Source organism: Grus americana, chromosome 3 (genome assembly GCF_028858705.1).
Source record: "Grus americana isolate bGruAme1 chromosome 3, bGruAme1.mat, whole genome shotgun sequence".
Classification (NCBI taxonomy): Eukaryota; Metazoa; Chordata; class Aves; order Gruiformes; family Gruidae; genus Grus; species Grus americana.
The window spans coordinates 81,696,516-82,273,231 of NC_072854.1; the positions used below are offsets into that span (position 1 = coordinate 81,696,516).

The window sequence follows — 576,716 nt, forward strand, 5'->3', positions numbered from 1 at the left end:
TTTTCCCCACCATGTGTCCCTGCCACCTGTGTGAGTGTGTTTCTACAAGCCCATCATCCTTTCCAGGCTTCAGGGCTTCCCTTCTCCCCGCAGGCAGGGTGCCCTCCTGCCCACTCCTGCCGAGCGCCAGCAAGTGCTCCCCCAGCCTGCCTCTTGCCAGAGCTCTTCTGGGAGAGCTGCAGGTGGCACAAGGATTAGCTCGCTTTGCTGAAAAAGACGCCATGTAGCAGAGTCATCCCGTGACACATGATCCCCAGGATGCTCGCTCGGGCAGTGTGGGATGTCACGCTCTGTTTGCTTTGCACTGAACAGTGTATGGGAGGGAGAGCCATGTCTTCCCCTGCTCACACGCCCAGCACGGGGCAGCACATTCAGAATAAGCCTCTCCGCTCTCGAGTAGCTCACAGGGAAACGTTGCCTTTCCTTAGCAAGAAGAGCAGGATACGTCTTGCAGAGGCTTTGCACTTCAGACCAGAGGAAAGCCCATGGCTGAGGGATGTCAGAGGCAACTCATCCCTTTGCAGAAAGCGGTTGGAGACCTGCTGGCCTGGAGGTGCTCTCAGAGGCCCAGGCTTGGATAACAGTGCTCTGATCTGAATCAGTGCTTCCCCTTCCAGGATGTAAAAATCTTGCTGGCAGTGCTTAAATATGGTGCCTGTTTTTTTCTCCCTTGTCCTGACACTGACCTAATGGTGGTGAAGCAATTTCTCTTCCACTCAGTAGCAAGACTTCTTCCCCTCAGTGCACAACTTGGCAGCTGCTCACCGGGGCTGAGTCCAGGATTTTGGCCTTTGGGAATGAAAATAATTTTCCAAATTATTTTCCATTTTGCAGAGTGCATCCTGAGCACGCAGCCCGGCTCAGGGCTCCTCACATAACACCTGGGGCCATTATTTCCTCCCATGCTCCCTGACATCCCAAGAGCCCCCTCCAAACAAAACGCCAGACAAACAGCCGGGGAGGCTTTTCAAGAGCTTGTGCGTGCTCTGAAGTGGAAACTACATTTAGTTTGCAGTTCCCAGGGCGGCGGGGCGTGAGAGTTTTTGCACTAAAGAGGAGAACACACAAGGGACTGTTGGCCCTTCCCAAAAAAGAAAGGAAGGGAAGACATCACCAGGAGCTGCGCCTCAGCGGGAGAGAGCAGGTGGGATTGGATTTGGAAATATTGCAGTATGGGCACAGGTACTAAGCAGGGGAGAGAGACTGCCAAGTGTTACAGCTTTGGTAGCAGTGCATGGATCCAGCAACCAGAGACGATCCCATATTTTTTCAGTGGTGTACAGCAACCATGCTGTAGATTTGGGAGGGGTGAGACTGCCAGGCAGAGAGACCTGCCTTCCCTCCATAGTGAGACCAAGAAAACAACAGCAGGAGTAAAGGCCCGCCCTCCCCTTGCAGGGATCTGAATGCTTCTCTCAGGCAACCACCTACAGACGGCTGTGCTTGTGCTGCTGGGGCACCAGCTTAACTGGTGAACTGGTTGTTTATCTTTCAAAATACACAGTTGCCCTTCCCATCCAGCCTTATGTCAAGGAATGCAACAGCTCTGATCTGACCCAAAACACTTTTCCCCTTCCAGAACATCAACAAAAATCCTCCCCTTGCAGCTCCTCACTCTCTGCCTGCCTTGGTGTGGTGTGCTTCGTCCTGGCAAGCCACCGCAAAGTCAGCTGTGCTACTCCACAGGGAAACAATTTTGCTGGCGTGCCTCATGGTGCTACACCCGGGCATCACCGAGAGCTCTGCCGATGCCTGTCATGATGTCTCTGCTTTCATTCAGCCCATGACTTATGGTCAGATTTTCAGAAATACTTAAAGGTTGCAATTTACAGATAAGAAGTGCAAGTTTTCTTGAAAAATTCCCTAGGCACCTGCTCTAAACCCTTCGGTTTCTAAATGCATTTGAAAATCTTGGCCCAGAGATGTTTAAACAACAGCAGCAAACCCCCCTCCCCTAACTAGCTTCCAGGCGTTTCTCAAAGTGACCCTTGGCAGCTCCCAAATGGACTGAAATGCATCGCCCGGGCTCAGATTTTTTAAGGAAACAAAACAGCAGCTGAGAACATCAGTCACACCAAAGACTGTTTTGGCAACATGGGCGGGGGGGGGGGTTAGGTCATGTGCAAATGGCACATGTGCAATTACTTCTTTAGTTACAGGCTGAAATTCGTGTATCTCAGGCAAAAAAACTTTTTCCCCCCCCAAGTATTTTAAGAGCTTTCCAGTTGAAACAGAAGGGGAGCTGATGTGAAGGGGTTATCATCATGTAACGAAGCGGCAGTCCTGTCACGTGTCACACATCTCATGAGAGAGGGTGGGGAGGAGAAGACGAGCACGGCAAAAAAGTTCTCAAACAGGAGGCCACATCCCCAAACTCAACCAAACGCGTGTGTGCACATGTATATATATGCTCGTGCCTAAAACACTGGCAGGATCCAGCTGTGCTGACCATTCCTCCCAGAGGTACTATTACAGCAGCACTTCTAACCAGGAAAGCCCTGTGGCTTTAAGCCAATGGAGAGACAGGCGGTAGTGGAAGTCAGGCGGTGGGATCCCTTAACACCAGAGCGAAGGGATAAAAGGGACTCTTGCTTTCCTCTGTCTTTGCAGAAAAGTTGGCCTTGCACAATGCAACACAATGAGGTTTTGCACCTCTTTTCTTTTTCTTTTCCTTTTCAGTTTTGCTAGGGCAATGGCAGGATCCAGACCACACCATGTTTACGGGAACATCCATTACAGAGCCCCTCGTGCAACCAGGGTGTCAGTGAAAATGCTGATCCATCACTTCCGTGTGAGGCTGATGCCGATGCGCTGCCACCAAGACTTTCACAGACGGCCAGGCCACTGCAAGGACCCAGACTATGCTGGGAGTTCACGGTATCACCACATCTTTGCTTCTTGGACAGAGCTATGGGCTCAGCACATTGTGGGACTGCTGATAAAGACGCAGGTTTGGCTGGGAAAAATATCCAGGCCACAGTGTCCTTGAGAGTCCTGCTGCAGCCCCTCATCCCCAGGTCCCACCATCGCCCTAGGTGATGGGCTCAACAGTGCTGCATTGCCTGGCTTTTGCCTCACTCGCAGCTTGACAGTGGCACATAGGGGTGGGCAGGCTCGTCCCCCGCACCTCCCTCAAGATGCTCGTTTCTGGGAGGCTGCAGCTGTAGTCGGCTTCATGAGCCGGCCCCTGGCCAAGACCACGGCCTCAGTGAGATCACTGCCTCAGCAGGATCAAAATAAAGAGCGTGGCAGAGAAGCGTAGAAAACTGTAAGATTTGCTTCCAAGAATAATCTCCTTTTATCCCATTTTTTCCCCCTTTTAACACAAGTATATTAATGGCAAATATCCATTAAACTATTGTAGCAGATATGAGCCAAATATACACCAGAAATCTGCGTCACAAGACTATTCCTAGCAAATGCTACTTCTGTCTCACTGTTCATTAAAGGTACACATCAATGTTCCTGGATTGTCTTGCTGCTCCTCAGGTGGGGACCCTGGCTTTCACCCTCAGAGCACCCAGATGCACAGCATGGCACAGGATCAGGCCCATGGGAAGTGCTGAGGGGCAGCGAGGGAACAGGTGAACAGGGTATGTTTCCAAACCCCACAGGAGCTGTTGCAGGGAAAATGCATTTATTCCAGTCCTGGCAGGATAAGGACAAAAGAACTGAATTATTAGAAGAGTGTAAAAGAAAAAAGTCTGCATGAAATCAGTGCTGTGTCATGGCACCTCCTTAGGATGAGCTTTCTGTTTCACTTTTTACTTACTTATTTTTCACTATTCAGGTTTCATTTATGTTTTACACCCACTGTATGTCCCCAGCAGTGCCACTGCCCTTCCTGCTGCAGGGATCTGGCTTCCAGCACTTGCCCACTCTGGGAGCCACCCATCTCTGTGGCCCCACACATGCGCAGGGCTCCTGGGAAGCACCCCTAGCCACTGGGCACCCCATGGGGCCACCAAGATCCCCACCGGGGGTGTGGGAACTGAGTCAAATAGGGACCCGGGACAAGCCCAGGGCCAAGTGTCTAACAGGCAGAATAGTGGCTCAGCAATTGTCTGGTGTGCATAACCCAATAAACGGGAGGTAAATCTGCTGTTTAGATAATGATGACTCCTCCTTATGGTCTCAGACAAAACACCACTGAAACCTCACAGAATCAAATTACTGTCTAGTTTTTTTCTAGTGCCTAGCTACAAAAAGATCTGAGATTGCTGAAGGCTGGAAGGACATGATACTGCAGCCCTTAATTCCTTAAACTAGGAGTTGTAAGTGTTTAGCAAGGATTTCAGCCATGTGACTCCTGCCAGGAAAACAGGCTGAAAGGTTTCCAAGCATCGGGCTTCTAGGCTGCAGCTCCCCAGAGGCTACATATTCAGTAATACAGTAAAGGGAGGATGTAGCAGAGTCAGCTCTCCCAGGGCCAGGCGTAACACTCACGTTTGAGCGCTCAAGGCTCTCTCCTTTTAGGGGTTTAAGGTTTAGTCTTAGCTAGTCTGCATGGGCACACTTAACAGTCATGGGAGAATGATAGACGTTGACTTCTAGAAGTCAATATATGCCACCCATTTTGATAACCTGTTTTATGAAGATGACGCTGGGTGGGCTGGTGAGAGGACAAGTTTCAGAAAATAAGTTCAAGGAGCTAAGAGAGCCTCTGTAGGTAAAGGAAGATCAAACATGGGCTGTGGGAAAGTCAGTATATAGTGAAAAAATGAGCTCTATATATTGGACTCTCTTCTTCACCTCCTTTAAAATAAGGAAGAGCAATTAAATGACTGCAAAATCAAATAAATAGCAAGGAAAAGAGAAGAGGTTTCCATTTGGTCTGCTTGCTAAAAACCTTCAGGACACCTGCTGGGTTAGTGACAGACCAAAATGCTGTTTGCCTTGGGAAAATGGCATCACACAGCAGAAAAACTTGAGAGCAACATTTGTGGGCTTAGCATTGCCTTTGCAGTCACACTGACATGCACAGGAGAAGAAAGGCACCAATAAGTCTACTTAAGGGAAGAAAGGCAAAAATCCAGGCTAATTAGCTTCTGAGGTAGCTCAGAAAACATGGCAGCTGCACAAGGAAAGTCAAGAAATCAAGAGAAACACCAGACTGAGGGATCAGCTGTGAGAAACACAAGCCAGTATGAAAATCTTCTCAATCCTTCTCTAAATAAGACCTTGGGAACAGAGTTCATCTGTATAATATTGTCCTAATGTAATAATATTGCTGCTCCTGAGTCTGTAGCAAGAGACGACTGGCTGTGCATGGGACCGGAGAAGAGCTGCCCTGAGTCCATGGCTGTCACAATGCAGAGTGTGGATCACCTCCTGGTCTGCACACCACTGAGGTGCTCCTGGGAAGACCTGGCTCAGGAACTGGAGATGAGAAAAGTAAGGCTTTGAGTACACAGATGGAATAATTTCTTGTCACCTGGAAGGTGGCAAGGCAGCGAAAGCTGCTCCTTAATGTTCCTCCCTGACTTTGAACTCCTAATACTCACTTTATAGCACAGTTTGGCTACATAAGTTTTGTTCTCACTGGACTGCTGTTGAGTGTAGACATCTAAGCAGAAGAGGCCGCCTGCTTTTCTTGATGGTGACATGATCTTCTCTCCTCTTCGCTGTACTTTCACTGGGAGCTTCTCTGTTCTGCACCCTCCCAAGGGTCGGTGGTGCAGGATACTTGGGTTTTGACTCCAACAGGAGGAGCAGTAGGTGCTGGGTCTCACCAACCTCCATGGAGCTGCACTCAGAGCATGTCTTGTGTACTGTACACTTGTCCTTTAGACCCCTCCATGAGAGGCCCAAGTGCAACACAGTTATAGAGTGACTTTGTCGGGAACAAATAAGCTTTTGACTAAAAAAGTCAAGTTGAAACAAGGGAAACCAAGGAAGGAAGAGCTGATGGGTGGACAAAATCAGTGAAATAGAGAAGAACAGGAAAAGTTCATGCTGCAGTCAGAGGCCACCTGACTTGTGCACCCTTGATCCCATGCTGCTCAGACAAAGGCCATGCCCTGGCATAAGTCACAGCTACCTGAAGGCTGCTATAATTTATTGTGGACTGCCACTAGTCCCATTAAACAGCTACAGCAGCTAATGCTGCAAAAGAAAAGGAAACTCTGTGAGTGATGTCCGCAGTGTCAGGCAGGAAGAGCAGGGTGGGAGAGCAGTGCCTTATGGAAACCAGTGTAGCATTTCACTGCAACTGCAATGCTAATGATGAACTGTTGTCTGCATCTCAGTCTTAAAAATACTGGGTAGCTTCCGCTCCTGGGCTGTTATATCACTTTGAAGGCTCTCACGCTCACGGGATGCCGGGCTGCAGCATCTAGCCAGAGACTGGTACTTCACACCACTTACCCCAGCATGTCAGCACAAGTGGCGTAAGGAGATATGACTCAGACTGAAATTGAGGTGTTTACCTTAGGGGAAACTGCAAGGAAAAAAAAAAAACCAACCAGATTTAGAAAGCTTTTAACACCATAAATGAAAGGTGAGCTCACCACAACAGAGCTCAGGGTAAGTGCTGGCTGTGGGAATGTCCCCTGAGGGGGGGACGGCGGGGCAAAGGCAGCATTTGGAAGGACGGGTGGAATGTTTCCCACTAACCCCGCAGCAGGCAGACGCTGGCAGGCTGCAGCTGTGAGCAGGCAGCTTCTGACTCCCCGCAGCCTCCCCCATCCTGGGGACGAGCGGGGCAAATGGCACGAACAGCTTCTTGGGTGGAGTCGTCAGTTGCTGATGATTTCAGAGAAAGTAACTGGAGAAAGCTTTACCTTTTTCCTGCTGTATCCAGGATATCAAGGATTGCAGAACTGGAACCTTACTTGCTGTGATGGTGTTAACTCTGCCTCAGGAGCTGGCCTGTACCTCCAGCTCCAGGTAATGGCAGCTCTTTCAAATGACAAGGGGATCCTCTGCAGAACCCCCACCGATGCTCACCTGCTCCTCACCGCTGCTGCGGAGGTTAAATGCAGAGAGCCTGCCCACGTCGCTGAACTCTGCTGAATTAGTGCTTTTCCTGAAGACTTTCTTTGCTGCCATTAGAAGTGCTGTTTCCTTATGAGCACGAAGGACTACTGTGCTTTCTGGGGGAGAGCGACAAGCCATGCCTGGCAGCTCTCAGGGGACAAAAGTCTTGTTTCACAGGGAGAGGCAGACAAGAAAGCGAAGGTAAGAGTGACAGCCCAGCCATCAGGCCCGAGGAGGAGAGGTCCCTCTGGGCCTTGCTTCAAAGAAATAGCTCAGAAAACTACAGAGAGCAGGGACAGTGATCTCGAAGGTGCCCGGCACCTCTGCGGAGGCAATGTCGGTAGGAAGGAGACGGGAGGATGGCTTGGGAAGAGCAGAATGTTTTTCACACTGTGTTGCACACATGTACTTGGTGCCTCTGTAGCACCGAATTTGAAATGTTCAGGTTTCTGCAAGCTGTTAATGAGCTTCACACCATTCATTATTGCAGCCTTCATCTACAGCTGAACAAACACCGTTGGGAATTGGCAGCTCCTGAGGAACATGGTGAGCAGAGCCATGTTGGCTTCCTGGGGTGGGTTGAGCCTGAGGAGATGGCAGGGCCTGTGTGGTAACCCGTGACGGAGCAGAGGAGTGGCAGATTTCAGGCCTGGCATCCCCGACCCTCCGACATTAGTACCTCTCCTTTTTTTGGGAGAGACTCGAGGCTCGCTCAGGGGAGGCCTGGGATGAACTTAACGCTGCTCTAAGTGCCACCACTTTCTTCCCCACAGCCCAGCGGTTTTGTGACTCTGCTGAGGCTCAAAGCTCCCCAGCAGCTGGGATAGTCAGCTATGGAGGGCTGGCTGATGATATTCCCCTGTCTGTGCATGCTCTTACGTCTACATTTATGTGCATCTTCATCCCATAGTGGGTAACATTGAGGTGCCTTTGGCAACCAAGAGAGGGTGAGGGTTCATACAAATGCTGAGAGAGAAGGAAGCACAATTAGACTGAAGAAGGACAGGCAATAGCAATTTTGAAGAAAAACAATAACAATTTTAACAGTAGCTGACATCCTGTTTGGAGAGACAGCAGGAACATTTGTTATCTTTTCTGCCAGAATGGCCAGATCCTAGTTTATTGATGTTATCTTGAAGATGACAGAAGAGCATATTAATCTACCTGAAATGAGAATCTGGGCTTTGAGAACAGCAGTTGACGCCTTCTGAGGGACAGTGTGATTGAAATCAATCACATTTTATAACTCACAGCAGTTTCTGTAAGCAGCTCGAAGATCCAGCTACCCCATGACTAACAGTTTTTCCTCAATGGCTGCAATCCTACTGTCAGAAGCAGCTCCTCAGCTTGAGTTATCTTTGCAGTAATGGTGGCAAATGAACAAACCCATATGACCCCTCCACACAAATGTCTGACCAGATGTACAGCAGTGTGAAGAGGCAGAGCTGACTAAAGACTAAGCTGAGTTTTTTTCATCCCAAGGCCAAAGCATACAAGCCAAGGTACTCCTGACATATGAAAGGTGAGCTAGAGGAAGAAGACTGAGCTATGCAGCCTGCAAGTGGAATGGGAAGTGGCAGTCCAAATTACACAGCCATGGAGTAATTTTGCGTGGAAAGAGCCTCTGGAGTTCACCTAGTCCAACCCACCTCGCAAAGCAGGCCCAACTTCAAAGTGAGAACTGGTTGCTTAGGGCCTTGACAAGTCGACCTCTGAACATCTCCTCCAGAGACGGAGGTCCAGCCACCTCCAGGGGCAACATGTCCCAGTGATGAACCATTCTCACTGCAATTTTTTTTTCCTGATACCTAACCCAAATGTCCCCTGTTGCATCTTGTGATGGTTAAATCTTGTCCTTTCTGTACCTTGGAGAAGAGCCTGCCTCTCCCTTCTCTATAACCCCCCATTGACTAGTGGGATCCTGCAATTATTTCCCCCTCTTAACCTGCTCTTCTCCAGGCTGCACAAGCCCATCTCCTTCAGCCTCTCCTCATCTGTTCTATCCTCCAGCCCCCCAGCTGTCTTGGTAGTTGTCTGCTGGCCTTGCCCCAGACAGTGTCCAAAACGGGAGGCTACTCCTTATGTGGCTTCACAAGTGCCAAACAGAGAGGCATAATGTCTTCTCCTGACCTGCTGGTATGCTCTTGCTAGTGCAGCCCAAAGTGTGGTTAGCCTTCATCTCTGCAGGGGGTTCTGCTGGCTGCTGTGCAGCCTGTTGCTCACCAGAGTCCTCAGTGCTTTTCCTCAGAGCTGCTCCTGAGGCAGTTGGTCCCCAGCCTGTGCTTGTTGTATGAGCTTTTTCTGCCCTAGATACAGGTCTGTGTTGGTCTCTGTAACGTTTTTGTCAGTCCATTTTCTCATATTGTTGAAGTCAATCTGAATGGCAGCCCTTACGTTCAATATGGTGACTGCTCCCCACCACCACAATTTGGTGTCATCCACAGATTTGTTGAGGGTGCACTCTAACCCATCATCCTGGCTGTGGATGATGATGCCCAGTATCAGCCCTTGAAGATGACCGCTCATAATAAGTTGCCAGTTAGACTTTCAACTGTTGAGCACTACCCTTTCACCCTGATGGTCCAACCAGAAGCTGTCTTGATGCCCTCCTCTCCTTTCTTTCAGTTTCTATTTTCCTCCATGTGTAGTCTTTTACCTGGTTAGTATTGCATGTGAAGGTGGGGAAAATGACTGGCAGAATGTGCAAATGTATCCCAACATCACACGTTTTTCCTTTAAAGTAACATCTCCATTTGTATGTTTGGCAGCACTGCCTGTGCAATTCCCTTCTGGTTTATTAACACCATCAGCAGGAGACATCAAAAATCCCTAAGAAATACAAAAAACATGACAGTTGTCTCAGCAGGTACCAGCCTCACATGCAATGCACATACTCTTCTCTGTTGCTAAAGCCAAAAAGGGGCTGATTATTAGTTCTTACCAACTTATTTGCATAAATACACACAGAGATCCCACTCAAGAGACTCAAAGAACAACATTGTTACTTATTAATGGTCCAAGGGCAGCAGAAAACCCCCTACAACATGCCTCAGCTCTGACACCCAGGGGCTAAAGTATTCACCTCCATGCCACACAAGGTCCTGCACTTCCACTGTGGTCATTAATTCGTACTTCTCTATCATGGTGATGTGGGGCAGAGCCGAGGAGACAGAGAGTGCGAGAGCAAAGGTGCCAGTTAGTGCTAGGTGGGATACGAGGTCCTGCCCACCGTGACAGGGACTGGGGCTTCATTCCTGCTTGTCTATTTAAAATGTTGGCTTGTGCTACCTGATCATAGAACACCTGTCTTGCTGGGCGCACCGATGGAGCTGATGGCAATCCGAGCTGCCTACTGTCAGATGTATAGCTGCAGCCTGAGCTGATGGCTATCATGCTGTACTTCTGATTCCTTCTGCCAGCAAAAAGTGACAAGGACAGCATCATGGTAAATCCAGAGGGTTAACAGAGAGAAAACACGCCACTGTGGTCTGATATATTTGTGTATGACAGCTCTTTACCATACACAGTTACCGTGCCTGTGCTTATGAAGTGCAAAGCATACAGGTATTAAGCACAAGCATTTTGTTATTTCCACAGTCATCTCAGCAGAGATACACCTGTTTTATACCAGGCTGAAATCAGAGACTTGGAGGAACTAATTTTCAGTCCACACTGTGCTCTGAATCAGTTTTGAATGAGCAAAGGCTTCTTATCCCAGGCCCTCACCCTGGGTGTACAAGGAGGAATGCAGGAGCACAGGGATGAAAGCCTCCCTACACCTGCGCTGGTGCACACTCTGCAGCCATTGGGGTCAAACACAACCATCTCCTCAGCTGTGTCAGCTTTGGTTGGCTTTGAGGCAGCACATGGAATGTCAAAGTACTTGGATCAAGGAGAAGATATGTGTGGGGATGTGAGGAAAGTAATGCAGGCATCAGCACGCTGCTGCAGCTGCCGCAGTTCAAACCTCAGCCGGCTCAAATGCACATGCCAGCCTGCTCACATACTCATCCTGAGAGCTCCTCTGAGAGAAAGGCTTGCAATTAATTAATTAGTCAATAAAAATATACACTTGGCTATTGTTTCTTGGTCACCAGTCATCATACAGAGCTATATTTACCCAACACCACTAGAAAGACACCACCAGAAAGACCTGACCCCACCCTGTTGGCTGCCAACCTCAGCAGAGATGGCATCAGATTTAAGAACTGCTGTATATAAAGCATGGCCACCTGCTTTGCCTTTTGGGAATGGTTCAACCAATCCAAACCTTTGGTTTGGGGAGACACTTCATTGCTTTGGGGAGATACTTCATTTAGCCATAGACCTGTTTTTCTCGGGGAGGCTGGATGCCTTGAAAAGCTCCTGGAAAAGTAGTGCCCAGCCCTTTCTTTCTCTTGCTGTATTGGCAACGGGATGCCAGATCTCCATTTCTTTCCACCAGCAGGAGTTTAGCAAAGTCAAGCCTACCAGTCCTCTGTCCAGCTCCCCCTTTCCCACCTGCACAGGAGGATTAGCTCTGCAACTGATGACCCTGGGAGCTTCTTAGAGGATAGAAAAAAAATTTGTTACTTCTGTGTTCTGATGCCTCACAACTGTGGCTGCTGTAACTAAACATTTTAATCCTTCCCATTATCTTTACCTTGAAGAATATTGTAATATTCCTTAATAAGTTTTAATTTAGATAGGAACAACATGCTCCTGGATGCAATTCTTCTCATTCTGTAATGCACTCACTCAACTGTAATATTCAGGGACCTGAGTAATATCAGCAATGTATACCCCTAATTCAAACTATTTAGTGGAAAGGGGATCTAAAATGAGTTTCTGAACCTGTTCTTCATTAAATGCAGGTAGGACCAAAAAGGAGTTATTGACTGGCTGCAAAATAGCCAGCCCAGAACTTGGCCTTATGAGTTTTGAGTTCCCTTTATCAAACCCCTGAGTGCACAGGAATTTGTTGGCTCTTTCCAAAGCAGCAAGGGTTGTCATCTGCACTCAGTGTTTTCTGATGAGCTTATTATGCCCATGGTAGCATTTTTAATATATGACTTGATTTTTTTCATTACTTTGTTTCTGCCTCATCAAATGGAGTTGATTATATTATTTATAGTTCAAATCCAGCCAGAGTTTTCAGTGTGTATTACATGGACTTGGTACACACGATTTCACCAGTAATTAAGTAATTGCTGTGGATGCGGCATGCATTCAAGCATAATGCTTGGTGTACCTCTGCCCTCTTTGCAAGCATCATCATACATAAACATGTCTTGTCATACCACACATCAGAAATTGAAGATGCCTGTACAAACTTGGAAAAGAGATGGCAAGCTGCCATATCATCTCAGGATGGAAGCACAGCAGAAGTTTAAACCAACCACAAGTCGTCAGACCTGAGGCAAGAGAAACTCTTTGGCCCTGTTTGTCACCAGAGGTCAAATGTGGCAGCTGCTGTGCTTCACTGGAGCCTGATCACTTATGAGTCAGCTATCTTACCCTAAGGAGAGCCAGACCTGGTCAGTCTGCAGAGGGAGAGCCTTTATAGAGCACCACGAGTGACTCATGGGAGATGACGCTCTCCCGCTGAGAACGCAAACATCCTGATGGAGATGTCCTGATGGAGTTGTGGGCAGCACTGTACTGAGGAAAGCCCTGAGTTCACCAGAGGTTGTTGTCTGGCAGCTCTTAAGGAGAAATGCCAGACCTTACAGAGTATTTATAGCGACAATGTCTTCTGCCTCTGTAATCTAGGGTAGGACTGAATCAGAGCCCAAGTCTAGCACAGCTGTTCTTGGTACATGTTTGTGTTGGGATCACCACTTCCATTCTGAAAATCAAACAAGGGTCCTTTAGCCAGGCATACTTTTTCCCACATGCCCATTTTTGTGTTTCCATTACACCAGGTGGCAAAGGAGCATGGCCAGCAGTGACCTGCAAACAGTCTCTTGCTTTTTATTTTGGGGTGTTTCAGGTTCTAAGCTGGTGTTTTTAAGTTCTCTAAATCTGTATATCTTCTAACCCCACTCTGACCCCTTTCAAATATCACCTCAAATCCTACTCTCTACCCTTCCCTCTTTTACAAAGAGACTATTTAGAAGATCCTGTACAAGCTAAAACAGATGGAGCTTCCTGGGAGAGTTTTCCTGGCACAGCGAGAGACCTAGTCCCTGGGACCTGGCCAGCCTGAGAAGCAGCACAGTGTACAAGGGTGAATAACTCCTCATAGATGAAGAAAATAATGTTCTGCATCAGTGAAAGAACAAAAAGAAGGCCTTTAAATTTATTAAGGTGCATGATAAATTGTACCTGTAAGGGATTCACAGTAATTATAGCTATTATCTCACTGGTATCTCCTCAGGTATTGCGTAGGAAGCTACTTGATTGGGAAGAGACATGATTATTTTTTGAGGTTATTCTGTTTCATTCACTTTACAATACTGCCTGCTGTTAAGCCATGTTGAAGGCAATATTTAGTGTTGTACCACAAAATCATTAGAAGTTAAAACAAAATGTGGAGCCTGTCCTTAGCTATGTTATTTCTGTAACAGCCTGGCCAGCCACTGCACTGTGGGAGGTAAAGGTCCTGGGACAAAGCCATGTGCGACCAGACCACAACGCACCCACATCTCCAACAGGGCAGAAGCAACCAAAACTGTCCAGCCCTTTCTTCTGGGAACCCTACTAGCTTAAACGTGCAGTTTTCTACATTTTTAAGCAGAAGAGGGTTCAATTTACTCCATTAGACAGCAGTGAGCCTCCCTTCCCACACCCCCCATCTGCCTCTGTGGGGTTGGGCTCCCATATTGGGAGGCAGAGTGGTGTTTTCTGGACCAGCACACCGACAGCAATGCCCCACCGCAGCAAAGGTTGCTACCTCTGAAAAGCAACCCAGATGCTTACACCACAACCCAGCTGCCTGCAAGGTTTGAGAGGTGCAGGCAGGCTTAGCTCTCTCTCCATCCTTCACCACCCCTTGTACCTGCAGGTGCTGAAACCTGCACCTCGCAATGGCCTCATTCGCTTATTATTTTGGGATGCTGCCAAGTTTGCAGAAGGTTAATGAAGGAAAATAACATCCGTAGCAGTTTATAAGTGAGTTAATTCTAAAACAGATTTTTGTGGGTGAAGACAAGGTATATCTGTAGATCAACATCTCTCCAGATGCCAAATTCTAACCATCTGCTATAGGCAATGACAGAAAAAAATCCTTAAAAAAAATACCTCTTGTACAGGAAAGCATGCAGCAGCTCAACTATATGGGTAGAAATCAGCAACCCCCAGGCTGTACTATTTAAAACAAAACATAGGAAACTGAAGGGTAAAGCACCTCACAAAGCTCTTGCTTTATTTGAGTTTCTGTGTTTCCAGTACCAGGCAGAAGAATGATATGAAAACCTGTCAGTGAAAAGTTACTTGGATATTTATTTTTAAAGAAATACAAGTCAAGGTAGTGAATGTGTTGTCTTTACTGGAATACAGGCATTATTCCAGGGCATTGTCATGTACATTTGAATCTTTTTATTGCGGCCCACTGGCTCTTTTCAATAGCCTTCTTTTGAGTTACCTCCATAGCTATGCACTGTCAGGCAGCTATGTCATGCAAACCACGAATAGGCAGTATTCCCATGCGAGTGGTGGCAAACCCCTCACGTGGTCTACAGGGCTTTCGCCGTTGCAGAGACGTCTGAGGACAGAGTCTGCAGTGCTGAACTAGAAAGCTGGAAAGGAGCTCTTCAGACTGGCAGTGAAGAAGACCAAAAAAAAAAGAAAAAAGAAGAAAAAGAAGACATAAATATTCCCGTGAACTGTATGTCACTAAGGACCTAACAGTATTTTACGATGTTTGTGGCAGATACACCTTTCTGCATACCCCTCCCAACACATACATACACACGCTTTAAGATACTCAGCAGCATGCTGTATTCTTCTGTAGTTGTCAGATCGCATTGAAGATTACAACAAGCAACTTTACTAATGTATTATTACTGCCATTATTCAGGCAATTCCTTCTTTAGAAGTTATGAAATATGGATCATGAATAGAATCTGAATAAGCACATATTTTCTTTGTTATGTTAATGGCCTGGCTGAAGTCCACCAAAACAGGTTTGTGTATACAGCTGATTGTTTTGTTACAAACCTCTGGACACTTTATACATACAGGCTAGAAAGACGGCGCTCAGCACAGATTTGTTCCTTTCATGCTACCTCAGCCAGGACAAGAGCCCCATTGGAAAACTGCTTTTTAATCAAGACATTCTTACATTAATGAAAATAATTTCATAATTGGCACTTGGAGAAAAAATTTCCTAGCAATAGGCAATGTGAGAGGTGTCTTTGGGCTCCTCCTGTAAAACAGCATTTTCTGGCATTTATCAAAGCCTAATCCACTGACAAGAGCTGATTCAGTAAAAATACAGGATCACATGGATGAGCCAGTTACTCTAGTAAGTTCTAGTTTCTGTGATGTGAAAACTTGACCAGGCAGTGAAAACACAGTTAAAGCACAAGCTAAAGAGATGAGTGAAATTTCTAAAGTTTGGCACTAAATCCTTTCAAGGTATGCCCACCACCTTGGTCTAGGAAAACTGCTGTAAACGTAATTTCCTCCAAGATTCACAGCATTTTTGGCCTCATTTGAATAACACAGCAGTGAGAATATTCTCATTTTTTCTGCCTCCCATTTTGGTGTCCTGATGTTTTAGCCCCTCACCTGATCAGCATCCAGGACTGTAATTGTGTTTTCTCAGACCCCAAGCTCGTAGGAATCTGGCAAAAGACCATCGTGAATAATTTTTTTCCCAACAGGGAGCTGAGCAGACTGTGCAGCTGAGTCTCATGAGATGCTCAAACACCTGGAAATGGAGGACACATAAGGTGGCCAAAATAATATAACTGTCCTTCAGTCTTTGAAAATTTCCAGGAGAAAGTGAGATAGTTTCCTGAAGTGTTCAAACGGCAAGGCCTTTTCATCCACAAAGTAGTCCCGCGAACCCCAGGCATCTGCCATAGCCCTGGCAATTTGGTTTGGAAGAAATTCTCATAGGCTGATTGCATCCAGCTGGATTAGTAAGAGAAGCTACCCCAGATAATCTCTCCTGACACATGTGATGTTCACTTCTTTACACGCACTTACAATGAGCCATCATAAACATCTGATCAGAGCCTCCAGTTCCCAGTGCTATGGGAATTTAGGCTGGTAAACACACCAGCAGCCTTCGCTTCTGTTTTGTTTTACTGACATTTGGGGCTTGTGAGAGCATCCCCACCGCCAGCCCTGACACAGCAGCACCATGCACAGTCACACGGGACATGTGGAGCTTGTGCAGCCAGAGTACGAGTTCCCTCACTCCGTGCAATGATCACATTTCGTGTCTGAACTGGACAAAGCACATTCGGGTTGAGTCTCCGGTCTGTAATTCAACCTTTTGCCTTTCTTTCAAGACTGACAACAAAAGTGCCCGCTAGCATCAGTTGTGATATTAATACCTTTTAGAGACATTTCTAAGTATCTAATTTGGAGTATGACAACATACTGCCTCACCACATCTAGGCTACCAAAAAACCTGCTGCTTTCTTCACTCCCTGCAGCTCAGGGAGGAGTGCAGGGAGTGGGGCAGGCAGGAGGAGGGAGGACTGCTGCTCTAAGCATGTAAGGTACAACCAAACCCCTGAATCCTCCTCTTTCCCTGTCCTTTACTTTATTCTTAAGCCAGAAGTAGTTACTGTCTTTCTGAGCACAATGTTAAGTCATCAAAGGTGTTGTGCCTGCCAAATTGCTCACTGAAGATGGAGTTCCTTTGAGCCGTGCTCCTCTGGAGCTCCTCAAAGCACAATGCTGACACCACACCAGGTAACCAAACAGGAGAACTAGTTCCCAAGGATTTGCAGGCCTGGGATCTGGCATCTGACTGTGCTTTTATACCCCTGCGTAAATCAATGGTAATGCCTGACTGTGAGTGAGTGACCTTACATCTGGGCTGCCGAAGGGAGACATTCCACCTTGGCTCCTAAGAGGAGCAGGCGCAAGCCCTTGAGCTATAAAAGTACAAACCATTTGATGAAATCTCCCATACAAAAGTTTCAGAAGACATAAATACAGACCTGCGATTTCACTTTGGGGCTGGCCAGAACCCATGCATTCAAGGGAGGCACCTGGAAGTCAGTAACAAGAGAGAGGAGGAGTGAACCCATGTTAGACCTTTCACCCAAAGCAAATGCTGTCTGCTGTGCCAAGACTGCTGCTTCACCTGCCACATCCTGCCTGCACTTTTCTTCTTGCAAGATCCCGGGCTGGAGCTGGCAGAGGCAAGTGAAACTCTGTCTGAGCCATCCTCTGGGTGAGAAGCTTTCTTCAAGGGAGTTATCCTACTCACGGAATCTGGCAGTCCGTAAATCACAAGACTAATGTTCATTGTAAATTAAGGCAGAATCAGCCAGGCAGAAAACTCCAATGGCTGAACATTTCACGCATTATAAATACGAGTAGTTGCCTTGTACAACATGAAATAACCAAGAAACAACAGGACATCCCTTACATTGCGGCTACGGAGACTCCCTCCATGCACCTGGAGGAAGCATGCACTGTAATAGTAGCATATATTTTATGATCAATGCTTCGGCTTCAAAGACAAATTCAACTCCTTTTTCTTGGCTGCTCTCGGGTGAAATTGAGTTTGTTGTTCACTTCCTGCACTAGAGAAGGAACAAAGCTTTATGCATTGTTCATCTTTTATCAGTGTAGAAGAGAAATAAACAGATTTCAATTTAACATTTCCCTGGCTCCAATTCATATCAAAGCGCCATTGGACCTGCTAAAAGATTGAGACTTAATGACATACTTGGACCAATGGAACCACCCAAATCTGACTCAAGGTTTCTCCAGGGTCAAGAGAGAGCCCTAAGGACCGGGCTTGCAGCAGGCTGTCAGCAGAACGTATGGTAGGGATGGCAGTGACTCAGGCTTCCAGAACGGTCTCCCCATCTTCTGCTCAATTTAACCCAATTCCCTCTCCCAGTCTGGCTGACCAGGGCTCTGGCACAAGCAGAGGTAACACTGATTTTAACACCATCGCTACTCCAGCTGTATGCAGCTTGAAGCAGCAGCAATCAGCTGCTGCAGAAAGTAAACCTCCAGAAACAAGTCAGATATCTGACATTAATGAGTTGTTTCACTGTTTTTTCATTCTTTAAACAAAAATTGGTATGCCTTCATGCACAGTGGTGGTGCTTGAGTCACATCTGGCCATGACGATCTGCACATTGGGCACTCCTGGGAGGTCTAACAGCCTGCTCCACCTGGCAGGGGAAGCCACATGGGACCACCAGCAGGTGTAAACCAGACCAGCCCAGAGTTCCAGGAGGAATAACTGAACAGAGCCTGTCACTCCCATGTTCTTCATCACCTCCCTGTTGCTGTATCTGCACTCACGTCCCCCAACCCCCCACCTATTTTTTAAAAGCTCTAGATATTCATAGCCAACTGCCTTTGAAGCTCCCCTGACCTTCCCATGCATGCACAACTCTTGCTGGTGTCTGAAACGATGAAGTCAGCGATCTGCAGCGTGAGCAGCCAGCTCAGGAGTCTTCACTACAACAGTTCTACTTAAGTGGTAGGAAAATGCCATTCCTGCCAGGAAGTATCATTCCTCCTCATTCTCCATGGGGAGATCACAGTCTCACCTCTTTTCTAGGGATTCTTCATATTTTTTCCTCACTTCTCTTTATGTCCCAGATATACAAACTTTGCTCATCCAGGAACAACACTGAGCGAAATCACGGTCAAGGTAATGAATATCATGCTTTGCTCTCCTTATTTGTTTCAGTCTGTAACTTTCTAATTTCCCCTGGATAACGGCAACATCAGAGAGTCTCACATTGTTCGCAGCCATGGGTGGGGTAACCCACATTCCCTGCCAGTCACTGGGGTCTTCACAAAATACCCTTTAGTGTCTTCAATCCCTAACCTAAGAACAGAGTTCATCCAAGTCATTAGCAAGCACAACATCAGCTCAGCAAAAAAAAAAAAAAAAAAAACCAACAGATGAGCACCCTACAGCCAGGCAAAAAGGAGGCAGAGTGTTTGCACTGCAGAACAGCCAAAGGACATGTAACCATGACTCTGTGCTGGGAAATCTGCTATCATCGCCCATCAGTGGCTCTACGGGTTTACATCAGTTGCCAGCTTGACCCCGTGTCTCAAGAAGTGATCTGGCAGCTGACGTGGTGAAGTTACTCGCCTGGGGCTGCTCAGGCTGTGTGGCTGCAATTGCAGCATGGGAAGTGCATGGGACCCTGCACCCTCCCCCAAGATATTAATGGGAGAGGTGGAGATTGCACCTCAGTAAATCTGTCTGATCATTTACAGATTCACAGAGCGAGGTTTTTTTTTAATTTGCACTCTCCTTTATCTTCGAGTGTCCCTTTTCCCTCGGCAGTGGTGCCACTTACTCCGAGACTATCAATGAGCATTTTTTAAGGCCTCAGGAGATGAAGTCTCTCTATGAAATCCTGCACTCTTTAAATCTAAAAGGACATTTGATATATGCTTAGGGATTATAATAAAACATACATATCTAGTCCCAAACTTAGTCTTGGAAAACTCTTGTATTCCTTCCCTAAAGGATCAGAACCAGATGTGGACTGGAAGTTGGGGACAGCATGGTTTCCCATTCTGAAAAAAGGTCTCCTCTGCCATGAGGAGACTACCAGTGTGTATTTGTACTTAACAACAGAATCTGGGGTATTTTCTGTGTTGGGAACCCCAGATATAGCATTCACACTTCAGCTGGTTTGGCTTTCTTCTGCAGCAGTACCTGAAACAGCCTTCCAAAAAAGGGAAATGGACATTTTCTCAGTGATAATCAAAGAAACTCATGATTTCACAGAGACACTGTGACTTTGACTGTCATTTGTGTATAATGATACAAGCAATAGAAACAGCATGTCTTCTGCTACATACACTTTCGGTGTGTCAACATATTCACCTATATATATATATACACACACACCATACATCATCCTGTGTATATTGGGTCAAACACAATTATTTAGAAAATCTGTGGTAAAAGTGTGTGACTGAAAAACTGAAACATGGTATAATCCTAATAACGCCTCGCTAACCTTACATAGTTCTTATCACAATCTCTCTGCTCATTTGATTTTGCTACTAAATCCCTCATGCCTTCTCAGGCTACTTATCCTTGCAGGCTGGAGGTCAGGTTGCACCCAGAATGGCAGATTCTTCTCTGATAGCGTGTCCAATATGAGGGAGATTCCCTGCCTTCAGCAAGTTTTTTAAATGAGATTATTGATTTCACTTTGCAAGCGAATCAAAGTAGATCACCTGACCGAGAGCGCTGGGATTTCATTTGAGAGGTAAGGACAAAAGGTGAAGGTTTTTCTGCGGAGTGACGAGCTAAACAAGCAAAGAAAGAATCCTCTTGTTTTGAAACTCCCAACTCTGCCTTGGACATTATCAGAGAAAACTGACAGAAACCCCAGTTCTTATGGAAGCTTGTTGAGTTGTGGTTGCTTAAAATGATGTAAGATTTTCCCTAAGACATTCGCCTAATACCAGATTACCTTCTCTGGTTACCAGATCTAGGCACTGAAACCTTTAAGTGCAAAAGGGCCTTCATCTCTGAGTCTGTGGAGCACATGGCAGGAAGGCCAAATGATCTGCAATACAGGATAGCCCCAAGAGGAGATTCCCCTGTGACGTTTGACGTCCAAACTGTTGCACTATCTCATAACATCACTGTTCCTAAACCCTGCTCTGAGTAAGCTACTGGAGAAATACATGTAAAAGAAGGAATACTTACAAGCTAGTCTTGCAAAAAGCAACTCAATTTGGAGAAACAAATATGGTCCCTTCACAGGGGCTATCACACACACTGTTCCCAAAATCACTGCTGGGTTATGGGTCGTTTGTACCCCTGAGGCCAGTGCCTGGCACCAGTACATTCACCCCTGGGATGAGGGGCTCTGGCAGCAAAACCAAAGTGCTTTGCCCTCTGGTTTCAGGAGGGACTGACAGAACTCCAGGCCCCACAGAGCTGGGCTAGCTTTCCTGCTATGACATCAAAGGCATGATGATCTCTCCTGCCAGTTGGAAGGCAGTGCCTTTCGACGTCTGTTTAGGGAATAGAGGCACGTAGTTTTCTCCAGGCTCTGAAGAAAGGAGACTGAACTTGGCCAGTGCAGCAGCGTGGCCTGCCCCAAGCGAAGCCCCACATTAGTGAGTCAAAATAGCGACATTCCCAGCCAAACTCTTCCACCGGAATAAACGGGAGCGGGGAGGAGCCTTCAACCTCTCTACAGGTCGGTGTCTAAGGCGCTGCAGCCTCCTGGGATTCACATCTATGGCACATTTCCCAGGCTGCAGCAAAAGAGGGAGAGGCAAACAGAGCTATTGCTCTTTCAGCTACTCTGGCTCGTGAGATCCTGGCTCTGTTCCCCTGCGTAATTTCCATTACCTTGAAGAATGATCCAAACAACTCCAGTAGCACGATCAAAAGAGTATGAAAAAGATCCAGAGGTGATTCAGTATGTTGGTGCCAGAGAGGCATGAATGTACTGACGCATGTCAGTCATCCCCGTTCTCCCCTGCCTCCCACGCAGCCGGCGGTGCCGCTGGAGGGGCTCTGAGCACCGGCTCCCCTTGCAGTAACAGAGAAAGCACAACTCCCCTTGACTCCCCAAACTGCTATATTTGGCCACCGATGGCCCCCTTTGGAGAGGGCAAACACAGAAACATGTCACTGTTTCGCATTGCTGTGCATTAGAAATAACATCCTCTGGAACCGCAGGAGTTAATTTACACACACAGTTATTGGGGTTTGTATATTTTTGCTCTTTAGAAACTTTCATCTGTGGAGTGTAAGACAAAGGCACAGGAAAAAAATCCCTGTTATTGTCTACTTTTTTGTTTGATGATGCTTCTGCTTTGCTGCTAATGTCATTTACAAACTGATCATGATAATGAATTCATTTATTGGTTACTTGAATCATGTAGCATATTGAGTTTCATTACAAGTATCCAGCAAACATTTCTGTTCAGATAATCCCTTATGGCCTTAGTGTTCAAGGATCAATTTGTCTCACCAGATGAAACAGAGGTCAGTAATTCAATGCAATGTGACAACACTCAGTTATTCCACTTATTATTATAGCAACATGCACTGGTACCACAAGTGTTAAGACTTGCATAAACATTCCGATTTTAAATCTTATTTTTAGAGATCTGCAGCTCAGTCATAGAGATTTGCTGTAGGCAGAACTTGTCATACAAATATTCAGCCTAGAACTAATTTTCTTTAACATGTTTTAACATCTTCCAAAAAAACAAACAAAGACTTCAGCACTTTTAAAAACACAGTTCTCTGTATCTTGATCAAAACACACGACTTGATTCAACAATGAGCAGCTCTAGGTTGAAGCTAATATAAAGTATAATAACATTAAGTGAATTGAGTTACTCTAGAATTAGAGTAACTAGAACAACACACTGGTAGGTCAGGCTCAAAGTCTCTTTGTTTATTAGGTACTCTGTTAGAGCCTCTACTAGATTCTACTTCAACACCAGCTTGAAGCCAGCCCAACCCTGCTCCTCATAATAACCTGTCTGAAAAGGATAGAAATCCTGGCTTATAAAAAGCTGTTTCCAGCTGATCATATATCATTATATTATATCAGCGTCCAACAACACTTCAAACTTGTCTCAGCCAAGATAAGTTAGGTGAGTGCATCTCACATCTCCTGTTCTCATTTATTCCAAGTGAAAAATCACCTCTGAGGGACAATGCCTTGTGTAGAACAAAAAACGGGACTGACTTCAAATAATCCGAACACTGATCTCGCTTGCTAGCTAAAGCAGGTCAGGGTGTTTCTCATTTTGTTCAAGATGTTCATAAATATTCATTTAAATAATAAAGGCAACAAAAGCACTGCACAATGAAAAACTCTGCAAAACAGACTAGACTGCAGAACTCTACACCTGAGCTCCTTTTTCGGTGCTCCTCTCATGTTGAAGAGAAAGAAAGAGGGCCTGTCAGTAGGTGACTCACTTCAAAGAAGCTCCATGATATCCTTCAGCAGAACCACCTTGTTTTCCTTCTCCAGCTACTAAGAAAATGTACATGATGAGTTCAGATGTAGGAGGCTTCATCCGGACAGATCTTCCTTGGGAATCTGTAGAAGAAAGACAAGTGAGAGGATTGCTACCCAGCACCCTTCATGGATTTGCAGCAAATAGCAACAGCGTGTTTGCAAAGAGTCTTAAACCAAAGGCGGCTATTTTCCTTTCAGTAACCACGCTCCTCTGGGGAGTTTCAGTGAATGTGGATCTCACAGAAGGTGTACGTATGTGGTTTTTTACTTCCACTTCTGCCCAACATCAACACTTTTGACTGTGTCTATCAGGACCATGTGTGCATCTGCGGAAGTCTTTACCCTTGTTGCCACCTCCACGGATGACATACATAGCAAAGCATCTCCTGTCCTCAAACCGTAGCCAGACAAAATCCCAGATGTAACAAAAAGAACAAAACACTGCTTCATCTCCAAAGAGCGTTGGAGTTGGTGCGAAAAGGAAGGAACGGGGCAGAAACTACAGTTACGCTGCGTGCGTGTCCCTGGATGTATGGGGTAATTAACTGTACCAGTAAGGCTTCACTGGGGAAAGTGTGTTCAGTTCTGGACTCGCAGTACAAGACAGATGGTAATAAACTGGAGAGAGCGCAGCACAGCGCTACTAAGACAGTCAGGGGCCTTAAGCGTACGGCCAAAAAGGGGTGGCTGAGAGAACTGGGCTTGTTTAACCTCGTAAAGACAAGACTAAGGGATAATTTAATACTAGTCTACAACTATTTATAGGGTATTTATACACATGAAACTGACAAAATTTTGGTACTACCAGATAATGTAACAAGGGGCAATGATCATGGACTGTGGCTCAGGTTGGACATTAGGGTAAAAAAACTTTACTGGGGATAACGCAGGGTACCCAGGGAGGTTGTGGCATCTCCATCCTTGGAGGTTTATAAGACTTGGCTGGACAAAGCCACACCTAACCTGGTGTAGCGGTGGTGCTAGTTCAGGAGGTTTGACAGGATGACCTCCAGACATTCCTTCCACCCAACATTTCTGTCACCAACTATAAGTCCCGTTAATTGACAGTAACTGAAACAGCTTCAAAAGGAAATGCGATTGTTCACAGGGAAGGAAAAAATGTCTGTGCATGTATGAAAAATGGATTCTGAACCCCACAAATCCATGCAGACCAAATGAAGAAAAGGCACTTAGACATGAAAGAGAGCATTTTCTTGTCTGGCAATATTGCCTTAGCAAGTTTCATGTCATCAGATAATTCAAAGAGAACAAAGAGCAGCCTCACTAAAAGTTGCAGTTCTCCATATTTCCTGCTCGGAGTTGGAATATAACGCCCCAGACACACAAGGTTCATAGAGGAGGGCTTTTTTAGACAGTACAATACCTTATACATATTGGGGGTTGAAGATACTTTGAAAGGGATAGATCTTCAGCTGAACAGTTGACAGCTTTGAATGCCAGAAAAGAAACTTCATGCATGTTGAATATAACTCCTATGGTTACTTCCAAAATAACCTAGGAACCCTGAATTTATTTGTTTGCCACTAGGTGAAGTTCTACAATCAAGTGTTGAATCATCTCAGGGCTTCTGTATAGTTTGTTAAGAAAAATAAAACCACATCAAAAAGAAGAAAGAAATATCCTATTTAGCCAGTGAAGACCAGCTGGCCGAGGAAAATAGTTTTTCCTCAAAATATCTAAAGTTTCTTGTGCTGCTTCTCCCTGTAGATGACTTTAATGAGAGTAAGCTGTTTACATTTTTTCAAACCCACTTTACTTCCTGCATTTCCAGCTGCAATCCGCAGTTTGTGCTCAGCACTGGTACCACCACATTTTCCAGAGTTATCATTATATGACCGCAAGCAAATGTTTCAAAAACACTTAGGTAAGTGGGAAGGATAGTCTCTCTTGTATTTGTTTGTACGCTGCTTACTGCGTGCGTGTTGTGTGCTGCGGACAGTTTAAAAGGCTCCAGGAGGACAGCAGAAAGGCAGGCTGCTTCACGCTGGCACGCAAGCAAGCAGCTTGCTGCGGCCCACGGGGTGGGTGAGAGCCGCTGGAGGAGTGGGGGGAACAGAGCGCAGGAGCCTGCAGGCTGGATGGAGACTCCCGGAACAGGAGACTTGCCTGTAACAAAAAGATTCACAAATGACCTGCGGGCTGCCAGGGAAAATGACAATTTCCTTGGGTGTCAGACGGGACCGGCCAGTCTGGGAAGCTGCTCAAAATTCCACAGTGTGAGCAAGAGGAAAAGCCAGCCCTCGTGGGCAGGGGGCAAAGATTTGGGTGTGAATACTAGGGGGAAAAAAAAAAAAATCTGTCTCCATCAGATTGGAGTATCTCTGTCAGCAATTACCTTGCTCTCATCTGTATTCTCATCAAATCAAGCATTAGAGACTGGAAGCCCTTTTGATACTTCAGGCATATTCCCTTCAAGGAAAGGTGCGGGTATAGCTGCACCTCTGAGCCCCCTGAGCACCTCGGTTTCCTGTCAGCACAGCTTGGCAATCTCACGCTCATTCACAACACTGACTAAGGGGTTCATGCCATTAACAATAAATGAGCCTTTCCACATCCCTCGAAAAAATGCAGCTTCGGTATTTCTGAGAACTTTCCTAGAGATGAAAAATAACGATTTTTTTTTTCTTTTTTTTTTAATGGAGAGAATTTGTAACATTTCTTGTAAAACATGTGGACGAGTCATTATTACCATACTGTTAGCCATTCACCACAGTGTCGTTTGCTGTCTCCAGGGCTTGACAGAGAACCTGTGGTGCACTCAGGAATTATATGCTGGCCTGTTAAATATGCAAGCCTAGTTATTTCTCTGTTTTTCTCTCGAAGAGGATTATTAAAGCATCTCTATGACATTATAAGAACATTTTAAAAAGATGCTCCTCTGTGCCAGTCTGAAGATTGATTTCACTTTCTCTCCTTAGGTTTCCTTCAGAGTCTCTTCTATTTCATGTTTGGTTTATACAAAAAGTAAAATACAATTTAAAAAATCAGCACCTGAACAACTCTGGGTTGCTCTCTGATAACAAACTAGGACAGACTGGGAAGGAAGCTACTCACACACAGTCTTAGCAAGAACTCACACTTCAAGAATCCAAGAGGATTTTATGCATAATAAGGCTATTTACAGATGATGAAACTCTCCTGTCAGCATCCCTTTAAAGTTTCTCTGTATAAATATCAACAATCTTGCTGGACAATTGGCGAGACGTTTGGAGGCTTACTGCATGCTGTGCTGTGAAGCCATCTAGTTTTAAAGAGCAAATGACTCATTTAATAGATATGGTTCTGTTGAAAGAACATTCTTCAGAGCTTAGTAAGAGGTTTAAACCACATTAACATTAGAAATCAGTGAGCCAAAAAACTGTGGACTACCGAGGTCATGGTTAATAAAGACAGACTTCAGTTTTATTTTCATGTCCTGTTTTTGGCCTAATCACTTGACCTCATTTTTAAACAGGGTCTGGATGTAATTCACCATTCCGCACAAAAAGAGGCTGATTCTTTTTCCCAGTTACACTCTCTTCAGTGATTTCAGTGATACTAAACCTGATTTACACTGGAGGAATTGAATACCTTTGCTGATATTTTTCAAAGAAATCAGCCACCCAGCCCACAAAGCACAGTCCAACCTAGTGGTGCCTTGTGGAGCTTTTCTGGCTAAACGGTACACAGCTGCTGTCGGCTATGGAACACTAAAAGGCACAGGAATGAGCCCAACGCTTGCTTTGTCCTTTGGCAGATTACTCATTCCTCGTTGTCCAAGCTAACATGGACTGGAATTGATGGAACTGCATTTCCCTCATTGGAAACAAGATTGTTTCTGGTCTGTATGCAGACTGAAAGCATGTTGAACAACTTTTTAATAGTAATTAGTGCTTATGTTTAAGATCCCCTACTCATACACAAGCATTTCAGCAAACAGGCTTTGAATTGTTCAAGCACTGAGCCACCCTCAAGTTCCTTTTTAAGCTTCCTGACAGGAGAAGGCGCAGAAAAGAACAAGATAGGGTATTCGTACCTTTAAACTGTATTTCATACAAAATGAGGACATTGAAAGTCTGAAGGACATTTTTGTTTTGTGCTTATGTTTACTGAAACCCCTACTGAGAAAATCAGCTCTTGGCAAAGGAAGGGAAGACCAAAAATGTGGGAGACGTGTGGCAGAAGATAGTCAACCTTGAGCACAAACAGCCTAAAGTTTCACTAGAGCTAGAATATACTTCATGGAGCACTGTTCTTAGACAGAAAGAGAAACATTTCTTGTTGAAAAGAAACGCTGTGTCTTGAGTTTGTGAAAGGAGCATCTATCATCTTGAATAAATGTCTACGTAGAGGGAGAAACATGGCTTTGATGAGAATACAGATATCTCAGGTTTCTACAAAAAATGCTTCAGAAAATATTATCTATCAAAGTTATGCCTGAGCTGAAAGCGAGACTACAGTGTGAGTGGTGAAGAGAACCTAGGGTGGCTAGACTAATATTTACTACTGCACAACCCCAGGGTCACTTATTTATTCTATTAGTAACAGCTTTGGTCACTCAAATAGTCACACACTTTCATCAGCTTCAAAATAGGAAACAAAGATGAAAAGGAGTGAGCTCTAATTCCTTAAATTTGGGTTCAGTATCACCAAGCCTCACTGCTTAGATACTAAGTTACAACTATCCAAGTTCTGCAGACCTTCTCCCAGATTTCCGATCAGGGTTAACTCATGACAAAAGTTTTTCCCAAGGTATTCTCACAATTGCTTTCTGGGTTCCAAACAGCAGATTTACAAAAGATAAACAACTTTAATAAAATAGGAAATTTTCATGTAAGTTCTAGTCTCTGGAGATAGAGTCATCTGTCATCAATAAAAGCACAACTCATATATTGCCCGTGATAACTACTGGTGCACCTCGCACATCCCACTTTGACACAGCATGTTTTTGTCTCTTTATTCCCCATCATCTCTCCTCAGATTTATTTTAAACACCTCCAGCTGATGTCTGGATACAAGGACACCTGCACTGATATCAACAAGCATATTCAATAATTTATTAATTTTTTTATGACATTGGTCAGAAAATGCTCATCTGCTGTTTTTCAGCTTTTGAAATTTAATGACTTGCTATTGCAGAGCAGGAATTAATTAAAAAAAAAAAAAAAAAGAAGATTTATAGCCTTTCTGCAAAACTAACAAATTTGTATTATTCACCTATCAGCCTGTTTGTTACAATGAGGACAAGGTCAATATGACTATTACTAGATTAATTCTGTGATGCTATATAGCAAAGAAGCCTTTAAATATTGATGCTTAGTGGAGGAAAAAGGCTGACATATTGAAAAAAAAAAAATGGAACAAAGGACAAAACACTATTTCCCTAGAGAATCTAATAAAATAAATAGGATTCCAACACTGGTATGTTTGAAACCTTCCAGTGATTTCCAACATGTAAGGTTATGAGCAATTTGGTCTATTCATTTCATTCTCTGGTCCTGCTATGTCCCTGTAAGTTGGTGCAACAGCCAGCGTTGGTGGTGGTCTGTCTGAAAGGAGAATCAAATAAAACCTAAGAAAATATCCTCTGTATGCCCCACTCCTTTTTTCTTTTTTCTTTTTAATTGCTTCCCTGGTGAAGGTTTTGGAAATACACATTCTTGCCTGGTTGCTTTACCCATGACTCAAAAAGTGATTCAGAAAGCTAGCACTTTGGTAAGAAAGACAGTGAGCGACTTCAGAGTCTGCAGAATAGCAAAGATTTAAATTTGCAAGGCTGGATGGAATTGTACCTGCCTCGCTTTCTGTTCTGCAGCCACCGTGGAGAACAACGTAGGAGCGAAGACTGCAAAATGCTTAGGCCCTGCCTCTCTATGGCTTTGTCCGAACCCACACAGACCTGTCCCTGGCTCTCCAGACCTGGGATCTATTGCAGAAATTTTCCTTCTGGCTCACGTGACATTGGATTCTTTTTGAGAGAAAAGCAAGGGAACATGGTGAGGGAGTGAAATAAAGGAAGTGTGAGGAATCAGACAAAAAATACAACCTCTGTGCACAGAGAAAAGAGCTGAGATTAAGATTTATATTCTTGGCAAACTTATTTCCAGGATTGCTAAAGTATACCTTTCCCTCTCAGTTTGCATAATCTGCTCCCAAACACGCAGAAGCAAGCTTTTGTTTGCTTTTGAGTTGAAAGACATTCTTTTTCGTCCAGTCTTTGCTGTAGGAGAGAGAAGCTGGGGTGAAGAATAACTTGTTTTAGCAATAATGAATGGTTCTGATGATTTCAAGTCATACAACACCAATTCCCGAGTTCCACTGACTTTGTTAGGTATTAGAACCAGTCAGCACAGAGTGCTCAAGAAAAGCTGCGACTACACCACAATGCACATAGCAACTCTCTTCTTCTCCAGACTGAAAATTATTTTTCTAAGCAACTGCCCTACAATAAGCTAGTTTATATTACAAATATTTTAAACATTTTTCCCACATAACTGGATTTTGGGCACAAAAAAAGATGAACTAATTTTAGAATTTATATTAAGTAATATGCAGAGGATGTATAAAGCTTCCATATAAAGCTATCACATGCCTAAACCACAATATGACTACACTCTCAGGAACAGAAAAAATACCAAAAATTATCCCTTATGTTTGTAATAGTTGTCTCAGAAAAAAAACACCTATACGTAATAAAATACAGTCTACATTGTGAGAAATGTCGCAGTAAGGTTCCCTTCAAGAAAGATCTACACATATATTAGGGTGCCACTTTTAAGGCAGAAGCAGAGCATTTTGTAATGCTGCCATGATTTGCATTTGTCCCTTTTACAGAAGTAAAGACCGCGTTAGCTCATGAGTTTGGTTTCTGCATCTCAGTACTTCACAGCATGGCCTGCTGTGCTGGGAACACCCTGTTGCCATTTAAAACACTTCCATATTACTGTTTTAATTCAGATCACAAACACATCTTTGAAGTGAATTTCCCAATCTTCCCCACCTACTCTGCTTTGGCTCATATGGATTGGTCGTAGAGCGCAGAGCTGCCAGAGGAAGCTAAGCCAGAGCCCACCTAACATACGATTTCAGGCACTAAAAGGTGTCCAGACATGGGACTGGACAAGAAAGAGCCCAAAAGATCTCCTCCTACTCCCAAAACCTGGGCTAGCAACACTCTAAATTTTCCTAGTGCTCCGCACTAGTCACTTTTGTAGACTTAGCCTTTGCCTCCACGTGTCTAAAATAGGCCTTTTTGTTAGCAAAATGTCTGAGAGGATTATTCTTAAAAAACAGTTAATTAAAATGTTCAATTAAATGTCCTTTACCTAGGCCAAAACTGTATTGTGGTCTCCGATAAATATTGTATGCCCATGTCATTAAAACAGTAACAGCCAGACTAAAAAGTTTTTCCCATGGTGAAAGTTACTCAAGGAAGAACCACGCGCCTCCGACAACAGCTTTTGTCAGCAAAGGGAATAAGAGATTTGTAGACAAAGTTTCCTGTCACTTTTCGAAATAAAATGTTTTCAATTGGATGGGAAAAGAAGAAAGAACAACTGAAAATCCTTTTTGGGCCGGTAGTTATAATAATGCTTGTTTTCAAAAACTGAGAGATAAAGAGCTAAAATGAACATGGGACTATAAACTCTTTACGCAAACCTAACCGCGTCCCTTCAGAACAAGCCACTTCTCAAGTTCATTTCGGTTAGTGCGGCTCTTCAAAGCGGACTAACCAATACTCCCCGAGCCACGGTCACAGGCCACTTGCGCAGGTTGCTCAGCGCTGTTGCTTGGCAAGGTCTCCAGCCAGATGGGGTTGCTAATGACTCCTGTAAGGTCTTTAAATCAGAATCTGGTGTAACACATGACTGCCATGTTTAATTACTCGAAGTTAATGCAGCTTAACGGATATTGTTTGGTATGTAAGAGTCAGAGTTTTTGATGAAAAATACAAAGACAAAATGGTCTTTTTCACGTGAATATAAGGATACCAGAGCCTTGATTCTCTGCCCCTGTGTAACCTCTCCTAAGAGCAGCTGTTCAGAACAATTATCAGAGCAGAGGCAGACATTTGTTCAACTCACAAAACACTTCTTAGCCAATACTCACTAACAATGGATACAGAATTTTACTTGCATTTGTTGAATATATTTTTTAACTATTCAGCAATTTTCGGTAGGTTTGCCTGAATGCATTCAGCTGCTGAAAGGAAACCAGGACACAACCATGACCATGAATTTTTTTTTTTTTATCTCAGAAGGATAACATCAAATGTGCTCATTAGCTTCATTTCATTTTGCAAAACCATACTTTTTTGGAGTAGACTTTAAGCTCAGTACTATACAAAAACCATCTTGGATATGCTAAGACTGCAATAAAATCCTCAATTGCAGGCACAAGAAGATGGCGAGCTATTTGCTGCTGCTATTAATGTAAAATACTATGAGAAAACTAGACCTCTTTTGAAAACTTTCTTTAGGACGTATTTTTGGGTAAAGCAGTTTTTCTCCTAGGTCACTAATCAATGCCTGTGAACAGTCAAACCAGCTTTTGTTCCTTGACCAGTGAAGCTACCTTCTCGGTTGTAGGACAGGAGACACCAAAGCGATCAACTTTGATCGTGTTGACAGTCCCTCGGCAGTAACAAGGAACCACGAGTGCTCTGGGGGGTTGGACTGTCTCTGGATTGGGAACCCAGAGAGCGGGCCGAACACAACCCTGAGCTATTATTATTACCGATGACAGCGGTTATAGACAATACAAGATAAAATAATCCAGGTTTAGATTTTTAACGTTTATTAAAAAAGCAGGATGTATGTTCATTTCAAATTAAACAGTTAAAAATGTTAAAGCATACAAACAAATCAATTGTGTACTAGCAGCATCCGTTTGTTAGAATTTTCTAGAACTCCTCAGTACAGTCTTGGCAAGCTAAAAATATTACAACTTGCAACCAACTGACCTCACCATAGTGCAGATAAAACAAACTTTATAAAAACAACAATTTAAGGTTAAATAAGCTTAAATAAAGGTGTTAAATACAAGACACTTGATCAAAGCTTCTGTACAAAGATAAACAAATTTGGCATTGTACAATTGATTGGCTGGCTCACACCATACATGATTTCAATAGTTAAGCAGTGTAACTGTTTAGCTGAACATCAACTATACAAAAGTAACCGAAGTTGGGAGTGGGCTAACCCCAGTGAGCCATTTACAAGGCATGTGTACTTTTAGAAAATCAGAACACTGTTTATATTCAGGCACCATTTGTTCCTGCAAATAAATAATCTCTAATGTATCTGCATCCAAACTAGTGTTAAACACATCAGTGCTAACATTTTATAAACACAGCTTTGTGACTATTCACTATACCTCCATTCTTATTGCTATGACAATGTGGACTGTGGAAATAAAACTACTGTACATACAAAAAAATAGAGCACCTTTTAAACATTAAAGTATATGTCTGGTTATTCTTTTTATCTTACAATACTGAAGCCCAAGCTAATGTAATTGCTTTAACATCTTCACCAGCGCACCTGAAATGCAGGAACTAAAACCCCAAATATTCCTCTTCAGGCAAGCCCCAGCCAGAGCATCTTCTAAAAATGTCCAAAATGACACTAAGGATTTTTTACATTCATCTGCACACAAACAAATATCTGCTATTCTCTGCTTTCTTCATATGAATTTAAAGACGACTACCACAGCTCTCTCACCTTTTTCAAATGAATAAAGCTGGATAGAGAATGTAGCAGAAACACCTAAAATGGATTGTGAACACAGTGAAATTATTACCCCGCTAATTCAAAAAATACAGCTGTTACATTGCTCAAATAAGTATTTTCCAGGGGCCAAGTCATTCGGATTTTTTGTCTATCGTATTGAAAAACCATTCTGTAAATTTCCTCAGTTGAGCAGCTGCTGTTTGAGACTCCTCCTGAAGTCTCATGTTATCTTGTCTCAGATGCTGTACCTCTGCTTGGAGAACTGCCTTGTCCTGTTTTTCCTGGTTAACAAAGGTACAAGTTGAATAGAGTGAGTCGTCGTGATGACAGCATTTATTTTTGTTGTTAATATTTCTGTGCAAGTCATACAGCTATATTTTGTTGAGCTCCCTAATCCATTCTGACAACTACTAATTGTAAGTTAATTCCCCAAATATGCTCCACGTACTTCTTTCATTCTGAGAAAATATTACAAGCTAAAGAAAAAACTAGATGCTACTTTAATATAAAAATTAAAGGAATTTACTCCATTTAACAAAAATTTCAAGCACTAGAAAGATAAGAAACTTTTAGCTATTACAAATCATGTGCGAGAGCCAATGTCACAAGGATTTGATTTCAAACATACATTAAGGAAGAAAAACGTCTTATTTAAAAATTTTCCCTTACATGATTATTTTCTTACCAAAAGCAGTCTCATTTCTACCAGTCCTGGCATTGTCTCCAGCTCAGAAATTAGACAGCAAATGAGACACAAAGTGAGTCATTGCTACATGATCAAAATACCACAAGGCAACAAGGATGGACAAATCTGGAGTGTGAACTACTTCGCAATAGTGCCCATGTCCATATCCCTAGCCTCTGTTAAATCCAAGGTACCATCAATGGAGATAAAGCACCTCATTCTTTCTGGGGTATGACTGTTGGCAGGACAGCTATTCTGGAGTAAAGACCCGTAAACTAGTTAGCCTTGGGCAGCTTGTTCAGGTAACCATTCCCACAGGACCTTCTGCACCTCAGTGTTTTGATCAACCACTGGGCTCTACCATTCATTAATTACACTGTCTAGTTTAACTGATGTATTTTCTTCAAGCCCTTGACGAACTCTGTGTAAAAATGTAACTATTAAAACTGGAGAGTAATAATATGGCTAGATGTCTTACCTTTCTCAGGTCGGTTTGTAGTTGCCGGAGGATAACTTCTAGCTGGTTTACTTTTCCAGTCAGAGTACTCGGAGCATGTTCCCTGTAAAGTAAACCACTACCTTCACTCTGGGTTAGTTAAAAACATTTTCTCCCCCGGCTTTTGCCAAGTAACACTTTTAGTGATAACAAAGGAAACAAATCAGTTTAGGCACAGGAAAACACAAACAAAACCAGCATCAGCAAAAGACTATTACAGGAATACAAACCCATTGCTGCAATATCTGAAGTACGACGCTGCCTCTCACACAAATCAGGCAGAAATTACAATGATTTTAAGAAGGACTACTTTAGGAATTCTTTGCACATACCTGCACAGTGCAAGTCAAACTTGTTGCTAGACAGTGTGCCCAGCACATTTGTTAACAAGCTGCTTTCTGATAAGGACTGTACTAACCTGAAGCAAGCTGCAGCAGCAATTACTGTAAACCAAAAGAGCTGCTAACAGTTCTTTTGTCTGGTCTGCAGTTGTGTCATTTCCAGTAAAGGATAAACCTATGGCTTTATGGAGGCAAATATTTTGTTTAAAGGTCAAAACATATGAAATATTGCCACAGGTTAATCAAATGTGTGTCTGAAGGAAAATAGTGAGAATAGCTTCTGTTTCCTGTATGGCAACGAGCGCTGTGGGAGACAGTTTCATATACGTTATAGACGAAATCAGCCATGTGAATCATTTTGTCTAGAAGAGAGAAGCTGAAGAGAGAATCGTGATACAAAGCTGAATCAGCTGCTTCATGCAAGTGCACAAATCTGACAGATTTGCCAACGCTAAAAGTGGAACATCTTTAACAGTCTTTTGCAATCCTTACTGATCACTAGGCTGGGGAAAGATGTGGACTTAGAACTCATTACAATAAATGCACTTTACCATGTAAGTAAGTTAATTTGTAGAAAATTGGTTCAAATTAAAATGTGATAGTCTAACAAGCAAGAAGCCTTTTCCCTCCATTTCCTCTTCTTCTGTTCCTGCAGCTGAAGAGCAAAACTAATCAAAGATGTGTTTTTCTTTTAAAGCGTGCTAGTGGACAGATTATACTGCTGAATCTCTGCGTTTTTAACAAGTATAGTCCCTACAGCAGGGAAGACAGTGGGGAAAAAAAAAGAAAGAATAATCTCTCCCAGAACACTGGGAAGAAATTGAAGAATTGGGCAGTCTGGCAGAAAAGTGTCCTGCAGTCCTCAGTTACAGGTTCTCTTGATTAATTTACCTCTGTATAAATGAAAAATTATGGATTTGTAAGTAGAAATAAGTGCAAAATATAGGTAGGACCACCTGTTCCAAGGTCTGAGACATTTGCTTCCGATAAGGTTATTGCATACTACAGCATTGAGCTCCTGTTATCAGTTCTCTTCAAATAAAAACAGAAATAAGTGTAACACAACTTATCATTGTATAGGAGGAATACAGTGAAAAATTTGATTAGCTGAAGCTTTGCACCTAACCAGACTCTGCATTAGAGGCCTATGCCAGTGAGAGAGCTTTGTTTGGCTATACTACAAATTTTCTAGATAGAAGTCCTCACAGGTTGATTCCAAGAAACATCATTTTTCAAAATTAAAGACAAGACATGATTAGTCAAGGCAACAGGTCTGCCATCAAATAGTGAAACAGACATAGAGACAATTTGACATGCAACATTAAGAGAAAATAATTTTTTCCTATTTTTATTAAGAAAGATGCTTTAATTCTGACATACCCAGTAGCTTCAAGAAAATCTTTTCCATCTGTAGGACTCTCATCCAAAGGTAACTCTTGCGCTCCTTCCAAGCCCCGAGCTTGCTGCATATCATTCAAGGTGCAAAAAGATGCTACTCTCTGATCTGCAAAAAAGTAACGTAAGGATGTGTTTAAAGCTGGACATATATACAAAATGAAAGGCTATATTACAGCCATTATCCTGGTTCAGTTAAAGAAATGGATGTAGGTTTCTACATCACAGCTTTGACGATAATCAGCAGATGTAAAGTAAATTCCAACTAGTTGGCTTCCCCACATCTGCATCCAAAGGCAACCCCAAAACAATGTTTTGTGTCTATCAGCAGAGTAAGACAGATTTGTTTGGACCAGTTAATGCTGATATGAACAGTAAATTGGTCTTGATGAAATCTGCAGAAAACCATTTGAGAATTCAGGGCCACAGCCAGTGACAATAATAATTCAGTGAAAAGGTTTGCATTTTCCGGGGACTTAGAGAGCCATCAGATTCCTCAGAAATCTGAACTGTTCATTTTGTACTGTTTTACTGTCTCAAGCATTTGCAGAACCTACTGGTAATCTGCATACTTGAAATAAATTCACACTATTTTTAGCAATTGAGTTTTTCCTTCTGTGTATATATATTACTAAGGCACACGCTCTACATTGGTTTCTACTAGAACATAATCTAACAAGCACAGATGTAATTACCTATGGATATACAGTGTGGTTGCCAAAATACATCAGTCACCACATAATAGAAGTATGCCATGCAGATCATCATTGCACAGAACAGGAGTAAATGATGCATTCATTAGGATTTAATTTGTCTTCTTAAAAAAAAAATCCATATTCTGTGGAGATTGATTTAACTTATATCTGTCAAACAAAATCCATGTCTGTAGGCTTGTATAAATTCTGGCGACATGCCTGTCTTGCCCTTTCTCCCCTTGCTCTACCACCCCACAGGCCCGAAGCTTGCATTATCATGCAAACGTGCAAACATAGGAAATATTAAAGAAAGTTTACAAAAGGCAAAAGTCATCAATCCCAGACCATCACCTAGAAACGGCGTGTGATGACAGAACGGCCCAAATTCTTCATCTGAGTCAAAACCTGGAATAAGATTTAGAATGTTCCTATAAACAAGACAGTCCATCTCCACTGGAGCAGCTGTGGCCCTCACGTACAGCGCACACAGTGGAATACTCCCCGTGCAACTCATGCTGGCTCTCACTCGCAGCCTTGCAACGCCATTTTTACACACCACCACCACCACAGTAAAGCATGAGGCATCATGCCTCGTGTCTCTAATAGTAGTACCCAGTATGGCGACACAGCGTGACAACTTGGCATGATTCATAAAAAGACAACCCTCCAAACTCTAAGCACCCAAACAGTGAATATAGGCCAGATCATTTTAACTAGGAAGGAAATTTTGGTTTAAAAGTTCTACCAAACAAAACTAGGAAATCACTAAAATGCTCTTGAAAGGGATTTTTTAAATGAGTGGTTTTAAGGAATAGCAAAGATTGCCAATTCACTTTACAATATAATGAAGAAAAGTTGCATGTCATATTTTGTCCAATTTTAAAGACCACAGCTCATATTCCCTGCTTTTATTTCTGACTAGTGATGGATCTCAGCAAATATTAACATGACTTTTTCATATGTGCTGACAATAAGGTAAGAATATAATTTAAACACATAATCAATGACATCATGTGCAGATTTGAAACTTATTAAGTTGAATAGAATTACATAGTACAGATAAATTAAAACTAGTTTCCCAACTGAAACGCAGTATGTAGGCCAGAAATGAGACTGGGTAAACAATCAGTTTGAAGTACATATCTAATTATTGATTTCACCTTTATACTGTTCACATTTTCATTACCTCTTGATAGAAGAAAACAAAGCCAGCAAGAAATGTTACACTGTTGCTATTTTTTCTATGGCCAACAATAGGTGACATGTGACATTGTGTCTTGGAGGCAATTCTACTGTAATATAAAAAAATCTGCCTTTTCCTCCCTCTGTCAAGTAAACTTAAAAGAGAATGGCCACTTGTCTGGTTTATTTCATCAGTTGAGAAAATATTTTGTCAGTTTGTTTGTCCCAGCAGTATTTGAGCATCTTTTTCTTGATGGATAAAAGCAGGTGCAAAAACAGGTACATCCAGCTGTTAATGAAATCATATGATGCCACTTTTAAACACAGTATTTTAAAATATTTTGATATTATTTCCACACACAACAAAAATATAAAAACGTGGGCACTTGCAATGAAGTATATAATGTGTGGATTAACTTTTTCTTCCTTGTGTAATCCCTAATGAATTTCAACTCCATGTAATTTAAAAAAAAAATTAACACTTAGAGTAGGAAATTATTTGTTAACCTTTTCTATTTTCCTAGTATAACTTAAACATATTTTTCCAATATTCATATCTTTATAAAATACAAAACCATAGTCTCACATTTGTCAGATGAGGAATCAAGTCTCTACATGGCCACCAATAACCAGAAGTCTCCAATCATATAACATAGTATGTCAATTCCTACTCTTCAAAGAGTAGTTCCTTAATTTTCAAAAGCCAGGTCAGTGTCAAAATCATTTCAACCTGAATTGTAGTGAAGGTTGAACTTGTGCTTCAAAGAGCAAAATTTTCCTGCTGATTTTCGTTTTATTTGTTCTTCACAGAATTGGCTTGACTCTATATTAATCAAAATGAAATCAAAGCTACCTTCATTGACAGATCATTTTTTGAAAGAAAAATCAAGTGTATTTCTGACTATGATGCTGTAGACCTAAGTTCTGCTTCCTCCAAACTACAGGGACAACTCCTATTCAATTCAAGTGATATGTGCATACTAAACAAAAGAAAATACGTGTAAATCTCAAAGCTCTTACTTTTATCTGGGACATCCTTGCCAAATCCCACACAGGACCCAGGGACAGAAGACTATTTGCAAAAATATATTGCTGTTTATATCAAAAATTTAAGCAACAGTTGACTTAGCAAGACCAAAGATGAGATGAAATTCGTTTCTCACTTTAAGGTAATGGAATTGTACAGTTGTAACCACTAAGAATCTGAATCTGGATTTCTATTGTTCTAGCCCACTAACAGGGGCCAGAAAAAACTCCAGACAATTTTGATGTACTGGAGAGCAGAAAAGGCTAAAATGAGTACAGTGCATGAAGCTGCTCTCTCATTATTAAGGCAAAGTCTACCCACAAATGTACAGTGATGTATGCACTGAAGCAAAAACAGTTACACATGCATGCACTAGAAATGACCAAATGTTAACTTAAATATTTTCATTTTTTCTTTTTCTAGCAGTTTAATATACTAATTTGGTTAAAATAATTATCTCTCATGCTGAATGCTTCACTTCTTTCTCATTATGTTATGTGTAGCATTACTTGCATTGAGCTATAAAGGTTTTAAATGGAAGTATTAAAATAATATTAATTATAGTAGCACAGATGTTTCTGCGAAGATAAACTGGCATTAAGAAACACTGCATTCTGACTGGCACTAGTAGACGTTCATAAAAATAACCTGAAAAAAAAAATCAGAAGTTGAAACCACCTATTTTAATGAACTAAATCAGAGACATCAGAGGAACTTTCTTAGCTTGTTAATTCCCACAATATGATTTACCAAACACTAAACAGCTTTTTCTAAGCACAATAAACCCAGTTTAAGGTAGCACAAATAGTACAAAGAAATATTAGTAATAATAACAACAACAACAACAATAATAATAAAAAAGTTTGTGTCAATTTGCTTCTATAATGACAGTAGCAGATATGGACATCTAGAAAGGCTTCTCCTTTTGTTCCCCAAAACATTGACAAGATCTCAAATTAGCCATCAGCAACATAATACACATGTGGAAAGCCAGTCCTTCTTCCCTAACTTGGAGATCTATTGGAAGGATAATACAAAAGAGAATTAAAAAAATACATTCTCTCCATTTCCCTTATTCTTTTCTGAGACTTCTTTGTTCTCCCTTTTTCTAATTCAGCTTTCCAAATTATTCTATAAATTCCCATATCTTCATCTTTACTCAGTTCAACATGTTGCTTGCTTTGTTTTTGCTGCTTTAACTTCTTTTTCACCCCAACTGCCCTCCCTAAAACCCCACTTCTTTTGCTGTACAGTCACATCCAGTTCTATCTATGTTTTTATTGTTTGCTTCAGGGATGGATACAAAAATATTACAACAGCATACTTCTAGCACGTCAGCTGCTCCTGGTTACTGTCTCTCTGCAGCTCCCACCAAAATAAAAGAAGGGAACTGGAAGTAGCCTATCCATGTATGAAAGGAATGGAAGGACACCGCTTGCTACTGACTGCATGCATGCTAAAGATGATCTCTGGCTAAATATCAGAGTCAAAACTATGTCCTGCGATGAAAGGCAGTGTGAAGACTTAAAATAACATTGCACTGTCCTCCAGCTTATGGATGCTGACCCTCAACAGACACAGGTCAAGCAAAACCCCTTACTGATGCAGATCCTGGAGCCTGAGGAGTTAACTCCTGCACAGCTCTCCACTGCACTGTGAAGGCCCATCTTAAGAAAAACAGGATTTTCAGGAAAAGTTTGGGGTAAATATTCAGCTTACCATGAAAGCTCTTGCCAAGCAAAAGCGGTGAAAATTAAATCTTCATAAAATGAAAGCATTACCATCATACTTTAAATTAAAAAATGTCATGATATACTCCACCCTCATGGACCACAGTTTAAAAACTGCTGTTGTACATAAGACTACGGCTTCGGTCGGATAAAAGCTAATACTAATTAATAAACAACCTAGTCAACTGTCCATTTGGAGGGAGAGAGGGGGGAAGTTAAAAATGAGATCACTCTTCTTGTTATATTCGTGAGTAAATTCTGAGTACAGATGACGGTGGCAAAAGTCTTGCTACTATATTTAATTCTTAATCCAATTAATGCCAAGATTTTAAGCACCTAATAAGGCTATATTTAACATTAATCAAGATAAAATTGCATTTTAAGACAGACAGATGAAAGATTGTGAGGCCCATATTATGGATGTTGAACTGATCAAAATATGTAAGTTGTCAACATACAATCTAGAGATCACAGGGGAAAAACTCTGACCTTGGAAACAGATTGGTAATTCTAAAACTGGTATTAAGAAAAGGCCTTGTACAAAGAAAAATCTAAAATTAAGTCTTGTATCTAGGTTATAGAAGAGAATACAACTTTGAAATATCAGGTTGGCAAAGCCAAACTTGAGAATAACTCTAACATGAATTTCTTAAATCACTATTAAACAAGTCTTATCCATTTTGTGATCTTTTTCATTGAAGGTTTTGGAGGGGGGTGGGGGTGGTGGTATTTGTTTTGGGTTTTTTTGAGACAGTCCTATATGAAATGTGGAAAATGGCGTCTGCTAATTCATATCCAACACATTCCTTCCCAGTGATTTTTTTGACATGCCTGTCAGTTATTCTATTAAAAATTACTTTCAAATTGCAAGACATAGGATAGAGAAAGTTGAACAAGGGCTTAAAAACTCCATTCCTTGTAAAAAAAAATCAAATCGTAGTACTATGAATTTGGTCAAAACATTTTATAAATCATCTAACATGTAAACAGATGTCTCTCTTGTGGAGTCCTAAACAGAATAGAATTACATTCCTTCATATAAAACTAGCTTATTATTTACTACCCAAATTCTTACAATAATTCAAAAAAACCCCAGTAAAATCAGTTTCCATCTTGCGACTCAGACCATCAGTTCTTCAGCTTCATCTACAGATACACCTAAGATTTTTGCAATTAAAACCCAACAAGTGAATACTCCTCCTCCTATGGACAGGGCACCGTGGATAGCTATGTTGTCCTGCCTCTCTCTCTCAAATTCAAATGGTAATTACATTCACATAATTTACCAAAGTGAAATTATTTTCATCACAATATTAAGTAGTAAAAATAATGAAAATCTATTAAAGTTTTCAAAGAAAGCTAACAATATAGGAGCATCACTGGTACAGAATGACCTTCTAGTCAGCTGAACTCAAAATTTTTATTAGCATTTAAAAATATTCTATAAGTATAGAGTTAGTAATTTATTGATCCAAATCTATTTTCCATTAAGACATCAATAACAAATGGCAGGATGTTCCCTGAGCGATCAAACATAGAAATGCATGGGAACAGCAGTAAGACTCGCAGCGTCACAGTACTTCCTGCCAGCTACAACAGGCGTGTTTGAGTAGTACTGAACAGAAACGAATGCACATACAGTTAATCAGGTTAAGAAACAATACAGTGCTTTAGATTGTTAAGCATCACTGCTGGTTTGGGTTTTTAACAATGCCATTTAAATTATTATAGTAAGTAGTTCTGAAGAGCTTTTGATCAAATTGAAATTTAATCACTTCACACTTAGGGAAGGAATTGGGTATCAGAAAACAGATTCCCATGTTTGCTTTTAGTTAAAAAAACAGAAGAACGTCTCATCGCTAACTTCACAACCAGTTCTCCTCATAAAGTTAAGACCTGTATCTTATATGATGACAACTGCGGTAATGTCCTTATTCACAGATACCTCTGACTTCCCATACATTCACTAATGAGAGTAACACCAGTTAAGAAATGTCAGAAATTTTAGGACAGCACATGACTTAACCAAAACACCCCTCAGAAACAACAAAACACAAACATCCAACTGTATATATTCATATATACACTCAAACCAACATCCACCTTTCTGTGTTTATACATTATGTGTAGGTTTAGCTCTCCGAGAGGTAAATGAGGTTTTTTTTCTTGCTTAATTTGGTCTAATTATAATTTAATAACACAAACCTGGTCTGTATCCTGCACTTCAAGTTCTGCTACAATGTACATTTTTGCTGTTTTTCAAGGGCTTATTATGAAAACCAAGAGGGACTGCAACATCATTTGCACTACACATACAAGTTTATAAACACAACACAATAAACTCAGGGAAGCGTTACTCCCAGTTTCATCTTAAACATCGCACTTTAATGCTTTGAATCTCTCCTTGAAAGCACCTGATTTTTCCAATTTATTACGGAAGGCACTTAGGCCCCTAAGTGGATGAATTGTATCTAAGATAGATACTGAAAGAATCATGAATACCCCAACCTTTCAGTGACAATCTTCCCCACTGAGATGTGATACTGCCAAAAGAACTAAAGGGCTATGGAGGCAAACACCGGATTTTTGAAATTCAAAATGTGGCTATACAATATATATTTTCTAAATAAAGTTTGTGCACTGAACATTGATCTTTATTCAAATTTTCCTGTTACCTTCAAACGCTCGTGCAGCATCTACCAGGTGAGACCAGTCTAGCCCTGTGGCAGTGTCTGGCAGGGGCATCAGGCCAGGATCATTGAATTTGGCTTTATCAGATAAGGACCCATCTGAGAACCAGAATTCATCTAAACAATAAACACAATAATTAGTCTTCCTATAACAGTGATGTACAATTAATTCTGAAGCTATTATAATGAACTGCAAAAACCTATAAGCAAAGAGTGCTTATCTTAATTTCTCTTGTTTCTGTCTTTTCCTGTTCAATACTCAGTATGGGTGGAATACTTTTTAAACTTCAGCAGAATAGGATGGGAAGGGTTTCTAAAGGTTTTTTTGTGCCACTTTGCACACGATGTGTTCTTCGCATTTTCATGTGAATGCTTTGTGAGTAGGCAGCATCCATTCTTAAAGCATACCATATTAAACCTGAGCACTGAGCAGAAAAGTTGCTAGATACATACAGTTATATTTTTAAGGCAGCTGGAAAACAACATACAAGATATTTACATGCAGAGTTTTATTCTGAAACTTAAATATTTCAGTTCCAGAAGCAATTTAAAAAATATCACCTGCTTTTCTTTTAATGCATTTGTAAATTCTAGCCTATATCCAAAACTCACTTTCACATTGAAATCACTACCTTATTAGTTTAATATTTGTAGCTGTATATCCAAGCACATGACTTGTGTGTTGATCTCTAAGCTCCGCAGTGAGCATAGAGTAACATATTTACTGTAGATAGATTGTATGTTAATTGATATGTATACACTATAAAGTTAGTTCAAACACAGCTTTCAGTTATGCAGTCTTTTAGAAAGGTACCATGAACATACATCTTAGTAGAGGAGACGCTAATTTTCATTACCATCTTAAATAGTTTTAAATTTTCCTTATCTATCACAGCAATCTTCACTCTGATCGATGTAAATACATTAAAATCAATACTGCTGAATAAGCACACAGATATTCTTAAAACTGAACATAAAACAAATACATTATTTTGAATCACATTTCATCTTAACCATAAAGCTAGTGATACAATATTGTACTTTTATTAAATAGTATAGTCAGGAAAAAAGAAATTTTTCTTCAGATGAATCTACTTGTATTAAACAAAAAAGGTCAAAATAGCGATTTTTTTTTTTCCCCCTCAAATTTATTTCAGAAGGAAACTTCCATCTAGTTATTCCAGTGATTCAGACTACAATTATTTATGAGGAATATTTTTTCCAGCAAAACACCAAACACAAAAATCAATGAAGGAAAAAATGCACACATACAAGTGGAAGATACATTACAGTGTAAGAAAATGACATGTTGTCATTGTCCTGCTACTAATGAAAAAGAATAGCTAAGTCTATTTGAATTAAAGATTTATGAACTAAAATTCCAAAAGCAGTAGCCTGTTACAGAGCATTCTACTGCACGAAGCAACGATTAGAGCATATAATATTCTTTGCAGAAAGCTTGCTTTTTAAAAAAAAAAAAATCAGGAGAATGAAGGAAGTTTGCAATCCTGTCAAAAATTAGGAGTCCTGCAAATTAAAAATAATGCAGAAGATGTAGAAATCCTGTTTACGGTGGAATTTATCTTGTTCTACAACTTACATGAAAGATGCAATATTGTTATATTACCATTGGAAGTGGTGTGACAAACCTCTGCAGAAATATCTTTCTCAATACCCACTCTTAGAATGCAAAAGTGGATGTTGTATGAAATGGAAAATGTAATATACAAATATATTCTACTCATACATCTGTACTAAGATTTTATTTTCAGTTCCTTATAAACATACATAAAATGTTATCTAAGGTTACCTTGGTGTACAAATACACTGGAAGCACAACAGAGCAGTCTCTGAAGTTTTGTATATGATCTGGGAATTATAAGAACCTTATTTATGCAAGTACAAATGGTTTATACGTCCCTGTTGTGGAAAATAGACAGAATGCCTTATTTGAAAGGCCGGCAAGTCAGCTTTTGGTTCTAGACCAGCAGGCAGGCCCTAAGGGACAGCCCTTGCTTTTGTGTGATCAGCCTACAGAAGCTGATTGTGAAACCTGTCAGGAAGATGCCTGTTCCCAGTGCGATTCTGCTGGCTTTCCAAATTAAAGTGTAGGAGTGATATATTCACCAGTAGTCATCCTTCATTATGTGTTGTCTTTGTGAGAACCTCAGTTCACCTTAGGGTGGATCCTATTCAGTCCTGCATAAGCCCTGACAGAGCAACTCAACTGCAAAAAGCCTGCCAGAGAGTAGAGATTTGAATATTGATAGCTCCGAAAATGCAACTGCTCATGCTGATGGCTGAAATTATAAGCGGAATAACTGAACAGGCATGAGTATGGCACCACAGAATAATTCATTTTCAAGATGTACATTATGTGTTCTTGTGCAATGATGGGGGAGCGGGTGCAGAGGAAAAAGAAAAAAAAAAGGAAAAAAAAAAAAAGAGAGCTCTAATGAGAGAGTCCTCTTTGTGCCTTTGAATTTCAGAGAATATTGTTTGTATTTCAGGAATGCTCTGGGTGAGATGAATTATTTCTAGCCTCCTGTATTTGTATTCCTTCCCTGCTCCTCTTACCTCCCTGTTGACTCCACTTTTTCTCTATATGACTGCCCCATTAGCAGCTGTAGGATGCCTGTTCTCTTCCTTTTTGTTTTATGCACAGGTGGCAAGTTACACTTGAGCATGCCTGCCTCTGCTTGTCCAGAATGATATGCCTAATCTCGTAGCCCACTATCTTCATTGCCCACGAGACTGATTTTGAAGTGTGTTGGGTTTGCATGGCAAGGTTTTGGTAGCGGGGGGGCTACAGGGGTGGCTTCTGTGAGAAGCTGCTAGAAGCTCCCCCTGTGTCTGATAGAGCCAATGCCAGCCGGCTCTAAGACGGGCCCGCCGCTGGCCAAGGCCAAGCCAATCAGCGCCTCTGTGATAACATATTTAAGAAGAAGAAAAACACTTAGAGAGAGAGAGCTTTTGCAGCCAGAGAGAGGAGTGAGAAGATGTAAGAAACTCTGCAGACACCAAGGTCAGTGCAGAAGGAGGGGGAGGAGGAGCTCCAGGCGCCGGAGCAGAGATCCCCCTGCAGCCCGTGGTGAAGGCCATGGTGAAGCAGGCTGTCCCCCTGCAGCCCATGGAGGAAGGATGAGGGGGTGTAGCGATTCCACCTGCAGCCCATGGAGGACCCCACGCCGGAGCAGGTGGAGGCACCTGAAGGAGGCTGCGGCCCGTGGGAAGCCCACGCTGGAGAAAGTTCCAGGCCGGACCGGTGGACCCGTGAAGAGGGGAGCCCACGCCAGGGCAGGTTTGCTGGCAGGACTTGTGACCTTGTGGGGGACCCCACGCTGGAGCAGTTTGCTCCTGAAGGTCTGCACCCCGTGAGAGGGACTCCATGCTGGAGCAGGGGAACGATGAGAGGAGTCCTCCCCCTGAGGATGAAGAGGCAGCAGAAAGAAGATGGGAGGGGTGGGGGGAAGTGTTTTAAGAGTTGATGTTATTTTCTCATTCCTCTACTCTGTTTTGCCTAGTAATAAATGAGATGAATTCCCTCTCTAAGTTTGGTCTGTTTTGCTCGTGACAACAATTAGTGAGTGATCTCTCCCTGTCCTTATCTCGACCTGCAAGCATTTCGTTATGCCTTTTCTCCCCTGTCTAGTGAATGAGGGGAGTGAGAGAGCGGCTCTGGTGGGCACCTGGCCTCCAGCCAGGGTCAACCCACCACATGAAGCAACACAGATTTATCCCTTATTTCCTTTAAGGAAACAATTTAAGTGTTATCTTTCAGTTTTAAAGATTATTTTATTTGCTGTACTCCTTTTGGCACAAAATCATTGATCTTGTGGTTTCTGGTCACAGAAGGAAGTTTTGTCACTTCCTACCCTTAGGAATTGTCTTTATTTTTATTACTGATATATGAAAGTATGAAGCATTTTGAAGAGTCCTTATTTTCACCAGAATTATATGGTCAGTTCAATTTCCAACAGAGCTGCTGATATTGACTGTCCTTGGTCTCACATACCTCTGTATTCAAAGAGTAACTAGTTATACAGAAAGAAGAAAGATTCACCTGACTTAACCTTTTTTACTTCCAAGACAAGTATCCTGCTTCAGTTGGAAATGCTACTTTTATGCAGAGACTGTAGATCATGAAAAAGTAAGTACTCCTTACTTACTGTGCTCAAACTAGGCATGTCATTTAACAAGTAGATTATCTCAGAAGATGCTACAGCTGAAGGAACATATCAAATCATATGCAGACCTAAATCCCAGTGTCTGCTTCCTGTTCTTCTTTCCTGCAATCAAGCACTTACAGCTCTGTGGTCCTCTTAAACAGCAGCTTCTGCCTGCTGAACCCTTCTCTTCTTCAGTATTACCTAGGGTTGCCCCAATGTCTCCCTTCAAAGATGTCAGCCTCCAAGTAGCCTTTCTCATGGACATATGTTCACATTACTGTTAGACTACTGGACACGTGCTCCCAGTAACTACTTTTCCCTTCCTTTTTGTTACTGAAGATAGTTTCATGTTCTGGTATGGTGGATTATTCACTGTGTGAGAGTCTGTAACAGACAACATATATACTCCTTTGGTTGCATGAATTATTTAATCAACAGCCTTTATTTGCTTACTGAAAAACTGATTTCCAAATTGTGCATGTTGTACATCATCAATACACAGTGATGCTCTTCCATTTTAATACTGCTTCTTATCAATGAGGTTAGTTTTGGATTGAAGCTAACACTGGTAGTAAGCCAGTTTTAAGACAGACTTGCATCTAATAACATAGTTGCAGATATATCAGCTGCACTTCTGGCAGCCTTTTCCCTATAGCATGCCTAATCTGAGAAATTTCAGAATTTGTTAGTGTATCTATGACCCTCTTCACTGCAAGTATCCTACACCTTGCTCCTTTCCTCACAGCATAGGAACGTCATGCCATTGTATCACTTTGGGCATTTTTCTTTCCCCTTTCTTTTTGCGTTTCATAATAGGAGTGGACCACGGTGCCTGCAATGTCAGACAGACTGCCTCCATGTGTCCTCCTGGGTTTCCAACTTGTGTTAGTATGCTAGTTCTGTACCAGTGGTTCTCATTGTTTTCATTTTTTCCCTGCTGCCAGGAATTTGCAAGATGGGGACAGATTTGTACCTGCAACCATGTATGGCATGCTAGAATCACTCAAGGTGAACAGCACTGCCTCACTTAAGGAATCTTTAATGTCCCCAAGGTAAAATTCCAGAGTTCTCAGCTACATGAGTTCTGCTTTCTGGTTTAAGTTAAAAATCAGATAAAATGAAATATATCTTTCTACATTTGTGTACTGTGTGCAGTCAACAGCACTCAACAACTGTCAGAGCTTGCATTTTAGGCTTTACTGAAAGCAGCTCTTTTTTCACTTCACTTCACTTCCCCCAGTGATAAAATAGTAAAAAAAATAATCCTATAGTTTCATTTTCTCATCTCCTTCCTGCAGTCAACATCGCACACAGTTGAAGTTTCTGTTTCCATATTTGCATCGTCATTCTGTCTGGTAATTCTGATTTCCCAGTAAACTGAAACCCTCCAGGTTGCCTGTTATGCTTTGGTTTTGGTACTGCCTTGCCTACCTATTAATCACACTCTTTCCTTCCTAGAGGGCTGTCACAAGACTTGGTGCTGCCACAATATTTCATGTACCACATGCAGGGTAGTAATATGCAAGGACGTATCTTTCTAAAATGAATTCCAGCCAAAACCACACTATTTCCACTGATTTCTGTAAACATTTAATATTTATAAAATTAAAATGTTTTAAGATCACAACCATATGCATTTAACAAAAGACATTACTATAACAGCTAAGAATCCTGATATCTGAAACTACAACCTCAAGCTAAAATTATAAATGAAATAGAAACTTCTCACATCACCACTGCTACAGAATGTAAATACCTGCTATGCACTGATTACAAAAACCTTCCTAAAAAGAGTCAAAGTTAGTTTCTTACACAGACATACTGACTAACCTTATTCTGAAAGCAAAGGTGGGCAAGTCATGATGTGTTTGTTTTCAGAGTGCAATTACAGATATCCAATTAAATCTTCCCTGGAACAACCATCATGAAAGATCCTATATTGCTGGCATTGAAAGGCACTTTTATAATACAAAACCAGAAGCAGAAAATAGAGGTTGTATATGAAAATAGCATGAACTACCTTGGCTATCAACAATCAGCTTCATTTTGACTGACAGGACACTAGTTTCATGGTTTTTCCCAGCTATGCGTATAAATAACCTTCTGCATCTAAGAAGCAGCAAGAATGGAAAATAAGGCGTCTAAGATAGAACTAATACAGAAACCACTAACATTTCACTGCTGGAGGAGCAGTATACAGCTTGAGTGTACACCATTAATGGCCTTGTGTCAATCTCCAGAATAAAAGCACGCTGAAGGTTTGATGCTGTTGCATGTCCACCTTTACAAGAAATGGCTCTAAAAACTCAGGCCTAACATAGTAAAAGAAAAAAAATACAATCAGGATGCCTGATTATATACATAGCTCCTTCATAGACTACAAAATGTAGTGTATAAGTCTCAAATGAAACAAAGTGGGTCTTCATTCTCTATCAGTAAAAGCAAAGGATCTTTTCAAATTAAATTCATAGTAAAAAAAGTTTCACTGATAGAAGAATATTTTTAGAATGGCAAAAGGTACGCCAAACATGCATTCCTATCTGAAGCAGGAATTTAGCGCTTGTTTGTGATACCAGTTTGAAATTAATTAGTGGTTAGTGACTAAACTCAGTCTCATAGCTGAGGCCACTATAACTAGAAAAGTGTTTTGTATATAAGGCTTATTTCTGAAAGTTAGCAAGTGACTGCTAGTTCCTGAAGGACACAATGAATGACAGAGTCCTTTTTATTACTATTAAGTCATCTGTCTGTGTTCTCTCTGGACATGTGCCTACAAAAGTTCTTAATGCTTTCAAGAAATCAACCCACAGCTTCTTGGCTATGGACTTCAAAGTCCACGGTTGCTCTACGATTTTTTTTTAAATTGTGGTCAACTGTGATGCAATACTGAAGCAGCTAACTGAAAGTGCTTTTTTTTTTTTTTTTTTCTAGATTGGGTGTCCCCTATAGGTCAGCCTAAAATAACTGAGAAGTGATTTAACATTTTTTAAAAAACAATTCACTATTTTTAAGTATATAAATATGGATATGCAGCCTGAATATATGCATCTGGCTGCATAGATTTGGGCTGTGGTATAACAAGCATGTATATTTTTCACAATTTTCCCCCCTTTTTTTAAATTTTTATGATTTACATTCCATATTTTCCATAAAATACTACAAACTATAATTCATCACTCCATATTGGAATTATTGCAAGATAATAATATAGCAAAGACCTTGCTTATGAAGACCTCAAAAGTGAAGAGACACCTTCATAAAATAATTTTAACTTAGCACATCAGACTACTCTCTTTTCTGCTGTTAAAAATAAAATGTTATTTGCAAAGGTTTTACTAACATGTTAAAATAAAATTTATCATCAAATTCAGTTTTGAAATTGGAGATGATGACAACTATTGCACTTTTCCTTTTAAGATGTTACCAAAGCAATCAGCTAAATAAAAGCTGTCCCATTTAAATATTTTACTGAATATATCCATGAATATTTCAGTAATTTGAATGCACACAAAAAATAAGCAAATGAAAAAATTGAAACAAAACAGGCTAGCTTGGCTTAATGATGTCACCACTGGAAAATAAAATTATAACAAGAAATACCTTCAGATGAATGTTTGTTGCCTATCACTGGTCTCATGAAAGTTTTTTGGGAAATAAAATTAATGCTGTCTCCAAACATGATAAATCTGAATTGATCAGTAAGGTAGCATAAGCATGTACTGCTGACCAAATATGCTTTTACTAGGATATCCAGAACACTGATTTCATATTTGATAATTTAACCTTAAAATTAAAATCTAACTTAATACTTGGTGATTTGTTTGAGTTTATCACAAATATTCCAAACTCAACAATGACAGCAACAACCACTTACTTCTCAGATTTCCCATTCCAGGAGTCAGGCTCATTCTGGGAGGCAACGTGCTGTGATACGGTGGAGTAGTGCTGAATAAGATATCATTTGGCAAGGCCTGGTCTAGCATTGAACTTCGAGAGCTAGCATATGAAGATCCTCTTCGATTGCTACATATACTCTCATCAGATAGAGTACGATAAAGTGTCCTCCGTGGAGAAAGGTTTCCATAAAATGAAAACTAAACATAAAATATGAAGATAAAAGAACACATATTACTGGTTAAAATAATTTGCACGATCATATCCCATCATCAGTTCTTGGGAGTATTTTTCTGGGGAGGCACTCTGGAATTCTTGAGCTAATACAGAAGATCAGAGATTTGTTCCACCACATCAGATCTACTGGGGCTCAAAAGAGTTACTGAATGGGATCTTCATCCTTCGTCTTGATATTTTGGAACACATCACCATGAATTAATCAGATACTGTGTAGTTTTATTAATTCTGAAATGTTAAATGAAACCTCCATGGCCTTATGACAGCAATGTTTTCCAGAAATATATATAAGGTTACCAACTCTGCCAACATTTGTTTGAGACTATACATAGAGCTGTTAGATTTTAATTTGAAATGACTACACTTTACTATTAAACATTCTGAACTGATATATGGTGCAATATAATTCATTGGATGATAAAAGTGACTTGAGACACTGCATCTCTCCAGATATCACGAAATAAGCTTAGAAAAGAGGATAATAGAGTTCAGTGAAAACTGTTTATGCATTTCAAAAAGTCACTTAAATCACAACCCAAATATCTACAGTAAAACGAGATGTTACTGAATTGTAAAACTGGGCCATTCCACTTCATAAGTCATACTTCAGCACTGCAAATCCATTTATTCTTCACATCTACAAAGGTCAGTTATTGCCTTAATTATTTTAACTGGTTTGTCCTGCATATAACAATCTAATGTCTTTTGTAATTAATTATGAGTTACACTCCCTATGCAGAATATATGCTTAAGAGCACTAGCTTTTTAAAACAGTGAATAAAGCATAGAATTAAAGATATCTACATTGTTCTGTTTCTGACAAAACTTGCTCACTGATGAATACTTCTAAAAGGAATACACAGAAACACTCAACATGCCACAAGACACAGTCTTCACAAAATAAATACACTTCATAGTGCTAGTTCAGGAAAGCATCTATCTTGATGACAATACGGAACATACTCAATTGTTAGAATGCTTAACTACATCCCAGAGAAAACTGAGCGAGATATTCGGATTCTAATCTAGGAAAGCATCAAAATACTCCATCAGGTCTAGAGATTTGCCTGAAATAGATATGGGCCGTGAGAATAAACATCATCCAAAACTTTATTTTAACACATACATAAAGTAATCACAACTGACATAAGCAGCATCCCTAAATGAATGCATAGAAGACTTACACAGCATCCTTAAATGAACATGGTATCCTTCTATAAGCAGTGGTTAAAGAATACCAAAAGACCCTGAGCATAATTAGGAACCACATTGGACAAAAGGGTTAAAAACCTTCACCCTCTGAATGTAAGGATCTCCAATCCTCTTTCCTGCACTCAAGATTCCCAGCAAGCATCCTGCTGCAATTCTTGGCTGTTACTCAAGTCTCCCAACCTTACACTGCATCTTCTGTTTAAAAAAAATTGTTCAATATCTATCCAAACATGTTGAATGTTCATTGTTGGAGCTTTAGAGTTTCCTTTCAGGCTGTGACAAAAATTATCTAGAGGACTCTTTATTCCCTGATCAATGAATAAGGCAAAAGCAAATCAAAACCATGATTTGATTCTGTAGAATCTTACATATTCAGAAAATTCCTTCCTGGCTTCACTGTCAAAGACAACCGACTCACCTATAACAAGATTACTGCCCTCTATGAAGGCATAATCAAGGACTGGATACTGCCGAGTCCTACGGCTGGGGACCCCCTGCGAGTCAGGGCCTATGGTCTCTCACTTAGTGAGCTTTTGGTTGGGTGTCTTAGGAGGGGAAGGGGACAGCAGTAATTTATTTCAGGGTGGCCACACCTCCTCACTCCTTGTTGTTTCTTATTTAGATAGCTAGAAACATTGGCATCTCTTGAAATCATCACAGAAAACCAACTATTGTATCAGTCATAAATCACAAAAACCTCTAGGATGTTATTAATGAGAATTCAAACACATATAATGCATACTTAACATACTACACGTTAAAAATTATATATAATCTGAATTTTAAATTCAACTCTGCACTTAAAGGATTCCCATGTGTTACTTTTGTTCAGACATGATGATTACGCTATTTAGCACATTGTATAAACACAGTGGGTTAAGAGAGCGTTGAGTTAATATCGAAGTGTGACAATTATCTCAAGTAATTTTACTGCTTTGTGCTTTATTCCATATTAAGTACAGAATTCAGAATCATGTATACTTCAAGAAGTAGTAAATTTTAAGTTCTCTATCCACTTTTTGTGAACTTTTAAATATTACCATGTCTTCATACTATAAAGATCAGATATATGTTCTCCACTATCCTTTTGAGCAGTTGCCACTGATACCTACATGAAATTGTGATTCAGACTTCAAACAGAATTGTTGGTACTGAGTATCACAGGCCAGGGGAAAGTGGGCTACTTTTAGTCGTGTGCCTTATGACCTTATGAGGTGTATAAATTTAGGCATTCAACCTTGAAAATGTTACTTTTAACCATTGACATTATAATCAAGTTGCTCAACCTGCACCTGTCTCTGCTTAAGCTAAGCAGACATACTTAAACAAATACTGTATTTCATACATAATCATCAAACTGAGTATCATTTTCATATTGTGGGGAATGGCATTTTGGGACTTATGGTCAGTATTTATAGCATCCCCATGGAATATACTTAGTTTATACAAAATGATATTGCCTTCTCTATAGCAATTTTGGGAATACCAGAAGTTCATTTCTAAGGTAACTGTGTCTGAAATACAAAGAGCCAAAGAAAGTAGCTAACCTTTCTTCTCCCCTCCTCCATAGAGAGGCTGTCTGGCAGCATCAACTTCAGAAAATCTTCTTTGGACAAGACTTGCTGGCTTTCAACAATGGCATTCCTCACGGAAGTTTGGAGTGGACTTGATGCAGACACAGCATCAATATCATCATACACTCTGTTGAGACAATTGGTGGTTTTTAGCAATAGAGAAGCAATAGGGCTCTTGGATTTCAAAGACTGCATTCATTTTCTGTCACAAAGTAAAAATTGTTAGAATTATCTCCTGACACAGCACACACTTATTTAGAACATTTTTCAATAATTTCGTATTTATGAAACTGTTTGTGGGTCCAAAATGGAATTCTTAAACCACTGAAAAAGAACAATTTAGAAAAGCATAATGCTTGTTTCTTCTAGCTTATCTCTCTTTTTTTTAAGCATGACATTTCTCCATTGTTAAAGTTCTATTTATATCAACTTTTCCAATAGTTCATCCCAAAACACTTTAACTTTTACTTCCTTAGTAAATAAGAAAATCAATATTTTATAGTGCGATATTACATCCAGCTTCACAATCTGGAAGAATTACTATGGTCATCAATGGCAATGTTTGAAGTGTATTTCTAATCAATTGTGCCACGTGCCAAGTGTGTTTTCTTATAAGCAATTTTGTAAAGCTCTTTAGATAATTAAGGAAGACAGCTGTTTTATTTATCACAATATAAAAATGTATTTACAGTCAACAAAAGACTGTCAAACTGAATTATTATCTTTCAGCTTTGTTCCAGTAAGAAAGGAGAGAGAGAATTTTAACAGGTTTACTCTGGAAATGCAATTGAAGGAACTAGAGATTTCCAATCACACAGAACATACATTTGAAGCCATTACTTACTGCCAAGAGCAGCATAATCAGCGACTCGGTCTTCAGCAGAGAGGAAACAAGCTTTGCTACGGTAAAGTGTAATTCTCAGTGAATTATATCCTATAGTGGCACAACATTTAGCAATTGACCTGATTTCCATCATCACTGCTAATTAGAGATGTTATTTTATTTCAATATAATTATCCTCAGAGAGATATTTCCTCTCTGTGACATATAGAAAGCCTTCCTAGAAAGAGGTGAAGCAACGTTCTACGCCATGGAAAAATCTGAAAATCTTTTCTGATATATGAAGTGCTGCCATATTCAGTTAATATTTCTTGAACAGAACTAGCTCTTGAAGATAGTTTTCTAAATTGCTGTGGTTTCAATCTCAATGACACAATTAATTATGTAATTTTGTTTTAAGGGTTCCATTCAAAATAAAGAGAAATTGTTTCAGGAGTTCAACAAATTCAAAATGCAAAAACTTGTGGGAATCAATGAAGTTACCACTTTTTAAGTGCAATACTACTACAACTGAACAACTTAAGCAATTAAAACACTGGGGGGGGAAAATGAAATCACCAGTACAATAACCAGGACAGGAAGGTAGTAGCATCTTCTGCTTTTGAAAATAGGAAAGTAAGAGCTTAACTTCAGGCTCATATTTCATAGTACATGTATTCTAGCTTATAATTTACAATATTAATCTTACCATAAATATGCAGATATATATGCAATATATGCACTGGAAAAGTATTATCTCTGTCTACATTTGAGATATTGCATCTTTTTCCTTTGAGAGCAAGCCTTTTTCTTTCACCTAAGAACACATTCCTCATGAGCTATTCCTGTGTTAAGCTGTGTATATAGCTGTTTGTTAGAACTGCTCTGAATATTGTTGTCTAAATGTCACTTGCTTAAAAAAAAAAAGTTAGCTTCAGTGGAGTCTGCACGTTTTGTAGACTCTCTTGAAGAGAGGGTCAGGCATATCTGCACTTAATCTTTGTCTTGTGGGGCCCTAATCACCAGTTGGCATCTGGTTCTTGAAAAACAAAGTCTGAAAAAATACTAAACCACCACTAAAATATCTCCAACTGGCACTAATTTTTCTTAATTATCTACCATAGGTCACTGATAAGTTTATGGTCATCTCTCTCATCTGTAATGTATTTGCTGATGTAATAGGTAACAAGGTAGTAAGGTTTAATACAGAAACGTCAGGAAGTAAGCATTTTCCAACTGACTAAAGTTCCTGGAGATTTCTAGAAAAGGTCTTTAAGATCTTAATAAATTTGTAGCTTCCAAATTGTTTCCTAGAGATTCAAAATGGAAATTCAGAATGTCTGACATCACCATACATTTTTGCCTATACACACTTTCAGAAATTTCTGTCAGCTTGCTTTATTTAACACATGGGAAAAAGATGCAGCCGGATAGTACAGAGGAAAAACAGTATCCTGCAGTTAATGTCTTTTTTTCTTTTTTGGGATGTACCTCTGATACATAAAGGCACAGAAAAAGAAACCCAAACATTTAAAAGTGAAATGGAATTTGTAATTTTTCATCTTTCTATCCTATTTTAAAATTTATTTTCATTACCCTTCTTCCCCCAAGAAAGTTGAACAGAGTTCTTACTCATGGCATTCGGAAATTTCTGATTCTTCAGGTGTAGGACTTCCTTCTGATTTTTTCCATCCAATGACATATTTACTCACTGCTCCTTGCCTGTGGTATGGTTTTGAAACCGACCCAGAAACCTGTTGACTACTATTCTGCGACACTATATAGACTTTGGAGGTATCTAGGGAGCCACTCTTTTTAGAGCAATGTGTTGATGGGCTTCCTGAATGATGTGACCCACTGAAAAAGTAAAGAAAACACACAAAAGCAAAAATGAAGTCTGCTATACAACAAGAGATAAGAAATGCTTCGCCTGGTATGCAGCTATAATTCTTAATGTTGAGTTTTTCCTCAAGGTTAAAACCAAGGTAGCAATATTGGTACAGTAATTTTCTACATACTGCAGCGCATACATTAAAGCTCTTTGAGAACACAATTGTGATGAGATTCTAAATCAAGTAATGCATATAATTCAACTTGCTGAAATGCCAATGCAAACTGATACGAATTAAAATCAAAATACTAAGTTCAAGACATAGATATAGAATTTGTGCGTACAATTTTAAGTAAATATGTACACACACATTATTAATGGTATAATTCCATTTACGTCAAGAACTACATAGGGAATTACCCCAAGTATCCCTCTAATTATAAAACTTATGTGCCTTTCCACTTCATGTTAATTTTGCCAATTCACGCCAGTTTAAGCTGTGTCTTTCATTCAGTACCATTGAGAATTTAATATTAACTGAAGTAAATTTCAGTTCAACAAAAACAGTCCTCTGGATAATTTTAATAGCCTTTTATTATGAGTAATAGCACTAGTAGGCAGTAATGAAACCTTTTACTGAAGGCTTTCAAAATGGTTTAAAAAGAACTAAACCAAACACTTCCTTGAAGAATAAATTTCTTCTTTTCATCTTGCAGGTGAAGTAACTGAAGCATAAACCAAATGCCTTGCCTAAAATCAGAGGCTGGAACCTGAAGCAGCAGCTCCTAACTTTTGTTGTTGGTTTACAAATACCAAACACAGTGCTATCTTTTAATCTAATTCCAAGAGCATGGGATTAATTCACAGAGGACCAGAAGGTGTTCCTGAAAGTGGAACAGACATGGTTACTTTGCTGTCCACGCAGAGTCAAATACAAGCAATGCACACGCATAGGTGTCATTAGATCAAATTAAAATGCCCACCGTGGAAGAAAGGTGAATCATTACTAATTCTGATCACAGTTAGTATGTGCATTTACTCTTAAAACCAATTTATTTTCTCTCCTCTCCTCCCTGTTTTTTGCTTCCCCAAAAGTAGCAACAAGATTATGACGTTTTGGGGGAAGAAAATAATGCAGATTATGTTAAAAGCTTTTTTGCTTGCTATCCTTGCAAATATGCAAAGCAATGATGTAAAGACGTGGTGAAGAAAATAATTCAGTTATGAAAAACTGAAATCTAAAGATGAAGCAAACATTGAAGCACAATGTAAAATACATATCAGATTGACAGCAAGGACATTATCCAGAGGATTTTAGACTTCTATTTGTAACTAAATAAATAAGGGAATATTTTTGGAAGTGAAGAAATAAAATGCTTATAAAAGCCTGGTTTTAGATAATGAGTTCAATGCAATGGCTGGAACAAGCAGTATATATTTTTAGGATCCAAAAGATGTTCTACGTAAGAAACAAAGCAAAACTAAAGGCAATGAAGCTAAGCTGTTTCAGCTACAGTAACATGAAGGTATTTGATAATTCATGTGCATAATTAATATAAAATAGGAGAGATAAAACCATTAATAACAGAGCTGTTAGACATGAAGTTGTGCATAACTCAAGTCAGTCTTGTAGTTTGAGATAGTTTCACACAGCAGGTTTAAATCTATAAATCTTACTTGGACACTATAGCATTAGTTTTTTCAGGGGGTTCTTTATCTGCTGATGTTAGAGAATCAGGCCAGTATCTTTCAATGAACCAATATCTTTCCTATGCATTGCACTTTATCTATTCAGTACGCAATGCAATTTTAATAAAGAAATGTTGCATTTATAGATCAATTATATTCCACCAGTCTGTGGGCTTGCTTCTGGAAGTTTTACACTGTTTAGCTACTGCAGAACAAGTGTACTATTTAACATTAATAAAATAATTGTGAATGCATGCCTTGATAGTGTTAGAATTTAATCTTTATGAAGAAGTACAAACTCAGTGACTGACTCAGTTGGAAAATATGTATAGGATTTGGCAGTAGATATCACATGCTTATATGTTAAATCAACTTTCTTATGTCTATTTGAACACGTCAGTGTTGCAGCATCATAGCAATAAAAAGATATACTTTTTAATAATGCAGGCCTGTGCATTATTAGGGTGCTGTATAGGTGATGCCAGCTTTAAAATCCAACAGCAAAATTATTTATCACTCCAACATAACTTGAAGGACATGTAAGCATGTAAGCAAAGTTTAAATAAAACAGTTGGGTCACATAAGTCTGGCATTTTCCTATAGCAAAAGGATTTGGCACACAAATTAGAAGGTGATCATTTGAAACACGTTGCTATTACCAAAGTGTAAGTGGGCAAGCCTAATGTGAGTCATCATCTCAACAATATGTACTACTTTGAAAATGCATGGGTAAATCACTTAAAATCTATTTTTTTTTTTTTTTAAGAAAAAATAAAAATTAATTAATCCATAAAATGTTTATTCCACAGAAGTGAGCAGCAGACTAATGGCTGCCTGGCACTTTAAATATGACAGCTGCCACACAAGTGCTGAGAGTACATATTCTAGGCATTAGAAATCTATTTCAGCTCATTATGATGAAGTCCTAGAAACATAGAGCTTATTTCTAGCACTTTAGAAGTCTCAATATATAAATTTAAATGTCAACACACAGAAAGCAGAGTAAATCTGGAGCTTCTACATTATCACAGGGGTAGGGAAAGCTTAATGTGAAAGCATTTACCTAGTTTTCACAATAGTTTATATCTTCCATAACTTGTGAAAAAGAAATAATCTAAAAAGTCAGAGTTAAGTATGCAAGACTAATTCACTCATGTCAAGCATATAAAGAAATGAGGATACAGGATATTATTTGGTTATTTTCCTGTACTAATTGACATTGAAACCAGAAAAAATCAGAGGGAACGAAGAACAATTAATTTCCTTCCATCCTTTACAGCATAAAAACTGTAACACATAGACCAAAGCTTCAACTTCAAAGTTACCATAAAAATGGGAATTAGGAAATAAAGGCAACCAGCTGTAAAAGTGTATTTCAAAGTTTGTTTTACAACAAATGTACCATGCACACATTTCACTGGTAGGAAAAAGAAGAGCTGAAAATCAATCAGAAATTCAGTTCAACAAACAAAATTATAAAGCGTACATCACAATAATGTAAATTAGAAGGGATGGTACGCAGTGCAGTTTCACTACATGTAAAAATTGTCCATCACTATATGTAAAAATTATCCATTGCAATTTCTCTGATTTCTCTCAGCATTAACTCCCAGGTAATTTGTTACATTGTACTAAAAAAAAAAAAAAAAGTGAAATAAATTCTAGGTGCAAACTTCACTTTTACTCAGGGATGTTTCCCAACTTTAAAACCTAAGCAATGTGCACAAGGTCACATATAAATTCTCCATCAGATCTGGGAGTAGGGCTAGCTATGCTTTTTAGGGACACTCACCCAAAATTGCCTGAAAATTGCTACACTTTCTCATATAGGCATTTAAATACAACAAAAAAAATCAAAATCAGTTAAGTGTGCTTTCAAAGAAAGGTAAACAGAATAACGAGAGTTCTCTGAAGGTTAATCTATAATCCTTAATTTGTAAGAAACACATACCTGGAATGAGAGGAGATTTCACTTAGGTCTCCCATACTGCCTTCAGCTGTATGACTGGCAGAAATAGCAGAGGCATAGCTGTGAACAGCATAGATTTTAGCTGGATCATCATCTGGCCCAGGAGTTTCAGAAGACTCGGTCCACTGCTCAGTACGACAATGTACTCCAGACCTGCTACCAGCAAGGTGCAAAGGGGCCAGAAGAGGAGCGGGCATGCAGGGAGCCGTATCAATTCCACTGTCAGTAGAAGCCCCCTTTATATAAGTTAATCCAAGCAGCTCAGGATCCATCAGATCTCCAGAACCAAAGTGTTTTTCATCACTGTTGCTGGATGTATTACTGGATAGGGTGTTGCTGCTTGAGTGGCTTGAACAGCTTTTGTCTCCAATCTTAACAACAAGGAGAAAAAAAAGAAAAGACTCCTCTCAAGTTAAATAGTAAAATATTTATTTTCATGTAAATTATTGAATTTGTGCCATTCAAAGACCATTTTATTATTTTTATAGTATGCTATAATATAACTGCAAAGTATGAAAAGAGCTAATTATACCACCAGTTTCTATGAAATGAATTCCACAACTGGCTAGACACGTTAAAGGTTGATGTCACTGCAAATAAAAAGACTCTAGTTCCATCTTCTATGGTAAATCTTAAAATCACACTTGAATTTTCTGATTATAGGACCCGCTTAACATCCATAAAATTGCATTTCTGAACAGTTAAAATAAGCATTTGTTAAAGCTAGAAGCATTGGTAATTATTTGTTTAAATAAGCTCTACTGCAAATCTAAAAAACACCGACGACGGAATTACAGTTGGCTTTTTCTCAGTGTGGGTGAAATATGCAGCTTATTGGATCAAATCCAGTTGGATGTGTGGCTAGCTAAATTGAAGCCAATTGCGATGTATGTCTACCAGATGAAAGTAACTGAAGTCACGGGGCCCTAAGCTAAGCATTGCTATTGAAGTGGAATAATTATGTCAGCCATTTGTGTCAATAAAGTTGGGGGTTTTTGCTGGTTTTTAAGAGAGATTTTATAGACTGGATTAACTTATCTATGTGACAGAGTAGCATAAGGGCAGATGGACTTCTATTAAGTAGAATGTAAGTGGGAAGGGTGACTAACTTTTTTATGAGATCCCCCTCCTAGCAGAAGCATATAAACATAGCAGTTGCTCACACATTAAAGCAGTTAGACCAGGCAGCCTTTCCAGAAATGATAGTTCTATTCCATATGGAAGTTAACAGGGAGTTAACAACATTTGACAAAATTATTTTAGAAAAGAAGGAGGGGTTACATTTGCATTCATTCTAACCTTTACAAGGGGGCTTTCATCTTAAAAACAATGGAACAATGGAACAATTGATAAAAATACAATGAGCAGTTTTTCCAAGGAAAGGGACTTGGAGAAAGCTGTCTGGAGAAAAGGCATGTCACTTCTTACTGTAAATGCAAAAGGGAACCAAAGTGGAAATAAACAAGGTGGGGGGAAGTTCAAAGGCATAAAATTAGCCTCAGAAGATGTATTGCATGTATTAACCTTCTCAAAAATTTCCTGTGTGTTGCTGAACATACATGCTTAGGCACCTTCCTGACTCCGCAAGCAGCAGAGAATCTGGACAGCAGCTATTGATACAGACATCTTGGACTGCTCAAAGTTCACTATGGACATAGCTTAGGATCATTTTATGCATTTCCTTGTGCCAAAAGAAATTACTGTATGAAAGCTCAGCATGGTCCTAATTGTTACATGTTGATAAAGATTATGTCATGGAGCAAGATTTAACAAATAAAAAAAAAAAAATCAGCAGGAATATGATATTTATTCCAAGGCAACAAAGAAAGCTTGAAGATAGCCAGTGAAATCCCATTCCCCCATCCTCTCCCCAAGTTAAAACTGATAAAAAGACAGCATAGACATTTCTCTGGCTGGCAGAGAGTCATATGGCAAATGGAGCTGAACAAAAAGTGGATGCACAAGAGAACATTACAAGGTCCTTTACAAGGTGATGACCCTTTTTTTCTATTTTACAGCATCTAACAACAAAATATCCTAATTTTATAAATATTATCTTTATAATAATGCTGGTTCTTACTTTGTACAATATAGTTATTTTGCAACTGCACTACACACATGCATATGCAGACAAACACAAGCATGTGCCCATTAAGAAATTTTCTGTTCAGATCCCCACTATCCTAAAAGCATGAGAGGTCCCATTAGCATAAACTCTGACTGAAGTTAAGCAAATTCAGCATTTAACTTTGGCATCGGTGTTGTTTTTAATACTGAGTGTTATATATACTGATTCTAGCTTCCTGTCAACTTCAGTTTAAGGTATAAGAAAGTGATTCTGTTTATGATAGTTTTTTTGAGAAGCATCAAGCTAGATTCTCATAAGGTACCAACATACATAAGATGAGAAACTGGCCTCATATTCTTACCATGTAAGTCTACAAATAGCGTACAGATTCCTACCACATATAGCAGGTTTGTGTAACAAACACACAAAAAAAGGAAGACCATGCATATCATTAGTGTATGTTCCATCTTTAAGTCATTGAGGATTTTGCCATTACTGGAGACAAGCCACTAAACTAGGTAGACTAGAAATCTGTTCAGCATTCCCAACATACAAACGACATTTTTTATAGTGCTTATTGGTAATTATACTACATGACTGTTTCACACAACATGACGAGTGGTATAGTGAATATAATTTTTTGTTTATAAAGGATATGAAATACTTCACAGATTAAGCAAGCCAGTATAAATGAAGCTGTAAATACACAGCGGAGTGCAGACTGTACTAGTTTTATCTCCTCAATGCCCCAGACCCAATCCCTCCTGGAGTTCTTAGTTTATAAACGGGGATTAAGCATACTCAATTCACCCCACGTCTAGGTGAGCATACTCGTCTGCCAAAACACACAGTGGTCTTCATAAATTACTAAAATGTATTTCTTTAAGTCCAAGGCAGGGTTTGTTTTTGGTTTAGAGTTTCAAATGACATCCAAATAAAAGACTTACATGTGAAAGTTTGTTTGGCGACTCCTTGCCACTGCTTTCTTTCTGTAAAGCCCGGTCTTTGTAGGAGCTCAGGACTTTGGTCGATGGTGCATGCCACTTGGTTTCTGTCATAAATAATTGTGTTTTAATTTCTGAATGCTAAAAGGATGAGTATACTGTACAAAGAAAAAAGGCACATGACTTAGCATCAGGTTTCAAACCCGTACACTCTTTGGAATCAGAAACGTGTGTCTTTGCAGAATTTCCTAAGATCTAGTTTTTCAATGATCATTAAAAGAAGTTCAACCTGCTTTTCATCATTCATGGGGCTTTCTGAAGTTCAGGAGTAGTTTGTTCCAAATATTATCTAAATATCCCCCATCATATTCTGCTGGACTGCCTGTAACAGTTCCCGCTTTCACTGTCATATTACGTGCTCTTTGTGTATCAAACCTCCGCATCAGAAGCTGGCTGCACTCAACATGCACTGCATTGCAAAGAACATTTATTTTTAAGATATAGTGGGTTTTATTACCAGAATGTCGAGTTCCTTCCAAAGTTTCCTCTCGTTCTCTGCCTCCTTCACACTCCAGTGAGCCTGAACCTTGGTGGTGTTCATGAAGCAAAGGGGACTGGCACCTTTTAACATAAGCAGAAAATTAAGCTGTTTGGGTTTTTTTCCTAGAAAATTAGGTACATGATGAACAGCAACACTCTTCAAAGCAAATAATTTGTGATTTGTTTAAACAATCATCACCCCACACCCCCCCCAAGCAATTATAGTAACATTTCCAAACACTGCACAGAAATACTTATATGCAATTTTTTCAACAGCACACTGTTATATCTTAAGTGTAAACAGGCCAAGATGACATTAAACTTTAAGAAGAAATGCATTCTTGGGGCTATATATCCAGAGGTTTTTGCAGTGGAGAACTATGGTAGTGTACCCTTAACTGCTTTATGAACTAAGCCCCGCAGAAAGTAACTCTCTAGTTTTGCAGGTTTTCACACTCTGAACACAAAACCTAGTACCAGAGCTATTGCTTTGTATTGTATTGCAAAAGTTAAATTATGTCACAAAGCAACACAGTAAAACCAAGACTGCTGTTAGAAATAACTGTGCTGGAAAAATGACACAAGATACATTTTCATATGTTTACTGTCAAAAAAATTGCTATAGTTTTATTTGAATTATTAGCATCTATTTAGCTGCCACAGATTTCAGCGAGTATTCTGAAATTCCTTGAAGAGTCTCCAAGATATTGCATATATATCTGCTACACGGAATATCTTATCCGCAAACAGTCATGCCAAAGCAATATTAAACTTACAGACAAGGAGTCAAGCTGATGTTTTCAATATTCACACTTTTTCTGAAAAGTAGCTTCTGAAAGCCAAGTGGCACGTCTGGAATGCTTTTATATTATGCTACGTAGATACTGCCATAGCTCATTTTATAACAGGAGTGTTTTCGGCAGCTATATTTATACAACAAAATGATAAATTTAAGTAATTGAGAACAGATGTCTCACATAATATTCTTATAACATGGACGGTATATTGAGGTGGTCTTTTATACACAGATAGCTAACTTCTGAAACTTCAGCACCAAGGGATTAACAGGGATGTGAAAGAACCATCTATACAGCCTTTTAGAGAGAAGAGACCTCTGAAAGAGTGCTACTCTTTTTGAGCACAGATGCCAGGGAATGGATGCCACTGGAACAAGCACAGTAGGAAATAAAACTTTTGAAGACCATAAAGATTTTTTTTTAATCAAATACTCTTCCACTGAAGCAAAAGGAGGAGAAATTATTATTTTATTCCAGTTCTGAGTTACTAGCTGATTTCTGCACTGTTTCTGGGAAAGCAAATCTAAGATCTATTTGATATTTACCAGAATTGTAAAACAACAATTTAGTCCTAAAGAGTTAAAGCAGTATGGCTTTAAAATTGTATTGGCATACTTGTTACACTAATGATCAGTAAACCTGCACGTCTTTAAATATACTAAGAGATCGTGCAAACAAACCTATGATGTAGAACATCCACATAAATTTTCCTTCAGAAAGAAGATGCATGGGAGCTATAGCAAAATTAAAAAAAAAATTTAAAAAATCACCAATACCCGTCATATCCCACTTGCTGTCTCCATTGGCTGCTCCCACTGGGTCCTGGGTCACTGGAGGAGGACTGGTTGCTTGGAGAACTTCTGTAATGTTGACTAGAGTCAGTAACAGTGCACTGAAGTATTTGTGGGGTTTCAGATTTAAACTGGGCCATGCTTCTTTTATAAAATACATTCATTTTATAAATAATGCAGATGCAGTAGGAACACTTAATTGTATTCATTTTTGGAATTTACAGTTTTATCTTAGTTTCATGAAACTTAAACAAGTATATTATTTATTTCATCACTAATGAAGTATTTCCAACTGAATACACAAAAAAGGCACAAAAAGAGAAAGACTAAGTGCCAAATCCTATTTTGCTTACATCGAGCTTTACTTCTGAACAAGTGGGATTACTCAGGAGTCAGAGCAGCTGGATTAGGTCTCTAAATTTACATGTGGGAAGCTCTAATGATGGTTCAGAAATGACTGTTAGTCACTTTGCACGTATTCCAACTTTCAACATAGTAATTTAGAAGAGGTAATACCAATACTTTTTTATTTTATTAATTCTTTAACATAGAAGAGCATAAGAAAATATTTTCATCAATAGTATAATTTTGTACTTATTATTTAAACTGTTGAGCTACCTGTCTTAACAATGTCTCTAATTACTCTTCTTGAATTTCCAGGCAGTTGAAATGCAATGTTCAAATTTGGTTTTGATCACTCTACTATCCTTCACTTCTGTGCGTATCAGTCCTTAACTACAATACAACTTCCCTCAGTGATATTACCTTGAATTCCCTGTATTTCCCTTCTTTTTTCCATATCTTTTTTTTTTTTTAAAGGCTATATGTAGAAATGAATGTATGAACTCAGGCAAGATGTGAAAAGAGACAGTTTTGGATTTATGCACAACACTTTCCCAAGGACATGATATTCAATGAGCAACTTTACTGTTCAGCTTGAAAATTTTAAAGACATTAGCTATCATATTTTGTCTAACAAACAGCCAAACACATACACAATAAGTAGATAGCGTAGTGCCTAATTTTTCAGCATGTCTCTCTCTGATAAGTTTTGACAGTACTGAGCCTCTCTCAATCAAGTGAAATAGTCTATAAGCTACAGTTGAATTCATTTGCATGTTCTTGCTTCTTACCACCAAGAACTTTGCATTTCTTGCACAGCTTAAGTGAACCAGCATTAAGGAATGGGTAAGTTATGATCCCATGTGTTTTCAGTCTCCAGAATGACGTTTAGGACACTGTCCTCAAAACAGAGACATTGGTTTGTACTATCCCAGGCTGAAGAATGTCTAGATCCCAAGCCTCCCATTTGCTGGACAAGTGTCTAGCCATTAACCTACTAAACAAAAGGTGGCTACAAAAGAAGAACCACAGAAATCATCAGTGAATGCCTCACACAGTTCCTTTACAGAAGAGTTGCAGCTGCCTGCTCTCAGGAATGGATTCCAGTCTCGAGGTGAAAGGACGCACTCGTCTACAAGTGTGTCTCAAGGACTAAAGTACCCGGGGACTTCTTCGTACGAGAAACCAGACTGAGTCTGACTGAAGCTTCACTCTTAGGCACTTGCTATAAGCAGCTGTCACAGAATTAGGCATTTTGTAAAAACAGGAGTGGAGCTCAAGGATATCCTTGTATTTCTTACTGACTAGAGGACACTCCTTGATCAACACCAAAACATTTGGATTGCCTTCTCAAAGCACTTAACTCTCCTCAGTAACTGTGCTCAGTACTAGGAGCACAGGTGTTCAGCTCCCAGGTTTTAATTTCACTCCAGGGTCTGGGCACCTAACTCTTACACGTCACAGTAGTTGAACTGTTGCTGCTTAAGTCTTTCACCGCATCTAGCTCACATTTCTGTTGCTTCTTCCTCTTTTTGTCTCCAAGACCAACTATTTTATCACTGACCTCAATGTTCACTCATTTTCAGATCAGTTGCTATAACTTCCCTGTTTTATCAACCTGCTTCTCCCTGTCTGCACTCTTCAATTTGTCTAAATTGATATTGGGTCTCTGATCCTCTAAAATCTCATCATTTTCCTAGCCTGAGTATACATTTTCACCCTTGTGTAAGTACAAATCAACCGTACTTCACACTCTTTTGTTTTAAGCCCATTTGTCTGCCAAGCCATCAACTATGCCTCTTCCCATGTGGAAAGACCTTGCCAATTAGGTACCTTTCTTTTCATGTTTCAAGACCCACATGTCACAGTTCATAATTTTTCCTCTCTTTTCATTATTTATACTCTGTACCATGTCTTCCCCAGAACAGCACTTCTGCATTGCACTTCTTTTGTTTAAGGGATACAGGAATTTTTTCATGACAAGAGATAGCCTCTGCCTTAGCATTTTTTCACATGCTTCACTGTTAGGAGAAGTGCAACTTATGTTTGCGAAGTTTTTTGGAAATGTATGTGTCAGAAAGCTTTCACTTTTTTCTCTGTATAGGCATACAGTATGCTTAGTAAAGCTCCATAAATCCTGAACTATTTCTAGACATGTGATACATTGTCCCTTTATGACAGATATTACTAAGAATTTCAGTAACAAGACATTAGGAAAAGCTTAAATCCTATAAAGTTATATACATGCTTACAGAAATGCACCTCTCCTTTTTACAGGGGGTGAGGAGGTGGGTAGGGGAGAAGGAGAATACAAATGATCAAATGGTCATAACTGAGAGTCTGCCTTCCCCAGACCATGATATAGACATATTTTCAAATATGTACTACTATTACCTGTATATATTTCAAACAATGTAAAAAAATCACTAATTCTTTTCTACTAAATAAGATAGTATAGCAATAGCAGTATTTCATTATTTCATCCAGAATTTTTTTTTAAGACTGGTATTTTGGATTTTCATATCAATTAGATATTTTCAACATGCAGTATTTTTTTCCTTGGAAATTAGAACTACATCACCCCATGGAAAAAGGGCATAAGCAGAAATAATTGCAAACAATAAAGGACAGAGAGATCGACTCAAGACATAGAGTTCGCCTAAATAATTCAAGGGTCAAGTGTATTTACAAATCTTTAACTTTAAAAATAAATTTTTATCTTATGAAGAATTATGATTAAATTAGAACAGAGCTAACATTTAAGGATACCATCCCATCATCTAAGAGGTGTTACATATTCAAATCACAAGCCCTGCTTTGTTTAATTAAAAGCAAAGCAAAGCTTAAGGACTGGTAATGAGTTACAGAACCCTTTGAAACTATGCCAATAGCTTGGTAATGAGATTAAATAACTCATTTTTAAAGGTATTAGTTCATTATATTTACGTTCATTATTTGTTTAAATAGTCACCCAAAAGGTGAGGGACAGGGCATTGTTTAGATCAAAAAGTCAGAAGGCAGTTTCCCACTTTACTGATTTGGGACTAAAGGGAAAGGTTAGCTGTCCACAGTGGTAGGAATCCTCAGTACCGTCCACTTCCATCACGAACAACAGAAGTCACTCGTTTCAAGTAGAGGGAACTGGGAGCAATGAATGCTCTTTAATGCACCCTCAGAATTAAAATTACTGTCAAAATTCAATAAAATAAGGTTTAAAAAATAAGTATACCAAAGGTCTGGAAAGCAGAGCTACCTAAAGTAAGGCACATTAGGAAAATGACAGGCATTAAAGGGAGAGCATGTTACCTTGCACCATCTGGCAGTTTTCTATCAAAGGAAGTGCTGCGAGGAATGGCTGTCTGAGCCTGCTGGAGAAGCTGCTGGCACTGCAGTCTGTCAGATGTTCCTAGGATTGGAGAGGCACGAGAGAGAGGCTGCCCAGCGGGAGTCGGCACCCGATGCCAAGTGGTATTCCTTCTGAAAGGGGTTTTATACTCACATGGGGTGCCTTCACTGTCAAGTTTGTATTCCACCATGGGTATACGACAAAGTTCTGAACAACCCCTGCGGGACAAATAAAAACGCTGATCAGTCTCACGGGAGGGAACAGAAAAAGAAATCTTGCATTCTACAGTCAGAAGTATATGCATATTTTTCTTCCGGGTGCCTAAAGGTGTTCATATAGCATTGTACCACCCTTCGAATGCTTCAAAACTATCATGCTGACCAGGTAGGAAACATTTCAAAATAAAGGATTTGCTCTCATGTGCTCAAAAATTTTTGAACTCTCTCCTTGCCCTTCAAAAAGGAGAAAATATTAAGCTTTTATAAATTAATCTGCAGCTTTTATAAATTAATCTGCAGCTTGAGTTTTACATAATGAAGACTCGTAGAAGCAAAGCATTCAGAAAGCAGCAAACATCAAGTTCTTCTACAACAGCTTTAGTTGTTTAAATTTGATAAATATAAATAAATTCTTACTGTAAAAAATTACATATCCAAATGCAGCAAACTAAACGTTTCTTACTGGTATTGAGAACTTCCCTGTAGAATTCTGCCTTATCCCCACTGAATGACAGAACATACACACTGCAATGCAAATGATTAAGTGGCATCTAAATATTTTTCTATTTGTTTTCAAACCGCACTTTCTAATGTCTCTCTTCCTGGGGGTCTCTATGCTTGGAAGAGAAACGAGGCAGCAGAAAGAGACAAATCAGAAACAGTCTGGCTTACAACCTCTGCTTGAAGCTTACAGTGCAGTTAAATACTAAACAGCATTCCCAGAAAGTGTAAACTCAGGTAAAAGTAGTGACAGTGTTCCCCAAAAGATCAGTCTGCCAGTGGGAGTCTTGGTGTAGACTCAGGCTGGATTTGAATTAAGGGTTACTCTTTCAGAAATTAGTTAATAGAAGCTTCACACCCACTTTAAGTCTGCACTGATTATCATTGCAGATAGTTTATATTCTCACATACCATCTCCATTATTTGTCTGATAGGTAGTGCTTACTAAATTAACATCTATAAAGGACATACACTAAATAATTCTAATGCAACATGTAAAGTTTAAGTACAAAATAGTGAAAATTTGCTTCTCTGTCTCAACTACAATTCTGCGCTATCCCTTGAGCTGAGTCTTGATCAGGCTTGCTTTTGTTGAAAACTGAACATTCACTATTTCCAACTAAATTAAAATCACCTAGAGAAAGTGTGTGTACGTGTTTACACAGTCTTAATCCGGAAAATGTTTTGGCACAAATGACTTAGCTACAAATGTGTGGTTCAAATAAATTGTATAGATTCTCATATATTAAATTACTGTGCCCCAAAGTTTCTGAACCAAACACCAAAAGAACGTTTTCATTGTCAGTGTTCTGGTAAGCAGATAAAAAAAAAAAGATATTATAAAAATGCTAACTATGTTATTCAAGGTTGTTGGAGAGAAGATGGGTGTGCAACTGCAGCAGTTACATAGTCTGATCCAGCCAAATGCTCCAGGCTGCTGAATTTTGTGGTACTAAACTGTTTATCCTGTAGCATTAAATTCCAGTCCCTGCTGGCACTCAAACATATGAAAAAGGTAAATAAAGAACTATAAAACATATATTAAGCATTGAGAGTGGAGATTAGTAGCCGATGTAGGCTAGAAGACACCGTGATAAAGAGGAGCTGAACAGGGGTCACTAGAATACTCCAAAACAGAACTCAGAATTCCTGTTTTTTCAAGGTTATTCTATGATCAGAAATATCAGTATTAAACTCACCAGTAAAATTTGACATGAGTAAACTCTGTTGACAAAGCATTGCTGGACATGCTGGAATTTCTTATATTTATTATATATTATTTATTTTTTTAAATCTAAAGGGTCAAGCTATAACTGTACATCAAAAGAACACTAATGCTGCAAGCTTAAGAACGCAGAAGGTAAGACATTTCAAAATTATTTTTGTTGCACATTTAACTTTAATCTGTCTTATTTCTGTCAGTGAAGTAAAATCATATACTTTCTCTTTTGCTTTTAGCAAAGAACTCTACCTCATTCCATGCATATAAAAGGCATTCATTGAAGAGCTACTACTCAATATATAACTATCATTATGTTTTAATATTTGTCAGATATTCAGTTGCATTTTTCTGCACCAATTTGTGATAAGAAAGCATTTGATGGCTGCATACTTTCACTGGCTATAAAACTCATTTCTTTCCAGCTCCTCTTATCTCATAGCATCAGAGAATTTCACAAGAATGATTTTCTAGTTGTAGCTTCCCTATGCAGGTAAGAACGCTAATAGTCTCCTTCCATAGACGAGGAATGGAACTACAGAGAAACTAATATTATAAAATTATCAATTAATTTCAGAAGGTCAATTTGATAGATCTGTAGCCTTCCCCCTGCCCTGAAAAGGCCCCATTTATTCAGAGCACCACTTCAAACTACTTCAGTTATCTATTTTTTAAAATTCTTTCACACTTCTGAAAACCACAAAACATGCATTGGGTTCTTAGAATGATGAACACTGTGGAAAGGCCAAGTAAAGCAAATTGCATAGAATCGCACAAATGTTTCTACTGCAGAAGCATACGTAGAATGCATTTCTCCAGTGCAATATTCAACTGCTTATATCCCAAGACCATTCTTCTCTTCATAAAGTTCCCTGCTTCCTTCACTGCCTGCAAGAAATGACACCAAGGTGTAAGAGACGATAGCCTCTAGCAACGTAACCTTGATTCATTTCCAGAGCAGATCAATGTTATGTGAATGCAGAGAGTTCTTAAAGGAAAAAATAGCCTAAGATTGATTACTCAATTAAAGACTTTCATAAAGCTTTATATAAAAAATAAACAGAACAAAGAAAGCCCAGATGACATAGTAAGGTTAATATTCATTTAGTGCACTGCATAATTTCTCATGTGGCCATATATGCACCGTTCATCATTATTTGACTAGGAAGTTGAACAATTATGTAGGCTACAATTTCAATCATTCTTCTGCTGATTTCTCAGAATTTTCACTTCCTTTCTTCATTCCTGTAGACCTTAAGTGTTAGAAACAAACCATCCCCTCCCCAACTTTAATTATTAGGATATCGATTTCACAGTTTGTCTTGGTAATTGAGAAAGTTATAGCATGTAATTGTCATTGTATCCCTTATTAGATACGCCCCATAAAGTACTTTAAGTGCTGTAAATATAGCCATGCATTTTGAAGGCAAAAGGGATTGTTACTACTATTTAGTTAGACTCAGCTTGCTAACTGGATAGCTAAAGCATGATATAAAATAGCAAACAACAAACTTTCCTGCAAAGAATAAGGATTTAAGATTTTGTAAAATTTTGTGGTTTTTTACATCACTAAAATATATTCCTCTGATAAACGGAAAAATGGTTCCTGCAAAAAAGGCTTACAAAACAACCCTATTTCAAATCACTATAAAAATCTAACAATGTTACTTTTAAACTCAAAACAGAGCTCCAATATGACTGTTGTAACTGACCGTCTTCCCAAATTTCCATAGTTTAAATGGAACTACTTTATATGGCTTCCTTTGTCACACAGACTTTTTAAGTTTAATTTAAAAGTTCCAAGCCCATCAGTTCGACATTTATAGAAAAAATTATGTTCTATTGCTTCACAAGCACTGCCTAAAGAACAGATACTGCAGTATACTGGGATATGTAAAGTCAAATTTGTAGCTACCTCCAGTATCAGAAACAAAGAGAATCGATTAATTCATGCCTGTAATCCAAATAAGGGTCCCCACCCACCACCATGGATGAAACGGCAAGTTATCTTGCTTAAAAAACCCCCTCCAAATTAAATGCAATTTCCTATTAAATATTTATTTGGACCATTATCTAATTTGTATTTATAATATTGTTACTTATTCCACTGGATAAAGAATATACCTTGGCTCTGGTATTGAATGATAGCTTTTAATTAATTTTTTAATTTTAATTTTAAATTTATTTTTTTTAAAAGTCACTTTAAAGAATACATAAAGACAAATCTATATTTTATGATCTTAAAAAGATATTTAAATTTATGTTAAACAAGTATAGGATATCAAACATCTTTCCCAATTACATTCAATACAACATTTTGAAAAATGGACTTGCGTTATTTATCAAGCAAGTGTGACTAAGTCTTAACCACACATCAGAAATCATAGCACTTCCTGTCCTTCACTATAGTTTGGCATTAATTAAATCAATCCTTCAACACGAAGCACAGACTCTTACTAATATCTTTGGTTCAAGAGCCATATTATCCTATAAAAAATTTGGTTAATAAAACCTACTCTGCAATTACACAGAGCATGACTCTATGATACAGCTAGCAGGTCATGACTGCATATTAAAATTTAAGAGCCCACTATAATAATCTGCAATATTCAAAAGTTACTGTAAGGAGCATTATGTTCTGAAAGAATTATCAAGCAGTCCATTACATTTTTCAAACTACGTCAACCAAGTCTTTCAATATTAATTTAAGATTCCACATAAAGGTTCACTAAAAGGCTCTGTGCAGGGCCTTCATTAGGCAAGGATGCTAGTTAAAAAAGGTAAATGTGAGCCTCCACAGAAAAGTCAGAAGCTTTTGTATACTATGATCAGCAGTTTGCCACCTTGATAACTACACAAAAGCCTCCTTTTCAGTTATATCCTACCACTATCAACTACTTGGTATGATTTCAGTATTTGGACCCTAACTATCTACAGATTTCATGCATCATGAAGGATTGGTTCAGGTAATAACAGAACTAGAATAACTGGTTAGAATTTAATGTCAGTTCACTGTATCACAGATCTGAACCACTAAGTGGGATGTAGGGATAGAGAAGAAATAACTGGTGTTCACCAGTTGTATCACACCAATAAATTATCCCTTACTATCACCATTTCAATTCAAAAAACATTTAGTCTTGCTCAATAATGAGTCTTTATATCTAGCAGTACAGTAAGTAATTGCATTCTTCTAAATCAAACTTTATGTTTGAAAGCGATGACTTCTATTACAATGCATATTTGTTCCTACACTACAGCAGTTCCCACAAGGTGTCACAATGAGACTGAAGACCCATCATGCAATCTATTAAATCCACATAATAAAACATAGATTAATGTCACATAATTGTAGGGACTTAACTGGAAAGCCGAATTTAGTAGCTTAGTTTTGCTTAGATGCACCATGTAGTTAAATAAGATATGCATACATTTCCCCTTCTCTGACCCCCTGAAGTGCCTTCTGGAGGTAACCCCTCGACTCCATTGACTCCCTATATCAACTACCGCGCAAGTCCAAGACATTGGATAAGATTCAAATAGTCTAAGAGGACTCTGGTCAAAAAGTCAAGACAAAAAAGTTCTGACATCTCAGAAACCTATTAACAGTAGTCACACTGCATTAAAAAAGAAAGAGCTGTCATTTGAAAAATAGTAAATCAGTTTTCCTTTAAAATAATTTCATAGCACAATAGATGTATGTGATTATTTACGGCAACCTTAGATAAGGCTGCTGCCCACTTTATCACTCCAGGTTTAAGGCAAGTAATAACTCTGGCAGTCCCTTCACAGAGCTGAAGAGTTGAAGCTGACAATCCTTCCTTATGAAGATACACTCATTGTCCTTCTGATCTTTGTTACTGTTCAGTTTTAAACAGAATCTTTGTGTCAGTGAGCTGACAAACAATTTGAAGGCCTCCTAAGAGCCTCTAAGCCTGCATTGTTGTATGAAAAAGACAAGAGAAATGCAGACTGGATGTTGGATGAAAGGAGCTAGTCATGAAATAAAAGAGGAGGAAAAAACCCAAAACAACGAAGGTGTCTGGCTTACGTGTATGATCAGTAAGGCAGTAACAACCCCTGCAGTCTCTGCTGATGGAAACTAGGGCACAAGCAGAACAAGTCACATTTCCAAATCCCGGAGAACAGGAAAACAGCTACATCAAAAGACAACAATTATGGGGAATAAAGGCTTGAGAAGCTGTTGGCAAGAGAAGAATCACTAGGAAAAATAGATAAAGAGGAAAGATTTTTGTGCCATTAAAGAGAAAAACCTTCAAAATTCACAATAAGACTGTAAGATGAAGAAGAGCTGGAAAACCAATGGTTAGGATGTAAAAGTTGTATTATGCTCCAACTTAAGAAATGGAAATGACAAGTAACAGAGAGGACAAATGAAGCAGGGGAACAATACCAAATGGAGATCTAAGTCTTTGAGCTCTGAAAGGATTGAGTTCAGAATGAATCCTGATTTTGAAGTAGTCTTTAAGATACTGGAGAGACAAGATTAGGAATAAGACCACACATGAGGAGATACAGGAATCAGTCATGAGGAAGTAGCAAGGAAAGATATTTCACATGATTCAATCAGTTGAATTTCAAATTAAATGGCAAATACAAAGTTTGGCTCCATAGATATACTATTTAATGACTTACAAATACACCTTCTTTAGCAAATAGGAAAAAAAAATCTACTTTGATTCAATGAAAAAGCTAAATACAACAATTGCATGCACTAAAATATCTTTCTAGGTCGGAAATAGCATCTTTGGAACCCCAATAGGCTTAAAGAAAGGGAAGAAAGAATAGGAGATTTAACTGACTACTGCAAAGAACATCCACAGATTCTTCACTTATCCCTCCACTAGTCAGATTCAGGGGGCATCTGATTCTTTCAAACTTCAGATTTCCAGGTTATCAAGAGTCCTTTGAAACATTTTGTTCTTTACTTCAGTGGGAGGAACTAAGATATTCTTCAAAGCAACTACCCATAGCAGCAAAAGACATTCAATTAGTATCTCCTGCCTTCTTTATTTGAGACATCAAGCTACAAATGACTACAAAGACATCAACAAATTTCAGCAACTGCACACAGCATAGTAATCACCTAGACTGATAATATGCTGATCTTAAGATCAATTCGGTGAAATGCATTTGCAGAGGTACCTTTTAAATTTTGCTATGTGGAACTTTCATCCTATTCTCTTTTACAAAAGAAAATGACAGATTGACCATACTTCTGATAAAGATAAAGATTCCTTCGAGCATACTCTAAGTGGTTACATCTATATTTTACTTCAACTGATGGACCAAATGAACAATTTGAAGTCCAGGAGCTTCTGAGATGTGACATTTAGTATCCAAATTGTAATAACAAATAGCCTAAACCCAACTTGTAAGCCATATTCTAACTACCAGGGTCTAGCTACATGAACACTCCAAATATGCTCCAAGGTTTACACTGCAGTGCCTGTCAGCTACAGTACCTGTTGGGTTGAATCATGAATGCAGGTAAATGAGATGAATGGCACAAAATTTGTCTAAGTCTTTTCTCAGCAAAACACTATTGTAGATGCCAAATTGAAGATGTTTTAAATGGCTTTCTCCACTTAAGCAGGACATACACATGCCGCGTAGTAAAAATCTTCTCAATGCTGCGCAGAGCTCTTGACAACTGCCAGAATGTTTGCTTACAGGAGTCATTAGGGCAATTTTAGTAACACGGTGAGGATGAGGTACATCTTCAAATGGAACAGGGAAAGGCTTTCAAAGAATACTGCATAAGTTCTCGTGTACAGAATTTACTTAATTGATCTACGCTATACTTTTATGTTAGAAGTACAGTCATTCTGACAGTAAAGTTAAGCATTTTCTACCATTTTATTTTTTGTTAGGTAGAGAGGATTAACTTTTGCAAGTGACAGGGCTTTCAACTAATATCATTATATTTTCTTAGTCCTAGTTCTTTCACTTACCTCTGAAACACACCATAATCTAGAGTTTTCGGGTATTTGCAGCCTTCTTAGGTTAGTAGCAAGGGGGGTAATTAAAAGCTTTGGTACATTCAAATTCTGCTTTTACAACCAAAAGTTCAGTTTCAGGCTCTTCTGCTTTAACCCACTTCAAGTGTTGTTAGACTGGCAATATCCTGCCAGCAATTCTAGACCTGACTTCTTTCTAGCTCAGAAAACTTAATTAAAAAAAAACCCAAACTAAATAATCTGAGGGCCCTGTGAACTATCCCACCAGCTTATGGCAAACACCCTTGAGGGAGATTTGAACTCTTCCACACAGTAAACCCTTCTACTTCCTAAAAACATTTTTCCAAACATTCTATACTCTGCTGGTTATCTGTTACTTAAAAAAAAAAGCCCTAGAAATACAATTGTCAAAGATGATCACAATCATTTAAGAGGAACAAGCATCAGGACTGGAAAATACAGAAAGTCATTACACCTATTTTATTTGTAAGAAAGAGTTTGCAAAGTTCAAGAGAATAAAACCACCTCAAAAGAAATGCAGTAGTACTTAAGAATGGCCCATAGACAGTTTCAGTCATAGTTACTAAAATATGTCCATTTTCAAAATTACCTACAACAGCAGGAAAAAAATCTGTTACTTGTGTAGACCAACAGGTGGAAACTACCACTCCTACATCATTTACAGTGGTTGTACTTTAGCTTCTGTTTCTCAGCCATCCCCGGAAATTTTGCTTAAAGTTTTTCTTTGTTTTCTAAACTTTCTAGAAGTTGTTTCTTAAGCAGTTCTTAAACAGTTTCTTTTAATATATAATGGTAGTTAAACCAAGACAGACACAAGTTTCAATGTAGTAAGTAAGATGAGCTGATTATCTCAATATCTGAAAGACAGGCATCAATAAAATGATATATGGGAATTTTTCATGATTTTTTTTTTTGCTAAAATTATATTTATATTCTTGCAAATGTATGCTAATTTTTAATACAACTGATTCTTGTAGAAACAAAGATGAATGTGTTTTTATATCTATGCACAGTAGACAAAAACTTGAAAACCCAGATTATGGCATTTAAAGTAAAAATTTTTTATAAACTACCAATATCTACCCTGAGAAATAAGGCTGAAATACAGAGAAAAAAACTCCAACTGTCAGAAGATCATATGCTCTGTAGGATGAGTCAAACTTTCAAGGTGCTTATTTCAGCCTCCAAATCTACTGTTCTACATATGTCAGATAGACTGAAGTATCATTTCTTAGAAGAAAATCTCTAAAAACAGCTGTGAATGAAAGCAATAATTAATGGAGCACATCTGTGAAGCTTTCTCCTGCTTTTGAACCACCATTCTTCTAGACATGTACAGCGTGTGGATCAAGGACTGATGGATCCCCAACTTTGAAGGAAATATGTGTATGCCTGTTTTGAGTGTTATTTGATAATTACTAGAGCTACGTGACAGTAAAAAAGTTCTCTCCTGATGAGCTGGCACACCTGCCTTAACCTTACAGACAGGTGTTGGAAATCACTCACAGAGACCCAATTCTATCCTATATAGCCATGCATGGATTCTCCAAGGACAGTGACATTTCTTGTCAAATGAAGGTGAAATGGATTCTAGTTCTCCAGATAGTCCTATTTTACATCCAAAACTACTACCTGTAAATTTCTCATAAACCTGATACCAGGGTACAAGACATGAACATACTGGAGCAAGTCCAGCAAAGAGTTACAAAGATGGTTAAGGGATCAGAGGATCTGAAACACAAGGAGAGGCTGAGAGCAATGGCATTGTTCAGCTTGTGAAAGAGAAGGCTCTGGAGGGATCTTATCAATGTGTATAAATATCTGATGGAGTGATGGGGAGAAAAGATGACAAATTCTGAGTTGTATCCAGTGAAAGCACAGGAGGCAATGTGCACAAATTGAAATACAGGAAATTCCATTTAAGCATAAGTAAAAACATTTGTTATTGTAAGGATGATTGCACACTGGAAATGAAGCTGTGGAGTCTCCATCCTTGGAGATACTCAAAACCCAGTAAACATGTCCCTGAGCAATATGCTCTAGTTGACCTTGCTTTGAGCAATGGAATTGGACTCAACAATCTTCAGAGATCCCCTCCAACCTCAACTATTCTCTGTTTCTATGATTCTGCAAGATAAGACATTGCAGATGGCTAACACAAACAATTGAGTAAAACACAGGGAGATGGATTTGCACAAGTTTTAACTAGCAGGTAGCTGTGATAGACTATCTTCTTTCTCCAAATCTCCGGTAATATACGCCCTTCTGCCTTCTCCTCAGTCCCTCGCTCATTAATATTTTTTTACAAACAACGTCATAGGTCATGTTTGTCAACTGAAACTCTCAGTCTTGACTCCTGATATCCATATTGCTTTCTGTCTCCTCTGTTTAGATTATAAGCACTGAGAAAAGGCAAGTTCAAAACTCTCTGGATATCAGATCCCTTCCAAGTTGGGCAATCAAAATCACTAATCATATTTTGAAGATATAAAGGGGGAAATGAGGAGCTTACTGTTTCAGTGAGAAATTGATATTTGAGAGAAAGAGGCATTAATGATTTCTTTTTTATACTAGAGAGATGAGGCTGAAAAGAACTTAAAAATAAATGCTTCGGTGTTTTCCATATTTTAGAATAGAAACATAGTTAAAAAAAAAATTCCTTAGTAACACAGTTTTAAAAATGCAAAAAAATTATAAACAAGAACAGCTTTTGCAGATTTTTCCCAGTTTGGCAGCACTCAGTTAAAACTCCTCCTGCACATAGAATGAGTGCCATGTATCACACTGATTTGGGATTTTAACATTTTATTTCTAAAAATGTATCGAAGAAGATATAAACAATTCATACAGTACGTATTTTTCCATCAGGGCCTATAAAATACACGGTTTTACCTTCAATATAATAGGATCAGCTCATTAGGCTCATATTCTGTAAACAGCTTGGAAATGTATAGCAAACAAGTCAGTGAAAATTCATACCCAGAAGCAGATGGTGAGAATAGCAAAGCTAAGCAAAGAGAGGCTTAATTGCAAATTCTATCCAACTAAGCAAAACGGTGGTATTCTACATTCACAGGCATTTTCTTCAGAAAGGAACCCAACACATTGACATGCAGGTTGAGGCAGGGGAGGGCACTTCTGTGTCATTCATCAGGCCAATGACTACTTGGAGAATTGCCACCAATTAAACAGTATTCGTGTACAGTTGGCACCAACTTCATAGTGCTGCATGCTACGTAAAATTTTATGGCTTGTTGTCTTGCCAAAAGCAACACATCTAACGTTTTTTCTGTTAAATTAAAAATCAACAAGAGATTTTAAAGTTGGCCTTCTACAAGAAGACATGTAATTCAATTTATTCTGGTACAGTTCTCATTTAGAATGAGCCAAATTAACAGTGCCTAGACAACGTATGTGAGAAATAAAGTCACATTATTATAAAGTTTTAAATTTTCCCTACTTCTTCTCTAGTGCATAATATTAAAAAATGGAGAGAAGAGCAAAAATCTTTTTGACACCAAAAAAGGAACACTAATGAAAGAAAATTGCATTGCATCCCTGAAAAACAATCTTTATTACAGTCTTTTCCTGAGAGTGTGAGCATTTATTTCATGTTGCAGCAAGATTTCTTTGCTTTAACTGATGATTTAATTTTCACTACTTAAGATGACTAAATTAGATATTTGCAGAAAGTGAGGAGGACTCAAAGACATGATACCATACCATATATATCCAGAACCCAGTATGTCACTACTTTTGTTAAAATCTGAACATAAGAAAACATAAAACAAATCTTTTTCAATAGTCAGGACTCAGAGAAGTGTCATACACAGACAAGGTACAGCTTTCAGAGAAGGATTCCCAATTTTCAAATTTACTATTAAAATATAAAATTCTCCCATGGAAGAAAAGAAGTCACATCAGCTTTCATAACAGCTCAGTCACAAGGCACTAAAGTTTACTTCTTACTCTTTCAAAGCCATATAAAAGTAAATTTTCCATTAAATTTCTTACAGGATCCCATTTTATCTTCTATTACAAGCCAACAGGGGTTTGGGGGAAAAGACTGCTTTAGGAACCTCAGTAATATTATCACCAAACATGAGAGACAATATCCATTTCCTGAGGGCCTCCAATAAAAGACCCATCACTTCAGCAGCAGCAGAGAAAGAAAAACCCAACCAAGCAGATACAAATGTCACAATGAGAACTGTTGCTCCTTACCTTCTAGGTGCTCCATCCTCGTGTGGTTGAATAATCACCACTTTTACTGTCACTGACGTACGTAAAAGGTCAATCATTTGTTCATGAGTCAAAGTTGCCACAGCCACTTTACAAATCTCAACCAGGCGGCTTCCTTGCCGTAGGCCTGCCTTCCATGCAAAACCAAAGGGCTCCACATCTGCCACTATCCCTTCAAAGTTCACGTGGAATCCAAGTTGGCCCAACCCATTCCTCCGAAGGGTCATTTCTGTAGTTTCACATCCTCTGGTCACTATCTAAAGAAGTAGCAGATTGTTACGCTATTGTCAGGACACTCACTTCTTTGAGCACACAAACAGATCTGTTTGGAAACACTAGAAAGCCATGTATGCCTTGACCTTAAATATCTAAATATACTAATACTAACAATTATTTTGACATTTGTGGTTGAATGTTTATGCATAAAACAAAATGAACAGAACATTTCACAACGCTAAAAATCTTACATCCTCAGAGCAAGCAGCTGACCTGTGTCAAGTTCCTTCCCCCCTGCCCAACATTAACACAATATCATTTATATCTTATTGAAAACTTAACAGCTGCTTTAGTTTCAAAACACAAAGCAAGTAAAATGCTGTTCTGTCAGTTACTTCATTCTTGTTGGCAGACTGACTGCAGGTGTGCAGGAATTTTTTTCTTCCATATTTGACAGGATTAAACTTGAGATATAACGAGCCAAATTGAGTGAAATGCTTCAGTTCTAGCAGCGTTTCTTCCTCAAGACCATAGCAATGAAGATAATTTTGATTTATTTTGCCTTGTAGTCAGATTCCTAACTACCACCATCTCCAGATGTGGACATCATTAAAATAGGATAAAAGTTTTCATGTCACTGGGAAATTTAGAAACAAAAAAATTACTTTCTTCATATTCAATGAAAAGTAATTCTGTCATTATATAGAGTAGCCAAAATTCTTCAAATTCAGACTTTGTTAAGCAAGCTTATTTGTATATACTATGTAACAAAGTCCTCAACAGTTTTCCCCAGTAAAAAGTAATCATACAATAGCATGTATGCTAGGGTACTGCATCAGCAGAAGACCAAATTCTAGTCCACATTCCAAGCTAAGTTTGTGAGTTACCCCAATATTCCCTTCTGTTAGTGTCACAAGACCAGTATGTATTTTAGCTCCATTAGTACAATTAGAACAAAAACTTAACCACTGTGAAACCACATTATCAAAAATCTTTGTTCATAATGCAGATCATTCAAAGATCTCGCCATGCTCTATAACACTCCGGCAAGGCAAATATCCCCAGCTGAGGGATGGAACTTTATCCTTATGAAGCTAGACAATAATCTTTTTGGTGGGCAGACACCTCTTTATGATTATGTCAAAGTATGTGGATTTATCCAATTCAGAGCATTCAAAATCTCTTCAAGTTAGTTCAATATTAAAAGGTTGAAAAAGAAGGAAGATAAACATTCCTGCCAAATATTCATCTATTCCCAATGGAAAGGATTCCAGCAGATCAAGTCATCCATAAGTACATCCCCTAAAAGGTGACACTGCATGTTACACAGTAATGTCACATAAAACATAGTGCTGTTCCACTTCAAAATAGGTCATTATTCTTGCTTGCTTGCTGTTTCACTCAACATGTTGCCATGCATGAACTAAGAGCTGGCTTTTCTGAATGCAGTTAATACAGATGAAATTAAAAGACAGAGATTCTCTAAGTCCCAATTTTTTTAGTATACAGGCTTCTAAGGAAATTTTGTCTACTGAGATTCTTGTCTAAAGATTCAGGGTTTTCACTTAATCTTATATGACTCAGCCATTCTCTGTTATCCTAAAGCTCAGAACCACTGCTTCTTCTGCTTTCAAACACAGCCCACCAAGTTCATATATAGTTTGCTTTTGCTGCTCTTTCTACTTTATATCACTAGATACTCTCCCCTCCAAATACAGATCTGATTCTTGAGTGACAAATCCCAGTTCTTTTTTTAGTCCTGAACTGATTCTTTTGGTTCAAACCAAAATCACAGTCTGAGCTTTTCACATCTTTGCTTAATCCAGATATGCAGATAGGTTTCCTATTCATCTGCATGATTTAAGCCCCGGCAATAAAACATAGTTATTTCTTTGACAATCTCATCTAGTAACTGCAACATTTTACTCACTGGTTTTAAGAAATGCTTTTAGTAGTGACCGAAAATGGTAAATCGTGTGGTCACTGAAGTTTGATATTCTGTCACAGTTTGAGCTTTCATCTTTAGCATCTGCTGGCACATGTGGTTGTTGACCTTAGCTGTGTTCTCAGTCACTTAAAAGGTTTTTAAACTATGCATATGAAGTGTGGAATCAGAGTTTCAAATACTTTTTAGTGGCTGTAATGGTTACCTCTGAGTTTCTCTGTCAACGTGTATACAAGGACTGTTTAGAAAGCACTCAGCATCATAAAAAAACCTAAGGAATAACATCAATATGCAGCTTTCAAGTTAGAGGAAGAAGCAGGGAAAAAGGAGAAAAATATGAGGTAAGAAATGGGGATGAAAAAAGCTTTAAAACAATTAATGACAGCTAATTCTTTTAAGCAATGTGAAAGTTGGATAGGCTGCAGTGAAAGAGAGAAGGCAGCCAGAGTTCATAGCAGTAGATACTTGAAGCTAATATTCAGGTTAATTTGGCAGTAACTGATGCTAAATTTCTGAGGGTTAAAGCAAATTTGTCATTATTTAACCCAAAATCTGACCATAAAAAAAGAGGAAGTATTCAAGTACACATATATAACCATTTTGTTTTGTGGTTTTAATTACTGAATTTTAAAGATCTATCTTCAGCAACTGGAATATTTCCATGTTTTGTAAAACCGAAAAATTAAAAAAAAAAACAGTAAAAGAAATTGTCGACAATAACAGCAGAAGTTTTCACTAGAACTTTGAATCTTGTTTTCCATCTGTGTTAAGCAATTTATATTGTTCATTTAGCAATGTTTAATAGGAGTAAACTATGCGTAAGCTATTTTTCAGAAGGGAAATACCCTTCTAAGGAAAGTGAAACTGAAGACCTCAATGAAAAGGATAATATAACAGTGGCAAGAAGAGTTTAAAGACATTCATCTATTGAAAGATTAATTGTTCTTTGGAAGAAAAATTTTATTATTTAGAGCATGATATTGAGCAATACTAAATGTGACTGCAGAACTACAGAGGCCCTAAAACATCAGCTGCAATCCAACTGTTCCAGTGTGAAAATGGTAAGCATAATGATTTCTTTTCAGCACCAGGCTTTCTAATATAAACAAAACTGAGACCATCTACATCACTTAAATTAAGATCAAAGGGTGATGTGTAATCACATTAAGTAGATGCATCAGCACTTTTACCTTGGAGTTACTGTCAGTTCATTTGTACTGACTGAAACAGTTACAGGACAGTTATGCTAACAGGGTCACCAAGCTTCTGAAAAACTTTATCCAGCCAGCTGTAAAAACTGGCATTAATTGGTCTAGTTTTCTTTACTTCCTGCAGTTGCTCAGTATAGAGGAACAAATCAGCAGAATCACTTATACAATTTTTTCTGCTAATATTCATGTGGGTAAATATAAAAAGTCAAAGTGAGTATATTGTACACATTAAGATTTTGTATATTTTTAAATTAAGGTACATTTCTACCTGCAAAGGTGTGATTTGAGAACAGGCTACAACAAGAGAAGACAAAAGCTTAGCCTTTCAGTCCCGATTTCAATACTGAAACCATCCATGGCCTTGGGCAAGTCTATCAGATTATTGGTATCAGATTCCTCATCCCTGAAAATGGGTTGATAACACTTATTTCATATGCTGTTGTGAGGAATATTGCTTGTAATACTCTCTGAAGACTGAAAACACTCCCGAAGTATAAACAGGACATTTTTAATTATATCTCAAAGGAGATGTAGACAAGTAACTCTTCATAAAAAATCTGAAATTCCAGTTTAGGAACTGTACTTACTTCAAGTCTTTGAACAATTTCTCTGATGTCTTCAGTACAATTATCTGCTGCAGACAGAAGAATACATTCTCCTCTTTCATAAAAAATTTTGATGCTCATTAATCCAGACGTCCATCCAATAACATCTCTGCATGAGCAGTTAAACACAACATTTTTTGATTCCTTTTCAATCAACATGATAAACTCATTGGAGATTCCAAGGAGACATTCAATGTCAGCAGACTGGCCAAAATCTCGCGCAATCACATTCCACATAATTGCTCCAACGCTGAATAGATGCGCATCTTTCCTTGGTTTCACTTTTTCCTTTTTTTTTGCCCCTAAAGTAATAAAGCTAAACTTTGCTGAAGTATCCACTGTAGCTGTGGTAACGAAATTTTCTGCCAGATCTTTCAAGTATTCTTGACGTGTCCTTGTGGCCATGGCTCGAAATTTTTCTGACTTATGTGCCGCATTTTCAGCATTAATAACTTTGGCTAAAAGGAAGTCCCTAAAGACTGCTGATTTGGGGAAAGTTACTCCTTTGGGAATGGGTGGACCAAACGGAGGTACATCTTTTGATCGTGAAACACCAACACTGGAAACAGAAAGAAAAAAATACACTAGTTAATTCCTAAAAAAAGATCAGGTGATAAGCAGAACTGTGATCTGTGCAGTCCATTTACTTTGTTTGGTTTAGCTTTGACACATCAATTTTCAGATATTTTAGATACATCAAAGAAAACTGATTGGTTGTCTGGTTTAAAATGTCTTTTTTCTTTTAAATACACAAAAGACATTATGTATGTTTCTTACTAACACAAAAACTATCAAGGATGACTTCTCAGGGTGTCACTGTCTCCTTTCTTTCATGGAATAAGTATAAAAATACTTTTGGAGACATAAACGAGAGAAGTATTCCTAAAAAAAATTTTTTTTAATGTAAGTCCGACTATCATTTTCAGCTGTCACACAGTTAAAACTAAGAAACATATAAATAGAACCAGAATTTATTTGAATCCTCAAACATTTTACTACAATGAAGTGTGAAGACAAAGAAAAAGTATTGATGTCAAATGTGTCTATAATGGGAGCATTCTGCACCTGTTTAAGTTGCCTACTCTATGTTCATAAAATGTAAAAATACCTGCAAGTCTTGATATGGACAGTTCACAGCAGGAGGTAAAAGAAATAGGAATATTCTTCTCATTGATACAGTTATACCTACAATTGGTATCTACATAATGTATTTCAACTGAAAAAGGATTTCAAAATACTGTGCAAACTACGTACAACTACTACGAGTTTGACTGAAATGCAGTTACATTTGGGATGACAGACAGACATCATTTTGTAATAAGAAAAACGTAACTTATGAAATATCACGTATTATTAAACACAAAAGAGCTACTGAAACAAAATCAAGTTCTAAAAGATAGCTTAAGTTCTAAAAGGCAGCTAAAAGATAGTAATATGACCCAACCTGGTGATGTACTTTAATTTTATTCTAAACAATGGATAAATAACATCTATACACACTAAATCTGCACCATTATGCTTCAAGTCCTTATTATTTGCACAATTTCCAATCAGTTCAGAACTATGCTTCCACCCTGGTTACTTCACTAGAATTCATGATGCAGTAACTTAAATGTGAGAGTTAAGGTCATCTGAAATTTGAGATGTTTTTATACTCCCCAAAAGTACTCATTCATGTGCTCAAAGGCCATGACTCACCCCGGTGTCTTATTGTCATACTTAGGGATTTATGCAGGTTAATAGCCTTCTAAAATACTTTATTTTAAATCGCTTTCTTTGAAAAAGGAAATGTGCAATACAAATTCTAAATTAATTTATATTGCTATGTCTGCAAATCTTATTTTCATTAACTTCTTATATCCCCATTTTGAGTCCATAAATCAGCAACACAGTTCTGTATATACCCATTTAAGTCTAGAAACTGTGCCCCATAACTCTAGTTGTGTGCAAGGGAGACATTGGGGTTTCAAACTCACAGAAAATGTAGCAGAATTTTTAAAATCGTATACATAATATTTCTAGGAAATACAAAACTGTTAGAAGAGGCAGTTCCATTGTAGTTCTTAATAACAAACTTAAATAGTTATAAGGCTCTACTCACCTATAGCACACATTTTCAGTGCAAGGATTATGCACTTTGACTATGACAAATACATGTTGAAAGTGGGAACGAATATTTTTTGGAGTAAAAGGAAGTGCTCCTGGCTCTTGGAAGACAATGGTAACTATGTCATTTCCTATATGCCTTTTCCTTAGCAGCTAGACAAGAAACATGCATTGAAAAATTAGTTATAAAAAAAAAAAATCACGATTTCTTCATTTTAGCAAAAAAACACCCCAACCAAACCAAAATAAATGAAACTTAATTTTTCAGAAGTAACTTTTAATTAATCATATCCTGGCTAGCTACAGATAAAGGATACTGGATTGAATTGCAAAAAGATTAGGAAAGGAAATTGGGCTAAGTTTACAAAAATATTAGTGAGTTTTCTTGCATCTCCACACTAGTTCTGCATAGTTTCTACTCATTTCTCTTTCATTCTGTGAGAAAAATATATTTCTCTTGCTGTAGTGCATCCCTTTAGTAAAAAAAAAAGTTACATCACTTGACATTTCTCACTATATAGGGAACTGTACATCAGTTCCCTATTTACAGTGTAATAGTTGCTTTTATATCAAAAATATAAATTGCTTTTCTTTCTCAATAAATTTTCCTTTTCCATGTTACATTTTTATTAAACATTGTCCTTAATATTGTTATCTTATTTTTTGTAAAAAAATAGATTATCATGAATACTCATCACAAATTTTAACAACTGCATACTTGAGGAACACAGCTGAGACACAAAATACTTATGGAGAAACAATAGCTATTAGAAACTCATTAATTAAAAACTTGCTCTTGTAATTGGTAGTTTTTATCATCAAAACATATTTAAGGAATAATTTAAAGTACTAAATCACTGTTACAAGCTAAAACTTAATAAAAACTACAAAACATGTCCAGCAATAAAGGACCACTTCTCTCTCAAAAAAACCCCCAAACAAAAAACAACACAGTAAAATGATGTTCACTTTCCTCACAGAATTTTTTTTACACATTTTTCTTAAATACCTTTGCTTATAAAACATCCATGTATATTACCAGATGGAAAAAAGTAGTCTAATGTGCTACATTTTAAATATCCACCCAAAGTCTGTCAAAGACCTTGCACTGTCAACCAATAGCATACACACACTTAAAGTTTTACCTTAGCTCACGAGGAACTAAAAAGGATACAAGAATAACTTTATTTGAAAACTTTATGAGAGAACAAATAAAAATTTCTCTATCAAGCTGATTTTACAGAACATAATTTTTCTAATAAAAGAGTATTCGCTTCTGTTTTCTAAGTTTCATTAAAAGTTAGTATTTCAGCTACCAACAAAAAAAGCTAAGTTGCACATGCTAAAGCCTAAGATCCATACATATGTTTCATTACATCACCTAAAATAACACAAAGGATGGTATTCTAAAGGTAGTAAGAAGTACCAAACCCACAATTCTGAAGTACTCAGTATATCTATATTATTTTAAACATAGTCAAAATCCCAAATGCGGATTAAAGAAATAAGATTTCTGATGAAACTTTAGAACAGATATAAGAACAGAAAATAGTATTTGGTAGAAGTCATGTGGCTCAGTCAAGTTTTCAGGTTTTTATGACTGAAATAAAAATGACTGGCTATTTGAGCAATTTAAGATATACATCCTGTTGCGTACAGATTACAGTAAAAGTACACTATGTGGAACTGATCACAGAACTAAGTGTGCCAGGGATACATTAATTTGTTGAGCTAGTGAACCATACAATTAGATCATAGCAGTGAAGCACAAGTTCATGTTTAGAGGTTATTATTATCTCACAGGTTGGAATTCACACCGCAGTTAAATTTGTAAGAAACCTTCCAATTATGAGGTGATTAATTTCTGCCTCTGTTATATAACTAACTGCCCAATTACTCTTTCTTGCCACAGTGGTTCATACCTATGCCTATACAGTTCCACAGAGCAAAATCACAGAATTAGAAAGAAACATCCTGTTGAAAGTTGTATTTATTTCTCAAGACCACCACTGTTTTCAAGAATATTTTCTGCTTTTGTAGACCTCTTTAGGGGGTTCTACTTGCCATCGTAGGTTGCTTAGGCAAGAATAGCAGTCACTTAATAAGAGTTAAGTTTTAGAAATGTTTGAAATTTTACTAGCAAAAATAGTAATTTCAAAATTATGGCAGTTCCCCTTTCTTATCCCTAAACTATTTTTCAAGAGCTTAAACCTCCAAGAGGCACAAAAATAGGAAACAGGAAGTCAGGTCATCATTTTTAAGAACCTTACCAAGCTTGCAGAGATCTTCTTCAACATTTTAAAATAAAATCAGTGTAACACTGTTATAAATAACTGTCATGCATAAGTGGTCAGTGAAAGTCAACACAATGCAAAGGCAAAGCACAGTCATGGCTGTGCGCAGAGTATCATAATGCAAAGAACTTGGAAAGGCGAGAGAAGTAAACTAGGGTGATCAGGAAGATGGAAAGAAGTGCTCTGGATAGGATAAAGGAATAGAAAAAGAATAAAGTATTGAATGGAGAAGAAGGAGGGAACACTTATGTCCCTGGGAAATGTGAGATAAGGATAGCAAACTGAAAATGAAAAAGGAATTGAAGGAAACTGGAACTAAGCAAAAAGACTTCTAAGAAACCCTTTTCTAGTTTCCATTCTATAACCTAGATTTTCCTCCCAACTTTTACCTCCTAGCCTTTTTTCCATGTTCTCAGTTTCCCCTTCCTCTCCCATTTTGAGGTCTGCTCAGGTTTGGGGTTTTTGGGAGTTGTTGTATTATTAATTTTTTTTTTAATCTGCCTTTCTAACATACTCTAAAGTGTCTCATGCCAATGCAGAGCTCAATAGCAACTCTCAACAGGGTGCCCAGATTACAGAGGATTACTTACAGTAAGGAGACATCAAACATACTTTGACATCACTCTAGTCTAAACTGGCATGGTAGAATTTGAAAATGAACCCAATCAAGTATGACAGGCAGCCAAAAGGAAATCAGTGAAGTTTTATGTAAGAATACAAGACACGCAAATGGGAGTCCACTAAGGAAAATATGTTAGAAAAGCAGAATCCATAAGATTAAAATTATTTGTATCAAATAATAGTTACTATATTGAGGTTTTAACTACTCAATTCTTAATTTTCAGATATGCATCTCTGAAGAAAAGTACTGTCTTAAAACTTAGCATATTTACAGGTTATGCCCAGCCATAAAAATCTACCCAATTCTGTGGAATTTTAATTGCCTAGTCAAAGTGCGAAACAACAAGGAATTCTTGTTGAAATAGCAGAGAAATATATTCATTCAATTAACTGATGAAATGTTGAGTCAAATGAGAAAATCTTCAAACTTATTTTAGTACATTTCTAAAATAAGTGGTTTCAAAAGTTTTATTTTCAATTTGTGTTCTTAACCAATACCAAAACCAGAAACAAATGGAAAAGATATTTCATCAGATCTGGTTAAACTGAGTTCAGTATAACCACACATCTTGTTATCCCAACCATTTTAATAGTAGCTTAAATTCAACAAGTCTATTTCATTATTGCATATCTGTTTCGTGTTTAAGTTTTCATTAAACCAGGTGAAAAACGATTATTTGAATGGATTTGGATTAATCAGGTCTGACCATGTGTACACAAGCAGACTGCAAATGTGTGAATAGGAAACTTGCAAGGGAATGATTTGGAAAGGGACATCACAAAGGTAAAGTTCAAAGGGGAAAGCCTTGAACTGTGATTTGAAGAAAAGGCCAGTAAAGGAAAAGAAACTGGCCACACCAGGGCTGGTAGTCTTTTCTGTCCTAGCGAAGGAGCAGCTGACTTGAAAGTTCCCAGCCTATGTTGCAGCCAAAGTGAAAATTACCTTGCTCTTTGGATCTCCTGCTGGCTCTAAAACTAGAGGGATGTCCTGATCAGGGACCAAGCAGGGCGTAGTTATGTCCTGGAAGAAGCAACAAACAATTCTGGTGTGGCCTATTTTTGGCTCACAGGTATTTGGAATATAAGCAATGCTCAGTGCTTGCTCATTGAAGGTCATAGTCCTAGAGGATGAAGAGTGACTCAATACCTTGCCCAGTCATTACCAAACAAGGGACATGGGGATAGGATGCAATGACCTCATCGCCAGTACATACACAATAAGCTAGCAAAAAATAACTATTGAATGAGGGTCTTCATTGCTAACATAACCTAAAAGGAAAGCTACCATGGTCCCTAAATTTCCCTTACTTGGGTATGCAGAGTTAGCGAGCCAAACCCTGAAAAGACAAACAACATTCATATTCCACAGCACCTGTAAGTCTCTCTCTGTCTTGAGCACAACTGATGCAACTGCATTGGTGGTCTTCAGTATCTAAAATGTCTCAAGGAAAAAGACCTAATCGAATTTTATCCTATCTTGTGAGAAATAACACTGGTGATACATTTCATACTTCAGTATGAATTTTGGAACTAAACAGTAAGAGAAGAAAATTAAACAAATTATTATAGATCCCTTTTGCACATTAAGGCTGGCTAAATTCTGGTCATTTGGGTGCACTTGTCACATTTCATTAAGACAGTGTCCATGCTGTGCAAATACTGCTAGATCCCAGCACCTAAAAAAAATTACGTGGTGGGTCTTCAGATAGGCGTACTACTTGAACTTGGAAAACTGCCACATTGAACCTGTTAAAGTGACAATGATGAGACCTTACTAAAACACTGTGGAAAGGAGTGCTTGTTGCTGGGGAAAACCATGGAGTTAAAATTGGAAGATTTTGCTATACACAAGAATTGGCATCTGACTATAAAGAAAGACACATAAGGAAATATTGAGAATGAAAGGAAGGCACAGGAAAAAGTGAAAGGACAGTAACAGGCAGTGGCTGAGCAACACAGCAGAGAAGCTGACAAACAGCAAACAATTATGAAAGTTAGTGGATCATGGCAAGAGGATATCTTGTTCTTACAAACAAGGGAAAGTCATGAAAGACAACAACGAAAGTAATAAACTCCAAGTAAGGCCATATTTACTGTCAGTGCCTGTGATTAGCTATAAAAATATTCAGTTTTTCCTTTTAAGGCAAGCTCATTTGGTGTATTATATCTTCTTAATAGTGTACAGTTTTCCTTATTTACATGTGCTTTCCAGTCAAAGATTGTTATGACTGATTACAGACAGAACAACTCCTAGTGTGTTTACTAGATTAATCCTGTACTGTAATAAGGTGTAAGTGAAAGTTTAGAGAAGTGGAGCAATCTCAAATCAGTGATGATGATCCAATACCTTGATTACTAGCTATTGGCACAGTTGAGTGTGTGATACAGCTGAACATTCTCTTGTCTGAAAGCCACACATTTTAAGATGTGAGTCATCTAAACATTCATATCATTCATATGGTGAAGAGTTTCTTCTGATTCCTAATCTAGTTTCTTTAAACCACATCTAAATCCTAAGTGTAATGGAGTAAAATTTGCAGTTGTCTTAACTGTTCACTTGAAACAGTTCTTACAGAATCATTTTCATAGAATTGTTTTTGGTTGGAAAAGACCTTTAAGATCATCAAGTCCAAACATTAGAACATTATACACTGACTATTTAAAATACATAAATACATTATATACTTTCTTCCATTTCATTTTTCATTTATCCTTTCTCAAGAATTCTAATTGTTTTCTTTTATCTTTTTCTTGCTATCCTGACACATCTCTTTTTCCTCCCACAGGACCTATTGATAGGGTAGACATGAAAGATAGAATTCATATATGCTCTAACAATCAGTAACCATCTTTTGTATGCTGTTTAAAAAGAAGGTGAAAATGACTTCAAAATGATTCTTCAAAATGACTGAAATATTTATATCCTGCATGGCAATGAGAGAATATTCTACGACTAAATAAATCCAACACTTATTTCTGCAGATGTAGAAAAATGCAGAGTAGCAGTGCAGAAAGTTACAAACTATCATCAGGTTGACCTACAAGCAATTTTACTGCCTCTCTATTTTTTTAAGTGTTAATGTTGATATATTATACCAAATGTGCTTGTACTTTTTAATTCATTCGCAAAAAATATCCAAGACAGGCAAGACAGAGTAACCTTACTGGTGCACCGCACACTTTGGATGCTGTGCTGTTTTTTTTAGCCATCCTTAATGCTTTAAATATATTCTGAATTATTACATAAGCAAAGGGAATTCTCCAGAAATAAGTACACTGCAGTTTTCTGTCTTCACAAGCAGACACCTTGAAGGTAAGTTAAGCATTTATTACTAAGCTGACACATTAATAAATATTTCAAGATCTGTAATATAAGGATTAAGTGGAATAATTTTAAAAATGTTATTACATGCATATTTTAACCACAAGACTATTTTCAAGCTTCATTCCATTCAATGTTTAAAACATACTTAAGATGTAAATCCAGTTCAAACTGAGAATAACTCATTCACCACAGGCAACATTACCTTTTAAGAATATCATAAAATGGGGAAGATAGGATAAGTTGCTAAATTATATAGCATAAAAATCCTGTGAGAGTTCTAATGCCTTATAATATTTCAAGAAAAAAAAATACAACTGAGTCAAACTTCATATAAAACAATACAGTTTTAAATTATTAATTTAAAAAATAACTCCTCAATGTCAAACATTTATAATGTAAAATTACAATGAAAAGTTAAAAAACATACCTGTTGCCTGTTACTGGGCATGTATGGAAGCATTGTTGATACATGAAACATTAACTCATAATCTTTATAGGTAGTATAGAGGGAATGAGTTCCTGTTGAATCAGCTGAAAATGAATTTAATCACAAGAAGGTCAGTGAAATAGAACATTCATACTATTTTCTAGGACATCACTCTTTTCATGCTATGATTTAAATCTATTAATGCAATTAAAAACTTTTTTTCAATAGAACAAAATCCGTTTGCATCAGCTAAAGATCTAGTCTTTAGTTTCATATGACATAGAAGGGTCCTGCAAGAATTTCCCCAAAAAGGCTGTCTATAAGGCCTAAATGACCTAATTTTGAATATATTGGCATTTCATGGAAAAAAAAAAAAAAAGAGATCACTTAGCTTCTTGAGTATAGTTTTATATATGTTTCTTATTTAAAATTTTAATAAGGACAATTGACTAATCCCACGCTTCACAAAAAATAAACTGACAATGCTACTTCAAATCTGACAGTAAAACACATACTGCAGTTCAGACATTTTTAAAACATAAAATATGTACATAATACATTGTAGTATAGTGTCAAATAATTTTATTGAGAATTTTCAGATATTTTTAAATTATTAAAATACATTTCATATATTATATGACTTAATATTTTTGTTTCTTTTATTTAGGAAGTTTATTAATAGAGTTAGCATTTCAGAATGTTTACAGCAAATTAGACGAGTTTTACTCTGTAGTCATAAATTAATACTTTTTATACACCTTCTTTTATATGTCTGGATTATCTAAGTAAGTGTAATTAACTTTAAAGCAGGAAGTTGGGAACACCTATTGAGACAAGACAACTATCATTTTGCTTCTCTCCTCCATGTTAAATCATTTTTTAATATAATTTTATACTATCTACACCAATCAACATTCTCCAGCACTCTCTTCCACACACTGTTTAAGGTTTTGGTGGTTTGTTTTGTTTTAAATAGTAACTGTATTACAAAAATAAATTGATTGCCCATGTTAGTTCTCTGGTTAGAAGTATATAAATATACAGATAAGTGTAAAATTCAAATATAACCATACTGTATCTGCAGCCTTAAATTTGAAAATATGTATGCGTGTGTATAATTTTGAACACATTCATATTACAACTGGCTTCATCAGTTATGTTTGTACAGTAATAAAATTAACTTCATTTATTAATATTGATGTAATATAAATTACAGTTACATAAGAAATAGGGAGCATAATTTCCACTGAAGCTTCTTACTTAAAAGTTGCTAAAAGCAAACATTTTTGCACTCCTCTATTTTAAAATCTTTGTTGAAAATATAATTCCATTATAACCTTTCTGTGGTATTTTAGAAAAACAGAGTTTTGAAGAGATAGGAGGATGAAATAAATTATATTGTGAAATGCAAATATCTGCCTAAACTACACTGATCTCAGCAACCTTCTTCCCTGACTCCTTTTGCAATTAGATATTAAACAAAATCAAATTATCTTGAACAGATATTGCACAAAACAGTCCCTTTAAATACTTATTACAGAAAGGCAGATTCTTTAACCTTAAAGCAATGCTTTCCTAATACAACATCCTATTTAGTTGAATACTTTTCATTTAGCACCTTGACTTTGGAAATGAGCTAGCAAGTTCTTCTTCTGAAATTTAGTCCCTTACACTAAGCAAGCTGAAAACTTCTAACTCAACAGATGCTTTACTGAACACCTACTAAGGCCCACTGTGATTCAATGTACGTAATGGTTGCTACCACAAACATTGCTCTGCCAATGGTTTTAGGGAAAAAAATGATATCTGAGCTGACACTTTTGCACCTCATTCCTTTCTGAGCATTAGTTTTATTTCACAAAGGTTGACAAAAAATGGCTAAACTTTTATGAAACATTTCTGGTTTTTTTCAGAAAAGCACTTTTTATCAAATGAAAGTGAAACAGTGCTATTCCTCTGTAGACATAAAATTGCAATGTTTCCTCGATTTCTTTCACCTTCCTTTCTCTCTTTATAGGTATAAGGAAATTAAATGCAAACATAATCCAATTTATCCATAATTCAATCCATAATTAAAGTCTGAGCATTACAAATGAGAATATTAATGTTACAATAATAATATTTTAATTTCTCATTTCTAGTAGACTGATATGTTTTAAAACATATATTACACAAATTATATAGTGTGGAATTGGTAAAGTTTCCTCTAATTTTCTTATTTCTTGATCTTGGGATTTAGAACTGTGTGCTATTAAAAATGCACTAAAGAAGGGAAGAAAAGAGTTCACAGTTAATATATTCCACATGTTCTTCACATTTGCACGGTGTCTGGCTTGGATGGAGTTAATTTTCTTCATAGCAGCCCATATGGTGCTGTGTTTTCTCTATGTGATCAAAGCTGTGTTGATAACACACCAAGGTTTTAGCAATTGCTGAATAGTGCTTACACAGCATCAGGGCTTTCTCTGTTTCTCACACCGTCCCCGACCCCGGGGAGTATGCTAGGGGTGGGCAAGGGTTTGGGAGGGGACACAAGTGGGACAGCTGACTTGAATTGAATGTGCCATACCATATAACGTCATGCTCTGCAGTAAAACTGGAGCAGGGGCAGTTTTCCTGAGACAGTTGTTGCTCAGAGAGTGGCTGGGCATCAGTCTGCTGATGGGAGGTGGCAAGTGATTGCCTTTGCATCACTTGCTTTTGTGGGGTTTTTTGTTGGTTTGTTGTTGTGGTCATGGGTTGGGTTTTTGTTGGGCGTTTTTTTTTTTTGGCAGATGGTGTATGTTTTTCTCCTTTCTTTCCTTCACTTATTGAACTGTCTTAATCTCAAGTCACAAGTTTTTCTTGCTTTTGCCCTTCTGATTTTCTCCCCCATCAAACTGGGTGGGTGAGTGAGCAAGCAAGTGGGTGGGGGCTTACCTGCCAACCAACATTCCATATTCCATAAGAAATGGACCAATTAATTTCTTATCAAAATATTAAATAAACAGACTAAATTTAAAAAAAAAGAACTTTTCAAAGAAAAAACTCGCAACTAGAAAAGCATTTGAGAATAGAAATACCTAATAAATGTGAACCCTACAAAAACTGAGCAAGAAATATTATGAAACATTATGCCTAATGAAAATGTAGCTACTAGAGATAGAATGATTACAGTATTCTGAACCTACAGGCAGTCAGATCAATGTACTTTCCAATTATAAATATGACATGCAGTAATACTTGTGTCATTATATCAAAAAACCAAACATAATACAAAAAAGATAATTAAGTCAGTATTTTACATTTAATATAAAACTGAAGACTATTTCTTCATGAACTTTCTTAATTGCATTCTATTGTTGTAAACTATGAAAACATATTATGACAGGCCAATATCATTAATGGCACACAGCATTAGTAAAACAGTAAAATTATGTTACTGAAAAACATGTAAAAATTACTAGGTGATATTTGGTCATGCTCTGATTGGGGAAAAAAATAGCAAAACCAAAACACCTCTTACTCCTTTGAACTCTTCATCCCTATTTATCAATTCATCCCAGAAGTCTGACATCCACAGTGTGTTAATAAATATTTCTACACATTAATTTGAAAAATGAGTTATTATTCTGTACTGAAACAGGATGCAATAGTCTCTATCAAGCCTGAATTATTAAAGTGACACAAGCATGGATTTAAGCAGAGAGGCAATAATGTTAATAAAAATAAATGTGGTGCTTACACAGGTTGACAGGGCTACGGAACTGCAGCTTTCTCACCTTGTAAGTCATAAATTAAAATCCATCATAGGACTCAGCTCACTTTTTTCACCATTACCCATCACTACTAGAGATGGAGAATGTGAAAGATTTGTTGAGTTGCAAAGATGGTCTCCCTTCATTGCAAAAGCATGAGGTTTTATCACCAACTTCACATATCTCATTTCCCACTGGAGATTGTCCTATGGAGATTTTATCTGCAGTGGGCACCATCCACAATGTACACGCACTAGATATTTCCAAAAGTTTCTAATATGAATCATTAAGTCTCACTCCTAATGCTGTACAGGAGATGACAGTCCATCCAGGGCACTACCAGTTTGATAACAGAAGAGAAATCCTTCTACGACTATGACACTGATCAGCATTCAAATGTACTATTTAAAAAAAAAATAAAAATCCAGATGTATTCCAGTTAAATAAGGACTGGTGTTGAAGCAGCAAAAACATGCAAGAGATTCCTAAGAACCAGGCTAGATCAGGTAGATAAGTGGCAGGAGGAAGAGAGAAGCAAGTACAGGGACTTATTGATTCCTAGATCTCAGTGACTATCTGAAAGGCAAAATATCCCTTGCAAGAAAAGAAGATCTTCCCTTAATCTCCTTTAAGTACATCTTTCTAAGCTTCCTTCTTGGCAGCTTATCTCTAACAGTTCAAGCAACTTTCCTGTTTGATTGGAAGAGCAAGTAGAATATGCACACAAGTAGCAGGATTTAAGAGTATTAAAATATGTACTTCGCTAACAAAAATATTCCTTTTCTGTTATTCACAGGCCACATACAGTACATTTAAAAAAAATAATCTGTTTTCAGGATAAAATAGGCAAGCTACAGCAAAAATGAGGATATAAATCAAATCACAGCATAGAATGGTTTAGGTTGGAAGAGACTTTAAAGGTCATCTAGTCCAACCCCCCTACAATCAGCAGGGACATCTTCAACTAGATTGGGTTGCTCAGAGCCCCAACCAACCTGCCCTTGAATGTTTCCAGGGATGGGACATCTACCACCTCTCTGGGCAACCTGTTCCAGTGTCTCACCACCCTCATCGTAAAAAAATTCTTCCTTATATCTAGTCTTTATATCTATAAAAATAGATGTTACAATAAAGTAGATGAATATCTAGATATCCTTAGATCATAGTTCATGGTGATCAGTAGTCAAAATCCTGTTAAAACTACATTAAACTAAGAATGAGTTAAGTTAAAGTTAAGGCAGTGAAAAGCAGTGCTAATAAAGAAGTGTGCTAACATATCATTGACGTTTTTAACAGCAATACTTCAGTTCCTATTTTTGCTACAAAACCAAACAAATTTGTACAATTAAATTATTATACTATTGCACTTAGGGAAACTGAAAGACCTGAGAAAACAGTAGTAATAACACAGCAGTTAGGTAGATGAATGTTTAACAACTGCCAAATGATAACATGCTTATTGTGCATGTGTGAGAAACTAGAAAACTTGATTGATCCTCAAATATAAACATCAATATATATGTTGATTAAAAAGCATAAAAGTTGAGTTGAAATAAGGAAAATGGTCTCTTGTCATGACTCCATATATTGAAATACATATCTTTTCTTTTGCCTTTTTAAGGATAAGATGTTAAAGTGTAGTTGGGATATTCTGAAATATATATATAATATCACTCAGTATGATTTTAACTAAGTGCAAACAAATGAAATAAGTTGCTTTGATTTTCAGTTTTACTAATTTCACATAAAAAGTAAATAACCTTTCAGACAAGGTGTGATACGTGCTCTTATCATACGTTTCATCTTCCTCATTTACCATATAATCTTACTAATCAAAACACAAAGTCAAGACCATAAAAAGACAAAACAGGATTTGCAGAAGATCAACTGGATAATTATAGTTTCTACCATAGGTTGGAGAAATAACTTACTTTTATTATCTAGCTGAGCTCTGTATTTACTAAATCCTTTTAGCCGTACTCTCTGGCCCAGCAGATCAAGGAACTCTTCAAAAGCTGGTCCTGCCATCTCATTGTTATACATTTCTTCCTCTGTGCTTTGGCCTGCTTTGCAGTAAAGGATACCAATCTTATGTTGAAAACTCAGCTGAAATAAACAAAAGAAAGGAAGAATACAGAAGCAAAGTCAATACTAGAACAAATATTAACTATTAGAATACTAACATTGTTATAACCCTTAGCAGAAGTTATCTCCAAGTGAAAAAAATAAGTGTTCTGATTTGGGAAATTAAGTCACCACAGAAAGAAAAAAAAGAACTAACACCAAACCCACAAAAGAACAACTATCTTGAAAGAAAACTGGATTGTCACTATCCAAACACAGATAAAAGCAGTACCTGAAGGCTTTTGACTTAGTCAGTTATCTATAAAAGCACACTCTACTGCATGTTACAGCATGAGAATTTTAACTGGCAATTTTTGTATAACTGTCTTCTCTCACAGATTCAAAACAAAAGCTTATTTTCCCTTATTTCTACCCTATAAAGTTCAGTGCAGTTCAGTTAAAACAGACTCTCAGAACTGTAATTTCTGTTAGATGTAATATTTTGCCCTCCCCATAAATCGTCCATTGTTAAAAATTATTCCCCATTTTCAAAAGTATACTTCAAGCTAGAAATCAGATTGTAGTTGAAAAGTTTTCTAAACCTAATTAGAGTCTCAATTCTAGAACATTAGAGATAAATTACTTCCATAAAAAAAGTATAAAAAGAGATGATTACTTCTTGAGCCAGTATTGTCTTATTTTCTTAGCTTTTATGCATACTTAAGATGACAAACAGGAAACCTCCATGTCAATGGATTAGTCCTATTATTCTTAACTGACAGCTTCTAGAGCTTCACAAACTGACAGAGACCATCAGTCACGCCAGATTCCCTTAAGATATTTATCTATATTCATGACTTAAATCAACTCTCTAGCTGTACAGAATTCTCTTAATCAAACTTCAGGATTAGTGTCTAAAATGTGTGCAATGCAAAGACTGTGTGTATATATTCCTATTGGAGCAAAGACGACAAGAATAGTCTGCTTCACTTTAGTGATACGTAACACAGTCTGCCATGTTAAGTATATTTTAAAACTCAAATCAATATACATGCTACTGCATCGATGTTTTACCACAGCAATTTTGAAGAAAAGCTAATACATGAGGATACTAAAAGACTGAGTCAAGAAAACATACATACATGAAAGAATAAAGTGTCAAAAATATAATTCCAGACTTCAAATAATTCTTAACCTTCTCTCTTCAATAAATGCTGCATTTCTCCATTCTAAGTGGAGAGTTGTATACAAGCCGGTTGCCAACAGTTAATTAAAAAACAAAAAACAAAACCCAAAGCAAAACAAACAAAAAAACCCCCAAAAAACCCAAAAAGAAAACCACTCCCCAAATCCTCATCACCCCTGGAAAAACAAAAACTTTCACTATGCTTTTACTAACCTAGTCTTCTGCATTTTCATGATGTTACTGCTTTTTTAAGCTAGTATTCTTTCTTTGTCTCCCATGGAATTCAAGATTTAACTTGACGACATTCTTGGCTTAACTATTTACCTTCATGCACAACCAACACACAAAAAAATCCCCAAGATGTCCAAGTTAATGAAGATTTTTGAAGGCTATAGATAGCATCATTGACACTAAGAATCTCATGCCCAAAAGGTGCATGTATTAAAATGAAGTAACAGGGAAATGCTAGACTATTAAAGTCAATAGCAAACCACTTCATAACATCAATTGGGACTGGATTTCTTTTCTTACTATGAAGTTAAGCCTACCAGTGGGACAATTTCTTCTCATTTTAACTAGTATCAACAGGCCTAAGTCTGTGATTGCAGCAGATCTATATTCACGGCAATGCACACTACAGAATTTGGTCTACTGGTATAGAAAACCTGCAGCACAGCAGGAATAAGAGTAATATATGTTGGCAGCCCTCCCACCTCTCTGGTGAGCTCCCGTCCATCCTCTCCCTTTGATAACTGCTTTAAGTGGGAGTGAGCCCTTGTGCAACGTACACTGGCAGGAGGCCATTGACCAAGGAGCAGTTAGGAACAAAGGACAGGAATGAGGAACGGTGCTGCAATAAGGTTTTACCTGGGCAGCACAGAACACCGAAGAACTAGGAGCTGTGCCAAAGTTTGATGTGGAATGGGAGGGATGAAATAAAAACAGAGATTCTGGGTTATGGATGCACTATAGGAGCTGCTTGTGTCAGACTGCTGAACTCTGGAGAAGGGCAGGGTTAAGACAGCAGCTTGCTCTTGTAATTTCCTTTGGACTGGCACTAGAAGCTATCCATCCAGAGTGCTTCCTTGTTTGATCCCCATTTTGAAGCACTGCCTGAGAGAGTTAGGTATTTAACAAAAGGTTCTGGATTGCACGCTGGTGACTATTTTCTTCAATGGAAAGCTAGCATGAACATTTCATGGAGGAAACTGGAAACTCGTCATATAAACATCAGATTACAGGAAGCAGTGCTGTTACTTGACACTTCCCAGCAGAGACTTAAAATGATTTTGAGCACACTGCCACCCCTACCCCAGCTGTGTCAAATAGTTTAGCTTAAACCACAGGGAATTTAAGTTAATTTCTTTGTCTTCACAGTAGAATTGAGGAGTGGAGAAGTTAAATGCTGACTGAGCGACCAACAATTGGGTCAACAACTAACAGTAAAGAAGCACCTGGGAAAAATATTCAGTCTAGAAATAGGCAGTTGCACTCCCTCATTCTTTCTGAGGACACCAATCATTCCTAAATTTGTTCATGAATACCAATATAATTCCAAACAGGAGAGAAGCATACCTCTATCTTCCAAAACAACTTACCATTTCATGGTTTAAGTATTGTCCTAGGAGACATTGAAGTGAGGATGTGAAACTCCCCAGCCCAAAGAAGGAATTAATCCTGGGGTTTCGCTTCATGGACAAGTACTGTATCACTAGGCAATTATGTACAAATTTGATTCTGATACCACTATTCCTAAACAAGGCAGCAGCTGCAAGCTCATTTGCAGTAATCTCAACCTCCTACCCATGTGCTAGGAGCACTCATGGCTATGAAATTAGAAGACTTAGGCAAAAGAACTCTCATGCCAAGATCATGGGGACTGTGCAGAAGCAGAAATCGAGGTACCTTTAGAACATCAATGCCTAAGAAAGAAGTAATTAAATGATCTTTCGCAAGATCTTATGTGGCACATTTAACTGGCATGAAAAACTATCAGAATATTTAAAACTGGTAAAGTTTGTCAGTTTTGAAATGGTATCACATGCTTATTGAAGTCTTTTTAAGTAAATAATTGCAGACTTAGTTCTGATTTCATGATTTCTTAATTAGAAATTTTACATTTAATGTAACACTGTGAACAATTTAATAATGTGACATCAGAAAATAATTTCTAAACCCATTTAGCTACTTAGGTATATGATATGTATTAAAGGTGCATAGCAGTCCTTCCCAACTCAAAATGACTATGTTCTAGTCAGAATCACTCACTACTGCATCTTGGCATCTTGTCATCTTCTTGTACAGTATAGATGCTTTATCATGTAACAACAACTTGTTGACTTTCATCATGTGAAGACTTTAGAGTTATTCTGGCAAGGAACCTCAAGAGGTTAGACATTCAATAGCCACTAAATATCACTGCAATCAAAGCTCCTAATTTCTTTGGGCTTTTTGTAAACTTCAGTCTTTGGCCTAGAGAGCAGTGAACATTCCCAGAGGGATGTGAAGGGAACAAAAAAGCATATATACAATAAATCATTAGCAGAAATGGGGAGGGGGGACTAAGGGAAAATTAGACAGAGGCAAAAATAAAAAAAAAAATCCTGTCCAGGTTATAGATAAATAGTTGACTTTTCTTGTAAATTTACAGCCAAATCTAATGCTGATCATCATATGCCAGAATAAATTGGGAAAATGTAGATTCTTTATTTATATATTCAAATTATGTTAACCATCCAATTTGCATCTACTTTCTGCTGTCATTTGAGAGATGAAGTTTTAGCCTTTATAATCCATACTAGATTTCACTGAATACTATTAAACAGGTAGAAAATGAAATCAAAACACCGAAACAGTCTTCAGTCTGCTGAGGAACTATGCAAACATTTAATACACCTTTACACAAAATGAATATTATTCTGGTGACAGTATTAATCCTTTAAATCATGATTCGTATTTTTAAATTCATGACACTTCAGCCAGTCATCACCTTCAGTTACCAAGCATAACTCTTTTTATATTTGCTTGATTAATAAACTGAAAGCATTAAGTACATAAGAGGATTAAAAGCATAAATGGATCCCATGCCAGTTCTATGCACACCTTTCTGTCTATGTTCAAGTAATTATCTCATAGTAAGCAGCACATAAGATACATTAATAATACATTTTGCCTGGTGACAGACCATTTCACAACAGGATTGAATTTTCAGAATTGATCACCCAAAATAAAAAGAACTGATATGTACTGCTGTTTCTCAAAATTAGGAGTTGTTGATTAAAGAACTACTTTGGTCAGTTCAATGGACAATCTCCATTTCCAATTTTTGGGAAATACTTACAGTGAGTTTGGGAAATATTGAGGTCAGGTCAAATAAAGAAGTACTCTATACTGCCTAGAAGATACTGCCCCTCTGAGCAGCAAATATTATTTATTAGGTTAACCTAAACTCACTCTGGAGCTCAAACAGTAAAGCCACAGTATATCAGGAACTCTTAGATTCTGAACTGAGTGCTTCTGATTTCCCTTTATTGTTTTACAAGAAGAACTGACAAACACAGAAAAAAAATAAGGGCATTTGGCAAAATGAATTTTCAATTAAAAGTCCTCAATGACTACAGTGAACAAAAGTAGTAAAATATACATACAAAACTAGCTTAACAATCTACTCAAAAAAGCAACTGTCCTCCTCTGTCTACATTTACTTGGTTTTGAGCAATTGTTACAGCCACATGAGAAGACAGAATAATTCTGGTAGACACCATCAGTGTTAGATGCAATCACCATATTCAAAACATAATTAATTTTTTTAATGCTAATTCAACCACCATCATAATCAACTGGATTCATCAGCTGATTCAACTTCAACAGATAGATATCGACTTTTGCCTAGAAAATACAATCTTTACTGCAAATGAATATTTTTTTAAAACATGGTTTTAAAAATTTATTTAAAAGCCATCACAAGCCTGCCCTTCACAAAATATTCAGAAGCTATAAATTTAATCACTAGCTTTGAATGAAGCAGATTCACTTTATTGAACCCAATAAGCCTCACCATTTTCTCCCCAAATTTAAGCCGTATGAATATTTCATTGCCTTGCAGTTAATTCATTAGTCTCAATCACAATTTCAGTTGTTCAAACCCAGAAGCATTCTATTCTAGTAAGACTACGGCAAGTCAATCAGAAAATGTTACTGTAAAAAACAAGCCAAAATTTCAGATGTAGAGACTTAATACATTATACCTCCTTTTGCCTCCTTACCTACACACAATATTAATAAAATGTTAGATGTATTTTCATTTGCATTCAGCATTTGTACACATTAAAGTGCAAATACAGATTGTCAAAATTGCTTCTTACTGACATTAAAAGTTCAGTTATAATCTTTCACTTACTCGTCTAAAGAGAATCTCCATAGACCAGTATTTTTTTCTAAGCTGCAATGTATTTTAAAAATAATTGGCTGCAAAATATTTAAGGTAACCTTTTTTTTTAATGAACGGTCTTTAAAGAAAAGTCATGCGCTACATACCCCTTGCTCGTCCAGTTTAAGCAGCTGGTCAGGTACTTTGGGTGAGTTGGAAGCCTGCCTCAGGCACTGAATGCTCAGCTCTGGTATTACATACTCCAGTACCTCTTTGAGAGGCAGACCTCTCGCTGTGCCATGCCGAGCAGTGGATGGTATAGCATCTTCTAAAATTGCTCCTCTAAGTGTAGTAAGCTGCAGTAAAGGTAAAACACAAAAAACATTTTTAGTTCTAGTACTACAATGACTTTTAAAGATATAAACTTTAGGTTTTAGCAAAAGAATGGAAGAAAGAATGGGATGAAAAAGATCCCTATTTTTAATTTTTTTTAACCAGTAAAAATATAACTAAACTTTTAAAGAGGAGAGAGGCTCTTTTTGTCACAGTGACTTTTTTTGTTGTTTAAAGAAAGTCACTGATGATCCTATTAAGTTATTCTAATTCCTAAAACTATTACTTTTATTTTTTAAAAATATTTAAAACACCAGGAAAACTAAAAATTGTTAATTTTAATGCCATACTACCTTAGCAGACACAGTAGTTGAAAATGAGGTTGGACAGGTGAGCTAAGCCACAGCTTCATTTAACCCAATCTTTTTTAAACCATGCTGCTTTATCTTCGTTGGATTTGGCAAAAAGGGAGTCATTTCTTAGAAGTGAGTCAGCTGAATCACCTCTCCACACATACATACAGGCACTACTTTTTTGACAACAAAAGAAAAACCTAGCCTAAAAAATTCCAACATTATATATGTTTCTATATCTGTTTGTAAAAGCACATGAGCCCAGAGATATCAGGAAGTTTAGCTAACACTTCTCTATATCCTAATCACAATAAAAAGCAATAGTCCTAAGGATTATGAAAATTTATACTTGCTTGCTACAATAACAACATTGTGTATTTTCATAGAAATCAAAGCTAATTGCTGTGATAAAGAAGATATTACTTTGCAAGAGATACTAAATCACTTGAAATAGAAGTTATGAGACATGTCCTTCCACAACAATCACCAGCAAGCTATTCTTCCAAATAAGACAATTATTTTTATCAACATATCAATATTCCTTCCACAAATCATGTATGTAAAAAATCTCACAGAAAAAAGCTTCTAAGAAAGTATTTTGAAACAAAACACAGAAATACAAATAAGTCATAGTACTAGCTTTCATTTTTTCCCCTCTCTTTTTCCCTACATTTCTTAATCTTCTATTTCTATCATTAGAAACTTTAGATCAAGCAGCGTGACCCAAACTTATTTCCAGCTTTGTTCTTATCACTTGTTCCCTTGCTTGCCCCTTGCAGTTCCTTTCAGTCAACTTACCTCCTTTTGGGTACCCGCTCAAAAAAAGAAAAATTTTGTGCTGTACAGAAGAGGAAGATTTTTTTCCAGGAGCAACTATATTTGTTAACACTGCAAGAAACACCTCTTTCCCATTAACAGATTTACTTTCAAAGTTAGCAACATATCCACAGACAAACAACTAGTATCCTAAGCTCTAAGTTAATTTTACCATTTCTTTGCAAAATTACTGAAAGAACATTACCTCACTTGTCCTGAAAACTATACGATAGTTGAACTGAGATCCTTCTTTCTCCTTGGCATCTTCAACCTTCTCCCTCCGGATGCTGACTGCTACAGGCCCAAGATTTTCATCTATTCCAAAGTAGTTCTGGTGCTCTTTTGCACAAGAGTGAATAAGGAGAGAAGAGAATAACGAAGTATGACTCTCCTAGAAAATGTTCATCAAATCTCATAAAAAATTTCTGCAGCAATAAAAAAAGTATTACTTTTAATTGAACTATGAGATCTGTAAATACCCTGGCTTGGGATCCTCTGAATTGCACAATAAATACATAAATCACATAACGCTAATTTTGACGAGCAGAATGGTCGCTCATATAACAACTCAAACTACTGCAACCACTGCTACCATGAAATAATACATTTTTGCATTTTTTGTTACTATGCAATTAATCATTTTGCTTGATGCTGTAAGAAACTACTTTGGAGAAACTGTATCTACATAAAGCTTTCAACAAATCTAACTCTTCAAAAAATAAGGTGCTATGCAGCTTCCTTCATTTCATTCAATTTATTCTTATTTAAAGCTTTACATACAAAGTAGCAACTCAGTTTTTTAACAAGTGAAAACTGAGGCTAGTAACTCTTCAGTCTTTGATGAATAGTTAAATTCCTCCTTGAGACAATTGGCTCAGTCTGGGAAAGTAAAGCATTACCAACAGAAGAGCAAGATCAAGTTAGAGACCATTTAAGCAGACTAGGCACACTCAATTCCATGGGACCAAACAGGATACATGTTGAGGGAACGAGCCAGTGTCACTGTAAGGCCACTCTTTGAAAGGTCATAGGGAGTGGTTACACCCTTCTCTAAAAAGGGCAAGAGAGTCTGGGAAGCTATAGACTAGCCACCATAAACCTTAGTTCCCAGGGAGATAAAAGAACAAATTCTCACGGAAGAGATTTCCAGGCACATGTAGGACAAAAAGATGCTTGAAAACAGCCTGCACAGATTTACCAAATGCAAATCACGCATGACCAACCCAGTTGCTTTCTACAATGAGATGACTGGCTTTGTGCATGAGGAAGGAGCAATGAATGTCACCTACTTGTACTTTAGCAATGCCTTTTACATCGTCTCTCACAGTACTGTGTAGCTAAACTGAAAAGATGGTTTCGATATGCAGATTACAAAGTGGACATAAACTGGCTGGACAGTTGGCTGTGATCAGTAATACGAATTCCAACTAGTGCCCAGTTACTAAAAGGTATATCAAAAGTTGGTAGTGGAGCTGTTACTGTTTAATATTTTTTTAAATTATCCAAATGATGGCATGCATCCGCAACAAGTTCATGTACATGACCAAACTCAAAGAGAACAGTTCATATATTGGAGGTTAGGGCTGTAGTTGGGTGCAGCAAATAAAGGGGAATAACCTGCAGGCTTTTAACAAATGAGTAATATGTGCATAGGGCACATACTGAAATGCATAAACCTTGGAGTATTTTACAAAAGCAGGCAAAGGCAGTTAACTCATCCACACAGGTAGAGTCCTATGGCTGTAGGGTGTCTGTACGTCACGGCCCACTCGTCCCTTCCCCTGGAGGCAGCTGCTGCTGAGATGGGACAACTGAGCTGCATGTGAAGCAGCTCCTAAACCACTGAAGTTTTCAACCTGACATGTTAGAACAAACTCTCCCTTTGACAATCTGAAAAAAATGGACTGACAAAAATCTCATGAAGACCAACACAGACCTGTATCTAGGGCAGAAAAAGCTCATACAACAAGCACAGGCTGGGGACCAACTGCCTCAGGAGCAGCTCTGAGGAAAAGCACTGAGGACTCTGGTGAACAACAGGCTGCACAGCAGCCAGCAGAACCCCCTGCAGAGATGAAGGCTAACCACACTTTGGGCTGCACTAGCAAGAGCATACCAGCAGGTCAGGAGAAGACATTATGCCTCTCTGTTTGGCACTTGTGAAGCCACATAAGGAGTAGCCTCCCGTTTTGGACACTGTCTGGGGCAAGGCCAGCAGACAACTACCAAGACAGCTGGGGGGCTGGAGGATAGAACAGATGAGGAGAGGCTGAAGGAGATGGGCTTGTGCAGCCTGGAGAAGAGCAGGTTAAGAGGGGGAAATAATTGCAGGATCCCACTAGTCAATGGGGGGTTATAGAGAAGGGAGAGGCAGGCTCTTCTCCAAGGTACAGAAAGGACAAGATTTAACCATCACAAGATGCAACCCCTCATTGAGGGGAATCAAACACAGGAACAAGTTGCCAGGAGAGTTTGTGAAACCTCCATCCTTAGAGATGGTCAAAAGCTAAAGGGAAGGCAGCTTTAACCAGGGAATTACACTGGATGACCTCCAGAAAAGTCTTCCAATCCAATTTATGCTATAATTCCATATTTTAAATAGCAAGTAATAGACTAATTTCTCCTTTAAAGATTGTCTAGACTAAAAACCAGTTTGCTAGCATTTTTGAGCTAATTTGAGACTTTTTTTTTTTTACAGTGTATTTATAGAAATGTGGAAGGAAGTTTTTGCAAAATGTCTTTCACTAAGAAGTCATCCATACTCTCCAAATGGATACAAAAAGATAAAGTTATCTCTACATAAATGACAGTCTTATTTGCCAAATCAAGGTTAAATTAAGTTTCCAGCAGCCTTTCAAAAATCTATCTATAAAGTATGTTGGTGGTTACAATCCATCTCCCAGTGGGGAGAAAATGAGTAGCAGCATATTAGAACTAGCATCATTTTTTTGGAAGGAACACGTGGGATCCAAGGGGCATAGACATTAAATTATTCGCTCATGCTCACCAACTACATTCCTTCCCCAGCCTGAGCATTCTACCTGCATGGAGAAATTATACCTCATGGATTTCCCAGTGTTAAATTAAAACTTTGAGCCTTAATGGGCAAATTTATCAAACAGAACATGATTTTACAGATATGAGAAAGATTGATTCATTCAGAGGCCAAACACTTTCAACAACAAAAAATCTCCCCACAGCTGCATATTCAGGCTTTGACAAAAGGTAAACTTCTCAGGGTTTCTATAGCCTTCTATTTTGATGTAAATCTAGAAAAGGGTATTACACAGTTACTAGATTTCTTGGCTGCAGTATTACTGAGCAGAAAAATGCAAGCTTGGCAGATATCTGCTTATTTCTTGTACAATATGAAGACACAAACCCAAAGACATTATTTATGTACATTAAAAATAAAATAGATAAAACAGTTTCAAGAATGAGAATTAAAGAAGCTGAAGTAAATTAAAGAATAGCATGGCTACTGATATTTTGGGATTTGGGGAAAACATTTTTAATTCAAGGCGCTTTTTTTTTTAAATCTACAAACTCATTAAGATAATTTAAATGTATTTATGTTGATTTAAAATTATCAACTGGAGAGAAGAAAATCAGTACCATTTTCTAGATGTTTAAAGAGAGATTGTAAAATATTCCTCATTTTTTACTTTTTCATTCAGAGGAATAATTGTCAACTTTTCTTCTAATACAAAAGTCTTACTTATACAAACTGAGTTAATACCAAAAGCTAGCTAAGCCTGTACATTTATTCTAGGACATTTTTTCAGTCTGATAGCAGCAGATAGATACAATAACATATTAAGAAACAGTTGCAAGCATCCCTCAGATAAAAAGCATGGTAGTAATAGTCAAGTCTCAAGGTATTATGAGGATAATTGCACAAGGGGAAAAGGACAAATCAATGATAATAAAAGCATATTTCAATTATCCTTTTTAAAAATCAAAATAGCTTTTTTTCCCTTCTCATCCTCTTTTATGCCACAAAAATACAGTTCACTAAAGGACACCATTAATAAATCAAAAAACATGAGATAAAATAGCTTTTGCAAACCTTAACTGAAAACTGAGAAGATATTTTCCATAAACATTAACATATTTTACATCAGTTGTGTTGGATTTCATTTTAACAATAGTTACAAAGCTTATAAATATGCAGCATAAAACTACAGCTCATTTCAGAAGACAGTGAATTCCAAATCTCTCATTTCTTGAAAGGGAATGGAATAATTAGTGCTACACATGCCAGGGTGTTTCTTCCATGCATCTTAAAACAGAAATAAAACTTGTACGCTGACAAGTGCCAATTATAAAACTGTGAACTAAATCAAATATTCAGAAAGTTATTTCTTTTTCATAGATATCTTGTTAAAGGCAAAGAAAATCGGTGGCATTACATGCATCTCTATATACAAGTGAGTATTGTTTGCTAAATTTTTATTTCATCCTTCCACAATTATTTTGCTAAACTCAACTGTGCTATTAAATCTACAATTCAATGAACAATCAGCTAGGAGAGCTCACTGTCACGGAAGAGCATCAAGTAAAACTCAGTATGCATATAAATGTCACTTTTTCTTATATGGGAGATCAGCACGGCAGCAAGATATTTTGGTTCCCAAGGCAAAATGCCTGTTTTATTTTCTCTATCCACAATAACCTTTGCTTAGGTGAGAACTGTGTTCAGCTGGAAGCAATCTGGAGATTCCTTACATGCTTGATCCCTTGAGATAAGAGGTATTGAAAATTAAGTTTTCAGTTCCATTAGTGCCCTGATTATCCTAAAAGAATACGGTAAAATGCTAGGAGAAAGGCATTTCAGCTTCTTCAAGCTGAAAAACTAAATACCATCAGAAACTCTTTCTTTAAGGAGCAGGTATATGTGAATACAGTATGAAAGGCCCCAAGAGAGACTTGAAGACAGGAGAATCTAGAAGGAGGGAGTCAGAAGCCTCAGTAATAAAACCTTCTCTTTTGGAGGCACCTTTCAGGAAATAATGATTTCCACACTGGACATCAGTATTTCCAATGCATTTACTGGATACAAATGTTGTCTTTTCCTCCTGCCCACTGAGAAAGTTTGGTTCAGAGAAGTTAGTTTACATCCTAATTTAAATGACACCACACTTAGTGAACTTACACAAGCATTACATATCCGTGTATTATATACATAATCCACTGGTTCTTAAATATCTCTCTGGGAGAGCAAGAACAAGAAGCTTAATTTTAGTAAAGAGTCACAGGATCCCCTGTAACACTTAGGTCCCTCTATAGAGAAGGAGCAGGAGGAAAAAAAATAGTCTTTACTAAGCAACTTAAATCTAATGCATGAATATCTCAGAACAGTTGCATTAGAGAAACTTACCTTTTCCATAGAAGAACTTGCGGTAATAATATGCTCCAAGATCAATGTGTTCTATGATGTATCGCTTCACTTTCTCTCTGTGAATGGACTGGTTTTCTCTTGGTACTTCCAGTACTGAAACACCAGCATTTGTGCAATGGGAACTCAGAGAAGACTCAAAAGAACAACTTTCACCTGAAGAAAAAGATGCTGAATTTGCCCTAGAAAGTGCAATTCGTCTATCTCCTTCCCCACCAGTTTCGTTCCTGAAGTAAGGGCAACTCAATACCAAATCATTGCTTTTCCCATCACCCTCATCAGCATCTAAATTCTCTTTTGAATTGAGGTCCTCTTTGCTTCCCAAAGGAGATTCACAGTTTCCCGTTTGGCCTGCTGGCATCTGAGTTTGTGATGCTGCTGAAGCTCCAGTGGTTATATTTTTTCTTTTTCCTACATTTACTCTGGTAGCCATTGCTTCATTTATGTTAAACAAAACACTCTGAACATCATAATGTGCAAAACATTTCTGACAGTTCCAAGAACGAACATTTCTGTCAAGTCTATCATCCAGATCAGATGAAAACTTAAAAGTTTCATGCTCACTTTTAACTGTTCGCAATTTTCTAAATAGAGATGTTTCTACTGCTTCTGATTTTAGTCTCCTCTTGAAAGATTTCTCCCTGTCTCGACCAATAAGTAGAGCACTATCCATATAATCCAAGCCAGAAATCCTGACAAATTCTCCCCTAGAAATCTGCGCAGCAGCATGTAGACTTGGAGAAACTGTAGGATCACAGTGGAAAAACTCAGAAAATCCAAATGGAGCAAGGGTTTTATGTTCAAAATTTTCCACTCGGTATCCTCTTAGCATCGCAAAAAAATTTTCTCCAGACAAGCCTTGTCTATCAATTGAAGAGGTACTGCCATATTCTCTATGAAGAGCTGCTCCAGTATTTGGGTTAACAGCATTCTGGTCTAACACATCTTCAGCATCAATATCACTTATTGTCACGTCACTGTTGCTTCTTTGCCTTATGGGATGAAGTCCTCTTTGAGGGGAATGAACAAAAAGATCTCCAATCGAATATTTTCCCTCTGTAAATTCCAGTTCTAGCTCTTCTTGCTGTCCATCACTTTGGTCATTTTGTCCATTTGGAAGTACTGAGCCAACACTTTCGTAACTGGTTGGAGGTCTGTTTTCCCAAGCAGCTTTACTCAGCTCTTTAGAGCAATCCTTTTTAGGAGGCCACTCAGATACCCTGGCTCGAACGCCCATTTTAGGCACAGCTGGTGTACCATTTGTTTGATTATTTTCAGTTTTGCCAGATGCATTTGAAGACACAGGAGGACCCATGCTACCATTCAAAGCTTTAAGTTTTCTAGCAAAATAATCATCAGATTGCATGCTTCTTGAAGACTCCCTGAACTTTGAGGAAGTTCTGCTAACTTTGTGCTTATCTTCTTGCAAAGACCTTTGATCACTCATGTCCAGTCAGTGGGAGGGGAACTGCTACTATTGCATAAATTCACTGTTATGTTTGCTATTACATTGTCTTTCATGGGCTGATAAACTGCAATAAAAAAATACAGTTACAGTCTTCCCAGAAGTGCAAGCAGGAACTTCAGTGTACCATTTTTGTACAACTTCTGTCAGGAGAGCAATCTTAAAACATTTCCTTCAGTTCAGACACATTCAGTTCAGTCTTAATCCAGACAAATTTCTTCTATCTGTTCATTAAGGAAAAAAAAAAAAAAAAAAAGAGAGAAAGTGCATTAAAATGTTTATAGTCAGTAACGGTAAGCTTCCAGTGTTGCTTGTATATACACAATACCCCATGAAACTGGAACTAACGAGACTTGCTTTGTATCATTTTCTATCCTCTGCCTCTCTAAAACCCAACAAATGCACTAATCCTAGTTTCCCATATGATGCCTACAGGATGCAAGCAGTTTGAACCTGCTCTCTCATGGGCTAACCGGTACATGCACACTGAATAGCAGACCAGGTTCTGCCAAGCAGAATAGCCACATATAACTCTCTGCATTTCCTTCAAGGCTGACAGCAACTTAGGTGCCTATTCTCTCTCTAATCACATACATAACATGAAAGAACATAGCCATCTCTAAGACACCTTTTCCAAGTTTGCTTGAAACACACACAGGAGTTACTGGGGCAAGACTGGTAAAAATTGTAAGTAAAATACACTAAACTGATAGGACCTTAGACAAAAAAAAGTGTTTTGTCCCATTTAAAAGAACATTTTAAAGATAAGTAATCTCTCCACTACGATTAATACAGTGAGTAAGTGTATTTCACTTTTCCCCCCACCTTCTCTCTCCCCAAAGGGAGATTTACTTACATTCCTTTATTTGGAGTGTAAACTATTATTTAGTGGAGTAAAACAGTTATGGTGGTTTCTGTTACGTGATATTCCTCTGGCTGGAAATCTAGACTGTTAACTCAGTTACTGTGCTAAAGAACGTGTCTGTTGTCTTACACAAGAAAGAAAAGATAGTAGCCCTATTGATAAGTGTTAATTTGATTACAAAATTGGAACTGTTAGGATATAAAAATATTCTTTGACGGCTTTAATAGTCTTGAGAATGACCATGACTCATGCTGTGAAGATTCATCTGCAGGCAGAGCCCGTCCCTTAACCCATTGCATAAAACTAGACTAAAATAAGAGACAAGACAGCATGTTATGTACTTCCTTTTCAGCTTTTGTTCCTTGAACAAAACGCCAACATAATGATGTTTTAAGATGCTGCAAATAAGCATAATATGTATTTACCACAGTTTAAAGAAAAGGTCAGGTCAAATTAGCCTGGAATATGAATTTTCTCCTTATTTCGGTGAAGATATGAGGTAGAAAGGGGAGCTTCCCCTACATTTAATGCCATAAAAATTTTCACCAAAAAAAAAAAAAATAAAGTATGAGGCAGGGAGACATAGGAATAATATAAATTAAAACTTGACAGATTTTTTTTTTCTGCTTCTCAGAACTCAACACAATGTTGTGTTTGATAGAGTAAACTTTAGGACTCTTCTACCATAATGGATTAATAAACGTGAGTTACAGTAGCATCATGATTGACACAGTTTCTATGTGACTGTTACTAGGAATGGGTAACAATAACATTAATTGCAGCTTACTGTCACTACATATAAAATCCTCAGAACTCCATTTTAATGGCCAATGATGTCAATTAAAACAAAGGTTTTGGTTCCTTATAGGAGTCCAAAAGATTGTTTAAAAAAACTGACGCATTCAGAGAAACCGTATTTCAAAAGTGGTGTGTAGGATTTTTAAACATTGACTTATGAAAATACAACACAAAAAGAAAAATATCAGTCATATAATCATAGAATTATTTGGGTTGGAAGGGACTTAAAGACCATCTAGTTCCAACCCCCCTGCCATGGGCAGGGACACCCTCCACTAGACCAGGTTGCCCAAAGCCCCATCCAACCTGGCCTTGAACACTGCCAGGGAGGGGGCAGCCACAGCTCCTCTGGGCAACCTGTTCCAGTGCCTCACCACCCTCACAGGGAAGGATTTCTTCCCAATATCTAATCTAAATCTACCCTCCTTCAGCTTAAGGCCATTACCCCTTGTCCTGTCACTCCATGCCCTTATAAACAGTCCCTCTCCAGCTTTCCTGTAGGCCCCTTCAGGTACTGGAAGGCTGCTATAAGGTCTCCCTGGAGCCTTCTTTTCTCCAGGCTGAGCAACCCTTGTCTTCATAGGAAAGGTGCTCCAGCCCTCGGATCATCTTCGTGTCTTCCTCTGGACGCTCTCCAGCAGCTCCATGTCCTTCTTATATTGGGGTCCCCAGAGCTGGATGCAGTACTCCAGGTGGGGTCTCATGAGAGAAGAGTAGAGGGGCAGAATCGCCTCCCTCGACCTTTTGGTTACTCTGCTTTTGATGCAGCCCAGGACACAGCTGGCTTTCTGGGCTGCAAACCCACATTGCCGGGTCAAATTCAGTTTTTCATCCACCAATACCCCCAAGTCCTTCTCCATAGGGCTGCTCTCACATGTGAATATGCTTAATATTTTGGGGGCACAAGTAATATTACAAAGGTGAAATGCAAGAAAACTTCTATGGGATATGCATTAACATCAACAGCTGACAGCTTTTTTATCATGTCTTAGAATGTTCTTTATACAATCACAGAAGTGTGAGAAACCTTTGCCAAAGAAAAACACTGAAGAAAAACTGAACTATTCCAGAATCATCTTTTCCTGTTTCTACAAGAATATAAAATAGTGAGAACACAGAAAGGTCAGTTTCACATATTGGGAAAGATATTTAACTTCTTATTGAAGATTAATTCACCATAATTTCAAAGAAAATTGAGTTACATCTTCTAGCCTTCTTGCCTTTTCCTACATAAAAACCATTCATAGAAGCCATTAGTATATGCATTTTTTTGAAATAAAAAATAATCTCTTATAAAATGGGAAAATACATATAAAGTCAGAAAAGGCTCTCCCGCAAAAATTCCATTCTTTTCTTCCCTTGTTATAACCCTTTTTCTGTGATAAGCAGATTTACTGTTTGGTCTCACGAACAGCTGTATTTGTGGAAGGCAGGAGAACGCCTGAAGGCCACGGGAAAGCAAGACTTTTTTTTTTTTTTTGGTGGTGGTGGTGGTAGCTTAAATACTTGATGAAGTATGGCCTGAGCATTTTAAAACAAAGGTACATTGCAAAAAGGTACTACTTAAAGAGAGAATTACTTTTCTTTTACTGGTGTGACAGAAGACCAAAGAAATGCCTGTTTTGGAACTGCAGATTGACATTTTATTGGAAATACTAATATTTGAAGATGAGATGCAGTATATTTAAAGTATACTAGTAATTTTTTTTTTTTTAAATCTGAAGTTGATCTCATTGAGAAAATCTGCCTGGTTTTAATATAAATGACCATTCCTGCAAATTCCTGTAACTTAGTACAACAGCATGTTTTGGTTCACAGATGACCTATGCCGATGGATAGCACTGCATTCTTCTGTATTTGTTGTTCTTTAAGGTTTTTTTCTCTCCATAGTAAGAATTTAGCAACTCACAAGCATTCCCCTATAAATATTATTTATTACAAACCAATTTTTTTTACTGAATTGAATAAAGTGCGACTTCCCCAAAGAATGCTGTCAATATGATCATGAGTACCCTTCTCTTCAGATCTGTACAGTCCTTTTGGTCAAGTTCTTCACTTCTCTCTCTTTTCATCTCATCGTAGCAGTTAAGAATGGAGTCACTGACAGATACGGTCAGAAAAGCAAAGCTGGATGCCTACCCTGCTGTTGTGCTCCTGCCAACCCTTCCCACTAAGGCTGCTGGATGTTATGCAAATAACTTAAGTTCCTTCCACAGAGCTACAAAGACTTCCTTCTGAGCTCAATACAGCAGCTGGTTTGTTAGCCACAGATACAGTTCTTTAACATGGAATGATTCCAAGTTTCCTGGGGACCTGGACACATGCCCACAAATGTTCCTGTGCCAGTAGCAGAGCAATGAATAAGAACTGAACTATTGGACTATCCTGTCAAAAGGAGGCTGTTTGGTAACGCTGCCTCATGTCAGCCTTGATAGATGGAAATGAATTATTTAAGAAGTCTTTCTATGATCATTTTGTTGATCAAGACTTTGGAAGTCTGCCCCTATTATTATGTAATGTTATCATCCTAAAAAGAATGCATAATTTGGATGAAAGCATTAATCTCTACTATTTATCAAGATGACAATTCTATAAACCATGACTCTCAAGCTCTACTAATCTTAAAAAATGGGAAGTGCAATTTGATAAAATAGGAGTATAGGCAGGAATAATATGCCAAAAGCTTAAGATCAGACATTTAATTTGCATTCAATTGATTCTACACAGCATTTTCTGTGTGCTCAGATTCTGCTTAGTTTCCACTCTTCAAAGAAACACATAGTAGGGTAGTAGTGTTATGTATTTTGCCAGTATAGCAGAGTGGCAGTTACACAATGGCTACTTTATGGGAATCCAAAGTTTGCGAGAAAATTCTGCCTTGAGGCCCATACTTTTAAGTGCAATGAAAAAGAACAGTGCAAAGGAGAAATCAACACGGTTCATAAGCTGCCTGTATTTGCACAAGTTCTGGACCAGATAACCCACCGAACAAATCTGTCACAAGGTCTCATTTCCTAAAACTAAGGTTGCCACTAGAAAAAAAGTAAGGAATTTTCGAAAAAGAAGAAAATAATACAAAAAAGTTTCTTAATGCAAATTCAAACTTGTTTCAGTTTGCTTACTTTTTAAAACAGACTACATTAGCAAATGTTTTTAGATTTACATATTTTCAATATATCTATTAACAGTATTTCTTTATTAATGATTCCTAAATCAGAACTATCCAATTTTCAGAAGCAAAATGATGGCTATGCCTGGTTTTCAAGCCATCCTATTTATTTGTGTGTCCAAGCAAGAAAATTCTGGTCACACTGAACTGTGATATCATATCATATGACAGTTAATTATGATGTCATGCAGGAGAATTATTACTGCAGACAGGAGTATGGGAGAGGAAATGAATTCTTCATGTATTTGTTTTCATGCAAATGTCTTTAGAAAACCATGATATTTAAGCATAATTGTCTTTAAATAGAATATTTCTTTCAAAGTTTTCCATGAGGCACAGTGAATATTAAAGGATAACACTAACTATAATTGAGCCACTTATTCAGATTGCAGCTGTGGAAAATGGATTGGAAATAATACAACGAACAAATTATGAGCACAGCTCATGAAAAAAATGGTTCAAATTATTATACATCAAATTTACAATTAAAGCCATAACTACTACAGTATAAATGGTTACTTCTCATATGTGTATTTCAGATACATGATTAATATGCAGACACAGACAAGAGACAGAAGAAGGATGGGAAGCCCCTCATTTGACTAATGGAAGTACATAAGAGCTGCGGTGTAGTGAATATTTGTTGCACACTTCCCTAGTTGTGCTGTATTTCTTTCTTCACATTTATAGTCTTTGCCTGCAAGAGAAATGCAAGAGTAGAAACTGAGAAGAACCCTTTGTTGAACTAACAGTTACAGAAATGTATCTACAGAATAATCCACCAACAATCATATCAAAGCTTAGCTGATTTGGGGGGCTGGGGGAAGGGGCTATAACTGAGTGACAACAGCCTACATGATTCTCACTGCTGCTGTAAGACCATCATATTTCTTATCAAAACTGTTGAATTGCACTAGTTTGGGACTGGTGCAAGATTTGGGGTTAAAAAAAAAAAATAAAAGTCATACTCTGTTCTTTAAATACAGTTCCCTTCTCCAACAAAGAAAACAGCAGATACATGTAAATATTGAGACAGAGATGCAACGGACCATTTTGGAGCAACGGACCATTAGAACAGAACTTTGAATTCCACAGCTGTTCAGTACTGGTCAATGAAAGGTGGTTTATTTTTAAGAAAGAGACCTCCAATCGTAACTGCTCTCCTTCAGTCACAGGTTGAGAAAAATCTCATCATCATCTACAGGAATAACTGTACAAGATTTAACAGTAAAACACAGACCCCTCAAAAATGTTAGACTTGAGTTTCTCTTGTGGTCAGGATCCCCCACTTACCATCTTGCCTTTTCCAGAGAAAATAATTTAATAAATCACACCTTCCAACTACTAAACTCACTACTATTAGTTTGTTGTTTGCTGGTTTGGTGTTGTGGGGTTTTTTTTCCTTTTTTTGTTTTTGTTTTTGTTTTTTTTAAATATACTACAGCCATTTATTAAAAAGAACTAAAAAAATGGTTACAAAAGATATACTTTCTTTGGTGTAACTCATTATACCAAAGAATACCTATCACAAAGTTCCAACAGCTTCTCTTTAGCAGATCTTCTATTACTCTCCTTGAATATCTGCTCTTACAAATTGTGTCTCAATTCATTCTGTTTCATTAAAAACCACTGTTCAAGTTTTTCATCAAACAATCTAGGTTATCTCTCAGAGACTAACAATGTTTTATATAAAGCTATTACTGACTACAGTATTACTGTCAGTGATTTTAAAATTTCTGTTAGAAATCACCTTCTGCAACTGAAAAATAGGTTTAGATAAATTTGTGACTGAGTGTTTTAGCACTGTATTTTCTCAGAATATTAATACTAATATTCTATTGTTCCATTAGCACAAGTTTTGACACTGAGATGCATTAAGGCTAATTCGATTTCCGGAACAAACTGGATATCCTCCTATTCTTACAGCTCTATTATAAACAGTTCAATTACGCAGCCTATGCAGAGTTTAACTACGAAACTGCTATTGAAGTTCTATCTTGTTCAGGTTGAACCATGTAAAGTAGCAGACTGAAATCACATTTATCATGAAATCAATAGCAAACCTACCACTGACACACACTGAGACTTTCATTTGCGCTCTTCCAACTCAGTTCAGGTATTTTAACTGAAATTCTGGAACCTAACAAAATACATTAATGCCTACAACATAATGTGATTAACGAGGTAAAAAGCAAAGATCTTAACATTAAATTCTTAGACCAAGAAATTTTTTCAGGGAAGGGTTAAAAAAAATCTGCAAGCACTGACCACTTATTATCCCATGAGAGAGGATTAAAAATAAACAAACAAACCACAACCAAGCACCAAACTCCTCATAGATTATTGTTAACTAATACCATTTTTTGGCAGTCTGATTCTTTACTACATGCAAATAGAAGCTATATACCTGTCAGTCAAGTTCTTGTATCAGTGAAAATTATAAATAAAGAGAATCCAAAGTGTCTTTGTTTCCCTTCGCTCTTGCCATTCATGAATCTAGGTGTCAAAGGGCAGGATAACAAAAAAGAACCCTACTTATTGAGCATTAAATAAGTTGTTTTGTACAGGGAAACTCAAATGACATCCATAACATAATTTACATGCATGCACATTATCTCTTCAGGACAGAAAGAAGTATGGCAGACTGAATGACTAAGACATTTCCCTACGGTAAAGTATTCAGACGTACTTATCTCTGTGCCTACAACAGTTCATAGTAATTGCAATTTTCTTGTAAATATATTTATCCTTAATATACTGATAATACAGAATTTTCATTCCAGTTTCATCATTGAGAATGAGGAATATTTAACACATAATGATATAGGTATGGCATAAACAAGATTCATACAAAGAAATATCAGTCAGCAGATGAACACGAGTAAATTTTGTATAATGCTTCACATATTCAGTATAGTTCAAAAGCTTACAAAGCAGGGAGTAAAAAGCTGTTTGCATGGCATGTACTTTTCTCAGCTAGTAGAACCTATTCAGTAAGAAATTCAGATTAGACAGAACATAAATGAAGCAACTTTACTATTCCAGAACAACTTTCAGTTACAATATCAAAATATTGCACTGAAGCAAGTTCCACTGAAAAACAACAAAAAAGTTATTTTCAGTGGTCTTCTCAAGCAAGTTGGACAACCTCTGAATCCTCAGTAAAAACAGTACCATCTACAGGCTCAGAAATTGTCATACATCCACTGATTCTTGAATTGCCCCTTCCTGCTTGAATGTGTGTATTCTAATTTAAATTTTATAATCCCTAAGGCAGGGACTACTTCTTTGTCCTGTCCCAACAGGATCCACATATGATGACCTCACTGTACAGGATGTTAAATACTATGATAATCCAGTTGGTAAACAAGTGTACCAAGTCACTTTCAGAGGCAAAGCTTAGAAAGATAAAGACAAGACTTGTGCACCACATTCACATCATTCAAACGCAAGGAAAAGGACTACCGCGTACTGACTCTAAGCAACCATTTGCATAATCCAAAAGGAAAGTCAGTAGTTGCTTAATAACCTGTCGCATGAAAATGAGCTTTTGACAGCCAATTGCATGCATTGGGGTAACACTCAAAAGAGAAATTCAGAATTATACAGAAAGGAGAATATTCACCTTATATATTGACAAAGGAACATATTACACATTTAATTTCAAAACCTTTTACCTTCAAGTTGTTAAAATGTATTAACAAATACTGAGTGCCAAAAGTTTTTAATATGGTTCTTGTAAAATACTGGCAGAAACAAAAAGCAGCTCAGCAATTTAGAAGAAATTATGGAAGTATATTCCTTTATTTTAAAACAATGAAGAGAACATATACTATCTTCTCCCAGAATAAGTCACATCAGAAATTATCTTTTTTGTTATAATTCTAGCTCAGTGCACAAAATGGTTATTGGAATTCCAACAGAAAAGCACTCTGCCCAAGAGCAGGCATAGAGAAAATCAGAAATTAAAAAAACAAAACAAAACAAAAAAAACCCAAACCCCACATAATATGAAGAAATGTCTTGTCCAGTTTCATAGAAGAAAAAAGTAACTGTGTAAGGATTTTTGCCCTCACAATATATCAGAAATTGCTACAGATGGAATGATGATGTTGAAAAATTAGAAGTAGTTAAATAACATCACTACACATATCAAAGTCAATCTACAGACAATTAAAACATTGGGAACAAAAGATGATTTCTAACATAAAAATATGTTTAGATAAATTTCTGACTGTGTTAGCATCATATTTTCTAGAGAAAGTATCTCAAACCTTTTTTGGGATATGCGTGTAAGGCTGTTTTCACATACTGCATACAATTGCTTTCAATGATTCTGTAAAAAATTAAGAATATGGAGCCTCCTGGGGTATCTGAAGAAATGTTTTTTAATGAAAAGTTAGTAAGAAAGGAGAAATGTGCTAACGTCCTGACCAGTTGCGTTCCTCCAGGATGGATGAAAATAGTCTGTAATTACTAAATGCAGTTGTAGGCATTCACTTACACGCTCTTTAGAAACAGAGCTGCTGCAGCTAACACCATTTTTTCTAACACTTTGCAACCTCTGGACAGAGAGGGAATCGCAAAGTGGATAAATGCAGTTTTAGAAATTCAAGCTGGTTTCTTTCTAGGGGGAAAAAAAGAGCTTAAGTCCACTTCATTGTCATAAGTAGAATTTGAATAATCTCACCCATCATAAAAGTTCACAACAATGAAAAAAACCTGAAAGAACATGCTCTCCCACTAGTTAATAAAGAAATATTGAACACTGCTTATGACAACAGATGGAGTGTTCAAAAACTCAAAACATTCTAGTGTGGAAGAGATCTAAACTGCTCAGTAGGAAGAGAGTAGAGAGGCACATTTTATGGAAAAAAATAGAAATACTAGCTTTGCTTCTGTTTCTTATGTTTTCAAGAAAGTAAAACAGAAAATAAGTTTCGTGCCATGTCATTTGGCAGTAGAATAGCTCTGATGTCATAGTTCTAAATTATTTTTAGCAGTAATGAAGGAAGTGGTTGATTAAAGGAAAATAAGTTTTAAAGAAAAAGGAAACATAGCCTTTTTCTTCATTGTTTTTTAAGGAAACTGTTTTAGTTCGACCTTGGTTCTTTATTAACTGGCATGAACTGTGAGTTAGCATAAACCGATAATATTACTGGCCAGGTTTCTGAATCTTGCAAACTGACCAGGCTTCTGCAGTTTCAGATGTCAGCAAGTAACTTCTCAGGTACTTTTGCATCACTTTAGGGCTCTAAAGTATTATTTCAAGTCACTACACATCAAGATCTTTTAAAGAAGTTATTTTCTGAGAACAGAGATTTCACTTTTTTTCTATCCTCTCTGAATCAAAAGAGCAGAAATTCCATATAGAAAGAAAACACATTGAAATCTATGGTGACCATAATACACTTAATTCACACAGTCTTACTACATTAAAAAAAAATTTGTTCTTACTTTTACAAAGTAAATTTGAAAGGCCAATTTCTTAATATTAATGAAATACATTAAATATCTTGATTGTTACCAAATAACTTGGGAACTTCTATCCACACGACATTTCCAAGCACATGCAATTGAGCCTGGACCACCTGGCACTGAACAATACAGCTTGGCACCTCTCAGCCAGCTAACCTATAGGTCAGTTGTTTTACAGCTTTGTAGAGTCACAGTTCTTTTTTGACCAATAAAACCTTTTCACATAATTCTAGATATAAACAGAAGAACTGTAGCTGGAGTGAGAGAGTTGCTAGCAGAATATTGTTCTTCATTTTTCAGCAGTGCACTCGAATTCAGCACAACTTGATAGCAATGAAAAGTCATTGCCATCTGTTCAGTGATCATTTGATATCTTATCTAGAATCAAATTGCTGTCAAGCTAAAAAACCTGTTATCAATGAGACTTAAAAGGATCATAACAGAAAATAATTTTGGTTAAAGTTTTATGTAAACTTTGCGGACCACTTACTTCCACCCCGCCTCAAAAAAAAAAAGAAGAAACAAAACAAAAAAACTCCAATAAGATAGCTTAATCACTGCTCTACAGTATTGCTTTTAGTTTGTTAAGTTAAAGCACATGTCAGAGGACTTTCTGGAATTGTCCTGCTCAGAAAATAAACTATGTATTTTCATTTTAAACAGGAAGAAAATAACTGTCTTCAAATTAGAGTTTGGAAACACATCTTTCAAAAATTTTGAGCCAGATCAGCAAGACTTCATTTTCCTAAATTGAAAAAAAGACTTCTCATCATATATATGCATTTTCCAGACAAAGTCATCATCATGACTGAGGTTAAGGAATGCAGAGTCAATGATGTCATATACCTTCCCCTTAGAGAGACATTAAATAAAATGTCTCCAAGCCTTTCTTGATTCTTAGCGTGATGACAATGGAGTAAACTAGCCTTTAAAAAGCTACAAACCTAAGTTTTTAATAATTCAGGAATATTACTCCCCCCACCCCCACCCAAGCTACTCTCAGTCTTATCTCTTTCTTTGGATTCTGAAAAAATTCTTGTACGGGGTGACACATGTGATGATAGTTACAAGCTATCATAAGCATGCTGTCATCTTCGTAACTTCACTGCTTTATCATAAAGGGCCAAAAGGTTTAGAAAAAGAAGCCTTGCTTTAAGATGACTTACTGAAATACTCAGTAATTTAATGACCAGTAATTTACCTTTAAACAGCTCTCTGAACAAACTAATAAGAAATAACACTGTTAGGAATAATGAAAAATATAACTGTGGTCCACTGTTAGTAAGCATAAGGAATGTTAATTATAAATTCACATTCATTTGGAATGGATTGCTTTTATAGGGCAAATTTTGTTTTAACTTTTGCTTTTAAAATTCTGATTACATAACACCCCATTCAATAATTCAGACACTGAATTTTATATTTGATTTAGCAAGTTCTGCTCCTTATGTAAATGAAAACGTTCAAATAGGAGGGTATAATTAACCGATCCAAAGTGTTCACACACAGGCACAGTAAGGCAGTGTAGGCATTGTTAAAAATCTGCCTCTGAATTTCATTATTGGCCTTGATTTAGCACAAAGTTTCTGGTCAGCCAACAAACTGTATTTCATACAGACTGCACATTTCTGGAACTGTGTTTTTACTTCGTGTCAGTGCATATCTCCCTCTTTTTTGCAGCATATTCGCATTATAGAAACTACAGATTTATTTTAAAGTTGAATTTAGAAAGGAACAATCACATTTGCTAAGTTTCAGACTCTTAGAAAGCTCGTATTACATTATAAAAGAAACTACACATTTGACATATAACCTAAGTAAATGGCATTTCTTCTCCTTCCCAATGCATACTTAACCTATTTTATCAGTAAAATCCACAGATTATTTTACCCCAGAATTCAGGATATTATCAAATAAATCCTTTTTTCTTTATAAACAAGAGAACTGTTTTCCCCTAAACTGAACTCTGACTGCATATTTGTCAACAAATTATAAATTGTTTACAAAAGGTCTCAGCTATTCGTGTCAACATTATGTATGATCCTTTAAGAAAACTATGCTTATCTAGGGCAATTCATAACATGAGTGATTTTAAAGGATTTTTTACAGAATCTGCTCAGTTAGTTTTTCTGCATTTTTAAACAAATAAATGTACATGAGAATAAAAAAATCCAAACAACCAAGACAATTAAAGATGCACCAAAATATCCATACAATAAATTAATGTGAATTTCTACTGACTTGAATAAAGTATGATCAATAGACTTTTGTAATGCAAAAGGCAATAAAATCAAAACAGTCAGGGACTTACTAACCATCAATTGTAATAAATTATTTTTCATTTTTAAAAAAAAACAAAAACAAACAAAAATCAACCCAACCCCAAAGATAGCCAGAATTTTATGAAATACTTACATTTCTATGCAAGTTTATAGTTCAGTTGTCTGAATTTCTTCCAGCTAAATTGTATGGGAACAAATTTTTGTGCATGTTCAAGGCTGCATTCCTCAGAGGTCAGTACTGGGTCCAGTCTTATTCAACATATTCATCAATGACCTGGACAAGGGGACAGAGTGTACCCTCAGCAAGTTTGCTGGCGATACTAAACCAGGAGGAGTGGCTGACACACCAGAAGGCTGCGCTGCCATTCAGCGAGACCTGGACAGGCTGAAGAGTTGGGCAGAGAGGAATCAAATGAAATTCCACAAGGGCAAGCGTAGGGTCCTGCACCTAGGGAGGAATAACCCCAGGCACCAGTACAGGTTAGGGGTTGACCTGCTGGGAAGTAGCTCTGTGGTGAAGGACCTGGGAGTCCTGGTGGACAACAAGCTCTCCATGCGCCAGCAATGTGCCCTTGTGGCCAAGAAGGCCAATGGTATCCTGGGGTGCATTAAAAAGACCGTGGCCAGCAGGTCAAGGTAGGTTATCCTCCCCCTCTACTCTGTCCTGGTGAGGCCACATCTGGAGTTCCGTGTCCACTTGTGGGCTTCCCAGTTCAAGAAAGACAGGGAACTACTGGAGAGAATCCAATGGAGGGCTACAGAGATGAATAGGGGACTGGAGCATCTCTCTTACGAGGAAAGACTGAGAGAGATGGGACTGTTTAGTCTGGAGAAAAGACTGAGGGGATTTCATCAACGCTTATAGATATCTAAAGGGTGGGTGTCAAGAGGATGGGGCCAGACTCTTTTCAGTGGCGCCCAGTGACAGGACAAGGGACAACAGGCACAAACTGGAACACAGGAAGTTCTGTCTGAACATAAGGAAAACATTCTTCACTGTGAGGGTGACAGAGCACTGGAACAGGCTGCCCAGAGAGGTTGTGGAGTCTCCTTCTCTGGAGATACTCAAAACCCTCCTGGACACAATCCTGTGCAACCTGCTCTAGGTGATCCTGCTTTAGCAGGGGGGTTGGACTAGATGATCTCCAGGGCTCCCTTCTAACCTCTACTGTTCTGTGGTTCTGTGAATATGAAGACTCTACACTACAGTGTGTGCATAAAGGAAACAAAAATACTTTTGCATACAAATGCATTCATACTCTTTTTTGTCTATAAGTCCATGTTAACGAATTTTGCAAAAACGTATGTGTAAATTCTAGTACCATCTTTAAAGTTAACTATAATCACAAATTCCCTCTCATACTGTTCTTCAACTACTCTAAACACTGTCTTATAGGCTTAAACTGAACTAAGCAGAGATTTTATAGACTCTAGACTATGGTATCTAGGAGGAAAAAACACCTCTTCTTCCTAGAGGATAAATAGCTTTCTGAAAATGCAGACTAAATTTCTGGTCAACAGTTTTGATTTTATATGAAGCAAGACTTCCCCCACCCCTTTCCCCATCCCCCCCTTAGGTAGAGAGCTATGTTAAAATTTAGGCAGCAATCTCGGCCAAACCAGAGGGGTGCAAACTTGCTAAATAACCATCTAAAGCCGTACTTAGAAAAATTAAAAGGCTACTTGCACTTCAGAAGGCTTGATTACATGAGGCCTGCATTGGCAGTGGCACAAATTTAAATTAGTAAATTGTAGCAGACTGCTCTGAGAATGAGAGAGTGGGGGACACCCACTAAAACTACGTTTTAAGGAGCCATGTCATTCCACTTAGAAGAAGGCTGCACAGTTTCAGTCTTATTTTTCTTATTAGTCTTATTCAAGAATCTGCTCATATTTTTCTATCCAAAATGCCAAGTCTTGAGGGGAAAAAAAACCCAGTGCCAAAGTCTCATGATTTGCTGTTTCAGCATATAGTAGCCTTTCATCACATCATTAACTAGGTTGTCCACATTTCACTAGAAAGATTTTATTATGCAAATTTATATTTACAAAACAAATAGCATATATATGTTTTTTCTTCCATTCTAAGAATTTGTTAGCTTTCCATAAAAGTGATGGCGTGCATCTGCATGCCATGTTTGCTGCATACACGAGGAATTCTTTGCCTATCATGATGTAGCTCCCATCTGAATTTATTCCAGTATTTTCCTTCTAATGTAGGAGTCTTTCAGTCTCCCATTTTTATCTCACATGTTGAGGGTGCTGTGTGCTTCTTCACTTCCTCTTTTCTCTATTTCCATATACTATGAACCCTGAATTCACCAAATCATACCCAATTTGTGCAATATTTTCCTTCTCAATCCATACTGTGGTGGGTTGACCCTGGCTGGAGGCCAGGTGCCCACCAGAGCCGCTCTCTCACTCCCCTCATTCACTAGACAGGGGAGAAAAGGCATAACGAAATGCTTGCAGGTCGAGATAAGGACAGGGAGAGATCACTCACTAATTGTTGTCACGAGCAAAACAGACCAAACTTAGAGAGGGAATTCATCTAATTTATTACTAGGCAAAACAGAGTAGAGGAATGAGAAAATAACATCAACTCTTAAAACACTTCCCCCCACCCCTCCCATCTTCCCGGGCTCAACTTCACTCCCGGCTTCAACCTTCCCCCCCTCAGCGGCACAGGGGGATGGGGAGTGGGGGTTACGGTCAGTTCATCTCACAGTGTTTCTGCCGCTTCTTCATCCTCAGGGGGAGGACTCCTCTCATCGTTCCCCTGCTCCAGCATGGAGTCCCTCTCACGGGGTGCAGACCTTCAGGAGCAAACTGCTCCAGCGTGGGGTCCCCCACGAGGTCACAAGTCCTGCCAGCAAACCTGCCCTGGCGTGGGCTCCCCTCTTCACGGGTCCACCGGTCCGGCCTGGAACTTGCTCCAGCATGGGCTTCCCACGGGCCGCAGCCTCCTTCAGGTGCCTCCACCTGCTCCAGCGTGGGGTCCTCCATGGGCTGCAGGTGGAATCTCTACACCCCCTCATCCTTCCTCCATGGGCTGCAGGGGGACAGCCTGCTTCACCATGGCCTTCACCACGGGCTGCAGGGGGATCTCTGCTCCGGCGCCTGGAGCACCTCCTCCCCCTCCTTCTTCACTGACCTTGGTGTCTGCAGAGTTTCTTACATCTTCTCACTCCTCTCTCTGGCTGCAAAAGCTCTCTCCCTCTGTTTTTCTTCTTCTTAAATATGTTATCACAGAGGCGCTGACTGGCTTGGCCTTGGCCAGCAGCGGGCCCGTCTTAGAGCCAGCTGGCATTGGCTCTATCAGACACAGGGGGAGCTTCTAGCAGCTTCTCACAGAAGCCACCCCTGTAGCCCCCCCCGCCACCAAAACCCTGCCACGCAAACCCAACACACATACTTACATCATCCTCCTTTCAAGGAGCACAAGCCAGATTTTACCTGTGTTAGGACCATAATACTCTTTGGTCTGGAATGAATGTTCACAGATAACAGTTATTCAGGCATAGCTATTCAGAATGTAAACAGGCCAATAAGGTAAATTAAGATGCCAGGCAAAGTTAGGATGGTAATGGTTGTCATGAACCATTTATTTAATTTGCAGGCAATTACAGAGATGGCTAAAGCTAGCAGCTTTGCTAATCACCAGCCAAAAGCTCCCACACATCCATGCTATCCTCTCTCTGTTTTCCACCCAGATGAATTGGTTTCTGCTCACTGATACCTAAAACCATCCTGGAAAACTCAGAATTAATCTGACTCCTTGTTCAAAATCATCTGTTTTTGAAAAGTGATCTATCTGGTCCTTGCAAGTTCAGCCTCCTATAACATCTTGAAATCAAAAGCAACATCCTATATCATTTTATTTCCCCAAGCTCATTTCTTCCTCTTTTATAAATATCCTTTTCCTTGTCCTTTCCAAGGTCTACTACTCTGACACAAGTCCAGGTTTCCAACATAGTATTTAAGTGCAGCTGACTTTAAAAGCGTGTGTCTCTGTTTTAGTCGTCTTATCTAGAAATATTGACTTCAGGTTCCATTTCATTCTGGAGTTTTACTATTCATTTCCTCACTGAATGCTTTGTTCTCTTTGATGTCACTACTGTTCCTCTCCTGCCACTTCCTTTATCTCAATCTTTTTGCCTTCTTATTAAGATCTTCCTAAAGTATCATTCATCAGTTCTTTCTAGTCTACCAAAATACACCTTTGTGGTATCCAAGACAGTCAGATGAGACACTGTACAACACTGGTAGCATCAGTTACCTTACTTTTCTTTATCCTTCTTTCCAGAAGAGCAAGGAAGCTATGGGACTTTCTGAAATGTCCACTAGGCTGTATGATTATTTAAATGTTGTTTCTTTTCCTTTGAGTAAGAAGGGTCTGCACCTACGCTTAACTGTTAATACCATGCATTACACTTAGGTGCTAATCCATCCATCCATCTCCTGTCAAAACGAAGGCAAAACAAATAGGTACTTCGATGTGTCCTTAAAGTCAGCAAATGATCTACTTCAAACAATAGCCTAACACAATTAATCATAGCAAGAGGTAGCAGACCCATTTGTTAGTCTTTGCAGAAAATTAAAAGCAAATCTATAGTCACATTTCTGAGGTAAACCACTGACCCTTCCTCATTTGCCTAGTTTGACACTCCCACCCCCTGCCTTCCAATTTCAGATGAAAACGTCTCTCCTATTTGAATGGACTCAGTATAGTACCAACTGCATTTAAGAGGTGACATTGTTGTATGTAGGAACCATTCAAGGCACAATTTTAGAAGGGAATAGTTCTTTATTATTGTGTTTTCTCCAGGAACATCATTTCCTCACGAGTCTGTACAAGCAGCTAAAATTATGGCTGCTGTAAGGCCACGCACTTTGTCAGACATACCTCATATGCAGGTAAAGCAATGAGTTCATCTAATTCCCTCCCAACTACTTAAGAAACTAGAATAAGTTAAATAAATTACTAATGTATTTTTAAAAAGTTAATATTGTCTTACAGCATTATTAGAACTGACTTTCTAGTTAGACAAAAGCAATTAAAAGCCCCTCAAAAATAAACAGGTCATCTTAATTCAACAGTTTTTTACATATTTGGTGCTCAAACAAGGTATAAGTTGAACATTTGTTGAATCTCTTAATTTTTAATAAAACTAATTTTTAAAGCAGGCATCAGCAACATTTGTAACTAAGTTAGAAAAATGCACCTTATTATACAAGCGCACAAAAATTGAATGCAATTTACTGATACACAATTAGTTGTTCCTACATACACAATGACTCTACATTAGAATGAGATAGAATTCAATACACCATGCAAACTGCTTTGCACATAAAAAAGTTGGGTAAAACTACTATAGTAGCATATTGTGCTTAAGCTAAACAAGACAGGCATTATTTCCATTGAACTCTACAGAACCCCAGTGACAGTGTGAAGTGACTGGGGAAAGAGTACACATTAACATAAAAATTCTGAGTCTACTGGAGAAAAGCAGCTTTGTGGAAAACTGTAGAACTGAAGTACAAATAGAAAAAACATTATCCAGAACAGCTACACAGTACAACACACTAAACATCTTCCTACCCTGAAATTCTCTGAGAAGGAATTGAATTTGAGTTTCAATTTTATTGGTGGGGTTTCTGTTGGATTTTTTTGTTTGTGGGGGTTGTGGGTTTTGTTGGGGGGTTTTTTTGGGGGGACGGGGAGGTGGTTGGTTTTTGTTTTAAGGAAAAAGTTATTTTACTAATTAAAAAATGAGTACAGTCTGTCCAATATATAGCTTATTTTCTAAGTAACATTTATAACTATGTATTCCTGCTGTGTTGCAATATCACTAAGATTCCAGTAAGAAATAAGTTCTCACTTCTCCGTTTAATACGGGGAAGTCAATTAAATCTTATTGCAACAAGTCTACAAAATGGAACCTCAGCAATCATCACTCCAGTGCAATACCAAAACTTCTGAGCAACTGGCTACTCTGAAGTGGGGAGGCATCTAGAGGAAAGTTTGCAGATCTCTACTTCATCCTCACCAAATACAGAAATGCTTAGCAACCAAACTATTCATGTAACAGACAAAAAAATTTCTTCCCAGTTCTAGCTGTCATCAACATCTAATAATTGTAGACAAGAAAACAGAAGTAGATCCTGAGTCTGGGCAATGGACATGTACGCAGTACTTTTCTGGAAATGTTTGCTTCCAGAGAAGGAATGAATACCACTTGACAGACCACATATATAGTCAACCGAAAGACCTTTTAAAACATGAATCAGTATCAAAACCAGGTGTCTTCTGATTCAATTAATAAGTAGATTTCATAATAATTGAATAAAGAAAGTAGCATGTACATTATGAATAAATTAAGTGTGAGTGATATGCTGCAAAGATTTGTCCACAGAGTACACAAAGACACTTCTATCCTGCCTTTGCAAGGGCATTTTTTGTACAGGAGCACAAGAATAAAAGTGCTCAATCAAAAACAACTATCCACCCCCAATCCATCATACAATAGCCTTCATAGGAGGTATGGGATACAAGTAAGGCCTCTTTCCATGCTATGAAACAAGGTCATTTTACAACATACTGTAATTTAAACATAAACAAACATCTGTTTACACTGAGCTCAGCTCTACTTCTGCTAACTAGAGAAGAAAACACAAGTAAAAAACTGTTATAGTAAAACCTTTACTGAGCAGTATGCCCAACATAGCTGGGCAGTTGTCAGGCTGAATACTTAACAGAAATGGACCATGTAAAAAGGACAGAGAGCATCAAGTTGGCAACACTTGAATCAAAATGATTGGGATTGCTGTCTGCAAACAAAGCAGCATGGTTATCAGGGGTTGAAAGGAGAAAGGGAGTATATTCTACTGAAAGCTGATACTGAAAAATCAGTGAGAGCAATAAAGAAAGTAATCCATCAGTTAGAAAACTTAAGTTATACGTTAAAGTCCAGGCATGGAGTTGGAAGGAGGAGGGAAAAAGAGGAAGAAGAAAGTAAATTAACTATAAAGAGAACTGCTAGGAAAAAATAGTATTAGTAAGACTAGACAATTAAATTAAGCACTACCAGGTAATTCTAACTAAAATTATGATTTCCTTACCAGTGTTTCTCTCTACCTCTAAGTCTATACGACATTCAAAACAAATTAGTTTTGAAAGTCCTTCTTCTACCCGTGGCCTGAGCAAGATTGGATTGCTTGATCCCTCAGGTTAGGAAGCATATGAACACATATGCCTACAATACATACCAGATATAAATGTATGCACCAGTAGGGGCAGGAGGTTTGCCTGTGCCAACTGAGTTCAGTTCTACTCTCTTTAGTAACTATGTGGATCATGTGCACATAACCTTGTGGTTTAATTGAAGCACAAGGAAAAGAAGCTGTTGGACAATTATTTTATTATTTTCAGGAAGGGATAAAAGACAGGAGAGTATTGCATTACTGGGCAAAACAAAGAGAAGGAAAGAGTATAAGAAAGCTCCAGAAAAGGGAGCATGTGTACAATGAGGGGCATGCAGTAGAACGCACATCCCAGTAGAATGCACTCTGTCTCCAGCCCCTCATCACCCATCCATTGAGCTTATGGCTAACATTGGGGGGATTAGTATGAGGGACTGATTTTTCTGGCAAAAGAAATAAAAAGAAATTCAGTTTAGATAAGATTTATTCATATTTCACTCAGCACCAAAGTAATAGATAAAAAAAAAACAAACTAATTTTAAATCAGCCAGATGAGTGAAGTTTAATACTACATCATCCACTTCAGCTGGATATTCACAAAGAAGAGAGACAAGATATTATGGAAGTTTTACTGGGATGGAACTCTCATTTTATGCTGATACTCCAAGATACCACTATTTCTGACAGTGCTCTACACAAAGGTCTATATCGCATGTGACCCTGAACTAAACATCTTATGCCCATTCGTTTTACAAGATCCTTCTAAAATAGTCACCTTTATTCATTCTCATTTTAAAATTAACTTTCAAGTTTTAATCTCCTTGAATGAAAAGGAAGATTTTAAATCTGGATAACGACATTAAAAGTTTAGAAACTAAGAAACTACATCTCTGCAAAAAGTCATTAAATATACCCCACATCACAGCAGCACCAAAATACTAAAAGTTTTCAATTTTTGCTTCAATACAGTCACAGGCATAACTTTACTAGGCCCTATACTTTCCGTAGACTTGCAGCTGTTCGACTGGCAACTGTCATGTTGTTCCTCTGTCATGAATGTATCTGGTTTCAAATTGTGCTTTAGTTCACTTTTGTCAAACCAGGAAACCTGAAGCTTCCAACACTGAAATAATTACTTCAGTATATAGTTCTAAAAAGCTATGCACACAACACCTCATAGTAAGCCACACATACCTAACACAATGGAGAATTCTATTTTAGTTTCCTTTCTGAGCTTAATAACAAAAAATAGTAATAATATAATATAAACATGGATGTTCAAGACAAAAACAATCTTATTTCATAAAATACACATCAACTACAATATAATCTCAGTATGCAGTCTCTCAATTTCTGTATTTTCAGTTACTCTTTTGAAGAGACATTCTGCTAAGAAAAGAAAAAAAAGAAAGCTTAAATTAAGAGAGAGCCTTAATTTTAACTTTTTACCTACACTACTTCATTACCTTGATACAAATTGTCAATCCCAACAACTCATTGGTAATAATCCTATGAGAGAACAAGTTTCCTTTCTACCTCATCTTGTAACACCACACTTCGGTAACTTAAAATCTACCATGGTTACATACACTAACCTGTTAGATAAAACAAAGTATTTCAAACACTTATTTCTATTGTGTAGTTTAAGAACACTACTTCAAAGTCAAACTATATCAAATGCAAAGTGAGAGAGACCCAAGATTACCTTACTAAATCGAAAAGTACCGTAAATGCTGGCTGCCCTGGAGACCAAGTTAGCTGAAATGCAATCAGCTGTCATATCATCCACACTCTTCCTCCTCCACCTCAGACAAAGCTACCAACTGCCAAATGTAATCTAATAATTAGCATATGTAAAGCAAAAGGGCTACACTATAACATCAGTTTATCTGCTCCTTAGAAAATAGTTTTGAATTAAACCTGCAGCCCACTCTGACCTTCAAAATTCTAAAAAAAGCTTGCTAAAAAGAACAAAACAGGAAATAAACAAATAAATCTATTTACAGGTGTATTCTACAGTTTAAAATTAGCAGGAAGGTATTTCCAAACATTCTCTTAAAAAAAATAAATAAATCCTACATTAGGTAAAGATGAAAACAGAGTCAAAAATCAAAGTCACATTCTTTGTATCTGGCTTCTAAACATGATAGGAGAGGAACATTCATCACTAAGTAAGAGAAATTAAGTAAATATCTGTGAATGGTGCTTTGGAGCCAACTGAAAAATAAAAAAAGGCAAAGTAGAAATAGACAGTCTATCTAGTCTGTCAGTCACCCAAACATAATTAGCTGTTATCATCATTAACAATAATGAAGATCACTTTTCTACCATCTCCAAGAGACAAATAACAAAAGGAAGGATGTCACATACAGAAATGGCTGAACTCCTCTTTTCTTCTAAGGAGACAGTCACTATATATGCTTAACAAAAAGCACAAGAAATGGAAGCATGTGTTCCTGCTCCTCTCAGAAATAACCATTTCAAAAATTGTTTACAAATTTAGTTTATATTTTTGAGAAAACTTTGTTGCTGCAATGGACTTTGATCCACAGCATTTGCTGGCATGTAGGCCTGCCCTTCCTGAAGCTGTCCAGAGCACTTAATATCACTGCTCTTAAAGATGACAGAGAAATCAAGAAGAAAATTTTCCTGTTTGTTTTTTTAAAGTACAATTCCTTTCGATCCATATCACTTTCTCCCATTTGTAATAAGATGAAACAGAAAAACTGTATGCAAGAGGACACTAGATGAAGTGAAAGATCTGGAAAAATTTTATATTCCTCCTTCTGCCCCTCCTGCCCCCCGAGGCTGCCATGCATGACAGAGTACACACTCCATTCATAAGCAGGAATTTGATGAGGCAGCAAATGAGGTTGCTAGGCGAAATGACAAGAGTAAGATGGCAAGACAAAGAAAAAACTGCAAAAAGTCTAACAGGTAAGAACTACAAAGTATTGCTCATAGCAAATGAATAACTTTTTAGAGGACTAACAAAGATAAATAGCGTACTTGTGAGATTTCTATTTTTGAAACTAGATGCTTCCTCGCCTCCTGCCTCCTCCTCTCCCCCCCATCTTTGCAAACAGACAGGGCTCAGAGTGTGCTGGTTTAATAACCAGACCAGGTCAGCCTGTAAGAGATTATTTTAAGCTGTCTGCATTTTTTAGATAGGAGTGGATGTGACAGGCTATCCAAGAGAAGACCAAATATAACGAAAGGTCATCTGTATCATATTATCGATATTTTAAGACTAAAGTTTACTGAATACAAAAACTTAGACATTCCATAGACAGGGTAAAAATATTACAGCATAGCCAGTTTCACAAAATTCAAAGCACTGATAGTTCTTTTAGACAACCCATTTTGAACCTGAAAAATGCTTCCAAAACCTCATGAAATCTTTCCTCCCTAATGAACTGAGCCTGAAAAAATTCTGACATCTATTACCGTGCTACCTAAGCTCACTAACCAAGGAATAAACGACTTGAGCATTTTCCCTACAACTTGATTAGGAAAGAGCTGCAAGTCACCTTGATTTAATCTTTTTCATTCATGGAATTTATCAATATGTTCTAGCTTTTTTCTGCTTGGAAAATACACATCAATTTCTCCTCTTTTCCTATAAATTTTCTCAGAATCACACAGAATCATGGAATAGTTGAAGTTGGAAGGGACTGCTGGAGATTATCTAGCCCAACCCACCCAGCTTAAGTTGGCCATCTCTGGGCATGTTTCAAATATCTTCAAGGATTGAGAATCCACAAGGATGGAGAAAGCCAACCATACCCTGGGCTGCATCAGAAGAAGGGTGACCAGCAGGTCGAGAGAGCTGATTCTACCCCTCTACTCCACTCCTGTGAGAACCCACCTGGGGACCCCAGTACAAGAAAGACACGGAGCTGTTGGAGTGAGTCCAGAAGAGGCCACGAAGATAATCTGAGGCCTGGAGCACCTCTCCTATGAAGCCAGGCTGAGAGAGTTGGGGTTGTTCAGCCTGGAGAAGAGAAAGCTCTGGGGAGACCTTATAGCAGCCTTCCAGTACCTGAAGGGGCCTACAGGAAAGCTGGAGAGGGACTGTTTACAAGGGCATGGAGTGACAGGACAAGGGGTAATGGCTTTAAGCTGAAAAAAGGCAGGTTTAGATTAGATATCAGGAAAAAATCCTTCCCTGTGAGGGTGGTGAGGCACTGGCACAGGTTCCCCAGAGAAGTTGTGGCTGCCCCCTCCCTGGAATTGTTCAAGGCCAGGTTGGATGGGGCTTTGGGCAACGTGATCTAGTGGAGGGTGTCCCTGCCCATGGCAGGGGGGTTGGAACTAGAGGATCTTTGAGGTCCCATCCAACCCAACCCCATTTATCAGTGGGCTCACATTTTCCCTAGCATTCCTTCTACTGCTTATGGACTTGTAGCAGATTTTTTGTTGCCCTTCACATCCTTCACCAGCTTTAAATCCAGAAGTGCTTTGGCTCTCCCTGAACCATTTTCAAATTCTTGTATTTATTTTTTTTTTCATTTCTCATCTTTGCCACTCTGTTACATGTTCTGATTCTCCAATTTTCTCTGACAAGTCTCTCCCTCGCAAATGCATAGCTCTTTTTTCCAGCCTTCCCACTCATCCTGCACAGTTCTGGTACCAACCAAAACCAAGCTCATAGGATATGTTTTTGACCCATTCTTCACTTTATCTTCAAAAGTCTTTGCATTCATTCCTAGTTATTTCAAATATTTCATTAGAGATCTTTTTCTGCATGAGGCAGAAACAAAGGACTTCAATTAAGATAATTTATTGTAATCCTTCATTTTGTATAAAAGAACAATACACAATTCATCTTACTGAAATAAATCTGATTATATGAATTAAGAGATCAAGATGGTGTGCATCTCCCCCTCCCCCCGAGAACTTTCTTTCAATTCTTTTTAATTGATTATTAGGGCATTTGTTGTTTCTTCTTACATCTTTTTATTATGGACCAGTGGTGCATCAGCCTCTTTCTCAAAGAGAACATACATACTGCATTTGCTGAGGGCCAGAAGGTTTTGCCCTAGGTTCTCCCAATTTTTTGAAAATAGCCATCTCTTACCCTTTTAAGACTCATCACTCTCCAGCTCTTGATCCTAGCTTTTCTCCTGATACCCAACCTGCCAACACTCCCTCTTTTTTCCCCATGCCCTCTCCAAAACAGCTAGCACAAAGTAGTAAGCTTTTCTGTTTTAACTTGTATGTTAATCCAACTTGACTTCTATTTTTGGTGAACCTCACTAATAATGCATGCCTTCATAAGTGGTCAACTAGTGCTTCTTACCGTTATCTCTTTATTATTTAGAGTAATATAGCATTTGAATAGGTGAGAGAGTCCTGTTACTTTCCAAGTTTCAGTAAGCTGAACGAACACATCCAGGCAACCTAATAAATCTTTCCAGAACCACAGACTTTGAAGCACAGTGCAGATAAACCTAACATAGCACAGGTGTTTTTTTGGCTCACTGCCTTCAGGAACCAAAATAGCCCTCTGCCTGAACTGGTAAGTCCTACCAGATTTATGACAGTCAAAAGGGAACCAGACTGGGAAGACCAGCTCTGCAGATTGATATGATTTTACAAGAGAAAACAACAACCCAATGGTATTTTGTAGTATGTGATCTAGTATCTTTTTAACAAAATATTGGATCAATTACCCATGACCTTTCCACCCAGGTGACAGATGAAAGAACCACTGATGTATGTACCACTTCAAAACTGAAGTATTTAACACACCATGCCTTGAAAAATAAAGCAGCTTGATATTTTATTTATACTTAAGTATATTTTAATTCTTCTTACAGAGGAAATAACAATTTAGAGATTGAAAAAGGGATATTTGAGACATAGAATCATAGAATGGTTTGGGTTGGAAGGGACCTCAAAGATCATCTAGTTCCAACCCCCCTGCTGCGGGCAGGGACACCCTCCACTAGACCAGGTTGCCCAAAGCCCCATCCAACCTGGTCTTAAACACTGCCAGGGATGGGGCATCCACAACTTCTCTGGGCAACCTGTTCCAGTGCCTCACCACCCTCACAGGGAAGAATTTCTTCCTAACATCTAATCTAAATCGACCCTCCTTCATCTTAAACCCATTACCCCTTGTCCTGTCACTACACTCCCTGATAAACAGTCCCTCACCATCTTTATCTACATCAGATATCATAGAGAATTACTGAATATATTACATTGCTATTGACAAAAATGGCATGTGCCTATCTGCATTTCTAGCTAGTTATTTTTTACTTACTGGTTAGAGCTAAAATTACATCACCATTCCCTCATTGCATTTGGAAACCTGTGTTCTGGGTTCCCCAGTTCAGGAATGACATGGAATTACTGGAGCAAATCCATACAAGTACCACTAAAATGATTAAGAGATTGGAGCATCTTTCACATGAGGAAAGGCTGAGAGAGCTGGGACTATTTGGCCTGGAGAAGAGAAAGCTCAAGGGGGATTTTACCAGTGCTTGATTGTGGGCAATGAAAAGGGAACCAGACTATTCTCATTGGTGTTCACTGACAATACAAGAGGCAATAGACACAAACTGAAATACATCAAATTGAACATAAGAAAACACTTTTTTTACTGTGAGAGTCAGACAACAGAACTGGTTGCCCAGAGAGGTTGTGGAGTTTCCACCCCTGAAGATATTTAAAAGCAAGTCCATTGGCCCTGAGCAACCTTCTCTAGCTGACCATCCTTAAGCAGGGGGATTGCACTACATGATCTCAAGAGATACCTGCCCACCTCTGCAACTCTGAGATTTGTCTAATACAGCTCAGCTTCTGAAAACAATTTTCTTTGCACCAAATGCATGCCATGATTTCCATGAAAAAGTTATATCACACTAATCTCTACATACATTATTGGATCAAATTTACTGCTATACATTCTTTCTTTGCCTTAGTTTCTGAAAATATGGTATGTTTATGCACGAACTACAATTGATATCATAACTATCAACACCATATATCAACTGTCAATAGTTTAGGTTTTCATTAATTCACATAAATACATAAGCCTTTAGAAGCAAGTTCTTTCCCAGGTCACAAATATACTACCAAAATACCAAACTTCAAGCTCGGGTAAGTTGTCCCACATATGTCTGTCCCTATACAATAACTATCAGAAATATAAAAAGAATAGTGGTTCAGTAGTCAGTGGCTCAGTTTATCAGTAGCTAAAGGTGAAGAGGGGTGGAGTTATTTTAAATTTATTTATTTATTTATTATTAAAAGGAAATATGCCACTGGATGCAAAACTAAGACCAAATGCTGCATTTAGGTTTACTGATTCTATATTCACTTCGTATACTTAGATACATGCTCCCAATCAAAAGGTCACCCAGGAAGCAGACGGTGACTTAGGCAAATATGGATAAGTTTATCACTTAAATCTGACATATTATTTTCTTATATATTCTATGTGGATGTACAGCCTCTGATTTTATTATCTGTTCCTCTGCCTTAACAGTACATCTACAGACATAATGCAGGCCTGTGCCATTGGAAGAGCTAAACAACTGAATGGAAGTAATTTAGATTCCTTTTTAAATAGTTGAAATTGTAAACATTTCTCAAACATTTAGTTTTGTGTAACCATTTTTAAAATACCTCCTAAACAGAAATAAACTTCAAATGTTTTTTACTTTTTAGTGTTACCATTCTTTAATAAATGGTTAACTACTTAGCTTTCTTCAGATACAAAACCACTATCAGTTTTCTACAACGAGAATAATTTCCCTTCTATCTTCTTATGCCAATACTTAGGATAGAAAAAGAGTTAATAAGTTCTTACGGTCTACAAAATACTCTAGGTTTACATATTTCAAAATCAGGATTACCAAAACTGCTAATCAGTACTAGTGCTACCATAACTGTAAGCTATACCCAGAGAATTATTTTGACATAAGAATTTTAGCAGAATATATGAATCAAAAACAAACAAAAAAATAAAAATCAATGTGTATTTAGTTCATGGATGAGCAAACCATAAGTTTCTTGTCCCAGCTGTAAACACCAATATTCCTTCTGTTATGTACCTTGCAAATTATGAAAGAAAAACAGTGCACCTCACTGACATATCAACACATGCAAGATTAGACATCTGTAATCCTCATTAATTTTGCAGCATTATTATATTACAACTACTATTAATTTGAACCATAGAAAGAGAACAAGAGAGGATTACAAATTATATTTTTTAGCTGCTTCTGGATTTCTTTAAACAGCTACTATGCCTTGGCTAACTATACAGCCAAAAGATAGAGGAAATGCAATACTAGAAGTGGTTATCATGCAATACTAGACTAGATTTACCAGTGTTAAGGTCTCATTTACTACATAATTAGCATTATTCAAGTGCAGATATTCTTGACAACATATAATAAAAAACGTTACAGTATTGTCCTCTCAGTCAGACTATTGCTGAAGCAAAACACACTGAAAAGTATGAAAAGTACTACTACTATGAAAAGTAGTAGGTAAGATTTTCAGAGGTATGTTCTACACTGCCATTAATATAACAGAGCTTCATCAGGCTCAGTAACACAGGAGCCTGGTGAACTTATTTCATATTACAGAACAGAACATTTATTGAAAAATGGAGTCTTAGATGAGAAGGGGAAAGAAACTATTAAGTTGATGTGAGCAAAGGAAGCCACTTAAAACCTGATAAATGATAACAAGTAGCTATTGAGCATTCACCTAGTTTAACTGCTGTAGCGCACAAGAGGGCAGAGGGGCTCAGGTGGCTGGACAGAAAGTTCAATTTTGTTTCTTGCATCAAAGCATAAGCCAACCATGCTAAACCACTGACAAGGAAGGTCAATTATTCAGACTCCCCTAAGTCTACAATTCTTTCAATAGATTGACAAACTAGTACAGAATCCAAAGGCAGTTATCTTACTTCATACAAATCTCTGAATGCATAATAAATTTAAAATAAAGTTTAAAAAATAAATCAATTCTTCTTTCACAATTTTATTTCCTGGAAACAATATGTAGTTGGGAATGAAAGTTAGAAGTTTTACTGATATCATCAATATGATACAGACAGAAAACTACACTGGGAAAAAAGTACAAACTGCAATTGCATGTAGAGTATTATAAAGTATAAAGCAAAAATTATCTTCAAGCCTGCATTTGGAACACCTGGAATATTCTGGAAGGACAGTCTTGTTCTGTATCTTCAACAGGCATGGGTACTTCACAAGCAGCTGTTAGAAATTCTGCCCTCTCTGCTCTGTCTCCCAGGTCTGGCTGGCCTCCCTAGTCAGATACCTCATCGATGCTGTAGATGTCTGTCACAGGAACTGCATGACTATACCTGGCTCAGTCAGAAAGAAAACTATTGCCTCACACCAGATGCAGCCTAGTCAGAAACGCTGGCCACCAGCACAGACATGAGATGCTTGAATGCCAGCTTTTACAAGCTTAGTTTGCCTCCTAGGCAAATATAGTTTAGTGTTGAACTTACAAACAACAAAAGATTTTGGGACAGTTCCATTTAAACAAAAAGAAAGAAAGAAAGAGATTCTAGTTTTATTTTCCTGCCCCAAAATAGGAATATTTTAGAAAAAAAAATCATCTACTCTTATTAAACCCAAAATTTCAGTTATAACAATAATTAGGAAAAAAGCTAAATTAGACTAGTTTCTCAGAACATTTACTTATTTTCCCAGGTATGAAGGTATATAACTCCTTTTTGTGCTTTGTGCAAAAGAAAAAGTGACTACTACAAAAATTAGCAGCCTAGCTTAGACAATTACCTAAAACTTCTGTTTCTGCTTTTAACCCAATTTGATTTCACATTGATCAGATCCTCATAATATTATTCTAGAAAGAAGAGAGGTAGAAGGGACTCAACTTTCCCTCCCCTCTTCCAAATCTGCTCATTGCATAAAAAGAAGGAACATAAGTACAGTACTTCTTCCTATGATATCCACTGAAGGGTAACTTCAGTGCTAACATGAAAGTGAGAAAATTTTGAGAGCTTCTCTTAAAGTTTTCAGCATGTTACTTTCCTCCTTTCTCCTACAGCTGCAGTAAAATTGTGAAATCCTGAGTTACATCAAAATGTAGCCTTAAATCTACAAATACTTATTACCTCTTACCTTTAATTTTTGGTACATACCTCTAATACATGCTTGACATTAGACTGCCCCAGGAACGTCGAATGAGCCACAAGACATATTGTGGCCCTGTACAATTCTATTTCTTCTTTACAAAAGAAGTATCCCACAACTACTTCTCCCTCTCACTACTATCTGTCTCACCTTGTAATATGAGAAATCCATATTGCTAATTTTGCACATATATCATTGCTTTTCTTTTAAGTTAGTTTTCTTCAAACAGTTTGTAAGAGACAAAGTTTTTTATCTGGACCACAAGCTACTAAACATAATTCTGAAACTCCTACTCAAGTCTCACACAATTATACACAATTTATTTTCCACTTTTTATCATTATCAATATGATACTCCATTCTTCAAACAAAAGCAGTTAGAGTATATATTTACAATGTCTTACAGTGATCAGATTAATAGATATATTAACTGAAGTTACGTGGCAGATTTCTCTCTAGATTACAGTATTCTTGGTGAACCCATAGAGTGAAAACAGAATGAATGAATTTTTGATGAAGTTTTTCAAGTTTGTATTGAAATACTTCCCAATTGTTTGCATGTTGTTGAAAGTAAACAGTTTATCTATAAATCTCCAAAATCAGGTTTTATAAAGAAGTAAACATGCATGCACACATGGACAGGAAAGTGTTCACCCCCCAGTAAATTATTCATTTCTTCACTGTGCTGCAGGGAGCATGTCTTCATTAGATGACAAATTATGTTCAGCCAACATGAAGTTGGCTAGCCATAGGCTAGAACTATAAAGCAATCCAGTTGAACTAGATCAAGGAGTCTGCAGAATTAGGAGGATGACTGCACCTCTTAATTCCTGTTGCAGAAAATACCAAGATGTCATGATTTTTGGAAACTGTAAGCTCAGGATTTTCCACAAACAGCCTAATCAGCCCTTACAAAAGACAATCTTTCAACGTATTATACTAGCGTCTACTTCTGGTCACGTTAGCTCTTTTCTAGAGGACGACCAAGCTAAGAATTTCCAAATCACCAAAATTATGATTTTATTTTTGGCTTATCTGATGCATTAAAGAATGCAATCATCTTCTGTATAGCAGCTGTATAATAAGCATAGCCTCAAAGTGATTGTACCAGACACTTCAATATTAATGAGAGGCAATCTGCCAAGTTACAGATTTCAAAAAAGACTGAACTTCACTTGTATGCTGAGCCATATAAATGATTCTCTTATGGGTTTGTTAAGATGCTTTAGACATCCCAAAGAAATTCAGTTTGTGAGATACCAAACGTCAAGACAGACAGTAGTACAGTTGCCATTTTATTTTAAAGGTAGAGTAATACCACAAAAATGCCAAAAATATATTTGTGCATGGTTAGAAATTATGCTTACCTTTGGCTAGAATGATTCCCAAAGGATGCCAACTTGAGTCACTTTTTTTCTGATATCAGTAAAATGGAGATACCTACAAATCAAATGAGAAAGGTTTGTTTGGGTTTTTTAATTTTTAGGTGAACATGTCTGCTTATGGCACTAAGGCATAAGTAAAACCAATAATCTTAAATGAACACTCATATAAAATGAGAATCTACTCATTTATACATGAAAATAAAATATCAAGAACAACTCAATGGCTTTAAAATTCAGCATAGTGTAACACGTACCACATGTATGTGTCGCAACAGATAATTTAAAACTGTTGTCTGTGTACGTTACTGGCAATAACTGGAAAAAAAGCTCTGCTAGGGAAGAGGTCATGAACCAGTAGGTACTGAACCATCAGACTGTTTCATTATAGCTCTGCTTCAAAGGTCATGATAAAGAATCCACAGCTATTCCTAGAACTGTATTATAAAAAGCAAGTAGCTTAATAATATTGTCAATTACAAGTATGAGAAAAATTAACAAAGTTCCATAAAATGTTTTAAGGGAAGACAGTAGTCAGTTTATCCAAAAAGTTTAGAAACATTCTATGAGAATCTGTGGGATGGCTTACAGCCAATAAAATATCTAACACTACAAACTTTACATTTGACATTTTTACATTTATTTCTGAATGAAGTAAAATAAAAGTATATGTAAAGTAAAAATATTTTAGATAGGTCTGATCAACATACAGAGACACAGAACACAAAACTATCATCTACCAATAAGGTGATTTGGCTTTCTGTTTTATATCTGTGCTAACACAGTTTCAAAGGGAGTTCCATTTTAGCATGACCTCAGATAGTAAAATCTACCTTGAAAATACACAATGTTACATTGATATGAAAGAAAGGAAAAAGAAAACACACACAGCAGGAACAGATGCTATTTCCTGTACTAAATCACCACCATAGGGATAAAAATAATTCTAGTAAGTATTTTACAGAATAGTGCATACAATGAAAAAGAACACAAAGCCTTAAAATCCTAAGTCAACTGCAAATCTAGGTAATACAGACACCAGTAACAAACAAACAAAAAAACCCCATACAGATGGAATGCAGAACAGTTTACTATTATGTTCATTTTAGGCCTAGCCAAAACTAGGCAGCCACTTATGTCTTTTACTAGTATGTTCACAGTAGCAAAAACCTCCTGGTGTAATTATAACCTAGAGCTTGAGCAAACACTTTCACCAGTGCAGCTTTTATGGGAGAGCTAAAACAAAACTAAACTATACCAGTAGAAATGTTCACCAACTTCATTAGATAACTAATCTGTTTGCCAACAGAAAACACAATTAAAAAAAACCAGGATATTAAAAAGAAAAATCTCATTCCTAACCTAAAAATTACATCTGATTAAGAGAAATTTCAAACATAAACCTCACTCAAATAAAAGCTGAAACTAAAGCCAGAGACAAACATTTTAACTTTTTTATTCGTGAATCCTGGAAGAAAGAACCTGAGAACGCAGTAACAACACCTAAAACCCATAAGACATAAGAATATCCAAATTCTAAACAATCCTTGCATATGGTAAAAAAAAAAAAAAAAAAGAGCTGAAGGATGAAAGGAAGTCCAGCAGGGCAGATTTCTCATCTAGGTTATTGCTGGAGGCAAAACTATATATCCTTGTACGAATTGCAGACTGGCATGTATTTTAGTCTAATCTGACCAACTGGAGACAACAATTTAAAACAAAGATTATCACAAGTTATAAATGATACATACTTCTATATAGGTACAAGTCCAAACTGTAGTCTTATACTGTCACTGTAAGATAGACATTTGTTCCAATGTAAAACTGAAATTGAATCATAATCAAATACAAATAAATAAATACACACATACACAAATATTCAATAAGCCTCTCCAGACAGATAAGAATAACCAAAATCCATCCTTATATTCCAATAGGAGCCTCTGGATTCACAAATTATCTATGCCATTAGTCAGCATAGAGGGAGAACCAGAAAAGTAAATACACGAGCGCAAAACAATTGCAAAAATGAATTTTTTTTTTTTTCCAGAATGGCTATGGAATCTGGTCAATTTTCCAAAAGAAACTGTTTTCAATTGTCTGTAAAGAATTTTATGAAAATGTTATCATTATTAATGTTGTCTTTCTCACAAAAAAAAAAAAGATAACTTCAGATATTGCAAATCACTAGAAGAGCAAGCTTCAAAATATCTGTCTCAAAGAGAATTTCCAGATTGCCTATTTATGGGAGAAGAAAGTGGAATCAATTGATCCACAGAGTAAAGTAGGATTTAAAGAATTATGTAGCTCTTTTGTGAGGCAGTCAAATAGCAAAACATTAGGCTTTATCCACATATTAATTTTTTTTAATCCGAAGTTCCTATACAGAACACTGCATGAGGGAAAAAGTACTTAAGAATTGAAAAGAAAAATAATTTAATATATTTAAAAAATAATTCATAATCTCACCAGCATTCTAAGAGTTTTCTTCATAACATATTGCCCCTATATTCATGAAGATATACAAATGAAAAGAAAAATAAAATACTCAAAGCTTAAAGTAACGTATGTGCTTTAAACTCCCATAAAGTAACAAATTGTAAATCAGAAATCAGGAATAACTATGCCTATTTTCTTAAATGTACTTTAAAACTTATTTGCAGCATTAGACATCATAAGACTCCTGTGAATAAGGTGATTATCATACACCTGCTTTTCCTGGACATCTCATCTTTTACTATTCCCAGAGTCCTATATGAGTTGCTTTATTCTCCAGGAAGTAATACATGCATTTCCTTAGCTGGTTTGTTAGTTTTCTCTTTTTCTAAATGTCTCTGGAATTAAAAACCAGAGCCTTGCTCCTACACGAATGTCACTGAGGAAGCCAACTTGGCCAATGACAAGACAAAGAAGAATTCACATAAGAAAATATCTGAAATGCAGGTAGAAGTAATTCCTGAATAGATTAGGAAGGCCAACCCTGATTAGTACTCCTGTTTGGCAAAAGGTCAGACACGCGTAACTGTTGACTGCCATACACTGCACCTCATTTTTAACTACAAAAGCATAAGTTTTCTGCATGAATCTCTGGTACTTTTGGACTTCTGTCCAATCTTTTAATATTTTCTATTCCTATTTTATTATCATAGGAAAAGCAGAAAGAGAGAATAATATCAGGACCAGACATCTGATTTTCTCTGGGCAAGTTTTCTTCCTCTACCCAGAATGTTTTTGCTACGCAGAAGAAACTCATTATAGAAAGAATGGGCAGATGCGCAGCATCCTCGTCAGGACAACCTAGTTCCAAGTAAGCTTCCTAGTGCTCTGAAATACTGTACAGATGGTCACTGTAGAGATAAGCTTCACAGCAAGTTTAATATGTCCAGAATATCAACTTGCCAAGGTCAATCTACACATTAAGTCTGACGTACCCTGGACATGCTTGACTCATAGTCTAGGAGCCATGTTTCTGGTGGGATATCTTATGGAAAACAGGAGAACTTTCATGGGAAGGAAGAAGCAGTGAATCTCTGAAAGATAAACCTAGCAAATCTACTAGTAAAGTTTGATTCAAACTCCCATACATACAAAAAGAAGCTGGATTTATTACATTTGTGAGATGTATAAGGAAGCCATTTCTTTCATGTGAAATATAAACCTAATAGTTTACTCATTAAAGAATGTTCAGGACAAGAATAGAATTATATCAGAGATCCCATTCACTTTGAAAAAAAAATGTTATGTTCAAAATTATACCTAGTCCAGCAAAATAAATTCCACATAGCATCACAAAGACTAGCTAATGCCTTGTTGAGTCATTTGGTCTATATTGTAGGATACTATTGGCATTTGTTTCTTCAAGACTCCAAACTTTTAAGAAGAAACCTTATGCTTTCTTCTACACTTAGACAAAGTCTCATTCATTACTGCACTAGCTCTTTTGGTAACACTCTACCTACCTAGAATGAAGAAAGACATAAAAAATACAGAGATAAAGTAAATGAGCAGATAGACACTTCTGGCCTAGAAGAACACAAAATCAAACACAGGCAGCAAAGGAATCATTCTGTTTCTTCCATAAGGTCAAAGACAGGGCACATGCTCCATTCAACAAGACATGCCAGAAGATAGACCACTCTCAGCTGCCATTTACATACACACATACACACACTCCAGTGTTATTTGCCAAATGAGACTGAAACATCCAGACATCGTGATTTCTGTGTGGGGAACTGGTTCCATCATGCAGGAAAAAATCGTTTCTGTAACAGGGAACACTGCTGTCAAGGCTTTTTGTATTTAAGTACCACTTTTCAAACCTAAAATGGAGTTCAGTAGCTATTAAGCAAGCAACATTTTTTTACTTTCTTCATTTCCATGTTTACAATTATCTTTTCTTGGTATTCAAGTATTAACTGCTTTTAATATATGGAGCAAAAGAAAAGACAAAAATTGCTATAATAAATTTCCATTTTCAAGTGTGACCACAGTAACAGAACTGCAGATAAAATAGAAATGGCTAATGACAAGTAATATCATATATGTATTTTTCTCTGCCCTGCTCAGTTTTATCGGTAAAGCTATTGTCTGTCCTATCAGCTTATATACACACCTGAGATTTCAAGAAAGACAGATTATTCTATAATACTTCAGCAGAATTGAGAGTTAAATACCTAATCCACAATTCTTACTGGTGATAAAGGTTTTTGTCAGTGCTACAGAAGATAAATGAAAATCAAATAGCTATTCACAGAAATGAATTTTATAACATAGGCAAAAATAAGATATCCTGATTCACGCCAGAATTATAGTTAATACGTTTCACAGGTGAAGCAGAACTTTGAAAATATGTACATTTGAAACCATTACTTTCAAGAAAAATCCAGTTAAGACATTTCTCCAGCAGCCAACTGTATTTCAAAGACAGCCAGCTGGAAGACAGATGTGCAAAAGTAACTTGAAACAGTACAAGTATCGAAAGTGCTTGTTTTTAAATAAAAGCCACATTCCATAAGCTCTTAGCTTTTATTTTGAAGTGTAGCCTATATCTGATCAAGTTCTTACAATGATCACAGGTTACACATAGGATTTGGGACTAAACCAAAGCACTCCACGTCCTAACTCCTGCTTTGATTTCAGCAACTAATGAGGGCATCTAGCACTTCTCAGGGTCAAGACTGAACCGATTACATGTATTTTGCTCTTTATTTCCCCTCCAAACACTAAACTCAATTTAACTCCATACAGCTTCCAATATTCCTAACACAATAGGCTGATATCTGTAAAGGCACTTTTCCTTCCTTTCATACAGAAAATATCCTGTAAACAGCCTATTTCCCACTCTCTAAGTGACTCCTTTTGTTTACAGGAAGGAAAGGCAACAGAAATCTTGCCATAAAACAGTGAGAGCTAAAAAGTTCTGTTTCACTTCCTACTGTGCAGGTGTTTCACACATGAAATATATTGTAATTCTTCATTTCATAGAGAAAACACGCTGCTGCTTTTTGAAATCCAGACTGAGAAATAGAAAACAATAAGGTTAAGGAAGTAGCAGCATGCTTTACCGTGAAACAAAATGAAGATATACAATAAACAAGCTATAAACAAGATCAACAATGTATTTTGTATATATACACACAACATCTGCATAATGAGACACAGAAAAACAAAAGGCACTAATATTTAGAAAGTGAAAAGTAATAAAAGCATAGACTTTAGAAAACAACAGATATCCCTGATCAGGCATTCACTTGCTTTGTATCGTATTGCAGTTCTCCCCAAACTCTACCCTCCGTCTTTCCTTTTTCCATGTAGTTCCCGCTGTAACACAAAGTGTTTATTAAGGCCCTAAATGTAAGCTATGCAAGGCAGTGTCTTTGCTTTAAAACTTGTAAAATCCCTGGCTTTTGATGCCACAATTCTTTTATATGTTGACTTGTGAACTGGGTTTTCCTTCTAAATCTGTAAGTTCTTTCTTAATTTTACACTGCCCAGATAAACATGTACAAATCAACATTCCAACCACCTCTGACTAAAAATTTAAAAAAAAAAAATCCTCCCTTATTTGACAATGGGTTTTTTTTAAATAAAAATGCTGGTTGCAATGTTACAATGTCTATTTAAAACCCAAACTAGAATTCCCCATTTACAGATTTTTCTTGGACTCCGTATTCTGAACTGCTGTACCAAAGCCACGAGCACAATGAAAAACAACTTGTGTTGGTTCAGGATGCCTGGCACCTCAGTTTGTACACTTGTTTGTGAGTTTCAAAAATACCAACATCCATCACAGTAAGAATTACATTAATCTCGCTAAGATTTATAGTTCTCTATTGCCCAGTGGTATGTGGAAAATTCAAATTCTAAAAGAAGTCAAGCAGATGAGGGCACTAATGTAGTAGGCTACACATACCACTCAGTTTAAAAGGAAATTGAAAATTTTATCACTATCACATACTATCACAATATAAAATTATATAAAATATAAAAATACTATCACAAAGTTAAATTTGCCTCTCTGTGGAAGGGATACCTTATTTGATCCAGGCTGGCCTAACCTCACCAGTTACAGGTCAGTTTGCAGATACTTCACCATCACAGTAAACATTGTTCCTACTTCTACATACCAGTCAGGCCCTGTGCATGCAGCAAAGGAGTGATGCCCCCCCAGCGGATGCACTTCCAAACTTTGAGCATCTAGCTGAGTGTAGCATAGGGAAGAGCATTCAGTTACCAGAGAGCACACTACCCAAACACCCATCTTGTACCTTAAAGCAACAGCAAGCCAACTGGAAGCACTGGGTGGGCCCAAGACAATTTGAGGGTCATCAGATAGATCACCACTGTTTCAATCAAAACACTTTCAATGAAACATGCAATTACTTGGAGTTTGTTAAAAGCAGCTTTCCATATCAAGCTGAACTGTCATGTTATGTGATCAGTTACCTGGGAAAACAAATTACATCACTGCAGTCTGAATACTTCAAGAAAGATTTGCTAATTAAGGGCAATTAATTACACAGCAGTACTAATTTGAAAAGCAACATCCATTCAGCTTTTGTCTGCTTAAGTCTCAGATTGACTGCTGAGAAGAATTGTTTATGGAACCTGCTGAGCAACCTGTAACTTTGGATGATCCTTTCTCTCAAACAGATAATAAACAGCACTTGCTAAGAAACATAAAGGTGGACAGTGGAATATAGACTATTGGTTCACTCTCTAATATAAGTAGCAGTGTAAACAGGTCTATCCTTAGGCCATCATAATTTTCTTACATACACTCAAATGTAACTATACCTTTACCCTGAACATGAAAAATCAACTAACCCTGCTCTGACCTGGAAGAGTTGTATCACGTTTTGAATATCACCTCAAGTAAAGAATATTCTTCACTATGAAAACCAAAAATGTAAGCTAGAGATAGCTCTACCTTTAGAACTTCCTTTTCAATTGGGAAAGAATTCATGCATTACACCAAAATGATTTTGTCAGAAATTAATGGAACACCCCACATTGCCCATCATAGATGTCCTTTTACCTACAATAAATTGGCAATTAATATGGAAAGTAATTATTTTAAACAAAAGGTAATAAACAAAGAGCTAAATCTACCATTTATATTTTCAACATGCCACTTCACGCACTGCCATTCATACACGTAATGTGAACACCACCTTCATTCCCACCTTTTTTTATTTTTCTTCTATGAAACAATGTTCACCTCTAGGCATTTTTTCTTCCTTTTGCAACACCTCATTTTGACCACACAGCAAAAGCATGTAATAATCAAGACCACAAAGCGAGCATGAAACAGTATCAATTCTGGCACTACAAAATATCATGCCTAGACCACAAATTATAGAGAATACAGTACATGATATAGAGTAGATGGTATAGTCACTTTCAGATCTATTCTGTCTTTGCTGCTTTTCTGTTCTCTGCCAGCAATAGCTCAGCATTTAGTCCTCACATTCATATTTTTTTACTTGGTACCATGCCAGACTTCATCACAGAAATGAAGAGGTAAACAGCTTAAATGTAAGCAGCTTGGTATAACCACAGCAAAGTTGAGTACCACACCCCATAATGAAAGAGATAGGGGCTCTTAACTGCCTTGTATTTTCAGAGTACAGCAATAAGACATTTGCAGTGCTTTTGATACTGCCTAAATACAAAAAAGGGAAACCTCATGAAAGTGTAAATGCTGAAAAAATGAATGATAAAGATCAGTTACCGGCCTGGAACTGAAGTTACTAAACAAGACAGAAAGCATTGATGGCATCCACAGAAAAGCAGGTTTAAAAAAAAAAAAATAGCTAGAGGTTGAGGTAGTATCTTTAATTGGAAATCATCAGGTAAGAGGGATGCAGCAACTGGCTTAAGGCAACTGCTTAAAAGCAGCAAATATACAGAAACTATTCACAGGTCATAAAACAGCTGTGAAATAAACCTTACTAAATTATGGTGTTGTGAATGCTATTCACAGAAGATGAATATTGTTTATATATTGTTCCCACAGGTCTGCTTAATATTTTGTCATTAACTTTTGTCCGGGGTGAAAAAAAATACTTTTTGCTATTTTTTCAAGTGGAAAGCAAGATTTTCAGTACTGTGGAAAAACCCCAAAACATTTGTTTATCAGATCTGCTTTCTTCAAGAGTGAAAAGTAGGGTGGTTTTCAAATGCTATCAGTGGAGGGGATTTTTATTTTGGTATTATTATTTTCTCTCAAAAACAAGAGTAGAGTTTTGTGAATACCATTTGTGAATTCCTTACTGTGTGTAGGATATGCCTTTTGACAGTGTCATTTGCTTTTTCAAATAAACATATGAGCCACAGTCACTTTAGAATTGGGTAATAAAAAAAAGGGGATAGAGAATGAACAAAACCTAATCAGTTGAAGTTTTGGAGTGGCTGAGAGAGACTTGTGGAAGTCACGCAGTCCAACATTCTGCTCAGAGCAGGACTGTCATCAACACTACAAAAGGTCAGGCATGGCTTTGTCTTGCTGAGTCTTCAAGACCTCCAAAGATGGAAAATTCAACAGCGTCTCCAGGCAGCCTGTTCCAGGGCCGTATTGGCCTCCCAGCAGTGTTCTTCCTCATGTCTAACCCAAACATACCATATCACAGTTTGTGGCCAATCTGGTGCCACTGAGAAAGAGTCTATCATTTTTGTAACTACCCTTCAAGCAGCTATGGGATACTCTTAGGTCACCCAATAGCTGCTTCTTTGTAGAAGTAAACAAGCCTAGCTCCGTCAACCTCTCCTAGCAGATCATTCGCTCTAAGTGGTGGGCCTTCTACCCATCTTATTGGTGCTCCCCAGTTCTTCAACATCTCTTTTGAACTGTGGCAGACAAAATCGGATATTTAACATAAATCAAGATCTTTAAGATACCATCCAGCTCTCCTCCTGAAATATCTAGTAATTTAAAGAAACTTTTGCAAAGAAAAGTTTGCCAAATTTAGAAATTAATTTGATCATTTCTTCATTCCACACAATTATAACCTCATAGTGCTTTTCATACGCACTGATCTTATGCATTTGATTGAAAATCCTATGCAAAATTCTGTACAGTCCACTTTCAACCTTAACTCTGAAACAACACTGAAAAGATTGATAACACCCAGAATTGTATTTGAATGTCTCCCGTTTCCCTTCAAATATCAGAGACAAAAATAGCATAATTGGTCATCAAATTCATTCCAGGAATATGAGTCTCATAGTTTATTACCATTGCTTTTTATAGTCAACACTCAATTACATGGTGTAAAAGTAGAGTGGAATAAACCAGATTAAACACACACACAGAGTGCAAAACAAAGAGGAATATATAAGGTAAATACACAATAGAAAATAAAGAATTAATGGTGATCCATTTGAGGAGTACAGAGATCTGAGCTATCATCTGAGCTGATAAGTACACTATAACATACTGTAACAAGAACACTTACCCTCTTTCGGGTCCAGAGGGACTAACTTGAAAGCAACCCAAAACTTGCAGTATCCCAAACACCATTAAACCATATCCACAGATCAACAGGATTTGGTGACAGATTTTGGGTACATGTCGATTCTGCTTTCACTGAAGTCAAAGAAAGTTTGTCACTGGCAAAAATCACTGGTATCACCCATTAAGTGAACTGGGGGAAATAATACCTTTTATGAAGGTTGTAACACTGGATGTTTTAGGATATTGTAGCAGTCCTACATTAAAAAAAATTGAAGCCCCTGAAAGTGTAAATTTTACGTAACAATTTTTATTTGAATAAATATTTTTTGGAGGTTGGAATGAGATAATAGATCTTTACATACTTTACAAAATTATATACAAATTCTTCTTCAATTACTTTGATTAAGGAAACATATTTACTGCATTTTGGATTCCCATTGCAACTAGAGCCCAATATTTATATACCTGCAGTACAGTCTAGGGTATATTCTGTTTGTCTGACCAAAAAAAAAAAAAAAAGAAAAAGAAAAAATTGCCCATCACTCTCTCATCCACTATTTCTGTGAACTGTTACTAAATAAACAATTGATATTACCTGTGGAGGGGCAGGGGAAGTTGTTGGGTTTCATTGGTCTGGGTTTTGGTTGGTTTTTTTTTTTGTTCCTCTCCACCATCCCCATCTCCCTGATATAGCTGCAGAGAAGGCTCATTCACAAGCATTTTATTACAGGTAATTACAATTACCACCTCTACTGCTGTTTCCCAGCCTTTTGTTCTTTACTGAATGGCAAAACAGAAGAATAGTCAGTGAAGAAACTTAAAACTAAAACTTGGTTTCTGGTCAGGATTGCCTCATTTTGATTCCTTTTCCATTTATGTTTGACAGATATATTTTTCTTCTATTAAAAAAAAAACCCGCCAAACAACAAAAAAACCCCAAACCACAGACTTTGATTGTAAAAAATTTCCAGTTTAAATTCTTAAACCCATTATTCTTGTGGATGAAGCTTCAATAACTTACTTAAATATGGCATAGTTTGTGTGGTTCTGAATGAAAAACACACAGCCTGTATTTCTGACATGCCTAAATATGCCAGCCTGCCAATCAAACTAGAAGCATCCCAAAGGCACTATTGCACAAGGAGATGAGGAAAGGCACAGATAATAACCTGCCTGCTGTAAAACAAAAAATTACTAAGAACAAAGTTTGTTTAATGTAGCAGAAATATGTGAAAGCAGTATTTGTCATCGACTTTTATAGACTTTACTGTCTGGGGAAAAGAAAAAAAAACACCACCACATTTAAATTACTGAATAATTAGCAGGGATAAGTTTCACTTCGCCATGTGCCATATACAGTAATTTTCTTTCCATCTTCAGTAAGATAGTCCTTGGGTTTTTGTATTTAAAGAGGCCATCTGTTGCTGAACTTACATAAATGTCCTTAACTGTGGAGCAGTTAGAGCTATTCAGTATTTATGAAACAGCAGTAATAGTCACCTATGAGATGGAAAGAAAAAAAAAATTGGCCAAGAGACAAATCCACTCCCCATATTTTTGCACACAGTTTAGAAATCAGCACACATCATGGAAATAAAAACAGTGTTAAAAAAGGCATTTACAATCTCAATTTAAAACTCCACCAGTTAAGATTTAAAGATTTCAACATGATTCAGATATGACCCAACCTACTTCTAAATAAAACAATAGTAAGCAGGTTTTGCACATATTTATTTAAGACCTTCAAAATAAATGCAAATATAAAATTAGGAGACTATAGATAATATAGTTCAATATATTCAAATAAGTTTTCTGTGAAACAAAATGCAAATGACTACATTTATAGAAAAAGAACAACTCATTCTCTCAATGTGTGTTTTCAAGTCATGACTTGTATGTTTTTTCTTAAACATTAGTTAAAATTGCTCTAATTTAAGGTTCATGCTCCTAGTCCCTGCATAGGAGAGAATGCAAAAGGACATCAAGTTTCTTGCCATCTTTTATACCCAAACATTTTATAGATAATCTTATTTGATAAAGACAGCAAGGCTCTGCACCTTTGTGCATTCTGCTAGCTAGCGCAGGCTGAGCAGAGCTCAATAGCTCTGGCACCATGCCATGCTACATCTTCTGCCTTAAAAGTAAGTCTTCCTCATTCATTCAGCACCTTGGTCTTCAGTGTTGTTGTGAACACAGCCTTTTGGTCTTGTTAAAAACAGTCAGTAACTAAGAGGAATTTAACCTGACCTGAAACAGACTTCAAAGGTTGCCAAAGTTCTAGAAACACAGCCTTTATCTCAACCATTGAATGAAAACTAAACCAAGGCAAACCCTTCTATTATAAAACTTCAGTTATTACTAGGAAGAAGGTTGGAGTAAAATATTAACTGATTTATAAGGCATTTTGAAACGGTGTGTGCCATCATACAGTTTTATCTCAATAATGCACTTGTATAATCGTTTATGCCCATTAAGGATGCTTCCTACAGTATATTCCATTCTAAAAACTGCATTAAGATGAAAGAGCAATAAAAACCAGCAGTCAAGTAGTACAGCACTTCCACCAGGAATAGATATCTAGCAATCAAAAAAAAAATATATATATTCTAAATCACAAACATCACTGACCAAGGATAACCTGTCTCTTTCTGCTGACTTACAAAACCAAGATCACCAAAAGAACAAAAAAGCACCAGTGCTCTATTTCAGATCTGAGTGGTTTGCTTCTTTTGCACGTGTGGAACAGATAATGAAACAGTCACTCACAGTTATGTTTTATTTCTCTTTCTACATTTCAGATGTGTGCACAGACATGCACACATACACACCCCATTCACTCACCCCTCTCCCGTCTGGCAAAGATTTCCCCACTCCCCAACCCAAGAGCATTTCTGTTTTATTTTATTTCTTTTTAGTAGAAGGCTCTATCCAGAAATTCCTACCACTTAGCTAGAATGTTGAGACTGGCTTGGCAAGAAAACATCACATCAAGACTGAGCAGTACTGAAAAAAATGCTTGAGACAACTGTACAATTGCAATATACACACTTTGCAGCTATCACAAATATCCTAAATATCACCCAGCACTTCTTTCCCCTTCCCACAGAGGAAATGGTATTTCTTGTTTCAGTCATGATTATCAGCTATAGGGTTTTTAAGCAGCTTATACTTTTAAGAACAAAATAGGCACACAGCTGCTTTTTGCTGAAAACAACAGTATTTTCAAGATAACATACTTTTAAGATGTACAGACAAAAATAAAAAATAATGTAAAAGACCATCTAATATATTTTGCAGTATGAAGAGAGTAGAATATTTGTGTTAGACACTATCCTACACCACAGGAGAAAAATAGTATCTAGTGTTGATTACTGAAACAAAGATACTTTAAGAACTGACAATGAACTTAGAAAACACAGAAAAGTCAGGATTCTAGACCTTGGCACTCTGATGGGACAAATAGTCAATAACGTTTCAGGCATCAGACCTGGCTTTAGATAAAAATCTGACTAGGACAGCGGGAGTAAGTGCAGGCACAGGCTTCGTCCTTTTGTACTGAAAGTGACAGCTGAAAAGAGTCTCTATCAGCTAAGCAGAGCAGTGACAGTTCTGTACAAGAAGAGGCTCACTCTGCAAGTTTTTCATTTTTCTCATATATCACTCAATCACAAAAGATAGCATTAAGTTTCAGACACATCTTTTTTTATTCTGTTAAAGTCATAAGGTTAGGGCATTCAGACTAGTTACTCACTTGTGAACTCCTATACAAATAGGTCATCATTTTGTCATAAACTGCTCCCAACATAATAACAGAAAAGTAGTCTTGAAAAAAAATTATGGAAAGATATACAAAGCAAGCTTGAGATTTGCTTAATATAGAGTCCAAATTCTTAAATATTCTACTCAAAATATCAATGATCACAAAATATAGATCTGCACTCCCATCTGTACTGGTCAAAGAGCAGCCAGGAAAGAGCTGAAGAGGATACTGTTGATATAAGAAAAAAACCCCACTATTTAAATTCCTCTGATATAGTGCTTAATATCTAACAACGAAACTTTAAGTGATTTTTTTTTTTTTCAGATGAACAATTCTTTTAATCTAACAGAAAAACTGAGAGCATTTTGTATATATGGAGGGTATTCTTAATAAATGTTTTCATATTTCACATGTGTTTCCAGTCACTTGGTCTTCTCGCTCTCCCTCTACTTAAGAACATCTTGAACGCAGCAAATACCCACTTTTCATACAATGTATATAAATATGGAGAGCTAAACAAATGAGGATCTATTCTACAGCCCATCAGTTTGTGGCAAGAAACTGCTGTTAATTTATTAACTTTCCAGCAAACATAGCCTTACAGCTTGTTACCTCTTAAACATGAATATTATCAACATTTCTCATAAGATAATGGCATCTTTATTAACTTGCAAACTACTAGCACATGGGGAAGGTAAGTATTACAAATCATCTTTGATTACAAAAATATTATTAAATTATTATTATTAAAACATACCAGTGGCTACAGTAGTCACATAGGAGAGAGGAAAAAAAGAAAAGTGAAGGAACAAGGAATCTCTGTCAAGGATACCAGGGTTATCATTAAACTTATGAATAACGTCCAGAGTACACATAGTAACTGTATGTACCAGACAAGATGGTAAAAGAAGCAAAAAAAAAAAAAAAAAAACCCACCTGATCCTACAGGAGACAAAATCTTTTGGTCAAATTATTCAAAATATTGATGACATACACAGCTCAATAGGCTTTCGTCACCATCATACCTGAACGTCAGACTTTACTTATTTTAATATTTCATCCATATCATAGAGTGTGCTAATCCTGTCGGTATCAAATAGAAAATAAAGGCCAAGTTTTGTATGCCAAAAAAGTGTTTAGGCATTTAAAATTCATTGAATAAACAAACAACAAACCCCATCATCTTTGTGAACTATATATGGACTTTCTGATCTTCGGAATCTCTTTCAATGTTTTTATTTCCTGTAACTGATGAGAGAGAAAATCATTTAAAGTCTAACTAACTTGAAAGGACAGAACATTCTCAGTAAATTTATAAAAAAAACATACTACCATCTATTCCTTTACTGAAAGGACATGCTATCACAGGAAAAAGAATTTTAAAACAAGACAGCAAAAAACCCCTCACACTACTCTGAGATTTCTTACGTTACATACTGTACAAGTCTCATAAAACACAGAGCTGGAAAAGGAATTTCACTAATTTGCCAGTGGTCAAGGGGCAACCTGCGCTGCTGGCCTACTCAGGGGCTGACAGCATGTCCTCTTGGCAGCAGTAAATGTAAAACCTTGCAGACAGGAAGCAAATCTGAGCACACACTTCCCAGCCAGAAGGGACACAGGAGCTGACAGTCAGCTGTCTTTCACCAGGAGGTATTTCACCAGGAGGTATGCACTGCCTCCAGCCCCTGGAGAGACAAACAACACACTGTGCCCCTTTGGGGCACGGTAAAACACCCAGGGCTTAAGTGAGTTATGCTGTTGTACCACAGGCCTATGCTTTCTAAACAAAGAGAAGTGATTTTTTGTTCCACAAGTCGGTAATGGTAAATCAGTAGAGGGGTGTGGGAGACAGAATAGACTTACAAGTGAAGGGCATGAAAAGTTTTAAAGTAGAAGACTGTATGCGGGAGGAGAAAAGTATTAGAGTAGAAATTACATTATTACAGTTTAAGAAAAAACTGCATTCTAAACAGATTTTTTTTTTTTTAATTTATTGCCAAAAAGGTTGAAGGCCATAAACGTTTTATTAGAAGCTCAGGTTTTAGGTTTCATAACAACTCATAACTGCAAGGTTTTACTGTGATCAGCTCAACTATGAGAATTTTTATATTATTGCTATAAATCAGCTGGGCTACTAGCAATTAGTTGCAATTTTGCTGTAGTGTATCCATGACTCCTCTCTCCAAAAGGCTCAGAACAGCAATTTCTATCAGTTTATTCTCAAGTAAGTAACCCCATTAGGATTTGAATTTACTTTAAATTATTGGGTTTTTGGGGTGAGAGCAGAAGCAAACCAAAAGCAGAGCATTATGATTAAATAGAACAATTTGAAAGCAAGATAAAGCATGTGGGTGCCACAATTCCCACTTCAAAGAGGTGAAGAAAAGAGCTTCCTGGGGAATGAATGGAAAGCATAGCCCTGACAGCTATTTCCTTAGAAGTCATCAATGGCTCAACAGAAGGACACACTTCAACCCCACACTGTGCACTCAAGTGTTCTCCACCTTTCCTCATTCTTCACCTATTGTCTCAGCCTCTCTCCACCTCCTCCAGTAATCTATGAGCTAAGGAAAAAAATAAATCACTTCTATTTGAAGATTTTTTTTATTATTGCCATAACAATTAATATTAGCAGCAGTTAGTGAGGATAGTCTCCCACTCTTACACCCTTCTGCTCTCTGAATTTTAAAATACCTAAAGAAATTTTCTGAACAGCCTTCCCTTTAGTCATCTTGCCATTTGTGCTCTTCTTTTATTCAGTAGCATGAAGTAAAGAAGAAAATCACTATATAAAGAAGAAAAAAAAAAAAAAAAGAGTTCAACTGAAATGATTCTTCCTGTTCTTAGAAAACCCCATTTATTCATTTTGCTTCATACTGTGGAAGTTTCAAAGTACTGTGGAAACAGTACTTTGAAAATAGAATTTTATCACAGTGTATAAACTGTTTGATGATTACTTTGTCTTCTCATTGTTCACATACACACAAAACCCCCACAAACCATCCCCAAACATAAAACTTTTCACTAAAGTTTCCTACCTTCTCTATCAACATTTTTTTTTTCAACAGATACTTTTCTCCAAATTGCTTAATCTACCCTAATCTCCTTCACAAGTGCAACAATTCAGACATACAGGCAGAAAAAGCCAACAACACAGAAAGACACTGTTGGAAGTAACAGCAATTAATGGCTAAAGCAAAATATGTTTTATGTGAGAAAATGAGATTACAAACATACTAACAGTTTACAAGGTTGCTGGTACTGCACCAGGGATTTTGAGTACACTATTTTTTTCCTATATTCTTATATATTGCACAACTTACCAGTCAGTTCCATTTAAAACAGAACATCTTATATGTTCTATTTAAGTTGTGACAAGCTTTTTACATTAAGAAAATTTAAACATACACATTTTTACTGCTGCTTTACAAATATAGGATTTGCTGTACCAGACCATTAGTCTATAAAGTTCATCAGTTTGTTTCTAGGAGTGCCTCACAGCCAAGGAGTTGGGGCACAAATTCAGAGGCTCTTTGTTCAGAGCATCCACCAGAAGAGAAAATTGACCCTTGTGGCTAGAGATAGAGTTATATCAGACAATAAGGGTTTTTTTAATCATGAAGAGAGAGAAGAAAAAAAAGTTATGGGTGAAAACTAGGATAACCAATACAAAAAACCAAAATAGTTTGTCACTGTAAAGCTTACTCAGATGTTAACAGGAAACATTAATGGATTAATATCTTTATCTCATTTTGTCACATTGCAGTCTGTATAGTAGATAGGAAATCACAGAGCTCCAAACTATACCTCCTGACAGCCTCAACATGAGTTTGGCTTTACATTATCGGTGAAGACCCTACAAAAAGCATTTTTATAATACTTAACAGAATTTTTCCCTTAAGGCTCTGTCCTTGTCCATAGTAGCAAACACAGAGACCTCAAGACTATCAGTTTATTGACATGTTACAAAGGATTATTTACATTCTAACTTTCACTGTCTCTCAGGCCGTTTTACAGAGCTCCCAATAACAGCAAAGTGAGCTGAGTGCAAAACCTTAAAACTATTCAAGTTGAAAAAAAAAGGAACAAAGAAAAAAAAACCCCACCGAACATATAATTCTTATCTGAGCCTTTATGTTTCTAACTACACTTAAAATAGTTATCTTTGCAATTTCAAACCATGACCTATTTTTTTAATGTAAATAATATTTAATTAAAATTTCGCTCCATACCATTCAAGTCAATTTCCTATGTGGTATTAATTTCAGTGGAGCTGAACATGAAATCTAGTTTAAATGAACAAAAAAAACCCCAAACAGTAAAGAGACAGAAAAATACAAAGCAAATGTAGGGAACTGTGTGTTTATTTTGGTGTATATAACCAAAACACCGGTATGTGATCAGATCTGTAAGTCAAACTATTACAGCAAGCAAAAGCTATAAAGATGAAACATGAAAAAAGTAACCGTTGCAAGCTAGTAATCTGTGATCTTTCCATTAAGAATTTAAATGACAGACATACCACCTTCATGAGGAGAAAAAGGAGGATAGATGGGGAACAGCCCAACAGATATATATTTTTTCCGCCTCAAGCTTAACCTTAAAAAAATGCCAAGAAAACTAAAGAGCAAAGTAGGTCCTGTTGATGTAATGTTTTTATGCCTCCAGTACAACAGTTCTCAATCACATTTCCTTAGTAGTGTGGGGGTTTTGGTGGGGTTTGTTCATCTTGTTTAGTTTAAGTACCTGTCCCATTGAGTACCTGTATCTCAGATAACTCAATTTTAGTGAGCTGGCCAAAATGAAGACACAATACTTTTTATAATTCAGTTCAAGTCATAACAAGTTAGAGAAAAAAATTACTTCCTGAATACTTAGAAATAAGCATTTATTCCATAAACTTTGTTTCCTTTTGCTATTTGCTTTCTTCTCACATATTCATCTTAAATTTTTGTAAACCATGTTACCTTCAGTCATGTTGGTTTTAATTTCCATTTCTCAATTACTCGCACTGTATTGCATTCAGAATTAGAAATGCAGTTTATGCCAAGATCAACACTTTGAGTTAGTTTCATTACAAAGGAATATAATTGACATTCTTTGAAACTACTCCATCGTGCAAATAAAATATTGATAAGTGGAAAGATTGGGAGATTAATTTCAAAAGCTTAGTCCTGCTCTGAAAATAAAATGCCAATGAACAGACTTTTTAAACCCACTAATGAATGGAAATCATGAGTAACTGACTTAAGAATCAGAATCAAAAGCCTTAAAAGAAAAATAAAACTCATTGCTCCCTGTAATATAATTTTCAGCATAATTCACTGTTTTCCAGATGTCCATAGAGTTTTATTTATTTGTTTAGAATTATTTAGTTCTGAAAGTTTTATAAGACACACTTAGTTACAAAAAGCAGCAACACTACTCTGTCTCATTTGTGAGCTGGCCAGCTGCAGAACTTGGTTTGACATTAAGTTTCAAGAAGGTCTGCTTTGTCCTGTATATTAGCAATTGTGCCAGCCTTGATAAAAATCAAAAGATCAGTTGGACTGCATGAAAGAACACAGTTTAGAGGAAGAAAGCTCACATTTCACAGCTATGACAACTCTAGGCAGACTGTTTAAATTTTCAGATGAAACTTGCTTTAGGACTAAGCCTAGCACCCTTCAAAAACGGGGCAGATTAAGTAGAAACCCATAGTTTACCTTCTGGCTTTCCAGTTTGAAAAATATCACTTTATATCCTTTACCAAGTATCAGTTACTGTGTTCCATATTCCAATGTATATTCACATGTAGGAATGCAGATCATTGCAAAATGAGCAAATACTTATAGAGCTTTCAATCTTTTGTTTGTTTTCAGGTTAAGGTTTGAGTATACACATCAGATGGAGACAGACAGTTACTGATTCTGCTATCAGCAGCTAGGATTAGGTTCAGCAAATGTGAAGCAAAATGATTAGTTTGCAAAACACATCATAAGAAATCAGGATTCAATACTGCCATTTTCTGAAGGTTCAAGGTCAGATGATGTAAATATATTGAGACCTATACCATATCGGATGCTACTCTGTATGTGAAAACCTCATTCTTGCACTAACCAAGGCCACATACTAGGACAGCATTTTGCACTTAGGGTGCTATTGCACACCAAAATCCTAATAGCAGGGCATTAATTTGGAATCTATCTATATTCATGTCAAAGCTGGAAGAATGTTTTAAATAAACAATAACTGGTCAAATCAAATATTTTCAAAGACATAACAATTCCATTTTGATTGTGGAAGCCTGCTTTTCATGGATTACTTTCTACAATTATTGTTGAGTTGAGGCAGCCTTCCATACTGCTACCACTGTGTTTTAAATTACTATACTGTCACTGCTTGGTACATAAGTCATACCCAATCTGTCTAGGAACTTAGCAGGAGCTATTGCTTCAGCTGGGCTCCCACAAGAATCAAGGAGAGGCTGGCTCAGGAACTGCAGCTCTATACAGTAGAAAGATTCCCTAGATCAGCTCAATGGTATACAAAAAAAAGTTGCTGTTGGTACAACTTGGAATTAAGATACAGTACCATACTGAAAACAGAACAAGTAAAGAGACAATAGACCCTCCTGAAAATAAAAACTTAACCAGTTTATTAGATGAAGCCTAAGATCAATCTTGGAATCAGCCTTACCTCATATTTTCAATAATGACTTTGACACAAAGTGGAAGTTATTAATGAAATCTGAATATATCACAAAGTTGAGAAGCACTGGCACTGCAAAGGAAGGTAAAAACATGACCAAGAAAAAACAAAGTAAGTTTAGAGGAACAATTTCATTCCGCCTTAATTTTATGTTTGGAGTCACTCCCTCAAGATCTACAGGATAAAAGTTTGAGCCATCTGGTAGCTCATCAGCAGAAAACACCAGAAAAAGAACTATGACATTGTACTCAGAGTGAAGACACAACTGCACAATATTTCCAGTAGAGACAAAGCTTTCATGCCATTTTATTTACCACAGAAAAGACTGTGTAGAATGCTGCTTAAATTCTTATTAGCCATAACAAAAACACATAAAAAGAACAAGTGTAGAGAAGGGCCTTCTGTTCCCATCACTATACTGTACAAGAGGAAACTAAGAGTTGTCATGTTTACAGACTGGCTAAAAGTTGTCTAGATTACCCTCAGAAAAATGAGGTCTGACAGAGCAAGTTGTCTGTAAGTATCAGGAAGAAAAAGTATTTAGGTTAAACAAGAATATTGGTAAACACAAACAAATGGGCTGCAATCTCAGCATGTGTTCCACATACAGGTAAGCAGAAAATTCTAGTCCTCAGTAAAGAGTGAGTCCTTGGAACAGCCTTCCACTACAGGTATGAGATGGGAGAAAACAAAACAAAACCAAAACAGCAGCAACCCATTGGCAAATCAAAATTGAGTGCAACTGACTTATGAAAGAGATCAATATTTTCTATAGCAACAGATATAGCAACAAAGATGGTGAGAGGGCTGGAGCACCTCTCCTAGGAGGACAAGCTGAGAGAGTTGGGGTTGTTCAGCCTGGAGAAGAGAAGGCTCTGAGAAGACCTAATTGCAGCCTTCCAGTGCCTGAAGGGGCCTACAGGAAAGCTGGAGAGGGACTGTTTATCAGGCAGTGTAGTGACAGGACAAGGGGTAATGGGTTTAAACTAAAAGGGGTAGATTTAGATTAGATATTAGGAAGAAATTCTTCACTGTGAGGGTGGTGAGGCACTGGCACAGGTTGCCCAGAGAAGCTGTGGATGCGCCCTCCCTGGAAGTGTTCAAGGCCAGGTTGGATGGGGCTTTGGGCAACCTGGTCTAGTGGAGGGTGTCCCTGCCCATGGCACAGGGGTTGGAACTAGGTGGTCTTTGAGGTGCCTTCCAACCCAAGCCATTCTATGATTCTATGATTAGAAAGGAAATGAGAAGTTCAGTTCAGGGCAAAGGAGGTTTCAGGCTAGGGCTGCTGATCTGTCTGTACCTATCATCAGCCTTAATTCAACAATTTTGGAGATCCATCAGTTTAATAAAATCCAAGTTTTACGTCCATTTGTTGAAAATGACTCAAAAGAATGTCAGACTGAGGTTCTCCATGTCCCTTCACCTTTACAAAAAATGTTCAGAAGTTAAGTCATAACCTTCTCTGCCAACTGACAAGCACTATCTATCAGGGTTATTTCAACTTTAAGGAATTTTACCCTAAAGGAAATTCTTTCCATTCCCTTTCCTGTTTGCTGTGCTTAATTCAGCATGTATTTACAACCTCTTTCATACTGAAGCTGAATGTTATACAAACCCTGAATTTTTAAACACTTAATAAAATGGATTATAAAAACCAAAACAGGGATCTGAAGGTCTGGTTCATGCTTTGGTAAACATAGAAATACTTAGAAGTATAACTACTGTGAAGCTGAATGACCAAGAACAGGAAAAATCTCAATCTTCTGAGGTTCTGCTGGCTCTTGTTTATAGTTAATGAAGCTAAGGAGTTAGGACTGAACATAAAAAGGTGCAAACAGCAGCTGTTTTCAGAGCTGAATCACTTTAATTTGGACTCTTAAATAATTTGACAAATCACAAGATTTTTTTCCCAGCCATGTGGATAACTCTAGCATAGATTATCAAAAGTTTCACAGTACTAAAATTAGCAGTCAGAGCAAAAGAACTAAATACAAATGTAGCTTTGGCTGGCTGAGCGCCAATTTCAAACTCACATGTCCTGCTCTTTAACAGTAAAACAATCTTTTGGAAGAGATCCAACTGAATCACTCAATAGAAGTTCACACATTCAAATTCTAGTATTGCTAATCATGTTTTAGCATTCAGTGACAAGGTGAGCAAAGTATATCTGAAGCCAAATCTGAAAGGATGCTATTTTCTTTAAGTGCTTGTTCTTTTGTTAAGTACTATAGTTATAAAATATTTAACTGCCAATAATTTATTTGAGAATTCTTGTCAACTGGTTTAAACAAAGAATATGTGAGCACTTAATAGTCTCTTAGTCTTGTAAAAAAAAAAAAATCTTCCCAACATCGTAACAGAGAAATATTCTGTACAAATATTCTGTACTATAATAAAGTGGAAATACAGCACACTGGAATATCAACTAAAAATCTCAATTATCAGATCGACTATCATGAAAAAGTCAGTATTTCATAGAATAATTCACACTGGAAGCACCACAGAACATCATCTAACCCAATCTCCTGCTCAAAGCACTGAATTCTGACCAGCTTGCTTAGGGCTTTGGCCAGTCTGGTCTTAAAAACTGGAAAGGATGTAGATTTCACAACCTGCCTGCGCTACCTGTTCCAATTCCTCAGCATCCTCAGGGTGATTTTTGTTTCCTAGTGCCAAATCAGAACCTCACCTGTTTTAGATTATGACCACTGTCTCTTTTTCTCCTGCCATGTACCTATATAAAGGGCCTAGCTCTGTCTTCTTAATAATCTCTCAGGTATCACCTTGAGGCAGCTATTACGTATCCCCTGAGCTTTCTGTTGTCCAGGCTATGCAAAGCCAGCTCTCTCAGCCTCTGCTTATGTGCTCCAAGCCCCTCATTTCACTGGCTCTCCATTGAACTAGCTTCAGTTTAATCAATGTTTCTCGTGCATTTGGGGAACCAAAATTTGATGGGGTATATCCAATGTGGTGGTCTAAGGAATGCTGAATACCAGCAACCCACTGGCTATGCTACTAGCATTTGTCACTGTCAGAGTGATGACTGACATGCTGACTCATGTCTGTCAGAATGTGCAGGTCCCTTTCAGCAGAGCTGCTTCCCAGGCAGTCAGTCCCCACCCTGTACAGCGTAAGAACGTGCATTTATCCTTGTTGAATGTCACGAGGTTCTGTATGGTCCATTCCACCAGCCCCTCTAAACCACAGAGCACTGTCCTCAAACATGTCAACTATTCCCCCAATGTGATGTCACACGCAAATTTGATGAGGAAACACTTAATCTCTTCCTCCAGGTCATTGATCAAGGTACTAAACAGTATAGGTCCCAGTACAGTACCTCCACTTGTAATTGGTCTCCAGGTGGAATATGAACCATTAACTGCTACGTTTTGAGCCTGACAATCCCGTCAGTCCTGCCATCCAAACCATAACATTGCAACTTGGTTATACAGATGCTGTGAAAACCATGCTAAAATCCTGGATAAACTTAAGGTAAGATGATGGGCAAACTGCCAGAAGCAATATTAAATCTAATCTGATGGCATTTACGAGTATGCAGAAAGGTCCCAGGACTATCAATAAGCATATAAAAGATATTCAGGAACTTCACACAAGGCCATATTAATTACTGCTTATAAAAAAAACCAAACAAAAAGAAAGCAAGCACTGAGGAAGAAAACATAAGACTAAAGAAAAATATGTTGATGCATAAACCAGGAAGGTTTTAAGTTTCAGAATCTGTAATATACTCCATGCAAATAAAAACTAATTTCACCACTCAACCAGGGAAACCCAAAGTCATTATCGCCCTTATAGGTGAATGATGAAATGGGAAAGACTTCATGCTATAACAAACAAAGCAATACAAAGTAGTACATAAAGGAAAGTTAAACTTATTTATCAATTTAACTGACTAGTATTTCACATACAGCTGCAACAGATATGTTGATCTCTACTTGGGAGATTTCCAGGTTTTCAAATTTTCACACAGTGACCCATAAGTGACTAGGAGTCTGGACAGCACTTGCTGAGAGTCTGTGAAGAATGGTTTGTCTGGTGGAGTTGTTTTTTCAACCTTATAACCTGTTGTTAAGTCACAGAGAGGACTATCTAACATATTTCAGATGTCTCTTATTATTAGTTTTCCCCATAGTGATTCCTGTAGCTGCCACAAATAATTCATACAATTGTACTGAGAGATGTGGTTGAGACAGCTGGTACAGAAAAAAAAAAAGTGGTTCATGAGAATCTCTAACTTGAAATTTTAAACACCTCTGACCTACAGGCATACTAGATGTTGTAAAATGAGTGAAAAGGAACATTGACACTGTTGGGTACAGTCTACATAAGAAAGAGAAAAACATTACCATTAAGCATCTATTTTCTCAGGAGACATGATTATTACTATGCAGATATGTAAATATGCTATTTTAACACTCAGCCACAATATTTTCATAGGCACAAAGCAAGACAGATATTCAATTAACTATTTGTGAATACAAAGACACAGTTTGTATGTACATACCAGGCGCAAAGGTACACTCTATACATTGATAGCATTAATATAATCTTATATATTTAACAATACTTAAAAAAAATGCAGCAGTAAAATTCCAAGTAAAAACAAAACGTAGTATCCATTTTCTGCAGATCAGTATGAAGGAAAGAACAGTTAGCTATTTTTAAGAGTTATTTTCTAAGGAAACAAGCCTTGTGTAATCACACAGTGCAACACCTCCCTCCGCCTCAAGATTTTTTGAGCCTGTTTGACTCAGCAAAACTTGATAGAAAAGATAAAGTTTCAAGGGTAATTATGTTCATAGAAAGTTCATTTTAAGAGTTACACAACCAGAAAGAAAAAGCACAAAGCATCCGAGGTGTGAGAGAAACACTGACATTAGCAAAATTATCACATCTGAGAATCTCACAGACTAATGAACAGACTGTTTGCCCTTCACTCAGAAATCGGCACCAAAAATAATTATTTTCAGGGGTCTGGGGTAAGAGGCCAACAAAAGCTCAGAATCCTGGAAAAACCCTCTTCTCTAACAGTCGAAACCTCATCTTGTATAGAAGACATTGTTGGAACTCAATTTATATTTGATAGCCTGGGGGGTTTTGGTGTAGCACTCTGAGCAACCACCTGTACAGCTCTTGACCAATTCAGATAATCTCATCTATCCTGTTTCCTTCTTGCAGCAAACTGGTCAAATTCTACCTTTGAAAAGAAGTGGAAATAAACAAATCTGTTCTCACATTGTTACAGATTACACTGATCACTATATTTATGCCACCTTGTCTCATCACCTATAAAAATAATCATTTGAAATGGTTTCCTATGCAAACAAGGCTGTGTGATTCAGAGATGTACAAATATGCTAAGAAAGTTGCTGGGGGAGGGGGCGGCGAGTAGCAGAGAATCTGAGAGGGTGAAGACACCCACCTCTGGAGCACCTGCTTAATCTCAAAAAACTGGCAACTAGATAAAGGAGAAAACATTTTGAGCATTGACAGGTTTATCCCAATAGCTTCTAATTCTGTCAGCCACCTTCCACAACTGAAAGCAGATGCCTATGTATCTCTGCCAAATTATGAATAGACTATTGTTTCAGTTGTCTGAAAAAAGAATTTGAAATAGGAGGTTACTGTTGTGATAAAGGATTTTAACTACCTGGACATCACTTAATTGACTACTACAGCTCAACCCAAAGAATTTGAAGATCAAACTAAGGGATATCTGTATGTAAGCAACATAAAGGATGCTATGGAAGTGCCAAAACAAGTACCATGCGTTAGCATATTTTATGGAATAAAAAATTCCTCAAAGTTATTTGAAAGCTTTCTTCATATGGTTCTCTCTGATGAACATCCCAACAAGTTTCCCACCCCTGAACATGCCAACAATCTAGAAGTTATTTCAGTTGATATTATTGCACCTCTTGCAGAGAAGCACGTTTTTAGTCATTTAGCTCGCTGTATATAATAACAAGCATTCATTTTCTCATTTACCATGTAACAAGAATAGTAGATCTTCAAAATGACAACACTAAAACAATTACTGTATGGCTTATCATTAAACACCAACTTCATATGATGCTTTTGTCAAAGACATGACCAACTAAACCTAACAGAAATCTCCACTGGTTTCACTTGTTAGCTCCAGTGTCAGACTGGAGCAAACTGACATAACATAGCCTTAAACTAATTCCTATCTTGTCTCCACTCATATCATAGGTTCCATACTGTCAAACATAAAACATTTTTCTCTGAGCCCCAGATGGAAAAGAACAGAGGACTAATGACAATACTGCTGAGAAAATAGTCCATGGGTTTGTAAATACAATGGGTTGTTTTGCATTAGTCCAATGAACAAAATTATTCTCACACTGGGTTTGCATTCATCATCAATTAGAATTTTTACATGACAAACCCAGAGCATCCTGCTGAACCCAAATCACAGCTGGCAATCCTGCAGCCCAATGTGGCAAGGCTGCCACTCTCTTTGAAACAGCTCCCTCCATTGCTGTAGAGAAAAAACACTAGGAACAATAATCAGCTGTTGTCCTGACAACCTTACAAAGCAAAACCAAGGCTTGCTTACTTTACTAGAGCAGAACAACAAGGATAACCTGATCACCGTAAACTGCTCATAATTCTTCAAGAGCAGCTGGCCACTGCAATAAGCAAGACCAGCACAGAAAAATACATATGCTTGCCTACACATTATAGATGATATGCACATTATGCATGAGAATGTCTGCATATACAAAGCCACACTTCCCCCTCCCCTCACTTTTTTCCCCACTTTGTGTCACAGTAATGAGATTTCATGCTAAAACATGTCAGATATTCATTTGCAGTGCTGAGAGGCTAGAAAAATACTTAGGAGTACTCTTTTCCTTGAATGTACTTCAGGTATCTAAAAGCAGAAAATAATTTGCTTTGAACAGAAAGCCACAAATGAAAACAACCAGAGAAGAAGAGAGTGATTAAATAACTTGTAACTCTCAGGTTAAAAAAAAAAAAAACAAAACACCAAACTAAACAAATGGAAAAGAAAAAAAAACAAGAAAAAAAACCACTCACAGACTGAAATTTCATACCTTTCACAAATGCCTTCTCCATAAAATATAGAAGACAGAACTGCTCTTGCAGCGACAGTTTTGCATTAATTGCAGGATTCCTTTTCACTCCCCCATGTGAAAGGAAAAAAACAGCAAAAGTATTTTAACAGCATGTGCATTTATAACACCTAAGGAAAGCTTTATTCTGTCCTTACCTTAATTGCCATTTTGTTCTCACATCATCTCACAATTTATCTGCTTTGACTGAAGTGAATGTAAAAATCTAACAAGGTGGCCCAGAATCTCCTTTCCCTCTCATATATATATGGAACAAACAAGTGTCAAAAAAAAAATCCAAAACCCCTCCAACAAAAAAACCACCAGAAAAATGTTCTGAAGGTGTTAAAGAGCATATACTAGGTTTTTAAAAAAATATTTTATTCCATTTGAATTAACTTGCCACAGAACCTGTAGTGTTCTCAGAGTACCTTTCCTTATAAATACATTTTATTAAGTCCTGTAATCTGTTGTTTATGTAATCTGTAAAATAGTTCTATAATTTCATTACAGATTGTATCAGGTTTAAAATAAAGGTTGGTGAACCAAAAGGGAAATGGAAGGGCAAATTGTTGAGTCGCATGAGAGCTTTGTATCTCTAGTGTCCTCTAACATAAATCCCATCAGATCATTTTCATATAACTTAAGTCTGAAAAGTCATATTGTGAAATACCTAGGATTCAAAAGTCTACCTAAAAGATGAGGTAGCAGGCAGGTATTATCACAATCCACAGCCACTGTGCCAGTGAGAATTTGGGGGTTGAAGGGAGAGGGGAAGGAAGGAATGAAGGAAGGAACAGCAAATAATATAGGAGGATTATACAAATATCTGCAGAGCTGAATATGTCTCTTTGCAGGATCCAGGACAACAAATGAAGACATTATATAAGAAAAGATTCAGTCAATGGCAAAATTCCAAGTTTCATTCGAGCTTCTGAGGGGGAGGGGAAATCATGACAACTTCAGCTACTGCCACCTTCCAGCCTCCTAGCTACTACAGGACAATTTGCTACCTTTCCTCCAGCCTCCTTCTAGGTTCCCTTACTTCCAAACCAGCTATAGCATCTTTCCACATTACATCTCTCACCTTTTCAGAAAAACCCCAAAAAACCCACACACAGAAAAAACCCACAACAAAAAAAAGAGAGTACAGGTCATTTTCCTAAGGAACACAGAATCCCCCAGTTAACAGCAACTAAAACAAATGCCTACTTCATTTCAAAAATCTACTACTCTTAAAATGTTTTACAAGGATCAGATCCAATAAAGCTGTTTGCTTGCAGATCCAAAAAGATGGGACAGCAGCTGCTCACATTTATTGCATGTTCAGAACATTATCTCCATAAGGATTCAAGACATTTTTAAACAAAACCTTTAATTATGTATGAACTGGTCACTAAGAAATTCCAGAAATCCAGAAGAATCCACTTATAAATCATAAGTAGCTAACTGCTGATGTAATTACACTTTCATGATACAAATAAAAGTCTACATATCTTCTAGTAAGAACTATGGTGCAAAATAATCACAATGACATTTCTGCTTACTGCTGTCCTGTCTCTAACTAAAAACAAGAGCAGCATCACCAATTATAATAATCTTTCTCAATCTTCAATTCATTCAATTATGCCTGAAAATGGCTTTAAATCTGGGGTCAATGCTTTACTACAAAGGAAGGCAGGGTCTCTCTCATTTACTTCTGTCAGGATAAATCAGATGTTTAACATTAAGTTCGCTCTTTCACAATAGACCAAAAAAAAAAAAAAGACAGCTAGTCATGCGAAGCCCTAACAATTCTTAAAAATCTAACCAGTCATATGGCATCATCACTGAATGTCATGAGGAATTAATGTTACTCTTAATGCAATCTATGTGGGAAAAAAAGTATTTTAAAATTAAAAAAAAAAGAAAAATGTGAAACATACTTTTCGATCTACTACATACAAATTCTATAGTCAGAGTTATACATCATAACAGGCCTTATGAATTCTTCTTATTGGATTATCGGATTTGGTACACAGTATTTCCCAAAAATAATTCAGGTAGAAAAATCAGGCTAGAAAAATTCTATAGGGTCTACCCTATCCTAAACTTCCTGAACTCTTCAGATTTATAAGAGGATGAAAATTCCCTTAAAAGTAAAGGAATCAAGTGAAGTTTGTCTTAACTTTCTAAGAAGTAGTGTTTTTAAGAATTGGATATAAATTATGCTACCTAACATATCAAAAATTTCTACTATGAGTACAAAACTGCAATGCATAAAATAAACAGCCACCTCCTCTTTACGTCACTGATTCACAACTCAGCTTGCCCAAATATTTTAAAATTGCAAAGCATTTTAAACTGCAAAGCAAAAATTGCATGGAAAGAGAAAAGAACATTAGTCAAACCATGGTTTCATTTCAAGCTGTCAATACAGCTACTGTTGGTAATCTTGGATGACTAACGTGAGAAACTAGATAACCCAGCGCCCCACCCTCTTTCCACAATCTGTAACTTATCTTACATTTCCACAACAACACAGCATTTCTCACTCAATATTACCAAACGGTAAAAGGTACGAACCTACTGAAAATATTTTAACATCCAATCATCCAAATATAATCTTAATTCCAGTCAAGTCAAGGAGAAAATATTTACTTTTTCCTGAAGTTTGCACATAAAAAGCTTAAATGCAATGCCTGACTACTATGTCCAATATGAAGCTGAAAGTGAAAAAACAAACTGCCTCAGTTCACTTGTAAAGGTCAAACAGCAAAAGAAAGGGATGGTTTTGCCTGTTTGACCACTGCTTTGCTTAGTTCCTCATTTGACTCTCTTCATTTGCAAGAGTATTTCACAATGCACTTGAGTAATGGTATGTCAGTAAACGTCCACAAAAAAAGACCATATTATCTTTCTTGCAGGAAAATGGAACAGAAACCTTTAAAAATACTACTCTGATTTGAACAGTAAGAAAATACCAGCTACAAAGAATTGAGGTTTTGTTTAGTTCCAGGTTTCACGTTATACCCTTGGTATATATGAATGACATGATCTTTCATTGATCCAATATGATTGGTGAAACAGTCTGGCATCCTTACAAGTAAGTATTCCTTCTTGTTATTTCTAAGTGCTGCACGACCTGGTAAGGTAACCCACTGGGCATGTAAAACCAAGATTATATAAAGCTAGATTTCAGAGAGGTCTCTGAATGTGAATGCTACATAAATTATAAATCAACTGTTGTGGAGCCTAAGTGATGTTTAAATATCCATAATGCATTATAGCTCTTGATGATTTAAACATGTTTGCATTAATAATAAAAGATATTTCAAAGATCAAATTGAAGATTGAAGTACTTCAGAGCTACTACCGAAGAAGCAAATAGGGGGCAAATAACGCATTCCACTGACAACAGGCACAGTTTTGGAAAAACACAAGAAATAGATGAATAAGGCATCAGGCCTAGGCGTTCTTACATCCAGCAGGCTGTGATGGACTATGTTTCTGAATCCAGCTACAAAATGCTTCAGTCTAAGCTAGTTAGGTACAGATTCTGGGGAAAAAAAAAAATAGCTGAACAAACAATATTAATGCACTATGGTCCTTTTTAAAATAAGTCCATCAAACTAAGTAGTAATTGAAACTGAATGACTGTGGGTTTGTTTCTCCATTTTCAAACATCCCTCCTTATCCAGCTGCCTTCCTTTAAAGCAACCTAAATATTTTGCAGAGCTATCTTCCAACTAAACAAACTTCCTTTAGATGTTGGTAGTATGTATACAAAATAATGTCTATAAGCAGCAAGATGAGCTGATCAAAACAATGAGTTATGTCAGATAGTAAGCAAACTTCAAATTCTACTCTGATCTAATCAGTGCAGAACTGATCAAGAAGGCAGTTTACTATCCATGCGAAGGAAAAAATAGACAAATAAAGAAATAGTAGGCTGCAGAGACAGATTACATGCTTTCCTTCTCTGTTGGAAATCTGATATAAGAAAGCCATCTAGTGTTAACTTTTAGAAGTGAAAACTGCGCACAAAAGAGCTCGGGAAAATTTACATGTGCAATTCTCTCTAACTTTGCATGTCTTCTGCATCGTAAAAAATAAAACTCGTTTCCTCTAGAAAATCCAGGCTGAAAGCAAATGTTCAAACTACTAATGTGTTAAAATAACCCAGCATCAAGTAATAAGCTAGTTTACTGACCTACTTCGTGAACGTTAATAGCCAGCCTGAAATTTGTCAACTTCAGAGTTGTCTTTGTCAAGACTGCGTAAGGCTACTTCCATATTCACACGGACAGACACCACCTCAGCAAAACGCTGCGAAGCACCACAGAAGAGGTACAGAGCCAGGAAAATAAAATCTAAAGCAAAGTTGGTCTCAACTGACTATCATTTAACGAAATCAAATACTAAGATTGGAGAACAGACCACTGAACGCGTATCGGAGTATTAAAAGATAACAAAGAGTGCAAAAGGATACACGTTGCACCTTGTCTACAGTAACTAAATAAATAGCATTAAAATCATTTAAGGAAACTGCATGGGCTACAGGGTCTTTCCCCCTGCTACCCCAAATGCCTGGCGGTCCCCATTGCACAGTCTCTGCTCTGAAAACCAGCTACACCCCAGGGACGTCCGAGCTAGGCAAACTTACTCCGCAATTGCCCTTATTCTCTAAGCGGGTTTCAGAGACGGACGGAAGGCGACTGGGCGCAGAGCTCTTACAGCCGGTGGCAGAGCCGCCCTGCAGGTGACTGGCGACCCCATTTACAGCCCTGCCGCCCCCACGGCCACCGCGGGTATTATTTGTGCAGCAGATCACAACGCTATTTGTAAAGGCGACCTGCGGGAGCGAGCCACCCCGCTCCGGCGCGGGAGGGATGGCTTCGCGGCTGGGGCGAGGACGGCGTGCCGGTGGGGAAGGGGGGGCCCGCGGCTCCTCGCCGCTTCCCTCCCGCAGCCCTTCGTCCTCCCGCGGAGCCCGGAGAAGCCGAGATTTCCTCCCCTATAGGAGCAAGAAGGGCTCCCAACGGCACCTGAGGGGAGAGGACTCGTGTGTGCGTGCCCCCAAGTGGTCCCGAGCCCTTTCCGGGAAGGGAAAGCAGCCCGCCCGCTGTGTCCCGTCCCCCCCCCACCGCCGCCGCGGGGCACGGTCGCGGTGGCAGGCGCCGCTCCTTACCTGGTACTGCCGCTGCTGCTGCCCGCGCTCCGGCTGCTCCCGCCGCGGGACCCCCATGGTTCCCCCGCGCACACAGGCTCCTCTCCCCACCTCGCTCCCAGTCAGCGGCGCGCGCTCCTCCCCCCTCCCGCGGGACACGCCGCTCGCGGGGCGCCGGAGCCGTTAACGGAACCGGGGGGCGTCCGTTGGGGTCTCGCGGGCTTGGCGCGCGCGCCGCTCGCGCCGCTCCTCCCCCTCTCGTCACCCCCGCCACCCCCTTCCTCGCGCTCGCCCGCTGCCTCGCGCTCTGCCCGGCGCTGGGTCTCGAGTGCGGCTCAGGCGCCGGACAGGGAGGAGAGGCGGAGGGAGGGGCGGGAGCAGCACCGCACACACACGCTCTCGCCTTCCCTCGCACACCCTCAAGCCCCACCCCTCCTGTCGGCCCCGCCTTCCATTGGCTTCGCCGGCTCGGCCCCGGGGGAACGAGAACTCCGCATTGGCCACTCGCGCTGTCGCGCAACCAAAACACCAGGCCCCGCCCCGCGGCGTGCCCGCCACCTCCCTCTCCCCCCTCCTTCACCCACCGCGGCGGGGGTCGCGGGAGGGGATCCCCGGGGCGCCGCGGGGCCCACCGGGGCCAGGCCGCGAGTTTGCGAACGGAAGCGAGCAACAGGTGGGGTGGAGGGACGGAGGGAGGGCATAGCACGGGGCCCCGGGAAGGGCCCTTCCCGGCAACCAGCCGGTGACTGCGGGCTGCCGCCCTGCTCCATTAGCCGGATCGGGCCCCAGCCGCTGTCGCGGTCAGCCAAACCCCAGCGCAGCGCCGAGGCAGAGCGCTGCGGGTGCAGCGCGGCGGCACGGCCCCTGCCCCCTACGGCCCCTCGTCCCCGCTTTCAAGACCCTGGACAACGCCGCCCGGCCAGCCCGGCCCTTTCGGCCCCGGGCCCCCCGCCGGGCCGCCCGACCCTGCCCCGCTGCCGTTACCGCCAACCGCCGCTGCCGGGCGCAGGCCCGGTATCGCCCGCCCTGGGGCTCCTGCGCTCCCCCGGCTCCTTCCCTCGGGAGCCCCGAGGGTGGCGAGCAGCGGGGTGACCGGGCCTCTGGGCCAGCCTACTGGGCTGTGCATTGCCTCAGCAAAAGCCCGTCTGAGCCCTCCGGGCTTGCAGTGGGCAGCGACCCTTTGGCTTTGTTCCCATCCCGCAGCGCCTGTTGTTCTTATAGTTTCAAACCAGATATACCTATAGCGGGAGAAACACATGGCAGTGGAGTCCTCGGAATCGCCCTGTGCGCTCTGCCTCTTGCATACCACTCTTAAATTGTAGATGGTCAGGAGCAGCGGTGCTTTCCCTCTGTGTTGTAGAGCGCTGAACATGTTTAGTTTGCCTGCCAGATAAGCCATGGCTAGGTATCTGCATTTCCTCCACCTCCTCCACATGTTCTGGTAAGCAAACCAAAGTCTGGTTTTGGAATTTGAATTTCCCTATTTTTACTCTGCGGGCCAGTTCTGCAAGGGGCCGTATCTGCAGTCACAGGGCCCACTTCTACATAGAGGTTGCAAAATAGAAGATGTTATCAGGACTGATGTGGCTGCTCCCATCTGCTACCCCAAATTACGAGGCCTGCAACATCATTGGAATAAAGTCTACTCCTACAGAACCCTACAGAAACAACAATGGATTCTTTTTTTTTTTTTTTTTTTCCCCAGTCCTCTCTCACTTGCTTTCCCCTCCACCTGCGCCCACCTCCCATGGGTACGTAACTTTCTGGTTGTACCAGTTTGCTCAGCTCTGGCAAACAGGCTGCACGTTGACATTTACAAGTATTCCACTGCCTTGTAAACTTCTCCTCACTGCCTACCCTTTGCTGGAAACAGAGCAGAAGGCTTTAGTGGAAAGGAACTACCACGTGTATGCCAAAGATCCAAAACACCCAGGGCAGGGCAAATTTTAGGTTATTGTGCTTAACTGTTCCTTTAATATACATTTTAAATCAAGAAATGCAGTCCACAATCATAAATTTAAGCATGCGGGCTTATTAGAACAGACTTGAAGGTGTCAACATTTACTCTGAAAGCACTGGAAAACATTACATTCATTAGTTAGTGTTTGGATGATTTCTGGAGTGTTATTGTTTCGGTTAAAACGGTATTTTTGAATGTTATCATTTCTACCCAAAATCACTAGTCCAGTCAGGCAGCAGACTGTCTCTGTACTGAAGCAAGACCACAGGAATAATATTATTATCATCTTGACAAGGAGCCTCAGAAAAAAAACAAACCACTGCAAGTGAAAGGAACAGTGTATTTCCCCACTTGAATCATGCTATAGACAGTATCCTTCCTGGAAGGTTAATTCCTTTAAAAACTAGCCCAGGAAATATCAGTGGAAAGACAGGGAATCAGGAGAGGTGCGAGTGTGCACAGAGCACGGCAGGCAGTACTTGTCTCCAGTGTCAGTGCTGGCCAAGTTCTCGTTACTGGAGTGCCCTGGCTGCTTACTTCAACGAGTCCCTTTTGCTCCCAGGACGAGCTGCCTTTCTGGAGTTCAGACTCTCTGCAGCGATTGCTGAATTATCTCTCCTTGCTGTCATTCACGTTGTATGCCGTGTCTCTTGCTCCGAAGGAAAACTAGATGACCAGCACAGTTTTCTCCAGGCTCTTTCAGGATCCTCTTTAGCAAGAGTCCTCCCCGGTCCTTCCTGATTTCTCTTCTTTTTTCCCATCTTCTCAGCTAACCCTCACCCCCTCTACATCATGCTACATATTTTTGTCCTCCTGCTCTCCGCACCCTGTCATTAACAAGCGCACATTAATACCGAGCTATGCAGTGTCCGTCCGGGGCCGGACGCCCGAGCGGAACTTGTGTTCTGCAAAGCCCTGCCAGGCCCCGGTGCTGAGCTCTCCGCAGGGCACGGCGCGGGGCGGCTTTGCTGGGTACCCCACGGCCCGGCCCGGCTCCGGGTGAGGAGAGGGAAGGTGGGCGGCCGCGGTACGAGCCCTGTGTAGAAGCGCGCCCAGCCGCAGCCGCCGCTAGGTGTCCTCTGGCAATTGCGCGGTGCCGGGGCTGGCGCCAAGCTCGGCGCAGGGGCTGCCTTCTCACTCCGCTTTGCTAAACCGGCCTCCGTAAGGACTAACCTGCCCCGGCTGTGCCCGGTTTTCTGCTGCCTGTATCGTCGGGGAAACGAAATTGTTCTTTTATAAGCTTGGCTACGTTTCATGTCCAAACCTAGGAAGCTGGTAGCATACTATGCTAATAGGTAACAGAGCTGTAATATTTTGTATGCTAAGAACAGTATTTGCATTTACTTACTGGGTTTTCTCTTAAAGGCTTGTTTTATAAAGCACTTTGGATGCAAATTAGCTTTCTCCAAGAATATTTCGGTGTTTCACCTACTATCCTAACGAACACTATGCTTAAAAAAAACCTGACTGAAGTTATCTGTAAGTCATGGCATTTCCTTATCCTCCTAAAAAATGCTAGCCAATCCCTACCAGACTGCAGTGGTGATACTAACTCCTTCCTGCACACAGGGTGAATTCCCCCCTCTGCAGACTGTGCCCACAGCCCGTGTAAGAGGGCTTCATTTGGATGGGAGAACTGCTTCGGCATTCTGCTGTGCGGTGCCTCTGAGGCTGACGATCACCATTACAGAACAGACTAACTATGGCACTGCCTGTGAATAAAAAAATATTTCTGAGCTGACAGAGTGTCCCTCATGATGGAACTGTGATACCTTAACAGGTCCATTTACAGCCATCAAGCTAAATGTTGTTTAGGTTGCATTCCCAAAATTATACATTACCTGCATCTTGACAAGATCCAGCACACTGATATGTATTAGGGTTTTGCTGTAAGGAGAGTCTGGAGGCTTGCTGTGATCACTGCTTTTTTTTCTTTCTTACTTTTTTTCCTCTTTTACTTTTTTTTCCCTCTCACTCTCTCACTCCTCCAGTATCATTCCTTTTGGCTTCCAGGCTACCATCTGTGTACCTTCAGGGAGTCAACAAGAGAAGAACAAGGGCCAGAAACCAGAACGCAGTTGAAAAGAGGTAAACAGAGCTTCTTGCAATAATCAAGGTCTGTTGAAGCCTCAAGAGCACAAGAGCAATTGGGGTAAGAGGAATCCCCTGCCCAAACTAAAAACTGATGAACATAAAAATGTGATTGAAAAGGGTGAGGAGAAAGGAGGAGACTGATCTTTCCTTCAGCTTCCAGGATGCATGTGTTTTACTTAAATTGTCTAGTGAAGGATGGTCACTTGCCACAGGTTTGGGATAAGTCACTTGGAGCAGGACAGTCCAGCCTTTGGCAGTATGGACCCAGAAGGTTTTATAACAGTTCAGCCATGGGCCAGATAACAGACAAGCAGAAGCCAGAGCGAAGACAGCCCACAGGCCACAGCTTGGTCACCTCTGATTAAGAGGAGTGCCAACTTTTTCCTGCAGTACCTTTTCTTCACTTCTCCTCTTCATATTTAATGTCAAAGTACCCAGCTCAGCCACATTTGAAGCCAGTCTTCAGGCACTATTAATACACAGGGAGTTGTTCCAACATCTCCTACGGACTGTTTGTTTCCAGTGACGTAAAGACAACTCTAACAACAAAAGTTGACTTTTCCATTCGTTGTTGGGGAAGTGGGTTAAAGTGGGATCCTTGGAAGTGGTGCAGGAGGTGGAGAAAACATCTGGTAGCCACATGATGAGGCACGTTTTGCTGACACAAGGCACTCATGAATAGGCAAGCTGAACAAAGTTTAGGTTCGTTTCCTCAGCCTTGGGCACAAGCCTAGAATCCAGGTGAAGTAAGTAAGCGCTGAGCGAAAGATCTCAGCAATGCATAAAGATGTCATCTCACTCACAAATCTTTTTGCTGACATTGCTCAGTACTTCCTGATGCAGTTAATGAGGTGAGGTGCTCTATAAGGGAACTCTGGCTAGGCCTTCGGAGCAACCTCAACTCCCTCTGGTCACACCAGAGGAAAGCTGTGAGCAGTAGCAGGGAGGCAGCTGCTGGCTGTGCACACTCCCTGTGAATCGCTGTGCCATCCACAGGCTGCTGCGACGGTCAGCACTACAGGCAAATCCCCAGACTTCATGCTTCTCTAGATCAGCAGCCCTGGAGCCAAACACGCGTAGCCTGGGGACACAAGAGCTCTTATTCCAGTAACCACGACTGCTTGGCAGTTTCTTGTACCTCAGAGTAGGCTGAGGGTGGATTTTGCTCTTCTAACCCCAAGCTGCCCTTTCATTTGGACATTATGTGGGTGAAACCACGTAGTCGCAATCTGTGAAGCGCCTATTTCACACGTTGCTCTTAAAGCACAAACACAGTTTACCACAATACTAATATTTCATCCCAGTGGCTTCCCTAAACTATGAGCAATTCAGTGAAACAAAACATCCTCTATATCCTCTGAAACTGGTTTTGAAAGCCCAGATGGAGGAAAATACTATTGGTTTTAATTAGCAATATCCTTCACATGAATCCCCTATTAACCAAAGGAGCATACTATATTTCATCTCACTTCCTCTAGTTTACTTACTACTGCCTCTATTCTCTGTGGTTTACCAGCAGGAAACCACTGGAGGGGACATATCCAGATAAGATTAAACAACATAATATTATCATCTTTACTGTAACCAGGCTCACAGTTTTTCTGCTAGATTCTGAAATGAGATTCATGGCCATTTTGGCTTCCATTCACTGTGGAAAGAAGCCATTCTTTTAATTCCACACTATTTCACTAATTCCCCAACTATTTCACTTGTGACGGGCTTTTTTTTTTTTCTTCAATTTTTTTTTTTTCCCCCACTGAAATGCACTTCAGACAATAAGCTAGGTTGACCCTAGCTGAATGTAACAGGAAGCAGAACCTGGGTGTCCTGGCAGTGAACATATCTTCAAGAGTAGGACTATGGCAGAGCAAGGCAGCTGTAGCCTCTCCTCTGCTGAGGAGCTCTTGGAAAACCACCAAGTGGCTTCCTTCTAGTGGTGGTGAGACAAGAGCGTGCCTATCTCCACACATTTCTTCCACAGGTTCCACCTGAGGGTCTTTCAACGGACCCATTGAAAACCTTAAGGCTACAGACGTGAAAGAAGAGAGGCAGAGAGAAGCAGGAAAAAGGTGAATTTCTCTTGCACCGTGCTGATCAGACTGTACTGTGGATATTCCCAGTCTGAATTCTCTATGCGTTGTCACGCTAGGTAACATATAACCACCCTGCAGCAGTGTGGGTTGACTTGCATAAAGCCTGTAAAATTTGCACCCATCACATACAGCATTTTTTACTGGGACTGGGGCAATAACAGCCAATATCTAACACGGATGTTCAGTTTCTACTTGCAAAAAAAATCTCCCATAGTCTTTTATGGGATCAATACTCTTCCACACTTCCGGCAGAGCGCTGCTGTGCTCTTTATCAGCAACCTTCAGTGACCTGAAAAGACATCTCTAATCCCTTAGCTGTTTCACAGATACTGAGACTGCATTAATTCCCGAGGAATTTCTCCTGCCAGGTAACAGAAAGTTCACCCAGTAAGGGAATCTCCTCACTGTAAATAGGTTGCAACATCCGACTCTGCTGGGGTGGGAGAAGGACTGGAATAAATTGGCGTGATGAGGCATGTGAATGAAGTCAGCCGGGGAGAAAAGAACCCAGGCATCAAGAGACAGGCTGCTTCAGCACATCTCCTGGGCAACTTCTGCTGGCAGGTCTCTTAATATCTGCATCGTAGGTTAGGCAAACTGATAATATGCACCAAAATTCCATTATAATTATCACTGAGTTCAGTTTTTAATATAACTGCTCCTCTTTTTTTTGGTTGCTGTTAATTTGACAAGCATGTTTTCTGGGACTGCCATTTTCCAGACTTGGTTTTAGCACATGACAAGTTTGGGGTATTTGAAAGATGAAAGAAAATCAGCAGAGCTATTAAAGCATGTAAAGATTATTTTCCACATGGTCCAATGAGAACTTTTGCACTTGACTAACTGAGAAAAACCCGAAATTAGAAACTGTAAATATAACGATTTTGTAAAAATACTTAGCTCTTGATAGAAAAATGTTCAGAGCTAATTTTTAAAGAGGTTTTAAAGTTTTCGCATTTCTTAGTTGGTAGTTTCACAATGTTCATTAAGACTTTCATTTTAAGATGCTTTAATGAGATATAATTGGATGGGTTGTTTCTCAAATGGAATAAAAGATTGTATATATTTAGACTAGATAGTTCTTTCAATAACTGAGGCAGGCTGACAAAGACAAGACGCTACGAAATCACTATTGATCTCATTACACTAATCTGATTTATTTGGGAAAGATTCAAGACAGTGATGGAAAGCATGGAAAATCCATTGATAGAGAGATTGATCTTTGTTAAGGACATTCTACTGGAAGAAAATTTGTTAATATCTTTTCAATCTCCCATAAATTCTTAGACTTTAAAGCTCTAAAGGTCCATTTGTGACAATCTAGTCTGACCTCCTGTATATGACATGTCATTGAACTTCCGTGAATTAATTTTTGTTTCAACTAGGTGTCTTAGAAAAATTTCCAGTCATTCTATATGTGTTCTCATTGATGGAAAATTCACTGAAGTCCTTGGTAAATTGTTTCAATTACTTTTCCTGTTAAAAATGTGTGCCTTATTCCTAGTTTGAACTGTCTGCATTTCAGTTAATGCATCTTGTTATACTTTTGTCCACTATACTGAAAAGTTCATTCATGCTGTGTGCTCAGTGCTGGTACATACAGACTGTAACTGCATTACTCCTCAATCAGTTCTATTATAAAGGAATTAGGTAGCACACTCAGGGTTTTTCGCTATGATCTGGTTTTCATTTCCCATAATAATTCTCATGGCTTTTCTCTGAATTGTTTTCTCTCCGAGCTCGTTCTAAATTCCCTCGTGAAATATGGGAGAATGTAGATGCCATACTGTCAAGAACCCCAGGGAGATGTCTTCCTCATGCATGGATCTTTGTTAAGTTGCTACTGAACTGTTAGTTACTTTTCAAATTGTGCCAATTGAATCTAAGCTCCTATTCTACCTTGCATCTCCCATTTCTCATTTTTAAGGCATTCAGTTTGAAACAGCAGAATGACAGGAAAGAATCACAGCTTATTCTGTAGGCCTGTTACAGAGCCTCGCTCTGCTGACCAACATTTAGAGTCGAAATACAGAACATTTTAATTCACAGGAGGATTCACAAATCTTCCAGAAATCATTTGTTTTAGTTCACCAAACTGTATCTAGTGTAATCAAAATGCAAATTCACTTACTTTTGATGGTTCACACATGGCCCAAAGCTTTATTTAACTCTTTATCTTTGGCGTTACATGGTACATGATGAAGCCTTACTTGGATCACGTACACGAGATGAATTTCCCTGTTAAGTCTGGCTCACATGAGAGAAGCAAAGGTGAGTAATCTTGAACCTGGGCCTCATAATAACCTCTGAACTTCTGTTCTTGTTCCGTGCTGTGACATCCCACTGAGAGCATTGTTTTCTACACCTTCCTAGCAGAAAACACTATTCCCCTCTGGAATTCACAAACGGAGGATCACTAGAGCCTAAATGTTTGCCTTTCAATTGGTGCCAGATGCCACCTGTATCTGATATATCTACTAGTGGTCTTTGGAGCAGGTACCTGCTTCTGCTCACTGAAAACTACTGGAAAGACTGATAACTTGGATTTTAATTGCTCAAATGTTTGAAGAACCTGGACACACCCCTTGCCCACATAGTGTGTCTCCTGGTATTTTGTAATTGCTGTATCTTGTCTTTCATCTACCCCACAAGCTGTGGGCATTTTTCACAAATTATCTCTTCTTTGTCATCCACAGCTCCATTTTCTCGTTTTGCAGCCTGCTAAATTGGTAACAGTGTAGCAGGAAACAAAGAGTTTCTGACTCATCTATCATGAGACATCTAACAGTTTGGTGAGGTTTGTTTTTCTGCTATGACTCTTCACCCGGCAGTAGTATAAGATCATTACCTTTACGTTTCTTCTGATGCAGCATTAAAACTCATGAATTCACTTCAGAAATGAAGCAGGCCACAGAAGAAACATTGCAAATATCCTCAGGCTTCTACGTGCTTAAGTTATAAGTGATTCAGATCAAATTCTGGAGTTCTTTAACCTGATTTTGCTCTGCACCAATGGGTTATTTGCATGACTTTGGCAGCAAAGCTTGGCACCCCCAGAGAGCTGGGGCAATGGCAGCTTTACTCGGTTGCATGCCCGCTCTGGGCAGACTTTCTGCACAGGGGCAACAACAGGTTTGAGCAGTAAAAGTTTGGGGCGGTCAACCCAAGAGGGCTTTATTGCTCAGCCAGCAGGTGTCAATTTGAGCAGCTCTGCTACCCGCAGCTGCTTAGGTGGCCAGTTCGCAAAATGATCCAGTCACTGGGAGACACATTCGCCCCGCCAGGCCTGGGAAACTGGGACACTTCAGGTCCTCTGGGCTGGCTGATCACGCTGGTGGGGCACCACGGGAGGGTTACAACAGACATACATGGCATTAGCTGAGCCCTGCTATTTTCAGTTGCAGCTATTTGATCTTTAACTAGTTGTGTATTTGAGAAACTTAAGAACACATCAGCTTCTTTTTTTTCTTTTCCCTCTCGGTTTTATCATTTTCATTTGTTGCTGTTGCTTTTTCCCTTTTATGCTGGAAAGTTATTTTATGTGAATTACTGGATTTGACAGCCTGCCACTGTGGACATAGAACTGGAGCATCCAGGCAACCACACAACCTTGCTCTTTTGGCCTGATGGAAAGCTTATGGATGTTGAAGGAATCTTTTCATTTTCTTCAGTGGGTTTTCTATCGGAGTCTTATGGCAAGAACCTGGTACACAGAAAAGGAGAGAGAGGTAAGGCACACAGCTTTCAAATGCCAGACAGCATTGGTCTTTTCCCTCTCTTCTCCTCCCTGCATGAAAAACATCACACTGGTTCAGAGCTTGGGTACATTTACAAATCACCATGGAGTTGGCCTAAACTTGGAGAGGCTGCCCGAGAGCCAGAGCAGGAGGTGTGCCAGCCAGGTGGTGCAGCGCGGTACCCAAAATAGCAAGCCCTGCTGAGGGGTAGGTCTGGGGAATCTCGTAGCGTAACAGTCACAGGGCTATGTACAGGTCCACGCAGTGCTAAATTTAGTCCCACGCATTTATCACTGCAAACTTGGTCAAAAGTGGGTCTTTGCACGGTGCCTCACAGAACAACACAAACATCCCCATCCCATTTTTTTCATGGTTTTATTGCTGTTACTCTGTTTTGCCTTCTCTCCTTTACAAGACAGATGCAGATAAAATGAAAAGATCATTCATCCATTAAATAGATCAGTGGAACAGTAGCATTCACCACAGGTTTTTGCCTGTTTTACTGGTTGGTTGATAATGTAATTGCTCTTTGCGTAATAGCCAAAAATGAGCAGGCATGTGGATCAAGTTTCCAGAGAATTTTCCACAGATTCAGTAAATGAGGTAGTGACACTCAGGTAATCTCCTAATTCTTGTTGCTTTTGAAAGGCTGGTATTTCTGTAGATACTATCTTCTAAGTTTTGTTGAGCAGGCATGACTGTACTAAGAGAGAATTGTTTCTTTCTCTGGCCTACTTTCCTTTTCACACACATTACAAAGGGAGATTTTGGCTACTCAGAAATATCTCTCTTGGTGCAGTGAGGTATGCTGCCTCTCACCTGTCAAAACAACGTCACTCCACAGTGAGTTATAGAAAAGCTGTAAATTGGCTTTTGTTTTTGCGCTGTGCCTTTCACCTTTCCCCAAACAGGAACTCCCACCTCATTTTGCATATGCTCTTATTGTGGATGGAGCCAAGCCCAGATCCTCGCTGCAGAAGTGATCACGAGCTTCAGGTTACTTCAAACTTGAGGAGGGTTGGGAAAACAGTTCTGAAGGACCATGTAACTCCAGTCAGTAAAGGAACCAAGACAACTCAAAATAAAGGAAAGGAAAATGCATTTAGTCTGGTTATTTGTTTTGGCAGTTGAAAGTTAATTTTAATTATGCCTAATGCCTCATGAAGTGCTGTCTTACAGCCAGTTGAAACAGGCCACTGGTGAAATAATGAAGACACAGTAACATGAGATAATGCTGCTGTGCATACTCCTAAATCTGTCCTGAGCAGTGAGGAAGATCCATCTTTTCCTCGTGCAACCCGTGGCTCATTCTGGTTAAGTGCTAAATATAGCAACGCAGCTTTAGCTCTGCTGTCTCTGCCTGGCTCCTTGAGCACAGCTGCTTTCGCTGCACGCAACGTGGCAACCCGGGTGCCGACCTGCTTTGCGCAGTGGTGAAGAAAAGGTGGAAGGTAGCACCCTTTTCTGCATGGGACACTTCTGAGGAAGTCAAATGCAGTTGCCAGCCTTGTTCATAGGGGTGGCACGAGGCATCCTGCTCGGGGCAGGGCGGCGCAAGGACCTTGTAAGCAGGGATTGTCCCCAAAACTGGCCTACAGGGGTCTTGTCCTATGTGTGCTGGGAAGCATCTTGGAAACAGTCTCATACTGGGTTCATGAGCAACCAGGCAAGTGTCATGTTTAAGGCACGGAGCACCTTCCCCCCTATTCCTCAGCAAGCTGCCCCAGCTCTACCACTGCCTCTCAGCAGCCCTGTAGTAGAAGGACGCAGCAGCAGCATTGCAGCAGGGTTGCAAGGCACTACCTGCTGGAAGCGATGCTGCTGCAAGCAGGATGGGTGCTGAAGAAAAGTGGTGGTCGTGGTGGGGTAAATCAAGGACTCCAGCACAGACAGTGGCCCTAGGGCAGGTTTCCGGGGGACTAGCAGCAATCCTTTGGGAAAGAGAAGACAAAAGCAGCCTTAGGGGAATGAAGCCTTCTTGGAGAATGGCTTAGCAAACCCCAACTGATTAATTTCTGCAGTCTGCCCCTGGCTCTGTGGACTAGTCAGACTCCTGTGTTTTCAGACAGGAAGGTACAAAGCATGCTTGCCTTCCCCAGTGCTCTGGAAGTGATTATCTAGTTGGCACTGCTTCTCTTTAAATATCACTGCTGGCTTACTTACCCCAGCCCAGCTCCCTGTAAAATTAGCAGCAAAGCTCCCATCGCCTCCAATCGGAACAGGATCAAGCCCAGGATCTGAATCTCCAATGACACCGAAACGCAACTTTTTGTTCACATAGCATGGTCTTCTTTTAAATGGCTACACACATGTTTTGCCTGAGGTCGAACCCCAAGAGATCTGTGATCAACAGACATTACCTGCGAGCTGCCTGTGCTCCACTGTTGGGTTCCAATGTGTTGGCAGGGGAGGAGAGCTCTCTATGAAACTATTTAATTAGGAAACCAGGAGCGCCTCTAGAAAAGTTAAGAATACTAGAAAAAGAAACTGGAATAAGCTTTGCCCTCTGTAGAAACAGGAGCTTCTGTTCCACCTTCTTCACAAATTGTATTACCGGGATTATTACTTATAGTATTTGAATGTTTTCTTGGATTTACCTTCACAATTATTCTTTGAGGAGTAGAAACATTTTCTCCCTATTTTACAGATGGAAATAGTAATAGAAGATAAGTAAGGGACATATTCAAGGTGACAGAAAATCTCTGACACAGCCAAGAACTGAACGCAGGTCTCCAGCGTCCTGCTCTGCTTCCCTCCTCTCTCAGGCTGCAGTGTGAGGACGCAGCAGGGGCCGTGCACGGGGCAGCGCTGGGCAGAGAAAGCTGCAGTAGCAGAGTGAGCCATGGTGCTCTACCCAGCTAAGCTTCCAGTGAGTCTCAGCAGCAGACCAGCTCTGTGCTGCTGGGTTTTTTTTTTTTTTTTTTAAAGTTCTGTTGTTTTCAGTACCTAAAATAGTTTCTTGGGTATTTCTATCATAGTGCAGCTGCATAAGCCAACCTCCTGCAACTCCCTGCTAGCCTCACATCTGGGTGCTCTGGACACTAGAAGATCAGCCAGCACTAAGGAACCTCAAGGTGATGTAAAACCAACATTTGTTGCTTCTCTAACAGTGCCTAAATGTTACACCTGATTGACCACAGGTTTCATTACTGTAAGATCCCACCTGGAATGATTTGGAAAGTCCAAGAGCAGTCAGAAAAAGCTGTTCTAGAGGACAGGATCTGCTGTTGAAACAACTGACAAGACTACAAGAAAATCAAAGGGAGAAGACAGAAATAAGAATGGGGAAAGAACAGAATAAAGTGTACTGGGTGAGCCTGAAACAAGTTTACATAAGGCTTGATGGTGATACTCTTATTCATACTTAATGGTATGTTAGTGCATATGGGGTAAATTATTACTGACTTGAGGGCATCAAAATCAGATCCATCAGGCTCTAGAAGTAAGAAAGCTACTGACTGGAAACGTCCTCTAAAATTAACAATCCAGTGAAACTACTTTAGCATGGGAAAACAGATCAATCTACTGTGAATTTGTTAAGCAGATGATGCTTTGAAATGGCCATGGCTGATGCTTTTAAGAGTGATTCACAGATATGCTTTAGAAGCAATGCTTGAATTGAGAAAGAAAAGGGACTGCACACTAAATGTATTCCAAAAGAGAGAGCACACCCAAATTTAGCTTCAGCTTTTCTTTTTCAGTCATCTGGCAGCAATGGGAATCTATGGTGGGTACAATCATCTCATGTAGCTTAAGCTGTCCAAAAAAGAAGAAGTTGAGAAAAAAGCCAGGCACTGTATTTTGTCTCTAAAATATTCTGAGGCAAGGCAGCAGATGACACTTATATCTGGACATCTGGTATATTGCACCTGAGGGTTCTTCCAAGTAAACAAATTTATTCAATGAACTCTCAAAAAAGTTGAGTCAAGCCCTTTAGCAACTCCAATTATGCACCTCTGAATTTTCTGAGATGAACACGACTCTTTTGCCAGGAGGCTGCAAGGAGTAGAGAGGAAGGTGTATATGTTACATTTTCTTAAATAAACCACACAACTGGCACTGTGGAAAGAGGAAGAAATATTAAAAAAAAACAAAACAAAACAAAACAAAATAAAACTGTGGATGCAAGCTTATCAAAACTTGTCATTTCATCAGCTCTCAGCATGAAGGAATGTATTTTCCTGCGAAAGACATTTATACTAGGACTACTAATTTATCCTCTTTTTATGCTACTTTATGTAGGTTCATAAACTACAGTCTACCCAGGATCTTTTTAAAAAAATTATTAATAGCAGTGAATAAGCATAGATGTGTTTGTGTTTGTAGGCGTGTCTGTCAACTGTTTGATTTGAAAATTTCAAGAAGAGAGATCAACTAATTAATACAGAAACCATTTTCAAACTAGTGAAATTGGAGTTCAAAAGGACAACTCAGATGAGAGGATGTTAAGAGACTTTCGCTGGAGCGCCTGTCCAAGCAGAGGAGTGAGCACAAGACCTCTTCTCCCACACTGCCGTTAAGGCATCATCTATCTACTCTCCCCACGGGGAGGCTGCCAACTCACCTGGCAGCACCAGCAGCCCTCTGCTCCTCAAACAAAGCCACAGAAGTGATGTTGAGACCAATGGTTGGCACCAGGAGAAAATCAAACAACCCCAGTCTGCCAGACGAGATAAGAACACATGAGGAAGATGTGGAAAGCATTGCTAAAATGGTTGGGAATGCTCAAAGTGAAGAAACCAGATAATTATCGACATAAGACCTGATTGTCCTGTCATGCTGGTTTTATGATAGCATAACTCTGCTGACTATGAAAGAGTTGCTTCTGATTCAGACTGAACTAAGCACTTCGTGAGCATCGTGATGAGCATCATGAGAAGGTCTGAGCTTGCTGTTGATCCTGGTACACCTCTGTGTATCTGAGTCATGAACTAGCATGAGAGTCAGGACTTGAGAATCCTTGACTCTTGCTCACCCACGCTTCTGACTAGACAAACCAAGCCTGCGCTCAGGTTGCTCTCTGCAGGGGGACCGGTTGAGCTCTTTCTGAGAATATCTGTGATTGAAGTACACTTCCTTTACTCTCTGCAACCCAGAACCAAGGCCACGGCCAGTGAGTTCCTTCACCTGGCTCCCTGGTCTTAGCGCCTACCCTGTACCAACACCAGTGTTGGGCAAGCACATGCAAGTGACCCAGCAGATCATACTTTCAGGTGAGGTACTTTTCAGCTCCATCTGTTCTCCCATCTGATCCATCACAAATCATATCAATGTTCATGTCACTGCAAAAGAGGCAGCAGCAGGCACGGGTCGTTAGTAAGGGTTAGGAGGGGGAACACGACCCCACAGCAGCACAAATGGCAGCACAAGTTTATGTCAGATTAAAGTAACATGCTTAGTAGAGTGCAAACTTTTTTTTCTCTTTCATCATCTTTTGAAAGAAGTTCTGTGGTTATAGTTTTACTAGTGTCCTAGAGACATTGACAAATTCTGCCCTGTTTGGAAGTCTCACAGTAAGGGCATTTCTTCTGCTTGCCTCCAGGACACCTGCTTGTATTGAGCAGCAATAATACCTACTCTTACATATAGCCATGCCATTTTAGTGGTGAAAATGCCAATGAATGTCATGACTGTCTTTCAACTTCTCCCTCCCAGTTCTGGTTGATGGACCATAAATTCAAAGAGGTAGTCAGCCAGAAAGTGTCATTGCCAAATTCTATACCTACTGCAACAATCTGAACTGATTCTTGTATTTTAAAGAGGAATTTCCTCCAGGAATTTTATATGAACTATTCCAGTCCTCTGTGTCTCTCTACCAACACCATCACATTAAATAACACCTATAACAAATGCAGCTTCAACTGAAAATTAGCACACATTGAATGTGTCACATATAAAGACAACTAAGATTTTCATCTCAGCTTTAAAAAGCCAGAAATCCTATGATTTGTTTATTTTTGCATTGCAGGCACATCCTGAGGCAAATAGCTCAACCAAAGTATTTCCAAGAGCCAGCTCTTACCTAGAGGACATGAAATGGAAGTGTTAATAGCACCAATATATAGGTGTCAGTGTCACTGCAATAACTGCACTACAAGTCAGAGGCTGACACCTTCATAAAAGAAAGTGTCAAAACAGTAGAAATCAAGGCTATGAGATTTTCTTCACTTACGTAAACAGGCCTCCAACAAGTATTCAAATGTTCAACCGAAATTCGCTACTATATTTAAGACGACAACTAAAAATGACCCCTTTTCACTAAAAAAAAGCAAGGAATTGTCATGTCAGCATCATCAGGATAGAAATAAAGGGAGTAAGTGCAGTAGGCTTGCCTACCCCAGGTGACAAGCACTCATGATCTGTGAGCCATCTGCTCCCACAGAGGTAAGGCTCTTTCTCACTGCGGAGCAGACATTTCCAATGTTTCAGGTGGAGTTACCTGGAGACCACCATTTTTTGTAAAAAAAATAAATGTATCAGCAGTTGCAAAAGCAGAAACATTCACAAATCTATGTTAAATGCAATCTTACCAAAATGGGATTTCTAACTCTAAAGAAGGGCTCTTCAGTTGTTTTCTGTTTTTCTTTTTAATATCTGTGTTATTCTTATTTCCTCTGACCAGAACTGACCAGAAGGCTTTGGCCTTCAGGAATGCTCACCCGAACATCTGAAAATAAGTGAATGCAAATAAAAGAAAAACAAAAATGAAAATTTCTTTAAAATGTTTTGATTTTGATAAAGCAGCAGAAGTCAACAGATTTAGGACGAATATGCTTCTATCTGCCTTCAGCAAGTCTTTCACTAAGAATTTATAGTTTATTTTGTGTCCCAACAAGGAAATTAATTACTCTCAGCCTAGAATAAATCAGCAGACATTAGGATCTTAGTGCAATCTGAAGTCAAAGGACTATTGTTAGCAATATGACTAAGTATGTGTGATTTTCTGATGTTCTCAAGGCAAAATGGACATGCTGGACCGAGACAGATTATTTGTCTGGTCCTTTGCCCTGACCTTTGACGCAAGCATTGACTTCTGTATGGAAGTCCTTTGCATTCAGCTCTTTGGTCTCTGCAAATTGGAATTCATAAACAATGGTAATTTCCTCCAATGTAGGGAAATAAATCATGGAGCAGATGGGATGATCAGACATGATCAAGAGATAAAAGTAGAAAAAACCTGGACATGTTTTTACTCTCTGCAAACACAGCTGCTGAGAGTAGAGAAGGGAGCATCTTCTAGTTCCCTGCTTAATTCTGCTCACTGGGGTGGCAAGGTGCAAAGGCATCGCAACAGTCATGAGGACGGAGTACAAACCTGGGGAGCACTTTGTAAGGCCAAGTTTTGTGTCTGTGCTAACTGTACTATTCCCACAGAGTTGCCAGTAAAAGCCATCCTGAGGCAAGCAGCCTTTTGAGCGGTTGACGATACAGGCAGAGGGAGGAAGAAGGGGACGTGAGCAGCTGGTGAGAATAAGTAAAAAGAGAGAGGGAAAAAGAGGGGAATAAGGGTGGAAGGTGGGAGAGGAGGGTTGAATGGAGACCCATTTGCTGCTCGGCACAGTGGAGCATAATGAAATGAGGGAGTCTCCGGCATTACTTCCAACACCTGCACGGGCATGCGCCAGGCCTGTCGTCTTTGCTTCCCTCTTGCTGGCTGCCAGGTGAATAACAGACCCCCTCCTCATTGCCTTTTATTTCACTCTTGGTTCTTCGAGTTGCAAAGGCTGAAGACAGATGCCAGTTACAAACCCAAGTCCATCCTTAGCGTAAAAGCACCGACCTGAGGTATGCCAGCATGAAGCTGTTCTTGCCTTCAGAGCACTTTCCAAAAGCTCTTTGCAGCCAGGCATCCACCTCCAGAACCTGTTTACACTACAAAAACTCCAGCACGTTTGCAGAGCCCCTGAATTAAGTCAATGATGCAACTCATTAGCGTGTTAGTCTATGTACGCCACCTCCCAGAAACACCAGCAAAAGTATAAACTAAGTGTGTGAGGGGGGTTGCTTTCCAGGTCAGTTAGGTGATGATTTTTTTTTTTCATCTATGTCCCTGCTTGGAAAAACACAGACACTCCTCACCTCATCACTCTGCACTGTACTTGAAGAGTGCTTGTGAAAAAATGACTCTATCATTTAAGAGTTTAAAGGACATCGAGCTCTTTCAAAAATCGAGGGAATCCTGTTGTAGGCTAATTCAGTCAGATTGGAATCCATGAGACATCAATTTTCATTCAATTCTCACCTGTGCAATTAAAGAAATCAGTGCCAAGAGCTTTGATTAGTGCGGAAACGCGGGAGCAGCAAAAACATGGTACGTTTTGCAGGTAGCAAAGACCATTCTGGCCTCTGCAGTGTGGAACAGATTGATGCTTTGTGTGAAGGTGACACCTTCAAAAGCAGCAAATGGAAAACTGCAAGTGTAACTCCTCACTCCCCAGACCCAGCTCTGTTACTGCACTGGTGAAGTAGGATTTACTTCTGGATGTGTTTCTAAAATGAGAAGTTGCTCCTACATTTGAATATATATTAGAAAAGAAAACTGTGAATGGAAAAAATTCCCTAATGTGCCCCCACACTGCAAATGGCCATTACATTAGCTTCCAAGGACGCAATTAAGTTTCAGCTTGGTCTGTCTTATAGCCAAAAATTCAATCCTGAGGTTTATTTGAATTTAACCTTTTTTCCCCAGCTCTGAATATTGCACTGTGTAATTCTGCAGATAAAAAAAAATGCTGTAAGCACTAGGTTCTGTTGAAAAAAAAAAAAAAACTAGCAGGGATTTTCATAGAAGTGCAAGTGGATATTCTCTTAGTCTGTGTATTTATATTTGGGATTTTCTATGGCTTTCACATATCTCAGCACCTCATAAGGATTAATCAATGTATCTTTACAAAACCAGGTGATGCAGCCTGGTTGCCTTGGGCCTGTGTGTTCAGCCTATCCCTGATAGTAACTTCTGCCTTCCTTCTCATTTGTTGCCTTCTGCCCCTCAGCCAATGCACAATTTTAGCAGGATCTATTTGCTGCAAAGAAGTTAACCCTCTGTTAACACTTCTGGTAAGACAGAGCAGAGCTCTTACTCCCAACAGTCACAGAGACACCGAGCAACTTCTCCAAGATCAGAAGGAACATCTGTGGCTGAGGCAAGAGTTATCTTGTCTCTCCTAGATCTCAGTCCAGTGTTTTAACCACAGAACTTTGTTACCCCTGTAAATAACCAGTGAGGCAGCAAAGCATGGAGGGAGGACATTGGAAGTCAGCCTCCCAGGTGCTGACCGTACCGGTACCTCTTGGTCAAAGGAGAATGGTATGGATGACCGTATGGGCTGCAGATGCTTTTATCAGGTGTCACAGCTCCAGAACAAAAAGCTCAATGTATTTTTACTGCCTCATGCCTATGTGAAGCTCTACCCTAAATAAACCGGTAGCGTCAATCCAGTACAAAGTAGATAAGTGGTCAAGATGCAGAAGTTACCATCACAACTGGTGCTCGCTGGCACTGTTGAATGATAGTTAAAGAGGCCAGGGGCGTGTGGATAATGCAAAGTGGTAATCACAAACAATGTGCCAGGAAGGAGCGTGGAAGCCTGCACCTGTGTGGCCAGTGTCACAGCTTTCTGTACATAAGTAAAAGATTACAGTATCATGGACTGGGAAGCATGAGCACAAAGTTCAACCCTGTAGAAATAGAAAAATTGAAGAATTAAAAGAAACAAACCAAACAAGGCAAACCAAAGCCAGCCAGTGACAAAGCTAGTGAGTTTCCCAAGAGAACTGCATGCAACAATAGTTAGGCACTAGCAACACAAAAAAGCATTAATTTCTTGAAAATCATTTGAAAGCAAACAAATGTTCTTTGACCCATAGAGAGCTGCTGCAAGATCTCTGTATACAAAATATCCAATTGATTTACACAAAGGTGAACAGTTGGCATTTTGTCTTCCTCTAATTAGACTGTCCCAAACCTGAGCACAAATCTTGAGTCCTCCAGCTTCAACATCTTTTTCCTCTGAGATGCATGCTTTAGTTTTTCATGCCCATGTTATTTTACAGTTTCTGCTCTTCCTTCCTTCTAACCATTGGTCTTTTCCAAATCATGTAGAAGAGGCATCATCTGTAGTAGAAAAATCTTTAGCAGTCTCATTTATTCCAAACCATTACTATCCAAACGGATAGTAATAGTTAAATCAGTATGAGATCCATTGACCTCAAAAAAGTTATGACTATTATACCAGTTGAAACACAGTCCTGTGTTTTGCGACAGTATCAAATACAATTTCCTAATCAACATGGCATTTAACATTTCCTACCTCGGTTCAAATATTTGACCTACTCTGTTGCAGCTTGAAGGGTTGCAGAAATTCAACATTTATTGTGATTTTAATGTAGCAATGCCCAAAGGCCTCTACTAGAATCAGGATCCTGTTCTCTTTAGTGCTTTTAAATGTACAAGAAAAGGAAATGTGTTGGGAAAAGCTTACAATCAAATGAGTAGGCAACACCATCAGGCTTGTTCTAATGAGGGAAATGGAAGCGTACCAACAGTTCATGTTAAGTTTGAAACACCATTCCAGTTGGTAAAATGGGAAGGAGTAGGAAAATCTGCCAACTCTTTTAAGCAATCATATGCACTTACCCAAAAAGCAGAACTTTACACTCCAACTCAACTTACTGAGTAGAAAACTCCTCGGTAAAAAAGATAAACTAAAATCTTCCCTCTCCAGAATTGTCCATTCAGTTTCTTACGAAGAATGCCATAGCAAAATAATTGTAGTTGCAAATAGAAAGTCTTATTGGTGTATAATATGAGGACCTTTTAAAAGGCAAGTATTTAGATGGGAGAGAGACACAGAGGTGAAGGAACTTTGCCTAAGATCTGTCAGCTGCCCCTGGCATAGCCAAGGTACCCACTGATCTGCAGGCCGATACAACAGCAAGAAGATCCTACTTGCCCTCTTTTTAAAGATGTAGGCTAGAATGTGCAGACAGTATCAAGAAAATTTTGCACAAAAAGGCAATTCTTTTTCAGGTATTTTTCCCTGGATGCTAGTAGTATCAAATACCTCTGTGGCCCATCCTCATCAGGCAATAAAGCAAGCAGCTGATATTCCTATACTTAATTTTGCATGTCAGTGTAGCTTGATTTATATACAGGGAAAACAAGAAGACCATTAAGGATGAAAATAATTGAACACAAGGGCAACAAGGAGGAATGATGTAAACTCACCTGATGATAGAGTGATTTTTCTCTCCTTACAATCCTTACCTCTTGCATCAGATTTATGAGCTTGAGGAAATCATAAAACTAAGGGTGCAAAGAGACAGGCTATTGGAAAGAAGAGGAAGAAGACTTAGATCTTTATTTTAGCCTTTGCACCCAGAGGGCACAGAAACAATGATTCTATGTGTTATTTTTCATTTTCAAAGGGATTTGCATTATTGCCTAATTCATCCTCATTACCACCCTCAGAGAAAATAATAATAATGTCATAACATGGTTACAAAAAAAGGCTTTGGACAATTGGTTCCAACAGTTTCTTCATAACAGTAGATAAAACTACCATCTACTTATTGCCGGTAACAATTTAAAATCACTCTACCTATGATGCAATATTTTATACATATGAGTGTTTGATAGGTTTGGAGTCTGAGCGCTGTGTTCCACAGCCTGCTTAAAGGTGGATAAGTCATGTCTAAATCAGTGAGATATCAGTTCATCAGGTGATTTAAGTACATGCCTAGCTTCAAGTTATGCACCTGATTCAAACTGGGGCCTCTTGAAAGCACTTTTCCATGTCACTTGGAGGCTAGAGAAAATTCAGCAGAAGGATTAGGAAAATTGTAGGAAAGTATTACATAGCAGATGAATGTTGCTACCTGACTCAGCTGCAGGGACACAAAGGGGTTCTGGGACAAGAGGTGCAGGGGTAATATCCACCTCCCTTAACTGTAGGTGATTGCAGTGTAGACATGTACACCTCAACAATCCTTCAGAGTCTCTCTGTAGTCAGTGGAGAAACAGACTTTTCTAAGTGCAGCTGCGATCAATCTCATCCTAAGACAGATGGTAGGACAGGAAAAATCAATCATGACCTTTAGGCACCTCTTTCTCTCCACTTCTCATGAAGGAGGTTATCTCAAAGGCAGGCACCTACACTGCAGTTGTCTAACATTAGGTGAGCTTAGATCCCCTGCTTTTCACCAGGAGGAAACTCTTATGCAAAGGCCTTGAATCACACTTGTATTTTCCTTGAAATAGTTTCAGATCCTACTTTTGCCTCTCATCATCCATCCTACATAGGATCCATCCTCCTGATCCTATGCCGTTAAAGGTCCCCAAATGTGAGCCCGACATTGGAGATGTGTACTTGCTCACTCTTTCTTTTGTGACAGTGGCGCGACTAACTGCAGCAGCCGGAGACCAGATGTGTCCTCAATGTTCAGCCAGGAATTCTGCGGCTGCAAGAAAACTCGGTAAAATATTTCAAAGCAAAATGGCTGTCAAATCCAATGAAGAGCAGCATCACTTGTATGGATCTATACTCTTCAGTACCAAAAATACAATTCTGTCAATAAATGAACAAATAAGTGGCCAATTGATTTCTATGTGTGACTTATTCCTACTTAAATACAAAGAAATTATAGAAGTGGCTATTGTATCTTGAGTACCTTTTACCCTGGGAATTCAAATTGCTCAATTCAGTCAGTCAGCACACTTTTCTTCTGAGATATGATTCATTTCCCAGGTGAAGTAACACTTAGTCTAGAGCTGAATGGAAACTAGAACCCAGCCTTTGGGGGATTTAGTGCTATGTTTTAAATATACGTTTCTCAATCTGGAAGCTAAAATTCCGGCTGTTCAAAGACTTCTACAGATTCTTAACTGTATGCTGGGCATCTGTCTCCAGAGATGTCAATAGGATTGTGCACAGTGCCTGATGTTAATTGTGGGTACGAGTCTTATCAGATTAGGTCTTAGATATTCAATCCTGCAAGGTTCTGGGCATTCTGGCCCCAATCTATCAATCAGAAGAATTATTTATGTCATCTACTCTTTTCACTGAAGTAATAAAGATCCAATAAGTACCAAAAAATCTGTGATTCAAGGTATAGTATGATTTTCTGTGTAGTAGTAGCTTAGAGCCCATCCTTTATATGGTAAGATTTTTCTTCTGCGGAATGAAAACTGAACTGTATGAAACTTAAGTGAATAAATGAGATGAGTTGCTAGCAAAATGACCCATGTACAACAATGTTTATTTCCCAGAAGAAAGTACTCAGCAAGGGAATTGCATCACGAGCGTGTATTTAAAAAAACCCACTCTGGTATTCTTTCTGTATTCACTGAAATGACTATTTTATTCACTACTCTGATGAGTGTTTTGTGCCATAGCTAAACCAGGTTTGTTAAAGTGAAGGCACGTATTTTACAACTTAATTTTTCTCCTGCCTTGGCAGGCAAATCAACTTGTATCCTGCCAATTTTAGCATAACTCGGCAGCTTCATCATGTGCAAAGGACATGATAATACGCAGGTGCACAACTATAAGGATGCTGATGGTGTGTTAAAAACCAGGAAGGTCAAATGCGGTCATGGGAATTTCCTTTAAACCTTTATAAGGCATCAGCCATATGCAGTCTTCTGTGACAATTTTATGCTATATCAGATTTTTTCCCATGTCTAAAAAAGCCCACAGAGAACAGGAAACATCATGTTCTTTTTATGCTGAGTGTGATGTTACTAGCAATTCGCTGAATTAAGGCTGATTTGTCAGTTGTGTCTAATTTGAATAGCTATTCCCTTGTTCTAAATCTGGGGTTGGCACTTCCTGCAAACTGTAAGTATCCTCAGCTCCCCTTTGCATCCTTAGAACTATCAAGAGTGGGATTCACCAGACCTTAAGGCATCTGTCAACATACATTTACAACTGAGCTAAGCTAAGCTAGGTCCTCTTCATAGGCTTTGGAAAGAAATCAATAGGTTTAGGGAATGACTCATCTAATCAGTTTTGGATACATGAAAGGAAAACACTTCTTTGACTTTAAAGAGAAGTTAAAGTTACTAACTCAGAGATACCTATTCAGAGTAGCTCTTTCCTAGCATCATTTATGAACTACCTCTATCACTTTCTCATGTCCCAGCACAAGTTGAGATTGATTCCCTGGAAGATGGAGTTTACTTTCCCATAGACACATGTAGGGCAACATAGATTCAAAGATGACAAGCATCCAATTTATATGACCAATAGCAAGCAAGGCTATATTCAGCCGAGGTAACTAAAAACAGGCTAAAAAGGAAAGTCAGAAAAGTCTTTCATTTTACTGCCTACTATTTCTTCCTCTCCTATTTTTCAAGATCCCTCAACAGGACTTTCAGGCTCTGCTTTTTTACCTACTGATAAAGCTGAAGATTGCACAAGGTTCAAATGTGCATTTGCCAAATTATCCTTGGCCTAAGCAAGAAATGGCAGTCAGAAAATGGTACTGAGCTTGCAGAGCATAGAAATGTCCTGAGATCAAAGGGTGCACAGGAAAGTGATGGTGGCTCTGCCTCCATTGCTAATAGCAAAGCAAAATTATCTCCCCGTGTGCATAGCTAACCTGCATTTAACAACCATACTCCTGAATGAAAGCAAGTTTCCAAACTGAGTGTTCTTCTAGGCTTTTGTCAGTAGTTATTTTGCTTTTTACTTTCTTTGCATAAATACCCAATGATGCAATCATCCCACTAGGTCAAGTACCATTCAGAATCAATGCCAAAGGCAATTAGGCCAAATACACTGTAAACGTATTTCACAGAAAGAAAAAGAGACGGAAGAGGTAAGTCTCGAAAATGGTTAACCAAACAAACAGCCCAGCTGCTGTGTGATGGAGACTGACCTCAGAAGATACTTGCTTCTAAAGTCAAGGGGAGATCTGACAGGTAATGAGAAAAACGAGGACTATTAGGCAATAAAAGAGTTACTGCACATTTGATATTTCATTTAAAATATCTTCCAGCAATGACCTCTTTCCCCTTTCAATGAAGAAACCCATGGATACATCAGTAGAAGACTGGCCCCGAACAGCCAGCTGCTGTGCAAAAAAAATGCGTTTTCCTCTAGCCAAAGATATGGATGCATTTCCCACCTGCATTTGAATTAATTTCCCTGGGTATTCACAGATGAAACACAACACACAGCAACTATTTTTGCAGGTTTTGTTTCCTAAGGTCATTCTTTAAAAGCCATCTTTCTTTTCCTCCACATTTATCATCGTTTGCCTGCGGGGAATCTGAGAGCAAGGCATGTACATCTGTATATACTGTAAGCGTGGCTAACCCTTTTGCTGTAGCGAGTGAGCAATAAGAAAAAGAAAATAAATAAATAAAAATAACCTGAAAAACATCCAACTTATCTAGCCAGCAAGGACTTTCAGACAGGGACAAACACACTTCTCCTTGTTTGCACAAATCTGTACCTGAAGGAGTGCTGCCAGTGTATTGTGGTTTTATTCCAGACTTACATCACTGTAAAATGAGAGTGAATGCTGGTGCCCAAAAAAAGTTGAACAAAAGTGAAACAAGCCTGAGGCTCATGTAATGTGCTGAACTGATAGAGTACTGCACTTCAGAGGCATTGTACCAAAGTGTACCAATAACAATCAGCCATCAGCAGGGAATATTCATCAACTTAAAGCTTTTAAGACCTTGAACTGGATGGCTCACTGGTGTACATTGCCACAGCTCCATTTAGTTCAGGGAAATTGCACTGACTTGCGCCACCTTGCAGGTCTAGCCTCTTCTCTTTTTATTGCTGATATTTAAATCAAGGTAGTGAAATCAGCCAAATTACTAAGGGCAAGCAGGTTCCATATTCGTCACTGGTTTCTGGATGTGGTTTTCAATAGCTTTTTCAAACCTCCTAGCAGTTTGGTTGGTATGAATCAGTGTGCCATACTCCTCAGAACAAGCTTGCTCTAGACATTGCAGTAATTTCCATCACGTACTAGCACAAAGCTCTGGATGTAGAGACGTGGCCCTTCATCACACCCCAGAGGAGGCAAACGCACACAGGTACCAATACTCATTCTCCAAACCACTGCCTGCCGAGGTCTTTGGACGCAGATCATTTACTGACACCCACGGCTCAGACACCACAGCACATTGAACTACGCTGAATCCTGCCGTTCCAGGACAAAGTGTGCCCTCCCATATACCGCAGTGACTGAACAGATTACAATGAGAAAGGTAGGCACCCCTCAGATGAGCATCTTTGCTCTCTCAGTTTAGCTCAGTCCACAGCCTTCCCAAGTACAAAAGGTACCTGAAAATTAACAACAGCCAAAGCCCTGGTCATTGAAAGTCAGGAGAAAGTAAAGACCTACAGATATTCCTCAGTATACATTAAAGCAGACATTACAGCTACAGGATTACTTAAAGGAACAAATCCCGACGCCACTCCAAATTCTTCCCAAAGAGCGGCTTGCAAGCTACTAGAAGCCAGTGAAGCTTTTGAATGAGGCCCAGAAATAGGTTTTTGAGTTGTGCCAATCATTGAGAGAATCAGATGATGGGTCCGCAGGTAACTCCATCAGGGTTGTATCAGGATTCAGTAGAGGCCCCAGGGCATGGCGAAGGATATCTGGGGGTGGCAACACTGAGCTGCTGCCAGGGATGCCCATTGCTGGGACTGTCACCTTCAGGACAACGCTTGTTTATGTGACCAGATGTAAAAGTACAGCTTTCAAGATAATAATTTTGTAGCATGGCTCTCAGGTTGCCATTTCACCCATGAGGTGGCTCTGCATGAACACAGCTTGGGAAGCCCCTACCCTGGAATTATTTCCACTAGGATAATGCGTTAGAGTAGTTATTCAGAGTCTGCTGGAGTCACACAGGTCCTGCTTTGACATCAGCAGCCTGGTATTTTCATCATAAGTGAAAATCTCAGGCAAGCTAAGGCAGCCTAGTGACAGTCATACCAATGCTGACTCAAGACCTACCTTGGGATTCCTGTTTCTGAGTGAGTCAGTGGTGACTGGACACATTGCACTAGCAATGGGCTTCTTATCTGAGGATGAGCTGCCATCCCATTGCAGCAGCCCGGTGACTCATCTGAAGAGTACCTGTACTACTAGTTGTCTAGCAGGGAATGTTGATAGTTAGTGGGGGGAAAATGGCCTTGTGCCAGAGGAGTGAAGTAATGGTATGATAGTAATAATTTACTTCTGCAAAGTGCCTCTTATTGTGAAGAATCACTCAACAGATTATATATGTAGGGATCAATCGGTCCCCTCTGCAGGAGACATGCCAACCATTCTGCATCAGCAATACTGCACAAAAGCATTTTAGAGGAGAAGTGAAGAACAGCTTCTCCAAATGAGCACACAGAAAGAGGATATTGTGCAGGGAAAAACACCCAAGACATATTTACGAATATTTGTCTCTTCAAACAGGAGGCTCTCATATCTTCCGCTTTCCTAACACCAGGGCAATGCTAGGGCAAGGCTTTCTGCAAGCTTTAAAAACCACCCAGGCCCAAAGAAAAAGTCAAGGCACAAAGGTAAACAATAACTACACGCACATTAGAGAGGTGGAAGCCCAGCAGCCTACCTGCACTGTTACATTCAGTCTGACCCCCACAGATTCCCTTTTCTCTGCACCCTCAGAGACCTCCACAAAGCCTTGCCTTGACCTCCCAAAGCACAAAGGCATCGCAGCTTCCTCCCTGCTCAGAGGACGCAGTTAGATGGGCTCAGCAAACAAAGGGGGAACCCAGTGTGTGAAAATGTGCCCTCTGATCATGCAAGAGTGGCCACCACGCCTGCCTCGCACACTTCCCCTGCTGCTCAGCAGTGCTGGGTTTCACGCAACCATAAAGAGGCTTATCTTCAGCTCACCGAGATGGGGCAACCTCTCTGAACTCAGTGATTTTGTCCCAAGTCAGGTCAGCGGGGGATGTCACCTCTCAGCTCTCACCCACCACCAAGGGACGAGCCCAGTAAGGCAAGAGCCCCCTCACCCCAAGCAGCCGCTGCCACACAGTCTATCCCCTGCCCAGCACAGCAAGCAGCGCTCATCACCCAGGGCCGCTCCACTGGGGACCAGGGTCCTCCCGTGCCCTCCCAAGAGGCTCCTACACCCTTGCTGAACCACGCTTCAGCTTTAGGGCCGTTGTGAAAAGCAGGGAGCCCACCTTTCTTCCCACCTTGCCAAACACCCACTCCCTCCTCTGCTCTGCCATTAGTGATCATCTGGCTGCGGGGTGATCAAGGGAATGGGCAGATCCGGCTCAGCATAAATAAGATAAAATAAAAAGTAAAATAAAATAAAATAAAATAAAATAGATATTTTGACAACTCTTTCAGTTTCCTGACCCAACTCACAGCGCAGGAGTACTTATGCTGACACAGCAGAGCCTCTGGCACCTGCCCTAGTCCACACCCTCTGCTTTGCAGCAGATGAGTGAATCCACAACCTTTGGTCCAAGTCTTACTCACACCTGAGGCACCTGTGAGGATACCATAAGTGGGTGCAAGTCACCACTGGATAGTGTCAGAGTGTCTCAAAGGAGAGTTATTTCATATCTTCATTCCAAACTGCTATTATTTTTTTTCTTTTCAAAATAATCCTACAGGTAAGCACAGAAAGGTTCAAATAACTGTGCTTATTAACTGTGCGAGGTGTTACGTGAACACTTTGCAGTGCTAGCAGTCTTTTGAACCACAGTACGGCCAGGAAACAAGTCGCATACAATTTAAGAAAGTTGGCCTATTCCTGTCCATTACAAGTAGGTTTTAGTATAAGAATTACTGCAGTTAATGTATATAAGCAACCCAGAACAAAGGAAAAAAAGCCAGTAGGTTTTTCAAGACAATGCCAGCCAAGCAAGCAATAGACATACCCAGTGTGGGAATTCAAAGACAACCAACAGTGACCTAATTGTTCTCCCATCAAAGTCTATGGGGGTTTTGCTATTGATTTCCAATGTAGCTACTGTTTTCATAGGCTGGAATTTAACAGCGGTGAAAAGACCTCTCCTCCACCTTCAGTTTTACAGACTGCCTCTTCCTGTTCATAACTGCAGAGTCCTTTTTTCATGTCAGCTCCAGAACTTTTTTATATAGAAAAGTCATAAATATTCAACCCTATTGAATTTTCTCTTGGTGCAGTTTGGAAGCTGGAAGCAAGGCAGGAAAACCAGTTTCATAGATTCAGAAAAAAATCAGCAAACATTGAGGAATCCCTCTGCAGCAAACTACATCTACTGTCTGACGTGTGTTTTTCAGAGTGTTGCAATTTTAATCCAGGAAGATATGAGGTGGATTCAAGGAATGTCTGACTTGTTGGGCAGAAAGAGTAGGTAAGAGCCTAGACTGTGATGCTGCTGTAGTCCGGGAACCACTGAGATCAAAATCCTATCAGATTACTGCTGTAATTTAATTAAGTGCTCAGACATACACACACTCAAATTTATGTATACGGGGCATCACGCCCCCAAACCTCCTGTGAAAGCATATTAGATATTTGTATTGCAGTAATGGCTAAACACTGTCGGCAGTGGTATTTTTGAATTTGTTCTTTGCCATTAGGAACGCCGTGCTAGATGGCACGTGAAACAATCCCCCCACTGCAACTTAGGGCGAGGACAAGACACCTTAGAAGGACTAGGTGAGCAAATGAACAACACGTCAGCATTGCGTTTTGCCACCCTTCTGTTTGCACAGTACAGCTCACCACCCACCCAGCAGACATTTTTCATATGTTAGTTATTTAGAATATGTCAACAAATGCATGTTTATGTGTAAATGTTAATTATGCCAATGTAAAGGAAACCAAGATTATATTAACGACCCTCTCTGCACTCCACTTTGATTTTGTTTTCATTTGATTCATTGAGTTGGCCTCACTGTGAGTTGCAGGGTGGCTGAGGTTTAAAAGTGCACATGATGGATCTCTCAGGCTGAACTACCCGGCAGCCTTTGTAGCGAAGGTCATGTCTTAAACCGTTCCCTTGCTCGTAATCATGTCAGAGTCAATAAACATTTATATCTGAATACCAAATGTAGCAGTACTGGTGGTTTAGATTAAGGAGGAAGGAACATGGGTCAGACAAAGAGACCGCTCTATTGGTTTTCTCTGTCACAATATCTTTGATCAATACAACTGGCATCTCTCACCACCTGTCCCACCACCTGAGAATATCCTACCTACCTCTAGATAATAGCCTGCCTGAAGTGTCTTATAAAAAATACGATTTGGTGTTTTTACAGAACCTTGAAATGTGATCTGTTCTCATCTTTCTTCAAGGTGAAACCTGATCTTTTCAGCCATGAATTTGCAAAGCTAACAAAACACTTCAGACATGTTCATGAGGGTGTTTCCAATGTCACCAGGACAGATCATAAATTTTGCCGCTTCTGCCAAAAACAGGAGATAAGCTCTAGGCTAAATTGCAAACTCAGCTTAGTCAGCTCAAGGCTGAGCCCGAATGCTTCTGACACCCCCGCACATATGTTGAAGTACTTGTAGTTAGCCTCTGGCTTTCAAAATTGGCATTTAAGTAGACAGAGTTTGTGCTCCTCTGGGTCGCAAATAAATTTTACTGAGTGGAAAATAAAGTATGTAAATTATTAGTCCCAAGATTTGGGTAATTAGAGGGTTAGTCAATTTATATCAGCAACTGCAACAACAAACAGAATGCTGCAGTATGTCTTCTGCATCTTGCTGGACCAATTGGCACTTAACGACAGGGAAATTCAAGGTATGCTGCCGACAAGCCAGCTTCCCGAGTGACAGCCGGAGCTTGTGAACTGCCTTCTACGATTTCTCTGCCAATGCTGTCCGCGGGTTGCTTAAAATCTCACCTTTGTGGGAAATTGGCAAAAATGAGAGACTCATGACTGACTGAAATTTTGTCTGAACCAAGGGATGTTTTTAAGTGGTTTCAAATCATCCACTCAGAGCGGTCACCGGAGGGGTGTGTTCACTGTGGCAAAACAATAACAGTTTAGGAAACGTTTTCACTACGTTTCATTAAATTTGGAATACTCTTCTGTGTGCCTTTCCTCTGAGCAACTGGTGATCTAAACAGTTTTAGAAGACAAAAGTAGAGATAAAATAATAAACTGAGTTTAAAATACCAACACGATGCAGCGTCTGTGTGCGAGCTGGGTGCACCAGATCTAACACAAATGCTGTGGTGGTGCAGCCAAATTCTTCACTGTCATGGACCTTACAGAGATATTCACGCCAAGGAAAAATTGTAAAAATTACTCTCCTACTTTGTAACATCACATAGGATCCCTTCTGTGCTGGTAGAAATACCAACATAAAATGCAGAGCAGCAGCAATCCAGGCCAGTAGCAGTGATGGACGTTCACCTGAACTCCAAACACAGCTCGCCTTGACCGCGCACATCTCTGCTATTAATTGCTATTTACTCACATGAGAGTCCATTCATCTTAAAGCTTGGGAAGCCCTGGGAACATGGACCAGTGCTCACTCTCCAATGCTGGCAAAGACACTGATGACACCTGAAAGTAGATCTTCAGCTGCCTTGAAAATTTATACCTCCTGAGGATTTGCACCCATCCCCTCCCATTACTGGTGGTTTTTTTAGTTGTTATGCTCTTCAGAAAGTTTTACCCATCAGCACCATGCAGTTTGGTTAAGCAATTCTACCCCATGAAATAGAAAATTTGAACGCCATGGAAATTTGACATTTTCTGCCATGTTAGTAACAGTTGCATTTAGGGGAATAAAGAAAGAAAAAGAAGAAAAGAGAGAAATTAGAACTCCCTAATTGATTCACAAACCAAAAGGATCAAGAACACTTTGGATTATTTATTCACAGTTAACAATTTATCCAGCCCTAATTACAGCCGCTATAATATTTTCTTAGCTGCAATATTAATTATACTTCTTTCATGGCTGCTATTTATATGAGCAGAAGATGAAATATGCAATTAGGTGATCAGATGCTACAGTGGTAGCACTGATAATTTTTTTCACAATAGGTATCATTATCCTCTTAAAATGGTGCTAAAAGTTGGGCGTAATTGCTGCCCATCATTTACCACAGAGGACAGAGAGTTCCAGGAAAGCCCTTATGGCACCAGGGAGCGGGTCCAAGGCATCCCCTGTCCCACAAGCAAGCCCAGATCACCCAAAACAAAAGTGCATGTGTGCAGAAAGGTTTCTCTATTTGCAAAGACTTGAGTATCAATTACAAACACAAAAAGCAACAGAGAAGCTAAGGGAGAAGGCTGCCAAGAAACACCAGAACAGAGTCAGGACAACGCTAGGCGCACAGTCCTGAGAAAAACTAAAACAAAGAGACTTCTGCACCTCCGTGCTGAGCGGAAAGGGGCTCAGCACCGCAGGCAAGGACACCAACTGGCTGGAATCCCTCTGCCATCAGAAAAACAAGACTCTGGCTCGACAAAGAAGAAGAAATTCAAAGCAACCCTTCATTCCATCACCATTTTCTCCAGCTATGGAAACAATCTATCATGACACTTTATATTTAGCTGAATGCTTGCGTCAAGGAGGATAAAAACAGGAAGAACACTAATATCTTGGTTTTTTATACTGCTCCTTGTACACTGCTTTTCATAGGAGGTAACACGTTATTTCCATTTTGTAGGTAGTAAAACTGAAGCACAAAAGAAAAATATGCTAAAGCATTACAGTACAATGCAACAGAAGAAATAATATTTCCATTATAGAAGCTCCTATAAAATCCATTAGAGCAGTAAGTTCTTAAAATTAATTCCATAGAATCTCAAATTATCCATATGAAAAGATCCGTATTAAAATTCGACAGAACATATACTGGCATTATCTCTGCTTATTGTACATCTCATATGCTTTGTTCCCATAAAGATCTTCTCCAGAAAAGAACAGAGGAGACCTATCCCAGGGCTTCAGTTTTCTTACTTGCAAGTTTGAGAAGGAGGGATTTGCAAACTATTTTTTACCTCATTCTTTCAGCAAAAGTCTATTTTGGTCGGGTTTGTGAGCCTGGCTGCTAAGGTTAGTTGACTGGTTGCTCTTTCTGTGTGGAAAATGAGAGCACTACCACAGATTCAAGGATTTCCTTTTAGAAAGAGAAGTATAAATATAGGAGGATTATCACGTTTACTATTTAAAGTCCCAGCAACCTGCAAGGATTTATTTTTATGAGTCCTGTTAATTGTCACAGTTATAGGAAACAGTAAACTTTAACTAACAGAAAGGAAGCTGGTTTGCTTGTGTTTTGCTCTAATGGAGAGAATAAAGCTGAGCCAGACTTTTAGTTATTGCGAGTGTGCACAATTTTGAAGGCACAAAAAGACAATGTATGTTTGCAGAAAGTAAAAGAATTTGGTCTGTGATTTACTGTGCTGGAGGGGCAGCCGTGAGGCTGAATCTCAAACCGGTGAGAGGGCGCCCAACACTTGCGCATTTGCGAGAAACACTTTCACGGAGTCCTTGGGAGCAGCCAGATTGCTGGTAGGAACACCTCGAGCCTACCACGCTCTGGCAGAGCACAGTTATTACCCTAGTGTTGGTTAAAAAATATTTGGTGGCCAAATGTTTCTTTAAAGCCTTTCCAGAAGTGAAACTTTTAAAGGGAATGCATTGATCTGGGCCAAGTTACAAATAAGTGAAAGCTTAAATAAATAATTTGCACAGGTCCACGTTTACATCAGCTGTTCCACCCTGTTAATGCCAAATTGTTTTTGTGAGGCAAAACTGTTTTGATTTAACATAATCATTGTGACTTTCTATTTAAAATACTAAGGCATTATGTTTAATAATTGATATTAAACTATTGCAAATGTGACCAGAATATGAGATTAAATATTTTAAAATTAATTTTAAGCAGGAATTTCCTTTTCAATACCTTTAAAACTCTGATTCCTATTCAGAATATGAATTTTCAAATACTTGAATTTCTATTTTCTAACCAGTTTTTGCCGGTCAAAGTGCCCTATAGTCTTCTAGTTCGACCTAATTTTCACTGCTTCTTTGTCCATTTAATAAACAGTATCTCTTCCTACAGCTCATTCAGAGTTCATTGCTGGAAGTATATTTCTGTAGGGAGTTCTTTTTTTATATGGCCATGACACATTTCCTTCCAAAATTTAACTTATTGAATTCCTTCGGTTTCCTTAGCTGACCTGGGCTTGCCAGGGAGAAATATGAAGCTTAATATATTTGAGGCAATAAGAGCCCTCACGCAGCTGATGAAGCAGCAGCACTGGCTAAGGTTAATGGGGAGAAACAATCCCCTTAGAACGTGCTCAGTGTGGTACCATGGAAATCAGAACGATTTTGCTGAGTGAAGAAGACGTTTTTCTTTGAACATTGCCTCCTTCAAAGCAAACTGAACTCCCGTCCCACTCCTCAGAACCGTGCACTACTTTCTAAGGCTGACACACATGATAGATGGCCCACATTGTTTGAAGACAAAGCTGTTTATAAATATCTCAGCCTACGACAAAGGGCCTGATCTCACTGATACCAATTTTAGCCCAGCTTTACATTAACTTATGTGAAAGAAGATCCGTAACATGTAAACTCTGGAGAGTAAAGTTTCTTCCAGAGACATGATCTGCTTCCGGTATTTAAAAAATATTTATGCTCCCTCTGTAGCAGGCCGGAGTCTGTAGGGATATGGCTTTTTCCTGAGGAAAGATTGATTTACGATGCTCTGTTCATGTTGCTATATAGTCAGTCCCCTCTGCACTTGGAAGGTCTTTACCTTTTTACCTTCACCAGCAGGACTTATCAGTGAATGCGTACAGAAAAATGGGATCACCAGGGGGAAGCTGTCACCTGATGACATCTGGGCAGACATGACATCATGCAAATTTCTGTATCTCGTAATGCCGACTGTGAACAGTATCACTTAAAAGGACAGGTATGTAGATAAAATACTCCCTGCCCTCATTTTATTGGACATAAGTAATGAAGATATCCTCCCAACTCCTTCTTCTACACCCTTGCAGCCCATCGCCTGCTTGCCCTCCTTTCCGGCCTTGCTGACAAATATCCGTAGTTTCTGAAACACATACCACTCAAGCTGATGGACTCATATGTCTGAAAACCAGTGATGAAGGCGAGCTGGAAGATTAGAGAAATGCTGCAGCAGGTCATCCAAAAGAATCAGCTCTGGAGGGGAAAGCAGAGTCCATTAATAACAGACTTGTTTCTTTCCACTTCAGAGCTCTTGAGGTGCAAAGCGTCAGATGTGCAAGACTTGACAGGCCTGTAACACTTACAATTGGGGTGCACAGACAGGGCATGTGGCACCAATGAGATGGTTTGTGGAGAAAATGTACCATTTCACTCATCTGAAAATGGGAGCATTAGAAGCTTGTCACAGGCAGAAATTGGAGGGAGACAGCAGTCGAAGGGAGGCCGGGACAGTGAGAAGCCCAGAGTTTAGGCAGCAGGAGAGGAGTGCCTCGGTCGTCAAATACCCAGAGAAGAAATGCAGCTATAAGAAATGTCGCAGGGGAGCGGCAGTGCAGTTGGAAGAGGGGTCAGTATTGCAGAGCTGAAATACAAGACTCCTCAGGACCCAGAGGAAAGAGGCAGTGAAGCCAAAGCTGAAAACCAGCAAGCTCCACTGCACCCAGATTTACAAAAGTAGGGAAATGTGGTGAGTTTCAAGCAGAAGCAAAGGCTCAGCTCCTCCACAGGCGAGTCTCTGAGCTGCTGCCTACAGTACGTGAACAGCCTGTGCCCAGCTCGGCTACTGCACCCACTCCCGCAGAAGCAGCTCTGGGGCTCCGCGAGAGGCAAGCAAGCAGGGGCGATGCCTGATTAGCATAATGCTTCTGGTTTCTCCAGTCTGAAACCCACATCTAGTAAGTCAGTGTTTAACATTTGCCGATTAAAAAAAAAAAAAAAAAAAAAGGGCGGAAAGTTCACACCTCAACATAAGCAATATAGTATTAATCAGCTTCCTATCTGAAATACTTTGTAGGACTCACAATGCTTAGGAAAAACTCACCAATACAATCTTCATAATTAAAAAGAAATGAGACCACTCATTCAAAACAAACAAACTCTTTGAAACTGAAATTGCTTTCATAATTGCAAATTATTTTCCCCTTCAGCTCATGTTCTTTTGGATTCTTTATTTCAGTGTGACAAGAACTTCAATTTTGGTGGTTTTTTCCCCTTTATAATCTTTCCAGGGCTATATTTTGATATCATCTCCTACACTAAGGTCCTATTTGCTTTGTTGGTCTACGAGAAGTAGTACAGTTTACTTTACAAGGGAAATCCAACTTGATCCTGATCTTTCCTTCATTAATATTAACAAAAGGTGGCTTCGTCTAAGTCAGCTGTCTAAAACTAGTGAAACAGAGCAGGGGGAAATAAAACCTCCGCATTTCCACCATTGCTCGTTCTATAAACCTGGAGAGACTGAACAGCTATTTTGTCCAACATTTCTACTCTAGCAAAAAAATTCCTAGCCACCCTCCTAAAGCTGCGCATTACGTCTGCTTTTTTATAAACACACCACATCAAGGATGAAAACCCCACCTCTTGAATCATTTCAAAGCATAGACTTGACTTGTCACATCTGCTTAAGAATTAACACATCTTGAACATGCTGGTAGAAATACATCCTGTGTCAGGGAAAACAAACCACACAAGACTAGCTGTTGATTTTATCCACACAAGGAGTTAACAGAACATGCATGGCAACTGTATAAACAAAAGGACTTCCTACAGAAATGCGGATTTATTTTACAGGAGGAAAATAAATGAGCATATTAGACCAGTCAATGTGAGAAACAGATTAACAGTGTGCTTGGCACTAAAGCCACACTGGTGTAAAGCTGATTCACTTCTGATTTACATTAGTGCAAATTCAAACTGGTTGTGACTTTTTGGTTAATGTGACAGTAAAGCTCACTGATCTGGCCTCAGGCCACCGTGACAGAGTGATGACTTCAAAAAGGGTGTTATTATGGTGGTGTCACTTACTGTCCATAGAACAAAATAAGCTTTAGAAACCTGAAGTATTCATTAAACCAGTGCAATGTGAAACTGGAAAAAAATAACATAATAAAAGAATAAAGGCCTTGCATCTTTATACAACTCTTTTCTGCAAATAATGCGGGCGTCAGACAGCATAAAATCAGACCTTTCCATTAGTCTGTAAATGACAGTTTTCTAAATCGTCTTTATACGACGATTGTTTCTCACGGGTGAATCACTTCCTGTGTTCTTGCTACATACTCTTCAGTAAGGATGACGTAAACTACTGCTGTAAATGACAGAAGAAAAACTATTTCCTTTCTTTCGACAGAGAAGCTGAAGTCCTCATGGAAAAGGAAAACCTCTGGCTATTCAGCACCTGCAGCTATGGCAACCTGCCAGCACGATCATCTAATAAAGTACAGAACAGTGGTAAGCCTCTATTGCAGTCTTCCCAAATCAAATAGATTTTCAGCATAGAACAACACGTACCTAAAACTCTGCAAAGTGAGGTGAGATTGCAGCGACGAACAAAATCAGAACAATATGTCACAAGCAATCACATGTCCTGGCCAGTCTTCCAGAAGACAAGCAGACATTTTATCTCTCAAGAGGGCAAAAGTAATGAAAGGGCTTAAGCCATTTGTTCTGTTCTCAAAAGCAGGGTCCAATTCTAGCATAACATCACAAGAAGCATCTGTTTCATGTTGGCAATCAGTCATTCATCAGCATTCAAGCCACCATAAATTCATCAACCTGGAACGCACCTGAGGGAAATCCTAGGACTGGAAGAGCAGGAATGTTGCTGGCCCAGATGAAGACACAGTGACAGCTCTGGGTAGCGAAGGTCCCGAGCCCCAGTGCTGGGCTCCCTCCATTTAAACATGTGCTACCAGACCTCATCCAAATCACACAGGCACTAAAGCCATGCACATGCATACCATGCAAAAAACTAAGACACCTTCCTGACCTTTATATCCGAGGAGAAAATTACCTGCTCAGGGCCCATCCAGCCTGAATGATTCTATGACTGCATGGTGTCGAGTTTTTGCCACTTCACTTTGCTCGGTGCTATCTATTGCACCGAGCTAAGCAAGCCTGAGAACAAGGTGCAGCCCACTGCCCGTAGGCAGCACAAGGCAACTCTGACAGGGCGAGTTTCTGTCGCTGCCCGCTGATTCCCTGGAGGTCTCTCACCAGAGCTGCTGGCACTGCCCTCAGTGTCGGGGTGTGGTAGGTTGGCATAACTTTAGCCTTTACTTCTGCTGATACGAGGAAGATGTCTGTACGCTGGAGATGAAAAGCAGCAAATACACTGGCGTTGCAGCACTTGCTGTCTTTAATAAGCACCTAGGAAGGCAGGACGGCCGGACTGTTGCTGCCTCTGCAGACAACTTGGTTTAATGTCACATATCTAAAGCGGACTAAATATTACTTTACTGGGGCTAACATCAAGTACAGCCATCTGAGACTGCTGGCCTTAACCCACAGCGATCAGACTGACCGCTTTCATTCCAGGAATGTACCACCACACCTGCTCCAATCTATGTCCTGAAATACCTCCCTTTCAGTGATAGTTCCCATGAATGCTTTGCTAAAATCAAACTGCATGTGGGTATACCAACAACCAAGGAAGCGAGGATTTAAATTCATTAAAAACACTTAGCCTACCCACATTTCTGATTTGTTACAAATGTTTCCTGTGCAGCTGACATTAAGTGCACCTTGGAGGACTACAGTCGCAAACTGAGCTGGGAGGCAGCTAGGAGTGACTCTCACCTTCCCCTGCGTCACCCTCCCCATCCAACAAGCGACAGAGCAGCCTGGCCGGCAAGCGCCACCCAAATCCACTTCAGGGTGCAGCACGGTGCTGAATTGGAAGTCTCTCTCCCAGCAGTTTATGCACCCATACAGCAGTGAGTGCTTTCAGAGACATCCTACTTATCATCTCCACTCCTCAGTTAATTAATTTTTACAGGAAGCCAAACACGGTGTTACAGAGCATAAGTCTTGAAAGGTTTTGTCTTACTTGAGAGGTTTGTTTGCCCTCTTCCTCTGCCCCAGAAAACCTAATGTTTCCCCTATATTTGTCATTCTCAAGCAAAGATTGCACATTTGGTGCACTGAGAATATCTGATTTAGAATTCATACATATAAAAATTCACTGAAATCCCATTTGCATTTACTGTTTTTTAATACAGGAAAAAATTACAGATATTATGCAAGACGGCAAATGCTTAAAAAGAGTATTCCATGGGTGCTATATTGCTGTTTCTTTGGCTCAAGCAGCAAGCTTTGGATTTTTTCTGTTAGGGTGAAATGTAAAGTATGTTGGACGTATCTACCACCATTTGAGACCTCCTAGGATATTCAAGCCACATCTGACACAGGACTTCTGGGAGGCCACTGTCTGCTGGAGAGGGAGGTAGGAGGCTAAGCAGAATACTGTTAGAGCATTTCAAATGATGCTATATGCTTGCAAATTGCTGAATTGTTTCCCAAATCTTGTTTCTTTCTGTGAAGAAAAGCAAGCAGCTTCCCAGCTTAAAAAATCTCTGCCTACTATCCCGGGAGACTCCATATTCAACCCCTCTCTCCCTTTGCTTCATTTTAAAGTCAATTTTCTGCCAGGGACAGAAGAACATTTCCTTAGCTGCTAGGTTCATTTGCATGTTCAAAAACCTGGAAACCCCTCAGTCCATGTAATTTAGCTCTGAGCTGCCATTGAGGACTTCACCTTCAGAAGCAAATGAAAAATCATAACAACCTCAGATAGATAACTCATTATAAATGTACCTTCTCAGCTTTCTGGATACATGTACAAGAGCTCTGTTGGGTGTTGGATGCTTCTGCGTAAAACAGAGCAGGCCATTTAAAAAGCAGACATTTGCCAAAACTACTTATGGGTGCCTCAGTGTATTGAGTGGAAGCCCTACATATCCAGCTAGTTTTACTATAAAAATCAAAGCTCTGTTGAAGTTGAAGGCAAATGTTTTACTCTCATAAGGTGATGGTTCCTGGATCTGAGACTCACTTATTCACAGTTATTAACATTTTTTCAGGCTAAGAGTATGTCATTACGAGTATAACAATGTCAATGTAACAACACAGCAAGTAACAAACCAATTTCAGTGAAGCATTTACAATGACAGATTGTTACCAATTTTAAAATACTTGTCATACTTCCTTATGTCTGGAGTTAGGAGATATCTTCACAGGCTCCTTGACTGATTTAACAAAACACAGACCTTTACCCCTGCGATAGCTGCCTTGAGTGTCTGCACAGACAGGGGAGCGAACAGACGCTTGCAGGGCACGATGCTCGTGTCCCAATATGGGTGCCCGGAAAGGGCAAAAGAACCGAGCCATAAAAGGACCTATTTTTTCCCTTAACGATAACCGGCATGCAGGGTGATGGGCTCAGCTCACAGAGACTGGAGAGTTTCATGTGCAGCAAGACGGGTCCCACCAGGAGCGCCTGTCATCTTCACTTTGGTAACGGCCCCAGGCACTACGACAGATTGAAGGGGAAGATAGGCAAGCACAAGGCCAAGGGATTAGCCTAGATTATCTGAGACATGTTAAAGAAGCACATTCCACCCTTCGCATATGTTTTCTTCTTTTTGAAAAGCAAAAAGTGAGTATTACTATTTTTTAATGTGGGTCCGTTCCCACTAACCTCAATCAGGCTGAGAAGGATCGCTGGGTGTGGGCAGCCACAATGAAATCCAGGAGGACATGCTCTGCTATCTATATTCAGGAGGCGAGGCTGGGATGTTTGCAAACAGGAAAACAATTTTGATTTATGCTGTTCAGGAAAAATGTCTTTGTCTTTATAACTGGAAGTGCAGCTCTTTGTAAAGTCAAAATTTCTGTGAGTAAAAGTAATTTTTCACTTTTTCATTAGAAAACAGAAATGAAATGCCTTTGAATCATGTCAGCCTGAATAGAAACATCTCAGGTAAATTTATGGTGTGTCAGTTCAGCACTAAGCTGCGTCCACGTGAACTGCTGCAGTGCTACCCACAAGACTTCAGCACAACATAAGCTTTCCCAAGAGAACAGTTCCTCAGGCTGCCCCTTTGGATGAAATGTTACACCTAGATGGGCACTGCCCGGCTCTGCTGTGGCCAAACAGGTTCAGTCCAGTCAAGACACTCAACTTGGAGAGAAAAATCGAAAGCAGAGGAGCTGGAAGTAAAAGTGCCACAAGACTCAGATTCTCAGTCTTCTGGACACATTAGAGGTAAAATCAGGGGGGAAAAAAAAAAAAAAGATTAAAAGAAGCATTGCATTTCAGTTAAACAAGCACTATGAGTAAATGTGAGACAGGAAAGTTTGGGACTTCCCCAAAACTGTTTCAACTTTTCATTCCAAGTCATGAGGAAGAAAAATTAGAAGTATAAGAATTTTCCACAGGATGGAAATCCTGGTCTTATTGCCCACCTACAAGAATGACCTAAGGTTGTCTTCATTTAAGATGGATGTGGACAGGAAGTGAAAAAAATGAGATTTTTCTTTCTCAACATTAGTATTTCAGTTTATCAATGATTCAGGAAAAGTAGAATCTACTGAGGCAGCTTTTTCAAAATAAAAATAGCCAGGTTTTGGGGGGGGGTTGATGAAAAATTATATTTAGCAGAAAATAAAAGATTGAAATCCTGCAGTATGTATTTCTAGGAGCTATAATTATAGTTCACCTCTTTTCAAGATAAATTAAATCCATGATTAACAATGCTTCTGTTAAGAACCAAAAGGGTATTTAGAACATCCTATGCCCCAAACCTCTTTCTTATCTTGTTACATTTCTAAAGATGAGATTCTTTCACATGTGAAAGACTCCCTGAAGGACAGGTGCTTATAATGGAAGTGACAATGAAAAGTTGATGATTTTCATGTTAATTTAACAAATAATGTGAAATCATTTGACAGCATCTCTCTTTAATTATGAAAAAAGAACATATTTGTCTTCTGATTTTGAAACAGTACAAGTAGAGCTGTTGCTTTAAATTGATGCTTCAGGCAATCATCTCACACATTCCCTGATCACCTTAACATTTTATATACGGGTGCTATGCACATTTACTTGTACTACATGCCCAAGGGTCAAAGTATGGCGTAGGCTGCAAAATTAGGTTTATCAAATATTTATGCAGATGTATAACTGTGCTGGATATGCTTTAAGTGCTCCAATGCAAGAAACAAATATGTGTGTGGAGGAAAACAATCTGCACAATACAAAGGCTATCCACATGCAATAGTTGCTGGGAACTTTGTTCAAATAATATTACTCACCTTCTGCTTTTTTTACCCTACGCTGTCCAAAAAATGGTATTACTGAAACAAATGAAAGTAGCAGATCCTAGATTTCTGCCTCTATCATCTATATTCTTAAGTGTGATGGCAATACTTTTTTTCTACTTCCTGCTGTTGTAACTTGATACAGCAATTGCACATATGGAGATAAAGCATTTAAGAATGTGCTGTCTTGATCATAGGTAACTTCATATGTCTTGCCAAAAGGCAATAGGTTTCCCCCTCCGGGATGCAGAGTCAGCCATAGCTATTTCCAGATAATTTACGAAACAATTTTATAGTCTCAGGATCCCAAATTAAGGTGTAATGAGGTGGAGGAGATCTATGTGCTATCACAGCATTTCATGATCAGTAACTTTCAAAGGAGTGTTAGATAAAATGGTCAGACGCATGCTTTATGTGCATCATTTCTGGGACCTCTCCCCAACTCTGCATGTCTGAAAAAAAGCAATTCGCAAATTACTTGTAAAAATGAGGGAGTTCCTTGGTTACTGACTAAGGACTCCAGCTACCCCTGGGAGCAAGGAGCTGCTTATTCAATGGCAGGAATTAATGCCTGGCTAAGGGACTTTCAAGGGGCACCTCATCAGGTAGGGGATCCCATCAGCCTGGGATCTGCAGACCTAGGGCATGCAGGGTGTCTTCCTAAGGTGACCACGAGGAAAGGTTAAGAAAAACAAGACTATTAATGTAAGAGGCTTACATACCTCAGTACCTCTACTGGAGGATGTGTCTGGATCATCAAATAAAAATAAAAAGCTCTCAGCCTGCTCTAAGTCAGTGTGTAGAACAGCTCCATCTTACATAGAAAAGTAGAAGGATTGTCCCAACAGAGTTAGAAAAAACTGACATTTAACGACAGTTGTTTCTAACATGTTCTCTGGAATAACATTGATCTCATCTTTTAGATTGCATACCATTTGTTTTCCTGTCATCTTGCTGCTGTTTCCATTTCAGAATTAACTGTGCAAATTAACTCTCTGTCACAAGAAGCAATGGACATTTCATTTTGGTCTCTAGCTGTGAAAGTCAAATTTTTCACCTAAGTGACAGTTCCAGATCCTTCTGAGTTCGCACAGCTTAGTTTGTGACTTCTTCATGACTACTATGTCTGCCATAATCTTGAATATCATGCATACCCACTCTATTTTTTAAAATGCATGGTGACTAAACACTGGACTATCTTTGAAAAAACCCCAGACCCTCATCAACTGAATACATTTTCTGGGCTCTTTGCATACATGAGTGAGTTCTGTGTACCACCCATACTCTGCTTGAGTTTCTCTGACTTCTTTTCAGGGTCAATGCCCACCTAGCTGTCCACAAGCACGCAGACATGCCAGGAAGCACAAACAAAAGTCTAAGGACACGGTCACTCTGGTAATTACCTCTCCTGAGGAGCTGTGCTTGAGGGGGCCCTTTGTACCCCCCAGAGGTGGGTAGTTGGTGTGACCAGGTCAGAGGAGCAAAGCTCTGCTTGGGACTTGTCACAGCCACAGCTGGATGGAGCAGGGGACTGGTAAAGGATAGGAACCTTCTTCCACATCACATCTATTTCCCTTCTCTCTCAAACAGAGCAGAATGGGACTTAATTATCTCTGATAATTAACAAACCCAAGGGACCACCGCTGAACAAGTACCATGACCAGCTCTGGCGTAACCTGATTGTAATCGCTTCTGCTTGGGCTTGCACTGAAATTGGCTCTCACCTATCTCTATGGGACCAGTGCCTGAGAGGCAGAACTGAAAGTGTTGCACCTATCTTTTGGAAGAATCAACACTTGACAAAGTATCCTGAAATGTGTTTCTCTGCCAGAAGTTATAAAACACCAGGTTGAACCAAAAATTCCTTGTTGCTATGGTTGCCACTTGTTCTAAGTCTCTTTACTACTCCTTGTTGAATAGCAGCAAAGGAGAATAAAAACATATACAACGCTTGTAATTGCCTGGTGCATATTTTAACATTTCTCTTTGGTGGCTGCTTTAAATTATGCAGTAATATTGCTGGCATGCTTCTCCAGTCGCTCTTCCCTAAGAGGATACATTTTACAGTGCTGAAATTGGACACTGGGTGTAAGAATCACACATTTGAATATTTTTTTCAGTAGCAGATGTGTCACATGCAATGTATTACAACTCAAGCTGTAAAAATTAAGTGGCATTTGCATTCATTAAGCATACATGAAATCTAATTCCATTAGGTCCAGCAGCATTAAGGTCTGTCTGTTGCTGCTGATGTTACAGCTTAAGGACATTATACCTTCTGGCTAGATTCTGTTTCATAACCTAATAAAGCCAGGAATTACATCCTGGCTTGATGCCTTTGCAAATCCAGCTCAGCGAACATACAACATGAAAGCTGTAGATGTAAATTATTTATATTCATCATTGTCAGAAATATTAATGTACCAAAAAAGGTTTAACAGATTAAGCAAACTATGGGCACTACGCTCACAGCAGAACTAATTTAAAAGACAACAATATGATTTGCTGAAGCCAAACCTCACTTCTAATCTTCCCGCTTTGTTACAGATATGATACAGAGGAACTGTTAACATTTCATCAAGGCTATTTAAAGAATCAAAAGCTTACAGTTACATTTCAGTCAACTTCCCAGAAACCTTGATCTGCACAATCCCCCAGGAAAATCAAGGATACTTTACTTTGTAGGTTTCGATGCTTTTAGATGACATAGAAGTTAGGTAAAGGAAGGCAAAATATGAAACAATTTGAATCGCAGCTTTTATAATTTATTCTGCTGAAAGGATAGTTTGGGTGCAGCGCTACAAGTACAAGCCCAAACTCAGCAAATAAGCCAAAGTGGACATATCACTTTGGTCTGCATGTAGTTTCACAGAAGACATCATGACCGAGAGAGAACACAAGACTGCCCTCCTTACTACTCCAAAATCAAATCTACCAATTAAAAAGCACAAACTGAAGTCTTACTGGCACTTTCTGTGAGGTGAATCCAGGTGCCAGTGTAAGTTTTCATTCACAGTCCTTAATTTCCAACTATCAAATTAACAAGGGTTCATGAAGTAAAAGTGCTTACCTTCCAAAGTCTTTGATTTCTTCTCTGATTCCTAATGGCATCGTCAGGCTAGCCCTCCTGTTGGAAGTACCAACAAAATGTTTCTGAGCTGAGCAACAAATCTATTTCCATGGAGATGCAAGAAACAGAAAGGGTTTACTTAATTATATACAAATGATTCCCAGTGGTCTGAGATGTTATTTTTCAGAAATCAAAGTTCTCAGCTGTATCTACTACATAATTTCAAAGGCATAAGTGTCCACCACAGGCAAGAGATGATTATTTTTGCCTTTTCAAGGACAATCTTTATTGACAATCTTATCTTTGTTTCACTTTTAAAATGTTCTTAAGCATATATATTTTATTTATATATGTAAATGAAATATAAAATGAAACTAAACTCATGGCAGCTTTACTTCCATTTCCAACCCATTCCATCATCTCTTAAAAAATTCCCTTAAACTACCAAGACAGCCTTTGAAATTCTTCAGATCTAAGCTAAGCCACTCGTATCTTTCTCCATAGTCAATGGAGAGAGATAAGAACCCTCAGAAAACAATCTCATCTTAAAATAGTTGACTTAGATAAGAGAGCTGAGCCATTTTGGAAAGCATTTCCCTCTAGGAAAGCATGCATTGACAGCTTAGATCACTGGCTCATAGAAAGCTCAACTTCACTGAGATCTCACTTGGTATGTACTTTAACTGAAATCGACTTTGAGAGCACAGTCTCAGCAGTATGTTTCCTATAAATTTATTGCAACATTGTGGGAAGAAGCTAAGAAGCTGTACATCTCTTTAGTTATGAGTCAACATAAACCATTTCATCTATAACAAAAAAGCATGCAGGGGATGACTTAGCAACAAATGGTCCACACTGCCTTGTATCCAACTTAGAGAAAAAGCCGTAATGTAATGCCCCCGTCATATTTAGGAAGAAAACAAATAAGTATTTTTTTATTAAGTTGGAAAAAAGTGATATTTCATTTTCTGCTTTCTAGTTGTCATGTTTTCACATTAGTGCCTGTCTGGAACTTGACAGACCACAAAATATGAACCTCTTTCTACGACACTTAAAGCTGGAGAAATGCAGAAGGCTGTGAGCAGAGGCCCCAGCCGCTTTGCGCTGTAGAAGTGATACAAAACATGCAGAAAAGGCCCTTCAGGGGCAGCTGAGTTTACTCCTGTCTACAGCTTCTCTGCAGTGTTAGTCTGCATCAGCTGGTCCTGGCCCTTCCACCACAACACTCTGTGCCAGACCTGTTTAAAAACATTCGCCTCGATGCAGTATGGACTCTGAGCTGGGAAACATTTCAGGCCAGGGTGGTGGTAGAGGGGAGTGAGACTTTTCATGGATGCCCATGGCCCAACATAGGAAACTGCCCTTCATTTAGAGAGTGCACTTTCCTTCCTTCTTCTCTCTCTGGCCCAGCACAGAACTCCTGTCTGTAATGAGAAGCGTGTTTTATGTAAATCACTTCCCAGTGGAGTCACTCGTTATTAATGCAGGCAGCTCTAAAGGGAGAAAGCCATGGCATTTAGCAGCAAGAACTGTTAATGAAAATGTCATTAGAGTCAATCTGCAAGCCATGAAATGGCCTCTCTACCTTTTCCTTTCTTCCTGTCTTACACACCTCTGCATGTTTGGGTACGTGTTTCCCTCAAGTCAATCTTTTTTCACAGCTTCATCTGGAGGGGGGGTATCAGTTTCTGGCAAACTGATCATATTTGAGAGGAGGCACTATTTAAACATTGTGGAAATGTGTCAGAAATACATTAGGTAGGTATAAGACCAAATGGCAAGGCTGAGGAAGCGGAGAATCCAAAGACTGGCTGTAGGTTAGGTGATTTCCAGCAGCGCTGATCTGGAAGTTGCAAGGTAGCCCTTTTCTACATATTCAGTAGAGTTGATGACTGAGCATCTCATTTGCATAGATCTTCCAAGTTCTTCATGCTTGTAACTCATATTGTTCACTGGAGTATCCTTCTGGCACATCTGTGTTGTGGGGATCTACTTAGCTGATTCAAAAAGCCTAATCCAACAATTCTGCTAAGAATTTCCCTACTCCTTCAGACCATTTATATCTCAGCAAAATGGACTATATTAACTGGAAGCAACTGTCTGATAAACTGACTCAAACTGGCAATGAACATCCCTTTTTCTCTATTTCCTTGGGACTTTCCATTTCCATACCTGAACGTTGAGGGCTTTCCTTTGGGAAAAGTAGCTATTGATATCAGGGAGAGGTCACCCTGGTCTGGGTGCGCGTGTGCTTGTCACGGCTCACGTTCATAAGTTATAAGGGAATTAGATACCTTCCTCCTTAATTCTGAGGGTTTTCAGGATCTGTATTGTATGCATGTGTTTATATTAAGCCCCCGAAAGTTTGTGGATAAAGCCAGTATCTTTTATTAAAACAGCTATCATATTTATAAAAATACACAAGATTTTAGGCACACAGAAGGTGATGGAAGCGTGTGTCCAAAAGTCTGTCAATTTCTTTCCTAATAACTTTATTGGTCTATTAAAAAATAATACTACCCTATTCACAAACCTTATCTCCCTTATGACCTGAGGGAATTATGGCCATAACAGCCTAACGTCCATAACCACAGGATCATAGAAGGGTTAAGGTTGGAAGGGATCTCTGGAGGTCACCTTGTCCAATCCCCCTGCTTAAGCAGGGCCACCTAGAGACCAGGTCACCAGACAGCTTCTGAATATCTCCAAGGATGGAGACTCCACAACCTCCCTGGGTAACCTGTGCCACTGCTCGGTCACCATCACAGTAAAGAAGTGTTTCTTGATGTTCAGACAGAACCTCCTGTTTAAATATTCTGTTTAAACTGTACATTGACCCTTATTTGTGCTCAGCACACACCATCCCAGCTTGTCGGTACATTCCTTTTCCCATCGGCTTGGAAACAGGTTCAGGATTTTACACTGTAATATTATAACCCACTGGTGGCAAAAAGGGAAAATCACGAGTCTATTTTTTCTTGGCACAGAGCAGCAATTCAATGTTATGTGGCAAAAGATGGAGAAAAAAAAAAAAAAGCAGCCTCATTTCCCCATTCTGTAAAGAAGCAGAGGCACTGAGAGACTGCCACCAGCATAAGTCTGTTCCCCCTTCCCCTGTTACTGCACTTGGCAAGAGGAAGGAAAGAGTACTGACAACGTTCACACCAGGCAGCAACACACAGCCAGCGATGGGCGGAGAAAAGCAAAGCAAAGCTGTTTCTTGCTGAAGTGTTAAGAAATCAATGAAAGTCCAACAGACAGACAAAACGTAACCAGTGTTTCAGAAACCACTCTTTTTGCCTTTGAAACTTGCACCCCAGTTCAGCAGCTGGCACTGGGGGAGCCCACTAGCAGGTCCCAGCTGCTGCAGGATGCCCGTGGGACAGCTGGCCGCGCAGTGTGATAGCCCGCAGTGATTTGCTGGGGATCGTCCCTGTATCCAACCGCTATTTATTGTGCAGGACACATATATTGTTATGCCTCAGTGGATGTACTTCACTGTCATGCCTGATCAAAAGTGTTGCCTTGGAGCGATCTTAGCTTGAGAGAACCCCAAGCAGTTTTATAAGTAAGAAGTCACCCCAAGGTGACACTTGAGAAGAACAACATTAAAGTGTACTCATCTCTCTTGTGTCCCTGGCTACTTCAGAAGCTCGCAAACAAAGCCTACCTCTGCTAGCTGGTACTCAGAGAGTAAAAGGAACCTTATGTCCTTGTTCATGTTTATTCAGTGCTTCCTAAGTAGAAAACTAACTAAAAATGCTGACTCTAGTCATGAACACTGGAGTTTTAAGTAAAGATAGTTAAGCAAAAGATTTATTTTAAGGATATTTAAGTAAAGATAAAAATATGTAAGCTAGTGAGCTCACTTTTTCTCAAACCCAGGGAGAAACCAATGGCACAGAAATGACACTTCAGGTCTGATCTCAAGGCATGAAGCAGATTAGTTACACACAGAACAGTCATAGACCCATGCACACGCGCAGGCAAAACCCCTGAGCAGTGCAAGCTCAGGATTTTCCTTCACCTCCAAGGAAATGCCTCCATTATGCATGGAAGTGTGGAGCGGAGACACCTGAGCTCTGAGCTCCAGAGCCAGCAAAAGCACAGCCAGTACAGGGCAACACAGCATCTGCACTAAAACGCCTGGCTGGCACAAGCCAAATGCACGTTTTCCATGTGCAGGGCTGAGGACCCATGCCATCTCTACACCACGCCATCTCTGCACCACATTGCTGCTGTTCAGCACAGAGACGGTCTCAGTGTGGGGAGACAGAAATGCTCTCCCCTTGAATCCACTGCATGCAAAGAGCAGATAGTCCTTTTGAAATATCCTTCTGGTCAGAGCTTACAGCGTTACTGCCAAGAGCACGCTTTCTTGCTCCTAGATTCAGTCTGCCTACAGCATCATCACTATTCTACCTAAATTGATTTTCACCCCATTGGTACAGTACCAAAAGTAGATGAACAAATTAAATACTCTTTACGGTTTTGTCGTCTTCTTGCTAGGCTTATTCATAAAAGTAAGGCTCAAGTGTTGTGTTACAGCCCCCAGTCAGGTCTGTGTCCACCTGCTGAAATCAGGAACACAAATCCCAGATGACGGGCTGCAGCCAGCAGCCAAGAATGGGTTAAATGAGTCTCTCAGGCAAAATAAAAAATGCCACTTCTCTGTTAGTAGCTGAGAGAGGACTTGTCTTGGGCAAAAGCACTTGGGATGGGACTGCCAGTGCTATTTATCTCTCAGTCTGACAAACAGTTGAAGGGAAGGATTTGTTAAAGATTCATCAACCTTTCTCATTTGTTTAAGAGCTGAGAAATCCCACGCAGGAGCCCTCAAGCAGACCTCTTCTGAAGGCGGGGGAGAGTCCTCAAGTGAGAAAACAAGCAGGGAAGCTTGCTTAGGAGCAAGAAGAGCTACACTTTTCAGATGGCATCCATCAGAAAGAAGCAAAGCAGGCTACCTTCTCCTTTCCTAAGCAGGTCAGCAGGGGAATCCCAGGTCTGTGCTTTGCCGGAGGTCACCACAGACACTAGAACAGCCTCTCTGCTTTTACAGTTGATGCAATTTTTAATCTGCCCACCTGGATCGCAGAAAAGCCAGCAAAATTATCCTTTGTCATCAGCCAGCCCCAAATCCTTCTGTGGCACCAGCTACTCTAATAGATTTTTCTTAATTTGCTCTACTAAAAATGGGAGAAAATAGCTATTTCCTCTCATTTTTTATCCACATGCAAGTGCAAATTTTTCATGCTTTGGAAATTTTCTTTCTTTTTACTACGCAGTGCACCTGGGTCTTGTTTCCAAAAGTCCTCTGAAGAGCTAAGATATCAAAGGTGCATACCAGATACCACCAAGCCATATAAAATGGACCCCTCTGTAAAAAAAAAGGTCTTTGGAAACCTACCAAAGGACTTTGCAATCCAAAATACAGTAAAATTAATTTAATTTTTCTGAGCTCTTTGAAAGATCCAGTGCTGCCAAACACTTACAGATAGTTCATGAAGTTCTTCAATGAAATGGTTTTTTTTATCAGAAAGTAGCAAGTGACTGAAACAAGCGTTTTGCAGGGAAACACAGCAGCATTGCCAGAATTTTTGTCAGGAAAGATTTTTCATCTCTAGGGTGTGATTTATGGTCAAAACCCAAGAGAGGCTTAGAATTGACAATAGCCTAAAGTCCTGGGCTCTCAACAGACCTGAACTTAAAACCCCTGTGTACTAGGCAGGTACTATAAATCACCAAGCTATTAACTACCTACTGAACTCAGCCTCTCACTTTCACAAGTTGGCACTGCTCCATTTTGCATAAAGAACTGAAGATTGTGCAGGAGATCCTTGGTCTTTCTGTGGTCAGAATGCTTTTCTGGAATGTGGGAGGCCAGCAATATTGACTCTTTTTCACCTGATGTGAGTTGATTAATGAACTGTTGGCTATGCCAAGCGACGATCTTTCTTTTTGCATTTTTTTCCCATAAAAATAGAAGGAACTTGGTTTCGGCACTATACAGAACAGAAAAGGGTTTGTGGTTTTTTTTAAACCTCAAAGTTGTGTACAACTAGAAAATCATCTCTCACCCAGCTGTTAGAGATGACTCATCCCTGTAAGATGGCCGTAATTTTCTTTTGGGACACTCAATAGCTTCCAGGTGAGCAGCAGTGCAGGACATAATGGGCATGTCCTGAACTGTAGGGGCTTCTAAAGCAATCCCGCATTATATGATACTCCTTGGAGTTTGGGAGCAGAGATCCAGGTTTAACATGGACTTAGAGGGAGAGAGCTGCAGGAGCTCAGAAGTTGCAGGGTTTATACTTTGCCTGTCTCTTTACCAGGGCTCTACTGCTTCAGGCTCAGGGAGGATCAGGATTCAGGAATGAGAATTTTTTTTTTTTTTTAAAGCAGCCTGCTTTGCATATGGCATTGAAATGAAACATTTGTTGCAGAGGGACCACAGAGTTTCACAGTTTGGGTGGATCTAGGTCCCATTTTAGCCTTAAATCAACCTTGGGATATAACAGTTCATTCTAGTCTAGTGCCCCTGCTTTCACCTTACCACAGGTTAAGCAGGGGCCATCATACAACCAGTTATTGTTTCATGTAACCAGCAATAAAATTACCTGTCTGGATCACTGCACACTTATATATCAACAATAGGACATGATTTAGGAGTCCTTGGTCCTGCTGTTTCAGATATGAAACCGCAATGAAGTGTAGCCACCATGTCAAAAGCTGCTACTGGGGCCAGGGTTTGGGCAAAGTGAATTGTACCCAGGAGATTTCAGCTTCACCTATGCAAAACAGCTGTTTCTGAGTTGTGTCATTACAAATACAGTCTGCATATATCTATACGTGCACATCCCAGCTAAGCGAGGCGGGAACAATTGCCTGCAGCCTGGAATTTTTACCTTTGAGCATCCCAGGATGGCTCAAAGGATGGGCAAAAGAACAAGTTACCTGCACAGTCCAATTTGCTGTGTTTTCCCACGTGAGCAGAGCTGGAGGACTGTGTAGGATTAAACTTCCTGCAGCACTTCCCAGAAATCTTCTCCTTCAGCTCAAGCCCAGGCAAACCTTCCTCCCCAGGCCCTGACCAAGGTGGCTCTGAAATGGTCAGGTCTCAGGTTCCACCAACTCCAGGAAGGAAATGTGTCACTTCTCTTGCAGCCACTCAGCAGGCATAAGAGCTTATCATGCCTGGATGTATATTGTCACTCCTGTCCCTTCACTCTTTCACCCCATTTCCTCAAGCAGTTACAGAAAAAAAAAACCAAACCCCAAAAAAGAAACCAGTAACTTTATTAAAACTACATGCTTCACCTGTAGCAGGAGTATATTCTACTGAGAAAGTATTCTCTTTGCAGATTAAAAGTCAGCTGCACAATTCTTTAGGATAGAATAAAACCGAGTCCCCTCCAAGCAAAAATGTACCTAGGTGTCTAGGGATCTCCTGAAAATCTCCAGCTCATCAAAACACTGAAATAGGTAGAGAGCTGGGAGAAAACATGATGAAAGTAGATGCTGATCTATCTTTTCCAGTCAGTCCGCACATACATCAGCCCCAACGAAGAGCATGTAGCCACCGTAGCATTCCTCCAGCAATTACTTATCCTTTTCTTGAAGAACTCAGATGGCTAAAGGCCCACTGTCCCTTTGACAAGACAGTCACAGTTGTTCTTCCCCTTTCACTCCTCCAAAATAACAGTTTTAGACTGGCTCTCACAAACATGAAATACCATTTTTCTTCTGAAAACTTCCTGTGAACACGCGATAACTCTTAAGACCTAGGAGTTGGGCAGAAATCTTTTGGGATGTAAATGGTGCTGCGTCATTTCAGGTGTGCTGGCTGATAGCTGACATACTGACAGTAAACATGAAATAAAGCAACTATGTTTATCCGCACATATTGTTTAGCTTGTGGCCATCGTCACAGCAGATAAAGCTCTCATGTCCCATTTGAAGAGACAGGTAAACAGATTTAGCTTAAAATAAGAATATCAAGCACCTATAGTATTTCTTGTGTGATAGACTGTATGTGTTTGTGCATATGTGTGTGACAGACAGTACTGGAATATTTTAAACACTAAACTGCCGCATCCAGAGATTGGTAAATTAAATAATCATTCATTAGTTACCATAGCGATGCAGATGCAATCACAGTGAACAAAGAAGAAATGGGGGTGGTGGTGGTGTGTGAAACAACAAACGCTGACAGGATCAAGGCCCTGCACTGATTTTTGTTAATACATTTTTATTTATTAAAATCTCCTGACTGCAAGATCTTGTTCCATATTCATTAGTGTTTCACCTGCCTGCAAAGGGAAACAGGAGATACTCTGATACAGCCTGAAAGATCCAAATCCTGAGCTGGAGCAAATTGCTATAGCTCTACTGACTTTGGCAAAGAGTAGCCAGTTTATGGCAGCTGGGGATCTGGCAAAAAAAGAGCATCTAATTCTCTTTAGCTTCTCCAGCAACTGACTACTACTGCATCCTCTGCTACTTTATAACTTCTTGCAGCAGTGCTCTCCAGTAAACAGGCACAGACAGGGAGAAGCTGGCTTTCCCAAAGCCAGCCGGCAGGTCTAGCCGTGTAACTGTCATTAATTTCAATGGCAGCTATATAGCTCAGTCTTCTAGTCAGCCTTGAGAATCTCATCAATAATGCCTTCGCCACTGATACCAGAAACAGCATGGGGTTCAGAGTAGTGCTCATCAGGCGGGGTTTAAGCAGAGGGGGCTGTGCCACCTTGCCCAGGCCTGTCGATCCTCCTGCTCGCAGGCAGCACTGCACCCAGCTGCGTCACCCAGACCTTCTGGCACCCAGGCACGAAAGCAGCAGCACCCATCTGTAGGAGGCTACATGAGAGAGAAAGAAAGAGGACTTTGCCCTCCTTTGGGTCACTGGCAAACATGCACATGGTCAACTGCCTGATGATAATGCTAAGTGACTGGCCTGCTGACAGGCCAATTAAAACTTCTTAATTTATTTCTGCACATGTATTTGCATAGAAGAGAGCGCGCTGATAGACAGAAACTGTGCTGAGACTAATGCCACGGTCTTGTCTAGAGGACAGGGTCTTCCCCAAACCAGGACACACTGCCTCGGCCCTGTCCTCTGCCATAAGTCCCCTCACCCCAGATGGTAGCAGCGGGCAGATGAGTGCCTGGCTGGCTACCCTGCACAGTACAGCAGCAGCGAAGGGCAGTTCGCACTGAAACACCAACACTAGCACCTGACATGGGTACAGGTCTCTTTTTTTACTCCACCACCACTTATTTGCTGGTGATAAACTATAATAAAGGAATGGGGCAGACAACTGGGACAGTAACAGCTCAGATGCAGCAAACGCAGGACAGACACCAGAGCGCATGTGTCAGACATGGAGTGGCCATAGAACAAATCCCCACTACAGCCTGAGTCTGTTGCTCTTTGAGCTTCGGACACTTGTCCAAAGCCAGCATAAATCTCCCAAAAGCTATGACTAGAGTCAGCTTTTGGCTAGCGATTCTCAACAAAGTCCATGCAGAATGGGTGACCTATTGTGACCCTTTTTAGGGAGTCAAATATATATCCCGTATATTGGAAATACTATGTAGATGCTCTAAAAAAAAATCATTAACATCTTAGAGGCAGAGGTGAAAGTAGGAAACTGGGCAGCATCGTGCCCAGAGGTCTGTCTGCAGTCCATCCTCACAGCACCTAAATGCTTCTGTCCAAAATGACCACCAGTGACTACTACATCAGTTATCACTAACCATTAAGGACAACACAGCACATTGCATGAATGAAGCTGGGCATCTTCCTCTGAGCCTGTCCGGATACCCACTGCGAGATCAGGCACTCTCCAAAATGCAGGAGGCAGAAAGCCAAGCTGAGATCCCATCTCCCAGCTCTAGATTGGTGCTATAAGAAAGAAAGGCTACAGAGTCACAAAGGATACCCCAAAATATCCAGTGGCTACCCCTACTGCAAACGGTGTAAGATACAGCTTGCAAGTACCCCAGTCATCCCCCAGCAGTCACTTGCAGACAAGCCCCAAGCCGGCGGTGCAACGTGAGACTCTGCGCAGTTCGACAGAGGCTGCCAGTGTTTGGCTGATGAAAGGATGCTATTTCCTGCAGCATGAGCTAGGCACTGGAAGCAAAGCAGCCTTGCTGCACTTCAGATAGCAATTCAGTCCCTTTTCTTACACTATTAACCAAAGACATCTGCTCAGTCACATCTTAAATTCCTCAGCAACACATAGCTTTCATTTAAAGGGCCAGTGTTCTCTAGCCTTTTATATAAGTAGATATTATTAAATCTACTTAGACATCTTGACTACAGTAAATAATAGCCATCTTTACATAGAAACTTTCTTGATGATATCCCACTGGAAATGACCAACCTGTTTTATCTGAAGGTAAGGAACCAGTATCAAGCTTTTTCCTACTTCAGTGAAAAAACCAAATACCCACTTCATTGCTCTGTTGTGAGCTGTGAGAGGAAAAAAGCTTATGTCTACAAATTATATTTTGTGTTACATTTTAGCTGATTGTAAAGACTCTCCCTATATAGTCTGAGTCCTGTAAGCAGACCTCTGTGCAGAAGAGAATAGTCTGAGGTTGCTGGTCTGCATTTTTTTATTTCTATAATATGTGTGAGTGGCTAACAGCCACAAAACCACCTCTTTGCCTTCACAGCACTCTGAAAAGCACAAAACCTTGAAAACAAGGTTTGCCTCCTCTCTCACTTCCACAGGTACTAACTGGGAGTAATGCTGCTGAGTACAAGAGGAAAGAAGCATCTCCTGCGTGCTCCTGCGGCTGCTCTGCCCATACTGCCCTGCGCACACCACCGTCCCCAGGGATGTGGCCTTTCACCAGGACTCACACCTCTGGCAGAAAATCCTTCTCCCCCCACAGCAATTGGGCAGCAGCAGATTAAACAGCTCCCCATTTCCCTTTGCAGCGAAGCAAGCGCCTCTCCGCAGCTGGGCTCCATCTATAGGACTTGATGCTCTCCTCAGGCATCAGTAAAGCTTGGGCTGTGAACACTCTTCCCTGTATGAGACGGGTCCTGCACTCTCACCCTGAGAAGTTGTATAATGCAACCGCATATGGGAAGCACGTTGACATTGTTAAGGTTAATGATATAACAACAGAAAGCACATTTACAGGCAAATGGATTATAATTGCTCGAGTGAACAACATGAGCAACATATTGCAAATTGGCCTTCGGTGTGCTTTAGCAGCATTGTCGTCATCATCGCATTTTCACAACAGGTAGTATGCTATCTCTGATCCTGGGGGACGTAACATTTTCAACAGAGACTCTCTGTACATAACTGTTGACCACCCATAAGACAAACATGCACCCTATAGCTTACTGTATACCCTAAGGCACCACTGGGTGCCCCTCCTGCAGCTTTGTGGCATTCAGAGAAGGGGGTGATGCGGTTTCAGCATCACATGTGTCTTGCCTTTGACTTCCCAGACAAATGATCGACTACTGATTGCAGGTGTTTGGCAGCAAGAGGCCTTCAGTGTGAACCCAGTGAAGCATTAACTGCTTTAGCACCACGCGCTGAGGGGAAGTAGAAAATAAAAAGTGACTAAATCAAGAAATTCCCCTCCCAATCCAAAACCCAAGGGAGGCCACTTCTTGATTTCTTTACTTGTTAGTCCTGTTTCTGGATCTTTTCAGTAGCAGTCGTGACTTTTTAATGGTTTTGTGTGATGAAAGCCTTTGACAAGAGCATGTGTCACAGAAAGCACAGTGGTGAGCCATGGCTTTCATATATATGTTAACCAGCCTTTATAGCATTACGGGGCCTGGGTGACAGAAGAGTAATTCAGTTAAGCTGCAGTGAAGCACACGGTTTCTGTGCTATACATCAGAAGACGGAGGAGTGTGGGACTGAAAGGCGAACAGCCGGAAAGCAGCAGCTCCATGGCGTCCCACGGCACACGGTTAATATGGGAATGCTGCTGTGTGAAACACGTGGGACACACTCTGCTGGGGACAGTGCTGCTGGGACTGCTGCATCGGGAAAGCACGCTGTGAAGAAAAGCCTATCCAGCCAGACAAGTGTTTACGCACAACTTAATGCTGAAGTGAGAATTCGGGACAGCCTGAAGCGTTGAAGAATATCACGTTTCTGCTAGAGATAGCCAGATTTGCCCACAAGCAAAATTCACTCAGAGACATATACAAAGTGAATTTGCTTTTCCCTCTGATAATGTCATCCCTCCCATATAAGAGGAATCTGTGGCTGGCGTAAATCTGCCTTTGAATGATACTCACGCTTCTAAACTCCTTAGGAGCTTTTTTGAAAATCTGACTTAAAAAGTCCTGGTTTCCACCAAGATAACAGTTGTCTTATTTAGAAAATGACAATAGACTTGGCATTTCTCCACACCTGCAGTCCATAAGGCGAGCTACTAAATAAATGCAAGTATTCTGCTTTGTTGTTTTTCTAATTTATTATTTTCTACAGAGGTTTAAAAAGTATCATATACTATAACACAGAATCTTGAGATGAACAGAATAGAATAATACAAAATCAAACATTTCTGAGGTTAACTGAGAGCCATTTATTGTATTTCTATTTCTAGGCTTCAATTAGAGTAACATAATTTGTAAAAAGCTGAACAGGTAATCAAATTGCAATCAACAAATCTTCTTAAAAAAAAGAGACAGAGAGAGAAAAGATTTAAACAACAAGCTTTACAGATAGGAGAATAAAAGTAAATTCACTTCTACAGCCCCATGGGAAAATCTGGATGTAATCAATTCAGGGTAAAATTTAATTAAAAGACAGAGCAATGGGATGGGGGACAAAATCTAGGTATATAGGAAATCTTTGAGAAATACTCCTGTGAGAACACAGTAAGATAATTGTTATTCTGCTCATACAGTTGAGTCACATCAGTAAGCAATCCATATACACGCATCATCTGACTTACGGGGGAAAAAAATAGGCTCATTTTCTCTAACTACCCAAGTAAGTCCCAGCTTAGAGGGGTTAAAAGACCATACCAACTGCTTCATAGCATTCCAAACATTTCTGTGTCCACCCCAAAAAAAGTTACTGGTTTATCAGTTCTGCTTTATGTAAATCTTTACTCCTCATTGGCCTGCCACATAATTTTGGTTGAAAATGACCTAGAAATTAAGCATAATAATACTTACAAAAGGGAGGGAGAAAGATAAGGGACACTCAGAGTTTTCTTAAACTAAAAAACAGTATTGAGGTTCCTGAGAAAGAAAACCTATTAAGTAAGGCACACAATTCATTATTAAAGACAGCCTTCTAACTCATAAAGAACATTAAGTTCATGTGCACTGCAAATAGCAAATTATGTAAAACTGCATCAACTGTTATATACTTATTATAAACAAAAGATTATAAAGCTCCCTTAGAAAACACTTGGGAAATGCTAGCCACTGAAAAATAGTGTGAGGAAAAGACATGACACAGAACAAAAATGGAAAAGAGTCTGATGTAGCACAGAAAGTGTTATATTTGTCTCTTCTCCCAAGTAACAAGCGATAGGATGAGAGGAAATGACCTCAAGTTGCACCAGGGGAGGTTTAGACTGGATATTAGGAAAAATTTCTTCACCAAAAGGGTTGAAGGCATTGGAACAGGCTGCCCAGGGAAGTGGCTGAGTCACCATCCCTGGAGATATTTAAAAGACATGAAGATGTGGCGCTTAGGGACATGGTTTAGTGGGCGGACTTGGCAGTGTTAGATTTACAGTTGGATTCCATGACCTTAAAGGACTTTTCCAACCTAAATGATTCTATGATTCTATGATTTGGTTTGAAAAGCATGCAAAAATCAAGCATAAAATGCCAAGAGATAAATGAATTAAATCCTTCATCGCAAACTGCAGACTATATACTGCATTTCATTTACTGGACTTTTTTCTGCCAGGACACTGCGGTGCATGACGGGCCAAATCCCCAGTCAGTGACAGTTGTTACCAACCTGTGACTCAACTCAGGCACCAGCACTGCCCAGAGGAATCCTGAGAGCGGACCAAACAACAACACGTAAACAGCTCATCACCAAGGGCATGAAAACAGAAACAAAAGGCACCTGGCAGGTGGGTCGGATACCTCCAGTGATCTGGAAGCAACACACAGCATCTTCGCGGCCAAGCTACAAGTCCAGACGAAGGCCAAGCAAAAAAAATTGTGTGTTTCAAACTTGTACCTGAGCAGAGAATATTTTGTCAGCATAGTAAATATGCATTTCGGCACTCATAGTAGTGAGAATATGCAGGAAGATTTTTACAAGGCTGGCCGGTTCTGCCAAGTGGGTGAGGCCTCTCACAGTGTGCTGCTCCCCGGGGACTCTTCCAGTGCAGAAACAAGTACAGCCAGTGGTCCCAGGCTGCTCTGCGGTGGACTTTCATGGTCACTGCCCAAAATATAAATAGCTCCTATCCATCACTACCATTCCCTGCGGGCTACTAACTCCTCAGTGTATGTCTACCCCGCTCCTTCCCTGGTATATCTGTGCCTTTACAGAGGCCTCCAGGTCACACTGTAGCATTCAGCTGCAGGAGGAGGGAATTTGTGGATGAGAACTACCCCCATCCACATCAGCCCTATTTTCCAGATAAATATAGGGTTGTCTAAAGAGTAACCACCAAGATTCTCAGATAAGCTAAAAACCAAAACAAAAACCCAACCCTAATTTCAAAACAGCTTTACTGCCATACACCTGTGACTCCTGCACACGCACTGGAGTTCTGCACCTGTACGCTTAAAACTGGCCTGTGCCCTGTACAAGGACAGGGAGCTCAGTGAAGGGCTGTAGGGAAACCTTGTGGCCAGGTAGTGAGAAAAACAGTCAGAAGGAGGAAGTAAAAGTGAAAAACAAGGAAAAATATATCTCCCTGAACTCTCAGTAAGTTTCATGCTGTCTGCATAACACTAGGAGGTAAAACATTTCCGGCAGAAATGTAGTTGTCTAAGTTGACAGCATTCCTTCAAAACTGTGTTACGATGATAATGAAGAGCGTCCTGTTTGTGTTTTCTTGGCAGAGGTTTCCAACTTTCAGAAGGAAAATGAGAGAATTTGCAGAAGAGAGATTAAAAAGTCTCTCATTGACAGAACCAAGGAAGATGTTGTTCCGTTTTGTTTAAATGGCCTTTATAAAATGTTCATTGCCTACCAACTGATGTATTAATTATTGATAGGGGAAAAGTGGCAGGCAGCGCTGTGCTCAGTTTGACTGAGGGTAGGGAAATGTGCTGGCTTGTACCACCAAATGCAGAAAGTGCCCAATCTGCAGGACTGTCCCAAATGCAAAATCATTTTTAAGGGGAAATTTGCACATGAAAGGACGACACTGGTAAGAATAAATCCCATTCCTCTCTCAGTCCCATTTTCTCTCAGTAAATGAGTTTGTTAAAGGGCTTTTACTTCAGCTGAAACAGGGTAGTACATTAACATGCTTTTTTAAACTTGTATTCTAACTGCTAGGAAAACAAAAGTGAACAACAAGTTAAAAGCACTCAAAAAGAAATGAACAGCAAAACCCCTAACAACCATGCAGGGTTCTAATACAAAGCAGAAGAAATACATATATAATGTAGACGTACACAGTATTTGCTGGAAGCTAGCTGGAATTATGGATGTGCTGGATGAGCCACAATCAGATTTTGCTTAAAATCAGATTACAGTTCCGTGTGTCAGGAGTTAAACCGTGTGTTACAGAAACCTCCTAGGATTTTATACTTAAATAGAAAAACTCATGACACCAGCTATTTGTAAGAAATTTTGCCAGTATGGCAAAAAGTTCAGCTGAATAAAAAGTCGAGGTGTATGCTGTGTGCGTGCTGGATAAGCAGCGCACATTGCCCAAACCGAGACGTGTTTTGAAAATTCACTCCCAAAGACAACACTGGGGATGGTGTTTTTTCCAACCTAAAAAATCCTTCTATTGATTTTCTTCCCTTTAAAGAAATCACATGCCTACCACATTTCAAAGGAAACCATCCATCCTGCAAAAGCTCTTGTTTTTCTGCTGTTGCTTTTCACTGGATCTCAGTAGGGGTGCAGCTACACACTTGAAATATGTATACAGCAGGCCAGCACATTGCTCACCCAGTATATAGTCAAAATCTCTGCAGGCAGGCAGGCTGGCCTTACTGCTAACAGCAATTGCAGAATAAGAGATGCAGAAGCGCTAATGAAAGCCCTACTGAACAAACTGGAGAATTTTTCAGATGCTATAAGAAAGCAATTTGTAATCAGGTGTATAACCACATACCATGGTTCACACACAAAGTCCTATCTAAACTTCTGGCTTTCCTGTCCTTCTCTTCACACTAAAATCTTCTAATTTCTTTTTTTCCTTTCTCTCTTTTCTTCTTCTTCTACACCAACTGTGCTCTTGGCCCTTTGAGTAGATTTACAAGATCTACTCCTGACCTAGTTTTCTATTGTTACTCCTACAGCTCTCATCAAGAAACTTGGCAGAACCAAGAAGCTTAGTAGCAAGGCAGTGAAGTCCTCTAATGAGCTACATCAGCGAGCAAACCTTCCCCAACCTCACTCTGCCCTTGTTTCAGTTTCTTTGTCATTCAGGTCAGGAGCAAGCTCTCAAAGGAAGAAGCCTGATCTCCCTCATGGAGCAAAGACTCTGGAACCAAGCTCTTCAGTTTAACCAGAATAGCAGCCCATGGAGGACCCTAGGAGCAAGCAAGGACATTTTGATCTTTTAGGGACGAAACCAGACTCACTTGTCCTACTTGGAGACTTATAGCTTTGAGCGGAAATATCTGATTTGGCGTAACACTCTTGGAAGCTGATGACATGACAAAACCTAACAATAAATGCAAAGATACAAATACGGTCAAGGACAAGAAAAAAGGACAATGTGGTTTACTTGGATATCACGCTTGTCCAAAGAAGTAACAAATAAAGTGACAGTGAAAATGAACAGTTTGGGGTTTCCTTCTGCTCATTTACTTTTTGCATCTGGCAGAACTTTGTTGCTTTTCACTCTTTCATCTCTCAGCTGTTCTCCATCCCTACAAGATAACCCATACAGCAGGTACCCACGTGTGCATACAGCTCCCCTGGGGCTCTGACAGGCCTGTACACCAGCACAGAGGCAGGCAGGATTTGCAGCATGATTAATATGCTTCACCCTTGCTGAAAAGGTCCTTTACAAAGCTCCACCAACCTCCACCATTCCTAACTAATAAAGGGAAAAAAACCCTAAGAAACTGAAAGGAATTTTAACAAGAGAAGTCAGTGCATGCTCTTTTTTTACAGGGTGTTATACTAGAAATGGAAATCTTTTGCAACATAAAAAGCAGCTAGACATGGAGCATAACCAACACCAACACTTCTCACACTGGAGAAACTTCAATTCCAGATCTGGAGCTTTACATTATCTCTAGCCTTCGCACATCCCACTATGGCATCAGGGCTCCAGACGGTGCAACCACTGGCACAATATAAAGGAAAGTTTTTGGTTGTCTGGGCAAAGTTGATGTTTCCAGCTTCCCTAGTATTCTTGCTAGATTACAACTGTTAGTACTGTTCAAGAAGAGAAGCCCTTTATTATGTCTAGTACAGCACATTTTATTTTCTTCAAGCAAGTGCGAAGTATGTCAAAGTGGCCAGAATTACTGCTCTAGAAGCTAAAGTACATTTTTTTTTCCACTGTATGAGTAGACTCACTGACACCATGAGCTGCACTATGTTCCTAAATTTTACTAATGTATCTTGACCCTAACACAAAGGGAGTATATTTCAGTGACGCACAGATTTTTTTTTGGCCAGAAGGGTCTGTTATGATAATTTAGCTTGGTCTCCTGAACAGCACTGGCAATGTCTATTTGTTTAGTAGCTCCTTTCAAGAATACCAGTAGAGGAACCAATTAATTGTTTGTGACAGCAGTGGTCCTTTGCAGAATGCCACCCCTTGCCTACTAACAACTTCAGAACAGCAGCCCCCCTCCTCTGGTGCCAAGAACAGCCTTTGGATACCAGCGATGGAGTTAGGGACCTGCATATGAACCCATGAACGACAGCTGAAACTGTATGTAGTTACTGGTTCCCTGTGTGATCCAATGTGTTAGTGACAGAAAATCACAATCAGCGTGTTTTCTCTTAGCTGGCTTTAAGTATCTGCAAATTGTGATTTCCTGTTCTAGAAAAAACATATATTGATGGAGCTGTTCAGCTGATAGCTTCACTTATTTAAGCTAGTACTGTCTCCTTTTTGCCTGTGTGATTTCAGAGGAGTTTCCAACACACTTCACCACCTCTATACAAATATTCTGCCACAAATTATATTGATATCTATCCTCCAGCTTGCAGATCAGATAAGATCACAGCACATTGTTTAAAGATCTGCCTTTTATACAATCAGAGACTGTGCCAAACAGCAGTACATTACAAAGCAAAGCCTTTGTTTACAGAATTAAAAAATAACTCTCCACTGGAGATCTTCTTGTTGTGTACATGGGAAATTATAGGAGTAAAATTAGACAGTAGAGTTTAATAATTAAGGTTATACCCCCAGTGCTGACATTTTTCTTGAACGATACACTTTTTCCTGACACCCTTTTTTTTTTTTTTTCCACAGGGATTTAAGATAGAGTATTTTACTTCATGTTGGGTCAGTTAAACATGGTCACTGAGAGACACAAGGTTCATCAGTGCTCCTCGAGGTATCAGCATCCATCAGCTGTCTGCACTTGTTCATATGCTCAGGGTTGAGCTAATCACCAGATTTGGAACAGGGAAGCAATCCTTTTCCAAATTAGCTCATCAGACTCTGCTGTTTTTTGTTTTCCTCTGCAGCATTGTGCGTGGTCCGGACGTGTCTGCAAATGTCACCCAGCAAATCTCCTGCTAGCCAGAAGGACTTAGAAATGCCCTTGATCTCTCCTGTTCTCCTGTGGCACGATTGTTGTGGCATTTGGTCTTCCAGCACAGACTTGGAGTCTGTTGTGAGAAGCCTGGAAATGTACAGCATCCCGGGGTGAGATGAGCTACAGTGCACAGGACCACGCATCTGCAGCATGCCTTTCTGCAATCTGAGAGGCACTGACTCCATGACTCAGGTGGTACCCTTCAGTCCTGTATCTTTAGTTCACCTGTGTGGCCGATCCCTTGTTCTGGAATGACTGCCATGGAGGGAGCTCTGCGGGTATTGTGGGTGCAATTTACCTACATATCTCTAGATGTGCATGGCTACCCCTGAGCTATTGGCTCATCTCTGTTCATCTCTATGTTCAGTCTGCATTTGGTCGGATGAGTTCCACCTGCAATAATGATACCATTTCAGGCTCCAGCTTTAACTCCCGGTGTCGATGTAAGCAATGTGCTGGGCTTTGCTTTACATTCTGGTTGTGAAAAAGGCTCTTAAAATTAGTGTAAGAAAAATAAAGCAACTGACTGCTCTTTTTCCCTGCCACCCTTACCAAAGATTTAAGTGTAGAGATCAAGATCACCCCACTCAATTGTAGACATTTAACCAAGCCAGCTAAACAAGCCTTGGCTCCTGTACAATCAACAGACAAAAAAGAGGCTCCTCAGAGAGGGAGTCAGTTAATCTGAAGATCTGACAGCTCTGGAAGAGCCTCTCTCTCTCCCTGCGGCAGAGGACAAATATGACTAGGTTGCCTCTGCTAAGCAGGATGAATGCAGGCCTTAGAGATGAACAAACTGGGAAGACATACGAATGGGAAGAGTAGAGAGTGAAATGAAAGCTGCTGCAATTTTGACATCTGTTTTGTGGAGCGTGTGTTTCTCACACACAGATTTAGGTGTAGGGGTTGCACTTTGCTCACCCCTTGCTGAGAACTGTACACAGCCACTCCCCTCTCATGTGGGCTGTCCCACCACAGCCAGATACTCCCACACTGTTCCAGGTCACAGCACCACGTTCTTGGTGCACTCAGGAGAAGGAGCCTTTTTCCTGTTTAAGATCAGTGTAAAAAAGCACAGCTGAGTTTTCAGAAAGTATTTTACCCCCTGCCTGCTCACAATGATACAGATAGCTTTCAACAGAAGTGAGAAAGTATCGGGGGGAAAGAATCCTCCTCTGAGAATTTCCAGTGTTAAGGCCTTCATGAAAGATGTCATTATAAAGAAATGAATGAATGCATTTGTCAGCCTCTGGGAGGTTTCAGAGTGGCTTCTATTTTTATCTTTTTTTATCCCTTGAAGGAACTGAGAACTAATATTTGCAATGCCTGACTGAGGATATTAATGTTTTCAAAAAGCTGCCATTCCTTCCAGGGCAGGAAATAGAGCAACCTGTTTGGTTTTTTTCACTAGTTTGTGTCTTGAAATGAAATTTCTGGACTGTGTTTCCAGTAAGATGTGCCTGCAGGACTATCCAAACCTTCTATTCCTGCCTATTTATCCAGTATCGAACCTTAACAAATCTGAATGGTGTGTGACCAGCTAATACATATCCAAAATACATTTTTTCTTTTCTTGCAGTATTTTTGCTATGCTATGTGCTACTGTTTAGTCTGGACTTACAGACAGACCAAAGACCACAGGTTCACGTAAAATCATATGTGTTTACTGAAGATAAAATGCTGAGAGGAGAAAAAAAAGAGTGAAAAGGATGTTTTCAGAAGAGACTAACTTATGGCTAACTGTTATATTGGTACCAAACTCTCTGAGTGTAACGATTTCCCTGCCTGGAGCAGAAATATTTCTATTTATAGTTAGCAGAGTGGTAAATCATTAGTCCAGTTACCGGTACATTCATGCCTCATACAAGCGTCCACAAATATGAGAAGGCTTTTTGAAAAATCATCACCCGCTATTGCAAGACTAGATGAGACTTGTCTAAAAGACTGTTGATGTTGCATTTGATGAAGCAGATGGGTCACTGCTGAGCACACACTATTACCTTGCCAGAGGCTAGGTCTATTGTCAGAGCAGCACTTCTGGCCCCCACTGGCCTGAACAGCAAACGATCAGCAGCGGAAATTGAGACTGGAGATCCCATCAAAAGGAGATGGCAAAGAGCTCACTGCTTAAGGTTATAGTAAGGACCCTTCCTTTATGGAGCAAAGATTTCATATATATTTTCATTCATTACATTTCAAATTTCACTGTTCACAGCATGAAACCATTACAAGCCTAGTCACATGCTCACGGTCTCAGGACTTAGTGTAGGGAAGAGGATGAGATGCTGCAACCTCTGAGTGCTCTGCCACAGAAACAGGGCAAGCTTGCATTTTTCAGAACTTTTTCTTCTTGATTATTTCCTGTGCAAAATTAAAATAAGCAATTTAAAGGCAAATTTGAATTAGCATATTGAGGACAGTTTATTATTTATGAGATGGAAATCAGGATCTTGGATGACTGAACTCATTAAAGACCATTTGGAATAGTTCCCATCTATTTCTTCCACGGTACCCACACAACAAATAATTCACACAGTAATTAATGCCACGTCTTCCCAAACAATACATGCTTCCAACAGGAACTGTTCAAATAGGAAATGCACGAAACTGCACTGAAATAGTAATAAGCTTAAAATACATACCAGCAAAACCAGGAAACTTTGTGTTAGGGTAATCACAGCTGCTTTGGCTGAACTTACTAGGCCAAAGACATCCCTGAATTAGCTCAGAGAAGGTCAGTGGAGTTTTAGACAAGGGGGGAGTTTGGCCAACCAGGCCTCTGCACTGGCACAGCTCTCATCTGACCTTGTGTCAGCAGCTTACAACAGACAGCACTCTGTCTTTCTGCCCACACTGACTACATGGTGTAGTACAAGAGAAGCAAGGTTATTTTCCTCCCTAGCTGTAGCCCACAGGGCTATTTGCATAGCAGAGAATTAAATATTTTTCCAGCATTGCGATTACCTGTGAAAAGTTCCTGCAGGCTGCAATGGAGCGTGGCCCTGGGATCCCCCAGACAGGGCCAGCCGAAGAACCGGCAGCAGGACAGCTGTGTCAGCACGGCGCCGTGCCTGGACTAGCCCTCTCAAGAGCTGGGGAGATAATTAGCTCAGGCAGGCTGCCACACTTTCAGCACCTAAGAGCCCTGCATGGCAACACAGCGAGCTACGCAGATGCACTGGCCTCTCAGAGTGTCTCCCCTTGTGCCACAGTGCTCGCTCCTGAAATGCGGGAAGGAGCTGGTCGGGTCTTGCAATAAGGAATTGCTCGCTTCTAGCCACTCTTCCCTGCTTGTGAAGGGCTGCTGGCCTCACCACCAGGCTGTGGTACTGCATTTCAGGGGGAAGGGAAAACAATCCCGATGTTAGCCACTTGACATCGCTCCCCAGGGCAGGGGTCTGCGGGGCTGGCAGGGATACTGTGTGCTCTGTGCATCCCAGAGATGTGTTCCCTTCCAGGGGGTACCTATCCACTCAGCATCTCTATGAAACACTGGTCATATCTTAGGAGAGAAACTCAGGCCCAGAGAAATTATATCTTCCCGAGAAAACCTACAGCAAAAGAGAGAGTTGAAGCTAGATCTCCACATTCCCACATTTATACTCCTAAAACACAGCTTATCCCTTCCTTCTGATCAAAAAAGCAACATAATAGGCCATGATTTTGCCCTGTCCATACATTCAAGTTTCACATCACAGCCACCATGGTAAGTAAGAGTCAGCAAGTTACAGACATTAGCAGGACACCAGTGGGAAGTACTCCATACTTCCTGCCTGGCAGAATAAGAGTAAGGACAGAAGCTTGAAGGGATGAAGCATGCAAGAGAGACATTGCTGTTGAGATCTCTGGAATGAAGCTGTTAGCCAAGAAAAGGACCTCATCTTTAGAGTGAAAATCCCACTGCCAGGCAAGCCAGGGACAAGCATTCATCTGAGCGCCATTTCTCTCACAGTCCACTTTACTGAACCATGGGATTGCCACCATGTCTCCTTGGAAAACAAGAAGGGACATGAAAAATACAGGGCTAATTGGTTCCTCTTTTGCGACCTCCACAAGCAGCTTCATACCTCCTGTTCACTAAGTAGGATGGAATATTTCTGCCCCCTTCCTAGCAGGCACAGGCACTTGAGTATCACTCAGCCTCATGCACAACTGGTGAGGGGGATCTGGTCCAGCTCCGCAGCTTTGCATAACAACATCTCTGTTTTGCTCTCTCTAAAGGAGAGCTCTCAAAGCAGTGAAATTAATTTTAATTTGTTTTTAAAGGGAAAAAGAGAAACAGTTTAGAGGTTGAAAATGTGCAGTGAACAAAACAGCTGTACTGTAAACCTCTGAAAAAACATACTTTACAATGGTAATTATGACAGATTAAACAATGAGTGTCATCAGTGTGATCGTACAATGCACACAATACTATTTCCTACTCAACTATTTGCAGACATCTCCAATTTTTTTATTTTAATGAAATCTCATCTAACTATTGAATTGACTTAAAGAACCATCCTGAGGCTCACAAGTTTCCGCTGTCAGAAGCTCTGTCAGATATTTGAACTGCAATTTCCCCCCAATGGTTCCCAGCTTGAGCTAGAGGAATGCTGTAAACGTAGCTTTTTAGGAGGTGGTGAGTCTGAAAAATCACTGCCTACAGAGAGAATGCTAAACCCTGAGAGGGGCTGAGGACCTATCCTGCTCTACAGTTACAATAGGAATTGTAAGGACCCCCACACCTTGAAGAGAACTTTTGGTACAGATTTTCTCCGCTTCTCAAACATATGCACACAACTGTGCTGCTGTGTGATTAAGCTGTCCTCTTTGGATGGCTAAGAACCAGGAATCCTTTCGTCATTCAGTACATATGTGTGTGACAAGTATGGGCTGCAACCATGAAGCCAAAGAAAAGAAATCAATCCTTTTGAGAACTTTCAAAGAGCTTCCCAGCTATTGGATGGGGACTATCACAATTTAAACAATGATACATTAATTAATGCTAAATGACAGCATGCGAACCCGTGGGGTTTCCATTAATACCAAATGAGTTCATGATGGTTTATAACGAATAAAAGGAAAGACTGATGTTATAGCCACCATGTGCTAATGACACTCAGTTATTTAAGGAAATTGGCTTTGCATGTTGTTGGGCATTAAGCAAAGAATATTCAGTGGGCTGAATCCTGAGGTTGACCCTTCACTATTGTTTTGTTTTAAGCAAAAATGTCTATTGGCTTTAATAAGAACTTTTTTTAAATGAAGGAAATCACCTCAGATATGACCCTTATGGATATGTCTCATTGTCATGTTCAATATAGTTGTCTAAGCTCCTGTATTTGTTACATCCTGCTTCCTGTTGGCTCTCACAGTGTCATTCCCTCTCAAGTATTAGCCAGATTTTCCCATGCTTTCATTAAGTGTCTGCTTGGACTGAGTTTCCCCAGATCCAAGAAAGATGATGAGGACTGCTCAGTACAGAAGGAGAAGCTGTGTTTTGCTGCAGTCCCATTAATCCTTGAAGAAATTTGGAATCAGAAGGCAAGCTGGCATGGGTTGTATTTCCAAGCTGGCTGTGAAAGCCACGGAGTCACACATATCTTAAAGGCCAACCATTTTTACCCCCCTGAGGTAACGAGAAAACAATCCTGTGTGCTACCCCTGCTGACTTTGCAGAAGTAACTCTGCCGTAAGCCTTAACTCTCACCACTCTGAGAAACTAAAATACTAAAGACAGCAATGAAATCATTAAAAAGAGGGAAACAGACTGGTGTTTGCCAAATGGAGAAGGGCCACACAACTAGGCACATAATGTTTATTTTAACACTCCCAAAGTCTGCTAAAGATAGTAGAGAATGAAAATAAACATGAGAGGTATCATACTGAAGTCAGAAGAGTTAAGAAGCATCTTTAGGGCAGCAATGTAAGAGAGGTATTTTGGAGCTGTATGTCTGAATAGGTTCTGTACCGGCTGTTCTGACCACCCAACTGATGGGGCACTCTGTGGACAGAAGGGTACGCACTGAGACATGGGGAGAAACCACGGTATCCTTCATTTTGATGGATATCAAAATACCTATGCCAAAAATACTATTGCAACTGTTCCAAGACTGCTCCATACATCACTAGATCTGGGTCAGCACAAAGTTAAGGATCATGAAGTAGAATTTGGACACAGGAAACAGCAAACCTCTCTGCAAAACTCTGCACAATATACAGAAACATATGCAAACAGTAAATTCTGAATAGGTTTAATTTTCATTTGACTTTATTCCTTTTTGAAACATTTTCTAGATTCTTCAAGAGAGAAACCTAAATATATTGCAAAAACTTCAAATGCTTTGCTCATGTATTTTATAACTTTTCATTTTTTCTGAAGAAGAGAGTTCATGAAAACTGAGAGTTATCAAAGACTGCCATCCTTATTCCTGAACTTCTTCCTGTTTATTGCCCTTTCGCAAGTGGCTGACTCAACAGACAACTGAGAAAAGACTAAATAAGTCTTCTTTGGGTGGCATTTTAAGCGGGAGTATTTTAAGAACTGCTGTTATGTTGCAGCTGAATATTCCAGCAGACTGTCTGACCCCCTTCTGAATCAGAGTGGCACTAGGCTAAATATTTGCACAAATTCCAAGCATCGCCCTGCAGATTCTGCACAGAGAAGAGCAATTTTATATCCAGGCGAACAACGGCTCTTTACTCCAGCATTTGATCATTAAAAAATGCAGTCTTCAGAATGACACCAGAATAAGTTTATTTAATTGTAGATCTAGCAAAATCTATGTTTTCTGAAGATCTTTCTTTTAATAGTCATACTTCTCTATCCATAAACAGGTGTACAACTGTAGAGAGCTCTGTGTAGAGAGATCAATAAATCTGAAATATTATAGAAATTAAGAGCAAAAGAAGGCATTTCAGAGCCTTCAAAAGATAGATTTGAAGCAAAGTTGCTGAGTTGCTGCTAATGATACCAATTGTATGGGTTGGAATTTTTTGAGACGAAATGTTAGTACTTCAAACATAGAAAAAAGGTCAGTGAAAGACTTCGCTGAATCAGCAAAATTCCTCAGTCTTCCAGACTTTTAGAAAAAAACAGAAGAATTGAAGTCTAGTTGTAAGAAAGGAGGACTGAAGAGATTGCACTGAGAAGAACCAGAGCTATTTTAAAAAGATTATTGAATGTGACTAATGTAGATCCTAATATGTACCTGCTGTCTCTGGGGCAGTAGCAGGTAATGAAACTTGGCTCCATGACCCTGCCTTTCTGAGGCATGCCTATTTTCTAAACCACTCTTTTGTGACATGCAATCTAAAGAAGGGTTATCACAAGTCTCCTTAAAATGGTGGTTAGTAGAAACTCGGACTATTGGAATGAAAAAGGTCTTTTTTTCTAACTTGCAACTCAGTAACAAAATGTCATTTTTTTTAAAGAGAAATATGCTCCTGTGACCAGAGGATTGACTTAATAAAACACACCAACAAGAACAAACTTAAAAATTGATACCCCTTTCTATTTAAATAATTGTTTTGTCACTAACTCACTGATTGATCTTACACAGCTTATTAACACCTATAGTTTTCACTAGCATTCAGTAATATTTATTTATATTGTCTGTGCAGAATGAAATACAGGAAAAGGGCTGATTTTCAGGGACATGAAACTGAAATTTTTTTTACATGAAACTGTTGGGAGTGCAGAGGCTCAGCATCTTGAAACAAGGCTTTGGTTCCTCCATAATTTACCCCTTAATTTCAATCGCGGTTACCACACACAAAGATGCGTCTCTTGCCTACACAGGTTGGAAGTCGCAAAATTAAGAGGTTAGAAATCTTGGACTAAATGTCATAGTCACAGTATGCCCACCTGTAAAATGAGGAAAAATGCCTGTCCATCGTCTTCCCGGGGGATCTTGAGAGCGACTATTCGGCCACTGTTAAATATGTCTGTTGCTTTCAGTGTATCAGGGTGTGGTGCCCTCTCTCCAGTAGTTCCCTGTCTTTCTTGAACTGGGAAGCCCACAAGTGGACACGGAACTCCAGATGTGGCCTCACCAGGGCAGAGTAGAGGGGGAGGATAACCTACCTTGACCTGCTGGCCACGGTCTTTTTAATGCACCCCAGGATACCATTGGCCTTCTTGGCCACAAGGGCACATTGCTGGCGCATGGAGAGCTTGTTGTCCACCAGGACTCCTAGGTCCTTCACCACAGAGCTACTTCCCAGCAGGTCAACCCCTAACCTGTACTGGTGCCTGGGGTTATTCCTCCCTAGGTGCAGGACCCTACGCTTGCCCTTGTGGAATTTCATTTGATTCCTCTCTGCCCAACTCTTCAGCCTGTCCAGGTCTCGCTGAATGGCAGCGCAGCCTTCTGGTGTGTCAGCCACTCCTCCCGGTTTAGTATCGCCAGCAAACTTGCTGAGGGTACACTCTGTCCCCTTGTCCAGGTCATTGATGAATATGTTGAACAAGGGTGCTTGCGAGCAGACACCAAGGAGCGCCCTAGTTTCCACCTGCCACACCAGCTGCCACCTGCTCAGCCTGTCACAGTACCCTCCAGATAGAGAAGACCGCAACATGGCCAGCCCCTTGTTGGGGCACGCAGGAGGCCACGGAGCACTGCTCCTCTCCCCACCCGTGGGACCAGGGGCTAAGTACCCCCCATGAATCCCTGGGCCCGTGGTACCCCTGCGCTGCAGGAGGTGGCGGGTAGTGGTTCCAACGCCCACTCGGGCGCACTACAACCCCCAGGCCGCTTCGCCAAGGCGCGTTGCTGGGGGCAACGGCAGCGGAGCAGGACTCCCTGGAGAGGCTGAACGCCCCCCGCGGCGGGGGCGGCGCCCCTCTCGCGAGAGAGCCGGCGGCCTCACCTAACATCCCTCACACACACCTCTCGCGAGATTTGGGGCCGGGGGCCGCCATGGCGGCGGCGCCGGGCTTGGAGGAACTCTTCGCGCTGGAGCTGCTCGTGGAGGCGGTGCGGGTGGCGGTGCCGGTGCCGGGCTCCGCGCTGCGCCCGGCCGTGGCGCTGCGCCTCCTGGACTTCCCCACTCTCCTGCTGCGCCCCGCCGCCGCCGCGCCGCCCCTGCGGCCGGGGCGGACTTTCCCCTTCGGCCGCGGCAAGCGCTGCCTCTTCCGCTGGCGCCGGGGCTCTCTCTGCGCCGCGCTCCGCCGCCGGCCGCTCCGCGCCTTGCTCCTGGCGCTGCCCGCCGGGCTCGCCCCGGGCCCCCCACGCCTCCTCGGCAGCTGCGGCGTCTCCCTGGCCCCCGCCGCCGCCGAGCTACTGCAGCGGCCCGGGGCGGCTGCCTCTTGCGGTCGCCGCGGCTCCTTCCTGCTGCGGGACTCCGCGGGCCACCCTGTCGGGGAACTGGTCCTGGGCTACAGCCTCACCAGCCTGGAGGCCGGTGAGGAGCTGTCCCCGCCGAGCCCGGCCAGCCCCCGCGCTGCGACGCCGCCCGCTGCCTCCCCTGAGCCGCGAGGCGAGGAGGAGGACGGTGAGGAGGAGGAGGGTGAGGAGGAGGATGAGGAGCTGCAGGGCAACATCTTTTGCCCTCCCGTACTGTATTACAGCCGCAAGTCTGCTGAGCCTCATCTGCCGCCAGCAGCAGCAGCCACAGGGAAATGGGAGCATGTCAAGGCCTGGAGACCGCAGGAGCAAGAGAAGGGCCAGAGCCCCCCACATCCCAGCGCTGGGCCCTCATTGCTGCACCCTGCCAGCCCTCGACAGCTCCACAACACCCTGGGGCAGCTGCCGCTACTCAGTGCCTTGCTGGCAGAGCTGTCGGTGCTCACCCGCAGTACTACTCCTGCTGCTGTCCACCCCCATCTGGCCTGGCTCTACCAGCCCCCAGAGCGTGGTGGCATGGCCTCGCAGCCCCCCAGCCCCAGCTCTGCCCTCAAGCCTCCAGAGGCACCTGTGGGGCCTGGCAGGAGCTGCAGTGCTGCCAGCCCTAGATTCAAGCAAGGCTGGCAAGAGGCCGCCTCACCAGGGTCTTCTCAGGCTGGGAAAGGACCCAAGGAGGCTGTACCCCAGAGGGAGACAGACTCTGAAAGGAACCGCAAAACTAAGGAAAACAGACCTCCCAGAAGGAAACTGTTGTATGGGCTGACAAATACACTGAGGCTACGGCTGCAGCGGACCAACCCTGATAAGCTGATAATTCATGAAAAGAGAGAGCAGTACAGAAAAAAACAAATGGAGATGCTGAAGGAGAAAAGCCCTTTATCCAAAAGAAAGCTGCTTAGAAATGCCGGAGAACAGCATGTGGCTTCTTACAGGCACCGTAGCAAGGGAGAGACTTCAAAGCAGAATAATCAGTTTGATAAAACTGGTAAGACTTCATTACAAAACAGTGCTCTCACAGAGCACGTTTCCGTGACAGGAGATGTGTCCCCTGACCTGCAGAAACAGGCTATTGCAAGTCTATTGAAGAACAATGAAACTGCAAGCAAGGAACATCCATGCAAAGTAACTACAGCCCCCTTACTGGAAGAAACTCTATTAAAATCTGCTCACAAGGAAAAGTATGGGAAAGCCCAACTCCCTGCAGCTTTCCCATCAGAGGCTAATGCAAAGGAAAGTAATGAGGAAGCAATACACTTAATCCACCATAAAACCGCGGAGCGAGATGATGCGTCTGTTGTAAGTGATCATAAACCAAGCCCCAGCAGGAGTGTTGAAAACAATTCTGAATTCATATACTCGGATGACTTCATTGCTAGTCCTGAGAACACAGTTTATTCAGAAGACTTCACCAGTGTTGAGTGTATGGGCAGAGACTCAGAAGCTCTTGAGAGCAGTCCTGAACCTCTGTGGCTTGAAAGCCCAAAGCGAGGTTGGTCAGATACAGAGCCGGAATCCAGTAAGTCCAGAATTTCAAAGACAAGTCAAAGAGCTGAAAGTACTTCAGATCTTCTGCCAGTTCCTTCAGTTTCATCTTCAGTCCAGTCTTTGAAGAGAAACTGTGACTTAAAAACCAGCAAGAGAACTAATGCTCAATCTGTTGATGCACTGAATGATGCCTCCATTCAAGCAAGGTTACTAGATGAAGAGCAGGAAGCCCAGCAAATCAGTAGGGAAGAGAACAGGGGTGATGAGCATATGAAACAAGTATTTACACTGAGAAGCAAACAAGTTAGCTCTGATACTGATCTGAATATAGGAAAGGGGCAGACCTCTGCAGGAAAAAGCCAGTCAGTAACGCAAGTTAACTCTTACTTGCCATCTAACATGTCTGATCTTGAACTTAGTGTCCTGGAAAACAGTATGTCAGACAAGAATGATGATTTTCTGGGGAAACTATGTGTTCCAAATCAATACAAAGACATCAGTGAACTTGTAATAAACAAACTTCCGGGATACACAATGTAATTGCAAGTTCTCACTGTCTGGATTAAGATACGATATTTAAACTTTGTAAGGCCTGTTACATTTACCTGCAATATATACAAGTTAATTTAAGACTTTATCATACACATTTAATACATTGGTGAATTTTCTTAAGAGGTTTGTAAAATAAACTACTATTTGAATCTCTAATGAATGGCTCTCAAGTGGTAGCTACAGCATGACTTCAGTGTCAGTATCTTAATAGAAAAATACTCTAAATGACACAAAAAATAAAAGTTACTGTCAAAAGCAGATATGAAGACAGAAGTGGCAAATGCAGTCAGTACCCACAAAACTTGTCTAGGGTAGAACTAATACTACTACAGAAACAGCCAGGTACAGAATACATTCCTAACTGAACATTAAGTTTTTATCCCTCATGAAAATAGTTCCATGCTTCATTGTTAATACAAATAGTTACTTAAAACATACAGTCACAGCCAGTAACACCGGACTTTTACCAGATAATCTATATAATGATGTATTTGTTTCACTGTTCTATCACAAAATACAGTGACCAGCACTAGATGAGCCCTTTTAGAGTTTCTTAGGTTGAAGTTTCTCATTTAAGTCATATTTTCACAATTTATTATAAAATAGTTTAAGAATTATTGGTGACAGTAAATCTATATAATCTGGGAGAGCTTTGAGAGGATGATGGAAGTTACTTGACCTTGAAGACTAAGGGCATGCAAAGAGTAGGGAAGAGCGCAGTAAATTTTCAATGCTTCGCAACTCCCTGATTGCATTCTCTGACACTGGGGAAAGGCGGGGGGTCAGCACCCACAGTCCAGAAACTTGGCACAAATGACCATATTACATCATGATTTAAGGATTCAAGATAATGAAGAATTTGCCACATCCCCTTTTCTGATCTGTTAGTTGAACTACCATCTGACGTTCACTTTTGATTTCTGGTTTGGTTTTTACGACTTCCAGTTTGATCACTGAACTTAACGTCTTTTAACTACTGAGGTTAGAGTCCATAGCCCTGTTAGAAATTTCAGAGATGTTCTTTGACTCGAAGGTGAAGACAGCTCAAAATTCCTGCCTTAGTTTTTAGCTCTCCCTTGTCCCCTCTTCCCACTCTCTGAGTAGGTCGACTCCTTTGCCAGCTTTACATTCCTAACTATCTCATCATTTAGGACATTTATCCTCAAGACTGTTAAATGGCAGACTTACCAACTCCCCTTTTCCCTATAATTTACAATCTGACTTCTTTCCCCAACTTTTTAATTTCTCACTGTAGGTCTTCATGTACTTACATAATGCAAGAGTCTGTGTTTACATTTTAACATCTTGGATGGATTTTTTATTTCCATCCTACTATGTGTTTATTTTGTAGGAATGACAGTACCTCTCCTATTTAAAGTACTAACATCTGTGAGGATTATTCAAGTATCTGCTGTTAACTTTTGAGACCACCACCACTAATATTTTTAATCTAAAGGTAAGCAGCTGAAAATACCCATATTATCAAAGGAATCTCTAGCCAGAGCAATTCTTAAGTGCTCTTTAGGCTGCCTCTGTTTCATCAGCTCCAATTCTAGACAAAATATATTTTCTTTTTTCTTCTAATGCTGTGGACCTCCTTGTTACACATGGATTCAGACTGTCATTTATACATGGCAGTAATTCTGATTTTATTGATGGAGTAAGATCTTGCAGTTCTCATGGGCAAAACTGTCATTAAAATACAATGCTGCCCAACTATTTTTAACTGTGTGGCTATTTAAATGAGCTGCTAACACTAAGAGTCCACAATTTGAAGATCATGACTTAAGAAAAGCTTATTGTAAAAATAAAGTTTATTTTCAACCTCAAATGGGTTGAAACTGAAGGGCAAATTCCCAGTCCTTTTTCTATCCCCTATCTCATCTTCACTTTTCAATTTCCAGAAGCAAATATGATAGAAACAATATTTCTTTTTGTTTAAATAATGAAACTAATCTCTTTAGCGCTAATTTTATTTGAGATAACATTTGTAATGCTTATTGTGTAATAGAGTTTTTAATTTTAGCCGGAGAATGATGAAAATGACAGAAAATGCATACTAGGAAGACAAAAGGAGACATTACACAAGAACAGAACATCAGCATCATGTTTACACATTTTAGTTTAATTTTGTCTTTTCAGCTATAGACTCTAGGTGGTTATTGCATGGAGAGGTTAACAGATAGTTTCAACCCTCTGGGATAATAATCTGTCCAGATATTAGATATGTTGTTGTGAGAGTAAATTAAGTTTTACTTAATATTGAAACAGCAACTCTCAGTCAACAAAAATGGGAAGGAACTTCATGTCACTGATTTATCACTGAAAACTCATAAACCAAGAAGTACCTGCAATGACAAGAAGATTCTATATTTCAACTCAACAGAGCAGAACAGAGATATTTACAATTGGTATAAAGTACAAAAAAAATTGCCAGCAACAAATTTCCTTTTGTACGAATCCTATAATAGCCTACAGTCAGTTACTTGTATTAGGTAGACAATTTTGTCATTATAACTTGCATCCTGTACCCCTGCGATCAAGTTGTTAACATCAGAGGTTTAATAAGAGGTTTCTGTACCTTAATGGAAGTATCACACCATTTTTTCATAAAGACATCATTTCTAGATTGTAAGGGCTAAATTGCATGGATTATGTTTGTGCAGGGGACATGGCAATACACTGGCAGAGGCAAATAATAGTAGCATATCCCCTGCAGTTCTTACACAGCCTTCCCAAAAGCAGCATAGACACTTCAGAATATGGGCTTATTTTTCACATACCAGATAAGCATGCCAAGAAGCAGAACCATAGTGGTGGAGCAGAGGTGTCTGAGTGAAGTAGCAGGAGAAGAGAGCAGTGGTGGTGCGCTCTCTGGTAGCTCTGCAGTACTTTCTGATTCAGTCCTAAGAAAGCCAGTGGATTGGAAAACTACTTTCCTAGAAATGTCTCAACTCAAACTGTTCCCTAAGGACTGCTTCATAGATGAGAAAAAGAGAAGATAGGTGAAGAATCAAATCATGTCCCACTTCACACCAAAACCTTGATTTGAAAATGCAGCTTTTTGAGCAAGAGTAGCTATTTTTTCAACACACATTCAACCCATGGTTCTTTGTCAGAGTTCCTGGAAAGATTATTAATGTGTACTCATTACAGTGTGGGCCTTTATCCATTGGGAGACTGACGTAAAACCAAACTGGTTTCTTACAGCCCCCCAGCCATCTGCTTCTAAGAGCTTTCAGTTGTTACTGAAGGTTGAGCAATCCTCATAAACACACAGTGTCTGTTACAGATTTGCTATGCGCGTGACAGAGCCAATGGCTACTCACAATGCAAAGCATCACAAACCCAAAATATTTACTAAAAGCTGGCTGCTTCCTAATTTCCCATAGCCCCTGAAGATTTCATACATGATCGTATTTTGACTGAATTTGCTGTTGGTTTTGTTTTGGTCTCATTGACTCTCAAAATCTCCTTGCTCCACACTATTAAGCAGTAAACTATAGTTACTTCAAATTCAAGTTTTACATTGTTGTTAGTTATGCTTTATACTTTACTACAGTGAAATTAAAATATGAGAAGTAATTACCTAAGTTTATTATAGATCCTCACTAAACAAAGCAATCTACCTTCTTACTTTTGACTTCATACTCTAGCAACTGATCTTTGTTTTAAATCTGTACAGTATTCTAGAAAGAAGGTAGATGGGTGTTCAAAACCATAGTTTGATTAGTTAAGAGTCGTAAATCAGCTCAAATAAAATTGAACTTAATTTTTCACCACAAGTCCCAAAATGAGAAATAAACTCTTAGATATACACATAAATTCTTTTCAGAATTTATGACCCTAAAACAAATTTGCTATGATATTTCAGCATACTATTTATTAAAATAAATTTAGACAGCCAGTACTATATAACTGATGGTGTGATGGGAAGAGCAGGATACCAAATACTGACAGTTTGGGACGCTTTACCTCTTCTATTGTCACTTTTTCCTGCTGTTGGGTAGTTCTGATCAGTCTTATTACTCAGTCAGTGGCTAGGAACATTTTTAAGGAGTCCCAGACAGGCATGTTTCCTCCACTTTATTTTTTATTCCTCAGCTCTCAGCACTCTGATTAGATGAGACAGTTTCTTTTCTGTTTGTGATTTCTCTGATGATAGTTCCTAACACCTAGTTTAAAATTTGTAATCCCTTCATCATTTTGGAAGTCTTTTTCCTCAGTTTTCTGAAATTACATCCAGCCTTGGTAACTGTGCAATTGAATTTTTTGACTGAGTTACTTATTCTTAGTACTTTCATTTTTCCAGGTCACAGTATTTTATAATGCCTGCTGTTGTAATCATTTTGTTTCTCTTTCGGTAAGTGCTGCTCAGAGTTAAATTCTAGTCATTATTTGGAAATCTTTGGGACTTCGCTTTCCTTTTCTCAGCATTTGTCACCAGCATCTACTTTACTGCTTGCTCAGCTTTTGATTGCCTAGAAAGAAGTCAAATCACTGAATCTTACGTTCACATCCTTAAAAGGTTTTGTTGACTTCTACATGCAGGATCTTCACCAGCTCCTGTGAAATGTAGCACCGCTCATTCAGAGCTGCAGAGTGACCATCCAAATCTGTGAACATTTGCCCATGGTTGTCAGACATCAGGTCTCTCTACATCCCCCATATCCTGCCTTTATCCTTTTCTAAAGTTTTGATTTCCAAACTAACCTTTCTTTTCAAATGACTGAGGCCATCTCTGTGAGAACAGATGCTGGTTTTAATTTAACATGTATTTGGAGCTAATGGCAAGCACATCTGCTATAGCTAATGGTTGCTACCAGCTAGCTGCTTGCATTTTCCATCTTCCCTTTTAGTCAGTATACTGTTTAATTTTAATTTCAGTTGTGTTCACATTCAGATTCTTCCCTCATTTTAAATTGCTTGTATGCATGCAGTTCTGTTATGTTGAAGTCACCCAGATGAGCTGCAGCTTCACTGCCTTGTTCTTGTTTGGCATTGACATTCACCTGTATTAAACCAGTTTTGCTTTGTTTTGGCTTTTATGATTTCACTTGTCTGAATTTTAGATGACAATTGTAATGCAAACCTCCCCTGACTTTACAGAATTGCATGCATTTTCCCAGAAGGTTAGTCAGTGTTCTCTCTTGGTGTCTAGAGGATGAATTTGAATGTCTTATGCTGGAGAAAACAGTATTAATCTTCAGTTCTGCAGAGAACTCTGCAAGTGATTCACTTACCAATTGTTTAAAATAACATGGCTTGGTTGAGGAAGTGTTTAAATAACATCTGAGATACACATTACTCCTAACTAAATCAACATTTAAAGATCAGTTCAGTTACATTTAATAAAAAAAACCCATCAAAACCTAAAATGTTAGGTAAAAAAATATATAGGTGTCTATTATATATACTTAATTTAATCATAGACTTTTTTAAAAATTTTGGGTGATAGCCTAGTAGATTTCCTTCATACATAGCAGGATCTGAGCTAAACCAGGTAAGAATTTGTTCTCTACATATCTGTTAACAGAAGGTAGCAGGTTTTCCAAAGGAAGTAAAGGTATTTACATGGTCAAATTCCCTGAAATTCCACAGGAATTAGTCACCTCAAAAAAAGGTTGCAGAATGGAATCCAATGCAGAGGGCTCTAACAGTATTATCTCTGGGAATGCAAAAATGTTTTTGAAAGAAGATAAGTCATGCTTCAACAAATATTTTCAGAGCCATTTGGACAGTTTAGTGGTGTGATTAGAAAGAAACTCCCTTGGTGTTAAGGGAATTCCAACTCTTTTTCTCTTGTCTTTAACTGTTGGCATATTCAGTATTTTTCCTGTCCCTTACGCTTATGTACTAAGAGTACATAACCTTTGACTCTCCCCTAAATTTCAATGCCACCACATAGTCGTGCCTGTTACTCCTCGCAGTATCTCCAGAACATTATTTCAGCCCCCCCCCCGCCCAAATCCCTGTTGTTCCTTTCACCTTGATGCCTTGTCTGTTCCAGTTTCTCCCCATCACATATTTCCTGCCATCTCTAGAACTCAGCTTACCCATACTTATAATTCAAAAAAATCTCCAAACATTTCTCAGACACCTTCACTGGGTTGTTCTCATCTTTGATACCACACTGAAGCTCTGCCCGTTGTCTGCTGGGCTCTGCAGGGTTTATCCCCTTCCTGCTTCCATGCACCTTTGTTTCCTACTCTGTGCCCATTTCTGTGTAACTCTAACTTCTTCCATTCTCAAAAAAAAAACCCCCAAAAAAACCCAAACCCACAACAAAAAAAACAACCCCCCCTGGAAATTGCTGTACATCTTTGTTTCCTTCCTTCATCTCAGTTCTCCTCCTCCTGCCAGTGGGTAGCTGTATTGCTTAGAGTTCTTGTCCACAGGAACATGCCTGACAGAATTCAGGACAGAAACCACCAGATCATGGTCTGACCTTCTCTACATTGGAGTCCTTAACATTTCATCTGCTTACTCCTGACTGCTGGTGTCAACACTGGGATATGACTATACTAATGATAATGTTGATCAAAATTTAATGGCATATGTACTGAAGGCAACTCTTCAGGAAACATACACAAACCTTGCTACCCTAGAACACAATATAAGGGAAGCTCTGGTATAACATGGGATGCAGTTTTAATTTTCTTATCCATAACTCTAACAAGACTCAGCAATAGAATGGTTGTATGTAAGAAAATCTGGTTTCTGATTCATAGCCATTGCTGTACTCCTCTGAAACACAATTAACAGCCTTTGGATTGTTGCAGGTCTCTCATCTCCTACTGCTCCTGTAATGCTACTTTACAGCCCTCTGAGCATTGTCCAGGTTTATTTGTAAAGTGGAATAGATGCATAGGGCTTCTTCAAAACAAGCATCTAACCAGTTATTCAGGGTCCTTCAACAGAAAGGCAGGACCCCAGAAAGCAAAGTACTTCAGTATATTCCCTATATACCCATTTTTAATAACAAAACATTGGAGCAGATTCACCATTATCAAAACCTTTTATCCATAGGAAATTTGGTTCATTTTCAATGAGAGCAGCAGATTCACTAACCCACTGCTTCCATGGCATTCATCACTGTTACACCACCACTTTTTAATTGCATCCTTTTTCCAAATGTTTAGCTGTTGATTAAATTGTGTCGAATTACACACATGCTGTGTGAATTTAGTTTGGGTTGATACAGTCAAGGGCTACATTGAGAAGAGCACTAAGAACAATAGATTCCTAACTGAAATTTGCTTTCCATTTTTCTGAAACCTTATAGCAGTACAGGAGTCAGCCAAAGAAATGTCCCTTGTCTGCTACTGGCATCACGTTTTTATGTCCAGAACAATGAATCATGGGCAAAGTTAGAAAAGTTTGGTGCAAAGTCAGGGGCTAGTTCCAGATGTTCCTCTGAAACTTCATTTGCTGGTTTTGGAGCCTTAAAATGGAACTGAAATTCTGTTTCCCCAGCCTCTATGAGATTTCTAACAAACCAAGGAGAAGACAGGACCTAATTTTCTCAAAAGTGCCTCTGTCTTCTTAAACACACACCAAACCTAGGCGCAGGCAAGCTATTCAAGGAATGTTTACAGAAACCATTTGAGAAATATTTTGAAGCACTTACCCATTTCACTTAACATCCCAAATAATTTGAGAACAACTTCCTTCATTGTATCTATTACTTCTACTTCTGATCTCAATAGGAAGAACTGTGAAGATACGCATTTTGTTTTGGTTTGAGTTTAGCAATAGTGTAGATCCCAGCAGTCCTGCTTTTACTGGAGCCATCTCACACAGGCCTGCCAACAGTTCCGCAACTGGAGTAAATACCAAAGTTATGGATCAGATGTACAGCACAAAGCAGAATAAAGCTGTACTGATGCAATACTAACAACAGGAGCTTGCTCCCTGAACTCCAGGTCAAAGAAAGTATGTCTTTCTGGGACAGCCCCACAGGCCTTGCATTTTGACCTGCAGGACATTAAAATGAGGACAGACAAGAACAGGAAGGAGGGAGTAAGTTTTAGGGATGACTCCCTCTTGGAGGGACCCTAGTTTGTTTGCTTCTCCCCTGGCTACCTTAAGCATCTCAACGGGTCTCTCAGTCACACCTCCCTGACTGCACAAGGAAGAGTTTGTCTTTTAAGACACTCTGGATAAAAATTACTTATATATATCAGAAATGACATTTTGGGTTGGACTCTTAAAATACGTAATAGCCCATCCCTGCACAAAACACCACAACTTGCAGATCTTTTCTCTTTCTTTTCAGTTTGGGAGTTGTTCTGGACAGAGTTAAAAGCAAGCAGTACACATAGAAACACACACCCCACCAAACACCCTTTGCCACCCCAATTACAGACAACAGAGTAAAGCAAAAACAGAAGAAGCAAAGAGGAGGGCCCTGCCACTTGAAGTTTAGAAATTGCTATAAAGCCACCAGTGGTGACAGGGATTATTTGTTCTCTTTTTTCATCATCTTCCTGACAGCTGTTGAGGAACATCAACAAGACTTTTAGGCACACCTGGAGGGTATGTCTCTTGATGCAAATGAGTTTCTTAAATGCATCAGCTAGGAAACTTCCCGTCTCCAGTCCTGCAAGTCAGGAAACCCCTCAGGCACCATATCATCTATTATTACACTCTATTTTCAAAAAGCTGTCTTTGTGATTGACCTCAGTTCCTGTATCTAAGTAGGCAGCTGGTTCTGTCATTCAGTATCACGCTTGCTACTCCTGAAAAGACCTAAATAGTTATGTCCATTTCTGCATGAAGGCTCCCTCTCACCATTTAGTCAGAGCAGGCCAGATTCCTGCTCTTACAAGAGTCCTCTGCAGCAACTTTACCTCCTGCTGCTTCATTATCCCACATGTGGTCACAGAACCAGCTACGAGGAAAAGGCCAAGCTACCGCTTCTTCATGTGCGTGGCCAAAAGGGAAAAGACCTCCAAGGACACAGGCAGGCAGGGAAGCAGGGTCCAACCCATGCCTGTAGCTTTAATGGCTTCCATGTTCATCCTCCTTTTATGCCATGACTAGGCCTGCCCCGCTGCAAGGAGCGAGCCCATGACACACGCTTTTTCTAAGCACAGCACGGTGAGTGTTATTTCCCGGTCCAAAAGGTCCTAAGCAAGAGTTTGAGAAGTAAAGTGTGTTTATGCACATCCTCACAGTATGTATCCTTTCTTGCCTTTCATAAACCTGAGATGACCTGCAGATTTTCTCCATTTGTCTGTCCTGTAAAGATCTCCTACTCTAACTACCCAATTTGGGTATCCCATCCCGCATCCTGGAAGGCATTTGCCTCAGGGTAATTTGCCTCATTGCATATACTGATATGTTGAGACAGTGTGACTTGAGTTACCTCCCCGATTGGATCACAGCTTTTACAATCTCAGAAATTTTGATATTTTAATAGGAACCCACTAGTTTATTGTGGTTAAAGAGCTGCTAGGGTCTTACTGATGATTTAAAACAACAGAAAAACCCCAACTTTAAGAACTGCCTGTGGAAGTTTATTACTTTACACTATTTAGTAAATACTGAAGCAATTCTTTTTACATTATTTAAACAATAAGATATGCATATTAAAAATTTGCAAAGTACATGTAGCAATTGTCCCAGTAAAGAGCGCAGACGTCTGCTGCTATCCAGCACAGAATATGTGGACATAACAATTAGGAACCATCTGGTGACCTGGCACTTGCTGGTACAGGAATGAAATTTCAATTAAGTTTTATTACCAGAAAGTGTTAGTGACAGCTCCCACTTGAAACCCCAGAGCCAGTAAACTGTCCAAATAAAGAGAAGGATGTCACCCAGTTAATGGGTTGGATCACACTGCTTGATTACATGCTTTGTAAGTAATGTGCTCCCTTCCCGTGTTCTTGGGCACAAATTGCTAACGCAGCTGGATTTTTAAGAAGAACTGGCCATATGGCAAGTAAATTGGGAATCATACTGCAATTTACTGAGAACAGGGTAATACAATAGATGAGTCAATCATTTCCCAGGTTTGACAAGCCAGGATTGCATCTTGTGCAAGATGAAAAGCCCAACTGAAAAACTGCATTCTAATAATAAGGCAATGCCAGCTAGCACTGCAACTGTGTGTGGGTTTACGTGGAGCCATGATACAAAATTCAGAAGTGTAAGACAACTTCTCTCCTACCCCAACACTCACCTTACTCTCAGACAGCGGTTCAGGTGGTGGTCTTCAGGGTCCCAGAAGAAGACCAGCCCATCAGCAAGTTTCAAGAGAGATTATTAATGGGGTAGCAAGGGCGGACTCACAGTCTTTTAGCTGTGCAATACGTTCCCATGCTAGATGAAAAAGCCCTAGATTTCCTGTCCTCTCAGCCATTGATAACTATTATTGCTATGATTGTTTTCTTTAATATTTAGTATATAACACTAAGGGTCTGTCAAAAAATATCAGTCACCTGATCCAAAAATGCTTCATCTTTTCTACATTACAGTTGAATTATACTTCTAGTTCCATTAAAGAAATCGACTCTGCAACTACTGACCCATGAAAGTTATTACAGATCTCAATTTTGTAGTCAAGAAACCAATTTGTGATACAATCACAGCAACTGGAGAAGGGCTGTTCTGCTTCAACCAATCTGCAGTTGTCTAAAGTAGAATCAAAATTTACAAATAAGAAAATTAAATCCAGATTGTGACCCACTGCACTTTGAGTTCATTCGAGAACAATTCCACAGACCCACACTGATGAAGACAGTTACGGTCTCAATCCCTGGAGAATTTCTCCAGTGCATGTTCACAAACATGCAGATACATTTGACTTTGCAACATTACCCATTAACCTTAAAGTATCCATCAGCTTAAGAAGTAGAGGATTTCTATACTTTCATTTTAAACTTTCAGCAATTTTCGTCTTTTAGCAAAGGTGACTGTGCACACAGAAATCACTGCCATCCTCCAGACAGCCAAACCAACACAGCCTTTAGATTAAACTTCATTGCACAAGTATAAAAGTGGTTATTGTTTATGTTTATGCTTTTTGGGCACTTTGTATTAAATAATGTATTTTTCACTCATAAAATTATTTCTCACAGGCCCTAGGTTTAGTAAGGCAGCAAGCTTTGTACACACAGAAACTATTCTCAATGTTGAAAAACCCCAACATAAATTGACTCTACTCCCCAATTCAAGCAAACATCAGTAGCATAATCCTGTTCTCAGAGTAAGCTCTGCTTGGAAACTAAATGGCCAAAGTGCTCCCAAGGGCAGCAATTAGTATTTTAGCCAGTGGAATAATCTGGGGAGACTCTTGTAAATTTAATGAATTCCCCAGTAGTCAATCCATCATAGTCACTAATATGCTGGCTATACTGCTACTGATAATGTTGCCAATACATTATAAGCCCTCATTTATTGCCTTAAATTTTAATTCAATGAATTCTGCATGTGAACTCTTCTCAGATGGTGATACTTTGTGCTAATGCAATCATGGATGGGCCATTTGGGAGCATAACAAGACTGAACTCGGTACACTTGGCAGGACGTCACTGGGAAGGCAAGACATTTCTCACCCAAGCTTCTGTTCTTTGTCTCTTACTTCCCTAATACTTGTGCCTCTAAACTAGAACATAATTAGATCTACCCCTTCTGGGCTTCATTTTACGGATTAGAGAAAAGCACAGGGGAGAGGTCTAAGTGAAAACTCAGGCTCCCTATGTATTCAGCCAGCTTTTAGACATGAATAGGGAAGTGCTGAATTCAGCAGTGACACACAGAACTACAGACGATAGCACTTAACGGACTGAGGACTTCATCTAACCCATCCCCTTGCCCTTAGGCAAAAATCAACTTGTAACTACATCATTCCTGACAGATTTTTGTCTAGCTCATTTTTTCAAAACTCCAGTAAGAGAGATTACGCGTCTTCCCCAGGCAACATGTTCCAGTGCTTAATTATCCTGAATGTTAAAAGTTTTTCCCAGTGTCAAACCTCAGTGTCCCCTGATGCAATTTAAGTCCATTATTTCCCATCTTATATGCTACAGACTAAGAGAACAAATTATTCCCTTCCTCTTCGAGAGAGCTTTCTTTGTACTTAAGACTTCCCTTTCCTCTTGGTTTTTCTCTGGACTAAGTGACCACAGCTCTTTAAGCCTTCCCTCACAGGCCACTGGTCATTCTTGTTGCTTTCCAATTACAACCGTACACATCTTCCTTGCAATACAGAACCCTGAGCTATACACAGTCACTCCTGGGGAAGTTTCCCTAGGACCTAGTAGATGGGAAGAACTACCTCACACACCTTTCAGTCTCTCCCTCTTTACTATTATCTGCAACTGTAATACACATCCTTCCTCTTTTATCAATTAGCTGTTAATGAAAATATTGAGTATGCCCAGAGTCATAACAGACCCTTACAATGCCATACTACTACTTATTTCCACTTTGACAGTGACCCATGGAAAACTATGCACTGAGAACACAAAACCAACCACATGAGAAATTTCACATCCAGAGCATGTTTCCCAGCTTATCTGCAGCAATGTCAGTGCATCCTAATGTCAGGACTTGTAACATCTATTGATTCTCCCCTATCCAAAGAGCCCATTACACAGTCATAGAAAAAAATATATTAATCTGATATAATTTGTTCTTGACAAATCCATGCTGGCTATTACTCATTTCCTTGTTAACTTCCAAGCATTTACAGGATGTTTATGTAATTATTTGTTACACCATTTTTCCTCTTGGATTTCAAAAGGAAAACAGTCAGGCAACGTGCAGGTAATCAGTAGTAAGGACAGTCTGTCCAGAAAAACAAATGAGTAAGGGAATACAACATACCTCAGTAGCTTATGTCTGTAAGCAACCAAAACGCTAATAGATCAAAGTGCAGTTGAATAGCCAAAAAAAAAAAAAAAAGGCTTTGAAGTGAGACTAAAGAAATCCTTCATGTACCTTACTCATCTTTACTCACAGTTAAGGTAAACCCACCAGAACACACAGAAACTTAATAATGATAGCATTAAACCATAACAGTATGACCAGACTCATTCAAATCTCTTAACTTCGCCTTAACAGGATGACTTAACTGTTACAGAACTATACTAACAAGACAAGCAGTTCAAGATGCTCTAAAGAGAAGTAAGTGTTTATATGAGTCAGAATAGAGATTGCATTTCCACTAAGTAGAAATTGCATTTCTGTGTAGGCTGGAAATGACTTACGGTACAGATTTTTCGCCATCAGTGCTTAGGAGGAAGTTTCCTTCCAGGTGTAATCAGGAAGAGGATTATCATCACCTGCGAATCATCAGGCACTGGCTCTTGCTGGCAACAGGAGAACCTAAATCTGAAAGAAGTTCAAATGCTTATGAGGACGTAGTACTTGGGCTTCATCAAAAATAATAAACAAAGTCTAACAGCCTGCCTCTCGCCAGCTGGGCTTTAGCTGCACCCAACAGCCCTGTCCTACACGTGCAGGCTTGGTTGGGGGGGCAGCATGGGCTGGGGGGGGCAGTTCCCAGGAAACAGACCAGATAAGACCATCCTTGTCTAGAAGAAAAAGAATATGATGATAGTGACATGATCACGACTCTGCCACTTGACGATGGGATGGAAGATAGATCTTGGCCTGCTGTATTTGCATGTAGCCTTGGAGACCATCATGGAAACAGAAATGGTTTCCCAGAGTGAAGAACCTCACTGAGAACCTGTGACAAGCTCAGAGCCAAAGCATGTCTCTACCCAGTCCCTCAGTGCCACCTCGATGTTGTACTTTTGGCTTAACTCTGGCTCACGACATCAAGAGGCCAGGCTAGGCATCTGATGGTTCGTATGGAGAGGGCAGGGAAAAGGACCCTTGGTTTCTGTTCTCGAAAGGATAAAGTACAAAGAGCCAAATCTGAAGTGGATTTGCTCGGGTGGTTTTGGATTTCAGTAACAATTGCTTTAAGCATGGATATGGGGCTTTTAATACAGTTCCTGTTACATTATTCAGGCTTGAATCTATTATCCAAAAAATGAATTTATAACTTGTAAACAAAAGGAAAAAATTTCTTGACTAAGTCAGATTTCCCAAGAGCTTGGACTGGAGGCTTCTTGGCAACAGCAAGAGCTTTGCCTTCTGTGTTACCCTCCCTTAGGCAAAAGAGATGAGTTGTGTGCTTTTACAGTGTAGAGATATATTCATCTAATGTCAATTTTTAGGTAGAACCTATCGGATTTAACAATGGAGGCAACTTTGAATTCCAGGAGTAAATCCTTACTTAGTGCAAGCAGTGAGGGAGGGAGGCACAGATCTCAGCGTTACAGATTGGCAACAACATGGAGAATCTGTCATCTTACTAAATACATCTAATAAGCATATTTTTTAAGTAAGTCAGCTATTCTTAGATTAATTTTCTTTGGATGCACCACATTTAAAGGTGCTAGGCCTCAGAGCATAAAAATTCAAGAGTAAGAAGTTGTAAGTTATGAAACAGATCTCCCTTCAACAGAGGGCAAACTGGAGAATTTAGCACAGAGGCACAGCACAATAAAGCCCTGTCTTTCAAAGATAAGCTGAAAAGTCCTTTCCGTTGGGATCTAACCACTTAGTTAAATAATGATATGCCAATTTTTAAAAGCTGTTTTATCTCGGACTTTATACTGTACTGGTTATATCTAAAGGTCCAGTAAAAAGTATAAGAAAAGGGCACATGTACAGTAGTCCTTCCTCACTATACTCCCAGCCTTTGCTAGATGTATTGTCCCAGCAACATATCCTTGACAACATGCTGATGATCCCTGCAGTGCTAAAGTAATAATTTCAGCCAGCTGCATCCCAGACACCCTTGTTCCATCCTTTTATCCTGTGGGAAAGCACACATGGGGCTCTCTCAGATCCTTCTGACTTCCATTATTTTCCGATGGCCTGTGGTGGAAACATAGCCCTTCTTCCAGAGGAGAGATGGAGAAATGGATGATTCACAACATACACCTGAGGTACAATTTTAGAAGAGAAATCAGATCAGGCTAACCAGGTTTGTAACACTGGAGATACTTTTAGGCTAACCCGATGGTTAAGATACCCCAGATCAGCTAAGAAGGATTATAAATTTAAATTAGGTTCTTTTAAATGATAGTTATTGTTCTCAGCTGTCTACACATACCGTTAGTTAGTCTTTATTTCCAGTGCCGTGGCAGCGAACTTTGGAGTTTGAGACCATCATATGGATGAATGTTGTATGAACACAAAGACAGATTGGGAGCCTGTAAGTAAGTAAAGATCTTCTGCATCTCTTGGCTGATCAAGAATGGCACCCTGTCCATCTCTGGGGTGCCAAAAGCATTGGTCACAGTTAGTGTTATTTTTTAAAAGATTGATTCTTTTAACTAGGTCCCTACACTATCATTGGCAATGACGTACAAGGTAAAATGGACAATTGCTTCTCCACAAGCTCCGCTGAACGTGCTGTCTTGAAAGAAAGAGGAGCTCATTTATATGGATGAGCGAAGCAAATGAAGAGCTGGAGTTACTGACAGCATGCTGGAAGGGCTCTGGTTTTAGAATGGCTGCTGGCAACAGGAAGGCTCAGTGATCAGGCATCTTCATCCCTATGTTCCCACAATGCCCCAACCTACCGTGAAGTTGTGAAACCTTGCAAGACTAACTAAAGGGGAAAACAGATCGCTAGGCCTTTAAAATGTCTTCACTTTTCTCTGTTGTTTAGTACTAGTTTACAAATAGTTGGAATATATAGATCTACCAGGCTCTTTTGGCCTCCTGAGAGTCCCTCAGGCATAAAAAGGAGGACATTTATTTTTCCCTTAGATACCTCAGAGTTCAAAAACAATACAGGTTATTCATCAGTGTCAAGTTTTGAGCTTCTTCCTCTTCACAATAGATTTTCAAATAATAAATATTCATTTATTGACCTAGAAAATCTGACTTTTTACAGTCTTTTGGCATGGCAACAAAATTAAACACTGCATTTTCATCTGGATATTCTCCACCTTCAAATACCCATCCTCCTTTAAAAATACTACAAGTAACAATAGTAATAATACAAAAGTAGTCCCAAAAATAATCCAAACCCTTGTGTAACCTGCAATAAACCAAGGCAGACTGGTTATTGTGGGAAAGGCATTAGACCATAAGTGACCAAGAACAGGGCTATGGGATAAACTTGCCTTGGGAAATGCCTCACACGGTTACTGAGTCACAAGGGTTTCATACCTATTCATAAATTTTATCTGGAAAGACACAAAGCTCCACAGAGAATGCAGTCATCCAGGTAAGCAGAGTAGAGAGAAACCAGGCACTTTAATACCTTCTTTTCAAACCCAACCCAGCCAAGTACGAATGAGAGATCAGCTCCAGCCTAACTCCCTTAAGTGTCTTGCAGTTCCCTCAATACATGGGAATAAATAGCCTAAGACCTATAGAAACATCCACTAACCCTCCACTCCAGTGGCCCATCTATCTGCCTTCACTGAAAGCAGTGACTTCTTCCCCGGGGTTTGACTGTCACCACAGGGACAAACCAGAACACGAGCCTAGCTCAACAGGGCAATAGAGAGTTGGAGACCAACACTGCTGCAATATCACTAGAGGAAGGACTGATGGCCCCACGGGTTGAAAGGGGGCCCTGGGCCATGGACAGGGTGGTCCCAGGTGACACTTATCAGGACCAGTAAGGCCTGTGGGTGCCCCCAGGGCCATGGCACTCTTCCAAATACCTGTATCCAGTATAACATAGATGTAACCAACTGCAGACACAGCTGGTGTCAAATTCAGAGCCAGACTTTGGTGTAGGTCTTCCAAAGACCCACTGCCTTTCAAGATGAGATTGCCTAAGGTGTCTCAGGGGTGCATCCCCATCCACACAGCTCTCCCCAGCACGAGATGCCCTCAGTCATGTGATGGGGAACAGCTGCAGGTCCTTCTTCCCCATCCAAACCAACCTGTGGCTGCACTCACTCCTGGCCTTTCCTTGCCCGCTCTGGGGAATGGACCCAGACATACAAATCCCCCTTCATTCCTTCCCTGGAGCCCAGGCTGGGGTTTGATGCAGCACACCAAGCACAGGCACTGCTCAAAGACACATCTGCAATGTAAGCATCACTGGCTGCCACCTAGCATGAGCTGGTCAACAGTGCTGACCTTTCTAATACCTGTCTGCAGATTAACACTCTCTGCTTCATCACCACAGCATTTGGCATACTTTATTTAACGCTTATTTTTTCCATAGCTTCCCACAAACCCAAGCAGAGGAACAGCAGTGACAGTAGCTGTTTGCCATTTAATGGCACAGGGGGGTTTCCTGCAAATACAGTTTACCTAAATGCCATCTGTTCTCCCACACAGTCAGGAATGTTTTTCTTGTGTAAGGAGTTATCCTGGATCTAGTTTATGTAACCCTCTGAGGCACATTAAGCCCAAAGTCTAATTGTTTTCGAGATGAAGACATATTGTTCAGACAATCAGTCTAAAATCATGTGTTCTGAAATCTAGTTGTGGTTATTTACCAAAAAAAAAAAAAAAGGAGTAAAAAAAGTTTCCTCTTCTCCTGCCTTTGCCTCTGTCTGAACTCCCCCAGTTTGTTTTTGCTAGCTCTCTTGTTTACGGCCAATGTGGGTCTCACACTGGCTTGTCCCAAGATGCATTAATAATTTCAAAGCATTCTATTCTTCTGTGTATTCCTCACCCTTGCTAACAGAGTATGATTAATCACCCAACAGTCCTATACGTCTCCAAACTGAGGAGCCTATCACTCCCTCCAGAAGCATCTTCCCAAAGCCTCGCAGGTGAGCCTGCGCCTTCCTCCACTGACCCCAGAGTAGGTACAAATTGTGCTGACTTTTTAAAAGAAATGACTGCAGGTGCCTAACTCCTTGTTTATTCTGGCAAGGCTGAAAATAGCAACTGCTAACAAATATTTTGCCCTTCACAAGGCTTCTCACAGAGATGCAGCTGTTATCTCATCTAGTAAAAGTGCCAGCCCTAAGGGGAAAACAGACACTTAATTAGGTTAGGATAAGCTTCAAAAAGGTGACAATCTAAAATTAATACCCATAATGCTGTGTGGGCTCAGATCCTTAAACTGAACCCTCACTTGTGCGTAGGGAACAATTATTTCAAGCTTTTTGTTTCCCACACTTGTCTCTTATGGATTGATGGCTCTGTTTAATCATCAAAAGCAGCACGTAAGAGGAAAAAGTATGGCTTTGTTGAGGTGGACAGACCCCCAGGACATCATGTTAAGCTTCTGGGGAATACATCACCTTCTGGATTCCTGAATTTACAAAACTGCCAAGGCAAAGTGCATCCACGGAGAGTCCACTGCAGGTTTTACAGTGAGACCAATGTGTTATGCAGAACTTTGGGATTTTTTCCTGCACCCTGTGAAAATCCACACAACAAATGGTGGAACCCGAGACACTTTTTCCCCAGTAAAGTTTAGCACCCTAACATGAGAAGCTTCCTGTAATTAGGGACATGGTAGTTAGTGCAAGGAAGAAATCCAGGTCAGATTCAATTATTAATACACATTCAAAAATATATTGGGCTTTGGACAAATAGCCTCCAAAGCAAGATAAGAAATTTTATATTCTGAGCCTCTACCATCCATACTAAAAGTAAAAGTTGTTGAAGCACATTGCCATTTTCATGAAATAGCTATTAAAATAATACTAATACAGAACACAATTTGTTTTGGAAATTGAGCCACATGTGAGAACCTCACCAAGGAATTTCTCTCTGACAGTCCACTGCAACAGTGTCTACAGGAAAAGCTCCAAGAGAGAGACTAAGCAAAAGGTCATACCGGAGCATTTATAACAGCTTAGTCTGAAGGATCACAAAGCTCCAGGTACAATCCATTAATCCATTTTTGCAACACCCCATTATCCCTTTTTATAGATATTCAAGGAGAGAGACATAAATCATGGGCCTTCTGACTTCTTTTTTTACATTATGTCTGCTCTGAAGGCTGGAAAGCTTGCCTCAAAAGTTTATGAAGACAACCAGGGCGGTCTGTCAAGACTATGTTTCCCTACTCACATATATGAAACCATTTTTAAAATTATGGGGTACTACAGTCTGGTTAAGAGGCAAAAGGGATTAAGCCTGATTTAAAACACTTGAGGCTAAACAATATTTAAACAGAAATACCTTCCTGGGATTTCATATGGGGGCATGTCAGTTATATCAGTAGTTTCACACTGCACATAGACACACACTCAACAACTTACTGCAATTAAAAATAAATACAGAATCACAGACTGGTAGGGGTTGGAAGGGACATCTGGAGATCATCTAGTCCAACCCCCCTGCTAAAGCAGGATCACTTAGAGCAGGTTGCACAGGATCATGTCCAGGCGGGTTTTGAGTATCTCCAGAGAAGGAGACTCCGCAACCTCTCTGGGCAGCCTGTTCCAGGGCTCTGTCACCTTCACAGTGAAGAAGTTTTTCCTCATATTGAGACGGAACTTCCAGTGTTCCAGTTTGTGCCCGTTGCCCCTTGTCCTGTCACTGAAGTCCTTGCATCAATCCTTGAAAAAGCAGATGTAAAGGAGACTACAGTCAAGAAGTTCTGGGTGGTAAAATATTTTTAACAGATTTGACTATTAATACATAGGTAGAGAGAAGATTAGAAAGCCAAGAACCTACATCAAATAAGAAAAGACACCTCAGTGTTCAGCTCCCAGTTTTGACTGTCATCCTGTTTTTCTTCAAACTTGCAGACTTCTGTGCCCCACTGTTCCACAGGCAAATGCTTATTGTAATAAAGATGGAAATATTCTCTTTCCACTGCCCCACGCAGTGTAAGGAAATAAATCGCCTTCTTTGCTCGGGATAGATTCCAGCCTCTGTACATTTTGATAGTTAAAACAACAATAAACATTCAGATCCATCAATAAAATGAATCATTAAAATCCCATAGTTTCTCCTCTCTCACCAGGGGAAGAAAATCAGTCTGAAAATGGCCTTGTCATGGAAGATCCCAGGGTAAGTAGAGCAGCTTCTCATCCAGATAATTTTTTGTATATGCCCTGGGCCATGGTTCTGCTTTTCCAATGAAAAGCATGCAATAGGAAATGCGTGGACAAGCAGTCAGGATCTAGGGCCACGTAGTATAGAAGGGTAATGTGCATCACAACTATCCCTTTTGTAACACTACAGCTCAGTCATCAGCAAGGAGGGCTGGAAGAAGCAGTGGCTCACAGCTTCCTCAGGCCAAAAGCAACACCCATGGGTTGCTCTACAAACTTAGCTTATGCTAGATAATAGCTTATGGATATGAGCTGTCTAGCCCAGTTTCTATTGCTATTGCAGATAGCAACCCACAAGTGTTTCAGCAGCTCCAGCTTATTCTCTTCACTTCGTTTCACAATGCTGCGATTCATGACTGGATGGTATCCAGAGTTCCTGCTTGTAAGGCCGTACAAAACAATGAGCAAGGGCTGTTTCAGGGGTCCTGACTGGACTGGCTGCCAGGCACATTGAGCCCACCCTAACAATTCTATTTAAGAGCAACAACAAAGCTCCAAGCATGGTCCATGCTGAGCATGCAAGGGAAAATAACCCCCCTGCTTCATGAAGCTCATACAACTGCACAGGGTTCTGTGCCCAAGGACAGACAGGTCCTGGTGTTACAACTCCTCAGAGAGCTAGGCAGGACACATCTGTTCCAGTTTTCAAGGATATACCTTGAAGAAGTCTCCCTGTCACAGAATTTGAGAAATTCAATAGCAAATAATAAGCCAAAAGCACTTATATTTACTTCTGCCAAGAGGCTGGTGTGGAGGGTGGGGGTGTGTGGAAAATAAGCAAAGGGAGAGCGTTAAAATGTTATGCAAAAAAGTGATCACTGCTAGATCTTGTCTGTAAAATAGACATTGCTGAGGTCAGCTGACAATCTCAGTCACAAACCTTACTGAGCCTTTTCCCAAAACCATATCAAGTTTCAGACTGCACAGTGAGACCAGCTGAACTTTGCCTGATTTCTAGCTTTTGGCACAACTATTGGAGAGCTTTAGTTATCAGATGTCAAATAATTATTCTTTCAAGATATAAGGTAACATGGATCATAATCCTTCATGTTGCAAAAGTACAGAAGTGGCTGGAGTTACACTAGGGAGCAGTCTGACCCACCATCTTCCAGCCTTAAATTAATTACATGAGGAAATTGACCATTTTTATATTTTACTTTTACAGGTCATTAAATACCAATGTAATTGCTGTGGTGTTTCATTTCTAGAACATGAATTCTAATTAATAGCATTGCAGTAAGTTAATTTAATATGGTAATAGCTTCAGAATAGCTTAATTGTTGCCATTATAGAGCACCTGCAGATGTTCAGCCAATCAGCTCATTCATTATCTGATCATTCTCATGTATCCATACGTAGAGAAAACTTTGCCTGCAGGAAGGGTAATGAAATGTTTCCAGTGGTACTACTGGAAAAAGCTTTGCCTTTTCTAAGGGCAAAAGGTCTAAGTGGAAGGAGGTGGTTGTAGCTATATAGGAGAAATTTTTTTGACATCACTGACATGTTAGGAAATGGAACTATCTCTCAGTGTCTGTAACCAGAACGTGCTGTCCTATACTGCCTTCCACCTGCACGGCTATTATAATTGTTTAAATTCAGCTTCATGTTGCAAATGCCCACAAGCTCTGTGTAAGTCAACACTGAGCCATTTCTACATCATTTCAAGCAAATTCTCATGTGGACACGATTGGGAATAACCAGATGGCACTATCCTTGCTTCATTGAATGGTGCTTATCTAGATGAAAAAACCACGTTGTTTCTGAAGACCTAGAAGAAGGGGGAACATTGACAGATATACTTTATCATTTCAAGTTTCATGGAAGTAAAACACTATTTCCAATATGAAGGTAAGGAAACAGGGGCAGAGTGAAGTCACTTTCTGGAGTCACTTTAGTTAAGAAATAACATATGTAACAACCTGGAATCAAAGAAAAATTGAGGTGGGTCTGGAGCTTGTCTTGTTCAACACCCTACTCCCTGCAGGGACACTCTCAAAGTGATAGCAGGTGCTTAGGGCCTTGTCCAGTCAAACTTTGTACACCTCTAAGGATGGAGACCCTCCACCTTCCCTGGGAAACATGTCCCCATGCTGCATCCCTCTGGCTGTGACATTTTTGTCCCTGTACCAAGCTGGTGTCTGTCTCGTTGCAGTGACTGATGCCACTGTGTGCCTGTCGCTGTGTTCCTCTGGGAAGAGCCTGGCTCCATCTCCTCAGCCCTCCCAGCTGGAGGCAGCAATCAGATCTCCCTGAGTTTCCTCCAGGCTGAACAGACCAAGTCCCTCGATCTCATCATGCGCTGAAATTGTTTCCATTCAGAAGTGAATGTGCTTTTATTCTTGACTGTGCTATACAGATTTGCCTGTCCTTGTTTCCACATCAGGGTTGGTAGCTTTTCAGGACTGGCACGCAAGACTCTGCTTTCCTAAATTAGAGACTCTGTGTGCTGGTAGGAAGCCAGCAGGAGATGCTTCCTCTTCGGTGGGTAAGACAGTGCCAATCAGCCTACAAGTAGTACCGGGCCTCTGTGTGAACGAGTGGCTCCTGGCAAGTGTAGGTCCTGGGGCTCCTCTCATTCCCAAATGCTGTCCTTCCCAAAAGGCTGCAGGCCCCAAGTCTTTTCTCTACTTGGAAATCTGCCTGCAGTTAGTGCTGCCTGAGCTGTCTCGGTCATAATGACTCGAATAGATGTAACCTTGTTTCCAAAGCATGCTGCAGTTGTGTAAAGCATGAAAGGACTGTTCATCTCTTTATGGAAAGCAATGGGAGTTCTTTACAATGTATTCAGGTTCTTACTCTTCAAGTTAAAACTTACAACGTTAATAGAGGCTCTACCCTGACAGCCTTTAAAAAAGGAGGACAGAAGACCTTTGTGGCATGTACTGTAAGTTTCTGCAGCACAAGGAACATTATAGCATCATTTTTAGGAGACAAAAGACAAATTTCTGGCAAAGGAGCAAGACTCCATAAAACAAGCTGAATTTGCCTCACGACCTTCTCTCCTCAGTAGCAGAGATCTGATTTTGCTCTTAGATTTGTTCAAATACAGTAAAGCAACAGCAGAATTCAGCAAAGGATAGACCCTTAATTCACAGCTAGGTAAATGCGCCCTTTATTCTGCATCAGTACAGATCATCTTTATCTATATATTTGACATCCAGGTTCACTAAGTCCAGGGACCATTGTGCAGCAGAACTATAAAAGAACATTCATTCTGATTTAGTTCTGTAATTAATCTGAGGTCCTTGGGTCTAATTCAAGGCCATCTCAGTCTCTAAGCTTTTAGAAGAGTTGTTCCTACTTTATACCAGCATGTGTTAAAGAAAATATTGGCCTCTTTTCCTGGATCTGGACTTGTGCAATGCTTATGTGTAAAAATAATCCCATCGAGACCCCCATAGCTGCTTTGATTGCAAAAAGCCAAATGTTCCTATCTACTATGCAGTGAGGAAAGAAGCAAAAGGCTCTGCAAACTGGAAGAAAGGACAAGACAAAAGTACAGATGAGATGGGAACGAGCTCTGCCCCATATTCCTGGTGAGTTTGCAGAATCTCTTCCATATTAACATTGCAAAGGTTCAGAGGAGGCAGCGAGCAGTCCCTGGAAAGGGCATAACCCTTAATAACCAGCACATTTTTCAGTCAAAGTGAATGCTGCTTGCAGCAATGTTAGCAGCACCTCGGTGCAGCTGCGATTGCCCATTGCAGCACAGAGCAGCAGTGAAGCAGCTCTGGCAGGAGGGACTTTTAAGGGCACTGCTACCACTTAGGATAGTGAGCAACAGCGAAGCAGTGCTGTGGCCGTGATGGAAATACTGCCCTACTGAGTCTAGCTGGAACAGGGCCCTCAAGCCAAGGACAGCCTGTGCCAGGCTACATGGCTGTGGAGAGGTGAAGGTGAAGTCTCCTGAGCAGCCGCAGTGCACAACCCACTGTGTGCACAGGCTGTTGGTGGAAGGCTCTCCATATCTTTCATGCTATCACAAACCTCTTCCCTCTTCAGGAAGGTGCTTTGGGTTTATGTCAGTTTGCAGAGCATTTCAGACAGTTTCTCCTTTCTACCAAAGGTAGAAAGGTAGGAGGCATTTCACCAAGATGAGCAGGAACTAGCACAGGAGCAGAGAAATGACTCTTCACAGTTTCATGGGTGCTAAAGTCTGACCAGCTTTTGGCTGACAACTAGGAAAAAAATGAAAGAGGAAAGATGTGCTTTCTTTGCCTCCTTTTGCTCTCAGGAAAGATCTTGAAAGATCTAATTTCAAGACTGGGAAATTGAAGAAAAGGACAAGGGAGGTAGAAAAAAGATGACCCCAATCTGACTGTTCACTCTCTCCTCTGTGATTCACTCCAACTCACTCACCTGACCTGCAGACAACCCCTTCCCAGAAGGGGGGAAAAAAATCCCTTTAAGGGACAATTTTCTCTGAATAGAGAAAGCTCATTAATCTAGAGTTTCCTCCCTCAGTGTGTAAGAGATTGCAGTCCAGAATGGCAACAGGACACCTGTCATGGCAGAGATGGTGAATGGGGTAAGTTATGTGCTACTGAAGCAAACGGTGTCTCAAAAAGAAGAACAAACATGAAAAAAAAAAGAGAATCTGCCAGATCAGACATGAACACAAGAGTCATTGCTTCTCTGAGAAAAGTTATGTGTTCTGTCTGCTATGTCAGTGATGTCTGAACTACCTCAAAGGGAAAGATGGAGTGTTAGCATACAAACAAGAAAAGGAGTAAGAACAAGAGCAAGAGAAATTGGAAACTCAGAGACTTTTGTGCCAACACAGTGGTGACAGTTCGTTGCAATTGCCCCGTTTGACATCAGTCCCTAGGTCTGTCTATGTTCACCACTATCTAGCTGACCATGAAAGGTGTCAGGCTGACAGTCGGACGGACGTACCTCCACTGTAGCCAGTGGCCTTTGGGGAGGTGGCTGGAGCTGGAAGGAAATGCATAGAATTGGAACTGCTTCTCTTTTTATTTCATAAAAAACCCCACAACAGTAGGTGTTCCCCTTCCTTTCCCTTTCCTGTATCTGGGAGGAGAGAGGTAAAATAAAATCTGGTCCAAAAGGATAACAAATCTTTAGCTCCAGTGAAATAGCACTATCATAAATGTCATTATTTTTACTCAATGAGGCATCTCAAAGAAACTACTAAGTGTGCACATTAGTTTCTGTTAGTGCATATTAGTACACATTAGTGTACATTAGAAAGTAGAGAACAATCTAACCAGTCTTCCTTAAATTTAGAAGTTTTGTGTTTAGAAAATCTTGCAATACTCTGAGCTTATACATGCAAGCTATAACATTTATTGTACCATACTGTATTTTGCTCCATCTTAACACAGTTGTGCAACAGTCAGCAAAGAGTTTATTCAGAGATCTTCCCAGTTACAAATTTTCCAAAGGAAATTAATTTTCCAGGGTAGTTTTAAAAATGTATTGTATTCCAAGCTGTTAGAGGACTTTTTTTCTTTGAACTGATTTCACCCTTTGTTCTCCAGCAGGCAGCTCACTTGCAAAGATTGTTTCCAAGACTCACTATTCACATGTGAGATCCCAGCAATGCTGCAGAACCTACCCCTGAAGATGTGTGATACTGAGTCAGTTCCCCAGCAGACTGACCATAAACGCCATAAATGTGCTGTTAAAAGCTAACTACTTCCATCCCCCCATCTAGCAGTCTGCACATAGAGGGAACATTAATCTTGAGGCTCTGTTTTATTTGCTGGGAATATTTGAGCAATCCCAATTTGCAGCAACACTTAAGTGACTATGGAAAGATGTGAACAAAGCTTAAGTAATCGCTCAAGTGCTAAGACTCTTTTTTTCTCATTCTGCAGCCAATTCTCAGGCCCCTTTGGCTGATGAGAATAGAGTTGTCTCTTGGGATTTAGAATTATGCTGCAGATTCAGTTAAAAATGCCTTAGCTGCTGGACTACGATGTCATAGAAAGCAGATGCCAATTCCCTGAACCACTGCTCAATCCTTAGACAGGCCATTTCTTTTTCTAACCATGATAATGACTGTGGGTAGTGAGTGATTCAAGTGGGGAGTAGCAAACACTGTCACGGCAGCGAGAAAAGCTAAATCTGTTCATCTCATGGCTGAATTTGTCCCTTTTTGCTATCAGCCAAGGGTGACAGATGAAACATTGTGTTAACCTGATATAATTAAAAGATAGACCTGGGGGGGAGACAGTACAAGCGACAGCTGTCAAAACATAGTTCAGGCGCAATATTTAAGCGTCTCTTATCACTGTTTATTCATTCAAAGGTTGTACTAATAGAGAAGAGCTTGTGTACAGCCACACATGCATGTCTGTACTTGGGAAGACAAGCAACCCTCGCAGGCTTCTCATGGAGCTGTGCAAAACTTTGGTGCTGGTTATTAACACACCAGCTCAGTACTTTGTACCTAAGCCTACCTCTAGACAGTGTTTTACATTTGCAGCATTATGTGTCACAGAAGCGGAGGCCAGAGATTTCTTGCTCCGCAGTCCTGTTTCTCCATCCCAGTGATACTCAATGGGCTTAACTCAGCAGAAATTGTCCCGTTGGATATCTTCAGCGTAGGTGATTTCTGGCTTGACAGTGCTGCCTTTGTAGTTAAATGCAAGTACTACAAATGAAGAGTGTTTGGCTAGATTTTACTCTCTGTAACTGAGATGGTGAGGGAAACCACTGCCCTGTCTTACAATGGTAGCTTGGCTGATTGCTTGGCAACCTTCAATCGGGAGGATTCATCCCAGTTTCTTTGATCACAGTTTCTTTGATCACAGTTTCTTAAGGAGTACTGCAGGATTCGATCCAAATTGAAAATTAGCCTTCCACACTTCAGTCTGAAGAGACAAATTCTAGTGTCTGAGCCATTTGTCTGGCTCTAGTCACAGGGAATGCTTCCAGGTACCCTATACAGCCTGACTGAGGGAAGCTATACATGATCCACTTGCAAACTGCATGTGGCTCAGCAACCACAGGTTTGCCATTCCTGTTACAGTACTACTCTGTCACGAAAAAGCCAAAGGTCATCCTTAGACGGATGAAGCAAAATGTCATCCTAAGCTATATAAATAGATTAAAAGAAATTTATAACACTTCTGCTCCATGAAGTGCTGGTAAGGCATGGTCTGGATTACTGCATACAATTTTGGCATCCCACTTCAAGGAAGAGATCGAGAGAAAGTGTGCAGCAGTATGTGATCAAAGGGATGGGAGAGATTTAATCTGGAAAAGAGAAGGCTGAGGGGAAACTGTAAACTTCATGTACACAAAATGCTACTGCAAAGCAGGGAACGGACTCTTCCCAATGCCTGTTGCAATAGGACAGAATTAATGGCTTCTATTGTGCAATGGAGATGCAAATTTGATATTACGAAAACTTTCTAGTGGGAAGGTTAGTTCTGCATTCAAAGACTGCCTGGGGAGGTTGTGGAGTCTCTATCAGCAGAGGTTTTTAAGAAGAGATTAGACCATCATCTAGTCAGAACAGTTAGGGGGAGTGCATTCAGGGAGCTCTCACAGTCTCTTCTGATCCTATTTTTACAGTCCTAGAAAAGATTTTTTTTGGTTTGGTTTAGCTGCAACTGTCTGTTTCAGACTTCTGCTGGCAGGGATGACATTTGAGAAAAGTGATGGGTTAAACACCTCAAAATTGATGTTTCTACATTTGCTTTGCATACTACTGTGATCACTGAAACTCCTCAAACTTTAACGTGTTAATCCATCAAAACAATGCCTTTTTATTTCAAAACCTGTGAGTCTATAATGGAAGAAGGGACAGATGTTAGGCATAATGCAGCCTTAATCCTCGATCAGATCAAATCCCTTTGATTTTGTGATTACAGTAAGGTTTAGACACACACACATACACACAAGTATGATGCAGAAGGAATTAATGATATGCTTTTATAGCACAAAAAGTTCATTTGAGCACACAGCATTCATGGTTTTCCTCACAAAGATCTCAGTTCCATAAGCCTTGCTCATGCAGGTAATAAATCGAAAGTACAGAACCCACGAAGGAAACAGCACAGCTCATCAGAGCAGGAATCAAGACTATGAGACATGCAAAGCCAAGGCACCAGTTCATACCAGTAAGCTACTAGTCTTGCATGATATCCTTGTAACTACTGGCAGCTGGAAAAAGGAAGATGTTATCTGGAATGAAAATCAGAGATTAGGCAAAATTTATTTTCCTGCTGCCAATGAAAACACCAACACAGGAGGCCAGATTTTAAAAAAGAACATGTGTCAATATGCGGATATGCATGTGTTATCTTTTAACACTGGGTGTTCCCCACTGCTGTATGTAATTTAAAGATCTGTTGCCATCAATAACTTAGTATCCAGTCTTACTTGCACTCCATTCTCTTCCTATTTTCAAGGACAATTTAACATTTTGATACATATTTTTTTAAGGGAAGCCCCTGCTGTACTTTTCCTCTGGTGTTTTATTTTCTTCTGAACTTTTGACCTAACTATAAACAGATTTTAGGTTACCATATTTAATGCATGTATAAAGTCTCATCTGAACCTTCCTCATTATCCCTTTCCTACACCTCTTCCCCTAGGCTTCACATTAGATTTCAGGATTTAAATTTTTGTACATGACAATACAAAGTGAGTCACTCTTCGGAAAGTCTTGCTGCAGTGGTATAGTAGTTTTAGTGGTAATGATGTGATGTGCCTTCACAAAGTACAGACCAGGGGAATCTCTGTTTTATGATTCCCATTTGCTCATGCAGCACACATTTCAGTACACATTCCATGCTGAGAAGGAATCCTCTGGTCTTAAAGTATAATTCCCACTTATAGCTGTGGGCATTAAATGAAATTAGCAGGTGGCAAGAAGTTCAAAGCAAACGAGAGATTCTTGATGATACAATACGTTGTTAAGCTGCAAAACATCTCAGCACAGGAATACATGTAAAAATGTATGTATGTTCAAAAAAGGGCAAATTTACAATGAAAAATCTGTTAAGGACTCTTGAATACTAAGATACTGCCACTGTCTTAGGGAGTCCCTGAGCCAAAAATCCCTAGATCTTGGGAGAGTATTCTGGGGAGGGATGGCTACAGGCTTGCTCCGTTCTCACACTCCTCTCCAGGCTTCCCCATTTGGCTATCACTGGTGACAGGATAGTGATTAAGTGAACCTTTCTTCTGACCCTGGGAAGCTCTTTGCATTTTCTTACATAGAATAGCTTGTAGGTGATACAGGATGGATTCTGCTCCACGCTTCCCAGTTTCACACTGGCAGATGACTCTCAGCTACAAAGTTGACAATATAATGCAGACCCCAGCAAATCTCAGGTATCAAGCACAGGACCTACTCTTTGCTGAGAGCGCAGCCTCTCATGTGCTTGCAGCACAGAGTCACATCTTGCTCAGAGACCCCCCTAGTACATCCAGCCAGCTTCAAGGGCAATGGCTGTGCTGGGTGGCTCCATATGGCAGGGGGGTCCTGGGGCAGCAGGGACACCAGAATGCTGCATTGCAGGACGGGAGGTGTCTTGGTAGGGGACACTGCTCAGGAAAGGCATGCAGCAAAGGCATGCTCCCAGCTGCAGCCTGGCACATGTCCCCACCTTACCATTCTAAGACCCCTGAGGTCCAGAATCTGTGCCTTACTTTCTCCTGAAAGTAATGTAGATACGAATAATCAGTGATACCACCTCTCCAGCTTGATATACTTTCAAAGGCACTCAGAAAAAAACCAAAACCCCTTGTCATAGCAACTACCCTGTTGCTAACCCAAAGCTGAGGCTGTTGAAATCTGTGGTCCCGGGTATTTTGCCCTGGTTCTAGAAATGCTGTGATTCCTACTGATACCAACCACATCCCTTCATTCAAAGTCACGCGCAGACCAAGCATGGTGGGTAGAAAGAACCAAGAGAAGAAGGTCTCCATTAAGGAAACCAGCCAACTATTCCTTCAGCAAGCTGCAATGGGCCTGCCTCACACAGTGTAACTGCAGACAGGCAGACAGGTCTCTCCAGATTTGTTTAAAACACAGTGCAGAGAAAAATCTAGTCCTCTCAATAGACAGCTGCCTACCCTGCTGGTGTATGTCCTGCCTTCTCCTCTCCCTCACACAATGAACACTGTGGAACAAAAAGTGGAGCCAAAGCAAACATCAACTTAGACCAAGAGTTTGACATAGCAGACTTGAAAGTGAGGCTCCCAAATTCACAAGCAAACACCTACCAGACTTTCAAAAGCACTATTGGGATAACTGCTGCCTCAGCCTATAAACAAGGAACAATCACACACTGTCAGTTACAAGCCCAGCCTTGAGATAAGGAACCTGGTCCCCATTGCTAGGGCTATGCTGCATCACTTCCTCAGGAGATCAGCAGTGGAGAGTAGGCACCCACCTCAGGAGCATCTGATGGCTCTTACTAGAGAACATATATGAGCCCCAAAGTGTTAACTCCAGAGATGAAAGTCAGTGAGAACAGTTAATGCAAGCCTCTGTTCCAAAATCCATGTCATAAATTGCCTTTATCATGTTAGGGGAATTCATTAGTCATATTATTCTCAGGATACTGTGTCAGGTTGTGTACAGCTTCAGGGTCTGAGCCCTAGTCAAAGTATGCTATTTGGAAAAGCCAATTTCAAACCATTTCCTAAAGAACAAACTCTTATTTGTGCATATTTTCCCAAACAAACTTAAAATGAATTCCCAAGTCTTTGCAGACTTCATACAATTCATCAATTTCTCATGATCAGTCTGGGGAGGTGCAGAGGAAGGCTCATGGTACTTTCATGTTTTCTCATTAAAAAAACACTCATTGGTACATTAATAAGACAAGAACATCTCAGCAGGACATATAGCTATGTGACATTTCAAGGCTTTTGAAGAAAATGCACAGAAAGGAAGTGAACCCCAGCAGGTACAGCCAGCAAGAAAACAAGTAAATGAGCTTTTGGTGCAGAGAACAAAGAGGTAGGGACCCAGGAATGGATAAAGAAAGTGGGCATATGACAGAAAAGAGATCATTCTGCCTGGGAGCCTCATTAGTATCAACAGACTTGAAAGAATGAAAGACTGCAGGGGTCTGATGTGTCCACCTCACTTAGGGTAGGATAAAAGACACCAGAAAAATACTGTCCCGTTCTTTCCAGTGTATCACACCCTGTACTGAGCCCCATTGTGAAAGGGCTAAACAAACTGGTTACATTTATTGTGTGTATGTATTACACCCTGCTTATTTTTAAGTTTTTCCTTCAGAGTAGCCCTGCAGATTAGGACAAAGATGGAGGAAACCGTGTCTCATGATAGGACTCTAGGAACCAGCACTCTTAGATTTAGTTACAGTAAAGCAAACATATCTCAGTTTTTTTGCAGACATGCCTCTCTACTTGGGCTTATCCATCTCCATGTGATTATCCTTCCCTTCTTTCAAACAAACTTCATCTGAGACCATGCAAAGCCCACCAGACTGAGGAAATGAAGAGCATCTGCAAATACTGGCTACAAGTCTAAACACTGACTCCCCTGCTCTGGAGCATGAGCAGGTGCTGGCAGCAAAAACAAATAAATGCATGCTTTCCAGAAATATTTACTAGTAGTGAAAAACTTGTTTTTAAAAAAAGCAGATTCAACTGTTCAAGATTGCCTTTACATGAACCCCATAGTTTGAGAAATACAAGTTTAGTGTGTACATGTCCTAATGCATTTCCCACCACACTGAACCTGCTTCACATTTATTAGAAGGGCATCTCCCTTTAGCAAGAGGAAAGCATAAGCCTTTTATGTACTCACTTCAATAGTTTTCACTTATTCCTGTGTGCTTGACAGCCATCCTTCCAAGTAGCCTCCATACTTTGTTAACATATTGAGTATATTAATCCCGTTTTACAGTTTGCTGAACTCTCCCTCTACCCCTTCACTTTGACCAAGCAATTCTTTTATAAGCAAAGGTAGAGAAGCATCTTAACAGCTTATACAGCTTATATTTTCCATCATATGTCCCCAGGCTTTTTAGATATATTTGCATATTTTTTTGCCATATAACTTTTGGGGGGAGTTCCCATAAAACACATAATATTCTTACTTTTTTAAAAAACCTTGAGATTTTTTCCATAGCGTAGGAATAAAATAGTCTCACAGAAATGCCACATAGCATAACTAAATCTACCAATTTATTGTACTGGTTTTGGTTTTGCTTAAGTCAGCAAACCAGACAGTATCTGTTTTAGCTGTCTTAGAAATACTGATGTTTATACATTTCCAAAACATTTTCCTCCTGATCTAAAAATATCCACGTTGAGTCTCTGACAAAGGACAGGGTATTTTAGTTGCACTACTTGGTTAAATTGCCTTCAGTTTTTTTAAAAATTATAAAAAAATGCTTCAGTTAATGTTAAAATGTTAAAAAAATGTTTTCTTGCTCTAATCTTATAAAATATACCTCAATAAACAAACTTCAAGATATGTGGATACATTTTTTTCTTATAAAGGAAATCAGAAACGGAAGTTACTTGAACCCACCATAAAAACAAAAAAACCCAAAACAAAACAAAAAAAAAAAGAAAAAAGAAACTGCATTGGTGAAAGGTAAAAATCCAGAACTTTTAATTAAAAGATCTGTTTTTCTCCTTAAAGAAAATCCCTACGTAGTTTTGGGCCTCGTGACATTTTAGGGTTGTTTGATTTTCATAAAAATCAAGCATTTCCATTTATCAAAATCTTTTCATGAGGAAAATAAGCAATTCCCTGAACAGTTCTTTGAGGCATCTTGGATTGTCTATCCATATTTGTCACGTACAAGAAAAGAATAAAAAATATCCCACAGGTGGTTTCTTCCAAACTGATTCTAATATTAGTAGGCAGATGCAAATAATTAATTTATGAGCTGATATTTATTGTAATTTCAAGGTGATTAGGAATGTGTGTGTAAAGTAATGGAACTTACTAACCTTAAGGAACCCCCAGCCCAAAGCACAGCACTCACATCCAGATACCCCAAAGACAATTAGCATAAAAAAGTACCATGAACTGGAGGCATTCTGAAATAGTATTCCTATATCAAAACTAAGTTGGATGAAAATTAATACTGGCTTTTATTCCTGTATGACATTAAGAAACAAAGGGGATTTTTAATACTGAATGCTTCAAGTTGACCCTTTGGTATTAAACTGCAAATAAACTTTCAGTAAGAACTCCCATAAATCCAGTACTATATTTGCAACAGAACTGCTGATAGTCATCGGAGCAACAGTTTACAGCACGTTAGGCTGGTAGACCAGAACTACAAATAATAAAGAATAAAGTAAGCATATTTCCAGCACAACTATAATCTGTAAAAAGAATTGATTAGGTAATATCTAAGCTCATTTTCCTCAGATGCACAATCAGAAAAGACTATTTCCTGAGCCAACTCTTCGGAAAAAAGTATTCACATTTTTCTTCCTCAAAGTTATGCTAATAAGGGGATGTTATTATTAATAATGTTCTTCTAACAAGATTCTGATTTCTGGATTGCCACCAGAAATTGTCTATAGATACCAAACATGCCACTGGTTTTGATGAATAATCAAACTAAAAAGTTCACTGAACTATTTTGTTTCCATTAAAAAAGAAGTGACTTTCATGATAGTTTAAGGAAGCTGACAGTCTGTTCTTACTCAATACGTACAATATGAACAGCCTCCACACCTCTGGTTAACGGTGATAACCCTTGGAAGTGCTTCTATTCCTAAGCAGAGGGACTGAATAAAGAAATTGTCTATGGGGGTGCCAGGCTGTGGAGGAACTTTTGGTAGCTTGGACATTTGAGCTAACACTTCCAAATTGTTTCCCACCTAGCACTAAATGGCATTATTTGGATAATAAATTGGAATCCAAACAGCACCTATTGTCCTTCCAGTGGTTTGAGCTTCAGATACTGAAAGCAGCCATCACTGCCTGCAAGAAGCCTCACCAAATACCCATTATTCAAATGCCCTTGATTTACCCTTGTGGAAATTTGAAACAGCTGCAGAAGAAGTCCAAAGCAGAGATATAATGAAGTTGGTGAAAAACAAAGAAGAGAAACACTGCACAATACCACACAACCTGCTCTGGAGAGCAGCACCGGTGGGAGGAACTCCATTATGTCGGTGCTACGAGCTGAAATAGGAGTATGGTGCTGTCCCAGAGAGATAACACATCAAACAGCAAGAAGAAAAATTGGGCACAAAAATATATTGGTCTCAACCATTGTGTGCTGAGAGTACTGCCTCCCACTAAACCGCACTCTTCTAAAGAAATGTTTTATGGTTATTTCCCTATCTTTGTTCTTTGTTTTATTTTTTAACTGCTGACATACAGGAAGTTTGCACTATCCACTGCCAGTTTCAAGAGCCATCTAGTTTACATTTTGTATGTATCTGTCTGTCCTCCACATATCTTTTCAATGCCTTGGACAATTTAAACAAAATTTGACAGAGATGCTAATAAACAAAACAAAACAGGCCACTGGGTAAGGAAAGAAGACCACCAAGAGTGTGATGACCGAGGGAAAGGAGGTTGGGTCATCTCACATGTTAATGGACACCAAGGGAGGCACATGGGAAAGTGAGACGTTCCTAGTGCTCCAACCATGGGAAAGTCTTAACTGCTGCAATTGCAGTTCAATCACAAAAGACAAAACCAAGGGGCCCCTTTTGGAACCAGACCTCAATTTATGGTCACTGGATTGTCACTGTGCCACTGAGGACACATAGCAGGGGCTTCCACATAAACACTTTCGCTGGGTCTCCTGATCTCTGCTTGAAGCCTGGAGACAACCTGCCAGCAGGACCAGCAGAAAAGGAGGGCACAAGGTTATGCTATCACTCCAGCGTCCCCATTCCGTGCTCTCCCCCTCCCTCTTCCCTGTGCCATTCCCTGGGAGTCTTTGGGAGGGTCTGTGCTGCCCAAGTTTTAAACCTACAAAGTTCCTTCTTCTCACAGGTGTGTCGTTCCACAGTTGCACTACTGCTTTATGTAAATGGTTGCACAATATTTTTAAAGTATTCACATTAACATTAAATACTAAATATTAAATATCTGGTCAGTCAGACTCCTTACAGGCAAAGACTTTTTAGTACATAGTATTGGGTGTTGCTTCACAGTTTTCTGCTGTCCTATTAGCTTACCAGTCTGTCAAGGTGGCAAATCCCTGTTAATGAGGGGACCCAGAATGGAAAATGGGATGGTCCATCACAGCAGAGGAACAGAGGAGCACCTCCACATCCTCTGAGTACGTGAGATGAAAAATCAGAACATCAGATGTGTCCTGTAATCCCAAAATGAACAGAAATGCTTTTCTTCATTCTCAGAACCTACATTAAAGGAAATTACTGCAATTGTCTCAGTATAAACAAGCAGTTCCATGGGCAGCAAATCTAATCAAACCTATTTTACTATAAGCTGTGTTTTGTGGTTGGAGTTGTTGATATTTAATATGATGGCAGAGCTGTTTATATAATCTTTTGCCATTATGGCATTATACTGTTTTTCTCCTATGTGTACTCTCTGTTGTCTAAAACAGCACAAATGTATACCATAGTTTGTTTTCTTGTGGAGACACTAATAAGGGCTCTCTCTCCCCTCCTCCTTGGCTTCCTCCTGAAACTTGTAGGATTATAACACCTCTGAGATCAATGTCCTCCTTTCAATCTGCCTGAACCCGTTGGTCCATCTCAAAAGTTGTTCACAGGGCAGGCAGGCATGATCCCCCAAACCTTCTTCTTTTTAAGTAAGAAAATGCTGTAAGAAGACAAGACAGCTGTGTTCATTTCTTCAGCTCCATTGAGAGGTGGAAGATACTCTTGTACCCCTTCGCACTGCACTGAGATATGTAAAAAAATCGTAGAGTTCCCTTCAGTGAGCCTTCTCCTGAATGAAGATGAAGGGAGGAAGCATACGATAAAGGTATGCAGCACCAGAAACATTTTCAAAGTTCATTCTGAGAAAACAGCATGACACAGCATTCGTGTTCCCAGATGAGAAAACTCACTGTAGTTTTTTCTACAGCCACACCGTCAGTGGGATTTGTGGTTGTGTTTTGCGGCTGCTGAGACAGAGAGGAGCCAGCACTGGCAAACCAGCTCACAGAGTCAAAAAACAAAACACACCACCACCCCAAAACCACTAGACTTTTACAGCAGGATTGAGTTGTTATTTCTCAATTAACTGAACAGGACTTGCAATTGCTGTCATTTGTCTGACTTTTTTCTTGCTATCTACAGGCACCCATCTTTGCTTTTACTTAAACAATTCCTTCCCTGGAAAAATTTCTTCGTAGTCTACAACATCCTGTTCTTCATAAACTTGCTAGTGTAATAAAAGTTGAACCCTAAATAGCCAGTATTGAATGGATTGGCAGAAGGTCTCTATAGTAAAATACAGTAAGTCAATATTTAGTGTGTGACAGTGTAATACATGCCACAGAATTGTGGAAAACTCAGAAATTATTGTGTGAACTTTCTGACAGTTGTATGTATAGCAAAGGACTTTTTGTCTACAGAACTAGAAAAGCAAGATAAAAATCCACTTCCTTCATGGACTTAAGACAGTGAGAACCAGTTAATGTAAATCCTCTATACCAAAATAGGGAAGATAACAAGTCTTTTGAAGTTTCACATCCTCACCTCCTAAGAAAAAGTGTGGAATATTTTGACTAGATTCATAGGCCTCTGTTGGTAACACCTACTGGTTTGAGGACAGTCAGTCTCTATAAACAGGAATGAACTCACAACCAAGCAGAGCCGACTGTGCGCAGTGGTCTGTGGAGCTGGCCTTTGACGAGCCCTGCTGAAAGGCAGGGACTAACTGTTAAGCTATGGATGCTTAAAAGAACGGGGGTGTGGGTGGGTGTGTTTTACTCCTAAATGTTTTTTTGTTTTGAAGAGCTAACGATTTAATTTAAGAGTCCTGACAGGTCATGAACAATACTGTTGCTTTAACTTGTGGTTTCTATGACAAAATCAGACCTCTCAAGGTAGTCAGGGCACACGTCCACAACGCACGCTGCGAGCAGAGGGCAGAGATGCTGGAAAGAGAGCAGAGACCTCACATGCTCTATATCCAGATGCAGTGCCAGCATGTCAGGACTGCAAGATACCTTTCTGCAACTTAGAGCCTTGTTGTAATACAAAGATTTAACATCTTTGTCGGTGACATGGACAGCGGGATCAAGTGCACCCTCAGCAGGTTTGCCGATGACACCAAGCTGTGTGGTGTGGTCGACATGCTAGAGGGAAGGGATGCCATCCAGAGGGACCTTGACATCTCTGGATCCTACCAGAACTTCTTCTGTGCCCAGTGAATTGATGGGAGGTTTTCTTGTGGATGGCATCTCTTCAGCACAGCAGGTAGGACTGAAGCAGATGTGCAGAGAATACAGGTAAAACAAAGGGCAGGGGGGACAGGGGATGGGAACTGCAGGCACTATGAAACACATTCCCTGCTGCAAAATAAAACAGGATTTTGATTTTCCTGGAGCTCCCTCTTGCATTGTTGAGATGTGAGGCAGGTCACTCCTATCAAACGCAAGCCCATCTATGGGAAGGACACCACAGGATATATGTCTCGCACCACTACAATCCCGTGCAAGTAACAAAGGTATCACAGAGCAGAATGTGTCCCACAGATGTCCATCTCTTCTGGGATGAAAGGTAATTTCATTACTTCCCCTCACCACTGCAAATTATGTGTGCTGAAGTAACTGTAGCACTTGCCTTCAGTTTGTTATAGCTAGCTTTGAAAGAAATGCACTTTTACACTGAACAGAAATGGACTGAAAGCTACAGTTACAGAAGATGGAGTTGAACAATCTCTCCTGACTTACCAGCATCCAATCTTTCCACAGCTGTACACACAGTTTAAGAGGTTTGGATTCGATTTCCCATTCTGCCACACCAGAAGTACCATGGCAGCATTCAGTGGAATTTACAGGATGCTCCACTATGGCTAAGTGGTATAACAGTGCAGGGAATCACTCTCACATGGTCAAGTGCTGCTGAAAAATAGTAGCAAGAACATAGTGATCTGCCAGGTCTCACCGGAGATCCAGTGAGGACATACATAGGTGATCAGGATGAGCAGAGACCACATGGACAAAACTAGTGCTGCCTGAGAGAAAAACCACAATGAGGGAGACTGTTCTCATTCCTGTTAACACAGGTTCCAGTGATCTGCAATTTTAAAGGTGGTTTGTACTTCCAGTAAAATTGAACCTTAGAACTTCCTGCAGACCAGGATTATGCATCAACTACAAGTAAGTTTAAAACAGAAAACACTCATCTAGGCAGAGCAGACATCCTCAGCCAACAATTCCCAAGTCACTTTAATAAGCTGCAGTCAAAACTAATTGTATGGAGCAATGCACAATCAGATTTAAGGTCTTGGAAGTGATGGAAAATCCGTCATGACGGCTATGTCCCAGCAGCTGATTACCATCCCATTAGAAAATCTGGCACTGTATTTCCAATATGAGTTGGTCCAATTCCCCCAGTAGAGCTCATTAAAACTGCCCTCCTACAAACCTTCCTGTTGTGTATTAACAGTGATTAAGTCACCTCAAGTCACCTGAATGGGTGAATTTGAGAGCTTACCTTTTATTCTAGGAGACTGAATGAGTTTTCTACGTCCCTGTTTTGTCGTCTCTCCATTCCTAAGTGTATTAACATCAGCACAGGACAAAAAAGCCCAGTAAAGGTGCGCTAATGCTGCATAATGGCAGAACATGCTTCTCCATCTCTGCTCTGGATTCCCCCTGCTACACTGCCAAGGACTGTGCTAGCTACTCAGCCTAGGCGCAAAACCAGGAGTACATGTTCAATCAATTACCCCTCAACCCCTGGCCCTTCCCCATCCTTTCTGAAGCTTTATTTCTCAACACACAGCCCCCACTGTGTAAATGGGATGTACGTCTTTTTGCTTCCGAAACACGCAGCCTTTAATTTGTCACACGCAAATGCACCTAGTTCATAATGCAATACCAGCTGCTCTTCTTAAATGACCGACCTTGCTCATTTTTTTCATGCCACCAATTTTTATCATCTGCAAACTTCCACACAATGGCCTTGTATTTTCTTCATGCTACAGACAAAAACTAATCCTCTAGATGAGGCATTAGTACTTTCTTAGCCTCAAAAAACTGCAAGCAACACTTGTACCTTTCCTGTACAAAAGATGACCAGCAGCATAAAAGAAATCAGTGTTTCTGCTGACACAGACATGCCACAGTTCCGCCAATGTATCAAATACAGCACAAAAGACTGTTCCTCCATTCACCCCTCATGGCTCATTTGAATTTTTTTTTTTAAAGAAACAACACTAGCCTCAAAGTTCTTCCATTGACTGAGGACACTGCCAAAAGTGGTGTTTGGTGGCTACAACCCGCAATAAGCATACAAAATTCATAGCTGATTTTAATTATAAAGAGTTTAAGTTTTGAAGCTATGCATTCACTGGTATTTACTAGGACCATAAGATATCTAGGGAGAAAAATGACTATCAATCATCTTTATTATGGACTATGTCCTGAAATAGCTTTTCTATAAGTATAGACTTTTCAAAATCATATAAGCCTATAAAAATGAAGATTCTTACTATTTGTGTTGTGGTATTGTTGTTGCTGGGTTTTGTTTGTTTGTTTGTTTTAACGTACGCTTAGCAAATCCTTTTGGCAGAAAGTTCCACAGGAAAGTCAAAGTTGGTCTTCTACAATCTGTGTATTTTTATGATAGGAAAATACAAACAGGTGAATAGAATTTATTGTCTGTCTGCCATAATTTTAAGCATATCTTACCACCAGTTCTCCTTTCCAAACTATGTTCTGTGACACACGAAGACCAGAGGAGTAGATTGAAATAGGCTGATTATCCTTAACAAAAAGTTTCACTGATTTGCATTCCCCTCAATTTGAATGCTTCGAGCAACTATTTTTCTAAAGTCCGGTTTTCTCCAGCTAATTATTTCCCTTACCTGCTTCTTAAATGATTGTTCTCCAGTGTCAAGAACAACATTCTCTTTTCTAGACAGTTCTAGACATTTTGGTAGCAACTCAGCCATTCTGTTCTCAGGTTCCTTCAGAATTAGACCAATATTGTAGTTCCCAGTGACTTGTTGCTTTTCAGTTTTCCTGGGCATTCCAGTATGTCTTCTTGTTCAAAATATTCGTACACCAGTGCAGCTTCAATGCAGAGCAGGGGGCAGCACAACAGTTCAGATGTCCCCTACTGCATGACCCTAAGTGCCCATTGTGTCAGACTGGTAATGGCAAGGAGAGACGGAAGTTGGGATACAATCTTGTAGGTCCCTAAATCTGTACCTTCATCTCACAGGACAAAATATACAGAAGAGAGGTTCTTCCAATTCTACATGAATAAAAGGCAGGGAATAGAAGAGGATGTTCTGCTGCCCTATCAGAACAGAGTGAGCCAAACTTTCTGCTCAGTTTCACTCTGGAGGTCACATTCTGCCTCTTATTTTTGGCTTTAGTGAGGCTGTAAAGTGCATAGGCTATTACCAGGCATAAGAGAAGGAAGCAATTTTTAATCTGACTGTGTGAAAGGAAGAAAAATTACACAAACACAAGCCTTTAAATGTTTTTATAGACCAGAACCCCTGAAGACCTACCCCAGTGGAAGATTAAGGAGCAGAAACAAGGCTGAAAAGGAAATCTGACACTAAAAATAGTTTGTGCAGTTGTCTTCATTTCAGAGTGCATCACTGCAAAGACAGAAAGAAGTCAAAGAAACCAACTTCTCAAACACCACAATTCTTCCGGGATTCCACATACATCCAGTGCACCATAAACTATAACTGTGGAATCAATGATAATTCATGGCTTTGTTAATTTCTAAGCACAGGAAGGTCTCTCCACTTGTACCTTCTCCCTTCCCTTGCTCCTGCTGTTGGCTAGGAGATGTAGTAGAGAAGCAATTGAACACAAGAAGCATCAAAAGAATAAGAAGTCAGAGTTCAGTGGCTCCTACAATATAATCATTGCATCACACTTGCTAGAGACTAAGATCAGAAGATAAAAACAAAAAAAATTCCAAAATCATAGTTTTGAAGTTGTATGTAGTTCAGGAAAAGCTACTTTGTGGAGACTGAAAACCATTTGGAAAAACTTCCTCCCATGGGGTTTATTGCATGTATTTGGGTTCAGCATCTTACTGAGAATTCTTTATGATAAGAAGTCAAAACCAGTAAGATATGTCTAAAACTTCAGCTACAAAATTAAAGATTGCACCTTCTAGTAAGGAAAATATAGCAATCCAGTAAGCTTTTACAGTGCAAGGGGTGAAAGACTGTTTACATTAAGTGGCATTGAGCTTGTGCACTATTTTTAACCTCTTTAATCATGTAAGTATGTGCAATACTTAGGGATTATCCTGAAAAAGTAGCAAATAAGCCTCAATAACACCTACAGATTTCTTTTTAATTCTTCTTGATGTCCATAAATCTAAATTGAATAATGAGCATTGTTCACCACTCTGTGATGTGTGCTGGATTCAGTCCAATTTATATGTCATCATGAAATACTGACACTAATTTTCTGTGTATGATAAATTAAAAACACAACATGTAATTTGCTGACTCATTCTCAAAAATCAATTAATCTTCTTAAATGCTGTCTGCTTTGGAGAAAAAATGACAGAGGAAAGAGAATGTACATCATGATGAGGTTATTCAAGTATTAATGCCACCATTATGAAAAAATGTGGTCAAAATATATTGTACAATGCACGCATATGCGAGAACGTGGACACGCAGGTATGACTCTTGACAGGCTACGGACATGGTCGCAAGGTTACAAATTGTATAAATTCAGGGAAATCATCTAGAATCTGCATTGCTGGCTCAGTCCTGACCTGCAGACCACAGACTCTGTACACTGTGGAATCAATGATAATTCATGGCTTTGTTAATTTCTAAGCGCAGGAAGGTCTCTCCACTTGTACCCTCTCCCTTCCCTTGCTCCTGCACAGACTCTGTACACTGAATATCTCGCCTGAAAAAATAAAGCTCTTCATTAGAAAATAATTTTCCTAATACTGACCTGAATAACCAGAAAGGTTTAAAGGAACTTCTTATCCCAAGAAGAAGAAGGACCTAAATTTAATGCCTCTTCAGTGAGGAGAGACAAATGGAAGAGTGGCCTATGGACAGGCTATGGGCCTTGCGTGCAGTTTGTTCACTGTTTTGAGGATTGGAACCTATGTTATTAGCACTAGAAAGTGGGGTTGATGTAAGAGGATGCAAGATCTACAGGCTGAGGATTGCTAAGAATATAATGTATGGAGTACAGAGCACTGAAGTTATTTCCATTTTATTTCACTTGATTGTATGATATGACTATTTGCCTTCATTCCTTTAAACATTCATTTTCCACTTCAGCAAAACCCTCCAGCATTCTGAACTGTTATACTCCTATGCAGATGATTATATTCAGCAAATTATCCAAGTTTTCTCCTACTGACAAGATAATCCCCACCAAATCAAATTGTCCTTATGGATTCTACAAGCTAACTTAGATGTCACATTTAAGTCAGACTTCTTAAGGGGAACAGAAACCTCCAGTCTACCAACATTTCCATCATGCATCATCATAACAAAGTAATTTGAGCCACACACTGCAAACAAGAGTTAAATTAATTTAGGACTTTACTTAAACTGGTAAAGAATATTTTTTTAACTGTAAACAGACATCTGTTTTGATACTGACAACCATTCATTAGCCCTGGTGTTTGCCAACACAGCACAGCAGATGTTATTTTCTTGTTGTTTATTTTCGTAAGATGCGGTCATTGTTTAAGCTACAGTCTAACAAGGACTCAAATTTAAATGAAACTAGTTAAATTAAAAATGGACTGATATTCTCCAATGTGAATTAATTACAATGACACATTGAAGTGAGAAGAAATAATTCATGTTCTGCAAATAGCTGCAAAATGGTTGTAATTTGGCTGATCTTTATGCACAAGTGGAAATAAGAGCATACTGGAAGTGCTTGTTACTGTGTCTCTGAGCATTCTTTTATAACATAGATGTGTGTATAAATAATATATATTTGACAGAAGCACATATATACATGCACATATAAACACAGTGAGGTATTTAAATTCTGGATTTTTGTCCAAGCCAATGTATTTAGTGGGAAAGGACAAAATAACTTGAATAAACACAAAATCTCTATCTTTTCTCAGTCTCTTTAAACTGAAATGCAGCCCAGTGTGTTAAACAAACCTCCCAAAGTTCAGATAGCTTACTTCCCATTTCTCTTCTGATAGAAAAAATAGTGAGATGTAAAGAAGGAAGTTGTCCTCACACTATTTCAGTTCAACAGCAAAGGACGGTAAAACTATATAAGATATCTCCCTAGATTTGAGTGGTTCATATATGTATCTGATAACAATCTGAAGTGTTGGATGCTCATTTGGATTGAATTTTAAATCCCCGAAGGTTCATCCATCACCAGCTTACAGTCTGCAGGAACACAAATGCTATTTATATTTTGTTTTTCTTATCTTTCTTTTTTTGTCCAACTTTACTACTTGTGAAAAGTCAAAAATTACTGTAACTGGAGACTAGACTGGATAAAAAGATGTTCTCCTTATTACCAGAAAAACTGCCCTGTCTTGTCCTCTCAACAAAACTTAAGGCTCAAACTTAAAATCAGCTACCAGATTCTGACTACTAAAATGTCTTTCATCATCGTGCATTTAATAGAAACTTTATGGCCCAGTTTGAAACTCCCCAGTCAGCATTCAAGGAACACAGAATAAGTAAAGAATTCTACAGCTAAAGACAAGACAAAGCTTGTAGGTTGATGTTACTTCTTTTATTAGACTGACAGCTTATTGAAAACCTTGAATAAGTTTTTGGACATGTGATCCCTTCTTGGGGTATGAAATACATAATAGAAGCAGCCTACTTAAGAACTATATAACAACAGAGAAAACTGAGAACTGTGACAATTACAATAGAACACCACAAGACCACTGAAGACACTAAATTTTGCTAACTGAAATTGAGACTACAAAAGATAAAGGCAGCAGCCATATTAAACATGACATCTCTTTCCTAACAGATCATAGAGACATTGCTATTAGCCCTACAGTCAAAAGCACATGACTAAAAGCCAGTTCATGTCCCAGGCTGTGCAACTATGCTATTCTGTTACTATCTGTAAAACTGTAGTATCGACTTTCTAACTGTTACACCAGAGCAGGCTCACACCAATTACATTAATCTGTGTAAATCGCATATAGGACTTCAAAGCAAAGAACTGTAAAGTACAAAGGACTGTATAAGGAATAACACTTGAAAGAAAAGCAGAAAGAACACGCAGCATTAAGCCCAAAATATCCACAATTATCTGACCATCAGGTTTTGCCTCCAGCTAGAGTTCTGAACAAAACTTTGGAAGAAAACATGGAAGCAGAAATCATGGATGACATAACAGGAATGGACCTGAAGACCATTTCATTTATTGAGATCCAAGGGTCTTGCTGAAACTACAAGATCTGAGCCAGTGCAGGTGAGAAGGGGAGAGAGCACACTGCTGGTCTGAAGAGCCCCTTCCCTCCCAAGGTCAGCAAGCTATTTGGAGGACACAGGGGCTCAGACTTGCAAGCACAGGGGCAGCAGCAAGCCTGCTGTCTCTCACACTGACAGGATGTAATTGCGATCACCCAGAATTTCCAGCCCTGGAGGCAGGCAGCTTGAGTCTGAGGTGAAGCCCATCTTTTGTTTTGATTCCAGTTGCCAGGAAGAAATGGGTTTCCAGCAGCTTTAGTTATGAGGCAGGAAGCAACAAAAAACAGCAATAAAAATTTAAAAAAAACCACAGAAGAGAGCAATAGGAGTCAAGAGACAACATAAGAAGCTAATAGAAGGACAACGTGCAGGATATATATATGTATGTGTGTGTCTGTGCTGGTGCCTGTGCAGTACTAGCCCTTCCCGTAAGACTTAGCTATATGCCAGAACTTGGCTTACCGTTGATCATGATAATTTGAGACATCAGTGACTGGTATTCTCAGGGGACATTTAGTATCATCTAGTATCACTAGGCATGATGTCTAAATATAATTCCATCCCTTGAGGAATTAATATGCCAAACTTAAGAAGTAAAGTACTTTAAATAGTGGTATATTCTTTGCATGCAGCTTCGATTGATACAGGTTTTTGTAACAGCTAATAGCACCTACTGGAAAGGCTCTGGGATCAGCTTGTGCTGAATAATGATTAGCTGCAAGAGTCAAGATTCTCACCTTATTCTCTTTAAATAAAACCCCAAAACATTAGGATTAAAGAAGAACAGGAAAAGCACTGAAGACCTAGCACTACCAGCAAGGAAAGAGTGTCAGAAGCATATTTAAGAGTCTCCAAGCAACATTCAGGTTTTTATAACAGTCTTGATAATGATCTTACACTTACAGAACATCTTTCATCCAGAAGGATTCATTATGGGCTGTACGCATACCATGGGAATAACTGTCCTCCCTTCTGCCAACTTACACAGTGAAGAACTGTTTACACCTCTGGAGGAAAATGTTGTGCTATGTGAATCGCTACATCACAGCGAAAATGGATTAGGACAGGCAGTGCCAACTGCTATAACAGTCAAATACAAAACATAGTAGGGAATTTGAAAGAAACAGAACATAAATAATCAAAGCCACGTTCTGGTCAGGACACTGAGATTAACAGAGAAACTTCCAAAATGTACCATGGTATTAGTCATCAACTTTTGCTTTTAAATCTCCATTGCACCTTTTGGCTCTCACTTAGATTCTCTCAATGTATACACATACAGACTGGTCTCTAAAACATTAGCAACCAGCCAGCTGAGCTTCACTCTAAGGCTGTTTCCAAAACTTTAAATAGTTATATATAATATATGGTAATTACTGGCTTTTTAATTGTACTCAATGTAAAAAAAGAAGTATTTTAAATCAAACAACATGAACAAAAAGCATTTATAGAATAACATATTTTAAATGCATTAGGATAATTCTCACTATGTCCAACTACCCTCTTTAATTCAATTTGTTTCTGAATTAGTCCCATCATCCTTACTTACATAAGTTTGGGGTTTTTTCCCATAAGGGTGGAAAAGAACAGGACTGCCCATCAAGATAACAGGAGCAAACTCAGGACTCCTGCAACAGAAGAAAGATAACATGAAAATGGTATTGACTGCAACATTGTAATTAAGGCTGGTGTAAATTTGCACTTGTGCGGGTACAGCGAGGGTTTGTGCGAATGGATATGGGCTGAGGCCAGGGCCTTGACAGTCCATAAAGAAGAGACTTAACTCCTCACTTTGTCACAGGGCAACCAACTTCATGGTAGAATAAAGAGGAGGCAAAAAGTCCGAACCCAGTCTGAGCTCCTTTAAATCAGTTTCCAAGAGAGGAAAGCATTCCACTTTCACTCAACAAGGGGGAAGCAAAGCCACAATAAAGCTTTTCTGGCCTTGCAGAACCCAAGCCTATATCCTTCCAACCAACCTACCTATCCACCTAGCTACCTATAGAGGCTCTGCCCGCAGGTTAGGAGCTCAGGACGAGAGCACAGAAAGAACCATTCTTGCTATTCTTTCAGCACAACACTAGTCTACAGCACAATCCAGGTAAATAACATAACCATTGATGTTTTCATTTCAGAGCGTGGATCAGGAGACTGATGACTGAGGGAAAAGAGAGCATCTTCCTGAGCCTTAACTCTTCCTCTCACCCCCACGTTTTCTTCCTTTCATGGTTTCCCTAATGAAAAAAGGACTTTTGTCACATCATCTCCCATTGACTTAACAAGTCAGAGCAGTCAGCTCTTTTTGACACCAGATTGCTCAGGTGATCTTTAGATGTTACTTTCCAAAATGTACTTTCCAACAATTAAACTTAATTCCAGGTTAACACAGATTTATTTTTTCCCCCCTATGGAACAGGAATAATGCTAAACAGGGAAAAGTTTCTGAGTGCAGAAGTAGGTATTTAAAATTAAATTGGAAGAAAGGAGCCTTCCACCACCCCTAGGAACAGGCCATGATATTGCTGGTCCATGGACCTACTACAACAACTAACGGTGGCAAGACTGAACACAAACCTAAGTGCTTGCAGGATGATGCCCAATCTCTGACACAAGGTCATAAGGCAGGGATCCATCCTTTATTACATTTTAAATGTTAAATATATTGCCTTGCTATGATATTTCTACCCACTTAGTGTTGATCCACTTGTTTCACTCATAAAGGATTTTTACTTGAAAAACACCTAAACTACAAATGGATCCAAATATCAGTGATGCAGACAAAGCATGCATTACAAACAAGTAAATAACAAGCTTTTCTTCTGGGAAGAAAACAAATCCTCAATTCCTGGCAAGGAGGCAAACCACTGTTCCTAGCAACCAAGACTTCAGAACAACAATCTAAACTGATGAATCAGAATTTGTAATGACAGAAACAGAATTATACACAGCCTTCTACAAGGGTTTATAGGAGAAATTAAACATAACTACATTACCAGTAACATGACAAATGCAGCTAAGCTAGAAAACACACGATAAAAAATAGTAACTAAAGTAAATGGTAACCATGAAGATGGTTTTATAATTTAAAAAATGAATTTCATCCATCTGATTGCTGAAATTACTTTTTTTTTTCCTCCCAGTAATAGTGAGCTGAATTGGCTATTCAGCAATTTCAATACCATTAACTGCTAATGCTGAAATAGGGTTTTGTTTTTCACATCAGGCAAGAAATGATTGACAGCCATGCCAGAGTTTGTATAGATTTTAGCACAGGAGAGACTGTTTGTTTACTCTCTGTGACTTTCCTCATTGTGGCTTGGCAAAACCACAGGTGGCACTAAGAGGAATTTATTTAGCAAGCAGAATTTCTTTCCTTTGTTATTTTCTTGGTAGAAAAAGAAGGAATAGAAAAGTAACTACCAGTGACTGAATTTTCTTGGGAAAATGTGTTTGTTCTTCTAACAAGACCAGGGGTACAGAATCTCCCTTAAGCTAACAACTAGAGTGAGGGGGAAGATGTAACAGGAGAAATGTAAGCACACATAGTATCAGATTAGTAGAACAGCATCCAGTTTCTTTAATTAAACAGATAAGATCCACTGGTTGAAAACCAAAGCTAGAAAAATCTGAACAGGAAGAAAATTTTTTAAATTAAGGTAATTAACTACTGGAATATTTTATTGAAATATGCTGGTAGATTCCTCTGCATCCTTTATGTATAACAAAAAAGGACCGTCTCTGAGGAAAATAAATCTGAAAACTACATTCTTCTACATACATATATATCTACAGCTTGTTTGACTAGCTTTGTATTCTCTTAACTATTCACGCCTGTTAACTCTGGATATTTTTTTTCTACTGCATTTGAGGAGATTAGGCCCCAGTGGGAGATAATTTGCTTCACTTTCCTGGGATTTTTGTATTCACTTCATCCTATGGTTTCTCTGACTGAACTGTCTTACAGGAATTACTGCTCGATGCACTTGTTCCAGTATAGCAGCTTGTACCAAGCTCTCTGCCAGCTGTCATTCAAAGTAGTATAGAAATTCACTTCTGTTCCTGCCTATGTAAACCAACAATCACAAGAATGACATTTTCTTGACAAAATTGTTACACCTTAAAAACCAGCAATTGAAAAATTTAGCAATATGATCAAATTTATTCTCTATTGCAATGAAGTTCTTCCTCAATTACAGGTTATTCCATTGAAATCTAGCATGCAGCAGAATTCAGTTGAAATTTGAAATTTGCAGGTGAGTATCTATGTCAAAATAACAGATTAATATAGTAAATTTATCATCCTATAACAAGACAAGCCGGATTTTTTTTTCAGAGTGAATGCTTCTTGCTATTTCTGCTAAAAATATAAGAATACCATACAAAATGTCATGCAGTTTCAGGGACACTATTTTCTTTTTGAAGAAGTAGGAGGTGGGAGATTACTGAAAAGAGCAAACAAGCAAGCTATTTCATTAAGAATGGAAATAATGAAACCTGGTTTCCTATGGATTTATGCTATGGGTTGAGCTCTATGCGGCTGCTCTCCTTCCTAATAAAGATTGTGTTCATGCTGCATAATTCCCCTCAGACCATTGAAAGGGTCTTCCTCTATATCCAGACGTGTGTTTGAAAAAATGTATAGCAATTTATTAGATTTTTTTACTTTTTCCTCTCTGCCAAACTGGCTGCAATTGCCCAGGAGGTTCAACAATCTATGCTGGTAGAGACAGAGGACTACATTCTTTGAAGGTTGGTTGGTCTCTGTTCACAAATTCAATTTCACAAATATTCTCCAACTTCTATATAGAGGATATTTATAACATTTATTTCTTATGTCTCTATTTCAGGAAATACTTTCAGGAATTTCTTCTTTCTGGGGAACACAACAATTGACGGAACATAAAGGATTTCTGTTGTGTGAACCACACACAAAAGATCCATAGACAAATCACTGATAGAGGGAATACTGCAGTTTTCATCTAGAGGAGGCCCTGCATGTACCTAATGGCTTATGTCTCTGAGAAGTTTAAGATTAAAGACTGGCAGGCTGTAGACAGCTGCTGACACTACGATTACGCCACAGGCAAAACTAAGTCAAGTCAGAAATACCACCACTAATATCATTAGGTGGCCAGTGGGATACAGCTAGGCCCACTATCTGTGAGCAGGAACATTCTCTGCAAGTAAGAACAAGAACAAAATAAGGAACTCTCTAAAATTAAATCTCCTAAAAACCAAAGTGTACTTCCCTATCCTGATGTAAGCAAAATGCTGTACAAACTTGAAGTACCATAAATCAAAAAGACAAGTTCTGCTGGAGAGTAAGAAAAGGGTTTCCACCTAACCATTCTCTCTCCCATGAGGGAAACCCCCCTCCCCCCAAACGTAAGACCAGATAAACCAAGGGCTAAAACTACAATGTGCTGAGCCTTCCTTGAGGCAGAGTGCTGAAATGTAAACTACTGCCCAATTGAGGGTGCAGGTCAGAGATGGTAGATTACACTCTCGTTCCTTCCAGCTTCTACTCTAGGGAATACTATAAATATCATAAATGACCTCTTTTCTTAGCCACTGGTCTGGAAACTTGCAGGTAATTAATTCTACCCCATTCAACATAAAGTTCTAGGACTCTATCCAAGTTTTTTTTTAGTGAATATCCAGCAATAAATGCAGGCTTCCCCAGGCTTAGCTAACAGTTTGTAACAATGATTGGCAGCTCTTTCCAAGGTTTCCACAGGTCACTCAGAATCACAACCTGCTCCGGGTACTCCAGAGGGGGTCTTTTCCAGGCACCAGACTTTTGTAAATATTTCTTTCATGGCCTTGTCCATCCATACAGTTCAATTCAGCATGAGTTGAATTTAACTGACCCTCACCTAGCAAAAACAGAGTAGTTGGACAGGAAAATATTTTGCACTGGCAACCTTTTAGGAATAAAAGACTACTAACTAAGCTACCCATACTGGAAGAGGAAAAGCTGGGGTTTTCTCTCCTCATCCTAAAAGGATAACTCATGTTATCTATTTTCTTTTAGATTTACCTACACTGCTAGGGTATGTGCTGTTTCTAATAATTTCAGCTAACCATCTCCAGCCAAGAATGCAAAAATCTCATGATCAGGACAGCACACAGGCTGACTCCAAATACTACTGGTTACAGCATACAGCTACAGAGAAGAACACTTGCACACTGCTTCTTGAACAACCTACATGTTCTATGCTGTCACCAGATTATGGAATAAATATATCAAAGGGAACAAACCTAAATAGTACATTTTTGAGGAAATATACATAAAACTTCCAATTCATTTACCAAACATAAGGTCCTCTTAACAGCAAAACTCTACGAAAGCACAACTGGCATAAGTACTTCCTGGGTTTGGTGCATTTAAATGACTTCAACCTAGACAGAGCATCCAGAAGGAGAGAACATTTTATGGTACAAATTGCAATGGAAATCAAAGTGCAATGCTAACTAATTTAAGACCTGACGCTGCAACTGCTTTACTAATTCATTTGTTTGCAAGACCAAAGTCTTAGCCACATACTGAAATAACTGTCAGACTCCTGTATCTGAAAAGAGGATGAAATGGTTCTTAGGCTATGGTACCAGAAATCAAGGGTTCTGTCAAACAGTAGTGATAGCCCTAAAATTCTCCACATGCACTTCTGAAAATGAAAGGTTGATTTATAAAACCTAGTAAAACTCTATGTCGAACAAAACAACATTGTCTGGGTCTCTTTATGTGGCCTGCCTGGGCGACCAGCCAATAGACTGAAATAGTTTCATATTATAAGAAAACCTACGTGTAAAATCAATCACAGTAAGCTCTGCGCAGAAAGTTCAGGGCAAGGGTGAAGTAGCCAGTTATAAAATGTTGTTCTTGTGATAATAGTCTAGTAAGTACGCAGTTCTTCTCTGTGGTTCTTTCTTTAGATTAAAGATGCCTGAACAACATCTACAGGAAGCTATAAGTTAACATCACAATTTCATTGCTTCTGAAAAAAACACAAACCAAAGTACTCAAATGTAAGTTATGAAAATGCAGTTTTCACTTTAGATGGCATGGGAAGCTTTGTTACCTCTCTACCCTCCTACCCCCCAAGAAGCATGCCAGAGTTGTCAAGTTTTTTTAATTAAGTTATTTAAACATTAAACATGTTCCACACTACTCATGTGAAATGAGGAATAAAAGTCACTATGTCTAACAGAAAGAGAAATTAACTAAATATGGTCATCAGTGAAAGCAGAGAATAGGCAAACAAGAATTCAGAGTTATGATCTCCCCTCTGAAACGAACTCTGGCCAGATCCAGTGAAGTAGTTAGGCCAAAGCAAAGTACAGATGTTCTAAACTATGATACAATCCCTGGTCTGCTCATAAGTAACACTTAAATTTTGCTTCTGATTACTCCTCAAATTTTACATGAAACTGAAGTGTACTGATCATATGTAATATATCCAGTGACTGTACAGTGCTGTTGAGGGCAGAAACTAGATTGTCCCTCCTCTACATTAACATCTTAACTCTGTTCTTTCTGGCCCAATCAGCTTGAATTTGTGGCTGTGCCATGTCTCAGCCTTAATAGGATAAGCCTGTGAATTTGGTTATAAGGATACCATCCTGGCAAATGGCCAGTATGGATTTCAACTCCCTTATCTTCAGGCTGCAGTTGAAGAGGATATATGTTTCCTACTACCTGACTAAATGGTAGCCTATTACATAAAGCAGAAGTGCTTCACCTGGCATTATAGAGCAGCTGTAAAAGGTTCTGGTTTATAAATCCCAACTAAAAAGAAATACTCCTTTACCATCCTGAAACATTGCACCAGATTTAGGAGGGGGGAGCGTTTCTAAGCATCTTGCCCACGTTTCCTACTGAGTGAAGCTATACCAGTTCTGATCATCTCTGTGAGATACCTTCCTTTCCCTCCCAACTCTCTTGGGATCCTAGGCATCAGCTCTGGTTCTGCATGCCACCCGAGGGACCACGTGCATAATTTATTAACCCCACCTCTTAACATCTCTTTGTTGCAATTTCTCCTTCTGAAAGTGGTGATGATATTTTCTACCTCACAAGAGTGCTAACCCTTAACTGGAACCTAACTGGATACATACTGAAAGAGACTTTTACTTTCCTCAGAAGCCAGAAGCACAGTGGTACAAGGTACTCTTATTATGCAGTGAAATAGCTGATTGCATCCCTCACACTTGTAGATGACTCACCATTCTACACAGGCCCTGCTCCTAGCTGACCTGAAAGTATTGTACATTTAAAGATGCAGAATCACTAACTAGAGAGTTGCTCTTCATCCTGCTAAGAATATAAAACAATTCAAGGAAGAGTGGCCACGTGTGATGTACACATCAAAAACATTTCATTCAATTTATGGAAATACCTGCCTATTGTGATGTACACTGATCTACACGTTTCATCTGGCTGAAAAGAATACTCAATATCTTTGTGCAAATGATGAATAACCTTTAAATTCTTGGGAAATTACTGAAAATGAAAACCAGACAAAGATGTGCTGAACCTGAAGAGAACCATTCTGGCTGAATCAAGCACCAACCAGGATGTATCCCTTTCATAGCTCAGTCTGTCTGGGTAACCATTTTGGTGCTTACAGCCAGGCAGGAATCAATACAACTCAGGGGCAGGGCATCGCTTCACCCAGACTTCCGCCTGTGCACCGCTGCCCTCCACACAAAAATCCTTTTCCCTGCTCTCTTACAGGTCTCCATCACCCAGGCCTAAACAAATAAGGAGGCCACATGCATAAGGTGTGTTGGGATGCAGGCAGATGTCTGTCAGTGTCTTTGTTAAACCTGCCAAACATTTTCATTTGTGACCCAATTCACTCAGATTTGTAACAACCCCCTTGTTACATTTGCTGTCTGCATCGAGGTATCAGACAACCCGTTTGTCTTTTAATTGACTGGTTTGCTGTATCCTGGAGCACATTGTTTACTGAAACGGGTAAAAAGCTCTAGGGAGAGCTTTCTTAACATATTCAGAAACTAAATAGGTCAAGCTGACTGGATAAAGAAAATGCTGACCCACATTTAGGAAATTAATTGGTTTTTCCCCTCCCCTAACCTTAAATAACGTCCACCTTCTGGGAAATACCACAGCCACAGCCCGGGAAGGGCCCGTCCCTCGGCGTCAACCGCTCGAGCCCTGTGGCCGCAGCGGCTCCCGCCCAGAGCCCGGCCCGCCGGCAGACACCGCCTCCCGGCCCGGGCCAGCTTTGGAGTAATTCCCGCCCGGGGGCTTCCATGGGAGAGACCGGGCTCCTCTCAGCAGCTGCCAGGGCTTGCACGCCAACCTCCGCCTGAGCGCTGTCCTTTGGGGACCGGCCACTGCGATGCAAGGCCACAAGCAACACCATGTCAGGCACCGCCGGACAGAGCCTCGGGGCGGGCACCCTCCGTGGCGCCGCTATAAGAGGGAGCGGCAGCAGAGCTCCGCGCCGCTTTACCGCGGCTGCCTGCGAAGCACCGCGCCACAGTCAGCCCAGCCCTGGGGCGACAAGGCGGAGGCTGTGCGGGCTGCTGGGCAGGGGCGGAGCGAAGCGAAGCGAAGCGAAGCGAGGAGGGCGACGCAGCGCGGTGCAGCGAGGGGAGGGGAAAGAAGGAAGGGAAAGAGGGCGGGGCGCGGCCGGCGGTCTCCCGCCATGTCCAAGCACGTTTTCCTCACGGGACCCCCAGGTAACAGGGACAGGAGGAGCCCGGGGAGCGGGGCGAGGGGAGGCGGTGTGGCTGCTGGGGTTGCCCCGGGGCCTATCTCGGCTCGGCCTAGCCAGCCGCCCCGTGTGGGGCCGGCGGGGCTGTGAAGCGCTTAGAGCCAGGGGAAGGCACCTGCTGGCGGGCCCCAGCACGGGCCCTGCCTGTGAGGGACCACCGGGAGTGTCTCCTGTTGCAGCCGGGCCCGGCAGCTGCCTGCGAGGTAACCTCGGCTGCCGGCGTGCAGGCCTGTAGCTGCTCCCCTCCCTGGCGTCACCCGTTAATTTGTTCCTAATGAAAGTCCATTTTAATACTCTGTCCAGTTCCATGTCATGTACGTTTCCAGACGCTACTGCTTTGTCCCTGGCCCTGCAGTTCAGTGTTGGGGGGGAAATACTCTGGGACAACTAGTCCTGCTTCAATTAAACTGCAACCATTAATAATTTCTGAGCGCTCATCTTTTCTGTAACTTAGTTTTAGTGATTTAGCACTTCCAACCTAAGTAATGTTCAGTTAGAGGTAATAATTGGTATCCCAGAAGGGCAGGCCTTGATTGAAGTGGTGGAGTAGTTTATCATGGTAGGGGAATCTGATTGTGGTGGAGGTAGAGTGGTGTAGAGTGTGAGGGTGGAACTGTAAGGTTGATAAAGAAATAAACCAGTTACTGGGATTGCAAAGCTTTCTTTTGTGGTCTGGAAGTAAAGCAGTGGGCCAAATTCTCCTTTTTGTGAACCTTCTGCAGATACCTATCTTGTTGGAATTAATTTAAAATGCTACTGCTGTCTGTCCATGCGCTGAGTAAAGGCAGCCCTCTGGGAGATGCAGAGGTTAAGCCTGTTTAGGTCTTGCCTGTGCTCATTTAACTGAAATTGAGTGTACTGTTTTGATTAGCTAAATGTATAAATTTAAGCTTTCTTAAACTTAGTTTGAATCATTTTAGCTTTCTTTGGCAATTTACTGAATGAAGGTAACCAAATCAGCGATAGCAAAACTACTTGGCCAAATTAGTATAAATTCACTTATAGAGACAAGGCCCTGGAAAGAAAGGTAGTTATTGATGGCACCACATTTGTCATTTTATTGTTGTACAAATGCCAGGAGTCCCTTCGGCTTCAATTTTTAAAAGTTTGCTAAATAGGTTGACTAGGTACCCTTGAAGCCACAGAATATTTTGCCATTGATATTGACTGTTGAGAAAGTAGTTCCTAAATCTGCTTAAAATCTAAAGGAGGAATTTGGTATGTGTGTGTGGAAATTATTTCTGTTGGCATCTTTAGGCACCTCACATTAGGTCTATATTTCTTGTTTCCAGGAATTTAAAGGTTTATTCTGCAGGATGTTTTCTATCTTCTGGGGTTTTTTGACAATAATGATTAAAAATGAAGTGATAACACTAAATTTTGTGAGAGGCAATAAAGTTGAGTTGAAAGGGAGATTGTCAAGGGATATACTTGTACAATGGCAAAGGAGAAGAAATAGCTCCTTTGTGGGAACTGAGAGGATGTCTGGAACATGGCCAACATTCACATAGTAAAAAGTACATCAAACTGTGCTAGGAGACCTCAGGTGGTGAAGGTTTTAAGGATCTCTCTTAAGGTAAGAAAATGTATTATAGAACCACAGGTTAATTCATGTGAGAAGGAACTTCAGGAGGTATAAAGGAGGGTCAGCTGTGAGGCCAGACAAGGTTGCTTAATGCTTTATCCAGATCTTGAAAACCTTGAAGAATGTGAAGACTGTACAGCCTTTCTGAGCAACCTGTTGGAGGGCTTGATAGTCCTCACGATAAGAAAGCTTTTCCCTGTATCTAGTCAAAACCTCTCTTGCTTCAATTACCATAGGAAGTGTGTTTCTGTTGTTGGAAATATGCTTTGCTGTGTAGGACCTGATCTGTCAGGGGCACCGAGTGCTTCGCATTTTGAGGACATCAGTAGAAGTAGTGTGTCCTTTTTGCCAGTTAGGGTCCTGATAATAGCAGTCAGTTTTGACCTTATGATTGAACAGGGGGATGAACTCAGCTCTGTTCTTAAAGTAGTGAATAGCAATGGTGGAAAGTGAGATTCATCAGTCAGTCTTCCAGCTAGCTTGGGTATCAGTTGTGTAACGGTATGGCTCTCCTGTATTTACCTGCCTTGGGGCAAGGTAGGTTGTGGCCTGCCCGTGCAGGCTAACAAGTTCGCAAGTTTAGTGGTAGCCTGGGATATTTTTACCATTCTGTTGTGACTTCACTGTAGACATACTTAAAGGCTAATAAAACATTATAAGATGAACTTTTGTGGTGGGTTGACCCTGGCTGAAGGCCAGGTGCCCACCAGAGCCGCTCTCTCACTCCCCTCATTCACTAGACAGGTGAGAAAAGGCATAACGAAATGCTTGTAGGTCGAGATAAGGACAGGGAGAGATCACTCGCTAATTATCGTCACGAGCAAAACAGACCAAACTTAGAGAGGGAATTCATCTAATTTATTACTAGGCAAAACAGAGTAGAGGAATGAGAAAATAACATCAACTCTTAAAACACTTCCCCCCACCCCTCCCATCTTCCCGGGCTCACCTTCACTCCCGGCTTCAACCTTCCCCCCCTCAGCGGCACAGGGGGACGGGGAGTGGGGGTTACGGTCAGTTCATCTCACGGTGTTTCTGCCGCTTCTTCATCCTCAGGGGGAGGACTCCTCTCATCGGTCCCCTGCTCCAGCATGGAGTCCCTCTCACGGGGTGCAGACCTTCAGGAGCAAACTGCTCCAGCGTGGGGTCCCCCACAAGGTCACAAGTCCTGCCAGCAAACCTGCCCTGGCGTGGGCTCCCCTCTTCACGGGTCCACCGGTCCGGCCTGGAACTTGCTCCAGCGTGGGCTTCCCACGGGGCCACAGCCTCCTTCAGGTGCCTCCACCTGCTCCAGCGTGGGGTCCTCCACGGGCTGCAGGTGGAATCTCTACACCCCCTCATCCTTCCTCCATGGGCTGCAGGGGGACAGCCTGCTTCACCATGGTCTTCACCACGGGCTGCAGGGGGATCTCTGCTCCGGCGCCTGGAGCTCCTCCTCCCCCTCCATCTGCACTGACCTTGGTGTCTGCAGAGTTTCTTACATCTTCTCACTCCTCTCTCCGGCTGCAAAAGCTCTCTCTCTCCAAGTGTTTTTCTTCTTCTTAAATATGTTATCACAGAGGCGCTGACTGGCTTGGCCTTGGCCAGCGGCGGGTCCGTCTTAGAGCCGGCTGGCATTGGCTCTATCAGACACAGGGGGAGCTTCTAGCAGCTTCTCACAGAAGCCACCCCTGTAGCCCCCCAGCTACCAAAACCTTGCCACGCAAACCCAACACAACTTTAAAAGGCGTTTCTGATCTTTTCTACCATTTAAAAAAGAATAATTTGCAATCTTAGAAAGTAATCAGTGTTCCTGCTGAACTGAATCATTACTGTGGTGTTTAAAAATGGGATTTTAGTGGATAAGAAGATTAATCCTGTGTGCTTTTTGTTTCCTCTTTGTTTTTAGGGGTTGGAAAGACTACTTTGATCCAGAAAGTCACGCAAGCTCTAAAATCCTCAGGCATTCCCATTGATGGATTTTACACAGAGGAAGTTAGAGAAGGTGGCAGGAGAACAGGATTTGATGTTGTCACTTTGTCTGGAAAACGAGGACCTTTATCTAGAGTCAGGTACTGAGCTTTTAATAACTGTAAGTGGCTTACTGTTTTATGCTTCTGTTCCAGTCTGTCAGGCTGTTAAATGCTCCTCCAGAAGGTGATTTCCAGCACACACAGGGCTTTCATGGTCAGGTTCTTTGTTTGGTTCTCATGTCCTGGCTGATATCTGTATCGTGTATGTATGTAGACAGTGTCTCTATTGCATAGTGAAATACTGAAAATGTGCTAGGGAAGGGTGTTTTCTCTTACTGCCTATTTTATCCTAGACAGAGAGGAAGCACTGCTGAGCCTTTTATTGTAAGGCCAAGTCTCTTTGGGATACAGTAAGTAGCTTATTGTAGGCAGGGAGGAAGATTTTTTGTTTCCACCAGCTAATTTACAGAGGCAGAAGTGGAAAATAAAAGGGAAATTGCATATAACATTGTTGAAAAGAGGCACTGACTAGCGCACAAAATCCGCATGTGAATTTTAAGAAAAAGAGGGTTTCAGAGACCCACTAAGGGGGACTCAAAGTCTCTCCTGATTCATTAGACTTAGTTTTTCATGCTTTGTGCAAAACTTAGTGTAGGTCCAAATGTGATGTCAGCACATCATTCAGACATAGTTGATCTGACTAAATAATTTGCATACTGCTAATAAAGGAGGTTCACCTAGGGCAGTGTGATGCAGCACATGCAAACTGAGTATTTTTCCAAGAATAAGGGTTTTGTAGCCCCTACTAAGATTTGGGCTACTGCTGTGATGCTGTCTGTAATGTCACATTACCAAATTCAAAGATCTGAACTGCAGGCATGTATTTTGATTTCAGTGTAAATATACCTGCTGGCTTTTAGATCCCATTGTCCTGTACACTGTTGAAATTTGAGCTTACGTAGTTGCAAAGGTAGCTTATGGTATATTTATTATCTGAAAATATGCCACCTGCAATATGACTTAATGGATGGTTTACAGAGTTTCTTTCCTTTTCTCAGAAGAATTAAGGGAATTTGACTTGCTAGGATAACTTTTCATAAATCCACTTGAAATGACTGCAGTGAATTCTCACTAAACTCATTACTTAGAAGGAATTGTGTATCTCTTTTTTTTTTTTTCAAATTCAGTTCTGAGTCTTCTACTTCAAGACGTGAATATCGGGTCGGACAGTATGTTGTAGACCTTGTTTCATTTGAGCAGTTGGTTCTACCTATGCTGAGAAATGTGAGTATTCTGTGAAAGCTGCTGAAAAATGGATGCTTTATGATAAATCAGTGTCATTGGAAGGCCCTTCTAGAACACTAGGTTTTGATATTAATAAATGGCCTATGTTTTTTTCCTATGCCACTGTCTTGCATATTGGAAAGAAAACAAAATGTACAAGTGGCTTACCATGCAGAACTAGGTGGAGTCAGTGGGTCCAAGAAAAAGGCTTTTGTTGCTGCTCTTCTTCTATACAGCCATTTTTTCCCTCTTGCTCTGATTCCTATCTTCTTCCAGTAGAAGCATGAATCCAGTGGTTGTTTTTGATGACCACTGTATAAGTACCTGCAGACTGGTAGGTTTTAACTGTCAATAGCAGCCTGATAATTTGGGATTTAGCCTGCTGCACAAAGAGTGCTCTGACTGGGGCAAGACTTTCCACATGGTCTTTTTCCTGTCCTTCTCACTGCCTTTTTCCTTCTTCCTCTCTCTCACTCCAACCTTTCACCTCTCCAAAAATAAACAAGAACACATCTGATTTTGGCAATAACATATCACAAACAGTGTGCAGCAGCTGCTGAACTGTACTACTAAAAAAATCCTATTGTGATTTTTCTGCACTGCCAAAGCTCAAGGGCCCAAGGAAGAAGGGACTTCTTAATGAACTTCAAAAGAACAAAAAACCAAACAGCTGCAAGGAGCAAAAATGAGATTGAGGATCTGATCCTTGTTTTTGTCAAGGAACATTAAAGTCTGAGAGTAGGGAAGCAAAGACGTTGGGGGCAAGGGAGAAAGGAAATAGGGATAAAATGAGACTATTTTTATATGTTTAATTTCACTATAACTTGATTTACTATGTTAGTAAATAGAGGGATAGTTTAATAAAAAAGACTTCATTAAGCCAGCACTGTGCTTGGAATCCTTTTACTGCTGCATTAATGTGAAGTCCAGGAGAGATCTTGCTAGAAGGGTGTTAGTAGCGTTGAATTTTTCTGGTTGTTATACAGCTTTCTGCAAGTACGAGAGAGTGAAGAGAAGAAAAGGGGCCAGCAGGGTCGGACAGTGCATGACTCTGTTCTCATTGAAAGCGCTGTTAATCAGTTTTGTGGGAATGTGGTCACGCATGTAGGCTGCACAAAATGGGAGAGGAGGAAAGTGAGGAAGATCATAGAACTGAAACAAGAAGAGATAAATGATGAGGGTGGGAGAGTCAGGTTTGATCCGAGACCAGCATGGAGTGGGCATGTGCCCAGTTAGTCTTGAGGACAGCTTCAGCTCTTCAGGCTTGGGTCTCATTCACCCCAGTAAGAACAGGGGTAGGTCCTGCAATTGATAATCTCTCTGGTTCTGGAAACTTTACCAGACAGGACGAAGGATTTTTTCAAAGCAAAATGCTTTGCCTCTCAATGTGTGACCTAGTGACTAGTATTGGCTTTTTAGCTCACTGATCTATGAAAGGATTTTAGATAAAACAGCTACTCAGCAGGGACTTAGCTTGAAAAGATTTTAGGATGCATGTTATACAGTTCTTCCACTTTCCCAGAAGCAAATACTTAACCTTCACAAGGGAAAACATTTCGATTTTTTTCCTTTGTTTTTTTTATAGGTTCCGTATAATATGGCTGATACTGGTGTATATATATAATCATGGATCTACAGTGATGTTTTGACTTGAGTTGATTTCCTCCTCACTTCTATAAATAACAGTACAGTTCTTGGTTACTTTTACCAAGAGAGGGTAGGCAGTGCACTTTGCTTTTCTGTTGAATAGTTCCTCTACTTTCTGAGTTGCCTTTCCCTCAGTGGCAGTCACCCGTGTTCTCTCCTAGACTTCCTTGCTGCTCACACCAGTCTGCAGTACTGTGCCTATCCTACGATGAAGGGGGATGGCTAGGACTACAGAATAAGCTATATCTTGACAAAGAAATGGGAGATGACTGTTCTGAGGTGAGGGAGGCTTGGAAATAGCTTGGTCGTTATCCAGATAGCTCTGAAGAAAGCTAGTTGTTCTAAGAGAAATGCTAGTTTTGACCCTCCTTTGACCCAGCTACAAGAGGAAAAACTTCCAAATGTAGATTTAATGCAAGTCCTTTTTTAATACTTGTGTTCTGTGGATATCAATCTGTTCTAAGTGCATAATTTGATGGGAAGAGTGAAGTTTTGAAAAATTGATGTCCCTCAGACTCATTGAGAGCTGCCAGTGGGCAAAGTACAGTTCTTAATTGTCAGATACCTTGTATGGGACCGTTGTGGGAATTCTGCTTTGAAGGAAAAGGGATACGGCTATTGTAGTTGGTATTTATGCTGTACATATATTTTCATCTTTCCAAAAATCTGTGCTGACATAGGAATGGTAGATTAAGTCTGTCAGTTACCAGCAGCAGTATTGACTCTTAAGCTTTCCCCAGTATTACAATTGAATTGATTTCTTTTGGAGGTAATTCTTTTATTAGCATAGAAATTATTTCTCTTGCTTGTTTTAAATTGTGTGTTGCTTACAGTCTCTTGATGCACTTTTCTACAGGTAAACCATGGCAGTGATGCAGAGAAAAAAATTTGTGTCATAGATGAGATTGGTAAAATGGAACTCTTCAGCCAGGCTTTTATTCAAGCTGTTCGTCAAACATTGACTGGCTCAGGGACCGTGGTTCTTGGAACTATTCCAATACCTAAGGGAAAGCCACTGGATCTTGTTGAAGAAATAAGAAGTAGGAAAGATGTTAAAGTGTTCAGTGTGAGTAATATTAAATATCCTTAAAGAGCCTTCTGTTCTAGGTTGCTGGTTTGTGTTTGGCTCTGTTTAAAAACTAATTGTTACTACCAATTGATAGCTGTGGGTAGCTTGTATGGAATAAGTTTTTTAGTTTCCATTTTATTCTTAATGGGCAGGTGTTCACTTTATTAAAAAAAAATCACATTTGGCACTTATTGTAGCAGTCTCACACAGCTGGCTTTGCTTGTGAGGGGCTGTAGAAGTAATGATATAGTAGTTTTAAAAGGTTTTCTTGCTGTAGTATTATTGCTATATAAGTATTCGTTATTCCTAAGAGTTAAATCTTTAAAATTACAGTCAGATTTTTAGATTTCTTTTTTCCAGACTGACTTGCAGAACTATTACCAGTAATCATATTCAAGGAAAAAGAAAAGGCAGCAGTGGAGTTTGCAGAAATGATTTCTAGAAGACAGACACTTGTAAATGGAGTGTACTTTCTCTGGAGTCAGTGACCCAATTTTGGAATTCATTATGTTATTTTTACAGACATAATTTTCAGAATATTAGGGTCTCAAAGTGCATTTCTGATCAGTTACAGGGAGGTTCTCAAAAACTTACCACAACAAAACATAGCCTGTTCACAGGAATACATGCGTGAGGCTTCCCGAACACCTGTAAGTGTCCAGGATGCTTCACAAAAACAAGCTAAACACAGCCTGCACTCCTCTGATTTATTTTTCTGCTCAGTGTACTATTTGTTTTAGAGAATAAAGCTATATATCTGAAACTGAACCGTGCATCTCTAAACTGTAAATTCAGTTAGTGGGACTTACACATCCTGGCTTACTAACAGGGGCAATATGCTGTAGAGCAGTATACTGTTGCAGCCTGTTCTTTATCAGATGCATGTCACAGTGAGAATGCTTACTTTGTTTTCATCCAAGTGAATGAGGAAGGAAAGAACACTATCTCAACAGCTTCGTACTGAATGATATTAATTATTGCAGAGAAGGCAAAGCCTCCATCTTTTTTCCTTTTCAAAGTGAGATTAATAAAACTGCAGTGCTCAGGAAAGTTCCCCAGCTTTCTTTTAGTTGGTGGTCCCATCATCATCTTCAATTTATGTTGTTTAAATGAAATGCCTGTTTAATTAAGTGTTAAAGCAATCCTAGGAGCAAAGACAAGAGAAGATTCCTTTCATCACATAAGCATTCAACTCCTACCATTCCTTTCAGATATAAAACCCCAGGTTTCCCATTGGCAAGCTGATGTGTGTTAGTTGTCAGGCTACTGAACAGGGATGCAGGTGAACGTGAATTTTGTGACTTGCTTTACCATCGTAGGACCGGGGAATAGGGAATGGAGAATGCCTTACTGAAAGTAACGGTCACGCGCTGCTTAGGCTGCAGTCACGGCAAGGCAATAGTGTGCATTTGGTCCTCGCAGAGGAGGAAACAGAGTGCTAGAAAACAGCATTTGGCTTTTTAAGGAAGCTTTTGAGGCTTCTGCTGTCTCTTTTTATCAGGTGATGTTCTGAGAGCATATGCCACTCAGCCCCGTTGTTAGCTGTATCAGTCTGCCAATACATCTTTCTTTTAAGTGCTGACTACAGCCAGCAAAAGTTTTCCTGTAAATTTCAATGGAGCAATGTTTTCTTTTGCTAAATAAAAACCCTAAAAAAAGAGCCATCCTGTTTATGCTGCTGAGATTAAGATGTGCAGGTTTCTTTGTTTAAATAGAGTTCTCTGGTGAATCCGTTAGCCAAAAGCATGGGTGTGAAATGTGTGACAGACAGCAATAGTTCCCAGGTGGCAGAGACCTGCTATGCCAAAGTCTTGTGCAGGAGAGCATCTGTCTCGCTTGCTCCAATGACACACTACATGCTCTTTCCTAGCTAGTTAAAATGTGTGCGTGAGCAAAACCAGAACTTGCCCGTGGGGAGTCAGAGGTGTTACTAGCTGAAGTAAATACTGGATCACCAGCTATGTTCTTCAAGGGCTGTGGCATGAGGAGAACCTGAAGTGCCCAAATAGCTCGTGATCGGTAATTTCTTTCTAACTTTTATGGTGCCTGGAAGTGTGCAGAAGTAGGTGGCTACCTTCCAAAAAAGTCCTGCCTGCTTTGTCACTTAATACAGAGTTAGGCTGCATTCAAGTAACTCAGTGGAGTTTTCTCATCCTTCTCTTAATGTCACAAGGACAATACTGATGTTTGACGCTAAGTGCGTAGAGACAGTTTGGAGTTTCACAGTCCCTTCTGTCTTGAAAGCATATTCAGGTGGTGTAAATGGGCCCAGATGCCCTAAAAGCAGTTGAGGATTTGGTCCTAAATGTTTAATTTATTATGTTTAGAGCACTTCACGATAGGAGCTCTGATATTTAACACATTTTTACCATTGTTGCCCAATTCCATTTTGCTGAAAACTAAACTTTCCGGTGAAACTACAGAGGCTATTTTTGCACTGCCTGGGTCTGTGTAGCTTTGCAGACATGGTGTCATAAAGAGGATCAGATTATCCTTAGCAGCTGGCACATACTCACTTTCTCCCATTTTCCTATCTGTTAATTTTGCTTCCACGAAACCCCTTAGTGAAGTTTGGTTGCATATGCCTTTTAAGAAAGAAAAGAAATAGTTAAATGGATCAGAAGAAGAAAAGGTTCCATTTGAACAGGCTGTGCAAGAGGGGGTTTCCTTGACAGTACTTTAACACTTAGGGGCAGAAAGCTTTTGTCCCCTACTGTTGCCTGCTTGGAGTCTAGGTGGTAGTTTCCTCCACATTACCTAAATGCTTAGTATAAGCAGCATCTATAGTTATTTTCAACTCCCTGTCTAAAAATCTACCCATCTGTTTGTACATTCAGTACAGTTACTGGGAGATTTGTTCTCTCTGGGAAAGCTGCCTGCATAGAATGTCTCCACATCTTACGAGGAGACTGATATCTATCAAGCAGGTTTTGTAAAACAGTTGTGAAAATTTCCCAGCATTTGGCACTTTCTTTCTGCTGCTCTCACTGGACTTTTGGCACGTAGGTATGGAAAAGGGATAGATAAAATGTAGTATTGTTTCTGTTGGCTGTGAGACAGTGGGAAGAGCTATTAAATGTTCAGAAGGTCCTTTGAAAGTCAGGATATCAGGACGCTTGCTGTGAGATTTAGAGTTTGGCTCATCCATGCTTTGTGCCTTGTTTACCTTGGGGTCTCTCAATAGCCTTACTGAAGAGCAATTCCATTCTTTGTTGTCTTGCTCTCTTTGTTATTGTGGGCTTTTCTGTTTATCTTATAATAGGCTTGGAGTGATACTTAATAAAACAGCAACATTTTCAGGCAGATCTGCCCTTTCATTCCCCCTTCTTGTTTTTTAATGTCACTTTTTCATCAGTCCCATGTTGTTCTGTTTTCTTGAATCCAAGTGGCATAGGTGAGACCACCGTCTCTAGGTTTTACAGTGTTGGTTTCCAGCATTTGGATAGGATGTCTGTGACTGTAAATAGCATAGGCTCCTAGGGCCAAATTCTTCAGGTAGGCCTGTCACCTATTTAAAAATAATAAGAATACTTTCTCCTGTTCAGTATTGACTGCAGTACTGGAAGAGATACAAACCCTTGTGCTCAGATCTTAAATGCAGCTACAGGGAATGCAGTGAAACCTTGCTGGTAGAGAGTTTTATGCCATGCATAGTGTGATGTCTCCCCTTCCTCGTCAAACAGCAGTTCTCAAACTTTGTGAAAAATATGAACGCCCTTCTTTTTTGGCTCATCTGTATTTGTCTGATTTCTTCCTGCCCTCTCTGCAGGAATCTGAACAGTGGGGAAAATTTCTTGACTTTTTAAAAGGAGGCTGTTGCTGACACTTCACAATTGCTTGTTAACCCTTTCACCTTAACCCTTACCCTTAACCCTTTCACCACCCCAGCCATCTCCCCAGGTTTTGGCTGAGATAGTAATGTGTGGCACTGTGGGTCACTGGGCTCTGTGTCAGGACCCAGTCTATCAAGAAGGGGCAATTTACACAGACCACCCCACCCCCCCTCCCCCCCCCCCCGCCAGTTCTGTGCTCCATTGCTGCTGTGCTGACTAGCAGGTGACAGCATTTGCTTGGCAGTTTACACTAATTTGCAGGTGCTGCAATGCAGATGGGGCCAGCAAAAGACAGGACACTGGACTATATGGATTTTCAAATGTACTGGTCTTAAAGCCCAACATTTCCATGGACTAGTCAACCAAAGGCATACCTCACTGTGCTACAAAAGCCCCCCCAGCTCTCTCAAGTAGTCTTATTTCTTTTTCAAGGTGTTTCTATCCTGCAATGCTAAGGTTTCTCAGAATACAGAGTTGCACTGCTGAGCCTGTTTTAATTTTTTTCATTGCAGATGTTTTTTACTAGGTCTGTCATCCTAATAAATAGAACCCTTTCAAGTACTGAAAGCATAAGAACTCCACTTTATAGTAGGAAAATTACATTTGGTAATTGAAAGGATTTCTAGAACTGACAAAAGTACATGCTGGTTCTTCGAGTGAATCTTGTTAGTTACTCAAGCCCTGAATGATACTGATACTGCAAAATACCGTAGGTAATTAAATCAAAAAGATCACTGAATATTCAATTACATATGCAGGTTTGTAGGTTTAGCTTACTGTGTTCTCAGTAGCAGAAGGCAGGTGTTTGACACTCAACATTCCTCCACTGAGAAAGAAATGCATTTGAATTTCTGCTTTGTTTGTTCTTGAAGTAAACACTGATATAGAGGTTATTCATCAAATTACATCAGTTTTAATTTCTCTTTCTCTAGGTTAGTAAGGAAAACAGAAACAGCATTTTGCAAGACATCTTGGCAGCTGTGGAATCCTGCAGAAAATGAAGACCTTGCCTGTAAACACTAAAGCTTTCATTTTTACAAAACATTACAATGTTTTGCGGATGTTTTAGAGTCTGTCCTTCCTGCTTTAGTCCTTGCAGGCTTTACTGAAGAGGAGGAGGAAAGGTCATCCTAGATGACCTTAACAGCAAGAGGAAGCTGGTAAAACTCTGAAATGTGAAAATGAGCTAGCAGGATTCTTGCTTATTCAGTTCACTAGCCGATCCATTCAAAAAATTGAACAGATGCGTAGCTAACATCCAATTCCAATCTGGGTATTTGAAAGTGAGGTGGTCTGACTCTGATCCTAGTTACACCATGTAAAAGCAATTAACTGTCAAATCTATTTGATATCTTAGTCTTTCAGAGTGTGGTGTGGACCGTTCTGCCTAGAGACCAATTCAGTATCTGGAACTTAGCCCTGGTGTGACGGAACAGAACCATGCCCAAAATGTACACGTGCTCTGCCTGGTTTTATCTTTGCTGTTGGTGAACCCGCTTAGGTGTGTCCCGGGGTGTTTCAGCATGGGTGCTGAAAATTCCTGAGGTAGAAGGAGAAAGCAGATGCTCTCTTCCTGTCCCCAGTTGCAGTATAAGAAGGTTATCTAGAATTTCAAGGAAATTTCCTGTAGTCCTAAGTGACATTTACAGATTTCCTCTTCAGGAGGAAAAATAACCATCTCTACCCTCTCCTAAGTGGCCCAGAGAGTAATTGGTAAGAGGACTGTATTTTGGGTTTATTTTCAAGTTTCAGATGGCAATCTGCTTTCCCCTTAAAAAATTATATATATATAAATCTTCAAGTCCATGAAGTTAACTCAAATCTTGACTTGTGTTTTTGTTATGGTTTAGCCCCATCTGGCAACTAAGCACCATGTGGCTGCTTGTTCACTCCTCCCCCCTTGGTGGGATGGGGAGGAGAATCGGAAGAGAAGGGTAAAACTCATGGGTTGGGATAAGGACAGCAGCAAAGGGAGAGGAAAATAACAATACTAATAAAAGAATATACAAAGTGAAGATACACAGTGCAATTTGCTCGCTGCTCGGAACCTGATGCCCAGCCTGTCCCTGAGCAGCGATCCCTCCTCCCCAGCTAGCTCCCCTCCTTCTGTACTGAGGATGACATCGTATCCCAGCCAAAAAGCTGGACAGTTTTTCATGCAGAGTTTAAGTCAGGATAGACTTAATACTGTGTTTGTCTATATGGGTTTTACAATGTTACATTCATTGATACTTTCGTTTGGCTGGGTTTTTTCCTTACTCAATTCTGCACGTGCTTAATGGTTAATAGTGGAATAAGAAGTGTTTGAGAGTATCAGACAATGTGTTTCCCTATGAGGTGTGCAAACGTGTTCAGGAAAAGTGCGACCATTTAATCAGTTTTGCATGTTGTGAAAAAGAGAATTCCCTCCCAGATGCACACTTGTTTGTTGTACAATTTATAGTAATCTCTGGCTATAAAAAGTTGTTTCTTAACTTTTTTCTGTTCAGTTCGACAACTGTAAAAATGAGCAAACTATTTAAAGGCATTTTCAAATACCATTTTAGTTATTTATTTTTGTAAAATTGACACCTAAAGTTGGAGGGGGCTGCATGGGGACAGGCATTTTTGCAGGTGCCCTGGAAACAGCTGGGAGCATGGAGGGAATGTCCTTTCTCTTTCTTATATTCAGAACAAGGGTCTCATACAAACATTGCCCCTCCACAGATGGTAGGAGGTGCACGTGACATTAAAGGATGCCATGGCCTTATTCCCTGACTGCCCCATTACACTACCGTTCTATCTAAACCTATTTGGATGGTAGTATCATTTTCATCACATTGGGGAAAAAGAGAATTCCTCATAGAGTCCCACTCCTTTAAGAACATACAGCTCCTGGCTGCTTTTTGCAAAATAAGGCTGTGCCCTGAAGGTATCGCTAATCCCTTAATTACTTCAGGCATCTTACTCAGACAAGACACTTTGTTAGAGGTGAAGGACTTGGGACCAAAATAAACTTTTTTCAGGGCTATGTGCCATAGACTTTGAACAGAAACTTCTATGGATGTTCTATTGTTTCAATGTTAAGTCTCTTAAGCTGTAAAATATGCTGCAAAAGAATAGTTCTTTCAATGATTAAATAATTACCCAAAGTCTAGCAAGGTTTTAGTAGGACTGCAGCTGAGTCTTAAATGAGGACTGGCCTTTAAATAAAATGGAGATATTTGACACCTCTCTGTAGAGGCTAGGGATGGGAGTTCCTTCTGGAGTGACAGCAGAGTTCAGTTTTCCAGATTCCAGTTCAGCTAGTATTACTGGGAGTTCATCACTTAGTGATATTTGTTCCTCATAAAAGTAGATATATTGCCCTGCATATAGTGCCACAATGCCTACCTTAGTCCCATCATTTAACAGACTGGAAAAAAAAGAATCATAACAAGAATTTGGGAGAATTTTTGACCAGTGTGCTTATAGTACTGGTAAGCCATTGTCTCATGGTGCAAGGAAGACCTTTTGTAGTGACGGTAGTTAGTCACTGGAAAAACTTCCAACATGGAGGTGCACTTTTCCTTCACTGGAACTGAGTGAAGTATCGGCCCTTTTAAATCAAAGGGTATTTTTGCTATGACATCAGTGGCTATTGCTTTCTGCTACCTGTCTCAAGATTGGTGAAAGTCTTTAATTTGTTGGTTTGGTTTTTTGTTTGGTTGGTTTTTTTAAGCCCATCTTCTCTCTGAGCTAGAGTGCTTTTCAAGAGAAATAAAGAGAAATTTTGTGGTCTGTGTTCAGCTGGAGATCCTAGATGACCTTAACAGTCATGTCTGACCTTTAAATCTGAGACAGTCCTGAAGAGATTATTTGCCTGTTTCAAATCTACATCGAGTGAGTGAGAAAGTAACATTTCCAACTGAACTTAATTTTTATGACACCCTGTGTTTACTTTAGAGGTAAAAAATTTACTGTCTGGTCTTGCACTAGTAAAATATTTGGACGGCCTTGAGAGCACTGTAACAACAAACAGAGCATTCACAATTCCCCTGATGGGTCCATTTTACTAATAGCACACATTTGGTGAAAATAACCTCTGATGTACTAGCAAGATTCCAGCTGACAACATTAGTGCACCTGCAGGTTTTAATTGGTGCAAAAAAGGGGAGAATATGAGGTACCAATTACTCTCTTGAAGCCTGAGAATTAAGGACATTTTTGGCAAGGAGGCTTGTAATTCCACCATAAAATTGTGCACAGCATGGAATAAACAGGCCCTGCATTATTTATCATGCATTAGACAATTTTTGACTTGTAAAACTCTGAGAAGGCTGAAGGAGAGAGGTGAATCTTTAACACTGGACCTACTGCAAAGGTAATTAAAAGTAAGATGTCTGTGTTGCAGATTTAAGGATGTACAGGCACTGGTGAAACATTGTAATTAAATACCAGCTCCCAATCCAGGGAGTAATCTAACTATGGCAATAATCGGGTAGTTAAAAAAAAATATGCATTGATGAGAAGATGATTATTACATGCTGGAGAATTTCACTAGTAATTCTAATCTTCTAAAATGAGCTTCACAAAATTTAGCTAATCTTTAACTTAAATTTCCCAGCAAGAGAAGAACAGTCGGTTGGTGGGTTGGAGCCAAATGCAGATGACATTTCTTGCTTTATTCTAATAAATAGCTTTCAGAAAAAGCTGTGAATGACATCACAGAGACTCTTAAGAACTTAATAGTTTCAGAATGTCATTCATAGATACTGAGAGTATCTGACCATCTTGTTGAGGAGAAAAAGGCTCACACTGGTAAGTTCTTTTTGTTAACATTTGTCTTAAATGCAATGAATGCCAAGATTTTCTGTCTCTGGGAATGAGGTGAGACTTTTCAATGAGAACTCCAGTTCCTCACACAGACGAAGTTTGTATGAAGCTTCAAAATGGAGGGAACAGCAGGACCTCTGGCATTTGCATTTTTGAACAAACTTTGTACATTGCACCCATCGCTGTTTCCTACTTGCCTGTGTGATGGGAACCAGCAGGGCTGGGAGCTTGCCAGCAGTTCAGTAGCCTGTGGTTGGCTTTGGTAAAACGTTACTGCAGGGCTTTTTACCAGATCTTTGGGCCATGTTTCACCCTTGGGAGTGTAGCACCTGGCTTTTACTGTATGATGTAAACAAGAGTCTATTAGTGAGAGGAAAGTTTAGGAAAACAAAATGGGAGGGGGGTAGGTACCTCACATTTAATGCAAAGGCTGAAGTACTCTGTGTGTGTGCTTGTTCTAGCATATACTCATTATCCTCCTTCCTGTAGCCTGCTGTACTGTATGTGTTCCTCTCTGGTTGTGAGGGCCCCGCTGAACCAGCGTGGATACAATCATCCTGGATGTTTCTTTTCAGCAATGGTGATGTTTGGGCTTAAGCTGGAGAAAGGCAGATAGGGCCTCCATTTCTTCATCCCTTCTGACATTTCTATGAAAGAACGGCATGTACCAACTGCTCTTGTGGATTGAGTGCTTGATTTCCACAAGGGATGCATTCAGCTTGCTAGTGAGACAGGAGTGTCACTGCTTTCAGGTCGTAGGAACAAGAAGGTTCTGGGCTGGCTGAATGAGCATTGGGCAGGCTTCTGCCTTCAGCCCCTGCTAAGTGGCCTCTGCAGCTCTGGAATTCAAGCATAGTACCTGAATCTTCAAAACTGACACAAAACAGAACTGCATATAAAAGGTACTTCTGTGTTGGTGGCCATCCTTCCTGCTGTGGTAAGAGATCAAATGTGTAATGTAGGCACATTGTTCAGCCTGAGCAACTTCAGGGCCAAGTTTTAACAGCAGCGTTACGCATTGTGAAACTTTTCATCTGTGCTGCAGCTGACACAAAAGCAGTGAAAGTTGCCTTTGTTTTTCATTCAGAGCCCAAAAGTGCCACACACGTGGGGTTCCTGAGGTGTCACCGGTACCTCCATCTTGCAACTCTGAAGCAGCTGGTGTGTGAGGTTAAGTATCAAGCTGCTTAGGTCTCTCAGGAATTGAAGTATGGCTTAAAGCCTTTGTGTATCTGTAGGCACTGGTGCTGAGAATAGCCTTGCTACGGACTCGGGTGCCTTTTGGTGCTATGCAGAGCTGTTCTGAGCAGCTCACTGTTGAAGTTAGGCCTTGTGTAAAGGTTAGGGATCTATTGGCTTTGTGCACATCAGTGTCTTAAATGCATCTTCTGACATGCACAGTGTAATCGAGTCTATCTCTACCTCATGCAAACATGGGGGGAAGGTCTGAGATGGGTTTAATCAATACAACCTCATACCTAGTTCCAGGTTTTATTTCTAACCATCGTGTCTGATTATTCTGTAGGATTGGCTCATATTTAATAACACTGCATATAGCAGTAGTCTTATTAATAATAGCAGACTGTCTCCAAAATTATGGAGAAATGTAACATGGGAGAGTTTGTGCTGTCAGCTTCCATTTATTTTTTTGTCTTTGTTACTGTTGTTCATGGTTATTATTGGGGGTTTTTTCAACCCGCTCTGCTACAGTAATAGCTTTAAGGCAAAATAAAAACTGTGTAAGATGCAGCTACAAAACGGAGCTAATTTTTGAATCTTACCTTGACTCCTGCTCTGCCCTGCTTGTGCACGGTGCCTCAACTAAGTCACTCCTAACTCGGACCCTGTGTGGCAGGAGGCTGGGCTTCATGGTACACTGCTATCCCCAAGGAGTGACGGCTTGAACTAAGTCAGGAGCTGTGAGGCAGCTGCGTTATCTTAGGGTGCAGTACCAGAGACCGTGGAGATGGTAGAGCCTCTTACAGAAGATGTGGTGCTGGGGGAGAGGTGGTGTTGCTGGGCCGTGCTCTGTGCTAAGCAGATACAGTAGCTTGCTACTGGAAGGATTTGTGCAGCTGTTTCCCAGTCTGGTTTAGTATGCTTGAGTTGGATACATCATAGAATAATTCAGGTTGATTGGGACTACTGGAGTTACTTATTTTTGATGGAAATTAATTCAAACTTAAAGATGTGCAAATTGGAGGCCTAAGTGAGGCTAACTGAATATGGGAAAGGTTTTTTTTTTTTAGTGGTTTCTGCAGCTGCCCGTTTGCCCTGCCTCCATGTAAGGCAGGGTTTAGGAAGACAAAGCAGTGATGGTTTATCTAGTAGGCTGCCATGCAAAAGCTCCCAAGGCAGAAATGGGGCTGGTGGCTGTTAGAGCCCTCCACCTACCTGTGTAACCTCCATCCTTCATTTGCAAGGAAGCACTTCATGAGCAGGGTGGTGGGATCAGAGGTATGATCTGCCAGAAATGGTGAGAAGGGAGTAGCTGAACTAAATTTCCTCTTCCACATCACACCTGGATGCTGGAGGAGACATGAGTAGGGCCTAAACTGCACTGATGACCATGTGTCTGAGGGGGCTGTACAGAATACTCTGCTTCTGCCCATGTGAACATGAGTAGAATTTTGCCTAGGTTGTGCTGGAGCTTTATAAATAATCAATTCATCAAGATCTGAAGTGAAAGAGAAACAACAGATTTCTCAATTTTGCAAGGCAGAAAGCAAGTGAAAACAATTCAAAATAAAAAAACCAAAAACTGCTGCCCCACAAAACATACTTGGATTATTTTTTTTTCACTAGGTGTTATTTAGTTCTACTACTTATAATCTTAAGTGTGGCACAGTAGGAAGCTCAGAATGCAACTGTGTACTGCCTAACAGTAATGAGACTTACTTAGCTACAGCATCTCTTGTTAAATCTTTCTTGTTAATTGGGACAAGACAGCCTGGCTGCACATCATTGTGTTGAGAATTAGAAACAATCTATGGTAGTTACAGTAAAGAGGAACAGCAAGACACTGATAGCTATAATTTTTTTAATTAAAAAGAAAAAAGAGAACACGCGCATGTGTGTTTAGATACTATAGTAGAGGAAGGATTTGTTGTAGCCTTTTGGCTTCCAAAGTAGTCATGCATTCCTGTAAATCAGTGTTTCTCAAACTTTGTGAAAGCCTGGCCTCCCTTTTTGCATCATCTGTCCTTATACAACTATTAAATTGGCAGCAGCTCAGTTTCTCTGGGGGAGGGAAATCAGAATGCTCTGTAATTACTGGCTACAAGTGTTTATGGACACTGAGCTGTGTCCAGCAATTAAAGGCATTTAGCTGTTCCCTTCCTAATACAAACACTTCCAGACAATAATTACAGCCTGCTTTGCACTTTCCTGGCCTTGAGGAGGATTCCCCTGGGCCCTTTTGCAACTCCCAAGGGCGCTGTTGCCTGGAATTTGAGAAACACTGCTGTAAACCAAACAGGAGCACGAGATAATGCCTAAGAGCAGCTGTTTATGCAGAGCTGCTTTCTTTGCAAACAAGGTGCACCATATGCTTTGGAGGCTTTCCACGCCCTGGATACTTTCTTTTCTCACGCTTGACTTTTGTTAATCTGTGTAGCATGGCTTGTTCGCACAATATTTCAATATGGCTGCATGCAGTATATCAATCTGTGATGCTATGTTGCTATTCAGAATTACCACCTGCATAACACGTTAAAGGAAAAAAAGATATTTGCTGTTGGGGAAAAAAAAAATCAGATTTAGCTCTAATATGACAGTACATGTTTTACTGTCCTATTTATTCCTTGCTTCTGTTCAAAGTTGCCTTTTGCTGTATGTTATATATCAAATGCCAGTTAGTTTGCATGCAATCAGCAGTTTAATTAGGGCAGGAAAGAGATGTCTTGTGTGCTTTTCACTGAGTCGTATTAATATTTCCCACTGTATTCATTTGTGATTCCAACTGTTCCAGGGGAAGGATCGTTAAACAGGTTGTATTCATTGTTCTAGGATTTACAAGAACCTGAGATGAACTGGCACTGTGTGTTTTTTAAGACATCTTCCAACCTTACGCATGCCAAGGCCTTTAGCTGACGAACATGTGCCCTGTAGTATTCTTGTGTAGAAGTTAGAAAAATAAACATTTGGAGGTTGCTTGTTACATTTGAAAGAACCAAAACCTATGTGCAGCTCCCTGACCTAACTGTCTTTATTTAATTCTAAGAAGCACGTGGCCCTTGCGCTAGGCATACTCCTTACTGCTCATCAGAGAGGCTTTGTTGAGAAGCGGTGTCTTCCAGGGCCATATCTTCTTGGCTGGCCCTTCTGCACTCCAGGTTCCGACTCATTAATATTGCATGGGCCGGACCTGCCTCATGCTGCAGTCTAGGTTCTGTAGCACTGGTTGCTTCGCAGGTCTCAGTGAGTTGCTGGAAAGAAAGAAAGGAAAGAAAGAAAGAAAGGATCAACTAGTTTAGGAAATTTTTAAGTAACACTTCAGCTATTTTTTGAAGTGACAGGTGAAAAAAGTTAAAAATTGATTTAGGAATGTCATTTTGTGAAACTGCATGGGATTCTGAACATGCATTATTCACAAGGGACTTCTGAAGAGGTACTTGTCACACTTTGTGTAACGCATAAATTTGGAAGGAAAAGCAGACCAGGAGCTAGAGGTTTAGTACCACAGATGTACACGTATAGAGAGCTGTAAAATAACTTGGATTGAAAAGGACTTCTGGAGGTCATCCAGTCCAAACCGCTGCTCCAAGCAGGGCTGACCTCTAAGAAGTTAAATCAGGTTGCTCTGGGGCTTGCTTTATACACCAAATTTTAAATCCAACTTACAAAGAAACCTTTTCATCAAAACTGGAATGCAATTATCAGTCTGAAAATGTTATGTGCAGTGTCACCCCACTGTAAGGAGTCCATTAGTATAAAAGCTTTCCAGAACTAACTGTGCTGTGTTAATGTTTAAATAAAACACTTCCTTCTTACCACTCTCCATCGAATAGGCACCTGGACTCTGAGCAGTTACTTTGGCCAGGACTCACCCCATCTACATTTAACCATGTAGTCTTAGTGTATTGTCCAGGCTTTCAATGGCTGGGAGGGAGATACGAGTGTCCCAGGGGAAGATTTCTTCCTGACACTAAGGATGAAGTGGAGTGTCCTCTCCACTCAATGCAGAGGCCATACCAACAACCTACTGACACTTCGTGCCCAAAGTTTGGATGGCTTAAAGTTAGACGAGGTGAATCCTACCATTAGTACTCAGTATTGCAGACTGGCTGAGTTCGTGCAAATTGGGCTATAAACTCTTGAGAGTTGGAATTACGCCTTGTCATCTGATATGTTCAGCTGTACATGTAGAAATATTATTAATGCTCATTAGAGTAATAAAGCAGGATTGGACCCAGATGAGTAAATGTTCATTCAACTGCTGTTGAAGTTCATGGCAAAACTCCAGGGAACTATACCATACATGGTATTTTTAGGTTGAGAGCAAAATACACACAGGCTAAGGAGGTTTTTTCACTTGAGGTTTGGAGAATTCTTTTAAAATTAGGGAAGTTGCGCTTCAGAACGATAGTAGCAGAAGAGTGTTTTGGACTTTCCATAGCCACAGTCTTCCCCTGTTGCCAATTTGGTTTCCATTTTGATAAGCGAAATATGAAAGTCTGTCTTAATTATGTTGTCACTCAACCTCTAGTTGCAGTCACCCTTTATCTCTAGTCCATCTTCTCATGTTACTGCTCTGTAGTGCTGAGGTGAAAGTTTCAAAATTCAGGAAAGCAATTGATGGCAACCGAAGTTACATAAATATACTTAAGTAGACAATAAAACAATAACACTACTATGTGCATTGAATTTTCCAGGGAAGATGGGAGCCTACTGGGAAGAGGACTGGAAGTTCTTTGTGTGTACTGTTTTGCTGTTAGAAAATGCTGAATCACAGGGCATGCAGGTTTCCTTTGGGAAATGCTTCCTACAGACTTCCTTTGACTAACCCTTTCAGGAACAAAGTTTTCAGGTCCTGGATTGAATTTCTGGTCTGTCAGAGAAGGGGACAGAACAAGCGTACTGTTCAGTGGGAACTGGTCCTCTTTGTACAAATAATGAAGTCCTGCATAAGCGAACAAGGAAGGAGCTATTTAGTTTGCTTATGATGGTACTCATCGCCTGGGCTGCAGAAAACAGAGACCTAAGTCCCTGGTCTGAGTGAAAGGGGTTTTGCCCGTTTACAATTTCAGGTGCGTGCTTAACAGCTGACCTGTCAGTTACTTAGAAACACGTCACTCTCGTATACACACTAATATTAAACAACAGTCTCATTTTCATTGTGATGCAGCAAAATCCAAACTAAATACCAAAAGACTGTTTTCTGACCAATGAGAAGGAAGAAACCAAATGGTAGTGAGGACAGGTCAAGAACCTGATAGGAGAGCAGCACAGTAGCTCACACTTAGTACTGTTATTTTGGGTTCAGCCTTACCCGAGTTGCTTGACTTGCTGCTCGAGCTGATGGACCCATGGCAATATTCATACTGCTGGATGACTGGGTGTCACTGGTGTTACCTCCGTCTGCAGCTGAGAGCCCAGAAATCACCAACGCACTTGAAAAACTTCTCTTGCCAAACAGCAGGCTGAGAGTTGAGCTGGTAGAAGAGGCCAGGCTGGACCGGAGCATTGCTGCAGCTCGGTCCTGCACAGTCAGCTGGCCAGCAACAGGAACGGCAGGGGACTGGGAAAACACAGATGTTGCCGAGTTGTGGAATGACAGCTGACTGCTAGAAAGCCTTTGGGCAATTTCGTGGGCAGATGTAGATGTTTGGATGAAAGGCTGGCGGCTTTCTACAATTGGTCCAGAGAGACTTGAAGCAGGGGGCCTTTGGTTTAAAGCAGTGTGTGCCTGGACGGACTGACTCCTGGTTTTTCTCCTGCCTTTAAAAGGAAGATTAATATATTTAAGTAAGTGGCATCCTGATGAACTCCATGCTATTGACAGTGTCCCATGTGTACATATTACTATTGGCATACTATTACTGGTTTTATCAGCATAAAAATCCCAAGACTAACAGAAATAACAAATGGCTAAACCTGTGAGCCTTTCCATGTTTTCTACTGCAAGGGTTCTGGCTTTTGGTCAGAATAGCTCCAGTGGTTCTGCACTGAGTCAAAAGAGAGGAAAATGAGAAGACACCCCAAGGAAAGTACGCTAATCACAGATTCACACCTAGTCTGCCACGCACATTTTAACCTGCCCACTGAATTACTGAGCAGAGTGTTGCTGTAACTCCTCTCCCCTGTGACAACCACACTAAAGCAGGGGATGTTGAATATCCACCTTAAATGGCTTGGTATAATTAAATACAAAAATAAACCCCAAACCCTGTGAGCTAAAACAATGGCACATTGAAAAGAATTATTCCTGCTTAGAGGGAAAGAGAATTTGAGAATTCAACCAAGTAGAAGACTACAGCATTCAAGCCACAAGACAGTTTTTAAGACAAATATTAAACTATATCAGAGTTCCAAGAGTGATATTTACAGTATATCACAGGCCGGAGAGATGTGAACACTTCTAGGTAGGGTGGTCTGTTGCAGGTCTGAATGAGACCCTCATAAGGCTCTTGCCCCATTCTGTGAAGCTTCTTGATGCAGCTGCTGTTGGCTACAGGGAGCGGGTTAGCTAACCTACTCTGATGTGCCTAGACAACTTCTGTCTTGCTGTACATATATGCCCCCACTTGTAACATTTATATCAATACCTTATGTCATTCAAACAAATAATTTCTATATTTCTTATGCTTGCATATTTAAATAGACATAGAATGAAAAATAAATCAAGTCATGGGCCAGTGAACCCACCAGATACTTGCTTGCCCCCAGGCACTCTGCAAATGGCACGCAGCAGGCTAGCATGTGCCACAGGCCCCAGAAGGGTTTACTCTTCCTGCAGACAGGCTCTAACCCAGGCTTACGCAGCAAATACCCAGTCACGCGAATGCCTGCTTGGCTTTTTTGCTTTCCAGGAAACTCCAAGCACTAATGCAAGCTGGCATTTTGGTTTTCTAGCTATAGCTGTAGGGTAGTGAGTTGATGCCAGAAAATCTGTTGAGAGCCATCAATGCAGAAACAGGTTTTGCTGGCAGGCATTTCCAGGTTGTTGGGGGTTTTTTTGCTTTGTTTTTTCCCAATACCCGAACTATGGAGGGGAGGGAAGCACTGAAACTCCTCCATATACTGAAATTTTGCAGGCATAAAGGAATGTAAATTTCACACTATCTTCTAGAAACACGACTGTTTGCTGAATTTGTGAGGGTTCCAATAATGCAGAATTTTGTATCCAAACTATTTACATTATATAGTTTTACATCCACAGACCTGCTTTTCAGAGGCTGGGATCATTAGCCCCCTTTTTCAGATGCTGAAGCAAAGAGAATTTAGGTAACTTGGCACAGAGTCAGATGGCAGTACTGGGCCACGACCTAACTGGAGCTCTTTAGCTGCACTGAAACCTAATTGGTTTGGCAAGCACTGGACCCTTTCGCACCCCACTTACTTACAACATATCTTTAATTCTACTTTTATAATCCAAACAATAAAAAAAAAATAATTTTCCTAAGATGGTGTGCAAAGCAGCATTCACTGTAGAGTAAGAGCCCCAAGATCTCTGCTTCAGAGCAACACGACAGATGCAGGTGGCTGTTGGCGTGCCGGTATCCTCTGCGCTTGAGACGTGATCGACGGGGAGGGCACGTGCTGCGGTGGGGGTCAGGCCTGGCTGCCGCACCAGCAGCCGCACGCACGTCTGGCCTCCACAGGGATTTGGGTTCTTCAAACTCCAGGGTTTTGTTTAAGTGCTTGGATTTCTACATCTGATGGTTATTTTAATATGTTGCCCTTTTTAAATAAAAAGAACGGACTGGAATTAAGAACAGAGGGGCTGTGGTGTGTTAGTTTGTGCAGGGGCTAACGTGGCCAAACATCTGTTTGTGATTTAAACTGCCAAGCTGACCCCTGTCCAAAAGTATTCTATATTCATCCCAAATGCAGTAGTTAGAACATCGGACAGGAGACCACCCGCATCTACACGTAAATAACTCTGTCCTTGAAAACACTTAGGAAGGAAAGGCTGTTCTGTAAACTGCATCATGAAATAAGGACACTTTGGGGGAGAACCCCACACGTTTCCAGTGCTCCCCATTCTGGTCACACTTTTATATAGGGCTTTCAATGCATTTTGCAGACTCAGTGGTACCAGGCTGCAAAATGAAATATGAAAAAATTAAATGCACTTGATTCACAGATTATGAGTCTAGAAGGGATTGCTGTGATCATCTAGTCCACTGTGCTATATAGCATGTGCCACAGAACTGCCTGAAATTAGTTCCTGTATGGTATTACTAATTACTATGATTATTTTTAAGAAATGCATCCAATATCTCCAGTCATGGAGAATCCATCTTAACCCTTAGTCACTTGTTTCACTGTTTGTTTACTCTCACTGTTAAAAACGTGCACTTGATTTCAAATCTGACTTTGTTTAGCTTTGTCATCTCCAAGTCTGCTCAAATCAACTGTATGGTCACCTTTTGTTGCCCAGGTAAGTACTTACAGACTATGATCAAAGCATCTTTTACAATATAAATTGTTTGAAAGCTCTTAATCTTTCACTACAGGATGTATTTCCCAGATCTTTGATCATTTTTTGGCTCTTCTTTGAACTCCTTCCAAATTAAAAATGCCCTTCTTAAACGAGGGCACTAGGACTGTGCGCGGTAGGCCAACGGTGTCCTGAACTAAAGTCAGATTGACAGACATGCATTACCCAGGTCACCCTATTCATTCTGGTTTATTAACAACAGGCATAGCATAAGTTCTTTCCCAGTCCTCTGGTATTGCCTTAATGTTCCAATACTTACTGAAGATCAAGCAGAGCTTGCTTTTTAACTAGCTCTCTTAAAAACCTTCTTGAATGAGAGTCATTTGGATTTGCTCAATTAAGCATATAGCTTTGATAGCCACTCTTTCACGTTCTTTGTAGCTGTTAGGCTGGAAGGAACTACTTTGTGATCAGATCGTGGAAATAGATCATCTGCATTTTTCCCCAATACAAACTAGACATATTTCTTTTCTCATTTCTGCATTATTGGCAACTCTACCTTTCTATATAGTGATGGATCGAGACCACTGTTAGGATTTCTTTTGCTTCTAATCTTCCTTGAGAATAAACAGCCACACACCCACTTTCATCTTTTTGTCCCTAATGGTGCTAGCCAGAAACTTCTCCTTGTTCCATTCTCTTTCTCTTATCACTGGTCTCTCAGGACTGAATACTGATTTGCATTTGCTATTTTCCACTTCCTGGCATTTGTTGTGCATTTCTTCATTTTACCTCCAAGCCAGGTTGCTTTTCTTAACTACGTGTGACCTTCTCTCTTGATTGTGGTTTTCTGGGCAGACAATACGTTCTTTTAAACGCCTCACAATTAACTTGCATTCTTGTATGGCATGCTCAGGATCATTATTTTACAATTAAGTTTGCCATTCTGATTATTGCAGTGTCAAGTTATGAGTATGCACATGGGGATTCCTCTAACGCTAGACTCAATTAAAAGCAGCAGTTAGTTACTTTATTCTTACAACTTGATTTACATTCAGGGCAAGATTTTCTCCAGTCCTGTCCATTATCTTTAATGATAGGTCAAAATGATCTAACGGGAAGAAAACAAGTGTCATACCCCTCTAGTTCTCTGCTTTAATTTATACAGTAATACCACAACTTGTTGGAAGGTTGAGTTAATTGGCTTTACAAGTCCTGATCCCACAGCGACAGGTCTCACAGTAACCCACTGCCATACTTAACGTATATTTCCAATGTGAAGGGCAGTAGTTCTACCTTGTGAATATGTCTGAAGTACTTTTGAATCCATAATTTGAGAAGGGCTCAGCTGTTAGTTGACAGAATGATTGGCAACAATTAATTTTCCCCTGGTAACTGCTGTATAGACATAAGAAGTTATTTCCTATTTGTTTGTTCTCCACATGCGCTGATGAACAGCCAAGCCAATTCCTCAAATAAATTGTCACGGTCCTTCAAGATAATTAAGATTTTTGCATACTTTCACTTCTGCTGTTCCCAGCCAACAATAAGCACAGATTCACTGTGGTACGGGCTCCCTGCATTGCACGTGTAGATTCCCTCCCATCTGCATTTCTCGTTCTGGCATTGTTAGTGGCACCTCCTAGCCCAAAAATTATGCATAAATGAGTCTGACAGTGGAACCTTTGGTGAATCACATTTGTCTTACACCCTCCCAGTAAATACCTGGAACAGTATCAGGAAGCCATCTCCTACCTGTGCTTGGTCATTAGGAAAGACAAAGCTCGCTCTCTCTAAAATGAGTTCTCCACTGGATATGAACATACTCCAAAAGCATCTGCCTACGTGGCCCCTCAGGAGAAGACTACAGAAAAAGCCAAGTAAACTCTGCAAATACCTGCACGCTGGTGGACCTCTTGAGATGAAGCTTGCAACTGAGGGGTTCCATCTCTGGTGGGCTGCGAGCTACTGCTCTGGCTTGAATTGCCTGTCGAATTGCTGCCAGACGAAGATCCCCCTCCACTATCCACCTCTTCAACGTTACCTCGCTCATGGTGAGCTGCATGGCAGTCCTTCCGCATTCTGTTTGCAGGAACACGCACATAGCAGCCATTATGTGCAAAAATTTGTGCCACCAATATTAGCTGCCCTCAAAACGTGTAATTGTACTCTCTCATTCCACTGCAGGTCTTTTGACATTTTATGAGGTGACAAAGATGATGATGTGTGTTCAAGGCCGGGTTGGATGGGGCTTTAGGTAACCTGGTCTAGTGGAGGGTGTCCCTGCCCATTGCAGGGGGGTTGGAACTAGATGATCTTTAAGGTCCCTTCCAACCCAAACCATTCTGTGATTCTATGTGGTAAGCTTACTTGGAACAAAATTGTATATGACACAAACCAAATCTTCCCTTGTCTGTGTTAAGTGGCTTTGAAGCCCTGCAAGACCTTAGGACGCTATCTAACATTACAGTGGTCTCTAAAGATCTACCTTTGCATGAGGTAAACAAGTAGCAAAGAGGAGGAATGGGCTGGAGGGAGCTTAGTGGCAATGAGCTGCATGGTGGGAAACTAGAGTATTAAGCCACTAGATGTAACCTTGGCGTTTTAGCATAGGTCTTAGTGTGCAAGCTGGCTCCCATAGTCTCTCCATGGTCCCCTGCCTCTCCTCAGCCACAGTGGCGATAGGGCGGGTGGAGGAAACGAGACAAGAGCGAGTTATTGCTGTATGAAATGAGAATGGAATGAGAGCTGGAATGTGTCAGATACTGATCATGCATACCGAGGGGAAGGCAGGCAGTTCTGGTGGATAAGTACATTTTTAGATGTGTTTTGGTCAAGAACAATAACTTGGGGATGATCATCTATACTGCCAAAGCTTTGGAGCATAACCCACCAACACATTTACTCATCTTCTGACATGTCACTGAGTTACAGAAAAGATCCCTTATTTACAAGACATAAACAGTAACATTCCCTGGAATAAGGGAAATGTCTGTAGTGCTAAGTGATTTGATAATGCATCTTGTTGAACATGTAGAGAGCTTTGCCTAAAAGCCATGAATGAGTTAATGAATCTGCCTTCTGCTATATCTGTAGGGCTATTTTGTTATATTCTGAGTTACTTGCAATTAATTTTTTACTCAAAGATAACAGTACAAAATTACTCTCTCTTAACAGAAAATACAGTGAAACCAGGGCTGCAGGGTCTCTATCTGCATAGGCAAAATTTAACACCTACCTTAACCATTTGGATCTGAACCACTTTTTAATGTTGTCCAAACTGACAGGTCCCCCCCAAATGTTCCTCAGTTGGCTGTGTGTCCCAAGGTACGAAGTGGTTAAAGGGGAAACGTACATTGGATATCCCAGTGGCTGATCACATGAAGAATTAATTAAGTTCCGCAAGACCTGTTTATTGTTCTGGATGCTTCCTCTCTCTGGGTTACGATTGCGTAAGAAAATCAGTTCCTGCTGCTGCCCAGCCCAAAGCCCTCTGACGCACTCCTTGTTGACCTACAGGTAGGTTAAAAACACGTGGATCCTGTGAAAACATTTGCTACTTAAGATGCAGAACTACGCAATCTAGGTGGAACGGCAGTAGCTGTGTGTGCAAACACCTCATGTCTTTGCACCAACAGGTTTTATGAACTTTTGCAGCTACTCCCTGGTAAAGCCTGGAATGTTATTTCAGATACACAAACATAGAGGTGCAAAATGGAAGTCAACTGAGGACACCTCTTCTAGTCTCCACTCCCTACTCCGATAACTACAATCAACCTCTCCTTTTGGCCAGATTACTCAGAAATACTACTAGTTACCACAGCCCTAAATTACTGCAATATTAGAAAGATGGTATATGTACCTTGATAACCTTGAAGCTCAAGTAGCTTTTGTGGAGCATGATAACTTTGTATTCATCTGCTCCTTCATCTACCACATGTCTCAGGGTCAGCAGCTCCTCTCTGTTGGAGAGTACAGCGCTGCGCCAGGCTGGGTCCCCTTCGTGACAAATCACAACCTTTTCTTCAAATGATTGGATCGCTTCATACAAAACTGCTGGGTCCTCATACTCGTCTGGGCAGGTGAACTGGTCCTAGTAGTACAGGAAAAAGTATTGAAAAGGTCAGGGATATTGGTGAAAACACAAAAACTAGTAAGAATAAACAAAATCCTGGTTTTCAAACATTTGCCAGCTGACCCCCCAAGTGACTTGCCTTTTGATACAGCGTGTCTTTGGGGAGGTAGAACAATTAATTTGACAGTAATATAAAAACGTACAATTTCTGGTTTATTGTAACCTGTTCCGATCTCATGTCTCCACTGCACAAAGACACTTGGAGAGTGACAGCTTATCCACTTTGTTTTTATAAAGTGGGAAGTCGTGGGAGGCGGAGCTTTTGGGTAAGCTGGAGGGAGATTGGAATCACCTGGGGCGTTCCATGGTTCTCGTGGAAATCCTTATTTTTATTCAAGAAAAACCACCCACAAAAGCACAGACTGGGAATCCATCAGCAGATATCACAATATTGTTTTACTGCTTTAGCTGTCACACAGCAACACAGCCAGTGATAACATTCATAAAATTATTGTGTCAAATTCTCAGATATTAATTCACAGCAGTTACATTCCACTTCAGTTACATTCAGAGCAATTATAAACATCATGTATGATAAAAGCATACGATACTAAATCATAACGTGCCAGAGCAAGAACAAAGTCAACTCTGAGCTATATAGGGGTTGACCTGAAGAAATTGGAGCAACTTCAATGGAGGCGTGCCAGATTTTTACAACTGAAAACAGAATGGGGTCAGAAACAGCCTGACATAATCAAACAAACAGCTGTGACACTAACCCTTCAAACCACTCTCCTCTCAGCTGTGGCTTTTAACATATGGAAGTGTTACATGTGTATTACCATTCACAAAAGGACTGATTAATTAGCAATTAATTTAGGCTAATCAATGTATTTCTTTTCAATCTAGAAACCACCTTTATAGTATCCATGCAAGTAAAACATGGCACGACCGTCAGTTTTGTTTTGATGAAAAATGCAGGGTCAAGCTCTGCAATATGAATGGTTTCAAATGGGCAGCTGGGGGTACAGAAAAGAAAATCAAGTGAATGCAAAATAAATAAATGCCAAGCTTTTCCATTTCAGTTAAGGAAGTTTCTCAGAATAAGGCAACAAGTACTCCATTTCCCTTTTTTTTTTTTCTTTTCTTTGAACAGTTTCTAAGGTTCCCTGTGTTTCCCTAAGAAAACAGATGCAGTAGTAAAAGTTAAAAATAAAAATTAATAAAAGACCCTACCTGGTGTAACTTCAGAGACATCCGGATTGCCGGGGCAACCACCTTATGCAATAGATCCATGTCCGCAAAGACCCACTCGTCTTTTGCCGCTATCCGAAAGTCTCCTTTGAACAGTGCGTGCAGCCCATAGAGAAAAGAGTCCAAGCTGTGAGAGAAAGGCAGCAGTCACTCTCAGAAGTCATTCCCATCTCACCAAGCCAGACCCCTGCCAGCCCACGACCACGTGCTGAGCCGCGCAGTGGCCGGTGGCCCTCCAGCGCTGGGTGAGCTCCCGCCGTGGGTATAAAGCAGGGGTCGCATCACGTATTTCTAATGAGGAACCATCCCTCAGGGGAGGTGGTTTTCCTTCTGCTTGCACTGAAAACGACTGGCCACAAAACGAGCGTGGCATCTGGAACAAAAGTACGTCCTACGGACAGGTGCCTCAGGGTGCTGCTTCTCTGCGGCTGTGCCACAGAGACCAGGTCAAAGAGTGCCAGCTGCTCTGCAATCCCTGTGCAGGCAGCAGAAGCTGCCCCCTCATTTGAAAGATTATTGATTGGCCCTGTTACTCTTAGCAGTTCTCCTTGCAAGGTAAAAATTAAAAAAAAAACAAACCCCAACAGCTGTAAAAAATATTTTCAGCAAATCTGAGACTTTTGTCATGAAACTCAAACCTAGATGTGAACATTAAACCAGATGTACTAAGACGAATACTCAGTTTCAGGAACCATTCAGCAAACCGGATGAGAGCATGAATCAAACAACAGGCATTTCATACTGAAACAATGACCCAAAAGCAAATATGCGCTGGGATTCTTTTTTCTAATATAAGAAACTAGATGTAACTAGTTCTGCCTGACCTTGGACGATGGTTTACCTGGACCTGAGATTTAAGCAAGAGGTACAAAATCAAGTAGTCATTAGAAAATGGTTGCACGGGGGCTTTGTGAAGGGAAGCAACCAGCCTTCAGCTCAAAACTGCACCCCGAATCACGAGCTTCCCACAGTGACACCACAGCCACTTGTGTAAGGCTTAAATAGCGGGCCTGCCATCCTAATGCTGCTCTGAAGAACGGACTGCGAAATTGAGGAAAACAGAACCATCTGTTAAGAACAGGCATCTCTCGCAAACCCACAGGACATGGTTTCATCTACCTGCCAAGATTTTACTCACTCTTACAACAGTTGATTTTTTCAGATTGTAAAAGCTCTGAGGAGAAGCTGCATTAAGATGTTAGCGGTTTTCATTACCACCCAGGCTTTCTCCAGAGAACGCGTCATCTTTCCATATAATTGAGCTTTCTTAATTATTTTAGGAAAAGAAAAAAAAAATATTTTTTTTCTCTTCTCCGAGAGAGGGAAAAGAGAGACTGGGAGACTGCTTGGCCTATCTTCAGTTTAGACACATTTTAATTTTGCCCTTGGTGGGTAGCATGTTTTAGAAATTGAAATAGAAGGATAGAATTGTGGTTACCAGGAAAACAGCTGGATACCGATTTTCTCCGCGAAAGCACCGTGTAATACAAATCAACTAATCAGTGGGACCAAGGCCAGCCAGGAAGGCAGGGCTGCTGTCGCTGCTGGGAGCATGAAGAGTAAGGGGAACCTCTTGTGAATTCTTAACTGATTTGCATTTATTAGTACTAAGTTACGTATTAAAACACGCCTGGGTGAGACAGGCACTTACACTCAGATCTTCAAAACATTCAAGCACTGATTTCAATGGGACTTATGTGTCTTCAAGGAGCGGGTCCTGATCCCCACTGACTTTCAATCAATCATCTCCACAGTTTAGAAAATGATGATATACCCAAATCCTCCTTAATAGCAAGGAAAGCCCTAGAATAAACCAGTTGGGGGGGGGGGGGAAAGGTGGGTGCAGCCAGTGTGGTGAAAGATGTGACTATCATCACCTTTGAAAAGGCTAGAAATCAGAAAAGGTCCTTTCACTGGCCCACCCACTAGACAACATCCAGCATACACAGCTGAATCCTTGCCTGGAAAAAACACTTCTGTATGGGAATAGTCTTCCCAGGATGAAACTGAAAAAACCTACCCCGAACTCTGCACCTAATGATGATCTGTAGTATAGTTTTTTCCCACGTAACACCCCCTGTATTTGCTCTGAAAAGCTGGCCAGGACGAAGGGAGGAGTAGGCAGGAGAGAGAACTGGTTTTTACATCGTTAGAGGCTCTCAGAGCCAAATCTGAACACCAGAGCAGACAAAGACTTTGCATTCACATCAAAGTGCCTTACAGGCATCAGCACATGCTAAACAGGCTGCTGTGACCAGCAGTACCTGCTGAAAGCAAGGCCAGGGCTAGGACAGCTATGCAAACTGCAGCTGAGCATCAGCAGAGGGAGCGGAGGGAAACACATACAGCTCTCGCTGCGCTCAGTTAGTGAAGACTCATCCATTTCTCATCCCTCTGCATAATAAGTTCTCTAACCTGCATTTTTAAGAACAAATATGACGGCTACAATGAACAAAGCCGTGGTGGCAGTAGTTGTGAGAGGCTGAGAGTCAATTATTTTATATATCGTATTTTCCACCAGAGAGGTCTGGAGGAGATTGCTGCATTCACAAAACCATAGACGTCTTTTATTCTCCTGCCAATCGTAATGAGGCTTTTGGGTACATTCTGCCTATAATGTGACACTATCTCAAGCCATTACTTCTGTAACACGCAGCCCTTAATCCACATAAGAGACAGCTGTTGTTATTCTTACCATTGTTATGCTCTCTCCTCAAGACTAATGAGATTATAAGGAAGCTGTAAAGCCAACAGCTTTGATCTCAGGCCTAACTCGAAGTTGTTGCTGCTTTCTTGGCCCAGTTTTAGCGTACCTCCATTAGTAATCTGCTGTAGTTACAGGCTCGTTCAAAATATTTTAAAAACTGGTTAAGGTGAATTCACATGGCAAAGAAATGACATTAACCAGAAAAAGACATAACTACTATTTCTGGCAACATTTCTAACCCTCTGAGCTAAGAACCCAAAAAGCTGCTGTCACAACTGCAAGCTATTTTAGAACAAGACTAGTAGGTGTATGGGAACCATCGGCCCCTCGAATGTGCAGAAAGGAGGGGATTAAGTAGCACCTCAAACACCAGAGGGAGGGCAACACAGCCAAAGTAAATACTCCCTCCTACTGCATGCCTTACGTTACTCCAACAGCTGAAACTAAAAGCATTTGATGCAAGCCTGAAAACAGTACAGATGAAGACTAATGAGCTAGTGAAAATAATCTGTGTGTATTTTGCACACCCAAAACCCATCCCCTCTCTACCATTTATAGACCTTTCCCAATGTGAACTGTAGATTTATTTAAAGAATAAAGAAACACGCATGCCTGTGAGCTGGTAATGACCTAAATGTCATAGCTCACCTGAATGAAATATTTTCTAAATTTGGTATTTTAGATAACAGTGGTTGTAAGCTGAGAGTCAAACTTTTCTCCCCTGCTTCTGCTCCGCCACAGAGGCTGCACTGTCTGCTTGAACTCCCACGAGCGATGCAGCATTGTGGCACCATGTCCCGTGCCCTCCATCTCCTTCCCCTCAGACACTGGGCAATGCAACGTGGTGCCCAGGAGGGAAGGGGCAAGTGGGGCCAGCTGCTTCCCTGGGCTTCAGTGTGAGCAGCCGTTCCTCCGGGCAGAGGCGTTCCTTGGAGCGACCCTTTGTCTACACTGAGTGGTAACGCCCAGAGGGAGCCCAGGGGACCTCAGCATCCAGGCTTGGTAGTGTTGGAAGTATCCGATGAGAGATGCTTTATTAAGAGATCTGTATATTTTTCCAAATTTGAAACCTATACTAAACATGCATTTACTAGTAGGTCTAGTGACTGAATAGGATTATTAAGTAATTTTTTACAAATACACACCTAAACATATCACTCGTATTTGAATAAATGAATGGTAATGTCATGCCATTCTTCAAGTTGCATTTTGTGCAGGATGCCTCCTAATGACAGTTTAAAAGAGCAAGTGATTTGCATAGCAATATTCTGCCTTCTTAATGAATGCATTTATTGTGTAATCTGGTGCTAATGTTGGGTTTCTGCTGACATTTACATGAACAGGTACACTGAATAATTATTTACATACATTATATAAGAGCATTTAAAATCTTGGTTTACACAGTGACATTTACTGATTAATAGATTAGATAAAATCATGTGTAAATGAGTACAAATTGATAGTTTACATACACAATGTAAACTTGAATCTCAATTCTGTAGTGCACAGCTCAGGGTAACACTACCTTTGCATTGCTATTTCTGCACAGCAGCTGGATGACTGTCACTCCTCAAGACACAGCAAGGGCTAGACTTAGTCCAGAGGAAGTTTCCTACTACCTGCACAGTTACCCCTAAGAACAAAACACGGACCACAGAGCAGACATCCTTGGCTACTTTGCTCACGTTGGACACTTCTGAAACACTTCATAGAAATAAGCGTGAGGAGGAGAAGACTACAATGCCTGTCTGGCCATTACATCTCAAACTCATCAGGAAACCTCTAGCATTGTTGTACACAAGATGCTGCACTCCCAGAATTAATAGAAAGTCCTGAGATGAAGTTCAAGGACATTTCTCAGTGCTTATCAAAGTAATCTAAATAATCTCAGTTTTTGTAGTCCAGCACTCGAGTGTGACAGGGCACATGTCAGGAGCCTTGATCTCTTCCAAAGTGAGCCGGCTCCCAACAGACGTGCACGCAGTACGTGCCCCTCGTGCACACAGCCGGCTGTGGGATTGCCTGTTCTGACACCATCTCTGCAGCAAACTAAACCCCTCTTCAGCAGCCAGTGGGCTCCAAAAGGTCCCCAAAATATCACGACACCTTTTCAAGGGAAAGGGCTGCGAAGCATCACCTAAGAAACGATCCCTCCAGCTTCTGAGGACCTCAAGTACTTCTCTCCCATCTGACTGACTGCAGACTTGCAACAGCCTGAGAACCGGGGGCGAGAACCAGCACTTCAGCTTGAAATTACCTTCCACAAGAGCTGCTGTGTCTTTGTCAAACACAGAGAGAGGGGAGGGACACCTGCCTTCAGCACCTAAAGTTAATCCTGGGGAACATCTCCTTCTGGCCCCAGCAGTGTTGCACGTGTTGGACAATGTCTCCTTCCCCCTGGCATGCCATATAATTGTATTCCTATTGGAGTCTCGCTGACTGGCTGCTGCTTTGTGTTTAAATAAGTTGTGAAGATCTGTGTGAAGCAGTAAACCCACTAAATAGAGTAAGATCTGCCCTCTGTGCTGAAGCGAATGTATTTGGGGGGTTTTGTTGATAAAGATCTTCATGTCAGGGGGTAGTGTACCCACCTTGTTCCTTAGTTAATAATTTCTACTAAATTTTTTTTTTGTCAATGAAAATAAATATATAATTTAAGACAAGAAGAAACGTATTTCACCAAGCTAAAGTCGTGTTTTGTAGCTGCAGCAATTTATAACTTGAATTGTGCTACTCAAGATTCCCTTTTTTTTTTCCCCCAAAAAAAACCCTTTTAATACATTTCAACTGTCAGAAAAAGGTAATTTAACCAGGTGGGTAAGTGACACAGTTTTTTACAGAGAAACTTTTCTCAGGAAAGCTTTTGTGAAGTAGCACTGAAACAGGTATTGACAGAAGCTTCCACTTAATTCCTTTTATGTCACAAAATACATTTAAAAAAATACAATGATTCAATACTGCCCTGGGGCACTTTCTTAATAAAAAGAAAATCAGGACTTAAAGATACAGGATTATACAGAATAGATTCAGAAAAACAGGGATAGAGCTGTGCAGTGCATATGACTACTGCATTTTTTTCCCCTTCTGCAGACCTTTTCTCCCCAAGAATAGTACTTTTGAGTATGGAACATCCACTCACCAAAAGAGAGAAACTACTCTGGTTCATTGGTAATTTTCCAGATTTTAAAAAGACATGGTATAGCTGACTCCTGCAATTATTATTAAAATCTTTACAGAAGACTTTGCAGATAATTATTTTCAACATTCATGCTTTCCGTGTTAAGCTTTAGAAAGTCTCTGATAATATTCTCTCTTTCCATTAGCTACTGACCGTGCAAGCCAATAAAAATAGGTGACATTGTTAATATATCTGCACTAATGCCAAAACATTGTAATGAAGATTTCAAGATCCTGTGGAAAGTACATGCTATGTGATGACAGTTTTAGGAAGCTTTTGTGATATTTTTAGATGCATTTCTAATATCGCTGTGACATATCTACTGCAGCCCTAGATCAAATTCACTTTAATCTTGTCTCAAAAAAAAAATTAAAAAAATCACAAATGCATATCAACTTTTCTGTCATGTCCCCAAACTCTAAAATTTGGATCATCAAAAAAATAGGGCAATTTTACAAATACTGATGACTTACTAAACATCGCACTAATTCGAGCGCATAGAAATGAAGGGAGAGGAAACTCAGCCCAGAAGAAACCTACTACAGGAAGGGAATGTGCAAAGACTAGTAGAAGAGAGATGACAAAAGCCACTTTAGAGAGCAGAAAGCAGCAGCACACCAAGAAATAAGGTGTGCAGGCCATGAACATTTTGTGTGACTGAAAGAGGAAGACATAAAAACAGACATTACAAACAACAGATAACAAAGCTAGAATGAATATTTAAAGGACTGTTTTTTCTTATAACAGAAAATGCGTTCAAAATCGCACACGCTGTCTTTGTTTGCTTGTTAGTAAGACAAATCCTCTCCAAGGACCGTGTTGATAGAGAGCTAGCTAGCTTTAGTCACAGTTTTGTGCCAATACAGCAAGGTCACTGTAGGAGACTGCGTAGTTACTGATGTTCTCTGCTGTTACTAAACTCATGTGAACATGGGGAGTTCAAATACATCTAATAAAAATCTAAAATTAGGAGAGAAGTTAGACTTTAATAAAGTAAACATTTCATTAATAAAATGCCTTAACTATAAAATTAATTACTCAGGCTGAACACTTTGAACAGCATAAATGGCTGAAAGAAGACAAACAGGTCTCTGCTTGAAAATGAGGAAAAAGGATTCCTAAGAATTACCTGATGGCCATGTTGTGAGCCGCAGTTCCCAAAGCTCTTCGACCCAGTATACACAAGGCAAAGGAAAGCGTCACCAGAGGAGAATCCTCATCACTGTCCAGGTGCTACAAGGTTTTAGGAATTATTCCAGATTAAGTTTATTAAGATTATTAAGAGTTATTCCAGACGCAAATACCACCTTTACAAGCACTGCAATACTATAAATCGTAACGTTCATAAAATTTCCTTGTAGCTGGACCTACACACAACATTCCTTGCAATTAAACAGAAGGAGGAGGAAGATCATTGCCATCAGAGGCTTTCTGCAAAGTGCATGCTTATTGTGCCGACTGGCTAGAAACAGAACGTTGCAATCTCAGGTGGCGAGATCCCAAGGGAGGGGAGCTTTGGGTGTGTGTGTGTGTGTGTGTTTGTTTGTTTTTCCAGATCTGACATTCTAAACAAGAGCAGATTCCTTATTGCTGAGAGACACTGCAACTGGAGGCAGCCAAACCCGTTTTCATGTGACACGGTGCATATGAAACTCCCCCACAGATTCCAGAAGATCTATCTGGAAAAGTTTGGGGGAACACACTTTTAGTGAATAACAACATATATATATATAAAAATTGTATACCATTGATGACACTGACCTCACGTTTTAACAAGCAGTCAAAACATTTCATTGACATTTACTAGCTCAGGAGAGTTTCTTTACTGAATTTTTTGCAAAGAAAACCTTGCTATCAAGCAGGATGAAAAACTGAAACAACCCCTCATGAATGTGAATCTTCAGGTGGATACAGAGTTATTTCTGTCCATGCAACGGGTGGTTTCTTACAGCTTGCTTTGACCTAAAACTGAAGCCAATTATAATGGAGAATGTAGCTCCTTGTACAAAATACACTGATTTTCAGGCCTATGTGTAAAGCAAAGCTTTTTTTACATCTCGTGTCCTACATGAGCTTTACCTCTATGCAGTTGGTGAATTACAAAAACATAAGTAAAAGACAAAGATGTAAAAAATATACAAATGTGCGTGTGCATGTGCACTAGTGCAGGCATTCGTTTTCCCTTTTATGTCTAACTCTGATAAGTTTCAAGTCTATTGGGCACCCCTAAATCTATTACTCTATTTGAAAGTCTCAGCCACATAACAAGTGAAAAAGCATCATTTAACAGTGCCTCTCCCTGTACCGTGCACTTCTTTGTGTGTCAGAACTTGGGAGCTGAGACGCAGAGATGGGAAAGAAAAAGAGATTAAATATTCCCAGTAGGAGGACATGGTGGGGAAGCTCAGAGGACAATGCAATGAAAACGGTATCAATGTAATGATATGCAGAGGAACTGGTGGAATGGTATTCAGGGTTAGAGACACGAGAAGGAACCGAAGTGGAGAAGAAACATTAAGATCCAGCGATGTTACGCCAGCTAAGGTCAGTGGTAGCAAACGGGATGAGCGCTCAGTGATCCTGAATGAAAAATGCACAAATAACAGTGCATGGTGGCCAGGAAAGATACACTTCTCGTTTTTTGCCATTATCGGCAATAATCAGAAAATTAAATACAGGGAATATACTTGTTTGAAACTCTATTCTCCCTCTGGGCTATTTTGAGTATTCGACGGAAATAGAGTAGTGCATTTCTGACAAATGATTGCTGACCATCAGTAATCTTAGTGGCTCAAAGCACGTGAATGTGTAGCTGTAAACCTGCCCTTGACCTTCTAGAGCTGCGAGGTAATCTCACACGGTTTTGTGGCATGGTTCACATTTGAATTCTGAGCTCTCAGAAGTGACCTATACTAGCAGCGAGATTGTTATGTACTTCCCCACCATTAGAAGACCGTATCCAAACATAGGCAAGTGTTTGGAAAGGGTACACAAACATCGCCAAGGTGTGGCAAACCTACCCAAACAGTGGCAACACTGAAGGAACGACGACATTCCCTGAACAAAGTCTGCTCCAGCATTACCTCTGCAAACACTTATTATATCTCTGCTTTTTAGATATGATGAAATTCACAGTGTTGGAAGTGCACACAGTAAGGAATTGGTTCTGTATTCAAAGACTAACCCTGCTTAAAACTCAGGTTTTGCACAAGAGTAGTCTCCAAAATATGTTTCTTCCATCTCACAAAACAAATATTTTCCTTTTATGTTAAGTCTGACAGCTTAAATGAAATAAATGTTATTGTACTAACCCTGAGCAAGTAAAAGAGTAACCATGCATCATTTAACTCCTATCCCAAGAATTAAAACTAGTAGTCCTAAAGAAAAAAAAAAAAGCAAGCTTACCTCTGTCCTTTTTCTAGCACAGAACTGAATCCAGTCCAGATAAACACTGCAGAAACTAGCTCTGGTTATTCCTTGGAGACACGGAACATAATCTTCGTCTATGTTAATGTTAAACATTGCAAGGTCACGTTCAATATAATGCCACTTTGCATAAGGCTGCAGTATCTTTTGGATGGATTCATCTTTTATCCAGTCAAGGATTTTGGGAGAACTTGCTGTGAAGTATATTATACTCTGTTGACAAAATGTGCAAACGTTAGTCACTCTATCTCTGATTAAAGCAGCTATATTTTATGCAGAAGAAAATAAATCAAATAGGACCACACTAACTACCCATAATGGCACATAGTTTTCCTATTTTTTACTGCTTGGCATCATTGCTTTACAAAACTGTTCAAGTTAGAAAGAGGATCATAACTGCTATCTAAATAGCAGACAACAGAAAAAGAAGTAATAGTTTTAATACCCTTCTGCCTTATAGGAAAATTAATACAAACAATAGACTATGATAAGAATACAGAGTTCCAGCATTCAAACGTACTAACTACTGAACATTACTGGGGTTCTAGAGTCTATCACCAAGAAGGTGATATCAATAAAAGTTCAGGCATATTTTGAAAATGTAGATGGTCACATGCTCCAAATACGACTTTTTTTCCTTAGCTGATTTCCTGTTTTCCAGGGATGAAGCTTTCCTAATTCTTCAACAAACAGTTCCACCACGATTTACCCACAAAGGTGATATGTGACAGATATGTACGACTCGAGTCTGAAAACCCCTGTTTTAATTGCCTTTTTCTCTCTGCATACAGTAGCATCACTATTTTTGTTATTTGTCGATGAGGCCAGTAAAGAATAATGGATTATTTCTTGTATGTCAGGTTAAGAAGCTGATAACTGATGTAACAGTTTGCTTTTAAAGCACTGAAGGAGGAGCAGCATTCAGCAGGAGCTCTTTTACCAAATGTAGAAATATTAGAAAACAGCAAGACTCGTATCTCTCATCTGTGCCTGGGTTTCTAAGTTTAAGTTCTTCTAACCGCTGTGTCTGAAGCCATAAAAATAATCCATCTGAACCAAATTTAAAGCTTATTTTCAAAAGAATATGAAATTTAAGGAGAAGTTCTAGTGCTGCAAAGGAAAGTGGCATCAGCTGGAAAGTCCCATTATAATGTTTTATGATTATAATTTTTGTTTTAATAAAAGATATTAATTTACAATTGGATTTGAAAGCAAACGAGGGGCAAGTGAACGTGACTGAAGATGATGTAGTTCTGCATTACTCATACAATGGAAATATTATTAAGCAAGTAAATGTATAAAATGAAAATATGATGGATTAAAAAGGACAGAAGCACCACCAGTCTCAGATGCCCTCCACAGTTTATCTTTCAAACTGTACAAAAATACACAAGGAAGAGGAAAATTAAGCTCCAGAGGAAAAAGACGAGTCAGACAGATACAGACTAAGGATGGACCCTTAATTTCCTGGCATGTGGAGAACAATACACTCTTTAAAAAAGATTCATGCAGAAACAATAGAGCTGAAAACATAGCACTCAGCAAATGCAGACTTCTTGAATACCGAAAGACATTTAAATAAGAATTTATTGAGAAGAGATGGAGGAGGCACAAGGGAAAAATATCACAGTAGTTGGCCAGGAAATGATTTCAAAATATATGCAGAAGGCTACAGGAGCTGACCCACTTTATTTGTGGAGAATAAAAATCCTTTTATAAGAAGAAATATAGGCCTTTCCAGGCTGTTGGTGAAACTGCAAATGAAATAAATACATTAGGAATAAGATGCTCAGTGCAACTTATTGTTTAAAGACGAATATGGTAATTATTCTTGAAGGACAGCAGAACTGAAACAAAGCATATGTTTTCTTCATCAGTCTTCAAAATACAATTTGTTTTTTTTATTATTCTCACCTGTGTTTACAAAGAAGCAGATTCAGCTGGGGAAAAAATCAGACTCGCAATCAGATGTAGAAACAGCAAAAACTTCTGCCACCTAATTAAATCCTGCTCTTAGTAGCTCTTCCTAGATATGTTTTGTGCATGACTACATCCTCAGCTATATGGCAATTCAGAAATAATATGGTAAATATTTACAATATTGTAAGCTACAAAGAATAAACTAGAAGCACTCCAAACACTCAGTGCAATGAAAGTGCAGTTGCTGCCAAAATTCCAGTTTAAGTGTTTTCTGAATTTGCGATTTATGTGCCCTGAATACTGCATTAACTAGACTTCTTCTTGCAATTACTTTCCTATGCCGTTAAAAAGAAAGCGGCAAGGCTTTAAAATGTTCACAGTGAAATTGCACAGGGTCTTTACAGCTGAAGATTCCCTCATAAGAAAGAGCTGCGGAAGGAATGAATTCTCACCTCCGTTTCTGATATTGTTTATCTGGAGGTAAGTACTAAATAAAGAGGATGACAGCTGATCTGATATAGAATATAATCTTCTCACCTTCCAAGGCTGTACTAAGGATTTTAACAAATCTTATCAAAGCTCCTGTTTATGGAAGAAACTAGTAACTTGAAGAATAGAAGAAAATCTCCATACAGCCTTCTTTAGGGAAGTGTCATTCTAAAGAAGGGATCTCCTGAGCGTGCCCTGCCTTCGCTGAAGGGAGCCCCAGCCCAGGCTAATATCAAAGCTGCCAACACGTCTTGTTATCTTCTGTTGATCCTTCCCTAAGAAGGGAAGTAGATTAAAGGACTGACACCTTTCTAAGAACGAAGATCTGTAAACGCAGTGTTACAGTACTGGCTCAACTAAATCCAGCCAAAAGAGATTCAGTTTTCACACCTTCAGAGCCATAGGTGGTGGACACAGGTGGAGATGGAGCCACAGCTTACCACAGTAGTGTGGAGATCCTTTAACCTACCTCTCTTTTGGTGAGTTAATCCTCAAAACAGGATCAATTAACCACACCTGTATCATACAGGACAAATGAAAGCTTGTCTAAGCCATTTTACCTACAGGTACGTGGCAGAACCAGAAGCACTAAACTGCCTTTCAGTTAAGTTTTACTTCCCATGTGATGAACCTCACACTTCCCACAAGTCCTCTACGTATTAGTTGACTTGAAGGCACTAAAAAAGTTCCAGTGTACAAAGCACAGTTCTTCACTGCTTGAAATTAATAAGCTGCTGATTTGATTGCAGCTTAGACTGGGAATTTTTTCAGTCTCGTTTGCCAACAAAAGCTGAGTCGTATCAGCTTGCATTAGGTTATGTTCAGGTTATCCAGGTTACCTTTTAAAGCAAAACCATATTCATTTCAGTTTAAAGAAGGGGTGGGTTTTTTAAGTTTAGATACATTGCTTAAAAACAATTTCATTTATAGCCACAAAACCCACTTCTAAAATGAAAAAATCGTGCTCACATGCAGTTTTGTTTCTAATTAGTTAATTAAACAAAGCAGGCTGGTTACCAGGCCCTACTGCCTGTTAAACTATTTATGAAATCCCAGTCTGCATTTTACAAAGTAATCGACTGCATGATCAAAGCAGCTTTGTGAGACAGTGATCTTGTTTTCACTGCATTGGCTCACTTGCAAAAAAAAAAAAGTGATTAATTTATTTACCAAAGATCTCTCTCTAAGGCTGACAGGATTTTTACAATTGCAGAGATGTAAGCAGGAAGGAGATGTCAGGGATGGTTGGGAGCTTTAGTGAGTGGCGTCGTGGCAGTACCTAAGGCACACGAGGCAGCATTTGGTTCGTGCTGCTTCAGCAGAAGACAATAAAGCTCAGTGATTTCTTCATTTGCTGGACTGGAAAGGCTTTGGCAGAGGATGAAGATGTCTTGCTGGACTACAAGGTTCAATTACTTTGACAAACTAATATCCGTGTGGTTACTGTAATCTTCATAACAGTGCAGATACAGAAGTGATGTAAATGAATTGCTGTTTAATCAATGGCATAAACCAACTTCAAATGTGTTGTAGTGTGTACGTAAAAGAGCAGGTAAGAAGGGGGTTTGCACTACTAAAAAAAGTGTATTTGAGAAACAGCTCTTCAGAGATTTCCCAAGAACTTTATCCTTGTTGATGATCTTTATTTTTGCCAGAAAAAACAGAGGAAAGGCCAAGTCAAGAAGAAATAACAAACTGTCAGTGAAGTTTTGCTTTGTAAGAATGCTTCCTCTGACTTTACTGCTAGAAGATGTTAACTCACCTTCTTGGTTTCTGCTTAGGCACATCACCAATTTTCCGTACTAAGTGGTCAGAATCAAATGTAGCAAAGGGAGATATGAATTAATTATCCCTATCTAACAATGAGTCAGTCTGACTGCTAGTAGTGCAAATGAATAAATTTAAAGCCAAAAAACTTCAAACGCTATCTCTAATACACAGCCAGTATTCATTCTTTTTGACAAACTTGCCCAGGAATATAGTCCACTTTACCAAAGAGTTTACCTTTATGTAGTATCTGATAAGTATTCTCCGCAGATCGAACACTTGCAGCATTGTTGCGGCGTTGTTATCAATGATGCTATATCCTTCCAGGATGTACTGGGTTCGTGTTATTTCCCACGTCAGCCATCGGAGGTTAAAGGCTGCGTTACATGATAACAAGTGAGGCAAGTGCCCGGGTTTACAACAGCAGCAGCCTTCATTGTCTTCGTCTCCTTCTGTTATAGCTTCTACTTCTCTCTGCTGGCAATATGTCCCTTGGCAGTGAGAAAAAGAGAGTATGCTGCCAGTTATTGGGGGTGGAGGAAACAAAGGACTTCTTCCAAGCTGAAAAAGTATGACTGAAGACTCTACGCGCTTAGCAAAAATCTAATTGAAAGAGCTACGGCAACAAATTAGATGTGCCAATTGATCCATGCGCAGTAGCAAATACAGAGCTGTACATTATTTATTTACTATCACCTATGAAAGCCAAAAGGGCCCGATCTAACATTCTAGGCATTTGGTTCTGAGCTGAGCCAAGCTACAGACCACAGCTTCTGCCTTAATAAAAAATCACCAGGAAGCAACGCTAAAGAGACTCGCTCCATCAGGCACGTTAAGCAAATTGATCCAAGTCTCAGTCTGCTTCTTCAAATAACGTAGAGGATGCAAACAAAGATTTTACACTGTGTCAGAGCACTTATAAAATCTGGGGTTTAGCAAGCTATCTTGGAAAGCAGGTTCCAAAAGTAACATCCAACAGGTTGTTCTCTCTCCCACCGCAGTAAAAGCTACTCAGATCAAACATCTCTAATGAACAGCACTAGTGGCTGTATATCAGGAGAACAGAACAGCTTTCTAATTAGGCTATTACACAGGCCTTAAATCAAAATAGAGTAAATCTTCCTGAAAAAGAGATGTTAACTCAAAAAGAAGTCATGAGGCAGATGCAGAAACAATAATATATCTACTCTGCAGACTCTGCATTTCTAGCCTGTGCTGTGCACACTAGAAGGTCAAGCTGAGCCCTTCAGGATTTGGATCTAAGAAAATGTGGTTTCTACACCATGTAGGGCACTACAAATCAAAACCAAGGTGGACACCCATGTGCTCCCTCCCACTGTTCTCAAAATGTGAGAGTTATATGTTATGATGCATGGATCTTTTTAAAATTTACTCTGTGGGCTGTTGCTGAACTTACTCTCCACTGAATTTGTACATAAACCATCTTTTCAAGGCCGTCTCCTGCGATGCAAGTTACATGTATGTCTCAGATGGCCTTCCACCAGTGGTTCAGTATCACCCCACGAGAGAGCTGGCTCCGTCAGCTTCCAAACGGTCTCGATAGGAGAGAAAGGTGCCAGACGGCGTGCTGCAGTTCAACAGCTATGAACCCTCCCCTGCCAGGACCAACAGACCTGTTCTGTTGTGTCACTGTAAATGGGAGAAGCAGCTGGCTATGTTCATCGTCTGAATGCTGGACTGGGAAAGAATATAGTGTCAGCTCCAATCCCCCGCAGTTTGCCAGCACCCCGAAAGAGACCCTGGAGCAAGGCAGCATCCCAAAGGCCTTTCTGTGGAACGTCATGACAGTCGCTGTGCCCTTGACTGACTATCCCGGTCCCATCACAACTGTCTGGTCAATAACCTGATGACCTTTAGTTTGTATGGATAGAAGTAACACCCAGAATATTCCTCTCTCCATGCCAAGAAAAGCTTTTCAGAATATAACAAAATATGTTCAAGTACCGGTTACCACCTTCTTTTTTTCTCCTGTACACTTTCTAAAATGTATCCAGCAAGCAAAAACATACAAGAAAAAGAGATGAATAGAAAGATCTGAAGCAAACATGAGAAAAAATGGGATTGGAGCCCTAAGAGACAGGGGGAAAATATCCAGTATATTCCAGTGTTCTCCGTTCTGTTTTCTATAAGTGAAAACTTACACTGTGTACCCAGTGTTGTTCACACACTGATACGTATTTCTCCTTGGACTTCTGGGATACACAGTATGACAAATAATTAAATGTCTTCAAGTAACCCAAATATAAACATCTTTCTTTACTTTCAAGACTGCCACAAAGTACAAAACATAGCCTACCAAGCTGACATTTCCAGTTGGACTGGACATGAACTGGACTGCTTCTGCTTCATATTTCACAGATTTCTACATGGATTAACACTTATTGCTCAACAGCAAAAAAAGTGGCAACTGCTCTGGGTCAGTGGATGCTTGTCTGAAGCCAAGTCAAAAGCCACTGTACTCAAACTGAAGTAGGGAAAGGCATATTCCTTTGTGCATAGCTTGAAGAGAGTAAAATACCTACTCCATGCTGGTGCTGTTACTATTGCTGTTATGTTTATTTTTGAAAGGTTAAAGGTCTGTCAGTATTAAACTGAATTTAAGAGAAGATATATCTTCGTCCCAGCTGCTAAATTAAGTATTGCCAAATGTTTAAGCATGATGAAAAACACAAGCCTAATAAACAACTGCCACTGATCCCCTTACAACTAAGGGAATTAAAGATGGCTTTGCTCAGTCTATGTAATACTATTCTTAAATATTTTTTTTTTCTTTTGGTATAGAAATATCACATTTCATTCCTATGGAATGCTGACTGTTGCTATGTGCTTTCTGTATTATCTCTATTAATAAATACGAAATATTATTACTGGAGACTCTCTACTTATTAGTTTTCTTAAGCCATATATTTTGTAAAATATAGGGACTAAAGAGGGTGGCAAGGCAAATAATAGGTAAATTCAAGAGACCCTCCATGTTTGAGGGAAGCTGTCATCACATGCCTAACAAACAGAAGAAGAAGATGCCAGAACAATTATTTGTATTCTCAGCTAATTTGACAGGTAAAAATGTCTCCAAGTCATCTTTGCTAGGCAATTTTAATCAACTAAAGTTCAAATTACACTACAGTGGACGCAATCAACGTTGAACTTGGGGAATGAGAGACATTCTAACTGCTATCATGTTATTACAAAAGCTCTGGAAACCAAAGGAGCTCATGTCGTCATTTTGCAGGTTTATTCCAAAGAATGAAATCAGGTCTATGCTCTGCCAACATCTGGCAAACGTGCACTTGTTTAACAAAAGCTGTTTGATGGACTCGGATACTATCACCTTGGGGATCTGGTGTCTTGACCATGTGCAGAGCCTCTGGGGTATCTCTGTTCAGTTTAAAGGTGTAATCTGAGCCATGGCCAGTGCTCTGACAAAACACCAAATCCCTATGCCTATCGTCACGCTGCTGATTAGTGTTTCCAAACAACATCTAGTAAAAGGACTCAAGTCTGCACAGACAAAATGCAGGCCTGATGCTCAAGTACTTGCTGTTCCCCCCCTAGTTCTAGAAAGACCGCCAGTAATTTTCTCTCATCTTTAATTGAGCCTTACTTTAATCCATAATGCACTGGCTGGACTTCAATACCACAGACTTATATGTTACTGAGAAATTTCATTTTACCAGTGCCTACGTCAATCCTTTTTGCTTCATTACTCTAGACGCTAGTACTGCAAAGACTAAGACTAAATGCTCAGCTTTATGCATTGAGCCAAAAGGGACAAGTCACAGTAAATGAAGTTAAGCATTTGTGTGCATCTTTTACAGAAGGGCGACCTTAAACTTTTGTGTATATGTTATACACTGATAATTAAAATGACAATTTTTATATTGCTTCTCAAAAATTTATCAAGTTCAAGCAACTCAGAGAATTATTCATAAAACTAAAGAGCAGGGAGCATATTGCACTTCAGTTCTGCAATATAATTAAGTGTACTACCATTAAATATTAAAATACAGGAAAATGTTTTCACTGGTAATTAGTCATTTTAAAATATGAGGGAAAACATTTTTTTTTTTTACATTTCCTTCTGCAGTAGAAAGAAAATAAGCTCTCCCTCGTCACTCAAGCTTAGTCATTCACTGTGACCCCTGCTAGTTCAGATGAGACAGATTCATTTGTAAGATATCTAATGCTGGATGGTTTCCAAAAATCCATCAATGCAAAAACATGTGCCAGCTGAACAAAGCAAGGTCGATCTATGTGAGCTCAGGAGAAAACCAGGGTGAGAACTTGGAGCTCTTGCTATTTTCCTGACGCATCAGGATTTGAGGACTGACTTGTGCTCTGCCAGAGTGATCTGACCTAAATGGAAATAAGAAAATTGAAACTGAAGAATGTAATCTCGCTTCAAGAGAATATGTAAAATACACCTAAATTAATGACTACCCACCCTTCTAGAATTTAAGGCCGAAATCAAAGTGTGCTTTTGAACTCAATTTGAAAACTCAGTGAGTGAAAAGAAAAGCACTTTTCAGTTCTGAAGGGCCCAAAAGAAAAACCCGTAATACAACCACATATTCTAGAAGCAGTTTTAATTTCCATAAAACACTGCAGTTTAACAACACATCCAGAATGGGGACTAATTATTGTGGCTGAAGGTAGCGATAGCTCAAACACCAAGCTGACATGTAATAAGCAACTAGAGTGCAAATGTACATAGAAAGGGCTCATGCACTAACCCCACCCTGCCGACATTAATAGGATCGTAAATCACTCTCCTGCACCAGGCACTTCAAGCTTTAAACTTTGACCCCAACAACGACTTTTGGACTAGGGGATTTAGCTAGGTGTTATGTCTGAGAGATGAAACTGGATATGGAGATGGAAGCCATGAAGATGGACTGAAGCCCAGGGTAGCTCCTTTGGTAGGCCATGCAGAGGTCTGACGACTCCACAAAAATGCCTCGTTGCTTTCCATTTGTTTGGCAAAGTCGTGCACGTGACTATTTTGCAAATAAATGCATTACACTGGAAATATCTGACTCTGCTCCACCAAGCTCTGCTGCAAATCTGAGTATTCCCAATTTCTGATGGACAAGGCTCCTTCTCACCCAACAGATTTCTTTTCTGCTCAGGATAGCAGTTTAACAAGCAGCAAGTTATCACAGAAGCAGCAGAAAGAGCATAATTACAGCCATTGAAAGGCCATCCTCTCCTGAAACAAGCATTAGATATAGTTCTAGAAACACAGAAAAACAAATATTTCAAAAAGGAGTGAACTGAGCTCCCAAATGGAAAAACTCATGAACCCCAGAACTGGACACATTCTGGAAACCAGTTTTGGCTCTTCCTGCTGTTTTCCTTGTGGAATTGGGATTAAGAACAGTAATTTATAGGCTCTGATAGTCTCAGGTTGTTTCAAAGAAATATCTCAGGACTTAAAACCCAATATCAATTCCTCAAACATCAAAGCTGTTAGTTATAAAACTGTGGTTTGGTTTTCAGCTGCTTCAGGTGCTTGTATGCCTGAAAAACAGTCTGGTTTTCAAACCAGATCAGTTGCTCTAATAACAGGCATCCCCTCTCCTCAGAAACCTTCTCTTTTCTTGGTCCAGAGAGACATATTATGGAAGCCCAGGTGGAAGAAAGCATTCTTTAAGGATGTTGGTTAAACTACCAAATACCACAAAAACCTCTCATATCACCTCTTTAGGATTGTAATGCAAGATGCAACATTTTGTTTCTGGCAAAGACATTTTCTCTATAAAAAAGTTGCAGTGCATCTAACGATATTTTCTTTCCTTCCAGAAGTCTTCTGCAGTGCACCCATATATACACATACACAAAACTGAGGAAGGGAGGAAAGGGAAAAAAAGACATCAAATATTTATTCTAGTCTGTGTTACAGAAACTACTCTAAGCCTATTTGAAACTTATAGCTGGCTTCCACTATTGGACTATCATTGTACACCTAGAAAGGCTGGTATATCACAGGTTCCCTGCACTCAACATAAAGTATCCTCTTCCCTGTTTCATGCCATTCTTCCCAATTAAATCACCAAGATTAAAGAAACCCCTTTGCATCCTTTCTGTTCATGCCTCCAATTCCCAAGCATTGTGTCTCTCAGCCTTTGTTTTTTCCCCACAAACAATGCAATTTTGGATTTTAACCTTCTCTCCAAAGAGATGTGTTAAAAATGGCTGCTTTTTTCTAAACTCCTTGTAATTCATCAATAACTTTTGATGGTCTGGTGCGTACACTGAACATACCTCAAGTGTGGTCTCAGGAAAGACATGAAGGTGGGAGCTTTTATTTCCCAGCAGCAAGAAGTGATTTCTAAAAGCAAAAAGTGAAAGGTGCAACCACTCTTTAAATAATGATTCTGGCTAGTGCTACAGAGCCTTCAGACACAAAAAATCAAACACCAATAAATATTCCTTACGCTGGTAATGTACTTTCTACTGTAATAAAACTATACAGCATGCACATAGACAGAAGAAATGAGTAACTGTCCTCACTTCTTAGACATCACTACAGTGCCTAAAGCTTATACCCTAAACTGGCTGGGTTCATACACCATTTTGCGTGGGAAATAAGCTAGCTAACACAGAGAAAGCCCCACGAGCGATCCCATCCTGCCGTCACAGCTGCCTTCCACCACGTACAATTACATGTGTGCCTGCTCTGTACTTCTTTCCTTGATTCATCTAATGAAGTTCCAAGTGAAATGTGAATATTGCACGTGCAACACGCAGTAACAAAAAATCACAGCAGAGATTTAGAAGTTAATTACATGATTGAAGAATACCGGGCATGAGTTAGAAAACAGCTCCTCAAGATTTTAGCATCACCATCCATAAGTAATTTCTGCACATGTAACACCTAACTGGATATTCTCCAAAAGACATTTTGTAGAGGCACAGACTAAACAGGAAAATATTTTAAGTCTTCCTTGTTCTACAGGGAACTTGCAGGAGCTAGATATTTTGACATTCTTTCTCCTTGTTCCCTGATTGTGGGTTTTCCCCTGTCTCTTCCTTTCAAATTAAATGATACATTACGTATTTCTTCTGGCAGGCTGCTTTTAGCATACCGCTGTGGTCTAACACAGACAGTAGAGTTAAGTTACCAAAGGGCTTGATTCCCCCACACCAACGTGCAGCTACCTGGAAGTTTTAACCTAGCCTGAGCTCATTACTACCCGCTCTTCATTTTCAGTACAGGAGAGGTTTGGCATCTCCTCTCAATGCCTGGAGAAACTGAGACTCCCCCTGGCTTTACACACAGGATGAATGACACAACGGAGGCACATCCCCTCTCTGTCTGTAGAAAGGGAGAGTGAAAAACTGATTCATATAAGGTGCTTAATTGGAACAGGACTAAAGATGGATGAGAGGAATCCCAGTTTTGCTGACTCTCTTCTTTCATTCTGCTCAGTCTGTATCTTCTTATCCTGCCCTACAGGGATTTGGTTGTTTAGGGTTTGTGGGGTTTTTTTCATTTAAAAGCTGAGCCAAATGCTTCTACTACATACAGTTAGAAAGGCATCTGGATCAGTCATTTAGAATGTCAACTCTCAATTAGGCTGATTGCAAACTGGGGAGGCAATACACTTAACTTCAGAAGACTCTATGACCCCTTCTTTGGGCTCTGCTGCAGCAGTAATGCCAGCACAGCTTTTCAGCTACCACAATGAGAAACACCCATAGGAAAATCCAGAGCTCCACACTGCAAATACTGTTTTTGGTTTACTCATAAACAGAAAACAGTCACAGACACAGAGAACACTGTTGTGATTCACTCATTTCCAAAGCAAACATAGACTTCCTATTTAAGGAACGGCAGATTTTTAGGGCCCTCAATTAAAATTACTTGTTTGAAATTGAAGTCAAGCAGCCAAAGCTCAGAAATTACAGGTTTCAAGTTCTTCTTCTAGCCTTCCCTCCTTGTGGGAAACCATTCTGTGCAATGAAAGGAATCAGGGTCCTATGTGAAAAACAGTGCATGACCAAACAACTAAAAATAAGAATGCGAGATGCCCAAAGCAGAGGAAATGAGCCCAGTGCTTGACAACTGCCTCTTGACTTCATAAACCACCAAGTTCTTCCAGGACAGTTGCATACACTCTTCCCACTTATACAGAAAAAAAAAAAAATCCTACTGTATTCAGTTGTACACCACATCCATCATCTGCAAGGTTTGAAATGGGGAAGAATGTGTGTAGTCTGCACAGGAGATGGATCTTGATGCTGCTGGCGGGGGGGACACGGTCTAACTTCCTACCCCTGCAGGCAGCGATCCTGCTCAAAGGAAAGGGCAAAGAAAACCTTCCAAAGAAGAGTTTCAGCTCAGTCTCAGCTTTCAGAGAGCTTCCTTGGGACAGCTCTTGGCCTGTCCCCTTACGCAGCTTCTGCCTTCAGGTCAGCCCTTTTGGCTCCTTTTACTCGGACTCAGCACCCCAGTGCCTGGGCACCCTTGTGTAACCCCTATGGCCCCACCAGAGCAGCAGCTGAGATTCCCATTCCCATTTTCCCACTCCTCTCCTCCTCCAGTAACTTCTCTGTGCTTTCCCAGTTCATTGTTTGCTCTGCTGTCTTGGTCCAGGTCTTTCGAACACTCAGGTAAGGGTGCTGCTTTGCAAGGGAGGAGCACGAGAGAGACTGGGAAAGGGGATATTCCTGATGAGAACTCAGCTGGCTCTAAACGGCAACCCAAGAAACACACGCAGCCAGCGGACTGCAAGCCAAGAGGTATTCACAAAGCGAACCAGCTACCATACTAATACTGAACAGCGTTAGGCAATCTGCATGGAAAGGTCAATTTTCAGATCCATTTAGTTACTTAAACTGTGATTTTAGGGAATACAGAGATGCATCGACAGGCAGCACACTGCAATTTTTGAGCTCTGCTCTCAGATCCAAATGCAAAATGGCACTCGCCTGGTAATGAACCATCCTGGCTCAAAGTCAGAAAAAGTCTTCCCAAATTACTTTGCAACAAAACTATCCAGTCGTTTACCATTCAACTTCCAGTTCATTAAGCCCATCTGCTAGGCCCCTGATCTTTTTATCCAGCTAGCAAACAGTTTGAGGATCCTCTCGTATTTTTTCATCTCTGTTTCCAAGATTTACTTTTCTTGACCTGCCTGGGGATGGTGATGATGGAGAAGGACCCAGTAGAAGATGGCAACTGCATAAAGGAAAAAAAGATCTGACACAGCAGCACCACTGCTTACCTTGGGGGCACGTAAGGAGAAGATAATACTTGCACAGATGTCTTTGAAGAAAGCCACAGAGGCTCATCATCATGATACATCCTCATCATCATAAGCAACAGGAAACTGTAAGGCTGATAAACAAATTCTTTCTCTTCCTTTCCAGTTGCTTTTTCTTACAATTTGCCTTTGTACTGAATAGGTATCTCTTCAGGTACTACACTACAAGCTGTTTCAGGTATTTACTGTTTTCTACATAACTTGTATCTTAAGATACAGGAGCATTATCTTCATCCCCACTGTACAGGAAGGAAAGTGAACATCAAGCATTTACCACAACCTGTTCAACATCCTACAGGGAGTCTGTCACAGAGTTAAGACTGGAGCCCACATATGTTATTTCCTAGTCTAATCCTCCCACACTTAAGTACGTTCAAAGAGCCAGTCTGTCTCCTATTTTCTCATACTCAACCTTGTTGAAAAGTCACCTTGAATATACACTCCTCTACACATTGCCCATTAGATGCTCAGCTCTTGAGCCTGTGAAACTATTTATTCTGGGATTTCAAAACTCCCATCACCCGCAATTGCAAAGTGGTGTCTTTGAAAGGTTACAAACCCCAGCAACAAACACAAGCAGCTAACGTGTAGCATGAGCAAAACTTAAAAACTGTTTAAAAGTTTTGCGGTTTTGCTTTCATTTTTCTTCTTACTTTAGGGACAACAGACGAAAGGCCAGCAGTGTGACACTACAAGCAACTGGTCTCACAATAGCCACACCACCGAGGAAGTGGATGCAATTGCCATTCCTTAAAGAGGAGTGTCCTGACAGGGAAATATACGGAACAGGGAGAAAGTGAGGTCCCTTCCTCAACTGAAGTCTGCACTTCCTAAATGAGAGAAGTATGAAGCCCTGATCCACTTGCTTCTCCTCCCCTGTTCTACTGCGACAGAAACCATCTCGGCACTGGCATCTGGCATGATCCAACACAGGATATTTTCCATGGGGGGAGTCTTATGATATTTTGCATTTCTTCAAAGACCAGTTTTGGGGGTTGAACAATTTTAAGAACAACTTTGGTTTTCATGGTTATAGAGAGAAAGAAATAGTCTGAAAACATAACTAAGCATAACCTAAAAGATCTGTGAACCCAGCAAATAAGTCAATATGCCTTCTTTCTGAAAGTTTTATGATACTCCAGAACATGACTCCAAATTTCTTAACATCTAGGCTTCAAAACATTGTCATACAAATAATGGTACAAAGAAGCACAGAGCCTTTAGACAGACAGACAAGTATCTGTAGAAATAAAGAGAGAAAAAAGTTCTTAAATTCTATATCCTACTACAGAGTTGTGATAGATTAAGAAAGCCAGACAGGTTTTGTTGCTGGTTTTGTTGTTATTTAAATTATCAGGGATCCTTACCTCGAAATTCCAGCCCTCTGAGCTGAAAGGTGACAAGGCCATTTCCAATTTCGATCAAGTGCACAAAGGCATTTAAATAATCCGATGCCAGAATAAAACAGTCTCCTGTGTTGTAGTTTCCCCAGCGGCCCAGAATCAAATCTCCACAAAGTGACTCCTGCAGAGATCTTGTCAAATGCTCATAAAAAATGGAGTTGAGATTATTGTCGTCATTTCCTACAACCAGAGCAGCACACATTTGTAAAAAAATAGAATTTATAATACACTAAGCCATTCTGCATAAAATCCTATGTTCTTTTTTACTCCTGCATAAAGCCTCTTCCTCTAGCTTGATAGTAACTTCTTGAAACTCTATACAAACTGCATTTCCTAAGTGGTTTTTAGCCCTTCAGAGAATCAGGTCTAAAACTTTTGTTTAGTATGAACAATATTGTAAATAGAACATCAAATTAGTGATAACATATATTTCAGACTGAGCCAAATCACCTCCTTCATGTTCTATAACAGCAAGAATTTTTGGCTCCGCTGCAAGTCTCTGCAATGCTAAATTAATGTCTACATATTGTTCTTAATTATAAGAAACCAGAAATCATTATTATTTCAGTACATAAACTTAAATCTGAATATTATTGCTGAGATTTTTACATAGCTTTCAGTAATTTTGTTGAGATTTCTTTTTTAGTCCTCCAGGAATTTTTTAAGGTATTGTCTATGAAGTATCTGTGGGTATTTAATATGAGGATAGATATTTTGAAAGAGTATACTTAGTATATTGACAAAGAATGAAACAAGGTTCATTCACCACTAGAATTTCTACCACTTCTTTAAAAACAGCGTCAGCTGTCCAGTTACACATCAGGTGAGTGACACTTCATTACAGTCTAAAGGTCTCATTCCCATAAAGGTCTATGGTCCATTTTAACTGGATTAAAATTAGCACTTTATGATGGTGATCCATGAAAGGGAATGAATCTTTCATAAATGCTAACACAGTGCCACATAATCCAACTTGGTGTTGTCTTGTGCTTGTACTCTTTTACATGATATATAAGCTTGACATGAGAACTGCTTTTATTTTCTGTATTGCATCAGTGTCGCACCTTTAGTACTTTTTAAATGTTAGTGTGTGAACAGTACAAACCAACACCTTGTAGGTGTATTTGTATACATGAGAGCGTATGTAGATACACAGGTACAGGTACACATGTGTATTTATATATGTGCATATTTGGGAGCAGATCTAACGTGGAGAAAAAAACCAGAGGATGACAGGCTATCGCTTTCCCTACAAATTGCTCCTCAATACAAGAGGAGGAATGGGTGTGTTACTACACAGCTTTTCATCACCATGGCCATTATGCATCCAGCCCTGGTACGTGTGCACATGCAGCTGCATATGCACATACAGACATACTCAACTATACACCTTCTGGAATATATTGAGGCAAAATCCAAGTAAGTCATAAAAATGAATCTTTTAAGTACACACACACACAAAATGAACATTTTGCTTGAGCTATGGCTTTTAAAACATAATTAACTTATTAGCATATATAATAATGCTAAAGGTTATTGCTATCAGATGACAGAATGGCCTTGGGAAACATCTTAACTCCCTGCCTTGAAATGATAAATAGTGAAAGACACTATGTATGCCTCAAACTGCTAATACCTCTCTTGCTTTCTTGGACACTCTGGATTACACCCATTTCTGCTTGAAGATGTGTATTTCTTTATGCTACTGATGCTACTAATGGAGAAGAGCAAAAAAGTGGGGAGGATAAAGATGTAACAACTACAATTACAATGTAAACTTATGCCTCCACAATACTAGCCCCTGACATCTTAGTGGTAAAATCAGCTGCAGAACACCAAAACAGAAGAAACCCAGGTACGAAACCGTGGCTTCTCACCGGTACTGACATTTGGCATGAAACACCGGTATTGGTTTCCCCTGGAAAGGACTTTGCCCTGCCAGGTGCTGAAGAGCATCAGCTGAGGTACCACACGCTCTCTGCATCCACTGACTTGCCAAAAAATGTCTCACTTCCCGCTCTCGCAGGAACCGCTCGGTGCAGCCCAGGAAGGCGCTTTCCATTGCCATGGACTGGAGCTCGTTTAACGGACTGGTCCCCAGAGGAGAAGCTCGCCGTCTTTCTTTTACCCTCTCCTGCAAATTTTCCTATTTCCCTCCCGCCTCCCCCCCTCCAAAAAAGATTTCTCTTCAGGGAAAAGGAGATACCTGTCAGCCCAAACTGCTCAGCAGTAGGGGCGCTGCTAATCTGCTGCTTTTTTCCAAACGCTTTTCCTCACCACAGGTGACCTTCGAGTAGCTAAGGCATCTGCTGCATACTCCGCAAAACAGCGATCTTATGATTAACCAAGCGATTCGCAGCCCAGCAACTCTTAAAACACTCTGGTTTGTTCCCACCACATTTAAAACTTTTGCGTCTCTTTAGCTTCCCAGGCAAAGCCTCAACTGTGTAAATACATTCCATTTTGCAAATCAAGCGAAACACCCAAACTCCCAGGCCATACCTGCATCCTTTTCGATCTGAATTGCCAGTCTGGTGTTGGAATGGTCCGATCTTTTGGTGCTGGAAATAAAGACATGTTGTACAGCCAATTCTTTTTTTAAAAGTAAGATTCTCCCCAAAACACAATTTTGTTTTCTTTTTAACATATCTTCACATTCTGTGTTTATATCATTATGCAGTTTATACTCTAATCTATTCATCGGCTTACTCCAAGTAGGTATATATAGTTATTTCAGTTCAGTACTGGTATTGATATTGTAGCTTATCAGCACACAAAACAAAAGTGTCTGTGCCCTCCCCTCCTTTTCCTCAAACTCTTTCTTCCCCATTTGCTTTCTTTCAGGGCAGAGTCCATTCAGCATTCAGCATCTGTGACAATACACAACACTACGTACTGAAACAATCGAACTGGCTCCAGAAGCACATCAGCCAGGTGCCACCAAAACAGTGGACAGAAAGAATATGAAATCAGTCTTTCTTCCCTTCTAAGCCTTAAGGGAAACAGCTGGACTCAAGGGGTTTCTTTGTGTGAAAATATTTCTGTGGGTGTATAACATCTATGGAAAAGCAACAACAACAAAAAGAATTCACTCAGTTTCATATTTAGCTATGCAGCAACAGAGACTCTCTGGTCATTCTTATCACTTGAAAACCAGTAAATTACAGGGTCTTGTTCCATACAGATAGTAACTCTGTCTCCCTTATGAATGACATATTTCCTACTCAGTATTTTCACTGTAGCAGTGGCATATAAATACTATGGGGAAAACGGTCACAGACCAGAAAGCAACCAAAGGTAGATTGGATTGAGCTTTTATTCCTACCTGTAACAAAAGACACTAACAAAGTCTGAATATAAGGAACAAGTAAATCACTGTGGGCAAGCACGTGGCTAACAGAAGGGAGTGGTTGTTGTGGTGACTAGGGGTAGTCAACACCAGAAGTCCAAATCATCTCCCAGGCATCCATCTTCCAAGCCTTCAGGGTACAAGCGAAAGCCTGGCTGACAGAAATGCTATGGCATATATAAATTTCCCTGAAATACTGCTCTGGAGTGGTGCTTTAGGATTTCAGGACACTTCATTGAGAATATTGTCTCAAAAGTTTTGCCCTCAATCTCTAGCCTTGGCAGAAGGCCTGTCAATCAGACCTGTAAATATTATCATTCCTTGGAAAATCGAGTTAAAACAGAAAACAGGGAAAGATAAAGCTGTTTGCCCTAAACCACAGTCAGCATAAGGTTACATGTGACAGTGGTGAGAGCCTCATCTGTTCACCACTCTGCAAACACAGGGGGAAAGTGCCAAGGCACCATCTATCCTGGCACAGGAACCGAGGGAGACACCCAGGCATGGTCCTTGTCGTGTCCTTTGTCAAACCACGATGAGGGCGGCATGGCCAGGTGGGCCTGGCTCATTACCAAGGGGCACAGAGCACAGTGGAGACTTTGAACAGGCTGATGGTTGCCCAGCCAGCTTGGAAAGCCCAAATTTAGCTACTCACTGGGAGAAGTTAGACATGACCGGAGGAAGACTGCAGCAAAGAGGGTTTAAGTTATATGGGAAGCTTTCAAACAGCTTAAATAACACTGAAAAAGGGCAGTGTAAACCCAGGGTAACATTGTCTTTGAAGCACAGCAGAGACTCTCCGGGAGTCTGTGTGTCCTCATCGCAGTGTTGGCTCCCAGGATTTCAAGTGTCAATATACAAGTTATTTAAAAGGCTGGAAGTTATAAGCTCATACTGAAGCCAACTGGGAGAAGGATGCCATTGATGTCCCTAATGTTAGAAAGCCTTTTCATCCACCCTCTACAGCCTCCCCAAAAAAGCTGTGGAAAACAGACCAACAGAAAAATTGCACACATGCTTCCATGTAGTAGACAGAAGAGGAACAGAATCGCTTTACTTCTCCTTATCAGCAACTGATTTTTGCTTTAAAAAGGCATGTTCTTTACTTTGCAAGAAATATAGTTGGAGAGAATATGAACCTTAATTAGAATAATTTGTAATTAATATTAGTACATTATCTACATAGATTAACATTTTATTTGATGTATTATTTATCTTCCCGCCTCTGGTTGGCTCAGCTTATTGTAACTGCAATTTTCATTTCCTATGCAACAGAAAATGGCAAGGGGGGGGGGCGCTTCTAAGCAGTTCAGAATATAAAGAATGATTTTACTTCAAAAAGGTTATCAGAATTCTTCTGCCCTGATATACATCCACCTGCAATTGCAACATATGCAAGAGTAAGCATAAAGATTAGGTTACGGAATTCAATCAATTTCCTATTCTCAGCAGAGAAACGCTGCTGATTTCCAAATGCATATGTTTTAAGATTATAAGACTCCTTATTAACTTTCAGTCCCTCTGAAATCAGCGTGGCAGTATGAGGTACAAGTCAATACTATTCTTTACCCCAATTTTTTACCAACCTATAAAGCATTTCTGTTCTTGAGGCATATTGAGACCCATACAAATCAAGCAATACTTCAGAAAATTCTAATCTATAATAAGAAGAAATCCTTTTGCCCAGCATGCAGCTCTAGCTCCATTTCTCTCCTTTTTTTTTTTTCCTTCCTTTGAGAGAAGGATGCATGAAACAATCAGGGAAAATCACAAGTGCTTCAGGATACTCCCAGATGGATAATGCAGCCTGACACTGGGAAGAAGGGAAGGAAACAGAACAGCTCTCACAAACAAAACAAAACCAGGTTCTGTTGCAGCTTTATGTTCCATTCTGAGCACAGTAACGATTGCTTAAGCAGCTAAAACATGGGCCTGAGGACATGGGACAAGAAAGGATTTACATTTTCAGACACTACCAGAAAAACTCAAATCTTTATACAGCTATTTCAAACCATGATTTTAATTTATTTTAAGACCATGGGTAATATAGACAGTTTGTAAAGCAAACTTCTGTCCTAAAATTCAGTTTAGATGAATAAATTCAGTCAGATAATCCATTTTGGACTTTTAAAATCTTCCACAATTATTAGTAACCAAAGCTATGTTTCTACCTTCTTGAAGGCAATGGGAATTTGCATAGCATTAAACCATAGTACACTGCACCTAACAATCAATCTAGCGACACCTTTACTCCTGGGCTTTTTGCTGTCAACTAGGACCTCTCCAAGGGAACTTTTGGGACTAGTGGGTGATTTGGGCTTTCCTCCAGTGGCCTCTTGCTTTAAATTTGGTTGTGATAAGTGGCTCAGTAATTAGATTTCTTCCTGAATTGCGTTATTCTATGCAAACCGAGTGCAGGTCCTTCAGCGCTTGCCCTAGAGAGCAAGTGATTGTGCTTGAACACCTTCAGCTAAGTCTTCAGCAATTTTAAAGCCAACATCCTGCTTAGTTCCTGAAATCTCTCTCTCATGTTCTTTTAATCCAGCATTTACATGGGCACTGAGATAATCCACTGGTTTGCATAGCACTATTCATGCCATTATAGCTATCACTTCCCTTTGCAAAAGGATGAAGTCACTTCCTGTACTTCCCTTGCCCAAAAATATTGCCTCATTTTTCAACCTGGAAAGACTTTCTTCTCCCACTTCACTGTCCCAATTTCCTTAGAAAGGTAGAAAAAAAGACTGATGGGGATTCAGGCAACCTGGGGAACAGTGGATGGTAAGAATCAGGCAAATTGAGAACAAAACAAAACAAAAAAACCCAACCAACCAACCAAAACCTTTGCTGTGCTTATTTCCAGAAGATGAAACTAAAATTGCAACTGTTTGCTGGGTTTTGCCCCAAAACACAAATTCAAGATTTCCAGGATTCCTGCTGTGAAGGAGGGGCTCTCTACTTTGAAAGAGAACAACACAAAGAAAAGCAGTTCCCCGTCTGGGGAGATGCCTTTCTAGGGTAGATCCAAAGTTTTTCTTTGTCTGTGTCCAATGAATTTTAATCCATCTTTCCATGACATCTAACAGGCAAATCTAAGAGAGAGAAACTTTACTATGCTGCAGCCCTATGATTATTCATGGGAGTCTGGAAAAAAATATCCTCAGCACTTCCGTGTGAATGTCTTATGCTGCTGGCACTACAAACGGAAGGCTTAGCATTAAAAACACAGTAGCAGTAGTAGGCTACGACAATGAAGCAGGAGGGAGAATGAGGAGATGGCAGAATAAGCAGGCATCCATGAATATTTGAAGGACACCAGAGGCAAAAATGATGGTACTAATTGGAAGTGTGACGATGCCCAAGTAGTTTTAAATCAATTTCATCTACAACGCAGAATGATTTCAGTGTGCTTATAACAGCAAAGGCTGACAGCCCCTTCGTGCATAACCATGCCCAGGTCTCTGGGCAGCTGCATGAAGATATGCCTTAGGTTTAAGTCACATTAATAAAGATCTCTTAAAAATGAAAGCAACTTCTTCCTGATCACTCCCTCTGATTTTTATTTTTCATGCTTTCTTCCTTCCCTGACTGCTCCAGTGTTTCATCTAACAATAATAAAAAGTGGCTTTGATTGCATGCTAGGAAACTGGGGGAGGGTTAAGGTATAAAAAGTTCCAGGTGTTAAAGACAGCGCTGTTGAAGGATCCCTTTAACCATAGGAAGATCTTACTATCAATAATGTTTCCTGTTCTTAGGGTTTCTTTGCTTTCTTTAAAAAGCTTTTTATAATTCATTCTGAGAGCTTCCTATGGGGTTTTTGTGGTTTGTTTGGTGTTTTTTGGGGGGGTGGGGTGGTGTTTGTGCTTTTTTTCTTTTAAGTAGGTGTAAAAATCAGAATTGCAGTCATTTGCTGAGACACTACTCAGCATATCTATTTGGCATATTCTGAAGCCTTTCCTGAAGACCAGGTATCTGTGCTCCTGCAGCAACAGGGATGCACATGAATTTGAGATCAAAAGCTGAGTGCCCAAACATGGATTAAACAGCCCACCCAAGTGCTCTGACATTCAAAGGCTTAGCTGAGGACTTCACCTCTTATTTATAAGCCAGGTCATTTAAGCATGTGTCCTTCAAAATATTCACTAATGCTTTACCAAAATGTCATCATTATCCCTGCTTTTGTCTTATTTGTCTACCTTGCTATTTAATTTCTTTCCTCTTGTCTGAGTATGCTTTTTCTTTTAAAAGGCATTTAGTCATTATCTTCAGATATTTTATATTAAGCAATACAAGAAGCTTTACAAGAGGAAGGATTATGCTAACTGCACAGAGATGTTTGTGCTCACCTCTGTGTCATTGAAAAAGGGCTGGGACCCTGACATTCCTGTAAGGATGGGACTTCGCACAAGACCCTGCGTCACAGCTATACCTCACTGTCTGCAATTCACAGAGGTACTTCTAATTTAAAAGCAAATGTGTTCGTTACACACAAAAAAATGCATCCGAAATAGTGCAGGTGAGTTATTTTTCTGGTTTTCCCATCCCGAGCCAACGCAAACATTACGTGAAGGGTACCATGCTGTGCCCAGCTCTGGGTAAAACGCTCTGCAGGACTAATACGCTCAGGCTCTGTGCTGGCTGATGAGCCCATGAGCAAAGTGGCAAAAAGCCTGAGAAACTGTAAAGATCTGGAGAATAGTAAGGAGGTGATGAGAAACTCCTGGTGAAGTTTTCAGCAGAAAAAGCGAGCGAGATCAGACAGTAAAAAAAAAATTAGCAAAATATTGGAAGCTGCTTCAGCACATGAGGCCAAGATGTTTACCTCATTTACTCCACAGAGATGCACACATTGTTTAAACATCATAAAAGGAAACAGCAAAGAATTTCAGAATTCATTCTTAATATTCTTTATTGCTGATAACAAACTGCTCTTATGCTTTTTCAGTTTGCAATATTAAAATAACATATACTTAAGATATTTTGATTGTCACTTTTAGACAAAAGGTGGATGCTTAAAAATAAAATTAGGAGGTAGAGATGGCAAGAAAGTAAGAGGAAATACAAGAATAAGACAAAGACTGGTGAATGGTGTCTTACAAAGAAAGCCTACATCAGAAATACTAGTTTAGTTCACCATAGGGTTTTCCATATATTCCATATATTTCCATATTCCATATATATTCCATATATTTCTCACCAAAAGATGAAGAGAGGCAAAACGGAAGCTAATCAAGCCATTCCAGTGCTGTAAACCTGAGTGCAGCATCAGCAATACTACAGTGAAGAACAAGAAAAATCTTACTGCAAGTTGAAGGATAAAAAAAACCCCAAACCCTCTAGCATTCACCCAATATTTACCTAGTCCTAACTAGCACAAAGCTTCAGAGACAATTCTCAGTGGCAATGGTGACATAATTCTGCATTTTGCATTATCTCAGAAAGAAGCAAGAGATATTTTACATTTTGCTCTTATAAGCTCTGAGGCAGTTTGGGTCCAGTACATACCCTCGTACATCAGGAGACAACCAGGACTTGAGCAAGCTGTAGCATGAATTATTCCCTGCTGCTATCTGTACACTACTTACATATCACCTCAGTTAGAATGGTTACACTTGCTGAACTTCTCTGATCTCAGCTTTTCCCTTGTCTTCACATCTTGACAAAAGTTGCTTGAGTAAGCATCTTCCTGAATGGAAGGTATGAGTTCAGTGCTGTGAACCTCAGCTTGCCCCTAAATGTTTGATTCAGTTAAATCTAAAACAGGAGGTGATCTACATTACCCAAGTGACTGGGACGAACGCTTGCTGAGAACACGTACAGAAATTCAGTCAATCCATTTCAACAGGTTTCCAATACTTGACATGACAGAAATTTCAGGCATTTACTTGATCTCATTAGATTTACATAATTTGGAAACTAAGCAGTAGGCGAACAACTTATAAAATTTTAGTGCCACTGTATATCAACACAAGCCCTTAAAATATTACATGCTTCCTATTTCTGATTTATGAGTCCATTCTCATCTTTCTCTTATGTCCTGTTGCTGCCCTTCTTTCCAAATATTTTTAAAACTCCTATCATGCTCATGATTTCTTTTCCTCTATAGGTCTGAGTTCCTGCTTATCAATGTCTGTTGCATTATCCTCTCAGCTATTTTTACTGCATGCCTTTTCCTTTTTTGCCCATCCCTTTCCCTTTTCACTTATCCTGCTTGTGGTTTTGATCTCTGCTTGTGTTCCTGCCTGGCCTCAGCATGCATTCCCTCTCTGCTGCCTGCCTCCCTTCTGTCTTTATTCTGTCCTCTTAGAATGATTCAGTGAATTGGAGTTGTGAATGCGTCTTTAACTCGGCAGGGAACTACAGAGCACTGAATCAGAATGCACTCCCAATTAATTATCACACATATGGCTCCTATTCAATTAGCCTCAATTTGTTTTATTGACTGCCAGGGGCAAAATTTGAGAAGAAGAGATGTTACTAGTTAAAGAGATACTGCCAAACTGTTAAAATACAACTTTGAATTTCATATAGCCTCCCTTGAGTGTGAAACTCTTGGCAACTCAGAATTATTTTAATACCAGATCTATTTAATTAAAGGTGCCTGGTTTTCCTTGCCCATCCTTTCCCAGACAGCCCTCACATTTTCCCAGTTCAGTGTGACTCCACACAGAATCAAGCAATGAGGCGAGAGCTGGGTTGGAGAGGTGATGTGCACACCTCCATGCTACAGCAAGTGCCCAAAGGGGCACACATGCACACAGGGTCACTTACTCCAGGGGAGATCACAGTTCAAGACGCCGAGGGGAACATAGTTTCTAGCAGGGCTTCTTTTAGCCTGGAGCTTTACCTGAAGCAACACCTCCCACACCTGAATGCTGTGGCTTTGTCACTCCTCAAAGCTCTACACATCTGCTGAAGGGATTAAAGACTCCCAAACCAGGCAAGTGTTGCAGGTACAAGTCCATGGGCAGTACTGGTGGTATGCAATGTGAAGATATAGAGCAGATAGGCACTACAGCAGGGAGGAAGGAGACAGGGAATGGTCTTGAGAAGACAGTCAGATGAGTAAGTCTAATGAAAAACATGTAACTTCAGAGGGATCACGAACAACTAAGGCTGAAGCACGGACAAAGCTGTTCCTTGTTCTTCAACCGTTTTGGTTTTCTCTGTTCTCTCACCCAGTGCCAGAATCATGGCCACACATGCACCTGGAGAACAGGGCGCAGCTTCCTGAAGATCAGTTTACGCTCATTGTTTCAACAGAGGAGCATTTTTTCCTCAAAAAAATCATATTTATTGGGAAAACTGCCAGTTACAAGAGAAGAATAATGAAGGAAAAATAGTAGCAACTTGCTAATGTTTCAGCTTTTGCATCACTGTCAGCCAGGGAGTGCCACTACAGTCAGCAAGAATGTTGTACCCAAGGGCTCCCAAGCCAGGTCTAAGCATCCCTCAGTACCAGTCTAGGCTGGACGCTCAAGGATCTAAATCCTTTTGAAGTATCCAGAAAGACTCTCACCAAATTCCACATGCTTTGTGAAAAGGACCAGGCAGCCCTTCTGATTTGAAGACAACAAACCAAAAATATTGACTAAAACCCATTCATTTATTGGTCCTATTTGTTTTGACTTGCAAGTCCCAGGCACTGGTAAGTGCCCATTTTGGTTTTATCTACATGCTGATACTTATTCGTAATATTTTGCTGAATTCTAAATTAACTTAACACTCAATAAAAGCCTGGAGGAGCCCTGAGGCCAACCCAGTGAAGACTTCTCTTAAAAGAACCATGGTCAAAGGGGCTAGCATTCATAAAACTGAGTAATAGCTGATAACAAAGGAACTAGAACCTCAGTACACTCTAGAGTAAAGTTGTGCAACTAGAATACAGTGCTTCTTTCTGGTCAGTTCATGAAAAACAGTATAGAAATAGAAGCAGCCAGAGAGAAACACAAAAATTAGCAGAGAAACAGTCCAGAAGAAACTAAAATGATTGCAGGGAACAGTAAAACTCATGGCTGCAGTGTGGCTTTCATGCCAGGTGGCTGGAAGTATTCAGAAAAGTTTGAACCCTAAATAAGGAGAACAGGCAGTGACAGTAGTCAGAACATAACATTTCTGAAGTGATATTTGAGGAAATAAGGTAAACACTAACTCCTGTTGATTAGGGGGGAAAAAAGGTTTTACGCTTAGGTTATGCTATAATTGTTGACTTCAGAGGTTAATGTACCTTTCTTTAAAGTATTCATTATAAATCAATGTCCAACGCATTACTGAACTATAAACATCTGCTGCAGTTGTTCCTCTATAAACATCACCACTGTGGAGGTCTAAGAACATGTGAAAAATCAAACAACATAGCAAGAAAAGACTAAAAAAAGAAATCCAGCCCTAAAAAGGAGACTTTGAGAAGTCTGAACATGCAGCTCCCGAACAAGGCCCATGGACAGTTATGGTTGAATGACGTTTTGTGTTCGGAGCAGGGGTTTTAGCAGCTGTAACAGATGAGCAGGCTCACAGGGAAACCAGATGCACTTGGGTGTGTTAAAAATAAGCATTTGGAAGTGGAAGGCCTGTGATGTTATGAGAAAAAGGGAGGGAGCAGATGGGTACATTTCACAACTCCTTTTCCCACACACGTGCATAATGTGAGGTCAACCTGAATTACATCTACACTGCGAAAGCTCTTCCCATTCCACCTGCAGGGTGTCCACGATGGGCAGGTTAAGTGAGCCTGTAGAAAAAAAAAAGAAAGTGCCAGCTGCACTAAGTCTGAGGCAGGGCAGGTTTTCCTCACCCTTCCTTCCCAGCTGTATGAACCTTACAGGTGGCTATTTTCCAGACCACAGTGACTAGAACAGTAACACAGTGATACACTTTTTAAAAAGATGGAGAAAAGAAAGGCTTGCTCACATATTCTCAAACACAGAGAGATGTCCTGTAACACCACTGTGAGATAACTGGCAATTTAATTACAGCCTCTTTAGACACCTAACAAATTCAGACACCACATAGTAATTCACTTGAGATCCTTCAAAGCAAATGCAAGCTGTGTCTTACCCAAAAATAGGCACTGAACCAGGTGACCAAGAAAGAATAGAAACAAGGAGCAGGAAGGAGACGAGCAGCTTGTAGGCAGTGAAATCTCCAGATTCCTGGTGGCAGTTTGCTGTTTGTGGGGACAAGTCACAGCTGCATCAGAGTACAGGCTGCTCGATGTGATCCAGTGGTTAGACCCACTGGGGAATGAAAGTAAACTTCCTACTCTGTTCTGTCCATTGCCTTATACAAGATACAAAGCAAGATAAGAGGGAGGGAGGAAGAGGACAGAGTCAGGCTGCAGCATGACAAAGTATTTCAGAAAAAAAGCAAAGCAGAGGAATAGAACAACAGCGTTTGAACAAACACTTTATGCTTTTAAGTGCCTATACATTAAACAAGATTTACTGCTATTTCCTTTACTCTCTCTGACATTTACAGCCTAATAATTTCAACAGCTGTGAAAATAAAGACTAAAACAGGATTCTTCAAACTGGGAAGGAGGACCCAGGCTAATGGAAGGACACAGCCAGTGTTGCATCAAACTTTAAAAAAAAAATTCTCATAGTTGGACTCCCACAAGGCAACCAGCTCATCATCAGCAGGCCAGCTTTCTGATTTTACACCCCTCTGTTTTCAATAACAATGGCAGCAAAAGCTGTAAACAAAGCGGCTGCATGACAAGTTGCTCTTTCTTATTCACCTTCCTTATTGCCTTATTTTTTCTTCTTCTTGAAGTCACCCTTCCCTTTCCCCTGAAAGACGCCTGACCTCAGTGATGTGTTGGTATACTAGACTCTGCACCAGAGTGCACACTATAAACAAACAGCATCTGCTGATTGCAGGGAAGAACACCCATGCTCTGCGCACACACTACAAGAGTACAAACAGGCACAGTATGATTCCAGAATTTTGAAGAGTTTGCTTACTGTCAAAATGAAATTATTTTTTTTTTTTACCCACTTGAGTTCATCTCCTTGAAAAAACAAACGAGCCATCATCTTAATTCTCTAGGACTTTCAGTTCTGGCTCACATCATCTAGAGCGGCAGATGCCCAGGAATCAACTCTCTAGCCAGCAGAAAAAGTGGGACTAAAAGAAACACTGGAAACAAAACGTGTATATCTGCACTCAGAAAACTAGATAGAGACAACCAAACCAGCACTTTAAGGAACAGATGGAGCAGTTGCTCACCACTCCGGCTACTGGCCTAATAGCCCAGTTCTATTAATAAATGCAGTACTGTCTACTTGCTGATGTCAAAAGCTTCAACTTTGGATTCACTTTACAGAAAATGAACCAGATGGTTTCTCATCTAATTTCACAGTTGGCCCAAATGAGATGCAAAAATAAGTTTTCCTTAAGTGAAACAAAGAAAAAGTGAAGTTTGTTTGACAGCACATAAGTGTGCATATACTGACAAACAGAAATGACACTCAATGAAACAAACCTAGTTTATGACAAAAGCATGATATTTTGATATCTAGACTGCTTGTTAAAATTGTTTTCAGTCCAATTAAGAGGTTAAAGTATAAAAAATATAACCATGGAATTGAGTACCTCTGTAACATCATATAAACGTAAATGAGTTTTTGTGTAGCTAATATAAATGTGATAATTTCATGTAGTCATCAATACAGCAAGGAAGTGTTTGAAAATGAGTATGCAAAGCAGCCAAAACAAACAAAAAAGCTATACAACGCATGTTGAAGGTAGCTTTCCCCTGGGCAAAAGTTCCTGTCAACAGGCTATGACTATGGAAATAGCAAAAAAAAAAAAAAAAAAATCAAATCTGCCAGAGCTTCTGCTTCATATGAGTGTATCTCAGACTGCACTGTAGTGAACCTGGGACGTTCCATGAACACCCAGAGCTGAACTTAGCAAAAGTAACTGTCAACGCATTCCAGAAAAGAAATCTATGTACCAGCTTCCTCATCTGCTTGATCTGTTTTGTCTTTCAGCACCTGAAAACTGCACATCTGGCCACAGGGCACTGCAGCCCAAAGACAGGTCAGTGCAGGAGCCAGAACAACTTTCCATTCCAGCTCAAGTTCCTGATCTTATTTAACTCCATAGCTCTGAAAGAAAGCAGTCATGCCATCCCTCTGAAGTTTTCAGATGTTGAAGGGTCAAGATTTAAAGCAGTAAGGCAAGGCCTGTCTCACTTTATTCAATTATTTTGAGTGTTTGTAGAAAATTTCCCTATTCTTAATATAAAATTACATTCTTTCCTTGCCTTTTTCTGTCTTTTCACTGTGTCCCCTTAATAGCTCAGGAGGTTTTCAGTCCAACACTCACTCGGTCTGATCAGTTCTTCATGTGAACAATGAAATACTGAAATGGAAGCTAGGCAAAGGAGAATCAGAAGTGCTAGAGACAAAATAAATACAAATTTAGGAGGAGTCATTACACGTGCATATTGTGGGATGCCACAAGTTCAGGCAAACATTTCTTTCACTTTGATGACTATCTGAATCTTCTACAAGGCTGTTTTCTACTTCTGAAAGGTTTTTGAGGGGCAAGGTTGTGGGTTTTATGTTTTAAGAGAGAAGATCATAAAAGACACATCAGAATTTCTAACAAACAACAAAGCACAAATTTTTCCCAAAGAGCCTAACTTAAGCATTCACGTTGAAAACAAAGCTGTAGCTACTGTTTATTTTGAAAGGACAAGGGTGGTGGTTTAAAGTATTAAAAGGGTTAGTATTTTTGCACTCAGGGTTTTACAGTTTATGGGTAAAATAATTAGTTTTGGTTTAAAAAAAGATTAGCACCAACTTCTTTACTTCCCTTAGTGGGAGTCACAGATGGTCAGTACTGATGAAAACAAGACTCCGTTATTTAAGTATCACCCATCAAGCACCATCTTTTGACATTTTCTTTGAATATCTTTTGTTCATCTCTTACCAAAAGCCTTTGACAAACCAAAAGCAAACGAAAATGGTCCCTCTATCTCCATCTACAGTAACCTACAGATACTACACTAGCTATATGGAAGTTATGTGCCTACAGCCAAGTTTGATTCTCTAACCCATACTTAGAAAAGAAGCCACATGCCATTAAAATGCTCTGGTTGAAGTAAAATGCTGCAGATATTCAATTCTCCATTTCCTACCTAATATGGTTCAAAGATTCTGTCCAAAAAGTAACAATCTCTGTGGGATTAGTGGTAGGTTCCTGCCTTTCCATGACTCCCCTCAACTTCACTCCTATGAAATAATGAACCTGTTGACCCAGAAAAAAAGATGTGAGAAAGAATTTTGTTGAGATCTGGCCCCAGTGTACAAAGCTCAGCTACCTCCCCCCAAAAGATTTCCATAAATCTCAGAAGCAAATACAAGGCCTGTTTATATGACTTGGCTTTGAGTAATTTCTTCATATTCACTCACTGACACAAGTCAAATTGAAAGAAAAATAAAAAACTCTTCAAACTAATCAAACCCTTTCTTCTAAAAGATGGGAAAAATCAATCACTGTAATTTCTAGTTTTGAATTCTTTTGAGGTGCTCAGATGTATCAGTGCCACTGATACAAGAAGCATGGTAAGCGTACAGCACTTCTCGCTGGTCTGGGCAAGTCTTGATTTGGCTAATACAATTTTCCCTCTGTGCCTCAAAGTGCTGTACTGCAGCTGCAATAAGTTACTCCGAGCCTGGTTACATGTTAGTAGGTGGTGAAGAGCTCACGTACTGCCCAGAGCACAGGACTCAAAGGACCCCCCTCAGTCACTGAATGCAGCCCCTAAACTTGCAGATCCCTTGTTCATCGCTTGCAAAAACTACCTGAATCTGGAAAGGGAAGTGTTTCCCTGTCTCCAGCACTCTTGTTGGGAGCCCTGTTAGATCCCACTTACCAAGAGCTTTCAAATCCTACTGGGTAGAAGGAGCAGAAGCTCTTTATTCAATCTTTTCAATATTCTACATTTACGTGCTTGTCAAACTGAATGAATGGCAGCTAAAGTCTGACAAAACCAACCAATTCTTAAGTCAAACCCCAAGATCAGATGTAGCAAGTAATGACAATGCACACTCATCATCGCTTCACTATGAGAGTTACCTGCCACATCCCAAACAGTAACATTTTATCAGGCTAGCATAAAATAGTTTAATGTAGCCTGACTTCTAGTGCCAAAGGCTTCACAGATGTAGTTGCTAACACTAGCTAGCAAGACAAAAAAGGGTGACAACTGAGAGTTTTACTCATAATTTTTTTCACAGCTTCGTTACTGTATGTCTGTACAACAAATGCAACATGACACCTCATCTGTAACTTACCAATAATTGTTTAAATACATTTTCAGAAATAACCAAATAACCATGAAATAGTAAAACATCAGAATCAAAATTCAAAGATTAACCTCTCATGCCCTACAACAATTTAAGGATTATCTTCAGAAAGAGAAATATCTCCAGAAATGAAACTAATGAGAGCAAAACCTTTACAAATACAAAGTGTAGAAAAATTTTTTTAATAGTCTTACTTGTAGTTTTTCTCCCAGAACTTGATCGGTCTTGCGTATGATGCGATAAAGATGACGCTACCAAGAAATGGACTCAGTGGTGTAGAAAAGACTGAAGTGGCCAGAGTTTGGAAAAAAAGCATAGCAGAGTCTGAAAATTGCAAGTTAAGGCAACACAAATAATTTCTTCATACTTCTAAACCATTGCTGAGGTAGGTCTTTGAACTATTTATTTTTGCTTTTTTGTTGTTATTTAATTTTACCAAAGAGGTGGTAAGGAAAGGAAAGGAAGGCGGGCAGTGCCAAATTGCCAATTACCGGCATGTAATAGGTGGCTCTTCGATGCTGCAGTTGTAATGGAAGCGACATGTCTGAAGAGAGTACGTTATCAGCAGGGTGACCCTGTCTAATCTCTGCCTGAGGACAGATCCTGAGCGTAGGCAGAGCAGGAAGTGCCCTTTTCCAGCTACCTTAGTGTACCTTCTATAACACAAGCTGCCTTTCCAGAGTCTGACACACAGAGTTTAAAACACAAAAGTCCACGAAACCTCATTTTCTTGGAAATTCTTGGTTCTCTGCACTGGAGTCTTGCTCCCAATGGATCCAATACTGTATTGTGTGAGTTTCCTCTTATTTTTGAATGACCTAGTATGTGGAAAAACAACTAAGCCTCTATTAATCCAATCTGCTGGCTTAAAATCATGCTTTTGTGTTAATTTTTACTGCTGACTGAAAGGTAAAAAGTGTTCAGTATTTCATATTTTTTGAAATATACACAAAATGAGAAGATGAGGACAGGGGAATAGTAAATATCACACATAAACATCATATTGAATGCCTGAATCCATAGCTTTAAATGTAAACTCATATTCCAGATTGCTGGAAAGCAAGTTAAGAGATGGACAAGGATACTGAAAAACGTGCAAGTTGAAAGGAACATGATTAAAAACCCCAGGCAAATTAAATATTAGGCTTTAATTCTTCATTAATTCATGCCACATCCATGAAATCTCAGGAAAAAAAAAATTCCAAGTTGGCATATGAGAATAGTTGTCCTTCCTTCCACCACTCTTGGCAGAAAGGTCCTAAATAAAGAACTCATGGACTAAGGAGCGACTAACAAAATACAACACTCAAGTGTGTCTCAAACTAAAATTCAGGTCAAATCACACAATAACCACAGTCTTTTAATAATATCCCTCTTATAATAATATCCTGTATGTGTCCCCCACAGACTTTGAGACTTCACAAAAAGTCATTTTAACACATGTAGCATCACTCGTGGTACGGTATTTCCATAAAAAGGCTAGCTAGCCATGCTTTCACAGCAATCTGCAAAATCTAAAAACAAATATTTGCCAAAAGATCTCTCTCAAATCCCTCAAATGTATTAAAAGAGAGTGGTCTGGAATGGTGTCTTTGTGCATTAGAGAGACTGGAAAATGAGCTGCCCTCAAGAGTTTAAAGTTCAAAAAGCAACAGAGAGGACAGAGCAGGAAGCAAGTGCATCAAAAAAGTTAAACTGTCACATTATGCTGTAGTCAGAACCAGCATTGGCTGTGAAAGATGAACAAGTATTTACAGGTGTCAGATAAGGGAAGGAGGCATGGGAGCTGAAGAGACAAAAAGAGAACAAGGAGGACAGATAAGGACAGCAAATCAAGTTTTCTAAAGAGAGTTCTAATGTCATGATTCGTTTAAAAATTGCCACCATCATGAGTTTAGGGCTCTGCTGTGAATTGTTTGTGTCTAAGACGTAATCAGTAGCAACAATTTCATTTTTGCTAAAAGACATAATGCTCTACTATATGTATGTTGGAAGACGTTTCCCATTTGACTTGTGAACAGTGATTTTAATAAAGTGTTTCATATATGTAAGTGTGTCATGAGAGCATGTAACAGCACTCAAGTCCCTTACATACAGAGTTGATGTGTACAGTGGGCAATTATCTGTCATCAGGGTTTTTTTATTTGATGTTACCTCATTTCCCTTTATTAGGGTTTTTTATTTTTTATACCAATGCTTTATTTACGTTTAAGTAGAAAATAAAAAAGAAGTGCCAAAATCTTACAGGCATGCTTTCTTTTTCTATGTCCCAAGCCAGTTTTCCTGTGTTACATCTTTGTTAGGTTACACAGTGTAGAAGTGGAACTTGTTTCTTTGTGAATAATGGATTTTCTTTTTAATATGGCCAAAATAAAATTTTGAAAAAAAGAAACAACTAAGAACCCTTCAACATGAAAAAAAGTTATATTTTGGGAATCAATACTTGTAATTCAAAAATCTGTTTAAATTCCAATCAGTGTCAAAACAAGTAACTGAAAAAATGGCATTTTCAAAGTCTTCCATCCCCTTCTTTTAAGAACTTACTACGCAGCAAGGCCAATGCAAATCCTCTGTTTCCCAAAACCCACACTTCTAATTGCAATTTCTACAGGCAAAAAAACCATTTTGTCACATCCAGGCACACAATCACTTAGATGGGAGAAACAAACATCACTTGGCTTCCTTCTCTGATGTTAGAGCTGTAACCCTGAAACAGTCAAAGCAGAAACTGTCATAAACAGGAAGATCTGAACCACAAATCCTTTCTTTATAAATCTCACTGTTGATTTATTACGTAAAATCCTCCCCTGACTACAAACTACACTGACTTTCTCAGTGCACTGATAATTATAAACACATAACCTTTTCTTACTTCACTGGGAAGGGAAGTTGCAGATCTCTCCTTAAGCCAGAAGCCCATTCCCGCTCCTCATCTTTCAGGATTAGGAGGGACTTTGAGGGGTCGCCTAGTCCATCTAGCAGCCACAAGGAAGGATCAGCTAAATCTGTTTGACTCCTGACAGATGTTCGTCTAAATTCCTGAAGATCTCTAAAGGTGGAAGCTCCGCTACCTCCATCAGGCAAAGGTCCACGCGTGCTGCCCTTTTTGCTCTGCGCACCAGAATCAAATGCATTAAAAGCACGCAGAACTTCTCGTATCGCCAAGCTCTATGGCAAAAGCTCACAGAGGCACTTTGACATTTAAAAATTTACATCCCATTTGCAGAAGTGATTTAGGCAATTAAGAACCACAAATAATTAAATTCTTCAAAGAAACGGCAGACTTAGTGCCTCTGCAAACTGCAACATGCATTCATCAGTACTGTTTGCAGGGTTATAGTAACAACAAATAAAAATACCGTGCAAAAAGGCAAAGTTACTGTTGTTGTGGGAATAGTAACTTGGGTTTTTCACCAGTATCTTAATTGCAACATTGCCTTAAAAGACAGATTTGCAATTACAAAGGATATTATAAATATAAATAATAGAAAACTTGTCTAGATCACTTTAGTAATAACTATGTAAATAAACTAATCCTGCTTAGTTAACTGCTTTCCATTTTGCAAAGCTTAATTAGTACTTTTACCAAGAGTAAAGTTGTCACTGCACAAAATATTCATGACCAAAGGGAAACTCATTGAAATATAATCTCAGTTCTTAAATGTTTTACTAAATAACCTTATATACACTTCTCCTGCAATTCATACCATCATGGAATTCTGTAATAATTTGCCACAAACTACTCAAAGTTCTAAGATCACTATTTTCATAATGCTTTCCTTTCATAAATAGACAATCTAAAACTTTCCCTCAGGGAGGTATTCTGTCTGCAATTCCCTCTGTCCAAGACTCTCATTTATATTTCCTATCTAGAAACATAAGCATAGTTAATCAATGTGGCATATGATTCAATATATCACAGCAAAAAGCAGAGGGAAGAAATGACTCAAGGGGGGGAAAAAAAAACACTGTGGGATGGAAGGAACAAAGACTTAAGTGCATATTTCTAATAAACAGTACAAAGTAAACTTTTCAGTAGGTCTGAACTAAAGCTACTTTGTCAACTCTTCTTCCACAACTTTGGTTAAGAGAGAAGGAAGAAATGAAAAGTTCATCTCTGAAAATGATTTAGATATCAATAAAGTTAAATTTGTTCAGTTAAAGTGTTTTATTTCATTTTTTATCTTTTTCCTGTATTAAATCATGTTTCTAACCAAATTAGACTTTAAGCCGAAAAATTTTTGTTCCAAAAATCCAATATATATTTTTTAACCCTACAGACATTTGAGGGTAACTTTACCCTTTGTTTTACTCTCCGTATCCACAAAACCAACGTTCACAGCCCTGGAACAGGCACTGAAACAGACTGTTTCTAAAGGACTGCTTTGGTGTTGATGAACATATAATTGTTACTCATAAAACAGAGTGGAAATGTTAAAAAGCAGAATGCTTCTCAGCACCATGATGAAAAATGCACATTAAAATGTTAAAATCCAGCTGCTTCTGAGATGGGAAAAAAAATCAGGACAGTTGCAACAGATATTAGCTCACTGAAATGAATTTGTATCTGAGATACCAACTAGAAGCAACTGAGAAAGTAGCTAACGTTTTAGATCTCAGTCAGCCATATGCCCAGCACTTTACAAAACAAGTTTCTGCATACATAAAAGTCCACCCAAGTTGGAACTAATATGTCAGTCACAAAGTTTATTTCTGGTTGTATCAAAAGTCAGTGCTGAGGACTGTGGAAGTAAGCAATATGCAGTGTGGCTCAGTGGGAAGTGAGCAGACACAAACAGACCAGTTTGAGTTAAGAGTTCAGTTTCCCAGTTTCAGAGCCCTGTAACCAAGGAAGAAACAAAACTATGTTTCTCAGGAGATACTCCAAGCATTTTCACATTTTAAGGTAAGTCACCTAGGAATTTTGCACTTTGTTCAAACACTGTAAATAAATGAATATATGAAGAGGAATTTAAGGATAAAGAAAAACAAATTCATAAAGGATATGAGGTATTGCAAAGAGCTGAGCAAAAACATGGAACGATGATCCCCAGGCAATCTGCCAGGGAGCAATGTATGTCATGATGAACTGCAACTTCTGCAGTAGGTCCCACAGCTGAAAAAGAAAAAAAAAAAACATGGTGACTTTTTAGGCACTGAGATAGTTTCAATACTAGTATCTGAAAGTGACACTTTTTAGAACTGTGCCCTGGAATGAATGTGAGAAATTATACTGTATTATTAGCTTTCAGGGGCATTAAGGCCTTGTAAAGCACAAAACTATATTCTTCATTTGAAATTCAAGCTTGCAATGAGGTACATTTTTAACCACTGTACTGAGGTAGCTCCCAGATTACCTTTCTTCAAAAGCATGTCTGCTTTAATTAGAAAGTGGGAAAACAGGTTCTGATACTTGCTGCATATATCACACCCGCCAATCAGATGGTTACAGGACAAGAGACTCCAGGAAAAAGCAGATATAGTGAACAGAGGAAACTCAATGTGTGACACGTGTGGCTCCACACATGGAAATCGGACATTTCTCAAGATGACATTTTCATTTCTGAATCAATGGGAGAAGCCATCACCATGTAAACATACGCTTGGCATTAACCATTAATTGTAGCTGTATCTTCAAGATCAAACCACCCTACCATAAAAATGTTGCATTAATATGAATTTTTATTGTTGTGCAGTACAAATGGAAAACCACATTCAATTTACTTTTGCTTCCTGTAAAATACACTTGATGCTGCAACTAGCAATTTCTGATTCAAGAATGATGTGTACTTATTCCCTAGAACACTTTTTTTTTTTCTCCTGCCAGCTCTCTTGACATCAGGCCAAACCAGATCTTATGTCTTGTCTGCACTGGGCCATCACATTCATATTGCAGAGCAGGTTCCTGACAAACTGTCAGGAAAGATTTGGCCATCAATAGACATTAGTGCTCAACACACACAAAAGTTGACAGTGAAACCAAAGTATATGCAATATTTCATGCTCATACAGTAAATACATGTTGAATTTCCTATAGTAATTTTTTTTTAATTGATTTAATGAAAAACAAGTCATTGACAACATCCTGAAAGACACTGAGGCTACATCAATACTTGTACATGAAATGCTTCCAGGGAATGTTCCCAGGCACTAGAATTGTGTATGTTGTCAAATTGTTAGAAAGGTCCCTGGGAAGATTTTGGTCTGGCCCAGCTAGCACTCTTCCAAGCAGTCCCCAGGCATCCTTTGGAATGAAAACCCTCCATGGTCCATTTCCAGGTGGCAGTTCCATACCTCCACTCTGCGTACAGACTGGGAGAGTTTGTTAGCATGGACACAAGCTTCCCCAGGACAGCTGGCCTGAGGGACACAGCATGGTTCTAGGCACTCTCCATTTACTACTATGTTGACAGTCAGCGAGGGTGCACCTTTACTGGCCAACTCATTTTACCTGTCCTTAAGATGCCACCCCCAAAGTAACACTTGGCCATCTGTATCCACACCAGCAATGCACTTACTCGATGTTTCACTGAGCTTCTTTATGAATTATTGTAAATAATTGCAAGTGAATTGCGAAGGAGGTAAGAATGACTGATAGCATTAATGTGTTTTGGTCTTTGTGCTACCAAAGGATCGCAGAAGCAGCTGCTGTGTCATGCTAACTCCAGTTATAACTGATAAACCTTCCAGCTGAGATGCAAGCAGCGCTTCACATGCTTTCTGTGCTTTGGCATGACTCAAATTAGGAGCAATATGCAAAATACAGACTATGTTAACTTTGCACACACATACTATTTAAAACCAGCAAAGCCCTGATAAGAACAAGCTGTTATGATCTCTTCAAGGCACAGCCTGGTTACCCCTACTTAGTTTGAGAAATTCAGATCTTGTCAACTTTGTTTTCTCTCAAAAATACTACATGTGACTTGAAAACTACATTAGTTAACATAGGCAAGTAGAACTGAACTCAAACTAGAATTTACTTTTATTTATTTGAACCCTGTTTAGCAGGCTGTGGGGTTGCTTTGTTTTGCTTCATTTTTATTTGTCTGAAATGTCTGAATGAGCAGCTGGGAGAAAAATGGTATCTGCTAAAAGATTTAAGTGAAGGGCTGAAAAAGCTAATGACTCACATCTGAAGCCTCAAAAAATTCAAAACTGCAGCACAATCCAGCAAAGTTCTGCCTGTTACAGATTGAAATCACAAAGCCATAAATCATCCCAGCTGTGCTCAAAGCTCAGGGTTCATCAAAAGGTTTTCAGACCTCAAACAAAATTCAGGTTTTGCATTTGCTAGGAAACCAAATCCAGGAGGAGACCATTCCAGCTTCTTGTTCCATTACACTGTTTTAATCATTCTTTAATATTTACACATTCTTGCAAAACAGGCCATGGAGTCTAAGTTCCCCGTTGCTTCTAACAAGTCCTACTACTTGTACATTCACCACTGCTTGAACTGGCTGTTGTGTCTTTCAACACTTGCCTCTTGGCTAATGTTTCCACAAGACAGGCAATGGAGCTCATCTCCATTTGCAAGAACATGAAGGTAAGAACAGCGCTCTGGTGAACCCCTCTTGCTTTTTGAGGGCCTTATGACCCCGCACCTAAAGGCCTGGAAATGTGTGAATTTCAAGCTACTGCTTTCATTAAGAGTTGTCAAGTGCCTCTATCACCTCTTTACCAGGCTGCACACTGCAAACCACCTTGCCATTAGCATTTTACATACCTAACACTACTCGTTAAAGGTGATGTCACCTAGCAACTATGGTACAGAGATTTAGGGAGGGGGGATTTGGCTTTACACTTTCCCTTTTTGGTTTTGCTAGAAACATCTAAAAAATATTGTTCCTTATCAGTTTTTACCCAGTTTACCACATACTTTTTTTCTATATCTGACATAGGAACTCCAAGGATTCACAAAGTGCTATTGCTTTTCTCACAGAAAGAAACTGAAGCTGCTAAAAATTGCCTTCGTAAATAGGAGGAAGCTGATCCTCAGAAACAGTCATTCACTTATTTCAACTACAACTAATGGCATTTCAGTCTTCAATAATCACAAGACACTAGCTTAAGAGAAAAACCTTCAACATCTTTTTAAAACTGTCAGAAACAATTAGGATTAGAAAAGGTTAGAAACAAAGCCCATCTGGAGTTGAATCTGGCAGGAAAGTGAAAGGCAACAGGAAGGACTTCTACAGGTAATATCAGCAGCAAAAGACAGTCTGGGGAAAACACGGACCTGCTGCTAAATGGGGCAGGGGACCTGGTGACAAAGGATGTGGAGAAGGTCAAGGCACTCAATGCCACCTTTGCCTTGGTCTTTACTGGTAAGACTTCGGGAATCGCAGGCCCTTGAGACCTGTGGGAAAGCATGAAGACACCCTAAGTAGTGAAGGACTTATTAAGGATACATTTAAACAAACTGGACAAAAACACTTCCATGGGACCTGATAGGACACCTCAGCCCCTGTGATTCTGTGAAATACAAAATTTATCCTCACCAAAGTTTTGCCTGAATGAAGGTAATACCTTGCTCCTGAGGGTGTGAGGTATATTTTTAACAGTGCTAGATACAAAAGGGGGAACCTTCCCATTTGAAGTGAAAATGTATTAAAAAAAAAAATCTGTGCTGAGTTTTAACCCTCTCTTTATAAAAGTTTCATTAAACATGTATAAAAGATTAATTTTCCATTAAGACTTCCCCATCACAGTTTAGGATGATTTATAAAAGAATATTTTTATTAAGGCACCTTAGATCTTCAATGTTTTCTACAGTTCACTAAGCAGAAAAATGATATATGATTTAGCGGGACAAAGTTCTAATATTTCTAGATATCGTTACTCATGTGACAGTTTTGCACAGAAAACAGTTTTTAAGTCTCTGATAAAGAGTTTAAATTATCAGTATATTCAGTGAATTTAAGCCAGCACATTCCCAGTACTGTCAAGTGAAAGTGCAGAACATGCATCTTTCTTTCATATTTATTTTATGTGGACACAGACATTTTATCACCTTAATCATCCTTAAGTCCTCTGAGTTCTGAAGCCTCTGCAGACCTTTGGCACATAAGCTAGTATTCTGTATATCTCTAAACAAAGCAAAAGGCAAAGACTTATCTCTTCAGGATTTCTTTTAAATCTGGTTATTCTTATTTAACCAAATTTAAGTAACATTACAAACTACAAGTTAATAGAAATTAGTTCACATACATAAAAAAAGATTTTGGGAGTCTGAAACATCACTAAAATGTGATCTCCTTTTCTCAGTCTGGTAGATTTCAATAAACTAGGCAGAGATTAACACCTGAATTTAAATGACACTGAATGTGAGATGGAGACTAGCAATGCTTTCAGCATTTGGCAGCCTTTCTATCTGTTTAGCATCTGTTGGGATTCTGTGTGGGCAGACTCCTTGGCAATACTGGGACTAAATAATGCATAAACATTAACATTTTCTTGCTTGCTTGAATTTTGCTGTGTTTTAAAAAAGTGTATGTACAAATTGGTTTTAAACAAAAATAACTGTCATATACATATGGCTATATGCTCTATGTGCAACACAAAATTGAGAGATTAAAAAAGTTAAATGCAGAAAGCAATCATTTTCTGCTTTGAACAGGTATTTCTTTACATCCCTGTTTAGATCTTAAGAACTTGAGACAGATTTGAACTCACTCTCAGATGCTAGCTGTGTATTTGGTTTTTCGTGTTATGCTAATTCTGGTCAATTGGTAGCTCCAAGTCCTTGAAGTAAATTCTAATACTGCTCATTTTTTTTTTTTTTGTATGTCTATAAAAATTAAGATACATTAAGAGGTAAAAGTTTGAGTATGTGTTTATGGATATGAAATTAAATTAGGTGGAACAATTTTACTCTAGTTCATGGCTTTGCTTTGCAAATTACTGACTTTCTGGTTTTTATTTAATGTCATTTAAAACAAACTTCACCTATGAAATCCTACAAAACAAGATTTACTGGAAATATTAAAGCTTTTTAATGTTTATGTCTTAAGTCATTGTGACATTCCATTGGTGTGTTTGAACAGCCCTATGTTTGAATCTACAACAAATACTTCCCAGGCTGACTTTATTTGCATTTGCTTACAGACATTTGAATCCTTTATATTGTGGGATTTCAAGCTCATTGTCTAATGCAACATATATAAGAGGATCAAAATACAATCAGTCCAAGGCTTTGATATCAAACCTCGGAGGAATACATTCCTGACACACAGTGTTCTGCACTTAACATCGACAGTGTACAAAACAGGCAGGTTTTAAACAGTTTGAGTAAGAAGCATTGGAAGCCTTACATTTGAAGTTAAATGTTAGCCATCAGGCAGAAGTAAGTATGATGAGGATTATGACAATAAGATGATGATAAAACCTAACAGTCCTGGATCTGAGCACGGCAGAGGCTGCTTCTTCCAACACAGTTAGCTGACAGCAAGAGCCCAGGGAAGGAGCCTGTTGTATTGTAAGAAACAGTTTCCCCTATCTCCAGAGGTGGGCAAAAAGGACAAGACCAGAGCTAATCATCAGCTTAACTTGCAGAGGGCCAGACATATGAAATAAATCAGATGGGAGCTACACTGATCCAGCCTCTTCAGCAAAGCCTTCATAGGCATGGCTCCTGCCAAGACCTTATCTTCCCAGAAATTTCCTTTACTAAAAGCAGACATAAAAAAACGCATAGAGCAAGTTCTGTGCTGAAGCACCAGGTACTCAGGATACAGATACCAAACACATCTCTATCAGCATGAAAGTACAGGAATATAGTCCTCAGTACATAGTGAGCCAGACTGAATGCAGGGAGTGGGCATACATCTCCCTGCACCCCTGTGTGCATTTGTCCCATTCTAAAGAAAAAAAACAAACCAAAAAAAGGAGACAAAATGCAATTTGGCAATAGTGTTAGGAATGAAGTCTGACAAAGAGGTCAGTGATGGAAAGCTGAATGAAAAATCAATTAAACCATTTCTCCAATACTAAAAGGAAACATGAACCATAGAATGCTCAGGAGAGTTAAGGAGTCTATGGAAAATACCACTGGGATTATCCTGTCAAATATCAGATGCAGCCTTGGGTATTTTACTCAGCAGAAAGTGTCTTAACAGGGTTTATATGCCAGATATCAAGAGCTGAGGAAACAGCTGTGAGCCAAGAGGGTGCAGCTGATTAAGACATTGGATTTCAGTATGCATGAATGACAAGAAATGGATTAAAATATGAATTAACGACTTAGTGCCAGAAGCTTTGAAGTGAAACATCAGATTTAGAGAAGGGTGAAAAATCAGAAGGGGACAGAAAAAAAGAGAGAAGCTTTTGACTTATACGTAGCACCTAAATCAATCCATGGGACATGCCAACTAACCAAGAGCTTTATTGCCACAAAGGCAATAAAAAGATCCAGTAGGTTAATTACTTGACTTCAGCAAAGCACTGAGAAAGTCATTGCACTTGGTAGCACTTTCTCATAAAATGAAGGAAAATAAGGTGACATGCATAATTTCTTTCCTGTCCAAGGGATTGTGTTGTGGATGTTGAAAGTTAAGCCTGATCAACACAGGTCTGGCAGGTTGTTACAAACTGGCTGTCCTAGCTGGAGTTACTTTGATATAAAGATCATCTTTCATAAATGTGTGACACTGGATACTATGGCAGAAAGAAGTATATAGAAAGAGAAGAATTCTTATAAAAATAAAAAAATGCAGATTCCTTATTAGCTGGAAAATGTATTCTGGGAAAGAAGAAAAAATATCAGAGAGGGAAATTGTATTCTTAAGTGAGCTCAGCAGGGGTAAAAGTACTTAGGCAAATGAATTCAGTGTTAATGAAGGCAAGTTTAACAAGCTCTGGTTCTTTGATTATTTTGCCTTATGCATGAAGACAAATTCAGAACCCTCATAGGACTTGACTATAAGAAAATATAAGGTGATTTCATATTTTAGTATTGCTAATTAGTTCATCCACACACACAAATTAAGAGTCCATTAAACTGCCTGCCAGTAACATACAAGACATCGAAAGAGATAAGTTGCAGTCCTATACATTAGAGGACTAATGACACTGGGTCTTATGATTCCCATCAGGATCTGCACAGTAGATGAGTGTGTAAGCTAGGGGTGACTCTTTCTTTAGGGCTTAAAGGAAGCTACACAGATCTGGCAAAAACGCCTATTCCAAAGCCAGGTATCACTTCTCAGTTGAAAGGGCTGCTGGTAAAAGAACCAGTTTACCACAGTGTGGCACACAGGAATCTCCAACATGCTGCTTGTTGCTCACAGTAGAGAACATGGTGGCAGAAAAAAAAACCCACCAGTTTTTTTTGTAGTAGACAAGAGCATACTACAGCCAGAAGCATCCACATTTGCACTATCAAGTTTTTTTGCTGTCTTTGCTCCTTCAGCTCAACATCAGCACCACTTGAGGTTCCAAAAGCAGTTCAAGGAGACACTATGACCCCTCTTCACCAGCAAGATTTGCCCGTAACACTGGATGAAATGAAAAGCCACATCTTAAAGAGAACACAGAAAAAGAGCTGGGGATAAGCCTTGCCCTAAGCATCTTTGTTAATACTCAGCCAGTTCCAGATACCCTCACTGTTTGAATGATTTGCATTGGTTTCTACTACACACTAAACAATATCTGTTCATTCTTGACTTGAACAATTGTTTCCTTTCTTCCTTTTTTTTTTTAATCACAGTAAAGAAAGATGGAATAGATGAGCTATGACATACATTTAACCATCCATATGGTCTCCCTCTCATCCACGTGTTGCATATATTGGGTTTTCCTCAATTATGTATTATGTCAGTAAACATCAGAAGGGTGGAAGAAAGGTCCATCTTTCATCATTCCCAAATAGTTTATTCTTTCCATGCCCCCAGACTGATTAACATTCCCACATTTTTTACCCTATTACAGAAAAAGTCTTAGAGTCTTTCCTACTGTTAGAAGTCTAGGAAGAAATCCCCTAAGTCCTGTTATATATGCCATCTTTGCTGTGCCTATGAAGAATATATTCTCAGTTATTTGTGGGTTTCCATTTTCAACGAATATGAACATTCTTATTAACCTTTGCACTGACACCACCTCCTAAAAAGTCCAGGGAGAACAACTGGCTCATTTGAAAAGTTTACACAGAGTCATGTAGACCAAGACGACTGTCTTGATTATCCGGTTTGACTTCCTGTAAAGCATTACACCCACATTTTTTGAATGACCAATCATATAATTTTAAAAGGCCAGTTGGCTCTGATTTAAAGAATATATACAACAGGAGTTTTGGACAGAACAATGCCAGGCCGTAGCCAAGGAGACAAACTGGCCTGGCTACATGGAAAGTCTTAGCATAACAAAGATGGAAAAGTCCTGTTCCACTTGAATTGAAAGCTGCAATCATTCTTAAATATAAATATGTCTTTCCTAAACGTTTATCTTGCTCCCTTCCCATGACAATTTGAAAGACAAAACAGCACACTCTGCATACACCTAATCAACTTTAGCATTAAGTTTTCACTTAGTCCTATGATATTAAAAAGAAAAAAAATCCAGGTTGATTAAAAAAGTCCTCTCGAATAAAACTGAATAGACTCTCTTGTTCTGTGTTACTCCAGTGTGGGTGGCTTGGCTATTTGCAGACAGATAAAAATCTGTGAGCAGCAATTCGGACTTCCATGACTCAACTTGTTCAGGGAGCAATATGCTCATTTGGAGCTTCTGATTTGACTAAATTATATTAAATCAACAGCACAATGGCGAAAATGAGGGAAGCACAATCAGTGATATATTCAGGAATATTCCACCCAACATTATTAGCTAAGTTTTATTCAACATAATCTGCTTCAAGAGTCACTAGTGCAGTTGTGAATGTCTGTTGAATTTAGATACCTTCTTCCCTGTTGCCTGGCAGAAGAAAATAAATGCTTACTACCACGGTACTTTGAGAGCCTGCAAATATTTTTGTGGGGTAACCATGCCTAAAAACTACTACCACTATGACTAAGGCACAGCGCTTCTAGTGTTCCCTAATTCAGATGGTGCTAAGTTGACACTTTCAATGAGTAATCAGAGATCAGCCATGCCTGTGTAATAAGTTCTGCATAGCCAATGGTAATAAAAAGAAAAAAACCCCAACCTAAAATCATTTCTAAAAATAGCTGCAAACATAAAAATGACCAAACTACAGACAGACAGAATCTGTGAAGAATCATAAAGCTTTTCAGAACAGAAGTGGATGCAGCCTGCTTAGGACCTATAGCATGGAATAAACACAGACCATCTTTATCCTCAAGTGACCACATCCTTTACTAAAGTACCACAACATTGAGCTAGTAAAATCTCAGACCTTAATTAGGGTAAAGAAAACTGATGCCCTTTATGATTTGAAATTAATAGGACTTTAATTGCTATCATCTGCAATGCTATTTTTCAAATTGGCTTTAATGATCACTGTGTAACTGTGCATGTGCTTTTGTAATATAAATAATTCAACCATTGATTTCAATTTTTTAAAATGGAACAAGGACAAGTCCACTTGATGAACCAGTGACCTGCAAAAATTCAGCTATTATCAGATATGAAGAACATGGCAGATCAAAACTAAAACTACATTTTCAAAACACGTCTGTAGTACAGGCTTTCAGCCTAGTAGAGTAGTAGTTATTCTAGCAAACATCTCTGCTTAATTTGGTATGCATCCTTTATTGTCTCATTCACATTGCTATCACTAGTCTTTCTACTGTAAACAGTAGCTTCAAACTACCCAAGCAGCTCCCAAAAAACAACACTGAAAAGCCTTTACACCTCTCTCTCCCAAAAAACATTCAATAATTCACACCAGTACTTTGTGATATGCTCAGTCAACATTTTCAAGGGAATTGATGAACAGTGAGACTTTCAATTCTGGGGTGCTAGTTTTTTGATCCCGTAGAGGTGTTTGGAGAATGAAGTTTAGGACTAAACAAGCCATTCTTCAGACATGAGATGTCCACTGATGCACATCACTGAATCTTCTCTGGAGATGGAAATGCCTCCTTTACTCTAGGGAACATACTAATGCAACAAATACTGAAAACTGCCACGATGCTATCAACCTCTGCATCACTTTCACTGTTCATCTTTCATTCCAAAGTAAGAATCTTAAAAAAATTACTCTAACCCTATTTTAGGATCACAGAGCATGGAGTGGGGGTTCTTTTTAAAGCAGGGCTTTCTATCTCTTCTGCCCTCTCTCCCCAACCCTTGCTGCCTCACCCCAGCAGACAGAAAGCAGAACAGGTCTGATGGTTGAAGGTTTGAAGCAGGCGAAGCTCCTGCTCGAGTGTGGCCCAAGAGTTCAGAGAAAAGAGCGAGCTGAGCTCCCTCACCAAGTTGTTGCTATTCCTCCCCTCCTCCCTTACAGCAGCACTACAATAAACCAGGAAAAACATGTAACTTATGCCTCACTCTTTGCCTAATGACCGGGAACTCCCAACGTAGCACCTCTGAACTCCTTAGGAAACCTGGAACTTCCATGTCTTTCTCCTCTTAGAAATCAAGCAGTTCTAGCTGGGTCATACTCACACATATAGTAGGAATATTTTAGAAAAAGAAACCAAGCAAACAAGCCTGACAAAAAACCCCAACAACAAAAACAAACACCTCACCAGAGTTACCCCTGGACAAACTGTATATGTAACAGCAATCAGGAACCAACAAGTTTAAAAAAAAACAACCAAACAAAAGAATTGGTAAAAGCTTTCAGCAAGTCTTCAATACTTTCTCACAATTTATCAAGCTATCAGTTAAACCTGCTTCTTTCAGTGAAACAGCATAGATAACAAATCAAGACAGAATCTGATCTGATCAATGTAGAAAGGTTTTGGGTTTTTTTTTTAAAGTAAATTCAACTAGAGCAACATCCAAGAGTTAACGATGTAAAAGAGAGGAAGGAGCTCTGAGGTTAAGGTTAAGGGCAGCATCACAAGGATAACAGACGGAAAATAGGAAAAGAAAAATGTTAAGGCTGACATTAGGAAAACATTTATTATCGTGAAGATGATTAGATAATGGAATAATTTCCCAAAGGAAGTTGTTGAGTCAAACACTAGAGGCATTCAAAGGAAGCCTAGATAAAAACACCAGGCAATTGATCTGGAGGGCAGCCCTGCACTAATGACACAAGAGGATTCTCCTGAAAACAACAACTCTGAACTTTCTTTAGCAACATGTGAACAAAAAGTAAACGCAAAACATTGCACAAAACCAGAGAAGACATTTAACTGGAACCTTATTTTCAGCTTACAGGTTTTTTTTCCTCTATAGTACTAATAATCTATGTCTATATATGCATTCATTAAAAACTTGCCTTATGAAACACGATGGACATCATGAAGAAATCCAGCAAGAAATTTTCTGAAATGTCTCTGTAGTCAAATCGGAAGAAGATTACAGTAAAGCTCAAAGTAACAAATTGATTGATAGGATTGCAGAATGAGGAGCGGAGGAGTTTCATCCCAGCAACTGTTATCAGGATAATATCACAGCTGTAAGAAAGAAAGAAAAACCCTAATCAAGTGAAAAGTCATAAAGCATTAAATGATGAAGCTTTTAAATATAAATAGCTGTACCAGATGTATTTTAGATTGCTATGTATATCTAAATCTACACATCATTAATCCTATGTTCTTTTAATAATCACATTTATTTGACCCACGTGCAACTTCATATTTTTTCCTTATCATTATCATATAGTTGTAATCTGTAATAAAGAACTCTGTATTAAAACCAGTGGTGTTGACTATTAAAAACCAAGAATCTAGAAAGGATACTTTTATATAGCTCTTAAAATTTCAGTTTCCCTTGCACGGGTCTGTATTTTATCCAACAGCCACTAAAAACCACAGGAACAGAGGCAGGAGCAGGAATTGGAACACATGATTCCCTACTCCTTACTACCAAAGCAGGAGGAATCAAAAGCAAGCCTCCCATAGCCTCTACTTTCCTGGTAGTGCTTAATAGTTGGACTCTTGTTAAATGAAATGGGCAACACCACCTTCTCCATCAAGGTTTTTAAAAGGAAGGAAATCAAAGCAGTATTTTATGAACTCAATTCCGATCACATACTGGGGATGCTGCAAAAACAGCTCTCAGCTCAAAATCTTTGGGTTTCTGGGTTCTAGTCAGCATAAGACAGAAGTGATTTATTCAGAAAGCTCTGGGCATGTTCAGAAGTATCTCTCAACCATCAAGTCAAATTCAGGAGTATTTAGTGATATTAGGTACCTTCAGGGTTTTCTGGCAATTGAACAAGTATATTTGGATCGCAGTTTTGCACGTTGATGCCCAAGAATCTATTCCTGGAAAAAACAACCCAAACCTAATAGACATGTACAAGTAACTCCCTGTTAATTGAGAGCCAGGTGACTTCTCTTAAGTAAATTAAGCACAATCATTTTTTGGGAGATGCATTTTTTTGATGCTGATGAAAACAGATGGGGATTCAATGCATAACGAGCGACTCAGAGTAGGCCAGGTATTTGCAAAATGCATGGAAGGTTCTCTCTCCTCCATCCTGCTGTGAACCAGGAAAATACCTACTGCCATGACAGACACTTGACAGGCCAGAAAGCTCTAAACAGGTTTGCATCATTCTAGCAAGGCTCGTAAGTCATGTACATTTCCAGGTTGATTTTATTTTATGTGGCATTTATTCATTATTGTGTATCTTCCATAATGCAGATGCAACTTCATTTGAGTGCAGGTCATTGTAAAGGATCACCAGGACATCACTGTTGGAATGAAATGCCAAGCTGACCTTATTTCTCACCTTGTCAAAGCTGCTCTTTTTAATTTGCCCCAGATTTCTGAATGGAAAGCCTAGCGACTAAGCTAAACAGATTCTGAAGCCACTAGAAGCCATTCCAGTGTGTCCTGTATGAACCGAAGTGGAAAATTCTTGCAACATGGAGGAATTTTCACATGGAAAATTTACAGCTTATAGAGCAGAAGGAAGACTTTTTCCTCACTGGATCTGTTAACATGCGGAAAATTTCACAAAAAATGACATTTTATAGAATAATGCTCTCGGGGGTAACAGAAAATAATTTGCTTGTTATCCCTCCTCTTTAAAGATATTGTCACACAAGATGCTTTTCCTGGGGCCTTAACTCCCAGCAGAGAGAAAGCAAGAGGGAGAGAAGCGGGGCTTATTCCTGAAGCCTGTGTGGCAGGTAACACGGGCAGGCTTTTCAGCTTGTCAGCATGGGTCCCATTAATAACCAGCACATCAGGGTCTGGAAAGCTCAAGCAAACTCCTGACTGTGAAGGAGCTGTTCTGCCTCCTCAAGAAGCAAACTGCTTTAGTCCTTTAAATCACAAAGCAATATGAAGCTTCTTTAAAAATAAAAAACCAAAAAGTTACATTCAAATTGAGAAAAAATCCAAAAATCAAATCATGCAAAACATATCACCTCAGATACAGAGTGCCACCTTCCCTTCTCTGAGGTATGATGTGGTCTGATCCTTGTGTGGTAAGTAACTAAGGAATGTTCCAACAACAGAAAAGGGGTATTTATGTATTAAATCAGAGAAAGCACAACCCTCAGTAACAGTGTATATGGAGGGAGCAAGGAGAATCCAGGATCCCTCACAGGCTTACAGAGTTGAGGAGAACGAGGTAGGATCTGTGGACGAATGTTGTGCACGTGGCATTTACACAGTAGCTGTAGGGGAAGTGCATTAAAGAGGAGTGCCAGAGAAGAAGGGGTACTGGGAGTGTTGTGGGTAGAACTCAGTTAAAAGAAAAAGGAGAAAACACAGACTTTAAATCCAAGGTGATCATGCAGACACAGGAGGATGGGCAAGGAAAGGATTGTCATGGCATTCCCTTACAGGCCAAAAAAATCAGAGGCAGACAAATGTAATTACCTTCTTTAATTGCAAGATTTCTGAGGGACTGACTCACTACTGCTGAACACTTAAGGGAGGTGGTACTTTAAAGTGCAATCTAACCTGGAGGAATGAGTACGTAAAAATAGCACCTTCCTAACCCTACGTATATGCTCCGTGCATGTATTCAGTCACATGTGCTAACTAGTGACAAATGACATTTTGATTACTTTTTAGTTCTCCCAAGCTCACAGAACCAAATAGAGGGATGAGTGTGAACTCAGTCTCACCCTGGACAACACACCTGAACTCCTGAAGCACCTTGGCCTTAGCTTCTCCCGAGTGCTTGAGGGAAAAGGGTCAATGGGGAACTACACAGGCTATCTCTGAGCGACTGGTGAGAGTCTCTCTGGAAAAGTACTTGTCTGGGAGGAATATGCAGAAAATTTGACTAATGCTCTAGTTTCAGCTCCTAAAAGCAGGGACCACCTTTTCCTTATAGTTGTGCAGTCCCTGAAGCTGTGTTGCTCTTCAAGAGAGAAGAATAATTAAAACAACGTGCAATTTTTACATCAAAAATAAAAGTTAAGAATCTAGATTATTGTTAACACTGAGGAACTCCCCCCCCATCCAGCAGTTTTTCCTGCTACTGGAACCTTCCTTCCTGAACACAGGCTGTTTCCTTGTTTTTATCATCTGCGTCCCTGTCATTCTGATAAAAAGACTGCAGAAACTCTGCTCACTGAGGATACTGCAGTCACTAAGCCTGCTGAATAGCTGCAGTAGGCAAGTCACTGACCAAAATATTTACCATAAAAGGCTGTCTGCAAGGATCATACTGTGAGACCATGGATCAGCATCACCAGTTCTGCTTCATATCAGAGACATGAGACTTTGGAAAAACTTGTATCCCTGCCTTTCTCAAACCACTCTTAATGCAGGACTACCCACCATTCTACACTGTTGAATATTTTATTCAGTCTTGCCTTAAAAGACTTGTGTGGTGAAGCTTCTGATAAATCCTTTGGGAGACTACGCTGTAGTCTTAAAAATCCTCAGTTAGGAAATGTTTCCTGATATCCAGCCTAGATTTCTCATTTTCATCTGATTAATTCTAGTTACCCCACTGTGTTTATGCCCATCAAACACCTGCAGCCTGGTATAGTGTGTCTTGCTTTTAATTGACATTTAGACATTCCATATATATCTATATATAGCTCTTTAACCTTTTAATTTCTCTATCACTGGAGTCATGTCTGAGAATGTGCTAAGGTAGTTTTGCTTTTTGTTTCAGCAAAGCCAATGATTATCGTATACTGAACTAATAACGCACAAAACCAAACTCTGACAAGCACACAGACATTTAAGAAACAAATTTCATTTCTCAATCTTCAGTCTAAAACCAAAAATTCCATTAATCGCATGCTCTGAGTTATAATCTACTTACTGTGTACCAAGCTTCTTGTATTTACTAATTGAGAAAGCATCAATGGTGAGGGCATTCAGTATTATAGCTGGATACAAAATATATTTCTCAAAACATTGAAGCCACACGTACAGCCTTTCAAACCACATCAAATGAGCAGCATCTGAAAGAAAAATTCAGATAACAGATAATTTCATCAAAATATCAGCATTTTTTGCACCGCAATACCACAGAAGAAATGAGTTAGCTCACATTAATAAATATAATCAACCAATTTATGAAACAATAGAATTCATAATTCTTTTGCAACAGAGGAATCATTTTGTTCTCTGAAGTTTAGACACTATCTGTTTTGCTGCTTATAACCACACTCGTGAGAAACGTTCAGAAGTGATAAGAGCTGGAACATTCTAGATGGTAGTTTCTACATAATCCAATCACTAGTGACTATATTAAATAGCACTTTTAGTGATGTAATGACTCTGGAGAGGCCCTCTCCAGCTCTGGCACTGACCTGGTGGATGACCTAGGGAACCTGTGTGCCTCTCCTTCCCCATCTTATAGGGGCGAAACACCGTTCATTAGACTGCAAAGTATCATTGACCTCACTGATAAATGAAATATCCCTTGAGATATCCTTTGAGATAAAGGCTGAAGAATTAACAAGAAATAGGAACTGTCATAGATGTTTCTCAAAACACTTACACAGCCATTGTAAAAAGTATCTGTGAGGATCACATCATTCACCAGTGAAGAATATCTTTTCTTTGTAGTAAACTTTTCTAACAACATCACAGTGCTTAATATGAGTATTAAACAAGAAGTAAGTGCTCTGTGCAATTCAACTGCTATGAGAACTTAGGTGAACTGAGTGCAGAAACACTTGTGTATGGACAAAAATAATGTCTTTATTCTCAACTGAGCTCAGCTAGACAAGGTAATTGGAAAAACAGTGAATGTAAAAAGGCAGAACTTGGTATTGACTCAGAAATAACAATGCCAGCTACTGAATCTCCAATACTATTCCCCGCAGAAATGAAAATAATTATGTATACACATCCCACCCTCCCCCTCACACCTTTTCAATGACAGGCAAAAAAGACATGCTGAATCAACAGGTTTTTATGTTCTACAGACACAGCTGTATATTGTATAGGCTCAAAGAGAAAAATATAAAAGCAATCATTCCAGGTTTGCTTTAAGTCATGCTTTGCCAATATCTTAAGCTAAGGCAATTCTCTAGCAAAAATCTGCCTTCAGAAAATATGATCAACTTCTGTTTCTTGTTATAATGTAAAAATATTTTGCCCTCTTATTACCTAAAGGCCACGTCCTAAAAGTTCATGCACACAGCGAAATGTCCATTTTGGAAACTAGCTGTTATTCTCCGTTCCTCTCTCCTCCTCCTGAACTACAAATTGCTCTCAGAACTCCACTCTAGAACTTCATCCGGCTGCCCAAAGCTTAGCTCTGGGTAAGAACTCAAGCTTGAATGAAGAGATGTGCATATGAAGTAGACCAAAAAGAAGGTCGCTGCAGGAGAAGAGATATGTGTGCAGACAATGCAGACAGAAAAAAAGAGCTCACATTCAGAGGGGGCCCAGGGAAAGATGTGGATGACTTGAAAATGGCTTACATGAATCTGAGGGGTATAAAAGGAGTGGTGGGGAAGAAGAAGAAAAAATAGTCTCTAGTGTTTCAGGGTTTCTTTCTCACTCAGTCCCACACTACTTTTTACACATCTGTTATACCATAAGCTCATACATCTTGACCTCAGCCTTTCTTCCTGTAGTCCGGTAAAACAATGACAAGTAATAAATGAGCTATCTCATACAGGCATCATGAGAACTGGTGATAATTGCTATTCTGTGGAAGACCTGAAAGTTTGAACAGCTCATCCAGAGTCTATGAAACAAAGCCAGGAATAAACTTGTGGAATTGTCATTACCAGCTGCTCATCTAATTGCAAGCAATCATTTGTCTCCCCGTAGCACTAGTCAAAAATTAGGAAGCTGAAAATGAAATTCTATGCTGTAAAAGCTCCTCTCAGACATCTTGTTTTGTGTGCTTGTCCTTTCATTGTCCATGCCTGACAACTACAGAATACTGTCCTTTTCCAGGATTCTCTTTCTATACAAACAGGGAACCTTTAAGTTTGGCTCCTACATTTTTCTTACAGGGTAAAAGAAAGAAGACAGCCTGTCAGACATATCTATCAAAGGGATTACACAACCTTTTCCTCAGCCTGTTTCATCTCAGAACGTGATAAAAAGCCTCTGCAGCAGCCTAAAGGACTGAAATACATTTTTTTTTAAACTCTTGTTTTCTAACACACAACATCAGATACATTGCAATAATACTTAAGCCCCAAAGTGTGGAAATGGACCGTATATAAAATGAGGACTGCAAAAGAAGGAAAAAAGCCTGTTGCCCACAGCAGGTAGCATGGGAAATGCAGCTGATCTCAAAGCAGAAGGAAACCCATCTGTGGGGATCAGTCCGGCAGATCTCTACCCTCAACCTTTTCAAAAGCTGAGTCATTACAGTTAGGAAAACAATGTTTTCTGACAAATGAAGAATTAATCAGGACAAGGGAAAGAACTCCTACAATAGTCTTTTATGATTAAGTGATGTAACAAACAAGAAAACTTGGGTATTCATCAGAATTACTCATTGTCAGGAAGAGGAAGCCCTGAACAATGTTTTCAGTTGGGCATAATCCTTAACAAGGTTTATACTTCTACTACACTTTCCTTGGTGTATTGCAGTAAAAGTTAAAAGGCAACCTTCAATCAAGTCTCTTGAGTATTTTTCATACCCAAGTAATCGTTTTGAAAAACATGATTTTTTAAAAAAAAAAAAGATTTAAATCCTTAATGCATGGGTTTGCAGAGAATGATCTGAACTCTTTTGTTGTCTTGTTGAAGAACAGACTACAGTCCCTCAGCAGACTGTGTTCTGACAACGCTGTCTTCAAACACCTCAGGAACATATATTGAGAATGATTAAGGCAACAGGATCCATCAAGAAATGACAAGCAAGCTTTTGGCTGGTAGCAAAGGCAAGATGAGAGCTGGTGGGAAAAAAAAAAAAGAAAAAGCTGTGCTTCCAAAGTACACTGTCTGCTTGCAGAAATTACTGTATCAGAAGAGGAAATCAGACCGACATACTAAAATATTTACTGATACTCATATGTATCAGGGCACTACCCGCTAAAGCAAGTGGACATTAGCAAGAACAAGTCTTCAAGAAAACATCACACTTCCCTTCAATTTTAATGTTTCTCTAAAAGTGTTACAATGGAAATTAGAACTCTAAGTTGCACTACCCATGCTGTTCAAATTATCTATATTTATGTGTCAGAAGCAGAAAAAAATTCTGCCTCGATTTCATCAATCATTTAAGTTTTTAAATTATATAAAATGCCAATATATTAAGCATGAGCTATAACATCAAGCAACAGAGCAAGTAACAGTAACGTAACGTAACAGCAAAAGGCAGATCAGACAATGACTCGTGAAAGGCCACTTATGGCCAGTAAGATGATTAAGGGCCAGGAGCATTTGATACAGGAGAGGCTGCAAGAGCTGGAATTGCTTAGCTTGAGAAGAACAGGTTCAGAGGGCATCGTATTAATGCCTGATTGGGGGCATTTTGGGGTTATAAATACCTGATGGGGAGGGTAAAGTTGATGGAGCCAGTACCCAGTGACAGGACATAAGAAAATGGCACAAACTGAAATTCCATTTCAACATTAAAAAAAATTCCCAACCTTTCTTACTGTAAGGATGATCGAATGGTAGAACAGGTTGTTCAGAAAGGTTGGAGAGTCACCAGGTTAGAAGGTATTTAAAAAACTGGACATAGCTCTGAGCAACCTGCTCTAGCTGACCCCAGGGGCCCCCAACATGAGAAAGACACAGAGCTGTTGGAGTGAGCCCAGAGGAGGCCACGAAGATGATCTGAGGGCTGGAGCACCTCTCCTGTGAGGACAGGCTGAGAGAGTTGGGGAGACCTTATAGCAGCCTTCCAGTACTTAAAGGAGGCCTGCAAGAAAGCTGGAGAGGGACTGTTTACAAGGGCATGGAGTGACAGGACACAAGGGGTAATGGCTTTAAGCTGAAGGAGGGTAGATTTAGATTAGATGTTAGGAAGAAATTCTTCCCTGTGAGGGTGGTGAGGTACTGGCACAGGTTGCCCAGAGAGGTTGTGGAGGCCCCATCCCTGGAAGTGTTCAAGGCCAGGTTGGATGGGGCTTTGGGCAACCTGGTCTAGTGGAGAGTGTCCCTGCCCATGGCAGGGGGGTTGGAACTAGATGGTCTTTGAGGTCCCTTCTAACCCAAACCATTCCATGATTCTACAGCCCTGCTCTGAGCAGGAGCTTTGGACTACACAATCTCCAGAGGTGCCTGCCCAGTCTCAGTCCTTCGTGCAGGGGTCTCAGGAGACAACTTCTACAGGTTCACAGATTTGCTGGTGATTGGGGGAATGGAAATGATAGACTATGCATGCTATTCAACAGAGGGAAATGTAAAGCATAATCTATTCTCCCTGCTTTGTTCTTTCTGGATTTTTTTTTTTTTTTAAATGAAGACAAGCTGCAAGTCATTGCATTCATTGTTTGGAAAAGATTTTATTACAAACCTTTCACTTCCCGTTGCTGGTGCTCTTTGCTTTTAAGTATGGGGTGGGAGATCCACAGCCAGGGGTGATGCTTGCGAAGCTGAGGAAGTACATAATGTGTTACAAATCCCACAGTCCATGCTAAAGCAAACAGGACGATGCTGAGAAATGGCTGGGCCACAAGAGAAAAAACGAAACATGGTTATAATTTGCAAACAATGTTTTTATAGAAAACTTTTTTTAACAGTACCCATAATTGTATTTTTGTGCAATTAATTTTTATTCCTATGTTCAAACTCTGATTCCACAGGTGGATATAGATTTTGAAATATGTATTTTGCACACATAATTAACCAATCTTTTTCTCCTTGATTGGGGGGAAAAAAGGCAAGCAATCATTCTGTTCCCCAGGTTCCACATCATAAAAGAGCTGTGGATATGCAGAGGTTTAAGGAAAGAGATATCAAATAAGTAACACTAATATTAATACAAGTATCCATAAACTAACTTCCTTGCACATAAAATGCTATCATGACCAGTAAATAATTTTCACTCAGTTCTCTTCCCACAATCACTATTCTTTCCACTTAAAGCACCCTGTGGTTTTACATGAAAGAGATAATACCTTAGAGAGGAAAAAAAAAAGAAAAAGAAAAAAAAAGGACAGATACACACCCTTAATGATAGAAACACAGTACTGGCACTGACAGCAAATGACAGAACGGCAGCTGCTGTGCAGACAATGAGATCCGATTTCAAGATTTCTTTCTGTGAAAATAATTATTTTATATAAAATTAGCAAGCCAATACTATTTTAACCAAAAGTAAATGACTGTTCTCAATTACTTGCAGTCTGCATTGTGATAAGGCTAATCAGCACTCCCTGATACAAAAGTATTTTCTCCACTCTGCTTTGGGAAATTATTTCTTCACACACTAGGTTTGCCAAAATAATCACATTTGAATTCATCATGCCTAATTTTAAATTACATTTTTAAATAAAGCAGTTTTAAGATTGGAAGAATGAAAGCAATACATTTTCATACGAGTCTGATTCTGTTTAAGGAATATAGCTCTCTCATATTATGACTTTTATTTTTGGGAATCAAAATTCTGGTTTTATTTCCTATTTGCAAGCATTAAGATTTCTTCAGATTATCTTTCTCCTGCATTACTGAAATGACTCATGCTTTTCTGTAATGTCTTCAGAGACACGCAGTTAATACACTTAATATGTTCTAAAGTGACATTTTCCATTCTCTGATTTTCTGTATCAGAAGCCAAACTTTGGCAAGATTTTATGGATTTCAGACAGGGCCTTTTTCTAGTGTCACTGAATGATAATGAAAGGACACGTCTGCCTTTACACAAAGATCTATAACTAGGCTAAGAGTAATTTTGTTTCTAAAGATTGGAAAAATATCACTGTGTTTCCAGCCTTTTTTTCTTGTGATTAAAATGTCATTCTCAGTAAACAAATAAACAAGATAGCTTGCGAGCTGTACATCTTCTGAACTGTACTTCAGAGGTCACCCAAACATCTTTTCAAGTAAATGAAAATCTTGTCTCAGATTTATGAGAGAGGCATTTAAGTTCTGCACTCAATAGTATTGGTAAGTTATCAAATGAGTAACTATTTGTAGCTCTTGGTTTAGACACTTATGCGTCAATTCAAAGACATCAAAAACAACACATGAAATGCAACGCTTTTGTTAGAATTAGAAGCTCATCTGATTTCCTGGTGCTGCAATCTAGGTAGTCTTCATGTATCTCATCAGAGAAAAAGAAAGAAAACTAAAATAATGATGGGATAGCAAACCTATGAATAAGAGAGATAAAAAGAAAGCAAGCAGAACAAGTGAACAGAAGGGTTGCGAATTACAGGGGAAGCTGGTAGCAACCACTATATTTAGGCTGCCTATCACTCCCTGTTAAGAAAGATGCTTCTTAGTAAAAGGTCGCAAGCATCAGCACTTCCACTTACTGCAGCAGGCCTTTGAAATTCAGCAGGACTAAAAAGCCTCCAGGCTCAAGAAGTACTTTTGCTTTGTCCCAGGAAACTCCAACCTGGTTTAGCTGAATTCTCAAGCAATCACTGTCCTTCCCTTTCTCAGGCTGCTCAGGAGCATGTACCTCCAAAAGAACAGCACTCCCTCCACTCCGAGAGCTGTGCCCTCTGCAGACAGCCCTGTACTCCTCAGGGACTATCAGTGGGAGGTCTTCCTAACTCTTCCCAACCATCTTTTTAAAACATAGCACCAGTAGCCTTGCTTCTTGGCCACTGTAGGCAACAGGAGAACCACAACAATAAGGACCTCACAGGAAAGACCTCCTCTTCCCTGAACCAACCTTTGATCCCTGCCTGTCCTCACAGTTCCTCTCCATTCAGTTCAGACCTTCTCTCACTAGCAAGTTGTGTATCGATCTTTAACTCCAGTGGTTTTAGTATGTGGAGCAGTAGTGAAAAATCATGGTCAAAACCCTGATAAAGATGGATAAGGGAATTATTACCAATGCATGCAATGGAAATAATTTTTCCAAACTTCCCGAATTTTTAAAAAAAATGTTGCATACAAAACATAAAGCAGCACTTAGCTGTTAAATTCAGCAACTGAGGAAGTTAAGCAGTGCCAGGTTTATATGGTACTATTTCAGCCCTTTTGTGAATACATATTATGAAGAGTCTTGATCAAGTATCATTTTCTGCACAGCTGAATCCAACTACTCAATAATCTAAAACAAGCTTATAAGAACAACAAACACACTCCAATCATATTTTCAAGCTCTTCTGTACAACCAGAAAGGATTACTGTTAAAATGACTTATTTCTCTCACAATCAGGTGACTGAAGAAGCTACCATTTTAAGAACTACATCAAATATTAAGAATTTAGCTGTAAAATCAGAGGTGATGATAATGGACACTTTGGGGAGAGGGAGCATCCTAACTTTCCATTCTGTGCCAGGTCACCATAAAGAATCTTTTCAAAAGATTACATTCAAAAGAGAATGTTTAAACAGATTATATTGCACAGGACTGGCATTCCCCACCCTTCCCATCTTTGAGTTTGCAAGTGTTCTTTTTAGGGAGCTCTCACTGCTTTTGACACATTAACAATCCTCCGCAGGAAAAGGCCTATGTTTTTAAAGCAATGATTATTATTCAGGTATTTAAACCCAAATCTGACAATTGCATTCCAACTCTGGCAACATCTAAAGTGTTTAATGTGTCATATATGCCCAGGCTTGCCCTTTTGCCCTTGCACAGAACTGCTTCAAAATGTAAGTGTACTGCTCAGCTGCTGACTTGCATAGTGGTCCCCACAGGAGCTCCTTCTTGATGTGGCAGACGCTTTCAAACTTCTCACAAAATTTAGGTTTTTTTCCTTCTAAAACAAAAGCTGAGCAGCAGTTGCTTTTGTTTCATGTCATGGCACAGTGGTCAGGGCCCCCCAGGAAACAGCTGACCCCGGGCAGTTACCTCTCTGGCTGAGTAGGATTCAGAGCTACCTTCCAGGAAAAAACCTTGGGCATCCACCTCCAGGCTGCTGCAGGTGGATCTGCAGCTTCCACCCCTCCTGCTGAAGGCAGCCAGCTCCTGCAGACCACGTGCCTATCTTGGACGCAACTCTGTTGCCCATCCTGTATTTAGACCCAACTGTCTAAAGCAGGATTTTGGATTCCATTCCCACTTCTGAACTGAATGTTCAATAGCCCTACGATGTGATACTCGAGTCCTTCACTGCAATTGGTCCAACGTGGAAGAGTTAAGCTCTGATCACAGTTAAAAATCTCTACAGTGAGAGAGAATCACTGTTAGTAGTTTGGGCTGAAAGCAGGTGTTCTTTTTTCTCCATTTTACACTCAAGGAAAAAGAGAAACCCCAAACCAGGATCGCTACATTTAATGACTGAGAGATTTTACAAGCAGAATATACTATAGTGGCGCTTTTTTTTTTTTAATTATTATTTTCAATTATGCTTTTGGAGCTTTGTACAAATCCTTTTACTAACTATCTAAATGTTTGTACTAAAGGCCAGGAAGGAAGCTGAGTTTGAATGTAACACATTAGCACCCTCAGGCCACTGGTTAATCTAGTAATCAGCCATGCGGATGCCTATAGAAATTAGTTATAATGGTAGGAAGCTCCATTCTCAAAGTTGAATGGTCAATTATCCATCACAGCTGCTTTATAATTCAGGCTTCCAAAGCTGGCAATTCTTACACAGCTATTCAAGCAAAGGAAAATAGTAAAGGTCATGTAATTAAACATTAGAGATGCTGTATTTATTATTCCTAACATCAATGCAAAGCCACTACAGAATACAACACATTAATTTTCAATATTAACCTTGTTTGCTTTCAGCTCCTTGAGGAGTCGATTTGATTCTGTACGCCTCAGGATTTCTGATTAAAACGGGTCTTATTTAAATGGCATGTTACGTAGACCATATGTCTGTATGCAGACCAGAGCAAGGCTGGCTGTTGTGTTGCATCCTGCCGTCTCTCGCCACTGAGAGGGAGTTAGGAATGCTCTCCTCAGAGGAGCACTCCAAGAGGAAAAAACAAACTACCACCACAAAATCTCCTTCAACTACTGATACATTGTTTCACCCAGTTTCTGGATGGTTTGAAGATCCCCTTGCAGAAGTTCTAGAAGCTATTTAAAATTGCCTTTTAAGAGTCAGTTGAGTCCTATGTCCTAAACACAACTGCTGTTGCTGAAGCAAGTCAGCAGAGACTGTGGCTTGATTGTGCTCCTCAAACTTGAGGCACATGCATTTTCTCCTGCCTCAGTTCTTCACTACATGCTCTACTAGCACTGCACTGTGAGATAGCAGTGGGAGTCTCCTGGCAAACTGGTTAGCATTTAATTGAGACAGAGGTACCAGATAACACAAGGGTAAGACAAAGAGCCTGCATTAATCAGAAATTGCCCTCTCTTTTTCTAAGAGATCTCCCAGGGTGGAAGAATTAACACTGCTAATTGACATTGTAAGCAAATGCATTTGCTTACAGTTTTTATACAGATTGAGGGAAGCCCAGACAGAGGCGGGGGGGGGGGAAGACAAAGAACTAAAAAGCTCCAGCAACACTGAAGGAAAGCAGTCTCTGTCTAAAAGCAGCAGCAGCATGGAGTATCAAATGTACAGAGCAGAAAAGTGCCAATCCCCCAAACCAGGTACATCCTAGAAAGGAAAAGGTGCCAGGAATTAATTAAATGCACAAAAAAATCCACTGGCAAAACACAACAGGAATGAGATGCAATGAAGAGAACTGAAGTCCTACGTCTGGCCAGTCCCACCGCAGTCCTCCCTGTGCTTCTCTATCTTCTGCCTCAGTGGCTCAAGGGCCCAAGTGTGGTTGAACCACATGGTAACTGTGTTAGTTAAGACATCAGATCCCTGTTCACATTACTGACACAAAAAATAGGTCGAGAGTCTGCAGCATGACTCTGTTTTGAAAATGCAGCTAGGATTTTAGATACAAATTTGTTCATTCTTTTGGTTTTTATTTTCAGCGTATTGAAGCCTTGCTCAAGGTTTCCCTCTGCACTGTGAAATGAAACCAGTTAAGTGGACAGCAGCAGTAACTGCCTCAGTCCCCCGGCAAGGCTCCCTCTGCAGAACAGATGAGTTCAGTCTCTGTACTGCTCTAAGGGCACCATCAGCAAAAGATACAAATGGGAAATAAATACGGGGAACAAGAAGCTTTCCATTACATCTGCCATACGGTGCCCATGTACAAGAATGGGCTGACAATGAACTGTGGCAATAACCTACGCACCAGAAATACTACAGAATGTAGCAAAACTAACATAAATACTTTGGGGTTTACTCTGTTACCAGCTGGACATTCGTATTGCAGTGTGACCCTGTTGCAAACAGTTTAGCTTGCAAGAAACTGTAGTTCAATACAAGCAACAAGAAATAGACATATCACTTCATCTTATGTGGGCCGTATTAGAGTAAGCAGTTTAAAATAACATTATACATGGTAGAAAATAACAATCTAAGCAGCAGCTTAGCAAAGAAAACATTGGTAGTGTGGGATCAACTCGTGCTGAACGTAGGCTGTGTAACAATTTATGAAACACCCAACAAATATGACAAGATGTATAGGAGAGATGCATCCCTTGGAAGGAACAACTGGAGGCCAGGCCAGCTATTGCACTAGGAACCCGAACCACTAGACACTATGGACTCTCAGGTCAGGTCTAAGGGTCAGAAAAGGCAGTCTATCTTCCAGACAGTCTCTGAATGCTTCTTGCTTCTGCAAGCAGTCAGGAATTTTGGAATAATTGCCTAGGTTGCAAATGCTCAGATGCAGGTGTCAGGGATGTGGTCAGGAGGAAGGGCTGTCTGACAGCCAGGAGGGGAGGCAGGGTAGTTCATGACTCTAAGAAATGTCAAACTCTCCTTAATACTTCTGGAAACTTGATGATCTTCCCAGATGAACTCTTTATAAGATCAACCTCCCCTGGGTAACAGCGAGGCTTTTTTACATAAAAAGATGCAAAAAGGAAGATGGGTCACTTTGGATGTTTAAGCTGAAGTGGGAAATAAGCTGACACAAACTCAGAGCTATGTGCTAGACAGTAGGAAATAAACAGCTCGCCAAGTAAAAAAGAGAGGATGAGATGGCAATGCTTGGCACCAGGCATGTACCTCCTTCTCTCATACTACACAAGTACTTCTTCCATCTCTAGGTGCCAAGTCCAGTCTGTGCTCCACCTGGCTTGGCTGGGGTGGAGGGCATAAAGTCAAGAGTATTTCTTGGCACAGAAAAAGGCGTTCCTGAAAACCAGCTCAACTCCTAGCTCTAGAAAAGGAATGAATAAGGGCTGTTTTAAACACATTTAATTCTGTGAACCAAATCCTGTCCCCCTCCTATGTAGACAGGGAGTTTGGCAGGACTGTCCACTTTTTTGAACACTTGTTGAACAATACAGCCTACCTTGTACACACCAGGATGCCAAGCTGTAACTCTATGCACAGAACCTGCATTAGCTCTCTGAATACCAGGATGAGATGTCCCATTCCCTGAGCTCTAAGAGCAAATTTCCCATCAACCATATTAAGGAATCAATGTTGCAGAGTCCTTCAAAGGAATCCTTCAGAAAGGAAAATTGCAATATCCCTCCTTCTACCTTTCAGCCTCACTGGAAAGAAGATCTAGAATAACTTCTTTCAGCTTCCATTTGTGGATTTAAGGGAACAGGATATATATCCTTCCATTTTCTGTGCTTTTAATAATTTAAATATTTAAGTTACTAAATGAGAGCATTTTAAAGGTTCCTCAGTGGGGAAAATGGATAGGAGAGAACTTTGAACAGAAAGTAATGAAAGAAAAAGTCTTACCACCGATTCTCTCATCTTTTCTGGGAGTGGATCTGCTGATGAATCTTCAAGGTGTTGACGCAGAAAGTGAGGGACATATTTGCATTGAATAAGGGACCTGTTAAAAAAAGATCTTAGTTAGGATACTCCTAAACATGTCTAACAGATATGAATATTCCTAGGGGCAGAGGAGGAGGAACAGCCTCAGATTTCCTTCCTTATGTATAGCTATCTTATCTCTGTATAGCTGGAGACTGGCACAAACCAGCTCTACCTGTGATCAGGGTAGGACTTCCTCATCAAAATGTCAAAGAGTCTCAGCAGTCCAATCAATGTAGCTCAGTCATGTTGAGGAATGAGCAGAGAGGATACTGTTGCATTCATACCCTTTACTATTGTTTCAGCTAAGATGAAACCAATATAGGAGCTGTTTAGACCCACATTAGAAAGGCCAAAGAAGCTATTTCTGTATAAATTATATATTAATCCTCAGTTCAAGATTTATGTGCTTCTTCCTCCACCTTGAAGTTTATGCCACAGGCCATCCCTTAAACACTGTTTCCAATCTCCTTAACTTCCTTTAATCAAAAACTTAAACCTCTTTTTTAAAGATCATACATTTTTATCATGATTGCACAACAAACATTTGATGATGTTGAACACATATTCTTAATCTTAAGATTAAAATTTAACAACCATTTCAGCTGCTGACGATTTGATTAAAAGTGTTATGAAATCAGTAGCTAGATTTAGAAGTTAAAATGGATTTAATGGTTTAAGATTATTTCCTTAAAACAAAAGTTTTAAGGAAAGACAACGTTCTGTTTTACCAAAGAAGTTAATGAACTGGTGTGTCCTTCCTGGGGAGTGGCAGAGAATATATTTAAGTTACGTCAAAATTGAAAGAGCTCATACTTCCATGCTGATTTGCAATTTACCTGTGTATATTTTACTCCAAGGCTAAACAAATCACCCTAATACAGCACACAGCTTCACTTCCTTCTATACCCGAGTTCCATACTGTAACAGTCAATGAACTACACGCCACCCACACAAAGCTTGATCCAGGTCTAACTGACATCAGTGTCAGACACAGTAGGCTTTGGATAAAGTTAATGGCAATAGATATTAGCAGTTCTTGTTACTTTGCTGTATCAGAAAGTAGTAACGTATAAATATCAGATTCCCTGAATCTTCTAGATGGTAAAGAAGGAATTTCTCAACTCTTCAGTAAGATTTACTGGGATATCAATTTTTTACCAGTGCCCTATATACTTTCCTTCCTCATCAGAATTCTCCTCCTTTCCCAAGTTTCTCTCCTCAGTTATAATCTTGAACAGCCTAAAAAGCCCGCCACTTCCCCTTTCTCTCTCCTGCATTACAGAATTGTGCATCCAACCATCCTGAATTTACCGTATGCCTACAACAGCCTTCATACACTAAAGAGCCTCACCTCAAGACATGCACAACACACCTCATGAATCAAAGGAGAGAACCTGCAGGTTTCCTCACAGGCCCTCTGCACTGTTCTGGGATAAGACCCAGCTGTCTGTGAAGCAGAATCCCAGATGGCATGGTGATACTGGCTGCACAAAACTCACTTGGCTTGCTTAATCCCACAGCCATGTTCATAGATGCCCAGCTGCTTGTGGACCACCACAGCCCCCATGACAGCCATATAGCACAGTTCCCACACAGGAAAACTCATGTCTGCCGCCCCGAGCTACGGGCCTCTCTTACATCACCTCAACCTGCAGATCATAATGTTGGAGACTTCTCCCCTGGATGTCCCTTGTTCTCAATGGCAGGTCTTAATATACACCACCTTTCCTCAGCTACCTTTAGCAGACTGCGTCAGAGCAGAAAAGGAAGGAGTTAACCTCAAACAGAGAGGCACAGCCTACTGACAGAGACCCTCAGCAAGAGCTGGAATTCAGCCATCTTCCCAGCACATCACATGTCCTTTCTCCTTGCCACGGTGCTACACAATGCACATTCTGCAACTCCGGTAGCCTGAGCGCCCCCACAAATCGCTATCCTCCAACATGGCAAGCACACAATTGCCCAGAGGGTAAAATCTGCTTCAGAGAATTGGGATAGCACTGTTTAAAGAGCATCAGCCTTACTGGTAATCTGACTGCAGCACTTCATTTATTTACAGGACTGATACCAGCCAGGCAGACATGACAAGGAATTTCTACCTCACCACAGTACTTTCAGGAGGCAGTCCCTGCGGCTGTGAAACCCAGGCATCACTCTGGTTGTGTGCTGTACAGAGCAATCAATAAATAACATTTGCAGGCAACTTACATCAGTACAGATGGGTCACTGCTTTGTCTGCTGAGGTGATAAGAAAGTGCAACTAGCAGACCACAGAAAGCAGAGAAAAGCGCTGGAATGTGTTGTGCATCCCAGGGTTCCTGAACAGAAGGACAGAAAGCAGAGTATTTGTAAGTTAGGAATGCAGAACTTAATATTTTTTTTTTTAAAGTAGGCTAAGCCATACATACAGTATTAAATGCACAGCATCTAGACTTGTACACCATCTACAAAGAACTGAAAATCATTTTTCATATCAAACTATTATTGTGAAAAAGACTGAGATTAGAGGCGTGTTTTGTGATCACATTATGCAATTCCTCTATAATCAGCAATTAGCTAGGAAACCACATGAAAGGCAAGTTTTCTTTTCTCTTTAATGAAACACTAGAGGCAAATTCTCATTAACATGAGATGCGACTGAAGTGAACTGCACTGTATTTGTCTGAACTCTAAATTGATATGTAGTTATTTGACCTGTGGCCAGATTGCATACAACAAATGCCAATGTCACATAAATCAGGCAGTGGAATACAGTTCTGGCACCTCGCTCTGAAATCTTTCTGCTGCTTTGTTCGCTACATCCAGGCCCTGCCTGGGTGACAACACAGTGGAAAGTGCTTGCTACTGTACGTGACATCCCTCCCTGAGTGGGGAAAGAGGAAATTTACACACTTGCCAGCACACTTTGGGCATAACCAAGATGAGAAGCTGTCTCTGGGTGACTTAAACATCTAAAATTGGCTAGAAATAGTAAGAGAAAGATCATGAAGCTTAAGGAACACTTATCAAGTCCTCAGCTAAAAATTAGGGATCCTAAGACATACTTGCAAGTCGTGGATGTAAAAGGATACAGAAACTCAGAGGATCAGATCCATAATAATTTCATTTTCTAGGTTTGTTCAATGCCTCCACACAAAATCTACCTGATCAAGTGAATGTGAGGTTACCAGATCCTGACATCAGAGTACTTTGAGTAGGTTTTGAGAGACAATGCTTGCAGGACCTGTGAAACTTTAAGCCTCATTCAGCAAGTATGAGCAAAGCATCTTCTGCAGTACGTCTTTTGCTTGAAAAACTTCACAACTCGTACAGGACCAGTATTTTCACATAATAAAGTGGTTTTATTCATCTTACTTTGCCCAGTGATATTCATGATTACTTAGCAAAGCCGATTCACATTAAGAAAGATTTAATTTCTTTCAGGGGCAATGAATACCTGGGTAAGACAAACTAATTCGCTGTTAAGGGACAAGCCACCTGCTGCAACATGAGGTTTCTTTGGAATTTAATGATGACATTCCCGTTATCCTAAGAACTGGTATCACAGAAGTGAAATTTTAATTCAAAGAATCACCTTCCCCTCATCATACTACTGAACATCACAAAGATGAAAGAAGTGTCTAGTTCTATCAAACAATCCTACTTCATTAGAAACAGAAGAGAGAGCTGGATGGTATTACTGAAAGAATCCAGCATCATTTGTTTGACAAGTTAAACTCTGCCATCCAATTCCACTCTTCATTTTGTTCTTCCCAGTTTTAGGGCCAAATACATTTTGGGTTAACTCTTCCCATGTTTAATCTCAGTTAAGAGATTTGTATTCTTCAAAACTGAAGAAAACTAACTGGAGTCAATGTGTTCTGAAAATGGTTGAATCACAGCCCATCCAAATATCCACTGCATTTCCAGGGCAACACAACTGCACACAGATCCACCCAGCAGCTTCTAGCGCATGGCTGTCCCTTCACCCTGCAACTTAGTTCGAAAGTGAAATACTATGAGGAGCCCAGCAACATACCTGGGTACTCATATATATCAATAGCCAGTTTGAGAAATCTTTTCGGCCTATTTCTACTGTAAAACTGCACATGGCCAATTTGCCATATTAATTTCTCAGGAACTGTTTACTTCCATATTTTCTGTACATTACAGACAGCTTCTGCATTTGGCTGGCCTGTGCTCCAGTTCCAAAGTGCCACTGCCTCCTCAAAGCTCAGCTGCCAGGGAGCCAGGAAAGTAGATGGGACAGGCATCAATATTTGCTATGTGCCTAGAGAGCAGGATTTTCCAGAAAAAATGCTACACAATGTTGTACAAAAGATGAGCATGAACAAAAGTGTCATTTCTCCAGCATCAGTGTGATGTACCCAGCTCTATTTTGTCATTTTCCTCCCCCACTAATGATACCTGCTAGAGCTTTAAATTAAAAAGATAAAAAAACCAATGTAGCTGATAACTGGACAATGATTCTTCTCAGTGGGAAAACAGGAATAACAGGTTTTAGTCTTGGAAGCTGGTATTATCTGTCATACTTGACAGAGAGTTTGTTAAAACAAGTGAAATGAACTTACAGGGTTAGGGATGAAAGTGATGAGTTACAACAGACCCAGTGGTCGGGGTGGTGGTGTTCCATTTCAACCACAGAATCCCAAAGCAACCCACTAAAAAGGAAGATAAAGGTGTCTTTGAACTTACAAGCCTTTTAGCACTGGTAAATGTGGGGAGGCAAAAGTATTTTTAAAAAGTGGCGATAGTCGTTTTCTGTTCTACATTATTTATTCTTTTTGCTTCTTTCTCCCTTTAAAAAAAAGGCATGTAGCAAACTGTTATCTTTCAAAGATATGGTAAAATAAAACATATGTCCTATATATCTAGAGACAAGAAGTGCTCTGAACACAGCAGAACAATTGTGGTACGTAGAAATTCTTGCTACTTTCTTTTTTTTTTAACAGAAGATTCCTCTTGACTCAGAATTTACAGATTGCTGCAGTATTAGCATCACTGAAGGTGTTTGCTTATTGACTGACTTTTTAAGTATTGAGACAAACGCTGGTTGTTCTTCAGAGAGACATAATCTAATTTTCCACTCTTGTGATTTCATCATTATTCAACCAATTTTTTATTTTTTTTTTTTTTGGGGGGGGAAGGTGTGTTTCTTTCTCCTTACTTCTACTCCCCAGCTTCATCATAGATCTATGCTACTGCTCATATCAAACAATATGCAGTTGACTGTCAGCCATGCCACATGTGATGGTAAATTGAAAGAAATACTATCATCCAGTTTCTGAACATATGAAAACTTTCTGAATAAGACTGTAAAAGGGAATCCTTCCTCTGTGCCCAAAGGTATGAGAAAACGGTAACAATGATTTGTTCTCTACAAGGTTAACTATAAGCTTAACTATATTACCACAGATACTCATTTTCAGTGAATACTAACGACCGGGAAATGTGAATTATTCATGGACCTCGTGTTACACTGGTTAGAGACAAATTCTAGGGAGAGATACCTACCAGCCTTATCTTCTCATCATCCATGGGAAAAAAACCATGACTTTCCCAGAAGAGCTCCAAAAACCTGACAAATGATAAGCTACCAGAATACAGATATCACTACCCATCCTGAGCAATGTTGTCTCTGTTTCTCTGCACTGCCAACTGTTATCTGTGACTGTATACTCATTGCTGAAATTTAAAATCCACAAGGATGGGACTGATGCAGGGGTATGCATGTGTGCACACACCACCTTACACAACAGAGTCCCAGTCTGTGACTAGAACTCCTTGGCTAGAGAATAAGATGAGCAACAACTTCAGGCGGGGGGCATGGATACTCGTGTTTCACATAATGGTGAGTTTATCCTAAACAAGTGCACATTTACACATTCTTATAGAGTGACATACTTCTGTAAGAATAACCCTGGGCCACGTCAGATTCTGCAGACATAATTTACTTTTTCTGTTACATCTGGACAGTAAGTTCATCTTATACATGCAGAAAACTAAGAGCATAACTATTGAAGTTATGACTAAAGTGTGAATCCGACTATGGCTACAAACATCGCTCACTGAAACACAATATCTGACAATTCTCTCCAAATTTAACACTCCTAACAGCTCTTGCTTGAACCTCAGGGGTCTCTAAATTGGAAAGTACATAAAATTGATGAGCCTTGTCTTCAAAACCTCCAACAGGGCTGGAAGTATTTTATGTGGTAGAAACAAAGCTGTCTAATAATCCTGTACTTCTATTTTTGTTCACTTACACATTTGGGAATTCTGTCTATTCACACGGGCCCATTCAGTGCTGTTTAGAAATTTATTTGGGCAGTCTTAGCAGATTGAGACACACATATACTTACAATTCTTTCCCATTATAAAACCCTAAGACAAATATTTCAAAATTATTAGTACACAGATGAAGCCTGCGTCATTGAAAACAAGAATCAAGAAGCATTGTTATTCTGATTAATGAGTTTAAAACTCATTAAACAACAAACCAAACTACACCAATGTGAGCCGAGAATGGTTTAAAATACACACAGGATTTTTAGTAACTGTCCATTAAAGCGGTAAGTTACCAGAAAATACTTTCTTCAGCTATAAGGTAATGGAAACTATATAACTTTCATTAAAAAAATAAAAATGCACTTACACAGAGCTGTAGGAGGCAGCTATGCCACATATGAACATGTTCACATTTTTCTGACTCAAGTCCAAAATCTGAATTTTGTCCATGATGATTAAGATAAACAGCAAGTTCCTTAAGCAGTTTAAAAACAAACAAAAAACCCAAAACCACCACCAAAGAAAGCTGGATGACAAATAATTAACTGGTTCTGGATACGTTTCAAATCCAAACCAGCTGATTGGAACAGAAGGCAGAAGAGAAGGACTGACTGATTCCAGAAACCTTCGTGGATGTGCTCTTCTGCCCCACAGCAAAACACTGATGCGCTGGAATGCTAAAGACTGCTATCAAGATGGCTTAATTCCAGACTGAATATTTGTGGAAAAAGTAGGAGGGCATACCTGGCTTTTTAAATATCTGTTAAATATTTGGGCACAGGCCACAAAACAGATGGAGCAGGAGACAAAAATTAGACATCAGACAATTCTAGTCAAGTGAAAAAGATGGCACAGAAGTTCGAGTGTCTCCAATCTGATGGATGTCATATCTGAAAATAAAAACACCTCCTCCAGGAAAAAGAGATAACCCTTTTATATATCAAAGCTAAGGTAGCTATTACAGCTGCCAATTTCTGTTCAAGATTACAGGACTGAAGCTGAGATCACAAATAAAGCTAGGCTGAAGTGAACACAGATAATTTTAAACTAAACTCAGTTACCCAATAGCTTCAAAAAAGTAGCGAGCTGAAAAATTGCTGCTCTTAGATGTAGCAATCCAAGGAATGACCAAAAGAGGTGATAAAACCATGCTTAGGATTCAGAGCTTTTTATTAAACAAAAGTAAATGAAAGTTCATAGAGGACCTGAAAAGAACTGGAATAAGGAGTGATGATATCATTAAACACAGCCCTAGGAGATAAAGAAAATCTGAAAGCAAGCAGAACAAACTCAGGTCTTTGCAGTTCAGAAGCTGAGACATTTATCTTCTCTCTTGTCTGAAATCAAGTTCACAGTATTGTTGTATGTAAGGCTGGATAAGCAGCTGGTTTCCTATCACTCATGAGAGGGATGTGTCATGGGATAAGATGTATGAAGAGATGCTTTACAGCACCTGAAAGCTGTAGCCAAACCACCTTCGCATCACTGGGTAATATGACTGTAAAAAAATCTATCCAGGTGACTGCATCATTACCAGAGGGAATGACTTCTGTTCACCAGCTACCTCAGACAGTGACTTGAAAACCTGCTCCATTCACAATATGCTCCTTTGACTGACAACAGTGATGAACACTGTCCTGTCCATCGGTCCTCAAGGCCTCAAACACATGGATGGAGACCTGGAATTTCAGCTATTTTGTGTTTTGGGGTTTTCTGGAGAAATGATCTGTTATAATTTTAGATGCAATACTCTGTACTTCCTACTGTGAACAATTTTGGGTTTTCTTTTTTTCTTTTTTAATTTGACAGCTTTAAACAAAAAGAAAACTGATCAGTCCAGCAGTAGCAGAACCAGAGGAGGTCCCCACAAACTGCAGACTCACCATTCCTCCACCCAAACAGCAAACAAGGGCACAGCTGCTGTGGAGCACTTTGAGAAGGTGAGCAGATCGCTTGGCCACAGCAGGTGCGACCCCTTCCCTTCTCAGTCACCTCCAAACAACATGTCCCTGTTCCTCCTCCAAGCGTCCGAGTCACACAATTCAAACACAGGTCTCCCCATCACGCAACAAGCTTGCCCCAGCCTTGTAACAGACTGTCCCTTGTTTTAGTTGCATCGAAAGTGCATGTTTGGTCACACAACACCCTCTCCCCGCCACGTGAGCCATACACAGCCACCCCCCCAAACCACATCATTTGCTACTGATCAAGTTCTGTGATGGGACATATAAGCAGCCTGCCACATGATCCAGCCTGCACATTCACTCTTAGCACAAGACTAGAGATCTGTCCGTCCTCTTGTAGGTGATGTGTGCATTTCAGCCATAAGAGAAACATTTCTGGTCGTGTGATGGCAAAGATGCTGCAAGGTCATTCAGAAAGAGTGGCAGGTCCAGATGAACTCATTGGGCACGCCAAATTTTGTCTGCAGATCATAGGATGAACTCTCAATCGAGAATACTGTAAAATAATTTTCCTCACGTAACTGATCTGAACAAAATCAATGACAATTATTAAGTTAAACTAATGATATGTCTATATCACAGCTGCTTTTTCATAGAGACTTTCAGTTGGCTTTGTACAACATAATTCAACAGCAAAATCAGTCTGGACAAGGCACAGGATTTCAGCACAGGCCTATTTGTCTCAATTCTCAGAGCTTTATTCGCATGTTGAAAGTTAACCTGAATACTTAGGCTATTTTGTGGACATATTCCAAAAGAAGTGCTCAATTCTTACTTTTTAATTTTCCTAAAATTGGAATTCCAGAGCAAAAAATTAATTGCTGTGAATTTGCTATTCTAAAATAATTTCAAAATTTGAGTACAACTAAATCAAACTATTGTACCTACATATATATAGTTTCTGTTCCAAAAATGAACAAGAAAAGTCACTTAAGAACACAGATCTATTATAAAAGGAACATTATTCGTTTTAATTAAAAAAAATATCGTGTGGTAAATTAATTGTTCTTCTAAAGAACTTCTTCAGTAATATCATCCTTCCTTTTGGAATAATTAATGTACACAGAGAAACAAGGCGGCTAGACTATTTCACTCTGCAAGACAATAATTAGAACACAAGAACCACTTAAGGAAGGAGAGGCTCAAGCCTCTTACCACTGGAATGGGTCTTCAGCCTGGGCATTTGATGTGAGCAATTGTTCACCAGTAAAAAGCACACAACCACTTAGAGATCCATTCTCCTCTGCAATTTATTTCAGGAAATAGAACTCTGCTAGTTACACCTGCTGAGCTATAAGATGTTCTGCCAATAAGCAGAGTTTATGTTTGAGGATGCTACATTTCAGCCAAGAAATAAGCTTTGCAGCCAAGAAATAAGCTTTGTAACCCAAAAATTCTGTGCCAGAGTGTCTGTCAGGTTTCCTGACCTGAATCTTTTGGATTGTGATGATTTTTGACCACCATAAATATTGAAAATTTTGCTCTGTTGGTTTTGCCAAACTGACTAAAAGTGAAAAGAGTAAAATAAAAATAAAAAAATAGGGATAGCTATAAAGTGTAAGAGTGGAAGAGATGTCACTTCTGTCTTAAAGAAAACCATGTACTTATCACCATTGTGCAAACCGCCTCAATGAAACAGACTACAGCATTTGCTCCTTTTTGAGTTAAGCTCTGCCATTTCTAGTGCAAAAATTGAAACCTTGATTTGATTAGGATCAGAAGTTGTTGCTGACTATGTATCAAAACAGTTCTAATTTCTTAGAGGGGTATTAGACCACCTTTCACAGTGGTGTCTATTCAGGATCAGATTCTTCACTTAGATTCAAGCCAATTCCTACTCCTCCACCAACCAAAGAATAAGTCTGACAGAATCATTCTCTTGCAATGTTAGAGACAACAGTCCAAAAGATAAAAAATCTCTGGACCTGACTGAAAAACAAGGAAGGTTAACACAAGTGCTTATTTCATAACTTCAAGAAAAATGTATGAAATTTCAAGCGCCCCAGTAAACTCAGATTATGAGCTGAAGCAAGTGGAACCATCTTTACATGCTTTAAATTAACCTCCTCAGAAGTGCCTTCACAAGAACAGTGCCATAAAAATTCAAATTAACTGTAATTTCTGTATGAACAGAAAGTCTGCACTTAATATTGGTAATTTACAACAGATATCTTGTAAATCTTTCACAGCACTCTACAACTTCAGGGTAGCATTAAAACCATATTTCTAAGCAGTTTGAAGTCTAATCCACAAGGAGATTGCTTATCTACAAAGCCACCTGCACGGTGTAATTTAAAGTATTATGCTGAGAAAGGAGTCTATAGAATATTTTAAGAGGCTTTTCTTTAATACTGTTTACAAAGTTATTTTTTAAAGTATCTATCACACAACTTCCCTACCCTCAACTAGTGAATCGCCCTCTGCTAACCTTAGGGGGCAAAACAATCATTTCCCCATATATTTGCCTGTTGAACAGTGGTTTAACTCAATTTCTTCCTTCCATATAGCTCTCTCCCTTTCTCCCATTGTTTCTTCCCCCATTATAGATTTTTTCCTCACTCTGTTCATCCTTACAGAGAGCCACCTTCTCCATCACAGATGGCAGTTTCCAAATCATTAATACAGCCAGAAAACAGTAGCAGGAATAGTAGCTACTTCAGGAAACTGCATGAGAAGCAGTTAAGCTTTCTAGCATCACACAGCTGGGTCAGCTCAAACCAGTATAACTGATATACTGGGTGAGCCTGGCAACAGGCGATTCCCTGGGAGTACACCACATGTTCAAAGACATTTAATTTAAAGTGCCTTAACGCAGCACTGCTCAGCAGCTGAGTTGTTATAATTTATTGTGTATTGACTCAAGCCACCCAGGGGCAAGATAAAATGGTGGCTTAACACATTTTACCTTGCTATTGGGAGTGGTTAAATACATAGGCATAGCCAGCTCTGATCATCTGCGAGAGATCATTAAGGCATCATAATTGACCTTTTTTGATTTAAGGCTCCCATTCAAAATTTTAAGTGGAAAATTGTTACAAGCCATTATAGAAATGCTTAAGTTCCTTAAAGAATTCCCTTAAAGAAACATCTGATCGCCACTCTCATGTGTGTAAATCGCCAGCCTGGGTGTTGACACGATATAGCCTTGGCTGTTGTAGAACCTCATCCTGGGACCTCTGTGCACTATGCATGCGTAGCACCATAAAGCATCCACTCATGTGTGCCTACAAGATGTCAAGAGCAGCTTTTAAATCACTGCACATCCTGGTGCACTCCTGCATGGGCACTGACAGCATCCAGCCTGTACTGAAATGCTGTCAAAAGACTGTCCCTTAAAGGATAAATTTTATCACAAGTCTAAGATGAAATTCTGGTCTTGCTGTGGTCACTGGGAATTTTACAGCAGACTTGAAGGCAGCCAAAATTGCATTGCTATTTTTTAAATAAAACAAAAAATGCAGAGGACATATGCATTAACTGCAAAAAAAATGCTTTAGATCAAACATGACTCAAAATGCCACATCTGACAAAAAAAACCAAAACAAAAAAAACCCCACAACACCCTAACATTGGGCATCCCTGGGAAGGGTACCAAGAACAAGGCACCCAATCATTTTGCCAGCATCTAGAGTTGCGGCACACCCGCATGCTGAGCCCCAATATGCGACTTACTCTCCACGTCTGAAGGTTGCAACAGAGTAAGAGAAGGCACAGAGTAGGGTGGCTAACTTAGCTACTCCTAAGAGACCAGCCACTTTACAAGGAGACACTGGAAAGGCTGGGACTCTTCAGTTTAAAAGAGAGAAGGTGGCTGGGGGCAATATGACTGATGCCTACAAAACTGCAAAGGCAGCAGATACAACGAATGCAGAACAGGTCTTCCACAAATCCTGCAATACTAGGCACAGGGAAGGCTTGGTGAACTTAGCAGATCAGTTTAAAACCAAGGAAAGACAGCACTGCTTTGCACAGAGCACAGTGAACATCTGGAATTTGTTGGCACAAAGTTGTAGAGACAGACAGGACCAGCACATTCAAGAAGGGACTCAGCAAATTCATAAAGTCCACAGACACCAAATGAAATAAGCAGGGACACACTCTCCAACAATTGCGGATACTGGTGGAATATTAGGGAAGAGAGTGGCAAACGGTCATCTGGCTTGCACGAAATTGCATTTCCCTGTGGATGCAGATGCGTTACTGGATTAGATGGTCCACTGGTATGCCCAAGCTGGACATTTAAATACTTAGGCATACTGTTACAAAGTAACAACAAAATCCTTTATTTTTTTCTTCCAGAAATACAGACCTTACTAGGAATTTTGACCAAATTCAGCCTGGCTTATGCAGGTCAATAGGAGTTGCAGCTCTTTTAAGACAAGGTTGCTGTTAGTCTTTGTAGGGAAAATTCAATGGATCATTTCAGACTGATGCATATAAGAGGCAAACAGTCACAAGTATTAGACACATTTATTCCAGTGTTTCTACTACAGTTTCAATCTATTTCAGCATATCTAATAGGCAGAACCAGAAGCACAGCTTGTAAAGCTTATCTTGATAAACAACGACAATGTAGCACCAAACAAAGTTGGTCACCTTAGATTATATGAATTTTGAGCTTGAAATTTTGAATGTTTGCTGTGTTGTTTTTCTGGCTTACCTTCACTGCACTGAAGCAGAAAGCATATAAGACAATCAGAACCACAAAGCTTCGGGAAATGCTGTATAGTGCAGATACAAACCCAGCAGCAGCTGAAATGCAGATATCACATGTTAGTTAATTTCTTCCTAAATGAGAACATGCAATCAAAAGAAAAGAAAAAAATGAAACAGCTCTTGCATCATGAGAGGTATAGAGATTAAAATCTGTTATCACAAGGCTGGTTGTTGAGAGAACACCTTCAATGCCCCAAATAAGCTCACAAACCTGTTTACAACTAAGACTGAAAGCCTGATTACGTGTGTTTTCCATTGACTTGAGGTCCTACACTACTGCTTTTTGTACTGAACATTGTTTTGCAAAACATCAGCATGCCTCTTCATGTTGCTACCAAGGAGGAATGATATTATCTACAAAATTGGCAATTTTCTAGTCAAATTCCATGTGAAATTTTCCTCCTTCCCTTTGCTCCTGAGACACAGGCTCTGGTATGATCCAAAAGCATCCTAACTTGCTCGGTCAACAATGATTTGCACCATATTAAGATACATGGACAAACTTAAAGGGAGAGAGAAGGATGCCAGCTGACCTCTTGCTATAATCTCCTTTGAGAGCTTCCAGAAGCCGGGTAGGAAAAGCTGTCAGACAGAATTAGGAGTTCAGCAGTCTCAACAATGGAGACACAGGGGCTGCAAAACTGTGCTCTAATTAGAGTTCAACATACACTGGAATCATCATTAATGATAGAATAAGGACTTTATCCAACACATTATTTCCTCCAAGTCTACTATGATATTTATGAGACAAAAAGCAAAGAAAACCCGTACCATCTGTACTAGTTTTAACCACTTGCCAAAGGCTATGTCTACAGTAGCAAGCAGTATGATATAGTAAGCATGGGTCTGGGGAGTGAGAAGTGCTGAGGATGTCATATCCATGATATGCATGTTTGAGATGCCTTACTGCAGACTATCTCTAGCCTGGTCTTACAGACTGTATGCTCATCAGTATTTGCAGTGCAGTAAGTGCACCCTTTACAATGCAACTTTTTTTTTTAAGCTTCATCCAAATAGAATCCAGTTTGCATACTCCGACATCATTCCATGATGCAAAACAACACATGGTAAGCGGGAACAAGAAGGAAGTTTGTTTCTGATCCAAACTAAGATGACAGTGTAGATGCATCCCAATCTTCTGTTACTTAAGCTATAATGAAAAACAAAAAACACCACTACCAACAAAAAAACCCTGATGCATCGTCTCTCACAGGCCTTTTCATCTCTGACTGAAATAACACCAAAAAAAAAAAACAAACCACAAACCCAGTATCTTGTGAACATGCCTTACTATGGAAGAACACAAACTTTTTTTTTATTTTTATTTTTTAAATAGAGTTTTAACAGAAACATTTTTTTAAAAAGTTTTTCTTTTTTATAAATATAGTAAAGATTCACATTGGACATGCCAGAAAAGACTTTGATGTCAACCACATTCTGCAGCCTACAGCACAACTTGTATACAATTTGTCAAAAGAAAAACCAAATCTAATCAAAGGGGTCTTATTAGTATTCACATCATTGCATATTAAAGCTCAAACAGCTATTGGTATTCATATAACAATGTGCTTTAAAACATGCAATAATATACTCTAAGGTCATAAGCCCAGAAAGTGATAGCCCAGGCTGCAACTGGCTACTTACCAGAACCGCCAAAAAGCAACATGTCTATTTGCTCCAAAAGATATATACAGAAGGTGTTGATTTGGGGGAAAAGACCAAGAAGAGAAATTGCAGGAAAGCAATATAAAAACACTAAAAAAAAAAAAAGTTTGTTAGAACACAGTCATACCTCACAATGTATGCAGAGGAGAGAAACACATCATACCAGAATAAGTAGTTGTTGCAATATATTCTGAAGATTACTCAAGTGAGCATACCTTAACCTTAACAGCAATGATTACACTTTCCTTCTCATGTATTCAAAATAAATTATGCTACATGTAAGAAACTAAAGCTCAGAGGTTTAACTTTAAGCTTTATTTTGGATAAAAGCTGTAGCAGAAAAAATAGCATTATGTAGCCTCCTTACTGCTTCTCAAATACTTTCAAAGTTATAGTTCTATTTAACGTACAGAAAGTTTAATCTGCAGACTTTGGAACTTCCTCCTTAAATCTGAGCTGGTTCAAGCACAGGTATAACAATTCAATATAAACAAACAAGAAGTATTTTAATGGCTAAGATCCTAAGTATCTTGGCTATCACAGCATCCTGCCTCTGCCAGCAATCAACAGCAGACACTTAAAGCAACACGTAAAAACGGGACAAACCTATAGTGAAACTTCCCCAGAATGTTTCCCCAGCTTCCAGCAGGATAGACCTTGACTTTGCAGTAGTGAAAGAACTTTAAAAACAGTAAAGAAACTCAGGGTAAAACCCAGTCTGATATCTTTACATAGTCTCTTTCTAAATAGAAATGCTAATTTAAATGGCTGCCTTACAGTCAAGGAAAAGCAGGAGTCACAATTCAGGTAGTTGTGCTGCTAGTCTTATGTTCTGTTCATTTCCAGCCACTACTCCTTCCCATCTATTTACTCTTAGCTCCTCCCTAGGAAATGCCAAGCACGGTTGTCTAGCAAAGCATCTAAACGCACACTTGACCCACATCTCCAATACTGTCAACTTTCAAGGAGACATGCCCACATTTAATCATATTCTTACTGATTCATTGTACTAGAACCAGAATGTTCTGCATGGTGAATGACAGAGGTGTGTCAGCTGCTACTCCTTGTAAACAAGTACATATTTGTTAGTTTACATGCTAGAAGACTGCAGTTTCCTCCTATTCATTCTCATAAAAAGCAAATTAAACATATCACTAGTACAACTTATGGACCCTTCTCACCCCAGTCAAATTTTAAGAAGGTAACAATAGGATTTGTGTTCTCTGTTGAATGCTAATTTCACATTTTACTCCCAGCTCTTCTTACTAATACATCTTATGCTAAAATAAAACAATACATCGAGTTTGATCTGACAGCTTTTATCGTATTATACACTACTGCTATCTAATATTGTGAATCTTGCTGAGGAAGTCAAACACAGGAGAAAAAACAACATACTCAAGTGTTAAACACAGACAGGGCTCACTTAAGTATACTTGCATTCACAATGCGCCGTTCTTCACGACTTCCTGCCGCTGGCACAAATTATACATACGTAAGAACATGAGGAAACACTGTCATCTTAATCTTTTACATGCAAATGCCATTATTAACCTCCTCTTCCTTTACTACTCTGCTCTTCTTTCAGATATTCCACCAAGGCATACCAAGCCAAGCAAGGACCACTCGAAGACAGACAACTGCATGACAGCAAACTGCCCAGCAGGCCACATGGACTCGCCATGGGATCAACTGTCCCAAAACATCACTGCTGAAACCCACAGGAGACCTTGTTCCTCAGGCAAAGGACTTGCAGAACTGTCAGATCTCATCTTAGACTACTGACTTACAGCCTAAACAACTGCCTTTGCTGTAGCAACCTTAGAAAAAGCTGAATAAGAGCAAGGGAAGGAAGGACAAGACCAGAGACATGATACTGTTAGTACACCAAAATATATAGGGGTGAATGTAAACAAGGAGGGAAAAGCTGCTTGACTGCAGCAGTGTCCTTACCTCACTCTCCCTCTATTAATACCTTGAATAATCCTAACAACTTCTTTAGCTGAGGTAGCTTTGTTTATCTCATTCTGCACAAAGGACTACACCAGAGAGGAAAATAAACAGTTGTCACTTGCAAAAGGACTGAATTTAGGAGCAGTAGTTTCCCTTGTGGGAAGCAGACAAAAAAAGTAGCTGATTAATCAGTTGGAATTGCATTATGAATTCTAGCGAGAATTTGTGCAAGCATCACAGATTTCCATACAGAACACCACCTTTAAAAGTTGGACCACTAAGAGACGCTTATGTGAGCTGCTGGCATTTAGCACCGCAGTTTGAAGGTTTCCTCTAACTGAATACCTACCAGATAAGTGTAGGCAGGAAACACAGATTTTGACTTTGGAAACTTTGGGTCTTTTGAGAAGTGTAAAATGGTAACTCAGTGGCAATGTCACTGCAAACATTTTAGAAGTTTAGAAATTTTTTTTTTTTTTTTAAAGAAGATATATCTGAGTACTAGTCCATTTGCTGTGTAATAATACATAATTTTTCCACAATGAAAAAAATGCATTATTTCAGTGAGAAATAGGCTTTTTGTTCTCCCCCTCCTGAGCATAGTAGAGGGTAACACTCAGAGAGGCTTTCTTCCCCTGACAGAAGCTCAGTCATTGCTGAAAGTAGCAGGCAGAGGACTTGCTATCACAAAACTTTGCCACTACTTGATACTTACTCTTCCGAGATGTCTGCGAAATAATTTCACTGACTTATCTAATGCTTAAATGGTTTCATCACAAAAGCTATCGTACATTAAGTGTGTAACTACTTTTGTGACTAACCACACCTGTAGCACCTCATGATTGAGGTTGGCTCTGTCTGTGCACTTACTTGCATTACGTATGTTAATCTAGCAAAAAGGTCAACTGAACTAAGGAATTCAAGATGAAAACCATGGTCAGAATGAATTAAAGACATGATCCCCCAACTAATATACATCAATAGCAGAACCACCATCAATTTAAAATAAAACAGAATCAGATCCTAAATAGATTGCTTGCAAACAAATAGACCTGTTAAAAGCCACATTTCTTCAGTAATTAAGTCACAGATTTAACAAGTTTCCACTGATTTTCTTTTATAACCTTGTTTCAAGACTTTCATGATAGTATGCTATGCAGCATCACAGTAGTTCCTTGGTAAATCCTTTGTATGATTTCCATCAGTTTAGCTTCCTTCCATAGTAAACACCTGAAATGGAAAAGTTTTCCTTTCCTTGGTATTTGTGGTGTATAATCAAAAATCCCTTGATTTCCCAACATATCAACTCTGAATACTACAATAAATCATGAGTAAAATAGAAATTAAAAAGTCACCATAGGATGACAAACTAATAAGATATCAAAAATACCTAGCAAATGGGCAAACCCACAAAAGCAATAGCAACACTTAATTGGTATTCAGTGGGGCCAACTCCCCTCCCAACACAATTCTACACCTTCAGTGCCTAAGGGAATCGGTACTCAAAGTGCAGCAAGATGCCGGAGGATGCCGCCTGCCATGGCTTAGGGAAGTAGCTGTACTGTGAACACTTGCAAGGATTGATGGCAGCCAGGAGCTGGGACTCCCATAGAGACAAAGCAAGGAATTGCCAGAGCACGGCACCAAATGTCATTTGAACAAATACACCCACAGATGCGCCAGCTCCCAGAGCCGGCAAGAGAGGAACGCGGGACAAGCAAAGGGAAATGGTTTCTTCTCCCTCCCTTGTTAAACAGATGCCAACTGAGGAGACGAGCCTGTATTTCCTCCTCCCCCCACCCCCTCCAGGCTGTTTCAAGAACCTGCTCCACCATCTCTTTTGAGGCCAGCCAAAATTAGCACATTTATAACCACACTTTTTTCTTATACTGGTTGCTATAGTTTTTCATTTATCTCTATCCCAAGAGTCATTTAAGATTCTTGTTGAATTATTTATCAGCATTTTTACTGTTCACCTTTGACAGGCAGAGAAAATAAGATGTAAGAAGGAACTTTAATGAGACCAAAGGAAAGTAATGAAAGAAGCTAATGAAAATAAGTGAGATGCAGGTCTTCATTATTCCCCTGTTTCTGGCAAGAAGGATTGGGAGTCAATGAACCCATATGAAGGACCAGAAGGCTTTCCTAAAAATAGTGTGCTTTTCAGGCAATAATAGCCTGACTCGAGTAGAGCAAAAAGCAAGTACAACAGCCACAGGTGAACAAAGACCTCAAAGGTCACACACTCTGTATCACAAAGTTTTTTTCCTCTACTACAGTAGGTTTTCCTCATTCTAAATTCACAAACCAATAAGTTGTCTTTGGTATGCAATGACACAGCTCTTGGGAGGTTTTCACAACTTTTACAGTAAACTTAAAGTTTTCTACTTCATATTTAACAGTGTTGCACTACTTGACCAGAGTCCAGTGCAGCACTCATATCTGTGACACATTAGGGCAGCATCACAGCTACAGACCACAGGTGTGCAACAGGAAGAAGTGTCCTGACAGAACGGGGTATTTCCAGCTGTGGCCATGAATTAGTGACAAAAGATCATCTGTCCCATTTTGGGGCAATACCTGAATGTCCTCAGCCACCTCAGGACATGATTCCAGAAGGAAACAGATTAGAAGAGCTACTGCACAGTGGCCGCTCCACATTAACTCATCACATGGACAGCAAGATTAAAATAAAACAAGGAAAAAACATGTTCTTCATGAGCGGAAGAATGTCCATCTGAGGACTTGGCATGGATTAGCTTCCAGGCATTAAATTTAAAAACTCGGCTTATTCTGTAGTAACTGCTCCGTACAGACAAGCCCTTACAAAGATTAACTGCATTTCACAGATGATGTCTTTTGCTAATAACATCAGTGACTGTTAGTTTTTTATAGAGACTTTTCTATGAGCCTCATTTCATTAAGAACTCCTTCTATGTGAGGGAAGGTTGCCAGCTGCCCCCCACACCCGTCTTAAGTCATTCCAAATGTTTCTATCAATTTAACTTAGACCTGTGCCTCCATAACATGCATTTGATTGCCAACATGGGAAAACGCAGACTTCCCTGGCTAACACTTAATTCATTTTTACAGTCCTAGGAAAAATATTGACTCACCTATTACATGGTCTCTGGCTGACTGGAGAGATCTAGGCGAAAAGAGCTTCAAGCCATACATTGTATAAACTGGAGGATTTGTGTCTTTAGATCCAGCATCTAGCAGCAAAATAAGGCCACACAATATACAAAAATATACAGGTCTGCTGTACGTGATGATTTTATTGTGCCCCTGGGGAAAAAAAAAAAAAAAGAAAAAAGTGTTTGAATTTTGTATTCACTGTCCTACTGCATGCACTGCATTAATCTGGAGAGAGGGTCAGGAGTCAGATAAAATGTTTTAATGACTTATACATACTAATTAATAATAAAAATGTCACAAGGTATTTTATCTTCTCCAGAGAAGACTTTCAAAAGGTACGAAAAGCAGTTAAGACTAAATCCAGCAATCATTTACACTGGACCTTTCAAAACACACTAATTGCAGAAGTCATAATTTTCTGTGGAGGAAAAAAACCCCCTCGATCTGTCTGAACCTGTCTTTTCAATAGAAAAATAATTTTTCTCTATTTTACTTTTATTTTAATGAATGTGCGCTTCAGGTAGCTTGGGGTGGCATTTTTTTGGTGGGGTTTTTTTACTTCATGAAATATAAAATTAATTTTTAATTGCATCCTGGGAAGTAAAAAAAATAACAGAGCACCTCTTAGGTGCAATGTGAGGCATGGAGATTGGTGGGGTTTTTTTGTACTAACACAATTCAATTTTTTTGTTGATTTAAACCACTTGACAACAAATCAGTGTTCCTCCTGGAGGGGGTGACACTTAGCAGCAATTTCTGGTCTGTCTCTCATGCAGCACTTGGAAATGATGATCCAAAGAAATTAATATGCAGAAGGATCCTTATCTTACATCTTTCATACACATTTCTTGTGATTAATTCACACTAATCCTACAAAATATTGCTGTGGGGCTGTGGGCCAAGGAGAATAACAGACGCTTAAGAAAAATCTTAATAGTTCTCCTGGTAGCAAGCTTAAGGGTAAATAAGACATTTTAAACCTGGCGAGTCAAAAGATTCCTTGAGTATGAAAAGCCAGGAGCAAAGTGACAAGGATTCAAGTTTGCTTTGCATAGACCTGCTGTGAAACTGTTCTTATTTGTAAAATATAATTTAAGTGAGTATAATAAAAGATCATTTCTTTTCTGAGTCTACTTAGTGATTTGAAACAGTGGCCATATTCGTTTGGCTGGCAGCCAAGCTCGTATGTTAGCATTGCTATTAACTGATCTGTACTCTCTTTTGGGATCAATCAGTTAACAAGGTGGCAGATTGCAGGGAACTAGCGGGCTTATATTGCAACTCACATTCATGGAATACGAATCAAGTCAGACTGACAAATCCTACCTGGTGTTTATTCAGAGTTTCACTTGTACTAATGCCCTTTTTTTTCTTAAATAGGACACATGTCCATAAAAAAAAAAAAATCAAATGAGAGTCAGAAAGATAAGAATCTGACCTAAAAAAAATAAATTCACTTAAAATATTACTTTCTGGCTGTTTTTAAACTTCAGTTCATTTATCTTAAATATGAGCTCTGCCTTAGGAAAAGAAACCAGTAAATATTGCATCTAAACAATTGCTTAATGATTTATATCCTGATGTGCACTCCAGAACAAAGTCTATTTTATCAGGATGTTACATTCTTGTCTTACCTCTTGAATTATGGAACTCATGTTTTATCTTTGCATGGTAAATTATTTGAAGGCAGTTAGGTAAGATGGAGTTGATGACTAGAAGTCCAGAGGTTTAGCTCCACGCACCTTTCAGTTCCAAGGAGACCACTGACATACTCAATCAGGTTTACAGTGTATATTTAACTCTTATTTCTAAATAAGTCACTCTAACCATGCTAATAACAATAATGCTAGTTAGGATTGAGGAAGCAGCTTTCAAAGGCTGTCTGAACAGCCTGAAAAATGTGAGGAAATCCTACCTTCCCTGTATTTCAGGCAGCAGTGGGGAACAAGACAGAATCATGAGCAGGAAGCCTTGCCTACTGTCAGATCAAGAGGAGCAGAGCGAGCGCAGCGATGCGCTGGCAAGGACACCGACTGCACAGCTGTCACGCTGCTTGGGATGCGCTCGAGCTGAATGAGCTTCCCAGAGCACAACCCAGACTCCAGTCCCCACACCTGGGGAACAGGCGACACAAGAAGGAGGAACTGCTGTGAGTCTTAATGCTGTATTTCACTGTCATTTACATCTGTGTGAGAGGGATTATTTGGGACAGGATCGGTTTGAGGCTGAGAGTGGACACCTTCTAGAAGGGAAGATCATTGGCATGGTGCATCACCTACTGAAAGCCACAGCTGGGGGATGGACATCACTTTTTTTCTTTTCAAGGTTTCAGAAACACAAAAAAAAAGTGTGAAGCCCTCTTGTGCCTACCACTGACAGACCAAGCTAGGCAGCCCTTCACCAAAATTGGGCGTGTGGCAGAGCAACTGATCAACAAGGTATTTTATCATAGAAGGGTTTGGGTTGGAAGGCACCTTAAAGATCATCTAGTTCCAACCCCCTGCCATGGGCAGGGACACCCTCCACTAGACCACGTTGCCCAAAGCCCCATCCAACCTGGCCTTGAACACTGCCAGGGAGGGGGCATCCACAACCTCTCTGGGCAACCTGTTCCAGTACTTCACCACCCTCACAGGGAAGAATTTCTTCCTAACATCTAATCTAAATCGACCCTCCTTCATCTTAAACCCATTACCCCTTGTCCTGTCACTACACTCCCTGATAAACAGTCCCTCACCATCTTTCCTGTAGGCCCCTTCAGGTACTGGAAGGCCGCAATTAGATCTCCCTGGAGCCGCCTTTTCTCCAGGCTGAACAGCCCCAACTCTCTCAGCCTGTCCTCATAGGAGAGGTGCTCCAGCCCTCCGATCAGCTTCGTGGCCTCCTCTGGACTCTCTCCAACAGCTCCATGTCTCTCCTGTACTGGGGCGCCCAGAGCTGGATGCAGTACTCCAGGTGGGGTCTCACAAGAGCCGAGTAGAGGGGCAGGATCACCTCCCTCGACCTGCTGGTCACACATCTTGATGCAGCCCAGGACACGGTTGGCTTTCAGGGCTGCAAGCAAACACTGCCGGCTCATGTTGAGCTTCTCATCAATCAATACCCCCAAGTCCTTCTCCTCAGCCCTTAATATCCTTTAGATATTAAGGGCTCATTTTGTTCTACCAGACAAACCCACCAAATTTTTACATACAAATCCAATTTCATCTTGGTGAAACTACTCTGCTCTGCATCCTCCTTCAGAAGAATTTAAATAATGAAGCAGGATTTCTTTTATATTTTACATCTAATTTGTTGAACAATCTTTTTTTCTCCACTGATAAAAGTTTCAGTGAAAACTCCTTCTTTCCTTTAAGTCTGCCAAAAAGTGTCACTGACTTTCAGGCTGATGTTTCTCATGAATATGTTTCAGAAACATACTCACATCCTACAAACACAGCATTGGTGCATCTCATTTTGATAAAAATATGGATTTTCACAAGTGAAATGAATGATTTCACAAACGTTTCCATTTAGTAAAATAGCACTTTTGACTGCAAAGCACGTTGATGGGGATATTTCAGAAAGATCTCATGATTTTTCTGTTTGTGTGTGCACACATGCAAGAGGAAAAAGACAGAAGGCTTTACATAAAAGAAAAGTGTGTATGCTCAGTTCTACAGAAAAGCTTACAGGGACAAATTAAAAATACTTTAAGTGCCTCATGGGATTTATGAAACTGCCTGTGGTAGCTACCCAGCTGAGTTAGCTATCTGCTTTGGCAGGTAATGGAACCGAGACAATGAAGTTATGCAAGCGATTCTGTAAATCTTATGAAAAGCATGACTGTTATCTTTCAGAGCTCAAATGCCTTTGTAAACCTGAGCTAGATCCTGAGCTACACAGGTGTTTTATGAAGGACTTACAGACAAGCTCTCCCAATCCTTCTCTATAGCCATTTACTACAGACACAGCCTTTATTGCCCAATGCTGCCTCTAACAATTATCAAGAAACTCTGCAGTCAAAGCCCCCTGTCTAAAACCTTGAAATGCACACAAGGATGTCATCTATCTCTGAATTTAATACCCTGCAGTCATTGGCACCCCCCTAATATTCTGCTGTTAAACTCATACAACTTACACTTGGGATGAACTTTATTTTCTTCTCCCTGCCACTCCAGTGAGGAAGCTGTTCCTGAATTTCACCATCTCATAACCATGTACCCCCATGTGAACAGTAACTAGAGGCCACCAGTTCCCAACAGACCAGAAATGGAAAGGCTAAAGCATGGTCTGACAGGAAAATCAGACTCTCATTGTATAGCAGGCAGTACTACTAAACCTGCAGCCATGGTAAACGCTGGTAGCCAGCATTAGGTATAGAACCTGGGTAGTTGCCACTTAAACACCAAAGCTGATCAAAACAGAGCTATTATCACAATTCAATAAAATGAGTAGAAATTAATATAAATTCAAAACATTGGCTGACTTAGATAGGTTCTTCTCTGTATACTGAAACTCATGCCTCATCACAATGACAGCATACAGACAATAGACAGTGTTAACTCTGAGACCCCGGCTGTCACAGCATGGTATGGAGGGGGCAAGAAATAATCTTATCTCCAATAGAATTGTACCAGACTTTATAGGGTTTACTCAGCAGGCTCTTCCTCAACACCAGGAAGTGAATACACTGGCACTCGGAAGGACTTCAGAACAAAAGAGTTCTGCATCCCTAGAGCACTGTGCTTTCTGAATTCAATGGATGGTATTTTAAAGCAGAGTCTTTCAAAATGATATAGGCTAGAGATGACAAAGTCACATCAAGCAGTAACAAAGTCTGCATGTGAGAGATAGGGAAGAAGTTTGGAACCTCCTTGGCAGGCATGGATAACATAAGGCAATAACAGCTACTCATGGATCCAAGAATAGAAATTAATTCAGTGTGCAAATCTGTGGCTCACGATGGTTTGTTTCACACTGAAAAAAATCTCATCTGCATTTTCATTCATGGGCTTGGTACTGATCATTCTTTAATCCCTCTGCTGTTCTGCATCCTTACATTAACATCAAGAGATGTTATTCTCTTTAATTTTAATGCAGCCACATGAATTATGAAACAGTACACGGAGTATGTTTTCTCGCCTTCTTGTTGTCTTATTTTTTGTGGCACTTACTAGCCTAAAGCAAGCCTTTACAAACACTTATTGTGTTAAAAAGATATAATGTAGAAATAGCTAGTCTTCTATTTTAACTTGACCTATAATGCCTCTCACCTTTAAAACCCTCCATGGAAAAACTCTCTAAATTTTATTTCCATTGGAGTTCATATGATGCACCAAAAAGTTTGCAAGAAAATGTTCTTGATAAACTAAATTCTAGGAAAACATATGGAAGATGGGAATACACCTATTGTTACTTGGCTACACTGCTGCATGACACATAGAATAAAATATATTGAATAATACTTGCAATGGTATTGTGGGAGTCTGAAATGCAAACCTGGATTCTGCACAAAAAAAATGTTCTAGTTAAACTTCATTACCTACTTTGTCTTTAATACTATAAAAAATACGGGCTAGATAGGTTTATAATGAAGTTTTGATTAAACTGTTTGCCACCCACTTTCAACAAATGTACACACTGCTAATGCCTGAATAATTGCAAACTATTTGATTACAGTTCACATTATTATGTCTAGACATGTGCTAGTTGAACTGACAAATAACATTATTTTAGTCCCCCAAAACACCAACTTTTTACTGAGGTAGGACTATTTCTTTAATGTACTGAAAAATATTACCCTACAATGTGTAAGTTGCTGTTTATTAGCCTTCCCTGCTTTGTATGCAAACAGGTATTTCCTGTGAATGCATTATAACCAAACAATACCATAAGTTCACCCCATAATAACTGGCATGGAAAAGAAACTAAGAGTTTTCTGAAATCCATCTCAGTGAAACGTGTAGCATACAGTTGTAAATAACCTCAATTTCAAGTTCAGCCTGTATTTCTAGCCTCTAAACTAACAAAAATAATTGCTCCCTGCCAAAGGGAAATAATCCAGCAGACCTGCAGTTTTCAACATGCTGGTTTTGAACCCTGAGGGAAGAGAGGGGGTCCTAAAAAACATTCAAAGAGCTAAGTAAGAAATGTGAGCAACTAATCAGTCAGTGTAAAAGCAAGCAAGGGACCTTGTGACCACTGAAATGTCTCCCAAGATCCACAAATCAAGAACACAGAGACACTGTGACAGGTGGAGGGGTCAGGTTGCAGTTGTAGGATGAGGCTCCTAAACCATAATATGATGTCCTTCTATAATGAAGACAGACTTGGGTAAGGAACTGGTTCCTTGCAAGGTGATTGCCACTCTCAGAGCTCAGTTTCTCAGATAATGCTCAACAGACAAACAGCAACCAGCAAATATCTTTACAGCCTGCATTCACCCACCAATTTGGCCGTTTCTTCAGGACACAAGCACAGAAACTGTGACCATGTTATGACAAAGGGAAAACACCTGTGCCATTTGATGAGCTAATACTACTATTGAGAAATACATCTGCAATACCAGATTTAAAAATGAAAAAAAAAAAAAAAAAAAAAAAAAAAAAAAAGAAAATCAATCCCCTATCTCAAAAAAAAAACCCCCAAACTTAAAGCCCCAAATGACCAATGACTGAGGTGCTAATCTGGAACTTCTGTTGTTTTCAGTCACTGTTTCTAAAGGAAAGCAAAGAAAAAGCTTGTCTGATGCCACAGCATTGAATTTCAGCAAACTAGTCCAGATGCATTTGTTTTTACTGCACATTTTAGCTTAAAGACAAAGCACTTTTCTAATAGCAGCTATAAATTCAATTAGCTTAAAATTAATTAAACGTAGCACAAAGTCGCAAAATCACAGACAACATCTTCCTCATTTTCAGAAATCACCTAGAACAACAAGCTACTTATACCTGTGTTTCACTGAACAGCCAACTGTTTCACAGTACACAAGCGAACATAAAGGAGAAAGACTTATTCTACTGGCTGAGACTTACATGTATTGGTGAAGCAGGATCAGGCTGAACACTCTAAAAACAAAACAGAAAAAAGAAGTTTGCTTGCAGGATTTTGCCTTTGTAGAAGTTAGAATTCAGCAATTGGATATGAACTTGTGTCCTACCTTTAGGAGAGAATACTGGCAGCTGGCCATCACGAGGCAGAACAACAGAACCCAAATGTCTTTACAGAAGCCTTGATTCAGAGTCAGGAATCCAAGAAGTGAAACAAGAACTACTAGAAGGACAGCAAATACATTCTCCTTTATATCTTCTGTCCTATGTGAATATAAGTGTTAAGAAAAGTACAAATATTTATATATTCATCAGAGCAAGGCAGGTCCATTTGCAGCTGGTATGAACTGTCAGTTCAGGATTTACAGAATCTGAGGGTTTGCTCCCAAAACTACATTTCTATGTTTAATGGTACTTCACCCCTTATCCACTGTGATAGCTAAAACGTATAGAAAAAAGGCAAATGTACTGAAGTCCAGCACCCTCCAATCTCACTTCCCAAATAGAATTCCACAGCAGACCTGATTTGAATGTAGGCAAGTGTATGTTTACTGAAAAAACCAAAAACACAAAACAAAACCCAAACATTTTTAAATGAGGAAATAAGACACTCATTTAATGAAAAATATATGACTGACAACAAAGATTAGATGAAAGACCAAATTTGTCATCCGATGTTTTATTTGTTTTATCTGTTCTATTGGAACATGGAAGCTGAGATAAACAACGTTAATATTCAAGCTATAACAAAAGAGTTTATCGGCAAATGCTTTCCATGCAACTGAAACACAGAGATAAGGCACCACAGATAAGTATCTGCTCTGGACCTAAGTTCCCTGACTATATAGCCTAATTTCTGCAGCATGTAAAACTCATCTAATTTCTGCTGTAGAGCCCATATTAATATATATGGCATAGCACCCACCCAAAAGCAGACACAGGAGAGTCAGCAGCCATTAGGTATGTAGGCTGAGGCTAATTTGTTTGAAGCTCCTAGCAGTCCAGCAGATTACCATGTGAGGTCTAATAGCAAAGGACAATGCCTGAAGAGTTGATGCCAAATGAAACTGGGAGAGATGTCAAGACAAGTAGTTTTCTCTAAACAAATAAACCTGGACTGGAACTGAAGGAGCATCTGAAAGATCTCCTGAATATCACTCTAATTTTTGGTTTGTTTTTTTTTTTTTTTAAAGATTGGAGTACTTGGTTTACAATACTCTGGGACTCTTCTTCTACTATATTTTTGCACAAAAATCTGATGTCCTCATCAGAAAGATCAGAACCATTGGATCCAACAGCTGAGAGTCAAAGACTATTCTACAGGCCTGGTGCTCACATGAATAAAAGTCTCTGTTTGAAGACAACCAAAACCAACTCTGAAGAAAAACATTTTCTTCAACATAAAACAAACAAACAAAAAGCATCTATCTACTCAACCTGAATACATGACACTAATACAATGCTCACTTTTTCCCTTTCTAGTGGTCTGCATTACTCTGGATGTGTGGAGCCACCCACCGTAACATTACATAGAGTTGCATTAAAAAAAAAAAGCTTACCTGTCCAACAATGCCAACAAGGTAAGACGATCATACCAGACTTTAATCCATTTGCCAGGGAATATAATAAATCTGTAAAACTGCCTGTTCAGTTTCCGCTGTGCTGAAGAACATGAAGAATCCTCAGGGTCCTGGCTGGGTTGCTTTAAAAACAAACAAACCAGAAATACACAAAACACTCTTTCACATTGACATATGGCTGCCAGCAAAACAGGTGTTTAAAAGACCAAATTTACATGAAGTTTCAGATTTTTTCCTAAAATGGATGGTGGGAGCATATTTATTTTCTTCATTTGAAATTAGAAACAAAAATATCACACCAGCTTAATTATTGCAGATGGACAGAAGCTATATAAATCATGGAGCTCAGTGATAATATGCTTTAAACATAAATACTAAATATTAATTTAAAAAATAATTATTTTTTAATCCTGATCCACTGGTGGTCTAAAGTTTCTTTTTGAAGATTTTTTTTCCATGCGTCAGGCTAATTTCAGCACAACACAAAGCCACATGTGATAGGAAAAATTCTTGGTTTTAACAAAAAAAAAAATTAAAAAATCAAGTAGGCTTTAAGGCCTAGAGGCATAACTTATCAACTGTCCTTCCAGAACACAGCTTTGTTTATCTTTCCTGAGATGCTTCTAATACCACATCAGGTGTGCGTCCTCAAGAACAGCAAGGGGAGGGGAAAAAAAAAAATTGCAAAACAAGCACAAACAGCATAACCATCACTAGTTTAAGAGTCTCTAATTTTACCATCACAATTATAAATCCATCCTTTAGAATATTGCTTTTGTCAGATTCTAAGGCCTTTTCTTCTTGTCTGTTTGAACTACAGCATTTCAGATCTCCTCCAACTCTACACCTGCACTCCTTCACCAACACTTGTGGGGAGGGAGGCTTATCTACAGACCATCAGCCAAGCCTGAAAAGCTAGACAACAGAACAAAGAAACCTCTGCAAAGTAGTCATTTCTTTCCAAGGTACACCGATAATTTATTTTAGGCGGGGGGGGATCACTTATTTTTCTTTCAAGAAGAATTTGAGATTTCTAATCACTGTAATATGTTTTCAACCTCCTTCTAAACCAGCCCTCCTGTTAGATAATAAATATATCTATTATAGAACTCTAGCCAATGTTTACATTAGAATTATTAGCATTAGATTAACTTTCCTAGTCAGAGAAGGGAATTTCTGTGTGAAGTAATTGATCATCATCTTGAATTGTAACCATTAGTAAAACAGTTTTTTAAACAACCTGTCCACTTGCACAAAGGAGTTGTTAAATTTTCTCTCAGATTATTGAAACAGTTTCTAATCTTCACTTTGCAGGAAAAGGAATTTTACACATAATTTACATGTAACTTAATGTATTGCTGCATGTCAGCTGGGTACCGACTCACTGATATCCTCAGTCTGCTGGCAAATGTGAGGTAGAACAGGCTAGCTTAAGCTTCAGAAAAAGAAATTCCAAGTTTACGTATTTTATCTCTTGCCTTCAATTGACTACTAGTGCACAGCCACAGTGCCGGGTAGCTCAGCCGCTATCAGCACAGGACAGTAACTCACTCGTGTTTCTGAGCATTCAAAACATGCGAGAGGATATGTTGGGCTGTTCAGTATTCTTTCATTTATTAACAATTTCAGGTAATTTTAAAGCTGTGAGACTGATTGCAATCCTTTCACCATGCTGATTTTAAAATCTAAAAGTAGTTTAGGTCCTCCAAATTTTAATATTTCTGTTACCACTTTTAAAAGAAGTCACTTAATTATGGAGTTGGAGCATTTTTAAAGAAAAAATATGTTTTAAAATTTAACTGTTGCTAATACTGGTACAGTTTTGTTTCTCTTGGGTCCTATTTTCTAACAGAAAGTTATGTGAAACTCAATCAACTGCAATCATTAGCTTCACTCATCTAATCTAGATTGTTCACTATAGCTAAATAAAAAAATCAAAACAATGACAAAGAGTCCACTAAAAACCCCTGGGGATCTGATTGTTTGGTCCTCAGAACAGCTTAACATGTACTTAACTGAGTCCACAAGTGAACATTTTGGTTCTTGAGGAACTGTAACGTCTGGATGAAGTCCATTACACGAGGCTTGCAATACTGGAGTCAGATTTTTTTGATCTGTGTTTCGGAAACTCTCTGATGAGCCCTGAGCAACTCACTAAGTCAAATGGTGCCTCCTATCAAAAAAAGGCTTATAAAAATTCACTTCATAAATTTATATGGTGTCAGAGACAGCCTGAAACCCTAAGTTCAGTGAAATCAATGACAAAAATTTTCCTGACTTACATAGGCTCAGAATTTCATGTTTAATAAAAAAAAATCTCAGAAACCAGGAAGTTCTGAAATTACTGCCTGGCCTTGGTACAAACTTGCTATGTGATCTTGAGTAATATGCCTTACTTCTTAATGGTGCAGTTTTCCTGGAAGGGGCGGGGGGAGGCATGATAATTGTTCTCTAATTTACAGGCAGTTTACAAGATTATAAATATCTGGAAAACATCTGAGCTGTTAGATGGAAGTCTCTGTCCAAATCTGAAATATACAATTCAGGACAATTTCTTGATTTTTAATTTAAAATAGTTCTTTCATACAAGTTGCTTCTAGCTTGAAGTTCCTGTGCAAAATCTAAGATGAAAGATAATTAACTGGCATTTTAAGGTTATTCATAAATATCAAACTAGAATTTGCCATGGAAGAAAAGAGAAGGTTAAAGTTATTATAAAAAGAACTGCAAAAACAGATTACAGCCTTAAGCCATTGGTCACAGACCCCAAACACTGTAAAGTTCAAGTATGTCCACATATTACCATATAAACTGAACTCTGAGGGCCTTTTCCTTTTACCAACTGCATTGAGGAGATGGCTCTGACATTCCACAACAGACATCCAGAAGTCTGGTTGCCCAAGTCAGAAAAGTGAAAGCAGACTGAGGTTTTACAAAACAAATGAATCTGGAATAAACAATTCATACTATTAAAACCTGGTGGTGTGTCTAAAAATTGTAACAGCTGTGTTCTCTTTCTTTCAGAGGAAATAAGAGCAAAGATAGAAGATCAGCTTTTTAGGTGATGGAGTCTTTACGTACTCCCCTAGGAGACTACTCGGTGTCAGTAGAAAGCAGCTGAATTATATCCATCAACATAAAATACATCTTCTCCCACATGAGCAATACCAGGCAAAGTAGTATAGAAAAATCAACAAAACTGTCTCAGGAACAAGCCTGCAGCAATTTTTTATAAAGCAGTTTATCAAAATGCTAGAAACTGAGATATTACAATGTACCCGTGGGCTTTCTGAAAGGGTCCTCCGTGCCACCATCAGTAGGAGCTGCTGCTGAAGCGCGCTCGCTGCTTGATCCCCGGAAGATGGTTCTTGGCTCTCTGAAGTGGTAGTACTAGAAGAGCTGAAGTGTATTTCACTGTGCACAGAGGGCAGAAAGGAAAGAGACTGTTTTAAGAAGCAGTATTTTCCTAGTAGTTCTGAAACAGTTCAGGAGGAAGCTTGTAATTACATTACTGGATGGCTCACAAGATATGGAGCCTTCCACCTCCATACCTGAAACCTAGCCCAGGCCCACAAAGCAGTTAATACCCAAATTTAGATACACTTGGTGTACTACATCCAGCACAGAGAAACAGATGCTTCTGTATTGTAATTATTCTCATCCTGAGATGAATACCTACAATGAATCACATTTGATAAGTGCCTTTTTCTGTCCGTTGACAATAATTCAGGTCAAGATCTGTATATCTACAGAGCAAAACTGCGGAGATCCTGGATTAGCTTTCCAACAAGCTCACTTAGGTACCAAGTCTGGCCTCACCTGCATTCAGTGAGTACTAGTTTACCCTACTGAGAATTCAGGCTACAAGAACTTCCTTCTGCCCTAGCAAGATGACAACAATAACTGAGCTAATTCACATAAGGCTAGCTCAGATATCCCCTGTACTGAGTGTAAACTCACCCTGGGAGGGCCCTGAGCAAGATGCTTCCCCACGCCTTTTGCTGCTTTATGTTGTAGATACAGCACTTAAACAGTTTACTTGAGGAAATCTGCACTTTCAGCAGCAATACCTGTTGGTGTGCTACCATGACATGGTCTCAGCAAGAACTATATTGAAATGAAATAATTGTTACTTGGGGAAACGATCCATTTTGAATACTTCTTGCTTATTATCTTCCAAATGGGGTTTACACATCAGGCACCCTGCTCTGAGCTCATTACCCCCCTGCCTCTGGATGCCTGCCTTGGGCTCTTATTACTTTCATATCTGCACGAGGTAAAAGCACGTCAGTGCTCGTGCAAGGTAGTCAATACCTATTTTTCCTATTTTCCATAAAGGAAAGACAAGCAGGAGGAAACTAGAGCCATCTGCCTATAGTCAGTCAGGAAGTCTGGTAGGGCAGAGAATAAAACTCTCATCTTGCACACCCTATGCTTGCCCCCAAGCCACCTTATTAATGTTAGTGAACTCAACCTTCCTTGCTTTTGGGCACCAATTCCCAAAGCCTGTCACGTAACCCTTGTTACAGCCTCACGGCTGTTCTGCACACAACTGGCTGTTAACTGGAGCTGCAGCATCTGGTGCTGTGCTGGGATAAGGTTTAATGTCTGGATTACTTAGAAGCAGGGCTGAAGGCCCACACCAACAGCTTGAAACATACACACTCTTTCTCCTTCTCCCCTCCAGGACTTGCTAGCTCTGCCTGGACCAACAGGAACACCAGCAGCCTGGTGTCACCAGAGGAGCCATCCTGCCTCTGGTCTCTGAGCCAGGTAGTTCAGTTTTTTCAAGGCCTTGATTACTATCAGGCTTGGATCCCAGATCTGATATTCACCACCTGCCACTCCAGCAGAGCTATCAGCTGAGTAGAAATGAGAATGCCCCACATTCCTGACCCTAATGGCTTCCCCTGCACCCCCCCACTCCTCCTGCTACAGACAGAAGCACGATCTGCTCCAGAGTCAGGACAGCTGTTGTGTTCCCTTTGGGCAGCACTAGGAAACAAGGACTTACCTGGTCCAATGAAACCCACTTGATGTCCCAGCCCTCTTAAGAATGTATCTCCTTTGTGGGTCTTGTTTAGCACCTTGCCAGCAGTCAGTAACAAAAGAGTACAGAAGGGATGGGAACAGATGCAAGATCCTGGATCTCAACAAATTTAGGCAGGCAGAAAGGGAAGGAAGGCTAGAGGCATGCCTCTCAGGAGGAAGATTCCCACAGATAAGGACTACAGAGGACAGACATGCCTTTTGCATACTCTGAAGTTCCCTACTCAAGGGCAACCTTGTCCAGCGTGAAGGAAGGCAATGGATTTTGTTTGTTTCTTGGTTTCCTCAGGATGAGCTGCCCTGTTCCTTGTCATTGTGGGTGCAACCCTGGGACTCCCTGTTCACAGCAGCAAAGAGAGAAGTGTAGCCCAGGGTACCCTGGGAATTCCTGCCAAAAAAGGCAACCCAACACAACTGGAGGGGAACAGAAGAGTGGCAGCTCACGCCTTCCTGAATGAAAAGTTAATCTCCAATAACTTTCTGCATTTTTAGCTATCTTTCTACAAAGGCCAAGTAGAGTCAAGAGTATTTCTAGATTGGACCAGGTTTACCAAGAATGGAAGTGCCAGAAGGACAGATAGATAGGCCAAGATATTCCCCTGGTACTCTGCTCTATCAGTTCGCAGAAATCGAAATTCCTTTACTCATAAGAGTTCTTCCAAGAATAAACTTAAGAGATCAAATCATCTCTCACCAGTCTTGAAAATAACTAAAAAGCCAAGAGAGCCCACAGTCTGTTTTCCGATTACAGTAAAAAACTCATAGCTCCACCTATCAGCAACGGGCAGAAAAGTCTGCAAGCAGCTGGGACACTGACTGTGGGAAAAAGTCAAAAACTTCACAGGCCTGAAAAGGCCATTAGGGCAGAGAAGTTGAGAAGGCAGAGCTAGCAAAGCAACAATTCCGAAACCAGGAGCCATCATTCAGCCTTCATCTGCCTCCTATGCCTTTCATTCATCAGCGTCATCTCTCTGTATCTCTTCTTACTGTTTCCTCGTCTTCTGCACCCCTCAGCTCGTGTTTGCAGTGTTTTCCCTCCTTATCCCTATTTTCCACACAATCTCCTTCTGATATTCACTCGCTACCCCCCCCAATGCTGAATCGCTCCCACAGCTACTTAGAAGCTCTGTTTTGTCTGATGACATCGTTATCAATACTGACAGCAAATACCAGTAAGAAATGTGATGGTGGTGTTTGTGTTTTTGTAAGCCTATGAACTAGATTCCATAAATTTATTACCATATATAAATAGGAGCAAACACTCTCTAATCATAAAAATCATTATAACAGAGCTGATCGCAGTATAACCTGGAATCTTGCTAAATAGAAAATCTGTTCATTTGCAGAATCAAATTAATGTTATCAAGATCTACTACAGTAAACTGCACTGCTAATGTAAGCAAAGGTATAATTGAACTAAATTTTGAATAATAATAAATTAACTAAAAATACCTTTGATAAACATACAACCTATGCAGATCAAATGCAAAAGATACATAGCACCCTCTACCGATAACTGGTTATAAAGTCAGGAATTTTTTTCTGGCTCATAATTCAGTTTTGTAAGAACACTGAGTAAACACAAGCTAGTTGAGCAATCATACAACACTGAAAATGTTTTAGCATAATCACATAGAACTGGAAAAATCTTCCTTTTCCCTCTCTGCTTATTCTGTGCCAGTTGCCTTATACCGCTGACAATTTGACCCAAGCCATTCAAATATAACTCACCCTAAGTCATCCCCTTTGTTAAGGATTAGCTAGCCTTGAGTCTGAACACCTCTCAAGGTAAGCTCATTATACTGGCACACCACACACTTACTAAGAATTCCCAGTTAATAAAGTAGTTTTGCAGGGCTTGGCTAAATTTCATTTTAACCAGCATATAAGAGAAAGGACAAGGAACCTTGTAACCCACATCACAACAGTCACAGTAACAAAGCACTTTCCTCTTGGTCCTTGTGTGCCTAAAACGAGAAAGATCCTACTAGACTGCTTCAGGCAGCTGTCTGGGTCACTACAAAACTTCACAGTTTGTAACAAGTATCTACAGTGACAATAATACAGCTGAAAGCTATTTTTAATACTCACTAAACCACCACTTTTAAGTGAAAGCAGGTATGGCTGTCATGTTTGATAATGAGCCAGAGCGAAGCTCAGAGTTGTGAAGCTCCCCTTCCGCACATCCATCCGACAATCACTCCCCAGTTACCGGTCCGAGGTGCGTTCAAAGTACTTGTTGAACTGAGACCTGAGTAACCCGGCTGTACAAGAGCTAGCTGGTGCTAATGACACAGCAGGAACTCCAAATGCCTTTTCAAATCGGTCACTTTGTGGCACAAAGTGTTAGAAGTATTGGATCGACAACAGCCCATAGCCCCCGATGGTGCCTCCGCTACTCCATGCCATTGCTGATGTCTTCCTACCACCACCTCAGCAGCTTTGATCCTTCTCGCCTAAAATGGCCTCCCTGCCATTTCACGGCCCAATCGCTTTTACACCTCATCACACAGGCCTCTTGCTACATCTCTACTCATTGCTCATTAGGTCTCCACTACAAAGCTGCCAGCATTCATCTGACCACAGTATTGCACAATTCAGAACTGAGACTAAATCCACTAGTTGTGGATATTGCCTTTTTAAGCAGAAGATGATTTATAGTTCCCAATTGTACTACTAAATAGCAAGACTTAAACTAAAAAGCAACTTAAAGCACATAAGACAATTGAAATATTCAAAAGTGAGAGCAGCATTAAGACTGGATAACTATGTAACAAACCCGATCATAACAAACATAGAAAAAACATGAAAAAGAGAAGGCAGTCTTCATTTTTTTGGCAAGAAATTAACAGTTTCATAAAGAAGACAATTAATTCAGAATGCATATTTTAACTTTCCTTAGCAGTTACTGCTGAGGGGAACTCAATCTAAAAATGAAATCTCTCTTAAATATTGTTCACATTTTGCTACTCATGTAACAGGATTTGAGGAAGATTTTTGGCATTTTTTTTTAACCAGCAATAATACCACCCCTAACAATAATAAGGTAGAATGCCCCAGTTTACAGAATAGGAAAGCTGAATGTACTGATTTACTGACATAACAGACAGAAAAGGATCTAAGATGACTGTTAAAGTTTTACAATGGACTACAAAATGAGTAGTGGTACATAGTAAGTTCATTAAGTCAGATACTACATATGGACAGAAAAGCCTTGCGGAGCAGGTTACGCGTACCGCTGCAGGCAGTCTGAAGGCAGGAGGTTAGGCACACCTTCTTCGGTGCTGTAAGAATGGGATCCGTTCGGTACACCCTTACCTCTCTGTATTCCAAAGTGTTTTTATTTTGATAACAAGCATGTCAATTGATAATTTGTAAGCCTATTACATTTGAGAGCAAAGATAAATGCACTAACAACTTTAAAAACAAACAGCATGGACTACCTAATAAACTAGAGGATGCATTTTGAGAAGATGCAGCTTTACTGGAATTAATGCGTTAACAGCACCCACGGCTCCACTATCTCCACAGTCTTTAAAACGTCCGTTTTAGCTCTCTCGTTACGAAAGGGCGAGGGGCGGGAGGAGCAGCCAGTCCCAAGAGCTGAAGGACTACCGAAGCTCCTGGTCCTGGGCAGGATTTTGCTGCCATCATGTGGCAGCGTGGCCGCCTCCAATCTCTGAGCCTCACGCTGTGAAAAGCACTCGCTTCCCCGCTCTGCGTTCACAGAGTGAAAGAAGGGCTGAAAGACTCTACAGACAGAGGAAAGGATTTTAACTGGCCAAGCTAACACAAGGGTTTCCTCCAGTCCCTAGCAAGCCTGTAGGAAAATGCTACTGAGTTTTGCAAATAGTACTTTTCAGAAAAATTAATGGCTTCGTTATAATTCAAACATTACCATTTTCAGCAGGCGCATGCACGCGCGCCATGCTCATTTACGCGTTCAAGCAGCACTACGCTCAGATGACCAGCTCATCTGAAATCACTGAATCCCAAAAGGAACTATATAATATTTGTCATATCTGCTTCAAAATGGACTCAGCTGCACAACTTGCCTAGCAGCTGTAAGAAATCTTTAAATCAGCAGTCTGTTACTAGAAGAGTGGGTCATCTTTGTTATTATCTTGCTGAGAAATATAAAGATGATTTAATGATACAGTATTTTGTCATTCTAAAAAGGCACTTTGAAACACTAAAAATAAATAAATAAATCAACCTACTTATAGGTCTACTTTCTCCTATGAGGAATAAACCTCAAAGGTTCAGGGAATTTTCCAGCAGTGAACATAAAGTATTAATGGATTTATACAACAGACATACAGCACCGCTAAGACATTCACATACTTTCATACAGTATAATGCACTCAAGTAGCTCATTCACAGATATGAATGTAAATCAAATAAGTTAACTCATTGATCTGAAGTTCTCTCTTTTGCCCAGGTCTAGAAACACTAGCACTTCGCAGCTATACTGGCAGGTAACTTAAATTATTTTCTTAGTACTTGTTAGTCACTATTTTGCTGCAACTACTTCTTTGGCCCCGCTGTTGCTGAAAAAAAATATATTCTCCAAACAAACAAAAAAAAAAGCAGAATTTTTTTTCTTAATGGAGTTCTCTATCTGTACTGCAAAGCATTTTAGACTCAAACTACAATATAGCTTCTGAGAAGCCTGGCTTGAGTGTCAGAGCCTCATCTAAAAATGTCAGGAGTTTAGAGGAGCAATTGCTCAGACAGAACATGCAAAGTGCAACATGAATGCATGAATTGTACTGGTATGGATGAACCACGTGTAATAATAAAACACATATAAATACAATTATATACATACATAAAATTATACTATTTTAATAGTTATATGCATAAATAAAAAAGCTACATTACCAAGAAAGCAGGAGAAGGCTCAAATTAGACTAATTTTTTTTTTTTAAATATATACAGCAAGTTAGGTGTATATACACAATTGATTTCAAGTGAAAGCCCAAGTGTCATTTAGGCAGGAAGGAGAATCTGCAGCAGATAGAAAGATTTTTTTTTTTTGTTCTCCTAGAGCTGGGCAATCATTCCTTCTGCTCCAGTTCTCAAATATTTCAGCTGCATACCATACATCCATTTCTGTGACCTATCTTAACATATTTCTTTTAAACTCCAGCTTCTATTACACATATGCAGCACAGCAGCCTCCTGATGCAATTTACAGCTACTGCTGACTGTTGCCAGACACACAAAGTGATAAACTGCAACGAGAGGTCCAGCACTTAAACCTATATATGCATTTGAATGAATCAAATGCTTTTGCATCACAAAGTTTAATCCCTGTCGGTAAAAACTTGGATTGTTCTGAACAGACACCAACTCTATCCCTTTAAAATCATTGCATGTGTATAACGGTACCATCTTGCACAGAATTGAGAGTTTCAATATGGTTTTCTTCTCAGGAGTTTATAAGACAGGAGAAGAGGAAATGGGCTCAAGAATACAAGCAGTAGTCTTATAAATTGCATTCACTAAAACCCAGAGTATTTCTTGAAAGAAATATAAATGGTCAAATGCCTCCACAGCTTGTGTGGGCACAACTCCAGTTGGCTTTAGAAGATCTCATACTTGATTTGAGAGACAGAATTGGCCTATCCTCAAAAAGTAGCCCTTAGCTTCTTTTCTACATAAGAAAAAAACCTCCAAAAAAAAAAACCAAACCCAAACAAACACACACCCAAAAAAACAAAAAAAAATGTTTCCTTCAGCTACGCACATCTCAGCTTTTCAGCTACACCCAGAGAGCATTCCCAGGCTGGTATGGACATGGCTGCATCAGGATTTTGTGTGTGGACCACCTCCTGTATTTTTTGAAGCATAGTTAACCACAGCATATACGTGCCTGCACACACAACAAAGCAAGCTCTGTGCTTTAAGTGGAAACAAATGCAAAGATGCAGAGAAAAGTGCTCAAACACCCATAAATACTATTGAGTATCTAGCATGACCCTAAATGGCATGCTCTTCAGCCATATTTGATGATCTGACCTCATCTCAGACCTGAATACCCATGAACATGTCAGAGATGGATTGCAATATGTCTGAGCCAAACAGCATGGGAAAAATGCAAACTATTTTTTAGAAATAAGTCCAACCCTTCTTGAAACTAAATTTGTTCACATTAGCTGGCAAAATGCTATGATGAAATAAAAATCACCAGCAAAACTTCGGGAGGAAAACATTTGAGTTTCACAGTGCCATCGTGCTATTATGCCTGTGAACTGCTTCGGGCAGTACCATGAAAATCTTGGATAATTCATTCCTGATTGGGAATATTTGCAAAATTATGGGAAGCAGCAAAGCAGAAAGAATAATCTGAATGTATAACTATTAGAACATTTCAAGGATTATCATGTGAATATAGCCTGTTATTTAGCAACTTCATACCTAACAGTATTATATTTTGATATTGGATGTTGTGTTCAAGGTTTTTCTAAACACTATTCCTTTTCATTACTAACACAATTTTACACACAGTAAAATTTGAAATACATCTTTGGTAGGAGCAAAACTACATAGAAGCTACCAAAATAGTAAAGTGTGTTATATTAGTGCCCTCAATTTACTGTAAGCTTACTTTTTCTGTCTTTTACAACATAAGTGAAAGAAGCAGATATGGAGTGGGTTCTGACTTCATCACTGAATTATAAAAATGATTGCCTCACACATAATCCAAAACAGTGATCAAATATTCAAATTTTATAGGGTATACATTCAGGCAGCATATTGTTTTAATACTTGATACTTGGGAAAAGAAACTACAAACAGTTTACATTAGCTGAACAGAGTTTTCTTCATAGCTGTGAAACCAGGAAGGATAACATGCCTACAGATCAATCTCTTATACTCAAGTCAGTTAGAAAGACAGGGCGGTATCTCAAACGCATGTTGATGAAAGCTACATTACCAACATGAATACTGACACATTTTTCTTCAATATATATATATGTACACACACAGAGAGGTTGCTTGACCTTCTAAGCAAGAAGCCCAGTATGCAAAGAAAGCCCATTTAGAAGAGTAGTTAAACATGTTTAAAAATATATTAGTCTGGTGCAGGAAGTATGCACAGAATATATGATTGCTGTTAAATTTATATATTGACATTGATATATGCCTATGGCCCTATTAGCCTCTCTACTGCAGACAGATCATGCAAATCATGCAAAAATCATTAATCCTATTGTTACAATTACAGTCATTTTAGGGGTTTATGCTTTCACTGATACTTATGAGCCACTTTACATGTAATTGCTAGAGAACATGATAGCTCACATTGATCTTTTTGAGTGCTTATCAAAACTGATCCATTTATTTAATTACAAGAGACATTCAAGCTAATTAAAGAAATTCAAATTTCTAGGAAATGTCTGCTTTCTGTCATGGAGTGGCAGCCAGAAAAGGTGTATCAGAGTAACACCTCCTTATAAGACATCTATTAACTACAATTTATTTCTCCTGACCCCAGAAAACAGCTATATACCTCTAATGATTCTTTAACTTGCACATTCTTTCACCTCGTATTTTTAAGGATGTGTTATTGTTAATGATTGTGGGGTTTACTTTGTATCACCAATCTAACGGGAAGAATTTTAACTTGAAATCGTAACTGCTTTATACAGATAAAATGTTAAACATAGTGACCATTTGGTGAAAAGTCAAACTAACTGTGCAAAAAGGCTGTTCACACTTATACTAGGCACCCATTTTACACAAATGTGATTTTTCTCATCCCTCTCTGCCTTCTCAGAAGCCTGCCGCATACCCAAACCACACAGCACAGAAACATTAAGGATTCACTGTAAGAGAGACAAAGGCTAGTAAAGAACTTAATGTAATGGGGCAGAAGAATGTTTTTCAGGATGAGAAAGCCATTTCCAATTTCTCACTCCAAAACAGATTCAAATGGCCTTTCTGTAACTAATTTCTAACGTAATCCATGAGCTGAGAATACAGTTTACACTTTCTGTCTTGTCAGAGCCTGTCGCAAAGCCATTTACAGCTCCAGGTGAAGTTGGCAAGGTAATAGAAGCATCAAATTTAGAGGCAATTAGCTCAGCAGGGAACCCATTCCACAGGGACTGCTGGCAAGAGGTGTTGCTGGCAAGATAACAGACAAAAGTGAGGTCGGGGTAATTATATGGACAATAATTGGGGAATTGATTAGCTACCTGCCAGTGTTTAAATAACTTGGGAAACTCAGTAACAAGAATCACCCGCCAAAGCGAGGGTTAAGATGGAAAAGGATTTACCTTTTTTTGGTGATCATTACACCATGAAGACCACCTTTAAATTTAACTTGGCTGACTTAAGTTTTTAATTATTTTAAAAGCTGGACTGCTAGACTGGTGAGAGATAATTTGGAGAGACACAAATATGGAGACAGTTTGAAACAATTCTAATTCTCAGTAACCTTTGGAAGAATTAAGGGATAACTTTAGAAATTATTAATAAGAGACTGTTTATCCTACAGTTAAGAAGCTCCAAAAGTTTCCAGGACAAGGACTACAGGTATAGGTAATATCTACTATTGTTGAAAATACAAACAAACAAAACAAAGAATCTGGTGGAATATATATTAACATTAATAAACTGGAGAATACTCCAAAGATCATCTCACAACACTGCAGAGCCAAAAAGAGGTGACGACCACTGATATCTGAATCCAGCCAACTCCCTCAAACAGTACTGCTTCCAATGTTAAGGAGCTTCTGAAGGAAGAGAGCACATACTCCTTCAAACCTGGACATCTGCTTTCTTTGGCGCATTGTAATCCACTGTTGTCCACCTAGCCCTTTACAAGCAAAGGAAGGGCAGGAAGCTCACAAAAGCAAAGAACAGAAAAAAACCGTAACACAACATCACTTCTGTGACAGAACGGCATCATTAAGACTTTGCATTATTTGTGAGAAATGGATTTCAGAAGCCATGCCAAGAAGATAAAATAAAATGTTTACAGGCCAGAGAAATGCTACTTTAATTTCAGTTCCTAATAATCTGCTGCGAAATGTCAGACTGGCTAAAACTTCGCTACTGGAGCAGACAATAGTAGGACTCAATAGACAGAAATAGCAAGATATAATTTGAATTTAAGATCATTAAACATTAGTTAGTCTGCCTGAAGGCTTTCTCTAATGGCTTCTTTTGAGTAATATTTAAGTACCTTCTCCAGTTTTCCATAAGTTAGTTAAAAGGTATTTACCTATGGCCAATTCATAAGGCAATTACATCATTCTTGACAAACCAGATAGAAGTTACACCCTCCCCCATCAAAATTCCCTCCCCATTCACGAGCTGCAGCATTACCCAGAAGTGCCACAGCTCCAAGCATGCCAGTGTCTCCGATCTGCCGATTCCCCTAACGACATCCCCCAAGCAAGAGGCCTCTTGCCATCACCTTGGCCTGGACCACTTCCCCTCGTAGAGGAGCACATCAAGGCACAGTCTATGCACACCCACATAGTTACTCCACTGGCTCAACTCAGTTTGACATTTTCCCCTTTAGGAGCACCTTAATCTTAATACTATAAAGCAAGCATGATTGGTGAAAAGTGTTTTAAGAGCTTATACATGTCTACTGCAGGCCTATCTATTGTTCTCCATAAGCTTATTCTAGATTCTGAAATCCAGGCTCCCCAAGATCAAAAACTTATCCCTCCTATTCAAGGAGGATGCCACCTCTTATGTCCAGGTATTAATTTTCTCCTGCATCCTTTGACCTCATAAAATATAATGGCTGATTAATGGATTCAGACACCAAGCCTAAAACTATTGTTTCTGCACCATCTTGAGTACTCATGAAGAAGTACTGTCAGAGTCATTGTCTTCTCCTTAGGTAACTTTCTGATGCACTGAGAAATAAGCTAAGGACATCTCAGAGGTGCTTTCCATATTTCTTTTCTAATATCCTTTCATAACAGCGGCATCTCCTGTCAGTATGAACTACTTGCACAATGAACATCTCCATCAGAGGAGATATTCCTCTCAGGGGAATAATTTCTGTCAAGAGCTCTCCACAGGCACACATACAGAAGAGACTGTATAACTAAAGCGATCATTGATTACTACTTGTGCTTTATTTTATTCTATTTGCCTTTTTCTTCTGTAATAAAAAAAACATTAGTTAATAACTTTAGCTTATCTTTAACCATGGATAAGAAACTAACCTGACATAAGTGATGTACAGGCCTGCAGGTGGGGATGGGGAAAGGGAGAAGGAAAGATGCCCCATTCCTAAACTGTCTTTGAAGAAGATTTGCCCTTCTATTTTCTATAGGCTGTAAGTGTTCCATATTGTCTAAATACAAAAATTACTTGATGGCAAGCACCTGAAGAAAAAAACAAAAACCCCTTCCTTCCCATGCTACCATTCAATCTATGCACAGATGGTAGGAACTGCCCATTGAACAGCCAGCCCTCCCTAATCTCTCTGACCTAATCATCTTACAAACTGCCCTTGCAAAAACCAACTTGGGTACGCTTCATGCTTTCTTGTCCTTTTTCCTTGTTTTTCATATGAACTCCTGCTTTGTGCTTTCCTTCGTGCTGCTCTGTTCTTGGAAAAGCTCTTGTGTTCTGCCTTCCCGTTGACTCCCATACAGAAACAGTCCTGGGAACCCACTCATCTGCTGCCTTGCTCTGTTCCACAGTCTGAACTGCCACTGTACTCTGAGATTTCCAGCAAGGGTGCTGATCTTTAGAAATTAAATGCATGTAAATGGCTGCGAAGAATATCTGAACTTGCTATGGTTAATAACATTCAGCAGACTCCTTAAAATAATTGATATCCCTAGAGGTCTGCAAACCACACACTAAAAAACAGCACCTAACATAGTACAGAGATGTCACATAAGTATCTAGCAAAGACAAATTCAGAAGGACTTCTTATATGAGAAGGAAGATTGTTCTTCTTTTGATAAAAAACCTGATTAACTGATAAACGTCATGGGACAGTAAACTATTTCTGAATTTAGGACAGATTCAAGTTCATAGTTATATGACGGGGGAGGAGGGAAGTATCCTGTGCAAGGTGAAACGAAGAGAGTTGCAAGAGTTAAATGGCCCCGAAGTAAAACGTTTGATTTTAGGTCAAAATTGAACTCTAACAGGTTGGGCTTTTATTTATTTTGCCAAAGATAGACACAACATTTCTGCTGTAGATAAACTCAAATTATTTATTTTTTTTAATCTTCACCTACTATTAAAAGCGTTATTGTTAGGTCTCTCATAATTCTATCTATAATGCTATATATTCTATCTACAATGCTAGCACTGTACTTAGTATGGTCCCAAGCTTTTCAAAAGTCTCCATTGAAACCCAAACACTTGAAGAACAATATTTACTGTTAACAATGACCCTTCTCACCCTCTCACTCAACTTTTCCAAATGCTGTGTAACAGTATGAAAAACATAAAATTATTTAATAAAAATACTTAGGAATAGTTAGAATTCTTTTTACAGGTATCCAAACAACAGATCACATAGGAGAGTGGAAACCACTGTAACGGATATGAGATTAAAGTGGATCACTCAAAAAAGACCTTTGAAAAGACAAAATTGTTGAGATATGTTTTCAGAGTGGTAAAGTATCATTAGAGATTTCATGCAAGGTGAAAGGCTCTGCTGCTAGAATCCACAGGAAGCAGTGCCACTGGCTGATACTGACACAGCACGAAAAATCTATGAAGGACCCAACAGGCATGGGAAACCAGCCAGACAAGGTTCAGAGAATAGCTGGTAACAGTCCCACTGTACTTTGTTTTATTTACAGTGTCATTTGTAATCGTCACGCTTGACTTTGGCTATTCACAGAAAGTAATGAGAACACACTGGATAGTTGGTTTTCTTTTTCACCTTATCAATGTTCTTAAAGCAGTCACTATTTTAGCACAGAACAAAAAATGCATGCTTTGTCGTCTCTAGACTAGGTTAGCACATTTATTCTCAAATACTCCTCTTCACATGCATCCTTCACAGCTACAGTCAGTTTCATAGCTTCTAGCAATGAAAACTTTTAACATTTCTAGAAATAAGGGCTTACTTACTGAGCATTTGAAATACAATCACAATTTGATAGCTGATGTCGAAAATTTCCTTCCTTCTGAGAGCCAGCCTTTAAATAACAGGATCTAATTTCCCCTTTAGAAAATACAGAGGAAAAAGAACAGTTCAATGATATGATGATTTGTTTTACACACCAAGTTTATGAAAAAATACATTTTAGGTCAGATATATTTATAAATATAATTTTCACTTTGTGCACTAGGCTTATTTTAGACTTCAGAAAGCAAATTAACATTTGAACAACTGAAAGCCTGAGACAAAACATAGAAGTTACAGTAAAAGTTTAAAAGGTATATACAGTAAATTCAAAGCCCATCTATCAATATAAGTTCACTTTAAAATGTGAAATCATCAGATTTTTTTCTGTCAGTTCACAAAGGTGAGGTCAGGAGGTACAAATCAGAGAAAAATTCTGCTAAATGTGTAGCCACTGCTACTCCCTCCTTGCATACGCAGCAAAAAGCGAAGGGGCACTGCTCATTGAGCCAGGTCATGCCATCTGCCTGACTGGCAGCTGCTGCTCTTAGCCCCGCAGCAGATGAGGAGCTGCAGGGCTGCAAGCAGGGCCAGGAGGAATTGGCAGAAAACCAGAGCAATTCTGAAGTCACGAACCCAGCTACCACGAGCACTCATTCCACGCTGGTTTTGAAGGCAGCTTTAAGGGAAATGTGGCTTTTGGGACTGCTGCTGTTCAGAGGTATGGGCCAGTACCTCACAGGTGGAGTTCAAACCACCACCAAGTATATTACAGCTTCAGCCTCTAGGAATAGCTGCAGAGCAGTGGCGCATCAAGCACAGGCATGGGGCAAGACTAGGTCACTCATTAATTCTCTTGAAAGGGTAGCAGGCCACAACTTCAAATGAGAGCAGCCACCATGTTACCAGAGTTTAGTCTGAGCCAGTGGAAGAACAAAACAGTACAAAGAAGGAACGTTTTGCCCAGTCAGGCCAGCGCAAAACTCCTCACTAGGCAGAAAGCACCACGCGTTCTTCTGCAAAGACAGTAGTCTTCTGGCCTAGTCAGCTTTTTTTGAGGGTAATGTTCAGAAGATAAGTTTCATGCACTGTGTACACCTCAGATCTGTGATGGCTGCTGTTGGATTTTGAAAACTCTAGTTATGGCTGATCTGACTTTACATTTCTCAGCCTTGTTCTTTCACGTATACAGAAAAACATGCAATTGGTAACAGATGAGAAATATCCTTCCAGGGCATCTAAAGTTTCTTTAGAAGTTTCCTCACACATTGTAGTTATTCCAACAACAGAAACTCACCATTTTCATCTATGAACACGTGCATTGCATCCACGGATAGCTCATCTTGCACAGATGCCTCAGGTCCACTTATTACTTGCAAGACAGAACTGTCTTGCTGAGAAGTTACCCGGTAGATTATCTGCCTTTGCCTGTTGCCCTGGTAACTTGACACAAAAATGTTTCAAAACTACTATGAGGAACTTTTTTCTTGTTCTCAATAAAACAGAAAGAAAGAGAGGTTAATTAAAAGTTTATGTCATTTCTACTCAGTGAAACAAAACAGCTTACATCATATCTTTGAAGTACAAAATTGTAAAGTAAACTGGCCTTACAGTGCTGCAAATTTGGCAGACTCTGGTAGCACCGGACTAGTACTAGCACGATCTTGGCTTTGTACATCTGATCTTTCCTGTTTAGGAAGTTGCTCACAGTGCTTTTCTGTTCCCACCATTTCTTCTTTTCTCTCCGTTGTCTGGCTATCTGGAAAACAGGGCAGTGAAGTGGAGCCACTCTCCTCATACGAGTGTCAAGAGTTTCGCTAACTACTGAACAAGAACATCTAAAAGAGATAAGCTAAACACACTGCAGCAATTACTAGTTTTACGGAAAACATTAAAATTACTTAAAAGAATGCAATCACAGAAATCTGGATAAGGAGGTACTCTGACTTGAGGGGGCTGCAAGAACAGGCTTTTCTGAAGCAAAGGACCAACAAGAGGGAATTTCTGCTTTGCCTCTCGTATTGTTGCAGAGGGAAGCAATCTGTCGCTAACCTAGAATGGTAAGAGGCAGCTGCCCTGGGGGCCATAATTTGTTCCCAAGCTCTGTATCCTGACAGCGGAAAAGCAGAAGCACTGGCCCATTCCCCTTTCACAAAAGGGAAAGCAGCACCTTCAAAGGAAATAGAGCTCTTGGGCTGGAAAGCAGGTAGCTGCCTAACCCCTCTTCCCCACCGGCCACACACCTAATACAGGACAAAGGACAAAAAGGCTAAACAATTTCACAATAGATTTTCCCGTGCTTGGAAAATACAGAGCTATAGATTTTAAAATATATGTGATAGACTTGTCCAATTTCTACTACTCTGAATACCAATTGTATTTATATTATCTCTTTACACATGTATATCACATATATGTGTACAACTTTCAAGTAATATTCTCTTTTAGTTACTAACATTCATGTTAAATAATGGAAACATTTTACAACTGTGCTTTGACTGTAAACTAAAAAATGTATCCATTAGGATTTTCAAGTGCAATCAAGACAGTGATTTCATCATGACCATGTGCAGTCACACAATCAAACACTTTAAATGGAAAAAAAAATTAAGAAATGCATTATGCTTGGAGATACTGCAGTGAGTCCTGTAGCTTCTTGCACTAAGCAAGGTGTATTGAAATGTACTTACCGAGACTTCTTGTAATACCTACTGTTTAAACACCTTAGAAATCTAACCATCAAGGAAAAAAAACCCACACAGAAATTCCCCCCACAAAAAATTCCATTCTGCACTTCCTGCCAATACAATCGCCATCCTTACCTGCAAGAGTCACCAGTCAAGAACTAGTGGTGTCATAACTAAGATGGTCTAAGGATAAAAAAAGAGGCAAGGCTTGTAGAGAGACGTAGTATCTTTTATTAGGCCAACTGATGTAACTGAAAAAAGCAGACAAGCTTTTGGATACACAGACTTTTCAGATCATCTATCTTGTTTTCCTCCAACCATATCAACTGATCTAATAACACATCACTTCTACAAACAAACCTACCTTCAGGAGTTAAGACATCTCTAGACCAGTTTCAATGCACAGGACACACCCCTCTAGTACCCTAAAGCCTCAGACGTTCACACATAACCACCTTTCACTGCACATACTGCGCACTTACTTCTTGGGGAGAAAATCCAGAAGCATAAGAAGAACTTTAATTGTAGCATCCCATCTTGTCCCAGCAGGTCTCAGCCCTTAACGTGAAGCACAACAAGCAGCACCAAGCCTGAAGAATCTCACTGGCGCCCCAGACGCTCACCAGCCGGGCTACCGGTGGGAGCGAATGGGCAGTAGAGATAGAGACACTGTCTAACTCTTGTTTGGAACACCAGCGCTCCTTCAGCTTCCACAAGGGGGGAAAAAAAAAAAAATCTCACTACAACACTGACGATGTTCTGACCCTCCTGCTCTTTCTGTAGCACTCAACAACCAAGGATCCTCATTTCTTGTACAATAGATACAATAAGCATAATTTTGGTTTAGGGAAATCTTTTTAATTTTGTCTCCATGCGCAAACAGATACAATACATCTTCTGGATCTACTTTCTTCTATTTAGAGGGAAAAAAAAGGGGGGGGAGGGGAGGAGACAACACTTTTTTTTCCTTTCCTAATTAAGGATTTAAACTCCATTTTAAGCAGAAACTTCTGTCTTATTTAACTGTGGCATTACTGAAGCATCCCTTTAATGATGTAACTGTACCTGAGGGAGGTGGTGGTGTACTCAGGACCCATAGACACCTAAACTGAAATCACCTTCCTAAAGGCTTGCACTGTTCAAGCTGTAAGAATAATTGATAGAGATCAGAAATTGTGGTTTTAATAATCTAATTGGTCCCATATTGCCCAAAACTGTCTGTAGGGCTGGAACAATTAAAATGATTTTTAAATTTGATTATCTAGTGGTTTTATAAAATGCCTCACTCTTTTCCACTCCAAACCACAAGCCTTGCAGACTTCTTTTCCCTGCAGTGGTAGAGTCATAATAATAAAACCATAAACAGTACTGCTTCTTACAGGCTTTATATGCCAATCAGACAACACCACAGTGATCAGTACTTCCAGCACTGCAGAGATGGGCCATGATGGGTTTGTGACTTTTTTTCATGATTATTACTCATCTTCTCCCGAGTGACTTACACCTTCAGTATTTAAATGGAGATAGAGGTGTCTAGACTAGGAGTGTTCTGCCAGGGTACGTAATTGGCTCTACATCACCAAAAGCTCCTTGCATGGGAATTGTGCTGGCAAGGCTCAAGTTACTAGGAAAAACCCACTTCAAGAGCAAGAGAAGAGTAAAAAGCACAACGTGGCAGTGTACCTGCACCTTCCCTGTGGTCTCCTACCAGAGTCACTTACCCTGAGCCACCACTCCGCACGTTTCTGGCGTGCACATGGCTGGGCTCGCGGAAGCCCCAAGCTCAGACCAAGGCTCTGCAAATAACTTCATAATTTATCCAGAAATTATACACCACATGACTCAGACATATAAGGCGTAACCATCAAGATTCGTGGCTAAGTCAGGCTTGGGGACGGGTGGTTCAGAAGTGTCCTGCACAAACCACTAAGTTTCAGTCTGTACACCATTTTCGTATTTTGGTTGAGGACAAGATACATCCCTTAGTTATCCTGGTGAAAACCTTACAATATAAACATTTCTTATATGTCCTATACGGGAATAAGATACTTCCTGTAAACATTTTTAAGCTCTATCTGCACTAAAGAGTTGTAACAGCATCGTAACAGTACTTATGAATAAAGCATACCAACACTGATGAATAAGCTCCTTATTTAAATGCAGTTACACTACGAAAAATTTCCTCTGCCATGTAACTTTTTCATTTGTGGAACAGATTTTAGGTATCCCAAACGATCTTTGTAGACAAGCCTTTGGTCTACACCAGGAGGCAGCTGAAAACAGTTTTACAGTTGAAATGGAGCAGTCTTTGTACGTATAGTAAACACGACACACTGACAGTTGGTTATCTCAACTCTAAAGTTGCCTTATTATTAAGTAATTAGAATGAAATTTTATTGCTCTGTAACCTTTCTCCAAAATATTTTTACTATTTCGTGCCCTCTCTCCAGAGTCTCCCAGACTTTTTTCCTCATCTTTTACTTGCCCCTCCCTATCCCAATCTCCACAACTCATGCCTGTAAGTTAAAATGTCACTGTTGTCATAATTTCAAATGCCATCTGCTTTGAAATCTGGTCAAGCAGAGTTAAGCTAATTAAGCCTAAGTCTCTTCTGTTCATTAATTGCTCCGCTGCAGAATCTACTTCTGTCCACAAGTATGCTCCAAAATAGAAAGTTTTACTTGAAAATATATTTCTTGCCCATTCAGCCACAGAGATAGAGCGATTTGAAATCGCTCTATGCTCTTGTTAGTACCTGGCATGAAACAAAAGCTCTACATGTTGTGAACTGTCCTGTTCATCTCTCTGGAGAATATATTCTAAGGATCAGACACAGCATTTTAGTGTACATTCCCCGCTCTTTCTTCACTGACTGCATTAACAGAAACATCTAATTTATGTACTTTGTCAACCCAAATTTGCCTATTATGCCACGAATGCATTAAAAGAAAAATCTGTCATCAAAGCTGGTCACCCACCAAACAGGAGCACCCAAGGAACCCAATACAGTCCAGGAATTGCTATAAAAGTTTAATGTGGGCACTGAAGCAGCACATGGAATTATCCATTAATCAGGATTACCACACATATTACAGGACAGGGAGACTTAAGCACAGAAGTGAATTGCTCAAAACAATCTCCTAGAACAGCAGCAGTGCTGGGAATAAAATCAAGGTTTTTGAGGTCTCGGGTAAATAGTCTAATCACTATACCTAACAATTACATCAGAATACAGACCTCTGAAATAACCTCATAGTTTCTTTACAGGTGTCAGCCTTGTCATTAAACATACTATTACCTCTTTGATTTAAAGACTGAAATTTTAAAAATCTGAATCCGTTAAGCCTTACACATTGAGCAGATCTAAAGAACCGAGTTCTGCACCCCATTTCCTCCCCATCCAAAGAGGGGCATCAAATGCCACATGGTCCCTCTCCAGCATGAGGGTCAGGGATGGCACACAGCTGCTCCAAGAGAAGAGCCAGCACCCAGCAGGGCTCTGCGCTCCAGGTGCACCTGCCAGCCACCAAACTCCCCTCCTGTCACCTCCTACCACTGCTGTTACTTGGGATGGTCACTCAATACACAAGATCCTTCTCCCCCCCAAGATTATACAGCAAGCAATAGCCCTCTTCTTCACATGCGGGGAGAAAAAAGAAAATTGAGGCATCTAAAAATATCCACAGGAGTATGTTTTAGCTTTTTATAGGAGAAGGGTAATTGCTTGGGATCCAAAAGAACTCACTCGAGGTTGTGGTTTGTGCACTGCCCAGAATGATGAGTACTTTTTCTAAAAAGAGTCTGCAAAACATCTAAATTCAGGCCATGCAGTCCCGGTTTAAGTTCTCCCACACCAGTCCCCACTGCCCCGATGGCAGGTTTTGGTCCCTGGGTGATAACATTACCTGTCCTAGATTACAAGCCAGCTGTGGCAGAGGGGACATACATGAGCAATTGCCCTGCATAAATCTGATGCTCCAGACATGTCAAAAGAACCCAAAGCAGCCCAGTAAACCCAATTTTCCTTATGTATCTCAAAGACTGAAGAAAATTTGCAGCTGCCCATCAACAGGCTTTCATTACGTGGGCAGTACAAGTTTGATTTAAAACTGAAAGGACACTGGCCTGAAAGTAATTTTTAGCAAGTGTCAGTAGTGCTTTCTCACTGTCTAGAGGAGATTGGGTAGCAACAGAAGAACTCTTAAAGACAGCTTTTTTTTTATGTCCTGTATTTTAACACATTAAATCTGGCATCGTTGGTAGTGTAAAGCAAGGCTTTAATTTCCTTGTATTGCATTTTACTGAGCTGTCTACTGGCAAAGGCTTATGTGGTCAAGATGATCTATCTTCTGTCTCCACACCATTCGCAAGTGCATGGAGGGAGCACCTATAACAAAGAACTATCCATGACATTCATTCACTTGCAAGACTGTTCTGATGAGCACATTTCCCTGCCTTCTCCAAATTACACAAAATGGCAGCTTTCTTATCCACAGCTCTCAATATCCAGCTTTCCAGGAATTTGCCAAGTTTCTCACATTGCCTAATAAAGACCTCTGTGCAGTGCATTTCATGCTCCTTTGGCATCTATTATTAGCTTTTGCGAATTAGGTGGTTTGCAAGGTTAAAAGAACAAAAAACAAACACAATCAACCTCCTCTCTCAAAACAATTGGTGCATAGCTTGACTTGCTCTGTATTCCCTCCACATAGTTTTTTTTTTTTAACCACCACTTTAATGTGGGAATAATGTTTATTCAGATCTGTTCTAAGATGCTATTTTGTAATTGCAAGGCTGTAAACAAATTAGAGGCTTTCTCATTCCTAAAATCCAGTCTTACTGTGGGGAAACAGCCAGTAATGACAGTAATTTATTTTAACAAACAGCACGTTCTGACTAGGCTAGAAAACAAAGCCTACTTGCTCTTAAAAATAACTGCCTTTGAACTACCTCTCCCTGGCTTGAAGAGTTCAGATTGAATCTCCTTTTTCCCACAGCACCGGTCCGACATACAGGAGACACCTTGCAGCGACAGGAGCCGCAGCTGCCATCCCTGCTCCTGCGGGGCACCCCTCTTCCCAGCTCCGCTCCTTTCCCACGGTGACACTTGTTGCACCCATGTCAGAAACGAGCAGGGCCACTTAATTATACACGTATGCAGCTGAGCTTCATCATCTCACGTGAAGTTCTCCATCATATGGACTTAAGAAAACAGGAAAGTAGGAAATTCAGTTCAGGTTGCTTTAAGTAACAGCTTGGTTTGAGGGAAGAGCTGAGTCCTGTTTCTTCAGCATCTTGGATTCCAATAAGAATTTCGTTTGTCAGATCTAAAGCACAATAACTACACAGACATTAATAAAGTTTTGAGGTTGGTGTTTTGGTTTTCCTCGGTCACTGTGGAATCTATGAGTCTGATTTATTCTGACCACCCATTGCTTGCTTTTATGCAGCAATCTTCCCCATTCATATTATCTGAGGGTACGCATCTGAAAGCGCTTTGCAGATTAGCTGCGCTTTTTCTTTTTAAAAAAAAACAACAAACTTTACCTCTGAAAATTTTATCTTTTCTCTTTTCCAGCTAAGTCACATCACACAGAAGTCAAATTCTTATGTAAATACTCCTTTTTATGGTTGAGGAGCAGCAAAGACCACAATCCACTTGCCGCAACCCTCGTGCTGCTACACAGGGAGACAACCCTGCACCTGACCCCCAGCACCCCGGGGACCTGGCAGGACACTCTGGGCTCAGCAGGGGACCAGCTCAGCAGGCTCCGGTGGGAAGCAGGGCTTGCTCCACACAGGTCTTGGGAAACCAGGGAGTGTGGACTGGAGCCAGCTGGGCAGGCTGATAAACTCAGTAGAGCAGGACAGAAACTGCTCTGCAGAACAAACAGTCTGAGAATGCGGGAGAGATGGGTAAGATAGACCAGAAGAGAGACAGCAGGCCTAGAAGGAGCAAAATTTGACTGGGTAATTGAGAGGAGGGTAAGTACAGGAGAAGTGAATGCAAGTTGTGGGGAAGCAACAGCTTTAGGTGACCTCAAGAGAGTGGAAAAGGCTAGAAAAGCAACAGTGTGGATTGCTAGGAAGAGCAGAGGGAAAGATGAGAGAGAAGGAGCATGAAGAGGAATGCAAATAAAGAGGGTGCACCAGAGAGATGTAGAGTGTCTAAACTGAGAAGGGATGAACAGGGGAAGAGAAGGCATGGAATTAGAGATACAAAGTGGAAGGAAGAAAAGATACAAGTGAAAGATGGAATGAGATATGGGTCTAACTAACTGATAGGACAGATAAGAGGAAAGAGTTAGGAAAGGCAGAGTGAAAGGTAAACAGAATCTTCAGGTAGATGACACATCAAGAAAATAAAACTTTTTTTTAAACAACTTCACATTTGTTTTTTAAAAAGCTCACAAACTTTGAAGTCAGCTGCGCTTTTTTCACATAATGGGAGGTTCTTGTGGGAACAAGCTGGGGAAGCAGAGACTCCCTAGAGCCTGCCTATGGACAGGGATACCATCGTAAAACAGGAAGGCCAAGCTGTTCTGCTCAATGCCGTTAAGTTTCTTACCTTCCATGCAAAATAGGTATTGAGATTGTATCCTCTTAGGCTGTCTTAGATGCTATAATAAGCTGTTCTAAGGTAAACCAAACACTTTGGAGAAGGGGAAAACATGGGTTGTCTTATTTCACTTTGGCCCAGATCTTCCAAACCGATTCCACTGATCACTTGGCCAAGCACCCTGAGACTGCACCTGCCTTCAGTGCACCATATCTCGCATCCTCACCGAACAGTCCTGCTAGCTTTTCCTAGACAGCTGCTAAAGACACTACAAACAGTATTCCTTCCTAACAGAAAGGGGTCACACAGTTAGGTGACAGCAATGAGAATGCTGATTAAAACCAGATATTTCTATATAAGAGCTATAAATTGGATTGAATATTGGTTTTAAAGTTATGATTGAGATATCTTTGTTTTAATTAAAAGCCCTTTTGATTAAATGGGAACGTGCAAGAGGAGATACCATTTTTCATTGAAATACTAGGGGCTTTCATTGTAAACAAGCACCAAACTTTCCTCCTTAAGCCCCAAATATTTTAGTTTTTAAGCAGCTAAAAATCAAAACTCTTACCTGTTGAGAACAAATACATGATTTACTTTTTTTTTTAATTATAAACCAACCCATAACTGTGCAGGAAGTTTAGGAATATGTGTGTATGTGCACACACGTTAGCTGAAAGCTGAACCATTACCAGTGACAATTCCAGCTTTCTACATACTTACAGGCACACACAGACAACTCTTCAACGTGCTCCTGATAAGATGGGCAAGGGCAGATGTAATGCTATAGCTACAGACATTTTTTAAGATGCTTTTGGTATTCCAACAATCCAGACCTGCCATGTGCATGCTGTTCTAGTACAGAATACTAGATACATACCGGACACCTATTGAGGTTAGCATTAGGTTTTCCAAAAGAAAATCTTCCAGGAAATAAAAATATTCAAAGAACTGCAGCTGACACTATCACACTTCTATTAAATCACCTTGTCCCACCAAGCCCAGCCCTTCCCTGGCCCTATTAGCAAAACCTGTTCTCCTCTGGGCATTTACCCTATTGCAGATATCAGGCTAAGCTGCTATAAATAATGTAACTACTCACAACTTCTTTATTCCAAAAGAGTTGTTAAGACATGCATCATACCTCCAACAAGCCCGTTTTCCTTTGTCGTCTCTGTTTTGACACTGGATTGATTAGATGCCTTCATCTTTGAGGTATTAATGGATTCCAAGAGGGAGACAAACTCTAGAAAGTTAGATTCATTGGGCACCTGTCCTTCTTTAGCTTCTAGATCTGATTTAGAAGTTGGTAAGGTCTTTTCTTTGTCAGATACCTCCATGAAATTCTTACTTAAAAGCACATCTGTCCCACTATCTACACTCAGCACCCGCATGTGCCTCTTTTCATGACCAGTTCGACAGGACTGCGGGTCTAGGTTCTGCAGGTCTGTCTTAGAAGTCAAATCCATAGTCTGCACATTTTCAGAAGCATTCTCCCGATTTGGACCTGAACAAGTGTTAGTTTCTAAAGGAGTATTTGCTGGATTGCTGTGTTCTTTCACTGCATCACCCGATTCATAGCCAGAGCACTGGTTGGACGACAGCTCTGCCTTTAAATTTTCTGGAGTTCTTTCACTAACTTCCAGGCAAGCCTTATCTTTGCTGTCATCAGACAAGTCAAAAGTGATAACAGGGATTCTGAGCTGTTCATTAGTTTGCTGACTTGGCCAACCTGCTGTAACTATACCAGATTCGAGGGCTGAGCTCGTTCTCTCCATTCCCACAGACTTTAGGCGGGCAGAGCTCGCTAGGTCACTGAGGGTGGTGTTTGGTGTAGTACTCATTGTGATGACAATTTTAATGGGCTCACACAGCTGGTCTCCAGGAAGAGAGTTGTCCACAACTGCAACAGCAGTCTCACTGTCTGAGCAATCAAGGTCCTCATGGGAATTACAGGCATTGCAAGAACCTTCCACATGCTCGGGATCTTTGGTTGCAATAGCACTGCTCTGTGGGCAGTTACTGGTAAAGCCTGTCTGTGGTGATCCATCTGGCAATTTCTCTCTTTTGTAGCTTTTAGGATTACTCAAATGGTCTGAAATAACTGAATTTTCACTGTCCCATGGCTCTGAAGAAACTCCAGTCCTTAAAATATCACCTTGTGATGAAGAAATGTTGGAGAAGTTTTTAGCTACATCTCTGTCCACAAGAATATCTTGGGATCCATGCTGTCTATATGGCTGTCCGTTCCCTCCTTTTTCATTTATTCCATTACCAGAAAGTGTTTCCATAGCAGCTGGTTTTGTTGCTATTGCTGATGTGTTGGCACCTGAAGCGGAAGCTGTAGAAACAGGTAATATATCTGCTTTGATACAGGGTGAGGTAGATGAAACTGGTGGTGCAGACTGGTCTTCTAATATCATAACACCTAATAAAAAAAACATATGGGAGTTAGGTCTCAAAAACATGAACACTGTGCATTACTGAAGTAGGATCTTTAGCTAGCAAAATCTGATCCAGAGCACAGCAAAGGAAGTACAGATGATTTAGCTGATTAAAACGGTTCCTAAGCAAGGATCTTTTTTGTTAGCTACATGTAACATACTATAAAAGCAAGCTGGAATCCTTCCAGGTCAAGACAGGTGTAGCAGCACACCTAAAATGTTTCACAAAATTATCCTCACTTAGGGAGAGATGAAAGAAAGAATAAACCAGTGTGGCAGAAGTTTGTTACATCACTATGTACGATTCCTAAATGGTCCCATAGGATATGGCTATCGACCTTAACAAAAAGGAGATAAACTGAAATGTATTGAGACATCTCAAGCTGTAGGCAAAGCAAGCTGTGCTAGAGTATACACTATGGAGCTAAAGGTCAACAATCCTAACAGGAGTCTACAGTCAGAAGATGTTTAAGATGCGATCTGAGCATTGGCTTCCTGGTTTAATGCTTTCCAGAGGCAGGAGCTTCCAAGAATGTGGGGGGAAGGCTCTTTCATCTCCCCGTATCAAAAGAGGGAAAGCTACTGGCATTCTCACCAAAAGGCTGCACCCTAAACAGCTTGGCTGACAGCTGAGAAAGCTTAGTCAGTTAGAATTCCCTTGATATTTTGTTCTCTTGAGCTTTTCCATAAGCTCCTAATATTAGGCACAACAGAACCTGCCATGGACTCCTCTGTGCCTTGTTTTCTGTGGCAAGCAATGATTAAACAAAGGTTTAAAGGGATTTACAAAGCCTTTAAGATACCTCTGAGATCTTCAATAGTTTCCCGTGTTGGCAGCTCCTAAAAATAAAAAGAAACACACAAAATTAGCATGGGCATTTATTAAATTCTGTTGGAAAAAAATATCAATGCAACAGCTATCTAATCAAAGGTTAATTACAGCATTGGTAAGTTGCTTAACATCACTGAAATTTAGACAATACCTCGCACAAAATGCAAAGGGTGGGTGAGGGAGATGGTTATAGAACAATCATGCTCCAAATTGCATTATTGCAATTGTGTGTGATGTTTGGTGGGGGGGAATATCTAAGGTTTTTTTTAAAAAACCAAAACATTTTGTAGTGTTTAATCCAGATTTTTTTTAATAATTAAGTAATAGAATGTGTTAATCTGTTCCTCTTTTCATTTTAGTACTTTGGAAACACATAGCTGGAAAAGTTTGGTCTCCAGTATTTGGTAACAATTTCTCAATGGAAAACTAGAGGACAGAGCATTAAATTATCATAGAATCACCTAGATTGCAAGGAAGCTTTGGAGGTCATTTAGTCCAAATCACCTCCACCACACACACACACTCAAAGCAGGTACAGTTAGAGCAAGTTGCTCAGGGCCATCTCCAGCACAGCTTTGAATATCTCCAAAGATGGAGATTTCACAAGGTCTCTGGACAACCTCTTCCAGTATTTGACCACCATCTTGGTAGAAAAAAAAAAACAAACAACCACAAACAAAAACCCCACACCACCCCAAAAACCACACAAAACCCCTTTAAATCCAATTGTTGTAATTGTAGTTTTCCATGGCTGCAAGTTGCAGCCACTGTCTCTTACCCTGTCACTGGGCACCTCTGAGAAGAGTGTGCTCAGCCTTCACTGTATCTTTCCATAGGAAGCTGAAGACAGCAGTAAGCTCTTCTTCTAGTCTTACAAAAGATCTTAGCCTTTCAAAGGCTAAAATATCCCATCTGCCTGTACTCATTCCTCATGTACATCATTCCTTAATCCCCTTGATGGCCTCTGCTGGATTCTCATCAGCAGGTCAATGTCTGTGGTAAATCACCGGGGAGCTCAAAACTAAATACAATACTCGAGAGGAACAGTTCAAGAGTCAAAATTCAACAGCCGAAGCGCATAACTCGAAAAAAGTTATTTGGAAAAGTTAATGTTGTTCTCTTCTGGTTGACAGGCATCAAAAACAAGAGGAAATAACAATTATCTCCTAAAATTTCATGGTGGTATCCTGGCAGCAAGAACAGGAGAGTAGGTTTGACAAGACCCAACCTACATATTTGGAAGTAGGAGACAAGATCAGACAAGATCCTAAGAAGAAATGGATTTGCAGAATGGACAAATACCAGAATGCTGGGGACTAGGACAGAAACAAGGTGAAAAATATTTTACCTCAAAAAAGAAAACTATTAACATCTGTGAATCATACAGATGCTACAAAAAGGTAAAAACACTCCAGGAAATGAGGAAATAGTTCTGATTCAGACCAGGATTTGAACAGTTTGCAGTAAATAGGAACACGGGGTGGGGTGGAGAGATATGAAGACAGAATGAAGTATCAAATAGCTACTTATTCAGAGATCACTAACCATCCTCTGCACTGACTGAGGCAGGAGTCCTGTAGAAAAAATAGCATGGGATCACATAATTAAAGATTTTATCACAGTATACATGAGGAGTAGCTTAAGATTACACAGACAGCATTCTTAGTTTTTGGATACTTAACTCTTCAACCTTCTCAAGGGCGTTTCCCTTTTTTTTTCTTTAATAGCAACATCTAGATACATCCCCTTCATTGCTTCATACACTACTGGTTTAGAAAGCATGACCAATGGCATAGAATGCACATACATGTATTTTTAACCTCATGTAGATACCTCCTAGATTTTAACAATTTTTTTTATGCTTTGTTTAAATACTCAAGAGATGTGTTGGGTTCATTTTATAAGCATAAGTCTAGTTACACAAAACCAAATTATTAATGCTCCAGGATGAGATCCCTTCTGAGGCAATGAGAGGCTGCTCTGATTGCATTAGCCTCTCCCTTCTTTCAAAGCAACCACGAAAACTAGCTGCTCTTGGCAAGATTTACAAAGGCTATTTGGTATCCATAGAGCAGACAGACTCCTCCTAAGAAGTGCAGAATTACGTGTATCAGCTTCAGCTTTGCAAACTCAAACCTTTAGGACAAGGCTGACAGCAGCGGTATACCTAGGAGAGCCACAGAACAACCCTTCCTCCTCAGGGCAGACCTATACTTCAAGTGATCAGTACTTGGCAATGCAAAACTCCGTGTGGTAAGCTGTGTACTGCATGGAGTGAAGCCACTACTACCGAATACCGCCATACTCACCATTACTCCAGGTGAGTTCTCCGAGTGTAGATCCTGTACCCTTGAACTGTCATGAATTGTTTGGGTAGAGTCGTTTTGGTCGGTCTCACCAATGACACCATTATCCCTGGTGTTATTGCTGAAAAGGAAGCAAATGAAAAATAAAGCAATGCTTCTTACCACAGAGGATCACTGTGAGTTTTGGGAAGAAGCTGAGGAATAATAACAAAATAGGAACAAGTAGCACAGCACTATGAAGTGACAGCACATTTTTCTCCTCCAGTGTTAAAAAGCACAGGGTTAAAAAATACTGTAACCCCTCTTTGCATCTCCTTCCTCTCCAAGACAACTTGTGAAAAATAAAGAAATAAAAATCCCTTGATACAAAATGATTCTGGTGTCTTAGGAAGTAGAGCATTGCTATGAGAAATAAAACATCTCTTCAAACTCCCTACGTGTATATAATGTCATTTAGCCTGCCTGACGCGCACACCAATTTATTGGCACAAAAGGCTGTTTGGGACTTCTCATTAGACATAAAACAGTCAAATGCTACTCCTTCCACAAATTTTGCTTTTTCCATCCTTTGACTGTACTCTTGTGTACATACTGCTTATCTAACTGCCTGTTTATTTACGAACCTCCCAAACGACTATTTGGAATACAGTACATAAGGTGTATTAATATAATCATTAGACCACAAAACTAAAGTTGTTCCTCTGGTTTCAGCCAAGACAAACATACACCCATTACTAATTTTGTATGTTACAGGCAACTTGTTGACCACTTCCTTTGAGAATGCATTAAACTATCCACTAACTCTTTCTTCACACATTTTCTACTAGCTTTTCCATGGATATAAGCAAGTATTTTGGGACAAGGTTTACTAATGAGAACCAACACATGTTCTCTTTCTTGGGTATAACGCAAAAAAAATTTATTTGAAAAAAAAAATAAACACTACAGTGAAACGTCAAAAAGTGTGGGTTTGGGCTTTTCTTTGTTTGTGAGGATGTTTTTTCCCCACCAAAAACTTATTTTTAAAATCTTACAGCTGTATATAAGCTATAAAATTATTTACTTGGAGGTCTCAGTCACCTTTCCACAGTTTCTTTTGTAGTTAGCTGGCTTCAAAAACTTGTTCAACCAACCTGCCAACTACCAGGGCCTATTTAAAAGCTTCTGTCATTTATCTCATCAAAACACTAAGATTTTTATTTTCTGATCAAGTACTAAATAATGGATTGTTGTGCCTAGGACCTCCTAGGAGGAATAGTTATGTGATTTAACATGTAAGTTTTAAGTGATTCTACCTCTACTTCTTAGCCAACACAAAGGCAGGATGATGAAAGTTTGCATTCATATCATTAGCCAGTGAACAGGAAAACACCAAGGTTCTGTTTAAATTTCAACCAGGCTAGAACAATTGATGAGCCTCCTGAATTACTGTATCAGACATGTGTAAATAGGAAATAGCTTTGTGAGCTGGCGAGAGCTAAAGAGGAGTAGAGCCTGAAAGGCATCGCCGAATCTAAAATAAAAGCCTGGTATGGTTAGTGACACATATATGAGGCATTTCTCAGAAGAGCCTCGATGCAGGCAGACCTTGACACTCCCAGCAATGTCACTGCCAGGAGCGTAGCACAGACCTGGATGTGTCAAGACACAGAAAAGCAGTAGCACGAAGGTACACAAACAATTGTGATACTACTTAGCTTGCACAGAGCTAGCAGTAGCGACTGCAAATGCACTAAGAAAATACCCAAAGTAAATTCTTTTATACAGAGCTCTCTGTTGAAGCCTGAACGGTAGCTGTAACAAACCTACTAAGTTTGATATTTGCTTGGACATTTCTGTGCTGCTGTCACTATTGGATGCACCTTGTTTCAGCATTTTTCACATCTGCCATAACGCTTGGGAACACTGGAAGCTGCCTGCCAGCTTCAGTTGTTTGTATGACTCAAACTTGAAAAACCAGCAAGAGAGATCTCCATTTATTCTGAAAAGTTTACAGTGGAATATTCTACACATACATGAATCTGGAAAAAGTCAGTACTAGTCTTTAGCCCAATACTATTTTTACTTTTTGTACCATCTCAACCTGGAAGCAGCCTTATTGACTTTATTTGCAGCAAAGACACAGTACTTGGCTTCTCAGTAGAGAGGCTACAAATCCCTACCAAACGCCGTGAGAAATAAGAGTGGTTTTAACTTTCCTCATAAACAGGACTGCAGAAGCATCATAGGCAGTCATAATAAAATGTAAGGGGGAAAAGCAACTTACACATCTAGGTTTGATCCGAGAGGGAAGTTACTGTAAGCACCCAAAGGCAACATGAGCTCAGGCTTTCAAAGCAGTGATTTTAAAGCATTTTCTTTGCCAACGAGCACATGCTACTTCCTCTCCTCTTCCCAGCAAGTAAGCACAGCTGGAAGAGGACAGCATTTACGGCTTCCCTGGAAAACTTCTCCCAGGTTTTCTCCAGGACCTTTTAGCACCTCCCAGACAGATCCCTTCTTACTGCCTCGGTGGTGCCCAGCTGCTGCCCCACCCTCTGAACCAGTGCAGCTCTGCCTGCTTCACCACAAGCACGCAGCGGCCGCTGAAAATAAAAGCACTGAGCAGGTTTTTAAAAGTGCCACTCCTCACACAACTGTAGGGAGTTTGCCTACAGTCAACAGGCATTTCAGCTATGCAGGACCACGGTGCAAACTTATCTGTTTCACTGAATGTACCAGCAACGTGCAATGAAAACCTTACCTACGATTTGAGGGCTGAACCGTGTTTCCTTTTGTGACCTCTGTATCTTTACGTTGCCTTCCATTTTTTCTTGAGATCTTGTGTTGAATTACTTCACCTTTATCAAACATTAGGTGCAGACGGTAACTGATCACCTTTATTACTGTGAAGAACACTGTCACCGAGCTGCAGTACACAAAAACTGTAACTGCATTTGCTGGAAAAGCCTACAGAAAGAAATAAAGACATAATCATAACAGTTTATTTTGAGAAGATGCTACTAACACTTTTAAAGTAATTTTCAACCTCTTTGTTCCTTATTGTCTATTATTTGTACCACTACCGAGTTTTGCAGCCATAAGAAGTAGTGCATTTTCATACAGTATACTTGAGTTCTGCTCACAAAAAAGTGAAATTTGTTCAAATTTCAGAGCATTTTACAAGATTTATTCTTCTCTTGATTAGCTGTGGATATTATTTATTTCTTAACAAAATCAGTAAAATCTCACAATTGATAAACATTGTAAATCCCCTTAAAATACTGCATTCCCAGGATAATGCAGCTGCAGCCTTTCCTAAATAAAAATACAGGCACAAAATGAAACACTAGTTATCTACAAACAGGAATGCACTTTTGAAAAATTCTGTCATCTTACTCTGCTTCTCGGTTATGATTTAACAGTAAAACGCTGTGGTTTGATCTCCTTTTTCTAACACTTCACAACATGTTCCCAACTCTCTTTACCACTGAAGAATTTTAAATAATTGATCAGGACTAGTCAAAACAAATTAATAAAATGCATTTGGAGAGGCAGCCTCTTTGAATTATTTTTCTAAAGTTCATAATTGTTAATTTGCAGCTGTCTGTGATCTGTTTGTTCATCTGTCATGAGCACCATATTTATTAGTCATTAAAATTAATTACAGTTTAACTATAGTCTATAAAGTTCTTTCACAGACATGACATACTATCAACATTTTTATATGTAAATACTTCCTTACTGTAAAGGGCAAACCATAGCAATGGACATTCACCGTTATAATTGAAGGGCCAAAGCCTTTATCATTATAGTCATGGAATGCCCTTATGTATTGTTATCACACAGTTGCAGTCACACAATGAGTTTAAACTCTTCTCAGGTTTTTGTTTTTAAACAGAGCATTACTATATCCCTGCACAATTTGTAGCAGGAAAAAAAGGAAAAAAAGAAAGAAGATTTTCAATGCTCAGGATTTGCTAAAATCCTACTGAAGTTAATTTTGAAGTATGATCTTTACTTTGGGCCTAAATCTGTCATTTTAAGTATCAACATTGCAGGTCAAGGAGCATTTGGATGTAAGACAGTAGAAATCTTTTCAGATTCATAAATAAACCACACTGACCACACAGGTGAAGGGAACAAGGCACACTTACTTCATCTCTAAAACAAGTCACTGCATTTATCTTGATGTTGAAATGAGTATGTTGAATCATTTCTGTGTTATTACAAGCGAGTTGCTATTCTGCTGCTGCTGCTTTTGGCTTAGTGAGACTTCATACCTTCAAGATGTACATGTGAAAATTTTCAGGTAAATCCTTTTTATGACTATTCTGATTCATATACAAAGAATCTATTGCATAAAAGCAGAGAAGCTATTTAGAATGAAGAGACTACTAATGATCCCTTATAAGAAAGGCATTACTTTCTACAAGTTGAGGCTTAGTCTGTCAAGAGTACTTCATGGTACTATGTATATACCGAAACTAAGCATACCCTTCAGTTATTTCGCGAATCCGAGCCAGAAAGAGGATCAGTTTGCAAGGCCATACTCTCAAGGTATGAGTTTTGGTGGATAAGGTTGAAAAATTTGTATTTTATGACTAACGTGTTTGCAAAACACAAGTTAAAAATTGTTTTGTTTCATAAAGAACAATAGCCAATTATCTGCACTGATTAAAAGAGACATTTGTTCACTTTCCAAGGAATCTCTTCGGCTGTACACTAAAAAGCACAGGCCGACAGCTCATTATTAAATAACAGCTCGGAAAGAGCCACCAGAAAAGAAGAACATCACTCTATAGGTGACATTCATAAAGCTTAATAAATATTACATGAATAATGTCAAGAGGACACAACAAAAATAGACTTCCAGTAGTGCAGTCTATGCATGCATAGAGCACGCTACAAGAGAGAATCAAAGGAAGCTCCTAGATTTCCACATGGAAAAGAGGGCCAGTGTTAGCAAGTGCTGAGCACTGCACGTCCTCCTCCCTGCCTGGTGACCAGACCTACCGGAGCTGCGCCCCGAGCTGCCCCCGGTCTCCCTGCCCATCTGCCCGAGATGCACAGCGCTTCCCCCCCACGTACGTGCTCATGCACGCTCACAGTCCCAAGCCAGCCTATGTATAATAATGCCAGCGCATCCTTAATATTCTGAAGCTTCAGGGAAGCAAAGTAGTATGAGGCGGTAGCTTGCTCCCTGCCCACACGAGGAACTAGGAGAAAGATGAAGCTGAGAATGGAAAGCCCTTGATTTTTCCGAATCAGGCCTCTAGGATAAGGGTACAAGTGTCGTATGACTGCAGTTAGCGTTCCCAGGTACGGATAGGTGAAAGCTATCAAATCTGCTTGAGCTAAGGAGGAATTAAGTTATAGACCACTGAGGAATTGTACTATAGGTTCACTTTTGATGCACTATAGTTATAATTAGCCTGGTTTCCTCTGGAAACGAGGTTTTATAATCACACCATGTGGCTGCGCATTCGTCATCTTTCTCCATCCCCTCAGCTGAATAACTTTTTAATTCTTTGGCTACTTTCAACTAACTTTGAGAGAATACACCCCACTGGGACAAGGTCACAGCAGCACACCTCCTGTGTTAATGAGAGGAACCCACACAGCTCTCTGACCCTTTGAAGGCCACCCCAGTGACAGGAAAAGCTTCAACTGAGCTGACATATTAGAAGCTAGGGAAAAAAAAAAAATCCACAAATACAAATTCATTAGAAAGCAGGCTTTGCAACATCCCACAGGTTTCTGTGGAAGCTGTAGCTCTAGCATTCTTTGCTCTTGCCCAATTAAAAATTCTACCATAATGTACTTTTTGTTTTCCAGTAGCTTCCATTGTTATACCCCACACCAGAACAGCAGGGGGTCCCAAGGCAGAAATGCAGGCTGGCATGTTCCAAACATGGCCTGACTTACTACTGCAAATGCAACGGAGGTGACCTGCCCATGCAGGCAGAGCCTTGGCTTGGGGCTTCTGCCCACCCAGAGACTGCTCCCAGAGGAACGGCCAAATTCTTCTTCACATCTCTACTAATACTATTCAAGTAGCACAAAAGCAGAGGTGACTAAGGTATTTACTTCCTAATATAAAGGTGTGTAACCTTTGAACAGAACACCACACCTTGTAGATTGGACTGAATGATTAAAGTTGATTAGACTGGGATGTATCCCACCTGAGGCATCTAAAGCAAGACAGGCCTCCCTGTCTTGGTGTGCTCCGGAACACAAATGTGGGAACTACCAAATAAATATGCAGTCAGCCACTACCATCAGGCTTGCAGAGGTGTGAGTGGGAAATATAATATTGGAGGCAAAGATAAATATTTTGATGTTAATTTACCTGAATTAATAACTAAGAGATGCCCATCACACAGTATAAAACATGGGAAAACAGGTAGCAAATAAATTGCCGGGCATGTACATTCAGTTGCAAGTATGCATCCTACCACACAATACATACAGTAAATATAGAGTAGCTTACCTCTCTTTTGTGGATGTATACACATATCCTTACTTTTACAGAGAAATAAAGTGGAGTAAAATGTGGCTAATGGGACCGGAAGCAGCTGACACACTGCAAGTTTTATTACAGTTTACCTCTGAGTAATTTATGTGCCCACACCCTTATACTGCCATGTTGTACTTCTCCTATCACAGCATGATTTGAAGATCTAATACACAAGAAGTAATAACCCTCTAAGTTCAAGGGTTCCTGTCCAACAAAAGGCAGAAGAAACACTCTCTAAGCCATTCTGGGGACTCACTGAAACATGGATGCACATTCTCTTGTGGATTGTAAAATAAACTACAGTACAAGCATTTCTAAAGTTGTATATCTCTGTCACTGGGGCTGAACTCAGCCCAGTGGCTTTGTATAACAATTACCACTATTTTCATGCACAAAACACCTGGGAACCCTGGACTGTTTGGTGGAATAAAACAACTTTAATCTTTAATCTATTCTGGGAGTTGACATGCCAAAGTTAGAAGAGATCTTATTACAATTTTGGAAGTTGATTTTAACAGCAATGATGCTCCAAATAATATCCAATGTACATTTTTAATTGCATATTTACTACTACAAAGGATAAATGAGAAAGAAAAGGAAGAGACGGAACCACAGATCTGCATTTTCAGGGGTGAGGAAGCTAATAACAGAGCCATTAGTACCAAAGCAAGCTACGCTGACAAAGCTAGAGAATGAAATCCTCAATCCACATGACAGAAACAACTTGACAGTATAAGCTTCCCAATGCTACAGTCAGCACGTCTCTGCTGAGCCAGTGTGAAAAATCTGGATGATTTTTGCCAGCGTGAAGAAAGCTGGATGAGTTTTGCCATTTCATTCAAACCAAACTGTTTCAGAGCAACTTTCTGCCTTGGACAAAAGTGTGGTTAAGATTATCCCAGCAAAGGAAAATTTTAAAAAGTAGTACTCCGATTTGTTTTGACTTTGCCATTTCAAGAAGTGTCAGTGACTGCTTTAGCTGAATCCAAAACTATTGGTGTCAAGTGTGTAACATAAATATCACCCCAAATATTACTGAATATAGTATTATAAATAAAATTCCTCAAAGAAAACCTTTAGTTAAAAAGCAGGTTCAAGTTTCTAAGTGGCAAGAATCTCTCTCTTGCACAAAGTTTACAAAGCCCAACCACTTAAAAGCAAGAAAACAAATACTTAAGGACATCATTACTCTCAAGCAGCCAGCATAATAAATGCATTATTCTTATCAAGGATAAAGAATTCCCATAGCAATACATTAGCTCAAGAACCCAAGTCCTGCATTTAACCAGATGATTCATCAGAAAGTCAGCCAGTCTGCAGAAAAAGCAAGTCCATCTAGATAGGCAAAGATGAAACCCGAGAGAGTTCAGTAGGGAAGTTAGGTTTTCTCCTCTTCATAATAAATAATGTCTTTTTTTATCTTAGGTCTGACCTACAATCTTTGTATCTAGTGTTCTTTTGTGTAACTCTGCATGCCTTCTTCCATGCTATTAGTTCAGAAGTTTCCCACAAGGAAATACATGTTCTTTCAGATACATATTTAGAACAACTTACATCAACTGGAAAAAAGTTAACTTTTACCTTTTTTCTTCTTTTTAATCACACGTACCACTTTGACAGTCAATCCTACAATGTAAGGCTCTTGCTGGTTTGCATAGGAAAGAGACCCTATCTCTCAGAAGAAAGCATATTGTTACCTTAGTTCATTAACTCCATGAGCCACGCTTAGAGGAATTCACTGCAATCCATACAACAAGATACAGTATACCAACTGATTTTTAAAATTACAAGATTTTGTTTTCGCCAGGATTGCAGAGAGATTCATGAATGGTCTTTGCTTTGGAAAAATCAGGCCGGTATCTGAGCATGTAGGGTGAAGAGACCTATCTAGAAATTTTATCCAACAACAAAAAAAATTTCTGCAGAACTTAGTTAAGAATTTAGTTGAGTCACTGTGAGAACCAAAGGGTTGGAAATTGTTTCCAATGGAAGCAATATTAAGTTACAATCACTGAAGAACCAATGAATAGATGCAATGATCCAGCAAACTATACTTTTAAGCTTTTCTCATACAGTAGGAACACACACAAAAATAAACCAAAAGTTTCAAGTTTTCAAGGAAAATAATTTTAGAGTCTGGCAAACAAATTCAAGTTATTAAAATTATGTGCCATGTTTAAATTTCTGCACAAATAGAGCCACATGTCACAAAAAGCCATGTGACTCACCAATGACATTCAGCAAGGCATATTAATTACGTGATATTTGGATTTTTCCATTTATTTACCCTTCTCAGCAGGTAAGACTAGAGCAGACTTGGGGGGGGGGGGGGTGTGGAATCTCTAAAAGAGATGTTGTGAACACGCATCCCCGCGGTCACTCAGCATTTGCAGAGGCCAGCACTGCACCCCGACCCGACGCCTTCGGCAGGGCTAAGAGGGCCGGCCTCAGACTAACGCGCCCGGCGTACCTACCCTCTTAACCTTTAGACACAAAATCTTCATGCAACCCCCAATATGCCTTTTTTTTTTTTTTTTTTTTTAACATCCCCCCTCCCCACCGGTCAGTTTATTCTCCGGTGCTCTCACGCCCTTGCCGCTGCTGCCTCCAGGCTGGGGTCCGCGGCGGCGGCCCCCCCCCCGTCCCCGCTCAGCCCCGCCGCCCCCCTCCGCGCCCCGAGCCGGGTCTCACCAGGTGCAGGGCCATGGGCAGCGTCAGCAGGAAGAGCCACAGATAGAGGTGGCAGCTGTTGGTGAAGGCGCTCTGCTCCGGGTCGTGGTACCAGCCCCCGGTCAGCGCCGCCCACACGCCCTGCCCCACCAGCCGCGCCGCCGGCGACACCATGGCCGCCCCCCGCCGCCACCGCCGCCGCCGCCCCTCAGCCGCCCGCCGCCGCCGCCATGCCGGGCGCCCGCGGATTCTCCCATGGTGCCCCGCGACGCCGAGCATCCCGTCCGCCCCACCCCGAGCGCCGCCGCCGGGAGGGCGCCGCCACGGGCCGGGCCGCCTCCCCCCTTCCCCGGGCACAGCGCCCCGCTCGTCCTCGGTGCGGTGCGGGGGGCACTGCCCCACTGCCGGGCCGGGAGGCCGCGCTCAGCTGTTGGTAGCGGACGGCGGCGCACGGAGGCCGCGGGGCGGAGAGGGGCCGGGCCGAGCCGAGCCGAGCCGAGCCGAGCGAGGCGGGTGTGGGGAGGGCAGTTTTGGCGCGGAGGCGTCCGTCACCGCGGCGTACTGCCCGGGGTGGCCGCGAGGTTGGTTCACAGGTGCAAAAAATGCGCGGCAAAGGGACAGCGCTGGCGTCAGCCAGCTGGGCTGCTCCCCTCATCGGTCACACCCCCCACCGCCTTGTTTTCATTGCCGGTGCGTAATTTCGCCTGATACATCACGAGTTTCTGAGCTTTGAGCTGTGCCCAACTTTAGCGTTGACCTTTTTGTGTTGTTTTGAGCTGCGTTTTAGGCAGGCACGTGGGGAAATCCTGTAAAAAACATTCCGTTTCTTTCAGGAATGCGATTAGGCTAAAACAGTCTGCCTTGCGTTAAGGAATTTCATGGCAGCTGACCTCAAATTAGCAGAGTCAAGAGGTGTGTGAGGGATGGGGAGGCATACGTGTGCCAAGCAGGGGGCAGTGGAGCTGAAATGGAGGATGGAGCCAAGTAGACACTTGAGCAGGGGAGGCCAAAGGCAGCAAAGGATGGGGCGTAAGGACGCGGGCATGTCCCTATGGAATATCCCTGAAAGAAGGGGTCTAAAGGCTGGGCCGTGACCATACACAGCACTCCCTTTCTCTCACCCTGTGCCATCAGAAAACAGCTGTGAACTTCAAATTGCATGTCTCTGACTTTTCCACGTGTCTAGACTCTTACTGCAGTCAGTTTTGTGAAGGATGCGTGTATGAAATGGAGGCAGCCAAGCAGCTTGCACATTTCTTGACCAAATATACCCTACTTTCATTGTTCCTGATACAGTTTCATGGATTAAACGTGCTGTTCTGGTGTGCCTTGTGTGGATTTTTAGACAAAAGTGAAAGACCAAAGGTTCTGTTATACAACTGTATTTGTGAGCTAATGCACCACATCTCAGCTCACTTCCTGATGTTGCAGGCAATGTGGCCGCGCTGGATGCTTGTGTTGGCTTGATGGGAGGGATGACACAGCAGTACAAACAAGCGGCTGGGAGCAGGGGAGGAATAGCAGCGCTTCCTTCAGCGGCGCTGGCACCCTTCGACGTCTGTGGATTTGTAGCCATGGGGCTTGAGTACTTGCTTGGTGTGTCCCAGGTAAGCAGCGAAGTCTCCTGATCTGCGTGAAGGAGGCACAGTCCCAGCAGTGCCTCATGTGCTACTCCTGCGTACACATCTTACCTAAACCTCTCCTCCCTCGGTGAGTGGAATTATTTTACTTTTTTTTTTTACCCTCTGCAGATTCTTTTCAAAGATGACAAGTTTGTTAACACAAATGTAATGATTGAATCAAGTGCAATAGCCGGCTATGAATAATACTTTTGATGTGTGATCATTAAAAATGTTAATTTTTCAGAAACTACTGAACTTGTTTTCCATATGCATACTGGCAAATAAGAACACTGACATGCACAGCTCCAAAAAAGAGAGGTGGATAAGCAAAGGTGGAAATGAAAAACATCTGCAAAACCTCCTCTCTCCTGTTTTTTGAGACTTCTAACTCATGTAGGTGATTACTTGGAGGCCCCAGGTGGTGTTGGGTACTACTAGGGTGACTTGTCTGCCCATCACTCAAATCTTTCAACTCTTCCTCATCTTTGCATAGTATCGACACTAAACATTTGTTGGTATGATGGTACTTGCAGGAATGAAGGATTCCTGTAATTTCCAGCTCAAGATAGGTGTTCTGGACACAATGTAGATGAACAGCACTATATCCACAGTTGCAGGAGTGCCAAAGATGAAAAATGCGACCACTTTTCTCTCGAGACAAGCCAAGGACAGACCGAGCCAAAAAGCTTTGCCTGCTGTATGCCCTTCTTCTCAACGGTAGCTCCACTAGGTGGTGGTGCTGCCGTCGGAAAACTGACAGGCGCTTCGCAGTCTTCTCTGCAACATTATTTCCATTGTTAGAACTCCTAGGAACAGCAATTATATACCGAGATCCTAGAGCGCTGAGTGCTGCAGAAACACTGAACAAAGAATAACATGAGTGTAGCAATTGCTAGTGGATAATGGTACTTCAGAGAACAAATTTTTGGAATAATAGCTTTAAATAAATATTTAAACTTTTCACTGTAGTGCAACCAATACCTTGTCTGACCCAAAACATTCCACACTTAATTAGTTCCTGCAGATTCCTTTAGATAACAGATAAAGTTCAAGGTGGAATTTGTGTGGCAGAATGCTTGTATTACAACATACTTTATGGCTTTTATAATAAAGCAAATACGCAGATAAGGAAAAGGCTAGTAATTATCTCTCTGAATAGCTGCAAGGCATTCTCTTATATTAAAGGAAATGGGAAAAGACTCGATAGACATGCTGGTTCTGCATTCTTTCTTTTTGGTTAACAGGGTTTGGTAAGTCACTTTCTACATAATTTTATTTTTGCCTTGTGCGTACAATTATAGACACAGTTTAGACTGTGGGATAAACAAGAATTTATGACTTTTGGATACTGTAATTTTAATTTTTTTAAATTGTTGTCTTTATGTTGGAAGCTTAGTCCTGTGATATCCAGTTGCAAATTTTGTGTTTATGTAGGGACATACAGCACTCAGGATGTGGGGTTTTGTGCGAGAAGTCGGGAGGCATTCATCACGCCAAGGTTATTCTACCTGGCAGTGTGGTTTGACACCTTTCCCAAGCCTTCTCTATCCACCTCAGGGCTTCTGCTGGCAGCGACCGTGTCCAGAACCACAGGTGCCACAGCACAAAGCGATCAACTCCGAGGATAAAAGGCATCTCATTCTTCTTTGAACCACGCTTCCCACAGCGTTGAGGAGAAGAGAGTATGTCCCCAGCCCACACACATCCCTCTTAACTTCCAACAAAACCACTACTGTAGTTTAGAAAGTGATACGATTTTTCCACCTAAAACCAGGAAAATCTTTATCCAGAAATAGCACGTGCACAGCATTTGCTATTTCCAGGCAACCTCCCAACGAAAGGATTGTGTGATCATGTCACACGGAGCCGGGACCCTCTCAGTCCCTGCGCAGATGGGGCAGCAGGCACGGGAGAGCTGATGAGCCGTGAGGTGGGGGTGGAAGGGGAAAGGCGAACTCAGGGAGCTCGGTTTCTTCAGAGACTGCTTGCGTTTTATTCAAGTAACGCCCCAAGACCGCACAAGGAAGGAGAGGGGAAGCTGCCGGCGGAGGCACAAACCTCGGCCTGCTCTGCCGCCCCCGAGAATCAAGGCAGGTCGGAGCGAGCGCCTGAGGGCGGCCTGCACCGAGACGCCGCTGCCACCTCACGGAGCGCCGCGGCCCGCCCGGGGTCCCACGGGCTCCTCCCTGACACTCTCCCCAGTTCCGCGAGGGGCCTGACCGGGCCCCTTCAGCCCGCAGCGGGGTGGGCCCGGCGGTGCCGTTACACCGCCTCCTCCCCTGACCGGGCGGGACCGTTGCGAGCGCCTCAGCCGCGCGCCCACCCGCGCCCCGCCCCCGCGGCGGCGGAGCCTGCCAGTCTGCGCGCGTGGGAGGGCGGGCGCGTAGGCAGGTAGGTGCCCGCGCCCGCCGGCCCCCGCCGCCAGCGCTCGGCCCCACGTGACGGCCGGCGGCCAATCCCCGGGGGCAGGGCGCGGATGCGGGAGGGAGGTCGCGGGACACCGTCACTCCCCTCTCCGCCTTACCCGCGCGCGCTTGCGCCCTACCTGCCGGAGCCCGGCGGCAGCGGCGACCGGGCCGGGCGGGTCCCGCCACGCCCCCTCCCCGGGCCCCGCCCCTTCCCCCTGCTCGGCGCCCCCGCCCCTCCCCCTCCCGCGGCTCCCGCTCGGCGGCGGCGGCAGGTGAGGATGCGGCTGGGCGGGCGCCCCCGCGTCGGCGGCGCTGGCGGCCGCTGGGGCTGAGGTCGCTGCCATGGCTCTGCCGGGCGCCGGGGCGGCGGCCGCCGGCGGGAGCGCGTGCCCGCTGTGGACGGCGCTGTACGACTATGAGGCGAGCGGCGAGGACGAGCTGAGCCTGCGGCGGGGGGACGTGGTGGAGGTGCTGTCGCAGGACGCGGCCGTGTCCGGCGACGACGGCTGGTGGGCGGGGAAGATCCGCCACCGTCTCGGCATCTTCCCCGCCAACTACGTGACCCGCCAGCCCCACGGCGGGGCGGCGGGAGGCGGTGGCGGGCGGGGGGACCCCGCGGGGAGCCTGACGGAAATCGACTTCCAGCACCTGGAGCTCCAGGAGATCATCGGCGTGGGGGGCTTCGGGAAGGTGTACCGGGCCACCTGGCGGGGCCGCGAGGTGGCCGTGAAGGCGGCGCGGCAGGACCCCGACGAGGACATCACGGCCACGGCGGAGAGCGTGCGGCAGGAGGCCAAGCTCTTCTCCATGCTGAGACACCCCAACATCATCGCCCTGCTCGGGGTCTGCCTGCGGGAGCCCAACCTCTGCCTCGTCATGGAGTTCGCCCGCGGCGGCTCCCTCAACAGGGCCCTGGCCGCCGCTGCCGCCGCCCCCGGGGCCGGGGCCGCCCGCGGGGGCCGCCGCATCCCCCCGCACATCCTGGTGAACTGGGCGGTGCAGATCGCTCGCGGTATGCTCTACCTGCACGACGAGGCCATCGTCCCCATCCTGCACCGAGACCTCAAGTCGAGCAACAGTGAGTCCCGACCGTGAGGGTTGGGGGGGTCAGGAGGGGCCTTCGGGCCGCCGCGGGCGGCGGGGGCGGTGGCGGTGACGAGGGGCTCCCTGTCCCTCTGCCAAGGCCGGGCTGCAGCGCTGCGCCGGCGCCCGCCTCAGGCTGCCCGGCGAGGGGCCGTTTGGGCCCGGCGGGGGCCCGGCGTGGCGGCGGTGGCCGTTGTCGTGGCCGCGGCGCGGTGGCTCGCTCGGGAAACGGGCGGCTAGGCCCGGACCGGCACGGTCCGGGAGTCCTGTTTCACCGGGAGATGGGTGTCGCAACTTGGGCGGCTTGGGCACCCTCTGCCAGAAGCTTGGGCCGGCGGCAGGTTAGTTGTCGTGGCTGTGAGCTGGTTACGGAGTCGTTGTGGAAAGGTGGAGTGAAGGCGGTTTACCTGCAACGCACCCGGAGCAAAGTCCTGACCTTTCGGACTAGAGCTCTCTTAAAAACGAAGCGTGATAAAAACTTGTGCGTAGCCACGATTGCAAATCCACAAGACTTCTTTTACTCTGATGCATTGTGTAATCCTAGCTTTTAAAAGTTACACTAAACCAAGTGCCTTGTAAAGGAAAAGTTTAATTAAGGGTATCACTTCTGTTTCACTGCTGAACAATCATATGTGTTTCTGGTTTTCATTGCATGCGTTTAGCATTGCTAAAATTTACCCGCTTAGCGAACATTGAGACAGAAAAGACAGTAACTTAAAAACAGTAGAAACTCTTGTGCGGTTGCCAGATTTGCTTTCAGCCGTTGGCATGGACAAAAGCATCTGAAAGAGCGAGGGAGTTGCTCGACTCGTGCTTAATGGATCCTTGGTCCATCTGTTGATACAAGAGCATCGAAGATTTTGGCAGTTGTGGTGTTTGAAGGCTGGCTTACTAGAATAGAGGTGTTTGACTTGTCTTTATAGTTGTGTTCTGAATTAGTGACCTGAAAGTGGAAATCTATGTGCTTCCATAAATGTCTGAAGCCATCTAGACTTTCTTTCCTTTTTGTTCTGCATATGCCAAATGTGCAGCAATATGCTACTCTTTCTTTCCAATTAGGAGTCCTTAAGTAGTCCAGTAGAAATAAAAAAGCTTCATTCAAGTTTGAAACACTTTGTTTAAAAGGCCTTTGCAGTGTGTCTTGAAGGTCATCATGCATGGGTTGTTAAGACAAGGCTCAGTCATGGGACTGTTCCTGAGAATACTTTCACTATTTGATAAAGAAAGGACATAGCTCAGCTATGTTTGTGGTTCTGTTTGTAGCACAAGATGATGAACTCTTGGAACGTACCTTTAGTGTCACAGCCAACATCTTAATTTCTAGCAAGTTGTCTGTACGCAGCTTGCGGCCTACTGGTTTGCTGCTCTGTTCAGAGCTAGCTGCTGTACCTTGAGTGTGTAGTAGATTTCCTTAGACAAATTGGGCTGCTGCACGCTAGCCTCCTAACGTGACAGTGGCAAATACCATATCTGAAATGAATTCATAACCCTGTGGTTTAGCATAGCACCTAGAGCTGAGTTGGTGGCTGCTGTGAACTGATTCCCATTATCATCTCTGTGTATGTGAATAATGGCAGAACATTTTAGAAATACGCTTTTGGTTATAACCTCAGCGTATGTGCCTATTCACTGCTTTTGTTACTAACTCCTGTTGCACATGCGCTTAACTTTAGCCACTTGATTTTCTCACCTATATTTCTTAATCTTAGTGAACCTTGAAGAGAGTACTGAATATGCTAAATAGAATTGTGTCTCTTGATCATCCAACTAAATGGTAACGTTGGAAGACAATGGTGTGCTAGTGGTACAATATGCTGTAGAAGTTAAGTTCAACAATGTGAATTTAAAATGACTGCAAGTCATGACGGTATCCCCCGTTCTGTTAACTCATCCATTCATCGAAGATTTCACTTCATTCTTTTACTATAGTCTTTTCCAGGCTTCCACAGTGGGAGTGGAAAGCTGCCAGGGTTGACTGATTGACTTGCTTAGTGTGGATAGTAACAGTTCAGCAGTGGCTCTAGCTGCAGACAGGGTCCCGTTCCTCATCTGCTCATCGCTGCTTTCCATGGACTGCTAATGATGGTGGTTCAGCGCTCTCCATTAAGCAGCTCTAGGTAGTATACAAATGTGTATCAGATTTGTGCTAGCTTAGTTATTTTAGTTAAGAAGGAATTTTTCTTCCTTGGACAACAAAGTAGAAAAATGACTACCCTTAACATGGTGTAGTAAGGAATGTTCCACAAACTGTTTTCCTAGCAAATAGGCAGGAACTCATTTTTGCACCCAGGGGAAGGGAGCCCCTTCCACCAGTATATTTGATCCAGAGAGGATATATGTCTGGGCTTGTGGTTGGCAGGCGATAGGCAAAGCAAGCATCTCAAAGGCAAGTGTGTTGTTTCTCTCCAAGCAATTTTATGGAGTTGGGATCTATGGGACAGCATATCTAATGTTTTGCTGATGCCAAATTGGCATGACTGGAGAGAAGCTGCCACAAAAAGAAGAGCCATGAGAGCAGCCACAGCAATGACCATCTTAGGTGTGTATGCACAAGTTTCCTTGGGCTCCTTTTGGGAGGTGGAAAAAGGCTTTTTCTTTCTGCCAAAGCAAGAAAAGGGAAGTAAATAGATATGCAAATGTTTTCTATATTGGGAAGAAAAACTAACAAACTTAGTTGTGAGGGCTGAACAAGGAAGTAAGGGGTAACTCTTGAATTTTGTTGGTAGCAGTTTCTTCAGTTCTTGAGTCCATGTAAAATAAACTTAATATTTAAAGGTTATTCAGAAGTAGACAAAACAAAGGTGTAAAGAACACTTTTAGCTTTAGATATGTGTGATAAAATGAAACATAGTAACCATGGCCTCTAATGTTGATTTGTAAATCATTGGTGCTTTGTAAAATCTTGTGCAGGTGGTGTGGTGAGAAGTTTCTCTGAAAAAGAACATAGTCTATTTTGAGAATAACTTCCTCATAAGCAGTTCTTAGGTTCTTAGATATACTTTACAGATTAAGGAGATAACCTAAAATTAAGGATTAAGAGGTGGACTTTACCTATCTAAAATTTGAAGAAAAAATTTGAAAGAAAATTTGAAGTTTTCAAACCATTGGGGATAGTCAAGGAATTCTGAATTAAACAATACTTTTATTGAAAAGCAGATATCTTAAAAATTGTGAAAATACTTAAACATTCTTAACGTTATCTCCTGGGCACAAACTTAGTCTTGATTAAGCGTGTCAGCTGATTATGAAAAAGTTAAATTTTACTGAAAATAAAAACCGGGAGTTCATCTACAAGACTGGACACTAATAGTTACATGTGTCGTCTTAGCACATCTCAGCTGTTTTGCTGACTCTTCGAAAGGGCAACTTTTTTCCTCTGGGGGAATCAAATTCTTCTGGGCAAGAACACCCCATTAGTTAGGAGACCTGTGGGTTTTTAAGGGCTCAGTGCAGTCTTTCCTGATTCCTTTTTAGTATTTTGAAGAAAGCTAGTAATACATTCAGATAGAGTATGTAAGGTTTTTACTTTCTGAAGTCTAGCGTAGAGAAAGCAGAGGTTCGTATTTCTGGGATTGATTTCAGACTGTGCAGTACTTCTGTCTTAAAAAAATGCACTTTGTCTCTAGTGCAGCAGCTTTGCATACTTGTAGGAAACATTACAAAAAGTTTAGAATATCTTGCTTATGGCATAGACCCATCCCTGAATACAAAGTAAAGCACAAAGTTGATTCTGTGCAGATTATGTGTACTAACACAATACTGATAAAGTACTCTGTACTCATTTGTTGTAGATGGATGTGTGAGTAGGGTTCAGTTTGCTATGGCTTTCCTTTCGGCAGCTCCTCTGACATCCCAGGATCCTTTGCAGCCCTTGGCTCTCTGAAGTGTGTTGAGTTTATGTTACTTTTTGAAATCGTCAAGGACAGCTTGAGTTTCAAGGATTGTTGAATAAGGCCATGGATGTGACAATGCTAATGACAGCAATACTTGAAATCCGAAGAGAACAGCGAAACTGCAATTGGACAATCCACTTTAGCATGGCATTCTTAAACTAGTCTCATGAAAAACAGTCAGAAAATAGAAATAATTTGATTTTAAAACCTCAAAAGGAAGTGCGATGTGACTTGACAGAACTGTTCAATCAGTTGCTTTTGATGAGGGAAGGTGTCCCGGAGTTTGAGAAAAGCAAGAATAAATTATGTCCAGTTCTTTGCCCTTACAGGTTATTTGTAGCAGAATTGCTCAAGTTATGCTGTTAAACACCTTTACAGTAAGATGGATATGTTTTCAAGAACTCATAAAAACTACTTTCCCTCTAACTTTTCCACCTAGCAACTTTAGGCTAGCTGTTCAGGGAGAGAAAGAGAAAGAAACTAGATTTAAGCTTATCTGCCATCTCCTGAACTGATTTTATTTATTCTGAAATCACTGTGCATAATTTGTTTCTTGGCTCTGTTTTGAAAAGGGAAGACTTGCTCACATCACAGGTAGAGCTGTAAGCATTGCTTAGATGTTACTAAATGCTTGGAAATTCAGTATCTTCTAATGTACAGTTACCAAGAAAATTAAAAATGAAATTATATTACAATTGTCTTTGGTAGTTTTGAAGGAGAAGAGAGAAGGTTTTTCAGCAGATTTGAGCTTCGACCTAACTGTCTTTGTCTGGAAATAAATTCCAAGATGTCCTCTAATGGCAGTGAAACTTGGAGCTGTTTCTGTCAATAGCACTGTTGCCAGTTACTGCTCACCTGTTCTATTGTAACAAAACTAAAAAACCTGATTTTCTACTGGCATGTATTCTGCATCTCCCTCTCCTCCTTGTGGCACACTCATTCGTGGAACTTCCGCTCTTCTGTTCCTTTCCACGTGCTCAGTGTCCCCACTGGAGTCAGCCTGGCTGTCCCAGGGTGCCCACCTCCGGTGCTGGGTGGCTCCTGGCACCTACTGTAGCAGGCTGCATACACTGTAATTGGTTTGAAACTGCTTGTGTTGCCTGGCTAGCTGCTAGGCTCCTCCTGGCTGGATTCTCTGAGGTCTGGAGAGGAATGAACACTTTCTTCTGGCAGAACTAACTGCAGTTCCTCTTCCATAAGGCAGCTGACTTGCATGAAACCCATAGAAACCGTATCTCTGAGAACATGGTATCGCTTTGATTAATGTCAGTCAGATAAAATAGTGGGGCCAGAAGTTATTTAGCAGTTTAAAATTCTTATGCTGTAGTTTTCCATGGTGTATTCATATAGGAAGTCATGGCACTTAAATGCTTTGACTGTTCTTAATTACTTAAATTGCACAAAGCTAGAAACTGTTCCAGGTACACCAGCTTCCTATCCCATCTCTGAGTGGCAGTAGTCTTGCCTTGTGCTTTGCTGTAAAGATAATGCTGCTGCATTACAACATAAGAACTGGTCGTACATCCTGAAGCATCTGGAAATGTATAGCAGGAAGAAGCTCTAATTTTAATAACCTTGTCCACTTAAGTGTTTTAAAAAAAAGAAACACACCAAAAATCAAAATCAAACCACCCTCATGCAAACTGTGGTAGGATTGCAGAATTTCATCAATGGTCTATTAAAAGTTAATATGCCATTGAATTCTAACGAGTTTTTCTTTTGAGTATAGTTATGTCACTTGAAAATGTTCTACTTTGTTTCATAAAACATTGCTCCCAGTAATTCGTTTCATTATTTGATGTGTGCTCAGGCTATGTAGATAGGGAGTTTATTTTTTTAGAGACCCTGAAGGCTGGTTGGATTCTGTGGGAGCAGCAAATGCTTAGCAGCCTTGACCTGTAGTGTATCCTTTTCCAGTTCATCAAAGGAAATGTTTTGTTTTATGCCCATTTTATATTCACTTGATATATTTACTTGCTGGATACAAATCTGTTGTAAGAAAGGAAGGGATGCTGGAATTCAGGAAAGAATGATTTTGAGTAACTGCTGCAGTTGTCTCAATCTGCAGTAGAAATAATTAGTGCTAAAATCTCATAGAGGCTAATTTCCAGTTGAAGGACGTGGTTCAGAATTTAAAATTAATATCCAGGAACTTAATTATTTTAATACAATATCTGTCAAATTAAATTTTGTGAACTACTATTCTGTAGCACAATATTCATTGGTGCTTAAGCTTTCAGAGGAGGAGTATCATCCAGCAGTTATTCTATTTGTAGATGAAGACTTAACTGCAATAGCCATTTATTTGACCTTGATCTACTATCTTCCAAATTTGCTACCGTTTGATGTTTTCCTGTATCTCAAATCTGGACATTAACAGGTGGAAAAAAAAATGCTCATTAATTTAGAACAAATTCCCTCAAAGTTAACAAGGTTCAAGTATATTTGCATATAGTCCTTAATGCTGAAGACAAGTTTCTAGGCTGAAACACTAGCTAAATGTAATATAATTAAAAACCCAAGAACTTTTAATACCCCTATTTATATCTCATTTTTAATACAGACTTCAATTTTACTATTTCCCCAACTATGGCCATCTGACAGGTGTAGAGTTGTTCCTTATTTGGTGTTGAGAGTCTGCATCTTTAACAGGTAGGGTTATTAATTCAAGAATAATGCTGCTTTGATCTTTTTCTGGATCTTAATTGGTTCTTCATGTCTTTCTCTTCTCCCTTTGTTCTTTCTGTCATTGTAAGGCAAGTGATCTGGTTTAGAACTGTTGGAAGTTTTTTTCTTTTTTTCCTGCTCCATGTTGGACTCTTTCCTAGCAGGTTTCTGGTGACCTCTTCATGTTCAACATGGGGACTCACGTTCTAGTCTGTACGTCACATTTGCTGACCATCTTTTCTGAAAAAGAGTTTTGTTTTGGGGTAGCATTATAAACTGAAGTGTAGGACTTTGGATTAGAGTGTTTGTAATATTTGCATATCACAGAAAATTTCAAGTGTTATACCTAAGGATATGGTCACATACCTACCTGCCTCTGAAAATTGCACTGAGCAACCCATTTCCATAGAAGGGAATGGGAAAACAGGCAGCTAAACACCTTCCATTAGCTGATAAAATACTTAGACAATTTTGTTCATTCCCTTAAACAGTGAGAAATAAGTTTGACTGCTGACCATAACACTTGTGAAATGAGGTATTGTACTTAAACAGAATGCAAACTGGGATTGGGATTTGGGCATTGATGGTGTTAGCCTAGCATTAGAAAAAACTGAAATATAACTGAGTTTTCAGTTACAGATTATTTTTTCCCCCTATTGAGACTGCAGGCATGCTGTATGTCTTTGGACTCTCTTCCAAATATTAAAAGTTCCATTAAAAAAGTTATGTCCTGCAACCTCAAAAGAATAGAGAAGTAAGACATCATTGAACTGTATTTCGATGTTGAATGCTGTTTTGTGGTTTCTTTGACCTTAGAAGAGAATGGCTTTTTGTTTGCAGCCTGTAAGTTTTCTTATCACTAAGTATAAACTTTCTTCTAAACATGCTTCAGTGTTTCAGGTTCTGAAACATGATGGCCTTGTACAGTGAACATTTACAAGGAGTGTTTGTGGCATGGATAATTTCTGTCCTTGACTTTTTATTTCTGATAATCTATTAAAATCTAAAGCATTGAAATTCATCCCAATGACCTTCAGTAATAATGCTTCTAAAAAGTATGGTGATTTTTATTTATTATTATTCTAGAGCTTTGATTAGTTTTGTGTGTTTTATTGGTTTGGGGTTTTTTTGTTAGAGGCAAAATTGTGGCATTGAAGGCAACAAAAATATAGATTATATATACATCTATTAAAAATAGATAAAATGTATTAAATATGAAATGTCTGTCTGTAGTAGCAGTACCAAAATAACAACTGGTGTCATAAATTTACATTCCTGGATTGACAGTTTAAAACTAATTTCACTGTTCTTACCTTGCTTGACCATGTTACTGAGAGTTTACTTCAGATCAGTAACTGAAAATAACTGGTGGTTTAAATTTTGACCCACATACTGCATCTTAAAGTCCTGGGTTATATATGGTAAGATGGAAAAGTTATGTATTTGCATAATGTCACTACAGAAGTATTCTTCCTTCTTGGAGCTTCCTGCCAAGTTTAACCTTTTTTGGGGGGGAGTGGGGGGTGGTGTCATAGCTCCAGTTAAATCAGTCCTAGACATGCCAGTGTTGGCTATGTAATCATGCTTTGTTCTCTTCATAGTGACTAAAATCTGTGTTTTGGCAGGTGTGCTATTAACTTGGAGCTGATAAGCAGGCCCTCCCTCTCAAAAATGCAGGAGTAACTGCTTCTTTTCTGTGGTTCGTTATGGGACAAATTAACCCTTGGAACTGGTTATATTTTAGTTCTAAATGTTTAGACATTTTTATGATTTTCTTTTCTATTACGATTAGATGCCACTGTTCTTCCTGACGCTAATTGTGTGTATTTCCTCATGTGCTATGTAAAAAGGAAAAAAAAATGTACTTTTTAACTCATTACTGAATGTTATGCTAATTATTGAGTCAAAAGAGCAGGTTTTTCCTTCCATTTTCTCCTCCCAAGAGAAAGAGAGTGCTGCCAAATTTGCAGAGTTCTCATTTCAAAATAATTGTTTTGCCTTTGCTGTTAAAGATGATTAGAGTTCTTGGAAATCCACAGTCCTGAGGGGGCTTCAGCTACTGAAGAAACTACAAAGATGAAACACAAGAATCCTTCTACCTCATAGAATATATTAAAATGTTTTATTTTTTTTTTCCTCCCAAGTTTTGTATTTAAAAAAAAAAAAAGTGGGCTCAAAAATTCAGTCTGGTTTGAGTTTTTTGGTTTGTTTGGGGTTTTTTTTTTGTGTGTGGTTTTTTAGGTTTTTTGTGTTTGGGTTTTTTTTCCCCCTGCTTTGTTTTGGAACAGGTTGTTTGGCAAATTTGGTTTTAAAGCAGTAAGACAGTTTCAAATATTCTGTATAAAAGAAACTGACAACATAAGTCAGAATTCTTTATGGAGTGTAACCTATTAAAATTCCTCATAGAACTTATATTAAAGGAGTTTCATGTTAACTGATGAGTTTCTAAGGGAACTCAATGACTGAACTTGACCAAGCATCTACAACCAGAGTTTGGATTCATAGCAGTAGGCATCTTCAAAGGGATGGAGAAATTTTTTTTGTTTTCAGCTTAGTCAACTGGTTCTTTTCAATAGTAAATTTCATCAAAGATGATTTTGTAATGGAAAAAAGTAGTAGAGCTTGATTCTATCTTTACATCTCTGACTAAAACTAGATGTAAAAGCGTTAGATCTATTAATTCTGAAATGTTGCTTGGCTTCTCACTTACTACAGCAGGTGATGTGTGGCTTCATTTAGCAGCTAGCTGTGAGGAGGCTTCCCCACCCATCTCCAGGCACAGGTTCTCCCACCTCCCATGTGTCAGCAGAATCTACTCATCTCTGCCTGCACACTCAGTAGGTCTGGGTTAAATCAGCTGAGGGATCCAGCAGAAAACTGCTCTAAGCTGTTTCATTTGAAGGCTTAATTTCCTGCTGACCTATCTGGCTAGCTGAGTCTCCCAAGACTACCCGGTTGCTAGACTCAGTGCAGAAATGGGGGAGAGCTGTGAGGATAAGGGGCTATAACTGAAGAGGAGATTAAGATAAGTGTTCTAGTGACAGCAAGCTCTTACGGTCTTGGTTGTGACATCAGCCTATGCCCTTATACTTCAGTTTGGTTAGTAAGTCACCTTTAAAGGTAGAATGTGTTTTTAATTTTTTATGTATGTGTATATATTAAATTTTCCTAAACTTTCTTGAATTTAGAAGTGGGGTTTTTTATGCATTAAATATTCAGCACACCAAATGCACCTTGATATAGAGCACAAAAAATAAAGCAACAAGGAAGTACATAATTGCTGAGTGTGATGTGTTACGATCAGGAAAAGTATGGCAACTGTGTAAATACTTGCGTGTATTCAGAAGCTGTGGATTCTTCTGATTAGCTTGAAATATCAAATTGCATCGAGTCATGTTCTATTTAGTTAAACCTCTATAAATCCTAAACAAATTTGAAGGAAATATTCTTGGTTTTTCAATTAAATCTTGAAAAAGCGATTTAACTAATGATAGATGAGTTAATTTGTTAGTTCTGAAGGAAGGTAACCTCTGTCAGCTCTTGCCCCTGGATGCCATTTGTGAGATTATAAACCTCACCTGCATTGCCCTGGTGAATTCTGTATGTTGTATGGCATATATTTATTTACTTTGTTTTGAAGGAGATGGCCAGGTCTTGAATTTGGGGTTAGGGAAGTGACTAATAGGTTTTCTGACAGTTTCTGTTGGAGGAAACTGTACCTGATGCATTATATCTTGCTAAGACTCCTTTTGTAGTTTGAATATAATAGCTTTAGTTTACCTTGCCTTTTTTTTTTTTTAGGAATAAGAAGTTACTTTAAAAAATAAATAAATTTCATAACAAAGGTGGTGTTCTTTTAAGGAACGGATACACAGCCACTTTGTTCTGTACAGTTTGAAATTAGAAGAATATCTTAGGAATGACTGATTCACCACCTAACTATTATTATGTGTTCTTAGCATTTCTTTCTAATCTACCTGTATTTTAGTCACTGTTTTTATTGCATAACTGTCTTTTAAAAATTAATAGCAAGCAAGAGCTTAAAAGAAAGTAATTGCTGTTTCACATAAGTAGGGAAGTTCCTGGTAGATGCCACAAAACTGAGTGTTTTGAGTTTATAAGCTAAGTTTGTGTTGACTGATTTCCATATAATTGTAAAATTATGGAGGAATTGCTGTAATGAGGTAACTTTTCTTAAATGTAGATTTCAATAGGAGAACTAAGCTTAATATTAAACAGCGAACTTGAGAATGTTTAGTGTACAGTCTGCTTTTGATTTTTTTGCTGGTGTAGTATACAAGTCCTGCATTCTTCAGAATTTTCTGATGATTTACTGTTTAAATGATTATTATTTGAATGTCTAATTATAAATGCTTATTACCTGTGGTACTTCATCTTATGGCACAATAGAAATTTCTGTTTGGCATTACAGAACTACCTGAACAGCAAGTGAAGCACAAATGGCAGACAATAAAGTAACTCACAGCATCTGCAGCCTGTGCCAATAACTTGTTAAAACTGCTTCTTTCTCTCAAGTTTCCATTTGCCCAAAGTCGCTTTAATAATGGTTATTAAAGAAGTGAAGGGGAAGCAAAAAAAAATGGTGATGCAAGGTGTGTTGAAGCTGTTGAAATCTCTCATTCCTCTTTCTCTCTTTTCCCTTCATTTCCTCCAGAAAGCCAGGTGACTCCCTTTCATTCTCATGCTTTGGTGGTTTTCTTGTGCCACATGTCCCACCATGGGATGTGTTTTTTTAAATGGGGTTAGTCTGTATTTGTCAATTCATGCTGTCAAGGACTTTTTGTGTCAAGTCTTGTCTTGTTTTGGCTTTCCAATTGGGAACACTTTGTTCGGGATTTTTTTTTTTTTTAACATATGTTGGCTCCTGTGAGATAGGTTTCTTTTTTTTTTTAAGCTAGATGGTTTTGGACAAATACATTTAAGAACAAACTGTTGCTTTCAATTTAGTGTGAAAATTAAGAAATGGTTATATTCCTTCTGTAAAGGGACGTAGATGATGGAGGAGCACAGTATCCTTATAATAAAAAGTAGAGAAATGCCCCCTGCATATGTAATTGGTGTTTAAAGGATGAAATTCTCTTGCTGGTGGTGAGCTCTAAACTTAATCTAGTGAGACAATCACAATCTGATGGATACTGGCTACAGAGATAACAGTTGTTATCCTGAGAATCCATAGGAGAAAAGTCAAGGTATTTAAGCAGCAGTGCTGTATAGGCAAATGTATCATCTTTTGTATGTATTGAAGATGTTCTGATCACTTAATGTTTTCACTGTGGTAGTTAATTTGTGGTTTAAATGCTTAACTTTTTCACTGTGGTAGTTAATTTGCAGTTTAAAAACTGGGCATGCCTTCTATAAGCAGTGTTGAATGAAATGTTAATTTCTAATTACAGTCAGAACCAAAAAACAGCTCCAAATAATGGAGGTGGGTCTCAATACTGACAAGGTATTGTGTTTCATTACCTGAATATGCAATGTTTAATAAGATTTTTTTTTTTCCTGTTAGTTCCCAGGTAAAGATACAAGGTTGCTCTGCTGGTTTTGTTGCATGTTGATTTAGTGAATTAACAGGAACCAGATTCACTTGCAAACAGTTGGAGAGGGATCTGACTGGGTCTGTGGGGGGATGTACAACAGTAGCAGCATTGTCCGGACAATCTCTATTTGCAAGTAGAGGTATATAGTATAATGTCTTTCTCTTCTTTCTGGTATTCTCTAAGAATTACTTTATCAGTGGTGGTAAATGTAGTGAGCATGTAGGCAGTCTTACCTATAGTCATAGTAATTTAAATAGCTATGCTATTAAATAGCTCCTATTTGTGAAAACCACAATAGTCAGCTATTTAGCAAACTGTAGATAAAGTAGCAAGAAGTAGTTGGTGGCAAATAACTAACTTGAGAAATTATGGTTGCTTAACATTTTATTTTTAGTAGCAACAAAATAGAGAATATACAAGGGTCTAATAGAAGGTATAAAGAGGATAGGAGGAATAGAAAGGACTTGAGTATTTCAGGTTATTTTTAAAATTTAAGCATTAAAAGATAGTTTGAATTCAGTGCATCTAAACTATTAAAAAGGTGTTCAATCCTTTGACTTTGCTTCTCTCAGAATGCCTTGTTTACTCAATTGATTTAAAAGGCTAATAACTGCAAATGGTCACCTGAAAGTGCTGGAATGCATTATGAAATAAAACTGATTTTAACTTTACAAAGTCTTTGGATTTCAAGAAACTTATCAAATGAAATATTGTATTAAATGGGGACTTGGAGATAGATATGGTTGGAGAAATATAATCTATAATTTTTAGTAACAAAAAGCAAAGGGGGACTGTAGGAAATACCCTGCATTGGAAGAGTAGCATTGAAGAGCTAGTGCTAGGTGGAGGTTTCCTGGGTATGCTGCCAACTAAAAGATCTGTCAAGGCTTCCCTCACGCGTGCTGTAAATACTGTTTCTTAAGCTATGTGAATTTTAAGAAATAGAAAGGAGAGAAGCTGAGGCAAGAATGTGAGCCTTTTATTTAAAATTATGCTTTAAACAAAATGCTTGCAATTTAAACGAATACTTTTAGCTTAGTCCTGAAGGTAGCCCTGGGAGCGTAGTTCTGGACCTGTCTGAATTTGGTGGAGCAGGCATGCACCCCAGGAGTCTGATTTGTCTAAATGTGCTCTTTTCTATTATTTCTTAACTGGTTACTGCCTATCTGCCCATAGCTCTCGCTCCGTCTGTCTTTCTGTCCGTCTGTCTTCCCCCCCCCAAATAATATTTCAACCTAGGCTCACAAGAGCAGAGAATGGAGCGGAGAAGGCAGCTCTTGTCCACATCTGGCCAGACCTGGACTGCTACTATGCATCTCTAACCTGAGCTGCTGCAGTCATCTCTTACCTTTTGCTCTCAGTAGCTCAAAGCAAGTATTACTGCCAGAGGGGAGAGTTTGGAGATGGAGTGGTGGAAAAGCGATGGCACAGGAAAGGAGGGTGGATTGGGAGCATTTGGGTGGTATTTTACTGGGACTTCTGCCTCCTTTTGAAGCCTAAATTCTGTGCCTTTCCTGACTAAGAACAACTTGTATGGGAACAGTAGTGGCTTGGCAGAGAGATGTTGCTGGTTCTGTTTTAATTAGAGGAGCATGGACTTGGGAAGTACTGGCTGGCTCAGCAGGTCCTGTTCCATTGCAGTTTTGGGCAACTGTGTGATAGATTTTGGTTTTTAAAAGTGTGCAGAATATCTTATCTGCATACTGTTACACCATAAAATACTTGCAGTATACCATAAGATTAGTAGAAAAAGACTCCAGCTGTAACTATGATAATGCAGAAAGCAGGAAAGATTAATGGCATTGCTATTTCAGGAAACATTAGATTTGAGTGTATGTTGCATCTTGTGACTTTTTTGAGGAGTAAACTGTGCTTTACACTGCAGCAGAGAGCCAGAAGGGGGATGGGAGAAAAGAGGCAATATCTTGAAATCTGATATGACTCTCTCCCCACCCTGGTAGCTCCATATCTAGAACCGAGTTTAATCACAAGCATGCCTGTAAGATGGATCAGCCAGGGCACCTAGGAGAATATTGTATTGGTAAGAGCACCAGTGCTGTAGGTCTGCATCCTGTTTCTAGATATGGCTAACTTTTGTTCTCATTACTTCTCTCAACCTTTGTTTAGCCTAGCAAAAAGGACAAGCTCTTCTGATTTTATCTAAATAAAAGACATTACAGGATGCTAACTATTCTACTTCTATTTTCTGTGTCTGCTTCAGTTCCTGTTGTTGAACACGTATGTGCAGTTCTAGTCATCCAGTATTTCCTATGAGGTCTGATGTTTTGTACAATTCTATTGATACTTCCCTGTTCCTACTAAAAAAAACCCCTTTTTAGTGCTTTTTAGAATTGCAGGAGCTCCTTGCACAACTATGTGTAGCTGCTGTTTTGATTTTCCTTCTGTTAGCCAGAATACCCAGCCTTTTCTTCTTCCTTCACCTCTGCTTTATAGCTGTAGATTTTGATTGATCCTTTCCAACTTTGTATGTTTTCTAGTATGATCGTCTGTTCTTCCTGAGAGTGGGCAGTATCATCTGACTGTGCAATCAGTTCTTGAAGAGCACTTTGTATTTTTACTGTGATTGTGAATCAGCATGTGAAACAAACCTGCTTCCTAGTAAACACCAGTGATGATTCTTCTTTATCCTGATCAGTTGTCTCCCAAGATTTTTCCTTTATACAACTGCCTTACGGAATTCTTTGATTAATCCTTATTCTGTCTGTATGATTAAACTACCTAAAAAGTACTCACATATGCTCAGGTCTGCTACCTTGTCACTTTCGAAGAAACTATCTTTCGGGATAAAATGGGATCAGTGTGAGGTGAGCTATTTGTAATGTAACTCTGCTGTGATTTTGCTGTTTTTTCTGTGCCTCGATGTCTTTAATTACTGTCCTTAATTAGTTTTTTTCAAAATATATTCTAAGATGGCATTTAAGTTACATTCACTCAAGTACATACATTAATTTATTTCAGTTGTTTTGACTACAGATACTTTTTTCTGTCATAGTGCCATAACTTTACAGATACATAAAAATATTTGATAGTAGCTTTACACTTTTTACATTAGCCCTGCTCTGAGTGGGGGGGGTTGACATCTTGAGGTCTATCCCAACCTAAATTATTTCATAATTCTGTGAACTACTTCCTTCAGTGAGCTAGGCTGAGTAATACTTGGATTTCAAAGTTCTTTTTAGTTACATTAGACAGCTGAAGAGTGTAAGATCTTTTACATCTGTATGCTTAAATAGCACTGTCTTTGTTATGGATGCTGTTATAATCCTCATGTACACTTGCTACACTGTCAGTAGTGTCTTTAATTTTTAGAACATATGCAATATCATATCTACCAATTTCAATACCCCCTGACCACATAGCATTTGTATTTCTTCATTTTTCTTTCTCAGATTTCAGGATTTTTTTTGCTTTTTTCTTCAACCTATTGATTTATATTTAATGGAATTATTGAAAATAACATGCAATAACATCTATTTGTTCCCCAGCTGTAAATGGTTCTGGGCATGTGCTGTCTCTTCTATTCAAGTGCCTGGTATGTGGGGCCCTAACCTCTGCTGCTATGATGCTAAGAAATGTACTTTTCTCATGATCTCATTGCAGAAAGGGAGGTGTGCTAGACTCAAAATCGAGTTGAAAATGGTGTAACTGGTAGGAAAAATATGCAGCCTTAAAATATTTAGTCAAATGTTTCTTTCTGACTGTAGCACATGCAGTGTCTGAATAACAATCCAGGTTGACCTTTTATGTTAGATTGCACAAAGTAGTCTTCTCACATCCAACGTAGTCTCCTTCTCTGAGATTTTTGAATCATTCAGAAATAGTCATAGTCTCTGGTTTTGCTTATGTGAAAATAAATGAAGTGGATGTAGGATTTTCCTACACTTCTGCATTCCTAATCTAATTCAAGTTTTTTGGTAGGTTTGAATTTATTTTCAAATGGGCTTTGTACTTTTAAATATTTGAGTCTGTGTTTGCCAGAAGGAAAGCACTAATGTAAGTATGAACTTTACCCTTTGTGGAAAATAAAGAGTCTGAAAAATGTTAAAAAGAAACCAGAAAGTGCTAAACTGACTCTTAATCAACTTAATATTGCAAGTGTATTGGAATCTGAAAAGACAATTGAAGGGATTTGAAAAAGAAACAAGTTGGAGTGAGTGAGCAGGGTACGTACGAGATTGCAGAAGTGAGTTCTCACAGGTTAGCAGCCAGCAAGGGCCAGGAAGCTGTGGAAGTGGCAGAGGGATGCTATAGTAAAGGTTGCTAGGCTACTGCAAGGCAAGCATTTACGGAGCGCTACTCAGCTATGCTGAGTATTTTTCCTACCCTGCTGCTAGGTAATCTGTGTATAGTATTGCTGTTTTCCTGGCTACCTGCCGGAAAGGGAAGTTGGAACTGCTAAGAAACCTTGTCCTTTTGTAGGATGAAACTTGGCTACCTGCCAGTTATTACCTTTTGCAAGACTGACTGTTTTTGGTTTCGGTCACATTGACTGACAAGGAATGTCAGGAATTCTGCTGAACATGTTTGAAATGGAATAGCAAACAATAGGTCTTTGATTCAAGTATAAAAGTATAAAACTCTTGCATGAATTTAACTTGTTCTGGAGGTGCTGACTTGTGAGCTCTTGGTTTGTCTGTACCATTTTGGCCTTCATTTCTTCTAACTCTGTGTGAAGCAGCTTACTGAAAATGGAATGTGGATTCTCTTTTTTCATCTTGATTTGATGTGATTTTTGAAATATTTGTAAGAGTGATTATTTCTTGCAATTGCAAATGCAAGGTCATCAGCTTTTCCTCTGTAAGGGAAGGTAATTGTTCACCTTTATTTCATTAATTGGTTCCCTGTACTGTGTTTTGCTGTACAAATAGTTGGAAAACACATGCATTTATGATTCTTCTTATTTGTAATTTAACCTTTGATCTTTGTTCCAGGATCATTTTAACAGAAAGTTAAAGCTAACATTTACTACCACAGACAGTGATAGAGGAACTGAATATCGACTTAAAGTTATGGTGTGTTAATAATGATTCCTTTGCACCTGTTGTCTTTCACCTTGTGAGCTCTAACACCATAACCTAGTGTTGGGGTTTAACCCTGCCAGCAGCTAAAACAACCACATAGCCATTTGGTCACACACACGCCCCCCCCCCCCCCCCCCCCAGTGGGATGGGGGAGAGAATAGAAAAAGAAAAAAAGGTAAAACTCGTGGGTTGAGATAAAGACAGTAAAATAGGACATTAGCTAATTCCAAAGCCTAACTGCCTCCTGGCCAACTGCCCCAGCTATATGCTGAGAATGACATCCTATGGTATGGAATATCCCTTTGACCCATTTGGGTCAGCTGTCCTGGCTGTGCTCCCTCCCAGCCTCTTGGGCACCCCCGCTTTCTTATTGGCAGGGCAGTGCGAGAAGCTGAAAAGTCCTTGACTGCTTGGCAGCAACTAAAACACCAGTCTGTTATCAACATCATTCTCATCCTAAATCCAAAACACAGCACTACACTGGCTGCTAGAAAGAAAATTAACTCTGTCCCTGCCAGAACCAGGACACCTAGTTCTCTTCTTTTAACACTATTTTGTGAAGGTGTATCACAACTCTGCCAGTAATGTTGTATTACAAACAAGTCAGACACTGAACACACACTGTAGGATGCAACAGCACAAAAAGATAACTTACTCTTTAACGTCCATGAAGGTGCAGTGGATGTAACAGGGATTTGATCCAAGTCTGGTGTTCTGTTGCCAGTTGTGGACTCCCAAGCTGAGCTAACTCCTCTGGTATAGTCTCCCAACTTGTACTGATTTGTGGCCTGAGGATTTCTTGAACTTAAACCCACTTTTTTGATGTAACTGCTCTTTATGGAGTTGTCTTCTGTGAATTTGTGTTGGTGCTTTTAAATCTATGTAAAATAACAGTATTCGCAAATTCTGCCAAGAATTCCAAAGTTCACCTACTTGTGTGTTGTGTGAACGACTGCCACGTGTTTGATTCTTATCTGCTAATTTTGCTCGATGATGTCCATTTCTTGTGTTGAGAAACCATGAACAATTGTTACCTATAGCTTTCTTCATTCCATAGGTGTTATAGATTCTGTTCTCAGCTGTTTCTTTTCCTGGGGGAAAACTCCTTGTCTATTAACCATTCCTTGTAGCTGTGGCCATGCAGTTTTGAGTACCCTTGTTGTGTCTTTCTATGTGCCTCTTTCAGTTGTTGCATACTTTTTGAGATGAGTAGGAACCAGGATTGTGTGCAGTATTAAGGATGGATTTTAGTGACGTAATGTGTCCATCTTTGTTTTCGAAGTCTTTTATAAGAATTCTTAACACTTGTTTTTGTTTTACTACTACTGCTATTTTTAATACTTAAGAATCTTGTTCCAAAGTGAATACCCTTTTCACAGCCAGTCATCATCTGTGGGATGTTAGGATTCTGAGCTTTCTTAAACTTACCTGCTTTACTTTACATCTCTTTACAGTGGATTTCTTGTGCTAGTTTAATGTCTACTTACACAGTTGCATAAAGAAGTCATTACACTGTAGATATTTCTTGCTTAGAATTATCAAAAACCTTTTTCATGTTTAAAAAAATTGCAATAATATTTTCACAACATTTAAGGTATACAATTATTTATGCAGTGCAAGTTGTATGTGAAATTAATAACAGGACCAGATATTTTGATTTTATTTCCATTGCATTAATTTATAAACTCAATCTTTTGCAGTTTTGTTGCTAGAGAAGATGGAAAATGATGACATTTGTAATAAAACTCTGAAGATTACAGACTTTGGTCTGGCTAGAGAGTGGCACAGAACAACCAAAATGAGTGCAGCAGGGACTTATGCGTGGATGGCCCCAGAAGTTATCAAGTCCTCCATGTTTTCTAAAGGAAGTGATATTTGGAGGTAAGAAGCTTGTTTGCTGAAGACCATGTTCAGTAGACCTGTTGAGGTTTTTGAATTAATTTTTATTTGAATTTTTTGTGGTTTCCTAGGTTATTGTCTCAGCATATGGCAAGTATAGCTGTTCTAAGAAACATTCATTTCTCAGCATCTAGTTCATTTGGTCTACCTTCAGTTATTCATGACTTACAAATTGGGGGAGGGATAGAGAAAGTAACAAAATTTTTTAGATTTATTTTTAAGAAAACAAGATCTCATTAAGAGAAGCCTTTAAAATATCCATTGGTTAAGATACTTGAGTATTTTATCTGGAGTCTTAATATAAACAACCATATGCTCTTGATACATTATATGATTGATCTCATATTGGCATGTTTGCTTAATATCAGATGTCTGAAAAGTCTCATTCTGCATAAGGAAATGAGACCAGCCAGTTATTACCTTATATGTCTGATAAATAAAAATAAGTTGCAAACCAGAACTTTGCCAAATGTTAACTTAAATTAGTGCTGTTTTGTAGGAATCTAGAATGTCATCATGTATAAAAGTGAACATCAGATCTAAGCTTTTATATTTATAGGGATTTTGCTTTCAGTAGGTGGAGTGACGAGAGTGTGTTCAGCACAAAATTGTTTTAACTTGCTCTCTAATTTTAAAGGTGGGGAACAGCTTGTGTTAAATTTGTGAATTTCTTGTTAAAGGCATTATTGTGGGTCATATAAATAATATGGCTTTGAATACTGATGCTATTTTTGAGTGGTGTAGTGTGGGATACCTATACTGTAGAAAGGTAATTTAAACTTTAGTTTTGATTTGGTTCTGTTTTGTGAATGGGGAGAAGCAGTGATTGCACAATAGACTCTAAAAGCTTCTGTGCCTCACCCTGAAAAGTCTACATTTCCTTTCTTTTTGAAATGTTTTCTCTCTGAAGGATCCAAGGTAGCTATTTGGGGAAGGAGAGGAGGACTTTAATCTGTTCTCTCATGCCTTCTTATGCATGTTCTATGTTGTATAATTCTTAAATAGGGTCCTATTTTGCTTAGACGCCTGATATTCTACAGCATGAAGTAATACTTTTGCTATTCTCAGAATGATTCTATATCTGCACTGCTATTTTGTGACACCAATTTGTCTTTTTTGTCTGGAACTGATTTTCGGCATTTTGTTTACATCAGTCTGAGTTGATACCTGGTTGAGAAACATCTTTGGCTTCATTCTTTTTTTCCATTCTTTCTTCCTTTTTTCTTTAATTTTTTTTTTCTTTTGTGGGGTGGAGGTTGGGTGTAGGAGTTTCCCTAATCAGCTGTATTCCATGCTTAATTACAGGTCCTGTCCAGTCTTGTTGCTGTGATTTTAGGTATCTGAGGGGGTATGCTTTGGTGCAATTATTTTATATTCTGCTGCAACATTAGTTTACATTTTTGGAACCTACAGTATTTCTCTTCTTCGCCTTCTCTCCTGCACGCCTCTCTTGTAAAAATGTAAGTATTTAGCTCAATGATGGACGTCTAACAGGAGAGGTTTTTAAATAGAAAGGCTGTGTTGTACAGTATAGTTTAGACCTTCTTGGCTTCTAAAGATTTTCTGCTTACTGCACCTTGATCTATTCTATTGCTTATCTTTACTCTTTCTTTAAAAGAAAAGAAAATAAAGAATACCTGGGTTATGGGAGGGTTGTGGGTTTTTTGTTTGTTTTAAGAAGCATTCAGGTTACAAATTTAAGTATGGGTGTGTCTAAGACCAGAACACAGTATATTTCAGGAAAGTTCTAAACTTCAGTTACACATACTGAGTGCTGAGTCTTGAAAAGAAGTCTGCAGACCTCTTAGGAGGAGGGAAAAAAAAAAAAAAAGGGTAGTTGGGGCAGCTCAAGTATACTCACACTTGCAGCTAGTCTTCAGAATCAGCCAGTGCTCGGAAATGTTGTGGGGGTATTTTCAACCTTGCAGGCTGCACGTTCTCGGGTGTCATCCTAGATAGCAGAACTGGTTCTTTCCAGGCCCTGCGTGTGCATCCTTTGGCTTCCCAAACCAGAGTTATAACGACTGCATTTATTATTCTTTGGCATATGCTTCTAAATTCCCAAGAATTCCACTCTTTCAGCCCTACCCTTCCATAGAACATTATGCATTTCTTAATGGTATGTTACTCTTGGGTTTATGTATGGATCCTGAAAGTGCAAATATGCCCACAGATTTCCCAGTGCTGATGGTGTTCTTCAGCAGTGGCCTTTACAGTAACATGTGCCTCCAGCTCCTGACAAAGCTAGGAAGCACTTACTGTACAGCAGAATTAGCAGCTGCTTTTACCTGGCACATTCATATAATTTTGAAGTGATTCATGTAGCAATGCTGAGTAACCTCTGCTTTCGAAGATGGATTGTAGAGTGAAATAAACTTTTGAGTACTTTACCTTCATTTTGATCAGCTTTTAAAATTTGTAAAAACAGCAAGTTATTGCAGGAATGAGATACAGTAAGGTTTAAATCACATTTGACATCAGGAGAATAATTTTTAATAATGAAAATACTTAAAAGGACATGTTTTTGAAGGTGTATTAGTTTCAGTGGTTTAAAAATGTATACTTCAAGCATGTTATGCCTGTATTTTTGGCCTTTTGTTGAAGATGGAAAAGGAGCTTTTGCTCTTTTAAAAAAAGCTATTTCTTAGAAGCTCTGACTGTACACAAAGGACAACTGTACGTGGGCTGGTGGAATTTAATACACAAAGTAGCTACTTTTGTAGTTGAGAGAGTTAATAAGTAGTTGTTGTCCTAGATAGTGATAGATTAGTACCTCCCAAAAACTCCAGTATGGCAGGACTAGAATGTCTTTAGGGTTCCTTCCCACAGTTTCCCCCCCACAGCGCTGGCTCTTGGTACTTGATATTAAGACTGCTCTCATTAAAAGAGATGCTTTCAGGCTATTACTGTGTTGGTCTGTTTAAAATTTTACAACCACCTTCTTGGCACTGTTGAGAACTACTTTGGATTAAAGGCTTGAATTGTAAATATAACTAAAGCTAATAGTGTGACACAACTTTTTATAAAAGGTTATTTCTTTTTAAATTTATTTTTCTGCTTAACTTCAGAGTTCATGCTAGAATATGTATGGAATAGTCTGAACAAAGGAACTCCTTGAATTAAGAACAGTTTACGCTTGCTGAGAGAGCATAATGTTACTTTTACTCTTTCTCTCAGCCCACAATGAGCTGTAGTTCAGTAGAATTCCTCCGTCACACATAAAATGTGTATGTACCACAGGAAGTGTTGTACTCATTATTGTCAGAAGTACCACTGATTTAAACCAAAATTAGAATTCATTATTTTATCCTTCTTTGAGTATACAAGCAAGTGCAGAGATTAGACTGGAAAAAATTGAGAGGAAATGATTAAGAAGCGTAAGACTTTTCTTTTTTATTCTATTTTCTAGGAATGAACTATATTCCTCACCTTTTAATTAACTCTTAACTCCATAAATTCATTAGTTTTCTAAGATTTTATGATAGACAAAACTTCTTAGATAAACAGAATGTAGATAAACAAAACACTGCTGATATTTGTGCTGATGTTGCATAGTTTGCTGTTTTATTATTAAAGTGGTGTTGTCAGGTCTTGTATAACGCTGAATGACTTTTTCTCGTTAAGGAGAGAGTGATAGAAAAACTTTAACATGTCGTCTTCTCCCTGTCACATTTGTTGTAGTTGAGGTAGTATTTCTAGTATTAAGGGGTACATAGCCCTTACCTCCCCAGTGCTGTATGCATTTCTCCTCATATAGGAGAGTTCAATCCCATCCTGCAAAACTTGCAGGTAGTTCTTCACCCACCTGGAGAGAAAGGGCAAGAGCAATGCTTTCTATTCTGTTTTTTCCCTTTGCCTTTTACTATTCAAAAGCAGCAATAGGTTGTCCTTTGTATCCTTCTTCTAGAGGTAGTGGTTCCCTGGCAGGAAGGGAAGGGGCGGGAAGGAAAAAAACCAAACCTGGTCATAAAGTCAACTTTAGGCTTACGTTCTGAAAGGAATAATTCCTCCTTCCACAAAAATGACTGTGAAAGCTAACCATTTCAGTGGCGGTGGAGTAGGAGCTCTAGAGCAACAGCAGCGAGCGTGCTGTCCCAGCCCTTTGTAGGTGCTTGGATCTTGGAGCAAGACAAGCATTGGGCATACAGACCCAAAGCAGATAAAAGCAACACCTGGCTCTTCTAGAGTGGAGAGCATAGCAGAAATTGTTACAGTTAATGTTGCTGCAATAGGAATTCCTATGAGTCTTGATTTTTGTACCTGATGCTGAGAAAAAAAATCTCTTCATGCCACAACCTTTCACTGGAGACAATCTTGGTTTGCTTGCTTGTTTTTGTTTTGGTGGTTTGTTTTTTTGGTTTTTTTTTTTTCTAGTGTGGAGAAATTAGTTGTGTGCCTGTAATCATTTCTCAATCTTGTTGCATCTTCTGTGGGAAGTGAAAAGTTAACATGCCAAGGGATTAGACATACAAACTTCCAAAGCAAGCTGGGGCTTTTATGGTGTTTTTTATTACTGTTATTAAAAAAAGAATTAGCACGTACATCTAGGTAAATTGTTGGAAAATATTTGGAGAAGGGAATGGCCTGAATGCTCTACTGAAGTTTTTTCCTTTTTTGGTTTTGTTTGTTTTTTTGGTTTTTTTTTTGTTGGGGAGATGGTTGCTTGTTTTCCTGTCATTCAGACTTCTCATTGTAAGTGAGATTTACCTGATACTAGCATTACTATAAAAGTGACTTCAGACTACATTTTGAATAGGAGTGCGAGCCAGTCTTAGTCACATCCAATTTGGTTAATCGGTATTAGTGGAAAGGTGTAAGATGACTGAAGTAGAGCCGACTCTTAGAGGCATTCACTTTGATGTGGGAAATCCTCATGAATTTCAGCACGTGGTTGGAGAGATACTTGTTTGTTCTTGAGTAAACAATGTGTCAGTATTCAGAAAATAACTGTTAAAAAAATTACCTTTTGTAGTTATGGAGTGTTGCTGTGGGAACTGCTTACAGGAGAAGTTCCTTACCGTGGCATTGATGGCCTTGCTGTGGCTTACGGAGTTGCTGTCAATAAGCTTACTCTGCCCATTCCATCCACCTGCCCTGAACCATTTGCAAAACTAATGAAAGGTATCTATGTTGTTTCTTCCTATGTATTTAAATAGTTGTGTTTTGGGAGTATGTATCCTTGTCTGTAATAGTCACAGAGTTGCAGAATAAACGTTTTGTAATGTGCCGGGTACAAAGTATTTTGTTTTTCTTTTCACAGCAATCTGGTGTTAGAGACAGTTGAATGTGTTTCTGAGGAAGTCATACAGTATTACGATGTACCACATAAGTTCTTCACTAGTGATGGAGTACTTTTTTTGCTCTGGTTTTACTGATCTCCTTTTACACTCAAATTGCATTAATTTTCATAAACTACAGGATATACTACAGATCAATACAAGATCAAGATTAAAGTCCCAAGGGGAAGAATGGCAAATGCCATTTTTCATCATTGTTTCTTCCTGAGTGTCAAAAATATTTTGGAGGTACTTTAGAGAGAAATAAACATTGCTTGCTAATGGCTATTTCCTTGTGTTTAAGGAATTTCTTGACCTTTTGTATGTATCCCTTCTGTTCAGTACTGCTAGTTTTGCTATTTCAGATCCTAAAGATAGAGATGAAAAAAAAATTGACTATTAATACAGAAACAAATACAAAAAGTCCTCTGAGTACAGGTAGGTAGGTGTCACTTCTGTAAATAGAAGAGGAACTAGGGAATCCTTGCAGGTAAAGGCAACACATTAGAACTTGAAGTACAGAAGCAAGTACCTTGAAATTTATGTAGTTCTTCAAAAAGTTCTATGTATTATTAAAAACTGATGGGATTTTGATAAATTCTAGAATGCTGGGAGCAGGACCCTCATATCCGACCATCGTTTGCCTTAATTCTTGAACAGCTTACTGCCATTGAAGGGGCAGTTATGACTGAAATGCCTCAAGAGTCTTTCCATTCCATGCAAGATGACTGGAAATTGGAAATTCAGCAGATATTCAATGAATTGAGGACCAAGGAAAAAGTAAGTTGATTTTTCCAATTGTGTGGCAGTGAAGGAAGGGTATGTGTGTATGTGTATTTATGTGATACAGCAGATTTGAACTTCTGAATTGTGGCTTAGCAGTATAATACTAGAAACTTGATTTAGTAGTAGAGATACACTTAAGAGGATAAACTACTTGGAAGAGAGGATTTACTGTCTCATTAAAACATTATTAAACTTACCTATTCTTGTTGGTGGATGTACTATTCTTAAATTCCATTCATGTGTTTCTGGACAGTATTTAAAGATAACCCTGTAACTGTCTTGCAGTAAACTTACTTTAGGAAAAAAGGTTTGAATGCTGGTTTTCTGCTTTCTTCCCCTTTCTTCCTTAACAAAACCAATAAATGGTTCTGTATGCTGAAACTATAGCTAGAGGTATTTGAGTTGAAGTAAAATGTTAAGTTTGACAGGAAACATAGGTTATTGTAGTAAGTGAGGGTTATCATATGAACGGCTCATATGCCTGTAGGCAGTTGAATGCAAAACATATCCACGCCTGTGTCCCCAAAGAAAACAGGTTGTAGATTTGTAAATGTGGCACATAGGCTCTTTTTAAAACGTATTATTTTTTTCTTGGATATTTGAATGCATCACTTAACAAACAAACCAGAGTTTATTTACTCCTTAGCTCATCTTTATAACCTCTGCAAATTTTCAGCTGCTGGTGAACATTCTCCTCAGATGTGGGAATGAAAAGCTTTTCATCCTGTTTATATGACTGTATCATGTGGTTTCTTTTCAAAAAATGGTGTAGTGCTTTTATTTCTCTTCCTCAGCAGACTGATAATATTGATCTTTCAATGTTACAGTTTTGGAAATCTTCTTGCCAGATATTAATAAGACCAATTAAATCAAACTTGTATTCATGAATCAGCAAATCCAGTTTCTCTTGTTTATTGTGCAGATTCCTGTCACTGATCTTGTTTCCATACTCTCATATTGTGATACATTTGTGCTAAATGAGTGCTCACTGGTTTTGCCCTCTTTGACCTCTCTTTTAGTTACTTCAACTAGTTTTTAATCGCTCTGAGGTTTGTTTTCCTTTAGACAACTTGATAAAGATAACAGTTGGATAGGCCAGGTGTCCTCTTGAGTCCCTGTTAGAAATGCTTCTGGTAGAAACAGAATCCTTCTTTGCAGGTCTTTCTTGCAGTACAATTATTGCCCAGTATATATTTGTTGTCATTTTTCATTAAATGGTAATAGATGAGGAAGAAAACTGAGATGCAGTGACTTGCGAAGAGATCTTTATAAAAGATATAGTCACTTAACTTTGACAAAAGCAACAACTAAATTCTCATCTTGCAAGTCACTGTGAGTAGCCTTTGTCCCTCACTTCTCAAGTGTCACAAATTGCTTTGTGGACTATTGGCTGGTGATGGGTGTGACATTACGGATCTACTGTAATATCAGCATATGTGGTATCAGAATTTATTGATCACCACTAAGGTTGCAATGTCGTCAGTAATAATCTTACATACTTCCTATCTGCCTTCTCCACCCTCTGCTTTACCCTCTTCCATTTTGGTTCACAGAACTGGGTAAGTGTTGTCTGTAGTCTCTGCCCTGCCTGCAGTGGGCATACAGGTTGCTAGAGCTGGGCTGTGTGCCTCTGTAGCTGTCAGATCTCTTCCTTTCCAGGTAGGTTATAGTCCCTCTACAGAGAGTAGAGACTTTCCTTTTTACTTGCCATGGGGGCACTAGCCACTGTGTTTAATTGCCACAACCTGCCATGGGGCATAACTCTCTTTTCTGCCCCTCCGGCAACTGCTCAGTCCAACAACTTTCCCCTTTTTACTCTGGGAGCAATTGTAACAGGCATTCCCATTCAGGTTTGTTTTGGGTTTTTTTTTTTTTTAATTTTATCTTCTGGAGACATTAGTCCAGTATGAGATTTCCTTTTGAAGAAAAATCTAACTAAATCAAACTTAGCATTAAATAAGTCTGTGCAAATTTTTGGGAGAAGACTCATATATTTGGTGTAAAAGTGAGTTAAGCTTAATTAGGGAGGGGAAAAAATAAAATGAAATGCACCTCCAAAGGCATCTGCCCTAATTAGGTAAACCTATTTAAGAATGAAAGCATGTAACTTAGACAAAGTTTTCATATGTGTGGGCTTATTTAATTTGGCACATTATCAGTGTTACTGACAGATACTAGGGAGAAAGTAATGTCTATGAAGTATTTATATAATAATAATAATAAAACTATCAAAAAACACCCCTGCATGGTCTCATGCCCTGTAAAAAAGGAACTTCTGTAGCTGGAGGAATTTCCTCAAGGGCTTACTGTAAATGAGCGATGGTGACGCCCACTCCAGGAGAAGATCACAATCTTCATTTCACAAATCTTCTTGAGCAACTTAAATATAGAACTCTTTCCTAGCTTCCTTACAATGGGTGTTTTAATTGTAGAGTGGTGTAAAAACATTGCATAACTAATTGCAGTAAGTCTGTTCTTAATTAGTTTATTTGGAAAAGAGTAAATACTTAATCTCTCAGTGAGGAAACACTGCTACTTTTTATAGACTGTCTAACTTTTCAATACAAGCCTTCAATTTTTGCCTAGTTACTGAGCTTTATGGAACCTGGATTTGAGGACAAGAAGAGATGGGTAATCAACAGTGTCTCCTAATACATGTTTATTTCTGTACTAATACATTAATAAATATCTTTTCTATTTAAACTCTAAAGTACCTTTATTCTAAATTTTAATTTATGCAGCTTCTGCTTTCAACCCTTTTTTAGGTTGTCCGGTTTTGACTGGATGGGAGGGAGGATGAAAGTGAGAATTCACAGCAATCCCTAAATTAAGTGATTAAATATCTTTAATTTAAAAAAAAAAAAGAAACAAAACAAAAGAACAACCCCAAAAAACCAAATCAAAACCCCAAAATCTTACTTGCTGGTTTGAAGATAGGGTCCTTTGAATTTCCAAGAGGCAGGATTGCCTTTTGTGAAACTCTGTATGTTAAGCAGAGTGGATTAAGAAAAAATAATTAAATATTGTGTTGAAACAAGTTCACTCAAAATCAGCAAACAGTATGAAATTTGTCAGTCATTTCGATTAAATTTGAAAACAGTGATAAGCAGTGTGTATATGCTATGTAAAGAAAAAACAAGTATCTTTCTGAGAAACAGATACTTCTCACTGAGTTTGCTTCAGTGCTAACCTGTCTTTTGACATCCATATTCTTTTTGGCAAGGGGTTTTTTCCCCTCCTTTGAAAACACCAAAGTAGTATAGTTCAGGAACTAATTTATTGAAGACAAAGTGGGAGTTAAAGAGCAGAAAATTTGTGGGTTTTTTGCTTTCACTGTATGGGATAAGGAATTGTACTGGCATGCAACATTGCTGGATACTGATGAGCAGAAGTAGGCAGTCTGCTCCGGGAAAAAAAAAAAAAAAAAAGACAAATGACACCACAATTATAAGATTGTACAGTGACAAAATGAATGAATTTTTAAACAGGAATAAGATTCTTGTATATACAGAACTTCTAGCATAGTTTAATTTCAAATGCTGGTTTTCTATTTTGTATTGAATATCAGTTTCTATCTAGGTAGAATTTATACAATTGTATGTAAAAATGACCAAAAAAAATATGTAGAGAGAACATACAGTATCTGTCACATTTTAGCTTCTCCTTTTCCTGTAGTCTCTTTTATTAGCAGTACTGACTACAACACTTCTGGGTAAGTCTGTTTCGTGTGTAATATGCCCCATACTATGAAGGGAGGTCTGCTTACATTTCAAATATATTTTAACAGATTTTGGAAGCCGAAGATTAAGATAATTTTAAGATGGTAGATTTACACCTGTTTAGCCTTGGGGATTCATTTACCCTGAAAAATGAGCTAGCTTCCTCACTAAAGCTTTTCCTTCTCCAAAATAAAAAAGTATAAAGGGAATAGAACAACTATTCTATGGGACTGATGGTTGGAAAGTCTATATGGTGTAATTTAGTGGTTAATAGCTGTTTGATGTTACACAGATACCCGCTAGATTTTAATTAAGAAACAGCTGTCTTCTGTCTTATGGCTTGGTTTATCCTATTACACTAATCCTCGTTCAGTGTAATACTGATTGCTTCTCTAGATAGAAAAGTGCTACTTAATACATAGCTGAAAAGCAGGAAAGGTTAGAAAATTTAAGATAAAGGCATCCATTTGTGTGTTCGTCAGGTCATTGACTTCATGTTAGTGCATAGGAGCTAAGAGCAACTCTCACGCTATGAAAGAGTCTCTGATGTGAAGTACTTTGAGCACGTTTTTCTGTAAGCTGATGATCTTTGATTGGATGTGTTGTCCCCATTGCCCGTGCTTACCTACCTTAAGTAAAGTGACTCAAGTTAAATGATTAAAAGGAAATCTGTAAAATGCTTGATTGTGTCCAGATACAGAATCTCAGCTTATGCAGAATAGAGGACTGTCAGAAGGTCACATGTGCGTGTTACGTGTATATAATGTATCATGAATATAGATAAGGAAATACCACCTACTGTACATTTTATACATTTAATACAACCTTCACATGATTACTTGGTTTCATTTGTGTGAATCTTACCTTCAGGAGCTTCGTTCACGAGAAGAGGAGTTGACAAGAGCAGCTCTTCAGCAAAAATCTCAAGAAGAATTACTTAAGCGCCGCGAGCAACAGTTAGCAGAACGTGAGATTGATGTACTGGAGCGTGAGCTGAATATCATGATATTCCAGTTAAATCAAGAGAAACCCAATGTGAAGAAGAGGAAGGGCAAATTTAAAAGAAGTCGGTTAAAACTTAAAGACGGACACAGAATTAGTTTGCCTTCAGGTTTGCAATTTTTTTAAAGTTCACAACGTGTTACAATTAAATATGCAGGCTTCAGTTCCATGGTTAATGGATTAATGTTTTCAGCAGTGGCTACTATTTTAATTTCTTGCCAGGTCCTCCTACCTTAATAGTGCAAAAGGATATGGTAAGAATTGTGTCACCTTCCCACCCCCCTCACCCCCACCCCCCTGCAAGAAAGCATATCATATTGTGGAGTACTCCTCCTTTCAGCTGGAAGAATCTTTCATCTGATTCAGCTAGAAGTCCACTGTATCTGGAGGGAAAGGTTACTAGCATGGGATGATGATTTAAGACTGGCTCAAAGTTCAAATTTTTGCTATCGTTCTTTTTGTGCAGATACAAAACTACTTTTTTTATCACATCCCAGAACTTTCTAACATGATCAAATATTAGTGCCGTTTGCCCTAAACTTGCATATACATAGTTGAAGAGCAGCACTTCGTAATGGCTAGAAGTGTAGGTGTGGTAGTTCCCAACTGCATGCTTATTGCAGTCACAAAATACATCACAGCAGTTACAATCTTTGGTGCCTTACTTCTTGCAAGAAAACACTGTAATAGCAACAGAAGATATTAGTTCAGAGTGCTAATATGGTATAATTTGAATGTTAGAGCATTTAACCCCACCCATGACCGCATTAAAATGCCCTCATTGCAAAGGAGATGTGTTTGTAGATAGTCGGGATTTTTTTAGTATCACAGACTGGTTTAGTGGTGCCTTTGTAATGTTGCCACGAGATGGCACTACGGAAACTCAAGGTTATGCCAGTGACTGGAAAACCTTCGGTAGGGGTACCAGCATCCTGGTGTTGATAGGCTTCCTCCCAGTGCCTTCCAGGTCAAGTCTATCAGTTTATTACTTAATGCAGTAAGAACTTAATGCCATGCTAGCACAAGTCTAACAAAATCGTAGCTGTGTGGTAGTTAGAAAGAGACAAAAAGGATGGTAACATTTAGAGTACTATTTCAGCTGTAGTGAACTAAGCTCATTTTTCCTTACTTTAATAATAACAACAGTAAATAAAACAAAAACACACCACAGCCTCCCAGACAAGCATGTTAGATTGGTTTATGCTGGATCACAAGCTTAAACTAAATATTTGGTCCTTTGTTACCAGTTCTGCTCATATTTAACTTGAAAAAGTGATAAAATAAACAGTTTTATTCAGAATACCACTTTAGCTCTTTGTTGTCAAGAATCATCCAGATGAACTTGTCCTTGAGACAGTTCTGTTTTAAGAATAGCATCTAATCTAATTGCACTGATGATGGGGATTAGAGGAGCATAGCACTGATTTTTTTTCATAAAATTTTTCCTATTCACCAATATTTGTTGCTGTGGTTTTTTTGCTTCATTGCTATAAATACTCGTAACTCTGTACTTCGGTATCTTGTTTTTGACACGTTGACAGATGTGACTTCGTTAATGCTACTTTTTATGTTGTATGTGAATTACATGTTAAAAAAAATAAGGCAAATCTGATTACCACAAATATTGATTGATTTGAGAAGAAATATTGCGAATTTTTTCCCCCCTCTGTGACAAACCAGAAGATTGAATAACAGTTTGATGTGGATATGTTTCAGTTTGAGTCCACTTGGACACACCTACTTTTGTTGATATTACTGCAAACCTGTCATACAGTATCTGTGAAGGGGTGAAATCCTGCCTGTTTGACTCAATATCTAAATTGTTACATTAAGAGTGAGTTTGTCAGTGTTTTTAATATGAACATCTCTTACACTGTCAAGTCTAATTACATAGCTTTAATTGTTTGAAGAAGTACAGCAGTATAATCTCCTGAAGAGGTTTTTATTTAGAACATTAAAACTGATCTGTTTTACTTTTGTACAGATTTCCAGCACAAAATAACAGTACAGGCATCCCCCAATCTGGATAAGAGGAGGAGTTTAAACAGTAACAGTTCTAGCCCATCAAGTAGCCCCACAATAATTCCTCGTCTTCGAGCTATACAATGTAAGTCTCCACCATTTCTATTTGTTCAGTAGAAACTGTTTTTTCCATATACTACTGGTAGTACTGTCAGATTCCAGGCAGAGTTCTGTCTGATTTCCAGGTCCCTTAAATTGTTCTAACATTTGCAACTTGTTCTTTGATGGGAGGGATAATCTTGCTAAAACGCTAACTAATTTTCAGTAACTCAAAATGATTGTGAATGCTTTAAATTGTACCTTTACCCAATAACTTGGAACTCATTTGTATACTGACTGGGATAAAACAATGAAGAATCAAAATCTATAATGGCAAAAGGCAAAGCACACATGTAGAACCCATGTAAGATGGAAAACCAAGTTTTTATTAGGTATTGGAGCTGATAAAGGAAAACAATTATGGACTATCAAAAAAAAAAATTCAGAGAATAAGGGAGTCATGTAAGACAGAAAGGCCAAAGAATCAGCCAGCAACCCAGCTTGCTTATGTCAAAAGAGAAGCAAGCTTTAAGCAAATACAAAGCCAAAAGAAAATAAAGAAGAAAGCTTGCTTTAGATTTTTTTGAAAACAAGAGAAAGAAACAAAAATAAAATTATGGGTACGCTTGTTGGCCTACATTATTCCACGTATACTGATGACAGAGGGGAAGGTATGTTCATGCTCATGTAGTGGAGGTACCATGAATGTGGAAGAAAACATCATATTGTTATAGTGAAACCCGCATTTATATTTGGGAATGATATATGTAGAGATAGAAAACAGTTCCTACAGGATTCACTGCTTGCATTTTTACTGTCTGATCTGTTGTGCAAAGTAGGCTGTCTAATTATCTATATTCAGTGTGGAATGCCTTAAGCTTCTCTCTGTATACGAAATCAGTGGAACCTGTTCCAGCTGATTGCTTTTGGATGGTGACTATCTTCTCTTGCAAGAGTAGTCACCTCTGAAGGAAATTACTTCAGAATCTGACTTTGAGATGTAAATAAGGAGGAGGGGAAATCAAAATGCATGGGGATTTTTTTCTGTTCTGCAGCTAGTTTAAAGATTTATTTTTTTATTTTTTTTTAACCAGCCTGAAACTTTATTTAAAGTTTGGATAGAAACCATATCTCTGATCTCCTTTGGAATACCTCTGCCTTATGAAAGCCTTTTCATTATTAATGTCTAAAGGAGAAGTGGTGTCTTTTCTGGCAGTAACTTTATTATTTGTTTGAACTGTAACTGATACAGTTCCCTGGGTGAAGACTATTGCTACCCATATGTCGCGGATAAAGGAGAGAGGTGAACAAACCCTGTCTTGCTTTTCCTAATGAAAATTTGAGATGGAAGGAAAATTATGTAAAGTCTTTTTCAGAAGTTAGCCGACACAGTATCTGTGTTGATAATGGTTTCCCAACCTCAAACTGTGTGGCGAGGTTTTTTTGTTGGTTGTTTTTTTACTGCAGAAAGGTAAGAAACATTTTTCTTAGTAAAATGTCATAATTACATATAAACAAGGCTATCTCGTTTCATCTTCGATTCTGCTTGCTCTGTATGGAAATGCTTGGAAATGAAGCAAGTGTCCAATATTGGCATGATTCCGAAAACTTGAGGTCGTTTTTTTTCAAATGCATAGCATTATGTAAGCTATAGCAGTGCCCCTTCTTGCATGTGTGCTACGTGCCACTGGAGATTTTTCTTTTCTTTTTTATTTGAGCATGTATTTGTAGGACTAGAACATACAGGACAACATAAAGACTTTAAAAGTAGTGCACTTCTGTTTCTGAGTTTGGATCCTTAGGCTTTTTTTTTTTTTTTTAACTTAAAAGCTTATCAGATCTCTCAGGAGTATCTAGCTGAAACAATTTAGCTTCCACACCCATCTACACCTGTGCAAAATAAATTCTCTTTCCCACAATAATGTTTTATCTTGATTTAACTTCAAAGTGTCTTTGTTTCAAGAAGACTTGCTCAAATACAGGTGATTTGAACAGGCGTATCTAACAGCTGGTTACTTGATTGCTTCACTTTGTTGTGAGCGAGTCTACCTTCCAAATCTAAAAGTTTTTTTTTTTTAAGTAAAAATCTAGTTAATTGTAAGTCTTGCTATTAAAACAAGTTCAGCTGATTTTGAAAGATGTTTTAAAGGGAGGAGAAAAACGAGTAAGATATATATTCCTGGAATGTGGTAGAAAACGAGAGTGTACAGAAGGCAAGTAGAGTGCCGTGCTACAGGGGAAGCTGTGCTGGCGAGAAGTTGTGTGGTGAGGCAGGAGGAGAGCACTGTGCAGTGCAGGAGCGGCATAACCATGGGCATGTAAATGCCACCTCATTTATCATGCTGTTATAACTGGCTGAGTTGTTTTTCTCTCAGGTCTCTCCATCATAGCTGTCAGCATGCTACATTCATAGCAAGTTACTTAGTCACTCATATATGAAAATCTACTTGCCTGGATCTGGCCCTAGAAAGAGGATCCTCTAAACCCTACAGTAGAAACCTGCTATCAAGAACTGCTTAGTGCCTTTATAGATGTGGGCTTTATGACCCAAAGATAAAAATATAAGGGAAACAGTTCCGTTTCTGAAATCAACTTGACTAAGATCTCTACTACATTCTCTTAATTTTTCCTCAGTGATTCCCAAAACAGATACACACACAACTAATGGCCGAAGAAACAGTGTATATGTGTACCAGCAAGATGTAGATATCACAAGTGAATATGAACTTCCCAGTGGGGTTATGAAAAAAGGCAAGATTTTATTATGTTTCAAAGGTGCTGGTTCTGTTTAATTTAACAGTTGAGACAGTGACAGACTAAGCATTTAATGAAGGTTAGACACTTTAAAAGTATTATTTGTTTTGGTGTAGAGAGAAAGAAAATGTTAATCATTGTCACAATTGGAATATTCTGTTTCATTTTATACCAGTTGTTGCACAGCATCAGTTTTCTTCAATTTAAGTGCTCAGTCTACCTCACTTGTCTGAATTACCTAAATATAAGGTTCTCAGTTAAAGGAAGCATGGAAAATACGATTGTTTCGCTGCTTTATCTTTAATTTGGGCCTCTTGTCAGCTCATAAATGATTTGTCTTGCTTGCTCATCTCTTTCGATCAGTGCAGTTCATGTGGTGGTTTTTGTAAAAGAAAAATATCTCAATTTTTGTTGTCTTGTGTTACTGTGTCAAAATGGTTTTGCAGTGGAGAAAATACTCTGTTCTGTCAAAATATTTTGGGTTTAGAAATAGTACTTATGTTTGGGTTTTTTGTTTGTGTTTTTAAATCAAATCTCTAGTAACTTCAGATGAAAGCAACAGAACTTGGGGAAGGAGCACAACTTATCACCAAGAAGAGTTTGAAGATGTGAAGAGGAGTTTTAAAAAGAGAGGTTGTACATGGGGACCAAGTTCAGTTCAAACAAAGGATCGTGCAGATTGTAAGGACAAGTATGTCTACTACATTTTGTTTGTTTGATAGTACTAAGCATTCTTGGTAACTGAATCACTAACATAGGTAGTGAGTGAGAGAAGTTCTGCAGTCTATAGTTACAGCTAAAACTCAGTCCTACTTTTTCATTAATTTAGGAATTACATTAATAACAAGTAGCTCCTCCACATAGACTTGAGGATAAAATGTTTACTTACCTTAAAGTTTTAGTGACTCTTATCTATTACCCTTTATCTTTGGTTTTTGAGACTTGGAACATACTGGGATACTAAGCTACTAATGCTTTCATGGCCTGTCAGTCTCTCTTGCCCTTCCTCAGACTGACTTGAAGAACTGCAGGCGTGGCCCCCAGTGGCCACTTTCAGTATGATTAAATAAGACTGACCGACGTTGCATACATGAAGTAAAATTCACACCAGCAACATCATTGACACTGACAAACACAAGGTGAAAAGGTTCTGAAAATCAGTTGGACACCATCACTTTTGGGTTATTTTTTGTAATTACTCAAAACTGGAGACTATCAGTTTTTCTGAAACAAGAGATACTTTCCCTTGTATTCTAGTATATATACTTATTTATAATGCCTTTCTTTTTCTTGTTAAAGACATTGACTCATTTACCTGTGGCAGTAGTTGCTTCCAGACCATCTATTGAAACTGGCTTTATGATATTCTTGTTTGTTTTAAAGTCGTTTTGTTAATAAATTTCCAATTTCTTTGACACAGTCCAAGTTTTCACCAACTTTTGTTCTTCAGTAGCTAGGCAAGGCCTATTTTTCATTGGCTTTCTTTTTAGACCTGAAACTTTCACCTTATAAGGAATAGCTGATGTGAGGCATGTATCAATTTATAATCATATGACACTGTGCTATTATATAGAATTTTTTTACCTTTGGAAAGGTTTACTGATTTCAAGTTATGTACTACATGTTTGTAGTTTAAAAAGAAAGATGTTTTAGCAGCTTTCTGTCAAAGTGTATATAAGCATGGTATCCTCTGTAATACCAAAATAACTATTGTTATTTCAGAATAAGACCCCTTTCAGATGGCAGCAACCCTTGGTCAACCCTTTTAATGAAAAATCAGAAGGGTGTTCCCTTAGCTTCACTGTTTGTGGACCAAGGTAAGAGCTATTTTTGAAGAATTGAAAGTTGCCATATAATGGCATTAAGTGTACCTCCAGTGTTATAAATTGTATTGCTTGAATTCTTCAAGGATTATGCAGATTATTAGAAGAGTAGTCATGCTATAAATAATTTTCCTGTGCAAAAAATCTCTCTATAAAAAATGCAAGTGTTAACATCTTTACATTTCCAGCATTAGCAGCTAAGAAATATATGTGGCATTGTGACCAGTATCACATAGAGTATCTTTCCACCCCGTTTTTGAGTTGATGGCTGATCTGTATATGAGGTGTGCAGTCACCACTTTCTAGCTTCCTTTAAAAGAAGAAATATGTAAATCAGTAATTGTCTTGACATTTAAATGCTCATTAATGACTTTTATTGTTAGTGGGCTCTGCATAGTTGTTTAAAAAAAAGCATAGTTGAAATTGTAGCAAAATGGTACTTCTGCTATTTTTAAAGACTATCAAGAGAACATAAAAATGTTTAGGCTTAGGATATGTTTCTGAATCTTACAATGTGAGTCTCTGAGCTTCTGACTGCATCTAAAAGGGGCATACAGTATACCTCCAGATTAATATTTTTTGCAAGTGAAAGGAAATAATGCAATTATTTCTGTTATGCAATAGCAAAATATCTGAATTGCAATCTTAAAGTATACTGTCATGTTTTATAGGTGTCTGTACTGATAAGAAGCATCTCCCTGAAGGTTTGGACGGTAAAAGACCAAAGCCAATTAAGTTGCCAAATCAGGCCTATATTAATCTACCTCTTTGGAAAGATGATCAGGGAGAGAATACAGTAGAACATGAGAGCTTTGAAGAAGGAACCTCTGCTAGTTCTACAAATAGTACTCCTCAAATGACACCTACAAACAGTCTGAGCAGGACGCTGCAGAAAAAGAAGACTGATTCAGTGCTGTATGGGTGTGCTGTCCTCCTTGCATCTGTTGCCCTGGGCTTAGATATCAGAGCGCTGAACAAATTGCAGGGTCCAGATGAACTCTTGCCTAAAGATGAGAAGAAGAAGCGTGATGGAATATTTCAGCGGGCTTCAAAATTTCGCAGGAGTGCTAGCCCTACAAGACTGCAGTCCAAGAAAGAGGAAACAAGTATTCCATCCCTAAACCCAGCTGCAAATACTGTGAATCTTCTCTCTATGCCCTCCATTTCCACAAAATGCTTACTTCAGTCTGACAGTGAAGATGCATTTGTAAGCACTGTGCTTGGTGATTGTGGTCCGTGTAGTTCCACTGATGACTTTTCATCTGAAACTTCTGAAAGTAAGAGAGAACAGAGGATACAGCTGGCTCCTAACACAATTTCTACACGATTAAAAAATCAACCTTTTAATCTTTGTCTGCAACAAGAATCTCAAAATGTGCCAAATCATTCCTTGACAAAGTTAAGTGTGTTGGGTCACAGACGAACCTTATCAGATGGGAGCAATTTTCAAACCACAGGTGGGTGATTAAGAACTTAAAATGTAGGGAATTTTTATGTAGGGCAACAGAAAATGTAGGGAAACTAACCATTCACTAAAGAGATGTTAAGGTTTTTGTTACACTTTTATGTGTTAACTGAGTCACCATAACTGTATGTGGGCAAGCCCTCTATCTCTGAACCCTGAATAAACTACCTACGCTTGGAGTAGTATCTTGTCAGGAGTGTGGGTTTGGAGATTTGAGGGGAAGAGATGGTTCATTTTAAGGCGATAGCTATTTTTCTTGGGTATTGCAAAAATAGGTTTCTCTGGTCTTTTCATGTCAGTGAGAACCTGCTTTTGGTGAAATGTACCATATTAGCATTATGGCTGAAATAAATGGAGACTGTCAGGTGCATGCATTATGTAGTTGCGAACTTCCTGAGACTGAGGATACACTTGTTTAATATATTTTCACAGTCTGCATAGGTAAGTGATTGAGCATCATCTTAGTACTGCACATTTATTAACTTCAAGAAAAACAAGTCTGATTAACTTCTAGGTCAAGCAAGCAAATCAAAACTTATGTCACATGTTCCACAAATCCTTAAGTTAAGCTGTTGATAATTTAAGATGAAAAAAAGTCTTTAAATCTGGTTTCCATGGATAGGTTCATGATTAATGAGTTTTTGAAAAGAAGTACTGATGTTCTATGGTGGCTTAAATGTAATATTCTTCATGGTACACTATGCATATGTACTTACTCATAATAACTGGACAAATTTGTAAGGCTTTGTTCCAATATTAATATTCATCCAGTTATTAGGTGGCTAATACGTTCTCTCTATCTGTTTTGTAGCAATAGAAAAATAAATCGTTACGGCCTCTAGCAGAGAGTGTAGATGCAAAAATGTTATTTGAGCACTGCTGGTCCTCTCTTAGGACATTCCCCACAAAAGTACAAGCCTCTTAATTTTTCCGGTGGAAAAAAAACCCAGTAGGTTTATGGCAACCCAATTTTACAAATGGCAAAGAAATCAAGAAGTCATATGGTTAAAATAGTCTTTTTTTTTTTTTTGGCCTTTCCTTTCCTCTAGCTAATGGATTTGCTTCAACCAGTGATGTCTCTACATTACCAGTTCTATCAGTTACTGGAACTCTGCGCTCTCCATCTGTTCAACAAGCAAGCAACCACAGGGGTGTTTCAACTGAAAAGCAAAGCGCTGTCAATATTATATCAAGGCCTCGACCTTCTTCTCTAAGAAGTAAAATTGATGCATGGCAGATTATTCCACGTATAATTAAACCAAACTCTAAAGACTCTGAATACTTAGAGGGCAATAAACCAAACTCTAAAGACTCTGAATACTTAGAGGGCAATGTAGATCCAGATGTTAACTTCTTGCCAGATACAGAGGAAAGAACTAACTGCCACATGCCCACCTTACTTGATATTGATGTGGAAGGTCAAAACAGAGACTGTACTGTGCCTTTATGTAGAATGAAGAGCAAAACTTGTCGGCCATCTATATACGAACTGGAGAGAGAGTTCCTGTCATGAGTGCCTTTCATTTTTAAAATGTTTGCTTTTTAAAGGGGAACAAATATAAAATTCTTGTCCATCTAATGCTTTGTGCTGCTGTTTTCTGATGTACTGTGACAAATAGTACCAAAATTATTAAAATAGGCAGCTAATTAAGGAAGAGTAGTAGGTGCCTTTTTCAAATGTTCCTTGGAATCCCAGCTAGTAACTCTAAAAGCACAATGCTGCAAAATAGTAGTCTCGGTGAACTTTATAAGCAGATTTTGAATGACTGAAATAACATGCCCACTTCCCTCTGCAGTGTCACAGAAGTTTTCTTTAGGTTTGAGGGGGTTTGCTAGAAATCTAACTTTTGCACATTGAAAACATGAATGACATACATAAGGTTGTGTTCTGTCAAGAAGAGTTCCGCCTAAGAAGTAGTTGTCTGCAGCTTGCCTCTGTGGCAATTAGGCAGGGGGGCAGGGGATTTAAGGTGCTGGTGCAGGAGGCTCTGTTCACTCCTCATAAAGTAGTTGGTTAATTTTTGGCATTTGATACTGAAATTAGTGAAGGACCAGCAGTTGAATTTGCAGTCCTTGCCCTTGGTTTTTGTGACAACATTCAACTGTGTGTATTAGTTTCTCCAGAAAGTTACATTGCTTGTATAAACACTTAGGTTTCAGCCACCATATCGATTTGAGAGAGTAAACTTTAGTACTGCGATTGGATTAAAGGTATGTGACGTACTTTATAATGTGAAGCAACATTCCTTGTAGGTAAGGATACACTGGAACGTAAATATTTGTACTCTTTTAACCTTTTGAAGACTACAGTGTTTGCACTGAGAACAATATTCTTGGTTTGAGATTGTTTTCTTTGTGGTGGAAGGGTTTGCCCCCCTTTTTGTTTTTTAAACTCTGCTGCACCTTGTATTGAGGGAAAAATGATGGATTTTAAGGATGATTTGGTTTGGTTTTAAGTGAGCCAATGGTGCATTTTACTACACTCAAATTTTAAAGCTGCGATAATTTAATATTAAATCTTTCAGTATAATCTGTGCAGCTTTTCTTCCTAAAGTTACTACTGAGTGCCCAGCTATGCATATTTAGGAATTAAAGGACAGAGACAGATAGGCTTGACTGGTTTTCAGTGATAGAAAGATTCCAGAAAATTCCAAGTAGTTAGTTGTGGGCGGAGGAACATTTAACCTTGATAACACTGATAGTTTAATTTTTTACAGCATCACTGATTAAATAAAACCAAACGTACAGTATACTTTCCCTGATGAAAGCATTTCTAGAATTAAAGGAACATCCCTCATATTCCAGTACTTGAAATCCTAATTTTGCATATCATTTGACATTTAAATAGTCTTCATAAATAAAATTAGATGATGTTAGAGTAAAACTGCGATGTTCCCATCAGAACTCTTTTGTTGAGACCTTTGTTTTAAATGTTTTCTTCTCTTTTGCTCTGGGGTCTGGGACTTCAGTTGTTAAATAGAATACACAATTGCTTAAAGCTTCAAAACCAAGGGATTAGAAAAGAAAGTTTCTGTTCTAAGACTGGTATGCAGTACCGTGGCTACCTTGAGGATGACAGATAATAATTACACATGCAAAATCACAAAGTCTTCATCACAGAGCGGAACACAGAAAATGCAACTTCCCAGCTCTCAAACTGAGAATAGAAAAGGATTTCCTTGAAGTATTAGTTTTCTAAAAGTAAAAACAAAACCACTAGTCGTCTGTAAAACTGAATGCCTGCATAGCAGATTACTAAGTTATTACATTTTGTTCAAACCTGTTTCTATTTCAGTATTCTTAGTTTTGTCAACGTGATTCAAGTTGCATACTGTTGTTTGTTTTTTCTTTACACTTTAATTTCATCAGAATGCTTTAATAGATGAAGTCTGTTCCTGTTTTAATACAAAATGTTTTCAGAAAAGAAAGTCAATCAGGTAATGCACATGGATCAAATTTTAAATATAGCTTGATAGCAGATTTATCTTCAAGGCTTAATTAGAATTTTTGAGAATTATGTATATTTCAACTCTTTCTTGATCAATTATTCCTATGTAATACTGAGAAAAAAGGAGTTGATTGTATTACATGTTTCTGAAGAAAGTATCTCTGACTTTCTACAGGAAAATCTCAGGTGCTGAAGTATTTTGACTTGTAAACTTCTGTTCTGTACTTTTGAGGTTTATATAATTTTAAATGTTGAATTTTGCACCCTGTGTTTTGTAACCAATAGTATCGGCATAAAAAGCCCTTTGTAAGCTATATTGTTTTCACCTATCAGTGGTTTATCTCTCCTGTAATTAAACAAAGATTTATATTCCTGCTCAGTGGATAATTTCCCATAAGAGTGGGACATACTATATATGACCAGCCTGGTGCGTTGTAACTAATGTAGGAGTTTGTATTCCACCTCTTATTCTGAGATAGTTAAGGTAAGCCATCTCAAATATTTCTCTTATGTGATGCAGGGGTTTTTTTAAGCTATAGTCGATAGTGCTTTATCATTGTTTTAATAGTTGAAAATTATAGGCCAGTCTTCACTGAAATTAAAAAGAGAAAAAGAAAAAAAAATTACAATCATAGTTTCACAGCCTGTATTTCACTTGTCACCAGAGAAGCTTTCTATAAAGTTATGGTAGTCTGGTATGCATTAAGTGATCTGTCTTGGTTAAAAGTATATTTATTTCAATGTAGCTTAATAGCCTGACCAAATGATAAATTATGTTGATTGTTTTAGCACAAAACTGAAGGTGCTTACACTACAAAGATTAAGATAAACACTTGACATGCTGTTTTACAAAACCTGATGATTTAATGTTTTTATTTAAAAAAATAAATGTTTTGTAGCTACTGTGTTGCAAAGTGACCTGAATTTTCTTGAGAAATAAATTTTAGTGCTTTCTTAATATGTACAAAGGAGTTCTCTGGTGAATAACCAGGAACTATAGACTATGGCCAGCTTGTTCTTGGAACATTAGAATGTAATTGTTACTTGAAGATTAATTATCCAGTAGAGTAACATGAACATTCCTGTGATTTCTTGCAATTGATTTGGGCAGAAACATATGGTATAAGTTTGTTCTTTCTTTCATGTGACCATAATATGTCTTTTGATGGTTTTACAATATGAGCTGGGTATCTTAGAGGAGGTAGAGCAGTGGCTATAAATAAATACTGCATCTGATTCAGCATCAAGAATACAGGTAAGGAATAACGTATTTCTGTTGTGGGGTTTGAGGGGGAGGAGGGTTTGTTGGTTTGGGGGGGTTTGGTACTTTGGCTTTTTTGTTTGGTTGGGGGGTTTTTCAGGCAAATGAAGCCAGTATTTTCCTTGTAATATTTTCTAAGGACTTATTTTATGAACTCCCCTCTTTTCTTCCCCCATCATCCATGGGCACATTAGCCCGTCTTTCTGTAAGGAGAAGAGGAAGGATCCATTTGTACAGTGGCAACAGGCAAGATACAGCAAAGTCTCTAGCAGTGCAGTGAAATTCAAAGCTGTAAGCCCAATCTTATAAAGACATGCCTGCATAGAGCTTTCAGTGAGGCTGGCTAGATAACAAATATTTACATGGCCTGTGAGCATCAGTATCGAGCCCGGATTAATAAGCCAAGCTGCACAGGTAGTTTATTTTATACAGAGTGTTATAATGGTAATATTAAGATCTGCATACGAATGTGTGTTAATGGAAAAGATCCCATTCTCACTAGCCACATCCCTTTTTAAAATAACTAGTTAGATGACTACAGTGCATGTATTATGAGGAGCTGAGACTGTTACCTAGTACATTTTTTAATGTAAGCTGAGGATGCTTAAGATTGCAGTATTAGGTATTCCAAATTAAGGCCAGAGTCCTTGCAAGTGTGTAATGGATTTCTCCCTGAACATGTGAAAATGAGCAAACCAAATATGACTTAGTCATCTCATTACTGTTAGAAATCCAGTATCCTTGATGATCTAGCTAGTTTGATAAAATAGCTTTTTTTAAGCAAAATAAACATGTTTTGTTCTAATAGGCTGGAGAACAGATCCACAGAGCTGCACAAGTAGGATAGATTTACTTTTCTATTTCACAGAATCACAGGATCATTTAGGCTGGAGGACACCTCTGGAGATGAAACCATCCAACCCCATCTGCTAGAGCAGGTTGCCCAAGACCATGTCCAGTTGACTTTTGAGTATCTCCACAGATGGAGACTCCACAGCTTCTCTGAGCAATCTGTTCCAGAAGAGTCTGGCTCCCTCTTCATTCCCCCTTATCAGGTATTTATAAACAATAAGGTCCTCCTGGAACCTTCTCCAGGCTGAACATTCTCAGCTCTCTCAGCCTTTCCACATATGAAAGATGTTCCAGTCCTTTAATTGTCTTCCTGGCCCTGCACTGGGTTTGTTCTAGTAAGTCCATGTCTGTCTTGTACTGGGGAGCCCAGACCTGGACGCAGCACTCCAGGTATGGCCTCACCAGTGCTGAGTAGCGGAGAAGGATCGCCTCCCTCGATCTGCTGGCAGCACTCCTACTGCAGAATACCATTGGCCTTTGTTGCTGTAAGGACACAGTGCTGGCTTACGTTCAGCTTGTTGACCACCAGGATCCTCAGGTCCTTTCCACAAAGCTGCTTCCCAGGTGGTTGGACCCCTGTGTGTACTAGTGCATGGGGTTGTTCTACCCCAAATGCATTTCAACTTCGTAAGACGACTCTAAGCCCAATTTTCCAGCCTGTCCAGGTCTCTCTGAACGGCAGCACGACTATCTGGTGCATCAGCCACTCCTCACAGTTTTCTATCGTCTGCAAACTTGCTGAGGATACACCCTGTTCCAGCATCCAGGTTGTTAATGGAAATGTTAAACAGTATCAACCCTAGTATCAACCCCTGGGGTACTCCACTGGTGACTTGGTGACGTTTAAGCAAGCTGTAGTTAATACCATCTCATATTTTATTCATGTCATGCAAAATATTTTTCCTAATTTTAGGTAATTGCTATCAATTACTTTCAAAGGTTTTTTTCCCATTTCAAAAATAAAGGCATAATGACCATTCTCACATCTAGGCTTTAGTGAATTGCTTCCAGTAGCTGAGGTCTGGCATCAGGATGGCCAAGTTCAGCACTGCTTAATGTAACAGCTTGTATCTGTTCAAAATCTTTACAGCTTGCTTTAAAAAACAGAGGCATCAATTCAGCCTGGGTGACCAAACTACTCAAACTTCAGTCAGATGTCAAATTTGGTGTTACTCCTTTGAGTGATCATTAACGTGGAGACTCATGCTCTGCAACACTGCTAAACAGACTCTTTCAAAACATTTGCATTATATCTGAGAACAGCCTTCCTTCCCATCACACCAAAGTATGCAGTTACAGGGTCTGACGGCTTGAATCTCTTGTGGCTGCTGAAGGCATTAATTGAATACTCTCGTCTCCAAAGGGGAGACGGAGAGGGCACAGCAATGAGCTCCTCAGCAGAAAGCTGTTAACACTTCTCCAAAGAAAGGTGCCCACTGTAGCTGTGCCTACTGTAGCTGTCGAGTTCTTAGAGTTCTTCGCATGCCAGAGAATCTACATAAGTGCTATGTTGTCCTTTCTCACTGCCAAGAGTTCAGATATACCTAGCTAAGATTTTTGATGTAACAGTAGTCACTATGAATAGTCCAGTCATCTGAGGGTTTGCCAGTCGTTATGAAAGCAGGTGGGTGTCTACATATTTGGGGCCCAGGAGAAAACAGAAAGAATAGGAGTATTCATTCCCCTCACTGTTTTGCAAATCCCTTGAATAATTCAAAAATTTCTAAACTCCCTTTTATGGCAGACAGGATGAGTCAATATTTTACAAAGCCTTTTTACTCTCTGCTACCTTCCAGACTGAAAGTGATGTTTGTTCCTTGTGTTAGATGCTACTTATTCTGCCTGATAAACATTATCATCGATCTGAGGGGTGCAAGATTTTTTCCATGCCTGATGGAGAGGTAGTTGTGCTAGGAAACAGATGGATCAAACATCAGATGTATCTGCTAGTAGTCTAGGTAAGTCAAAGACATACTGTCCAGTGATTTAAGCTATTTTGAGTGCATGGTTCCTGAGAAGAGAGTGCTGGATAATGTCTTGCAGGCTGTTACCAGGGGCAGGGTATTCACCCAAAGGGAATCCACTTCTGCTCCAGAAGTGACCTGCATATGGCCAGATACCTTCTAGACTTTTGTTGGGGAAATGAGTATGCATCTCCTTCAAATGCATGTGCTACCAGAAATGTTTAAGGCAGAAGTGGTAATAGTTCTACCAGCCACTATTCTCATCAAATACTTTTCTCACTGTAGAACCCCTGAAATTATCCACATTGGTGGCTCCGCTCTTGATAGCGGAAATTTTCATCACCAAGGCACTGATTCCTCCTTGTTTGTGATGCAGCTACTTGATGACTGGCTTTGGCGCTAGCACAGGAAGACCCTCGTTTCTGCACAAGAAACGCTTGTTAGACAGATGTTTGTGTGCAAGGGAATAGACTTGTCTTGCTTTTTATGGTACCTTAGCTAATTTAGGCCCACTGAAAGCATGTCATTTAGGTGCTTTTTCAGGCTTGTTTTTTTTAGCATGATTACTTTTCTCTGGTTAAGCAAATTCTATTGGTTTATAGAACCAGACCATTGAGAAGAACACCTGTACTGTCCTTATCTGTAGCTAGATGATGTAAAGAATAGATACTGTCTATGGTGATATCACATTAGATAACTATGTAAGGCATATTAAGAGTGTCATAGCATGGGGTCATCATCTGTGATCACTTTAGCAAGTTTGAGGAACTCTACAGAATATATTCTTTCAGGCCTGCAGAGCTGCCGTGGGGTACTGTTTCCACAGTTGCTCTAAGCATTGCACAGTATATTTAGAAGAAAAGTGTGCCTGAGACTTTTTTTTTTTTATAAACACCTATTCTGAATCCCTTCCAGAAAGTCAGGGGCACTCTGTGTTTGCACATTATGTGCTTGTAGATACTAAAAGGAAAGAGTGATTCACTTATAGCTGTAAACATACTCCCAGTGTATTTTTTTTTCTCCCCTTTACCTTAAAACCTTTTAACACTTTCAGGGTTTTGAAGGAAGAGGAATGGGCAATGTTCCCCCTTTCTAGCTGTATGTGAGCCAAATAGAGGGGTCTGACTTATATGTGCCCCAACAGATATTGCTGAAGATAGTTCTCTGATAAAAAACACTGTGTGAATGTCTATATAGTATGAATATATATAGTGAATGCTTTTCAAAAAAAGAGAATTACATCAGCTCGTATGAGCAATGATTGTAGTGCTTGTTCTGAATTTTTTTGTTATAACTGATGATTTTTTCTGAATACCTATGGAAGTCAGGATAGGATGAGGCTGGGTTACAGCTGAAAAGAAGCCTAAGTAAGAAACTTTTGTCTTGACTCTCTCCATTTCTATATAGTGCAATTTAAGTTTATCTTGCTGCTAACAGTGGAAGAAGCCAGGAGATCCTCTAATCCACAAAAGCCTGCATTGTAAAATGAAATACAAATAGCAGTTCAGGACTGAGCATGAGAAGCAATGAGATTAATGAGATACACATACTGCGTATGGAAATCTATCAATATCTAAATTTTTTAATGCAAGCCAATTAGCTTTTCTCCTTGGAAAGGAACTCAAAGGATCAAAACTGGAAAGTATTGGTTCACCATGGTGTAACAAATGACAACAGTTATACAGGAGACCAATAGTTATTATAGCTTAGAGACCAGTTATTTATCACCTTTTCCATTTGTGGTTACAATATGGTTGAACCTTGATTTCATATTGTGGATGATGTCAAAAGATGTCCTGTAGATTTCTTCTGATACTGCTCAGGGCGTGTGCACCAGTGTAGTTGCTATAGACAGAGGCAGGAAAATGAGTTCTCTCCTTGTCCTCTGCTGTAGTGGACATAGGCAAAGCATCGCTCTTAGCTCAGTTCTTTCTCACAAGTGCAGCTGGGCTTCCTGGGTCTCTTTCTTCACCTCTTTCTCTGAAGTCTGTTTCTGGAACTATACCCAGGGACACTTGGTTCAGGGCTTCTTAGGATGGATTGGTCCCATAGATCAATCAGGTTTCATCAAACAGCTGTTTCTGTGGCAGGATGCACCACTAAGATGCTTTCTCATTTCCTCTTTAACAGTGATTCCCTATTGTAAAAACACCTCAGTGTGCAGCAGGTCTCCTGTGTTTACAGAAGTGTGTAAGCATCAGGAAGAAAAAAAAATCACTTTTGTGTTCTACTGCTCTTCACCAGTTCTCATAACAGCAATTCAGTGGCTGGTGCAATGAGGTGCTGTTTTCCAATATTAGATGTGCCGGTGAGCTCAGAAAGGAGGTTTAAGGTAATCGTTTGCTCTGAGGAAAGCTAGAGTATCTTTTTAACAGAGGTGGCTATCCTGTTTCCCAGGGGCCTAATTTTGTCGAACCTTCTAGAATAACCAGTATCATCATCTTACCACAGTCCATTCACAGATATGTTGCTTGATGTGTTGATGCTTGTCTGTTAAGGAATAAAAAGCTGATCCCATGGAATACACCGCAAAAGATTTTATAGCTGTCCATTGCCACACATTGAAAAGCGGGTGTTTTTCCACTGTTTCGTAAGCCCAGTTTTTCACAGCACTGTCTTGGCTGATGCCCCAAGTGTGTGGCTCCTCCATGAGCAAAGCAGTTATTGTAATGACAAAGGAACAGATTGTTTCTGTCCTTATTGCCAACAGTATCTAGGTTTTTCATATTCCACCTCATTTTTTTTTACTTTACTAGGGTAAACCATACGAAGCCTTCAATCTTTCCTCCTGAATAACTTCCTATAAATCAGATCCCTCGGCTCTCTATTGCATTCACAATCTGGGAGGGAGGCAAGCTGTGTCCAAAAATCTCCATCTGAGACATTTCTTGGATCATCCGTGATGGTGTCAAAAGCCTTGTCATGGTCAAAATACACCTGCTGCTTCTCCCATTGCCAGAAGGCTTGTTATCTCATCCTAAAAAAAAAAATGTTAATTTGTCAAATCTTGTCAAACACATAATACCTGTTACTTGTTATCTCTGAGGTGCTTTCAAAAGGGTCCTGATTGTCTTTTCAAACATTTGAAGGAAAATTGAAGGTGAGCTGGCTAGTTTGTAATGTACCACCTCCATACCAAAAAAAAAATCAAACCACCACCATCTGTTCTTTCCACAGTCTTTTGCTTTCCTGTGGTTCTTAGAAATGACTGCTCCAATCAGATCAGCTTCACAACAAAGTTCATCAAGCCCAGCTCATTAGTAATGTTTTTTTTTCCACTTCCTAAGCTTTCTCTAGACTGCTTTCTACTTACTTAGGTTGAAGTCTTACCTTTACTTGTTGGTCTTAATTGTGCTAGTTACTGTTTAATATCTGACAATTTTGCAAAAGATTGATGCAAATCAGATAATATGATTTCTTGGCATCAGCTAATGAGGTGCTGGCTTTGCCTGCCTGCTGGGAATTGTATCACCACTTTTCTTGTGGGTTTTTGGTTGGTTGGTTTTATTACTACTGTATTTATAATATGACTTATTTTGAGGTTTTCCTTCCAATTTCACCCCATTTTGTCTCCATGTACTTTGCCATTTTTTTAAACTTCTTTTCCTACAGGCTTTTGCCTTGTATTTGATATCGACAAAGAATTTGCAATTTACCCAAGTCAGTGGTCTTCTATAATTTAGTTTCTCTCACACTGAAATAGTTCAAAGCCATGCCTTTGATCCAAAGTTTCTAACTTATTTTTCCCTTATATTTTTCAGCCTATACTCAAGTCCTTCAGGTACTGAAGTCTAGTTTTGTCAGTCTGGGGAAGGGAGATTGAGGAGTGTCCCCTCTTGAAATAAGTTCACAGAAGTTTTTTTTCACCGCTTGTAGTTCTTCTGTATTTTGGACTACTGAGCAAGCATATGAATCTTTGATAAGTAAAACAACATTTCCACCTGTTTCCCACTTTTTAATAAGCTTTGTCCTCTGTGATTTGTAGTCTGGTCATGATACTTCCCATAAATTGGCTAATTGACTCATAATCTTGTTCATTGTATTAAGACTTTCAGCTGTTTCTCATCCTTAATGTGGCTTTATACAACCATCTAAGACTAGTTTCATAGTCTTCTCTCTCTCCTTGCTTTACTGTGACCATATTTATAAATAAATATGTCTCCCCTCATTTTTAGCTCCATGCCTGGGTTGCTTTATTATTGTTTTCCTGTGTGCCTTTGTCAACTGCCCTGTTCAACCCTTATTTAAACTATTCCTCACTAGGTTAAGAAATCAATGTGCTAGATGGAGCATTTGTCTAATAGCTTGTCTAGGTAGACGTTCCCAGAGGTGTCTGAAATCGAAGAGTTAAAACCACTATATCTAAGTGTTATCAGTTCAGTGACCTCTCCCATGCCACTTTCAACAATAATTAACAGTGCTGTTTCAAGGAAGATTTGAAAAATGTGCCTATGTAATTGCATTGGATCAATGCTGCCAATTGCGTTCACATTTGGGGTTATAAAATTCAAGAACTTTAGGAGGTCTACACATTTTTTAGAAACTTAATTGGACTTAAGCTTCTGAAAACTTTTACTTACATTTGATTAAAATAAATGCTGCCTTTTTACTTTGTCACATATGTTGTCTTGAAAAGGTAACATTGAATAGAATCTTCTAAAAGAGCTTTAGTGCAATGAGTTCAGCAGGAAAGTTGTAGCTACAGGCGGTACAAACTGGAGATCAGACACTGGTTCCAGGACAAGCTTGGCATTTGATCTTAGGCAAGTCACCTAACTTCTTTGTAGCTTACACCATCGCTCTGGTCTGTAAGATGAGCACAATGATTTCATCCTTTTCTGTAAAGCACTTAGAGAACTGCTATCAAAGGCACCGTCTTTCAGTGGTAAACAGCAGCTACAGCAGAGTTAGGGCATTAACTTTACAACACAGAGCAGCGCTCAGCCTGGGAACTGAATACACTGCAGCTGTACATACTTCTCTTTCAAAGCACAGGTTCCTTGCAAGTTAAAGTTTAACTTTGGTAAGGAATAATTCCACTAACAACTGACTGCAATGATTTAACCAGTAATTGCCACATTAGGGAAATAATTACACAAAGTTTAGTTCTTGGGATTTTTTGTTTGTTTGGTGTTTGGTTTTTTTTTTAAGATTCTAATGATTGGTCAAAGCTATTAAAACTTAGCACTGATTGCCTGTTTCATACAACAGATACTGTTACATTGTTCTCTCCCACCCCAAATTCATCAGGATACTAGGTATTTTCTTTTGTCTGAATAAAAGAACTCCATATTTCAACAACTGCTCATTAATGCTACTTTTGTGAAGCTGCATTGCCAGATTGTTCCCCATTTATGAGGGGCCAGCAAATATGCAAATATTCCCTAAAGAAGAATAATGTTACAGCTTATTGCCCCAAATGTCAGGATAAGTTTCTCATGCTCTTCTTCACAGTAGCATTCTCTTGGAACTGCTCCATCATTACCTTGGAGATAGGATTTAATAAATTAATGTGAAACATAAGGATGAGGGAGGAGAAGAGTTACTCCATCATCTAGATTTAAGCATCTGACTCTATACAGAAATATGTACCTGCTGTGAATTGGAAGAAGAGCGAGCTCTGAACGGGTCTCTGGAGGCTCAGTCGATGGTATAGAAAGCCTTGGCTCATAACTGAGCTACAGAAATTGAATGCCTAAAGCTATACTGTAAATCTCATCTCACTAAACTACAGATTGTGCAGTAGTACATTGCAGAACTAGTGGGAGAGATGGTTCATTACTCCCAGTGTTCACCACCACAGTATCTGCATGCTTTAAGGGTATGAATATGAGATATGAGAAGTCAATAAGGTTGAAAGAATGTGTGGTTTAAAGCCTCCAGCTTCAAATTCCAGAGGAAAGTGGTTGATGGAAGAACTGCACGGCAGCACCACGTTATGCCAAGAGTCAGTTCTTCAAACAAGCCAAAAATGCAGTTCTCTGCTTTTAAAGCTAACCACCTGGAAGAGCTGAGGAGGTGTTTTTTACTGATTAATAGTCGCCTTTACTTCTGCGCATGCAGCCTTCAGTGTTACTGTGGCTGTAGCTTGTCTGCTGTGTGCATACACAAATGGCAGGATACTCTCAAGCAAACAGGGACCTATAGGAAATCGCAGCTGGTCCCTTTTGTTTCAATGATAGATTGCTTTCTGGTTTAGAAGCAGAGCTGGTTGGGACTTTTCAATAGTACTTTTTGACAAAAGAAAAGCAAAGCTGTCGAAGCCAAAACTTTTTGTCAAAGTGTGTTTTTCATAACTGGCTTATCCTTGGTTTATCTCTGGGATCCCAAAGATTTCCCATCACTGAGAAATTATAAACCTCTTTATTAAGCTAGAGGTGTCCTAAAGGGGCACCTTGTATTTACTTGATCTTCATGTATCACCTTGGATTTCTTACATCTTGCATTACAAGTGATTTTACTAATAACGGGATATTTTGCAGTAAAGTGCATCACACAAAAGATGAAGTGGATACATGTCAAAAGCTCCGAGTCTTTTCACACAAGACAGAATAATTCCCAAGAGCAATCTTCTACTTCAAGGGAACATATTTTGGATAAGTTGCTAAAAGCCAATTTCTTAACCTCTTTTTCTTAAGGGTAGAGAAACAGCACTCAAATCCTGGCCAGACTCCAGCATACTTTTAATTCCCTACTGGTCACAAAACCAGATTCTACTCTTCTTACTCTGAACTACTGTAGAGAGTTGATACCTTGCAATATAATGGCTCAGCTACAACTGATCGTATTTCAGCAATAACTGTTGTTGTTCCTCTGTGCCCTCAGCCTTGTACATTTGTCTTGGGATTTTAAACAATGTCATAAACGCCTTTTGGAAGGTGTCATAGAGGCCTAAGATTTTCTGGATTTAAAGTTGCTTCAGTTGCTCACTGTCTAGCATGCTCATTTTGACTAACAAGTATGCTAGTTTTTGTAAGACGTACTATAATCAACTTTCAGATGTAATTTGAATCATGATATGATGAGTGGATGAGAAATAGTAAATTAAAAGTGATATCTTATAAACTCAGGGACTTAAAACCAGCTACTAGAGATGAAGTTTGCCCAGTGGCACTTTATGCAGTAGATTAATTTGCTGGGAGAGTAAAGAAGAGATCAAGATTAATCTGCTCTCCTTGGTGAACCTTGGACCTGTCCAAACTATGACAACTGCAGTTACTGGGATGTAGTAATGCTGGGGCTTTGCTGTGGGGGGGAAAAACCCACAGACAAAAAACCCCCACCCTCCAGTGTGGTTTGCTGTCTTGAAGAGCTGTGGGCAAAGCTGAATGGAAGATGCCTATATTTCGATGGAGAATAATCAATAAGGGCAGGCACACACTCCCTCTCTAAGATGTGGCAAGGAACTTGCTAACAAATAAAACATGGACTGCAAAGTGCAGATGAGAAAGATTGCTGATTTAAGTGTGTCTCCAAACTCTCTGGGTGTGGAAAACTGGAAGGTGTAACTTGCCCAGCATCACTGGAACCTCTGTTAAGACAGGGTCCAAAATCAGAGTTTCAGAAGTCTTGATGACATTCTTACTCTGCTCTGCCTTTTTGAATAAGACTAATCGAAAGCAATAGGTCTTTTGAAGAACTTAAGCTTTAAGAACTACATGTGCTCTGTTCCTGCAAAGTTAACGTGTGTATCTGCTTCCCTTAACTGATAACTGAAATACCAGAATAAGTCCTTTCCCTTCAACAGCTTTTTATGATGGCTATTCAAAACACTGTCATCTTTTGGTACCCAAGGTAGCAAACAGAGGTGAATGCTGCCGCCTCTTCCCCCTGCCCCATACTGGTAGTGGGTGTAGCAACAGAGTGGAGCTGTTTTCTGTTCAAATATATTCAACACCTGCTTGTCCCTGCTGATTAGGGGGAAAATTGAACTTTAACCCATTCAATTAGCAAACCTAGTTAGACTCCTCGTTCCTCCAGTAATCATGGGGACATTCACAATGCCAAATTCCTCTGCTGCTCACAGTGATGAAGTTGGGAACAGCAACATCAGCTGAGGAAAAGGGTTGCCTTTGCACTTGGAAACGTAAGGATCATCCTGCAAATTAGCTTAACTGTAGAACATTGAATCTTATGCTCCAGGTAATTAACTACTTGAGCATTTAACTGTAAGGTAAGAATCACACAAAACCAAAAGCACTTAGAGAAAATCAGAATTCCTTTACCCAGTATGATTAATAGGCATGCTGATGTGTATGCAGCAATGCAGCAGGATTATTAATTAACCCACCTTTGCAACTGGGATAACTAAGCAGACTAGGATTGCATTACAAACACAGTAGAACTAATTGACTCAGAAATGTTTTTTCATTAGTTGTTCAAAGCCTGCAGGGTTGTCTTCCTGCGCCTGCGGTATGGTATCGTAGGATTACCTGGCGGTAATTATATCTGAGCTTCCTTAATGCTTCCTTCACCACAATCACAGCTGGCTGAACCAGCGTGTTTGTGGTTTGAGGGGAGGTTGTAGGTTGACTGTGAAAGAGAAATTCCGCAGCACTGGTTCAGAGCCTCTTCCCTGGGATTGTGCAGAGTGGAAGTGTGTTGCAAACAAATGGGCTGGCCAAGAAATGAAGATTGACTGGATGCAGCTCCCATATGAGGAGGGGAAGCCCTACCAATACAGACCAGAAGCTGAAAGACCATCTCTGTATAGAAAGGGATCGCTCATGGGGGTGGTGGTGCTGCAGGGGACCCAGGGGCCTGACTCTGGAGTGGAGGGAAGTAGGAGCCACACATCTGGCTGGGTGAAGGCTCCAGCTTCTTTCCCTGGTCCATGACTGAGGGGAACTGTATTCTGTCAGCTTGGTGGATGTATAATACCACCACCCTTGTTTTGAGTAGGTAGTCTGAGGCTACAAGTAGGAGGAGAGGCCTGTTTTTTCTGTCTTACTGCTTTAATTCCCTTTTAAAAATTTTTCAGAGTGCCTCTGTACAAATAATCCTCTTGTGAAGAAGTTCACTAAAGTATAAGATGCCAGTCCTGAGGCATGTGTTGCATAAATGCTTCTGGGGATGAATTAGTGTGGAAATTCTTGTTTGAAAATACTTTTAAGCTTCATCTCAGTGAATTAAAATGTTTTTATATATAAAATAAAAAAATTAATAGGAGAAGCATAAAATTGCTACAACTGTAGCCGTACAGCTCCAAAAAGTGCCTTTAAATGTCTTTTGTCTCTGCATAAAGGTCTCTAGCTTATTTAAAAGCTTCAGTCCGTGCTTGAGCTCTGGGAGTATGAGACTAATAATTAAGATTAAAAGCCTGGCAGTCTCGATAGTGCTGTGTCGATGTAAAAAGAAGCTGGGACTTGAATCCTGAGAAGTGGTGGTATAAACCATTCACTCTACCCACTTTCCCTCTCTCTCATCCAAGCTAAAGTGACCCAGCTTTCCTCACAGCATCTGGCTATGCCTTTTCAATCTTTCAGTCTGGTTGGAGAGTCTCCTCCTTCCCAAAGGGAAGTGAGTGGGGAGAGGCTGGAAGACGGCAGCCAGAGCTGGGGAGGCAGCACTCCGACAGAGAAAGTGCCCTGGGTCTTTGCCACCAGGATGGGTCCTCTACAGGTACTTCAATTCAACACTTGCAAAAAAAGCAATAGCACAGCAAGTAAACTGTGCAGCTTTGTTTCTCGGATGTTGTTAAGTCAAAACACTTGCAAAACCCCATCCTGTGGGGCAAGCACCCATTCAAATGATGAGCTTAATTGCTTACAGTTGTTACTTCTCATCTCAAGGGGCTTGGCCCACTTCCATCTGTTTCTACAGGCACAAGGTGGAAGCACCTGCAGATAGTATAATTTCTTGGCAAAAAAAAATCAATGCTCTTTGACAATGTCTCAGATTTTTTTTTTTCTTCCCAAAGAGCCTGGTATTTTAAAAACATCTGGGATATAGTAGATTGTACTTTTAAAAGATCATCAGGAGAACTTGTCAGCAACGTGTCCTGGTGGGTGTGAAAAAGGAGAGAAAGCAAGGAGTATATGGGGTGCTCTGGAATATTGTTGGATATTGGAGGAGTTTAACACTCTAAGGTGTTAGATTTGGGTTCAAATTTGTGGCACTTGAACTCAGGCCAATGCAGAAATTAATCTCAAGAGATCGATGGCAAAATTTTGTAGATATAGTGTAGGTCAAAAATTATTTTCACGTGCTGAAGTATTCAGGAGCTGGCTTGACTGCTGCCAAGTTTCTTGTGCCCGCTAGATGTCACCGATGCACGCTGCTCCCGTTGAAACAACTTCCCTGGTGGCGGAGAGACTTGGGGTAGCTGGGAGATCTGTTAAAACTTGCCGTGGTGCCGGGCTTGGTGTTTATTAATAAATGGGCAGGTAGCAGATGAAACCATGGAAGGCAGAGGGGTGTTGCATGGAATAAAAGCAATATCTTATCGTTCTGAGTAAGGAAGGGACCCTTCTCCTCTGATGACTCTGCCACGTGCTTTGTAAACTCTTCCATCTCTTCCCTAATTCTTCCCTAGGATATTCACCAATCGGCGTAATGAAAAGTGTGATTTCCTGCACACTCCTGATCACCCACAACTGGCTGAGGCAGCATATGTAGATTGTTACTGATTTTTACCATTGCTATATACAGGATTGGGTAGTGATATTAACTAGCTACGGCAAGGAGCAAGCTTCAAAGTTTAAGCAGAGAAGTATGCAGTACAGAGCGGGTCTCCTAAAGACTGAAGGTCTAGTCTTGGGCAAGTTCCTTTAGCCTTAGCTGCATCCTCCAGAGATTAAGAATGGCTTAAGGAGATGCTGTGAGATTTAATTATCTCAATTTTCCAATTAGCTTCCCTTTGGTTTAAAGAGAATCTGGGCTACGCTTAATGGTATTAAAGGGCTTCTAAATATGGACAGGAATATTAAATCCTAAGTATTTTTATGTGAAGAACCAAAAAGAAAGAGGAAAATGGCAGAATTATCCTCTCACATAAATTTCTTTTGGTGAAGACTTTCTCTTACTTTTTCTTTGGTGAAGGAGAAAGAGGTCATCTTGCTGAAGCCCCTGTCTGGCCACTGGAGATGTGGGGTTACTTCAACTTCTTTGGTAGGACTTTAGGAGCAAGGTTCAAGGAGGACACTTTAAATACTGTTTAGAGGAGAAAAGAATTTAGCAAGGGTCTACCTGAGGAAACGGAGTGCTCAGACCACTTTCTTTCTCTTAATGCATTCATCTTCTGGCCGAACTAGTTCAGATCAGGTCTGTCTCCTAACCTTTGACCCCTCTTGAAGCAACCATACCTATTCTTTACTTCTTTTTATTTCTACCAACATAAAATTATCTAATGTTACTGTTGTGTTGCAGAACTCATTCAGCTGTACAGGCTGCTTGTCAGTGCTCATTATGACTTGCAGGTACGCTGTATGTCCCGGCTCCTCTCAAAGAGGCATTTTTTTCTCTCTTGATTGTTGGTGCTTTTCACTCCTTTGAGAGTCTCTGCAGGTCTTTCAGATTTGCTTCATTTTGTGGAGATATTCAAGAAAATGGGTTCTTCTTCCATATCCTTATTTCTAGAAGGAAGAAGATGCAGGGGCTACTGTTAGACCAGGGTCCTAGTATGTCTTACATTTTTTCCTATATTTTCATTTTCACATGGGTTGACAGAGTAAACAGAGTACTAACCAGTACAGTAGATCACATGATTTTTCTTTTGTGTTTTGCATACCACTGTGACCTTCATGTGTCCTCAGAAGCAGGTCAGGCTGTAGTGCCTCTGGCAGCACTTTTCTCTTGCCCATAAATAGCAAGCCAGCAATTACAGAAAGCCATGGTAATTTGCATTGGTAATATAGGCTTGGTATATAATTCCACAGCCACCCAAGAGAATAAGCTTTAATGACTTTCTGCAACTATCTCATCTTTTATTATCACTTCTGTAAATACATTCTACATTGTTTCTGTGATCAGTTAATTCTTATACATGGAAGTTGCACGCCTTGTGTCATTTTTTGTATGGTTCTCAAGCCTAGATTGATCAGGTGCCATTAGGAGCACATGTGCCATCAGCAGCTGATGTTGCAGTTTACACAGTGCTGATGAGCTGGACAGTAGCAGTTGAAAAGGGCCAGTTTTCTTGAGGTGTAATTCTTCTCTATGTGTGCAGTATTGTCACTGCCAATTTTTGCCAGAACTGGTCTCCACCAAATATGCTTCTGTGCCTGTGTGCAGTAACACTCTATTTCAGTAAGTATCCTGGGGCCATATGTCACTCACACCCAAAGTTCATCATATTCTTGCACGTACACTGTGCCTTATGTTGCCTTTTGAGGTGTTTGTAGAAAACTTGCTCTGTCTTTTAGTGTAAAAGCATGCAAAGATGATAGCTTCATTTTAAGCCTTTTAAAATTGAGAAATCCCTTCTCAAGAGGATGCTCCAGCTCCTTTTCTCTGTACAAGAACATGGGGATGAGCAGGGGCTGACAAGAGCGGTATGAACGTTCCTCCAGAATTCACTATGCCTGCATGCCTCTGTGTTAGTTGTATCTTATTTTCAGTCTTTCTCCCAGCAATATTATTTATATGACCTTCAGGTTGTCTCTCAAATTTCAGTTCTGCTCCTTGAGCCCTGTCAAATTCTTTGTGCAGCCTTTCGTTCTGATCTGTCCTTGTCCTCTCAGGACTCTCTCAATAGATACTTTGCCCTGTATTCCTTCAGGAATCTGAGATACTTTCGGGGCGGGGGGGAAGAACTAGGAACAGAGTTTAAGCCACAGAGTAGTCTGTAATAGCATTTGCTCCTATATGGCATATTGGAAGTGCATATTGAACTTTCCTTATGTAGGGAAATGTGCCAGAACCATCCAAAAATGTTTTAAAATATTGAGCTTCAGTCACATCAATAAGAACGTCCTTCCTATTGTATGCAATTGTATTTATTGGACATTTGAAGTCCTAAATATTTACCTCAATGACATACTACTTCTTCCTGCTACTGCTGGTAAATTCGGTTATTAAATGCAGTTAGTAGACTTTTTAAAAAAATTCATAGAGTTCATGACAAAGGACATTCCTGGTAGCATGAACTACTGGGGACTGGAGTGCTAAAACCTTAATTTTCCATGCCCAGTCTACCTGTTCCATTAAAGATATCTGAGGATGAATTTGTGTACATTTTTGGTTTCTTTATTGTATGCATTTTCTAAATCAAATCCAGAACTAAGCAACCTTAAAAAAAAAAAAAATCTGTTATTAGCTCTTTGTTCCTAGATATAACAAACTTTTCTTCTTTGAGCTGTGATTTTTGGGGTTTTGTTTCAATTCAAAATCAAATAATTCCCTTAGTAGAAATCAAATCCTTCATAACCATATTCAGTTTTTCTGATTTTTCCTCTAAATTCAATTTTTTTCAGAACCTGGGCTCATCTGGATGTAATTTGCTTCTTGTGAAAGAGTTAATCTGGATCTTTCAACTCTTGCAGACAAGATCTCCCCATAGAAGTCTGCCCTGCCACCTGTGCTGCCTCCTACTATGCAGCATCAGTACATTCGCTGGGTGGTCCTTACTACACGTGGTTCCAAAAATCATTAATTTTCTCCTGGTGTTTTCCAAACACTTGAGATATTCACACTCCCATGTCTTCTATGCTTTTTTTTCTTTCACAATTCCTGGCAACTGGCTTTGTGAGGTGTCTCCTGAAGTTGTTTGCTCTGTGGTAACTCTGTTTTTCAGTTTCCTTTTTCAGAGGTGCTTCTCACTGAGCTTTTTCATTCTCTGCTGAAGGAGCCAACAGCTTGACAGCCTTTCCCGTGGAAAAGCCTGTCCCTTTAGCCATCTGGTCTCACCATGAACCTCTGATACCTGATTAAGGAATCTGTCACATCTGACTTAACTTAGTTGCAAATATATAGCTGCAAAGCATTGAAAGGGCTTTGCTGTTACTGAACGTCCAGCAATTTCCTTTCTTTTGGAAGAGAGTGTTTCTGAAACTTGTTTCTGCCGGTGTCATGGTGCCGCTGCATTGCCTCCCGAAGCCGGCTCGCGACCGAGCCTCTTGTGGGGATGAATCACTGCGTCTCCTCCGTGAGCCCCACTCCTCCCGCAGCTCTGCTGGCGAGCAGTCCTGGTTGCCGGCAAGGCAAGTCCACCCTGTCCCCCTCCTGCAGCCCCCACTCCCCGTGCCCACAGCCCAAGACCTTCAGCTGGCTGTGGGGAGAATGAATTCAGCAGCATGCAATTAACTGCGTAAGATGAAGACCATAAAAAGAAGTACAGCTTGTCTACAAGACTTCTTTGTGAGTTACAGTACTTTCGGTGTTGTAATAGAGAAGTCTTTTTAGAAAGCTAATTAAAAATTTATCTGTAATGATTTTTTTTTTTTTTTTGGAAGGGCTTGGAAATGCTTGAGTGCTAAGATTAGTGAAGATGTGCTGGAAGAAGAAAATCATATTATTTTAAGGAAGAGATTTCTTTTGGGCATTCCTCATGGGCTCCTTTTCTGCAAATGTTAAAGCCCTGCAGTCTGATTTTCCTGAGTACCTTGTAACAGCTTCACATGGCATCACAGCACAGTCTTAATCTGAGATATTAAAATGCACCTTTCCACAATTATTAAATGGAAAATATTTGTTGTGTAACTCTCATATGGTTATGCTGACTTTGGATTTTTACTTAAACTCTGTTGAAAGTTTCTAATAAGGTTTCAGAGCTGCTGCAAATAAAGAGTTTGTTTTTCATAAACATTTTTTTTTCTTCCCTTTGCTGTTCCATGCTACCTCCTCCCACTTCACTTAAAATATGCATATATTCAGCATAACACCTGTGACCTAAGTATGTAGCAAATTAATGACTTTTGACAAAACGTCCTTACAGAAGAATGGATACAGAATGCAAGAACTGGTTCATCTTTAGCCCAATGCTCTCCGAGGACATTTCTCTTCCCAGCGTGCGTGGGAACAGCTGTACGAGGTGGTACCGAATGAATGGCGTCGGCTGTGCCCGCGTGGGCTGCCGGGTGGGAGCTGGTGGAGGTGCCGGGGGCTGGAGCTGCCCCGGTGCCCTGGGCTGCCCATGGCCAGGGCTAAATGAGCACTAAATGTTACCTCTTGCCTCCCTTGCGCTATACAGCCCCTGACGGTGTAACACTGATGTCTCGCAAAGGAGATGCTGGCGTTTCTATGTGGCAGAATTACCATCTCCGCTACGACCACTCCTGAGATCCTCTGTGACCACAGTGAGATGCACAGAGCCGGTAGACGTCGGTGACGTGCAGAGGAACAGCAGCGTATCCTTTCCCCGATTTTCAAAGGAATGTACAGCCCCTGATAAGAACTTGGTGCCGGAGTGAGATAATTAGCTGCAGCAAAGTTGAAGGTTTGATGGAGCACTTGCTGGGGATTTGCAGAGTTGTCTGGCTCTCCCTGTCCCTGATAAAAGACAGAACATTTCTCAAGGAGAGCAAACTAAAGGAAAAGGTTTGTATGTGGAAAATACGGAGTTCCACAGCTATCTGAGAGCAGCAGGACGGGCAAGATAACTTCTAGAAGGGGCATTACCCTGTTTGTACCCAATACTACTTTTTGACCACTGTGTTTAACATCACCAGTGGCTGGACTTGTATCCACCAGAAACTTGCCAGGCACTTTTCTGACCCCAACTATGCTTTTGGTCTCCACAATATCCCGGGACAGAGAATTTTAAAATGGAATCAGAAGGTACATAAACATGTACCCCTTTCTATTCTTTTTAAATCTGAAGTCTGATACCCGTCACTAGGTCTGTCTTAATTTTGGATTGTGATTATAATAAATCAGTCCTTCCTTACTTTGACATTTGATGATCACCTCTTAGGGAAAAAAATGCAGTTTATTCATCTTGGAGGAAGGGTGAAAATTAAGGAGTTCAGGCAGCTCCACAGTCTACCTCCACCAGTCATTTTCCAAAGTGAAGAGCTGTGTATCAGCTAAAACAATGCTGCAGAGCCTAGAAGGTGCAGAGTCAAATGCAGCTGGGTAACAGCAAAAGCACGGCTCTTTTGGGGTTTTTTTTTTGTCAAGCTATGTGGCTACAGGAAAGGCCACCGAGAGATAAACAAGCTGCCTTTGCCTTCCAGCACTGGGCTGAACGGCGGGGGCAGCCCCAAGGCACGAGCCACGGCGGGGGATTGCCTATGCCGTGCCATGGTGGTATCGGTGTCCTCTCCTGCATCTGATGCAGAAGGGCGGAGAACTGGAGAGAAACATGCCGTGAACCACCAGCTATGACCGGTTAACGAGCAGCGTGAGGCTGGAGCGCCCTTAATGGGGACCTTTGGAGGGCTGCCGGCAGCTAACGTGAGAGGATGTGGAAGGATCAGCTGTCTCCACAGATGCGATAGGAGAAAAAAATGACATGAGGGAGGAATGCTTGTTACCCAAAAGCTGACAAAGTGCTGAAATCTGAGAAAAGCTGTTTGCTTGTCAAATGAACAAAAGCAACATTATGGGGTTTTTATTAAGTTTGTTTTTGACAAGATCCTCCGTTCAGACGAAACCAGTACTCCTACTTGCTGCTTTGCAATAGTATTCATGACCACTTCAAAAGCCTGTATCTGTTGTCAGATGCACAGAGTCTTAATAGTGGTGGTGCATTTTTGCAACAGAGAATCATCAGCTATTAATGGAATTAATTTGTTTAAGGACTACTAGGGCTGGCAACTGTCACTGTGATCGACATTTGATTGTCATCTCTGGGAAAAATGCAGTTTACTTATCTCGGAGGAAGGGAGAAAATTGTAGAACTGGATTTTCTTCAGGTGCAAATAAATAAAAAGATTAAGTTAAACTCCACGGCTGACAGAAACATTATAGAGACCTATAGCACCTTCTTCTGCCTCCCTTTATCTCTGTGGCTGACGCATGATGGCAAACAGCTTATTTAAATCATCATGAGATTTAGATTCTCTTTCCAGCGATTCTACAACATTATTTATTGCTATCTTCTAAAACGCTCTCCTTTTCCTGTAGAATGACATCGTGCTTTTTCACTGGCTACCTAATGGCTTAAAGAATCACTGCTTTTTACTAACAACCTTTAAAGGCAAAGATTCCCAGGCCAGGCTAGGCCAGCTGCCCTCAACAGACCCCTGTTCTGTCCCCGTGACAAAAGAGCTTACACCAACCAAACTGAGAAAGGCTTTTCCCAAGCCCCCCTGGCAGGGGCCGGCTAGCGCTCCACAGGGGGAAGGCGAGTGTTATTAAATGGAATAGGCCGACCAGCTGACGCAAACTTCGTGCTTAACGTATTGATGGTTTTATTTTGTTAAAATGGGAATGATATGCGTGCCTTCCGCCACCCAAAGCTAAGTGAAATGAGGTCAGGAGGCAAAATTAGAATCGTCGCTGCTCAGAGTAGAACTCTGCCCCTGGAAAGGGTGCTAAGCAGCAGCAAATATTTCACTGACTTCCATGGCACCTGACAAAGGCCAAGGTAAGAAACCACCTGTGGGTGCTTGCCAATTGCAAAAAAACCCCAACTTTGGGCACATTTTATTGTTTTCTAACCCATCGGGTAATATTGTTTCAATGTGACTAAGCAGAAGAGCATTAAAGGACACCTCTTTATTTTAAGAAAAGTGATTTTAAGGACTTAATTAGCTAGAGGTGAGAATTATTACTAGAAATGCTGCAGTCAGGCTTGAGGAGGAGAGACCGACTCCTTCCCTCTTCTCAGGCCCTGGATAAAACAAACCTCTGGACTCAGCGGTTTATGTCACATCGAGTCTGCAGGAGCCTCTCACAGCAGTGTCCTCGCTGCCAGCACTGCCCACCGTGCTGAGCCCACCACCGACAGACCAACGGATGGGGAAACTGAAAACGGGACTGACAACAGGGTTGTCGTTTCAGGTGGGGAGAGGGGGGCCGAGCTGCTCCCGGGGCCACCCCTGATTGTCCCTGGCAGTTTGCAGAGAAGGGAGAATAGATCTGGGTGCTTGGGTGTCCAGATACCTGCCCCCGAGCGGGCAGCCCTGGACTTCAGCCCACCCCCATTTCATCCCTAGCAAACCCACCCGTACTCATCGCGAAACCTGTCGGGGAGCCGCGGCACGGCCGCAGAGGCCAGCTCAGCCCTGCGCTGATGGAGAGCCATCCCACCCACTCTGTGCCAAAGACAGCCCGTGGCCTGCAGATCCACTGTCCCCACTGCCACACAGCCAATAAAGGTGAGTTTTCCAAGACTCGAATTTCATCACTAGCTGGAGCTTGGAAGGTCTTGCTGAATACAGTAAGAAAACCGCAGGATAACTTTGCGGTCCCTGAAACGGGCTGGTGCTTTTCTCCCGTGCTTCCAGCTGAGCCAGACTGTGGGAGAGGACCCCTGCGTAACACTGTGCAATGCTTCAGCTGCTGGAAAGGTAATTTTTTAATTTGTTTTTTAACAATTGCTATTCAGTGTAAATATGAAAACTTTCAAGCAGATTTCTCTGCAGCACAAATTTTCTTTCTAGTTAGTATGAAATAATCTGGCAACAGCAGGGTCCAGCTGAGGGGAAGGTGCTGGAAAGGAGTAATTAATTAGTTTAACTGAAACAAGGTGGGGCTTAATGGTCCGTGGATCTGGTGGTGGTGGGTAGGGCTGACACAGCTGATGATTATGTTGCCCAGGGTGTGCTGTGCTCAGCTTGGGAGTGAAGGTACGTGTGCCAGTCTTGCTGGGCTGTGGCTTGGGGTGCTTGTTGCTAGTACCCTGTAAGTCTTTGTGTCTGTGCATACCGACAGGTCGCTGGGTTTTCTGCTGGTGGGATTCACTGCAGGAGGTTTAGTCTCCCGTGTGTCCCAGGGTATGAGGGCAGCCGAGCAGCTCCCCTGGTATTCCCCTGCTTGGGGTTTTGGTAACTTTTTTTTGATGCTGTTTTTTGGCTTTTAAAGCCTGAGTTCAATCCTCTGGGTACAAAAGTTCTCAAGGAGGTGTGTATGTTTGTGTGTATTTATGCACGCACGCAAAGCTGTGTGTTGGGATGTGTAAACATACACTGTGTCATCAGCTTTTTTTAACCACCAAAAGTTCTGAAAGGCCTTCTGCTACAACAGTGTAATGGATGAAAAAGATGGTATTTGCCTGTGAAGTATCAAGTGATATTTTCTGAGCTGGACATCTCATCAAAGGGTAAGGAAACTTAATTTTTTCCCCTTTCCTCAGAGTAAGTTATTTCTTATGCTAGAAATAGTTACTGTTTATGGTTTGGTGTTTTGCCTCTTTAGAAACGCTATAAACTCAAATGCGAAGAAGGTGAAATTTCTAGAGAGAGAGAGAGGAAGGTAGGACAGGGAACAGAAGAGGAAGAGTGAAAGAAGCATTAGCAACTGCTAGCTCACTTGTGAGCGCAGAGGGAGGTGGTGCACTTTAGCCAAAATGATAGCGCTCGTATCTGCTTGAGCGGGCTTCGGCTGGTGCCCGCATCCACGCATGCTGTGTGTTGAACCACGCTGGCTTCAGCTGGTCACTGCGGGGACTGAACTACAGAGTCTGTGTGTGAGCACAATAAAAAAACAAGTGTTAAAGCTCTTGCTTCTGTTTATTTCACCTTTCCTATTTCAGGACCTTGTGCTGGCGGCAGATGCGCAAGTCTTGACAAAAGAGTTGTTGGAGACTAAGCCTTTAAGTCACACGGGCTTCCTGCGAGGTGGGAACCATCCAGCCCTTGTTGGGGTCATGTCAGCATGTTTGTACGTTGTGTAGCAGAATGAATCTCAGTGGGATTGCTTAGGCATTATTGCAAAGCAAATATTGAATTATAATTACACTAACAAGCACGAAAATGCAATAGATGCTCTTTCACTTGAAATTAGAACTCCATGGAGCTCCTCTCCTCAGTATGCGCATCACGCAACCACTATAGCAGTACCAATCTTCCTGTGGAGAGAAGAGGGAAAATGAATATTCAAAAATTGTTTTAGTTAAGCTGATGCTACTGTGGACTCTGTTCTTTCTCTCCGGCTTATTCTTTGAAATGCAAATTTTTAAAAAGCAGAGAAATCAAGAGATGACAATCAATCTTTTTCTCCAGGGTAGGAGGAACTTTTAAAAAAATATTTTTTTAAAACCTCTGTTCTCTTCAAGATTTTTTTTTTTAATGGAAACACTGATAATATTTGTGGGGGAAGGGTGTAGAGAAGCGTGCATGTATCTGAAAACACATCAGTTGAACTAGGATCACAGTAATGCTTACTAGCTACAGGAGAACATCTAGTCTCTCCCCTATCACCTTCATGACTGCTCAAAGTTACTTTTCTTTTGAGAAACTCCAGCCAGCCACTCAAATACTTCACATTGTTGTCAACCTAAATAAGTGCACTTACAGCCTTGAGTTCCGTCTTTCCATTGTTCCCTCCCTCCACGTTGCTGACCCTAGCAGGGGAACAAATCTCTAGTAAAAAGCAGTAGTTTCTGCTCAGTGCTGTCTTTCCCCATTGGGCCCACCAGCAGCGGAGGGGGAGCCCAAACCCGGGCACAGGTAGCCCTGCTGGGGTCTGTGGCCAGGGCAGCTTCATGCAGTCGGGGTGTGCACGGGGGAGCTGTGTTTGGGCGCTGCCGCATACTCTGCCCAGCGTGGGCTCACGCTTCAAAGACGGCATTTGCTGGTGGAGTGACCACGTGTGGCCTCTCTGCACTGCTTGTCTGTGGATGGTGTGGATTGCTGATGAGTATGGTCCAGCATTTCTCCAATACCTTTGTCAGCCTCCTAAATGCATATCTTCATATTAAACTAGATTCATACGCGCCATCTCTTGTGTTCCTGTCTGCGCTGTGTTCGTGTGGTTCACCTGGCCTCTTTGGCATCCCATAGTGAATAACCTCGCTCCTTCAGAGGAGATGCTCAGCTGTTAGCAGCTTCTCTCAGCTTGGTGGTTTCAAAATAACTTGTGGTCACTTCTAGGAAAGTATTTGAGGAAAATGCATGCGGGATGTTTTTGCTTCTTTCTCTGATGAATACAAATCTTTATTGGAGCTAAGAGGGAAGATGGCAAATGTCTGAAACGGAAAGGGCCATTTGCTGAACTCTTTTTTTTTTTTTTGGTATGTTTTTCATAATCCTGGGGTGCCTTACTAAGAAGAAAACTTGGTCCTTTGTCTCTTTCTGTCTGATTAGTTTACCCTTAGCAGTGAATGTTGTTTAAAATTGCATGACATCTGTTCTTACCTATAAACTTACACTGAAGAGGATGAAGTCTATTTTCTTCTCATCCCAGAGATGCCAGGAGACCATAAGATTATATAAAACATAATAATTGTACTTATTAGTACTGAACTAATCCATCAACTTTCAGTAATGTATTATATAAAGAGATGCCAATTTGTCACAATCTGTCCTCCTCAAAGACAAAAAAAATGTGCAAGAGTTTTCTTTTACAATATGTAGGAAAATAAGGTCCAAAATGGTGGTTAAATGGGTCCACTTAAATGGTGGTTAATGGGTCCATTTTGTCATCGTCTGGGCTAGCACTGCCTAGAATATTGTGATAGAGAATGAAGATTCATTAGTCACTAATAATGTCTTGAGGCTCTCTGTCTTGAAAATAGATTCTCTGTTTATGGGGAAAAAATGCCCACGTTGGATGTGCGTGTGTGGAGGTTGCATTTGCAAGAGTTGCTGCTGGTTCTGGGCGATGGGGAACGAGTTACCTTCCTACCCAGGGCCAGCTTGATGTAAAGCAAAATGTTCCTTAAAAAGAAGTACTTCACAGTAGTTTCAGAGTGTGAAAATGTTGGCACTGGAAAACAAATATCTAGGGTGTTGCAGAGTCTGCTGTCAGTGAAAAGGAGGGAGCAGGAGTGTGAGGAGAGATGCGTATCTTCAGGTATTGTGTCTGGCACTACAGCAAAGTTCTCTGAATTGCTGTAGATCCAGGGAATGTAGTGCATGGTGGTAGCAACTTGGGAGAATAAGCTTTTTAAACTTGTTTGAGAGATTATTGTATGCTTTATTGCCTGTGCTGGGGGGGGTCTATAGTTATCTAAGCTTCTTAAACATACATTTTAAAAAAACCAACCAAACAACAACAACAAAAAATCCCCCCAAAAAAACAAGAACTGCTGTTGGGAAATAGATGTGAAGACCGCTATCTGCACATGAAAGGAAAGAGGTGCAGGACTGAAGTTTAAGCTCGGAGTGTGTGGTTGCAATAGTTTTTCCATGGATTACAGGTTCTGTGGCTGCCAGGAATGCTGCGTGTGCTGAATCTGGGGTTTGCAGCGGCAAGGGCCATCTCTTTGCCTCCAGAGCTGGCTATTGTAAGCATCGATTTTGTGTATAGGTACAGGGAAATTTAAGAGATGGCTGGACTTTTAACTAATTTACTCATCTAGGTTACTGGAGATTTGAGATAAGGTCTTTGTTTTGCATGTTTTTTTGTTACACTGGGAGACTGTGCCTTGCACTACAGCCAGTATCTTTCTGTCCATGTTTTGGGGGGGGGGGGGGAGGGTGTCCCTTACAAAAGAGAAGTCTTATTGTTGTCTGCACAGTAACAACCTAGAAGAAATGAATTTTTAAGGAAAGTCTCTTTCTACCTTGACACGCACAGAGCAAGGGGAAACGTTTTTCTCCAGGGATCTGAGTGTGTTAAGTCTCAAGCACAACAGGGCTGCATTCTGATGATTTAAATGCCGTTAGAGTACGGTAACACCGTGACTATACTAAAGTAGCTGCCCAAAGCTGTATTTAATGCCCAATTATGTAATGTATAACTAAACATTTCAAGCCATTATGAAGTTCCTGCAGGAATTCTAAACTCTCCAAAATATACAACTGTTGTTAAAATCTCAAAGAGTATTCTGTGATTTGTGGTGTGGTGTTTAAGAGGACTTAGTCTCCTGTGAATCTCTACTTGTGTTACAGAAGAGAAGGAACCCAAAGTTTCTCATCAGTACTTTGCAATGCCATTAGTTTCCCTTTCAGATTTCAGGAGCCATGTAAGAGCCTATGGGCACTCTAGCAGCAGTAGTACAATGCTGGTGGTAAAAGTCCTACAAGCCTTAGTCTGAGTATGCAGTGAGCAGCATCTGGAAGCCAAGCATTCTTTCTACTTGGGCTGGTAAGCCTGCAATCGTGTCCCAAACTATTTTGCATTTGGTACTTATCATCCATTTGCCATGATTCTCTTCTTGGTGAAAGATGGAGTGGTTTCTTCTGGGCTCTTCAAGTTCAGCTATGCAGAGAACTGAAGACTTGTCCAGGGGTTGACCCAGAATTCAGGTTCAGCTCAGTGCTTGTCCGTACTTTCAAGGCCTGTCTGGTGCTTTGGCCACAAAACCAGGACTCAGGAAAAAACTGCACTAGGAGGCTTCTCATATAAATTTGTTGGATTTCCCTGGATGTTTGTATAATGTTCTGATTTCTAAAATTCTGTATCAAACCCAAAATTATATAAGTGCTCAAGTAGCCTTTTCAATAATACGAGAGGGAACAATTTTTTTCCAGTGAAAGTTTCAGACATACTTGCTTTTCAGTCTGTTTTTGGAATAAAATGACACTTTGAAGTCTAAGGGTTTCCTCAGGGAGAGGGAAGCTCCTTTTTCAGTCAGCTCTCTACAGAGAATTATCCTCTTGGAGCTTTGGAACCAACTCTCTCTTGTCACAGATACAGACATAAAAGCAAAATTGGTAGAGATAAATTAATCATTTCATGGTCCTCTAATTCTTAAAGGAAATCTCCTCTGTCCCCTCCAGCCACTTCCCAAAACTTACTAAAATTGAAGCTCTTTGTAAGAACAGTCTTAAACACTAAGTCTTCAGTTTGCCGACCTTTTCTGTCTGCCGTGGCCGGTGCAGCAGGGCTGGGAGAGGTGAAGGCACACAACGTACTGAACCGTTCTTAGGCTGCAGCTCTGGACCCTGCTCCCTTTTTGCTCTCCGGAAAGCTTTTTGCAGGTTTGTAAATGACAGGTCGTGAGCCAAAAGCACAAACGTACTTGGCCAACATACAGAGGGTCTTGAAAGCGATGTTCTTGAAGCAGGATTCATTGTAATTGTAATACCCATCATATCCCAAGTAATAGTGTGCCATCATGAATTTCCCTTATTAGCACCTGTTAAAGAGAATCCCTTGGCTAATCCTTCAGCGATAATGAGCAGAATGATGGTAGTCATAGAAACTGCTGCTTAAATATCTGTGTTTTGCACAAACTCTGGAGTATGGCTAATTACACAAGTGATGGAAATCTGTTTCAGCCCTGTATGAACCACTGCCATTTTATTAGCTCTAAGCAATTTTGCTGTTCAAAAATGGTATAACTACATCTGTTCTTTAGCTGGGCTTGTTGACAGTGAAATTAAGAGGACTTTCTAAACACAGTGCTTGTCATCTATTGGTAAAGGGCCTCTTGAATAAATTTATTCAAGGACAAAAATAAAGGAATTGAGGTGGTCGTAGAAATAGATGCCTCATACACATACCCATTGCATCATAAGTAGACTCTGTTAAACAGATCCTGAATTCAATGCATCATGGTTTTAAGACCACTTTCTCCAGTGCGGGTTCAGATCTGTTGCTCAGAGAGCTGACCAGCAATTTATGTGTCCTGGTAGTTTCAGGCTTGGAGGACGGACTGATTTTTATCACACCCGCTAAATTACGTGAATGTGAGAGGATGCTACTTAGGGCAAATGAACGCGGTGATTGGGCACATTGGATCAGCCCTTTGCCTGCAGGGACTTCAGACTTTTTGGGCTCTTGCTAAGTTTGTCTTAAATTCTCTTGCATAGCCCAGTAGAGCTGACAGACTACTAAGCACAGTTTTATACCAACCTCCCCATGCCAGCTCAAAGCAGACATCAACAAACTGGAAAGAGCCCGGCAGAGCGTGGCTAAAGCGGTCAGGGGTCCATAGCGTGGGATGGACAGGGAGAGGCTGAGGAAAAGGAGTTAAGCCTGGAGAACAGAGATCAAGGAAGGGGCCTCATAGCTGTCTTCCATCGCCTGACAGAGTACTGCAGAGGAGATGCAGCCAGGCTCTTCTCAAGGGTGCAGAGCAAAAGGACAGTAAGTGATTGTCACAAATTGCAGAAGGGAAAAATTTTGTTTGGAGGTAACCAGTTCTGTTGTGATGTGCTTCCTAAGCACTGGAACAAGTGCTCAGAAGGGCTCTCAATCCTGGGAACTTTCAAAGCTCAACTAAACCAAGCCCTGCGTGATCTGGTCAAACCTTGAAGTTATCCTTCCTTTGCTTGGGAGGCTGAGCTATGAGATCTCCAAAGGACCAGCACTTATGTTTCTGTGAAATGAGGCAAGAAACAAGGAAGTTACTTCGGGTCATGCAAGAAACTTGTGTCCAAGTCAGGAAAAGAGAACATGCATCTCCTAATTTCAAACCATTGTATTGCTTTTCTGGTACAACGATATTTCCATGATGAGCCTTACTTCAGAGTATTCATGATCTAATTTAACAAACAGCCTTTTGTCCCCTCTTTTTAAAAAATAAATGAAGGAGGGGGGATATTTAAACTCTGCTGCTTCAAGAGTACCTTAAAGAAGTGGTGCTTTTAAGTCCTGTGACTTTCCTGATGGCTTTTGCTGTGGAACTGTGCTCATGTTGAGTAGGAGCCACCCTATGCTCTACAAGGGTCTGTCTTTTCTCCAAAGACATTTTTCTTCAGAAATAGTAATGGCTAAGGTGCACCTGCACTGCTGGAAATTATATTTCACAACAGAAATATTAAGTATATTCAATTACTAATATTTTCTGGCATGATCCATATCTTGGTTATCTTAAATGACGCCATCAACACTTTTATTAGCAGATAGGAAATATTTTTCCTGTGGTTCATGAGGTTGCCGGTGTTATCTCAACTGCTGTTGCTGAATTTTAGTCTGAATGTGATCTTCTAGCTGTCAGCATAAATAGCAACAGTCTTGGTATGTGTCTGAGGTTATTCTTTGCTGTATGAAAATATTTCATGAAATACAGCCCCCTGAATCTGAGTTAGTAATTATGAATATGATTAAAATTTATGAAGACATCTGGTAATAAAACGGCAACCTCTCTAAGTCTTGGGGAGGAAAAATGCAACAAAACCACCCCTGTATTGACTTTATTAATAATTTTTATTATCAGGTTGCTGCAGATGTTTCTCAAAAACTACATTTGCAGAATTTCCCCTTCACCTATAATACAAAATGTGTGTTTACCACTGCCCAAGTCCTTTTGGCTGGCATAATAATTCTTACCCAACCATCTGGGCTGTGCTGATCAGCCTCAGAAAATAAAACACAGCTTTGCTTTCTTCACCTTGGTGGAGCCTTGGGCTGCACTACAGTGTATCCTAAAATAAAAATAAATCATAAATTCTACCGATTATCAGAAACAAGTAACTTATTTGCTAGAGCTCTGTGATCGGGCCGCAATCCTTACTGCATTTGCTTGTCTCTAGCAAAGGTCTCAGTCCTGGAAAGGAGCGATACCATGCACGGCTGTAAGCCTCTCGGAGAGGGAGGTGGTGGGAAATCCGGCTCTCGCCTCTCGTGCCAGACGAGGGACAGGCCAGACCTCTCTGTCTCTCAGCGTGCCTTCCCCGCTCCAGCTCTGGGGGTGCCACGTAAGGTCAGCGCGCTTGCTTTGCTGCAGGGCTTTGAGCTTCCTGCAGCATTTAGAAATCTAACAACTTAGTTGGGGTGCTCTGAAGGGATCCGTTGTGTCTTGGGCCCCATCCTCCTGCAAGCACTTTTGCACCTGCTTAACTCTTTAGTTAAGAGTACCCATTCCTTAAAATCTTTGAACAATTGCAGCTTTCAAGAACGCTAATTTTCTCCCCAGGGTCACCATTCCAGCAAGCGGAAGGCACTCTGAAATGCCTTCCTGCAGGAAGGGTATATTCTGCACAGAGCATAAGCTTTTGGGCTGAGACTTAGGGCAGCTAGCTTGGATAACGTCACTGAGTACCGCAGGTTTAGAAGTTGTTCAAGTTCACTTTTTTTATTGCTTTGTCTTGTTTGAAACTTTAGGATTAAGTCTTTCCCTCTGTGGACCTAAACACCATGAGGTGACCTGGAGCTTACTGACCTCATGGTTTTACTGTAGGGTAGATACTAGAAAAATGGCCGGTATAAGCTGTCAAGTTAAAAAAGCTAGAAACAGCTGCATGGTGCCTTAAAGTAAGCTTTCTCTTGGTGTCAAGCTGGAGGGCAACGCTTGATTTTTATTTTTTTTTTTAAATTCCCCACAGGTGATTTCAATAAAATTGAATCCTGAAGGTGAAAGTGCTTTCTTTTTTTAAATTATTTTTGCCTTATTTCTCAAAGGATGATGTGTTTGTGTTTCCAGTTATCCAGATTTGCTGGGAGGGGCTGAAATGCACCCATGGCATCTCTGAAATCCTAATGTTAAGTTGTTTTAGTGATATGCATAATCACTTTGACACTTAGACAAATCTAAATTAGAGGGAATAGACTTAAACCTGCACTTTCATGGGGAATAAGCCTTCATTATGGAGCAAATGCCTTCAGGATCAACTCAGTCAAACCTAGACAAGTCTTGTGGGGGGCAGCCATACTGAAAAATAACTTTCTAACAGACCTTATCAGCCTCTGAGAAGTTCTCATGAAGCTACAGCCTATTCCTTCTGAGAGGGCAGGGAACGGGAGGTAAAACTACAGTGCCACTCTGCTGAGCGCGGGGACTCTCAGCTCAGTACGGGCACTGACTCTCGCCTCTTCTGGAGGGCTGTGGACTACAAGAGCTGTTAATATTTTGGCTGGAGATGTCTGCAAAATAAACTTGTTTTCTGTGTTGATGAGAGTATTCCCATTGGCCACAGCTCAGCTCTGCTGGTGAAAATGCTCAGGCGATCCCTCTCTAATCATTTCGGCTTGGGACAGCCAAGGAGCCGGCAAGTCTGAGCTGAGGAGAAACGTCCTCTGCAGCTACCTATATCCATACCTCCAGATGCTGACCACTGTGCGTGTGTCTGCCTCTTCTCTACAGAGAGAGGTTACATCTGCTTTGATCTCCTGGACTGGCTGATAATGTGAACTTCCACTGGGCAAAATCAGCTGGGTTAGGCTAGGCTCAGCTCCTCTGAGGTGCTTAATTGCCTTGGAAGTTTGTCTCATTAGGTATTTGCTATCCATCAACCAGCTGCCACCTAATCTGCTGCTGAGCACTGACAGAGCCACCTATGCTGTGGTTATCAGCAGATTTAGCACCAGCTTAATCTTTGAAAACCTCAGCTGGTGTTTTAAAACCACCACCCCCACTCCCCAAATTATCACACTGGTGTCCCCAGAGAAAATGAAAACAAAAGATGGTCAGCCAGACCCCCAGCTTCTCTTGGGAGGCTTAGAGGAAGGGTTATGTCCAAACTACCACGCTGACTGGAACAAGATGCTTCTGCTGTCTCCCCCCATGCAAGTGGATGCCCTAACCCCGTGTGACCTGCCTTTCCTCTGACACTGCACAGCAACTTCTGACTAGCACCCAACTGCCTTTCTCTGATCATTAGAGGAATCAAAGTTATGTTTAGGCTGTGGACTGTATAGTGATGTCCCCGCTGAAGGAAAAGAATCAAAATAACGTTGCTGCCTTTATCTGTAAAATCTAGAAGCATGATCTGAGACCCACACCCATTGAAAGCCACAAGTTATTACTGGTCCAGCTCCACTGATGAAGGACGAGAGAGGAATTCAGGTACAGAACTTAATTCCTTGAATCCTCATCTTCTCTTCTTAAATGTGGCAATAAGAAATATAAGGATGTATAAAGGAATACAACAGAGACAAAATTTTTGAAGTCTTAACTCTGACAACATGTCTAGTAGTTGATGCACAATTGATAAGTGAAGCAACTTTTGAACTGCGCTTCATTAGTTGTAAGAAAGCACCTGAAACTTAGTAATTTATACCTTAGCTTTTTAAGATAATGTTTCTGAATGCTGGAAGGTAAAGCACATTTTTTTCCCCAGGCTTTTTATTATAAGCCTTTCATTTTCCCATGTGTAACAACCTGTTGATGGAATATTCCCTGATTACAGCACAGAGTTTTGTAGCTAGATGCGCTGGCTGGTAGATTTTTGTTGGGTTTTTATTTGGTTTTAATCAGTTTTAGAGGTAGAACACCAAACCCTGGCTTGCTTACTTATGGCGAAAAAAAAAAAACCCCAACCAAACAAAAAAACCCCCCAAAAAACCTCAAAGCAGGATATTGGCCTGGAGGAGTCCAATTTAATAGGGGTCTTTACCCTTCAGAAAGTAAATAGTGCAGATTATCTGGAATATAGTATTTAGCACCTACTGTTAGTATCAGCCTGTCTGGTAATGTAGCAGTAGTCTTGCAACTTCACAGGCAGTTGCAGAATGCTCAGTGACATGTGCCAGTCTCTACTGGGGATTAATCCAAACACTATGCACGGTTTAGAGAAAATTAAGAAACCCAAGTCATGAGCCTCGAGGTGACTTTTGCTGAGGATTTTCTCCCTGTGTAGCTAGGGAGTACTTATGATTGCAATATGTTTGTAAAAAAAAAAAAAATATATATATATATATAAAAAAATGGCTAGTTCTAAGTAGCACTGTCTGTATTATTTGCTTAAAAAAATTCCTTTTCTCACAGCTCAACAATGAGGACAGACCTTTGCAGCAAGAAATTGGAAGTGCACAAAGTCTGCGATGGTTCGAACGTCTTAGTATTCCCTTTGCAGCTTGCCTTGATTGCAAGATTTACACAGAACTGTAGGTCTTTGCTATACTTAATGAGTTTTGGAAAAGCAGACTGTGTGTACGAACAGCCTGGAAAGGTTAGGCAGCTGACATTTCAGGAAGCAGCAAATAACACGAGTTGATAATGTCAAGGAGCTGGCACAAACAGTCTTTTGAGGGCTACAGGTGGGTCCCAGATAAATGCTGCAATAACTGGCAACTTCGATTTAAAAATTATGTTTTGGGTAGCAGTATTATTTCCTGTTTGCCTGTGAGACCCACCAGAAATGTCAGACAGGGATGGTGATATTTTACATGTGACCTTTTTCTTCCTAGCTCTTTTCAGGGGTTGCAAAGATCTTCCTGGAGGACAGCCTGTACTCCCTGCCTGCCTGTGTTTGTGGGCAGGAGCCGTTTGCAGAATACGGGAGGGGTCTTTAGGCCCTTAACCTACCCTCCAATACTTGTGCTGACCCCACGCGGGTACCTGCTCTCACGGTGAAATGAAGGAGTTGCAATGCTATCCAAAATACACTATCTCATTGAATGCCTGTGCTATGGCGTATAGCAGAGCAGCCGGCCCGTACGATTAAACACCGTTAACACCGGTACGTAAAGCTGTCTTGAAAAAGAGAGCCCTGATAAGGATGCAGTGCTATCAAAGTCTGACAGACGCCACTTTCTTAAGCTATTCCATAGGATTCTGTGTCAGCATGTAATTTTGGTCTTGAAAAGTGATAGCTGGAAACTTGCACCCTCTGATATAACTGAACTCCAATATTTGGGGATAATTCTGTCAGCGAGCAGTGAATTCCTGTCTGCCTACCCATCGCATCCAAGTGTATTTCCTAGAAGCTGCTTGAGGCAAGGTGAGGCTGGAGACTTAGTCAAACAGCGCAGGTGATGGATGGATGGCGTCCATTCATAAAAGGTGATCTCACCATAGCGGGTCAGAGTTGCGCACCCTCAGAACCAGATACGAGTGCCTTCTGAATGCCTGTAGCAAGGAGGTGATGCTGCTGCACCTCCACGGGGCACCCGCTGTGGGCTGTGTTTGGTTACAGACCTCCAAAGATCCACAGCTGCTGGGTTCTGATGGCAAATGGCCAATGTTCTGATGTTTCCATCAGAAAAGGCCCCCTTGTTTTCACATCCCAGGGATGCTGATTTCCTCAGAGCTGCAATCGATTCCTCAGAGCCTTTCTGACTAACGCTTTGCTTTTCTCGTGTGGTAAAAGTTGCCGTTGAAGGTTATGACTTAGTAATTGGAGCCGCTGTTTTTTGTCATTGACTTCAAGTGCAGTAGATGATAGAGATCAGTTTTTATTATGTATGTCAGTACTTGTAATTGCAAAGCCTGACAGTTTCTATATGCAAATTGCTATGGCCGAGTGCACTTCCATGACAAAGAGAAGTTGCTGTGCTTGCACTTGTAAAACACCTTGTCAGTTAAGCTTACTGTTTCACACGGATTGTGTGCACATGTGAATGCCAGAAATGTGCATCTTTTTATTTTAAAGAAACTACATAAATTTATTTTTAGTATACTTAAAAGCAACATTCTCTTTGGTAGGTACATAGCTATGTAGCTACTACGTTGCTGGGATGTCAATAGAGTTAATGAATTAGTGTCTGCTGGCAATCCGTGAGAGAATTCTGGCTTTGTGAAAAAGATGGGCTTTCAGTATGAACTCCTAAAAGGAAATTTTAAATTTCTGCTAGTGCCACATCATTGCTAGAAGGTTAGTTTTGATATTAGATTGCTGCAGTTATTTTGTTTGGGGGAGTGATGTGTGAAACCCTAACAAGATACCTTCAGGGCAAGCAGGTGGGGGCTAAGCAGGAAGCTCCACATCAGGAGGAATGCCTTGGCTTGTACTAATGGCGCCGGAAGTCATTCTAGAACATGCTAAAAGGGCCTTTTTTCAGACTTGTCCTTCTCTGTCTTTTCTTGCTGTTTGGTCAGTCCCTTCCATCTAGGCATAAAATAGCATAAACTTGGATCCTGCAATCAGAGCTTCATTCAAAGCCTTGCAGCATTGGCTTTTTGAGAGTTGTTAATGTTCCTGTGATGCAAACCTACAACATTTGAACCAATATTGGTGTGTTTATGCATAACAGTGGGATAACTTCTTGTTTTAACCAATGTGCGCAAGTCTCTGCGTAGGAGTATACAAAAGAAAATAGCTAAAGCAAATGTGAAGCAGCTTTCTTGGTAGGTGTTGCGCATCGCACGGACTGTGCCTCAGGCTCTGCTGGCTTGCACAGTTTGTCACCTGAAGCAGATCTGCCCCCTTGGCCAACCTTCAGTGTTAGAGGTCCGGTCTATTTGAGGTCCTGACAACCTTTCTTCCCCATTTTTGCCCACCTAATCATAACTTGTGATCTGCTGTACGTTCTGGGGGATGTCCGCAGCCCAGATACTCTGCCCCGTCTGGCCCAAGCAACTGAGGAGCTGAGTTTCTCTACTTCCCTGGAGTCTCCTCCTGTTCTGTGGCCTTTCCTTTTAGCTGGGGGGTTAAGTTAGGTACTTGGTGTTTTTAACTGCAGAGTTACATTGTTGGATGACCACTTAAATCATGGATGCTGCCCTAATTTAGCCTTACTGGTGATTTTGAAAATTCTTTTTCTCCTGTCATTACAAGGTTTTAGGTGCATAGGCAAGGTATATCAAGGTATATAGTGTAAGTATATACCTGTTAGCTTCCATTCGCTGAAGTTCAAGAACTTTTTCCCAGTGAGAGTCTGCCATGAAAGAATTGTTACTACTTTTGATGGAAAAATCTTCTCGTTCCTGTTGATACATTATTGCTCTTGAAAACAAACTTCTTTGTTTATTACAGGCACTGATGGCAAGCCATGGTGGTGACTCAGCTAACACATCTGTTGAAACATGGAATAGTCATAAGTTAAATAGATTGTCAAACAAAATAATCTAATTTCTGTGACAGGACAAAGGGGTTTTTTGCTTGCTTGCTTTTTGCTACCGTAAGTGCCTAGGGTACTCAGAAATCCTGTCTTTACATCATCCTTATCTGCTCTGGGTTTGAAGATAGTTTGTTGGCTAGCTCTCTAAATATGATGTTCTGCAATTCCTCAGCAAAGCCCACTGTGATAGCTTCTCTTGAAGGTCAGCTCGTTTGTTTGACCTTTCTGGATCCAAGGCTCTCTGAGGCCCTCGGTGCTGCAACGCTTTTTGCAGGAGACATACACTGCTCTGATGGCTGAAGTTGCATAGCAGCCAGAGACAGGAGAATTTTCACCCAGCGAGGTAGTAAGGTGGTAATCATGTACAGTCTGGACCTGTGTGTATATATATTATGGACTGATATGATTAAAGCTGTTAAGTTTCTTATGAGTAAACAGTACTGAGTCTGTGTGGAGAAATTAGTCCTGTTATCCTTGATATCTGTATTTTTATCAGCAGTTACTCGAGTATGTTATAGCCCAACACAAACTTTAATACTCTTCTGGAAGCACAGGACTGTGCTCAGAAAGATAAGAATCTCTCTTACATTTCCATCCTTGCTTCCTGCACAGCTGGCATCTAAATGTGGAAGAGCCTCTGTTCCCCTGTCTGGATACAGCTGGTTGCACTTTGCTGCCCTGAGTTTGGCAGGTGTCCTGGTTTTGGCTGGGATAGAGTTAACTTTCTTTCTAGTAGCTGGTACGGTGCTGTGTTTTGTATTCAGGATGAGAATAATGTTGGTAGCTCACTGATGTTCCTAGTTGTTGCTAGGTAGTTGTAGTGCTTACGCTAAGCCGAGGGCTTTTCAGCTTCTCACACCCTGCCAGGTGCACCAGAAGCTGGGAGAGCACAGCCAGGACAGCTGGCCCAGGCTGGCCAAAGGGACATTCCCTGCCACAGAACGTCGGGCTCCGGACATAGCTGGGGAGGCCGCCTTGAGGCGGGATCGCTGCTCGGAAGCAGACTGGGCATTGGGTTGTTGGTTTTTTTCTTATGATGATGCATTTGTGCATCACTGGTAGTGGTGGTGTGATCATCATCTCCCTTTATTATCCTATTAAACTGTCTTTATCTCAACCCATGGTATTTGTGGGTTGGTTTTTTTGTGTTGTGTGGTTTTTTGTGGTTTGGTTTTTTTTTTTATTCTCCTCCCCATCCCCATGGGGGAGAGGGGTGAGCAAGCAGCTGCATGGTACTTAGCTGGCTTGGGCAAAACCATGACAGCAGGGCACACAGCTAAACATCTAGGAGTTAGACTTCTCCTTTATAGACCACTGTGTCCATGGTGGTATGCTTTGTTATCTTGTCTTAGACTGTGAGCCTAGCGCTGCACACATCCTGGCTGGCTTGAAGCTTGTGTCCATCTTGGGAAGCGCCTGACATAGCAATGAGATCACTCTTCAGCAGTGAGACAGGAGGGTGCAGGGAAAGTGCACGTGCCTCATCAGGCAGCAGTATCGGAGGCAGCAGGTGTCAGAGCTGGAGCGGTACGTGGTAACTCGTGCAGGACGTTGTCTCCTGTGTCCAGCGCTGGCTTCTGTGTAGTGGAATGCTGGAGTTGAACCAAGCTAGTGGAAATGGCACACGTTTAATGTACGGTTTTTTACGGCACCTCAGGACATCCTGCTGAGCAGTAGCTGAGCTTGTGCTCTGGCACGTTCCCTCCCAAGTTCTTCCGAGACCTTCTCCATCTCCTGATGATGGCAGAGAGGACTAGCCTCCCTTTCTCCCAGGAAGAGGTAACCTCGCACAGAGGTTCCCTGCTGACGTGGCAGTCTCCTGCTGCCCAGGTCTTCCTTGTCTAGTTGCAGTGACTGCTGTCTGAACTTTCCACTTAATGTTGCCTCCAGTCCTCCTTATTCTAAGTCTGATCTGCACTTTGATATCTTTATTCCTACAATGTGTGGGTGATGTTTGTTTCTTTTCTCTCTTTTTTTTTCCTTTGTTGGAGGTAATGTTTCAAGGATCAGATTTGATTCCTCAGCTTATGACTCAGTTGAGGAGGCAGGAATCTAGATGCACTTGTTACCTACCTTTTTATCCAGATAACAAATATACTTCTTTCCCCACATTTGTTTGTAGAGATTCTGCTATTGTAGCTGTGAAACTGTTTTCAGTCTTAATATCTGAATAGTTCTCCATGAATGACATGATGATAACATTGTACCTGCTGCCTCCTCCTGAAATAGTGTAATTAAATCAGAACTTAAAGTTTGCAGGAACACAACCAGATGACATTTCAGTGCTTTGCGATGTGGTATAATTTCACCATTAGAAATGATACAAGTAGAATTGTCCATCTTCTAGCAGAAGATGACTACACAGGCAGGACACCCTGCACAACAACCCCTCTTTCTATTTATTGTAACCAGCTTGCGTTAGCCATTTAGGTTTGATTAAAAAGTTTATCAGTTCTGGAACTATTTGTGCTTCTGAGTCCTCCTTGACCGTTGTGCAGGACACCTTCAAGGTCCATCAACATGCCCCTGTTCAGAGAGAGCTGTTGCTTGGTGGTAGTTTTGTTCTGGAACTTGATGATGTTTATTACAGATGTTTCTGAAACGATGCTGAAATCCCCCATGGCCTGGGAACTGTCAGCTGCACAAAGGACACGAGCGAGGTAGGAGCCGGCTGCCCTGGGACATGGTGGGTCAGGGACAGGGAGCTGGCTGGGCTGCGCTGCCTTGCATGGGAAGGTTTGGAAGGATGAAAGCAAGGGCCAGAGACCATTTCAGTTCCACTGGATCAGCGGTTTACAAAAGAAAACTATTGCCTTCTGGTCAGCTGTAGTGAATGTTACTTCTGCTCTATCAAGTAATGTTTTGAATCAGAAGGAGGGAATATTAGATGTGTAAAAACATCTCTTTTTACTTAAAAAAAAAAATCCTACCATCAAATTTTCTTTAATGTGAGGAAATGAAAAAAATAGCTATCTCTTACAGTTTCCCTTTATACTAAATTCATGACCTTCCCCTCCCGATGATGTTTTGGAGTCTGCTATGACAAAATAATTGCAATAATAATTAGAAGAAAAAAAGTAAGAAAAAAGTTTGAAAGTAAAAGCAGGAGCCCAAACTTTAAATGGTCTGTTGCTGTATTTGGGACGTGTAACTTGGGCAGTTTGACATCCAGTGTTTCAGAGCAGCTCTTGGTAGTTCCCCGTGACAATGGCCAGCAGCTCCAATCCACCCTTACCTGCCTTGCAGAAGAGGCACTTGGCACAAACATGAAATGAAGTGTTTTGATTCAGTCAATCACTTTGTCTGGTTCAGCATCAAGCTGCAAAAACAACCTATTAATTCCCCAGTCCTGGGATTTGGTAACCTGCCAAATCCACGCTGTGCAATTTAAGCCACTGTTCTACATCGTAATCGCTAAGGAGAGTCCTGGGGGAAGATGTAACCTCAGCTGAGGTTGCACTGCTCTTTTTCATGCTCAGAGAAGTCATGTCTGCCTCCAAAGTCAAGGGTGTTGAAATGCTCCTGATAGTGGACAGTGCCAGCAGGCAATGCGGGGCTGTATTGAGAACTCTTCGGAGAATGGCATCACAAGACGCTTGTTAAGCAGTGATTTCTGGCTGCTGACAGATGCCTCTGTGTTCTGACCTTCAGCTCACAAATAACTGTCTCGGCTTTAATCATCTGGGTCAGATTTGGGATGGCGGTGGGATTGGACTAAAGGTCAGTGCTCATTTCTCTATAGCATAGTTGACAGCACAAAATTGGACTTTCATGGGTTGCTTTGCAGCCTCTTGTTCTCAGCAGGGGCTGGCTGGAGCAGAGCATCCTCCTTCTCCCAGGGCAGATAACTCTTCTCTTCCCACATCTTAACCAACTGTTTGGTGTCTGCCAAGTGGTGAGAGGAAGGGTGGGTCTGTACTGGTTTTGATGCAGTCTTCATGTTTTGAGATGGAAAATTGTTCAAACAGTACTCCAGGGCAGAATATATCCCATCCAGCTAAGGCTTCTGGCACGTCTGATGTCTGCGTGAATAAATCATGGTGAGTTACCAGCCTTGATATTCATCTCAAAATAAGGGTTTCTTCTTTTCAATGGAGAAAACACAAATTTTCAGAGAGGAGGGAGAGATGTCATGTTTAGAGGTTATCCAGTTGCTGAGAGGTTGGAGGAAGTGTATTGATGTTGACCTTTTTCTTCCCCCTCATTAGCAGAAGCAGCAACTGTGCTACATTTAACAACTGTAAGTCTGTTGCTTCAATGCTTGGGAACTAAAATACAGAAAACCTTTAGTCCTGATGACACTTAATGATGTGGTCATTATGCACAGTAATACAGTAGAGAAAAGCTGTTTCAAAGGGAAGGGAGCTCTACTTTTGTTATTAGCACTTGTAGTGTGGGCACATAGAAATAACGTTGTGAGGACAGATAAAATGATGTAATCACAATTACTGAAATCGCAGAAATCAGTCTCTCCAAAAAAGATGTCAAGAGGCCTGCTGCCCTGCTTTGAGATGCCGTTAGCTTTACCTGTATCATCCCTGACAGACGTCCATCATTTTTATAGCAATAGTGGTGGTTTTTAAGAACAAATGCAACTAAATGCCTTCCTTTCCCAGGTGGACATGGAGTATAATTTATTGACTGCTGTCTCTCTTGATAAAATCCCTTTTTATGTTTGGACACTGTTGTTCTGTGCCACTCTCACTTTTCTGCTGGACGTTAAACAAATCCAGTTCTTTCATCCTTTCCTTACATCCTTCTTTCTGAACCTTTGATAATTTCTGTTGTTCCACTCTGGACTCTTTCTCCCCACGTTTCATTGTGTGCTTTCCCCAGGACTGGACACGTTATTGTCTGTGCCCATCCAGTGCTGAGTAGAGGAATAATCACCTCCCTTATCTTGTAAATGACTTTTTAGGTACACAAGTTAAAAAAAAAAAAAATGAATCTCCTTTTTCTTCCGACCACATAATTTTTTTTGGATGCTTTTTCAGTTTGATCTGGTACAGCTCCCATGCCCATTCACTGTAACACTGCAGCCCAGAGGAGCCCTCCCCTTCCATCTGAGCACAGTTCACCCCCTTTCCTTCCCTCTGTGGTGTTGGTATTCTGCACTTCTCGAAAACAGTTCCACTTTGTTGACTTGAGATTGAGCTTGACAAATAGGAGAACCACTCTGAATTTTAATCCTGCCCTTAAACAGGATTAAATTTTGGTCTGCACTCTTTAGAAGCTTATTTGCTAGTCCATCACTCAAGTCAGTAGCGTACAGTAGCTTTAATAGATCTGCGCTTGGCCTTTCTCCTGTCACAGTTAAGGTGACTAATGCATGATTTTACAGGACCTTCTTATTTTGCATTTATTTACTGTAACTCGATGGGAAGAGCAGCCGTCATAACCATTCCCTGGGGACCTTTCCCATCCTCCAGAGTTCCTGAAGACTGTTCGCAGAACGGGTTAGCTATCTTCATAGTAACTCCTGAGTGAATGCCATCCAGCACCGCAGATAATTGGAGGAGGGAACACAGGCCAGATGGTGAAAGGAGATGTTAAACAATGTGTATGTATCTGGCTGCTAATCTGCTTTCTTGTGAAGACTGAAGCAAAGAGGATATGATAAATTCAGCCTTTTCTGGACATAATTCCTCCCTTTCTCAAACTTACAATGTCATCGAATTTTATTTCAGCTCTCTTGTGCTCCCTAATACTGTCAGCTCCTCTTGTGACTTACTCTTAATAATTTGTCCCTGGGTACCTGTGCCTGTATGAATATTTTAGAGCTGTCATTAATTTGTCCTGTATTTTACAGTTTCTGCTTATTTCTGTTTAACTTTTAAGATCTCATTTAAAGAGTTCCTTATGCAGCTAGATGGAGTGTGCGGTTATACTTCCCTCTTTATTGGTTAAGTTGTATTCGCTTTCCTGAGGGTCAATAAATAAGAGCAGAACAACCAACCTTGCTCCTTGTTTTCTGTGAATTTTGCTGGTTTGGCACTTACTTTCACATAAGTGGCTTTTCCAGTCCAGTTTGCCACAGATCTTTTCTGTTAGTCACAGTCAAATCCAGAATGGTTGCCATTCAGAGAACTTGCCGACACTCGCAGTAGACAGCTTCTGATTTTTGGAAAGGACTTGTCAGTCTGCAAACTGTCAAATGATCTCCTCTCTCTGCTTCCTCCTTCCACTCGCCAGTGACAGCAGTAGCCCTTTACAGAAAATCTCCCCATAGGAAGAGATGCCAAAATCACTCCTACTTTAGCAAAAAGCAGTAATGTTGCACTCCCTAAATTTTCTTTTCTGAATTAGTATAAACAAAACAGGAAGTGGTAAAAACTGGAAGAAGGAATATTTGGGACTAAAGCTGGCTGAAAAAAAGAACTGATATACCCCAAGGCAGAAATGATGCAAGGTGCCTCTTCTTCCAACAGTTGCAGGCTTTGGAATGGACAGATAGAGCAGCACAAGAAAATGCCAGGTTCATCGCGCAGTAGGGTGTATGTCTTCTGTTTCTCATCAATCACACAGGGATGCTTCAGATCTTCTGTGCTTCACCAGGCTGGAGCTGAACACAGTGCCTGGAGGTCTTGCGGCAGAACTGAGTGCTGAACCTTTTGCTGATCTTGGGACTTTCTTGGTCCCAACTCTACCCGAAGAAGCCTGGGAGCTCTGGCATAGTATTTTTGCTCCCGAGTCATTCACAAATCTGATGTTCCTGTACCAGGACCCAGACACCTGAAGCACCAGAGCCTGCATGATCCATAACCTTTGAGAAGCGTTGAAGCACTGCAGTGTCAGCAGAGGTCACAAAGCTGCTGCTTTGTCATGAAAAATAGATCAAGCCACTCAAGCTGTCAAAATGTATTTTGGAAATATGTTATCAGTGCTAACCTGCCTCCTCCTGGAATTAGTTCTTCTACTCACTGTAGAATATTTCCAGAAAACATGTTCCTGGGCCTTGCAATGTTTGATATTGTTTAAAGGGCTCCTGGGAAACCTGTTCCTCAGAGACAGCAAGGAGAACCTGAAAGGATATATCAAAGTGGGACAGTAGCATCTATGTCAAGGAATGCAGCTGAAACACAGCTCAGATGTATAGCATTTTAATCCTTTTGAACTGCTACGTCTTTCTTGTTCAGCAAAAATCATACTTCGTTGTGTGTCTTCAAGCTCAAACCAGGTTTTCTGAGTGGAATGGGGAGAGATGGATTTATGGATTGAAATCCAAATCCCATTGAAATCTGTGGGAATTTTCATTGACTTCAAAAGGGGCAGGGTTTGGTATGCAACTGACAGTAGAAGCACTCCTAAACATTTGCAAGTAATAGTGCTCTGAATATGCCTGTGCCCATATGAGATGCACAGCAGCAGTGAGATGCCCACTGAGAACTTCTGGAGCATGAGACAACCTCCAGGGTGGAGGGAAAGAGCCACAGTTCTGCTGCAGGGTCCATCTGATCCTGAGCACAGTGCGGGTTTTTCTATAACACAGCTTTGGGGAGAGGAGGAGCCTCTCCTTGGCACGACTTCTAGAAATGGGTCAGTCTGAGGAGGATTTGGCTCTGTCACTTCAGTGTCAATCTTCACACCCTCTTCTCCCAGCTTTTTGGTTACTGTCACAGAGTTGGTCAGGGTTGCAGCTCCTGTGCATCTCTGCTACCTCTGGCAGCTGTACTGTAGCTGTATGGTTGCCCTTTACTAACTCTGGGTTACAGCTGTCTACTTGGTCCCATCGTCAGGAAGATCCTTTCTGTAACTTGCTACCAGCCATAGGCTAGATGGAGTTTTTGAAAAGGGCATTTTCAATATATCTTTCATTGAAGTTATTTTCACGGTAGGTTAGAACATTTCCTTTTCATGACACAAGAGCTCTTTTCTAAACAAGTAGTTTTTATAGATTTTTAACCATAGACTGTGCTCTGTTCCCTCCGTCCCCCAGTCTCCTTGTACTTTACTCTGAAAACAAGCTTCTCCAAATGTATCTACAATAAATAAATAAACATCCAGACTTGCTTTCTTGCCTCAGAAAGTGGAAGTTTCTGGGAAGTTGGATAAACCAGTGAGGAAACTGAAATCACAGCAGGATGGAAACAGATTGAGTTTGAACTCCAGGAGTTGCTGTATCTGATGGAAGCTGAATACTAAGTGAATCATCGTGACTCAGTAAATAGGATAATGGTCTCCCCCTCTGGGATTTCTATTCCTGCCTGAGCAAATAGAAGCCCTGCTAAGCCTGCAGACAAGCAAAACCCAGCCTGCTCGAGCCTGCTCTGCAGGAGGGCTGTACCCAAACCTTTTCACCTGCTGCCGTGTACAGTAAGTCTAACCTGATCTAATACCATCCCAGTTTGATCTGGATGGGTCAAACCTGTACTGCACATCTACCCCACATACAGCATTCTTTGTCTTGTATGAAGGAGGAGTCTGAAATACCTGTTCCTGTAGTAGCAGGAACACCACGTGTTATGTGCATGATGGTAAGGATTCCACATTCTTGAGGTACCCTTACAGAAACAGATTTAGGTTTTCCTGGCAAAAGCTGCAGAAAACATAAACATGTGTCTGTATAACTTGGAGTCGTATTTTTGTAAAGCATGTAGTATCACAGATTCAGAAGAGAGGGGAGAGGAGTTGGTGAGACAGAGGGAATAGTTTTAGAGACTGAGAGACAGAGAGCACTCGTGCAATGGGGAGAAACCAAAAAGCCATTTCAGACAGTCAAAGCTGCTCACAACATGCACTGCGCTGCAGACAAAAGAGCCGGGGATGCTCAGCTGGAGCCATGGTGGCAAGTCTGCACAGACTGATAGTGCTGCTCCAGCTCTCTTGAGGAGCCTCAGAAGGACGAGATTACTCCAGAAACAACCCAATTTGTGTAGTGCTGTCTTATGTGTGCTTCTGCTTTGTCTGTTGTAGGACGATGCCCCTCCATTTGCCTGGTGAAAGGAGGGCTATGTTAGTCCTTTACACCTAAGAAGTGTTCCCTATCCCTTGCTTTCCCTGGGGAGTCAGATATGTAGGTAAAGCAGCACCTGTGGAGGGTGAGAAGCCTACCATCAAGTGGGCTTGAAACCCACATCAAGTGGTTTTTTTGGGTTTTTGTTTGTCTGTTTCATTTTCTAATTGGTATTTGGCAAAGTCCTGCTTGCTGGTCTCTGCCCTCTGGATGTCACTGTTGCGCTCGTTTAGATTCCTCTTCACAAACCTGGCTCATCTTGCCCTAAGTATGTGATTAAAAAAGCTTGTAAGAAGTTAGTTTCCCTTCTTCATTGGCCTCGTAGGGCTTCTTGTCTAGAAAATGGGAGAAAGTATCTGTCCAGACCATATTGTGCAAATCATTTTAAAGGGCGATTGCCCTCTGAGGATCAGCTAACACATACCAAAGGCAAGCACAGCACCATCTGCTCCAGTCAGAACATCCTGGGGCTGTCAGAGCCAGAGTTATCTCGTGAATGCTTCCCCAAGGCTTCCCACTCTGCGTCCTCTCTGCACAACTCCTCCCTCCTCCTGGGTAAAGGGGCGATGAGATAGAACAGTGATTGTGATATCTCCATGTGGCTTTAATTTTATTTTTCTTTAGTTTTTTCTTTCCCCCTCCTTGGAAGTGTCTGAGTTATGCATGGGCAACATCATGTACAGTCCCGACTTTGAGGCTGCAGCTACGGGCAGCAGAAATCCCACCGTGGTGACAGTCTCTACAGAGCGGGTAGGAAAAGAGGCCAAAACCCTGCTCCTCTGCAAGAGTTAAACTCCCCACAGCAGAGCTCTTCACATTTTGCTTTTGTGCTAAAGAAACCAAGCCACAAGGACAGGTATAACGTAGCAGATGGGGAACCCAATTAAAGATCAAAGTGGAAGACAGTGCTGGTTGACACTCCTACGGGGGCAGTGGGGAAAAACAAAGGGAGATTTAGTGTCTAGAAAACTGTGAGCAGTAGGGGAGCAGTATATACATTTCAAATCTATGATTAAAAGGCAAGACCTGTCAGGGAAGGGATCTCATTTCATTCTTTTTCTCTTTCTTCATAATGCACTTAACTGGAATACTTTCTTTGGCCAGACTCTGTGCTGAAGGAGGAGGCTGTATGTGGAGGAGTCTTATTCTTTCCTACTTGTGATTTGCTATTTTATCCACATTGAACATTTTTCTTACTGATCCACATTGGGACACCTCTCCTCTCTCTCTCTCTCTCTCTGCTGAATGTTACGGGGCTTACGCTCACAGGAAGAGACATCCACCCCTGCCCCCGCTCTTCGTATGTACGAATGGGCAAGCCAATTTAGGGTGGGGAAGCAGCACAGCAAGAAGTTTTTGGAAAGCAGAAGGTTCTCACAGGATGTGCACATTCTCACCACTTATTGTTGTTGCTTTTAGGTGTATGAAGTGCAAAAATTTGAAAGGAGCCTACAATCAAGTGCTCTTAAAATTCACTTTATAGGCAAGCTGGCTCTTCGCCTAGGCATCTGCTTTGGATGTCAGCCTGCATCTTGGAGCCTGAGGGGAAAGATGCCAAAGAGCTGTCCCAAGCTCCGCAGGCTCCTGCTAGGGCAGATGTGCATGGTCTGGTTGCTCCACAGGGGCCGTAAGGGACAGTTATCACAATGCCGTAAATAGCAGGAACCAGTAACTGTTTTTTTCAGAGTTCCTCTCTGACTTTGTCCTGGCTCTGGGTCTCCCCTCACCATAGGATCAAGCAGTGGTTTTGGTTTTGGTTCTGGTGGTGGGAACAGCCTGGAAGAGAGGTGGGGGCAGCTGCTTATGGCATCTGGATAAATGTTGCCTCACAGGGAGAAGAAATAAGGAGGCTCAGTCAACCTCAGACCCAAAGGTCATACTCATAGCTGGAAACATTTACTACCAGGCTGTATACAACATGATTTCTTATTTTTTACTTTTGAGTACCTGGTAGAAGTACTCTGTGAAACATGTGTTGCTTAACTTACCAGTGCAGAGCTGCTGCCTGCCCATGGGCACAGTCTCAGCAGTGGCAGCATGGAATTAATATCGTGTCCCCAGGTAGACCCTGCTGGTCTCTCCTGGTGTGGGCTTTCCAGCTGACTCTCAAAATATGCTACTGGAATTCAAGGTACCATACTAATATGGGAAAAATGTAGTTGGGAAAGTATGACAGATAATAAACCAAGGTTGTATAAGGACCATTATAATTTAGAGTAGACACCTATAAATAAAACCTTTGTTTTCTTACATTGTCCTATGTGCGGAGATGACTACCATTGTAGGTAGTCCGTGTGAGGTTGTGTGTGTTTGTTCTCCCTTGATTATTTAACGTACCTGCAGTTATCCCAGACTTACAATATTTCTGCTGCTTATATGAAGTAGCATTTCCATTGGTCTCTAGTGTATCGTTGCCTTTTTTCTTTACTGTGCTTTACCTTCTGTATTCTTCAGAGCTTATATCTCCAGTTTCTCCTGCTTTGCCTCATTGTCCTCAACCTCATTTTTCTAAATATATTTGAAACGCCTTCATTTTCCATTCTCCAAATCTTTGCTGTTATGCTCAAAGGAAATATCAGCCAATTAGCTCTTCCCACCCGCTAACTATGCAATCAATACGTGTATGAGAGAATCTTTGAGCCATGTTTGCTCCAATGATTTCCTTTTACATTGAGACCAACAGGTCTTTTTTTCTTCTTTTTTTTCTTTTCTTCTTCTATTGGCATCCTCCTGTTCTGCTGGGTTTGCTTTCTCACTTGAATCAATGTCAGTGTGACATGTACTTAGTCTTTTGTCCATTCAGGGAGATATGCAAACACATTACGTAAAGACTCAAAATAAGACGGGCAACAGAACAAGAACATATTGCAACTAAAGGCCATAGAGGTAATTCTCCCCATTTGCAAATACATATTCATCGTATGCAGGGGGTGGGATGTTCCTATTTCACCAACTGTAGTTGCACACAAAAATAATGGTGGATTATAAATAATGGTTCTGTGATGATTTTTCACTTTGTATGCAAATAGGTTCTCATTAAAAGTTTTTGGAGCCCTGGAAGTTGGATTTTCTTTGTTCGGCTTCTAACATAGGT

The 576,716-nt window shown here is 40.0% G+C and overlaps 5 protein-coding genes across 22 annotated transcripts; 3 read left to right on the forward strand and 2 right to left on the reverse strand.

Annotated features, from left to right (window-relative positions):
• Nucleotides 1–31,866: 31,866 nt before the first annotated feature.
• SIPA1L2 (signal induced proliferation associated 1 like 2) lies at nucleotides 31,867–256,371 on the reverse strand. 8 transcript variants are annotated; one of them, XM_054821154.1, is made up of 24 exons: nucleotides 256,205–256,371; nucleotides 223,164–223,220; nucleotides 145,248–145,320; nucleotides 112,453–114,159; nucleotides 107,278–107,411; nucleotides 105,738–105,926; nucleotides 99,883–100,057; nucleotides 94,215–94,318; nucleotides 87,543–87,700; nucleotides 85,424–86,000; nucleotides 81,447–81,721; nucleotides 69,243–69,500; nucleotides 65,580–65,663; nucleotides 63,984–64,087; nucleotides 63,470–63,573; nucleotides 60,437–60,825; nucleotides 56,598–56,822; nucleotides 54,119–54,272; nucleotides 51,103–51,322; nucleotides 43,045–43,176; nucleotides 36,782–36,835; nucleotides 35,721–35,844; nucleotides 33,982–34,063; nucleotides 31,867–33,099 (listed from the first exon to the last, which is right to left on the reverse strand). In XM_054821154.1, exons 4-24 carry the CDS (start codon nucleotides 113,915–113,917, stop codon nucleotides 32,950–32,952), a joined length of 5,157 nt encoding a protein of 1,718 aa, XP_054677129.1. In that variant the 5' UTR covers nucleotides 113,918–114,159; nucleotides 145,248–145,320; nucleotides 223,164–223,220; nucleotides 256,205–256,371; the 3' UTR covers nucleotides 31,867–32,949. The 8 variants fall into 8 exon arrangements, with proteins under 8 accessions (XP_054677129.1, XP_054677128.1, XP_054677130.1 ...); XM_054821153.1 differs by lacking the exons at nucleotides 223,164–223,220; nucleotides 256,205–256,371 and adding an exon at nucleotides 177,962–178,303; XM_054821155.1 differs by lacking the exons at nucleotides 223,164–223,220; nucleotides 256,205–256,371 and adding an exon at nucleotides 176,984–177,099.
• MAP10 (microtubule associated protein 10) lies at nucleotides 250,953–253,530 on the forward strand. Its single transcript, XM_054821161.1, has one exon. The coding sequence runs from the start codon at nucleotides 250,959–250,961 to the stop codon at nucleotides 253,407–253,409; it is 2,451 nt and encodes an 816-aa protein (XP_054677136.1). The 5' UTR covers nucleotides 250,953–250,958; the 3' UTR covers nucleotides 253,410–253,530.
• Nucleotides 256,372–307,613: 51,242 nt separating the features above from the next.
• NTPCR (nucleoside-triphosphatase, cancer-related) lies at nucleotides 307,614–321,633 on the forward strand. Of its 2 annotated transcripts, XM_054819353.1 has the most exons (5): nucleotides 307,614–307,688; nucleotides 311,197–311,359; nucleotides 312,448–312,544; nucleotides 315,048–315,257; nucleotides 320,026–321,633. In XM_054819353.1, the coding sequence occupies exons 1-5, from the start codon at nucleotides 307,655–307,657 to the stop codon at nucleotides 320,092–320,094; spliced, it is 573 nt and encodes a 190-aa protein (XP_054675328.1). In that variant the 5' UTR covers nucleotides 307,614–307,654; the 3' UTR covers nucleotides 320,095–321,633. The 2 variants fall into 2 exon arrangements, with proteins under 2 accessions (XP_054675328.1, XP_054675330.1); XM_054819355.1 differs by lacking the exon at nucleotides 315,048–315,257.
• A 5,094-nt stretch (nucleotides 321,634–326,727) lies between these two features.
• On the reverse strand, nucleotides 326,728–481,970 carry PCNX2 (pecanex 2). 9 transcript variants are annotated; one of them, XM_054819345.1, is made up of 34 exons: nucleotides 481,513–481,680; nucleotides 475,066–475,271; nucleotides 472,326–472,443; nucleotides 469,988–470,024; nucleotides 467,885–469,168; nucleotides 459,106–459,253; nucleotides 458,792–458,937; nucleotides 457,500–457,593; nucleotides 443,648–443,783; nucleotides 440,349–440,491; nucleotides 438,900–439,053; nucleotides 438,775–438,807; nucleotides 431,737–431,908; nucleotides 426,647–426,757; nucleotides 424,947–425,038; nucleotides 414,243–414,352; nucleotides 411,954–412,050; nucleotides 405,269–405,361; nucleotides 404,615–404,765; nucleotides 399,992–400,133; nucleotides 396,023–396,200; nucleotides 384,678–384,787; nucleotides 379,866–379,994; nucleotides 365,503–365,561; nucleotides 362,965–363,180; nucleotides 352,545–352,798; nucleotides 348,111–348,344; nucleotides 345,835–345,938; nucleotides 338,803–338,947; nucleotides 337,354–337,584; nucleotides 336,847–337,004; nucleotides 335,389–335,573; nucleotides 330,378–330,826; nucleotides 326,728–328,314 (listed from the first exon to the last, which is right to left on the reverse strand). In XM_054819345.1, the coding sequence occupies exons 1-34, from the start codon at nucleotides 481,663–481,665 to the stop codon at nucleotides 328,141–328,143; spliced, it is 6,246 nt and encodes a 2,081-aa protein (XP_054675320.1). In that variant the 5' UTR covers nucleotides 481,666–481,680; the 3' UTR covers nucleotides 326,728–328,140. The 9 variants fall into 9 exon arrangements, 8 of the variants coding, with proteins under 8 accessions (XP_054675320.1, XP_054675317.1, XP_054675321.1 ...); XM_054819342.1 differs by having other exon boundaries at nucleotides 336,730–337,004; XM_054819346.1 differs by lacking the exon at nucleotides 481,513–481,680 and adding an exon at nucleotides 476,459–476,588 and having other exon boundaries at nucleotides 336,730–337,004.
• Nucleotides 481,971–485,731: 3,761 nt separating this feature from the next.
• Nucleotides 485,732–526,123, forward strand: MAP3K21 (mitogen-activated protein kinase kinase kinase 21). Of its 2 annotated transcripts, XM_054819351.1 has the most exons (11): nucleotides 485,732–486,599; nucleotides 505,465–505,645; nucleotides 510,636–510,784; nucleotides 511,544–511,719; nucleotides 516,315–516,555; nucleotides 518,431–518,553; nucleotides 521,142–521,258; nucleotides 521,802–521,952; nucleotides 522,984–523,078; nucleotides 523,756–524,541; nucleotides 525,599–526,123. In XM_054819351.1, exons 1-11 carry the CDS (start codon nucleotides 485,864–485,866, stop codon nucleotides 526,060–526,062), a joined length of 3,219 nt encoding a protein of 1,072 aa, XP_054675326.1. In that variant the 5' UTR covers nucleotides 485,732–485,863; the 3' UTR covers nucleotides 526,063–526,123. The 2 variants fall into 2 exon arrangements, with proteins under 2 accessions (XP_054675326.1, XP_054675327.1); XM_054819352.1 differs by lacking the exon at nucleotides 521,142–521,258.
• Nucleotides 526,124–576,716: the final 50,593 nt, after the last annotated feature.

What these genes read in the sequence shown, in the direction of transcription:
- MAP3K21 (XM_054819351.1), top strand. Translation starts at nt 485,864, where the DNA reads ATGGCTCTGCCGGGCGCCGGGGCGGCGGCCGCCGGCGGGAGCGCGTGC. An exon ending in ATTTGCAAAACTAATGAAAG is followed by an intron (nt 510,785 to 511,543) that starts GTATCTATGTTG and finishes GATAAATTCTAG; the next exon opens with AATGCTGGGAGCAGGACCCT. An exon ending in CGTGCAGATTGTAAGGACAA is followed by an intron (nt 521,953 to 522,983) that starts GTATGTCTACTA and finishes TTGTTATTTCAG; the next exon opens with AATAAGACCCCTTTCAGATG.
- MAP10 (XM_054821161.1), top strand. Translation starts at nt 250,959, where the DNA reads ATGGCGGCGGCGCCGGGCTTGGAGGAACTCTTCGCGCTGGAGCTGCTC.
- NTPCR (XM_054819353.1), top strand. Translation starts at nt 307,655, where the DNA reads ATGTCCAAGCACGTTTTCCTCACGGGACCCCCAG. An exon ending in GGACCTTTATCTAGAGTCAG is followed by an intron (nt 311,360 to 312,447) that starts GTACTGAGCTTT and finishes TTTCAAATTCAG; the next exon opens with TTCTGAGTCTTCTACTTCAA. An exon ending in TTCTACCTATGCTGAGAAAT is followed by an intron (nt 312,545 to 315,047) that starts GTGAGTATTCTG and finishes ACTTTTCTACAG; the next exon opens with GTAAACCATGGCAGTGATGC.
- PCNX2 (XM_054819342.1), bottom strand. Translation starts at nt 481,665, where the DNA reads ATGGTGTCGCCGGCGGCGCGGCTGGTGGGGCAGGGCGTGTGGGCGGCG. An exon ending in TACAAGAAGCTTGGTACACA is followed by an intron (nt 396,201 to 399,991) that starts GTAAGTAGATTA and finishes TCTTTCTTACAG; the next exon opens with CTGTGATATTATCCTGATAA. An exon ending in TTCAGATCCAAATGGTTAAG is followed by an intron (nt 335,574 to 336,729) that starts GTAGGTGTTAAA and finishes TCCTGCAAACAG; the next exon opens with AATGCGGAAGGACTGCCATG.
- SIPA1L2 (XM_054821154.1), bottom strand. Translation starts at nt 113,917, where the DNA reads ATGAGTGATCAAAGGTCTTTGCAAGAAGATAAGCACAAAGTTAGCAGA. An exon ending in ACTGAAAATGTGTGCTATAG is followed by an intron (nt 86,001 to 87,542) that starts GTGAGTAGAGCC and finishes TTCTGTTTCCAG; the next exon opens with TGTTGGTGTTTCACGATCAA. An exon ending in GGAAGGAACTCGACATTCTG is followed by an intron (nt 63,574 to 63,983) that starts GTAATAAAACCC and finishes TATTTATGACAG; the next exon opens with AAACCAAGTGGCATGCACCA.